At 46.8% G+C, this 525,000-nt stretch overlaps 4 protein-coding genes, 1 long non-coding RNA gene and 3 pseudogenes across 5 annotated transcripts; 4 read left to right on the top strand and 4 right to left on the bottom strand.

Moving 5' to 3' along the window:
• Nucleotides 1–24,096: 24,096 nt before the first annotated feature.
• LOC149325959 (uncharacterized) lies at nucleotides 24,097–31,212 on the top strand (annotated as a pseudogene).
• A 24,012-nt stretch (nucleotides 31,213–55,224) lies between these two features.
• LOC149325958 (uncharacterized) lies at nucleotides 55,225–59,777 on the top strand. Its single transcript, XM_089564428.1, has 4 exons — nucleotides 55,225–55,333; nucleotides 57,722–57,903; nucleotides 59,063–59,222; nucleotides 59,662–59,777. The coding sequence occupies exons 1-4, from the start codon at nucleotides 55,225–55,227 to the stop codon at nucleotides 59,775–59,777; spliced, it is 567 nt and encodes a 188-aa protein (XP_089420554.1).
• Nucleotides 59,778–79,857: 20,080 nt separating this feature from the next.
• LOC149325953 (cGMP-dependent protein kinase, isozyme 1-like) lies at nucleotides 79,858–467,035 on the bottom strand. The gene is made up of 16 exons (XM_089562935.1): nucleotides 466,893–467,035; nucleotides 311,352–311,530; nucleotides 310,233–310,399; nucleotides 191,046–191,159; nucleotides 186,696–186,801; nucleotides 176,757–176,820; nucleotides 135,509–135,586; nucleotides 123,759–123,853; nucleotides 122,658–122,726; nucleotides 105,696–105,779; nucleotides 104,753–104,861; nucleotides 99,402–99,631; nucleotides 94,622–94,763; nucleotides 91,903–92,252; nucleotides 90,822–90,888; nucleotides 79,858–83,984 (listed from the first exon to the last, which is right to left on the bottom strand). Exons 2-16 carry the CDS (start codon nucleotides 311,459–311,461, stop codon nucleotides 83,889–83,891), a joined length of 1,881 nt encoding a protein of 626 aa, XP_089419061.1. The 5' UTR covers nucleotides 311,462–311,530; nucleotides 466,893–467,035; the 3' UTR covers nucleotides 79,858–83,888.
• Nucleotides 139,618–142,449, top strand: LOC149325957 (uncharacterized; annotated as a pseudogene).
• LOC149325956 (uncharacterized) lies at nucleotides 145,320–146,544 on the bottom strand (annotated as a pseudogene).
• Nucleotides 287,474–289,648, bottom strand: LOC149325955 (uncharacterized). The gene is made up of 3 exons (XR_016286171.1): nucleotides 289,531–289,648; nucleotides 288,405–288,498; nucleotides 287,474–287,857 (listed from the first exon to the last, which is right to left on the bottom strand). It is a non-coding gene; the product is annotated as an uncharacterized LOC149325955 (long non-coding RNA).
• On the bottom strand, nucleotides 297,624–298,304 carry LOC149325954 (uncharacterized). Its single transcript, XM_089563371.1, has one exon. The coding sequence runs from the start codon at nucleotides 298,302–298,304 to the stop codon at nucleotides 297,624–297,626; it is 681 nt and encodes a 226-aa protein (XP_089419497.1).
• A 22,783-nt stretch (nucleotides 467,036–489,818) lies between the features above and the next one.
• Nucleotides 489,819–493,854, top strand: LOC149325952 (uncharacterized). Its single transcript, XM_089564426.1, has 4 exons — nucleotides 489,819–491,240; nucleotides 492,361–492,455; nucleotides 493,067–493,741; nucleotides 493,788–493,854. The coding sequence occupies exons 1-4, from the start codon at nucleotides 489,819–489,821 to the stop codon at nucleotides 493,852–493,854; spliced, it is 2,259 nt and encodes a 752-aa protein (XP_089420552.1).
• The last annotated feature ends 31,146 nt before the right edge of the window (nucleotides 493,855–525,000 follow it).

The raw sequence follows: 525,000 nt of genomic DNA, 5'->3' as shown, positions 1-525,000 counted from the left end.
CTTGCCCCTTGGTTGCATGTAAGCAATGCATTTATTGGGCATAAATTTCTTTGTTGCTGTATTGGCACAGGGTTAATGATTCTTATTGTATTGTGGTGACACATCATTGTATGCACTCCTTGCTGAATGTCTAAGGGGGTAATAAATTACTGAGCAGAGAGTATGCCCTGTGATAAATGCGAGGAACATTACTGATTTACTTCACACTTGGCATGTTCCGTTGTCGTTAGGGGTTACGTATGCCTTGCCTGCTCCTTTCCAGTGTAGGGGCGAGAGGCATGTCAAGCTCCACTTAGCAGCTTTTTTCCGTCCACTCTCTACTGGTCAACATGGTAAAATAAACTGAAATAATGCATGCTTGCTGAGACTTAGCTTAGACTACAATTCATTTATTTACTCTCAGGGCCTATCGGCGCCAGATAGAGGAGTAGGTGGTCAACAAAAATACATGTGTAATAGGCAGATTAGTTAAGGTGATTATACACAGCATACTTGAAGGCGTCGGATGCAGTGATGGACATGACGAAGGCAGAGAAGATGTGACAGTTGGAAACATAGAAAAGTAGAGATCTGCGTGAGCTTACACATGACTTAAGGTGAACACTAGCAAAAAATTAAGAAGGTGCAGAAGACTGAGGCCAGAGTTAAAGCTAGTTTAACAAAGAAAAGAACCTCTCAGCAAGCCAAAATGAGCACATGCAAGCAGTTACATAAACATGGAACATAAAACTTTTTGGATGGAAGAAAAGCCAAGGCACATTGCTCATTGTGACGTTGCTTAAAAAGTGGGTGTCCAGTTGTTCACCTTCAGATCCGGTCCTTCCACACCTAGCAACTGAAATGCCATCAAGGAGGAACATCTCCAATCACTCTAATTGCATGGGAGGTACTCATCTCCAGATGTCAGAGGCTTGGTGTCTCATTTTAGTCTTGATAGTTTGGTAGATATAAGCATTACCACATGTAAGAGACATGTGGTAGCCTTGCAGGGGGTGTATTTTGTAAGTCTTACAGCATGTTGTGCAATGCTGGCATGTTTCATTATTTACATTGCAGTAATATGTTAGCACAGGCGAGAAAGTTTGTAACTGAGCAGAAAAAAACAATATTCATGCCATGTCTTAGCCGCATTCTTAGTACCATATAAAACATAGTGCGTATAAGGAACTCCTCATTTTTTTATAATTTTTCTTTCTGAGCACTCGTTTTTTGCAAGTTAGCAGGGTTTTATAGTCTTCTGCGGCTGTCGACTGGCCCGCATATTTGTCAAAGCTGCAGAGTTCATGATGGGTCATGTCAGTGCAAGCTAAATAAAGGTGGATAGGAAATTCATGCTTCCAGAGTACATTCCAGAAAAAACAGCTATTATTTCCTAGTCAGGATGAGGGAGCAGCACCGACGGTGCACATCCTCCTTGTCACTACAGCAATTATGGCTGCTCACTGCTTTTTTGCAGCGTTTCATTTATCCGCTGGAAGACCAGGCATGAATGGCCGGCTATAGGTACCTAATAAATTGAACATTGCAATGAGCAATATTTTGTTGCGCCTGTGCTTTTGTTATCCGTGAAGGAGTTAGCGTTTTTGATCGATGGTTGTGTAGCAAAGATGTAACTGCTACATTGCACTGCATTCACAAATTTGTTTGCCCATGCTTTTGGCTTTCTCAGTGGTTCGTTTCCTTATCAAACGGCAGACGGAAATTCGGCTTTCACCTTGTGCACTTTCATGTTTGTAATGTATTTTCAGCTGGTGTTCAGTTTCAATTTAGAGAAGTTGTCTAACCATTGTCTGTGTCTAAATGTTTTTTTTAACTCTTGACCTCAATATGCTGCATTTCTAAATTATTTATTAAATATATTTATTAATTGTTACCCTGTCATGTGGTTAGCGACATGGTGAAAATATTTTTTTATGAAGTCAACCTTCTTTTAAAGTTATAGCAAAGTAAGTTCTTTGTTATTTAATGTTGCTCACAATTTGTAGCAATCCCTCAACGTTGAAGCAACATTATGCATCACTTGGGTCTAATTTGATTATCACCCCCCCTCGGATCTTCACCTTTGCACATGGGGTTAATCTCATTTTCGCCATGCTAGTTTGTGGACATTGTTGAACAAGAGTAAACCACACAGATCGGAAATGGGACGTCATGTGGTGCCTAGTCCGGGGGCCAACAGTTACGGCGTGTAATACGTTTCAGAAAATGCATAATACGGCCAGCCACCTTCACGAATGTGTTACGGATGGACCCTCCATTTTAGATGCAACAGAGCAAGCGTTTGTTCTGTTATGGAGAGTTGGTACGTAACATTCACGGAATTTTTTTGCAGTGTACTTTTTGCAGGGGAACATTATGTAATGAGTAACTTGTTTCTAAAGGGGTACGCTTTCGAGTGAAATAGCTAAATTGGCATTTAGTCACGTTCAAGGACATTTGCCACTTTCAGCACCAGCACTGGATGTAATCCATGTTCCGATGAAGTTTTAAGACATCAGAGAAACTTTCCCAAACATGGTAAACGACACAGTCGTCAGCATATAGCCGAACATTGCAGGTAAGATCCAAAACAATACCATTGATTTAAATCAGAGAAAAAGGGGTCCAAGAGCAGACCCCTGCGGTACACCTGGGGAAATATTTAGATAACCTGAGTGCGAACCATTAATCAAAACACGCTGCATGCGGGCCTGAAGATACGAATAAAGCCAATCGATTACAGCGGGGTGCAGACCAAGACAACTTATTAAATGAGGTACAAAGTCAAAGGCTTTCTTAAAATCTAGAAATACGCAATCTATTTGAGACCCACGGTCAAAGGAAGAAAACAGATCATTACTAAACTCAAGCAACTCAGTACACGAAAAACCTGACCTAAAGCCATGCTGAACTTCTGTAAAATACTCGTGAGATTCAAGGTGCTTTATGACTGCGCTATATATTATGTGCTCCAACGTTTTCCAGCACATCCTGGTTTAAAAAATCGGTGGATTATTAGCAACAGAGCTTATTGAATCACTTTTATGCACTGGTGCCACATTAGCATTTTTCCAGTCATTTCGCAGACAAGCCGAGTTAAGAGATGCTCGGAACAAGATGACTCAGAAATGAGAGATTTCATTCGCGCATGACTTTAAAACAAAGTTAGGAACACCATCAGGACCACCGGCTGAAGATGAATTGATATTACTAAGCAATATTTAACACACCTTGATAAGTAAAAAACAATTCAGCCGTGGTTTCAGTGACAGATTCACGAGTTAACGGCAGTTCTCCTATGTACCTTCGCGCCAAAGCGGACTGAAAAAAAGCCTTAAAGCAGCATGCCTTATCACATTTATTACTAATAGTGTAACGTGGCAGCCAGCCCAAGAATGATGTGTGGTGAACCATGAACGAGCGATGATTTAATGGCCGCTGGCCTAGCGCGAGCGCTCCGTCCCGCGCCACTGTCAGCTTCGTCTTCGTCACACTACCCGGGGCTCCGAGCGATCGTCCCGATCGGTGACGAACAGACGCGCGGAATGGCGATGGTCTTGAGTGGAGGGTTCAACAGTATGTAGAATATGGTGCAGTGCTGGCCGCCACAGCGGATGAGATGATCGAAGGATGAGACCCGGTCCACGAAGCATCCGGGCCGGAGGGTGCCAGGAGCTGACGACCGAGGTCCTTGGACGCACCGGACGGCAGGGGCAGGGGGGGCGGTGTCTTCACGTGTGGGTCTTGGGTCCTGGGTCGGTCGGGTCTCGGGTCGGTCGGGTCTTGGGTCGTCGTGTCTTGTGGTCCGGGCGGGGGACGGGGCTGGGGTGAGCGGCGAGGTCGGTTCAGGTCGGGCGGGCTGGGGCATTGCCGGGCGGCGCGGACCAGGCACTCAGGGCCGGCGTCCATAGTAGGCGCAGGACACCGAAGCTCCGGGACCAGGATGGCGATGAAGGGACCCCAGCACCTCCACCAAATATAACGTGGCGGCCAGCCGAAAAATGAGGCGTGGTGAACCATGAAGAAGAGATGATTTAATGGCCGCTGGCCTAGCGCGAGCGCTCCGTCCCGCCCCACTGTCAGCTCCGTCTTCGTCACAATAGCATCACCATCGAGGTCTACATTCGGTATTCCGACTGGTGCACGTCCGCTGTGTTTCTAAAACGTCCCCAATTCCTTGGGATCATTGTGCAGTTTTGATCCCTAGTCATTAAAAAAGCTATCCTTAAGTGCTTGAACTTCAGTTTTTGTGTAGTGCCAAAAACATGAATCGACTGCAATACTACAGGGCACCGATTTTATTTGTATGATCATAGGAGATGTTTTTTCCTGATAAGCCGTCTGGTATGCCGCGTTATCCACTGTTTGTCGCTGCGGCGCTTTCCAGAAAGACTTTCAGATTCGATATATTGATTAATTAGGCATTCCAGCTTATTCGTGAATACTTCCCAAAGGAAACTACACCTTCTCCCCCGCCCAAAAAACCGGCAGCCCAGAGAAAAGGCCCAGGGCGTCGTGTACAAAATTCCGTGTTCCGTCTGCCCGGCGTCGTACATAGGGGAAACGAAGAACTTCGCGGAAAGGATGAACCAACACAGAGCGGAGGTCCGTCACACGAATCGTCAACGCAGCGCCGTGGCCGAACACTGTGAAGGTAGTAAGGTGGAAAGTTGGGCGAGTTGAATCTTATTCATGATGAAGTTAGCGCCAAAAACGAGGACTAAAGTGGGAGAGAAGACACAACACGAGCGCTTTTTCGCAACTAAAACTTTAATGGAAGAACACAAGACATATATACCCATCTCGTGAAGTAAATAAAAAAAAACATACATGATATCGTCAAGATAAAACTTAGAGGGCGATACATCTGAAGAGTGCTGAGTGTGCAAAAGGTACATAAAAGGTGCAAAAACAGGAAACTTCATGGTCACAATCACGAAGGGCAAACCAAAATACCCCCAAAAAAAAACCAAAGAAGGAGAGAAAAGGAAATGATATTAATTCCACGTGTGATCCAGGTATGCCAGCTCCTTTGCTGTTAAAGAAATTGACGGTGCGCTTATGCATGAATTTCCCTGTCGCGAAATATAAAAAGCCTCGGTAATTTCGCGCTGGAGGCGTTCTTCATGATGTGACAGAATTTCAGCCTGCGCATAAAGTGGATTGCATTTTTTCTTGCATACTGGCCCACATTCCGGCACACAATCCGGCTTACACTCTTTACATCCTTGGTAATGGTCAACCAAATGCGAGGACTTCGACCCAGAGAGCGATTTCTCGTGTTCTTTTAGCTGCACGTTTACACAACGCCCTGTCTGACCTATGTAGGTCTTGCCACAGGAAACGGGCAGTTCATACACCACACCCGTTTTGCACGCGATGAATCCCGAAGCATGGCATGTCTTCTTCTTATTTTTATTTTTTCCTCTCTGGTTCCCTATTGTTCTGCTTACTAGGCCGCACACTTTCTTGAGCTTGTTTGGGGCCGAGAAGATTACCTGTACGCCATAGCGCCTGGCCACGTTGGTAAGGTTGTGCGAAAGTTGATGCTTATATGGTATCACCAATTGTTTCTTCTTTATCTTCTCGTCTTTTTCCTTCTTTGAGGCAATACCTTATACCCAGCGGATAAGTTTTTCGCATGCAAAACCAATTGCGCTGTCCGGATAGCCTGATAACTTTATTCTATTTGCTTGTTCATGAAAACTTTTAGCCATGTCGTGCGTGCAGGACTTTACCAGGACTGAACGTAGGCATGAGAGTACAATGTCATTTTTTACAACTTTCGAGTGGCCTGAGGCGCAATGCAGTAGGGGTTTTACTGATCGCGGATGATAGCGCCAACAAACATGAGTCTGGTTGAAATAAACTGCAAGAAACTGCAATTTATCTCCGGCTGGTAATTCGAATGTGAAAACGAGACCATGTCCACATTCCCGGAAGACCTTCAAAATATTCACGACGTTGTCGGTGAAGCGTGCACTGTCCACAAATACCACATAATCGTCCACGTACCTAAACACATGAGAACACTGGTCGTTTAGACGGCTTTCAAGACACCTTATTTGTAGTTGTTTATAGGCCCCCTTCTAGTGCAGTTGGTATATTTCTTGATTTTCTGGGGAATGTTTTGGAATACTGCACACAATCTCATATGCCTGTCATTATCTGCGGTGATTATAATATTGATGCATTGTCAACGAGCCCCACCACGCAACAACTTTTTGACCTCTTTGTATCATATGGCTATGAAAATGTGATACTTTCGCCGACTAGAATAACAAATACATGTGAGTCCTTAATTGACTTGTGTTTTACAAACTACCATATTGAAAATGTACGAGCCGGTGTTTTACTATCTTCTATAAGTGACCATCTACCTATCTTTATTTTTTTCACACCCCACAAATCGCAAAGTACATCATCTGCTGCCGCCCCCCCCCCCCCCAAGTATAGGAAAATTGATACAAATAACATAGCCATTTTTTAAGAGCTAGTTGTTGCAGCTGATTGGAATGAGGTGTTGCAAACAAATGACTCTGACACTGCATATGATGTGTTTATACGCAAATTCACCCAACTGTATGCCCAAGCGTTCCCTGTCACGGAACAGAGAAAAGGCACGAAATCTAGAAAACCGTGGATTGACAACGCGCTCCTGAAAAGAATCAGGCATCGAGATAAACTTTTCGCGCTGTTCATAAGAACTAGGAACCTCGAACATTTGGAAAAATTCAAGGAACTTAGAAATGGGCTCGGCGCTGATCTTAAACGCGCTCGCGCAATCTACTATGAGCAAATATTTGCTAAACATGCTCATGCTTCTAAAAAGGTACGGCAAGTATTTAATGACATAACGTCAAGAAATGGAAAAACTATAGCTTCTGATTTGCAGAAGAGTTGAAATCTGGGTTAGTTGGTACATTATACTTAAGAAAAACCAGTGTGCCCCGTCTCTCCTTTGTCCCCGTCTTTTTGGCTGGTTTTTCTTAAGTATAGCTTCTGAGCTCACAATAGAAGGTATGTCATACGCAGGAACCAACCTCGCCAATAAATTCAATCAGCATTTCTTAAACTGTGGAGGATCGAGTGCATCCGTTATAAGCGATTCATACTGCAATTCCTATGCCGCTAAAAGCATCAAGAATTCAATATTCCTTTCTCCCACAACAGAGTCAGAAATTTATCCCCTAATCCAGAACTTAAAGAACGCTTATGCATAGCGTGAAGAACTGTATTCGTGAATCAAATGATGAGTTAATATTCAGAAATAGTACAGGAATCCCGGTGGAGTCTTTCCTTGAATTGCTTTCGTTTTACCTGAAGTCTACCTATGCCACCTGGGAAGGCAAAACGTACATACAGAAGTCAGGTGTATGCATTGGTTCATGTGTGGCGCCCGTACTCTCCGACATCTTCCTCAGTAGCGTGGACAGATGTCTTGAAAGCCGTCTAAACGACATGTGTTCTCATGTGTTTAGGTACGTGGACGATTATCTGGTATTTGTGGACAGTGCACGCTTCACCGACAACGTCGTGAATATTTTGAAGGTCTTCCGGGAATGTAGACATGGTCTCGTTTTCACATTCGAATTACCATCCGGAGATAAATTGCAGTTTCTTGCAGTTTCTTTCAACCAGACTCATGTTTGTTGGCGCTATCATCCGCGATCAGTAAAACCCCTACTGCATTGCGCCTCAGGCCACTCGAAAGTTGTAAAAAATGGCATTGTACTCTCATGCCTACGTTCAGTCCTGGTAAAGTCCTGCACGCATGACATGGCTAAAAGTTTTCATGAACAAGTAAATAGAATAAAGTTATCAGGCTATCCAGACAGCGCAATTGGTTTTGCATTCGAAAAACGTATCCGCTGGGTAAAAGGTATTGCCCCAAAGAAGGAAAAGGACGAGAAGATAAAGAAGGAAAAAGTGGTGATACCATATAAACATCAACTTTCGCACAACCTTGCCAACGTGGCCAGGCGCTATGGCGTACAGGTAATCTTCTCGGCTCCAAACAAGCTCAAGAAAGTGCGCGGCCTAGTAAGCAGAACAATAGGGAACCAGAGAGGAAAAAATAAAAATAAGAAGAAGACATGCCATACTTCGGGATTCATCGCGTGCAAAACGGGTGTGATGTATGAACTGCCCGTTTCCTGTGGCAAGACCTACATAGGTCAGACAGGGCGTTGTGTAAACGTGCGGCTAAAAGAATGCGAGAAATCGCTCTCTGGGTCGAAGTCCTCGCATTTGGTTGACCATTGCCAAGGATGTAAAGAGTGTAAGCCGGATTGTGTGCCACAATGTGGGCCAGTGTGCAAGAAAAAATGCAATCCACTTTATGCGCAGGCTGAAATTCTGTCACATCATGAAGAACGCCTCCAGCGCGAAATTACCGAGGCTTTTTGTATTTCGCGACAGGGAAATTCATGCACAAGCGCACCGTCCATTTCTTTAACAGCAAAGGAGCTGGCATACCTGGATCACACGTGGAATTAATATCATTTCCTTTTCCCTCCTTTTTTGGGTTTTCTTTGGGGTATTTTGGTTTGCCCTTCGTGATTGTGACCATGAAGTTTCCTGTTTTTGCACTTTTTATGTACCTTTTGCACCCTCAGCACTCTTCAGATGTATCGCCCTCTAAGTTTTATCTTGACGATATCATGTATGTTTCTTTTTTTATTTACTTCACGAGATGGGTATATACAGGGTCCGTTCTGAAAGTAGTAGGACTGGTTTTTTCCTGGGCGAATGGGTGGAGAGAGGTGGTCTGCGCGTGCAGGATCGTTGAAGAGGGATATTGGGAATGCCGGGGAAAATCGGCAGTCGGCTCTCGGCCGTTAAAAAGGGCAGGTCCCTTGTACTGTGAACCCCTTACGAAACGACTCGTCACGCAGAATCGTCGAGCGTTTACTGGATCAGCGATACGCGATCAAATTTTGAGTGAATCTTCGTAAAACGGGCAAAGAGACTCACAACATGATTAAGGAGGCCTACGGTGACGCTTCCATGGGTAGATCAGGTGTTTTTTGAGTGGGACAAGCTTTTCCGAGAAGGTAAGGAAAGAGTGGAGGAAGACGACCGCTCCAGACACCCTTCGACCAGCAAGACCAATGAAAATGTGTAGCGAGTGAAACATTTACTTAACAGTAATCGTAGAATGAGTATCAGAATGATTGCTGATGACTTGAGCATTCCTCAAACAAAAATTATTGAGATCGTGACAGAAAACGTATCCATGAGGAAAGCGTGCGCGAAGTTGGTGCCGGGAGTGTTGTCAGATGAGGAAAAGGCCAACCAGTAGGATATTCATCATGTGAATGAGGACCCCGATTTTTTGCCCAGCACAATGCGGCAACGCTGCCTCAGCCCCCCTACAGCCTCTACTTGGCCCCGCCAGACTTTTTTCTATTCCCGAGAATAAAATTGACGCTCGAGGGGAAACATCACGGATCGGTAGAGGTGGTTCAACAGGCCGTGAGGAGGGAGCTAAACAGCACTCCGGTCCAGGCGTTCCTGGAGGCGTACGAAAACTGTAAAACTCATTGGCAGCAGCGTGTAGGTGCGGAAGGGGTCTACCTTGAAAAATTGTAATCGTTTATACTATTCTCTTGAATAAATTTTGTTTAAAAAAATCAGTCCTGCTACTTTCAGAACAGACCATGTATGTCATGTGTTCTTCCATTAAAGTTTTAGTTGCGAAAAAGCGCTCGTGGTGTGTCTTCTCTCCTACTTTAGTCCTCGTTTTTGGCGCTAACTTCATCATGAACTGTGAAGGGTGTGACCACTCAATTGACTTCGACAGCTCCATTGTATTGGAAACGGAAGCTAACCCACGCAGGAGGCTCCTACTCGAGTCGTGGCACATTCAGCAAACACGAGAGAAGGTTAATCGTTCCCTGGGGACTCTCCCCTCATCCTACGGCCATGGGCTGCGGCCGTTGACCCGCACGTCCTCCACGCAGGGGCTTAAAAAGCCACGCTGCGCTCGCCAGTAGTCACACCATGACGAAGGAGCCCAGCCGGTCCCGAAACGTCGTGTTTTTTCTGTATTTTACTTGGTTGGCGTCACTTACCTTCTCCTAACATTAAATTTCCCAACCAGACAGACTTTGTGGAATGTTTTCTTTTGAATCTAAATTCTGGCTTAGATTAATAATGTCAGGAAGGAAAGACGAAACTTCGTTCTTCCTTGATGAATAGTCGCCTTTGTTAAAAAAAGAAAACTTTCCGAGGCCGACCGCTCGGAAGTAAATAAGGAAAATGCCGAACATTGGCGACAACACAACTGTGGTCGCTTATTCCTGGTATGATCACAGTGTCACGCACTATGAAGGCCGCTTGCAGGACAGTAAATCAAACACTGAAGATGAGTGCTCAGTTTCCCGTGAAGGCTCAGTGACGTGCTGATATAGATCATTAGTAGTAATTAATTCATGAAAGGATGAAGACAATGAACAATGGCTCGCACGAAGAGGTTCGTAGTTTCCCCATTTTAAATCAGGCATGTTGAAGTCCCTACCAAAAAAAGTTATTTTTTAAGCTGAGTAGAAATTCAAACAGTGATCTGAAATCGTCAGGGCTGGTAGCAGAAGGAGGGCGGTAGACAGAGCCAATAGCCAAATTCTTTCCATTGTTTAGGCGAAGATTGCTCCATACGGACTCGCAACCAACTACGGGCGCTGTTATTAATGAAGAGCTAAAACAGTGGTCAACAAAAATTCAGGGGGCACTTTGACTGTCTAAAGTGCGTAGAGGTGAAAGCGTTTTCCGCACCACTTTCGCTGCTTCTGTGGCACTGGTGGCGTTTCACGTCTAAGAGTGGAACGCGACAGCATCTTGCAACGCTGCCAGGGAGTCCATAGAACGCCATTGCCCATTCGGTTCTACGCCTCGCTCGTCCGTAAATTGGTTTTTGAGGAAAGGAAATGTATCTGTCTCTCATATCTCGGTGAACACCTAAACCTCGCCGGAAGGGAAGGGAGGAGGATGGGAGTGAGCGAAGACACCGTATTCACTAGGCGCGCCTTTGTTCATTGCAAACCATCGAGCTGGCATGACGGAGTGGATAGCATGCTCGTCTCGCACGCCGAGGACCGGGGTTCGATTCCCGAGCTCGACCAATTCCTTCTCGGTTTTATTTATTTGTACTGCCTGACTAGAAAAGTTAATTAGGCTAATTGGGTAATTAAGCAATTACCTAAGATCAGTGCCACTTACTTGGATCATGACTATACGATCCCTTCAATTGGTTGCATGGTTACTAGGCAAAGTACAATTGTCCCCGTTTGAAATTCGCGCACTGTGACGTCACGGCCGTTTCGACCAATTGAAAAGCGTGACATTTTCTGTCGACAACTGCTGCTTACAACGATGAGGCGTTAAAGGCTTTCGCCTTAATAAGAAGACCCCTCCACCATGCAAGTGCCGATCGCTACGGTACGCGTCATCATCAGCCTGACTACACTCACTGCAGGGCGAAGGCCTCTCCCATGTCTCTGCAATTAACCCTGTCCTTTGCTAGTTGCCGCCACTGTATCCCCGCAAACTTCTTAATCTCATCCGCCCACCTAAATTTCTGCCGTCCCCTGCTACGTTTGCTTTCTCTTGGAATCCACTCCGTTACCCTTAAGGACCAGCGGTTATCTTGCCTTCGCATTACATGCCCTGCCCAAGCCCAGGCGTCATAGCCGGTGGGAAATACTTTAGAGCTGAGAACAGAATTATCCAGCCACGGTTCACTGCCAATTATAACATGAGGTTTTAGAGAGGAAACAAGAGTAGCAAATTCATCGATTTTATTTTTCATACTCCTGCAATTCACGACTGCAGTTATCAATTCAAAATTTGATGACGCCAAGCTCATAATGAAAGGTGGGCGTGAGTAGCGGAGCTGGACGTTGCTTCCCTTCTGCAGCTAAAAGCTTTACTACGAGGGTCGGAGCCGGGGATCGCGTGAGCCGTGAGCCGGTGCACAGATCTGCCAGTTCTGCGCATGCGCGAAACCGAGTGACGCCACACGCGGCGCAAGTGGCGGCAGCTGTACCGGGAAAGACGCAGGTGCAATGCCTGGTGCGGCCATTCATCGTGCTCGCCTAGATTAGATACGCGCCTTGGTTGCCACACCCCTTCGGCTATAAAAGCACTGTACGTTCAGCAATAAACGGCATTTCTTCGCTGGCCACCTCGACTGGTACATGGTGTCAGAAGTGGGGTAGCTCACGTCGGGCGCCTGCCGTCTGAGGACAAGACTGCAGCGACCGAAACACGATGGAGGAACTGCTGAAGCTTCCTGAACCACTACTGTTGTCTGGGAATATCGCCAAGAACTGTGTTCCGGCGTCCAACAACGAACACGCAGCGTGGAAGCAACAAGGAGAAGAACCTTCGTTCGAGATTGCTTGCTGGTATATATAGCCTACAGGCGGCTGCATGATCACGGCCACGTGTTACAGATATCACGCTGGACAGGGCCCATAAAAAAGAGCGCATGCGCGACTGATAAAATACAAACTGGGAATTGTTCCGGCAAAAATTCTAGCTTTTTCTGCAAGCAACGAAATATCCAAAAGTGCCCCGAACCACGGCCGCCAAAACAGCACTGTTGCTCAGCACTGCCGGAGATGACGCATTGGAGGCATTTAACAGCTTTCTTTTTCTCGAGGTCGAGAACAAGCAAGATTATGCTACAGTTGTTAAGAAATTAAAGGAGTTCTGCCAAGAACAACAGAATGAAGTCTATGAGCATGTAATGAAGTGACTCGCACAATTAATGTGGACGGCCACAATCTGCCTTCGAGCGGAGCTGCTCAACAGACCAGCGTCCTGGAGCGCAAAATCCGAACTACGTCAGCTTCGTCTTTCTTCTTTCTCTCCTTCGTCGGCGCTAGCTGCTGGGGCATCAAACCCCAAATCTCTTTCTTACAATACCCCCCGGGTGAAGAGGCGCCATCCTGGCGGCCTAAGGATACGAGGCGATAGCTGGGTCGTAGTAGGGCTTCAGGCGGTCTAGGTGCACAATTTCACGGACGCGGCGGCGATGATCACACGAAGTCGTGATGGGCTCGACGAGAGAATTAACTGGGAATGTCTGCTGAACAACGCGAAAGGGGCCCTGGTATTTGCTCAACAGTTTTGTAGACTGCCTGAGCTGGAGGAGGGCGCCCAAAGCCAAACCAAGGAATCAGGACTATAGGACGGCGGCAGACCGGGAGAAGCGGGCAGTTTTTGATGGTGCTGGTCGTGAGAAGTGAATGAACGGGCGAGTTGACTGCATTCTTCGGCATGCGCGGCGGCTTGAGAGAAGGTTGTAAATTCGTACGAATCGGGGCAGTAAGGGAGTATGGTGTCCATGATGGAGGAAGGGTCGCGTCCGTAGAGAAGAAAATACGGGGGAAAACCAGTAGTGGCTTGCGTTGCAGAGTTATAAGCGTAGGTAACAAAAGGTAGAACGCGGTCCAAGTCGGAGTGATCGGCAGAAATGTACTTGGCCATCATGTCGCCGAGGGTCCAGATAAAGCGCTCGGTCATGCCGTTCGTCTGCGGGTGGTACGAAGACGTCGTGCAGTGTACGATGTGACACTCCCGAAGAAGGGCTTCAACGGCGCCGGACAAGAAGACGAGACCCCGATCGCTGAGCAATTCCTGAGGCGCACCGTGACATGATGTTCTGAAGTGTGAAACCTGCTACGACAGAGGCCGTCGCACCTGGCAACGGGGCAGTTTCCGCTTAGCGCGTGAGGTTATCAATGGCGACGATGGTCCAGCGGTGCCCTGCAGAAATGCTGGGAACAGGGCCATAAAGGTCAATTCCAACACGGTCGAATGCCCGGAGTGGACACGGTAAAGGTTGCAGATGTGCAGGTGAGTGCGGCGGTTGGTTCTTGCGACGCTGACATTCCAGGCAAGAGCGTGTGCTGGCGGACAACACGGTACATGCCCCGCCAATAATAACGAAGGCGCAGGCGGGTAAAAGTTTTCAGCAGACCGTCATGGGTGCATTGCGGGTCATCGTGATCACTGGCACAAATGGCGGAGCTGATATGGCTTGGAATCCCGAGCAGCCACTTGCGACCATCGGGGAGGTAGTTCCGACGGTGCAGCAGCTGGTCACGCACGACAAAGTGATGAGCTTTACGACGGAGCGCTCTAGAAGGGGGGCGCGCTGAGCGGTTGGCTAAGAAATCCAGAAGAGAAGTAATCCAAGGATCCTTGTGCTGCTCAGAAGTCTTAACAGTGGTGTCAAGGGAAGGTGTGAGGCCGGAAATAGATGGTGGGTCAGGATCAGAGGTCATAGGGGAGTGCGAGAGGGCGTCGGCATGGGAGTGTTTACGACCGGAAAAATAAATGACCCGAATGTCATAATGCTGTAAACGAAGAGCCCAACGAACGAGGCGGCCAGAAGGATCTTTAAGTGAAGACAGCCAGGAAAGGGCATAGTGATCTGTTATGACGTCGAACGGGCACCCATATAAGTAAGGACGAAATTTTGTGATTGCCCAAATAATCGCCAAACATTCTTTTTGCGTGACTGAATAATTGGTCTCCGCTTTTGTGAGCGTACGGCTGGCGTAAGCAACGACGTACTCATTGAAACCAGGTTCCACTGAGCAAGAACGGCACCGAGAGCGATGTCGCTGGCGTCCGTGCGAGGTTCTGTAGGCGCGAAAGGGTCGAAATAGCACAAGAATGGAAGAGAGGTGAGAAGCTGGCGCAGCGTTGCAAAAGTTTCGTCGCATGCAACTCTCGGCGTTTACTTTGCAGCAGATATGTCGTGGAATGACCATATTAATTACGTAGTTCAGAAACTTTCCAGAACAGTTGGTATCATGTGCCGCAATTGCTTTAATTTTCCTACGTCAGTTAACATGTTACTTTACCACTCTTTGTTCTCTTCCATAGCCAACTACGGATGTATGGTGTGGGCAACAGCAGCAGCATCTCATTGTCTTACAAAAGCGTATTATACGCATTGCATGTAAATTGCCGTATTTCTTCCAAACAGCGACCCTTTTCCATCAACGCAACGTTATAGAAATCAAGTCCATGTATAACTATAGGCTGTGCTATAAATATAAACTCGTCATAATGAAAAATGATGACTCCTTACTTAAACTTGCTGGGTTAGAGCAAAGCAGAACTGTGTACAATACCCGCGCAGCAGAGCCTTGCAATGTTAAGAAATTCCGCACAAACTATGGCAAACAAATGTTGCAGCATACCTTGCCGATACTTCTGAACCAGTTGTGCTGCCGCAAGAATCTTCATGTATCCAATATTCCTCTAAAAGAATTGCCCTAAATGTTCGTGTAGTTTTTTTTTCTAGCTATTACCATTTTGAGCGCACCTGTCAGTTTTGCTGTCCTTTATTTTCTCCTCCTCATCTTTGCCTTCATAGGCTATTTGACCGAATGCAGTTTTTTTTCTTTACAAGCACAATGTACTGCGTACTGAACGTACCGTCTTTGTCAAAAGTAACCAGGCTGCTCCCAAGGCAGCACGAAATATCGGCCCCTTGCGGGTCCCTTATGGGCAAAAGGGGCAGGGCCAGCCCGCCTAAAACCCCTATTGGACCCCTATGGAGAGCATGTGGGCAAGCCCAAATTGGGCTAGCCCCTGTTCATTCTGCATGGGTCCCACGTAGGTATTGCAGGGGCTAGCCAAGTCCACAGACCCCCATCAGGTCTGCATCGGTCCCTTGCAGGCTTCTTGAGGGCAGGTAAGAAAGCAGATGTGGGCTCCATGCTAGAAAGCCCAAGTGAGGTAGCCCGCACAAAAGCCCCGTTGGTCCCTAGCCGGCTGTGATGGGGCTGGCAAGCATGCGAGCTTGCATGCTACCCACATCGGTCCTTTGTCACGTACTTGAGGGCAGATTGAACCGAAATGTGGGCATTTTGCCGGTACTATTTGGGCAAGCCCCAATGGGGCTGCCTACCCAAAACTGCTCTTAGACCTACCTCAGCTATGCTGGCATGTAGCCCATCTTGGGCAATGTAAATGTGGGATCCATGTAGAAAATATGTTGGCAAGCCCAAATGAGGCTGCCCACACAAAGCTGCTGTTGGATCAACAAAGGGCGTAGAGGGGCTGGAAAGCTTTATGCCTGCATGCTTCCCCCATTGATCTCTAGTTGGGTGCTTGAGGGCAAAAAGCCTGCCGAGCCCAAGTGAGGCTGCCCACACAAAACTGCTGTTGTACCTACATCAGGTGTAGTGGGGCTGAAAAGCTGTATGTCTGCATTCTTCCCACGCCGGTCCCTAGTCGAGTATTTGAGGGCAGATACAAACAAAATACGGGCTCTGTTTGGGAGAATTCTTACCAAGCCCACATAGGGCTGACCAAAAAGACATTTCTTTTTACAGCGGGCATAAGGGCAAACAAGTGGGTAAGCTGTGTGTACTGTGAGTATCTTCAGTCCGCACTAAACAATAAACCACAACAAATGCAAATGGGGCTGTCTGCAAAAACTCTTACTTCTGCTGGTTTGGAGTGGCAGGAAGGTGGGATGTCTGCGTGGATAATTTTACTGCAAGCAGCAGTAACACAGAACGAACTCAATGTCACTCTTTCTTGCTATCCATGGTGTCCGTGGTTTTTAGCTGTCATTATAAAACTAAATTCAGATTACGCTTTATCATGCCTATTCTTTCTATATATATACGCATTGAGCACTCTTGATTCAAATTTTGTTATAACCAGTGCATCTTATATCTCAATCAATTAAGAGGACAAGTGGTTGGAATAAATGTGCTGAAAAATGTGAGATATATATGTAAACTATATATTTTCTAGGTGGCCCTTCAATACATACAAAAGTACAGGGCTAAGCTGGAGGTTTGGCACTGATGTTGGCATTAAATGAGGGCTAAAAGAAGCTTCCTAGAAGTGAGATCATATAAGTTTATGAAATGTATCTAGGTAAGACACAGCACATGTAAACCACATGGCAGGAAATGTGGCCGATGCGCAAGTAGTGGTAGCAGATGGGCCGTCCGTCCGTGGTGCACCATTCTGAAGGATTACAGAAGGGGCAGCGCACAGGGAAGGGCTGAACGGCAGCAGCAGCAGCAATAATTGGTATGGCGCGTGGGGAACGGGGTTGTTCAGGCCCGCGTTTGCAAACTCCTGGCGAACAACTGTTTTAATAGGGCAATAGTGGATTCAGTGGGCTCAGGAAAGAAGGAAACGGGGGTCATAGCCTCTAGTTTCCTTCGAACTATCCAGGTCACATTTGTCAGGCGCAAAGACTGGTCAGTATAGGTTTCCTTGCACAAAGATGTAGCAGCTGTGGTGGAAAGTTCGTCAAAACGAGGATCAATAGTTCGGCGGTGTTTGGTTTGTTCAATCTGTATTCGCACCTGGAGAACGGAGTCAACGGTGGTGTAGTCTTTGCAGAGCAGAAGATTAAATGCTTCTCCGCGATCCCCTTCAGTATATGGCGCACCTTGGCAGTCTCTGACATGGCACTGTCCCCGATACGTACGACTCGGTGGTTGACTGTGCTCGACCAAGAAAATCTTTTTTTTTGCACTGAGCTAGCGTACAATTGGCTTTCCAAATAAGTCTTTCAGCTTCTGCTTAAAAATATCCCAGGATGTTATGTCGTCCACATAGGGCTCGAACCAGATTTCTGCTATTTGGCCAGGTAGAAAATAATATTGGCAAGCATCATCTTTGAAATCACCTTACAACAGCCATCGTTAACCACCGTTCAAGCGCACACCTCTCATGTAATGTCCCAGCTGGGGGCCCTTGAGGTTCTAATAATAATTAAAAAAATACAGTAGCATCCCAGCAGTTGTGTTTGCTTACGCGCTAGTACGTGGAGAGCCAGTCGTCGACACCGACTTCATCGGTGCCACAAAAGGTGCCCGGTTCCTGAGGCTGCGCCATGACAACAGTTGGCGTTATTGTTACCGCTGTGGATGAGGATGTGCATGGTGGCATAGTTAGAAAAATAAACTGGCGGCCACTTCGGAGTTGTGGGCCGAGGTAGTTTTACCCCGCACACTCCACCAAACTTTTACAGGGTATTCCCGAGCGCCAAGTGCTACACTTTGCAGTCAGCAACACCTCCCAAACATGAGTGCACACCAGCTCCAATCGTCATTCTTCCACACACCATCCAAACACACTTGTCATCTTACAACATCTTGGCTACAGCTGTAACAATATTTATTAATCTTGAGTGCAATACATGCAACTTTCTCCAGGAAAACAATAATTTTCTGGGGCTCATTCATGGCAACACTTGATTGTGATTTCATGGTCGAGAATTCAAGTTGTTAGGGATGGTCACGGCTGTTAAATGTGGTTTGCATGCAGCTGGTTTAAATTGCATGGTGAAGCTAAGGACAGCAAATGACGAGACCTGCACTTTACTAGTTGCTTTAGAGGCAGCCAGTACCATCACAGCACATGAACTACCTGGACCAAAGTAGCAGTAAAATATTTTATGGTACTAGTGCGAGTGCAGTCAAATCAAACAGGTGACCGTAGAGGCAATACTAAATTTGGGACAGATGTAGTCCAGGTTAAGGTGTTTTACTATATGTGGCAGGCAAAAATGTATGCCTGTGAATTTGACGCTCGTGATGCTATAAAGCACAGCAGGCTTTGCAGTGCCATCTAATGCAAGAGCACACATGGCAGCGACTAGCAGATGTGGTTTGTGGTGCTGTTATGCCCTTTATGCTCTACAAGCAATGCAGCCTTGGATGGTAAGTAACCTTTTGTACTCAGTCCTGCAGCAAGTATCAATGTAAATTTAAATGAAGACTGGAATGACCAGCAACTTTTTTCCCAAGTGATTCACCGAGTTCTACTACCACCCAAAGAACAACACAATTACTTGCACTTGACAACGGTACGGTGCACCACTTCCTTGCTTCCCCGACTTGACAAAATATTGCTCAGAAGACTAAGTGGACAATGATGCAAACCTAGAGCAATTCGCTCACGAACACAAAGGATGAGCATTTTATGGGATCCTGCTGAATCTCATGAAGACAAAGTTGAGAAGGCTGCTTTACCACTGGCTGCCGAGTTCCAAGCATGGTTATATATGCTTGTAAAGCAGCTTGTTGACAGTTAGGGTAAGGATCACTTGGCTACATGATAAAACCTCTTTTGAAAACGAAGTTCTGTTAATGGTGGACTGCTTCTAATGAAACTTAAGAGAACTTCTTGCTGGGCTAGTTGGTGATTCATTGTAAAAGTAAAGGCGCCTCTGTCCAGTTCTCTTGTCTTATGTGTGTGTGTGGTTTTTTGGCGCCTTTTACAATTCTAATGAAACAGAGTCCACATCTGTCTGACTATTTCGCTGCGGAAAGACCACAACTAAATTAAGGTATAAAGAACATAATCCGTGGGACCATTAGGTTAGATATAACTGTGTTGGCCAAAACAAAAAGAAAGAAGCAGGCAGGACACAAAGCACACAATCCAAATGACACAAAAGATAGAAAAATATATATCTAAACAAAAATGGAAGCAACACACAGTAAATTTGTGTCACACCAAATGCAGAAACAAGCAATGCGCGCCTAAAAATTCTACACAACTCTGAAATAAACACACAAACCCTGGTGCAATCAACCCACTAAAGCACCAGTCTTATAAACATAAAAGACAAAAATGCAAAATCTTGGTCACTCCAAGGCACATATCTTGCAGGAAAGTAATTCTCTAGAGTGGTACAATAAAGCTCTTGTTGCTGGCATTGCGCAGGAAAGTAAATAAAATTAACTGCGAACGACACTGGCATTAATAGTTTATATGACAGTGCGACAAATTTGTCATGCTAGCTTCAAATGCTCTCATATGGACAGCGCTGCACATAAATATCCCATTTTCACATGCTAAGCACCAATGAGCTATGAAGCAAGCCATCAGTACATTTATATCTTTCTTTAGTAGGTTTGCTTTATGTTCTTTGCATTTTTATAAGTACGGAGTTTTACCCCGCCGTGGTAGTGCAGTGGTTATGCCGCTCGGCTACTGTGCCCGGCTGTGGCGGTTGCTTTTCGATAAACGCGAAAAGCAAGGCGCCTGTGTGCTGTGCGATGTCAGTGCACGTTAATGAACCCCAGGTGGTCGAAATTACTCCGTAGACCTCCACAACGGCATCTGTCAGCCCAAATCGCTTTGGGACATTAAACACCATAAACCAAACCAGAACCATTCTAAGAGAGTTAACTGCTAAGCTAGTCTGTGTTGCACTGAATGCCCTGCAATTATGGAAGAACCATTCCGCACGCCAATCATTATTCAATAACACTTTTTGTCTCAGTGGAAACAAATAACGTGCAAACTTAGGCACCCCTAATTTTTTAACCATGGTGAATGAGAGGAAACACTACAAAAACCTGGTTTCCATGGAAGTTTCACACATTTAGAAGAGAAAAATTCTGCAGGCCACTTCTTCAGTTCACGCGACACTCCTTCAGTACGAAAAATCTGCAGGTTTTCAGAAGATGTGGGGATCGTGTAAAAACTTTCAACCTGAATGTGTTGATGGCCAAAGATGAAATCGGGTGTTACTTCTGTCACGCTTGCAATGTGGTCGTTTTTCAGCTGACAGCATGAGTCTTTCTCAACAACAGTTTTCAGTGGGCTTGGCGGCACGGATACGATGGGCCACAGTCACCTGCGAATCTTTCCCGTCTTGTTTGTGCAGGTGAGCAATTGTCATTCCATATATGCAAAACGCTCTAGAAACGGCTTTTTATTCGTGCTTCCAAGCCCACACTGTGCATGCGATACTCTCTGTGAATGCTCTCGTGTCATATTTGACCTGCTCCTGATGGCGGGTGATATCGAGTCAAATTCTGGACCCACTGAGCCATCTACATCAGATCTGCTCAATGCCATCCAAGCCATCCAGTCCGGGCAGTTAACTGTCTTAGAAGAACTAAAACCTACCAAATCACCTCTGGCTGACCACGAAAACTCACTCAGCGAGGTTAACAACCGCCTTTCTAAAATCGAAGCGGATTGTGCGTGCTTCTCTTCCATCAAATCAGAAGTAGAAAATATCAAATCCACTACAGACGAATGCAAGGCTGAGATTGCAACATTGACTGCTCGCCTGGACGACGCTGAAAACCGAGCACGAAGAAATAACTTAGTGTTTTATGGTGTGGAAGATTCTAGTAGTGAATCATGGCAGGATAGCGAAAAAATATTCATCGAGCACTGTAGCCAGCACCTAGGTGTACCTATCGAGCCTCGTGACATCGAGCGCGCCCATCGCCTTGGGGCTTATTCTTCAAAGAAAAAACGACCTATCATAGTTAAATTGGCTCACTTCAAAGACAAATAGCATGTAATATCATTGAGCAGCAAATTTAAAAATACGGGCTACAGCGTCTCTGAAGATTATTTCCCCAACACTCGTCTTGCGCGTAAGCACCTCTATGAATATGGTAAACGTAACAAGCTGACTTTTAAAATGCGATATGACAGGCTGATATCCGGTAATAATACATATGTATTTGAGCCTACGACTAGCAACGTAATTGAGGGCAAGACCTAGCAATTACCTCGAACCAATCGCACAGTAAAGCAGTCCGATCGCTCCCAGTTATCTCACTTATTCACAAACATCCGTAGTGTAATCCCAAAACGCGACCCATTATGTAACCTGGTTGAATCATGCTCCGCTAATATAGTTTTGTTAACCGAAACTTGACTTACCTCTGCAATTAATGACACAGAGATATTGCCCTCCCTTCGCAATTTTGATATTTTTCGAACAGACCGTAGTGACCTGAGGGCTGGAGGAGTTCTTATTGCTACTGATCGCTTATTACGTTGCTCTCGTGTGGACATTCTAACCCCGTTAGAAATGATATGGCTTTGCTGTGATGCATCATATCCACGTGTTATAGTTGGTATATGTTATCGTCCTCCAAACTGCGATTCTTCATTTAATTCTTCATTTGACGACGCCTTGAGCAGCATAACAACCCTCTATTCCAGCACTCCAATTTTATTGTTTGGCGATTTCAATTTCCCATCTATCATATGGTCTGATCTTGCTTCCACACTTTCGAAATCTAACCCTGCCAGCGATTTTGTGCACACCTGTCTTACTTTCGGGCTGGATCAGTTAGTGGACCGTCCCACTCGAGTGACTGACCATTCTGCTAACATCCTGGACCTTGTGCTGACGTCGCAACCTGATAGCTTCTCACCCATCACTTATCTAGACGGTCTTACAAAATAACAAAAGGATAAAGAAAACGCTTACTCTTTACGACAAAGGTGATTACATAGGTTTCAACCGCGACCTCACTGCTTTTTCTGAAAAATTTACATCTAGTTTTTCGCTCCGCTCTCTTGAAGCTAACTGGTTACTTATCAAGTCGGAAATGCAACGCCTAATCAGCATATATATTCCCACTATCACCATAACAGAACGCCCAAATTCCCCATGGTATAACAACACACTTAAAAGACTAGGCAACAAAAAGAAGCGACTATTTCGTGCAGCTAAAGGTATAGGCACGGCCAAGGCTTGGAACAAGTATCACACTGTCGCTACTATTTATGACACCGAGGTAGCTCGAACTAAGAATATCTTCTTCTCTACCTCCTTACCTAACATGCTGCACGATAATCCCAAGCGCTTCTGGAAAACAATAAGCCCCTCTAATTCTAATGTAATTTCATTGACTGATAATTCTGGAACTTCCATTCCCGAATCAGACTTTCCAAATATCCTAAACCACACTTTTTGCTCCGTATTCACAGAGGAACCTCTTGATAACCCCCCTGAAGCCCCATACCTTCTCCATCCGCCTATCGAAAACATCATCTTCGACCCTTGCGGTATTGCTAAAATCATAGATACACTAAAGAATTCTTCATCCGCAGGTGCGGACGGCATAAACGCTAAAGTTCTCAAAAACACCAAAGACCTTTGCAGTATCATCTTATCTTTAATTTTTCAGCAGTCGCTTTCTTCGTGCACATTACCACGCGACTGGCGGATCGGGAAGGTCATTCCAGTCTTCAAGAAAGGTAAAAGATCTTCACCACTAAACTATAGGCCAATTTCATTAACCAGTGTTTGTTGTAAAATCATGGAGCACATAATATATTCGCATATTGCCCGGTTCTTATCATCGAATAACTTCTTTCACCCTAACCAACACGGCTTCCGTGAAGGCCTCTCCTGTGACACCCAATTTGTTCTCTTTCTTCATGATATACATGCATGCCTCGATCGTAACATTCCCACGGATTCTATATTCCTAGATTTTGAAAAAGCATTTGATAAAGTCCCCCATACGCGCCTAACACATAAGCTCTCACCCCTAAATCTGCATCCCTTGGTTCTGGATTGGATTCGAGCTTATTTAACTGACCGCTATCAATTCGTCCACGCTAATTCACACTCGTCATCCCTCTCTGCTGTCTTGTCTAGCGTTCCCCAGGGCACCGTATTAGGACCACTTCTATTTCTAATCTACATAACTGATTTACCGTTTAACATCAGGTCTAATGTTCGATTATTTGCTGATTATTGTGTCCTCTACCGCCCAATTATTGATCACACTGACATCACCATCCTTCAGGAAGATCTTGTTCGTATCGAGGATTGGTGCCGCACTTGGCTTATGACACTAAATAGTACTAAAACGTCCCTTCTTTCTTTCCATCGCCGTCGCAACCACGAAGATAATACTTACATTATTAACACTATTCCTATCATATCAGTTGACTCCTACAAGTACCTTTGCATACACTTAAGTAAAGATTTAACCTGGTCCCATCACATTCATCATGTTACTAATTCAGCAAACCAAGTTCTCGGGTACTTAGGGCGTAACTTATTATTAGCTCCCCGTTCCATAAAACTTCTTGCTTACTTAACTTTTATACGTCCTAAACTTGAGTTTGCATGGGCAGAGTATAATCCTTTCAATGCTAACCTTATCACTATGCTCGAATCTGTCCAGAACCGTGCTGTCAGATTTATTTGGTCTGACTACTGTAGTGCCGACGCCCACATTTCGCTGGCGGGCCTGTCTAAACCAGCTCTGCGCGCCCGCCGGCGCTCAAAGCAGGCCCAGACCTTCTCGGACAAGTCGCGACATGCAGCGTGACTCATCCCGCCGCCGCGGCGCCGACACGGACCCTTCCTCCTCTCCTCCTCTCCGTCGGTGCGAATTCCTCCGACGCTCGCCGGCTCTCGACCATTGGTCTAATTTGAACGGTGGCCAGTGATTGGAGGATTTGAACGGCTGGCTGCCGTAACCGTTACCAGCGGCTATATAAACGGAGCCGCGCTGAACCCGAGCAGCAGACGGGCAGCAGAAGAGCCATCACGCCGGAGCTACGCTCGCCGCCGGGGCCGCCCTTCTTCTTTGTGCTCGCCCGTGGTGCTCTTGACCCTTGTATCATGTAAAAGCCCTTCTACATACTGTACATAAAGTTCATTTGACTCACCGTCGCCTCGACCGTTTCCTGGCTCGGACCACCAGTCCCAACAGTGGATGGCAGCTGCGGGATCGACCGGCGTCAGCTACCTCGGCGCGGTGAGTGCCTGATGTTTTCCCCTCAATTCGCCAGACTGCTCTAGCACACGTGATTGTAGTTTAGAGTAGGGCTGTGTGTAGCACTGTAGAAAGCTTTGCTGTTTCGAGCCAAGTCGGAGCGCTTTGAAACGAAAGCTGGTGCAGAGGGAGTAAACGAGGCGTTTTGAAAAGAATTACTTGCGCGTGTCATACTAGTAGCGCTATAGTAGTGAACCGCAAGGGAATTCTTAAAGGGCAAGCTGCAAGAGACTATTGTGCGCGATGGAGAACCTTAAAGTGAAGGAACTCGTCGAAATTTGTGAAGAGCTAGGCCTTACCGTAGGCCGTGCGAAACGAAAGCAGGCGATTCTCGAGATCATGCGGAAGGAGGGCGTAACGGCTGAAGAAGCCAATGAGGCCTTGGATGAGATCAAAGAACGCCGTGAGCGCGAGGAGGCCAAAAGACGCTGTGAGCTCGAAGAGGCAGAAAAACAGAAGCAGCGTGAGCGCGAAGACGCAGAGAGAGAGAGCGACAAGAACGCCTTCAGCGGGAAGAGCGAGAGCGAGAGGAACGCCGAGAGATTAGAAGATTAAAAGAGTTGGAGCTGCGGCACAGCTCGCCGGCGCCTAGCGTAGCTTCAATGACAGTGCAGGCTAACGGCGAAAGAATCTGAGACCAACTGCCGCCGTTCGTAATCGGCGAGGACATGGCAAAGTATCTCGTGAAATTTGAGCACGTCTGTGAGAGGAATGTCATTGAGCGAGAACTGTGGGCACAGAATTTGCTAGCTCTGCTTCCCGGGGAAGCATCTGACGTGATAACGTGTTTGTAGAAGGAGGCGTTCGAGAGTTACGATGAGGTCAAAGAGGCCCTGTTGAGGAAATATAAGCTGTCACCTGAGGCATTCCGGCAAAGGTTCCGGTACGCAAAAAAAGGCAGTGAGTCGCACATCGACTTCGCGTTTAAGCTGAAAGCCGACCTAGTTGAATGGCTCAAGGGCGAGGAAGTTTATGACGATCGTGATAAGGTGGTAGAGTGCATTGCGCTAGAGCAATTCTACCGCTGCATCCAGGACGATGTAAGGCTCTGGCTGCAGGATAGGCTTACTGAGGTTAAGCTCAACAAAGCAGCAGAGCTGGCTGAGGAATACTACACTCGCCGAAACTTGCACAGCAGGGCATTGCGCATCGAAAAGGCGGAAACAAAGGATGCTTCTCTAAGGAAGCCTGATGGAAGGAAACCGTTCGCGCGTCGCGATTTTCGAAAAGATGCGTCTGCTTTAAAAGAGGCTGTGGGCGAACAAAAGGAGTTACGGAAATCTGACGATGCTCCGAAGCAGCGCGCTGATGCCGCACGTGCGTTTGAGTCACGGAGGCCTTTGACATGCTACCACTGCAAAAAGGAAGGGCATATCGCGGCAAACTGTAGACAAAAGGTTACTTTTGCAACGATTCGGGAGACAGATAAGAATATGCGGTTGTTAGAACCATATATGCAGGAGATTAGTGTGAACGGTAAGATGTGCAAAGCCCTTCGTGACTCGGCGGCAACTATAGACGTTGTCCACCCGTCCTTAGTTTCTCCGAATGATTTTACAGGAGAATGCGCGTGGATAAGGCAAGTAGCCGAGGAGCAATGTGCTTGCTTACCGATCGCTACAGTGATCATTGAGGGTCCTTTTGGTCAACTGAACACCGAGGCGGCCGTGTCTGCCGCCCTCCCTGAGCATTTTCCTTACCTCTTTTCGAACAGCTCAGAGCAGCTTCTGAGGGATAAAGGGAAATCGTTCTTTGCCGGCGTGGCATGCATGGCCCTTACGCGATCTCAAGCGCGGAAGCTTTCGCAGAAACTTGACATTGCACCGGAGAGGGAAACACCGCTTAGGGAAGCAGATGAGCATTGTAGCCTAGATACGGTGTCGGTGGAACCTCAGATCGAGGACTCTCCGGGAAGCGGAGAACTCGCTGCTAACGAAACTGAAAACAGTTTCAACGATAGTGGCAACGAGAAGGTAACGGCGACGCTACTGAGCGAGGCGAATTCCACATTGAGCCCAGTTTCCGACACTTGGCACGAGCTAACTCAGGTTGACAGAGCGACGCTCGTTCGGGAACAGCAGGAAGATAGCTCGATAATAGCTTTGCTGGATAAAACTAAAGGAGGAACAAAGAAAAAGAATGTTTCATTTCATCAGAAATCCGGCTTGTGGTACCGAAATTACGCTGACGCCCGAGGTCGCAAGTACGAACAGCTTTTGATCCCACAAAAGTATCGCCGTCAGCTATTGAACCTGGCGCACGAAAACGCGTGGGCAGGACACCTCGGCGTGAAAAAGACCAAAGCTAGGCTCGCCCAAGAGTATTACTGGCCTCATTGCTGGAAGGACATTGAAGGTTTTGTGCGCTCTTGCGACACTTGCCAGAGAGTAGGCAAGTCTACCGACAAGTGGAAGGCGCCCATGAAACTGGTGCCAATCATAACCGAACCCTTCCGCCGGTTGGTAATTGACATTGTAGGGCCACTGCCCGAGCCCAAGAACGGTTGTCGGTATATTCTGACTGCTCTGTGTGTCGCGACAAAGTTTCCTGAAGCGATACCTCTCAAGGAGCTCAATTCTCCTCAGGTCGTGGACGCCCTTCTCTCAATTTTTGCTCGTGTCGGATATCCTTCGGAAATTCAGTGTGACCATGGCAGTGTCTTTACCAGCTGCCTAACCTCTACTTTTTTCGAAAGGTGCGGTATCAAGGTCATACACAGCTCGATCCATCACCCGCTGTCGAACCCAGTAGAGCGTATGCACTCGGTGCTCAAAAGAATATTGCGAGCTCTTTGCTTTGAGCGCAAACGCGATTGGGAAGCCTGCGTGCCTGCAGCTATGTTCGCTTTACGATCCGCTCCCCTCGAGAGCAGAGGCTTCAGCCCTGCGGAGCTTGTGTACGGCCGGAGCTTAAGAACACCGCTGCAAATGCTGCGAGAGTCGTGGGAAGGCGAGGAGGAAGACCCAAACGTGGTCACGTACGTCCTTAACCTGCTTCAAAGGATCGGAAAAACGAAAGATCTTGTCGAGAGCCACATGAAGGCAGCGCAAGAATTGTCAAAAGAGTACTACGACAAGTCAGCAAAGAAGCGTACTTTCGAAGTGGGCAGCCAAGTAATGATACTGCGACCATCTAAGAAAAATAAGCGTGAGGTCCAGTGGGAGGGGCCAGCGAACGTGGTATCGAAACTTTCTGATACCAACTACGAAGTTAAACTAGGTAGAAGGCCCAACAAAATCTATCATAGTAACCTGATGAAACCGTACATTCAGCGTCACGCTGTCGTGAATATGATTTTGAATGGTTCGGACGAGGAAGGTGCAGAAATCCTGACCTCTACGGACATGAAGGAATGCGGTTCGGCTGCATTGTTAGAACAGATTAACTTAGAACCACGTCTAAGCCAAGCCCAGAAGGAACACTTGAGGATGATTGTTTCTGAGTTCGAAAAAGTGTTTTCGGATCGTCCCGGAAAGACGACGCTAATTGAGCACGATATCGAGCTAACGTGTGAAGAACCGATCCGTAGTAAGCCGTATCGGTGTTCTCCCGTGCAGAAAGAAATCATGGCAGGTGATATCAAGCGAATGTGCGACCTGGGAGTCATAGTACCGGGTGAGAGCGATTACACATCACCCTTGATACTAGTGCAAGTACCGGGAAAAGATCCCAGACCTTGTATTGATTACCGGCGACTAAACGCGATAACCCGGGATCAGACCTATCCAATACCAAACCTTGAGGAAAGGGTGGAGACAGTGTCAAGGTCGAATTACATATCCACGCTAGACCTCGTGCGAGGCTATTGGCAAGTCCCCCTTACAGAGCGCGCCAGCCGCTACGCCGCGTTCGTTTCCCCATTCGGAACGTTCCGCCCAGTCATGTTGAGTTTCGGACTCAAAAACGCGCCATATTGCTTCTCGAATCTAATGGACCACGTGCTCCATGGTCTGTCCGAGTACGCGCTCCCGTACCTGGACGATGTCGCCATCTTTTCTAACACATGGGAAGAATATGTAGATCACTTACGGGTCGTGCTGAGCAGGCTGAAGGATGCCGGCCTCACAGTCAAACCTGCTAAATGCCAGCTAGGTTGCACCCGAAGTGACTTACCTAGGGCATGTGGTGGGGCACGGCCGGCGTAGACCGTCAGAAATCAAAGTAGCCGCTGTCGTAAACTACCCCCGGCCAACCACTAAGACCGAGATAAGGGCCTTTTTAGGCTTAGCTGGATATTACCAGCATTATGTAAAAGACTACTCGACGCTTGCCAGTCCTCTCACAGACGCGCTTCGAAAGTCGGAACCCGTGAAGGTGACATGGGACCAAAAAAAAGAGAACGCGTTTCAAATGCTGAAACAAGCCTTGAGCGAGGAGCCAGTTCTAATGGCGCCTGATTTTTCAAAAGGCTTCATAATTCAATGTGATGCCAGTGATCGGGGCATGGGAGCTGTGCTATGCCAAGAGGATGATGAGGGCAATGAAAGGCCAGTTTTGTACCTAAGCCGTAAGTTGACTTGCCGTGAAGAGGCGTACAGCACTTCTGAAAAAGAATGCGCCTGTCTGGTGTGGGCAGTTCAGAAGCTCGCCTGCTACGTCGCCGGTTCCAAGTTCGTAGTAGAAACCGACCACTGCCCACTAACTTGGTTAAATAATATGTCATCTAAGAGCGGCCGGTTGCTGAGGTGGAGTATGATACTCCAGCAGCACAATCTTGTAGTTCGTTATAAGAAAGGCAAGTTAAACGCGAACGCAGACGCACTAAGCCGTGCGCTCTGACCAAGGCTACCTTCGAACGCCTCGCTATTTACATTTTGTCACTTCGCGAACGCTTGTTAAGTTCGCTCGTAAATTGGGGCAAAATATATGTCCTCATTCGCGGCCTCAGCCGATTGTTTTCCTGCCCAAATGATCTCGAGGGACCCAATTTACAATCAATTCATTCCTTGTGTTGTTTGCGTTTGACACTTTGTTTGAGTTTATTATTTTAAGAGTTCTGGTATCCCACATGTGTCTCTTGTTGAAGAGGGAGCGAAAAGGGGACAGAACTATTGCTAGCGGAGTTTTGTGACCTTTAAGTCTGGTGTATTGACGGGTGACAGAGGGCACTTGCTCGTGTTGGGTGTTGCCTGTTGTTGGTCGGTTCTTCGCAACATGCAGAACGATCAACGACCGATGCTGAGAAGCAAGCTCTTCCGACGGACCGAGCGAAGCTGATCCAGTCACCTGGGCGACTAAGCTGCGGAGCAGTGATCCTGTCCTGACGAGCGGGACCCGTTCTCGGAAAGGAGCCTGGAGCTACCTGCGGCTGAACACCGGACGAGAACTTGGAGGAGCCTGGCGTACGAGCGCGCCCCGCATCCGAGCCACGCGGAAGTAGCTCGTCTTCGTGGCGCATTGTCTGGCGGCGGTGGTGCTGTAGTGCCGACGCCCACATTTCGCTGGCGGGCCTGTCTAAACCAGCGCTGCGCGCCCGCCGGCGCTCAAAGCAGGCCCAGACCTTCTCGGACAAGTCGCGACATGCAGCGTGACTCATCCCGTCGCCGCGGCGCCGACACGGACCCTTCCTCCTCTCCTCCTCTCCGTCGGTGCGAATTCCTCCGACGCTCGCCGGCTCTCGACCATTGGTCTAATTTGAACGGTGGCCAGTGATTGGAGGATTTGAACGGCTGGCTGCCGTAACCGTTACCAGCGGCTATAAAAACGGAGCCGCGCTGAACCCGAGCAGCAGACGGGCAGCAGAAGAGCCATCACGCCGGAGCTACGCTCGCCGCCGGGGCCGCCCTTCTTTGTGCTCGCCCGTGGTGCTCTTGACCCTTGTATCATGTAAAAGCCCTTGTACATACTGTACATAAAGTTCATTTGACTCACCGTCGCCTCGACCGTTTCCTGGCTCGGACCACCAGTCCCAACACTACTCTTATCACACTAGCGTTTCTGCATTAAAATCTGTTTTACCATGTCAATGCGGAGTTCAATAAGTGGACTCACTCTATGGTGGTGGCCAGGGTCTGTCATAGCTCGAAATGAATCATCCCTTCTGTGCTGAAAGGCAGCGCATATCGGAAACGTCTGCCGACGGTCAATTCGTTCACCTTTTTGACTGCAGTGATCGCAACCGTAAAATCCCATGTGCCCTTTTATGCATTTGTCATATGACCTAGCTGGGGCATCGCATATTATGGCAGTTACCGAGATGCTATAATGTGTTCCATGAACATCTATCCCTGACACCTCTAGGTCCTTCACTTCATCAATAAAGGGCCTCAGAAAGTCATCAATGTTAGTTGTTTTTCTTTTGTCACAGTGAACAGCAACCGCAAATGGTCTGTTCTGTGCACAGTTTGATACACGACAAAGCACAACCCAAAAGCTGACAGAAGAACTTTTGAAGATAGGAAGGTCATCTATATTTACATGAAGTTCCATGCTGGGGCTCTGTTGAGAGCGGAGGCCTAATCTCACGCGATTTTAAATTTGTGGTTTCAAGTCAAAATATACGACATTTGTTCGCACATTTGATTTTCTCTGTTTCCAGCAGAGTCCTTGCGTCACTTGGCATTGGATGACCAAGCCTCCGGAAAAGCAAGCACAGATCATTGATGGGCGAGTGCGTCAACGAGTGTTTGAGAGCAATTTCCCTCAGTTCATCACGAACGTTAACACATGAACCACTTGCTTCTGGGCCAGAAGCGTCAGTGACAACATCCGAATCACTGAGCTCTTCAGCGACCAAGACACGTTCTTCGTCAGAGTCTTCGGAGAAATTCCCAGAGGTGCTTACTGAGCCAAAACTTTCACAGGTATATTCCTGAGCAGACTGCTCTGCCAGATATCGACTTCTCTGGAAGTCTACGCGTGCGCCTGAACGGTCAGCCGGTTCAATGTCACGCCCGGTAGCCTCGCGCATAGTGGATGTTTCTGATCCATTTTCGTCATGTGAAATGTCACGAAAAAGTCATTGACCTCTCGCTGCAATCGCCGGTATTTTTCCCACTTACTCATGATTTCCGCATGCTCTGCAGCCGCAAAGGATTAAACCAGCTTGTGAACTCCGGCCCCCAACATAACCACCCGTCTGCGATGTCAGTCACGGCGCTCTGCAGTGCACTCAGTACACACACTAAACACTCACTAAAATACTGTACAAAACAGGGCAATGCACTATACCGCGCACTGAAAACACTTTATCACACACTAGAGATGAGGCACCATGCAAAAGACAAAACAGATAAACAAGCGAAGAACAAATACAACAGCAACACAATGAAAACTACGGTTGGGGATTGGATTGAATTGGATTGGATTGAAGACCTCATACTCAAAAGTATGAGGCCTTCATATCTCTAAAAGCTACTTTAAATAGAAATTACGAAAAAAAATGCTGATATCGAAAAGCGGGTGTTAAAGAGGCTATCAGCACTGACAGCTTTCGCTCTATCATTATATGATCAAGTCATATGCTCAAACCCGCACAATTTTTGTGCACTTTCACACAATGATAACCCTTTGGCGTGTTACGGAAATAAACGCACGCCGTAGAATGCTTCTCCCAGCTAAACGGGCGTATTGTTCGATCTCAGATTTGGCACAGAAATGGCATTTTGTCGGCAGAATTGTTTTGTCGGCAGAAATGCTACATCTGTTTGAGTTACTTGCCTGAATCAATCAAAAAAGACGTATATTCGCATCGTCTGCGGCGACGGCGAAGAAACTGCAGCGATCGCATCGGTGGCGCCATCTCGTTTGTTAGCCGTGAAGATTCAGCAAAGGAAGGGACTTCGGGAGGTTTTAAGACGCTCTTTCAAGTGTTTTTAAGGCGGAAGCCTTTAATGTTTCATCGTTGTAAGCAGCAGTTGTCGACAGAAAATGTCACGCTTTTCAATTGGTGGAAACGGTCGTGACGTCACAGTGCGCGAATTTCAAACGGGGCCAATTGCACTTTGGCTAGTAACCATACAACCAATTGAAGGGATCGTATGGTGATGCTCCAAGTAAGTGGGACTGAGCTTAGTTAATTGCTTAATTACCCAATTAGCCTAATTAGCTTTACTAGTCAGGCCATATAAATAAATAAAAGCGATTAAGAAATTGGTCGAGCTAAGGAATCGAACCCCGGTCTTCGGCGTGAGAGACGAGCACGCTATCCACTCCGCCATGCCAGCTCGATGGTTTGGAATGAACAAAGGCGCGTCTAGAGAATACGGTGTCTTCACTGACTCTCATCCTCCTCCATTCCCTTCCGGCGAGGTTTAGGTGTCCACCGATAAATGAGAGACAGATACATTTCCTTTCCTCAAAAACCAATTTACCGACGAGCGAGGCGTAGAACCGAATGGGCGATAGCGTTCTATGGACCCCTTGGCAGCGTCGCAAGACGCTGTCGCGTTCCACTCTTAGGGGCGAAGCTTAACATCTTAACCACACATCAGTGACCACACTTTAGGTCAAAAAAGTGCCCCCTGAATTTTGACGGGTGTCCACCGAGATATGTGAGACAGTTATTGCGTAATCTCCTTTCCTCAAATACAATTTTCATTTTCTTCATTACGGCTCCTCTTCATCTATCTTCTTTCACTCCCACCTCCCTTCCTCTACGGTGCGGTTCAGGTGTCCACCGTGATGACAATTACTGCGCCATTTCCTTTCCTCAAAAAGCGTTGCGTTCAAAGGGCAAAGCATCGCGCCGAACGGGTGGTGGCGTTCCGTGGACTCCCTGGCAGCGCTACAACGCGCTGTCGCGTTCCACTCCTAAAGGCGAAGCTTAAGCGTCATTAATTAGCAGTTAATTAGTATTCAGGCATTAATCAGAAATTAACAATTAATTAGGGATTTGCCAACACTTAGTAATTAGTACTCAAATATATGTGACGCCACCAGTGCCTCAGAAAGAGCGAAGGTGGTGCGGAAAACGCTTCCGCCTCTACCCACTTTAGACAGTCAAAGTGCCCCCTGAATTTTTTTTAATGGTCACAGAAATCTTACTTTGGCCAAACTAAGTTTTCAGCAAACTTAGTTCTCAGCAAACTTAGTTTTCTGTGACAATCAAAAAACCAGTTGAAAGAGCGTCTTCAAACCTTCCGAAGCCCCTTCCTTTGCTGAATCCTCACGGCTAAAAAACGAGATGGCGCCACCGATGCGATCGCTGCCAGAACAGCTTGATTTCCTTTGCCGTCGCCTCAAACGATGCGAATATACAACTTTTTTTGATCGATTCAGGCAAGTAACCCAAACAGATGTAGCATGAACCAATTCTGCCGAACAAATGTCATTTCCGTGCGAAATCGGAGCTCGAAGAATGCGCCCGTTTAGCTGGAAGAAGCATTCTACGGCGTGCGTTAATTAGGCCGAGCACACGCCGAGTTCGCACACATCGAGGAGCACGGATCGGCAAGCTGCGGGATCATGAACTCTTCCAGTCAGATAGAGCGGGAAATCCACTTATGTGAAATGCATGCAAACGTTGACAACTTTCATTTTGTGCGACGCAGTTAAAAACAGGGTGTGTTATATTAAAATTTGATTGTGTTTAATGACAAAGTATAACACCAGGCGTGGTGCTTCACTTATTTGAAATAAGAATCACCGTTCAAACAGTCAGACGCGCAAAAATCGAGGCCTCCTAGAAAAGTATTGCCTCGGTCGATCATGAGCCTTGGGAAATTGCTCAACTCAGTGAGTGAGTGCAATTAAATCAATCGAGTCGAAATGAATCAGTGAGTCAAGGTGAGTCGTGATTCGAGATGAGTGAGTGAGCTCAACTGAGTCGTGATTCTACTGTGAGTGCGTTCGCACCGTCAATCAGAAAGATTGACGGTGCGAACGCGATTGTCGTATCTGATAGAAGTGAGCTTGCGAAGCTTACCTGAGCCATTCTTTCTCGCTCTTTTCATTTGACACTTTAGCGAACAATGCATTCCGTCTCGGATAGATATACCAAGTGACTTCGCGAATCATCTTGGCCCAGCCTTTCTAAAGTCCTTCAAATGCCTCCATCTAAATGGCCAATCAATTAGACACAAAGTACCTCGTTTAACTGTCCTGCTACAACAATTAGATGTTACATTCAATGTTATTATGATAACAGAAACCTGGTGTACAGATGATTCAGAAGTACCTCGGTTTCCCAACTATCAAACATTCTTCTTAAACCGTGATGTAGGCCGTGGTTGTGGCGTTTGTTTGTTAATTAAAAGTGAACATGAACCTGAGCTTTTACCGCAGTTTACTCGGACCACAGCAGATTATGAAGTTGTATCAGTGCTTGCAGAAAATTCTCTTTTCGTTGTTTGTTACCGGCCACCCCAGGGTTGCATTCCTGTTTTCCTTGGTTTCCTTGAGTCGTTGTTTTCCTTTGTCATCGACAAGAGACTTACGTTCGTTTGTGGTGGAGACATGAACATAAACATGTGCTCTAATGACAGTTGTAAGAAAAGTTTTGACCTATTACTAAAAGTGAGCGGGCTTTCTAATGTGATTCAGCTACCAACGCGCATAACAACTAGATCATCGTCACTTATAGATCTGTTTGTAACAAACGCTATCAATAAGTCAACTAAATGCGGAGTAATTGTTTCAGACATTAGCGATCATCTGCCGATATTCTTGTGTTTGAAGGGAAAACTAAAAAATAAGACTAAACAATCATTCTCTTATCAAGCGATCACGGAAGAAAGCCTTCTCGGTTTTAGACAACGTGCATCTGAAGCTGATTGGGAAGCTATTCTCTCTAAACGTGACGCGAACGAGGTTTATGAATACATCCTCGCTATATTGAAACCAATGTACACTGCCTGTTTCCCAACAAAGACTTTTAAGCGGACTAAAAAAACCCGCAAACCATGGCTCACACCTGATCTCCTGCTTAAGATAAAAAAGAAGAATGGACTCTACCATAAATTTATCAGGACAAAAGAGATGGATGATTTGTCTATTTTCAAAGCATATCGTAACCGCCTAAGCAAGGAACTTGGGAAAGCTAGGAATGAATATTTCGAAAATGATTTCGAATCAACTAAAGGGCGTAGAGACCTTGTTTGGAAAAAACTTAACAACCTTATAGCTAATGATACTGCTGCCATAGGAATTTCTTCAGTGAAATTAAATGGGGTACAGGTGTCTGACCACGGTTTAGCGAACGAGTTTAATAAGTACTTTGTTGGTCTTTGCCGCGACACGGACGTAGATAATGACTTGAATTGTGTCCCACTACTAGACGAAACGATATATCTTAATCCTGTTAATGAAGCCGAAATAATGACTATTTTCACAGAGCTTAAAAATAGTACTTCATGCGATATTGATGGACTACAGATACTGCCCATAAGATCGATTCTCGACATTATTTTGCCCTACATAACCCATATAATTAATCTATGTATTGCAAATGCTGTTTTTCCTCACGAAATGGAAGTTGCCCGCTGTTCTGTCTGTACTTTTTAAGAAGGGTGATAGGAACCAGCTAAGCAATTACCACCCGATATCAATTCTTCCAATATTTTCAAAGGTACTTGAAAAAGCGCTTCATAAACGCTTTGCGGCATTTGAATCCAGACACCACATACTTACCAAATCACAATATGGATTTAGAAAGCACCTTTCTACAGAATTTGCACTGTTAGATCAGAAGGGATATATACTAAAACAATTTCAACAGGATAGGATAGTTTTAGGAATATTCATTGATTTCACAAAGGCCTTTGACCTTATAAATCATCAATTACTTCTCCAGAAGCTTGAACGCTACGGCTTCCGCGGGCACGCAGCATCGATAGTTCAGTCATAATTTCAATATCGGCCGCCGCGGTGGCTCAGTGGCTATGGTGCTCGGCTGCTGACCCAAAAGACGCGGGTTCGATCCCGGCCGCGGCGGCTGGAATTTCTTTGGAGGAGAAATTCTAGAGGCCCGTGTACTGTGCGATGTCAGTGCACGTTAAAGAACCCCAGGTGGTCGAAATTTCCGGAGCCCTCCACTACGGCGTCTCTCATAGCCTTAGCCGCTTTGGGACGTTAAACCCCACAAACCAAACGAAACCAATTTCAATATCGCCGGCAGGCTGTTAGTGTAAATGGCTTCATGTCTGAAACTCTCCCTGTTCGCTGCGGTGTACCTCAAGGGAGTATACTCGGTCCTTTTCTTTTCAATCTTTATATTAATGACATCGTCAATGTATTTCCCTTCACAAAATTTATTATATACGCAGACGATACCAGCATGTTCTTGGCTGGTGAAAATGCTAATGAGTTAATAGATACAGCAAACTGCCTGCTCGAACATCTAGACCAGTGGACACAAAAGAATGCATTACAAATTAATGTAAACAAAACAAAAGCAGTTATCTTCCGCGCAAAGAATAAACAAGTTCACCCGACAAAGTAATTATGTTTGCGATCTTGTCCACTGGAAATACTGGCACATTTCTAAACCCTGGGGGTTGTGTTTAATCAGCAAATGTCCTGGGACGATCACATAGCCCACATAACTTCTAAGTTGTCGCAAATAATTGGTATACTCTATCGCAACCGTGAAATCTTGCCGTCTTGTGTTATGATGTTAGTTTATCACTCTTTATTCCATTCTCTGTTTAACTACTGTAGCCTTATCTGGGGTACTACAACACAGGAAAATATGAGCAAATTACTCGTACTGCAAAAAAAAAAACAATACGACCGTTGTCTTCCCAGTACGCGTCTGCACATTAAAAAAATACTAGTAATGAATGTTTCGGTCGCAAGAGGACGCTTTCAACTGTTTGGCTTCAACGTCTGCTGTTTTGTGGTGAAGGTGTAGGTTGCGCAACCAAGGGACGAACCACGAAGAAAGACACGGAGACACACACAAGCGTTTTATTGAAGTCTGCTGTTTTGTTTGTGTTGATTGATGTCAGAGGAGGCGCTGCGCTGGGTTACCCATCGACCATCGAAAACCTAGCCCTTTTCCGAGAAGCTTACAAGCAGCAAAAGTGAGCCAAAATCGAATCGCCAGCAGCGGCTGCGGCCGATGGATTACGCTCTTAAAACGGGTGGGCAGCACCGACACATACCGACACCCGATACAAAGGGAATCATCATCACCTCACAACTGTACCCTCGCAGCACCTCCTCATCCCCTCCCTCATCTTACCAAAGCCAAAGCCATCGCGGCATTCCCGCATATTTTTGCCGTCGAGAGTCAACGTGCGCTGCGTTGTAGACAGTCGTGCGCTGCATTACGCGTTCCCGCGTTTGCCGTCGACAGCCAACGTGCGCTGGATTATGGATCGCCGTTTGAACGACCGGTAAGTACTCTTCTTGTCCTACTAAAATCTAACTTGTTCGAGCTTCTCTGCAGTTCAAGTCGATGGCACCCGTTCCACGTGTTGAAATGAAAGGCTGTTACTGCTGCCCGCGAATGCTTTTGTTTGCGCAGCTACAGTTGGCGCAGCTACGTACAGGTTCGAGCAGAATAAAATGGTGCATTGTATTGGCTGCAAACATTTTTTGCGCTTTCCCCAGCTGAAATTGCCATGTATTTGGAATGCGCCTGCAGTTAGTGGATGCTTGCCAATCGGGCAAGCACACACGACTAGCACCACTTCGCGCGCTGCCTCGACGTCGGCAGAATGCAACTGCTGGGCTTGTGCGTTGATGTTTTATCCGGGTGGATTTTGGCAGCTTCGCCGAATTTCAGCTCGAGCTCGGATTTTTTGTAAGAATGAGCAGGAGTACGAGCGGTGCTGTGAGTGATTCGGCTGGTATGACCAGACATGGATGCTACTTTAAGCTTACAAATAGGGCTGCTAATTGAATTGAATCAAACCTTCGACTGTCTTTATGTCGGGTGCGTTTTAGACATGTGGACGCGCTGTTTAATATTACTTGGCGCCTGTGCTGAAATCCGAACCTAGCGAAAACAAACCAATTCGTGCGCATAGGTGCCGCGCCTCTTCGATCGGTAGTCAAATTGGTCAAATCCCCTTGACTTGCGCGGGCTGACGCGTTTTTGACGGTCTTATAGGCCACATCTTTCAAATGTACACGCCTTCGCCCCCACTGAGGGTGGCAGAAGAAAGCGCAAGAATTCACAAACAAAACAAGACCAAGATGGCGGCGCTCAGTTTGGCGGGAGAGGAATGGCGCGCGCGCGAAGTTTGGGAATATTCGGCGCTTGCTCGCTGCTCCGCGGCCGCCGCCGCTTGTTATATAATTAATTTCGAGTATTTCTACGCCGAGTTGGGCATTGATAATTATAGAAAGGGTAGTTTATAAGATATACTACCGGAATATATAATCTTCCAAAATACGGCTTTTTCACGATTTTTTTTATTTTCAAAGGTCGCGTCCCCCTTAAACATATGGTTAAAGGAATGTCAGCATGGTACTGGCTACCACTTCGTTTTTCTTTTTTAATCACTGTGATCCATGCCGTAATGAACCCAAGCTGCTTTGAATGTAGAAATGTGCTTTGCCGGCCACTAAACTTTCAGCTCCCATAAGCGTATCTGTGGTGTCTTGAGATGCAGCAGATGTGGTGTAATGGGTCTTTGGGTTCAAGTCAGAAGTCAGAACTTTCCTCTGCTCATTCATGCAATGGCACAAATTAAGCAGAAGTCTGGCTTAAATTGTCTGCATATCTATATTATAGCTGGTCTAAGTTAAGGATGGGCATATCACATTCAAGATACAATGATGTGCATGCAAAATTTTATGCCTTTCAGCAGAGTAGTAATTTGGGCCTGTTGGTAGTTCATGATGGGGAAGTTAGAGCGCAAAAAAAAAACACAAAGACAAAGTGGAGACGTGGATAGGACAAGCGCTAACTTTCAACAACTGCTTTATTGAAGTGCGGGAAGGGAACCTAGCGGGGCCGCCGCGCATGCGCTGAACCTCTTGTCTCCCAAACTTGCTGTTGTTAAACCCTGAGGCGAGTGTGCAGAAGGTGGTGAAGGCATACATGGTTCAAAATAGTAATGATTATACACATTATGATAACAAAAATCGATGTTCTTTTGGAGTCATGTGCACTGAGGGCGTGCTGATGCATAGATCGTTGTGAGCGTTCTTAGCGGCTTCAAACAGCTCACGTTCGAGCCTACCTTGATGCCTTCCGATTACCGAGGTGCTTTTCAGCAGCGGTAGACATTTTCAGTCTTTACAATGGGGTGGGAGGTTCGAGCCGTAGCCTTTATCTAGTGAATTGGCGTGCTCCCTCAATCTGTCGTTTAGACAGCGACCTGTCTGACCGATATAGACTTGACCACAGCTCAGAGGGATATGATGAATAACACCTTCTTTACAGGGAACTAATCTTTCTTCGTGCTTCTTATTACACCCAGGTTTCTTTTGACGCTCACCAGTCACCATGGGACATAACTTGGATAGCTTGCATGGCGCCTTGAAGCTTTTGCTCACTTGTTCCCTCGTGCGTCTTTTTTGCTCATTTGTTCCTTCGTAGTTCTGGCTACCCCGCCGAAATGATCGTAGCTGTGGCGGAAACGCTGATACAGAAGATGAAAACACCCTTGCAAAGGCGCACGAAGGAACAAATCAGCAAAAGCTCCGCTGTCATGCCTTACGTGCACCGCGTGCCGCATAATCTGAAGAGAATTACGGCTAAATTCCAGGTTAATGTTATCTTCAAGGCGCCATGCAAGCTATCCAAGTTATGTCCCATGGTGACTGGTGAGCGTCAAAAGAAACCTGGGTGCCATAAGAAGCACGAAGAAAGATTTGTTCCCTGTAAAGACGGCGTTATTTTATCATATCCCTCTGAGCTGTGGTCAAGTCTATATCGATCAGACAGGTCGCTGTCTAAACGACAGATTGAGGGAGCACGCCAATTCACTAGATAACGGCTACGGCTCGAACCTCCCACCCCATTGTAAGGACTGCAAATGTCTACCGCTGCTGAAAAGCACCTCGGTAATCGGAAGGCATCAAGGTAGGCTCGAACGTGAGCTGTTCGAAGCCGCTAAGATCGCTGAGAACGATCTATGCATCAGCACGCCCTCAGTGCACATGACTCCAAAAGAACATCGCTTTTTGTTATCATAGTGTGTATAATTTTAACTATTTTGAACCATGTATGCCATCACCACCTTCTGCACACTCGCCTCAGGGTTTAGCAACAGCAATTTTGGGAGACAAGAGGTTTAGCGCATGCGCGGCGGCCCCGCTAGGTTCCCTTCCCGCACTTCAATAAAGCAGTTGTTGAAAGTTAGCGCTTGTCCCGTCCACGTTTCCACTTTGTCTTTGTGTTTTTTTGCACTCTAACTTCCTCCTCTTTATGCCTTCGTTTACTCTCTGCACAGGAAAAGAAAGCGGGCGCGACACGGCCGCATGTACTGTGTGGTTTTGTTCACAAATGAGAAGGAATCCGTCGGGGCAGTGCCAGTTTGCTGGCTGAGCAAAAGCACAAGGTGCATGTGGCCCCCAAAAGGCACTGGGCCTCACGCTGTCGACCAGATGGCCCGCAATATGCTGAAGCCTGGCCCTGATTGGCAACGATGTCGTGGCAGTGTGCTGGGTTATGCAGGTATGAGCAGCTCCTTTATTCACAATATACTTATACTTACTGTCCTAAACCTCGCTACACTAATACTTACTTGCCTGTTTTGGCAAGAAACTAAGCTTATTGATTTTCTGACTAGCACAAGCAGAGAAAAGTGGTGGCAGCATATCGTAAAGCACACAGGATAAAATTTACAATGTTGGTTTATCTGGTTGACATATTTCTCCACAAATACATGCAAGACCTTTAAAGGTTCGGTGAGATTTGAGTACTGCTAAAAATTTGCTCCTAGATAAGACTGGCACAAAAATTTGAATTTGCAGATGACCAGATATGAGAGATGACCTGCGTGTAAATGTTTTCTTGTAATATTGTTTTATCTCTCATGTATAGCTTATGTCGCTCTAGTCCATGCAGCTGGTGAAGCTGTGCCCAGTACACTGTGCACCTATTTTTTTTTTCCTCTGTGAACGTTTTTTTTTTAATTTTTTCTTTATTTATTCTCAGAAACAGTACACAAACTGTTGTTTGGACCCATAGCCTTTACGGCTATGGGTCCAAACAACATTTTAGTCACCTTAATTATTTTACAAAACAGACACTTACGCTGACGCCAAAAGAAAAATGGAAATCGCGGAGCAGACTTCGCACATTGAGTCTGGCAGCTCAAGTGAAGATTTTACGTCACCATAAAGGCACGGTGAGTTCACCATTAGGATTTAAACTGTTGCTATGTGAAGTTAAGTTAATCCTTTGTTCCTGAAAGTGCGCAAATAAAAAAATCAATTGGCCTTTAACTCCAATTAAACCAATTAAGACTGTGAAAGCACTGTTTGTGATGGTTTGGCATTTCTTTTGCAAGTCGTGTTCTGGAGACTCCTCTCAGCAACTAAAGCCTGGACGTAGTCAACTATATTCAATTTATCGATGACCCCGCCGGGGTGGCGCAGTGGTTACGGCGCTCGACTACTGTTCTCAAGGATGCGGGATCGAATCTCGGCCTCGGCGGCCGCTTTTCCCTGGAGGCGAACAGCAAGGTGCCTGTGTGCTGTGCGATGTCAGTGCACGTTAAAGAACTCCAGTTGGTCGAAATTTCTGGAGTCCTTCACTACGGCGTCTCTCATAGCCTGAGTCGCTTTGGGACGTTAAACCCCACAAACCAAACCAATCAATTCATCGATGAATCGAATGCGTAAAGACGTTAAAATATCGCACTGGAATTTAAGAGAGCAGTCTGGCGCCTTTGAAGTGCCGAAACGTGTTAAATCTGGATACCTGGACGTATACATACGGGCGAAATCTGTTGACAGCTTGTACGCATGAAACCTTAAAAGCTGAGATGAACTGGCGCAATAAGGAAATTAACAACACTCTTGCACCTCTTTTACGCGAAAAGGCGATGCACAATCCGTATACAAATTTAACACACCGTGGGCGATATATCTCGTCTGCCTTAGCACCAAGTATTGATTTGCAATCTTCCAATGCACGCTAAATAAGATATTTTACAACTCAGGCGCGCCGTTGATCGAAAGTGCGCCTAGCGCGACAACCAAGCGAGATCAGATTAACACAAGCCTCAAGAAAAAAAAGCTCAAGGGATACAACTTGCTGCTTGTTTTCTTCTACATTCTTATTTTAATTTTGCGTACAACATAGGGCAGAACAGTATGTCGATATTATCGGCAACAACGAGCATTAATGCAGCCGGCTGCGCAACCCCCCCCCCCCCCCCGCTTGCCGCCCCTCAATGCAGCTACCCTTGAACATGGTGGATACGCACGCGGCGGCCGATAGATGGCAGCAATTTTGCATCAGATCTATACGACCAGTCCCATGAAGTCCGAAAACAGACACCGTTAAAACAAGTCCATTTTGCGTGCCTACAATCAGCATTTCTAAAACGTTGCTCGTGGTCCACAAAGCAAATCAAACCAGCTGTGCTATTTTGCAGAAACCTGCTGCTTGCGCATCTCATTTTCACCGGCCGCAAGGGCATGTGACATGTCTCAGGTTTGCGTGACACAAGCAGTGGTCTGCTGCAGCGCTGCTTGGTTTTGTATTTGGTGAGAGCGCCAGCTCCGTGGCAGTCACTGCATCAGCTTGTGATACGTTTCGGTGATTTATTTATTTATTTATTCCAGTTACTCACAGGCTCCTTTACATTGGAGCATTGTGTGAGTGGGGCAGTACATAGAAGTTAGAGAACAGCGCAAAAAAAAACACAAAAGAACAAAAAAAAACGACAGAAGAAAAACGTTATACAATAGTTAGCAGGAGGCACTCAGTAGAATACAAATAAAGTAATACAACACACAATAATTACAAGTTTCAAAATGTGGCAACATGGAAATGGAACACGAATTGACAGTGAGGCTAAAAAGTGCACAAGTTAGTCCACACTAAGCAGCAATAAAACATTTTTCGCAAGAATACAGAGAACTGAGACACTAGGCGAGGATTGCGGTTATTTTATCATGAAATGTAGCAGGATTTCTGGTATTAGTAGCATCGTCAGGAAGGCTGTTCCAATAGTTTATGGCACGTGGGAGAGCAGACATGTTGAATGCTTTTGTATGACCAAAAATACGCGTAAAGCTGCTATGATTATGGAGGCGATGAGATGTGCGACATGGCCGTGACAAAGGTAATGTGTGACTGTGAAGACTGAAAATCATTTTATGAAATAAACAAAGAAGAGCTACGGTACGACGTGATTCTAAAGACTCAAGTGATAGCGATAACTTGATGTTAGTGACGCTGGAATGGCGGTTATAATCGCGAGCGATGAAGCGTGCAGCACGGTTCTGTATAGATTCGAGATTACGTGTTAGATACGCTTGGTGAGGTGACCAGATGGGTGATGCAAATTCTAGTTGTGGGCGGACAAACGTCTGGTAGGCTAGTTTTCGAGTATCAGATGGTGCACCATGAAGATTACGCTTTAAGTATCCAAGGGTTCGTGAAGCCTTAGCTGTAATTTTATTAATGTGTGTCGACCAGGAAAGGTTTTGATTTAGGTGAATGCCGAGATATTTATATGAGGACGCTGTTGTCACATGATTACTGCTGAGCGAGTAGGTGAAAGAAGAGTTTGAAAGTTTACGGCTGAAAGTCATTAATTTACACTTATCAGTGTTGACCGGCATTAGCCACATGGAACACCAGTTTGTTATATGGTCTAGATCTTTCTGTAAAGCGATATGATCGGAAGGATTAGAAATTCTGCGGTAAATAATACAGTCGTCAGCAAACAAACGGATGTTAGAGGTAATGTCGGTTGGCAGATCGTTAATATATATTAAAAATAGTAACGGGCCCAGGACACTGCACTGGGGAACACCGGACGATACTTCAGAGAGAGAGGATGAAACATTATTTATACTGGTAAATTGTTTGCGAAATGAGAGGAAATTTCTAATCCATGATAGCGTTAATGAGTCGATATTTAAAGCGGAGAATTTGGCAATTAAACGACAATGTGCTACCCGATCAAATGCCTTAGAAAAGTCGATGAAAATGCAATCAGACTGTTGGTTATCATTCATGTTAGTCAGAATTTCGTGCGTAAATTCTATGAGTTGTGTATCGCACGACAGTCCTTTTCTGAAACCATGCTGATGAGGGTAAAAAAAGCGGTTTTGTTCAAGGTGCTGCGCAACATTTGAAGCAATGATATGTTCTAGAAGCTTACATGCAATACTGGTTAAAGATATAGGTCGGTAGTTACTGATGTTACTTCTGTCTCCGGGTTTGAACACGGGGATGACTTTGCATTTTCCAATCAAACGGAAGTTCACCTGTAGATAAAGACTGCTGAAAAATGTGATACAAGATTAAGCTGCTCGAGTTTATAGTGAGTTTAAGAATTTTGGCGTTGATTCCGTCAGCACCAGAGCTAGTGGACATTTTAAGGTTTTTGATTAGTGACGCGATGCCTTCAACAGTTAATTCAATAGGGGTCATATATCTGTAGTCGACTTCGGCGGTGGCAGGAATGTTAGAAAGATCTTCATGGGTGAACACTGAAGTAAAATAATTGTTAAAGATAGTCGCACTTTCTTCGTCAGTAATGAAATTTCCGGTATTGTCCTGTAGAGCGATTTGGGCATGAGTGTTAGCTGGGGATATTGTACGCCAGCATTTTTTAGGGTTGTTGCGCATAAGGGATTGAAGATCATGAGTATAAAATTGATGTCTCGCTTTACGAACGGCACGGCAGTATTGTTTTTCGCAGTCTTTCTGTTGCAGTTTCAGAGAGGGAGATCCAGATTTTTTCATTGCTTTAAATAAGCGCTTCTTTTTATTCTTAATTGTGCGAAGTGACCTATGATACCATGGCTTAGAAATGTTGACCCGAAATGAAATTTGTGGTACGTGAGCAACCATTAATGACAGCAACTTTTCTTTAAATAAGGTCCAGTTTTCATTGACGGTACGGGAAGAGAAAGTGGAAAGGTACGAGGAGCAAAATTCTTGCAGACCAACGTTAAGAGCATTGCAATCAGCTTTTTTATAGTTGAAGATGAGCTTAGACGTGAGATGCCGCGTATGTGATGGGATGCTAACTGCAAAATTAAGAATCAGATGGTCACTGAATCCCTCACTAGTAGAGACGGTGCTTGAATTGTCGGGGCATGAAGTCAAAACAAGGTCAAGAATATTCGTTCCGCGTGTGGGTTGGTTTACTAACTGAGTTAAAGAAAAATCTAAAGTTCAGTCGATGAAGTCTTTAGAACAGCGAGAGTCAGAGATGAGGTTAGACCAGTCAATGTCCGGGAAATTGAAGTCCCCCATCAGAAAAATATTTGCTTTAGGAAACTTGGTCCTTATGGCACTGAGGTTATCGCGCAAGTGAGATATGAAAGCTGCGGAGCTATCTGGTGGTCTGTAACATGCACGTGTTATTGAATTAACGAATGATGACGTAATGCAGATCCATATAATCTCAAGGGGACTGGGTAAATTAACAAGATGAGATGCTATACGCTTCCTGACGGCTATTAGGACACCTCCTCCTCTTTTGTTTTCTCTATCTTTACGGAAGATTATGTACTCGTTGGTATCGGGCAGTACCTCAGTGTCAGAAATATCAGGATTAAGCCACGTTTCAGTTAATGCTAAAATGTCACACTCACTGTTCTCCAGGTAAGAACATAGTTCAACACGTTTGGGTAGCAAACTACGCATATTAGTGCATGATAAGTGTAAACGTGATGGCGTGTGATTACGAGAAGTAGAGTTTGAATGATCGATCGTACCAGTTATCTTTTCCCGTGTGAGCTATCTTGTAGATCGAATGACGCTCCCAGACGCAGCATCAAATACGAAGGTGGCGTCACCGATGTGCAGTCTGTCTACGCTAAGCTTATACGTGGCGTTTTGTGACTTCGCAAAATCAAGTAGGTGTTTCCTTGATATTCGTGTTTTTAACGAAAAATCTTCTCGTACAGCATAATTTGTATTCTTGAATTTGGGCCCCTTTTCCAGAACGAGCTGTTTGTCTTTGAAAAGTGCAAATTTAACAATGACAGGTCTGCATTTGCCTTCCTGGTACTTCCCGAGGCGATGTGCGCGCTCTATTTGAGACGGCTCGACTGTTATACCGAGGGTTTCCGAGCATAAGTTTATAACTTTTGTCTCAGCGGATGACCATGTTTCGTCAGAGGTGTCAGGTAGGCCGAAGAAAAGGAGATTGGAACGGCGTAGACGGTTTTCGGCATCATCGCAGCGCGATTCGATAGACTTTAACTTGTCCGAGATTTCGAGAGCAACCTCAGGCGCCTGAACTGGTGAAGCACTACTGTTTTTAGAGCAGCAGTGTCCACCTCTAGCACCCGAATTCGAGCTGACAGCTGTCTCAACTCGACATCAACGGACGCCTGCCAATTCTTTAAAGCGCGAAGGTCGTTGCGGATATCATCCTGGCCTAATTCAATTCTTTGCACAGTTTCCAAAACAGTTGTTAGAACTTCTTCCGTTCCCGGGCCAGGATTCGATTCAACATCCCCTGACAGAAGCAATAAAATTCTACACAGCAGGTCTTTTACAAAATTGTCACAGTTCATTAAAGCAACAGACCACTCACTGGGGCACAACACCACAATAAGAAAACGATTGTCGCTCTTTACGCGGCAGTAGGAGCAGTCAAGGTTACTGACCTGAAAGAGCAACATCGGTGAGCGCTCCATTGCAGTCGTGGTGCTGTGCCCCAGCGGGGCGCGGTTAAATGGCGGTTGATATACTGTGCATCCTGTGGTGATAGCGTCGACACGTGTGGTCCATCCCAGTTGCCAGCAGAGGCGGTGACAGCTGTCCAGAAGTGGCGACCGCTTCCAATTTTCGCGTCCATCAGGCCCGGTAGAGCTCGCGCAGGATTTTGCGGACTGTGCCTCCAGAGACGCGCCGAGAAAAAGGGCCACCTGAAAGAGCAACATCGGTGAGCGCTCCATTGCAGTCGTGGTGCTGTGCCCCCTTGACATTTATACCTCCATCCACCAATAAAGATTTGGAGATGTTTTCAATTTGGTCACAAAATATATCAAGGGTTAAATATAAATGAACAGTGCCAGTTGGGAGCTGCTCGGCTCTGCAGAAAATCTGAACGATGTGAGATTTTGAGATAAGCGATTTTGAGTTAAAGCTTTACTGAACTACTCTCGGTGCTCGTTTGGCATAGTGTTTTTTTCTAAAATGGCTTGTATTAACCGCGTAGGCAAAATAAAGTGGAATAGGAAGCTTCTAGAGATGTGCAATGCCATTTGTACCACTGAAAGACAAAAAAACTCGATGCAACAACGTCTGCGATTTAACGAAGTTTTTCCCGAATGTACGCCTTCATTATATTGAGGTTCAACTGTACTGCATTACACTGTGAGGGTTGAGATTTGCTCACAGACCTTGCAGGGCTCCGAAAGGAGCTGATCGCGGTTAAGATTTTGCTGAGAGGTAATATTGCATTTGGGTATCTGTATCAGTTCCAGATTTACAGCTTCGCATGCCTCGGGTTGAGGACGGTAAGTGCACTTCTCTTTCTTTTACATGGTGAAGTACAATATTAATATGTAACTCATGGGGTTTTATGAACATCACATTTTTTGGCGTCTCTTTATACAGGGTGTTTCACCTAAGACTTTCTGCAATTTTTAAAAATAAGCTATTTGAATTAGATGCGCGCTTTTTCTGGCATAGCATTGTCAGTGGTGTAGTACATCATAATGCAGCTAAGACGTGCTAACTAGCAGGCTTGTTAACCAATATTTAATAGTTAACTTTTAAACTATTATCGTTGGGCTCCTTAATTATTGAGAGGCATGTAGCCCACAGTCAGTAATGTCCATATCCGTTTTTAGAATTTCGAGAACGCGGTTATCCTCGGCGCTGTGGCCCAACAAATTTTGGCTATTTCGACGAGTTAGGTTCACTGGAAAGGTTGCTTTGCCTGCAAGCTTCTCAAACCGCATGTATTTTGGCGCGATGTAGGCGAAATTTGTTGGGCCACAGCGCCGAGGATAATCGCGTTCTCGAAATTCTAAAAACGGATATGGACATTACTTACGGTGGGCTGCATGCCTCTCAATAATTAAGGAGCCCAAAGGTAATAGTTTAAAAGTTAACTATTAAATATTGGTTAACAAGCCTGCTAGTTAGCACGTCTTAGTTGAATTATGATGTACTACACCACTGACAATGCTATGCAAAAAAAAGCGCGCATCTAATTCAAATAGCTTATTTTTAAAAATTGCAGAAAGTCTTAGATGAAACACCCTGTATTTGCACAAGTGTTTTTCACTATACAAAGTGGGACTGTTTTAAAAGTACAAAAATAGCAAACTAAAATACACTCTGTGACCAGGCACAATGCGTTTCATACACTAATAACAACACAAACATATGAAAACACTAACATGCACTGAATGTCTCAAAGAAAGGTTCTAAATGATGTGTTAATTGAAGAGACACAAAAGAGTCTGTCTAGTTCAAAATTCTGCTGATGGATGGAAATGGACCCATATGTAATCAATGAAAATATTTTTTGTCAATTACATTTGTAGGACCATTGAAATGAATGATTAGGAATATACTATCACTCTGCCCCATTTACACGTATTGTGCGGGGACAGTAGAGGGCAGCAAGCACCAGCTGCATGTCCCTAGTTTCTGCACCTCTGGCAGTCACAATCGCTGCTGTGCATCTGCCATTCAACTGCGCCTACGGTAGGCAGCAACAGTTTCCACTTTTCTTGGCTCGGTCAACAAGCTTACTAAAAGCAGTGTGAATCTAAATAATGTGGGGGGCTTACGCCGGTGGTCTGCACAACCTTGTGCTGTACTATTTACTCGCCAGTGAATAAGCTAGTAACGTAGTCATTTGTGGCTTTGAAAGAGGGTATTTTTACATTCTCACTGTTTTGCAGCGCATATAACTTCCATGGCAGAGCTTGCAGGGAATGTGTCAGTTTCGGTGTTCTTGAATTATGCTGTACGGGTGGCAGGGGCTCCTCACTTTCTCAAGGGCTACTTTAGCAGCATGTTCTTCCATGAGAAAAGCTTTTCCAGCGGCACACTGGACCGAAGTTCTAATGTCATGGCTGTAATGCCCAATTGCATGGAGCAGCCACAACTTCTGTGTGGGCAGGGCTGTGGGCACACATTTTTCAAGATTTAAAGCAGCTCCAAACAGCTAGTTTATACTGTTTCACTACACAATTATCTTCCAGCAAATTTTTTTCGAAGCAATGTTTAGAAGCGAAGTTGTTTGCAATCAAAGTTTGAAATTCCGTGCCTTTGTGGCATTCCTCCTTTTGATGTTTTTGGCATGCGCAATGGCTGGAGCCCTTCCTTAGGCCCCGTGCCCACCTTTGGTGGTTTCGTGCGTTTGCTTTTTTAGTTGTCTCTGCAAACAGGAGCTTCTGTTCTAGCGTGGCCAGGCGTGGTGGTCATCTGCTTCATGCATGCCGTTCTTGGCTGCGGCTCGTTTTCCTGTGCCAAACATTCCAGGCATTAACCTTGTCTATGTTTTCGTGTTAGAAATGCAAAAGTGGCGAAGGCCACTTGAGCCGCCAGCGCGAGAGCGGAAGTGCAAAACAGAATCTTTAAAAAACATTCTCATGTACTAAACATCAATAATTTTCTTTTGTGCTAACCGAAAATGAGTATTACTACTTCTCATGTGCAATAGATATGTGATGCATGCTTGCAGCTGACAAGTAGCCATTAAAAGCCGTTGATACACAGTAGTGTTGCACAGAGAGAAAGAGTGAATGCAAAAGTCGTCAAAGGAGAGAGCCTTTCAAACTATGAATGCGATTGTGGGCTGTGTTCTGCGGGTAGAGGTGTATTACTTTGCTCTAGTGTTTATTACAACACAATTGAGCAAGCGAGGTATATTATAACCCAAGCACAGGTGATTTAGGGCCCATTTAACGATATTGCATATAGTTTTGACCGATTTGTAGCGTCTTTGCCAAAAGTAACCAGGCTGCGTGCTTCGCTTCTGAGTTGGGTGGTACAGACTTCATACCACTTATGAAGCATTAAATCTATGGAAAGTAAAGGCGAGAAGGAAAACATGCAGCCTGGTTACTTTTGGCAAAGACGGTACATGATCTTCATGTTCTGACCTCATTTTTTTTAAAAAGCCCTTTAGCACCCTTGCACTGTGCTTTTTGTACTGGTGAAACCATTTCTTGCTTTTTACTACCATTCTTTGCAGACTTAGCAGAGTATGCACACGAGAGTTGTGCAGAGGTCCTTTCAGCTGGTGGCCCCAGGGACCGAGCTTCACCCATGCCTACGACAACCATCACCACTAGTGAAGTCCGTCTTGAGGCTGTCCGGGATGTAGTACGGACTATGGATGTCCCCAGCGCACACAGTCTGCACGACGAAAGTGATGACCTGTTGGGCTTGTGGATGCTGATGTCATTTAATTATACATTGGTCAGCATTGAGAACTGTCAAAGGTGCTGAATAACTTATCATTTGAATTATATATAATCTCGTGTCATAGTATCCCCTTCAAATGAATATTTGAATGCAGATCTCAAATCTGGCGTGCTTTTTAATCTTCCCGGCTCTGCTAATGGGCACTGTGAAGGAGCAACTCGCGCCGCAATGCGTGCACCCCTCGAGGCGGGAAGGGAGCTCTGTTCGGGAAGGGTGCGCCCAGCCGCACTGTGGAGACGCTGCGGTTCTGCTGTGCGTGGTTCATATTCGCCGTTCGTTCCTTGTATTCGTGGCATTATAAGGTCACAAATGAATTCCTGGGTTGCAGTGTTTTTGGTTGTTTGGTTTCATACATCTTCACTTGCCTGATAGAATGCTTTTGACGCCCCAAATAAGATTTATGAAGCAAAGTGACGCGAAGCTTGGACAGCTGCCATCCAACGAGCAGTGAGCTGGCAATCATGTCCGGATTTGCTGCTTCCAGATTTTCCACACGGCGTCCTTCCCAATAGAGGGCACACTCCCTTTTCCTGCGTTCGCATTCTTTCTCACATCAAAAAGAAAGAAAGAAATCTGGCAACTCTTAGGCATCTGCAATATCTGGAGCCAATTGCCATGCTCGACAAAAGGAATGCGCATGTACTAGGACCACCATGTGCACCCTGTGGGCCGCGCTCGTGGACACAGTTGATCATTGCGTAATCTTTATTTAATCTGTCCTGTGGTCTATATTTCCTTGTCTACTGTAGCTTGCATGAGGACCGGTGCAATGCAGAGAGAACCAATGAAAATGTAGCCCTTTTACGGCATATTTACTGTTTGCGTTTCTTGCGCTTAGTTATGCGAATTCGTCTTGGTTACTTTTTTTTTTGCTTTCAGTATTTTTTGTTCCCTCTAGCTCACTCCTTTTTTCCTTCCATGCGCTGCCGCCACTTTCCTTCTGGGCAGTTTTCTTTGTCCTTACTTATTCGTGGGTGCTCTGAATAGATCAGCATTCTTTACACGCCATCCTACTCCAAACAAGTGGCCGAGTGGCTCGCTGCCACCTGTTACATTCCCCCATCCTAACTTAATTTGGTGGCAGAACACTTGGAAGTACGGTCAAAGAACTAGCATTAAAGTCGGGATTTGAGGTAGGACTTTCAATGAAAAGGAAAAGTAGGCATGCTACATCCTTTCATGACTTTTGTCACCAGTTGAAAAGCATCGATCAATGGGCCTGCAATAAGCTTTGAGAGCGTTATGACCTACCTGACGGAGGAAAACATGCATGTGTATTAGAAACCGTTGATCACTTTTTGTGCTGTGCTGTAATGGAGTTTTCTATGCTCATAGCTGGGTTGTTGTATCAGCGACCGCGTGCATGAGCATTGCATGGACTGAGTGATCAGTGTGAATCTGCCACCTTTCCTTTATCATCGAGAAAAGTGGCAACTGCCTCACCAGAAAGATAGCCAAAGCTTATCAAAAGTCTTCTGCTTAACAACAGCTGCCTGTGGCTTGCCAAGCCCCAGTAATCGTTTTTGAGTCTTCAGGCTTTGCGCATTGCGATCATGTTTATTTATTCTTTTTTCACGCCTTTTTCTCCTTTTTGGCTCCCACTTCATTCATTTAAATTCTTTTCCCACACTTGTTCCATCCTTCTCCGCCACTAAATCCCCCGCAGTGTTCCTTTATTTTTATTTTTCCTTAGCCAGTCCCACATGAAGAATTTGAGGCTGGCTTTCTGTGAAACCGCACCACACGTGGAAGGAGGAGGGTGCACAATTTTTTTTTAATTTCTTACCTTTTTATCATGTTTTTATCCCCTCCACTTTGTTATTTTGCTTGGCCTTTCCCAACTGCGCCTGCTTTTCCTTCTGTCTTCTTCCATTTTCATGTTTTCAGCCTATAAAGAAATGCGCAGCAGGCAAACAGGGCTTGTCAGTGTCTCTCAGTCTTGTGCCTTGTGGTGCCTGCATTGTTCGTGCTTCGCTACGTCACTCCAGCTAGCCCAAACTGTCAATGTTCCTCTGTGCAGACCCCGATTACTTTCCTACAGCCGCCTTTTTCAAGCGGGCGACCTGCCCAGGTGGCCGCGTCTATCCTTGAAAAACTCCGGTGCCCATTCGTGGCGCTGCCTGTTCACCGCGAGTGCTGCCCCGTGTGCTTCTGCATGGGGCCCACAGCTTCATTTACTGGAGATTCATTCACAATATACATTCCGATAGATTGAACAAAGTGGAAGGCTGACAAGCTCTTTTCACTTAATTACAGTGCATTTTTGGCAGTGTAGAGTGCCTAATATTAAATATTCCTTGGTATACCTTGCACAGCAGCAGCAACGATGGCCAGTGCCGTTTCATTATCATATACAGTAAAAGCTAACTAATTTGATATCGGAGGATATATTTATTTTGTAAAAGACTGAGCAATGGTTGCTTTTTGATAAGAAGCGTGGAACCGTGATTCATGATGTAAACACCGCGAACTACAAGGGACAAGAAAAAAGAAGGGACACAGGACGAGCGCTGCCTCGCAACTAAAAGTTTTTATTCACTGAAACCTTCTTATATGAAGAAACAATCAAAGGGAAGAAACAACACAAAAAAATTAAAAACCATGAAACGCAAAATTCGTCAGGTGCTCCCGAGAAAATTCATCTCCCTATCGCAAAGGAAAACAGATGGTTTGCTGACGCAATTCAGTTGATCCCCTGCGATGTGAAAAGCCTCGACAACTTCTCGTGTCGTCTGATCACTGTGGGTGTATAGTACACGTGTTTGATTGAATAATGCAGTGCATTTTTTCTTTTTCTTTTTCATGACTTTACATTCTAGACAATGTTTGACCAAATGTGAAAGGTCATCACCAATGTTTAAGTTGTTCCTGTGCTCTTGTAGGCGCTTGTTAAGGCAACGCCCGGTCTGACCAATGTAACGCGCACCACAGGAAAGGGGAACACTGTATACAACACATGTTTTACAGGCCACAAACTTATCCCTGTGCGCAATGCCACATCCTTCTTTTTCCTTCTTGGCCTCTTTCTTTCAATGGCAGGGCATATCTGTTTGAGCTTGACGGGGGCTGAAAGAAACACGCCAACTTTGTACCTACTTGCTACGTTCTTTAGTCCGTGGGAGACGCGTTGTACATATGGCAAAACGCGCTGTTGTAGTTCGCGCTGTTTACATCATGAATATCTACCAACTCGCCCAACTGAACGTTTTGTGGAACAGTGACTATTGTTTCCTATTTTCAACCCCTGCGTCCTTCATGGTGTGACACATTAGTGGTGGTGTCCTCTCCCAAGTGCCAGTATCTGGTGTGAGGAGGCTGCACTGAACAATGCGCCAATAACACTTGACGAACGCATACTTTTGGCACGATAAAATAACTGTGCAGATGGAGGTGAAGGTGGTGAAGGCATGGTGAGCCTTCCTTCATCTGCCACACCCTGCATTGTCTCTCTATCAGGTCGAAGGGGATTATACTTAAGAATCTCTCAATGCCATTGGCTGCAGAAGGGTTCTTTAGGGAGTAAAATGCACCATTTTTTTTAGCTGTAGCCGACTATAATAGCACTATGTAAACGCTGCTGAAGCCTGTAACATTCAACTAGGCCAGTGAAACTGCTGGAAGGGCAACTTAGAGAACCTCTGATCTGTGCTTCAACCATAATACAGTTGAACCCCTCAATAACGAACGCCCTCAAGAACGAAATTCTCGCGGCAACGAAAAATTCTGGCGCCCCCGGCGAACTCCCATAGGGTTCAATGCATTTGGCCCCTCTCAATAGCGAAGGGTTTTTAAAAAGCAGTCCCGCATTAACGAAAGTTTGAGGTAGTGATCTGCAACATTTTTTCGGCACGTCAGCCAGTCGGGAACATAGAATGGGCAAAACTGCAGCATTAAACTCATCTGACTAGTCGGGCCCGTTCATTTCACCTGCCAACAAGCACCGGCGCAGCCATTTTTGTTTACTTTCGGTTGGTTCGGTAATGATGATAGCAAAGCAATTTCTTTTTTTGCCTGCTGAAAGCGGCTTTTTGCTAGCCCGTCTGTTGGCGACTACGCACGCACGTGACGTTTCACGTGACGACACCGCCGGCCAACCGGGAAAGAGCAAGGAACCCTTTTTTTTTCTTTTCTCTAGTGCGCCGACCACGCGGTCTCGCCGATCTCGCCGTCCGTCTTGTGCAAGCGGAATTCGCCCACGACTTGCTTGTGTACAGTGTTTTTTGTTGTTTTTCGACTGTCGGAAACATGCTGCCTCCTGTAAAGAAGCGCAAGTTTTTGACGCTGCAGGAAAAGGCTGCAATCATCGCCGAAGCTGAAAAAGGCATAAAGAAGACGGACATTGCGGAGGAGTTCAGTATCCCATGCAGCTCACTTTCTACGATTATGAAATCAAAGAATGGCATCATGGCGGCACTCCATAACGGCGCGCGCGCTCTGAACAAGACTTTGGCAACGCCGGTGTAGGAAGGCGTGGACAAAGCCGTATTTCAGTGGTTCCTGAACAAGAGAGCGAACAAGGTGCCTTTGTCTGGAAGCCTTCTGCAGCAAAATGCGATTGACTTCGCGTGCATTCTGGGGCACGACAACTTTAAGGCGAGCGCCGGATGGCTAAATCGATTTAAAGCGCGCGGCACTGCATCGTCGCCAAAGTGTTGTCAGGGGAGTGTGCGCGCGTCGACGCTGAAGCAGCATCGTCCTGGATGCAGGAAAGTTACGCAAGTAAGCTCGCGTGATGTGCTTGATGCTTTCGATGTTATCCGGACTTTTCTCGGCGACCACGACGACGACGAACCTATGCATAGCTTATCAAGCTGCGAAGCCAGAGTCGTCAAGCTCCTGCACAGCAATGTCAAGCAGAGCAAAATAAGCGACTTTTTTCATTAAATTTTTGTTCTGGAAGGTAATGGGTGTGCTTGTTTGTCCATTTTCGCGACAGCGAAATTCTCACGACAACTAAAAGGTTTTCCTTCCCCGGCGGTTTCGTTATTGCGGGGTTCAACTGTATTTTAAACTTCCTTGATATCTCATTTCCTCTTCTACTGAAAACCTGAACTAAAGTTGGCAGCTCTCTGAAGTATCACTTGACACTTTTAAAAGAGTTTGGTTCAATTTTGGAGGTCGACACTGTGAAGACCCACGGTGTGTCGCAAACCAACGTAAGTACTCTTAAATCCTTTTACAATGGTTTAATCAGCACTCATTTTCATCCATGAAATACTTAAAATTTAACTAAAAAGCTGTTGTTGAGTGCCTTGATAACCTTGGAGATTTTTTTATCTCCTCCCTCACTTTAATGACTGCTATCGAGAAAAAAAGAGGTTACTTAGAGTCGAGTAAATACAGTACAGTCAAATCTCGATATAACTAATCCTGTGGGACTGCAAAAAAATATTTATTTTTAAATATCGTTGTAATGAAAAATCTGCGATTATTAGCCAGTGATCAAACGTAGGTATGAAAATGACGTACCTTGGCAGTAGGCACGTGTGTACACCAGCAAAACCTCAAGTGAAAATGTTGCACTAACTCCAAAGCTGATTTATTTGAAGAAATCAATTATTTTATTCTGCCGCGTGCAGCAAACACGACCGCGCACTGCATTACACCACTACAACACATACACCTTCCTCTTTGCGGAACACCTCATTGCATGCGTATTTGCACCGAGCGATGAAAATACTGACTTTGTCAATGCGCAAAAAAAAAACAGAAACGTCAGAGTTCTCTATGACCCCATTTTCAATGCTCCTGAAGTTTGAAAATCTTGTCGTGGTCTTTCATAATGATCCCGTCATTCGATGGGGTAATGCTAGCTGTCTGTAGAGGCCGAATCGCATTTTCCCTGCGACAATTTCTTACAGGGAAAGCAGCCGCGTTCATATCTTCTTGGCATTTCGCTCGCTAATATCATCGCCAATATCGCACAAACTTCGCCATAAGATAATCTGTGGCAAAAAAAAATACTGTCCCGCACGCACGAACACACGAACGATCGACCCGCGTACGACACACAACACAGGCAAAAAAAACGCAGGCAGCTAGGCCTGCTGGCTACTGCGTAATAAACCATAGCTTCATGGTGGCGCTAGGAGCTGGTACTAGATGTGCTGATGATGATAGCAACGGCCCACGGACCATACACACAGAAACGGCAGTTTCTGTTTCACGCGAGAGTTGCAAGCTGCGGCTCTGTTAATTTTAGCCGAATTCGTAATACTGATATTCCAAAATTCTAGAAGAAGAAATAAAATACGTTCGTTATTCTGAAATATACGCGATTTTGAAATTCGTAATTCTGAAATAGTTTTACTTGAAAACATAGCAAATCTGCCGGGGATTGTTAAAAAATTCGTTAATTTGAAAATTTCGTTAACGTGTTCGTAGTAACGAGATTTCACTGTAACGTAAGGAAGGAAGAGAGCAGAGCGGGTCAGTGAACAAATGCAGGTTAATAATAGGCTTGTCAAAGGAACGAGGCAAGGGAATGTAACCCACGGTTAAAGGTAGCAAAGTAGGTTCCCAGATAAGGATAGGAGACACGATATGTGTAGGAGACAGCAGGAAACCAGGTGTCTAGGTGGGATTAGGCAGTTTGCAGGAATCAAGTGGATGAGCTGACACATGGCCAGGTTAATTGGAAGGATATGGGAGAGTCCTTTGCCCTGCAATGGGTAGTCAGGCTGATGATGATGTTTAGTAAAGATTAATGTTTCATTTTCGCACTTCATGTGACTTTCCCCAGGCATGATCCACCGGTTTGGACAACCACTGATGGAAGTCCGGGCTGACATTAAGGAGCTGAAAGGGAACTACGCAGCTGCGTATAGTGAAGGCCCGTGCCAAGAAATCGGGCCGGCAACCTCTGTTGAGGTACTGAAAGAAATCGAGGAGCAGCTTGCAGATCCCGACAAACGAACCTTTCTGGTAAGCTCCCTGCGGTAGCCATGAAGACAAGTTGGCTTTGTTGCAAAATTCGTCGTTGGCATTGAGAGCTAGAAATCACTTGCATGGTGCTGGAAGCTGGTAGCTTGCATGGCTCGCAATGATTTTTTTGCGCAACTGGTTTGTTCAACTTAACGGGACCGCATGATATCAGAAAGTTGGGAGGAGCTGCCAGTTCGTGTTATTCATGTGAGGTGGGAAGATAAAATCGGAATAAGAATCAACCTTCCAATTCTCTTGGATGTCTAGTAAAGCATACTACTCCTAGGTTAAGAAGGCACGACCATACAGTTTGATTAAACCAGTGCTTTATATGTTGGGTTGTCACCTGCATTACAGTGCAGTCCACTTATAACGATACCAGATATATTGATGTCAGCAAGACGTGGTCAGTCATAGCATGCATATGGTGGACAGTGAGGCCACAAACTTGCGTCCTCACACTCCCTTCAGTGGCAGCGGGCATTGTTTGCAGCCGGTAGCTGAGGTACTGTCGCGATGGATGTATCATGCCTACGTTCTTTCCAACAGATGGGCTAGCAAAACGCTGTTTTCAGCATACAAAATGCATAGCTGTCTGCATCATTTTTATTTCACCAATTTAATGTAAAAACGATGCCTTCACCAGTGCTTGTTGGCTAGTTTGCTTGTGCAAATCTGGTACTTCTGTATTCCCAACTGGCTCATGTGCCGAAAAAATATTGATCACTTCCTCAAGTTTTTGTTAATGCGGAACAAAAAGAGCGCTCGCTGTTGAGAGGCGGCAAATGTAATGATCTCTATGGGCGTTCGCCAGGGCTGCCAGATTCTTTGTTGCCGCTGGAATTTCATTCTTGAGGGCTTTCATTGCTGAGGTGTCAACTGCACTTCGATGCAGTGATGCTTGCTGATGGTGGAGTGGAGAGCAGCAGTTTTATTGGCCTGATTGTTGCCAGGAGCCTTCATCATCATCATCATTGCATCCTAGAAAATATAGAGATATCCTATTGTCATTTCTTAATGTCATTGAGTCTTATTAGTGTTAGCAGAGTTGTTATTGCAAAGCATCTTTATATGCCAAAACCAAAAAAAGTACAAGGAACTCCTGCTACATCAATTGTGCAGCTAGCAAGGTAATTCTTGTTGTAATTTTTTCTTTCAGACGAAAAAGCTCGGATTAATTGGGGAAACAACTCCTGATGAAGCTACATGCCTCATAATGAAAGCCTTTATCAAAACACCAGTGGCCCTGGAGTACACCTTGGAGGGGCGAAGAGATAAGCCGACCTTCAAAGACCTAAGGCTCTACAATTTGATTGTTGGTATGTTTCTGTTTTACACTAATTTTATATGTAACTGACCACATCCTTAGTCCTTGTGCCTGACTTCAGGCGTTATGCTTACATGTGTACTGGCAGTGTACAGTTTGAGTGCGTCATCAAGAGCAAATTGTACTGCTACAATGCGATAAATGTATTAGGTTCGTTCAATAGGTGAATCGAACGAACCTATTAGTGTGATGTTTAGTTTGGTAGGTCTTAGTATCTCGCAAATATTCAAAAATATTCTTGCATAACCTTCTTGGTTTAGATGTTAAGTGCAAATGAAGTTTTATAGCTTGAAAATAAAAGTACATTTTGCTATTGGCAGCTGCATAGCTGTTTTGATGCATTGGGGCATTCTTTTCAAATGCTAATAAGATGAGTACTCTTCCAGCTGTCTGAATCGATTGTGTCATAAACGAGATTTATGTGATTTCAGCTGCTGTCCAGCGCCGGCTTCCGCATGCGGATGTGGCCGTCATTAATAACCGCATCGGAGGGTACTTGAGAGGGGCCCGGGACCGGGATGGCGGCCGCAGGGCCAGGATGAAGTAGGCTGTGCTACAGGAGGACAGCGATTTTAACTTGGGCTGCCCACCACAGGCGTCTTTTTTTCTTGAAATAAAATGTGGTAATTTGCATTTTGATGGCTTTATGTACCTGATCTGTGGGCTGAAGTGGCATAGAAAAATACGTCACTTGCTCACAGAACCTGACATTCCAGTTAACTATTACACTTTATCTGAATATCATTGCCGCCACTTGACTGTCCCTGTTCAGGGGCTTAAGCCAACCTAAGAAACAGTAGTGGCGTAACAGTTGCTAAGGTCCCAGCCCACTTAGGCTGCCCAAGTTAGCCCGTTGTGGATCCCATTAAGGCAGCCCACCTGAACCTGCTGTGGGCCCCATTGAGGAAGCCTACATAGGCTGCCCACATCAACCTGCTGTAGGACCGACTTAGGCTGCCGATGTAGGCAGCCCACATCAACCTGCTGTAGGTCCGACTTAGGCTGCCAATGTAGGCAGTCCACATCAATCTGTTGAGCGACCCGTTTAGGCTGCCGATGTAGGCAGCCCACCTACTTTCGCTGTTGGACCGATTAGTAAATCAGACGCGCCTCACTTGGGCTTCCCCGATCGGTCTAAAGTGGGACCAATGGGGTAGTTTGGTGGGCTGCCCTCTTCGGGCCTACCGGGGCCCGAGTTGCAGAGCCTGCGTTGGCTCGACAAACATTGCCCTCATCGGGCCCACTAGGGCTCGCACATGATAGCCCACATTGGGCTACTTGGGAATGCAAAGGGGGAAAGCAGCTGGTAAGGATCAGGTAACAGCGGGTTTGTTGAAGAATAGAGGAGAGATTGTACTAGAAAACCTAGCAACCCTGTATACGGAACGCCTTGTGACCTCGAGCGTACGATGAGCTTGGAAGAACGTTAACATTACCTTAATTATTAAGGAAGGAGACTTCAAGGACTTGGAGAATTACAGACAGATCCGCTTAGTGCCCGTTGCCTACATGGTATTTACTAATCTAATCGCTAATAGAGTCAGGGCAACCTTAGACTTCAATCAACCAAATGACCAGGCAGGCTTTCGTAAAGGATACTCGACAATAGACCATATTCACGCTGTAAATCAGGTGATAGAGAAAAGCGCAGAATATAACCAACCTCTATATATAGCCTTAATTGATTACATGAAAAGCATTTCACTGAGGGGAAACGTCAGCTGTCATGCAGACATTGCGGAATCAGGCTGTGGAAGAGTGTTATGTGAAAATATTCGAAGATATTTATAACGATTGCACAGCTACCATAGTCCTCCATAAAGTCAACAATAAAATTCCAATAGGAAATGCTGTCAGGCAGGCAGACACGATCTTGTCAATGCTATCAACTGCCTGTTTACAGGAGGTATTCCGGGGCCTTAAATGGGAATAGTTGGGTATAATAGTTGATGGAGAATACCTAAGTAATTTGCAATTCGCTGATGGCATTGTCTTGCTAAGACATTGAGGACTTGAACTGCAAAGCATGATCAATGAGCTAGAGAGGCAGAGCAGAACGGGGGGGGGGGGCTAAAAATTAACATGCAGAACACCAAATTGATGTGCAACAGCCTAGTAAGGGAAAAGCAGTTCGCAATTGGTAGCGAGGTGCTAGAAGTAGTAGGACAGTATGTCTACTTAGGGCAGGTAGTGACCACTGATCCGGATCATGAGAGGGAAATAACTGGAAGATCAAGAATGGGATGGAGAGCATATGGCAGGTTCTCTCAGGCACTACATACTGTACTTTTTTTACTCATGGCAGCATCGATCTGGCTCAGTGCCGTGTGTTTAAGCAACATGCAGTCGCTGCGACTGCACGGCGGTTGGGAAGTTAAGACGTACACTGGCTGCATTGGAATGGAGGCAGCGGGTATTGTTTTTTTTCCTAGCCGTACTTTAAATTAGGTTTGTCATCGAAATGATAATGATCGTTGCATTCATTGTTCGAGCGTAGCTACAACTCACCAGACCCTCCCCCTCGGGCTGGATGGAGGATGATTGCCAAATAACTATTTTTGCACGGTTAACGTCTCTTTCGCACCATTACAATGCGAAATGTGCAGAATTTCACGTATTAGTGGCATCTTCCTGTTCCCACCGGACGTCGTCTTATTGCACTGTGCTGGACAGCTGATGGCGCGTCTGAAGCAAATGCTCGAGGATTCCTGATTTCTTCCTTTAGTGCCACCCTTAACAACAGAACCACGTAAGCAGTTCTGTTTCCATCTGGAGGATGCTGGCTGGACATAGTCAATACAGCGCAACGACGTCTTCCTGATTAGTAGTGGCTAAGTCGCGTTTGTCGAGAACAATTGCCATTGCTAGGAAAAACAAGCCAAGAAAAATTCTCCTCATAACCACATCTTTCAATCCCAGCGTTCTTGCCTTTGGAATTAGCTAACAGCCAATTCGATGTCATGGGGTTTAAAACCCAGCCAGTCAACGGCTATGGTAAAGTAAGTACTTCCTCCATACCAGTAGGTACTGCTAATTCTTCTCAGTGGTTTCACAATGCCTGTTATCTCCCTTTCCTTGGAGACACGCATCGCACTTCTACAATAGAGCTCAGGTCCCACCCGACCAAAATATTGCCAAGTGCACCGCATGTCTGTAAGTTTACTGATCAAAGAAAAGCTAATACCAAGGCAAACTCAGTGACACATAAGATGGTGTCGCCCGCCATTTCAAGGCCCTCTCGTATATAAGCATGATCATCATCATCAGCCTGACTACGTCCACTGCAGGGCAAAGCCCTCTCCATGTCTCTCCAAATAACCGCGTATAAAAGCATTTTCCTACATTTTGCTACATTCATTGTCCGAAGTTACCGATTCTTCAAAACAAACTTTGTTTTTTTCGAAGCTGTGAAATGTTCCGTAATCTTACGTAATCGACAAAATTCACTGTTTGAACTTTGTATGGTACAAATCTATCATGTTAAAGTACCAAATGTGCTGAATTGATAGAAGTAAATGCAAATTTATCTTCCAAACGGTTCGCCCCTGCACTGCGCTCAGTGCAAGAAAACGGGAGAGCCAAACCGAAATGGCCCCGACGAGAGCCGTGTCTCCAGCCTGGAAAGCGGCGCTGAGACTGGAAAGCGGCGCTGACCCATCTAGGCACCCTATCAAAGTGAACTAGAATATCACTTTAACATTACGGCGCGTACGACTCTGGCGCCATCTCTAAGTGAGCTGCAGCACTCAGTGCACCCCTCCGGCAAGCACGTGTTTGTGTTTTTATGCTCGACGCCCGGTCACGTCGACGGCGAGGGACGCCGCTCAACCCACAAACGGACGCTTAATAGCTGTGCTCTAAACAAAATCTGGCGAAGCGGGGCTACAACATAGACAAGTGACGTACTACGCGCCTTCTTTTAAAAGCGCAAAAGAAAAATTCCGCTTGGAAACACTTGCCACCCCGACAGGTAAGAGGACATGACAAATAGAAGCGCGGAGAAATTGCTTGCTTGCGACTTCTGTATTTCTGCTGTTAATAGAGAGACTGAGCGCAGCGTAAACTGTCCGCTCTCACACTTACGGCGCACGCCAGCCCACAGCGCGTATGCGCAGATGGATGTGCCTGACTGGCCAGGTGCAGGCGCCCGGCGGCAGCGGTAGATGGTGGCTTTAGACGGTATTCGCCACGGATGGATGGCTGGATGGGATGGGTGGAAGTTACGCGTGTGCTTTTTGAAACGGGGCGGTGGAAATTGCCATCATGATGGGATTTTCTTAATCCAATTTCTTTAAGCAATTGTCAGACTTAACGCTATTATCTAAAAATTGGCCATTTTCTTTAAATTTTAAAGCTGCAACTTCTTCTACTCTGATTTCAACCACCAATCTTTGCTCACTTGCACCTTAGATTTATTCACATGACCATTGTTATCTCTAAACCCTAGGGCCTCAGGGAGCTTGACTGTGCCTGCACTGAGATCGGAATGGATACTTCTACATTATAGTATAAAATGTTGAAACGTGTCTACAGCTTTCTATGTTTCTACTGCACGTGTGTCACCTTCTTGGTTAAATTTCTTTTTGTTGCATCGCGTTCTAAGGCATCCTGAGCTAGCTTGAAAGAGTAAGACGCTGACTCTTGAATTATCGTAGAGCGATTCCTCGGTTATTTGCGTTTTCTAATTTCCGTATAGTTCTGCACTTTGCTTCTTTTCCATTGAAATATTCGAGTTCTTACCGTATGTGCTTTTTAGGCGTTGTTTAAATCTCTCCATTCATCGGTCCTTGTTTCCTGCATATTGGCTCTTTGATTTTCTACTAATTTTTCGCTACTTGGAGTCAGCGTTGTTTCTGAATAAGTAATTAAATACTATATCTGGCCTCCTGTGGTCGTCCACTTTCCTCAGGGGTTCTTAGTTTAATATTTTACTATTAGCTGCACGGGCATAGAACCTAGTGCGAATCTTCCAGCAGCTCTCCGATTTATTTCCAGTTCCGACCTAACTTCTGCCCTTCTATACAGAACCACATCCTCACAAGTAAGCCACGGCACCATTACTCCTTCCCAAATAGGTCTCACTACTTCATAACCATTGTACCCCCCATAATGTCCTATGTGTCATTATCGTGGTGTCTCTTCCCCATTCCGCTCTAATGGTCGAGCCGTTCCTGGTTTTTTATGTCTTTTTTTATTTCGTTTGCCGATACCCCTAGAGATTTGTACGTTGCCAGTCTGGTTATCTCATAGCCTTCTATTCATTGCATGTACCTGATCAGTGGAACCATTTAAATTCTTCACGCGTGACTTATTGCCTTAAAATTGAAGCCTAGATCGTCTACGTCGTCTCCACAGAAATTAGCCTGTCTGTAAATCCTCCTAACTAATAGCTGATAATACATCTGCCGCGCACATTAAACCGGGCAGTCACTGCTCTACGATCGTTCTGCCTGAACTTTACGATTGATTATATAATATAAATATAATATAATAATAGTTTATTTTTCCTCTTTTACAAAGGAAAGGAGCAGCCACGAAAAAGCTGCTTCAGAGAGAAGCTTGACGGGGCGACTGCCCCCTTTCTGACGGCATTTGGCAGCGCAGGATAAATGAACTGATTGAATTTTTACACCAATAAATCAAAATTGAAAGAAATTTGAGTTAAAAAGCACAAAAAAATCAAAGTACATCATGTACAAAGCACTAAATGAGGACATGGACAAACTGTCCACAAAAACATTTGACGGAATTGTTTCAGGGAAACAACTGTAAAATCTTTCCGACTATTGCGTGAGTGCTGATTGAGTAAAAGAGGAAGCCTGTAACGAAGCATCTGCTTGCCATAGTTTGTGCGACAGCCAGTGATATGCCAACGTTCTGGATTTCGGATGTTATGTGTATTGATGTTTTGTTGAAGCACCGCTAATAATGTTAGCGTGTCGTCCTTCTTGATGATGCCTAGTCTATAAAGTAGGGAAAGTCTGTAGTTATACAAAGATGTCATTTTAACAATTTTTAGTTGCTCAAATAAGGGCCCTGTGTGTGCGGTGAAAGGAGCTTTAGAAATTAGTCTGATTGCTCTTTTTTGCAGCAGTAATAACTTAGTGATATTTTCTCCAGTTGTGGTTGCCCACACTAGTGAGCAATAGTTTAAAATAGAGGAAAAAAGTGCCAAGATTACTTTCATGTAGCCTTCTTTTCGCATTTCTCACGTAAATCTTGCAAAGTGGGGTGATAGAGAAAAACTCTGCCTTTGCGAACCTTGGCAGTTGTCGTACACTTATCGCTTCCCATGTAAATTCAACTTTACTATTCCGGTATAACCTTTATATGGCTTATGGGATTTAACATTTCAAAGCGAGTCAGGCTATTAGGGACGCCGTAGTTGAGAGCTCCGGATAATTTCGACCTGGTCAGGTTCTTGAACGTGCGCTGATATCGCACAGTATAAGGGCCTCTAGAATTCCGCCTCCATAGAAATGCGACCGCCGGGGCCGCGATCGAACCCGCATCTTTCGTTTCAGCAGCTGATCACACCATAACCCCTGACTTACCACGACGCTTTGTATATTTGCTTTGGGAAATCAACTATTTCATGACCGATACCTTCACGTTTGAGTACGTTCCACAGACTTCCCTAGTTACGTTGTCGTACGCACCGCTTATGTCCGGGTATCACCCAACTTGACGCACTTTTGCGTGGCGTTCCGACGCACCCTTAGAGCGTTTGGGGGTCGTAGATAATTGGTCGTAGCCATAGGTTCACAAACGAAACAAACATTATTCAGCAATGAGACGACACAGACGATTTCACAATATCTAGTACAAGCACATACAAAGTGATTAACAAAATAATGCAACTCATACAAAGTTAAACTCGAGAGAGACTACAATACAAAAGGGATATTGCACATAAAGTTCACTAACACAAAAGACAGGCAAACAAAAATGGCTGAGGCTTAGCTAAGGTTAAGCCTAGACAGATGCGAAGCATATTGATGGCTAGGCTTGGTAATACATGGTTTTCCTTGGTTGACGTTCATCCCGCTCTTCATCGGTCTCTGTGGCACGCTGAAGCTTTCGCTTCTCGTTCAAATCAGCCCTGCTTCTAGGCGGCATCCCAACACCTGGACGCCTCGTAAGTGCCCGGAGAGCGAGGCAAGCTCAGCTTTATACCGCTGCTGTAGCGTCACGTGGTCAGCTGCAGCGCTTCTGATGTGGAGCCTCCACCGCCGCGGCCGACCGCGCGAGCCGGCAGCCCATCTCTCCTCTGCTGTGACGTCGTGTTGTCACGTGGTCAGCCGCTGCGCCTCTGATGTGGAGCCTCCACCGCCGCGGCCGACCGCGCGAGCCGGCAGCCCATCTCTCCTCTGCTGTGACGTCATGTTGTCACGTGGTGTCACGTGGTCACGCTAAAGGTCAATGGTAGCTCCACCGCCGCGCTCGGCGGGCTGTAGTGTAGCTCTAGTAATATGCTTCGCATAAAACAAAACGCATTTTGTTCACCGGGCACTGCGACAGTCCGACGACCAGAGGTCCACGACGATGCCGTCCGGCAGACTGGCGCACGCTGCCTCATTGGTCCGGGGCTGGGCGAATGGTGTTCTCCCGGGAGTCGGACGGGCACGCTTCTGCGAAGCTTAAACGGCGACTCGGACTAAACTGACAGTGGTCAACGCCCTTCTTATACAGGCTTGGTCTGCGTCTGTTCTACGCGCCAAGTCAAGCGCGCACATAGAGAGTATCGGCCATGCAGTCTCCTTCTTCTTCTCGCGCCGTGCGCGCGTCCTCATTGGTCAAAACGCCGGGAGTGTCATTGAGTAGCATCGAGAAATTTTCCGGAGCGGTGCCGCCGCTGACGCGCCAGTGAAGAGGGGGAGGGCCTCTCTTAGCACACGCAAGGCTGCGCCCTTTCCGTCAACATCGCGTAGAAGCGACTCCAACCGTCTAGGAAATTCAGCATTATGGGGGACGCAATCCCCCCGCGCGCCGTGTTTGCCAGCGGTGGTGGAGGGGGAGCCACACTCACAATGGTAGCTCTGCAGGCTGTCCTTCTCCCCATTTTACGACCCGCGCTGGCGAGATGCGTCCGCGCGGCGCTGTTTTTGAAGCGAAAAGCTTCACTAGGCTCGTCAACACCGCGCTTTGCGTGAGCCACCCCTCGGCGGCGCGCACTACGTCGCCGCTTCTCCTCCTCGCCACCGGTTTACCCCTCGCCGCCGCCGCGCGATCACCGCTGCCGTCCCAAGAGGAGAAGGTTCTTTCGCAAGGCGTTGCGGGAACGCGTGAGCGGCGGCGGCGGACGTAGAAGAGGCGCGGACATTTGCCATGGAAGGAGGAAAAGAAGACCCAGAAGTGGTAGCGAGGGAGTTGGTTACTCCGCTTCTGGTACTCTTGAGGTCACAAGGCATTGCGTATACAGGGTGGCTAGTTTTTGTAGCATTGATTGTAAAACATTTTATTCGCCTGGAAGAGCTTGGCAAGAGGTCGCGTTAATTGGTCGAGAGTACATAGCCCTCGACGACTTTGTCAGCCCACTCCACCGCCAAAACTTGCGTTCTGGGGTCAGAGCTAGCCAGCACGGTCTCCCACCGCTCGAGAGAAGGAGCTGTAACTAGATCACCCGGAGGTGGCTCTATTTTGCAGTCCCACAGGATGTGATCGTAGGTAGCACGTTCGCCACAGTGTTTGCAGTTTGGGTTGCAAAGATCTGGATAAATGTGCGCGAGGAGTGATGGGGTGCGTATCGATCTCGTCTGTAGACGACGCCACGTAACCTCTTGTTCTTTAGTAAGTCTTTTGTCTGGAGGGGGGAAAATTCTTCTCTCTAATTTAAAATGATTGGTGAGATCATGATATGTGATCATTGAGTCCTTCGTGAAATTCAGGGAGCCAGACTCATCCACTGCCCGGTCGACGAAACCTCGGGCTTTATTGTGGGCTGCCTCGTTCCCCGGATTCCCCGAATGGGCTGGGACCCATATCAATTCGGAATAATTTGGTGAGAATTTGGTTGCGTTAAGGATTCTAAGGGAGGTGTTTGTAATTCGCCCTTTAGCGAAATCGTTGATACCCATTTTGGAATCGCTGAGGATGATGCTCCCTTGGGTATGTGCTAGGGCAAGGGCTATAGCCGCCTCTTCTGCCGTTTCAGGGGATTTCGTTTTGATTGTCGCCGAGACGATGTGGTCACCATTCTCGTTCACAACCACAATTGCAAAGGCATTGGTATTTTTGTATTCTGCCGCATCTACATAAAGTGTTGCAGCGCACTGTCTGTATTTCTTATGTAAGGCTTTGGCTCGTGCTTGTCTTCTACCCTCATGGTGTAAGGGGTGGATGTTTTTGGGGAGTGGTTTGATTAGTAGGGCCGTCCTATAGTCGCGAGGTAAGTCTACTTTAGCATCGTTATTCGTAGGTTGAAAGTTAATTCCGAGCCTGGTAAGAATACTCCTGCCAGTTCTGGAGTTGGCTAATCGCGCTGTTTGAGCCATTAAATGGGCTTCTTTCAGTAGCACAATCTCACCTCCGTCGTTCAACAAATGTGCTGTTACCTGATCCTCACCAGCTGCTTTCCCTCTTTGCATTGCTCCTAAGGCTTTCTTTACTTCCTCCTTCATTACTGGCGGGACGTCCCATTGCTGTGCTCGACTGCCTCCCTCAGTAACTTGATGATTACATTCGCTACTTTATAGATTTGTGTAGAACTCTTCGGCTAATTCAACTATCTTATCCATATTGCTGATGACATTGCCTTGTTTGTCTTTTAGCGCATACATCTGGTTTTTACCTATGCCCAGTTCTCTCCTCACTGATTTTAGGCTACCTCCGTTCCTTAGAGCATGCTGGATTTTCTCCATGTTAAACTTTCTTATGTCGGCTACCTTGCGCTTATTTATTAACTTGATAGCTCTGCTAGTTCTATCCTGTCTGTAGAGTTAGGCGTCCTCGTGCTTTGGCGTTTCTTAATCAGATCTTTAGTCTCCTGAGATAGCTTGCTGGTATCCTGTCGAACCATTCTACCACCTACTACTTGGAAGAACGCTAACATTATCTTAATGCATAAGAAAGGAGACGTCAAGGACTTGAAGAATTACAGACCAATCAGCTTATTGTCCGTTGCCTACAAGGTATTTACTAAGGTAATCGCTAATAGAGTCAGGACAACCTTGGACTTTAGTTAACCGAATGATCAGGCAGGCGTTCGTAAAGAATACTCGACAATAGACCACATCACACTATCAATCAGGTGATAGAGAAATGCGCAGAATATAACCAACCCCTATATATAGCCTTCATTGATTACGAAAAGCATTTGACTCAGTGGACACCTCAGCTGTCATGCAGGCATTGCGGAATCATGGTGTGGAAGAGTGTTATGTGAAAATATTGGAAGATATTTATAATGATTGCACAGCTACTATAGTTCTTCAAAAATCCAGCAATAAAATTCCAATACGGAAAGGTGTCAGGCAGGGAGACACGATCTCGCCAATGCTCTTCACTGCCTGCTTACAGGAGGTATTTCGGGGACTGGAGTTGGGGATAAGAGTTAATGGAGAATACCTGAGTAATTTGCGATTCGCTGATGACATTGCCTTGCTAAGCCACTCAGGACAAGAACTGCAAAGCATGATCAATCAGTTAGACAGGCAGAGCAGAACGGTGGGGCTAAGAATTAACATGCAGAAAACCAAAGTAATGTTCAAGAGCCTAGCAAGGGAACAGGAGTTCGCAATCGGTAGCGAGGTGCTGGAAGTAGTAAGAGAATATACCTACTAAGGGCAGGTAGTGACCACAGATCCGGATCATGAGAGGGAAATAACTAGAACAATAAGAATGGGGTGGAGCGCATATGGCAGGTTCTCTCAGATCATGAATGGTAGCTTACCAATATCCCTGAAGAGAAATGTATACAACAGCTGTATCCTACCGGTACTCAACTATGAGGCAGAAACGTGGAGGCTAACAAAGAGGGTTCAGCTTAAGTTAAGAACAACGCAGCGAGCTATGGAAAGGAAAATGATAGGTGTAACGTTAAGAGATCGGAAGGGGGCGGAGTGGGTGAGGGAACAAACGCGGGTTAATGACATCTTAGTTGAAATCAAGAGGAAGAAATGGGCTTGGGAAGGGCATGTAATGCGAAGGCAAGATAACCGCTGGTCCTTAAGGGTAACGGAGTGGATTCCAAGAGTAAGCAAACGTAGCAGGGGTCGGCAGAGAGTTAGGTGGGCGGATGAGATTAAGAAGTTTGCGGGGATACAGTGGCGGCAAGTGACAAAGGACTGGGTTAATTGGAGAGACATGGGAGAGGCCTTTGCCTTGCTGTGGGTGTAGTCAGGCTGATGATGATGATGATGGATACTGCGCGCTCGCCTTCTCACCACCGGTTGCCCTTTCGTTGCAGCCGCGTGTTTACCACAGTTGCTACGCATGCGGAAGGAGGGCTATATAACGCGCTTGCCTACACCGTTATCGTGGTGCTCCCAGTGCATTGTGCGCGAACTGCGACAGCCATGACGTCAAACAAAGCATAACTGCAGCTTTTCGCTTGTATATCCAGGCTTAACCAGAGATAAGCCACTGCCAATTTTTTGTTTCTTTGTTTCAAAAATGCTCCGAATTTTGTGACACCGGCAAGGCTATATGAAGAGGCCTGTTTACCCCACTGCTATTTCTGTGCATTGGGAAAGCATCAACTGGCTCTCATATGAGCGCCTACCGCTTCTGAACCCGTTCTAAAGTTCTCTAAGTATGTTAATACTTTCTATCGATGCCCGCATTTATTTCCCCTCCTGCATCGCAATCCTCTATATAACATATGTTATCAATGTCGGTCTGAACGATTCTAAAAGAGACCTCACGGCAGGACAAAGAGCAAACTCGAGCACTCTAAAATTTTTGTTTAAGGCTGAAAGTGCCTTTTTCCGAAAAGTGGTAGAGGCATCACGACAAAGCCCCCCTCCTGATCAGCCTGTAGTATACAATCGCTCCACAGCGCTCTATCGACTTGTCTTCAATATTGGAGACAAGTAAGTATCTCCTCCGGGCATCGGCCGCGATGCGTAGTAGGCAGTTCACACCACCACCAATGACTCTGCCTTGTTCTTTTCCTTTACTAACTCCAATAGTTGCGGTCTTCTGGTGGTTGGTTCTTAACTGAACTTCTTTCATTTTGCATTGTTCTACTGACGTCCTCGGGTCATACATCCCCCAAAACGGCGACCATGTCCGCTGTATCACGATGACTTTGGACGTTTCGGGGTAGAATACTGACAATGCGGTGCCACTTAAATTATGTACACTGGGCGCACAACGTCTTATACTCGGCCAAGCGGCGAGCTTGTCTTTGTGGATCAGTGCGTTCCTTTATGCGTGATTTTGAGCCTTTCTTCCAGCAGGTGAACTTGATACCAATAATCAGATTTCATGACTTCGCAAGTACGTCTTATGTGAGGCCACGATGCATTCACCATCGTGAAGAGCCATGCTTGGCAGACGTTGCTAGAGATGAGATTTACGCATGCGATTGCCGCATCAGTAGTCTTCTGAGTTGATAAAATATATGAGAGATATGTTCAATAAGTACTATCTTTTGGGCCAGTGCTTACATGTATTGCCTCTTTTGCAATAGAAAGACTCGTGTCAAATTCTTGAAGGTATTGGTGGGCGCTATCAAAATACGGAAAAGGGAAGAACACACGGTACGAAGCGCTTTTTATAAAAACTGTTTAATCTCTGAAGAAACATGAATATATACACATATTGCCTTCGTATCAAACACAGAAGAGGGAGGAGCGCACGCGCTAACAAGAATGAAGGAAAAGGAAGAAAAAGGAAAAAAAGAAAGAAAAGAAGGAAAAGCAGGAAAAAAGAAACAGAAAAGAAATAATCAACACTTGCGCTTACAACAGCCGAAGATTGCTATTCTTGAGGTAGCTTAATTCGGTTCCCCCTAACATCACCGAAGGAGAGCTGACGCATTGCTTATCTGGAGCAACGTGCATTGTGAAAGCTTCGATAATTTCTCGTTCCCGTCTGTTTCTAGCCCGACGTATTACCTTGGCGTTTTTTAGCAGTGGCGTGCATTTACAGTGTGCGCAATGAGGTGCCAGATTCCCGGATGTTGCAAGTTGCTCACATGATCTTTCGTGTTTTCCGAGCCTCTTGTTAAGGCACCTGCCCGTTTGCCCTACGTAGGTTCGTTGACAGCTGAGCGGAATGCTGTAAATGACGTTTTCGTCACACTTTACATAGGTGATTTCGTGTTTGATGTTGCACGCAGGTTTCTTTTTGTGGTCTTCATTCTCGTCGACCTTTTTCCACATTCGAATGGGCTTATTGGGAGCTGAAAAATCACGTGGAGTCCGTGTTTATTAGCCGTCCTTCTTATTCTGTGGGAGATATTATGAATATAGGGCGTCACAACAGGGCGTCCCTGGTAGCTCGTTTTCTAAGTTTTGTGGGATCCAGTAACTTCTCTTAGCAAGCGTTCAGCAATGCCGCATAGTTACTGGCCATGTAAATTACAGAAATCGCAGTTAAATGAGTAGCAAAGTACGTCTCCGCTACTTTTCCTCTTCCCTTGGAGCGCACGTAGCGCCATCAGGCGGCGCCCACTAAAACCACAATCTCCTCCTCCTCACAATGTACACCACTGCCCCAACAGATAACACGGGCCGGCAGCGCCTCCCGCTCGCCTCACTCGCCTCTGAGAAAGCGGAAATGAGAGGCGCTGCCGTGACTGGTGCGCAACGGCAGATAGCGTGACCGAGTTCTTCTGGAACACGACGCAACCAAGGCTTCCTTCCTAGAAGGCTCCTCCCAAGGCTGACGGCAGGATTGAGACTCTGGGTGACATCGACATTCTCAGTGAACACGAAGAGCTGCGTCGTCTGGGAACTAAGTTCGGATTTGCAACGATTTGCAGGTGTTGAAAACGAGGGGGAAAGAAACACGGAGAGATTGAGCAGGGACGCGAGGGAAAGCTACGGTCCTAACGAGAAGCTTACATCGTGCACAAACAAACAAATGCTCAAAGCCCAGTGCGCCAACGATTTGGAGGTGTTGAAAACGAGGGGGAATGCTCAAGGCCCAGTGCGCCAACGATTTGCAGGTGTTGAAAACGAGGGGGAAAGAAACACGGAGAGATTGAGCAGGGACGCGAGCGAAAGCTACGGTCCTAACGAGAAGCTTACATCGTGCACAAACAAACGAATGCTCAAGGACCAGTGCGCCAAAGATTTGCAGGTGTTGAAAACGAGGAGGAAAGAAACACGGAGAGATTGAGCAGTGACGCGAGGGAAAGCTGAAAGCTACGGTCCTAACGAGAAGCTTACATCGTGCACAAACAAACGAATGCTCAAGGCCCAGTGCGCGAGGGGGAATGCTCAAGGCCCAGTGCGCCAACGATTTGCAGGTGTTGAAAACGAGGGGGAAAGAAACACGGAGAGATTGAGCAGGGACGCGAGGGAAAGCTACGGTCCTAACGAGAAGCTTACATCGTGCACAAACAAACGAATGCTCAAGGACCAGTGCGCCAAAGATTTGCAGGTGTTGAAAACGAGGGGGAAAGAAACTCGGAGAGATTGAGCAGGGACGCGAGGGAAAGCTACGGTCCTAACGAGAAGCTTACATCGTGCACAAACAAACGAATGATCAAGGCCCAGTGCGCCAACGATTTGCAGGTGTTGAAAACGAGGGGGAAAGAAACACGGAGAGATTGAGCAGGGACGCGAGCGAAAGCTACGGTCCTAACGAGAAGCTTACATCGTGCACAAACAAACGAATGCTCAAGGACCAGTGCGCCAAAGATTTGCAGGTGTTGAAAACGAGGAGGAAAGAAACACGGAGAGATTGAGCAGTGACGCGAGGGAAAGCTGAAAGCTACGGTCCTAACGAGAAGCTTACATCGTGCACAAACAAACGAATGCTCAAGGCCCAGTGCGCGAGGGGGAATGCTCAAGGCCCAGTGCGCCAACGATTTGCAGGTGTTGAAAACGAGGGGGAAAGAAACACGGAGAGATTGAGCAGGGACGCGAGGGAAAGCTACGGTCCTAACGAGAAGCTTACATCGTGCACAAACAAACGAATGCTCAAGGACCAGTGCGCCAAAGATTTGCAGGTGTTGAAAACGAGGGGGAAAGAAACTCGGAGAGATTGAGCAGGGACGCGAGGGAAAGCTACGGTCCTAACGAGAAGCTTACATCGTGCACAAACAAACGAATGATCAAGGCCCAGTGCGCCAACGATTTGCAGGTGTTGAAAACGAGGGGGAAAGAAACACGGAGAGATTGAGCAGGGACGCGAGGGAAAGCTACGGTCCTAACGAGAAGCTTACATCGTGCACAAACAAACGAATGATCAAGGCCCAGTGCGCCAACGATTTGCAGGTGTTGAAAACGAGGGGGAAAGAAACACGGAGAGATTGAGCAGGGACGCGAGGGAAAGCTACGGACCTAACGAGAAGCTTACATCGTGCACAAACAAACGAATGCTAGAGGCCCAGTGCGCCAACGATTTGCAGGTGTTGAAAACGAGGGGGAAAGAAACACGGAGAGAAACACTAAACATGTGTCGCCTTTCCTTCCTTGTAAAAACGTTGTTGTTTATCACTTGCCACTATCTTGCGGTAAAGAGTATATCGGGCAGACGGGGCACTGTGTAAACGTAAGGATCTTTGGGCACCGCAACTTACTCGGCAGTGACTCGCGAGACATCCTACCCACACACTGCCGGGTTTGCAAATGCACTCCACTTTTCCCGGGAACTAAAGTGCTTTTTGGCAACCAAGACAAGGTGACCCAGGAGCTGAGGGGAGCCTTCTTTTTTAGAAAAAGCAGCAACCGGTGCGTCAGCGAACCTTCAGTGGCCCTGTCAGGTATGGAATTCAGATACTTGAACAGCCGGGTGCAGACGCGCGCCGCTCTTGTTTAGATATCTCTTTCACGCCATGCACATAATTTGTTTTCCCCGTGGTTATGACGTAGGCAGTCTTTGGTGGTTACTGTATTTATTCTGTTCCGTTTTTGTTATAAACCTTAGTTGCGAGTCAGCGCTTTTAGTGTCTCCCCTCATGTTCTGTGTTCTCTGTCTAAGTTTGCGCTATTGTTCCACCATGAATTCACATCGACAAGCCCAAAGTCTGCTCTGCTATACAGTCGATTTTCTTCGTATTAAACTTCCTTTTTTGGCTACATTGTAATTATTTATTAACTTTGACAACCCTGCCTATACTGCTTTGTGAATACAAAACACCCTAATTGATTGGAACCAGCCTCAGAACTCCCTTGATAACGCTTTCGAATCACCAACCACTCTAAAACGAGGCAATTTACTCCTCAGAAAACGATCGAAATTTAACAGTGATCGGCCCTCTGCACTTATAACGAAATACTCGAACGCTCTTCCGAACATAAACAATCTTCTGCGGAAATATCGCCCTATTTAAGCAAGGAACATGAGCCTGAGAGATATCTTAGTACAACCTACGCTTGATAATAAACCCCCGCCGACAGTATGCCCATGCTCACCACCTAGCTGCAAGACATGGAAGCATTTGCAAAGCGCAATTCTGCTGGAAGCATGGCCTGGGACTTCTTCTTTGATATAGACTCTCTTTAACTGCGCGTCGTCGAATGTTATCTACATGCTTGAATGCTCCTCTTTTCTGCGACACAATATCGGAGGAACCGGGAATTCAATGAGCTTATAAGGGAAAAAACAGCGCGACGAAACACGGACACACGAAGAAATGACACACACACGAGCGCTGACTCACAGTGAGTCAGCGCTCGTGTGTGTGTCATTTCTTCGTGTGTCCGTGTTTCGTCGCGCTGTTTTTTCCCTTAAATGCAGTACCAACTAGACCGGAACCTTGCTGTTCTGAAATTCAATGAGCGCCAGGCTAAATGGTATAGGCAGTGTTGAAACATTTTAATCAACGCGGTCACAACATAGATAAACTTTGCTGCTCATTATTCAATCAGGCTTCGAATCTTCAAGGGACAGAAAATGCAAACAGCTTAGGTTATTGGGGTTTAACGCCCCAAAGCAACTCAGGCAGTGAGGGACGCCGTAGAGAAGGGCTCGGGAAATTTCGACCACCTGGGGTTCTTAAGGTGCACTGACATCACACAGCACCCGGGCCTCTAGAATTTCGTCGTTCATCTAAATTCGGCCCGCACGGCCGAGATCGACCCCGCGTCTTACGGGTCAGCAGCCGAGCGCCGTAACCACTACAATGCCTAAATACGAACAGGCATTCCTAATCCACAACATAAAAACATTACAACCAGCACGGATTAACTTATCAAGAGGAATCTTGGAATCTCTCAGGTACAGTACGGTCCACTGTTAAAGAGAACTGCTCGAAAAGTGGCCGCGTGAAACGCCCTCTTCGATGACTGGCGAGAATCATCGACACCAGACGCATGCGCAGTAAGTACAGAAGTTGAAGTCAGCCTCGTGTCGTTCGCAACGGCGCTTGGCTAGCGGAGGTACAAAATCTCGAATGCGAAGGCTGAACAAAAAAAATCTAGACTTTCGTTTTGTTGTGAACTAATTTTCCCGCAGTACAAAAGGGGCAAGGAGAGACACCTGCTCCAGTTCTCATACACTTTCTGCTCTTGACCTATGACAATGAACTCGTGTTGCTACAGCAGCGAAAATATAAGGAGTCATGGAAAACATAAGAAGTCCATCGAGGCGTTTTCCCGGGTCTTTCCGTTGTTCTGTAGCAGTCACATTCGGGGGCTGTGTTTTGTGTTCGTAGTAGAAATCAAGGTGTGCGTGGTTACATTACGATGTATGATTACGCATGCCACAACATACATGGTCGTTAATGATCATCATGAGGCATGGCGACAAATAATTTATTGCTTGTGATGTGTGTGTGTGGAAACCATTATATTATGTGTATCAATGAGCATGTGTATGCAGCATAAGTATTAACCATGACACCACATGCGTGGCCATGAGAAGCATGTCATAACTCGTCACGACTGAGCGAGTGTGGGGTTACATACCCCGTGGCGTCATCGCATTGGAAGTGGTGTCACTTAACTCAAGTGATTACCGTAGGTGACTGAGCAAATGAGAAGTGCTACCGGACGTTACCCCAGCAAACCATAAGCGACAAAATGAAGTTATGTCACCGGACCAGAAGTGTTCCAGCAGTGCCTCGACGGGTTCGTTGTGCTATCGCGTTGAAAGTAGTGGATGCCTAAACAATGCGCAGGCCTGGTTGCGATAGCCTATGGAACCAGTGGAGCTGGTATGGGAACACTTCCGGTTCGGTGACCTCACTTCTGGTTGCCACTTGTAGTTGGAGAGCGTAACTTCCGTGCGCCACTTCGGGTTTTATGGAGTGACCTCCGTGCTTAACTTCCAGTTTGGTAACCTGATTTTCAGTTTGGTGACGCCTTTGTACGTGATTTCAAGCTCGCTCAGTCATTAGTATTGACATGACATGTTTGTCCTGAATACACATCATGCGTGATACTTCACGCCCCTCATCATGCACATGGATAATCATCACCTTATATACGACGCGGCTCTGGTACATACCAGTGACTAGCAAGTAGGCAATGATGGCTCATGACATTACATGAGCAGCTACGACTGTTTTCATGTGTCATGCGTAATCATACTTCTTAATATGACCGCACATGCTTCGATTTCAACAGCAAACTAAGACACCAAGCACCGACGGAGTGTGACAGCATCCCAACAAGGCTCGAAGAAGGCAAAACGCCCTGGCAGGCTGCTTATGCTTTCACATAATTGCCCCGCTGCAGCAACAGGAGGTTGTTGTCACAGATTCAGAGCATAAAGTGAACGAAAACTAGATGAGTTCTCCCTCCTGCATCACGTTTGTATCGCGGAAAATATTTTTCAGTAGGGCCGAAATTGAGTTAATATATGTCGCAGAAATACTACTGTTTATGCAGCTGAAGGAAATTTAGTTATTATTTTTACTTCACCCTTCGCACTCCAGAGACCGTATTCTAATGCTGTCCATTTTCCGGCCTCCATTTCGCGTCCATTCCGTCCTCTCTCAGTGGTCACTCATATACTCCCGTGACTTTCACGTGTCTGTATGAAGCGACCCGGCCACTGGGTAGTTGGTGAAAGGATCACACCATTGATTGCATATCGCAGCCAATGGCAGCCAGTGGTCAGAACTGGTCGTCTGCTGTTGACAGAGCGCTGCGACGCACATCACCCCTAGCTGCATAGTTTCAGCCAATGGTAAAGGTACGGTCGCCAACTAGCCAATGGCCGCGTAGCTTGCCAGTGACGCTTGAAAGCCGCGCGTATATCTGAGTGACCCCTGAGAGAGGGCTTAATGGACGCAAAATTAACAACGAAAAATGAACAACTTATAGAATACGGCCCCTGATTTACGAACTCCGCAAGCCAAGCGCCAGCAGAGCAGCGTAGCAGACGACGCGAGGTCAACTCCACCTTCCGCATTCACTGCGCATGCGCATGAACACGTCAGCATGCCCAAGTTGTTGACAGTTGACGACAGGCGGCAAGAATAATTTCCTGGAATCTAGCCGAACTCTCACTTTCAACTTTTAATTGCATAATGTGGTGCATTTCTTTTCATACATATATTGTATATGCCGAGCATGGAGAGATTTAAAATGAAGTAAATTAATAAGAATATTGATCATCATGCTATTTTTGAAAGCGATGTGACGACATTCTTTATGGGTTGTAAACTGTCTATAGATAATGGTCAGGTGAAGGTTAAGTAGACAGAGGTCTATAGGCTGCCTATAGCCAAATTTCTATTAAAATTCAGTGTGATAAATCTATGTTATATTTACAGATAGTCTATATACCTGTGTCTCTGTCTAGTGCTGCAGTAGACTTTTGTCTACGAATAGAAATCTGCAAAAATGCATGGCCCTAACCCTATGCATTCTCTATCGACTGTTCATAAAGCTGTGTCTGTTAGACCTTCAGTAGACCTTTGTCTATACAGAAAAGTCCACTGAAAGTGTATGGCCATAAACCTAGAGATTGTCTACAGCCTAGTCAATAGTATTTCTCTATAGGAAGTCTTTTTACATGACTGACAGCAGTCCATGGAGAGTTTATAGACTCTCACGGATGTCAGTCGTTCGAGCATAGCAGAATGAGTGCATACCTGAGGGTAACAATACGCATGCATTGAGACCGGAAGGGCCAAAGCTCAGATTCAATTCCCTCAAGGTCAGCTTTGTAAGTCTACGGCATTAAAAACACGGATGATGAATTGTCTTCCTACCTGCGGAAGCTATACGTCGCTTGTTCGTGCTGCCATTACAAATTTATGTTTTGCTTTTCTAAGTTACATTTTAACTCCTGGGGAAGAGAGAAAAAAAATATACTTACGCTGTGAGTACGGTGTTACTGAAGGTTGAATGGTTTTTCTCTAAAGCGTTGCTGTCTATTTTAAACTCACCCAATCTGGATTTCATTTTGTCCTTGTAGAATCAGGGGCGCACGGGTCAGAAGTGTTGGAAAGCTGTTTCGCGATGTTGACTCATCTTTTTATGACATATTTACCAGTTTATTTGTGCAAAGAAACCAATCTTTTTAAAATTTATTCACTCACAAGACATATTTCTGCGACACAACCAACATTCCGTTTCACCGAGAGGCTTCCGAGACAACATACGCTTTACATGTGCTTCTCGTGCTCATTTTCTTGCTGTGGTCAAGCAAAGTAGACAATATATGCGGGCCCAAGAAACATGTTTTTTTAGTACTAACAACTCTAAAGCTGAAAACTTGGGTGTTGAAATGTTTGCACTCATAAAGCCACATAAAGGGAATTGTCGTACAATTATTAGGGTGACAACACATACTCGTCACATTCCTTGATCTCTCGGTACAGCGAACGCTCAAGTTTTATCGAGAGCAAGAGAATGACCGATGAAAGGAATACACAATGGTTTGAAAACAACTAGTGGGTACGATTGCGATCAGAGAGAGTTTAAAACAAAAACGACACCACTCGTGGCTATACGAAAAGAATTAGTCAGAAAGCCAAGCGTAGCGCTGTAGTTACTCATGGTTCCTGCACTTGCACAAACTGAGTTGCCGATGGCTTGGCTGTGTACGAAGAGGTATATGAATATAAGTTCATCCCTTCGCCTGTTTTGGTAATACTGCGCTTTTTTTAAGAGATCGGTGCAAGCTTATCTTCCTGCCGTACACAGTGATCCCCATTTCTGCACGAGACTAGGGAGCGTGCTCGCACACCTGTCTAGACGTACCTCCGTGCAGCTACCGAGTTAGTTGGTCAATCACTGCTTTGCAAAATCAGCGGTGGAATAATTCTGGACCTCACAAATCGGCGCCATGTAAGGGACTCGAATGCTCTTCTCGTTACCGGCGATATACAGTAGCGGCAGTGAAAGCGCTGCTCTAATAGAAGCTTTGGTGGAAAATAGGAAAATCTTGCGCATCGGTAGATCGATATTAGAGGCCCTTCGCATGCCATGTACCTTGTTACCGTGACCGGAGTATTGGGGACCGGAATAAGCGTGCGCACCTATGTACCGTAGAAACACGCCGAAGAAACTTTTAGCATACCATAATCCCGTACCGTGGTTCCAGCAGTCCTGACAGCAACACGAGGGCCGCTGTCGCACGGACGGCGGCGAATATGCCGTCACTGCGTTGACGTTGGCAGTACTTGATCAACATAGCCCAATAGCCCACTTGATGCGGTTGGGTGGATGATGGGGAGTAATTACTCCCTTCTTTCAAACCTACTCCACCTTCGGGGATTCCCCTAAACACTAAAAGTACACTTTCAGTTAATGATCAATTCGCCCTCGCCCTACCATATCATAGCCATTCCAGTCAACTCTGTTGCAGGAGCCCAGGTGAGGCGGTTGTCCCGGGTTTGAATACTAGGCCAGGCCGAATTTTTCTAAGACGACTCTGGTGTGCGTTAGGTGTTTCATGCTGTAAGAAAGGGATGCACACAGCTCAACGGAGTGAGGACAACACAGGACGGGTGTGTTTCCTGTTCCTTCTTCTCCTCGTTCCGCTGCGCTGTGTGTTTCTTACAGCGAGTCTTTCTGTAACGGCCAAACCTCTGTAAAAGTTGTATAGCTTTCCTCTTCAGCAATATGGCTGCTCATTTTAAAACTGCCCAAAGAACAACACACACACAACAAATGCGCGTGTGTTGTGTGTGTGTGTTTTTTGCTCTGTGGTAGTTCTTTGCGCAGTTCGAAAATGAACTTCAATCCCCAACTAGCCCACCGGAAAACGCTTCCACAGTACTGCTGCGTTCGGGTGGATGCGAATGAGTAATTAATCCCTTATTACAAGTATGCATGAAATTTCGGGATGCCCCTAAACATTCGATCGACTGCTTGCAATGTAACCGAATTATGCTGAAACAAAGACGTTTCATACGAGTCCGCTTTACGGCAACCAGGTTAATACCGGGGCGATACGGGTTTAACCAGCTATGGTTTAGCGTTTATACCGGAAAAACGATACTATTCGGAGCCTTCACAGGTCTAACCATGTGTGGTTTACGCACATGCAGGTGAAACCAGAGCCGTTTGGAGCATGAACAGATTTGCCAGGTCTGGCTCAGCGATCATACAGGAGGTCCCTGACTTGGTCTATGAACGAAGTGAACGCATTTTTCTAGATTCTTCAGCAAACTTCAACGTACGCTTTCATCAGTAGCGTGAAAAATATGCTCGAGGATAACAGAATCACAAAGGTGACCACCGAAATATAAAAGCGAAGCTTCACAGCAAGCTACGCCGTGCACGAAGTAACTGCGGCGAATACATTATATTTCTGGATCGGTTTAGTGGAAGGAGCAGAGCAGAGAGCGCAACATGGAAGAGAAACGAATAGCAAGGGACGATGCATGCAATGAGGAAGAATAGGCAAAAGGTTTCTATAACAGTTTTAAAGAGAATAGGTTTCTATGTAATGTTATCTAGCCTTGCTGTTGTTTTCTGTTCTTTTTGTTGTTTTCTGTTGTCTTCGTTTACTAGTACTAAGTCTGTATCATATTAAATATGTATGTATATGTTTGCATATCAAGAATATGTTACGTGATGCCGCCACTCTGCCAAAATAAGGGATTGTGGATCCGTCAAGCTGTCCAAGGACAGCTTTTTTTTCTACAATCCCCCCATCTGTATTTGATGGCAAATAAAGATTTTCATCTCATTTCATTTCAAAAGCGGAGAACACTGGGTCGTTTTACACAATTTCTTACGTGTTTCCTTCTTAATATAAACCAGCTCAGATGTTGTGTGTTCTACGCTTCTTTTTATGTTTACGCCTCATCTTCAGCCTGACTACGTCCACTGTGGGGCACAAGCCTCTATCATGCCTCTCCAATTAATTTTGTACTGTGCCAGCAGCGGCTACCGTATCTCCACAAGCTTCTTAATCTCATCCGCCCACCTAACTTTCTGCCGCCCATTACTACGCTTGCCTTGTCTTGGAATGCACCCCGTTGCCCTTCAGAACCAGCGGTTATCTTGCCTTCTCCTTGCATGCCCTGCCCAAGCCTATAAATGGCTCATTCAGAGTGGATTATTAGCGTCGCTGCTCCGCTGGTCGCATGCGAAGCTAAATGACACACTGCGCCAAATATTTATGACCCAGTCAGCTCTTTTTTTGTACCAAGAATTAAGTGCGTTCTTAGCAGATAACAAAAGAGCCAGCGTTGATAAAATCATATTTTAATATTTAAATTTATACCAAAACGGATTCTTATTTAAAATTCAGGATATCTCTGCAACCACCTAATTGCCTGCAAAGAGCTTCAAGACACTTACCGGGCAATCGGCTAGCTACGACAGCAAATTCCGCGCTTGAAAAAAAACGAAAAAAAAGCGCCAAGTTTGAAAACGTGCGTTTATACTAGACAAGTAAAAAAATACGCTAACTTCGAAAAGTGCACTCACACTAAACAAGGAAAAAGAACGCACTTTTAAGTAAGTACGTAATTGAATGACCAGATAGCAAGTGCGAAGATTAGGGCATCACGGTAAAAAGTGCGCCACTGTACCAGGGTTACCTCCGGTGAGAGTTGAGCATGTGCCGCGTCTCCCCGCTACTCCGGCAACCATAACGGTAACACAGTACACGAAATGCTAAAAAACCTCCATTACCGATGCACCAACTAACGTATGTTCTGAGAAGACAGTTATCACTGACCATAACGCAAGACACGACTATGTGACACAGGCTCTGAAGAAAACGCTAACGTCCTCAGGGCCTCATAATGCTCGAAGCCGATCCTTGCACTTGTGGGACATAAGAAGCCATAATGACCACAAAGAACACTGTGTATTCGTAGTGTTCTCTGCTACCCAAGACCCTGGACCTCAGTATGCGGGCGAGATATTGTCCACTCCGTGGGCACTATCTTGAAATACACATGGAAGTGCCAGACAGAAAGATGCGCACGCTCTCGAGGCACAATGCTCTTAACCGAGGAAAAAGGCGACTAGGATTTGAAAGTGCCCAAGTTCAGCCGCCAAGTGGCATCGCTGTTGTGTGAGAGTTGTGCAAGGGGTGATGCATTGCTTGGCACGTCTGAAGAAACACTTGTGTCTGCACTGGGCTTTGCAAGGCACCGGCAGGTGGTGCGGAATACGTTTTCTTAAAACTCCTCGTCCCACCCCGAAGTTTCGTCGGGTGGAATCTCGAAGTTGCGGGGGTAGACATCAAAGTTTGAGCTGTCTGCAGGCCCTCGGATCTGCAACAAAGGATGATTACAGAAACAAGAAATGTTACCTAGCTTCTCGTGCAAATGCTGCAGGCCAAAAAACAACGCTGAAGCCACCCATCCGCCACCATGCTACGAAGAAAAAGATTCTACTGGGAAGCAACGCAACCTATTGACAACTCATGAACCTGGCAGATAACCCCCAATCCGGTCCATACCTTGCACTAAATGCGTACGCAAATGCTTCGACAGCGAAAACCTCGTAGTACGCAGGGGTTAACGTCCGAAAGTTGTGCATGGGTTGTCAAAGACGCCGTATACTCTAAGCATAGAGAAGTAAAATAAGTAAACTGTCCTCTAGCACACTCCTTTTTATAAAAAGTTGCGGGCTAGGGGACAACTTGCTCACTCATATAGGCGTATTCCTGTTTAGAGTGATGTAGAGGACTCCGGATGAATTTGGAGCCGCTAAGGGTTCTCCAACGCTCACTGAGGTCGCACAGAACACGGCCGTTTTAACATTTTGCCTCTACCGAAATGCGGCGGCAGAGTCCATAGGCTCAGCAGCCGAACGACATGGCCACTAGCGCAGCTCGACGGGACCGCCACAGAAGAAACTGATTGCGGCGATGTGGCTAATTCCAGCTGACTTGGCTGACGGGAAAGTTAGTTCACAAATTCTGCGCGCTTCGTGGCTCAGCACTAATAAAGCTCTCACCTTGACAGCCGTTTCCACAGGTATTTGCATTCCTGACACAGCATAGCATATCAGCAACACTTCCTAAGATCGGCAAAAATTTCTTTTTGAGAAATTGTGATCGGGATTGTGTGTATCCACGAAACATGGTGGCATGCAATCTTTCGACACCAAAGACCCCGTGCGTTGATACTGCTAGTTTTACCTTCGATACGAACAGGAGAGAAAAATCGCAGGACGGCTACGAGTTTATAACGCGAATTATGAAGCATTGGCTGGCTTGTGATCGCGAATAATTGGATACATACTAGTGCTGATATATTAAAGGCAATGTTCTAGCGACTAGGCCACCGCAGCGCTCGCCTACTGCGCCCTCTCTTTACGCTCTCCTATTCGCTAGTCTTCGCGCCGACTCGCACGTGTAGTGCGAAGGAGAGGGCACCCCATCAATGATGGGATTCTACGGGAAATTTACAACAATTTTTTTCTTTTTTTCATCACGAGGCGGCGCTTTAGGGGAGTGCTCGGCAGCCGTGCAAGAACCTCGCGCTATAGCTCAAATTGTCGCTTCGAATAACTAATCATCACTAGTACAACCTACTGGGATGAGTGAATAGTCCCACTGCAAAGCGAGCGATTCGGCTGGCATCGAAACAGAGCGAGCGTTGTTCTGCATAAACATTTCGTCCGTTATAGGTGCATTGCACGTTAAGTCAGGGAGGCCACGACAATGGGCCAAGCGCTTCTATTTTTCGCAACACCAGCGGCAAGGCTCGTTTCGCAATGGGGAACCTTTATACTCCTTAATTCAATTAGTTGTCGCGATACGGCGATAGCCATGCATTGCGGCTAGGATGCCTGGATGGCCAGCACCGTTTTCAGAGTGAGGAGATAGCTCTCGGCTGGGGCATGTTGGGTCGCACTCTCCCGTTAAGCTGCATTCAGCGCAAAGGGGCCGTCTCGAAGAGAGAACAGCAGCTGTTGCGTGGAAACCAGGAAAATCGGTATTCTACCAAGACAGGCTGGCACCAGAGATCCTTTAAACAGTGTCTCGGAGTCAGTTACTCTGGAGTGTACCATCTTTCGCAGCTAATCTGCCGAGAAAGTCGGCGCCTTGTGCGCTCATGAGTGTTGGTTCTCATCTGTCCTGTTGCTTTTGCGCTGAGTTCCTTCGTAATAGCATTCCTACAACGTGCGTAGCATATTCCAGTGCAATCTTTTGCCTGAGGTACTCTACATTTTCGATTAGTTTTCCAAGAATCAGGATTACTTATTTCCTGCTGCAGTTGCATATTCGCCAAAGACAGCCATTAAACAGCGCCTCGTTCGCCTTGAAATCGAGTTCGAGAAGGCGCATTTTATGACTGCTCTTTTCAGCAATTATGAGGATGCAAGGTTAAGTTGTGCATTACTACGCGACAGCGTATACAGCTCGTTCGCTCGAAAAGCCGTCGGCGCAGTCGGCACCGCATGCCGGAAATAATCGGAGGCTACGTAGAAAAAATAGTATCATGGTAATATGTGGTTCTGGTGATTGATTATTGATTGGTGTGTTTATAGGCGATAACTAGATAGTGACAGCGTCGTAATTAATTGATTAATTAAAGAAATGAAAAAGAGGGGCTAAAAGGTTTCAAAATGCTCGCAATGAAAAGCCAACGCCTCATGATGCTAATTAAGAAGATTTAGAGTGTGTAGTTTATTAATTAATTGATTCTAACAATTGAAAAAAAGTTACAAATGCGCCCAAAGGTTTCAAATGCTCAGAATCAAAAGCCTAGCCCACTACGCTATCCTGTCATACCCTTAAAGGGAAGCTTAAGCGTCCCCTCCCATTTTTTCCTCCATCCCCAGCAAAATTGCCCTTGAAAGCAAGCGTTTCGCATTCCTTACTTTGCATACTCAGAATTTTAGTTTTGGTCCACCCGTATCGCTTGACCTCCGAATGCCACTTATTTCTGCGCGAGCAAAGGGAGACAGCTGGCGCCCTTTTCTAATATGTGCAGAACACCCGGGAACACCACACCCATAAGCTTGAACTATGACTGCTGCGTCGCACACTGAACACGAGCTCACTTCAAGCAAATGGGAGCGGCCTGATTGGAGAGACTGCCTGTTTTCACCTCGGCTTTGCGTGTTTCGAGCGCTCTCAGATGCCTTTCTTCTCCTGATATCGCACCTCCTGCACCACGCTGTCAAGAATCGCATGCTTCGCCGACCAGTCTAGAAGCACTTGCGCCGATGACGCAGGCCAGGAAAGCTGAAAGGCGAGTGTTAAAACCTGTCGCTCCGCATCAAAATTTGCCCAGCGCCTTCTTCACAACCTGACGACAAACGCAGCCGTAGGCGCTCTTGCGGATAAGAAAGCACATGAAGCTCTCGTCGCATCATTTTGTTCAGTTTTTTTTTGTTTTACCTTAGTGCCACGAAGTCATTGTAACTCCTCCCCTCTCTGCTTGTTTGTGCAAGCTCACTGCAATTAACCGGGCGCCAAACCTGTCTTCTGTGCGTCTGTAAGCGAAGAAGTCCTGGCTGCATGGCGCCAACGAAAGGCGGCTTTTTTTTCCCCGTTATTGGTTAATTTTCCATCCTTTTCGTATTGTCTTAAAGAAACCACCTCTGGGGGAAAAGGCTCTTTTCGTTGCCGTCACGCAGCCACATCAGTAAAATTCGTCCCGCGTGTTTCTGGGCAACTGTGTCCTAGAGATTACTTTTTCTTGCCTCCTTTGATGACAGCAACGGAGATGAGTGCTTGTCTCTCGTGTTAAGTATTCCGCGTGTTTCTGCGCGCTTTACCACAAACGTGGTTTTCCAACTAGCCTAGACCCATACCTTAATGAGAGATTTATTGCCCTGCTTGACGACAATCTCTTGACGCAACAAGCCAGGGTCTCTTGGCAACTGGACCACACGCTTCCGCGGAAGCGAGCAAGGCGGCCTGTGTCGCTTTGACTCCTGTTTATTAGTTTAGCCTCGCGGGGACAATGGGCTTCAAAAGAAGTATTTATCAGGGGCCGATTTTGTGAGGTCTTTTTGTGAATCAGTCGCATTAAAAATGTTTCTTCATATTTCGAAAAGAAAAAGAAATAAATTGTTTGGTTAAATCTGTCCTCGAATAAAGCTACTTTGCAACTACGAATTAGCAAGACGTCGTTGCATCGCATCATCAATCTACGTGCAGTGAACATCATCCAGGGGGAAACGCAACCATCTGCATTATTTTCCTGTGGTACAAGCCACTAAGGGAAGCATTTCAGAAAATAAGACCATTTAGTTTGAGACGTGTCGTCAGCTTTTCAATCCAGAGCAGTGAGGCAACGGAGCGCTTGAAAAAAAAATACCGTTACTACATGGAATTTTTCCCCCATGGCGCAGTAATAAGACAAAGGCACCTCTGAGAATGTTGGAAAAGTGGGTGTTAACTGCGCAAAAATATTATATTTGGCAGGTCATCCTGCGCGCTGCTTGCACACCCGAGAAGCTTGGGGCCCTGTGAACAGTCGTGACGTTCAAAACAACAAAAGTAGCATAATTCGGTGGAATGCGGTTACCCTGGTATAGTCTCTGTGATCACTATTAAGGAAGAGCAAATAACCGCTGTCCTTTTTAATTGCAGCTAGCGGCTGGGAAACACAGCAGTCCGTCATAACTTTTTGATTGCCGTGTAGTCTGAGCGATTCTACCGAGCATAAACACTCTCAGAAGTGCCGGAATACTATTGCCTGGCGGCACTGGCTATGTGCAGTTCACTCGCATTATTACAGCCGCCACGAAACCGCACAGAAACCCCGCCACACGCATAGCACGCAGTACGCGACCGGCGCGTGGGACCCAACATGCCGCTGCGAGGGGGAAACGGCAGCGCGGGGTCGTACAAAGGGTGTCCCCGCCCTGAAAGCGGAGACGAGCTAGCAACAAGGCACCCTAAGAGCGTCAGCTTGCACCGATCCCTGAGGCTGCTTCAGTTCATAAGCGTTCCGTAGTAGGGCGCCACCAAGACAGGTCTCCTATAGTAACTCTATAGTACCAGAGTTGCGCGTTTGTACGCCGTACTGCTCCCCTAAGCAACCAAACTGAGCGAAAGCCGCAATTCTTGCATGCAGGACGCTGACTTCGGGGAGCGGATAGAGCAAGTGCAGTCGCAATCCTCTTGGTCCTGGGTGCCGAAATTCCTTCATTCTAGGAATATTTCTGTGATACAGCTTGCAAGTAATGCGTCGGCTGCACCAAGGCCTAACTCAATGAACTACGAAAAAACTATCAAGTGGTAAATGGGTGGCACTCTCTCTTGTAGGCGCCAGAAATCGCAAAGGTTTTCTTCTCGACAATCGCCGCTCACTTGTGATAAAATTGCATTGCATAAAAAGCATAAAGTTGCATAAATAAAGCATAAAAGCATAAAAGCATATAAAGCATAAAAGTTGCATAAATTGCAACTGAATAAAAAGAGGAAGTATGGTTGCAGAGAACATGTTTGAGCAGGTTACGATGAGGTGATTAGACAAGTTCGTCTAGCTTCCAACATAACGGTTGCTATAATGTCAATGAAACCCATCTATTCATGTGCTGTTTAGACCTCCTTGAGTCATGGATGCAAATACCTAAACAACATCTTGAATGCTGCCAAAGCACATCGTCCAATTTACTAAATCTGTTAAGTAGTAATGTTGCACAACTTGTAAAACTGCATACAAGAAAATCTCAAAGCCAATTAGTATCGGTGCAATTATCAATGGGGAAAAATTGCACTATTGTTTTTATTCTCATCATTACTACTGTTCTCGAAGCTAAGCGTCTCTAGGAGATGCTGGCAGTGCTCCACCAAGCGATGGGGTTCGGATATTTACGTCGTGAGCAACGCGAACTAACTATTGCCGTGCCTCTTCTCGCCGTCATTCCCTGGCTCTTTTCCGCCCCTCATCCCCTGTTGGTGTCTGCCGTTCGTGGACTTGAAGAAATCCCTCAAAAAGTTGCCACCTGTCGGTCGCGCCGCAATAGAACTGCATGAAGTACAAATCGAAGGCGACACTTTGGAGCATGCGCAGTAAATGGAAAAGAAATTTAAAAGCAAGTTACAGAAGCGTCCACATCTGGCCCAGACTTTGATTATCATGCGATCTAAAAATTGACGAGTTCTGTTATTATGCTAGAAAAGTGATTCAGCGCTATTGTAGACACAAATCACTAGAGATAACGATGTGTTGGGTTCAAAATATAATGTAGTCTACCACGCTGGTTGTGACAGCCGTGATAGCTCAGCGTCTGGCGAAATTTGCTGTCCATCTCAAGGCCTTCAGTTTGAAATGGTCGCGGTGGCCGCATTTGGACTGAGGCGAAATGGAGGAGTGTTCGTGCAGTGATCAGAGAAAACTGGCTGGTAGAAATTAATTCTTCCTTCACGGCGTGACCCATGGTCCATGATGTCGCACTGACACGTAAAATACAGTAATTACGTGGAACTGAATATTGCCGCGAATGTTTGTAGTGTTTGTCTTCTCATTCTTCAAAGCTGCCGGCACTCCGCTTTATCGCTTTGTTCGTGATGCAAGACGCGACTGCAATTATCTCGATTGATCGCATCCAGGCGGAGCCGAGTCTACGTTGTTCCAGAGTGTTCTAGTAACTTTCGAAGCTCTATCTCGAAAGTTCGCTATCAGCTTTGAAAGAGCACGGCCGAGAGCGGCGCGCATTCTGTTCGACGACCGCCGAGCACGCTTGTTGCTACGCCGCCGCCGAGCAATTTACTCCTTTGTGGGCTCAAGCAAGCCAAAATAAAGAGTTTCGTGTCGAAGACATTCTCGCTGTTTTCCTGTTCGCCGGACTGCAGTCACCACTACGTGAAAATACTGCAACTTCCGCTTTACAATGACCTCTTTTATTCTAAATGATTAATTATGAGAAAGCGTTTAATCAGCAACCAAAACAAAGCCAGAGTGACATGGAAGCCGCTTGCCTTCTCATGTTTTAAAGAAAGTCCGCAAGCTGGTGCCTGCACAGCATCGAACATGAGAAAAAACATTTCTTTCCTGACCAGTTGTCGTAGAAAACAGACACTGGACTTACTGTATCTTTTCTTAACCGCTGTAGAGACTACAAAATACCCTCACATGGCATCATACATCGGTCCACATCTTTTAAAATATGCTGTCGAAGAAAGCACTGCCAATTACCTGAGGTTCAAAGGGAGGTTGGAGCGTCCGGGCTTGTAACCCGTCCCAGTCAAAGCCCTGGAACCACCTGCGAATGTAAGTAAGCGATTTCTTGCATTTTAAAACCACCCGGTATCTGAACATGGGGTAGTTTTTACCATTTCAAGAAATTTATATTTTGTATAATGTGCTACTGAAATTAACATCTACTTCTGCGACAGTCTCCCTTGTGACAGATGCTATATTCAAAGAAAAGCTCTTCTCCTAGCCAAGAGAATATTGAAAACAAAAAAAAAACGTGAAGCGCCTGCTCCTTAATTCAAAGCAAGATTTCTTCACATTACGGTGGGCCGTCGGTAAAGTTAAAATTGAAACAGTTCCACACACGTATCTTACAGGTGAGCGGCAGAAATTCTGGACGCTATTGACTTTTACATTGCTATACGTGCGCCAATACGCTGCATGAAGAATAACCCTTGGAGGCACAATAAATTTGATTTAGATTTGCCTGTATGTTGTAAAGCGTAATCTGTAAAAATATGATTTAACCTGCCAGCTGGGTTTGCAAGCCTGATTTGTTCATAAGTTGCCTAAGTGACGAAAACACGGAGCTCGAAATCTCGCCGCTTTTCTGACCTACTCAAGTGTGGCAATAGCATCTTGCCTGCATTTTGGTCTCGTTGGCGAGTACGCGGGCTCACTTAACGGCCGTTATCTCAGGCAGAGACACTGAGCTTAGCTCAGCGGGCGCTTCAACCCTTAGCAATTCGGCTCAAAGTTCGCTCATAGGGGCTTCAGACCAATACAATTCTTTTTGTCACAAATAGCAATAGAAACAGCGAGACGTAATGGCCATGCTGAAGGCACATTCCCCAGGAACGAAGTGCATATAAATGCTCATGGGCTAAAAAAATGTCCCCTATTACACTCTGACCTGTGACGTCTGGGAGCATACAGGCCAGTTTCCAAGAGGTGTGCTTTCTGTTTCGCTCTCGCTATCAAGGGCACAGCATAAATAGGATAACTGAAGGGAGACTGAGGATGAGGAGAGTTCACAATTATTCATCACGAATTTCGGCCGGGCAGCGTCGGTGGGGCTCACTTGTGCTTCTTGATATCCATGATGCCGCCCTTCTGGTAGCCGAGCCGCTCGGACGGGTTCTCGCGGCAGAGCCGCTTGATGAGCGACACAGCGTTGCGCGACATGGTGCGCGGGAAGTCCAGCATGTCGATGCCGCGCAGGATGATGTTGTACGTCTTCATCGGGTCGTCGGCGGCGAAGGGCGGCGACCCCGCCAGGAGCTCGAACATGAGCACACCCACAGACCAGAAGTCCACTGCACGGTCGTGACCCTTGTTGAGCACAACCTCTGGGGCCACGTACTCGGGTGTGCCGCAGAAGGTCCACGTCTTCTGGCCGGCTGGCACGCGCTTCGAGAAGCCGAAGTCGACCTGCGAGCGTTGTGCAACCGCTGAGAGCGCGGCCAGCCTTGCATTCCAGCCGCACCAATTCTGCGGTGTCCTAACGGCGCTGCTTGCCAAAGAGCCCGTCGTGATAAACAGTATGTTTTGTTCGCACATGGGGAAGTCAGTGAGCTGTTTTCCCATGCGTTTTGTTCCAGAGAAGGCAAGTTTCATGCTGAGAGAAACAGCTGCTAGTAATTACGCAACGACATCACATGGCGATATATTGCCGGATGGCGACTCTATCGTGGATGTCAGCAAAACCTGCCCGAATGAAGTTCACTTCACCGTTGGGAGTTCCTCTAAATGCGTTGAACAGATTACATGCTACCATTGATTCACTTCTAGGTTGCATGCAAAACAAGCACTGAATCAGTAAATTGTTCTACGCTTTCGTGAACTGATGTGTGCGCGTTGAGGAAACCTGTCTCTCACAAGCCTGTCTGCTGTATGCTGATGTATCTATTCCTGCAAGTGTTGGTAGTGAGTGTGAAGTACATTTGAACAAACAGACAGTAACAGCAGACATACTGCGAATGAGAGCTCTTTTATGTAGCTGTAGTCCTCTGAACTCTGGCCAGCAGCATAGAAGCAGACAGCCGAACCACGGGCTGCCGGCGCCATCAGACGCGAACGGCACATCTCGTCTGAGCTACATTAAAGACTGAGTATTGGAAAGTGTGGCGTCGCTGCAGGAATTGTGGAGCCATCTAATGGAAATAACAAAACTTTCAAATTTCCCTCGTGTTTTCTTAGCGTAGCTTTCGCATAAAAAAAATATTACCCTGGTGTCGCATTGGCATAGTGAACCTGTCGATGGCCGAAGACATGTATTTCTGAAACGATAGTTAAGGAAGACGCCAATTTCAGTTCGCACCAACTCCCTGATGCAGAAGAGGAAGCAGAGAAAGGCGTTTTGTGCCATATAAATTTTCAAGAAACCGAGTTTTACTCTCCATCCAATAGGCTTGGACTCTGACAGCGGTCTATAGTTGCAACGGTGTGCAATTCTGATTCCCTTTTTAAACTCCCACTTATTTTACAGGTGATACCATGAGTACATTCGCATTCTTTACATCGAGGAGAAATCGGTTAAGAAGAACACAACGTTTTTTAAAAACAATCATAAGGCGTATATTTACTTTTGCGGCTTTCATCGGGAAGAATCTCAGTGTCCTTGTCGGAGTTATGTGTGGTTCAGCTATCGTTATTGATATGCTGAGTCAGCAGGCTGGAGGGCACTTCAGACTACTTACGTGCTTTGAATGTGAAAGTGGTTTTCAATTTTATTTCTTTTTTATTTTTGTTTTTATTTCAACGCTATGTCTCGTCCCTTCTAATGACACACCTACTCATTAGCATACATTAGTAAGGAAACGCATACACTACGTTCACCTTTTTTTCCCATGCAGCATCGCGGTTTTGTGGCCTATGGTGGAATAAAGAGAAAAAAACATTTTGTGGCCTATGGGTTGCATGCTCGCCTCGTTATCTTAAACACCTTGGTTCTATTCCGCGCACCATCGGCAGAAATTTTATTTTTCTCTGATACCACGGTGACGTCATCCGGGGTTTTAGGGACCGCCGCTGCCAGTCAACGCCGACGACGGGTTTCATTGCCGATGATCCATATAATGCCTCCGCGCTAAAAACTGTTCACATTTTTCTCACCTTGTCACGCTTGCGAAAATTATGATTGACCATCGTAGGCATTCCTGTCATAGGTGGCCCCACAAAGTGGGTGATCGAAAAGAAATGGTATAAGAAGCGCTGCTTTGCGCCCTGCTATGGTAGCGGCCTGTGCACTTGAGAGAGAGCGTGCTTCAGGAAACTGATCAGCATAAACGAGGAATAAACGAGCGCCCCTTTGAAGCCTCTCGTGGTGAAAGAGCTGTGCTGTCTTTCTGACTTGCGCGCAACTGTGGTAAAGAAAAAGATGTACGGTCTTTGTTAAAAAGGCATTAAGTGCCCAGTGCGGCTTGATTCTGGGCTACGTCGTGTGGCTCATTAAGCATCCCAAGCGTATTACGATATACGTCTTGAAGGCGAGAGGAATCCTGGGTAAAACGTTTATCATTGGTGGAGTTTATTCACGGCGTCACTCCGAAGAGAAAACCCCGGTGAAGGGGAGAAGAGTATAAAGTGGGAAGGATGGAGAGCGTCTCCATCCTAACCCTGTTCCCATTTCACCCTCTCTTACCTCTCCACACCTGTGTTTTCTCCCCGCGAGTGATGTGAGCTCACAGGCACAGAAATGCCCGAATGCGGACACATGAGTAGCGTTGTGAGCCCACGGCAGAACAAACTCGTGTTGCGGCCTAGCTAGGAAGTCGTAAGGGTAGCGGCCGCTGGCTTACCAGTTTGGCGTATCCTGCAGAGTCCAAGACCATGTTCTCCGGCTTGAGGTCTCGGTAGACAATGTTCTTGTCGTGCAGGTACTGCAGCGCTTCGAGCACGCAGCCTGTGTAAAACCTTGTGGTGCTGTCGTCGAACGCTCCCCTGGGCGAAACCCACAGAGCGGTTCTTGACGCTGATTTCGCGACCGGACTTTCGTGGAAGAAAACAGCGCAGTGGAAGTGCCGATCTCCCTTACAGTGTGTTTGGACGCGAAGGAAAATGAATCGCGGGTGTGCGCCCAGCACGCCACTGCGGTTCGAGAGGCAGTCAATTAGGGATCCAAAATATGGACAAAATAGAACACACAGAGACCGTGCGGATGGCCTACGACTACGAACTAGCCTTATACCCACGCTTTACGTATACGGCTCTCAAAACTACGAATGGAATACGGGCACGGCGGAGTTCTGCAGTGCTCCAGTCCAACAACTACTCGCTATATTGCAGTCGCGCTGATGCCGTTAAGTCTCATTTTTGTCCGTTTGCCAGTTCTGTTTACGTATCTGCCGTCTTAAAATAATAAAAGACGGGGAAATATGTCCCGCCAGAGACTGATTTCGGTTTCCTTTGGGCTTCCTTTGGGGGGGTCCTTTGCACCAGATATGATGCATTGGGACTCTAAAAGTAACGATGCAAATACCCAGGCCGACGAGAAAGAAAAATATTTCCACCCTGAAGGTTGCGTTTCAGTGTTTATAAACCGCACACTTTACTCCTCCCGAAAGGGTTCAAGGAATGGTTGTCCCAGCCAATCAGTGGGTGTGTGATGGTTAAAGTAGCACCTTTTTTCCGACAACTTTGGAGTTTCGCAGGTTTTGATTGAGGGAAGCTGAACTTGCCATGCCCAACAATTCGGGTCAAAAGCATTTTTGAACGGGAAAGAGTTTATCGAGGCTTTTTGTTCATATATTGTAAGATTTCACTATCACAATAAATATATCTGCAGATCTCCTGTCACAGGCATGCATTGTTTCTCTATTAATGTTTTTGGTATCGTCAAAAACGCTTCCCATCATGTTTCCATGGCACTCTTAACTGTTCGATAAGGGCGATGGTAATGGGAAGAATTTGCTACATATAGTAAGAATGGAACATTGTCTTCAATATTTCCATATCAACACCTTATAATTTTCGAATGTCCAAGAACGTTGTACATGCTACCAAAAGCTGTCGACGACCTGTCTAACTTTTCTCTAGAATTATGCGTTCCCAACTATAATTATGATGCTTAGATCTGTCTTTCATGGAGTGCTGAGCTTGTTTGCTATTAAGTCACATTTCTGATCTCTTCATAACATTCACGGCGCGATTTTTTAAAATATGTTCAAAAAGGAAAAAAGATCTTGCTAAAGGTGGTCGAACTTCAGCAAACGCGCTCGCATAGTTGCACAATGCTAGCAAAAACACAATTGAAGGTTTGCTGTTCGCACAACAAGTTTTCTTTTAGTATTTTGGGACCTGGCAACTAAAATTCCGGCTGTAACAACAGGATTTTCGGTAGTATTGTGCAGCTCCCTCTCGTGGCGATAGAGCTAGTTTTTGCTACGACGGACGACTTCGCTCTTTTGAAGAAAAATCTGTCGCAGTGACAGGACGACAAAAAATTTTGCCGTAATTGAGACCGGCGTTGGTGTGTTTTTTGAAAGGGTACGTCACAAACTTATGCCAAAGAAACACGTACAGGAAAATCGTTTATGGAATGAGTTATACAAAACGCTCAGTCGACAGAGTTCAACACAGAAGACAGCACGGCTGCGCGGAATATATGCCCATGGCGCGCATACTTTCTCCACGTTTATATACGCCTTTTGAGCAAGCCCCTGTTTGGGACCAGGGATGCTAGATGTTCAGCTTAAATAATAAAATAATTCAGTCAATTACAACATTATGGTGGCGCAAATCTGCCATAGCTGCACGCATCAAAGATGCAACTGTTATTTAATGGAAAGCTCAAATATCTCAAACATTTTCGATTGAACAACTGCAGAGTTCTTCAAATAGCACCAGTTCACCCTCACGGACCTTTGCATCCGAAGGATCTGCAGCACCTTTCCACCTTTGGAGTCTGCATGGGGGCAAGAACGGTACTAACGTTTAAAAGCGTACGTTGTTGGGCTAGTCGGTCAATCATGGTGAATACAAGTGGGGTACTGCGCACAAAAAGACAAGGACAAGAAGATAACACAACCACAACAAGCGCAGACTCGCGACTCACTAACGTCCTCACTCGGCCTTTTCAAACAAACTTGAAAAAATAAGAATGTGGAAATGGTGCCGCCAGTATTGTTACCTATTTAGGGGTGGCATTTTTTTCATCTGGGAGTTACGGGAGTTACCATGTTGGGAATTTGATGAAATTACTGCATGTAATGTATGAAACTTTTTTTTTACCTAATCCACATGTTTATTCGCAAACTTACACTTTCCAAACGACGGCGTGAAGGAACTGCGCGCGACCGTACACGCGCTCGTGCTATGAAGACATTTCTAACTATCGAATGCCTTCGCAGTGTTCCGTCTGCTCGAATTTCACTGGAATAGAATACGGTTGAAATATTTCGTGTAGTAGCTGAATACCGGCAGCTTGTCGAATAACATTTTGTTAAACAGCTTTTGAAACGCCCGTGTGGAACGAGTACGATTGCTTTAAATCGCTGCACATACTATGCCTCACAGAACAATTTCTAAGCGAATACAGTCAAGCCCTGACATATGGAAACCAAATATTTTGAACCATTGGCAATATTGAACGCAGGCACCGTCCTCTTTCAAATGCTGGTAAAAGTAGAGGAAAGTCGCGCAGATCGAACTCAAATTTCCCCAGTCATTCGGTATTCGAACTGTGCGTCGGGCCCGTGCGAGTTGCGCTTATCGTAACGGCGCTTCCACGAACACTTCGCGCACTGAGATGGCCGGCGTCGGCTGCAAGGCTTTGGGCACCCACTTGCAGCGCCAGCGCTGTAAGATCGCGCAATGAAGCGAACTTGCGGTATGGCCTTCGGTCTCGTGTACTTGTTTTTCAAACCACATCGGTGACATGCGGTGAAGCAAACCAAAGTAAAGCCCAGCCGCGGCCTGGCGTGCGCCGCTGCGGAAGGCGTTCCGGAAACGAACTATCTTAATTTTAATGAAATTATTCTACTTATGATGCACAGGTAACCGGATTAGATAACTTCGGAGAGTGGTTTGTTAGTTCAAAACCAAGGCCCACAGACCACGCCCGGCGAGCGATGAGCTGCGCAGGCGGCCGCCCGTCGCTGCAAGAAGCGCGGGGGTGGAAAGCATCGTTGCTTCTGGCTGACCGAAAACGCCGTCTTTGAATTCTTAGAATAATCGATATATCGGAATAATTGGCGGTCCCCTTCGAGTTGCATATACTCAAGTTTGACTGGGCCGCCGCGGTGGCTCAGTGGCTATGGTGCTCGGCTGCTGACCCAAAGGACGCGGGTTCGATCCCGGCCGCGGCGGCTGGAATTTCTTTGGAGGAGAAATTCTAGAGGCCCGTGTACTGTGCGATGTCAGTGCACGTTAAAGAACCCCAGGTGGTCGAAATTTCTGGAGCCCTCCACTACGGCGTCTCTCATAGCCTTAGTCGCTTTGGGACGTTAAACCCCATAAAATAAAATAAAATAAATAAAGTTTGACTGTAACACATACGCCTCAGAAGCAGCCAAAAACGTCGTAGCGGAAGCTGATTCAAGCGTTCTGCATGCAAGTGCGTCTTCGCGATTCAAGTTTCTTGACAAGAGCGCATTACAAAGCAAAGAATGAGGTTAATGACACCTATTTTATTCCAAAACAGCAGAGCAATGCGTAAGCTTACGCTCACTCTTTTCACCGAAGTGAATTGAAATTTTGTAGGAAGTGCGTTCTCTTTTGGTTTTTTGAGATTTATAATGTGAGCCCTGATTTTGCGCTTTCAGGGGAACCCCTATCCGGGGTTTTGAAAAGGCACCAAGCCCGCTCTTTTTTTTTTTCTCGCAAGGACCTGCGTTTATTTCATTTTCTGAGGTAAGTGCGCCTTGCACTGCTTCTTTGATGTTATATTTCACCATGTCATCAGTTTTTAGACACGCATGTGGTACCGCGATTTTTGTCTTTTGCTTTGATTAGGTTTCACTGCACGCGAGTGATTCGAGAACAGGCGCACATCTCGGGTTGCAGACACAATCTGCCGGCCCTCGGTCCCCGTCCTCGTCGCATCGGTGCCACCCTTTTGTGCGTGTTTCTTTTCGCGCTGCTCCTTATTTAGACTCGGAGTGAGCCAGCTTACTCTTCGGCTGCAAGAGCTGGTTATCCCTGTTTTCGGGAGAGAAGTGTAACAACCATTTCTACTATGGCAAAACCTCGTTATAAGCAAAGGGTTTATAACCAGTTTATGCGTGTAACAAATGAATACTTATTCTCCTTTGAAGCTGCCGTAGAAGCCTTTTTATTTGAAGTCTAGTTTGCACGGAGGGCTGTGGCGAACCGTAAATGAATTTTACTGGCCATTTTGCGTTGGGTATACAGCCAAACTTTGCTACGACGAAGCGGTTTATGATCAAATAATGAATATCACAAAGGAGCCGCTATTCTCCTTGGAGGCTACCTCAGAAGACCATGTGTTTGATATGTTGTTTTCGGGTAGTAAAATTTCACCGGCTACAGGATATGACGATCGCCGAGTCCATTTCTGGCCAAGCGCGCATAAGCTCCGCCGCCGCGCACCGAGAGCAAGAGTGCAGTGGGGGGCCTCACCTGTCCCTGAGGAGCGACCAGACCTCGCCCCCGAGGCATGCCTCCATGAGCATGTAGACGTACTTCTCGTCGCGGAACGTCTTGTACATGCGGCAGATGAACGGGTGCCGGCAGCCCATCATGAGCGCCTTCTCGCTCAGCACGTGCTCCTGCTGCTGCGTCTCCACGATGTGCTTCTTGGTCAGGCACTTGAGCGCGAACGTCCGGCTGCGGTCCTGGACGTACTGCACCTGCGGGGTGCACCATTCGATGGTTAGGGTGGTGACAACCGTTTTGTTCCTTGGGGACTGCTTCAAATCACACTTATGTGCCTCCTTGCTGTGTTGGACGATCTCGTGGTCCAGGTAGCCGAAAACGTCGCCTTTCAGAATAACTTTGCGGTGTAGCAAAATTATGCCTGTGAAACTAAGTGTCGTAGTTGTCACCACCGTAAACGCTCAAGATGAACTTATTGGTTCCTTTTACAGGGTTTTTCACTTAAGACTTTACATAATTAAAAAAAAATAGGGTTTGTTAGTTAGAAGAGCGCCTTTTTCTGTGTAGCATTTTCAGCGGTGAAGTACATCAGGATACAGCCAAAACGTGCTGATTAACAGGCTGGTTAACTAATTTTGAATAGTTAGCTGTTTGACTGCTACTATTAGGCTCCTTAGTTAATGAAAGGAATGTAGCCCACCGTAAGTAATATCCATATCAGTTCTTAGAATTAAAAAAAAAACCCAATTCTGCTGCGTTCAGCCTCCATTATTACGCTCTCTTCTTCGCTTCCACCTAACCCTACACCCGGAGTCCCCGTGAACCTCCTGAAAATGCTACTGCATGGCCCGCCAGGCGCCAGCCGATCTCTGCTCACACCCTTGCACTAAAACGGATGCCATCTCGTCCAAACCCTCTTCCAACGCCTGCTCTTCCCACTTCCCTGTCAACTAGCGTTCCCTCTAAATTAATGGAGAACGTAATTTACTCACAAATCATGACCTTCTTGCAGTCTGTCAGCTTTTTTGACCCTTCTCAACACGGATTCCAGAAAAACCTATCCTGCTGTACCCAACTGGCACTCTTTACTCATGACATCAGTTCTAGTATGGACACGAACACACCCGTCGACGCTCTTTTCTTAGACTTTGAAAAAGCTTTCGACAAAGTTTCCCATCAACGCCTCTTATTTAAACTTTCGCGCCTAAACCTCCACCCACTAGTATACGATTGGCACCGGAATTTTTTGACTAACCGCCAACAGTTTGTATGGGCTAATAATCATGCATCTTCCATCTCCCCTGTTACCTCCGGCGTACCTCAAGGCACGGTTTTCGGACCTCTACTATTTTTAATTTACATCAACGACCGCCCAAGTAATCTATCTTCAACCGTTCGTTTGTTCGCCGACGACTGCGTCATCTACCGGAGCATCACTTGTAACAGAAACACTTACCATCTGCAGTGCGACATAAAACTTGTGGAAGAGTGGTGCGCAAACTGGCTAATGTCTTTAAAGTTAATAAAACAACGCTAGTATCATTTCATCGTCGTCAATCGTATCCTACTCCCTATTACACCCTTCGCGGTTCCATGATATCACACGCATCATCATATAAATATTTAGGTATTAGGCTAACACAGGATTTGTCTTGGACCACCCACATAACGAACATAACCAACGAAGCTAACCGTGTTCTTGGTTATCTAAAGCGTAACTTGCGTTTGGCACCTGCTTCCGTAAAACTCTCCGCCTATTTAACACTTATCCGTCCTAAACTTGAATATTCATGCTCAATCTGGGACCCCCAACAAATTAACCTAGCCATAACCCTTGAGTACGTCCAGAGCCGCGCGATAAGATGCGCATATTCTGATTACTCATATCATACGAGCGTAACAGCATTGAAAACAAAAGCTAACCTCCCCAGCCTTGAATCACGTCGAAAAATAGCCAGACTCTGCCTTTTCCACAAGTTTTATCATTCGAATTTCAGCCAATTCGTTATCACCCCTGCATACCCCCTTTCACTCCGCATCAGTCATCCGAAAGCTGTTCATACACCTCGAGCATCTACTTCTGCGCGCCTAAAATCATTCTTCGCCCAGACCGCAAGAGATTGCAACGACCTCCCCGCTGAAGCTTTCATCCATCCTGGCCTGGAATACATCAAATCATTCATTGCTGATTTTTTCAATGATATGTATGCCCACCCCTCATGTAATGCCCCTAGTGGGCCTTTGAGGTACTAATAAATAATTGGGCCTTTGAGGTACTCATTTTCGTATGTCTATGAGGTCATATTATATCCCATGTATATTCAATGAGATGCCTGATAATGTTTTCAACTTGAACACTCGCAGACAGTTACGGGATGCTATTGCCGAGCTTGAACAGCTCTAGTGCATATGTTTTAATCTACACAAAACAAAGAATTGATTTGGTAACAGAGGTTGTTGATGCTGCCGGACGGCGCCCTACCAGCCCAATTGAGGCTTTGGCGCGTCCGCGTCTTGTATTGTTTCTTTGGAGTAAATAAAGTATTTATTATTATTATTAAAAAACTTCTGCCACGTCGAAGCCTTTCTCCTTTCTCTTACTCATCTCCCGATTCACAGTCACTATGTCCTTGGCAACCTCTCCGTAAACAGACCTAGCACCTAGCAGTGTTTCTGCACTGATATCTACAACTCCTTGAGCTACCCTTTTCACTGCTTGTGCGACATCAGCACTGAGGTCATCATTCAATCCCTTCGCTAGCATTCTCCTGCAACATTCTCCGACGCTTTGCTTTTCTTCTTGCGCAACACTGCCTTCATTGTCCTCCGTGGGGAAGTCCCGACTGAATTTCGCCTATTACCCTTTATGCGCTCCGTTATAGCTCCTTTGCCCCTCCTCATGGTTGTGTCACCAGCGATAGGCAACGGGGTACTCTCTCCCTTCCTCCTGAATTCAGGTTTCCGCTTACCGTTACCGCCGACGCGCCTTTGTTCCGTCCCCCCTCTTGGCTCTGACTGCGACCTCCTTCCTGCGATTTACCTTGTTCTCTTCCTCTTCATCGCCTCCATACTTCCTAACTGCGAATTGCTGTGCCTGTCCAAACCTGCTCGGCATACGTTCTGAGCGCTGTGCATGCCACTGCAGGCCCCATCCACGTGCCTAGCGCTCGAATGTCCGCCAATGTGGCTTCCGATGGCGGTGTTGACTGTCTTAACTTCTATTTGAGCAAGCTGTGCCAGAAGTTTCTGATTTTTTTTGCCTTTTCTACCTCTAGCTGTCTTTCTAGGGCATCCGCACGCGACGCTAGAGTGGTGTTTTCTTGGTCAACCCTGTCCAGGCGTGCACTTAATACGCAACGTCGGCACATAAAACCTGCGCCTTCCGCCTCATCTACGATTCTAACCGCGTTTTCTTCAAATTTACCAACCATCACACACCCCCTGCTTGACCACCACCATCATTTGCTTGACCATCTTATAACGATTATTGCTACTACAAAATGCTCAGAATATGTGGAGGCTAAAAGAGCCACTTCCAGACACGTGTTCAAATAAATTCTACCTACTGCAAATGCCGATCGCCTAGCAAAGAAATTACTACCTCCCTAAAATAGCACACTAAGAAAATAATTAACTGACGAATGAGCACTGAAAATTCTAGCTACAGGGACGAATAACCTGGCTGCTAGGACAATGAACAGAATTCTGCTCTCTAGACTGCACCTAGCCTAACGAGTGTAAATCTGAATACACCTAACTATCAAAATAATAAAGGAAAGAACTCATCGACCTCACGCTGTCACGTCGCTACCGCAGTCATCAGTCCGTATGGTCCGAGTCCTCGCGCGCAAGACAATGAGCGCCGAAGCATGCGTCCCTACAGCACGGCTGTCAAGCTCCAAAAACTTTGCAAAAAGCGCTCCAGAAGATATAGCGGCGAGAAGGACTAGGAAGCCAGGCGGTCGGAACCCGTTTGCGCCTCTCGCGGCCGTCGATAGCTTCACGAGACACGGTCGGTTGTTGTAGCTTTCCAGCAGCCATCCTCTGCTCACGTTGACTGTCAAGGAGCGGAGGTTGTGAAACGGCAGTAGCTTTCGTCCTGGCGTCCAATTTTTTACTTGGTACCGCTGTAATGCAAAGAAGCGGTCGACCTTCTACCGCTGCGTGCTCAGCTGCTTTGCGGCGAAGCCAAGGTAGCTGACTTTTGCGGCTCGGTTTTTTTTTTTTTTTGCGACCTTCGGAATCGCTGCGAGAGACTTCGAAATGGTGGTAAAGCTGCGGAAAAGATCTCTCATAGTTGCCGTTCTTTGGACGATTAAATTTTACTTCTGCGTGAGTTTTAGGAGGAATTTTATATTACTATTTCCTACAATATAAAACTATTTACGATTTTTACCTATTCTAAATAATGAGGTTTCACTATTACTGTTTTACTTTTATGTGGGTAAACGCCATCACAAATGGTATGACGGATATACTTAATGTGTTCCTGGAATCTTTTCTTGCTTCCTCAAAAACGTTCTTAGCTCAAACTCACAATGGCGGAAAGTACATTTATCAAGGTATATTTTGGATACATTGCATTTTACTTTGAAAATGTTTTGCTCAGGGTGAAAAATTTATATCAGGGAAAAACTGAAATTGGCCTCTGTTCATGTAGTGTAAGAAAAAAATTTCTGTCTCAAAAAGTTTTTGAGTTATAATTTCAATCTTTGTGGCCAATTTATAACAAATATAAAACTTTGTTTTTAGTATTATTTCTCTAATAGATATTACGTTGTAAGCACATTTTTTCCCCTTAATTTTGAACTTTTTTATGCTTGCCCGTTTCTGACGCAATATTCGCACAAAGTATTTGTGCTGGAACAGACGTCTTCAGAAATCAAGTTCTGTAGCGATCTTTGTCGTACATATTCTCTTTGTTTACATCTCACATTTTTGCAGAAAAAAATTAGATCTAAGACCTACCAAAACAGTCATTTTGCCCGTTGCAACGAAACTGGTTTTTAACGGCGCTAGAGCAGCTTGATTAAACAGCACCACGGCTGAAGTGCCAGTTCACGGGCTCATTTTTGTCAACATTTCAGCCCGCAAATGCCCAGCACCACGGGAGAGAAAAGCTTGTCTACCCACTGGAACACAGGTGGGAACCCCATGGCACTGGGATCGAACGCCGCACCTCCCACGCACGCGCTATGTGCACACGAGGGAAACGATGGCTACCTTCCCAGCCACGGACGACCGAGGAGGCACCGCCGAAATGGGGCAGTGCAGATTAAGAGGAAGAGATTGTACGACGGTGGTCCGCTTCACTGACCAGGGAGTACTCAATACGGCAGCACGGTGGCTAATTTGCCCGCGGCGTGCATTCTTACCAGTTCAACGCGGCCGAAGCCTCCGACGCCAAGCGTGGCCAGCACTTCGAGGTCGTCCAGCTGGATAGGCTTCACCTCGGAGTCCACTTCCAGTGCTTTGCTTGTGATCCTGGGATGAGGGAAAATCTTCGTAAAAAAGAGCTGGCTCACTGTTAGCGAGGCGAAAGAAAACAACACACGGGGATCGCAAATTGCGACGGCGTTGTTATCACGCGTTTTCAGTGAGAAATAGGCTCTGCTCGTGACCCGCAAATCACGCAGGCCTGCATCTCGTTCAGCCGCGAAGGCCGCAGCATCCAGGCTCGTGGCGCTTTTGACCGTGCGATCTCAAACCCGGTGGCTGCCGCCAGGCGTCGGGCGTCGGACCTCTGTAGGCAACTGTTATGGACTCATTGCACCCGTCTGGGAACAGAGCTCTCTTATCTTGCTCGCTTCTCATCTGCTCCGTTTCGGGCTTCATAATATAAGCAGGTTATCAATTTTGGACACCGATGGAAACTGATCGCGACCATTGGGTGTGACTTGGGCCGCAATGCAGCTGCGCACCGCATTGGCATGGTGCGAGAAATTCAAATTTCCCACGGCAGCTCCGCAAAACTCTGCGTCTCGCGAAGAAAAAGCACTAGTAATGACCCGGAAGAAGTTCCTGAGCAGTCCGCTCTAGACGAGGTGTGTGAATCTGCGTCATTTCGGGCCAGGCTTGTTAGTAGCCCGGCACACCATTACAGGTTTGTGTTTACTGCTATTCATCCGTACATTGTGAGCAGAGAAAACGTAGCACGAAAAAAGCTTTGTTCAAGTTGGTATTTAAAATATTTTCTGTCGGTGTTGTGACATTTGTGTGAAGCGGAAGGCGCAGCACTCCGGAGTTTCACAGCATGAAGGAAGAGAACGCACGCACCGCGCATTTTAGAGCCTGCGTGAATAAGCTGGAAGCCGTTACCTCTGCGGCGGCCTTAGCTGTAGCCTGTCGTCGTAGTGTTTGTCTTGGAGTTCTCTAAGGTCTCCGATGAGCTGGATGAAAGACCTGCAGTGAGGAAGAAAGATCAGAAGAATACTCTGATGGTGCTCGCAAAGGTAAGATTCAAAGCAGATTGAACTCTATTTTGCCTGATTTGGAAATAATCTATATTTCATTGGATATGACAGCGAAAAAGCGAATAAGTTGCGCAAAACCGGTGAACTAAAAAAGTCAAGTCTTTTGTCGCGTCCCACAGATAACACAGCGCACGCGTGTAGTTACTGCAAAAGAACAGTAATGCAAAAGCCATATGCTGAGAACACTCTTGGCATTGCTCGGCATTGTTCAGAAAGGAACAAAACAGGCAGGCACAAATGTTGGAAACAACAATTGCAGTTTCCATACTCAGGCAGAAGAAATACCTTCGAGGTGAGACGTTACGTTTTATGCGAGCGCATGAAGCCCACAATAATTAGACCACACACCAAGGCTGAAATTGCTTCTCTTCACTGCAGCAACAAGAACGTCCTGACGCCCACCAGCTTAACATAACACTGCCGTGCGCAAATTATTGACTTTAGAGCCTTTTCAGTTACGTCTGAGCGCCTGTGATGCGCTCTTCATGGTTTAGTTTACAGGGAACTATCTCCCTCGAGTTGTGCAATAATCAACAATTACCCTTCCATTCACTGCATCTGTATCATTGTTATATGCCCAAGCACCGTCTGCCGTCTCCTTGGTACTTGCACTAGATAGAAATTTGGTAGATTTTCTTGGGCGCTATCAAAGGTAGCCTGTGCCTCGACAGAATTCTTTGCTCCTTTAATAGATTCTGCTGAATCTATCATGCACGTTTTGTCCCCCAAGTTGTTAGAGGATTTTTCTTTTTCGAAACCGCAAACCACACCTGTTTTAATAGGCGACTAAGGGCTCATCTTTCTCTTCTGGTCCTAGTCCTGAAATTATTTTGCGTTGACACATTGAATTTCCTCACTTTTCACTTTTCCGTAGAATACCAGGACGGCCTGCCAAGAAGGTATGTGGCAAAGGATCTTATCGGCCATTACATCCTCTACCGATATAACTGCAGCCTTGTCTGGCTTTCTTGACACCAGTATATTAAAGCGAGTTCAGTGGGTGTCGATTCAGTTGGCCGAAAAAGCCATTTTACACTTCAAAGGTCGACCTTACGCGGTGCCTTCTCGCCAAGGGGGCGTTTCCGAAGTCGTCAGTGAATTGCTACCTGCGCGAGCAACATGAAACTTGGTGGTTGGTTCGAAGCCTACCGCTGGGCACCCACCGGTAACAGTGGTTACAAGCGACCACCGGCCCGGCGCCCGGCTTCCTCAGGGGAGTGCGCTTTGGGGAGGCTCCGCAAATCCCGCTGCGCCCATTCGGGGGCAGACCCAGTTTCGAACACGGTTGGTGTTTAACTGCGAAATGAAGAGTTCAAGCTCGTACGCTCTAACCAGCGTGTTTCAAAAGACGCACAGGTTCAGCTGTCACTACTGTAAGCGATCCTTCATCGTCTCTATGAGAGAACTTCTAAATATCACCGCGGTCTTGGGCAAGTACGGTTTTCCCGGCTGTCTGACTGCGAGAAGAAAAAAGGGACACTAGTGGGCTTTTACCGCACGAGGCGCATTTAGGGTTGCTTGACAGCGGAACGAATCACTGGCCCGTCAATGCAACGGTTTGCTCCGAGACACTTTTCCCAAGTATTGCACCCCAGAAAAGCCCCGAATATCAGTCCGGGGGTAATCTAGCGGGGGTTAACCCCGCCCCTACCGAATACGAGGCGGCTGCTCTACCCCGAGGTATAGTGTTCTAGAAGACTATACCCGAGGCGACCTCTTAGGTTGGTGAAACCATTTTGATGTGTCGTTATTCTATGTTTTTTTTTTCGGTTATACTTCTGCAGACTCCTAAAAAGGGCACTCAGATCATGTCTCTGCTATTAGATTTCTGCCTATGATGAAAGACTGCAGAATTCCGCGTGAACATTTCATAGTAATAGGACTATTTTGCATGTGGAAAAGCCGCATCATGGGTAAGTTTGTAGACGCGTTAAACGAGGTGATTGCTCAGAGAACAGTCCACTTTACCAGAGGAGGAATACGCTGTTAAATTTTACCCTCCTTTGGTTGGCCTTTCTTGACGTGTGGGCTTTGCGGAATTTTGATGTGCGGGCGGACTGTATAGGAAGCTTTGTAGATGGCCGAGTAGGCTAAGGCATCTGTAAGCGAAGCTTCTCTGTTGCGCCGCCAGTGGTACGCATCCCACTCGCGCTCAGAATATGCTGGTGGTTTATTTTGTAGCGAAAGCTACATTGGCCACAAACTTGCGACTTCGCTGTGGCGGTGCTCCGAGGAGGCACAGAGACTGACTTTGAGCCGTCGCCTAGCAACCGCCGCAGCTGGCGGACGCCACGCCCTCGCCGCGCCATCTGGCATGACGTCACACCGCGCGCCTCACCGCGGAGTTCCGCCGCCGTTTGGCATGACGTCACACCGCTTGCCTCGTCGTTGCGCTCGCCACCGCTCGTTTCGCCAGCTGTGTCGCATGCCTCATAACACGTCGGAGGGTTGAAAAGGAGAGCTCGTGTGCGTCGCAACCACAGCTGAGGCAACTTGAAAAACTTGAAATGAGAAGTCGTCGTTGCTCTCGCATTACTCCAGTGCGGGTTACCGCAGTGATCTAGATTTTTTTTATTGCTTCCTTTCCCAAAAATAACGCTGGTGCGCGCGTGCGTGAGTGTTCGCCAACCTTCACCTCCCCCAGCCGATGTAGCCGAGGAGGTTCACTGTGAATACTTTACATAGGTCGTCGCTCAAGCGTTCTATGAATACTGAGACGGGGAAGTGCTAGGTACTAGACAAGAGAACAACACACTGAAAGCAATAACACGAGACACAAGCGCAATTGTTTGTCTCGTGTTGTTCATCTGCATGTGTTGTTGCCTTGTCTAGAGCCTAGTGCTCCCCAGTCTCAGTATGTACGACCAACTAGCCTCCTACAAAGCTTTATTGGCGTTCTATGAATAAACGCCAACAAGCACGAGCCTCTTATCTCAGACACACAAACCTCAAGTGCGCCACTGAGAGGCACATATAAGCCGCCTGACAGAGAATTCAAGATCAAGGGGTGCGATTACGAGTCGCTCTCCATTTTTGTCTCAGTTTTGAGACTGTGACTTCAAAATAACGACACCACGAGACGCTGACCGCGGAATCTGCCAATTAGCAGCGAGGTTGCGGTGGCTAGTAGCAGGGCTCTACGCCGAAAGCATTTAGTTGCACAATAATGGACTGTATGCTAAGATTTTGCTGTAAACACGCTGTTAATAAAATGAGCAGTGTTTCATTTTCCTAACAAACTATGCTTCAAACTTAACGACATGAAGCAAAACAAGAAGCGTCCTCAGATTTTCAATTAAGTTAGCTCTTCAGTCACTTTTGCTGCCACGAGGGTGCTCTGACGCTGGAAAAGCGTCGGCTAGGGGGCGTCAGCTGCCGCCAGATTCAAAGGATTGAGCCTTATCCGTCCACCCACTTATTCAGTTATCGTATACACGGTAGCCAGAAAAAAATCAGCTGATTCGACGGTTGTCTTCTTTTTTTACACATTATGTAGAATCAAGGTACTCTGCGGACGACTTGAGTGCGCGGAAAATCTGTTTGAATGCAATGTTTGCTACGGGTCTCTCGAGATAAAATTTCAAGGAGCGCTTGGCTCGAAAACCGACGAAGACAGTAAGGCAAGTTCGAACTGGCGAGTCGCAAACGTCGCGCGACCGATTTCGGTCACTTAGTTACGGTTTCCGAAGCACTTGTAAAGTGGGAAGGGAGCGCCACAAATCGACTTAAACCTGTCGCGCGACCTCCGTGACTCGCCAGCGTGAACCCGCCTAGCCTGTGCTGTCGGTCGGCGCCTGCTATCCATGGCAAATGTGCTCTAAGGGCGATGCGTGGTTCTATTTATTTTTGTTCAGAAAATACCGGGTGACCATGAATAATCACCCTGCAGCAACTGGCGACATACGGGAGCAGACCGGTGCAGCTGCTGGGAGCTTTCACTCTCGGTGTGGGAACTTAGAGCCCGCACGCCCGGTCCCTGTGGCAACAATCGCTCTCTGCCTGGTAACCACTGATGCCGCCCGCTTCGGTCTAAGCACTTGATGTTCGTGTTGTTGCCGTTCCGTTCGGATGATGCTCGGATGACGCCGCCGGGGATACGGCGGTGGCGAAAGTTTAAGCGAAGGAAGCCCTCCTCCGCGCCGCCTTGTCTTGGGGGTCTCGCCGGAAAGCGCGCACCTTCTGCGACTTAACTTTGACAGTGTTCTCCGCAACCCGCCGAAAATACTTGCTCAACGTCGGTTGGGCTACGCCGACGTTTACTTCATTTCCTACGGTGCCTTGAAACCCACCGGCGGCGAATAAGCGCAGCGCGCACAGCACTTGCCGCTCCACTGACCGCGCACTCACCCGCACATCTCTAAGTTCAACGGCGAGTTCGTCGCATAGCCATTGTCAAAACGTCGAAACAACTCGTCCCCCACGTCAAAACCGTCTTCATGCACCCCCCTACACGGTTGCTCGCGCGGCCACCGGCGACGTAAACAGCCACCATTTTCTGTCTCAAAGGGTTTGAGACCCCTCGTTCCAGTCGGAAAAAATAGTCTCAATCGGCTCGCATAATTAGGTAAGCAACGTGAACACTTCTGGCACGTTTATGACGCCAGCCGGTGACGTAAAAAGTCAATATGGCCGCTGGTCACGGCGGACCAATAGGAACGGGGCAAATGAGACACTTTTTGAGACACTTCCAATTGAGACGATTTTGAGCGACTCGTAATCGGGCCCCAGCAGTCAGAGGACAACGTGGCGAAGCCGCCCGCTAGAGGTTGGCGTCGATTTTTTTAGAGCGGAAGACCTACTGCTCCTGTTCTTCAAGGCCATGCCGGTATTCAAAACTACCTTGGGAGGTAGCGGCCTGGGAAACAAAGATATCAGAAAAAATGAAACTAATACTAAAATAAAACAGAATTATAAAATCAACAAAGTACAAAAAAGAACATTAGGAAAAAAATTGAAGGAAAAAGTAAAAATAAAATGGAAAGAAAAATAAGAGAGGAAAAACAGAAGAGAAAATAAAAATAACACGAATAAAAGTATAAAATTGCAAAAGAAATGTGTAAACAAGTGCAGAAAGAATTTTTCCAGGAAGAAATATGTAAACAATTGCAGAACGAAATCTGTAAACATTTTCAGGAAAGTAGCTTTCCCTCTGCATTAAGGTTCGGCAGAATTGCGACGAACCAGCGTCAATTTTTATAAGTAGAACAATTTCAGCGCATCTACAGGACTCAAAACCATTTCATCGCAGTTACATTTCATTGCAGTATCATCTTTGTGGGCGTAATCAATACCGCATGCCAGCGAGCGCATGCTTTTCCACATTGCCCGTGAGTGTAACAATATTTAATTTTGTTTTCTCTCAAATATCTCTACCGCTGCCACAAGTCCAGCCTTTCCTTCCTGATTTGCATTTTTTTCGTACTTTACAATGTACTAAGTTCATGCAATCTTTAAAAAAGAATACTTACTTTGTGATTTGCTTGCAACGAGCTTCAGCAGCCAAAAGGTCTGCCCTCTCGTTGCCTTTAATTGCGACGCGACTCGGTACCTAGCAATTATATTTTGTCTTTGAGCTATGGTTTTGTTATGATGTCGCCAAGCATCGGAGTGACTGCATTTCTATACTGGAGAGCTGTGAGTACACTAAGGGAGTCTGTGTAAATAATACTGTTTCGGAGGTTCTCGCTAACTCTTTTAATGGCTACACAGATGGCGTATCATTCTGCATTAAAGACGGATGAACACTGTGGAAGCCTTACTATTTCACTCCAATTCCCTTCCACCACGGCGCTTCCAACGTAAACATCTCTTTTTTAACTATCTGTATAGGAAGCTGTGAATTTACTGTATTTCTGCTCGAGTGCAAGGAATTCTTATATGTTGCTGTGGAGTTTGTTTCTTACAGAACACAGTAAGAGTGAAATCAGAGACTGCAGGAATATTGTACCATGGAGGCAGTGGATCTTGTCTTTGAGCAATGCCAGGTGAAGTGTCTAGTACGCTGGGGTTCTGGCACATCTCTTCAAAACGCAAGAGCAGTGGCCTGACAGTTTGCGGTTTGTTATTAAATAGTGTTCTTGGTGAGCACTTTGTGACTATTTGGTGACGTATGTGCTCAGGTAGTGAACGGATTTTTAAATTGTATGAACACGTGAGCATCGTTGTTCTGTCTGTAAGTTATGGTTCGTTACTTTCTATATAAATGCTGTTGATAAGTTACGTCCTCAAAGAACCAAAGGGAAAGACGCAAACCTGAATAATGTACCGGGTCCAGTCGTTTAAAGTACGATGATGTCGCTGACCCATATACAAAACATCGATAACCCAGGGAAGAGCGTACTGCAGAGTGCTAAATTTGTAAGCGACATGTCCTATCGGCCTCCCAGTGTCTTCACGACAGCTCTTTGAGCATGTTCAGAGATAGAGAGGCTTTCTTTTTCAATAAGTTTATGTGAGGCCGGAAAGTAAGATTTCCGTCAAACGTTAAGCGTATAAAATTATATTCACTTTATACGGGCAACTCCATGTCGTTCAGGTGTGGGTGGGATATGCGTGTAAACGTCGTTTGAGTGAGAAATAAATGGTCAGTTTTCTGTGAAAAAAAAAACGAAAACCATTTCTGTGTACCCGTGTTGCCTGTGTTACGTAAGGGACCTTGGGATTATTTTACTTAGAGAGTTCGTTTTTACAACAAAGTGTGTTCGCTTAAAATACCCACCTGAGGTGCCCCATTCTCCTGGATGAAATTGTTTGAAAGAGATTAACCTGGGCGTAGATGGAATGAACGGTTAGATAATAAGTATTTCAGGCAGTTCGACATCCTGCCTCGGATGCCACGCTCGGCAAGGTCTTGAAGAATCCCGAGCCTCCAGGTTGTGCCTTCTCTAATTCGAAAAAAAAAAATTGCGCCTCTCCCGTAACCGAGAGTAGAGTAAGCATGAAATGTTTACGGGCCTAACTCAGGCTCCATTGCTCGGCTTAAGCAGCTGTGACGGTGGCGGCATTGAAATCCAGGACGATGCAGAAGCATACGCGGACACGACGAGGCGCAGGCCTGACGAGAATGTATATGCAGCGCGTTCGAATACTCCGCGAGCGTGTATACATCTGCCTGCCAGAGGGGGAAAGGGCTTGAAGGTTGTTGCGACTGAGAGAAGGATGAAAAGGAAAGTGCACGGGCCTGCCAACTGGCTCAAGCCGAGCCACCACCACTGCCACGTGCAGATACAAGAGAGTTGAAAGATAAGAGGACAGAGTAAAAGGCAGATTAAAGACTTCAAGGCCAAGCGGCCGGTCTTGTACATGCTTGAGTGTGGGACCGCAGCGCCATCCTTGGGGAGGGAGCGAAAGTTTTCCGCCGAAAGCCTTTCTCGCCCTCTTTCTCTAAGCGGCCTTCTCTCAAAGCCCCTAACAGATCACGTATGACAACGAAGTGTATTGTGGTATGTATGTGCTTTTTGCACGCGTTATTAGAAATCGGAAATTATAATTCCGTGCATTATCAAATGCACAGCTTGACTGATATCTTGAGAAACATTGAGAAGACACTGGCAGCAGTTATTTTTTGTGACTCGTTTGGAGAGCAACCGGCGCTTGTATGCCGGTCCCGTAGGAGGGCTTAGAGAGTCTCGTTGAATCTCGTTAAGTTTCGTACGGTGCCCGGATGTTCTCGTTTCAGAGCCCGGATGAGTGGAATTCAGTGCCCGGATGATGGCTCTCGGTCTCGGCGTGACGTCACCAGAATTCCGACAACGGGAGCTATAAGCATTTCAAACTTAATACAGCAAGGCTGTGTTGTTGAAGAACAAAAGCTTATCGCACAGTTTTTTAAAGGCGAACTAGGTGATCTCTAGTGGAACGTCCTTCTTTAAACCCACACTGATGTCTGTCAAGAAATTCACAGGATGGAAGGACAAAAGTTAATCTCATATTCAGGACACTTTCAAATTAGTAGTAGTGAGGCAATTAGTAAGGGCTGTGGGTCTCTAACTGATAAGTGAAGTGGTGGCTTCCCGGGTTTAAGAAACTACAATAATTGCTCTTTTCTAGGCTTAGGGTACTTTTCTTGATGTCTAAACTTTTTTAAAAACCTTAAAAGTGCTTCTACGGCAGGTTCTGAGAGATAGGCTAGCATTTGATAATGTATTTCATCTGGGCCGGGTGCAGTCTGTTTGCCAGTGGAAAGTACTGTATGAATTTCTTGAAGTGCAATTAAATTATTATAAGGTTCACTTGTGCTGCCACTTGTCGGCAGTCGTTGCTTCTCTGCTGTGCTTTTGTGTTTTAGAAAAGAGTCTGTGTAGTGTGAAGTGTGATGAGCTGGAAACTGTAGAAAAATATTTACCCTTAATGTCTGCCTCTTCTTCTATATTTGTCTGTATGCCGGGAGCATTCAGAAAGGGAACTATGAATGACGAGTAGCTGCCATTTAACTTTATAACCTTTTCTCTAATTTGTTTCGAAGTGGTTGAGCTGCTTATCGACGACACATAATTTTTCCACCAAGATTTTTCGGCAGTACGACGGATATATCGAGCTTTCGCTCTCGCCTTTTCAAATTTGATGAAATTTTGTTGTTTTGCATGTCTACGAAAAATGCCCCAGACATTCTTTTGTTCCCTTTTTGCATCTTTACATTCTTTTGAGTGCCAATATTTGTAAATTTGTTTTACTACTACAGAGCATTGAGTAATAGCTTGACGCGCGGCGGAAACAATACAGTTTGTGAAAAGTTCGTTAAGTTTGTATACACTCAGGTTGTTCAAAACTATTTCACCTAGGCTGGCCTGTCTTTGGAACAGTGCCGAGTCTTCTAAACGCAGCTTCCAACGTCGTGCTTTAGTTGGAATTAATTGGGGTGAAGATGTTAAGTTGATTAGTATGGAGAGATGATGGCTTACGTATGGCTTATCTAAGACATCTAATTTAAAATCCTAATAATAGAAGAAAAAAATAGAGAGAGCCGTGTAGATAAATCTATAAAGCTTATTTTCCTTGAGCTACGAGAACAATAAGTAGGTTTTTCAGTGTTTAGTACCCAAAGGTTATTACACAGTATAAGATTCTCAATCAGTGAACCTCTAGTGTCGGTTTTATCGCTACCCCAAAAGATGGAAGGGGCGTTAAAATCTCCGACCATCAGGAACGATTCAAGTAGTTGTTCTAGAAGGTCTTTTAAGTCATGGATGGTTATTCTAAGATGTGAGTCTATATACACGCAGCACATTGTAACTGTTTTAAAAGTTTGCAGGATGGAGGCCACAGCTTCTAAACTAGTTTCAAGTTTGTGTTCTCTGGCTGCGACTCCATTTTTGACGATGATGGCACTTCCACCCGAGAGCCGACTGGCCAGCTCTCGGTCGCGGCGGAACACCTCACTGTGTTTGAGAATGGAGAATGTTTTCATGTTTAGAGCCTAAGTTTGCCTCTTGTAAAGACAAGGCCACCGGTGAGTGTGTGGCTAGTATGTCCCTTATGTCATTTCTTTTAAGTTGGAGTTCCCTGCAGTTACAGTGCATGAAAGCCATCTTGTATCAAGTAGGTAGTGAAAAAGCTAGGTTGTGCTTTCGGGTGCCCTGATTCGGACTTTTTTTCTTTTTTGTCGGTCTACGGAGCCCCGCCGTCCTTCCGAGGTCGACGGCACAGGGCTTTCTTGACTTCTGTCCATTGCAGGAGAAAAAAAAAAGGAGGAACAGACACCACACCAGCGGTGTCCTCGGATACGCTGGACATTCGTGCAGAACGCACGGTTGTTTTCGTGTTGGGCCTCTCCCCTCGGGAAGGGACCTCGTGGCCCGCTGACCTGGAGGTACGCGCAGCCTGTTTTGTGGGTGGTGGCACAGCGCTCGCTGTTGCCACCAGGGGCACGGGTGGCCCTGCTCCAAGCTCACCATGTGCGACCTGGGCAGGCACCGGAAGCCGCTTTGATGCTGTCTCGTGCTGCACCACAGCGGAGTAACTTGCGTGCTTCTCTGAATGGTATGTTTTCTTTGACGTTTAGTCTTACTATTTCTTTTTCTTTCTTGCACGCTGGGGTTGACCGTGAGTTAGCAGGGTGGTTGCCCTCGCACTTTACGCAAAGGTGGGGTTGAACTTCCAAGTTTTCAGGGGGTGGTCGTGCGAAGCACATTTGGCGCAAGGCTGTTGGCCCCGGCAGCTCTGCGAACCGTGGCCGTATTTTTGGCGTTTGAACCATCAGCGTGTATAGAGTATGCATCGTCTGAGTTTGAACTTTGTGTAGGCTACCTCCACAGAATCGGGAAGTATACTAGAGGCAAAGGGAGAACATTGTGCTTCTTTGGCGTTTCCATGTTGTCGCGTGTTATTTTTATCCTATAGACATTAGTAACATTTTGGTTTTTCAGTGCTTCCAGTAGTTCAGTCTCGCTTAGGTACTTAAGGTAATTATCAGAAATTACCCAATGAACATTGCTGAGGGGTCGGCGTTGGCTTTGATGCAAGAATGGCTAATCTTGTTGACTAATTGACAATCTTGTTGAATAATCTTGTTGACAAGTTTGTGCCAGTCATAAAAATGCACCATGGTTCACAAATCGCCTTCGTCGTATTAATAATAAGAAAAAACACTTGTACCGCCAAGCAGTCAAAACAAGTCTTCCATCGTCATGGACGAAGTACAGGCATTGCGATCACGAATATCAGTCACTGCTTAAAACAACTCGTCATCCTTTCTTCAGTCATGACCTGTCCACCACGTTAACCATTAACTCTCAGATTCTGGCGCGTCATCAATCCGAGTTCCCACCCCTAAATCGTACTAATTAATCCTGACGGTGATCCATTAACTGAAATTGAGTGTGCACAGCTTCTTAACGACGCATTCGTTTCAGTGTTCACCCATGGAGACACCACTTCCTCGCCCATGTTACAGCCATCTTTCGTCACTTCCATGTCAGAAATTATCATTAGTGAATCAGGCATTCTTGCCCTTTTGAATAACCTCAAAGTCACTACTAGCTCTGATCACCTTGGATCTAATAACAAAATACTAAAGAATGCCTCTCTAAACCTCTATCAAGTATTCACATCACTTTTTTCACAACCATTATCATCTGGTACATTTCCTGGTGACTGGCGTACAGCAAAAGTAATACCAATTTTCAAATCCGGAGACCGCACTATTCCACTTAACTATCACCCTATCTCATTAACCATTCTGTAAATTTTTGAAACATATAATTCATACTGAAGTAATTAATTTTCTAGAGGAGCACGATATCATTTTCAAATAGCAGCACGGTTTTCTCAGGGGTTATTCATGCGACACCCAACTCGCTGGATTTACTAACGACATATTTTCCGCAGTAGACGCTGGCTTAAATGTTGACGCAGTATTTTTAGACTATTCTAAAGCTTTTGATCGCGTTCCCCATCACAGGTTCCTAACTAAATTGACAAACTTAAATCTCCATTCTAACGTTATTTCATGGGTAAAACAATTTCTCTATAGTAGAAAAAAATTCACCTCTGTCAACGGCTTTAACTCGTCTTCTGTCCCCGTAACATCTGGAGTCCCCCAGGGAAGTGTACTTGGCCCTCTGCTTTTTTAAATTTTTATTAACGATCTACCCAAGTGTGTATCGTCTCAAATTAGGTTATTCGTGGATGATTGTATAATATATCGTAATATTACTAATGAAACCGACCGCCATTCACTTCAAACTGATCTTGACGCTGTAACGGCTTGGTGTTCCTCCTGGCTAATGTCTCTATATGCATCTAAAACAAAGTTAATCTCGTTTACTAACCGTTCCACTCGGATTCCTACAGCCTACTTCCTCAATAATGACAGAGTAGAACTTACAACAACTTACAAGTACCTAGGAGTTCACTTTCAGTCTGACCTAACTTGGCATTACCATATTAACACAATCTTAGCATCAGCAAATCGCGCACTCGGCCTTTTTAGGCGTAATCTCAAAACACGAGCCTTCACACTTAAAAAAACTTGTTACATCACGCTAATCCGCCCGAAAGTTGAGTATGCTTCTACCATATGGGACCCTCAACAAGCATAAATCATAAACAACATTGAGTCCCTGCAAAACTATGCTGTTCGCTTCCATCTTTTCAGATTATTCACGCTTCACCAGTGTCACAGCATTAAAACAACGTGCCGAGTTGGGACCGCTATCATGTCGACGCCATTTCGCTCGCCTAACCTTACTTCACAAACTGCATCACCATCCCACCCTCCACGACGACTTCTTTTTGCCACACCCTGCAGTCTTTCCTCGCCGCGACCACGATAACAAAATAAAACGCATCACATGCCGTTCATCGCTTTACGCGAATCATTCATTCCTCGCACTATAATAGATTGGAATAACTTGCCATCACACATAGCTACTGAGGTTAACCTACAATCCTTTCAGCATTCGTTAAAGCAAACCATGGACTAACAGATTTGGTATTTTTGTTGTATTATGTGCATTTACTGAGTATTTTATTCTGCATTGTTTGTCGGGTTATTTGTGTACATTACTGGCTTTATTTCATACTTCGTTATTACGTGTATTTTGTTTCAAGTGCCTGTGCCATATTTTTATGCTTGTATCGCCCCCCCCCCCCCTATGTAATACCCTTGCACGAGGGCCCTTAGGGGTATTGTATATAAATAAATAAATAAATGATGTAAAATTGAAAAATTTCTCATGTTGATGCTTGTACAGAATTTCCATAAGCAGACCTCCATTTGCTCACTTTTTGATTTTGTTACCTCGCCCTATTCCGCCGGTTAGCGTTCATGAAACGAGGAAAGGTGACACAAGTCGCGCAGTTTGTTCGGGGTCTTCGCTGTGTAGTACATGGTAGCATGGGAAATTTGTCTTGCTGCCAAAGAATTGGGCAGTCACTTCGGTGCGCACCTTTTGGAAGACGATCAGCATAGAATAAGAAATGAGCCATAAAATACATTTGTTGTTTGGCCACGGTGCCAGCCACCCATCATGGAGACCAACAAGGGGACGGGACAAGAACTTGCAAGCAAGCTCTGCCCACGCCAGCTGCACATCCCACCTTTCCTTACCTTCCTTAGCTTTCCTTTCTAGCCGTATGGCTGCGCTTGGGTGAATGCGAATGAGTAATTATTCCGTCATTGCAAATCTACTCCATCTTGGGGGATTCCACTAAACACTTGACGAACACAGTTCCCACTTTAAGTTGATCAATGCGCTCTCGCAATACGCTAAGCTTGCCCTCTCGGTTAGCTCAGTTGGTAGAGCAACTGCTCCGGTGATGCGATGGTCCCGGGTTTGAACCCCGGACCACGAAGAATTTTTCTTTAACAGCGAAGTTCCTGAGAAAGCTGTATAGCTTTCCTTTGTAGCCGTGTGGCTGCGCTTGGGTGGAGGCCAATGAGTAATTACTCCCTTATAACATAGAAGGGAGTAGGAGAAAGGAAAGTTCGGAGAAAGAAAACAGCAACGCGAAAGATGAAGCGGAGCACAGGAAAAGGCGACTGCCGAATTCCCCCTGTCGGGTCAGGCCGGAGGTGCCGTCTACAGAAAGCTGGGGCCAAAGTGACGTGTTGCCTCCGCCGATCGGCCTTAAAATTCCAAACACTCGGAATTCGCTCAGCCACCAGGATCCCCTTTTCCCTGGACACGACTGAGCCACGCACGACTAAGCACGGGTTCTCGGGTCTGTGGTGACACACTGCTCACCATCATCCCCCTGCGGAAATGTTCCTGCGGATGCTCAGGAACCCGTAGTGTCACAACTCACAAACATCTGTAAAAGGGTGGAAAACTGGGAAACTAACATCTGAACGCTGCAGATGCCCCTGCGAGACAGAGGTAACGATATAGTGTACATCATCGGGCTGTAAGGTCTTTACAAGTGGAGTTGTATGGCAAGGTCACAATGAGGCCCACTTATAGGATGGAGTGAACAACGCGCACGTTTCATACGTCGAGGAACGTGGTTCCTTCACCGCGACGGACGACGATTCTTCTGCCTCTAGTACATATGAACTTCGATCCACAGGCCTTCTTGCATCAGTTCACTCCCAAGACAGCCCGCAAGAGGATAGCTTCGGCTCTACCTTCCAGAAGAGTAGTATTACTGTGCAGTCTAAGTCATTTACTCGACTTTTGGTGCTGTGGCTGAATGGATGTACATTTTGACCGTAGTCTACCTGTATTTCCGTCGACTTCAGTCGGCGCGAAACTATAAGGTTCACCATTGCAACTACCCGCAGCGGTGGCTCAGTGGTTACAGCGCTGGGCTGCTGATCCGAAAAACGCGGGTTGGATGCCGGCCGCGGCTGCCGAATTTCGATGGAGGCGAAATTCTAGAGGCCCGTGTACTGTGCGATGTCAGTGCACGTTAAAGAACCCCAGGTGGTCGAAATTTCAGCAGCCCTTCACCACGGCGTCCCTCATAGCCCGAGTCGCTTAGGGACGTTAAACCCCAATAAACGAATAAACCAAACCATCATTGCAACTACTGCGGCAAGAGTGCTGCAGCCGCCCCTACCCTCGTCAAAAACCACGCGCGGTTGCTATTTCAGAAGAGCTGGGAAAGCAGTGAGGCTTCTTATGCAATTTCTCACATGGTGCAGTAGTTTCAGCCAAACTTGCTGTAACGGTGTCATGGGTAGAGCGACGAAACCGTTACAGAACGCACTCGAGCGACCAATGCCCGGTCTGTCACCGATTTCGAGACACAGGCATCGATAGTGCGCTGCCCTGCTCAAAAGTACAGTGCCTGCTTCATACTCGCTCCACTACGTTTGCGGACCTAGAAGGCAGTCTTCTGTGGCGTCGTTATACTTTTACGAAACATGCAGTCTTTAGTTGTGTGCATAGGTTTTCAGAAGGCCACGCAGCCTTGCTTGCCGTGCAGATGCTTTCTTCTACAGGTTGAACACTGAAGCATTGTGCATTAAAATATAGCTACAGAAATAAAAGCCTTTCTTGCTCACTGATAACTGTCGCATTGTAATGTTCCGGCAACAATTGAATACAGCATTATAATATTTAGAAACACGCCATATTTTTCTGGTATAATCGGCAAAGCGGTATGAAGAACCAACTTAACTTGAATTTTCATAATGTGCGTTACCTTACTGCACTACGTTTTTTTGGTGAACCTCTAGACTTCTTCTTTCTTCTCATACTTCATAGCGTGTATGAAACGCGTATCCTGCACCGCCATTGTGAGTTTGTTATTTCTTCGAAACAACAATTTTGCCGAGTGATTCATTGCCCCAGAGAGAGGTAGGATGAAACCAACTGGAAACTGCACTCGCATCCCTCTTTTGATTGCCTTCTCAGCTTTGCCGCCATTTTAGTGTGCTGTGGTGTATTCTCGTTTGTTACCTGGGCTCATCAGGTGTCCCTTCCTGGCCTTGCTGATGCAACATATTTCACTGCAGTAAACACAATGCAAGAGAAAACAACGAAGAGCGCCGCAGTCGTCTGAGCCTTCATCTCGTATTCTGGGAAGAGCTGGCTTCGATCCCCAGAGCGGCCGTGTAACCAGGGGTTTTCCAGCGTGCACAAGCTTTCATCTGGCCAGGTGCTCACCTTCTTTTGGGTGAAGTGCTTGGAAAAATAGCTCTCTAGACTATCTCACGGCACCCGATATACATTGACCATAGAGCATTGACCAAACTGGTGTTGACAGCATAAAAATCTAATTGTCCTCAACACGAGAACGTTCTTACACGCTAGTTGCAAGCTAGTTGAAGGCTATTTGCAGGCTAGCAGTCTGGAAAAAGTAACATCACGTTTCTCGAATGTCAATAGCTCTGCAGATGGATTAAATCACAGCGGCGAAATGCAGCCGCGACAGTTCTGAAGTGAGCAGTAATTTTTTTTTACAAAAGCTGTACGTTCTTATTCGCATGTCAGTCAGTATCAATGCCGTGCTGGGTGATGGAGCACCTCGATGAACACAGCACCATTGCCTGTAAGAAAACTGGCGTGCGTTCGAAGTAGAGACGTCTAATTCTCCAGTCAGGGCTCGAATTCGATTCGCGTTGTTTGGGACCTGATAGAACGAGTTCTACAGAAGGCAACTTCCGCGAAGTCGTAGGGAATAAGGTCACCAGTTTGGTCAATGCTCTATGGCTAATGTATATCGGGTGCCGTGAGATAGTCTAAGAGACCTATTTTTCTAGGTTTCAGTCAAAGTAGGTATCCCCTACTTCCGCACTACATCCTATCAGTATCCATTCATTCCTAAAACAGCAACAGAGTGGAATCGTCTGCCTACCGCGTTAGTGCTTACAAACAGTGTCGAAAATTTCAAGAAAAACTTATGCTTACATTACAAAGCATAGAAGTTTTTTTTCGTTCTAACTCCTTTAGTTTGAAAGTTTTCAGATATATTGTTGTGTGTTTCATGTAGTTTCATATTGTGTTCTACTTTATTCTCCATTTCTAACGACCAACATTACAGAGTGTTGCCACTTATTAGCTATGTTTCTCATACAATGTCAGTGCTTTCTGTTTAGTTTTTAGATTGTTATCCCCTTTACTGTCTGCTTATCAGACGAGCCCCGGGAATAATCCCCTGTTCACGCCTGTATTCAGTTTTGCCTGTCTTCTTGTATATGTCGTTTTTTTATTGTTTATCCCGCCTTCCCGAAATACTGTGCCATAACATTAACCTCTGTTAATTTTTTGCCTCTGTTACATTTTTTCGAACTATTTGTTACGTATGTTGCACTGTTCTTTTTTTCAGTGCGTCACTCCCTCTCTGTAATGCCCTCTGAGCCAAAAGGGTAACTTGAAATCAATAAATAAATAAATAAATAAAAGGCAAAGCGGGTTCTCACTCTCGGTCTAGGGCCAAACATTCCACGCCGGGCTCCAACGACACGACGTTCGCTGTCCGCTTGTCTTCTCTGAAAAGAAACGACAAAAAGGTTTCACGCACTGCCGGTGTCCCTCACATTGTCCTTTTTTTTTCAGAGCTGTAGAGAATAGTTTTATCTTCTGGACTGATTTTTTAAATTTACATTTGGCGTGGTTGAAAGTAATCAGAAACCATTTTTCAGCTACTTATTATTGGGAGCACTAAAAGCAAGAAGAAATATAGAGCATTTTCATTGCACATTACCTGCCTTTACTGCGTATATGTCGGTTCCCTTTTCCAAATTAAGGGAATCGAAATGTGGTTTCAGTCATTTTGCAGCCCGTAATGGTTGTTTTAGCGCGATCTCTTCCTCCCGTGGGCAGACTTCTCGTTCCGGAAGTGGGCTCAGCGGTAGATCAACCTATACGCGTCTTAGGTTAATTCGTATTGAATGATATATTCCCGGGTGCACTTCCGGAATGGGAAGTCTGCCTACGCGGAGAAGGGTACGCACTAGAAGAACCATTACGGGCCTCGAAAAGAGGGAAATCATAACCAAATAATATCTTAGAATCTAAAAGCGATGGCTGGCTGTAGTACAGCGCCACATTGGGGCGCATTCAATCACAGCAACGAAGTATATCCACCACTTTCCCTATCTTTGGGTTTTTGTGTCTGTCACCAGCTTACAAAAATAAAGGGAGGCGGGAGGGAACGGATAACTTTATTGGGGTTGGGTAACGGTGGCCAAATTTGATGATTTTCAAAATACAATAAAAAATATGCAGCACAACTCACAGAAGTATATAAAGCCTGTAGTTCAGTCTGCTTCCAAAAAATTTACGCTTCAGGCAGTTTTGCGATGACGACTTATACTCAGCCATGGGCTGGTGACACCATATAAGAGGGTAGCTTGATACACATTACCGCGTGAAATACTCGAATCGAGCTTTCGAGGTTCTCCATGTTCAAAGTGGATACTATGTTCCATCCAGCTCGTAGTTCAATTGATACCCGCCCAGTAACCCTCGCCCCTGCTATTGTTCCGTGAGGCAATGCGTGTACCTGCGAACGCACTCACCTGAGCAGAGCTTGCTCGCCGAAGTAGTCTCCTCGGCCAAGAATACGGATCTGCTCTTCCTGATTGGTACCTTCGATCCTCTGCGTGACCTTCACCTGTGATGCGAAGATTCCAGCAAAAGCTTAATCACTAATATCGAGAACAGCACCTGTGGGGTCAATGGCTGGTCAAAGCGGGTGTTCAAAGGCTTTGAAGGCGTATGGTTAGCTCCTTTCCTCCACTTGTTTTTATGTCGCTTTGCAGCGGACGGGAATAGCCGAGCATCGGGTGCTTGCGAAATCTAGCCTTTATAGATTACTGCGGTCTCACTTGCCTCATACCACGGTTATTCACAGCGCAGTAAGTGCACACGCGCTGCAGCCAAGGCTTTAAATTGCAGCTGCCGTGCTTTGTCACGTGGAAATCGCTAATGTCGTGCTCTCTGTCAACTTCTGACGCCTCCCCCGAATCGGTGCTCGATTCCCCGTTTATTCCAGTCATAACGATTGAAAGTAAATCTCGTCTGTGAAGAAGCATCATTTACGGGAAGATAGATGCCTGGAACGCAATTAAGCTATATGCTTTGGGATTTTCATTCATTGTACAGGGCTTCCGCACGGAAGACGGGGGGTCTGACATTTTCACCAACAACTTTTGGACGGAGTTCCTTTTTCTTTTGAGATGAATCATAGCGATAAACTTCGTCAGGCTTCCTAAGGGTAAAAACCGACGGCACTGCCACAATGAGCGATGCCCAGCAGACGGCCACTTCAGTTCTTGCTTTATTATAAGGCTTATTTCCAGAAAATCCGGTGGATTCTGCATGCACTTACTGTGTGGTTTGGAAAATTTAATGACAATTATTCTGTAGGCGACTGAAGGCTTCATGAGGCGTGTGATTTTTGGTTTATGGGTTGGTTTACGGTGCTTTAACGTCGTGAATTCATTCAGGCTATGAGGGGCACTGCCGTGAAGAGCTCCGGAAATTTCGACCACCTGGGGTTCTTTAACGTGCACTGACATCGCACAGTACACGGCGCTCTAGAATTTTGCCTCCATCGAAATGTGACCGCCGCGGACGGGATCGAATCCGCGTCTTTTGGGTCTGCAGCGAGCGCCACAACCACTGGGCCAAAACCACGGCGGCTCCGCGTGGGATTTTTATAAAGCACTGAAAGTCCACTGATTTTGTTTTCCTCCGGCTGTTAAAGTGTCTGCGCATTGGTAGGCGTTACTGAGGGGAAAAACAACAGCGCATACTTGCGGGCATAATTAACAGCGTTCATGAATCGAAGCATCAGAAGCGCAAGGATTTTTTTCTCTTCTGACAACACAGTTTGCCCGCACTGCAGACACGTTCACGCTGAAGAATTGCTTTCCTACGTTTGTTACCCCGCCAGTGTTTCATCGCCTCTGACTTTTCCGTATGCTTGTGCTCTGGGCCTTGCACACAATCGGCGGCAATCAAATCTTGAGGAAGAAAAGTCCGGGGCGTGAAAACACTCACGAGAGAGCAACATATATACAGTAAATAATTACTATAGAAAAATATTGCCACATGCCTAGCACCGTGCGGCCTCCACGCTTAGTCGAAACGACGACGAAGTGGCGGTTGGCTCGCGAGGCACACTCAGCCAGACCTGGCTCTGGGACTAAAAAGACCGACCTGAACATTGGGTTCTCCCCTTCGCCTACCTGCACAGCTCTCCTTTGGTCGTGGCTTTGGTGGGGCTGCGATCGATGCTTTGTTCTCCTGCGGACAACTCGACGCACCCGACTCTCATGACGACTCCTGTTCATCGTGCAAGCCGGAGGCTCCAAGGATTTTCCCCCGAGAACTTGTGGAACGCCCGTACTTTTCATTCAACTCATGGCAACGGCACCGCCCACCCTACCACGGGGGGAAATCAATCCCCGCCATCGGATAAGGGCCGATGTAGTTTCGGCTACTAGTCTTTGGTCCCGTGCAACACAAGCTGTCGGAGTGGGACAGCCGGAATCCACTATGTACGGGTTGCGAATCCCCAGGAGAGGGAGCAGCAGCCTCTCCGCGACATTGTCAGAGCGTCGCAGCCCACGATGCCCGTTGCCCGTGGGGGGTGTGGATGGGGGGGGAGGGGGGGGCGGGCGCGAAGGGTTAAGGACTGGGGACGTGGAATCCGGCTCAAGAGCATGACTGGCGGCTTGAAATGTAACAAGTGAAATGAACCTTGAAATGAACCGCCAAATTAGAGCCGCAGTGACTCCTCTCGGTACGAAGGGCGTACCAACCAGCCGCGGGCGCGTTGGTTTCCGATTCCGAAGATCTCGGTGCCACGCGGGGGCATGTGGCTGGGCGAACCAAGCTTGAGTTTTGGGGAAGTCGCTCTAAGGCCCGAAGACGGGAAAAGTGATGGGGCTAGTAGCCCACTCGGGAGGATAGTAAGACCCGAAACTCGGGAAAGTCCGGCGGTTAGTACCAAGTAACGGTTAGCAGACCTAACGAAATCGCAGGGAGTCATCAAGCTCCTAAATACCTCGTCATGCTCAGTAAAGCTTGCTGCGCAACCAGTTGGTGGGCCCGTGCAGATACACCGTGTGGCAGCACGCGATGTGAACTGCGGGCATCAAATGAGACTCCAAGCCGTTGGAGCACGGAGGTAGGAGTCTCACATACTATGTCAGGGGTTAACGCCGTTGGCGCGACGCCGCGAAAATCGTGAAAGGGTTCACGCTGTGTGTGCGAGTACATTGGAGTAAGCGGCGAAGCACCGAACATGTGGTATGAAAACTCCGTCTTCTTAGTACTGTTGGACGGTCGGGGTGGCGGAACGGTGCTTGGGGGAGGGGATCGCTTTAGTAGAGATTCCCACACTGATTTATTTCCACCTTCGGGTGGTAAAACCCCAATTGCCTACGGGCCAAATGTTTTATATCACCATTCGGCTTATACCCGCGATATATTAGTGGTGTGGGATAGGCTTATTTTGTTTTACATTTATTATGCCTCAATCTACATTTTGTCCCTACCGCGGGTTCCTCCTTCTCATCCTTCAGACCACACGGATCCCTAAGCCCTTCCACGATGACCATTTCGGGGCTCTGGATGACTGGCTGGCTAACTACGAACTGGTCATGACGTTGTTACGTTTCAAATTCCTCTGTGCATCGATATCGCGGCTTTGAAATGGCCGTGCGCTGCCTGGGAAGGTTCATCAAGGCCATCTACTTGGGCCACAGTAGCATGGTATCGCGGGTCGGCGATGACGGCGGTGCTCTGCGTGATTCCCGGCGGATGCGGCAGAAGTTGATTACAGGGAGCAACGGCGCCTGTGTACTCGCGGTTCTGAGCATACTTCTTCTCTTGCCTTGTGCGGAACCCTATGCGCGAGTGAAGCTTCGGCATTCCCTCCACACGGATAGCTGTGCAGTTCAGGTGTCTGACCTTACCCACCACTTGGGTCTCCTTTCGTGCTCGTCACCACTGCTGCAAGAACGGCCTGGACAGCACTTTGCCGGAAGTGGCGAGAGTGTGTCGGGGACGTCCTGGCAGACGGTTTCTCAAGACTGCACACGTGACCTAAACGACAATAATTGGACGCTTTTGATCGAGCTAAATTCCCCTACCAGGGACATAGGGACAAGGGACCCCTTTAAAAGTATCCGCAGTGCTCAATTTTGAGGACCGACTTCTGACTTGGTTTTTCGCTACCCGTTGAGTCCGCTAGCGGAGCAGACACAACGCAACAACGTTCAAGAGCTGGGACGACACTGCGAAAACGCGGAACGTGTACTTCACCGTTGAAGACGCTGACCGGACGGGATTTGAGAATCTCGAGGGCACATTGTCTACGCGGCCGGCCTTCTGACGTCCACTGCGGAGTGCGTACGCTAACAATAACCGCATGGAGACTGCGGAGCATGCCGTGACCTCTCACATCCAAGTCCAGAACGAGGATGTCGCAATGTACGCCAAGGATGTGACGCGTCTTTGCCATCACGCCGACCGGGCCGCGACTGAAGAAAAGAAGATGCGGCACATAATGCGCGGCGTCAAAGACCACCTCTTCTCCAGCCTACTTGGCTCTCCCCTATGCCTACCTGCATGACTCTCTTTGGGGCATGACCCTGTTTCGGCTAAGCGCGGACGCCGCCCGGTGCTAGATGCGTGGAATTATGTTTTTTAGATTTTTCAGAGGCCATCGACAAAGTGCCTCAAGTAAACTACTGTATAAATTGGAACGCCTGGATCAGCCTTCTTTTATTGCTGAAGGGCTAACTGCATGCCTCTGCAATAAAAGCCAGTCTGTAGAAAATAAGAAGTTGTTGAGCTCGTGTGCTCCTGTTACATCGGGCGTAACACAGGGAAGTGCTTTAGGACCGTTGTTGTTTATTACCTGTGTTTTTGACTTAGTAGATGTGGTCCTTGGTGATGTATCTATTCGGCTGTTTGCTGAAGAATGTCTTGTTATCAAATGATCCCTTATGGATACAAAACAATATTCTTGCTACAGAATGATGGAGAGATCACTCACAATGGAGCTTAGCACAGAGAAAACGGTACTTTTGCGTGTTACAAGTAAAAAAGTCAGTTAATGCTTTCACAGGAAGTAGGTGTCACTACGCTATAGTTGCCATAGCAACAATCAACCCCTAACAAATGCTGAATGTTTTTCTGATTTCTTTTTTTTCCCCTCTAAACCGTCGTAAGTCGCTTAGTTCGGTGTTCTATTATATTCCAGTGCTGTTATTTTGCTCTGTACCGCTGTGAAGGGGCAGCCCTGCTGTTTCTGTCTGCCAGGAGCACTTTAGCGTCTGCTCGGTCACGATGTGGCTCGTTCCTGTGAAATACTGCTTCCCAGCTGAGTTCACTTTCGCCTTTAGGCCTTTGTTCCGTTCTCTCCTGTCGTGGTCTTCGCGCGCATACCACTCGTTGCCATAGAGCGAGGTAGCGACGGGGTCCCACCGTCAAAGCGCTACACCGAAGCTTCACCTCGCCCAAAGTCGCGAATAACTCAGCGACGGCATTCTCAGCAGCAGAAGGAAAATAACGAGACACCCATCCAAGCTTTTCTTTTCTTGCGAGGGAATCGCTATAACTTGACGCGGGGAACGGGTAGTTTGCCAGTCGTCGCGACCGACTGTCGCATTCTTGCTCTCTCTACTCCTCAATACGTAACATATGCGCAACCTGGCATTCCAACCTGTCAATCTAACACTTCGTTCCTATCGCTGTTTCTTTTTACCTTCTCTAGCTTTCCCTGCTCGTTGCGCATCGAGCGACCGCCGCAGGTCCTGAGGAATACTAAAGCACACTTCCGCTTTTGCCTACGCCATGCGATTACCTTTTTTCCGTTCTTTTCGCCCTGTAGCCGCGTTCCTCAGCAATTCATAGCCCACGTGATCGATTGCAACCGTTCCTCTCCCCCTGTCCTCCTCGCGAAAGTGTCGGTACACTCCAACGAAGGAACAATGCGAGGAATCTTCTCTCGGGGCAACTATGTAATGCTGGTGAAGTCGTGCTTTTTTCCTTTTTGCAGTATGTCTGTCTCGTAAAAGAGTTCCGATTGGACAGACTACCGGCAGACTTTTGATTTTTCGCTGGTTTTGTGGTAGTGCTACTGACACGGACCCAATGCATGCTTTAAACAGCATCGTATAGTGTAGTTACTTTGTGAAAGCATACACCGACTTTGGTTTGCTGCAACAGTTTTCAGGCGTCGTTCATACGAGGCCTCAGTTAGCACCACGGCCCGATGCCCCGTTCACAAGCTATTTTTAACATTTAGCGCTGCTCGTCTTACGCTGTGCGGCACGAGTAGAACAAGAGCAAAAGACAGCATTTAGATGTATGCAGTGGAAACTGGGCAAAATCAAACACCGCTGAATACGCCACGACACGAAGTTCGTTCCAAATTTATTAACAACTGTTCTGTCTGCCTTCTCTCTGCTTGTCTTGAGGAGCGTTTTTGTTGCGGAAGCAACACTACGCTAGGCGTGAGCGGTTTCGCGGAGCCCCGGAGAGCCTCAACGGTAGATACGCGAGGAGGGAGTGTGAGACAGGCACTGCGTAATTTTTTTTCCTCAAATACGATTTTCATTTTCTTCATTACGGCCCCTCTTTCTTCTTTCACTCCCACTTCCTCCCTTCCTGTACGGTGCGGTACGGGTGTCCACCGAGATGACCGAGAATTACTGCGCCATTTCCTTTCCTCAAAAAGCATTGCGTTCAAAGGGTAAGGCATCGCGCCGAACGAGTGGCGGCTTTCCGTGGACTCCCTTGCATCGCTACAACCCGCGGTCGCGTTCCACTCCTAAAGGAGAAGCTTAAGCGTCGTTAATTTGCAGTTATATAACAATTAGTCATTAATCAGTAATTTGTCATTAATTAGTAATTTGTTATTACTTAGTAATTAGTCATTGTACTTAGTAATTAGTAATTAGTTGGACGTCATCCAGTGGTGACTTCCCAGTGCCACAGAGGCAGTCAAAGTGGTGCGGAAAACACTTTCGCCTCTATGCAGTTTTAGACAGTCAAAGTGCCCCCTGCGATGCCGCCGCCGCTGCGATTGCCGCACCGGTGCTTCTGCAGTTTTACTCGGGATGGCCATTGTTTAAACCGCAGCCAATTTTTCTTGTGCTCCCTTCAGCTGCCAGTCTGAAGCATCTTCTTTTTCTGCCAAGGTGTCGCTGTCTGCTAAGGCTGGGCTGCTGCAGTCTCTTTCGGCATTACTGCAAGAACGCCTTCCTCAGCCATTAACCTTCGGATGCAATCTGCCGTTCTGCAGCCGCCGTGGTAGTTCAGTCGTTATGGGCTCGGCTGCTGTTCCGAACGACACTTGTTCGATATCGGCCGCGGCAGTCGAATTTCAGTGAGGGCGAAATTCTAGAGGCCCGTGTGCTGTTCGAAGTCAGTGCACGGTGGATGCCAATGAGTAATTACTCCCTTATTACAAATCTACTCCACCTTGGGGGATTCCCCTAAACATTTGACCAACACTCTTCCCACTTCGAGTTACTGATCAATTCGCTCTCGCCCTACCATAAGCTTGCCGTCCCGGTTAGCTCAATTGGTAGAGCGACTGCTCCGGTGTGGCGGTGGTTCCGGGTTCGAACCCCGGACCAGGACGAATTTTTCTTTAACTACGAAGTTTCTGAGAAAGCTGTATAGCTTTTCTTTGTAGCCGTATGGCTGCGCTTGGGTGGATGCCAATGAGTAATTACTCCCTTATTACAAATCTACTCCACCTTGGGGGATTCCCCTAAACATTTGACCAACACTCTTCCCACTTCGAGTTACTGATCAATTCGCTCTCGCCCTACCATAAGCTTGCCGTCCCGGTTAGCTCAATTGGTAGAGCGACTGCTCCGGTGTGGCGGTGGTTCCGGGTTCGAACCCCGGACCAGGACGAATTTTTCTTTAACTACGAAGTTTCTGAGAAAGCTGTATAGCTTTTCTTTGTAGCCGTATGGCTGCGCTTGGGTGGATGCCAATGAGTAATTACTCCCTTATTACAAATCTACTCCACCTTGGGGGATTCCCCTAAACATTTGACCAACACTCTTCCCACTTCGAGTTACTGATCAATTCGCTCTCGCCCTACCATAAGCTTGCCGTCCCGGTTAGCTCAATTGGTAGAGCGACTGCTCCGGTGTGGCGGTGGTTCCGGGTTCGAACCCCGGACCAGGACGAATTTTTCTTTAACTACGAAGTTTCTGAGAAAGCTGTATAGCTTTTCTTTGTAGCCGTATGGCTGCGCTTGGGTGGATGCCAATGAGTAATTACTCCCTTATTACAAATCTACTCCACCTTGGGGGATTCCCCTAAACATTTGACCAACACTCTTCCCACTTCGAGTTACTGATCAATTCGCTCTCGCCCTACCATAAGCTTGCCGTCCCGGTTAGCTCAATTGGTAGAGCGACTGCTCCGGTGTGGCGGTGGTTCCGGGTTCGAACCCCGGACCAGGACGAATTTTTCTTTAACTACGAAGTTTCTGAGAAAGCTGTATAGCTTTTCTTTGTAGCCGTATGGCTGCGCTTGGGTGGATGCCAATGAGTAATTACTCCCTTATTACAAATCTACTCCACCTTGGGGGATTCCCCTAAACATTTGACCGACCAACCTAAAGAACCCCAAGTGGTCGGAATTTCCGGAGCCCTTAACTACGGCGACCCTCATAGCCTGAGTCGCTTTGGGACGTCAAGCACCATGAACATAAACATAAACAGCAATGTGCTTTTTGACGCATGCGTGTTTTTTGTCCGTTCCCCGAAGCCGCACAGCTGACAGTAAATGTCAGAGCATACGTTAGTTTTTCTTTCTTTAATTTCTGTAAAATGGCAGCTGTCGTTTCCTTCTGGTTCTTTGCCCTTCACCCCATGGCTGAGAACCCTTCCTCGCCGGGGAACCACATTCTTTAGTACAGCGTGATTTAATCACGTACCTGTAGGCACTGTCCTGTCACTAGCAGAATTAAACAGAACGTTCTCAACAACGACAAAAAGATAATAAGCAGGAAGTCAGTTCAAAGTGCCCCGGATGGGCTGCTTCAGGCCGATTCTAGTGCCCCAGATTTGAGGCAAGAAAATGAAAAAGAAGTCAGACAGCACTCGGGCCCAGCATTACCATAATAAAAGGCGCGGGATTTTTCGGAACAAGTTAAAGAAAGAAGAACGAAAGAAGCGTTCACGGTTCCGTGTTTTCCGAAATCGGAGGCGCTTATTTCTCGCGGGCTTGTTCTATTTGGCTCGCCGGCTTGCTTAATAGCTATCGCAGCTCAGCAGTGGAATCGCATTTGGCCAGTGCGAACGACTGCGTGGACGTGACTGCAGCTCCGTTATCTTAAAGCGACCATTGGAAAAGCGGGCATTCCAGGGATTCTCACACAAGAAGCAGTCTTGAAGCCGTTTCGAGTGCGAGTGCAAAAACTTGTCTTGAGGGGTGCAAAGCTGCGAACCTTGACGCACGAAATCACGAACGCTCCCTTCCGCTTGCAGGGAAAGGGGACAAGCTTCGACCGCACGGACTGTTTGCACCATTCTGTGAATAGTTTATATCATGCCAGTGACAATTTCAATGTTGCCACTTGCAGTGGACGTTCCTCTTTTAGTTGTCCTGCCAATTAAGGTCTCCCGGAAGGGTCAAGCCTGTCGCCGGTTAATATTCAATGTGTCATGAACAGCGTGGTTGCGTAAAGCGCTCAAAAACACCTTAGTTCACAGACAAACTGAAGCGATTCTGTTCGTTGCGATGAGTTTCAGAGAGAGATTGAAGTTGTAAATAGGCGGTCTGAGCGCAGCGTATTTAATTACACTAGAACGATAGCCTGGGAAAGTAATAACGGCCTTTTCATAGTTACTTTATAGTGCTACAGTACAGGATGCTGATGTCGTCGGCGACTTATGAATATATCTAGGTTCTAAGTCAGCTTCGAGGCACATTGAACACATGCAATGCTCTCAGTTATTAAAATTTGGGCATAGTCGCACGGTTGCCGAAGCACTTGAAATCTGAAGAGTGCTTTCCCCTGCTTTACTAGTCTCTTGTTCTGTGAAAATTAACATTGTGCAGTGTTTTGTGGAACTGACTCAAATCTGTTCAATGCGCGATGATTAAGCACTTAGAAGAGTGGTTTTTCCGCTAATTATAGAGCCGATACTCAGGAAGTCGTTACAATTTTGACTTCGAACTTTTGTTGTCTGAGCTGAACCTAGGCGATTTTCAATGACGGGCGAGCTCCGACACAATATATTTCTACAAATAAGTTTTGCACGGACCACTTCACTCTACTGATCTGATCGGTGCACTCGATTTACGAGCGCTCATGCAATGTGCAAGAATTCGCCTTTTTATGCTGACTGCCTCAAATGTCTCTCACCTTCACCACGCAACTTGGGTTTAATTCTCGTACTTGGTTAAACAATACAGATGAGGACATTTTATTCCTAATAACTACAACACACTCGGTCTTCTGGCAGTATATATAAAACTTTAGATTATGTTCGCTAGTACCTCACGCTCGCCCGACATCCTGTTCTCTTTTTATGCACTGCACAGTGGTGCACGATTGCCTAGGCAGGTATGCTGTTTTTGAACATCAAAAGTACTCAGAAAGGCAGCGATGTAGTCCGTGCTACGCCTAGACTACCCCAAAGCAGGAATGCATGCCACCAGACCGATGTTCTTAGGTAATAGAAACATAGTTTGCGCGTAAAATTTTCAGAGGCGAGTCGAACTGGCCCTTCCATCCCGAGCACCGGATGAATCTGGTGCAGTTGCGACCGAGGGAGTGTAGGAAACGAGCTCTTGTTTTGCAAAAAGGGTGGATCCAGTATAACAGCACAGCTGGCACGTTCTGCATCTGTCCCAAAGTAACCAGGGAGCGGGATGTGCTTCTCAGCACTTTATTGCTGACATCCTGTTCTTTTTAAATGCACTGCACAGTGGTACCCGTTTGTCTAGGCAGGTATGCTGTTTTTGAACACCAAAAGTACTGAGAAAGGCGGCGATGTAATCCGTGCTACGCCTATATTACCCCAAAGCAGGAATGCAAGCCGGCCTTCCGGTGTTCTTAGGTAATAGCACACCGAAAGCGAAAAGGTCGCCTGGAGACATGCTTTGGAATTGCCCGCGCAAAAGACTGACAAATTTTCATTTGTTCGCTCTAGACGCAGCCTCTTCTGTTTTCCAAGTTCCCATGGGGACCAGATTAATATGTCCTAAGCAGCGACAAGGGTCTTCTTATCTCACACAGATTTGGAGCTTAAGTGCTTCGCTACAGCTGCTAAGAAACAAACCCCGCTGCCTGGCTACTGCTGGCAAAGACCACACGTCTTGTTTATTTTTCGATATCCTTCGCCACGTCCAAACGACGTTACTGCGTTCTTGTTTAGGAGTCGAGTTAGGGTATATGATATGCCGTTTTTTCCTTGCTTTCTGCGATTATTACAGTCTCTTCTTGATTATCTATAATGCTCGAATAAGAGCTGTATCGGAGGTCATTTATTTGCTTTTCGGACTCAAGTTATTACATTATTCCAACAAACAGTTCCTTTCAAATCGAATTTCTTCGGCCCACCTCCATCGACCCAATTTAAAATTTAAAGACATGTAGGTAGGTACTGTTATTTATTCTTTCTCTAGTAAACATAGCCTAAATGTCATTCTCATTTTAGGGGTGGCATTGGAAACGACCAACAAATTCGGCGTTTGTGACTGCTTCTATTAAAGGCGCAACGGTGTGTTTGTAAACAAACCATCACCCACTAAAAGTTGTAGGGGTGCGCAGTAACACGATGATAAGCGGAATGTGTCAGCCAAAGGTTAGAAATGTAAGGGGCGGTAAGGTTGCATTTCTTCAGGCTCCTTTATTTTAGGGAAAAAGCTTTTAACGTTGCCGCGTACAGGCGAGACGACTTGTATCCAGAAGAGCAACTATATAGATCTGACGGACGGCTTGTAGCAGGGAACACGCATACCTGACCTGTTTTTTTTTTGCTATTTTTCCTTCATTAAGTTCGCGCTTTTGGGATGGCAGAAGTGAGAGGACGATACCAAAAACAGATTGTAATCCGCGCTGTAGAGTTCATCGTGCCATATCAGGCAGGAAAGTAAAGGGTTTTACAAAAGTGAGATTGCGAGTGGGCGGGCTCCCACCATCATTACAATGATTAAAAATGTTCTATATATAAAGAGAACATCCTGAAAGCGCTGCAGCAGGTATTAGGTAAGGCAAACATAGGTGCTTAAAGGGAGGTGTGCCGCTTAAAACTGCAGTGTAAATACTTACATTTCCGTGGCTGATTATGAAGAAAGTATCACCCGATGTTCCCTGTCGGATGATGTAGACACCAGGAGGGTAGAAATCCTGCACATTGAACAAGTTGTGATAAAATCAGCATGCTGGTGTCTGCCGCATTTTAGCCAGTGGTCAGCACGTTAGGCTAGCTACATATTAAAAGAAAAGGCGAAAGAACAAGGCGCGCATTTTGAATGAGCAGAAAATGTGGGGCCATGAACTCCTGCCCTAGCCAGTGGCACTTCAGCGCATACTTTTGCATGAAACCTGTGCCGCGTTAGGCAGTCAGGCTGGCACTGAATACATAAACACGTACTCTGAATCACGAAAAAGTGGTGAAAGTGTTTTATAAACAATGTGTCTTGTAGTTTACAGCGAACTAGCGAAATAACAGCGGAAAAAAGACGCACACTAAAAGGCAAAGACACACGCAGAGAAAGGCTATTATTCTTGTTACTCTTCTTATTATCCATCTTTTTTTGCGCTATTATTTTCTCAAAAAGCTAAGCGCCACCTTGGCTGACTAATGTTTTGTAAGCGAAAAATGATACATTTGCAGAAATTCATGCCGATTCTGCGTTGCGCTCTTAAGACCACGAAGCCCAGCAAAGGCTTTGAGGGGATTGCTAATAAATTCCGAACGTATGATCGTGAAGCATGTATACGACGGTGCTGATCCTCAAATAGTGTCAACCGCAAAGACACCAGTGATCCTGTCCCGTCCTGTCGTCCTTGTTCTCAAGACTATCCACTAGCACAGGACATGTCGAGGCAATCCTGAAACAAAAGCAAGAAAAACAAGCCTGAGTCTTCACAACTGACGTGTGTGGGCCTCATTAAATCCAAAGCCCCAAGGGAGGGAAGCAACAAAACTTTCATTGCCGATGTGGCCGGCTCCCCGATTGTTCCAGGGCTCCGTTGGCATGCGTTGCGGCTCGGGCCCCCTTGCTGGAGCGAGAGGTCCGAGCTAGAGAGCGTGTCCCACTACTTCTGGATCGTCTGCCGGTTCGGGATCCGGGTTTTCTTGACATTCGCATATATAATTAAAAGAAATTGGCACTGGCTCCTCAGGATTATACTTTCTGTCTCTCTACGTAGATTGGGCTCAAAAAGTATGGTTTTCGGCCGGTATTTTTTCGTAGACAGATTAGCATTATCTCTGCCTTGTTATTTAATACCGTGTTTGGAGGGGGCAATTCTCCCAACTCAGCCTTTCTTTTAGAATTCCTGGAAATGCGCAGAGGGGTTCTTTATTTCGCCCATGCTTCGGGGTCTGGGCTGAAATTGGCGTGAGGCGGTAATTCTGCGGATCCTCTCTATAGAAAAATTTTTGGTGGCGAATTCATTGTCCGAGACCGGTGTGCGAATGTTGCCTCATGACCATGGCTGAAGCTATGGAAGCTCCCTTTGCTTCGTCTGCATTGGTTGTTATAACCGCACACTGCTTTTTTTAGGTTACCAGCGACTACAGCCGTCATTTGAGCCCCCGAGGGGAGAGCTGCGTTCGCATATAATGCACTATCGTTGTCTCTGTGTTTACGATCCAAAGCCCGGAGTCTTGCCCCCCTTTTTTTACGTGAAATGATGGATTCCAGTTTCTCGAGACTAGGGGAACACTGACTGAATTTTATTCTTCGAGGTGTATCCTCTTTGCAAGCCTCCACTGAAAACTTTTAATTTTTAGTCTCGTTAGCAATACTCTTGCTGTTTAGGTGCCAGAGAGTCTTACTTCCAAAACACTGTAGCGCAGCAAAACACCAGGAAACAAGAGACGAGAGACGAACACGACGAGCGCAAACTTCCAAGAAATTTTATTCCCCTGAAGCATCACATTTATAGTCTTGCCTGCTGCAAGAGTAGATGAGCCTCATCCAATTCATTTATTGGGTCGTTTGTTCTTGTGGTTTTGAGTTTATCTCTAGAGGCAGGTATTCCAGCTCTACACCTCAAATGTGCATTTGATAATATGAAGCATAGGGATATAGTATTAGATAGCATCCGAGAAATCGAATACGGAACTAAGGCGTATAATTATGTAAAAGGTTTTCTATTGAACAGAAAGGCAATTGTTATTGTGCAAGACCTACAATCTCAGGCCAAGGACCCTGGTGGTACAGACATCCCTCAGGGGACAGTATTATCACCCATGCTGTTTAATCTCATGCCAAGGAAATTACCAGAGAAGTTAGCTTGCATCACAGGCGTGGCGCATGATATTTATATATATGAGGTCACCCTTTGGATTAACGAAGGGCCAGACGAAGAGCTAGAGGACAATCTACTAGAAGCCGTTGGCATACTTCAGGAATATGTAAGAACGGACTAGGACTAAGCTGCCCAGCAAACAAGTCATAGCTTTTCAACATGAGCAGCTGGGGCATGAAATAGTCGGACAGACATGACATTGAGTTGAAACTGCATGATATATGCCCATTCTGATTGCCAAAAGCGTACCGATAAATAGTTGACAAATTCATGAGGACAAGGGCAACCTCAACACCACTGAAATGGCTATTCCAGTAGCAAATATGGGCCTCTGCATTGCGGGTCTTTGTGGGCCCGGCACGGTGCTCATGAGAGCCCGACGTGGGTTATGTGAGCGATTGACAACTCGGCATAGGGAGGGACCCAAAAGGGCAGCCCAGTGGGCTTGCGGCATATCGCCAGCAGGGTACCCCTATGGTCTGCATACATAAAATACGATAAAGAGGGCTTTACTCGATGCCTTGTGGGACCCAGATGGGTTGTAATGGGCTTCTCAGAGGGGTCGTGCCGGGGGTCTAAGGAGGCAGTGCAGCGGGGACCCACATGGTCTACCCCATTCCAGGCCCACATGGCCTAACCCTGGCCAAGCCCACAGGCAACGCCGTCCACTTTCGCTTCTGAACTGGTTTTGCTCTGGACGATCGCTACCCCGCCCCATTTCTTCTTCCGATTAGAGACGCCGATTGCTACGTGTCGCAGTCATTCTACTCCCTACTATAGCCCTCTCGGTGCTCGGCATCTTTTGCCCACCGCACCAGCAACATGCGCTCTGGTGTAGGCCGCGAGAAGCCTTTGGACCGTCGCAGGGATTAAGCGACAGCGTAAGGAGCTCCTTCTGCTGAAATCCGGGTGTCGCCCATCGTCTGTCAAAAATCCCACAGCGAAAGTAATCACCCAAGCAGCAGAAGTAAGCGGCCCAGTATTACAGACGGATGGTCTCACTCTGGTACTAGGTAGGACCGGTCTTCGCCAATATATTTCTAATACTGGGCCGATTACTTGTACGGCTGGGTAAAAAAAAAACAGAAAAAGAAAATAGCGGGCATTTGGATTCAAACCGAGCCTCGCTGCGCGCCAGGTGGGCACGAAACGCATAGGCCACCAGGGGTTTCTTTTTGTGTTCTTTATTGCCCATAGGCCACGAAGGATCGTTGGTTCAGCCGTACTTGAGGGGCTACCACTGAACACGTTGTGGGGTATAGGACGTAGTAACGTGTGTTTGGAATGTGTTCTGATCTTATAGTAATAAAAGAAACTAACAATAATAGGCTAATTAGGCGTCATAAATTGCACGTTTGAAAAGGCCGTGTTACGGTGCTTCATTATACTGAAAGAACTGATGTGTACGTGTATGAAGCGGCGTAGTATGTCGTGCACTGCAACCTGGATAGTGACTGGTGATTGGTAATCCAAATTGTCATTGTAATTGACGATCGGGATCGGTAATGTTATGCTGGATTGGTAATCGCTGAGAAATAAGAAAGAGAAGGAAACGAAAAATTAAAAGTAGTAAAAGGCGCTACTGAGAATCTCACGGAGCGGAAGATGACCTCGTATGACTTGGGAAGAAATAATTGTGCACAAAAGAAGCCAACACAAGCGAGAAGGCACGAATAAGCTAGGCGTTACAAGATGCCTGGCTCTATGCATTGGCAATGCTCAATTGACCGTTTGCGAAAAAGCGAGTGCCCCCTGTCCTGGGAACACGGAAGCTCCACCGGCACTTTTGGTTGGAAAGGGGTTCTTTGAGCGAGCATGTGTAAGGCAGCGTTCGGCGGTTCAAGTGCGCTTGTTTTGTTGTTTTAGTGTCGTTTATTTGCCAACTCAACTCAACGATGATAGGGGAGGAAGACATCCCATTTCCGTTTTTAGAAACGAGATGGAGCGTAGATTTTTCGCTTTGTAGCGTGAGAAACGACCACCTGTGGCAAAACCTGCATTCTGCTACCTCAGTTGTTCGCCGGACTCATCGCGGCTGGTCCTTCATGGAGGAAGGTTATGTCAGAAACTTGATGGTGAACCTTCAAACAGCTGACGATGAACTAGGTCTGGTGAGAGCGGCGTGCGCCCCGTCTACGAAGACCGGTGTTTACGTGACATTGGCATGGTGTTGCTGGTTGAGATATTTTGTTTATAAACGTGTGTCTCCGCAGTGCGGAACGCCGAATGACCAAATGAAAATGTGCATGAATATGAGCCGATGCGCGAGCGAGTTTAACATTATAATGAGATGCAGTGGGATGCACGGGATGGGACGGTAGTTGCAGACGTATATTTTTACGCTTTCTTGATAGGGCAGGAGTTTTTGCTAACTTCGTACAGCACCTTTCGCCGCAGGGCACACTTTACTGACTAGTAAACCACCCTTTGTACTATCTCAATCACGGCTCGTGCTGATACGGCAGAGCGTTGCTTTGAGCGCTAACAGGCCGCAGAAGAGAATGCACGGTTTTACGCGATGTTGCGCTCTTCCGTGCTCCCGCTGCTCAGATATCACAGCGTGACATCGTAGCATTTATGGCCAATGTTTATACTAGTATATATATTTCGCTTTTCACCAAATACGTGCGTGTGTCGATGGCGAAACTCTTCTGTAACGACCGAGCTGTGTGCACATGGCAGCAAGCGCGAAACGTGCTGGATGCGCCCATTACTGGCCTCATGAACGGCTTCCTTTTTTGAGCCTTGTTTCTCGTCGCGCACTTATTACGTAAAAGTCTTGCTGTTGGAAAACTTGTGCTTAGTTTAGATAGAAACGGGTTGCAGTTACACGGCTGTCCTGAGATTTTGTACGCAGAAGTGAGCAATATTGAGTTTCTTTGCTCTTGTAGACTCAGCCAAACCTGCCAACATGTGACAGGGCTGCTATTTAGTGCTGGTGCGAGGGCAGAGAGGCACCATCTTGCACGGGCGTACTCTGCAAGTGGATAGCCCCTGATCAAAGTATTGCACCTACTCCACGCACTCACATCTCCAACAATTCTACGTGGTCGTTCTTGCTGTGCACAAAGAGCCTTGTATTTCAACTAGGTTCGTAACTATAAAATGATTAGTGCATGCAGATTATGATCACAATAAATTTCAACGGCACAAGGGAGCATGGATAAAGTGTGCACTTAAACTGCTTAACTCAATGTGGGATCAAAGACCACTTTTAGATGTATTTCACCTCAGACAAACTAAGCATCAGAAAGGGGTGGGGTGGGGGGTGGGGGTGTAACTTTGTCTCATTCGTACACGAATGGCAGCATTGCAGAGTGAATCCGAAAGTGTTCCGCATATAAGGTGGATACTGAAACCAGTAGACCACTGTTACAAAGCACATTGTTTCTTGAGTTCACATGTGATTGTTTCCTACACAAAATGAACAACTAAACGAAGTTCCGGCACAGTTGCATATGATTGCTTATACAGTCAGGACAATTTAGTGAACAGTGTGACATTGCTCGCTCTTTACAAAACATAGTACACAGAATAAACTCGTTTCTCATATATTGAAAAGCCATGTTTATGCAAATCAATTCTGTTGCACAACTGAAATAGCCTATTTTTCCGTCACTTGCAGCAAAAACGAGAGCTTCAAGGAAGCCTTTGGGTGAAATAAAATTAAAAAGTACTCCATCAGCAAGCCTCCACATGGGAAGACGAAGAGCGATTACGAACCCTGCCCCACTATACCACTGCCTAGTCCCCAGGACATTGAGTCACTTAGAAAAAAACTAGCATCCTCCTGTCCAGGCCTGCAAGCGCTTCGGTATTTGTGTCCTACCGACAAAGCCAACACAAGGCCACCATGTAACAAAAAGAATCCCTTGGAAAACAGCGATGACCTCTGAAGCGAGCACTCAGCGACTGAGATGCAGTCACACATGCAGGCACTCAAGCCACTAAGCCAAAAAGAGAGGGATGACACATGCCATGAAACGATCGACCAAGCAGGCAACAAGAAGTTGCATGTAGCCCGGGTTGGCTGGCTAACAACATCGCTCTTTAAAAGGATCTGCCGTTGTACCAAGCCAGTCGCCTTGCTAAAGGGACTACAACACCCTTCAAATAGAGCCACGTCTGAAGCGATTGTATATGGCAGAAAGTACGAGGCAGATGCTGTGGAGGGCTATGTAAAGCTAGAGCACGCTAAAGATTTGAGTGTAGCAGTCGAAGAAACTGGCCTTCATGTCCATAGCCAGTACCCTTTTTAGCGTCTTCACCAGACAGAATTGTTGCTTTAGATGAAGAAGAAGGCCTACTTGAGGTTAAATGCCCGTTCTCCAAAGAAAGCACGACATGCGAAGAAGCCTGCCTAGAAAATAACTTCTGCTGTAGGATAAATGAAGACGCTGTGGGGCTGAAACGGGACCATGCCTATTTCTACCAGATTCAAGGCTATAGGGCAATTACGGGCTATAACTGGTGCGACGTTATCATCTGAACCGAGGGAGACACGCCAGAAGACCCGCCATTCCTATATGTAGAGAGGATAAACTTGAAGAATTCTGACTGAGGAAATACTGCCAGGACTCCTCGACTTCAGCAAGCATGCATTTGTACCAGAGATTTTGACAAAGAGAGTTAAAAGGCATGGACGGCTTTACACGTCAGGCACGTATGTGTCAAACAGCAAATTCACGTGTGCGAATTCACGTGCTTTACGTGTGTATACCTCTTGAAGTTCTGCGTGTCAAAATAAAGAAATTAAAGTAGCAAACCACACCATCACCTATCATCCTTCTTATCGAGGGCAGAAGAATTTCATCTTGTGTTTTTCATTTCCCAGTCGCAAAAGTTGCAATATAAAACTGTCAAAATGTGTCCTCACAGTCGTGGCACAAGCATGTGTCCGAGCATACTTTTCGAACTAATGCACTCTACCCTTCTTTTTCAACTGTTCTGGTCTTTTACGCTCTCTGCTAACCTTGAAACTTGTATCTGTAAAATATTGGGTGGTTCACTTTATTTAAATGTTTGTGATCCAGCTAATTATTCTGAACTTCCTACGGTACTGTTTACCCACATGCTTTGGTCCAAATGGAGACCAGCAGTTTTGTAAGTAAATAACAAAACTTCATGTTATGTGCGTGCTTTGCTTAAAGCTGGCAGGTTTTAACGCGACAGCGTCAAGGAGCTCGTGTCGTAGAAAAGCCGGTGCCGGCTTTCTAACACGATGGCCTCCAAAAAAAAATTGTGGAGATGCGCGAAATCGAATCCAGGAATTTCAGAAAGCGAGGCGAGCACGCGCAGAGCACTCTACATAGGCTCGTTTTTTTTTCTTTCATGGTATTTATTCTGCATGGTTATGTACAGAAAGGATGTATATATAAATATATGTGTGTGTGTATACACAAAAAAAAACTATTTACAGGGCAGCTAGGTAGGCGCTACGTGGCACAAACAAGATAGAAAACAACAGAACTAAAAGGCCGGCAAGTATATACAGCGCATCAGGAGAGGAAACCAATCCGGTAAAAAGTGCAATTCTTTGTAAGTGTCCGTTACCTACAGCAACATTCGGCTAAAATGAATTCTGGACGAAACAACAGGTTCAACGTTCCGGTCTTGCATGTGCGTTTTCCAAAGGCCATGAAGTCCAATCAGAAGAATCATGTCTTAGGGTTTTGAGTAAGGTTGGGAAACAACAAGGTAGCGCACACTGTTGAAATTTAGGAGAAAATCTTTCTGTAGCGTCCTCTGCAACACATCCCAATACAAAATCGCGTCTGTGCAGTCTATAATACAATGTTGAATCGTTTCAGGCACATTGCACAAGCGGCAGTTTGCAGAAGACACAAAAATATTTTTCCTATCGAGCCACGTGTTCACAGGTAGAGTGTCGGTGTGCAATGTATAGAAAAATGTTTTGGTGCAAGGAGAAATTGGCATTTTATGCACTAGCTTTGAAACGTCTTGACCCGTGAGCTCAAAGTAGACAGAACGATACAGTGGGTGCGGGAAGAGCGTCGTTATCAAATCCCTGTCAGAGTTCTGCGCGAAACCAAATATAAGTACTCATTTGAAAACCACACTGTCAGAAAACGCACGGAGGCATAAACTTCCTGCATAAAGCCTAGTAAACGGGGGCGTTCAGTAAAATTGAAAGAAACTACTAAGATCGTAAGTAGAGTCATGAAGTTAACCTGCAAGAATGCTCTAATAATCGGATAGGAACAATAAAAAAAAGAAGAAACGGGCAACCAACTGTCTCACATACAGGTGCTCTAGGCCCAGTCCTCCTGCATAAACAGGCCTGAAAAGGTTTTCACGCCGCATGGGCTCAAATTTGGAAGACCAAATAAACATAAAAAATATACGATGGAAACGCTGTATGTAATGTCTGGCGCAGTGGAGGACCTAGAGTACGTAATACACTCTTGCTGCCAGAAAGGTGTTGCAAGCCTGGTATAAACCAAAAATTGAAAGCCGATGCGAGACAAACGTCTCTTCCGCTCTTCCGTGAAGCAAGGCTGTCGGATGTCTCCTGTGCTTTTTGCTCTTGACTTGAAACCACTTTGTTTGAGTGTTTTGTTTAACAGTAACGTCCACAGATTCCCTGTTTTGGGCAATGAATTCAAATTGCTAGCATATGCTGCTGATATTGCATTTTTCTGCATTGACAAGCCCCGCACTGATGATGCGTTGCCCACGATTGATCGGATTGGCATTCAATCTGGTGCTCAAATGAATCGATCCAAAAGTTCTGGTCTGTGGTTTGGTTCATGGGGCACAACTCCGTCCCTGTACGCTGGAATAGAATGGTGTTGTGTGCCTCCTCAATATCTTGGTGTTCCACTTCATGCCTTCAAATTAAGTGCGGATTACTGGAGAGATCTTTTTTTTTTACTGGAATGGTCTTTGACTTCGTGAAATGTCTTTGTGTACTGGTACATACATGAGTATTACCCTGGCAGCGCTGCAACACGCTGTCACATTTCAGTATTAAAATTGAAGCTTAAGCGTCCTATAATCTTATTTTGTTCCCAAATATGGTCGGGAACAGTGTATCAAAGGCAGACAGCCTGATTATTTTTTAAGACTGAAGGTATGGTATGGGGGGTTGGACCTGGCTTATAGCTACCAGAGGTATGGAAAAGCTCGAGATCAATTTCAACCGCATAGGGGTTCTCAAACGTAACATCATGGATCACAAGGGTGATTACAGTATGCAAGATAGTTTGAAAAAATTTCACCGTAACGGTTAACCTGGTTACATTAATTTCAGCCAAACTGGCATAAAGCGTGCTGCATTCCAACAACAGACAAATTTCTATTGTTCCATCACCTGCAGCCACCAAAGCATTGTTCCCTAACTTTGTCACATCTGTGGTCGAGAGAAGGGCTTCTTGACACTCGCAAAGCGAACAGGGGAGGGGAAAGCCGCGGGGTGCTTGCCAACGTTTCGACAAGAAGAGGCAAGTCGTCTTGTTGAAACGTCTGCAAGCAGCCTCAGGCTTCCACCTCCCTTGTTCCTTTGTCAGCTCTAGCCGGTTATATCCCTCATATTTATAACTTCCCTCCTTCAGCAGACAGACAACTCGTGCCCATATCAATCTTTCTCTCTTATCAATGGTAGCCTGAAATTGCTCAAGAGGCAGCAAACTTAAAAAGCCTGCTCAGCAATATCAATCATTGCAATTGGATAGGGCCTGTCCAATATATGAAATCCTTTGACTCTTGAAACGGCTCTTTCAACGTGCACTCTTTCAGAAGCAATGCGCCTGATTTCATCTACTGCTTTTGCAGGCATCTGTTTTTGGTGCGACTCACGGAATGGAGGCCATTAAACTTTCATACCTGGTGGCAAGTACGGGAACGTGAAGCCTTTGTCCACTATTATAGCGTCACCTGCATCAAGCTTGTCAAGAAGGCCGCTGGTTTCAAGAATAACTTTAACGTGGCTAGAAACACCCCATAGACGCGACACATGTGAGATGTACCCAGCTGGTGTACAGCCAATAAGCACCTTATAGGTGTTGTAGCATTTGTATGGAAATTTTGGCGTTGTGCAGTCATTGCTGAGGGGCGCTGTATTCTCACCTCCGTTGCATCTAGTACAAGACCAGTGTGGGGAAAATCGTAGAAGTTAGGTAGGTGGAGGATTATATCTTCTGGAGTTGGAAAGGTTGTCAAGTGCCTAAGTTCTCGCTGTAAAAAGTTAATCCACGTGGAGAACGTGCGGCTAACTTGACTTTCAGAGATGAGGAAATTCCGAGCCAGTTCTTGGCTTTTGGAGACCTTGAGCCTGAGCCTGAGCCATACTAACACCATCAAAAACTGATTGGCCAGATAACTTTGTTTCCGATTGCTATGGGGGTCATCCTTCTGCTTTTTATCAGAACCCGAGTACATCATTTCCCTGGCACGCGGGGCAAATTATTCCAGTAAAGTGTAAAAAACTTCCAACATTTGGCAGCCCAGTGTAATACGTACACTTCTTCGGAGTGTCAAGCATACTCAAGGAGTGGAAACTCGACATGGCTGCATCTAGTCGCATCTAAAGCTTCGAATTTTGCTTCTGTGACTCTCCTACTGTCTTCTCCAAGTCTTCCTCCCTGTTAACTGTGCAGACTTGACCACAGCAATCTCGCCAGCTGTGCTCCTTGATACCTGCAAGCGGCAGAGGAATAAAAAACGCATAATAGAGCTCCTTCTACAAGCATACTACAACTCAGACTACTCATACTCTGTAGCAAAAGAGCTCTGTAATTGATCTCTAGTTGATGAGTTTCTCGCGGCAGAAGACGGCCAGCTGCAACAAGCATTCGCACCATGGTGTGAGTAAAAGATCAGAAGAGCATTTCATTCTGCATAGAACGTTCAAACTCACCATTTTCAGGCTGATGCAACTCTATTGTGTCCTCCTCAGCCGTTGTGATTTCCCGAGGAGAACTTGTAGCCATGTCAGGATTTTCAGCGAACAAGACAACAGCCAGCACTCAAAACTTGGGAAAAATTGGGAGGCTTCTCGGTCCAGCACAGACCGACAAGAACAGGAACGGCTGACCATTCACGTGAAAACTTATGATTTGCAGGCAACTGTAGCGCTACGGAGTCTACTGAGTACTCGTCTGCTCTGTTATCCTGTGCAGCACTTGCGTCGATGTCAAGATTCCCTGCAAGCAACAATATCTGACACTCAGAAGCTGAAGAAACCCTTTGTGCATAACATTAATGTGCTATGTGACTATATTGTAGCAGAAGCAAGGCCAGGTGCAACAACCAGCTGCAGTGTTCGCAACACGGCCGACAGCGACAAGCGTTTACAGGCTCATCCCATTGATGATGAAAGCGACCACAAAATACGAGACGCGAACGATGCATTACATGTGCTCCTCAGTTCTGCAATACACGTCTCGTCACCTCAAGAAATCTACGCAAAAAGTTCGTGTCCGATCCCGCCACGCCGCGGCTTCCGCCGTGCGGGTTCTCTAAATCACGCAAATACTGTCGGCCACACTACGCTAGCCACTGCAAATAACAACGACAAGCGTTTACAGGCTCATCCCACTGATGATAAAAGCGACCACAAAATACGAGACGCTAACGATGCATTACATGTGCTCCTCAGTTCTTCTATTCCCCGGAAGAAATAAGCAGAAAAAGTAGCGCTTACCTTTCTGCCGTTTCAGCAATCGGCTATGACGACACACAGCAGCATCACCGGGACTCCTAATGTAGTTGCACACACTTGGGACGAAGTCAGGATGGTTCTCGAGTTCTGACGGCCGTCCTGCATTGAACGCGGTTTCTAATCGTACAAACCTACATATAAGCGTTTAAAAGTGCCGTACCTGTTATAAAATGCGAGCTGCAGATCCGGGAATGTTCGTTCGGCTCCCATGGCAAGCCGTCTGCATTTTTATTCTTACAGCCACTATTCATGCCGGTCTCTTTTCGGCACGTAGCCTCGCGGACGGAAACCTGTAGAACTTCGTGCTTCCATTCTCAACGAAGTAATCCGTGCTGCCCTAGGCCACGCAGGGAGCTGGCATTTTCATACACGCGGCAAAAGCGAGGCAAGGAGCTCACATCGGTCGCCGCAGTAAGGCGCAGGAACGCACGGCTGGCTCAAGTTTTCCCGCCAAAACCAAATCGCCATAGAGGGCGCTCGCTGCGCCTTCACCGCGCATGCGCAGAAACGTTTCTGCAAATGGTCAATTGTGAACGTTTGTACAACACCTCTTTTGTATTTGAATCATTATTGTTTCGCAGATATGCATCGTAACATTGTTCCACCACTGGTGTGCAAAGAGGTCGCTGCTATAAACTTTAGCGCGGACAATTCCAATGTTTGCGTGGCAATCCTCCTTTATTTACGGCACATACCGCAGCATTGATGGCAGTGTTTGTTTGGGCCTTGAGCAGCTACCCCTCAGATCGCTTCTTGCTGTTTGCTCTCGCACGTATGCACCATATGCCTCTGTAAAGAAAGAGTAAAAACCAATCATGTTACCGTGGAGGACAAGAAATTTCGGTTTGCATATGAAAGAAAATTTTGCAGTATTTTGTCCCTCTGGGACGCTGAGCCCCCTCTACGCTGTACAATCTACAAATGACTGTTTAAAGAAAGACGCTGAACTGCTCGAAATTTTCCATTGACACTGAGCATATAACGAAACCGGAGCCAGATAACAGAGTGATTTTAAACGTGTACTTACGTCGTAGAACCCCGACGCCGCCGTCATAAAATCCTTCTTCACCACCGAGGCCTTCACCGTTCATGCGTGAGTAGGTAACAAGGGAATAATTACTCATGAACATCCACCCGAGCGCAGCCATACGGCTACAAAGGAAAACTAAACATCTTTCTCAGTGTTAATGTTCACTACTCACGTCTTTCTGAGCGAAGTCTTTCATCACTGAAACAGGGATGATAGGATTCCACCATCCTTGCACTCGACGTACGCTTTGGATGGTGCTGTCATTTTCGATCGTGGCTTGATGAAATCAACACGAGAAAATGCGTAAAATACTGTATGACAAAACGAAAGCTCCCGTCCTGTCCGTCTTTCTGTGTAGTTTGTGTATAATTGAGCGCTGTTTTTACTTTCCTGAACAGAAAACGCCAACATTTTTTTTTTATTTGTAATAATGCGGACCATGCATGGTCCTAGCAGGGGGGGCACATTCAAACATTTTGCAATACAAGAAATGACAAGCATATGCATAGAGAAAAAAAATAATTATAAGTCATACAATCAATCAGAATTGAATATATAGACAGGCATCGCAACACAAAACAAACAAAACTCATGAAATAAAGAGATGACTTTCCAACTCTGCTACAAAATTGCTGAACAGAAAAATATGAGAAGGTAATGCATTCCATTCGGATACAGTTCTAGAGAAGTAACTATTTTTAAATGTGTTTGTGCGGGCGAAAATTGGTGCCAGTGAGTGTTCCTGCGTATGTCTGGTTCTTCTCGTACAATGAGCTTTGACGATATTAGGCAACTTCATTTTTATTTTTCTTTGCAGGCAGTGATGAAGCAAGATGAGGCGACTAACCTTCCTTCGGGATTCTAGGGTGTGAATGTTGTGTTGTTTCATAAGCGTAGATGGTGGATCGTGCCTTCTATATTTTCCAAATATAAATCGCACAGCTTTTCTTTGCACACGCTCGAGTTGTATGATATCTTTTTTATTATGGGGGTTCCATACAACCGCCGCATACTCAAGTTTAGCTCTTACGCAGCTGTTATACGCAAGACGCTTAGTACTGGTAGGAGCATTCCTAAGTTTTCGCTTAAGAAACCACAGTTTGCGAAGTGCAGCAGCAGAAGTTTCTGATATGTGTTTTGACCAAGTTAATTTATTTGTAAACGTAACCCCTAAATATTTATATGAGTCCACCTCTACAATATTGTTGTTAATCTGATATGTAAAGGAACACGGGTATATTTTTCTTGTTACTCTTAAAAGTACCGTTTTATCAGTGTTTAACTGCATACCCCAATTTGTACACCTGTGGGAAATAGCTTCTAAAGTATCCTGTAAAATTTCTTGATCCTTTGTGCACGTAATTTCTTTAAACACAACACAGTCGTCAGCAAATAACCGGGCAGAAACCTGCGCAGGAATAACATCTAACAGGTCATTGATAAAAACTAAAAAAAGGAGCGGGCCCAAGACACTTCCCTGAGGCACACCAGAAGTAACATCTCACATCCGAGAATAACAGTTCCTAATGGTGACGTATTGTTTCCTATCGCTAAGGTAGGCCGTGATCCAGTGGACAATATTTTGGAGAATACCAATACATTCCAGTTTAAACAACAGTTTTGCATGTGAAACCAGGTCAAAAGCTGTAGAGAAGTCTAGGAACAATACATCGAGTTGACCGTTCCCGTCTAACACACATCCCAGTTCATGCACAGTTGATAGCAGTTGTGTGACAGTTGAGAGCCCTTTTCGAAAACCGTGTTGGAATTCAGATAATACCTTGTTTTCTTCTAAGTGTTGCCGAATATATGATGCTACAATGTGTTCCAGCATTTTACAGCACGTACTTGTGATCGAGATTGGTCGATAATTCGCGACAGATAACGGTTCACCTTTTTTGTAAACTGGCACAACACGTTCCGTGCGCCATAGTGCTGGTATTTCACCTGAATCTAGCGATAACTGGAAAAGGTTAGTCAGAAATGCCGATATCTGTTCTGCGTAACGCTTTAGAAAAGCATTTGGTATTTCATCCGGTCCTGCTCATTTGCTATCGTCAAGTTCTAGAAGCACGGCTACGACTCCTTCACGATATACACTAATACTTTGCGATTCTGTACAGATTGAATACTGAAGTTCGTATTGTTCAGGCTTTGAAAAAATGCTCTGGAAATACTTGTTAAAGTGTTCCGCTATCTCCCAAGCGTCAGCAGTTGAAGTTTCACAAATATTTATTGTCTCGATGTCAAGATTGCTTTTTTTCAAATGGCGCCAAAACTTTTGGACATCGTTGCTAATGAATTTGTTTAGACTTAGACCATCGGAGAAGTAACTTCTTCTTGACTCGTTTATTTGACGTAACATGCTATGTTTTAGGTTGGCAAAAATGGGCGTTGACTCCTTGTCTTGCTTCCTTAGCCTCCTAATTTTACGCTTTATGTGAATAATTTCTCTGGTTATCCAAGGGTTACGGCTACGCTTGCGAACGTGTTTCGATGGGACAAACCTATCGATACAAAACCTAACTGCACCACAAAATTTAGCCCACAAGGCTTCGACATCACCTTCAACTGCATTAAGAACCAAGTCCAGGTGGTCTAAAATCGAGGTGACATCTGCCCGAAGGGAATGTTTTCTAAGAACGACTGATTTAGGTGGTTTAGCTTGTTTAGATGGTAACATGAAGGAGAAGTAAATTAACGTATGGTCCGATAATCCGTTTTCAACTTTCACGGATGCGCCTTGAAATATTTCAGTAATAAACAAAAGATCCAGAATAGAGGTGCCCCGAGTGGATTCATGCACCGTTTGCTGCAAGTTTAATGAAAACATACTATCTAAAAGCGTATCACTCTGCAAGGAAGTTCCATAATTGATATGGTTCCAGTCAAACGAAGGAAAGTTAGTCGCCAGTTACTATAACGTTTTTATCTCGTAGCCTTAAAAGATTGTCATATAGTTTAGACATGAACATATCATCTGCATTTGGGGGGCGGTACACTGCGCAAATAAAGAATGTGATTTCTGCGTATCTGGCTTTTAATAATAAGGATTCGCATCCAGGGATTTCTTCACTGGAAATAACATCAATAAACGCTTTAACAATAACTGCTACGCCGCCACCTCGAGAACCCCTATCACGCCCAAAAAGTTTGTACCCGGGAGGTACAATTTCATCATCCCGTATAGATTCGTGCAGCCAAGTTTCAGTGATCGCGCAAAAGTGTGGGTCGCATGAAAAAAGAAGCGCATCTAAGGCATCTGTTTTACTTACCAAACTTTGAGTGTTAAAAGAAAGGAGGCGTAGGAGCCTGGCATTTAACTGCTAGCTTTTGGGACGAAGAAGGATGACTGGTACGTTTAGGTAAGAGTACGCGAGACATAGTTTCGTCATCCCACTTGTAGAACTGTCCATCAATGCACAGTGTGTCGTGGATTAGCCGAACTTTTTTCCCGTTTTTGTCCTTTTCACTGTCCCATAGTAACTTACGTCTTCTAAGAGTGTCAGCACAGTGGTCATTTTGGATACAGACATTTGTCCCTTTCAGTTTGTAAGCATTGCTTAACGCAGTTTCTTTTTCTCTCGAGTCTTGAAAGCGAACAATTATAGTCTGTTTCGGTGAAGGATTACCGATCCTGTGTATACGACTAACTGACGTGCAGCTGGTGCCTAATTTTCCTTCAAAGATTTCTGTTATAACCTTGTCACTTAAGTCCGACTCAGATTCGTTAAGAATATTCGGAATACCAAACACAACTAGGTTAGATTTTCCGCTGCAATCTTCTAAATTGACAATCTTGGCTTGTTTCTTTTTCAGTGTATCTTGTATTTGAGCCACGGTATCCTGTACGTCCGTAATGTTTGTAGCCATCGCTTTTACATCATCTGAAGTCCTCTCCAGTTTAGACAAACGTATATCGAAGTTCGCAACTGTTTTTTCTGTGTTTTCAATGCGACCTTTTAATTCAGAAATGTCAGCACGTATCGCCTGTTGTCCATCTATGAGCTTCTGAAACATATCCTCAACCGACGGTCCTGGATTCTCTTCAATATCGCCACAAAGAAGCAGCAGAGTACAGTGAAAACAATCATAAGCACTGCTTAAGCATGCATGTGGGCTCGGCAGAACTAAAAATCGTTCATGACAAGAGAATGCCAGCGAGTGTTTTCGCTGCTCCCTTCGTCGCTTCAGACTCAACCCAACCGCAAGAGAGGAGAAAAAACTGTCTCAAAGCAACGCGGGAAAGGAGGGTGAGTACTTCTTCACGACGTCAACGCGCAGTAACTGGACAAAGTGAACAAGTAGTAGGATCAGAGCCTCCTAACCACTTCATGTAAGCGTCGCGTGGGACGGTGGGCGGGAGGGCACCTTAAAATGTTCGGTAGTGGGTTTTAGAGAGAGCACCTTCTCTCCATTTCGGGAAAGGCGGCTGGGACGGAGAGGACAGAGCCACGCGGAGCCCTCGGGGAAAGAATAAAGGCCAACAGAAAAACCGGGGATAAGCAGGTATTTTGTTGCAGACGGACCTAGGAAATGCACGGAAGGCAGTGGTGAGGCGAAAGAACACAGCATGAAAAATAATTTGCGCAAAGACGTGCCAGTGAGGGGACGTCTCTGGGGGTGCTTTTTGTTTTGTTTTCTTCTCTTGAGTGCTGTATCTCTTTGGTAGCCCAAAGGGAACACCCCAAGCTGCCGGCTCCGTTGAGTTAGCCTGTTCTTTCTCGTCGATAGAAAGGTTCCGGACGATTTGTGATTAGTGTCTCCTACTTATAGGGTGAAGTTCACTTAGTAAAACACGTTGCGGGGCTAGTTGGTTATGCATTTTCTTTCGTTAAAATTTAAGCAGCGCTAACTTCTAGGACGAATACACAGAGGACATGACAGGACAGCGCCCGTCCGCTCATGTCCTCTGTGTATTCGTCCTAAAAGTTAGCGCTGCTTAAATTTGAACGAAAGAAATTTATTGGGTGAAGGGCGGGGCCGTTTCCGATGGTGCATGTTATCTGCGCTTGGACAAGCTGCGTCTTCAATGGGCCATCACTTGGCGAAGAAGAAGCGGAAAGAATGCCTTCACAAAAGCAATGAATTTGCTTTATCTTCATCAACGCGTCGCTACAGACGGCGGCTAGTGGACATCAAGAAAGCTGGCGCAGTCGCCGGAGGCTCACTTTGTTCATTAACCAGTCGTGAAGGCTATGCACGACATGTTGCATGGAGATGACGAAAGCGCTCGTAGTGCTGAAACAAGCAAGAAACCTTACGCCTGCAGCTTTCTCCGCGGCGACCGTAATACACCAGAAAAAAAAATGCAACGTAATATGCGTAAAGGACCATGAAAAAATCATTCGTAAAGAAGTTTTTTTGTTATTATGACGTTCAAACAGCAGCTCTTCACAACAGTCAAACATGCAAAGTCTTGCAATTTGGGCACGCTTAGCCCTTTCACATCCTATATAGGATCTTCAGACCTGCTAAATATGAGAATGTCAACAGTTCCGGTGCACAGCTAATGCAATTGTACTATCGGAGACAAAAGTGGTATACTCTACGCGGCGCGAGCCGGAGCAACGGAAAATTGCGTTGCAATGCCATCTAAAGGCGGAATCTGGGATGGAGACAGCCAGAGTGCGTGGCGTTTATTATCAGCAGTAATGTGGCTTGGCTTGTTTCAATGTTCCGAGCTCTAGCTCACCAAAATGCCGCAGTTTTCTGTTGCTCCGGCTGCTGCCGCGTGGAGTATACCACTTTTGTCCCCGATTGTACGTGCGACTGTCGATAGGTACTGCCCGGCAACTCGCTCATGGCTCATGACGCTTCTGCATTTTGAAGCCTAGAGTAACCTGCGCAGGACTTACGAAGGCTGCAACAGGCAGTATGCTAACTGTTTGGCCAAACATAGCCGCCTTGACTTTATCAGGGCGCTCGACGGTGAGCCCCTATGGCGGTCGCCCGCAATTCACCGCCTTGTGGCCCACGTCCTTCATGCACACACGGCATGTTTCGCAACTGCGCTGCCCATGCTTAGCCCTTTTCTACCAGATATGCAGGATACAGGCGGAGAATATGTGGGAATGGCAAAGGTGCCCATGCCCCGCCCATGTATTTTCTATACAGGACCATGTAGGCTACAGGCGGGAATACTGGCGTTAGCCCACACACAGCCTATTTGGCTCCGTCAGGGTGCTATGCGGGCAGCTTCTATTGGGCGTGCCCGCACATCACCGTCAAGCAGGCCTGCCTATCTTTTACGAACTGCATGCAACCCATGCTTAGCAATTTCATAGCCGATTTAGGCTATAGGCGGAGAAGACGTGGGGATAGCAAATGTGCCCATGCCTAGCCCATGTGGGTCCGCCCCACATGTTGCTCAAGTAAGGCCTCAGGTAAGCAGGTAAGGCCGATAGCAACGCCTGGCGAGCGGTGTGCTGCCCACACACCAACGGGCGGCACGTCGCCTCAAGAAAAGTGTCGCTAGTGTCGGTGAAATGTATTCTAGCTCCTAGGTTGCATATAAGGTTACCTATACCAATTTTTCATGTATCGAATTATCAATAAATCGAACTCTTCAGCTCCCATTCGAGTTCGATATATCCGGGTTCTACTATTGCCATTGAGATACGCGGTGTTTGCTACTGTCGGCTGAGAGATGGCGCCAGTTGGTGCTAACCTACAAATTTACTATGCTCTGTTCCTTTCTCGTGTTAACTACTGTACTCTAGTATGGGCAATAACAACTAAAACGAATACGAACAAGCTTCTTGTCTTGCAAAGAGAAATTATTCGTCTCATCGTAAACTTAGAACCAACGTCAAATATTCAACGCATAATAACATCACTTAATATGATCCGTATGGATAATATTTATGAATATACGAATCAAATTAGCTCCAGCTGTAGGAATAATCAGGAGATGCAAGTGGATGCTTCCTACTAAAGTAAAGATTATTCTGTACCATGCTATTTTCGAGTCACATGTCAGATATTGCCATTTGGTGAGGGTTAACACTAATATTAAGTCGAAAGCCTTTAATGTCTCATCGTTGTAAGCAGCAGTTGTCGACAGAAATGTCACGCTTTTCAATTGGTCGAAACGGCCATGACGTCACAGTGCGCGAATTTCAAACGGGGCTAATTGTACTTAGGCTAGTAATCATGCAACCAATTGCAGGGATCGTATAGTGATGCTCCAAGTAAGTGGGACTGAGCTTAGTTATTGATTAATTACCCAATTAGCCCAATTAACGTTTCTAGTCAGGCCATATAAATAAATAAAGCCGAGTAGGAAATTGGTGGAGCTCGGGTATCGAACCCCGGTCTTCGGCGTGCGAGACGAGCATGCTATCCACTCCGCCAGCCAGCTCGATGGTTTCGAATGAACAAAGGCGCGTCTAGTGAATACAGTGTCTTCGCTCACTCCCATCTTCCTGCCTTCGCTTCCGGCGATGTTTAGCTGTCCACCGAGATATGAGAGATACATTTCCTTTCCTCAAAAACCAATTTACCGACGAGCGAGGCGTAGAACCGAATGGGCAATGGCGTTCTATGGACTCCCTGGCAGCGTTGCAAGATGCTGTCGCATTCCACTCTTAGAGGCGAAGCTTAACATCTTAACCACACATCAGTGACCACACTTTAGGTCAAAAAAGTGCCCCCTTGAATTTTGATGGGTGTTCACCGAGATATGCGAGACAGTTACTGAGTAATTTTTCTTTCCTCAAATACATTTTTCATTTCCTTCATAACGGGCCCTCTTTGTCTTGTTTCGCTCCCACTTCCTCCCTTCCTCTACGGTGCGGTTCAAGTGTCCACCGAGATGACAGAGAATTGCTGCGCCAATTCCTTTCCTCAAAAAGCGCTGCGTTCAAAAGGGCAAGGCATCGCGCCGAATGGGTGGTGGCGTGGACTCCCTGGCAGCGCTACAACACGCTGTCGCGTTTCACTCCTAAAGGCGAAGTTAAGCGTCATTAATTAGCAGTTAATTAGTATTCAGACATTAATCAGTAATTAACCATTAATTAATGATTTGTCATCACTTAGTAATTAGCACCCAATTATATGTGACGCCACCAGTGCCACAGAAGCAGCGAAAGTGGTTCGGTAAACGCTTTCGCCTCTACGCACTTTATACAGTCAAAGTGCCCCCTGAATTTTTTCTGAAACTTTTGTCTTTACAAAAACAGGCCCTTAGAGCTATAGCTAATGTCGATTATGTATCTCCTACAGAATCATTGTTTCCCAGGAACAGGATTATGCCACTAAATGTTCTACACGAGTTTCGTCTTTTACACGTTTATGAATCACAGCTTCACGATCAGGCGAATAATTTATTAAATATGACTAATCAGAGCATCACCCCAGTGCCCCGGATAACATGACACCATGAACACTGGCACGTACCGCGTCCGAGAACTAATTACGGTCTGCAGTCTCTATTATACTGTTACGCCGCGCTGCGGCGCTGTCGCACTGCAGTGCAGTGGAAAGATGAAGAAGAACACGGTGTGCGCGAGACCGCGGTGGAGCCCGCCTGCCGCTGACCGTCCAGTGACGTCCCCGATCCCGACTTGTAAATAAACCCGTTCCCGTCCTCGCAACTTAGTGACTCTTGGTGGAGTTGGGGTTTTGACGTCCTGGACCCTATCTCCGTTCGCAGCAGCCGACGCTTGGCCGGGCTACCACCCGCATTTCCCATTATGGCTACCCGAAACGGCACCAATCCACCACCTGCCAGCACCTCTGAGCCGGGTCTACAAACCAGCCGGGACAGCCCGAACAGGTCAGGTTCTGGCCGCCTCAGCGCGAGCCCCGCATGTTTTCTGGCGCTGCGGACGAGGACGTCGAGGAGTGGCTCAAGCACTACCAGCGTGTGAGCAAATACAACCGCCGGGACAAGTCGATGCAGCTCATGAACGTTGTTTTCTTTCTTGCGGGAATGGCACTTTTATGGTTCGAGAACAATGAGGACGCACTAGCTACATGGGACAGTTTTGTCGACGAGCTCAAGGCGTGTTTCGGTGACACGATATCGAAAAAAAAGAAAGCCGAACAAACACTTGCCCAACGAGCTCAACGACCTAACGAGACTTGTACAACGTACATTGAGGAAGTCCTAAAGCTGTGCTCCACTGTAAATCGCACCATGACTGAAGACGACAATGTCGTCCTCCTCTTAAAGGGTATTGCTGAAGACGTCTATCATTTCCTGATAACGAAGGACGACCTCGCGAATTCGTCTGACGTCTTTCGTCATTGCCGAACGTTTGAGGCCCTAAAGACTCGCCGCATTTCCCCCAAGTTTGGCCGTCTTTCCAACGTGCCCATCGTCGCCAGCGTGGACTTTGCGGGCAGTGACGACCTTGCTTCAATCGTCCGACGCATCGTCCAATAAGAGCTGAGCCAGCAAATGCAACGCCCCGCCGCTGATCCCGTATACAACGCATGCTCGCTCCAGCCTCCACTCCCTGAACCACAAGTCAACTGGGCCAGACAGGCCTACCCTGGTCCACGCACTAATACCGACCAAGGTCGAGTGTCTGCACCTCCAACGCACCAGTCCTACCCCCGCTCTGAGGAAGAGCACTATTTTGCGCCTCGGAACTCCTACCCCCCTCCGAGCGACTTCCCCGGTACTTACGCTCCACGTGCGGCCCCAGTTTGCTACCATTGTGGTCGTCCTGGGCACATTTCCCGTTACTGTCGGCGTCGCGACCAACCACCGCGCTTTTTCACACAATCGTCGGCCCGGCCGTCCCTGGCTTTCCGTGGCCCCCAGTCCTGGAACCCTCCTCGTGACTGGCAGCCGCGCCAAGACCGACTCTTCCGCCCCAATTCTCCCGTTTCAGACCGCAGCCTCACACCACCGCCTTCGCGACGTGGCCGTTCACCATCGCCTCGTCGTTGTTCTTCCCCACCACCGCCGGAAAACTAGCTCCTGCGGCCGATAGAGGTGAGGTCGCGGAACGGTCGTCATCAACAATTCCTCTGCCGGTCGTCATGTTGAAGAATAAAGTGTCTGTGTGTGTTGGTGGCTTAAACACTCTTGCATTAGTGGACACCGGTGCCGCTGTGTCGGTGACGAGCTTTTCTTTCAAAAAGCGCGTTGGACGCAAAGTGATGTTTGCATGGGACCAGAGTGCCAGTTTTCGTGGTGTTGGGGGTGAAACTTTGCGCCCAGTTGGCATCTGCTTCGTATCAGTAAGCAATAGCTGGAGAGAAGTTTCGAGCAAAATTTGTCGTATTACTCCATGCCACGCATGATGTCATATTAGGTATTGATTTTTTACGTGAATGCGGGGCCACTTTGGATTGCGGAACAGAAGTTTTTCTCCAGCGCAATATGCTATCTACTTTTGTGCAGGATTCATCCGACTGCAGTGATGGTGTCTTTATTGTCACGCAAGATGTGCTTTTACCAGCCATGGCAGCAATGTTCGTCTCTGTTCGCTCTTCGGACAACCGCAAAGGCACCTTCCATTTGCTTGTTGAGCCAGATGTGCACAACGCCGCGAAACAATGTTCTGGTGCCCCGGGCCATTGTTGCCGTAGTCGACGGTTGCGCACAACTATGGACAGTGAATGCTTCATCGGAACCTGTTTTGATCCCATCGGTGCTTAAACTCGCTCGGTTTCATGCTTACGACATTCTTACTATCCAATCCGTGTCTGAGTGCGAGCCTTCCAGTCGAGCAGAAGACTTTTCCGTCAATATCATGCGCATGATCAGCAAGTCGCTTCCGTCGTCCGAACGGCTTGCTTTGCAGACTGTTCTTACCCAGTATGCGTCGGTATTTGACTTTGCTCACCCAGCCATTCTACCTTCGCTGCCAGTTTCTCGCACGCAGCATCACATCAACACCGGTACCGCTCATCCGATCAGACAGAAGCCTTATCGTGTGTCCCAGGCTGAACGGAAGGTAATCAACGAGCAAGTGCAGGATATGCTACATAAAGGCGTCATCCGGGAGTCGTCAAGTCCATGGGCTGCTCCTGTTATACTGGTACGCAAGAAGGATTATTCCTGGCGTTTTTGCGTAGACTATCGTCGTTTAAATGCTGTGACGAAGAAGGACGTCTACCCGCTCCCGCGTATTGATGATGCCATGGACAGTCTTCAATCTGCATCGTACTTCTCGTCGGTTGACCTGCGCTCTGGATATTGGCAGATCCCCATGCATCCGTCGGACAGGGGAAGACAGCTTTTATCACGCCCTATGGACTGTATGAATTTAATGTCATGCCCTTTGGGTTATGCAATGCCCCCGCTACTTTTGAGAGATTTATGGACACAATATTGCGTGGGCTTAAGTGGGAGGTCTGTATGTGCTACCTCGACGACGTGATAATTTATGGAAAGACCTTTCGCGAGCATAACGAAAGACTAGGTATGGTGCTGGCTTGCTTCGCAAGAGCTGGACTGGTCTTAAACTCCAAGAAATGCCACTTTGGTGAACGGCAAACCCTTGTCCTGGGGTTTCTTGTCGACAAGGATGGTATCCGGCCAGACCCACAGAAGATCGCTGCCGTACGGGAGTTCCCACAGCCACGCTCTTTGAAACACCTTAGACGCTTTATGGGCCTCTGCTCATATTTCCGCCGCTTCATCCAAGGTTTCGCCCAGCTCACTCGTCCTTTGACTTCCCTCCTTCATAAAGACGCCCCGTTTGTGTGGTCGCCTGCCTTCCAGCAGCTGAAGTTTTTGCTCACTTCTGCACCTGTTTTGCGCCACTTCGACCCGGCGGCGACGACAGAGCTCCATACCGACGCCAGCGGTGTGGGCGTCGGCGCAGTGCTTATGCAACTTCACAACGTCACAACGGCGCCCAGCACGTGGTCGCATACGCAAGTCGCACTTTGACCAAATCGGAAGGCAACTACACCGTGACGGAAGTCGAGTGTCTCGCTGTAGTCTCTGCTGTGCAAAAGTTTCGACCATATCTACATGGACGTCACTTCACGATTGTTACAGACCATCACTCGTTGTGTTGGCTTGTTGGCCTCCGCGATCCTTCCGGTCGACTCGCTCGCTGGGCCTTACGCCTCCAAGAATATGACTTTACAGTGGCGTATAAGAGCGGTCGCCACCATGCTGATGCCGACTGTTTGTCTCGTTTCCCTCTGCCAGACACGGCAAGTTGTGAAGAGGACTTCGATGAGTGTTTATCTTCTGTCTCTACCGAGTTTCCTAGCCTTGCGACTTTTAAGCAAGAACAACTCAAGGATCGTAGTCTCCAGCCGTTGTTTGATCAAGCCCGTACGTCTGCTCCTGTAACGCCGTTTGTCATATCAGAGGGCGTGCTCTATAAGAACTATTCGGTGGAGGGTGCACGTCTGCTTTTGGTTGTCCCTGCCAGTCTTCGTGGCATTGTCCTGCATGCCATGCATGATGATATTTCTGGCGGACATCAAGGGTTTTCTTGCACGTTACACAGGACGCGGCAACGCTTTACTGGCCTGGACTTTACAAGACAACTCAGCAGTACGTTGCAGGCTGTCTGCAGTGACAACGCTTTAAGCATCGCACTGCCTCGCCCGCCGGCTTGTTGAAACCGATCAGACCACCTTACTCCCCTTTTGAGAAGATCGGGGTCGACTTGCTTGGACCGCTTCCCAAGTCTACCACGGGCCAACGCTGGATTATAGTTTGCGTCGACTACTTGACTCGCTACGTGGAGACAGCTGCTCTCGTGTCCGCCAAAGCAACAGACGTCTCGTCCTTTTTGCTACACTCGGTGATCCTTCGCCACGGAGCTCCTCGTGTCGTAATCAGCGACCGTGGGCGCCAGTTCATTGCCGATGTCGTGTAAGAACTTCTACGGCTCTGCAATTGTGACTATCGTCATTGGACACCCTATCATCCGCAGACGAATGGCCTGACGGAGCGCATCAACCGCACCCTCACGAACATGTTGTCCATGTATGTAGCGGCCGACCATAAGAACTGGGACACCGTGCTACCGTTTGTAACATACGCTTACAACACCGGAACACACGGCGTCACTGGATTCCCCGTTCTTTCTGCTCTACGCGCGCCTACCACGCACCTTTCTGGACACGATTTTTCCCTTTTCTGACCATCGTGATCCGTCCATTTCGCAGACTCTTTGCCGTGCGGAGGAAGCGCGACGACTAGCTCGCCTCCGAACACTCAGTGCACAAGTTCGCACCAAGAGCCGTTACGACAGTGGACACATTGCGGTGACGTATGAGCCCGGTGACTACGTTTGGCTGTGGACGCCACTGCGCCGACGGGGCCTCTACCAGAAATTCCTCGCAAAGTACTGCGGCCCTTTTGTTGCTCTGGATCGCCTCAGTGACGTTAACTACACAATCGCCAAAGTCACCCCAGGCAATCGCCGCTCTCGCAAGGTCCAGGTCGTTCACGTCGCCCATCTTAAACGCTGAAATCACAACGCTGACTAACTCGCTCGAGGTCGAGCTTCGACTGCCCCGGGCGAAGTGTTACGCCGCGCTGCGGCGCTGTCGCACTGCAGTCCAGTGGAAAGAAGAAGAACACGGTGTGCGCGAGACCGTGGTGGAGCCCGCCTGACGCTGACCATCCAGTGACGCCCCCGATCCCGACTTGTAAATAAACCCGTTCCCGTCCTCGCAACTTCGTGACAATACTTCCTTTCTTCGCTACTGAACAAGTTTGGGTTCACTAATGCCACCATTTTCACCGCAGCGGTGAACTACAAAAGAAATCTGTTTCTTTAGTGTGTTGTTTTAGCGTGTGTGTACAGCGTAGTTTGTGAAATGCTCTTCTTTTCATCCACAATCAGATGTTGTTTTCTTACAAATCATTTGTAATTAGTTCGTTTGTGTCTGGCCCTATAGTTTGTGTATTGCAAGAAGCCAAAGTGCTGGCCATTGCATTTTCTGCATAATGTCTCGTTTTACTTTGTTTTCTGTTCTGTTTTTTTCTTTATTTTTCCCCTTCCAAGTGCTACTGAAGCAACATAGGGGTTGGGAGCATTGTCAAGCTGCAATTGTGGCTTTTTTTCCCTTCTCCTCAGACATGTACCTCACTTGAAATAAACCTTGAACCTTCAACCTTAAATATCGCTTGTTACAATCAACCTACATTTATTCGGCAGGTATGGGTAATTTCTTGGTAAAACTTGCATCTCTTGAACACCGCACTCCAATAGTAAACACTAGATGCAGTGACACATGGTCCCTACCACATTTTCGAACAGACTACAAGTTACAATCCTTGGCTCATAATCTTCCCGTTTTTCTCAACAAATACATAGACACTGTTGGTTTTAGTCATAATCTATTGAGAACCTTCTTCGTGCAAATATAATATATCCATACATGTGTTCTTACTTTAAATATTATACTCGCATTTACAAACTTTCTGTCTTGTTGAGCTTTTTCCATTGATTTTATTACTGATCAACTTTTTGTTTTGTTTTCATATCGTGCTACAGTGACGTATGCATTCTATAACACTTTTGGATGAACTTCTGGAATTTGATGTTTGCTCCTGCTATGTTGTGTACTGGTTTCCTGGGCCTTTGTGAAGCTGTTTGTAAAGCTTTTAGCCCAGGCGGCCATCCGCTTTTTGGAAAATAAATTTGATTTGATTTGATTTGATGTTCAGGCACAGTCACTACATGAGGCTCTACGGTTTATAGATAACAGTGAACATCCAAGTAAATCTACGGTAGAAGTTCGCAAAAAGCGATTGAAGATTGCTGGCTCAAATTTAGAGAGGTGTCATAAGGATGGAAGTGTCTGAATGAATGCATATTTTAAAAAGTGGCGAATTTTAGCACCAATTTATCAATTCCAATTAAGTAAAAAGGAAAAAATTCCGAGCATGGAGGACGCTACCACCACCCTGTTTCAAAGACGATGCCGTTATAAAAGCCTAATCCTAGAAACGGCTTCATGGATCCAAGAAACAGTGCGAATAACGCGCTGGGACACTACAGAGCACATTCAAATGAGCATGGGCGTCCGGAGGGGGGGGCAAGGGGGGGCGGCTGCACCCCCCTGGAAAATCACTCACTCGAACCGTGGGTGATGGCCGCACGCCAGGGGCGGTGGTGCGCTCAGCCAAAAGGGTAAAAGCAGCCCCGCTTCCACGCTTTGGGTCACATCTGCGAAATGCCGCGTCCGGGCGCGCGCCGTCCCGCCGTTTTCAAACCAAGCCATCGTTAGCTCTACAAAAGGGCGACTTGTTGCAGACATGCAGCGGCACCGGCTAGCATGTGTTTCGAGCCGCCTTGAGATGGGTGTCTGTTTCTTTGATCTCTAGACAGATGCGACACGGAGGCAGACAGGGCACAGGGCATCTTGTTCTCGCCTTCGTTACGCCGGCCACCGATGAACTCTTCAGGAGGGAAGGACAAATCAGCCATGTCCACCCCCGCTTTGTCGGGCTGCTCAGGGGCAAGCGGGCGATGAGTTGGCGCCGCCGCCGGATCCACGGGAGAGCGCAGTTCGGTAGAAGCGCTGCTTTCAGAATCTTCGGCAAAGGGGATTAGCTGCTTTTGTTCACGGCGACGCAGTCTCCAGAGGCGCCCCCACACCAGCGTTCCTTGCGTCTTCTTCGAAAACCGGCGCCTTTGGTCAACGCAGCCCGATGGCGCCTGCCTGGCTCGCCTGTCACCTCTGGCAGGGCCTCAAATCCCAACAGCGCCCATGTACTGTGTGATGTCAGTGCATGGTAAAGAGACCCAGGTTGTCGACGTTATCCGGAACTCTGTACTACTCCGTCCCTCATAGCCTGAGTCGTTTTGGGGCTCTGAACCCCATAAAGTTCAGATATCTGGGCGTTATATTTTCGCATAACTTAAAATGGAATGCTCACATAAATAACATATCTGGGAAAGCACTTCGCAAACTTGGTTATCTCAAACGAACCTTAAAAAATGCCACGAAGGAATGTAAATTAACTGCTTACAAATCACTAGTTCGACCCATCCTGGAGTACGCCTCAATTGTCTGGTCCCCTCATTACGCGGGCGACATTGACCGTTTAGAATCAGTTCAAAAAAAAGCAATAAGATTCATCTTCAGCCGGTATGATCGCAAGTTTTCACCTTCTTCCCATATGCACAGTTTATCTTTACAAACATTAGAACATAGGCGCACACGTGAACGCATCATTATGCTGCACAAGATCGTTCACACATCATCTGGCATTCAGGCACCCTTCACATTTGTGTCATCAAGCGCACGTGCAACCCGACGGAACCACCCATTAAACATTGTTCCCTTCAAACCACATATAGATTGTTTTAAATTTTCTTTTTTCCCTCTAACCGTTGAAATTTGGAATGGATTGGACGGCTCACTTTGTTCATTGCCAATTGAAGATTTTGTTGTTCAGTTGCCTGACAATTTGACCCGTTGATCTGTTTTTAATATTTCTGTGTTATCTATTTCTATGCTACCCATGTTATTTGTTTTTACTCATGTATTCACCCACTCCTGCTATGTCTCTCCTCAGAGACAGCAGTATTTATAAATAAATAAATAAATAAAAACAAATTTTCCGACCGGAGTGGCGAGTGTCCATTCCCCTCGGAAGTCTCGCGCGGCGTTCCTTTCACCCCAAGAGTGCGCATTCGGGGATATTGCGGCAAGTAAGCCCTTGCACGTGTGCGCGCCTCTGTGTTCGTGCTTCGGTGTCTTTAGTGGCCGGTTGTCAACGAAGGTGAGAACAACCACGACAGCGGACGAGAAAACGACGAGCGGCGAGCAGTGTGTGTGCGGTTGCTCGACTGTGCGGATGCGCGATCAAGATGGAGCGAGGTGTTTGAAGCGGCGAGCGTGCATTTATCTTGTAAATAAGTTTTCGTTGTATATATAGTCATCTTTTGTTTTCAAAGTACGCGTTCAACCGTTTTCCCAATCAATGTGTATGATGAGTGTGCACCGAGAGCGTGTAATGAAGCACGGAAATGAATTTATCACCCGTGTAATTACGCAATTCGCCCAGAAAAATTCGAGGCGCCTACAGTTGCTGTTCAAGGAAGACTGACTGAGTGACTGTAGTTGCGTGTTTGTGAACATATTGTGCTGTGTGCTGGTCATCAATCCGGGTGAGTCGAGAACCCGTATGCAGCAAGACTGAGCACTCTTCTGCACGAAGTGACAGTACCTTTTTGCATTTTTTAGTAATTTTAATTGTTTCTCCCTTGATAAACTCCAATATATCTCTCCTAGCCACGCTTTAATTTGCTGTTTATAATTTTTCTTTCATGTGTGTATTTCCCTTCTTTTTTATTTATATATATATAAATGAATTTACTCTGCAAATAGTGCGTTTTTCCTACGAACATAGCCCCCCGCCCCTCCGGCGTCAAGAACTAATGGAGCCCCCCCCTGCAAAAAATTCTGCGGACGCCCTTGCAAATGAGTAGAGTTTTTCGCGTTGTTTAAGCATTAATTCTAACCAACTCGCCAAGATTTCCATCCTCCAGGAGTACAGGCTAGCTCTTTGGCCTAATTTTCATGTGCACCCTTCAACCTCAGCAATCTCAGTAATCCCATTGTTGCAAACGTGCTTATACCAAACATTTTTTATTTATTTATTTATTTATTTATTTCAAACGAAAATCCATTTACAAGGGTGCAATACCCACAATGCTTTAGGACCCATAGCCAGAGGCTAGTTTCGGGTACTTCACAATATTGTACATTTCAAATGCGTCACGCGAAGGCGACAAATTGCGTTCATAAAGTAAAAGTCACATTCTTAACAATTTAGAGATAAACAAAAGTAAGCGTACACAATACACACATACCCACAAAGAGTAAAACAATACACCAAGACTTCACATATTCATCAGGAACGTTTTCAAAGATTGCACAAAGTTTCTTTTCAGTTTAATATCATCAGGTATGCCATTCCGAATCAAAACTCCACTGAACTCTGTTAGTCTTTGCCCGTAATTTTTGCGACACACTGGTAAGTTGAATTGTTTGGCACTAGCCGCCCTAGTTTCCCTTTTAGGTCTTATAAATATGCTATGGGGAAGTAGATCATAAATTTGCAAGATTTGGTGAATTGTCTGCGCTACCTTTGAAGTGAATATTGAGTGAAAAGGCAGAATACGGCTTGACTTGAAGAGCGGTTTGCTAGAGTCAGATAATTTTGAAGAAGTAATATTTTTACCGCACTCTTCTGTAATCGGACTACAGGTTCGAGATATATAGGATACGTGTTACCCCATGACTCTATGCAATACATTAGTTGGCTCTGTATAAAAGCAAAGTAGAGTATGTGGAGGATTGAAAAATCTAAACATTCTCGCGCTTGGAATAAAACATGACATCCATAAGCTAACTTTGTGCAAACCTGTTGTACTTGATTTTTTCAGTGCATGTCAGAGTCAAAATGTGCACTAAGATATTTGAAATTATTTACTCTTTGTAGTTGCACGCTATTTAAATACAACGCAACATCCTTGTAGTTCAACTTTTTTCCCCTTGAACTAAATACAGCGTACTTAGTTTTTTGAATGTTGATGGAGAGATTATTGTTAGGTAACTTCTAATTCTTCATTTATTTTATTGTTTAGTTCATTTATCGTGTCTCCTATACACATTAAAGCTGTGTCATCAGTGTACATTAATGCTTGGGAACATTTTAATATGGTTGGAAAATCATTCACGTATAGTAAAAACAAAATTGGTCCCAAAACTGATCCCGGCGGCACTCCAGTTAGCACGACCTGCGCCTACGTTATTCATTACCACATGCTGTATGCGGATTGAAAAATAACTATCGAAAAGTTCTGATATATTCTCTATAAACCCATACTTAAAGAGTTCATCTACAAGAATTGCATGATTAACAGTATCAAATGCCTTTTTTACATCTAAGTACTGTGGGGACGTACTCGTCCCCTGTGGTTCGCTTTCCGACAATGCACCCTTAATTGTGGTTAGCTTCCCCTCAATGCACCCTCCTTAGTTGTTACTAACAGGGGAGGGCGCTCGCGTCACAGCGACACGAGCGCCACAGATGACGTGTTTGCTGCTCGCGCTCGAGGGAGAGACTGTCCTCTTCTGCTTGGACCCGGGTGCAACGGATCGGTAGTGCGTGCGGGGTCATTACTACCGCTAATTCTTTCTCAGGACCCCGCCGCTGCCGTCTTCAATGGACGCCAACGGCGTGAGGGGGCGGCGGGGGCGCTCAAAGCGAAGCGTCTCCTTTCTCGGAACGCGGCCGCTCGCGAATGCGCCCTGAAGTACGGGTGTCCCCCGCCCCGCGGTACCGATTCGCGCACGTGCTGGCACGACTGTGCGTTTGTGCTTGTTTTTGCTTTTATTTTGATATGGAGAGGGTGGTTCACCTTATAGAAGCTGGAGGGCTGACCATGCCCTTGAAGAACCAATCATGTTAAGAGCGCAACATAATTGGAACCTACCACATGTGGGCCGGGCCTTTAGGGCTTTAAAACCGGGCCCCAGAGCCGGAATAAGGGTTCTGCGCTAAGGTGAGATGCTATGCATCTTCGCCTATGCCGAGTAGGGGCCTCCTCTAGTGTTAGCCAGTTCCACCTTTTTGTTGTTTTGTATCCTTTTGCCGTTTAATTTGTCTCGAGTGCCTAAACATGTATATGCTGTAAATATCTGTATATAGATCTTTAAGTTTCGCTTGATCCCTGCGTGTCTACTCAACGTAAGACCGTCTCTGACGGGGCACCTATGGTGCGAGGAAGGAAGATAGAGAAGCTGAACTTTACCGGCGCAGCCGACAGGATCCTGCGGCCATCGGAAGACGGCGCAGGAAGAAGACTGAAGGCAGGGAAAAAGGCGACGACAAAGCAACAGGTCAGCGTTCGAGAAAGGACCTGCGGAGAGACGTCGGCAAGGACCACGGCAGTAGTTCAGCGACGCGAGACTGCGTCCGGTGAAGGAAAGCAGCGCGTCGAGAACTCGACGGTCACCGGCGGGTTGCAGCAAGTCACGACGACGTGCACAGGACCAGCGGCGTGCGACAGCTCATCGCAGCGTCCGGTGAAAGTGGCGGTCGACTCCGACGCCAAGGAGCTGGCAATGCGGATCGACGCATCGAAACTGAGTTTCCTTCGTCGCATTGTTCACGTCCCTGTGCATGTGTTCGAGCCGGTAGGACAGTTGAGGGGTACAGACGGCGATATGGCGAGTTATCCATGCCGGCCCTCACTCAATGTGAGGTACCAGGTTGAGTTAGCGAAGGCGCGCTGAGCGGACCTTCAGGCTCAACTTGCGAAAGTAAATGGCGGAAAGGCGCTGCTTCGCGAGGAAGAACCTCAGGGTGTTAAGTATGTCTTGAAGGTAATAGAAGCAAGACGCCAGCAGGTAGAGCTCAAGATCTCTGAGATCAAGGAGAGTAGAAGAGCCAGTGAATCAGCCAGGGAGAACTGCTCCGAGTCCCGAGTTGTGAGGCCGCCTTTGCTGGTAGACAAAGGATTATGTTTGTCATGCACAGGTCAGGGAAACAGCAATGAGGAGGCTGAAAGCAATCAGCCGGTATGCGGGGACGCATCTTTGTTAGGAAACGCCGCAAAACGGTCAGGAAGTGAAAACAGGATTCCTGAAAGACGCGGAAATATCGCAGCTTTTCCGCCAGCACGGGCGGCTAGAAAAGAACAGAGGCAGCCCAATTCTCATGATCTAGGGCCAATCGAGACCAATGTGTCCGATAACGAACAGTACAGGGGTGGAATTCCTGCAGGCTCTATGACTAAGATGTGACCTCTGGCAGGGAGCTAGTAACAAGTGAACATCTGGCGTTGCTGCAAACGCACACTGTGTCGGCCATAGGGCATGAAGTGCCCCGTAGCGTTGCTGGTGGCAAGAGCCCTTCATACGAGGCAGAGAGCGAACGTGGGCCTGCTGGGCCGACCGGGCAGAGCGCCGCGCAGTTGTCGAACGCACCCGGTGTGTGTCCGGCCAGGTCATTTGAGGACCCGGAAATGAGTGGCGACTTGCCGCAAGGCAAGCTCGGGTCAAGTGACTGCGAGGGAGCTCATGGAGCCTCGGAGTCAGACGATGCCATGAAACCGGCAAGTGCTTATCAAGCAGGGAACGGCAACGTCAGTGTTTGCCCGAGCAGGAACGGGGCAAATAGCTCTAACCGAGGCGAAGTGCCAGGAGGCAGGTACACGGCTTTTATGTTGAAAGTCGGTACGTGGAACATTACGTTCCGTGCTGCAGGTCGCCAAATCAAGAGTAGCGAGACAGGCCGCATTGGTATGGTTAGACGGGGCAAGGGCTGTGCTCCTTACGCAGCACACGGTTCGTACCGGCGCGCCAGAGAGAGCGTGCCCCCAGGTGCGTCGTGTGGTCAGGGATTGGGACCCATCGAAGGCCGGGACGTGTTTGATCCTGGAGGGCACCAGCTGTTGAGTTCTTGCCCCGCTGTGGCACCAGCCTAATGAGCATAGTGGCCATTAAGCGTTCGTCGCGTTGAGACGCGTGGTGGCTCGAACGCACACAGGGACGCTCGGTGCGACCAAGGAGGCTCACGTGGCCGCTTTTGGACCCCATATCAGTGCTACTGAACTCTCCAGTTGCGAGTGTCGGTGTGTGTGTGTGCTTGTTCGCGAGCAGGACGCGGGTGTGCATGCAAGTGAACTGGGTACATGGACGCATTGTTACGGAGCACGGCATACATGCCACTGTGTGCAATTTGCTTACGTTGTGTTGGTTACCGTGTGCATTTTGCTTTTGGTTTTGTTGGTGCTAGTGCTGGTGTGGCTGCGGTATGTCGGCCTCTAGGCGATTTCATGAGTTGGACCGATCCCTTCTTGTTGTAATCCTGAAAGTGCCATTTGGGCCCTTTGTAGAATCTTGGAAACGGCGTGTAAGGGATCGGTAGTGCGTGCGGGGTCATTACTACCGTAAATCCTTTCTCAGCTACCCGCCGCTGCCGTCTTCAATGGAGGCCAATGGCGTGAGGGGGCGGCCGGGGCGCTCAAAACGAAGCGTCTCCTTTCTCGCAACGCGGCCGCTCGCGAATGCGCCGGTAGGTACTGGTGTCCCCCGTCCCGCGGTACCGATTCGCGCACGTGCTGGCACGACTATGCGTTTGTGTTTGTTTTTGCTTTTATTTTGATATGGAGAGGGTGGTTCACCTTATAGAAGCTGGAGGGCTGGCCATGCCCTTGAACAACCAATCATGTTAAGAGCGCAACATAATTGGAAGCTACCAAATGTGGGCCGGGCCTTTAGGGCTTTGAAACCGGGCCCCAGAGCCGGAATAAGGGTTCTCAGCAAAGGTGAGATGCTATGCATCTTCGGCTGTGCCGAGTAGGGGCCTCCCCTAGTGTTAGCCAGTTCCACTTTTTGTTGTTTTGTATCTTTTTGCCCTTTAATTTGTCTCGAGTGCCTAAACTTGTATATGTTGTAAATAGCTGTATATAAATCTTCCCTGTAAATATCTGTATATAAGTTTCCCTTGATCCCTGCGTGTCAACTCACCGTAAGACCGTCTATGACGCGGCTCCTCTGGTGCGAAGATAACGTTGCAGTCTTCAAGTGAACAAACCGTCTCTGGCGGGGCACCTATGGTGCGAGGAAGGACGATAGAGAACCTGAACTTTACTCCGAGAAAGCGCACGGACGTGTCGCGCGCATCTTCGCTCTTCGCCGGCTTGCGCGAACCCTTGTGGGGAGGAACGTTCGCACCGAATCTCGTCCTGCCCGGCCTCGGAGTTTTCCTCTGCCCTACCGTGGGCGAACATTCGCTCGTAACCGTACTGGTGAGTCGGTCGTCCTCGATTCCTGAGTGTATTTTGTTAATAGCTGGCGTTATTGTTGGAGTAGCAATAAATGCGTTGTTTGTGTCAACCAGTGTGTCGTTCCTTTGTTCCCTCAGAGCAAGGCCCGCCGTGGTCGACGTGCGCTCGGTAGCGTACGCGACCGCGGGGTGGGGTCCGGCGATTTTGAACTGTGTCAGCCGCGGTTAAGCGGACAGAACGAGTTCATCTCCCCAATTAAACCCCACATCTGGCAGCACCACGTGCGGACTGCTCTTGGCACATTGGACAACTGTCTCTTCGGTTCGAGGAACGCTCTTTGTCCGGACTTGACAAGTGCTAGGCCTAGTGTGAATTTTGATCTCTAGCACCTGCGGCATGCTTTCTTGAGTGCGAGGCGTATTGCGCTGCAGCATGTTTGAACTTTTCGACATGCTCAGCGCGTTTTTCGTCACGTTTTCTCTGGAGTTTCTTCAGAACGAGAACCACGTGGTCCGCATGGAGGGAGCGCAAGGCCTAGCGCTTGCGGAGTTGCCGAGCCCGAAGCGAGTGAGTATGGAAGCCGCGTGTGGTCCGAGTTTTCTGTATATATTTTCTCGCTGTCTCTGTTTCAACTCTGGGAGTCGCGGCTCCGGGAGCCGGGTGGCCTAGAGCCACGGGTGCCGCTACGAGCACACTGGTATTGCAGCTCGGCACCGGGCGCTCCGACACCGTCCGATACTGTGGGCGCCGACCGCTCAGAAGCTGCTTCGTGCAGTGAGCGGGGTAGAACCACCCCACAGAGTGGTGATGTCTCCTCGTGGCTGCGTGCACGTAACCCGTTTCGGGTCTTTCTTTTGTTGAGGGTCGTTGGGACAATGGAAGTGAGGCCTAAGGCTTTTCAGAGCTGCCCGCGCCATGTCGGAAGAGACGCGACCACCGGACCGTGGTTTTGAGAGGGGGCACACTTTGCTGCCAACCCATTTTGTGAACTCGCATGAACTGAGCAGTTTCGTTCAACTCAAGAAAGGGCTTTGTTCACTCGAACTTTGCGTTGCAGAGCCGCCCGACACGTTTTGCTAGCGAGTTGAGCATTGAGCCACGAGACCCTTGCGGACGCCGTTTCCCCTCCCGTGACCTACGTTAAAGGCATGCGGATTGTGTTTCGGAAATCTTGCGGATCCACTGGGGCCAACCAGGCTTGCTGTCCTGTGCACATCGTCTCGCTGCCGCCGGCTGCGACGGAGCGGCCTGTATCCTGTTCGCCGCATCCATCCGGGGCAGCCGTGGCGAGACCAGACAGCAGCCACCTCCGGCTGCTGTTACCCTGGCGACTACTTCAGGATCCTGGCCTGCAGTTTACAACCGGCCCTCCTCTTCGCGGGCCTACAGACACATAGTCCGCTGGCCATGCGAGTCGTCCCAGCGGAGACCTTCACGCCGCCTTCGGATTAGCGCGGAAGTCTGCGTGGACGCTGTCGGCGTGACCTCTGCTGCACGACCTGTCTCAAGTGCATGAAGACCAGGAGACTCCTCCATAGCATGTAACTGGCAGGCGCGTGGGTCTATTTAAGGTTGGGGGGATGTAGGGAGGCACTCGTCCCCTATGGTTCGGTTTCCCGCAGTGCACCCTCAACTGTGGTTAGCTTCCCCTTAATGCACCCTCCTTAGTTGTTACTAACAGTGGAGGGCGTTCGCGTCGCAACGACACAAGCGCCACGGATGACGTGTGTGCTGCTCGCGCGCGAGGGAGAGATTGTCCTCTTCTGCTTGGGCCCGGGAAAGCGCACGGACGTGTCGCGCGCATCTCCGCTCATCGCCGGCTTGCGCGAACCCTTGTGGGGGGAACGTTCACCCCACATCTCGTCCTGCGCGGCCTCGGAGTTTTCCTCTGCCCTACCGTGGACGAACATTCGCTCGTAACCGTGCTGGTTAGACGGACGTCCTGGATACCTCAATGTATTTTGTTGCTAGCTTGCGTTATTGTTGTATCAATAAATGCCTTGTTTGTGTCAGCCAGTGTGTCGTACCTTTGTTCCCTCAGAGCAAGGCCCGCCGTGGTAGGCGTGCGCTCGGCAGCGTACGTGACCACAGGGTGGGGTCCGGCGGTTTTGAACTGTGTCAGCCGCGGATAAGCAGGGAGAACGTGTTTACCTCCCCAATTAAAACCCCACAGTACACAACTATAACAATCTTTTTGTCGTGGAGGGCTCTGTTTATAGTTTGCGTTAGCGCAAGAACGGCGGATCCTGCTGATATATTCTGTGTAAACGTATGCTGACTAGGGGATATAATCTTTTATTTTGCGATAAACTTCTTTATTTGTATAGACAATATTTTTTTCAAAACCTGTATTGATAATACTGAGGACTGAAATTAGCCTATAATTGCTTGGATTGGACCATTCTGCTTCATTATAGATCGGTACGACTTTAGCGACTTTTAAGGTCGCAGGATATGTTGAGCTCTCGATAGAGTGCATATATAGGTGTAATAGGTGGTCTGCTAATATGTCAATGTTGTCCTTAAATAATTTTACAGGGATCGCGTCCAGCCCTGAGGCTTTGCTTACTTGAAGTGTACCAACTACCCGTATAATTTCGTGTTACTCAAGGTCATTCATTACAAAACTATTTATAACTGGGCAGGCCAAACTACCAGGGTCAGATGTGGGGGTGAGCTGCTGCGCTAAGGAGGTCCCTATATTTAGAAAATAGTTGTTAAAATTGTCCACTACATTCTGATCAGTCACATCAGGTTGCACGTGCTGCTTGGAGCGAAGGCAGACAGCATCATTTACAACATTCCACAATTTTTGCTGTATTGCCGTTTGCTTGCTGGATGAGAAAAGAATAATATTCCTTTTCCTTTTCCTCATTGTGTATACTCTGCTATTCCTAAGACGCTTAAATTGGCTCAGGTAGTAGTCATTAGTTTTATTCTGTTTCCATTTCTTATACCAGTACTCTTTTTTCTTTAAGTCATCAAGAATGGATCGTATCATCCATGGCAAACAGGTTTCTTGTATTTTTTTACACTTGTACTTTCAGTACTTTTTTTATTATGCTTTGAAGAGCACTACTAAAATTGTTGAATTCTGTGTCTACATTACTCTCATATAAAGCAGAAAAATCTGTTTGTTCTCGCAGGCTACGAAGAAGAGCATGGTTTATTTTTTTACGCTGTTTATTGCAGTTATGATACCACACTTTGGGATCTCTTGACTGTACGGCAACAAATATGGGCAATCGGGTCACAGCATACAGCAGCAGAAACACTGTCATCAATGTAACAAAGCGCATGATCAATCAGCGTTCTTGTGTTGGTGGTAATACGGGTAGGTTCAGTAATCAAATTATGCACGTGGAAAGACTGCAACAGGAGTGTGTATTCATTTTGTGCGTCTGAGGTCAAGTCAGTATTAAAGTCACCAACAATAACCATTCTACTCTTTTTCCCACGTGACAAAAGGGCAAGCAATGTTTTAAACTTCTCAGTGAAACACGTCAGTGATGAACTTGTGGGGCGATACACCATGCCCATTATTAAGCCACTTGCAAGTTTGTTAAAGAGTGCTTCTATAGCATTGTCACTGACAGAGGCTGCAGACAAAACCTGAAATGGGATGCTACCTCTGACAAATATTGCTACTCCGCCTCCCCTAGCGGTGAATCACGTGGGAGAGAGGATAATTTCTACCTTGAGATGGAGATGGGGTCGTTTTGTCTCAGCCATGTCTCGCTCAAAACAAATAATTCAAAAGTGCAACTCTGGCGCGAAATATATGAAGTCCACTCATTAACATTTTTTCATAAACTTCGGACATTGCAGCGAAGAATCGAAACGGCTTTCCCATTATTTATGAGTCGGCATTGTCTCCATAATAAAATCTTGATCGTGGTACTAAGGAAACAGCAACATGTTTCTCTTGTCTCTTTCTTTGTCTCTATTTTTCGCGCTGTTTAAGCATTAATTCTAGCCAACACACAAGGATTTTCATCCTACAGAAGTGCAGGGTAGTTCTTTGGGCTCATTTTAATGTGCGCCCCTCAACCTCACCAATCTCATTAATCCCAGTGTTGCAAACTGCCCATACCAGCCATTCTCTGCGTAGTAAAATCTTCATCGTGGCACTAAGGAAGCAGTGGCGCGTTTGGTTGTCTCGTTCTTTCTCTCCATTTTTTGTGCTGTTAAAGTATGAATTCCAGCCGACACGCCCATATTTTTGTCCTCCCGAAGCACAGGCTAGTTGTTTGGGCTCACTTTCACGTGCACCTTACCCCTCAGTAATCCCAGTGTTCCAAACGCGCACATACCACACATTGTATGCGTAGTAAAAAATTATCGTGGTACTAAAAAAACAGTGGCCCTACTCATAGCAATCAGTGTCTGTAGAGCAAGAAATTCATCGTGGTAATCGAGACAAAGCGCAGTGTTTGTCTTGCCTCATTCCTTGTCTCCGTTTTTCTCATTATTTAGTAAGAATTCTAACTCACTCGTAAATCATTTTATCCTCCAGAAATATGATGCTAGTTCTTTGCGCTCTTATTATGTACAGCCTTCAGCCTCAGTAACCGGAGTAATCCCATTCTTTTAGCCGTACTCGTAGATGTCAGTGTCGGCAGAGCACGAACTTCGTCGTGGTACTCAATACACAATGCCGTGTTTTCCTTCCCTCATTCTTTGTGCGCGTTTTTTGTGCCATTTAAGTATGAACTTTTACCATATCGCCAAATTTTTGTCTTCGAGAAATCACGTACGAGTTTAAGTGCTCTAGTCCTGATTGTGAGATTTAACGCCCCGAAGTGATACATGGGCTAAGACGAGCGGCGCACTGGAACGTTGTTTATACATTTATACCACCTGGGATATATTAACGCGCGTTGACAGCTTACAGGACACGGGCGTTTCAAAGTCACGCATTTAAAGATATCTTTCTGCAGAAACTGCGGTGGCGTTCTTTGTTGGGCGCACAAGGTCGGAACGTGACTTAAATGTCATTAGGTCGTGTAAGCAATGAACTGCGTTGAAAAGGAAATGAATTGTGCTAAAAAACAAAATCTGAAACAATCTGTGGGGAATCGAACCCAAGACCCATAGGTTAAGTGTCAGACATGCTGACCGCAGGCCACGCAGCCACCTTCATAATGCTTGGTTAAACCGGTCGTGTGGTTTCTCGATACCATGGACAGAGTGCCTGCACCTGCGTGGGTAAGATAAGCCGCGGCCAGGACCCATTGAGCTATCGCGTCACACTTTTCAAGGCGAAGGTTAATTGTCGAATTCTTTTTTTTTTACCACACTCACCTTACAGAGACAGAGTGCCAGAAAACCCACAAGCTGAACTCGTCATAAGCACGGAATGGCTGTGGGCTCGTCCATGGTATTGAGTTCAGCGGGGCACTGAGAATGCGAATTTCACCCCTTTGTCTCCCTCTTATCTTATCTGCATTAAGTTTCAACCTAAGCCAAGCGCAGGGGTGGCGGAAGTCAGTTTCTCAACTCCCAGCCATGTTTCCGTACGCAACAACTGCATAGAGCCTATTGCCTACAAGCATTTATTTCAATGCACCGGCTCCCTCTCAATGCTTCTGGTGATTACGAGAAAAGGAGCAAAAGGGCGTGACATACCACTTCAAGAACGTCCGACATCTTCGCCAGGATCTCGTTGGAAAGCGTCTGCAGCAGAGGGACGCTGCAAAGGACAGTTGGAAAAAGATTGAGTGGGATGCGCTGTTGTGAGAGTGAAAGAGCATAGCGCGCAGGCGTGTTCAGAAACGGAGCCCAATACACTGCGGGAACATATTGCGTCCTTCAATCGCAAGAATGTACACGTAGAAGCAGGATGAGAGGAAACACGGAAGCGCATGGCTGCCGCCCTTCACGAAGGCCTGCTGCAGACAGCCGGCGAGGATCAGCGGCAAATACGCATGCTCAGTCCGCAAGGCTGGCTGCTCTCAGCTCGCATGCGCCTGGTGCCGCCCATTCTATTAGGATCTCGGCGGCAGCGCTTTGCGAAGCGCGACGGCCACGCGCCCTCATGTTCCTCCCCATATTGCGTCTACGTGTACATGCCCAGGACTCCAGGACATCGTCAGCTCAATCCACCTGGCGGCGATCAGGAGCGCTGTCGTTTAGATTAATTACATAATGCGGCGTTCCCATTCTCTGCTTCGGAAGGCTTCGAAAAAACATGCCTACCACACCCAATGTTGCAAAACAGTAAGCGCCGTCATTGGCAGGGAATGGACAGTGTGGTGGTACTTTAAAGCCTGTGTTTTTCTTCAGCTGTCGCCGAGACACGCAATGCACTGTTTCAACGACTCAAGAAGGTCATTTTTTCCCGTTGATTGTGAGAATCCATTCACAAGATGTCTGCAATTAGCTGTATCGTCTACAGAGAAGTCTAGTTTGCCACTTATAATGTCGGCGTTGCGAATGTGGATACACAAGAAACTACGGACGCAATTGCAGTGCTGGAGCCCCAGACAGGCGCAGTCATGAGGTGCCCAAATTCGAAGGCGGGGAGAGGTGGTTCATGGTAATCGAAACTTTGTTTCAGTCTTCCTGCTGCCTATTGCTGCCTATGAGCAGACTGCTCCTGCTAAGACTGTAGAAATGCGGCAAAGCTAGCTTCAGAACGAACAATAAAAAACTAGTTTTGGCATGTAGTGAGCCGAAGCTCACCTCTGGAATGCAAAGGTGTTATCGTAGGTTGTACTAGGTCGAGGCTCCTCGCCTTTCAGGAACGGCGAAACGCCGAACGCGAGATTTTTCCTTCAGCTATTTTCTCTTCCTTTCCTACTCTTCTCTTGAGCCTTCTCCTTTCCATTTCTGGGTAATCGGGACAGTCTTCAAACCAAGGTGAACTCAACCTCTTTTCAACAACCGCCTAAGATATTTTATGGCGTGGATTGTTATTGGCTCTTATTTTAAGCAAATCCAGACAAACAACACCGTTTCAGTTTTCACCTTTCCATGAATAGGGATAGCGACACCACCATACCAGCTCAAACAAAGTGTCAAAAGGTAACTCATCGATGTATACGACATTAGGACTGGCGGAAAAATACTTGGTCAGCACTGAATTCACTGATATTTTGCTAAATGAATTGGAATGACGGGACATACCGTGCTTATTACAAGAAGAGGGTGCAAGTTCGTTCTTCTTGCTTGTAGTGTCTTTGGCACATTTTGTAACATAACTCGCTTTCATATCAAGGTTTCTGTATAAAAACAAGCTTTTTTTCGAGCACTGAAATAATTTGTGACTGCACGATTCGTCTTTCTAATCATTCCTTCGTGTATATTTTCGTCTCCTAGTAACCAGCACAGCGTAGATCTTTGCACAACAAGCAGTCAACTAGCCCCCTTCTTGCGTAGTTACTCCGGCCATATGGGTGTCGTAGGAACCGAATATAAGCTCTTTAAAAAGCTCCGTTTAGGTACAAGATGACCGCAAAATGTTGTTGTTCATGTATGAACTCCTCCTGAGATATTTTCAAGGAACTTAATGTGATTGTGGTCGCGCACATTCACTAACCCAACACAGCTGTATGTCAGCGGTGCAACACTTCCAAATATTGTGCAAATTGATGTAATGAAATTTCGTCGAAGTTCCCTCGGGATGCAGTGTACCCTGTATCAAACAGCTTTTGAGGGTAACTAATCTTAATTACCTCAACTTAATGCGGAAGATTTCTTGACCACATAGCAGAGTGTGATTAAATTTTTATTTACTCCTAAAGGAACGCAGTGTTTTATGTCAATATGCGCCTGAAACGAGAACGTGATATGCTTTGCCGCCCACTGAAGGAAAGAGCGCAAAAGAGTAGGACGCGACGCTAGAACAGAGGCGCTGAACTAAGAACTGAGGTTTATAGTTAGAAAAGAAGGGTTTATTGGTCACACAACACAAAAAAAAGTGGCCAGTCGGGCTACGATCAGCTGATGAAGAGCATGAAGGGTAACTTTAACGTGTCAGATGGCTTATGAAAACGAAGTTAGAAACTGTCAGTGAAGATAAAAATGACATTCATCGATAAAAAAATTAGAAACAAGAAAAAATGGTGCATCATGCTGTACAGTAATGGTGACGGAAGGGAATGAAGGATTGAAGCAGCAAAATGGGCGAAAGTGGTCGTCCAGATAGGCAAGTTCTTCATTGTGCACTGTGATTGACGGGATGCTTGCACAATCTTGACCGATGTGAATGCACAGCGCCTCGTATCTATTTACATGTGCGCTCTTCTTTGTAACTTCTGATTATGTTGCACTGGTCCAAGGTTCAAATTCAGTCATCGCAAGACGCACAATGCACTGCCATACTAGTCCCGGTTTCAGTACGGAGGTGACCCTTCTGATCAAACTACCGGTCGTTTATGCATCGGCCGGTCTGTCCCACGCAGCATCTGCCACACGAAAGGGGATCTTGTCTACGACCCCAGTCTTACATGGGACAAAAGGTTTCTTATGCTTTTGAGCGCAGCCTGATTGCATGTTCTGGACCAGGTTCAGCTTGCGGCAGAACTGTGTTTGCTTCTTTAAATTGTTTCTTGTTTCTCGCTCTTTTTTTTTGCTATGAATGTAAGTTTTATCTTCGCTCGTAGTTTCTAACTTCGTTTTGATGCGCCATCTAACCCGTTAAAGTTACCCTTCGAGCTCTTTATCGGCTGATAGTAGCCCGATTGGCGCACTTTTGTTTCTGTATTGCGTGACCTATAAACCCCAGTTGTCTAATAATAAACCTCAGTTTTTAGATCAGCGCCTGTGATGTCGTGTGACGTCTTTTTCTTTGGCGCTGCTTTCTTCACTTGACTTCATGCACCAACTAGCCCTCCAAAAAGCGCTATTGGACGCTTTATCACATTTTGTAGGTACTGAGCGTGTAGAATAGTGTGTCTCGAAAACAACTATTTCAACAAAGGCCGCTCTTCGAAATGTGATGCCGACCAGAGCAAGCGACCGAAAGCTGCCGTAAGCTGCCAATGCCCCAGATTCCTGGACACGTAACTATTGCGTGTGAACCCATCATCCTGAGGGTATACAAACTTAAGACATATTGCTGCAGGTCTAATGGCGCACTCTGCAATTGGTGTGCTAAGAGTTTTGAGGCTGTGCGCAAAAGCGGCAACGAGAATAAATGTCTTCGCTCATATCACATTCCATAAACTCTTGACCGCAGATTTACATTACGCATCTCATTTCGGGAACACAACAGCGGTGCAACTAAGGCAGCACAAGAAAGAACACGGCCCATGTGCACACCCCGAGCTGTTTATTTCACAGGGAATACAGATATTTATAATACCGAAATACCGATTCTTAGCAAAAGCCGTGACAAGAGGCTAAATTATCTTCTTATTGTTAAGACAACGACAGCAATGCTTTTCACGCAAGCGATTAGAAGCGTTATTCATGGGTCTGCAAGCCTGAACTTTGCTGGTTGTGTTCGAAACAATCATGCGATGTGTCACGTTTCTGAGTTCGCTGTTATAAACATGCCATTTTCCCGTCGAATAAAGAGTTGGTAGTGTGCGCACGTGTCATGTTCTTTCTTCTGCTGCCTAAGTTGCGCCGCTGTTCTGTTGCATCACGCACCAACTCGCCCAACAATCCGTTATTTTAAATCACATTTCAAATGTAACGTCCTTTCTCTTAGATCCCTAGCTTAATAGTTTCATATGCTAGCATTTTACATGCTTTCAAAGTACTTGTATTTTATATCTGTGCAGTGCTTCCAATTCTTTCACTCCTCCTGTGCTTGCAACCTTTCTTTCTGCATTAAATAAATTTGGCATATTTGTGGCTATTGCGCTTCGTTAACGTTGTCACTACGTAATTAATCATTTACAAGGTAGACTCCTTCGTTTTTCCTTACTGCTGTATTATATATTTGGTGTTTTATTTTAATGCGCACCATGTATAATGCCCGAAAGGATTGTTAGGGTACCTGATATATATAAACAAATGCGTAGACCTGGGGTATTTTGGGCTTTCTATACTAGATCGTGGGAGGGAACAGCGCGAACAAGACGACAGACGAAGCATGAGGACACATAGACGAGTGCTGACTCGAAACTGAATTTTTTATTTCAATAGGACGATGATAGACATTTTGAAGTTGTTTCGGGAGTGTGCAGATGGTCTGTCGTTTACCTCTGAAGTGCCCTTGAAGGATTCTCTCCAGTTTCTTAGTATTAAGTTGTTTTTCAAGAACGACAATGTTTGTTGGCTTTACTCTCCAAGATCCAAGAATCAGGTTTTGCACTATTCTTCCGGACATTAAAAAAATGTAAAAAATGGAATAGCTGTGTCTGCCCTCCGCTCGAGCTTGCAGAATTCTTGTTTTCACCGGATCGAAGAGAGTGTATTGTTACAGGTCAGCAGGCTGAAAACCGCAGGGTACCCTGATCTGGTTATTTCGGCAACGTGCGAAAAGTTGGTGCGGCTGGTGAGGACGGATTTCGTCAAGTCAAAGAGGGACAAGGCATGTAAGAAAAGGGCGGTCATCCCCTACATTCACAAAGTAGTCCATAATCTGAAAAATGTAGCTGGTAGGTTTGAAGTCGAAGTTGTTTTTTTCGGCACCTTGTATGTTGAGCGGGCTTTTCCGGGCCGTTAGGAACCGTAGTGAAAATGTATTAGGAGTTAGTCCGTTCAAATGCCCTGTTACTCACAGGTCACCGTTGGTGGAATGCGCATGCTCTGTAGTCTATGAACTGCCACTCTCGTGCAAAAAAGTCTACATTGGTCAGACAGGCCGCTGTATTAACGTTCGCTTGAGGGAACATCTTAACTCACTATTAGACACCAGATACTCTCATCTTAAAGATCACTGCCGCGATTGTGGGAAGGCAAATGATAAAAAGAAACAGAAAAAGTGCCACCCTTTGGTCACAAAAACTAAAATTTTGTTTAGACACCGGGATAAGTTGACCATGGAGATTATGGAAGCTTACTTCATAAGGAAGAAAGAATCACAGTGTATCAGCCAGCCTTCTTAGGCATTAGTTAACAAAGAAGTATCGTTGCTAGATAATTCCTGACTTGTCTCATTTTGGTTCTCAGGGGTGCCTTTGTTCGGAGTTCACCACGTGGCATATCGTGCGATTGGTGATCTTGATTCCACTAGACCAATGATCGTTGCTCTGTTTGTTCAAGTGATTATGATGTATATATGTTTTCTTTTTACAATAAAAAATTCAGTTTCGAGTCAGCGCTCGCCTTTGTGTCCTCTTGCTTTGTCTGTCGTCTTGTTCGCGCTGTTCCCTCCCACGATGTATTATTACAAACTCGCCCAGCTATCCATCCTTCTTTTTATACTAGAGGGCATACGATGCCTCTTTTCACCAGTGGTATTTTAGTCAGAACGTTTTCTAGGCACCTCCCTGCTCATCACTGCCTCACAGAGCTGCTTACACCGTAGTTTTTATTTCTTTGCAAGTTTTCTGTACTCATAGATAAGGCACGAGTTCATTTCTTATACTGGTGTCCTGTAGCATACCCAAATTATTCTATCAAAGCCTCCTCAGTGGGATGTAACGATCTAGTGTTAGGCCACAACTGCAGCTTTTTTTAAAGAAAGCCTTATAGGGCGCATTGGCAATGAAACCTGCATATTTGTCGCGGTTAATTAATGTATTAACGTAAAAGTGGATGTATAATATAAATTTCGTTCCCAAATAATTCTTTTTTATTAGGTGACGTCCAGGCTGATGGTCAGCAAGTGACGCATGCCGTCCACTGTTTGGTGTAAGAAAGAACGCACTTGATGATGGTGTAATGGTTGCAGAAAGGTAGCCGCTGATTTCTAGCTTCGTGCTGCATATTGGTCAGGGCCACAGCGTATCCATGATGAAGAGGAAATTGAGAAGTGTGCTTTCATGAATTCGGGGGCTTCAGCTGAGTGGCACGTGGCGTTGTCTATGTTGGGGGCGTTCGAAGTTGACTCAAAGGGACGAAAAGTATAAAAAGAAAGCGGCTTCTTGACATCGTATCAGGGATAAAGCACTGCGCTGGGAGGACCACCTTGCGCTATCCATTGTATTTTCGCGCTAGTTCCAGAAGAAGAGTGGTCGGGGGCTGCGGTGGGCGCAAACGCACGCCATGGAGCATTTACTGAAAGCAAGGAAAACAATCCCAACTTCCGCCCCATCTTGGCGCGCCACGTGATAGGAAGTTCTCAACTACGGAGCCTGCCTACATTTATATATAGCCTGAAAGAGCGACTGCGAGGCCGGCTTGGTAAAACTCGTCGAGCAAGAAGCCTCGCTGCGGAGAACACGCGCATGTACCGCGTCGCCAGATGTTTGGCCACGGCGCGTTTCCCTCGAGAATAACGGGCCGCCTCGCCCTTGCGGTGCGCGGCTGCACGCGGTTTGCTGAGCGGCAGTGAATACTGCCAAAGCACTTGAGCTCGGCGTGCCAAGATTCGCTCCAAAAGCGTGAAACTTACGGAGCTGGCTGCTGGTTCACGGGGACTCGTCCGAGCGCAGGAACGCTTGAAGGGAAACAAGGGTGTATGGGTGCGCAGTCGGAGAGCTTCGCAGTTTTCTTTACTCTGTGCTGTCGTTGCTATTCCGTCCGGTACAGTGTTCAGTCTCTTAAACTTTGGCCGCACGCTCTTAAGCTGTGGTTTCTATTCCGTCCAGTGCTGCGCTCACTCCCTTAAACTTTGAGCGCGAGCTCTTAACACGAAAACGCCTATATGGGTGTAAAATGGGAGTAAGCTGTCCTGTGGCGCAATCTCCTTTATAAAAGGGCGTGCACCAGAGGAGACCTTGCTCCCTTTTTACTCACTTCTTTTCTGTTTAGAGTGCAGTGACGGTAGCAAAACACGGCACAACGTATGCTAAAGTCGTTGAAAAGCGCACAGAACACCAAGCAAGAAAAGAGGTACGACTTAATGCCATCTCTTTTTTTGTTCTCCGTCGTCTGTGAGTCTTTCCACTCCGGGAGATAAAAGGGTCGAATAGATGGGGCGTGTGTGAGAAAAGATGTTAAATGAAAGCGGCGTAGTAGGAACCACTTTCCTCGTTACGCTTAGCAACACTTGAAAACCAGGTTCGTGTGGTGAAAAAAACAAGTTTTCTACCGCGGGAAATACGCAACATTCATGATTGACTTCCGAGGTGGTGTACCCTCCTCTCTACTTGTCGCTGCTGTTCTCGATTTCTGTGAGTTTTGTTGTGTTCCCTTCCGCGCATCATCCCCACGGATTTTCTACGATGCCGTGCGGTTGCGCGTAACTTTGATCAAGCGCATTGCTAGAATATATGGGCAAAACGCGAGCCATTACTAAACTTAATTCTGCCCACCAGGGTTGAATTTCTCGACACAAACATGTTGGCTTCACCAAAAACGAAAATTTCTCCTCTATGTTCATTTGCGATGAAAACTTATGCTTATTAAAGACGTGCTTTGCAAGGAGATTGTCATTCATTTTTTTTTTAGCCTTAATCATTGCCAAAAGGCCAAAAGGGAATTTACGTATACTGATGGGTAAAGGCTTGCTGAGCGGATGCAGTCGAGAAGGGGGTGGTAATAGAATCCCTGTGTCCAAGGAGCATTGGTTGCTGCGCTACCCAGCGAGTTTAGTCTCGCAGAGGTAGTGCATTTAAGTGTCAGCAGCGTTTAAAAAAACTTGGCCAACGTAATTTGTATTCAGCGAACTAGACATACGATAGAAACATTTTAAGAAAGCCTCGAGCGTGATCACATTCCCTTAATATTTTTATTTCATGACAACCAAAAAAACAGCCGCGGCCTTCGCTCTTAAGCGGGCCGCGGCTTCGCTTTGTTTCCTGTAGCATTCGGGGAGCTACAGAGCGTGCCACAGTGGCGTCTGTGGGAAATGAAGGTGGACAGCAGCCTGAGTGCGCATCGCTTCCCCGCCGCCTTTCCGCTCGCGTGGCAAGCGCTCGCATCGCATATGATAAGCGGATCACTGCTCGCCAGTCCCAATAACCCTATTTCTCAGCATTCAGGCAGGCGTGCCAGGTTTATTTCAAGTCGCGTTTGTCATATTAGCTTATCTCACGCCGGATGTTGCTGCACATCAGGCAAGAAAAGCTCAAAGAAGCTGTGCTACGTGCTGGTTACTTTTTAAGGGAAGCGTGCACGTACCGGCGGCATGCATTCGCTTTAGAGCGAATAGCTTTACAGGTCCAGACATGTTGTGGGAAATAAATCGTTGAACACTCCAGGAATAATGTAGAAATGCTCTTCGCTAGTCCTCATCGTCCCAGCACCTTCGGTGACCGAGAATAAAGAAAATATCTTTCGTGCACTTCCTTTCCAAAGCTACACGTGAGCGTCTACTGCGCGCTGCCGCGAAGAAACCAGCTCAGCATGACAACACTAATGAGAAACGTGTAGGGTTTTCTTCACACAGAACAATTTTTGCTATTCATCCTGACTACTTGCTAATGTGCGTCACTGCTTCGAAATACTGCGGTCAGTCTAGGTCCCGAAATCTGTAGGCAGCAAGGCCGGACTAAAGCCGGCTGTGTTGCTAAGCTCCTTATCTGTGCAAGTGGTTAACAGTGCTCAATCCTAGTTCCTAAGGAAATTTATAGATAGTACGATCTAGTAAAATATCATAGCAGTGTGAGTATACATCGAATACAACCACTGAAATTGGTAACATTTCCAGACATTTTTCAAACATGAGTAAAGTATTCTGGGTAACAATCTCCTTATTTAGGTTATTCCAGTCTGCAACTGTCCTCGGAAAAAAAGAATATTTAAAACAGTCATTTCGCGCGTTCACAGGGGTTATTGTGAAAACGTGCCTTTGTCTCGTATTATTACCTGAGGAGTGAGCAAAAAATTGGGAAGTATTAACTTTAAATGACCATTCACTGGTTAAAAAGAAACTCTAATCGGCAGACATGACACAACAATCTGTCCGCTCCTTCAGCCTGGAAACAAAGTTCACCGATGCCCTGACTTTCTCCGAATGTAGTCTACTCAATCGCTTTGGTGTACCGTGTCATCAAAGTTATGACGGACACCTGTGGAGAAATTCTCCATCTGTCGCAAGGCGAACGCAGAACAAGGCGGCCTTTTCAGCGCCAGGAAAAGAACGCTGCACTAACCTAGTGGGCCCAGCCCAGCGCGAGAGAGCGCTTGCGCGCAGATAAGCTGGGAAACATGTCTAGGAGCTAGTCACTCCACAGAATGAAAATCTTTCAGACTACAACCATCGGCTAGATATTAAGTGAACGAAAATAAATCACATTAAACTGTTGTCACGCCTTACCTGCCGAAACTAGGAAGTGCTTTAACCATATGTGTGCAATCTGACTGCTGCCCTCGCGTATGAGAAAACATCAAACGCAGAAACGTGCTCCGTAAAATTTTGGCCGCACCTGTACACGGCTTCAGGTAACAAATTAGGATTCTCAGGGACAAGGACGAGCCGCTCGCCGAGATAACAAATGTGAACTTATAATAGCCGCTAAGAATCATTTTCCTCTTAGGAGGGTGATAGAAAATTAACCACGAATGGCGTTGAAAGGAAGGAGTATTCGTAAAAGTTTTGAGCAGGAAATAAATGTTAGAGACCTTCTGAGGAACTGGATGTTCTCTTCCTGCCTCTGGAGTCCGGTTTTCATCATGATCGCCTGGAAGACGCGTCGGTCCAGCACCCACACTTTGGCCTTCGTCACCGCTGCGAGAGAGAGAAAGAGACATCTCCCACCGCGGCAAACCCATCAGCTGGCCGATATCATGCTCAAACTCAGAATATGCGGTTAGGGAGGCAAAGAACGGCGCAGGATCATTCCACGACATTCAGTAGTCTACTGCCAGAAATTTGCTCATGCTCCAGGATGACAGGCAAGTTGTGCTGCGCAGACTCCACAGCGCTAGAGCAGTGCTCTGCGATGGAGGCGAAGCGATAATGTTTAAGCGCGTACGGGCTTAACAGCCCCAGAGAGACTATTCCTAACGGGGAAATCACGCCCACTTTACTATTTTTCTCACGGCATACCTCTCCAGCGCTACAGACATATGCGCCAACGACTGTACTTCTATCTAGCACTTAGTTGCTCTCGGGCGACCTCTTTTAAGAGGGGACTGAGGATGACCTAGTACGGAGGTGAGCTCATCACACGGCTGACTCCTGTTAGTGTGTACTGGACTATGCGAAAGTAATGTCACACTTCAAGATAACCTTCCAGGTCCTGTGTGTGGACAGTCTACAAGTATTTCTGTGTGGGCGGTCACATCTTAGCCTTACACACTTCTGCGGGGCACATTTCCTACGCACGACCATGATATGGAAGTGCATGTGATTGAGGATACGATAGTAATCTTTTTTTTTTCAGTTTTCTGTGTCAAGAACTTTAAACGTTAGTTTAATTTCCATTAAAGTATTTGTTTGGGCTAGTCGGTACATTGTTAAAACAGAAGACACAGCGCACGAAGGACAGGACTAAGGCAGAGACAAACACAGCGCTGATTTGCGACTAAAGGCTTTATTGCTCGCACGCAATAAATAGGCGAAAAAGGAGCACAATCAACAGATACAGCAGCATCAGTGATGATTGTAAAAAAACACAACAAACAAAAGCACAAAATCGCATCCTACACTGGCGTATTTAACTGTTAAGACAGGCAATTTCTTTTTGTGTTAGCGTGAGGGAAGGCTTGATGACGCAATTGTTAAGACACCGGTGAATTAAAGGAGCTTCAACGATTTCCCGCGTACGTTGGTCCTTATGTTTATACAGTATTGTAGTACGGCTGAAAAAAGGGGTGCATTTAGAACAAACCCAATGTAGAGCCAAATTGCTTTTGGGGGGTGGTTTTAGGGAGCGTTTATGCTCACTTAGGCGATCATTGAGACAGCGCTCTGTTTGACCAATATAACAGCGCCCACAGGATAGCTCTATTTTATAACTGAATAATGGAATTGAGTGGGCGAGTTGGTTTTCCATCTTGACAGTGAAATACACAACATTTTTATAGCACTGCGCATGTGGTGATTCGTGATGTTTTTCACATTCGGCAGGTGGAGGTCCTTCACGGTTGACGGTCTTACACAAGCGCTGGAGCTTGTTAGAGGCAGAAAAGAGGACTCAGACCCCGGCTTTTCCGGCAATTGTTTTCAGGCTATGTGACACCTTGTGCACATAAGGTATCACCGCGAAGTTTCGATTTTCTTAAAGAAGGGAACTCGTTGTTTTTGTCCTGAATTCGGCACGAATCTTCACCGCTACAGCGCGCAGGATGTGGTCTGGAAAGCCGGCCTTTTTCAGCGCTCATGATCTGGCATCTGAAGCTAGACTGCATTTGATGAGAACATATCCTGGAAATGGCATTTTTTAGGGCTGCTGCCACGACGCCTCGTTTCATTATTTTTGAATGAGAGGATGAGTATGATAAGATCCCTTTTCGTGCTCGCGGTGCGTAGCGCCAGCATACCCCTTCGTCGCACATCATTATCTGTTGGTCTAGAAAGCGAATGCTGTCATGATCCGGAACTTCCATCGTTAGTTGAAATGGTCTTAGATTAGACCTGAATAAAGTGAGTATATCACTAGATTGCTTTGCAACGCTGTGGCCACTTCTTAATCGGAAAATCACCGGAAAGTCATCGGAACACACGTACCACTGAAGACGCAAGTAAGGCTTGGTGTAACTTTTGGTCCAAGGAAGCTAGTAGACAGTAATGAGGAACGGAGCGACTCCCGAGCCTATACGCACGCCCTCCTTCTGGATAAAGTAGCTGCCGTTGAATGACACGACCGTCGAGCGCAGATATAGATCTAGTAGATCAAGGAGGCTGGCAACGTCCATTCCGCAGTGGTTTTGAAATTTGCATCTCTCAAAAACGCCGATCTCAAGCTAGTCCTAGTCAAAGCTCAAGCTAGTCAAAGAAGGTGGGTTTGCCGTTCTTCCGTCGGATGTTTACCACAAGAAAGCTCGAAATGCCATAAGTGAAAATTTTCTTCTTCTAAAAAAATTCCATCCGAATAAGGCAAACGAGGAACCACTCCTCAGATGTGAAAGGCTTGGCTTGGACAAGCTGGCGACCAGTGTAAAGAAAAGCACCAGCTTTAGCTTGCAATGCTTCTTCTCAGCATAAACCCACAAGAAGGAACGTTCTTTCCGTGTCATTGTAACCGAAAAGGGCACTTGGCAACTTGCCCTCGGGTTCTACTTAAAAAACTGTTTTTCGGAACTAACCGTCAGTGACCCTTTCCTTGTGCGCCGCCCAGCCGCTGTGTCTGAACTTTTTTAAGGAGAAACCTTTAAAAATGTCAGCGCCTTGTCTGTTGACATCAAGGACATGTTCTATTCCCTCCCTGAAGACAGCGCCCACCGCGCCGTGGGTCGAGCAACTGACTTGTACGGTGCTACCAAATTTCAAAACCACTGCGGAATTCACGTTGCCAGCCTCGTTGATCTACTAGATCTATATCTGCGCTCGACGGTCGTGTCATTCAACGGCAGCTACTTTATCCAGAAGGAGGGCGTGCGTATAATCTCGGGCCTCGCTCCGTTCCTCAGTGATTGTCTACTAGCTTCCTTGGACCAAAAGTTACACCAAGCCTTACTTGGATCTTCAGTGGTACGTGTGTCCCGATACGTTGATGACTTTCCAGTGATTTTCCGATTAAGAAGTGGCCACAGCGTTGCAAAAGCAAGCCAGTGCTATACTCACTTTATTCAGGTCTAATCTAAGACAATTTCAACTAACGATGGAAGTTCCGGATCATGACGGCATTCGCTTTCTAGACCTACAGATAGTGATGTGGGACGAAGGGGTATGCTGGCGTTGCGTACCCCGTGCACAAAAAGGGATTTTATCATACTCATCCTCTCATTCCAAAATAGTGAAACGAGGCGTCGTGACAGCAGCCCTAAAAATGCTATTTCCAGGTCATGTTCTCATCAAATGCAATCTAGCTTCAGATGCCAGATCATGAGGCTGAAAAAGGCCGGCTTTCCAGACCACATCCTGCGCGCTGTACCGGAGAAGATTCTTGCCGAATTCAGGACAAAAACAACGAGTTCCCTTCTTGCAGAAAACCGAAACTTCGCGGTGATACTTTATGTGCACAAGGTGTCACATAGCCTGAAAAGAATTGCCGGAAAGCCGGGGTCAGAGTCCTCTTTTCTGCCCCTAACAAGCTGCAGCGCTTGTGTAAGACCGTCAACCGTGAAGGACCTCCACCTGCAGAATGTGAAAAATATCACGAATCACCATATGTGCAATGCCGTAAAAATGTTGTGTATAAGATAGAGCTATCCTGTGGGCGGTGTTATATTGGTCAAACAGGGCGCTACCTCAATGATCGCCTAAGTGAGCATAAACGCTCCCTAAACCCCCCCCCCCCCCCCCAAAAAAAAAAAGCAATTTGGCTCTACATTCACTTTCTTGTAAATGCACCCCTTTTTTCAGCCGTACTGCAACACTGTATAAACATAAAGACAATGTACGCGGGAAATCGTTGAAGCTCTTTTAATTCACCGGGGTCTTAACAATTGCGTCAGCAAGCCATCCGTCACGCTAACACAAAAAGAAATTGACTATCTTAACAGTTAAGTACGCTAGTGTAGGGTGCGATTGTGTGCTTTTGTTTGTTGTCTTTTTTGACAATCATCAGTGATGCTGCTGTATCTGTTGACTGTTGTCCTTTTTCGCCTATTTATTGCGTGCGAGCAATAAAGCCTTTTAGTCGCAAGTCAGCGATGTGTTTGTCTCTGCCTTAGTCCTGTCCTTCGTGCGCTGCGCCTTCAGTTTTAATTTCCCTACTTCTTAGATTAAGCCCTATTAAATTGCTTTTGCTTGTAACGGCAGTCGTAACTCTCGTTTTTTTTTCGACATGGCTGTTTTTTCACACGAACATTTCTTTTCACTGCATTATCACGCATTCCTATAAGCGAAGCACAGAAAGAGCGTACCTTTGACGCTAGCCGTGCGGGTGCAGTTGTACAGTATGGCCAGCTCTCCGAAAGCCTTTCCGGGTCCCATGCGGCCCAGCACTTGGTCGTCCTTCTCCACCTCCAGCTCGCCCTCTGAGAGTGATCAAAAGAATCAATCAATTAATCAGTCAATCAATCAGCCTTCTTCCCATGATATAATTCGCATTTATTTTAGACGTATGGTACTGATTAACCCAATCGCCGCATCTACAACAGCAGAGAGCAAGTTGGCAAAAATAAAACATCACATCCTGGTTCACATTTCGTACTTAACTAAAATGGAAAATGTAATGCAAGGAAATACATTATACCTTTGAATTATAATTCGCTCTCCAAAAAATACGCTTGAAATACAAATTAACGACCTGAAAAGAGCAGTTAGAAACAAAGCGGTAGCGCCCGAAGGTACGCAATAATGCTGCCTTTTTTTCTTAATCATTGCTCACACCCCTGAATCCCTGGCTTTAGCTAAAAATTGGTAATTTGGTTTTTGAGGAAAGGAAATGCCGCAGTAACTCTGTCACATATATCGCCGGACACCTGAACCGCGCCGTAAGAGAAGGGAGGAATGTGGGAGTGAAAGAAGAAAGAGAGAAAGAGGTGCCTAGTGGAGGTCTCCGGAATAATTTCGACCACCTGGGGATCTTTAACGTGCACTGACATCGCACAGCACACGGGCGCCTCTTGTGTTCCGCCTCCATCGAAACGCGGCCGCTGCGGCCGGGTTCGAACCCGGGTACTCCGGCTCGGTAGACGGGCGCCTTACCACTGAGCCACCGCGGCGGGTAGGCTTTAGCGCATGACGCAGAACTTGGCCTGGCGCGAAGCTGGCCGCGCACACAAATATCTGGCTTTAGCGCATAACGCAGAACTTTCCCTGATATTTGTGTGCGCGGTTTAGCTGAGCCAGCTTCGCATGAATCCTTGACATTGGCTGAAATCTGCTGGTACATTTTGTAAACGACGTGCAAGTTTTCGAAAACAGCCGTAGAAAATGGCAAGAGCACAGCATATACTGCTTTCTGGCGCACATGTTTTTTTCCCCCTCTGCTCACGGTGTTTATTCAAATGATGTCCAGCCTTATGGACTGAATCCACCATTCTCATATCTTCTGCGGGAGACCTTCGTTCTCTCACTTCTTCAGTGTCCATCCTCATGAAAGACTAAGACAAACGTGAAAGCCAGTGGCGCTTGCTCCCCGCTCTGTCTGTTCGCCTTCCTCTGCGGCGCTAATCAGACATCGCTAATTGGCGCGGATCGCAGCCGGCGGCCTCCGTGAAGGAGTATCATTTCTGTCATTTCTGCCCCTCCGCACACTGCCACGGGGAAAGAAAACTAATCGCTGGAGCGCTCAGTGAGCAACTCGGAAACGTTTCTTTCACGGCCGTTCAGTAATGGGCTCCGAAACGTACGTCACCCATTAGTGGCGGCTTGCACGAAGGAGGCACAAATCGAGCGGCTAAGCTATTTTATCGTGTGAGACAGTATCACATCTGGAAATAATCAATAATAAAATAAAATAGCCATTGGCACATTTCCTCCCGCTTTCAGGGCCTCTGGGAGAAGCAGCAATACTTAATGAGTTTATCTCTGTGCTCTGTCGGTCGGTGCTGTACGCAAGTTTGACGACGAATTTCAGTGCTTTTCTTGTTTGTCCTGCTCAGTTCACTTGCTATTCAGTAGTGGCCATCGTGAGTGCAGCGAGCTGGGGACGAGATGATAATAAGCTAAAAGATGGCAATTTCCGAAGCGTAAAGGGAGGTTTCATCGAAAATAGAATTTAAAAACTTGCTGGCTAATGTACGCCTGGGCTGCCGAACACGGACTGCTTCTGTGAATTCATAGATTTTCCCCAGGAGCTCACGTGTTCTTTCATGTGTACCGTGTTCTTAGGCTCATTGGTCTTCTTCTTCCAAGCTCACGTGGGCGACACGTGACGCCTTACAGCATTGTCAGTAATAGCACATGTATTCATCCCTTTCGGCGCTCTTCTCTCAGCGGCGCGCCCATTGCTTTTGGCTATCGAAAAAACGACGGGGTATGCTATGTGCCTCGTATTCGTGCATGTTAATGCTACCTTTCAAAAGAAGTTAAATTACATTATTGATTACTTTCATGAAAGTAAAGGCATTACATACCAGTTAGATAGCGCAATTTCAAGTACTTCTGAATTTCAATTTTCACACATGGTAAATAGTACACTGGATGCAGCTCCAAGAAACATTTCAGATTGCTCATTTTGCTGCATCGCGTAAGCAGCTGAGCTTCAAGATGGGCGTCGAAACTTATGCCCTCCTTTGAAGATAGGCCGCCCTTCGCCATGCTGGATAAACGTTCTACGTTTTAGGGCAACCCTGCCTTGTGCAAAATGAAATATGTGAAGCCAGGGATACAAATAAAAATCGTAAAATCGCATGTCGGTACGCCTGTGATGGCATGAAAGACCAGTAGATATGTAGCTTTCCCTTTCCACAGCTCCAAGGCGGCGGCTACGGCCGCGCGTCCAACGTTGCTCGCTTGCTTGCCCAGGCCTTCCGGGCGCTGCTCGTGCTTTCGAGGTGCACGACCCGGGAAACGAGAGATCAAATGTTGTCGACGCAAAGAGTAGAAGAGCAGAGGTGCATTCTTAATAAAAATATTTCTGCCAGTAACTAATTCCCTTCGCTCCTAAACTGCTACCCAAAAGTAATTCATCACATTTCTAAATTAGTAGACCATGAAGGTAAATAATTACGGTACAGATTACCCAAAAAATAAATAAATTACTGCAATTCTATTAGAGTAACTTAATTACTACAACTGGGGAGACCGCAGTACGATATTAACATTAGTATTATTACGCCGCGTAGCGGCTTACTGAGGAGTTCGATGAAGAAGAGGGAGGTGTGTGCAGACTGATCTGGGCTCTGAGCTGGTTACGCCAAGCTGTGGTCCGACGAGCTCTCACCTGTATTAAACCCATTTTATCTGCTACATTTGGTGCTGGGTGCGGGGTAAACACGTCGTGGATTCACCAGTACTCCGTCGCAGCCGCCTCCTAGCAAGTTTGCCACCTTTATCACCTGAAGAGTACATTTCAGTGGCTACCGCGCAAGCGACGCAGACCCAGGAACAGCGAGCTGAAGGGGAGACGACCTTGACCTAGCAGCGAGATCAGCGCGCATTCCACGACGAGACCGAATAGGACGTTGAAGAATGGCTAGGGCATTATGAAAGGTGCAGCAAGTGCAACTGTTCGAACTGTGCCGCCCGCATATACAACGTTGTTTTCTTCCTTGCTGGCACGGCTCTGACTTGGTTTGACAACCACGAGGAAACTCTCACGACTTGGAGCCGGTTTGTTGAAGATATTGTAACGTGGCGGCCAGCCGAAGAATGAGGCGTGATGAACCATGAAGAAGAGATGACTTTAATGGCCGCTGGCCTAGCGCGAGCGGTCCGTCCCGCGCCACTGCCAGCTTCATCGTCTTCGTCACACTACCCGGGGCCTCCGAGCGATCGTCCCGATCGGCAACAAACAGACGTGCGAAATGGTAATGAGTTTCACAGGATGGTGAAACGGAAAGGAGAAAGTGGTGAGGTGCTGGCCGCCAGAGTGGATGAGATGATGAAGGATGAGTCCCGGTCCACGAAGCATCCGGGCCGGAGGGTGCCAGGAGCTGACGGCGGAGGTCCGTGGACGCACCGGACGGCAGGGGCAGGGGGGCGGTGTCCTCATGTGTGGGTCTTGGGTCGGTCGGGTCTCGGGTCGGTCGGGTCTTGGGTCGTCGTGTCTTGTGGTCCGGGCGGGGGACGGGGCTGGGGTGAGCGGCGAGGTCGGTTCAGGTCGGGCGGGCTGGGGCATGGCCGGGCGGCGCGGACCAGGCACTCACGGCCGACGTCCACGGCAGGCGCAGGACGCCGAAGCTCCGGGACCAGGATGGCGATGAAGGGACGCCAGCACCTCACACCAAATGTAACGTGGCGGCCAGCCGAAGAATGAGGCGTGATGAACCATGAAGAAGAGATGACTTTAATGGCCGCTGGCCTAGCGCGAGCGCTCCGTCCCGCGCCACTGCCAGCTTCATCGTCTTCGTCACAATATCACGAAGACCTTCAGAGATACTCTAGCGGGAAAGGAACGGGCTGAGCATCAACTTTCCCAAAGAGCCCAACAACCCGGTGAAACATGCACGCGATACATCGATGAAGTATTGAAACTTTCTCGCATTGTCAGCCGGCAGATGCTAGAAGGAGACAAGGTAGGGTGCCCTCTCAAAGGGATTGCTGAGGGCGTGTACAACTTCTTGATTTCACGAGAAACCCTTGCTACGGTTGCAGGTGTCATAAAGCAATGCCTCGCATTTGAGGCGCTGAAAGGTGCACTGAAGAGGAATCTGAAGTCGTATTTTTACCGCTGTACCTGGATCTACACGTTCCGAGCGTTCTTGGAAACTTCGAATTATTGCCCTGTGCAGCCGATTTTCCTCATTTAAATCGAATTAACGTCGGGCTCCAGCCTTTTGTTTTAATTCTCCGAACACCCCTTGGCGGCAGCGGCAGCAAGGAAACGTTGCACCTTTCAGGCCTGCAGTCCATCCCTCTGCAGATTGCTGGCCACGCAACCAACTTCACCGATATCGTGCGCTGTTATCGCTTGAACCAAGAATGGCACAACACCTCCCGGCTTCACGTGACGGTCGACGTCACTAAACTGCAAGCACCGGCCGCCAGGACCAGTCCGGGATAAAGACGACGCACGCATCCACGGCCACCACTTGGCGGCAGCGGCAGCAAGGAAACGTTGCATCTTTCAGGCCTGCAATTCATCTCTTTTTGCAGATTGGAAACAGTTTCTTTATTTTGAAGTATTTGCTTCTTTGTTACTGCTGCTGCTGCTGCCAAGCTCATTGAAATTGTTCTTGTCAAAATGGATCCAGAAACTGTCGAAGCTCTAAAAGAGACACGCCAAGATCTGAAGGAAATGCGAGGGTCCCTTGAAAGGGAATTTCGGAAAGATTGGTTGGTTGATTGGGGTTTAACGTCCCAAAGCGACTGAGGCTATGAGAGACGCCGTAGTGAAGAGCTCCGGAAATTTCGACCACCTGGGGTTCTTTAACGTTCACTGACATCGCACAGCACACGGGCCTCTAGAATTGCGCCTTCAAGAAATTCAGCCGCCGCGGCCGGGATCGAACTCGCGTCTTTCGGTCAGCAGCCGAGCGCCGTAACCACTGAGCCACCGCGGCGGGTAATTTCGGAAAGAGAATCGAGAGGTACAAAAAAGCCTTGAATTTTTTAATGCTTTGAAGACCTGACCGCTGAGCTGAAACTCATGAGAGAAGAAAATGCTGCAATAAAAGCTGAAATTTTTTTTTATTTATGAATACTGCGATCTTGTACACAAGATCATAGCAGGTGGGAAACAATGTATAAAGACACAAAAATACAGACACTGCGCATTCTTCTGAATGCTGCGCATCCTTCTGAATGTATAGAGCTGAAGAAAACAGTGCTCGAAAACGAGCACAAAATAACACATCTCGATCAATACTCTAGGAACAGGAATGTATAAATCAAAGGCATTCCGACTTCAAAAGGTGAAAGCTTGCCAGCCCTTCTAGATAAGATAGGGAACTCCATAAAAGAACCAATCACAGTTCACCAATCACCAATCACATACTCGCAACATACTCACAGTAAATGACGTCGAAGTCTGCCACAGAGTGCCAGTCAAGAATTCCTACCAATCGGACATAATCGTTTAATTCTCGAGAAAAGCAAAGTGCGATTGTGTGATTGAAAAAGCTCGAAAAATACGCATTTCAACCACAGATCTTGGTTTCTAAGATGATGCTTCAGTGTTCGTGGATGAACATTTGTGTCCCCAATAAAAAAACTTCTTGGCATGACTGTTGCAAGAAAGAAGGAAAGAGGCTGGAGCTATACGTGGACCAGGGGCGGCAATATATTTATTTATTTATTTATTTATCATCATACCCACAGCGCCATTGGCTGGCATTACAGTGGGGGGGTAGAAGAAAAAGTACACAAATGCCACCGCGTGCAGGTGGTTACAAAAAAAAAAGATAACAATGAGATAGAAAGAACACGGAATTATTATACACAAAAAAATGTCACAGCATGGAAGAAAATGAATCATTTGATAATATGGACACTACTTCCTCAGGCAGCTTGTTCCATTCCGAAACCGTTTTGGGGAAAAAAGACATTTTAAAAAGGTCAGTCCGGCACCTGTATTCTTTAACTTTAAGTGAATTATCTCTACGTAAAGACACGTAATCAGGGTTGGCTATATATTTGGTTCTGTCTATTCCAGTTCTAGAATGAAATATATTATGAAATAATTTTAAACGCAGTACTTTCCTACGTTTTTGAAGTGAGTCCCAACCCAAAGATTTTTTCGCGCTCGTTACACTAAAATATCGCCCATAGTTATTGAAAACAAAACGAACGGCCAAATTCTGAACTCTTTCTAGCTTTTGAACGTCAAGCAAGGTTTTCGGATCCCAGACAGTGCAAGCATACTCAAGTATGCTTCTAACGTTTGTATTATACAGCAGTTCTTTAGTCTTTAAAGGGAAAAGTTTAGCGTTACGTCGCAGGAAACCTAAAACACGACAGGCTTTGGCAGTAACGAAATGCACGTGACGATGCCAAGACATTGAACTTGTTAAATATACACCAAGATATTTAAATTCCAACACTGAAAGCAGTCTGCTATTATTTATGTTATAAGTGAAACTATGGGGAACCTTCTTTTTAGTGAAACACATATGTACAGATTTTTGTAAGTTAATATGCATTCTCCAGTTCTCACACCACTGGGCCACTTTACACAAATCCTGTTGTAATGCATCGCAGTCACTTTGATCGTTAATAATTCTATACAATACACAATCGTCCGCAAAAAGACGCATGTATGAAGAAATACCTGAAAAGATGTCATTCATGTAAATTATGAACAGTAATGGGCCCAAGACGGATCCCTGAGGCACCCCTGATGTTACAGCCACCTCATGCGATTGTTTCCCGTTGACAACAACACATTGACGCCTAACTCTCAAATATTCTTTTATCCACCTAATAACGTTCTCATTTATGTTGTACCAGTATAATTTTTGTATTAATAAGGAATGTGATACAACGTCAAAGGCCTTCTTAAAATCTAGAAAAACACAGTCAACAGAATATCCCTTATCTAAAGCACTTGACAGGTCATGTACAAATTCGGTAAGCTGGGTGACACACGAGTAACCACTGCGAAAGCCATGTTGATTAGTATTTAATAATGAATGTATACTAAGATGATTCATAATACTAGTATAAAACACATGCTCTAAAACTTTGCATAATACACTGGTCAAGGACACTGGTCGATAATTTGAAACAACATTCCTAGGTCCCGATTTATGTATAGGTACAACATTAGCAAGCCTCCATTCATCAGGCAAGGAGCCTTCCTGTAATGACTTTGTGAAAAGAATTTGAAGGTACCTTGACAACGCAAAAGCGCAAGAAGAGAGCAGGATCGTGGGTAAGCCGTCCGGACCGGTGGCACTGTTATCTTTTAAGCGTTCTAAGAGCGACACAATTCCTCGCTGATCAAATTCAATGTTCTCCATGGGTTCCGTACAGTTCAAGGCAAGGCGAAAATCGGCAGGGCTATTGCTGTCCTCAGCAGAAAAAACTGAGCTGAAAAACGTGTTAAAGCACTTGGCTTTCTCCAGATTATCATGAACGATACTTCCGTTGTGATCGAGTGGCGGGATAGACAATTCATCCTTTCTGTTTTTTTTTATGTACTGCCAAAATTAATAGGCAAAGAAGTCTTACTCTTCACAGACTTTGCGCATTACCCACATTCGTGATCTAGATAAGATAGTCTGAGCAAGTTTGCCTCTTTTCACGACAACATAAAGCGTGGATTGAATATGGGCGACAACTTTTTCACATCACGCCAAGACGGTGCGGTACGTGCTAAATATGATAGAAACATAACCTTGATACATGTGAATGCCCAGGCTGCCAGGAACAAAGAAGAGCAAATCTTTGTACTCTTCGCCGCCCTTGATTTTGAACCAGATATATTTATGGTAACGGAAACAGGTTATAGAACTGAAACAGATGTACTTACACCGTCTGGCTACAAAACCTTCTTTGTAAATCGCTTCACTAAAAATGGGGGAGGCGTTATGTTAATGGCAAGACATGCTATACCTTGTCATCTTGTGTATTCCCGCACTTGTATAACGTCTTACTATGAAGTACTGACGGTCCGCTACAGCGACTTTCTTTTCTGTGTTTTATACCGACCTCCAAAAGGAAGTGTGCCGAATTTCTTGTCCTTTTTTGACGATTACCTTGGCTGGGTTAACGACAGCCATAGCAAATTGGTTCTAGTGGGAGATTTGAATATAGATGCTCTTAAAGTATCTCCGCGACAGCAAGAATTGTGCAGGATTTTGGAGTGCAGTGCCTTTTCTAACACAATCACGCTTCCAACACGCATTCAGAGTAGTACATCAACATTGCTTCATATGTTCATTACTAACATTTATGATCCAGATTTGACGTCTGTTGTAATCTGTGCACCTATTAGCGACCATCTACCTATATTTCGTATTACAACTCAACAAACTGCAATGCCACATATCGCACCTCAGAACTCCAGAACTTTCAGAGACGTAAACAGCTTTAACCTAACGGCATTTAGAAAGGAACTCTTGCAAACAGATTGGTCAGATGTTTGGCGCGCCAACACAGCCGGAACAGCGTATGAAATGTTTCTAAAGGGGTTCATCATTGCTTATGATAAGCATTTCCCTTACCTAACATTAAATCAACCGCGCAAAGGCAGAAAGCCGTGGATTACCAAGAAATGCCTAAAAGAAATACGTACTAAAAACAAACTATATGCAATATTTATAAATAAAAAAATACGGAAACTCTACTGCAATTCAAAGCTCAAATAAATAAGGTGAATACACTATTACGGTGCGAAAAAAAAGATATACTTACACAATCTTTTTGGCAATAATGCAATGAAAAATACAGATATTGGGTGGAGACGATTAAATATGCTTTTAGGTCGTAAGAGTAACGAGAAGACAGATATTGATGACATTACAGTAGACGGCACAGCCAATACAGGTATAGATTTAGCGGCCTCTTTTAACGATTATTTTACATCTCTTTGTTGCACCAGCAACCACAACGAAGATTGCTTGCTTTTCCTTAGGGCTCAGACGCGTGAAAGTGCGTTCTTAGCTCCTACCACTGTAGGAGAGGTAGTGAGTGTGTTTAGATCGCTAAACAATACTTAGTGCCGTGATGTCGATGGTTTGCAAATTAAATCAGTCAAACAAGTTATAGACGTAATTTTTCCTCTCTTAACATTCGTTTTTAACCTTGCTTTCATTGAAGGAGTTTTTCCGAAAAGAATGCAGGAGGCGAAAGTGACTAATACATAAAGGTGGTGATACAAATACATTTTCCAATTACCGACCAATATCCATACTTCCCGTATTTTTAAAAGGTTTCGAAAAGCTGATACATACACGCATGACTCCCTTTATCAGTAAGCACCATATACGTAATTACAAGCGCTCAGTTTGGATTCATGAAGAGCCTCTGTACAGAACATGCACTTTTGTTACAGAAAGAAGAAATATTAGAGTCTTTTGAGCGTGAGGAGTGCACTCTGGGTGTGTTTGTGGACTATTCAAAAACATTCGACCGAATTAATCACACTACCTTGTCTAAAAAACTGAACCATTACGGTTTTCGAGGAGTTTTTCATGAATTATTACAATCGTATCTAAAACACCGCAAGCAGCAAGTATGCCTTAACAATCATGTTTCCCATTTCCGCGACATAACAGCAGGTGTGCCACAAGAAAGCATACTGGGGCCGCTATTCTTCTGTCTTTATATAAATGATGTCGTTAACATAGATAATGCTACTAATTTCATCATTTACGCGGATGACACCACATTGCTTTTCACTGGGCGAGATCCTACTGACGTGGTTAACGATGCCAACCTTGTGTTAGCAAGACTTTCCTTATGGAGCGCGCCGCAGCGGTGGCTCAGTGGTTATGGTGCTCGGCTGCTGACCCGAATGACGCGGGTTCGATCCCGGCCGCGGCGGTTGAATTTCTTTGGAGGAGAAATTCGAGGCCCGTGTACTGTGCGATGTCAGTGCACGTTAAAGAACCCCAGGTGGTCGAAATTTCCGGAGCCCTCCACTACGGCGTCTCTCATAGCCTTAGTCGCTTTGGGACGTTAAACCCCATAAACCAACCAACCAACCAACCTTATGGAGCACTGCAAACTCTCTTGCAATTAATGCAACTAAAACAAAAGCCGTGTTGTTCCGGCCGAAAAATCGCAGAATAAACACTAATTTAGAAATAAAATACGGAACAGCTCCAATTGAAATTGTCCCTCAAATGAAATGTCTTGGCGTACTCTTTGAAGAACATATGACCTGGAACATGCGCATAGATTTGGTCGCAGCCAGGATTTCCCGCGTGTGCGGAATACTTAACAAATTACAGTTTTATTTACCCAGAAGCATCAAACTCATAATTTAGAATAGTTTATTCATGCCCCACATTAACTACTGCCGTTTAGTGTGGGCAACTACCACTTTTACCAACATTACCAAACTTCATAAGATTCAGAAGAAAGCAGTCCGTGCTATAACAAAATCTCCGTATGGCTGTCATACAGAACCCCTTTTTAAAGACCTCAATTTACTCTCAATACGTGACCTTCATAAAATGACCCTTCTTAAGCGCTATAAAATGGCCATAAAGTACAATAACAATTTCTTTAATACTGTTTCCCGTCTCACAAAAAGAAGAAAAGTGCGTGACACTCGCACGTCGCAAGAGTGGGAAGTTCCACGCACTCGCACTAACTACGGAAAGCAAATGCTTCATTTTCTGCTTCCCAGTTTTTTAAATAGCATTGTGTAAACTGATTTCTCTTTGTGGATTTGTATTTCCTTCTTTTTGGTTTCAATTTTATTTTCCTGCTTGCATGCGGGCAGTGTGTGTAAATTCCTGCACTGTATACGATTTCCTGCTGTGTCAGCCTATGTCAAGTGTTTGGGGCCGTGGGCCTCGTCAAGCCGTTTGTGTGACTTTTAGTCTACGGACCCCTAGTATCGATGTAAACGATGCTCAAATAAAGAAAATTTGAAATTTGAAATTTGAAATTTGAAAGGAGCCTTTAAGGTAATAAAATGAAATCAAAGAAGCGGTCGGAGGAGTCGACCAACCTTTCACCCAGGCCCGTGGCGGCTTGCCGCTCTGCCATCGGCGGAGTGATGCGTAGTGAGTGTTGTTTGCCAGTATTGGAGCGTGTATCCACTCCTTGGTATTTGCCACTTATGTATCTGTTTGTTTTGTTTGGTGTGTCTGATGTGCACGCGTCTTCTGGTGACCTAGGTTGGCCGTTTCTCGACCAAACTTCAGTTGTTAGTCCAGCGTTGTCCTGTGTTCTCCTGGTGTCTCATACTTTCGCTGGTGAAGTTATGTCTGCTGTACAGTGTTATTGGCAGTGCATTCATCTGTTGTGCATAGGTGTTCCATGTCTGGCAGGAGACCACTTGGGAAATGTGTACGGGGTGTACGCTGAGTTTTCAATAACAATTTTCACTACAGATTTTGATAAAGCCAGTTAACTTTGTTGCGGATTTTTTAGGGCCATATTTAAGCTATGTTTTATCTCTGACTCACTTCAGAAATTTTACCTGCAAGAATGAAACATGCAAAAGTGTCCGTGATTTTCATAACAGGTCATAAAAAAAGTTGACAAATTATAGGCCGATTTATATTTTTTCTTTGTTTTCGAAGGCTGTCGAAAAAGTAATACTGAATAGAGTCGATGGGTTTTTCTCCAAGCATTCCTTATTGACTGAGAGTCTGTTTGAATTTCGAAAGGTCAACTCACCAAATCTTCTTTCGATCAGCCTTGCAAAAATAAATTATTTTAAAGAATATTGGTGTTAAAACCTGACACTCGGTACTTTCGTCGATTTTTGCCAAATCATTCCATGTTCTTAATTATGAAATACTACACTACAAACTCGAGAGCTACTGCAGCTATGGTCTTTCTCTTGACCTTTTTCGGCCTTACTAAAGCAGGCTTGCGCAGGTTTTTGCGATCGATAATTACATGTCTGGTTCCCTCGTCAGTCAATGTGATGTCCCGCAAGGCAGCCTTCTTGGTTCGTTGCCCTTTGTGTATGTAAACGACATTGCAAGCATACCACTAATGGTATGTTGTATTCAATGCGCTGATGACACGTCTTTTCCTTAGAGTCTCCTCTTCCGACGAATTAATTCATAGAGGAAATCTGATACTTCGTGCTTTCACAAATGGTCCAGAGCTAATAGTTTTGGTAGTTAGCTCCAGCAAGACTAAGGCTATCTTTTGTCGGCCCCTTAGCCAGGAGATTACTGCAAGAAATAAACAAAACCTAGAAAATAACTTTATTGAAGTTTTGAATCGCTAGGCGCTGTTTTCTACTCTCGCATGAGATGGTCTGACCATGTAATGCATATGAAAGCAAGCTTTCAAGACCTGTAGGCTTCCTCTCTAGATGTCGAAATGAGATTTCCCCCAAAGCTTAAGTTCACAATTTACCACGCAATATTTCAATCATACATAAATTACTATTGCCTTGTTTGAGGCGTAACATATAAAACATTCCTAAATGCCATACTCACCCCTCAAAAGAAATCTATTTTCGCAATATAGGATCCTTCGCGTGCATGCCACGTTTGAGTTTCGCTTACTGTATTTCCTTTGGTTCTCTCCGCAGTGGGTATCCGACTCTCTGAAGACTCTTCCTAGACTAATAGAAAAACGCTTCTCCACCAGAAGCAAACAAGAATGGGACGTTCCTCAAACAGGGAGATTATATTGCAACCAAAGCCGTCAGTTCCCTATACCATACCCCCCAGCGGTGGCTCACAGGTTACGGCGCTCGGCTGCTGACCCGAAAGACGCGGGTTCTATCCCGGCCGCGGCGGCCGAGCTTCGATGAAGGCGAAATTCTAGAGGCCCGCGTGCTTTGCGATGTCAGTGCGCGTTAAAGAACCCCAGGTGGTCGAAATTTCTGGAGCCCTTCTCTGCGGCGTCCCTCAAAGCCTGAGTTGCTTTCGGACGTTTAACCCGAATAAACCAATCCAACCTTTACCGTACACGCTAAATCGCCATTGTATAACTAAACCAATATTTTTTTTTGTGGCACGGATGACGGAGTTCAAATTGTATTTCATTCATGTACCTCCGTTTTTCTTTTCTTTTACTAGGCGAGCGTCACCTTGAGCACTCAATTTTTTAAGGTTTAAGCCACGAAGTCTTGCGTACTGTTCGACGGTTTTTATTTGCTTACTCCGTTCGTTGTTTTTGATTCCCTTTTTTCATGAGCGTAAATTTTGGCGTTCTGCGTGTCACGTCGTCCTTCATGTATATGTTTGCCTCTGAGTGTGCACCAGCTTTGTTGCTCCCCTTTTTTATTTTTTTAGCTTGTCCTACTGATCCTCGGGCCCCTCTCAAGCTACCCTCGTAGCTTTTTATACAAGGCCCATTTCCTATACTTCACTGAAAAAATAAGCATTCATTTCAATTCACTAATAGACAAATCTGCAATCTTATCTCTTGCAAATATGAAGTAAATGCTGCCGGGGACATTTGCGCTACACACATGTTACTGAGTACTAAAAACTGCGTTTGAAGAGTGTTTTGTGCACATGAGTTTTGCAAATGTTATGACGACATGATGCTGCACTCATCATAGAGAAGAGAAGAGAGTGCTGTACGTTGCATGTCTCGGTCATCGAAAAATGTCCTTGGCGAACTCTCACACCCCAACATGATATTTGTATTCGTGTGTTAGGCACAGAGCAGTCTTTCATGAGATCAGCTGTTCTATTCATATTTTCCTGGGTAATCAAGTGGAGTAAGTGCATGCTTGAACGTCCTGAGGCTGCAAGCTCCCTATTCGTATTTGTTTGTTCTGCCCCGCCTTGTGTTGCTTTCTCACTCCGGGAGCGCCTGATTTTGATTCATTCGGTCTGCGTAGCTTTTCATTCTATTGACGAAAATATCTGTCCCTCATGTAGTCTAAAAGGCAGCCCTAATTTGTCTGGGAAAGTGCACGGCAATTTACAGCACTCTTGCACCATTTATGCGCAACGGACAACAATCTCATTCTCTGCTCGCGCAAAGTTTACACGTGTCTGAAAGACACTATTACAAAATCACTTGTATGTTTGTGTTCTGCGGCATCTACATAAGTTGTTCCGGTGCACTGTCCATATTTATTATATAAGGCTTTGGCTCATGCTTGTCTTCTACCCTCATGGTGTATGTGGTGCATCTTTTGGGGAAGTGGTTTGCTTGTGGGGCTGCCGTATAATCGCGGCGCAAGTCTACTTTAGCGTCTTCTTTGGTAGGTAGAAAATTAACTTCAAGCCTAGCTATAATACGCCTGCCAGTTCTGGAATTGGCTAATCTCGCCGTTTGAGCCGTTAAATGCGCTTCTTTAAGTTCATTCTAGGTGTTGTGCATTCCTAACCTCATAAGCCTTTCGGTTGAAGCATTTAGTGGCAGTCCTAATGCGGCTTTGTAGGCCTGCCGTATCATGCTATTCAACTTGTCTTTGTCTGCTTTCGAAAATTTGCGCGAAGGGGTGGCACAGAGTACCCTGCTTAGCGCAAAGGCTTGCACTAGTCGGCATAGATCGCTTTTACTCAATCCGTGTCTTCGAATAGCTATGCAGGAGATTAATCGCGCCGTCGCTTCTACTGTGCACTTTTGCTTACTGAGTGCGTCACGTTGAACGTCGATACGTTCGAGGATTTATCTCTCTCGCCAAATGGCATAGCTATGACGTCGCGTTTTTGTTTTTTTTTATGACTTCATTATTTAGTTGTCCGCCCACTTCGAAGAGGGTGCTGGCTCCGCACCATAAACTGCCATGTTTTCAGCGGATGGTCGTGTATGTAAGCTATGGTACCGCTGGGCAGTTGCGCAGTTACCTTTTCTGTTGTGCCGCTGGTCGCTTCTACATTTCGTTGCGCAGCAGTTTCGGTAGGTCCCCGTCGGTGTTTATTTCTGCTAGGAGGATAGCGAAAGGAAATAAGCGTGCACAAAGTGTTGTCGGTGAGCGAAAGGAGGGTGTACAGCGCAACGCTGAGCTCCAGACACCCAACTCGTGCCTTTCGAATGCAGTGTGCTGCGACAGAGCCGGCGCTCCTGTCTGTCCAACTCAGTAGTAAAAACTAACCAGCCTAGGAGGGCTTGTTTCTAAGCCATGTAGTGGTCTGAAAGTCTAGCTTCAGCAAGGGTAAGGAGACGCCTTCCTCTATTCTTCAAGTGGTTTGGAACGACGGCAAGTCCCGTTTTACAAAGGCTGCAGCGGATAGGGAGTCGCATTTACAACGGCCTTATAAATTCACCAAGACATGGCATTCTGATGCATCGCGGGAGCCTGGCTGCCGCAGTTTTGCGTGAAACCTTTTCTTTGCAGACTTGGTTGTTTTCGGCAACGACAACTGCGCTATCCTTTCACCTGTTCATTTCGTTCAGCGTGTAAGGCGACTAGCATTCGTGCACACCGGGCGAAGTCAATCATGAGAGCACGGCATATACAAAAAACTACTAAAGAATGCATAGCGCCAAGGAGGGCGCCAGGGTAATGCAGGCGGCCCCGCACCAATGCCCGACCGAGTTTAACGGAATATGGAGAAAGCGCCGCGTCGCGCGGTAACTGGAGATGAGTTGCGCGAGATCGGTGCACACTCGGCGGCGACGCTGCACTATAGGGAGCCGCAGGCTATTCGCTTTCGCTCAGCTCGAGTCATTCGATGTGGGCTTGATTAAATAATGCGAGCTTAGGTTCCCTGAGCGGCTCGACCTCGTGGACCAATCAACTTGCGCGTGACGACTGCCGGGCCAAATCGGATTCGTCCCTCGGCTCGGCGAAGCTGTGCAACTTGTGATTTCTGAAGAGTTATTGATCTCCTTCCGTCTCTCGATGTGTTCGTGTCGTCTTCAGAGTCTGAAGACCCACAGCCGAAGGCCGATGATTTAGGCCGTGCGTAATTGCGCCTGCTATGCACATTCCCATGCGTGTAACCCCAACAATGGCCGTATACCATGCTGAAACACGATGAAGGGCACGCGACAACAGCCAGCTGAACATTCAACCATGAGGGAAGAGCACGCACACTAATGGCCGCACTTTCAGAACCCTTCCCATTGGCCTCTCAAGCAGTTCCTCACAGTGAATACAACTGACGCCGTTAGGTCTCGCATGGCTGTGCATATCAAGCTCTTCGTGCGCATCTCCATTGTTCAATAAGTACATTCATTTGGGCGAGTAGGTTCATGGCGCATTAAATCGACTATACTTGCGCGAAAAATAGGACAGAGAAGCGACATGGGTTGTAGCGCCGAAACAGACAACACACAGAAAGCTAGACGGGACAGGCGCATCCCGCCTGTCCCGTCTATCTTTCTGTGTGTTGTCTGTTTCGGCGCTACAACCCTTTTCTGGAAACATGCACCAACTAGCCCCCCCAACAAGTATTACTTAGAAGCGACGTGGCTACAGCACAGGGCGCACACTTCCAACGAGTTTCATTTGTGAGACACATCGGCACTTACGGGATAAATTAGTCATCGAAGGGTATCAGAAAAGTACACGTCCGCACTCAATCAGTATGACCGCCGCCCAGCAAGATGTATTTCCAAGCTTCCAGCATAGGAGGACGAATAAGAGGAAAGGTTAACGGGAAGAATAATCGGTTTGCTACCCTACACTGGGGGAAGGAGGGTGAGGGGATCAAAAAATGAGAGAAAGGAGAGTAACGTAGCAAAGAAGGGCAAACGGAAGGATCTTTTTCACCATTTAAAAGGCCGCCGTAGAGGAAGATGAAAAAACTGCACTCACAAACGGATGCACACAAACATACGCATGCCCGACTGCGCGCGCGCAGACATCCATTAACACATACACATGCACACATGCAGACGTAAACATGTATCTTCAAAGCAAAGCCGACTCAATTCTAGACAAGTCATAACGACGCAAAGGAAAGAAACAACCTAAATTACGACCGATACGCAGTGAGTCAGGCGACTAAAAAATCACATAAAAGCGCCAAAAACCTAGGCAAAATCTGCGTCAATGATAAAACAAACAACCATTGCTATGCAATACACACGTTTCATACGGCGGATCACACTTGTCCTCCTATAAAGCTAATTCTTTGTTAAGGAGAGCTAAGGAAGTTACAATGATACACCTATCACCGGGCTTCGTTATCAAAAAGGCCTCAATGATTTCCCCCTGCACTTTGGTTTTGGCAGGTGCCAGAATAGTAGTGCCCCTATAGAGCGGGTTGTATTCGTCAGTCACTGTACGATCATGTACGTTGTTTCTTCTGTAGCTGTAGTTATTTTTATTCCTTTCATGCTCTCTGAGTTGCTAATTAACTCACCATCCGGTCTGTCCGATGAATATGCACCCACAAGTGAGAGGCTGGCTGTACACGACGTTCGTGGAGCATTGAACGTACTGTTTTTCACGCTTCGCGTCACATCCAGTGCGTTTCTTGATTACGAATGCGCAGGTGCTGGATAGCTTACACGGCGCGGATAAGAGAACTTTTACGTCATTCCTGTCGGCAATGTTCTTCAGGTTCTGAGAAATCTTGTGCATATATGGGATGACTTTAACTTGCTGTCATCGCCCAGACACACTTGAAGCATTCTTGCTACCATTCTTTTTTGCTTTTTGCAGCACACTTTTTGCGACACTGATGATGACGTTGACTGGATAGCCTACTTTGTCTAGACGATTTTTCTGGTTTTCACAGGTGTTCTTCATGTAGTCCGGACAGCTTCTGGTGAGTACTGCTTGAAAAAGTGCAGAAACAATTCCACGCTTGATGAGCTTCGAGTAGGTGCTTTCATATGCCAAGATACTTTTTTGTAGCGTGGATTGTACATATAACAGGGTGTGCAGCCAGAATTACTCAAGGTGATTGAGAAATCAAGAAACTGAATCTGATTGCTCTGTGGTCGTTCCCAGGTAGACTTCAGGCCGCTTGCTTCGGTTGTGAACAGTCGTACTATTGTGGACAGAAGAATATAAGGGCTTCAAAGTCACAGCCAGGCGTCGCATAAAGTATGAAAAGGTAGTCACCCACATACTTTGAGACTTTGAGAACAGCCATCCCTCCCAAGCTGCTGGAAATCCATTTGCCCGCGGCAGACAAGTAGATGCCACATAGCACAGTTGCGACAGAAGACCCAGTGCCTATCCTCACTTTCTGCACACAAAATTTGTGCTTGAAGAAGATTTCTGCGGAACTGAGGTAAAATTCAAGGAGGGTGAAAAGGTTGTCCGTCCTCAGAACGGTGGAGCTCTGGAAGCCCATTTCGCTGGTGCATCCAATCTTCTCCTAGACAGCTTCTAGGAGTTGGCCGTGTGGAACAAAGTAGTGAAGGTCTTCCACGCCTATAGAAAAGGCTTCTTCTGGCGTCCTCAGGTAGCTGCACACTTTCCAGAACGACGACCGAGTCTCCTGTATCACGCTTACTGTCGCCGTTTCGGGGCAGGTGAAACTCCCTTGAGTGCGCAGGCAACTTCTTTGTACTCTTCAAGGCGACGAGTGCATCTTCAAGGAACAGTGCATTCCTTTATGTGCCTTTGTAGCCAATCTCCCAGCAGGCGAACTAGATACCAATATTCAGACCTCAGGATTTTGCATAACCCTCTTACACGACCCCCAAAGGATTCACATGCCCGAATAAGCGATGATCTTCCTGCAGAGCTTCCTTTATCCTGTCTGGAAAACGGTGCTGGAGATGAGAGAGAGAGAGAAAGGAATGTTGATGAGAGGAAAAGGAGGCGAGGTCGGCCGGCGGTAACATGGCCCTGGCATGCTACTCCACACTGGGGAAAGGGAAGGGGAGGAAAGGGAAAGTACGAATGAAGGTTGATGATGACATAATACAGTGGGTTTCATGAGTGATGTCGACACAAACACGCACACACTGGCAGGCACTCACGTCGCAGTAAGTATATGCACGTGAAGTTCATGTCTGGAACACACACACCAACACATGCCATTAACGCCTACTGTAGTAGGAGCTCCATGAAAACACGAATGTGCACTTTCAAGCATGTCACACCATAAACCGAGTAAACTGTATAAACTGTGCAAACCGTTTAGACGGTTTACTCGATTTACGTTCTGATTGTCGCATGCGATTGCCGGGTCGTTAGTCTTATGAGTTGTTAGGGTACAGCCCATTTTAGGAGAAATTTGCTCAATAAGTACTTTAATTTGGGCAAGTTTGTTTATTGTGCTTTAAAGCGACTGTAATTATGCGAAAAATAGGCAAGAGAAGAGACGTGACTACAGGGCAGAGCGCAAGCTTCGAACTGGTTTTATTTTTCAGACGCATCTGTATTTAAACCCGGGATAGATTGCAGTCATTGAGGGGTATCAGCTATGAACACGTGAGCACTCAATCGGCATCACCGCCGCCCAGCAAGATATTATATTGCCAAGCTTCCAACATAGCAAAGAAGAGCAAACGAAAGCTTTGTTTGCACCATTGAAAAGGCCGCCGTAGAGAAAGATTAAAGAAATGCACTCGCACGCACGTACTCACGCACGCACGCACGCACTCACGCACGCACGCACGCACGCACGCACTCACGCACGCACGAACACACGCACGCACGCACACACATGCAGACGAAAAGCGTATCTTTAAAGCAAAGGCGAGTCAATTCTAAAGAACTCGTAGTGCGCTAAGGAAACGAACAACGTACATTACGACAGATAGACAGCGGGTAAGGGGGCAAAAAAATTGCATAAAATCATCTTAAACCTAGGCAAAGCCTGTGTTAGTGATGAAATACACAACCATTGCTATGCAATACATTCGAGTCATAGGGCGAATCACACGTGTCCTCCTAAAAAGGCTAAATGTATGTTCAGGACAGCTAAACAAGATGCTGTAAAAGTACAGCCGGCCAAATCATTAGCTGGCGAGCGTGATTGCTGCATTTTCCGTGCTCCTGCAGCTTGTGACGGAGCAAACTTTTGAAAATATCCAATATAAGCAAAGGCTCATTAAGCCCACGCTTAATATTGAGCTTTTCGCAGCTTTGCTTGGTCGCAAAGCGGAGGAGCTCAGAAAAAGCGACCGTCACGCACGCCAGCTAAAGGTTTGGCCGGCTGTACTTTGATTTGGGCTAGTTGGCTCATAGCCATGTTTGAAAGAGAAAAGGCGTGAATGGAACGAGGACAAGAAGGAACGTAAAGCTACAGGACAGGCGCCAACTATCAACTCAGCATTATTGCACCACACCCGGCATTTATACGCAGGACCCAGCATCATCACAGAAGTCAAACACAAGGAAAGCACTTAACAACAAAACCTATCGTCCACTATCAGCATACAGATTGGTTTGGTTTGGTTTGTGGGGTTTAACGCCCCAAAGCGACTAAGGCTATGAGAGACGCCGTAGTGGAGGGCTCCGGAAATTTCGACCACCTGGGGTTGCTTAACGTGCACTGACATCGCACAGTACACGGGCCTCTTCACATGATGTGAAGAAAGTAGCGAGCCGACCTGGTGTCCCGGTTGTATTTACCGCTCCGAAGAAGGTCGCCCAACTTCGCTCAAGCATTTCAGGTGCTGGAAAGTATAAGGGCACATGCGTGAAGAAACATGCCACGTAGTTTGTCAACTGCTGTACCGGAGTCGTTCACAAGATTCCGTTGAGCTGAGTCAGGGTCTGCATGGGTCGACTGGGCGCTGAGTAAATAACCCTGCAGGCGATCATTTGCGGGCGTTAAGGGGTGGAGGCACCGATTTTTCAGAACATTGTGCGAACTACAGGGCGTGTGAGCCGCACATGAAATAGATAAGGATCCTGGGCAGACGTCGCGATAAATCGGCACGTGAGCTGTTAGAAGCTTTTCACAATTAGAAGAAGTGTATAGTTGCGTTAGCGATATTTCTGTCGGGCTCTTAAGGCGGAGATCAAATTTTTTTTAATGGTTTTTGCGAATGTCTTGTTTTTGTGGCTTGGCATTCTTTGTTATGCAGCACTGCGCAAGTCTTGTGTTCAAGTTCTTGTTATATATTTGCTGGCCTAGCTGTAAATAAAGACAGATGAGAATTAGCGCGTGTCCTTCTCTTTCTCGGCCTTTTCGTGAGTGTCTTTTTTAGGCGCTATTGTTGCATTCTAGAAAGAGGTAGTAAGCACTGGAGAGAATGCCAAATGGCGGTCCAGTCGGAGTGTGCCTGAAGGAATTCGCCTGAAGATGTAAGTTGGAGCTGTAGCACGACCTCAGAGCGCTGCACATCTAAGGGCGGCAGTGGTCATCTCGCGATAGAGCTGTCAAGTGGCATTGAGTGCAATTCTCTGAAGAAGCTTTAGCTGAGGATAGCTCCGCGACTGAAATGCTGGAAATAGTTCCAAGTGAACTCTCGTGTAACGAGGAACCTCTGCCCGCTTAGGAATGAGAGGAAAACATTGCCTCTCACGAAGGCGATATCATTAGAAGCTGGTACAGTTGGGTGGTTGATTTGCTTCAGTTGTTAACAGCATAGAAAAAAAAACAAGAACGAAGGACGAGACGACATGGCGAGCGATTGTCGTCTCCGCTATAGCGACTTTTTTTTAAACATGGTATTTACTACACTGAAAGTATGCTGTATTTGCATGAACTATTTACAAAGGTTTTAGAAAACGCTACGAAAGACATCTCAAAAGCAGAGCCCTAGACAGGAGGTATTAATTATGCTAATGAGGAATTTTTATGGCGCACGGGTACCTGCCGCTAAACAGCGTCATCGGGCGAGGTATTTTCGTTTAATCAAGGTGGGGTGAAAGACCTATTTCCCAAGCATTTCACCCTGAATAAGCCGAACGTCAGTTGAGTCACCGGTGGGTAGCGGCGGCACTGGGGATCGAGCCCCGCACCTCGCGCATGCGATGCTGGCGGTCGAACCACTAGGCCACCGCTGCGGTCCCAGGAAACGGGAGGTAAGGCTGAGCACATCACCAAAAGAGAGTGCTACTCCAGTTCTGAACCAATTTGCTCCTACACGTCCCTCAATTGAAAAATCATTTGTCAGAAATGGGATTTCGTCGCAGTAACTGATTCACAGTGCCTGTCCATCATTCTAGTTTTCCATAAGCCATGTACTCCAATAAGAAACAAAAAGGTCGTCAAGAGGTTCATCAGCATATTGCACTGCTGTAGGGTATCCAGTGATATGAAAGTAAATGAACTTTTTCAAGGTCCGCTGCAAGACATCTCACAACAGATTTGCGTCCTTGCAATTTATGAAGCAATGTTCGACTGTTTCACAAACATCACAGACGCAGCATTCATAGATGACACAAAAGTGCCTTTTTTTCTGAAGCCAAGTCTTCACGAGCTTCCATGTGTAGCTTGTAGCCGGAAGCCTTAGTGCATGATGAAAGTACCATCTTTCGCACCCGCCGGTGAATATCTGCCGGTGAATACCTTAAGTAGAATGCCGGTGACTATCATAAGTAGAATGGGACACAAGAGGGACTTAAAAGCCTTGGAGAATACTCCGGAAAGTCTAGGTGCCTTTAAAAGTGGCAACTGTTCAATGGCATCTTCCAGTTCGGCTAAAGATAAAGCAACACTTATTGTCAAGCACTCATCTTCTGAAAGGGGCTACTACTGTCGAGCACTCATCCCATGAAAGGTCTGCCGCAGTGCCTCAGTGATTATGACGCTCGGCTGCTAACCCGAAACACGCGGGTTCGATCCCGGCCACGGCGGTTGAATTTCGGTGGAGACGAAATTCCAGAGGCCCGTATACTGTGCGATGTCTGTGGACGTTAAAGAACCCCAGGTGGTCTAAATTTCCGCAGCCCTTCACTACGGCGTCCCTCATAGCGTGAGTCGCTTTGGGACTTAGGTATAGACCATTTCATCTAGGGCGCCGCCATTTTGGGGAGGTGGCGCCGTCTATGTTATGTTCGTGTCCCTAGCGCCATGCTGATATGCGCGCGCGCATTTGTGCTGCGCCCATGGTGCACTACGGCGGCGTCGCAAATTGGCGTTTCGGAGCTTCTGATTTTGTGTGTGTGTGCGCGCGTGTGTGTACGTGTACGTGTGCGTGCGCATGCGTGCGTGCGTGCGTGTGCGTGTGTGTGTGTGTGTGCGTTCGTGCGTGTGCGTGCGCGCGTGTGTGTGCGTGTGTGCGTGAGAGAGAGAGAGAGAGCGCGCGCGTGCGTGCGTGCGTGCGCGCTAGAAAAGCGCCTGGGTGACGGGAAAAGCTTTTCGAGCAAAACTGCCGCCGTTTGTTTTAGGTATGGCCGGAATTTTATCGGATCATGGGGCAAGCTACACAGGCAGCCGCCAAGCTTTTTTTATGTTATCTGATTTAGTTCGATAGACTACGATTACCAGCCAGCATAACAAAGTCACTTCATGAATGTTTACGTTAGCCGCACTTCACTTTGCTTAAGTGTGCGTGGTGCGCAGACGCGAACTGTATTGTTGGGCCACTCACGGTGATGAATTTCCTTCGTGAAAGCTGACCCGTATACACTTCACAATTTCAGGCAGGTACAGTGCACTTCTCAGCGAGATACTCGTCGTGCCAGATTAAGGCGTTTGATACCTGGTGTCCTCTCCGCGTTTCAGCTGGTTATCACTTCGAGATAAATGCTCGCCTACGAGCAGGTCTAGGTGCCAGAATGTTTACTAAGCCAGAGCGTGCAGACACCGAACGAAAGCACTGTCTATGCTAGTTGACATCGCGTATGTCACCGTTGCTTGCTTGGGAGCTTGGCCACCGAGCGAGCGCGAGCAATGCTCGTTCTCGCTGCCTCGCCACTTTTTTCGCTTACGTGTCCACTCTTCACTCTTCGAAAGAAGTGTTGCGGCCCTAAATAAATGTCCGCACTAGACAGAGAAAGATAAGAGGTTGCACGGGTATTTGCCACGCGGCAGTAGAAATTCGCCACGCCACCCGCAGCTCGATTGTGCTTTGGTGAGCAAGCGCGTTTGCGGTTGTCGTTAAGCAGGCTACGCGTCTTCACACAAGTTTTGGAGACTGGTATCTTGACGACTGGTGCAGTGAGCACGCTCTTTTGCTTCTGCCAAGACCCGGTTTTTCGCGGTAACAACACTGCTGCAACAACATTGCTTACTCGGCAGTGCTGTAATATCGCTTATCATTTGCTGTCGTATTTAGTATGCACCAAAAAGTTCGGAGAGGTCTTTTTCTGCTCATCTGAGCTATCTACTTCTATTGCTCTGATTTTGTGGCCTTCATACTTGTCTGCAGGTCACAAGCTGTACAGGCATCCAAGTGTTCATTGACTGAAGTGGCCACTCGTCCGGATGCCACATAACATTTTTTATTTGCTGGAGAAGAAAGCACGCGACATCAAGGAGACACAAAATCCTCTCTGTTAACGCTAGCCAGCCAAAGACATCTTCATCTGACGGAAAGCGATGCAGATGGAACAGGTCGCAGCCGCACTGACGCTGCGGCTGTTGATGCTGCGCACATGGCTCTGCGGCTCGTTTTTTCTGCTTGCGATAGTAGTTGGTGCAGCCAACAACAGCGCAGTGGTATCCTGACGACCTCGGCTCACGATTTTTGTTCGCAGTCAGCGCCAAAGCACGTAAAAGCTATTTTCTCGTGCAAAGGACAGCAGGACACGAACGTCACTCAACGCGTACCTCGCCGCCCACGCATACCAGGAGGAGAGGAGGAGGAGAAGCGGCGGCGCGCGCGCGCGGTTCGAGGCTATTTTCCTCCTGGCGCCGAAAACGGTCTTTACCCCCATAAACCAAACCGAACCTTCTGCCTCAGCGAAGCCGACGTGCGCTGTGTGCATTTTTATTCACCCGGGATATGACGTACTGAAAAAAGTGCGTAAAATGTATCTCGCTGTATGCCAAGACATTTTTCTATAAGCTGCATAGCAAGACATTACGCGTTAAAAATTGTTATATAAAATGGACATTTTTGTGTCCACGGTAAACTGCTGCTTTTGTGATGTTCCAAGTACGATTTATCATTGTTTCATCGATTGCGAAGATGCCATATGGTTGTGGGAAACCTTGCTACGGACTCTGAAAAAAAAAAGACAATTCTGCTCAGTATTCGGCACAACATCTCACAGCAATGCATGTGTTGATGTGCCTTCAGACATGTTCTTTCTGATTGTAATACACAGCCTCTGGAAAGCGCGCATGATGGACCTACATTGTTCATCTGTTTATTTTTTTATTAAACAAGAACAGTACAAGCGTTGGCAGGAAGTCGGCGTAGCAAAGAGGTTAACACGCTCGGCTGTGGAACGGAAGGATAGTGGTTCGATTGTCGCCGTGCGCAAGATTTTAGGATCTTTTTCTTATCGAGTGACACATCAGTGTACAGATGCAACGCACAGATCCCGCGCACAGATTATGACTTGTGACTAGTAATGAATAGTTATGACTCTCACTTCAGATGTAACGGACGGACGGACAGAGTCATGACCGCGAGTACGAAAATATAAGCGAGTGAGAGCTGCGACGACGGGAGAAGGGCATGAATTTGCATTTTTTGGCGTGAGGGGTCATTGGCAAAGTACACCTATGTGCTAAAACACTATTAATGTCATTCTGGGGAGCAGTTTGGTTAGAGCCGTTATTGACAGTACTGTATACATTCCGCAGTCGTCTACCAACATGCGTATATTTCTCTAGACACACTCAGCTTACTGATGAATGTTTGTTAAAAGCAACAGGGTGCCAAGGACAGTCCCTTGGAGAACGCCAGACTTTGTGAAAGCGGGGCGACAGAAATTTTTGTTTAATACAACCATTTGCCTGCCGTTAGACAAAAATTCCTCTATTAAGATTAGAATGCTAGGGTCCGAGTTCAGTAGTTGAAGTGTTAGTAGCAAGCGTCACTCGGATACTTTGGCGAATGCGTTTGCAAAATCCAAAAATATTGCGTTGGGCGGCACGTTGGTGTCAAGATTCGCATACAAGTCATGGACTAAAAGGGCTAGTTGAGGTCCGCAATAGAAATGTATGCGTAAACTATGCTGTGAGGGGTGAAAAAGTGCGACAAGGTGAGTTGTTGGGCGAGCTGGTGAGGGTATATGTCTTGGCGTAGATGTATAACGACCTGATAATGGGAATATATAATTCAGTCATGCGCTTAATAAGCTCGTTTATTATTTCGAATCTTGTGGTGAGCTGCGCTTTGAGGTCTCTTATTTCATTCAGAGCTCTAGTTTGGCCCGCGTTCGGTTTTTGCAATTCTTCGAGTACAGTTTACAGGATAGGAAGGCCTAGGGTTGTTTGACGTCGCCGGATAGGATTAGTAGCAAGCGGTTGACAAAAATACGTTCAGTGGCAATCGCGAGCAACATTGCGGACTCAGGAGCTGTACCAGAAAGTAAATGCGTGATTTTTTTTTAGTAAAGAGTGCTCATGTTTTGCTGACCTGCATGCCGTGAGCGAAACAGCGAACTGGACAGTGGTACAGTCAGCAAGCCCACATAGCTTCATCGACGGTGGTTGTTCTTTTATACTTGGCGGTCTGTTGCTGTTGATGGCGCTGAATATTTGCAGGGTGCCTCCAAGACTAGCAGCCCGATCACGTTCCAACGATGGGGCTGATGGATATGATGAGAAGTTGAAGCCTGTCAAAGGGTGGCAGGTGGTGGCCGCATCTTTGTGGCAGCGGAAAGCCCGCCTGGTGAGGCACTTGACAGTGGAGGAGACAGCAGGTTGGTGTTTCGATACACGACTATCTTCATAGCGATAGCGAAATGGTTAGAGAAATAGGCCATGGTTCAATCAGCGAGCCCGAAGATTCTGAGAAACGCATTAAGCGACTACCTTATTTAATGTTTTTGCTGTTAAAGCCAATGAAGGTTGGCATACCAGACCAGTAGGGTGCATTGTGCACGGTTAAATCAGACTCCTGGCAAAATTGTGCTCGTCTGTCTATACTACTTTCTTCAAGAAGTCAGGGCCTCTCTGTTTGAGTTACACCCTAATTGCCTTGCAGAAGTCCTCAGGCCACTGGAAGTCTGTGCTTGTTAGCTCCTGGTGCAAACTTACATGGGAGGGATATATACGCTGCTTTCTTAAAATCATTCCTTCATGTATTGGGGGATCTCTCTTGTCCTCACCTGGGGCTCCGTTCTTACAAAAGACAGCATGCTCATTTCTAGGTCCTCGTCAGCGAAGAAGTTGGCAGGCAGTTTCCACATTACAGATCCCGTCAAAAGATAGTTATGAAGAACACTCTCAAAGACGACTCTCCAGGCCAAAGGCGGCCGCGGTGCTGGGGAACATCAACCTGAACAGCTAAGCGCCCCTTTCTTCCCGCAGTTGTGTAAGCAACGACCACGTTCGTCTTCTCGTCCGTCAATCACTGTCCATGACGCGCCGATACCATTTGACAAAGCACACTGAGTGGCACTGTGTCAGGCCAATTCCCACTGTATGGGGGATGCCTGGACATTGGTCCCGTGACGAAACCCGAGTGGTGGGAGAAATTCGAGCCGCGCCTAGGAAACCACGTGCCCACGCAGCTTGCCAGCATTAGCATGCTGATAGCTGTAACATTTCGTGCTTTTTTGGGCCGGAAAGCGTTGTCCGCCGAAACTGTGTCGTCGACCAATGAGTGTCCAGAGCATCTCTGGGGACCGACTGTGCAAATTGTCGCGAACTTCGTCACAGCAGGCGACGAAGCGTTTAGGGTTAGGCCTGTTTCACAGCGATGGAAGCTAGTGCTAATGTGCGTGTGTGTGTGCGTGTGAGAGAGAGAGAGAGACAGTGATAGTGAGTGAGTTAGTGGTTAGGAAAGCAAACGAAGCAAGTAGAATATGTGCCCTTATGCATTACTTCCTCCCTGGGGAGCACACAAGCCCTTCACCATCCACCAAGGTTGACGTTGGCCCGTAACTGCCAAGAATGTTGAAAACTAAGTTTGTCGACGAATAACTGGCGGGTGAATTTTGTTGTGTCAGTTATCCAATAATGTACGTTGTCTGTAGTGCTTTTGGCTTCGAAACAACCTTAGGATATTTTTCAACCATGCCACTAGATGCAACAGCGTTCGAAGTGCTCGTCCATCTGCCGTGCTCATGGTGCATGTCGCGTTGGGATGTGCGAAACTCGTGAGTGTCGCTTCACTCTCCTGTGTCAAAACATATGAACGAAGTTGTTCGCCGCTATAAGAGACGCATATGTGCTCACCCGAGTTATGTGGTATTGTTCAGCAGTCAGACGTTTGTTTACAATCTTATCAACGAGTGCTGCCTTTTAATTTTTTGCATGCGGACAGAGAAAACAGCTTGTCCGTGTCTTCTCGTTCATCCTGTCTTTTTTGTGGGCTTTCATTTTAAGTACATTCCGGGCACCTTGCGCCATCAGTTTGTGAACCTACAGCCTCCCACTGGGCAAGCTAAATTGGTTGCCTGAACGAAAACTGTGCGATGTCATTTATTGCAGTTCCTCCGTCAAAACAGCCGTGGTGCGCTGAGAGAGGGAAGTGGCAGTGGATGGGTGGGTTGGACGCCTACTGTGGAAGGCTATGCGCGGAATTGTTCTCACATAAGCCACTTCTACGTGCTTAGTCCCTCTTGCCTTTTTTCTAGTGGCGCATCGCTCAGCTCGTAGTTGGAACTTCGTAAGTATATCCGTGACCAAGATTTTGTTTCTTGCAAAGCTGGCTGTCTCGGCTGCCAGCGGGCAGCCTAGCATGCAGTTCACAATTCTACGTAATTCTTACAAGGAGAATCGCCAAAATGGGTTCGAATTAAGGGAAGTATTTTTATTCGACTGCAGTATGCTGGCGGCACCAGAGCGTCAGATGAAGCATGGCGAGAGTCCACTATTGGATAAGTTGCATGAGAACACTTGTAGGCAAACAGACAGCAGTGATAGTTTTGCCATTCGCTTCCCTCTAACTATTCACGGTCTAGCAATGGGATGTGCGCAAGCTGGGGGTTTTGAAACGCGTTCCTGCACTGTGAGTGCCACTTGCCGAGGCATGCACCGCGGAACATCTTTCTGGTACCTTGTGGGGCGCAGTTAGCGTGTTGCTTGGCTCCGTTGTACACCCTTGGTCAAACGTCCTCAGGCCACGTTATCAGCTATTCAGCCGTCTAGCTTGTGACACCCACGAAGCCGCCAATATGCGAACGGTGAGGAAAACCTCGCCCCCACCTTTCGGCACCTTTCTGTCATCAAGGGGGCCGTAAGGGCTGCACAGTAGATGGGTAAACCAGCGGTCCGAAGACTTTAGGACAAGGGTATGCATTCGAAGCACTTCTGCCCCGCCCCACCAACCTGCTCAGCTGCTGCACGAAGCTACAAGAGCGCAGCAATAGCGTGTTCCCCCGCACAGCCGCGCCGTGTTTTCCCTTTTCTTGCCACGGCGAAAGCACCCGGGCGAGCTGTGTAAACAAGCCGCGGGGACTTCGGCTGGTAAACAAACACGTCAGCAGACGCGCAACTTGCTCAAGACGATGTTTCGGTGTTCAAAAAAGAACAACCTACCAAGAAAGCTCGAGGAAAAATGGCGCCTACAAGAGCGCGGCGGTATGAGCACGCGCACACCGTCGTTGCCGCGCTGCGTGCTGCTGGCGCGGCCGGCGCACCGGCGCATCAGCAGGGCTTCGAGTGATTTGTGCCTGCTCCCCTAGCGTCTTGTACAGCAGAGGCCGGGAAGGGCCACGCGTTACACAACCACCGACAGCTGTTTCCGCCCTTGCTTTACATCGAAGCGAGCAGCAGAGAGAGCAGCCAACGCAGTCTGCTGCGACCCACTTGCGCACTCACAAGAACAACAGGGTATTTTGCTGCTCATTTTTCGCTTCAGGGCGGCCTTTTCTGCTCATCAGAAAAGTTTGTTGAGGATTTTGCCTTTTTCTTTTTTGAGACATAGGTGGCTAAAAATGCATTCACTAGTACTCGGGTAAGGCCCTCAAAGAAAGAAGTATGCTTTGTGTCTTAGATGTCTACGCTTGTCGCGTAATCTGAGCAGCAGAGGCTTCTCTGTACGCTTCCATTGGGTGCCCTGTCATATAGGTGTCACAGGCAACGTGATGGCGGACAGCCTTACCCATAGAGCGCTGTCTAGGAGCCCTTCGAGAAAAGTTCCTCAAGATGACAAGAGACTCTTCGGAGAGACAGTGTTGAGCCACTTCACATGTTTGTGCGGCTCACCCAACAAGCCATGTGTGACCAATGGTGTCCAAAGATCCCAAGCAACTTTGCTGTACGGCATATGCACGGGCCCTGCTCGTACTCCTGCGTGGATGTATTAGACGGGCCTGGTGTCGTATCCATCATTGTTCAACATTTGGTTTGTGCGGTGATATATGTCACTACTTAATGTGTTGCACTCCTAACAACGCGGAAAGGTGCGTGTTATTCGGTTCTCTCAAGATGGACTCCCTCAAAGCTCCCCTCAGGACATTGCTTTCCCGCCGGGAACCAATTCTAGAGTACGGAGGCTTCACATCTTTTAAAGTAATTACTGGACACGGGCCTAGTCTCCACATGGTGACAGCAGGATTATTTGTGTTTGTGACTTCGGTGCCGGATTACGTCATTTAGTTATTGTACGTGTCGCTACGGTGGAGCAATTGCCACTTAAACCTCAAGGCTAACCCCACCTGTAGCTTAAAGCATCTCAACTCAGAAGGAAATGCAGTTGGTGTGAACCGATACTGCAGCTAATAAGGGAGTGACATTATCACGTCGTTTCCGGCCCTCCATAATGGACAGTTTTGTAGTTTAGCGAAACGGGAATGCTCCTAAAAAAACTGTTCAGTTGCTGTCAGAGCTGAGCATTTCATAGAGGAGTATAGACACCTAACTTTTGGGTGCGTGTTTTTTTCTTTGTAATGAGGCGCGCGAGACATTATTATGCGCGGATTACTACGTCGTGTCGTCCTACGAACGATAAATAATTTATAATCGAATTTCTTTCTTGTGCTGCTTCGATTTCTGTTCCAACCGTGGAAAGATGGCTTTGACACCAAAGAGAGGTTATAGGTCACGTGAGCCATGAAAAACAGCAATATATTCTGCACTTATACATGCACTACATACGTTGTAATTCCGGCTCTTGAGCAAAGCTGGCTTCGGCACTGTAGTGAATTAAAACGATGAAGCAGGGATTATATCGCAGTTTTTTTTATACCTCACGTTACCTTAGCCTCTCTTTGACGTCAGAGCCATCATTCGGCTGTTGGAACCGAAACCGAAACAGCATGGCAGAAAAATGTGATTATAAATTATTTAGCGGCCAAGCGATCACATGCGGATTCATTCACAGTAGTGTCTTCCGAATCATTATAGAGAAGAAAACATGCCACCAAAATTCTATACTCCCTCAGGGAACTAAATATTTGTTGTTGGAACAGGCTTTTGCCACTTTTTCGGTCAGGTTTTTCACGAAGAAACTAATTGTAGAGAGAGCAACTGGCCGCAGCTCGTTATTAAGGCCGGCGTTTCAAGTAAGTTTCCCGCTGGCGTGGGTGCCTGTTGATTATAAATGACAGTACAGCGCCGCTCTAGAGTTGCTCTTTGCTCTCAAATGTTGCCCGAAGGTTCATTAATGGGTTGCATTTGCGCCCCCTGGCAGCGATAACTATGTGAGGCGTTTTTTCGGAGGCTTCACTGATGGCCACCATAATGCAGTGCAGGCAGCTGTCACTCAAGAGATGGCCTCGGAATGTGCTCCCTCAGGTGTGTGCCATGAGTGCGCTGCGTGTGTGCCACTTGTGCGTCATCGCGCCATCTGTGAGTCGTAAGTGGGCCACATTGCGCGAAAATTATGACACAGGTGTACGATTTGCAATAAGAGTGCCTTTCAGTTGTTCACAATTTATGTTGCTCTAGAACAGGCATAAAGCTTGAAAAGTATATCCAAGCTCGAAACCACGTTTCGATGAGAGGGCTGAGTCGGGCTGGTTGGTTCATGTTGAATGGCACGGCAAAACAGCGCTGACGGACGGGACGGAAGAAGATGAAGAAAGGTGAAGAAAGGAAGCACTATACCTTGGCCAATCCCCCTACGTGGGTATGTGCCATTATATAGAGGTGAAGAAGAAGAAGAAGAAAGGAAGCACGCGCCATCTCTCTGCTACAGTATCGGCCCTCAAAGACGCTGGCGTCAAGCTCCTGCAGTCGGACAAAGAGGGTGGTTTTGTCGTCGTGGCAAACGACCTCTACAAGGATAAGGCTCAAGCTGCAGTCACTGCCAACTTCAGACAAGTGAAAACTGTCAAGCCGTCCAAAGTGCAAGAGCAGGGAGTACAGCTTTGTGAGCGTGCTGGCCTTTCAAGGCTGGCCTCTTCTGTCAAGGCGTCGAAGGCATCCAGCCTCACCGTCTTCTTCAGCGCCAAGACGCATAAAGTGAGCTGCCCCTTCCGTGTCATTGTGTCTGAACGAGGAACGTGGCAGCGCGAGGTAGCGGTGTTCCTGCAGAAGTGCCTGTCGCACCTTGAGGTTGAAGATCCTTTCCTCATCAGAAAGCCTGAGACCGTCTCAGAATTTCTTGAGAACGAGTGTCCTGCCCACGCTGGCGCGTTATCGGTGGATGTCAAGGACTTGTACTACTCCCTGCCGCAAAACGCGGTGATCGCAGAAATCAGCAGTTGCATCGACCGTCACGGAGTTACAAAGTTCCAGAACTCTAGTGGTATGAACGTTAGCATGTTTCTAGAAATGCTCCGCTTTTATTTACAGTCCACGTTGGCTAGTGTTGACTATGTTTTTTTCATCCAAAAACAAGGTGTTTCTATTGGATCAAGCCTCGCTCCCGTTCTCAGCGATCTGTTCTTAGCTTCGTGCGATAGACAACTTCAAGCCAAGCTTGACGGCACCGTTGTTAAGGTTATGCGTTATGTAGATGACTTTTTAGTATTTTATCTCAAAGGTGACGCCCAACAAACTGTTGCTCAGATTTTTGACGTGTTCAGTACTGAACTTAACAACCTACAATTGACACAGAGCTACCTACTAACAACAAACTAAGGTTTTTAGATCTGGAACTTGTGCTATCGTGTGACCATGTCTGTTGCATGTACTCGCCGCGATCCCAGAAGAGCCTGCTCCCCTTCCGGTCGGCCCACTCTAAGATAGTTAAGCGCGGGATAGCGAAAACATGCATGAAAGCCGCTCTGTTTAGATCATGTGCGCATAAAACCGAAGCCAGCTTTGACGCGCAGGTTACTAGGCTTACCGCTGCAAGCTACCCGACTAAGGTGTTGTCTAGCATAGCAGAGTCGATATTAAAAGAATGCAGAATGCAGAAGGAGACGCGCAAACTGGACAATAAGCACAAAACGTGTATTCCGTACGTTCACCAAGTGTCGCACAACCTGAAAAAGATTGTGAAGAAAGCCGGCGTGAAACTCCTTTTCTCTGCCAGGAACAAGTTGGGAGGCCTGTGCAAGAGAGTGAATCGGGAAAGTGGAAAGAAGGCTTGTCAGAAGAAACACAGAAAGAAATTTGTCAACTGTTGTTGTGGCGTGATTTACAAGGTCCCACTGTCATGCGGTCGATTTTACATCGGGGAGACCGGACGCTGCGTCAACGATCGGCTACGCGAACACGCGAAAGACATTGAAAACAAGTCACGCCGAAATAACATGGTCATTCATTTCGCAGATTGCGACGAATGTAAGGCGTTTTTGGACCAAACCACTGTCATCGCCAAATACAGAGATCACAGCTCACGCCTAATATCGGAGGCCTTTCACATTCACGTATTAGGCAACTCATGTGTAAGCCAACCATCGGTGGCTCTATTCCCACAGGAGATCGCTTTTCTTAAACAGTGATGATATCCCGAATGTATGCCATGTCATGTTTGCACCGCATTGTTCTTCCCTTCTATGCTTTATATTGCCCCCCTCTTTCGCAATAAACCATTTGGTTGTTAGTTCAGCGCATGTGTCTGTCTCATCTTCTTCCGTCCCGTCCGTCAGCGCTGTTTTGCCGTACCACTTTTCGAAGCGACTGGACCAATGCTTGAAAGCCAGGGAATTTTCCTATGAGGGTGATGTACTTTGTTATCTTTTTTTTTGTTAGAACTGCCCCACAACGAAACAGTCTGCCATCCAACACAGTGTACATCACATCTAAATATGCTTTTTTTCCACGCTTTGAATTAATTTGTTAATGCCGATGTCTAAAATATGCAGCCCTAGGGACGATGTGGGTAACCGATAAAAAAATAAACAATAAACTGCTCGAACCGACTGGAACCCCTGTTCACTATTTGATTCTGAGCCCGCCAGTGCGACTGTTCTGTTATGTGTTATTTGCGACCAGCGGGCTGTTTCCCGAGGATCCGAAGACTCTGCTCGGCTAGTTCCGCATTTTCAGTGGAGGGTGGATCGGGCAGGGAGCGGACGACGACGCGGTATGCACTACTTGCGTCCATACTAAAGAGAGAAGTGGTTTAAATGATCCTTCATGCTCGTAAATGCGCTCCGAATAAAAAAGGCCGGCTGTATTGGCGACTGCATAGAGAACAATTACATCGTTCAAGCGCTCGTTTAGTTTCTTGTGCGGTTGGGGGTATCGCAGAGTTTCCTCCTTAGCGATGGTATAGAGGATGCGTTCAAAGTCTGCATCACGGAGTGTACCTGCGTCTCCCAAATGGTAGGCATAACAGACAAGCCAGTGATAATTGCCAGTGTCAGGTTTGCATTACACAGCTGCCACGGCAAGGGCGAGTTGTTCCACGACGTACTAACCAAACACGTGCATGCAGGATTGCCCCTTGAAGCTTGGAGCTGCGTGTACGTGTCACTCATAATCGTGAATTGAAGAGTGTAGGGAGGGTTGGCTTTTGGAAGCAGAAAAACAGCGCGAAGCAGCTAAGATCATGCATCGCGTGCGGGAAGAAAGGCCCCCCTTCGGGAACCAATGCTGAGCTGGTGACAAAATTGGCGAAAATAAATAGTTTTTTTCTTGAGATGAAGGTGCTTTTTTTTTAATGTACCGTCGCCATGCTGAAACCAATATATTGTACAGACGAGCATATTTTTAAACACGAGACTGAAGGAGCACGACAACAACGATGGCAATCAGGGTCACCTCCGCGGGCAATTCTTTCAATTTGCGACTCCGTTTTGTTGGACGGGCTGTGTCTAAGCATTGCGTGTGTGCGTTTCAGCGCAGCGAAATCACACGTCGCACAGATCAGATCGTTAGGGAAATTATCGAAGCGGCTAAGATCGCATGCGCAGGTGTGTGTACTGCGCGTGGCATCGCTAGCACGGCAGTGCATGCTGTTACATGGTTGCCCTTGCAATCAGAATTGAGATTTATCCTTGCGCTTCAAACACTGTGTCCCTTTCTTGTTGGCGTTCCGTGTGTGCACATAGATCGTGCCTCGGCAAGAAAAAACAGCAGAAAGTCAGTGCTCACGTTTCTGTGCGCCCTTTCCAGTCCCACCTTCGTTTCGCGTTGTTTCTGTATCACGCTTCCGGTTCGGGACAAGTGCCGAGTTTGACAAATCGAAGAAGCCAGCAGTTGTACGGCGCCAATGCACATCATCGTGGCGATGCGATTCAGGTGGGGCCGCATGGGAGTGTGCGAACTCACTGGAGGCTGGGGAAACACGGAAACCCTTCTTCTACTCGACCCTGAGGTCGTATACACTCAGGCTGGTAACCTTTATTATTGAGAAAGGTCTAACGGGCAACGTATGCCGATCTCGCTTCATGACGGCGGTCGAGGTGCGGTTCGTAGCTGCAATCATCCGTGTAAGCGAACTACGTACTTTCGAAAGACTGGTTCACACGGCGTGTCGAAGCGGGGCGGCTTCTCTTGTTCTTAGGCATTTCTCGACTGGGTCGTTTCTATTCGCATAGTCGACCTCTCTGTTGCATCCTCAAGAAAAGATATCGGAAACGCCTTCAGATAGCAGTAAGGCAGAAATGGCAGAGCCCTGAGTTGAAAACACCCGTAATTCTAATAACATCTTGGCTTCAAATTTACATTGGTCTTTGCCCAATTATTGAAGGGGGGGGGATAGAAAATATTTGCAATCTGCGAGGCATATCGAGGTGGTGAATGAAGTGGCATAAATTTCAGAAAAGTAGAAACGTGGATTATAGATTTCCAAGTTTTATCCACAGGACTTGACACCACAACTGTGACTGTCACCTAAATTTTTTTCTTCGTTCATTGCGCGTTGTGCCTGTTTCGCCAAGCATTGTGCTTAAGAAGCCAACTGATGGGGCTCTGGAAGTTCTCAGAACCAAATCTGCAGAGCACTGCTGACAGACTGCTGCAATGGAGAAATGCGAAAGCATTTGCGTTCGTAGAAGCGTCGCTTGTTGGACCAGTTTGTGCGTGGCACTGGGGGAGAGAAACCGGCACAATAGGACGCGCACACAAAATTCATGAATGGCACATAGTCTCCACGTGCAAGTTAGGAGTATTTTTAATCACTGACCTTACCACTTTTCTCGCTTTTTTATAGGCACTGCCTGCTCGTGCATGTGCGCCCTGCTCTACTAGATTCTTGATCAAGTAAAAACTTTTAGTTGTGTCTCCAGCGTCGTCTGTGTGAATTCCTTCTTTCGTGTGCACGTTCTGTTCTGCTGGTTTCTCTGCCCAGTAGCGTTTGCTTTTTAACGTGAACAAATTTGTCTGCATGTCATCGATGTCACGTGACACTTGGATGATGTCAGCCACTTATTTTTAACTCATCGTTTTCTTCGTGAAAGACATGAGAGAGCAATAATGACAACACGGACGAGTAAGGGGACAGGACGAGCGCTGCACTTTCAACAGGATTTATTGAAGGAAGAACGTTTATATAACCTATGCCCTTATGCCCTTATCCATGCTCTTGATCGCAGTTGACAAAAATTCACAGATATGCACCAAGAAACAGCATTTCACTATGGCGCAGAACAATTGAGGTGCCACTGATGCAATTGCATGTGAAACACGAAACTTAATTCGCAAGCTTATCTTGCTGTGTTATGTCTAGAGCATGCTCCCTTAAACGATCATTAAGAGAGCGCCCCGTCTACTCTATATAGCATTTTCCGCAGGAGAGAGGAATGATGTAGACCACTCCCAAGGCACATTTCACGGAGGCTTCTTCACGTTGCTTCCTGCAACCACGCTCAACCTCCCCGCAGATATCGGGGCATAGTTTAGCCAACTTGTCTGACGCCGAGAAACAAGCGACACATTGTGCTCGCTGGCTACTTTTTTGAGGTTAGTGGAAACCTTATGAACGTTAGGCATCACCTCGGGTTTCGCCCTCGTGTGTTCAGTTGCAGCCATCGTTCGTCAGGGCCCAGGTTTCTTTAAGACGATTGCTGCGACTGCCGTAAGGACCGAACAAGGAAAACCGGCGAACGTGATTATTTAAGCTATCGTGCATTTCGTGCGAACACGATCGTAGTGAAGATTCCAAGCAGTGCGATGCAATGGCTCTTTTTACTGTCTTGGAGTCGGAGGAGTCGTAATGCAGGAGTTCTTGGCATGTGGGAAATACGCCCAACAGGTGTGTCCCTTACTTAACCTCAGCTTCGGGTTTAAAAAGCATATCCCGCCATTCTACGAAAGTTGATGGGTAAAAGACAGTCCTTTGCCATAGCCATTAAACATCTGTAAGATTTGTCGAACTGAAAGTTGACAAGTAGAGTCATTCAAAATTTTAAAAAGATGAAAAAGCATCAATGTATCTAAAACGCTTTAAAACCAGGCCTTCACCAAGAGCTTCATGCAAAAGGCGATGAATATAACCTAGAAAAATGTCACATAAAATAGGCACCACACAAGACCCTATACAAATGCCATTGCGTAGTAGAAAAGGCTGCTTGTCAGAATGCATAAAAGTGACACTCAAATAAAATTCTAAAAGCTTTAAAAAATTATCGAGCGACGCACCTATAGAGGACTGAAAGGAGAGCTCCCTTGATTTCTCAATGGGCCATTCCACAACAGCTAGCAGTGGGCACCGGAGTAGCAACACCAACATGTTCTACATTCCACCTTTCTGCACTTCGCAGGCGTTCCTGGCGTCTTTTCTGCTTTGGTCAGAGCTTGCTACCGTTCCCTCACCAAGCCATTCAGATTGTGTGGCATCACCAAACCACCACGCCGGTCCCGATATCAACATCCCGCTGCACCCACCCGGACAGATGCGCCCATCGTACGGCGCATATACGTCACCCACGATGACGTCAATTCCCAGCGCCTACTTAAACTCCTGGCCGTGCGACACCGTCTTCAGTGGGCACCGGAGTAGCAACACCAATATGTTCTACATTCCACCTTTCTGCACTTCGCAGGTGTGTAAGCCTTTTTCCTTGTACGCTAAGAGAAGCGATGATATCTGCTTATTGCTGCTCCCGTGCCCACAAGTGCTTTCTGAAATTATTTGCGAGTGCTTTCATATGTCTGTGCTCTTACTTTGCTGCGGCGACATCGAATCCAATCCTGGCCCTAACACGCGCTCTAAATCCAATCTAGAAACACTAACTTTGTCTGACGAACCCTCGGAACAGATGGCCGCTATCTTCAAACTGCTTAAGGATATTCAACTGCGATCTGTCCAGTCCTCTAAGTGTCAGACAGAATTGGTGGCCGATGTTAAATCAATCAAAGCTAGCCCAAAAAATATTGAATCTAAGATTGGCTGCATCCAAGAAAGACTTGATGCCCTTGAAGAAAAAACAAAGTGCTTTGATGACTTTGAAGAGCAGGTTACGGATTTCCAAAAATCTTTGGAAGCCCGCAACGCTGAGCTTGATTCTATGAAATCTCGCTTTTCCGACCTAGAGGACAGATCGCGAAGAAATAATGCTATTTTTCACGGTTTCCCTGACTCTCGGGAATCGTGGGAGGAATCTGAAGCCCTTGTCGTCAACATGTTAACAAGCCTTCACGTCAATTTACCCGACATGGCAATTGAACGCGCTCATCGTCTAGGTTCATACTCGCCTAACAAATGCCGTCCCATCGTTGCAAAATTCAGCCACTACAAAATAAAAGAAAAAGTGTTTTCCGTACGCAGTGAACTAAAAGAAAAAGACATAGCAATATCTGATGACTACTCATCCGCCACCCGTCATGCACAAAGTAAACTGATAGCCTTTGGTAAAAGTTTGCCAGGAACACCCCTCTTTCATCTGCGCTACAACAAATTATCAGTAAACAAGAAACTCTACATGCACGACCATGCAAGCGACAGCGTGACAGAATGCGCCTCACAAACACTACATGTTGATACGCAACAGGGCATTTCATTCCCTGGCAGTGCGTAGCAAGGCGTGAGGGGCAGTGGTAGTTGTTTATCCCCCGTATCAGTCCTGTTCACTAACATTCGAAGCATTAAAAACAAACACGACTCGTTCACTTCTGCAGTAGACACCTGCAACCCAGATATCATTGTACTTACTGAAACTTGGCTGCATGCGGATGTTCGTGACCACGAAATTTTCTTAACCGCTCATAACTTCTCTGTTTATCGCTTCGACCGCACAATAAAAGAAGGGGGCGGTGTTCTTCTGGCTATTAACAAAAACTTACCCTCTAAGCATATTAGTATTACTACGAACTTGGAGATAGTATGGGCAATTATTGAAATAAACTTCCTAAAAATTATAATTGGCGCATGCTATCGTTCTCCTACTCACTCTGCCTCCTTTGTTGACGAATTACAAGCTGCCACCAACATCGTCATAACACGCCACCCTTTCTTGCCCCTGTTCTTGCTTGGCGATTTCAATATTCCAAACATTGCATGGAATAACGAACCCATTATCATACGCCCTTTTTCCGCGTTAGCAAAAGATTTTCTTGACTTGTGTGCATTATTCACTTTCAGTCAACTAATAACACAGCCTACCAGAACCTCACCACACGTTGCTAGTACTCTTGACCTACTGCTAACTACTTGGCCCGAATTTATTTCTAACATTTGTTATTTACCTCCCCTGAGCGACCATTCAGTGATTAATTTCAACATCAACATTTCACGGCCAAAAACCAGAAAGAAAACAAAGGTCATGCGCGACTACAAGAAAGCAAATTTTGATTCCATTAACAAAGAGCTCTGCACATTTCTTGATACCTTCCTCACAGATTTCGACGACCGCAGTGTGCAAGCGAACTGGGATATGTTTATGGATAAAACCACTGAATTAACAGAAAAGTTTATCCCTACGTACACTGTCTCCTCCGACGGTCACGATCCGTGGTACAACACTCACATAAAGCGCTTATCTAACAAAAAAAACGCTTATATAGATCAGCTAAAACGTCTGCTAACACTGCAAAATGGGCAGCTTACAAACGTGCATCTAACGACTACATCACAGCCCTTAGGGCTGCAAGAGATAACTTTTTAAAAATCACATTGCCATCTATGCTATCTACTGACACGAAAAAGTTTTGGCGCACCATTAACCCAAAGAATGACGACATAATAACCCTTGTTGATGACATTGAAAATGCCATCTCACCTACCGATTCTGCATCCATCTTTAATGAGGTTTTTACACTCAACTTTTCGAAACCCACCCATGCCACTCATACAACTACACACTCTTACGACTTTGCTGTAATGTACCCTTTAACCATTGAACCAGTCGGCGTAGAAAAAGTAATCACATCACTGAAACTTTCATCTGCTGCTGGCTGTGACCTAATTAATCCAAAGTTTCTGAAAAACACTAACTCATATTGTTCCGTTATACTTTCAAAGATTTTTCAGCAATCACTTGACAAAGGTTCACTGCCTGCTGAATGGAAAGTTGGGAAGGTGATTCCACTCCACAAATCAGGTACGAAACATTGTCCACTTAACTATCGACCCATTTCCTTAAGCAGTATACCATGCAAAATTTTTGAACATATCCTCTTTTCTCAGATTGCCAACTTTTTAGAAGCGAACTCATTTTTTTCACAATTTCAGCACGGCTTTCGCAAAACATATTCATGTGAAACCCAACTAGTCTCCTTCACGCATAAACTGCACCTAATAGTTGATCACTCTTCAGCAGCTGACTTAATATTTTTAGATTTTTCCAAAGCTTCAATATACTGTAGCGCAGCAAAAGACGAGGACACAAGAGACGAGAAACGAACAGCACGAGCGCTAACTTCCAACAAATTTTATTCTCCTGAAGCATCACATTTATACGCCAGAAAACAGTAATCACATGTGCGAACAGTATCAATTCCTTAGAAACCCGAGCTCTTTATCTGAGAGGAGAATGGAAGGTGTGCTTACACACGCGCATCCTGACCTATTTATCTTTTCGGCTTCAATGATTTCGCGCGTTACCCTTTCTCTGCTTTTTCCTATTACCCGACATTTATCAAAGAAAGGCTTACAGGTTTTTGAGTTGCATGCGAGAATGTGGTCAATGAGCGATCCGCCTTGCCCGTTTCTGACGTTGCGAGCGTGTTCCATTAGGCGCTCGTTCAGACATCTCCCCGTCTGGCCGATATAGTGTTTCCCGCATGACAAGGGTATCTTATACACAACACCTTCATCGCACGTGACGTATGGCTTCTGGTGCCTAGTTGTGCATCCGCGCGCTTTGTTTGTGTTGGGTTTTCCCAGTTTGCACAACGTTGCAAGTTTTTTCGGCGCCGAGAACACGACGGTCGCATTCGCTCGTTGACCAATTCTTTTCAAATTGTGGGAAATCTTGTGAAGATAAGGCAATACAACAAGGTTTCTTCGTTCACGAGGAACCGCGTTTGGGTGACAGTGATTTTCTAGCTTCATTTTCTTAACAAGTTTTTCGGCAACAGATACTTGAACATGGGAGGGGTACCCGGCATTAGTCAGCCTCTTGGACTGCTCTTGAAAACTATCGGTCATCATGTGCGGACAAGATTTCTGGAGAGCATTTTGAAAACATAAATTGACAATACCTCTTTTTACCAGTTTTGAATGAGCGGAGTGATATGGCAGCATCGGCTTGTTGCTACGCGGCTGGTAGGCCCAGCATATGTGATGAGCGTGAAAGGTGAAGTTAATATCTAAAAATCTAATGGAGTTATTGATGGGCAATTCGCATGTTAAAACAAGCGGTTTAAAATGTTCTTTCATGATAGTTAAAATGCTATGAGCCTTTGGCTTAAGTGAGCCGTTGTCACACTTAACAAGAATAAAAAAATCATCAACAAATCTAAAGACCTTGATTACGTCCAAGCTGTCTAAGTGGCTGGAAACAGCCTTGTCAAGTTTGGATAAAAACAGATTACTCAGAATCGGCGCTATGCACGACCCGATGCATATCCCTTCTTTCTGAAGGTAGGGTTTTCCTTCCCAGTTAATGAACGTTGACTGCAAGTAAATAGCTAAAATCTCTAAAAAACTGCTCGCCGACACACCCGCCGCGTTCTGGAAAGCGACACACCCGAACTCATCTATGCACTCCTCTACACAGCACAGCACCTTGTCGTTCGGCAGCGAGTAATATAGATCCTTAACATCCACAGAAAATGCAACAATGCTGTCATCAGAGCGCGACCGAACAAAGTCTAAAATTTCGTCAGATTTCTTAACCATAAAAGGGTCGTCGAGAGGTAAAAGGTTAAGTTTGCTTTGTAAGTACATTGAAACTGTTTTTTGCCATGTGCCAGTTTCAGAAATGATCACCCTGAATGGTATTTCCGGTTTATGGGTTTTTGCACTGAAAAACACGTCTAAAAAATCTTTTCGTGCATCGCCTATTTCTTTAGCCAGCTTGGTCAGGTTTAACTTGTTGCATAGCTTCTTCGCTTTAGCTTTTACTTTAGACATCATTACTTCGTTGCGGCAGTTAAATACAGAAGACACGGCTTCGTCAGCCTTGGATTTGTAAAGTTCATAGGATAGAATAGCAAAACCACCTTCTTTATCAGCAGGCAGCACGACCAGGTCCTGTTCCTTGATGAAGGACTCGACGCGCTTCAGGGGTAGCTTGGAAGATCCTGGCTTTGAGCATTGCAAAACGTCGACTCCTTCTGAAATGCAGCGGTCGTGATCTAGTTGCGTTGCACGCTGCGACACTTGGCGTACCATCGCAAGTAGTTGTGCAGCTGACGGCTTGGGCTCCACAGCAAACTTCGGTCCTAACGATAGAACCCTTGACACGTCATCCGGTATATCCAGGGCCTCCAGGGTGTGGACAGTGCTCCGGGCTGTCTTCGTCCTGCTCGCAAGGTCGGCCCGTAGTTGTGGCAGATGTTGAGCCCACAAGCATTCGGTAGCTTGAGCAGTTATACGGTGGTATTCACGAAGAGTTCGCCAGGCTGCCTGACTTTCGCCATTCGAGAGAAGCTGAGCCTCGAGGCACTGCCTGTAAAGCCGGGCTTGCCTGTACCACTCGGACTTGGCAAGCTTGCACGCCCTCATGCCGTGACCAGCCGATGGGACGAATCCTCCAAACAACCGCCTCACGTCTTCGGGAAGCAATTTGTTGCGAATGCAGAACGACATTGTGCGTGCACGACATGTCGCAAGCGCTATGAGTGAAACTGTAGCACAGGGATTCTGGCGAACATTAAAAAGTGGGCCCGTTGTACTAGAAATATAGTTCAGTAGCGTGGCTTTTTGGGCTTGTTGGTACATAGTTTCAATATACTGTAGCGCAGCAAAAGACGAGGACACAAGAGACGAGAAACGAACAGCACGAGCGCTAACTTCCAACAAATTTTATTCTCCTGAAGCATCACATTTATACGCCAGAAAACATTCTAAGGAATTGATACTGTTCGCACATGTGATTACTGTTTTCTGGCGTATAAATGTGATGCTTCAGGAGAATAAAATTTGTTGGAAGTTAGCGCTCGTGCTGTTCGTTTCTCGTCTCTTGTGTCCTCGTCTTTTGCTGCGCTACAGTATATTGAAACTATGTACCAACAAGCCCAAAAAGCCACGCTACTTTTCCAAAGCATTTGATAAGGTGTGTCATAGTTTATTAATCTATAAATTGCATCAACTAAACCTTGATACCAAAATTCTGTACTGGTTTGAGGTTTTCCTGACTAACCGCTCACAGTTTGTCTCAGTTAATGACGTAACCTCGGAGCACTGTCCAGTTCACTCGGGTGTACCTCAAGGCTCTGTGCTTGGGCCCCTTTTATTTCTCATTTATATTGACGACTTACCTTCCTGCGTTTCCTCCCACATTCACCTTTTTGCTGATGACTGTGTAATTTTCACCGAAATAACTTGTGATGACGATGTAACCAGACTACAATCAGACCTTAACGCTGTTTCTGCATGGTGTAAGTTATGGTTAATGAAATTAAATGTTAACAAGTGTAAATTTATGCGTGTGTCAAGAAATGCTAATGAACTTCCTGTGTATTCTCTTAATAACGCACCTTTAGATCCGGTAACAACTTACAAGTATCTTGGCCTTCACATCACCTCTGATCTAACGTGGGCCGTTCACATCGCGCATATAATATCCAATGCTAATCGAATGCTTGGCTACTTACGACGCAATTTTTCTAAAGCACCATCCTATCTAAAATTACTCCTTTACAAAACTCTAATACGGCCCAAACTCGAATACGCCGCGTCAATTTGGGATCCCGGCCTAACAAACCTAACACAAGCTTTGGAAATGGTTCAGAATAACTCTACTCGCTTCATTCTTTCTAACTATACCAGAACAGCAAGCATCAGTGCCATGAAATCTAGCCTTAACTTACCATCCTTATCATCACGTCGAAAAATTTTTCGCCTTTCCCTTTTTCACAAGTTATTCTATCACCCGCAGTTTCATACCGAACTTATCTCACCCCCTCAGTACGTATCATCAAGACTAGATCACATTCATAAGGTTGGCATCCCTTTCTGCAGAACAAAAGCTTTTTTTCAGTCATTCGTACCACGCACATCGAATGAGTGGAATCACCTTCCTTCTTCAACGGCCACCATCACCGATCATCATTTATTCAAGAATGTCATAGCTAACATTGTTTAACTAGGATGTATTTTATACTGTTTTTTTTTCTTCTTTCCCTGAAAGCCTTAGCTAACAATGTATGTGTAGTAGTCATGTTTGTACTTTGCCTGTTTAATTGATTCCTGTTTGTTAAATTTCATTTTTTTTGTAACCACTCCCCTCTGTAATGCCGTAATGGCCCTATTAAATAAAAATAAAAATAAAAAGGTCAGCTTGAGGATCGGAATAAAATAAATCCTCAACATCAACAAAGAACGCGTATCTAGCCCATCGGTCATTATGTAGAAACTCTGCCACTTTTTGGGACTTCTTAGTCAGGAAAGGGTCTTCAAATTTAATCAACTTAAGGTTTCTCAACAAGAACCGGCTGACACTTTTCTACCGAGAGCTATTCTCAACAATAATAGTTCTAAACGGAGCACCAGGTTTCTGAGTTTTTGCCGTGAAAAAGACGTTCAGGTAGTTTCCTCAACAGCCGGAAATATCACTGGCTAACTTCGCCAAGTTCAGCTCTTTGCAGAAGTTCATGAACTTGGTTTTTACACGAACATCGCCTTTTCCCACGCGCGCAAAGTTCTTTTCAACGGCATCCAGGGCTCATTCCTTGTAAGCACCCTGCTACAAAACGACGAAGCCCCTTCTTTGTCCGCCTGTAGTAGGCGAATTTCGTGATCTTTGAAATACTTCACAATGCTATCCAAAGCACGGTCTAAAGCATGCGGCATGAGCATGCTCTAAACAGAACACAACAAGATAAGCTTGCGAATTTAGTTTCGCATGTTGTGACGTGCAAGTGCGAGCCCCGCTTTATAGAAGCAACGATTCTGGACGGAATTTCAAACACAAAAGTCAGTAATTTCGCTGGAGGCTTCCCACAACCACAAAAAAGCCAGTCATTGTTTTAGGGACGCGTCAGTAAGTTTGTACTCCTCCGAGCGCGCTTTTCTGGGGAGCTATCTGTAAGAAGAATACCGCTTCTTACGTGCGTGCCTGTTTTTCCGTTAGTGTTTATTTAGTTTTTCTTCAATGTCTGTTGGTTCTTTACGCTTTCTTTCGCTGCTGATACACTTGATACCTGTTATTTCTGCCATTGCAGATATTAAATGAGATTTCTTCTTTTACTGTCAAGAAGGCCGGTGCCAGCCTAGTTTGGTGTGCACATGCGACGTGTACGCCTATATATTGCCACCTGGTGTTCTCAGGTGGCGCTGAAGTGTCTTCGAAGACGTTGAAGTGTCTCGCGCTGGCTGGCTGGCTGCTTGCTGTATTCTGCCGGTTAGCGACCTGTCACCCTATTTTCCGTTACATATTTTGGTGTTGGCGCTGGGTAAAGATTCCCGTATGTCTCATACTCCTTCGGATACCCTGGGCTCCAGTCCTTCGCTAGTGGACACCCCCGTGCACCGTGCTAGCCGGAGAAACCAAGGCCTACCTCCCGAACACGGGCTTTTGGAGTCTGCCAGAGCACCCACCCATCGACCTGCGATGCCAGCTGCAGCCTACTACACCTTGCAGAATCCGCGACTGCCCAAACCATTCCACGGCAGTCAGCTCGAAGACGTAGAAGATTGGCTTCTCGAGTTTGAACGCGTGGCCTCATTCAACCAGTGGGACGACGCCGCCAAGCTTCGAAACGTCTTCTTTAGTCTCGAGGATGGTGCGCGTACCTGGTACGAAAACCGAGAAGACGCCGTAACATCATGGCACGAGTTCCGCCGACGCCTGCTGGAGACCTACACCAGCACGGATCGTCGAGAACGGGCTGAACGGGCTTTGCAGTCTCGCATTCAGATGCCGAATGAGACTGTAAGCATGTACGTGGAGGATATGACTCGGCTCTTCCGGCGAGCTGACCCGGCCATGCCCGAAGATAAAAAGGTGCGCCAACTCATGCGCGGCGTTAAGGAGCAACTTTTCGCTGGCCTCGTGCGCAGTCCACCTGGGACTGTTGCTGAGTTTCTCACGGAAGCGGTCACGATGGAGAAGATGCTCCTGCGTCGGTCTACCACCTACGACCGGCCGGTACTCGTCGCTTCACTTACAGAGCCGCTTCCTGCCTTCGGGGCTAACCCTGGTCTTCTCCGCGACCTGATCCGCTCCGTTGTGCGCGAAGAGCTCCAGGCGCTTTTCGGTGCTCCCCTGCCGACAGCCGGCTCTCTCGCTAGCCTCGTCCGCGAAGAGGTCCAAGCCTTGAGACCTTCGTTCCCGTCCGTTGACCCGCCGCCTTTACCCACGGAGTGCCGTCGTCCAACGTATGCTGAAGCCTTGCAACGTCCTGCGCCCTCTTCGGCGCAGTTTCCTCCGTCCAATCAAGGCTCGCTGTTTTCCGCACACCCCGACACGTACTACATCGACAATCGACGATCACCACAGCGGAAGACGGACCTGTGGCGTGCTCCAGATCGGCGGCGTCTCTGCTTTCACTGCGGGGAACCCGGTCATCTGTATCGCCAGTGCCCGTATCGACAGCTTGGGCTGCAGGGGTTCCCTATCGACATGCCCCGTCCACCAAGAGGTCAACGACCCCGGGAGATCGAGGACTACGTAGCCCAGCAGCGCATGGCGACAATTCCCCAGCGGCACTCTCGGTCTCCATCACCACGCCGACCTTCGCCACAGCCCCAAAGCTCCTCCTGGATGGCGCAGAGACGGTCGCCAAGTCCCCGCCGGGAAAACTAAAGAGAGCGACCTCAGGGGGCGAGGCCGCTGGCAATCGATGCGAACAAGACCCCCCGACAACGCGAACAGCGACCGACCGCGATTTAAAGGCAACGACTGCAGTACCTGAACTCGGAGATCGATTCTCGTTGGATATACCCGTGCTTCTCGATGGCTATAAGGTTAGTGCTTTGGTGGACACTGGCGCTGATTTCTCGATTTTAAGCGGAAAGCTAGCGGCGCTTCTTAAAAAAGTAATGACGCCATGGTCCGGCACGCAGATTCGCACGGCTGGCGGACATGTCGTAACTCCGCTTGGCCTATGCACACCAAGAGTCCAAATTCGCAGCTCCACATTTGTTGTCAGCTGCCTAGTTCTACCTGACTTCATCGCCGACTTTTCAAAGATTGCCGCACCCCTGTACCACGTCACGCGCAATGATACACAGTTCGTGTGGGCTGCCGAGCAGCAGGAGGCTTTTGCCGAGCTGCGCAGACGACTGCTAACAACCCCTGTTCTTGCGCACTTTGATGAAGAGGCTGAAACCGAAGTCCACACCGACGCGAGTAACGTCGGCCTCGGCGCCGTACTCGTCCAACACCAAGGTGGCGTGGAAAGGGTCATCGCGTATTGAAGCCACACGCTTTCTCGCGCTGAAACAAACTATTCGACCACAGAAAAAGAATGCATTGCGGTTGTGTGGGCAACCATGAAATTTCGTCCGTACCTCTACGGCCGCCCGTTCAAAGTAGTTACCGACCACCATTCGTTGTGCTGGCTTGCCAATCTTCGCGACCCATCGGGGCGCCTAGCCCGATGGAGCCTCCGCCTCCAAGAATTCGACTACACCATTGTGCACAAATCTGGCCAGACGCACGAAGACGCTGACGCACTCTCTCGCGCACCCGTCGGGTTAGCGGATGATTGCATAGAGGACGAGAGTGGTTTTATTGGAGTTGTCAGCGACATAGACCTAATGACCCGACAGCGCGCTGACCCAGACCTGCGACCTATCATTGATTATCTGGAGGGCCGAGCTTCTGTCGTACCCCGACAATTTTCTAGAAACCTGCCGGCCTTCTGTCTCCGGAACGGCATTTTGTTTAAGAAAAACTCCAGCACTGTTGACCGAGCGCACCTCCTCGTTGTTCCGGCAGATCTCCGCGCCGATATCCTTCTGGCTTGTCACGATGAGCCGACCTCCGGCCACTTGGGCTTTGCCCGCACACTTGCACGCGTGCGCCAGGCGTATTATTGGCCCAAACTTTCTCACGCCGTCCAGCGTTACGTCAGAGGCTGCCGCGATTGCCAACGTCGTAAGGCGCCTCCTCTCAAGCCAGCGGGCTTGCTCCAACCTATTGAACCGCCTCGAACGCCTTTTGATCAAGTCGGCATCGATCTTCTGGGCCCATTCCCTGTGTCATCGGCCGGTAATAAATGGATCATAGTCGCGACCGACTATTTAACAAGGTATGCGGAAACTAAGGCGGTGCAGCGCGGTACGTCATCTGAGATCGCCCAGTTTTTTATGCAACAAATCGTGCTGCGTCATGGCGCACCGTCCCACGTAATCACTGATCGAGGTACGGCGTTTACGGCACAGCTCATGCGCGACGTGTTCGAGCTCAGTCACACGAACCATCGTAAAACCACTGCCTATCACCCACAGACGAACGGGCTCACAGAGAGACTCAACAGAACGATCGCCGACATGATCGCAATGTACATAGACTCGCAGCACAAAACCTGGGACGAGATTCTCTCGTACGTCACGTACGCTTACAACACGGCCACCCAGGAGACGACCCGATTTACACCATTTCGTCTGGTCTACGGACGTGACGTTCAGACGATGCTGGATGCAATGCTTCCATGCTGCACTGATGACCACCCACTCACGCCAGACGCCGAGCAGTTCGCTCAGCGCAACGAGGAAGCACGTCAACTTGCCCGTATTCACATTCAGCGGCAGCAGAGCACGGATGCGCGCCGCTACAACCTCCGTCATCGGCACGTCGAGTACCATCCGGGTGACCAAGTTTGGGTGTGGACCCCGGTACGCCGCCCAGGCTTGTCTGAAAAACTGATGTGCCGCTACTTTGGACCGTACCGAGTTTTGCGCCGCGTCACCGAAGTGACCTACGAAGTTCTTCCTGACGGGACTGTGCAGCCTCAGCGTCGTCCACCCCGCTCTGAGGTTGTGCACGTTGTCCGCATGAAACCCTACTTCACGCGGTAATGGATAGTACGCTCAGTGTTCCGCTAGTTTTCGCGTGGGACACCTTCGCCCACCTCCCTTGTACATTTTTATGTGCTTGTGCTGTTTTTTTTTTCTCTTTCCACTGCCCGTACTGCAACCCCGCTTTTATGTTTTGTTTTTTTTTGGGAGGGGGAGCAATGCTACCTGGTGTTCTCAGGTGGCGCTGAAGTGTCTTCGAAGACGTTGAAGTGTCTCGCGCTGGCTGGCTGGCTGCTTGCTGTATTCTGCCGGTTAGCGACCTGTCGCCCTATTTTCCGTTACAATATTGTTAAAGGTCCCGCAAAATAAAGCCAGTTGTTATTACCGTTCGTGTTTGTGGTGTGTTCTTACTTTGCTCGTCTTTTTTTGGGCTAACTTTTTATTCAAGTATCAAGTGGCTAGGCCCCCAACAACCGCCATGCTAGTATGTCAGGTGGCATTCGCCATATGCACACGAAACAGAACGCAGTGAGGAAAATTTGTCGATTCGGAGCCTTTCTTGCGTGTTTTATAAATTTCCTAACAAACACAGTGCTCCAGGAAAAGGCACAACTTAAAATAGACAGGACTAACGAAGTGGACCGACACAGGCGCTGACTTACGACTCATCATTTTATCGCTATGATGGCGCAATGAATAGGAGAACCTAGGCACAATCAACACGTGGCATTGCATCGCTCATTGAGTGCGTCAGCAAAACAGGAAGAAAGAAAGAAGGAGGTAAAACCAGCACTAGTCACTTAGCCGCTCAGATAATTTCTTTTTGAGTGAGCGAAAGAGATGGCTTGCTCACGCACTTTTCTTGCTCTCGATGAATCAGGAACGCTTCAACTATTTCCCGCGCGCGCTGGTCTCTATGCTTGTACACAATGGTTGTGCTTCTGAAAGCTAGAGTGAATTTGCACTGGAGCCAATGTAAAGCAAGATTGGTTTTGGTGGGTGGTGCCAAGGAGCGCTCATGTTCTCTTAAGCGGTCATTCACGCATCTCCCTGCTTGTCCGGTGTAGCAGTGCCCACATGATAGCTCAGTTTTGTACGCTACATTTTTTTCGGCATGGCACATAGCTAAACGAGGCATCGTGACAGCTGCCTTAAAAAAATGCCATATCTAGGTCATGCTGCCATCAAATGCAAGCCAGCTTTAAAAGCCAGATAATGAGGCTCGGAACAGTCAGTTTTCCGGAACACATCATGCGCGCAGTGGGGGAAAAGATGCTTGCTGACTTCCAACCGATAACAAATGGTGCCTCTTGTAAAGATGTGGAGAGCCGCATTAAAGCGGAAGCCTTTAGTGGCTCATTCTACCGTCCGTCCGTCCATCCGGCGTTACATCCGGCGCCTGGGGTTACTTTTCGACAGGACTAAGGTTATCGGACGCTCGAGGGATAAGAAAGAACGGGAAACTATCGAAGATCTGGAAATCGCGAGATTAGGGCCTGACAAATGCGTTAGCGATGCTTCAGTACACCTGTACCAAAAGCAGTTGGAGTTCCTTGATTTCACGAGATGGGTGTGGCTTTTGTTTTTGTGGTTGGTGCGAATGCGATTTACTGTTGAAGGAAAGAGGAATAAATGGAATAAATCAGTAGAATGGAATGGAATGGAAAGTGGAATAAATCAGTTGTTAGTCTGCATTTGTGCCATGTGCTTCCCTTTCTTTTGTCCCGTCCTTTTTGTGCAGTTATTATTTGTTCCCATCGACGAGCGCAGCTGCCAAAAGGCGACGTCGTCTTCGTCGACAGGTGGAGCTGTCGGCGCGAAGGCGTCGTGCGCTGCTCCGTCGTAAGTCGGTGTGCGGCAGCTAGTGGAGGAAGATGGCTCCCAAGCGGAGCAGCCGTAACAAACATAGGCAGTCAATGGCAGTCGAAGTAGCGCGACAAAGGCTTTCGCCTGGCGCACTTTAGGCCGCTAAAGTGCTCCCATAATTTTTTTGTGGTAATACCCTATGTACATAAGGTATCATACAATGTGAAATGCCTAGCCGGGAAAGCTGGTGTGCGACTCGTCTTTTCCACTCCTAACAAACTGCAGCGTCTTTAGAAGAGAGTCGACTGTGAAGGACCGCCACCTCCCGAATGTGAGAAGAACCATGAATTCCTTTATGTATCATGCCGAAAAAATGTGTACAAAATTGAGCTAGCCTGCGGACATTGCTACATAGGACAAACAGGGAGATGCGTGAATGACCACTTAAGAGAACATGAACGCTCTTTGGTACCACCCCCCAAAAGCAATCTTGCTTTACATTGGTGTTGTGTCCCCTTGTTGCTTTTGTGTGTGTGTTACCAGTGCAGTGTCCCGTCCTAACGGCCACTTGCCCCCTCTTCGCGCGCTGTCGCCAGATGCCCCCCCACGGTGCGCCCCCGCACCCTCCTCCTGTTTTGGGAAGCCACTCCCTCCCATGGACGCTTCTCCGCTCCCTCCTTTCTTCGGGCGGCCAGTTCGGCTCCTGCCTCGGTCGACGCTGGTCGCACCCTCATCAGCTTTAAATAAACAAAGTCTTAAGGTACCGTGTGCGTATTTCGCTGCATTCAACACAGCGACCGGACACGACAGTGGCGACGGGAAAGTGGATTCGACCCGCGCTACGCAACGCTATTGACAAGCCATGGCTACGCGAGGGTTTCCCAGTCAGATACCAGAATTCAACGGCTCATCGTGGTCATCGTGGGTCGGACGCCTTCAGTTCTACTTTGAAGCTAACAACATCACAGACCCAGCCTTGAAGAGGGCCAACCTGCTGACGCTGTGCGGGGAGCAGACCTACGACACTGTCTGCGCCCTTATTCAGCCAAGCACACCAGCGGCAGTGTCTTACGACGACATCGTAAAAGCGCTGCAAAAGCACTACGACCCAAGGCCATCAGAGGTCTACAGCCGGGCTCGCTTCCAACGACGAGATCAACTGGAAGGAGAAACTGTGAGCACCTCCGTAGCCGCGCTCAAGAAGCTCGCTGCCGACTGCAATTTTGGAACGCTGACCACAACAGCTACTGGGCAGGAAATGGACGCAGCTTCTTCTGCTAACATCTTCTGCTGCATCGCTCGCGGTCCCATTCGTTTCCCCCCCTGCCACCCCCTGCGGGGACGACTGTCGGGAACCAGCACCGGAAGAACGAAGACACCGGGTCCGCCCAGAAAAGCAGCAACAAGGTGAGCTGGAGAGCCGATGCTCCCGGGTTTGCTCCACATTCGGGTGGGACTGGTAACAAACTCAACACCAATACAAACAACGCAAACAACCGTGACCTTGAACATGGAGACGCAGAGAAAGCAGCACTTAAGCGCGAACTAGAACTAGCTCGCGTTAAACAGAATGAGTTGGAACGCCAAATTGCGGAACTCACAAAGATAGTTCACGACCTAAAATCCAACTGCCACCCGCTGTCGAACGCTACACAAACGAACTCCTCGCTGCAGATGAGCGATGAGGAACGCTCAAACTTCAAAGCGGAAATACAACAGATGATGCAACAAATGATGCAACAAATGATGCAACAGACGATGCATCAGGTACAAGGACAACTAGCAGAGCTACGGAGTGCCTTCCGCAAACAAAAACATACAGAGAACATTAAGGAAAAGGCCTACAACCGTCCTGCGTTAGCAGCTCTCGCCAATCCATCTACATCCCAGGGAACGGGCAATTGCACAAGCTCAAGAACCTAAATCATGGCTAACACGAACCACAGCAAACAAGACATCTTAGACATATGGCAATGGAACTGCAGAGGCTATCGCAAGAAACAAGGCCTCATCAAACCATTCATTCAGACGCAGCTAACACCACCTGACGTTATCGCACTTCAAGAAACGGGCGCGACACCCACTCTCACGGGATACACATGCTACGACAGCCACATGACGGAAAAGACAGCCATCTTAGTGAGCAAGGCAGTCATAGCCATCAATCACGACAGCATACCCGATACTGACATTGAGCATGTGATTGTAGAGATCGTACCGAAAAAGAAAAGGAAAGGGGGAAGTGTATTCATCGTCAACGTGTACAGCCCCCCGAAGCAAAGAAAAGCAAAATTTTTCGAACTTTTTCACGGTGTCCACAGACTAGCGAAAAACAACACGCTAATCATCTTGGGGGATTTCAACGCCATGGACAAGAGCTGGGGGTACCAAAAGGCCACCATTAAAGGCAAAACGCTAGCCGAGGTTGCAGATAACTTCAACTGCAACCTACTCACGGACCCAGCAACCCCTACCAGAATTGGAAATAGCGTCAGCATCGACACCTGCCCCGACCTCACATTCGTAAGAGGACTCGGACAAACACAATGGGAGAACCTATTGGAAAATTTAGGCAGCGACCATTACATACTCAAGACGCAAGTAACCTCAGACAGGCTGAAACGCCAGTTGGGCGCAGCAAAATTAACGGACTGGAATGCGTTCCGCGAAGCATGCGACAGCAACCTTACCGAGAATGGCATACAGTCGTTAGAGGAATGGGGAAGCATGCTAAGGGATACGCAAGACAAGTACACCAAAATCATAAACCGAACAGCGGAAACACCCGAGGTGGACGGTCGGCTGCTCAAGCTTTGGGATGCTAGGCGCAGTCTCACCAGGAGATGGAAAAAACAAAAACATAACAGGAAACTCAAGCTTAAAATCGCCGAAATTACAGCGAAAGCAGAGGAATACGCCACACAGCTGGAAAAACAAAATTGGCAACAATTCAGCGATTCTCTTAGTAGGACGCTAAGCACGACACGGACTTGGTTTATCCTTAGAGCGCTCCTCGATCCGACTAAGACAAAAGCTGAAAACAATAAATCCATATACCGGTTCATTCACCAGTTCGAGGGCACTGACTCGGAACTCCTCGACAGATTGCGCGCCAAATGCTTTGGCAGCACGAACCCGCCGACCTATACAGGGGAGTACCGGGGAGACGATAACGCTAATCTGGACAGACCCATCACACGAGAAGAGGTCTACGCGGCCATGCGAAACACCACCAGAAATACGGCCGCGGGAGCGGATAAAATAAACAACGCACTCATCCGCAACCTCAGCGATGCGCTGGTCGCTGAACTGACAGACTTCCTCAACAAACATTGGGAAGCTGAAACTGTCCCCGAGGAGTGGAAACATGCTGAAGTGGTGATGATACCCAAGCCAGGCAGGAAACTGCAGATGGAAAACCTCAGGCCGATCTCGCTTACGTCATGCCTGGGAAAACTATACGAGCGAGTGGTAACGCAGAGACTTCAAAATTACATGGAAGACAACGAACTGATCCCTCACAGCATGTTGGGCTTTAGAGCAAAATTATCAGCTCAAGACGTACTCCTCCAATTATATGAAGGTGTACTTCGGAACGTTCCTCGGGACGGAGAAAACGTGATAATGGCCCTAGACATCAAAGGGTCTTTTGACAATGTGAGCCACGAAGCAATCCTTATGGGCCTGGACAACCTGAACTGCGGGCGCAGGATTCACAGCTTCGTCAAAGCATTTCTATCCAAGAGAACTGCAACCATCGGTATAGGAGAACTTCGGTCCGAGAAGTTTCGAACCCTAACAAGGGAACACCTCAAGGGTCGGTCATTTCACCCACGCTATTCAACGTGGCCATGATCGGACTGGCGAAGCAACTAAAAGAAATTGACGACATCGACCATGCCATTTATGCCGACGATATCACAATATGGACTAACACTGGCTCACTCGGCGAGAAAGAGGATAGGCTACAAGAAGCGGCCACCTGCGTTGAAAACTATGTCAAAGCAAGAGGGCTAGCATGCTCGACCGAAAAATCTGAGCTCTTACGGGTTTGGAGAGGAAAACGGAACCGAACAGTCCCTACCAGTAAAGAGCTTCGACTACAAGTTTACCTCGAAGGAGAACCAATACCAGAGAAGACCCTCATACGGGTACTAGGGATGTGGATACAGTCAAATCAACGCGGTACTCACACCCTTGCGCTATTAAAGGCATCTACACTCCAAGTGGCCCGCATGATTACGCGCATCTCACACAGACGTCATGGCATGCGAGAAGAAGACACACTCAAGCTGGTCAGGAGCCTAGTGGTCAGCCGGGCGACATACAGTCTCCCGTACTACAATCATATCAAAAGTGAAATACAACAGGCGGACGCGATTTTACGCAAAGCGTATAAAACCGCGCTTCGACTACCCGATAACACCTCAACTGAAAAGCTCTTAGCCTTGGGACTGCACAACACGTTCGAGGAATTACGTGAAGCGCAGCATGTTGCCCAAATGCGCAGACTACAGCAGACCCCCACAGGCAGAGTTCTTTTAAAGAAACTGGGCTACACCGAACAAATTCGAGAAATATTGAGAACTAAAACGATCCCCGATGAGTACCGCAGCACGCTCAGGGTGGCACCAATACCAAGAAACATGGACCCGAACCTCCACAAAGACCGAAGAGAGGCAAGGGCCGACCGCTTACAGAAAACACACGCATCCCAGGATACAACAGTGTATGTCGACGCTGCCACATATGCCATGACTAGGGGACAAGGCACCAACAACGCAGTGGCAACTGTAGTCAACTCGGAATTACACGAGATTACCATCGCCTCCCTGCAAGACTGCACGATAGCTGAGGCTGAAGAAGCGGCCGTCGCTCTAGCGGCTGCGGAGGGCTATCGGACTGGGCGGTCACTGACAATTCTTACTGATTCACAAGCAGCCTGCCGCAACTATCTTTGCGGCAGAGTCGGTCATAGAGCGCTCCGCATACTCCGCTCTGTAGACTGCAAGACGCAACAAACACATGCAAAACCACACAAGCCGATCAAACATAAGATCATCTGGGTACCGGGGCACACGGGGGTGGCAGGAAACCAAGAGGCAGACAGGATAGCTCGAGGATATACTAACTACCGAGCATCCAACGTCAACGACCTTGAGGAATCCCTGCCAGTACCTCAGGAATACTCGGTCATACTCAACAACTACAAAGGCAGCAGGATGCGGTACCCACCACCGCACAAATCTTTAAACAAAGACGAGGCTGTCACATGGAGACAACTTCAAACCGGGTCATATCCAAATCTAAACACACTAAGTAAAATTCACCCCACACTTTACGCACACAATTGTCCGTGGCGCCATGAAAAACCTACACTGTATCACATCACATGGGCATGTCAAAAAGTCAACATCGTCCCAGTTATACAAAACCCAAGTGTGGAGCAATGGGAGGGTCTGCTCTCCAGCGACTGCCGCGATGACCAGATCGGTTTGATACGGCGAGCTCAGCTGACGGCAGCATCCAGCGGAGCCCTGGAATAGGGGCAACCGACCGTTGCGGATGGACTCATCTGACCACATAAAAAAAAACCTTGTGTTAGAGCCGAATAAAGTTATCCTATCTATCTATCTATCTATCTGCTAACACCACCATGCTTCCCTTGGACGTGATGTTACGCGACAGATTTGTGTGTGGACTGAGTGACGAGTCACTGCAGCAGCGCCTGTTCGCTGAGAAGGACCTCACATTCAGCAAAGCTTACGACATCGCCGTTCGAGCGGAGAGCGCCGGTCACCAGCAGAGAGGGTTTCGCCGGAACACCGAGCCGGTACACCAGACAAGCAACCAGGTGCGCAAACCTTCTGTTGTTGCAAAATCGGTTAAAAAGGCACAACGCTGCTGGCGGTGTGACGACCAGCACAACCTCCAGGGATGTCGATTCCAGTCAGCCACGTGTCATTTTTGCCACAAGCGAGGGCATATCGAAAGAGCTTGCATTACGAAGCGGAGACTTGCCAAGACAAAGTCCCAGCCTAATCACAGCGTCGACGCCTCAGAGAATACGCCGCGATCTGATCTCCATGGAACAACATCAGCAGCACCATCTGTGTTGTACGACCTGAACACCATGAATCTCGGCACGTGACCATGAATCTCCATGAATCTCGGCACGATTTTTACAGAAGTAAGCGTACATCACCAGCTGATTAAGTTCGAGGTGGACTCCGGCGCGGCCTGCACTCTGATCAGTGAGGACACGTTCCAAACTTCATGGCCATCTGACGCACCAGCCCTGCAACAAGACGACACGCACCTGCGAACGTGATCAGGACAGAATCTGCCACTATTGGGCTCTGCCAACGTGCAGGTTAACTACAACGGCCAGACCCATACGCTACCTCTGCTTGTTTTGAAGGGCTCAGGATCAAGCCTTCTAGGGAGAAATTGGTTTTCTCCATTAGGCGTGATGATATGCGGCATACACCAGACGCTGAGCCACAACATGGTTGAGCAACTGCAAGAGAAATACGAAAGAGTATTCTCGGAGGAGATTCCAGGAAACGAAGGGCCCCCGGTCACACTGGAGTTGTTAGACAACGCGCAACCCAAGTTTCTGAAGGCCAGGCCGGTGCCGTTTGCTCTCCGAGCTTCAGTTGAAAAGGAGTTGGACAAACTAGAGCAGCAAGGTGTCATCGAGCCGACGCAACATTCAGAATGGGCCACACCACTTGTCCTAGTTCGCAAGAAGAACGGAACCATACGCCTCTGCGGAGACTACCGGACCACCGTCAATCTTGCGACTAAAGCGTCCTCTTACCCGCTACCGACACCTGAAGAAGTATTCAGTGTACTGCGTGGCGCAAGAGTCTTCAGCACATTGGACCTCACCCAGGCGTATCAGCAGCTGAATGTGAGCGAGTCAACAGCTGAATTATTGACAATTAATACACTGAAAGGCTTGTACAAAGTCAAGCGACTGCCTTTTGGCGTAGCTGCAGCTCCGGCCATATTTCAAAAATTCATGGAGACAGTGCTTCAGGGCCTCCCAGGAGTTTGTGCCTACCTTGATGATGTCATCATCAGTGGCACTTCTTCTGAAGAGCATGCAGTGCGCCTAGAGCTCGTTCTAAAAAGGCTAGCAAACGCAAATTTGCGCATAAGCAAAGCGAGATGCTGTTTTGCGGTGCCAGAGGTGCAATTTCTGGGACACCGAATTGATGCAGAAGGCATTCACCCTACCGAGGACAAAGTGCGAGCGATCACAGAAGCACGAGCACCAACAAACAAGCAGGAGCTACAGGCTTTCCTCGGACTCTTGACGTTCTACGACCGGTTCTTGGAACAAAGAGCTACCGTGGCCAACGACTTATATACCAACTCCTTCGGAAAGATGTGATATGGACATGGTAGCCACGCCATCAGCTGTCATTCGATGCCCTGAAAGACCTGATTCGAAGATGTACAGTCCTCCGCCACTACGACGAAAGGAAGCCTCTGCTTTTGGCTTGCGACGCATCTCCGTACGGAGTCGGCGCGGTTCTGTCGTAAACTGACGACCAAGGAAGAGAGGCCCCCATCGCCTTCGCCTCACGTACGTTGTCGCAAGCAGAACGCAACTACGCGCAACTTGACAAAGAAGGGCTAGCCATCGTCTACGCGGCGACACACTTTCACCAGTACATTGCCGGCCGAAAGGTGACCTTTATAACGGATCACCGACCGCTATTGGGCATTCTGGGACCACAAAAGCCTATGCCACCAACCTTGTCCCCGCGAATGACACGTTGGTGCATCAAACTCTCAGCGTACGACTACGATCTGGTCTACCGCAATGGGAATAAACATCCAAACGCCGATGCGCTAAGCCGTCTGCCACTAGACGCAACTGTTGAACCATTTCCACCAGGAGACGTTCTGATGTTCGAAGCACTGCCGGAACCTCCGCTTACAGCAGGCACAGTTGCAGCATCTACGCAGAAGTGCGCAGCTCTCCGGCTAGTTTATACAGCTGTTCAACAAGGAAACGCCCACAAACTCAAAGGGGACAACTTCGACGCTTACCGCAGGCGAGCTACTGAGTTGAGCACTCATCGCGGCTGCATCATATTTGGGTCCCGAGTTGTGATTCCGAGAGAACTACGCACACAAGCTATGTCTCTCATCCACGCTGGACATCGAGGCATCGTTGCAATGAAAAAGTGTGCCAGAAGCTACATGTGGTGGCCTGGTATTGACAACGACATCGAAACAGTGCTGCGAGAATGCAAGCCTTGCCAGAGCAGCCGGAGCGCCCCGCCGAAAGCTCCTGTCCCAGAATGGGAAAAGCCAGACACACCCTGGCACACCTTGCACATTGATTTTGCAGGACCAATTGAGGGCTGCACTTTCCTTGTGGTCGTAGACGCCTACACAAAGTGGCTTGAGATAAGGCAAATGGGACAGACGACTTCAGCAGCAGTCATTGACAACCTCCGATCACTATTTGCTACGTTCTGCCTGCCACGCAAGGTAGTATCGGACAACGGAACACGGTTTGTGTCTGCGGAGATCCTCAAGTTTTATCGGGACAACGGGATCTCATCAGTTACATCGGCCCCCTACCACCCAGCGACAAACGGACAAGCTGAGCGCTACGTGGCCGAGCTAAAACGCGCCCTTGAAAGAGATCAGACAGGCTCACTGCAGCGCCGCCTTGCGCGCTTTCTCTTCAAGCAGCACACGACGGTTCAGAGCACAACAGGCCAAAACCCAGCGAAAAAGATGTTCGAGCGCGAAATGCGAACCCAGCTCACAGCCATCCTCCCCGAGTCAAAGGCAGAGACGTTCCGGGAAGAAAAACCAATTCCGCGCTGCGGTACGCTTAATGAGGGGCAGCGCGTCCTCGCCCGCCAGTTTCTCAAAAAGCCACGCTGGGAGGAAGCTACAATTGTCAAACGCATAGGCCTGCGCTCTTGGCTCGTCAACATACATGGCACAGTAGCACGCCGACACCTCAACCAGCTGCGTAGATTTACGACACCGTCTGAGAGCTGTCCGCCAGCAGAGAGAACACGTGCACCATCGACCCACATAGCCTGGCACCTCTCCCCGGAAGATGAGACTTCGCCCAGGGCAGACCTAGAAGACACAGCGAACAACAGCCAGCCTACAAGTGTTTCTCCCCCGAGCGCACAAAGCCAGCGCGCCTCCAAGCGTGAGCGCCGACCCCCTGCACGATACCAGGCAACTTTCTAAGGGGGAAGGAAGTGTTGTGTCCCCTTGTTGCTTTTGTGTGTGTGTTACCAGTGCAGTGTCCCGTCCTAACGGCCACTTGCCCCCTGTTCGCGCGCTGTCGCCAGATGCCCCCCCCCCCACGGTGCGCCCCCGCACCCTCCTCCTGTTTTGGGAAGCCACTCCCTCCCATGCACGCTTCTCCGCTCCCTCCTTTCTTCGGACGGCCAGTTCGGCTCCTGCCTCGGTCGACGCTGGTCGCACCCTCATCAGCTTTAAATAAACAAAGTCTTAAGGTACCGTGTGCGTCTTTCGCTGCATTCAACACAGCGACCGGACACGACAATTAGCTTGAGTGCGAATGCACCCCAGCTTTCAGTAAGACAACCATTTTGTACAAGCATAGAGACCAGTGCATGCGGGATATAGTTGCGTTCCGGATTCATCGAGAGCAAGGAAAGTGCGTGAGCAAGCACTCTTTCGCACACTCAAAAAGAAATTGATTATCCGAGCGGCTAAGTGACTAGTGCCGGTTTTACCTCCTTCCTTCTTTCTTCCTGTTTTGCGGACGCACTTAATCAGCAATACAATGCCACACTTGATTGTGCCTAGGTTGTCCTATTTATTGCGCCATCATTGCGATAAATCATCAGTCGTAAGTCAGCGCCTGTGGCTGTCCACTTCTTTCGCCCTGTCTATTTTTCGCTGTGCCTTGATGTACCGACTACCCAGGCATTTTACAGTGCTCCAAGCAGCAAATAAGGCCCAAAAATGACCTGAACTTCGCTGGATAATGGGGCGGGAAGTGCCTCCGCCGTCGTGCTGGTGACAGGCATAAGTAAAACGAGTTGTGCGCCACCTATGTGGTGCAAAGCGACGGTGGCGTAGCGTCGGATGCGACAGAGGTCCAGCGTGCCGTGCAGTGCAGCTGTTAATCTGCTTTCCACAGTATTTCGCTAAGTCTGAGATATAGACTGGGGTAAAAGTTCAACTAGCGAACTTAGTCATTTTCTGACGGATGTTGTGCTTTATCTAAGCGCGACGAACATCGCACTTACCTTCTCTGGGCCCAGCGCGCATGCACTCAGTGTACTGTTCGAATAGCCACGGCGTGGAATTGTCACAGTACGGCTCCTGACAATTGTTACCTGAGCTGAAGCTGCCTTTACATACCATTATTTTGTAGCGTATGTGGATAAATTCATTTGTTCCAAGGAATGGCTCTTTTTCGCATAACCATACGCCCGCGTACTGCGTGGAACAAAATTTTTGGGAATGCGTGTTTTGAAACAAAAAAAAAATATGTTAGCGCTGCCTCGCGAGCAAGCAGCATTGCACGGTTGGCAGCGGATGGAGCATGTATGCATCCTCACATTCTGAAAAATTTCAGGTGATTCACTTGGATGACTACGCCGAAACAGTTTTTAGTGCCCATCCACATCCCGAAGCTTTTGCTCCCGATAACACCTTCCGCTCATATCCCAGCTTAAGCTTCGGTATTCAGTTTTTCAGCGTTCGTTCTCCACAGCCACCGGGTACAAGGCAAACGTCAGACGTAGCAGACTGGATAAAACCCTCACGGTTGATGCTTGCAATCTAATGTGGCTGCACGTCTGAGGCTCATTGAAAGTGGTGGATTTCAGAAACGACGTGCGCCCGCACACATACGGCGGTTGGCGATGCAGTTCGCGTGACTGCAATATTTTTGTCCGCTTCCGATAGCTGCTGCAACTGGTAGAAGCAGAGTGGTAGTCCATCGGCCTCGGATCATGATTCGTTGCCATGTTTATACGAAAGAAGTAGCCGTGTGATCCGCACTACGCCTAGAATACCTCACTGCAGGAAGATAGCACGTGCAGGTACCTGAACGCTCCGAGCACAGTGTGATGCTTTTCCATTTGAAATGAAGCAATACGAGTGTGAGGGTGGCAGTTTCCTGGTTACAGCAGCAACACCGGTTCGAAAAATGGTGGCACGAACTTTAGTCAAAAGAGCAGGCCATACACCAGCCTTTTCAGACCCAAATTAGGACTGCTTTAAAAAAAAATATTAGCGCAGGTATTTTTGAGTTAAAAAAAAGATAACTTCCAGAAATGAGAAAATGCGTGCTCAGAGTTTTTTTCCCCATTTTTTTTTTCTCCAATTCCAACGTAACCACCCATTGCCGCTCTTGCAGTGCTAAAAATGAAAAACTGAACCACGACTTCGGGCGACCAAAATTCTAGCCAAAACTAACGTTAGATGAGCTCGCGAAATGGCAGAAGCCTTTTTTATCAAATTGAAAGGCGACACGTGCGTCAGCACCGCATCTACCTCTTTACGAGCAAGTAATCATAGATGGCTAAAAAGTATGCGATATTGAGTAGTTTTTGCCATATCGGAAATACGCATCCGCCCCCCTTCTTCGGGATATATATATGCAACATGTGGCCTTAAACGCAGTTGGAGCCAGCGACCGTCTTGTCGGTCTTTATGTGTGGCTTGTGTTAAATTTAGGGCTATTTTTACCTTTTGTTCGATTCTCTTTCCTTCTTCCTTTGTTTCTTTTTTCCTTTCACACTTTCTGTCTCTTTGCTCCTTCCTTCCTCTTTCTGTCTCTTTGTTCCTTTCGTTCTGCTTCTTTATTTTCATTATTTCTCTCTTCCTTCCTCTCTTCCTTTCACTTTCTCTCTCGCTTTCTTTTCTGCTTCGTTTCTAAATTTCTGCCATAGTTTCTTTCTCTGTCTTTCTTTCTCGCGTCCTTTCCTTGGTTCCTAATTAATTTCATATAGGCTTTCTTTCCATATCTCTTCCTTTTTCTTCACTTTTCGGTGATTCCTCTCTTCTCTCTATCTCTCTCTTTCTTTTGTTCCTTCTTTCTTTGTTCATTTCTTCCAGTCTTCTTTTCTCTTTCTCTTCCTTTCTCTCTTTCTTCCTCTCTCTTTCGGTCTTTCTTTCTATCTCTATCTCTTTTGCTTTCTTTACTTGTTCCTTTCTCATTCCTCCTTTCTCTCTTTCTTCCGTTATTTATTCGTTACTTCCTTTCTTTGTTTCTTTCTCTCTTCCTTCTTTCTTTCGTTTTTGCTTTTCGATTCCTTTCCTCGCTTTCTTTCTTGCCGTCTACCTCTTTCTTTGCTTCTTTCTTTCAGTCTGTCTTTTTTTCTTTCGTTCTTTCTTCTTTCTACCTTTCTTTCTGTCTTTCTGTATCTCTCTCACTTTTCATTTCTTCCATTCAACCCCCCGCGGTGGCTCAGTGGTTACGGCGCACTGCTGCTGGCCCGAAAGACGCGGGTTCGATCCCGGCCGTTGTGGTTGAATTTCGATGGAGGCGAAATTCTACAGGCCGGTGTACTGTGCGATGTCAGTGCACGTTAAGAACCCAGGTGGTCGAAATTTCCGGAGCCCTTCACTACGGCGTCGCTCATAGCCTGAGTTGATTTGGGTCATAAAACCCCAATATATCAAGTCAAATTTCTACCAATCTTTGTATTTTTTCTTTTGTTTCTTTTGTATCATTTCATTCTTGCATTCTGTCTTTCTGAACATCTCTTGAGCACTGAAGACTACAGAAAAAGAGAAAAACGAAGGAAGAAGCGTGAGCATTTTATACTGAGGTTGTTTTCAGAGCCGAGGAATTCATAATAACGAAGGAAAAACTACGCACAATAGAAAAAGCTGCTTGGTTAATGCATACGAGTTAATGCATACGGTCTGGTTAATGCGACCCAGAAGGTTAACAATAGAAATACTTTTATATTAGTTTTACTAAGTACCTGTTGATAGTTCCGATCATGGTTATGCATCCGTTACACAAGTTTCTCATTGGCCTTTATACATGTATATCGTGAATGAAAATAAACCCTATGAACGAAAAATTGGCATGGGTTTAATCCGGCTGTACCTAGTTTACAGAACAAAAGCTTGATGAAGCCTGGTCTGACACGGTTTGCTGTGGTTTAACTTTATCGCATATAAATGGCTTGACTTTTTTTGTTCCTTGATTAAGAAGACTTGATCATAAGAATCATCAGATTTGGTTTGGGTTGGTTTGGTTTATTGGGGTTTAACGTCACAAAGCGACTTAGGCTATGAGGGACACGTAGTGAAGGGCTTCGGAAATTTCGCCCACCTCCGGGTTCTTTAACGTGAACTGACATCGCAGAGAACACGAGCCTCTAGAATTTCGCCTCCATCGAAATTCGGCCCCCCACGGTCGGCATCGAGCCCGCGTCTTTCAGGCCAGCAGCCGAGCGCCGTAACCACTGAGCCACTGCGGCGGGTAATCATCAGGTTCAATCAGCCGTTTAGGATACACAGCCGAGGCACTGGTTCCAGGGCACGACTCCTCCATGGCTACCTGCAAACGTCAAGGAACGCTTCGCGCTTTTAGAGCGCAGCTCTTTGGCGTCCGTTCCTGGGTTTCGCGTCGTCGTCAGCGTTGTCGTCGGCCTCGTAACCAGCTCCGCCCCCTTTCATCCCCCCAGCGCTAGCAGCGACCGACTGATACCGCTGGATGCCGCTGACGCCGCTAGAGAGTCAAGATAACGTGACTGCATAGAACACCGTTGCCGCCATGCAGAAAAAGGAGGAAAGGGTCCCCCCCCCCCTGTTCTTGTGTGGCGGATAGGGTGCTCTTCAGTTGCCGACGCGCCGGTTATTTCACGTAGGCCCCGGCACGTCGACGAATACGTGACCACCTTCCCACGAATAGACCTGGTTCTTAGCGCTGCGGAAGCGAGGGTATCATATTGTTTGTGTCGGCATCGGCGGCGTTGTCCCTGAAACCAACTCCGCAGCTGGGGTTGATTCAGTATCGAAAAGGTGAAACAGCTTATTTGCTGCGCTCAAATTTCGCATTAGGAAGTAACGTAATCGTCGGTAATTTTTTATTACATTATCAGATGAACGGCACGTTGTTCAACGCAGTTGCGAAGGCGAGCGAACGCTGCCGGCTCCGCGAGCTGCAGCGGCGCCGAGGCGCGACGAGTCACATGGAACGATGTCAGAGGCGCGCCCCGCTCCCGCCGCTTGAAGGGTATTTTGTAGCGATAGCTACACTACACCAGCGGCTTCGCGAGGTCAGCGTGGCTGTGCGCTGAGCCGTGGCACCACCAATTCGCCAACTGTGCGCATGCGCGGAGTGATGTCATAGCCCGCAGCTGGTGCGCGCGCCTCGCCGCTGCGCCGACGGCGGAGCAGATGCTGCCCGCCTCGTCCACCGTGGCCTCGTCAGTCGGTCGCCTCGTCAGTTAGCTGCCCACATTGTTGGTCACGTGGTGCGGAACAGCTGCCGGCGGCGCGGCGCGCCGGCGAAACCGAGTGGGGAGGAGTGGTGAAGGGGTACAGCGTGAATCCACGTCCAGGGACGAAGGTGAAGAAGGAACACCCAGCGAAATGGAGCGGCGAAAGAGTGACTTTGCAATCCGAGTTCTGCTCGGCCAGCTGTAGCTATCGCGTCACTCCAGGTGTAACCAGAGATAAACCGTAGCCATGACTTCGAGGTTTCACACGGGAGGAGTAGAGCTTCCGCTGTAAAAGGACATGGAGAAATAACGCCATCTACAAGATGTGCCCGCGGAGAGCTGGGGCACCATCCGCATGATCCCCGCCATGCACACTCGTCATGCCAGGGTCTCCATGGCGCACTGCCAAAAGTTCTCATCGACGGAGGTGACCCGTTTCTTCCTAGCACGCACGACGGGGCGAAGGTTGCTAATGTAGCTCACCTTCCATTCACCCAGAGTAAGGGAAGCCGCAAGGTACCAAGTCCAGGAGCCCAGCCCTGTCATTATTGACTATGTCTTGCTCGGTCTGGTATGGTACCTTGGCACTACCATGTTAAGAGGTATCCTTCCCGTTAGACCTGGATGTGACGGCTGAGTTACTTTGTTGTGGTACCCTGAGTTAAAATCTATCCCACTTGCAAGAAATTCAGACGTACCAACTGAATCGAGGCCGGAAATTCCGTGTGCATCAGTTCACCGGTCTACAGCTTCATTTTGCCTGTAAGGCATACTCACGTGCCGCTAGCCTTTCCGGCCCAGTGATTCCAATTGAAATCACCAACTTTAAACTACAGCATACTTGATATAAATGAGAAATTCCAGCTGCTTTTATGATGAATACAGCATTTAACCAGGTTCTGATAATTGCAACATTTCGCCTCACCGACAAATGCTGCGGCTCAAGAAGGAAGTATAACAACTCGTCACGCTCTGCTGCCGCATATTGGGGCCTTCTTTTGGTCGTGTGCGAGAAAAGAAATATCGCTTGTTTCTTTCCAATCATGTGAAGGTAGATTAGTAACCCCATGCTAGTCAATGAAAATAAATTCTGTAAACATTCAATTTGGAGGGCTATAAAGGTTCCAAAATATCACTGATTCCGAGTGGAATCATTGGGAGGTGGAGATCCCAAAGTAGAATGTGCCCTGAGGCCGTGTTTAGATCCTATAATCGCTTGTGTTGTCTAAAAATCGCCTTTCTTATCTTTTTTCATCCTTATATGCATGTGAAACGTTCTCTTCTCCAAAGTAGATGACTACATTTACAACACGCGACTTTAGAGCGCAAAGGAAGAAGTCTCAAGAGCGGAGAAGACGTAGTCTTTTTTTTTATTTCGCTCACTTGCCATAAACGCATAATAAGGGCTCGCTGTATATAATAGAAAACCATCTGCATAAGCAGGAGTAAACATCTCAAGAACTCGAGAAAAACAAATAAAATGCGAAAGCGATGAACCTAGGAGCGACTCTCGCCGTCCCATAAAAATTAAAGCTGCAAAAGATTCAAAAACCGTGCGATTGCGCAATGACGGCGCTAGTTGAAAACAAACACACCGCTTCTTCTCCCCCGCTGCCAAAAAGAAAACATTCATTACAGCGCACCATGGTAACTGCGTACAAAGATAGATTACAAAAATAATGAAACTCTCCAGAACTATATTTGCCACATTAACAAATTAAAAATTATGCGGTGACTCAGCTTTTGGAACTACGCTTTATAAATTTTACTTAACGCAGAAACCTGCACACTGTCAGCTTCGAATGAAGACTGTCAATTCTCTGCTCCAGGCATTAAAACTGGCAACAAAAAAAAACGTGGTCACCTTACCACTTCCACGCCGCCTCTAAGCGCAAGAAGCACTTCGGCAAACATGCGCACTGGCACACACGCCATCAGAAAAAAGAGAGGTGCAAGCTGTGCATCGTGTTACACTCGCGTCGTCGACGTGAGAAAGGCAGCACGCACCTCGACATCTACGAGTGCTGGCATTCTCAAGGTTTTCGTGCGGAAATGTGCATTTTTCCGAACGCGTCCGCTTACGCATTGACATCCTCCACGTCCCAACGATTCCATTTATGAAAGGAAGAGAAATAAAGGATAGGAAGGAAGAAAGAAAGAAAGAAAAACAGAGTTAAAATAATGAACGAAAGAAAGAGAGGAAGAAAGAGAACAAGGAATGAGAACCGATGGAACGAATAAAAAAATGAGGAAGGAAAGAAAGAAAGAGATAGAAAGACAGAAATAATGAATGAGGGCCAGGAATAAAGAAAGAGATGGAGAAATAGAAAGAAAGAAATTAATAAATATAGAAAGAAAGAAGGAAAAGGAGTCGTAAAAAAGGAATGAGAGAAAGAAAAAAATTGCCGACGATTACGTTACTTCCTACACAAACACACACACACACACATGCACGCGCGCACACACACACCTGGACAAGTAGCCCATTACCTGGAGGGCAGCCTGCCAAAAAACTGGCTTCAGGCAGACGAACACAAAACCGATAAATGCGGAGAACGGCCCATACTTAGTTCCAGCGCTCTAAAAGGGAACGAAAAAGAAAGAATGAAAAAATGAGTAAGAGAAAATTGCTTACTATTGGTATATTTGTTGATTACACGCAGGCTTTTGACAACATCATTCACAGTATCCTTCTCAGTAAACTAGATTGGTATGGTACCAGGGACACACCTCTTGCATTGCTGTCCTCTTATTTAGAAAGCAGGCACCAATTTGTCTCAGTAAATGAAGCCAGGTCGCAAACCAGGGAAATAATTTCAGGTGTACCGCAGTGAAATATTCTTCTTAACCTTCATATTAATGACTTAGTATGTATTTACAAACAAGCAAAATTTGTAGTGTATGCTGGTGACGTGAGTATTTTTCTATCGTCCCCCAGTTGCGCAGATTTAATTAGAAAGGCAAATGAACTTCTTAAAACGCTTTCTGTTTGGTCTCTAAATGACGGTCTGCAAGTTAACTGCAATAGAACCGAAGCAATAATTTTTCGTACTCAGGGCAGAGAAATCCCAGAGAACGTGCCACTCTGTGCATATTGAGGTTGTGAATACATTTAAAATTTCGGTGTAACATTCTCGAACCACTTACAATGGGACGACCACACAGATTTAGTCTTGAAGAAGCTAAGAACTACAGTCGGTATGCTAAATCAAAATAGATATATATTTCCTACTTCTGTTAAGCCATTGCTATATTATGTGGTCTTTGCCTCGCATACTAATTATGGCTTTTTGTTATGGGGTACAACAACTCAATCAAATCTTAACAATATTTTCGCCGTGCAGAAAAGCACTTTACGCATTATTGTCAGTGCATTTTACACTGAACATAGCGACCCTCTCTTTGAGAGATATAACGTAACAAAAAAATCCGAGATAGTAACACATATCGACTCCAGCGCGAATTCTATTTTAGTATAAAGAAACCTAATTGTATATTACTTGACGTCGCTAATTTACGTTTAAACGTACAGGCGCGGACAAAAGTAAACAGAGCAAGCAACTGTCTTCGAATATTTTTCGCGCGTCACCTAATTGAAATTTGCAGCAGTGGTACGCGCATGCTGGTAGAGGAGGTTGGTGGGCTCTCTTGTAGACAAAAACGCTTCTTCATTACCAATGGAGAAAGCGTGATAGCACTTCGAACGCAATATCGTGCTCCGTTTACTTATGGCCGCGCCTGTACACGCCGCTATGAAAAGTGGGAGGTTAAAATAGACACGACAACTTGCAATAAAGAAATGCTTGAGAACAATTTACCGCGGTTATTAAATTTCCTTCATGAAAGTGGCATCAATATCGGAAATGTGAGCCGCTCAAATTTTAAGACTTTCTGGAGTTCATGTACTTTAGACCGATTATGTAGTGTGTTGTGACAGGTCTTTTCCATCTGATCTCCTGAGTATATCAGGATGATTGCTTTTCCAGGACACGTGACCTGTGTATGTTGTGCTTCTCCGTGCTGCCCCGTGTAAAGGGGGTCGAGGGCATCTCAGGCTGCACTGTAGCAGCTTTTACCTCGGCCTCCTCCATTATGCAAAAAGGAAATCAATAAAACAAACAAAGACACGAAGCGAGACAGAAAGAATGAGAGGAAGGAAGAAAGGAAGGAAAGGAAGAGAGGGAGAGAGATAGAAAGAGGAAAAACAATGAAGAGAGGAAGAAAAAGATAGAAAGAAGGAATAGAAGAAAGAGGGAAAGCGAGGAAGAGTGAAAGGAAGAAAAAGAAGGATAGGACGAAGGAATGGAAGAAAGAAAGAAGGAACAAAAGGAACGAAGGGGAACAGAAAAAGAAACAAGAAGAGAAAGGAACAGCAAGTAAGCCTGGGAGAAATATACAAAGAAAGAAAGCAGGAAAGAAAATTAGAGAGAGAGAAAGAAACGAAAAAAGAAGAGATAAAGGAAGGAAGAGAGAAAGAAAGAGATGAAGAGGAAAGGAAGAAAGAAAGAAAGAAGAGAAGAAAGAGGGAAATAAGGGAAGAAGGGAAGAAAGAGTGAAAAAAGGAAGAAAGAAGGAAACAAGGAAATAAAGGAAGAGAAGCGGCACCCACTCTCAGTCAAGCACAACTTTGCTGTGGTCACGGTGTAATACCGCATAAAAAACTGGGATTGCTTTGTGTAGTTGGGGCTGTCTTGTCCAGACAAGCAGTCACACAATGCTGGCTTTTTCTCACAAAGGGCCAGCTTCCTTGTAGCGCATCCAGCCAGAGGCAGCAGCGATTGACTGGCGTCCGCGGGCACGGAGCAGCCTTTTCAAGAAGTCGCCTGCGAGGCGGGGCAGGCGCACTGCCGGCAGAGCTCCGCAAAGGGGAAGTTTCTGTCTTTCTTTTTTGTGGGATGCACATTGACGTTCTCTTCTTTCCCTCCCGTACCCCTCGGTTTTTGTGTTCTTTTTCGCCGAAAGAGGAGGCGGCGGGGACAATTGTGGGTCCGGGTTTTCGGAGCAGAGAAGAGCGAGAAACAAGAATTTCTTTGAAAAAAGCGGTCATTGTTGGAGCCCGTTTTTTGCGCGCACTTTGATAACACTAGAGTGTTGATCTTTGTTTCCTACCAGGTGTTATTGCATTATCTGATATGCCTAGTTAGGCGCGTTCGAATGACAACATCGCAGCCTCAATATCTAATACAGTATTGTTTATCTTTATCGCGAAGACCAAAATTTTTTCCCGCCTAAACCGTTGGCTCATTTGCAGTAAAACTAGCCAATAACTTGCGTATTGTGATAACTTTTCTCTGGTAGCATGTTTTACCACGATACTTGCTTGATTCCGCCGCGAATGATGCAACTCTGTAATCGTCTGCGCCGAGATCGACGAACTGAAGCCACCAGCGCCGGATTGCCGCAAATGGCGTCAGTGGCGCCATCAAAGGACGTGCGCAGTTTGTACTGCTCATCTCGGCGCCAATCGCGTCGTGGCGCTTTTCTATGCAAAGAACAGGCAGCGCCACTGGAGCCCTTCGGCGAAAACCCAGATTTGGCGGCTTTCGGTTTGCCAATTTGGAGGCAGACGATTACAGATTTGCATCATGCGCGGCTGAACTATGTAAGTACTGTTGCCAAACTTACTACCAGAAAAAGGGTACCCCAATACCTAAGTTCTGTTCGCAGTTTGTGTGGATTGAGCTTCTTGGGCTACCCGAGTGTGCGCCCGCGTCAGCCGTTTCGTTCGTTAGAGAGACCCCCCGTGGGGTTTCTGCGAGCGGAATGCGGGCAGCCACGCTGCTTGTCCTCCTTTGCAAGGGAAGAAATCACCCTCCCTTCCGTCCTTCCCGCTCCGACCTCGCGTCCCCATTGGGTCACCCGAGTGACAGCTGGGGGGCGTTGTTTCGGCGAGAGGCCCTGAGCGGGAAATTAACGGGGAGATCGCCACCGACTCGGGCAGCAGAAAGGTGCGTAGAGTTTCGCTCCCGGGTGCCTCGGCCTTTGCCGGGGGACCAAGAGCGCAGGTGATTTAACATGCGCACCTAGTATGTATGCTTGAGTCCAGGCCCGAACCTCCGGAGACGTGTAGCCCGCCTGTGCGGAGGCGACGCGCTCCGGATTCGGGAGGCTCTGATTTGGCTGGTTCTCCGTCATCGCCGGCCATTGCCGGTGACGGCGCGCGATGAGCCATCGACTTGCGACCTGCGTCGTCAAGATGTGCTCCGTGTATACCCCATCCTCCCTCGTCTTGCGTTGCCCGCGATTTAACCCTTTGGTTGGCCGCGCGGCATGCGATCGCCCTATGCTGTCAAGCGCGTATGTAGTCTTTGCTTTGCGCGCGCGGCTCCGCGGGCCCGCTTTCGGGTGCTGCGGCGGGGCTATGGGTTTCACCGAGGTGTTTGAATTAGTGCAGTGTTATGTAATGCAGCTTACTGTGTAATAAACACTTGTGCTCTCAAATAACTGAGCCTTCCTTCCTTCGGAGCGAGAGCGCAGGCGCGCACCAAACGCTGGCAGTGCCCTCAGCTTGCTCCGGCCCGAACCCGCGATATGTGGGCAAAGTGCCGCCTAATTAGCACACCGACACTCGGGTGCTGATGATCCCACAAGTTTCAGCTCAAACGAGGGAGTGGCTGAGGCAAGAAAATTTTTAAAATCTTCAGGATAAAGGTGCAGAGTACTGTATATGGACGTGTACGGGTGGAGTGGAGTCCCGGGGAAACGTGGCTTGAACACTGTTTCTAATACAGTAAACTTGCAATGAAGCTTGTCATTAAGACGCTTCATTATAAGCTAATTATGCTTGTCCATTAAGATGACCGTGTAAATGAGCGAAACACGACGTCTTTCTAACGAATCTTAAATTCACCGTGGACTTGTCCAGAGTTTCCAAGGAGCTCCCTGCAAGAGACCTTCAAACTTGCGAAGCATTTTGGCCAACGCTTGATCAGTGGAGCTCCGTAAGGGAGCTCTTGAAGAAACTAGTTCATCGTGCACTCAGCGAATAATATCCTGCAAGCAGATAAAGGTTGGCGCAAAGAAAAGCGGCAAGCGTTCCCTCGGACTTTGGCTGGAGCAGAAACGCTGCACGAACCTATCGCATTGTTTTTCACGACTCCAGCCAGTTGTCTACCTCCAATGTTCCCAGCTAGGCTCCCGGACACCGAGCCGAACGCATTTTGTCTTCAGACGCCTCATTTATTTCCGCTCCATCCGGGAAAATCGGGTATCAATACTTGCCGTCGGACAGATAGACGTCAAACCGCACAGTTATGTAGTAACCATGGAGGACACACACAATACTCTCAGCGCAACATGTTCACATCAATACAGATGTAAAGGTCGCTATCCGCGACGACTGACCTCCGATCGAACCTTATGCAGTATAAACGCACACATTCGTCAAATTTCTCTTCTCAGCAAAATGTTGTTTTTCAGTTGACGTTTGTTCGGCGATAAAGGACGCATTCATGGCTGAGAAAATTCAGGTTGAGAAATTCAATAAATCTCGTGACGTTTATGATGACGTCAGGACAATTTGGACTCCGTGATCGCTGAAGGGAAGTGGATGGCGATGTGGTCTAGCATCCGAGATTCGAGTTAAAACGGGGGGACCGCCGTCATCACGCTTTGCTTGAGAAAAATGGCCTCACGCAGAGGAACCCCTATATTCTTTTTGTTGATTTTGTAGATAATAAAACTTGTTTTATTAACTAAAGTAGCCCCTTGTTCACGAGAATGCGGTTATGAATCCATTAAGGCGCACTTAAATTCATTCTCTGGATCTTTTCAAACGGAGACTGTAATGTTTGGCCACCAGCCCCGTTGTAAACAAAATAGGAACTCGTTTCGTTGCCACCGCTGTATTTCAACATCGATGGCTCCAATCCACGGTGTCAGTTGCACATTCAATCTTCAGCCCTTGCGAAACCTGCAGGGCGTGGGGCGATCGAGCCTTCATTCGAGCCTTCAAATTATTCTCTAGCATTCGTGCTGGCCTAAACAAAGAGGGCAATGTCGTTAGCAATATGGATAAGATAGTTAAAGTAGCCGAACAGTTTTACACAAATCTATACAGTAGCGATTGTAATCAGAATGTTACTGAGAGAGGCAGCAGAGCACAGCAATGGGACATCCCGCCAGTAACGAAGGAGGAAGTAAAGAAAGCCTCAGGAGCAATGCAAAAGAGGAAAGCAGCTGGTCAGGTTCAGATAAAAGCAGATTTGTTAAAGGACGCAGAAGAGATAGTGCTGGAAAAACTAGCTACCCTGTATACGCATTGCCTTGTGACCTCGAGCGTACCTGGAGCTTGGAAGAACGCTAACATTACGTTAATTCATCAGAAAGGCGACGTCAAGGACTTGAAGAAACACAGACCGATTAGCTTACTGTCAGATGCCTACAAGGTATAAACTAAGGCAATCGATAACACAGTCAGGACCAACCCTAGACTTCAATTAACCAAATGATCAGGCAGGCTATCATAAAGGATACTCGACAATACACCATATTCACGCTATCAATCAGGTGACAGAGAAATGCGCAAAATATAACCGACCCCTATAAATAGCCTTCATTGATTACGAGAAAGCACTTGACTCAGTGGAAACCGCAGCTGTCATGTAGGAATTGCGGAATCAGGGTGTAGAAGAGTGTTATGTGAAAATATTGGAGATATTTATAGCGATTCCACTGCTACCATAGTCCTCCATAAAGTCACCAATAAAATTCCAATAAGGAAAGGTGTCAGGCAGGGAGACACGATCTCGCCAATGCTATTCACCGGCTGTTTGCACCAGGTATTCCGGGGCCTAAAATGGGAACAGTTGGGGATAAGAGTTAATGGAGAATACCTAAGTAATTTTCGAATTACTGATGACATTGTCTTTCTAAGTCGATCAGGGGATTAATGGAAAAGCATGATTAATGAGTTAGACTGGCAGAGTAGAACGGTGGGGTTAAAAATTAACATGCAGGAAACCAAAGTAATGTTCACCAGTCTAGCAAGTGAACAGCAGTTCGCAACTGGTAGCGAGGTGCTGGAAGTAGTAAGAGAAAAAATTGGCTGAGGCTTAGCTTGCTTAAGCCCGGTAATTGCGAAAGCAATTTCCCCTGGCTGCAGGTTGGCTGGTGGTGTGTCTTGGTGGTGCTCTTAGTAAGGGTTATGTTATCAAAGTTAGCCATTCGTTACATCCGAATCTTCTTCAGAGTTTGTACGTAGTCGCCGAGGTGCATATTGAGCACGTCGTCTAGAAAGTCGTTCTTCGCGTTCTTCTTCTGTCTCCGTAGCTCGTTTTTTCTTCCTGGTTTCACACTGGCGAGCCACCTTCTCCTTAAGCTTGGCAGTAGACGACATCGTACACGGTACGGCAGATCCGCCATTGGTAGCTACCGCCGCTCCATACTGAGGGCGCGAGCTGAGGCCCTGGTTTAACAGCTAGTGTGACGTCACTCCTGCTGTAGGGCCCCCTAGCAGTAGGAGCGCGAGGCTCACCGCTGTTGGTAGCTACCGCCGCTCCACACTGACGGCGCGAGCTGGGGCCCTGGTTTTTCGCAGCTGGTGTGACGTCACAACAGAGGTCAAGCGAAAGGTCAATGGTAACTACCGCCGCGCCACGCTGAAAGCACAAACCGCTAGCAGTATTGCTTTCGCAATAATATGTCTACTTAGGGCAGGTAGCTACCGCTGATCCGGATCATGAGAGGGAAATAACTAGAAGAATAAGAATGGGATGGAGCGCACATGGTAGGTTCACTCAGATCATGAATAGCAGTTTGCCAATATCCCTCAAGAGAAAAGTCTACAACAGCTGTATCTTAGTGGCACTCACCTATGGAGCAGAAACGTGGAGGCTAACAAAGAGGGTTGAGCTGAACTTAAGGACAACGCAGCGAGCTATGGAAGGAAAAATGAGAGGTATAACGTTAAGAGATCGGAAGCGGGTGGAGTGGGCAGGGAACAAACGCGGGTTAATGACATCCTAGTTGAAATCAAGAGGAAGAAATGGGCTTGGGCAGGGCATGTAATGCGAAGACAAGAATAACCGGTGGTCCGTGGGGGCAACGGAGAAGGCAAGCGTAGCAGGGGCGGCAGAACGTTAGGTGGGCGGTTGAGAATAACAACTTTGCGGGGATGTGTTGGCTGCAATTGGGAAATGACAGGGTTAATTGGAGAGACAGTGCCCTGCAGTGGGCGTAGTCATGATGATGATGATGATAACAGCGGAAAAGGCCGCAGCTGGCAAAGGACAGGGTTAATTGGAGAGACATGGGAGAGGCCTTTGTCCTCTAGTGGGCGTGGCCAGGCTGTTGATGATGATTACATTGATATAGATTTGAATCCTGGAATATTGTGGAATTCTCAAAAAAGTGATGAAACTGCCCGTCAAATCTGTCGTGTGTTGTAAAGCCTAATTTTCTTTTTTTTTAAGGGATCGCAGATGCGACCAGGTGGTTTCAACATACGCCTGGTATGCGGGAGAGCGGTGATGTAATGCCCAAGACCGGCGGGTACCTTTCGTTTCCCAACGGGTACCAGCTTGTCGTGGGCTCGCCCAAGGGTCTTGGACCAAACTGTTTTTTCGACAGAGCCAGTTATTCGTTCGGCGATCTAGCAAATTAAATCCGTAGTTTGGGATAATGTCCATTCCGACCGTTCTGAAAATGAACTTTCCATTCCATACCGATATTTACAAATCTTCATTCCGCGGGCGAGAGGCGGGCGAGGGGGTAAGGGACTGCATAGCAAGAGAAGCCGAGCGTAGCAGGGCTGGCGCAATGTTAGGTGGGCGGGGATACAGTGGCCGCAGGTGGCAAAGGAGGGTTAATCGGAGAGACATGGGAGAGGTCTTTGCCTTACAGTCACCGCTTTATGCAGGCACCGACAATCTCGTCAGCAGAAGTACGTCCACCGTACGTGTGCACGTACGCATACGTAGGATCTTTTTATGACGTACTAGAAAATCCCATTTGTTGGCTGGTTTTTATTATGACGCACCAACTAGCCCAAATTTAAGTCATTTTTCTGACGCCGGCGGACGGGCTCTAGCCGGCAGGCTCGGCGTACTTCATGTTCGCACAAGAAAATACAAAACAGCCTTGCTACCTATACGTCTGGCTCTTATATTAATGCGAAAGCATTACTACAGCCGCATACAACTTACATGGTCTGTTCTGAAAGTAGTAGGACTGATTTTTTTTAAACAAAATTTATTCAAGAGAATAGCACAAACGATTACAATTTTTCAAGGTAGACCCCTTCCGCACCTACACGCTGCTGCCAATGAGTTTTATAGTTTTCGTACGCCTCCAGGAACGCCTGGACTGGAATGCTGTTTAGCTCCCTCGTCACGGCCTGTTGAACCACCTCTACCGATCCGTGATGTTTCCCCTCGAGCGTCGATTTTATTCTCGGGAATAGAAAAAATATGGCGGGGCCAAGTCGAGGCTGTAGGGGGGCTGAGGCAGCGTTGCCGCCTTGTGCTGGGCAAAAAATCGGAGTCCTCATTCACATGATGAGGAACATCCTACCGGTTGGCTTTTTCCTCCTGTGACAACACTCCCGGCACCAACTTCGCGCACGCTTTCCTCATCGATAAGTTCTTGTCACGATCTCAAAAATTTGGGTTTGAGGAAAGCTCAAGTCATCAGCAATCATTTTGATACCCATTCTGATACCCATTCTACGATCACTGTTAAGTAAATGTTGCACTCGCTACACATTTTCGTTGGTCTTGCTGGTCGAAGGGCGTCTGGAGCGGTCGCCTTCCTCCACTCTTTCCTTACCTTCACGGAAAACCTTGTGCCACTCAAAAAACACCTGATCTACCCATGGAAGCGTCACCGTAGGCCTCCTTAAGCATGTTGTGAGTCTCTTTGCCATTTTACCAAGATTTACTCAAAATTTGATCGCCTATCGTTGATCCAGTAAACGCTCGACGATTCTGCGTGACGAGACGTTTCGACAGGGGTTCACAGTACAAGCGACCTCCTCTCTTCAACGGCCGACAGCCGACTGCCAATTTTCCTCAGCATCCGCAATATCCCCCTTCAACGACCCTGCACGCGCAGACCACCTCTCGTCCGCCGGTTCGCCCAGGAAAAAACCAGTCCTACTACTTTCAGAACAGACCCTGTAAGTCTGCAGTGAAGCTCCGCCCACATTCATCCTCCCCGCAAAGAATTCCTCCACGACAAAGAAGTAGTCCTTTGCTTAAACGTTTCTTGTTACGTAAACAAGAAGCTTGGCACAAGAAAAAAATTATGAGCGCTAGAAATTTGATACGTCGATTGTTTGATGTAGTCAAACATTAAAAAATTGGTTTCGTTTACAGTTGCGATTGGTGAGCGGAAGAATACAAGACACCGCGGACCGCGGCCCAGTGTTAGCAACTGCTGTTTTTAGAAGTTGTATCCTACTTTAGGCTATGTCGGCGGCTCTCTGTAATAAAAACCATGTCCGCAGCGATTGTCGAAAAATATAAAAAGATATCTTCTCAAAAGTGGCTATAATCGAAGGAGGATGATGTGAGGATGCGGCGGAAAAATTTTGGTGCCGAGCGGATCATTAGTTAATTAATTACCGCCAAAAAAAGAACGAAAAGTGGTCGGGCCGGGAGGGGCGCGAAATTTGAATCGCCGGAAGGGCGGTACTACGTGACGTATCACGTCATTTGCCCACGTGACCGGAAAGGTGGGCGGAGCCAACACGCGACGTGAATTTTGTATGAAGCGCGATGGAATTGGACGAATTGCACAGATTCCCTCAGTCAGATGATTATGCAACCGATGAGAGATCGATACGTGATCGATAAATGATCGGTAAGTGATTGTGAAGTGATAAGTAATTGATAAATTATTGATGAGTAACTGATAAGTAATCAATAAGGAACTGCAAAGGGGTCGATAAGTAACAGATAAGTGTTCGATAAGCAGCTGATACGTCATCGATACGTGATCGATAAGCCAATTAAATGGACAATTTTGTGTGAGATATGAAAAGAGGCATTTATTAGCAAAGAAAGACAATTAGCAATAAACAGAGGCGACGAGTGGAGAGGAGGTTTCAATGCCTTCGCAGTACTCCAATGCGGTTTCCGGAGTGCCAGCTAACGTTTTCGAGCAACGACAGCATGCCTGCGCAAGAGTCGAGTTTGCGGCAACGGCGCAGCCTGCGGGAACGCGGGGACCAAACTGCGCTACTCCCTGCAGCTGCACTGGTCGTCGCTAAGCCTAGCTGGTTTCGCATCGGTGCCGCAGCTGAGGGTGCTTCGCAATTGGCCAACGCTCAAATAAAGAGGCTACACTCGACGCCCCTTTACTCTGGACCCGTCCCATAATAAAGATATGTTAGATTTTCATGACGCCTTCAGCAGCGGGGCTAGCAGACGCCATGCGATCCCTTCCAGGCAGCAACAGCACCAAAGCGCCTATGGGTTGAAATTTGGGTGAATCGCATTGACTAAAGCAGAAATTTGGGCGAGTTGGTACGTTTTCCTTTTCCCCTTGCTCAGTCGGAATTTCGACGTAAGAAGTGCGAACGCAATTGTCGAGTTCTTGCTAGGTGCAAAAACCACTTTGTCGTGAAATAATCGAGGCCACAAATTATCAAAGATTGCGATGATTCTTCTGTAAGTGCTCTATCGGTATCTTTATCCCAAAAAGAATTTCGCCTCCTGAATTGCACATCCTAGCTTGTGTTGTCTTGCAGGGATCTGGGCGCATGTATGCGCTCTTTGCGGTGTTTTATATTGGTGCCAAAATGTATGTATACGCACAGCGCGCGCAGTTCAGCGCTGTTAGTTCAGCGCTGTTGTCCGTTTCCGCCTTTCCTCTGCTCTCGTCTTAGGTCTTGGGCCTTGCGCTGTTTCAGTTATATCATAAGATGCATCCCAAATTGAAAGAACTCACGCGTTCTGTTCCGCGGCAGCAATAAGTTAACGCGCGAGGTAATGGAGGCTTTGCACATTCATCACAAATGCAAAATGTGCGTCAGTAACCCTTCCGTTGCCTTGTCTGAGAGTGAAATGGGATATTTGTCTTCCCACGTGGCGGGTAGATAACTTTCTGCTTGCGATTATTGCTTTCAGTGTGTGCATATATTGTACCGGCATACGACCTACGCTAACCAAGAGCGCGCTGCGGTATACAAATAAAGAAGAGGCGCGGGGCGAGCGCGAGGGGAGAGCGCGCGGCGCTAGCGCGAGAGGTAGAGAACGAAAGAGAACTGCCGCGGCCGGTTGTGTCTGGGTCTCCTGCGCCTCTCTGCGCCTTTCTCTGAGCGGGCCCGCCGTCCCGTAACATTTGGTGGCAGCGGTGGGATCATGCCGCTCACCCGCTCCCAGAATCAAGTACCCGACGTGCCAGTCGACAGGACTCCGCCACCAGCCGACGGCGCCGACAACGCAGCGGCCGGCACCGCTAGACCTGGGCGCTCGGAGGGGCTCGGTTCTCCGCAGCGGCTGGACGTCGGTATTGAGCGCCTCCTCCATATTGTTACTCAGCGGATGGACGCATGGGAGGCCCGTCTGACTGCCCAGGCTGGGGAGATGGAGGCGATCCGGCGCGACTTCCGTCGCCTTCTGCCAGTCGAGCCGAACACGGGTCCGGTGCCTCTGGACGTCCCCGCCGCCGCTGTACCCCGCTCTGCCGTCGCTGTACCTGCGGTCGTAGCCGCCAATAGCGTGCTCGGCGCGGGCGCATCATTGGACGTCGTGGAGTTGCCCACGTTCGACGGCACCATTTCGTGGGATGCTTACCGCATCCAGCTGGACAGTATTGCGGCGGCGAGAGGCTGGGACGAGCAGATGAAGGCACGGATGCTCGTCGCCAAACTGAGAGGCCGCGCGACTGAGCTGCTGCAGAACGTGCCGCCCGACCAGCTGGGCTCTTATACTCTCCTGGCGGGCCTCCTCGCCGACCACTACAGTGCCTCAGGTCACCCCCGTGTGCAGTACCGTCGCCTGCGAACCCGCCGTCAAGAGCTCGGGGAGACATACCAGGACCTCGCCGCCGCCATTGAGCGCCTGGCTCTGCAGTCGTTGCCGGGGGCGCCTCAGAACGCCGTGGCCTTGGTCGGCACCGAGGCATTCTTCGACGCCATCCGACTCCCTGAGGTGCAGCGCTTGGTCCGCTCTGGGCGTCCTGAGTCCGTCCGCGGCGCCGTGGCGCTCGCCGTCGAGGCGGAATTGACTTTACTGGCCACGCGGGGGTCGCCACCGTCGTCCGAGCACAGCGTCTCGGTGCAGGCTCCTCGATTCTCAGTCCACACAGCGGCCTCTACCCGACGCAGGCGTAATGACACCCGCACGACCTGTTTCCGCTGCGGCCTGAGGGGACACTACGCGAGGGACTGTGCTGGCCCTCCGACGTCGGAAAACGATTCAGTGGAACGGTGCCCCCGGATAAAGTCCGTCCCCGCACTCCTTAGTTCGCCGCGTCCCCTTCTTTCGTCGGCTTCGATGACAACTGAAGCTCCCTACGTGCTCGTTGACGTCGCCCTGCTTGGTCGGCACGTAGCGGCCTTGGTCGACACCGGAGCGGCTGTTAATGTGCTCGACAAATCGCTTATTGTCAACGCACCCCACCTGCTTCTTCCAGCCGCCAAAACCCGGCTCGTAGCTTTTAACGGCGCCCCGGTGGAGCAAGTCGGACGTGTTACCGTCAACCTGACAGCACTCGGAAAGACCATCTCCACTGAGTTTGTTGTCGCGGACAGCCCTATTTGGCCAGTGGTCCTCGGGTGCGGGTGGTGCCAGCAAGCCGGAGTCATTCTCAATTTTACCACCACAGAACCACGTGCGAGCCAAACTCTGTGTGGGCCGGGTTGGCTTAGCTGGATTTCCAGCCTCGGTGTCACCCTGTGGCGGTCCCTGGTGTCGGCGACCAAGCGTGCTTCAGTATCTGTGCGCTACCTCGGAACGAAGTGGCCACGTCGAGTCAAGCCAGTCGACGTCACTACCGTGACTGTGGCGACCGCCGTGACTCTGCCACCGGGTGCGGCAACTTGGGTGCATGCCAAGTCTGACAATCCGATCACAGCGGATGTGATTTTCGAACCTACCCGGTGTTCGGCTCCAGCCCGAGAGATGACCTCCCCTCGAAGCCTTCTGTATGTGCTCAATGGAGAGGCCCACGTGTTAATGCTTAATATCAGCCGCGCACCGCTCGTGCTGACTCCCGGCACGCAATTGGGTGCAGCGTCAGTCTTGGACTCAAAATCACCGGTTGCGTCTCTGCAGCATGAAAAACCATCTCACCATACTCCAGCGCCGGCGGTCCTATCATGGGACGCATTTAACTTTGCGACCACCCTGACCTGCGCGGAGCTCGCCTCTCTGAAGGCCTTGCTGCTCGAGCATCGCAGTTGCCTTGCTCTAAGCGCCGGTGAACTCGGCTGCACTTCCTGGGCCCAACACCGGATCAACACCGAAAACCGTGGGCCTATTCATCACCAACCTCGCCGTGTCGCGCCAGCTGAACGGAGAGTCATCCAGCAGCACGTTTGCGACATGCTTGACCAGGGAATCATCGCCCCTTCTTGTAGCCCTTGGTCCTCCCCTGTCGTCCTTGTGCGCATGAAGGATGGAACACTCCGCTTCTGCGTTGATTACCGCAAGTTGAACGCTATCACTCGTCTAGACGTGTACCCGCTGCCCCGCCTCGACGATGCACTTGACCGCCTGAAGGGGGCCCGTAACGGGGGGGACGTTATATATGGTTGGTTGGTTTTGTGGGGTTTAACGTCCCAAAGCGACTAAGGCTATGAGAGACGCCGTAGTGAAGGGCTCCGGAAATTTCGACCACCTGGGGTTCTTTAACGTGCACTGACATCGCACAGTACACGGGCCTCAAGAATTTCTCCTCCAAAGAAATTCTAGCCGCCGCGGCCGGGATATCGAACCCGCGTCTTTTGGGTCAGCAGCCGAGCACCATAGCCACTGAGCCACCGCGGCTCATATATATATATATATATATATATATATATATATATATATATATATATATATATATATATATATATATATATATATATATATATATATATATTGCTTTCCCCAATAAAACCAGTTGATAGTCAGCCCTTGTTCGTCTTTACCTTCGACTTTTGTGCCGTCTTTTTTACGCTGTAAGTAAAATGAGCTTGCATTGCAGTTATCACTTGTACTAGAAAAATCGGTATTGCCCAGCGATTCTCAAAAATTATGCATTTTTCACATTTATCTATCCAAGCGGTTGTTATAAACGTGAACAAACAATTCTGTATACTAGGATACAAGTTAGAAAAACAGCAATTGGTAACACTAGGTATCTTAGCGGCTTGCTGTATTTTCGCTATCCAGTGAAAAAAAATTAAACGAAATCAGCTTTTTAACCTTTAACTTTATTGAAGAATCCAGGTACAAAAATTCTAGAATCTTTTTAGTTTTTCCTTGTGAGGCGCCGCGGTGGCTCAGCGGTTATGGTGCTCGGCTGCTGACCCAAAAGACGCGGGATCGATCCCGGCCGCGGCGGCTGGAATTTCTTTGGAGGAGAAATTCTAGAGGCCCGTGTACTGTGCGATGTCAGTGCACGTTAAAGAACCCCAGGTGGTCGAAATTTCCGGAGCCCTTCACTACGGCGTCTCTCATAGCCTTAGTCACTTTGGGACGTTAAACCCCATAAACCAAACCAAACCGGTTTTTCCTTGTGATTACATTCCTGTATAGGTGACAAGAAAATTTTTAACAGACTACTGACATGTGTGCCCGCGTATCGTCGGGCTGCTGCCCGACGGAACGTATTGGTGCACGGCGTCTGGGGCTCCCCGCCGCCGTCCTTTTCACTCGGTCATTGTCACCATTTCGCAGATGTGCTTTATTCTGGGTTCTAACCCAGGTATTCGTTTTCTGCTTCCGTTGCCCGTTTTTTTTTGGTGCAAACTGAGTTTCACTACACAGCGCACAAAGTAGCTGCAGAAACGCCTGCGCGTTTGCCCCATCATCCGTCTCCCTTGGTCCTGGTAGCCAAATGGAGTCTGGTTAAAATCCTTGTTCGGTGTGTCTTTCTGTGCGGGTATAAGCAGAGTGTTGTCTAACATAAAAGAGCGTGTTATTCCGCCTTGTTTTAATCTCACGTGCCCGTGCTTGTCCCTTTGGCGCAAAGCGTTTGTTCCCTTTTATACTGTACCGCACTTAACATGTAACGTGCACATGCATAAGAGCTTTTTACTTCTTTAAATGCGAGTAAAAGCGGCTCTTTCCTCAAAATGGAAATATGACATTCAGTTGTAATAATGTAATAATTCTGCAGGTGCAGACGAGACCACGCTTGAGTCTTCCTCTTCCAGCATTCCTGATCTGCTCGAAATGTCGTACGAATATTTCATTAAGCTTGACAGCGAACTGTAGACACACTACAGGGAGCGCAAATGCGTCTGAAAGCTTTTGCTGAACGATAGCTTTGCAGCGAAGCAGAAGCAGAAAGAATGGCGCAAGTACTGACCGTCTATAAAGGGAGCATTGCTGCCTGTAATGCGAATGGCTTAGTTTTGCTCAGCAAGTTTGTTCGCTTGAGCTGATAAATGTAATCCGATAATTCTCCAGTAATCTGGTCACCACCGTAAGTAACCGAGTTCAACACAGAAGATACGGTGACAGGAAGCCACAGCGCTGCATTCGCAGTAATGTTTTAAATTGATTGTAAAACATTTTATTCGCCGGAAAGAGCTTGGTAATAGGCCGCGTTAAGTGGTCCAGAGTACGCAGCCCTCGACGACTTTGTCAGCCCACTCCACCGCCAAAACTTGCGTTCTGGGGTTAGAGCTAGCCAGCACGGTCTCCCACCGCTCGAGAGAAGGAGCAGTAACTAGATCACCCGGAGGTGGCTCTACTTTGCAGTCCCACAGGATGTGATCATAGGTGGCTCGTTGGCCACAGTGTTTACAATTTGGGTTGTAAAGATCTGAATAAATATGCGCGAGGAGTGATGGGGTGCGTATCGATCTGGTCTGTAGAGGACGTCACGTAACCTCTTGTTCTTTAGTCAGGCTTTTGTCCGGGGGGGGGGGGGAAACTCTCCTCTCTAGTTTAAAATTATTGGTGAGATCATGATAAGTGATCATGGAGTCCATCGTGAAATTCGGAGAGCCAGACTCATCCACTGCCCGGTCGACGAAACCTCGGGCTTTATTGTGGGCTGCCTCGTTCCCCGGATTCCCCGAATGGGCTGGGACCCATATCAATTCGGAATAATTTGGTGAGAATTTGGTTTCGTTAAGGATTCTAAGGGAGGTGTTTGTATTTCGCCCTTTAGCGAAATTATTGATACCCATTGTGGAATCGCTGAGGATGACGCTCTCTTGGGTATGCGCTAGGGCGAGGGCTATAGCCGCCTCCTCTGCCGTTTCAGAGGATTTCGTTTTGATTGTTGCCAAGACGATGTGGTTACCATTCTCGTTCAAAGCCACAATTGCAAAGGCATTGGTATATTTGTATTCTGCCGCATCTACATAAAGTGTTCCAGCGCACTGTCTGTATTTATTATGTAAGGCTTTGGCTCGTGCTTGTCTTCTACCCTCGTGGATGTTTTTGGGAGCGGGTTTGATTAGTAGGGCCGTCCTATAGTCGCGGGGTAAGTCTAATTTAGCTTATTTATTCGTAGATTGAAAGTTAATTCCGAGCCTGGTAAGAATACTCCTGCCACTTCTGGAATTGGCTAATCTTGCTGTTTGAGCCATTAAATGGGCTTCTTTCAGTTCATTGTAGGTGTTGTGTATTCCTAACCTCAAAAGCCTTTCGGTTGAGGCATTTAGTGAGAGTCCTAACGCAGCAAAGCGCAACTCTTAAGCGAAGCAAAGCGCAACTCTTAAGCGCAGCAAAGTTCAACTCGCCCGTTCGTGCGTCACGCCGCGTCGCCGTCGGCGAAACCGAGCGAACGAGAGTACCGCCGCTAGCGCATAGATGGCGCCACAATGCTGATGCTGGTAAAGGCACTCGATTAGAACGCGCAGCTACAAAAAAAAATTAACGAAGATGATGACACATGTGCAGTGTGTGGTAGACCTGTGGAAACAATTGAACACCTCATACTCAAATGTGATGGTATCCATCCGGATGTCGATGCAGGCACAGTCACTCTTCCTGAGACCCTAGGGTTTAAAGATAACAATGGTTATGTAAATAAATCTGCACTGGAAGTGAGCAAAAAGCGATTGGAGGATTAGTGGCTGAAAAGCAGAGATGTGACCTAAGGTTAGAAGTGTAGGAAACCGTAGTGAAAGAGGATGGCGAATATTAATCAGAATTAAAAACAGTTGAACAAAAATAATGTAAGAAAAGCTGAGCAAGGTGGCAATTGCCACCACCCCGTTTCAAAGGGGGCGCTCCTGTCCATCCGTCCATCCATCCATCCATCCATCCATCCATCCATCCATCCATCCATCCATCCATCCATCCATCCATCCATCCATCCATCCATCCATCCATCCATCCATCCATCCATCCATCCATCCATCCATCCATCCATCCATCCATCCATCCATCCATCCATCCATCCATCCATCCATCCATCCATCCATCCATCCATCCATCCATCCATCCATCCATCCATCCATCCATCCATCCATCCATCCATCCATCCATCCATCCATCCATCCATCCATCCATCCATCCATCCATCCATCCATCCATCCATCCATCCATCCATCCATCCATCCATCCATCCATCCATCCATCCATCCATCCATCCATCCATCCATCCATCCATCCATCCATCCATCCATCCATCCATCCATCCATCCATCCATCCATCCATCCATCCATCCATCCATCCATCCATCCATCCATCCATCCATCCATCCATCCATCCATCCATCCATCCATCCATCCATCCATCCATCCATCCATCCATCCATCCATCCATCCATCCATCCATCCATCCATCCATCCATCCATCCATCCATCCATCCATCCATCCATCCATCCATCCATCCATCCATCCATCCATCCATCCATCCATCCATCCATCCATCCATCCATCCATCCATCCATCCATCCATCCATCCATCCATCCATCCATCCATCCATCCATCCATCCATCCATCCATCCATCCATCCATCCATCCATCCATCCATCCATCCATCCATCCATCCATCCATCCATCCATCCATCCATCCATCCATCCATCCATCCATCCATCCATCCATCCATCCATCCATCCATCCATCCATCCATCCATCCATCCATCCATCCATCCATCCATCCATCCATCCATCCATCCATCCATCCATCCATCCATCCATCCATCCATCCATCCATCCATCCATCCATCCATCCATCCATCCATCCATCCATCCATCCATCCATCCATCCATCCATCCATCCATCCATCCATCCATCCATCCATCCATCCATCCATCCATCCATCCATCCATCCATCCATCCATCCATCCATCCATCCATCCATCCATCCATCCATCCATCCATCCATCCATCCATCCATCCATCCATCCATCCATCCATCCATCCATCCATCCATCCATCCATCCATCCATCCATCCATCCATCCATCCATCCATCCATCCATCCATCCATCCATCCATCCATCCATCCATCCATCCATCCATCCATCCATCCATCCATCCATCCATCCATCCATCCATCCATCCATCCATCCATCCATCCATCCATCCATCCATCCATCCATCCATCCATCCATCCATCCATCCATCCATCCATCCATCCATCCATCCATCCATCCATCCATCCATCCATCCATCCATCCATCCATCCATCCATCCATCCATCCATCCATCCATCCATCCATCCATCCATCCATCCATCCATCCATCCATCCATCCATCCATCCATCCATCCATCCATCCATCCATCCATCCATCCATCCATCCATCCATCCATCCATCCATCCATCCATCCATCCATCCATCCATCCATCCATCCATCCATCCATCCATCCATCCATCCATCCATCCATCCATCCATCCATCCATCCATCCATCCATCCATCCATCCATCCATCCATCCATCCATCCATCCATCCATCCATCCATCCATCCATCCATCCATCCATCCATCCATCCATCCATCCATCCATCCATCCATCCATCCATCCATCCATCCATCCATCCATCCATCCGCCATCCATCCGTCCGTCCGTCCGTCCGTCCGTCCGTCCGTCCGTCCGTCCGTCCGTCCATCCATCCATCCATCCATCCATCCATCCATCCATCCATCCATCCATCCATCCATCCATCCATCGGATGCACCTAGGGGCTATTCTAAGCCCGTCGCGCGCACCGTCCTCCACTGCATGAGTGGAGGTAGGGTGGCGAGGGGTGGTGAGGTCTGTCTGTGGCTGCACGTGCACCAACGCGCTGTCTCCTCGCAGTTGCGCCACGCTCCGCTGCGTTAGCTGTGAAATGGGCTGAACACTACAGGTGGTCTGCGTCGGCCACACCGCTCACAACGTTGCCTTCCTAGGATAAATTGTCTGCTTATGTAATGTAATAAAAAGACTCAGCCAGTTCTTTCTTAAGAAAGAGCGACGCAGTATCTGCGCGAGCTCAGCGCCGCTGCCCGAAGGACTCGGGAGTCCGCGGTGCCGAAGTAGAGGCTGGGCTACGCCTTCGAGAGGACCCTGCCGTTCGCGCCACCGAAGCAGACAGAGCTGCGCTCATGTGTCGCATTAGAGAGTACCGTGAACGTCCTTAGTGCGTTACCACTTATTGTGGCCATTCTCCGCATTTGGGCGTTGTGTGTTTGTCTGAAACCTGCTTCGTGGCAGGCTGCTCACCTACCCATCGAGTGGTGGGCAACTAGCCTAGGTATGTATATTATATACATGGCGTCCCAGCTAACTCTAGCAAGGGTTTAAAAATTTGCCGCGGCACTCTAAGACGATGCGAAAAATGCATGCTGCTGGCTATTGTATGGAGCAAGTCACACTATTTTTTGTTTGTATGTTTATTGTGCTTAAGACAGTACATAAGTAGTGCCAAGGGGCACAGGCAAAAGGCGATAGCAATGAACGCCTGACTGGGCCAATGTCTCTACAAAAACTTGCAACACAAACAGCACACACGTAGAAATGACTGCAAATAAAGCAAACTTGCACATGAACAGAGGCAATCTGTCGATTACAGAGGAAATTAAAAAGAACAGGATTGAAGCGAGCAGTAAGTAGTCAGATTATACAATTGTGTGACCTAACTACAAAATAAATTGACGGAATCAGTTGAATAATAAAATACAGAACCAATCAGTGGGCATAAATTCACCACCTGGAAAATAATAATATCACAGGACGACACTGTATTATGATAAGCTATTCGTAAGCAGCGTCATTGACCAAATCCTGTAGGTATGCTTACAAGTTATACAGAAAATAAATTTTCCCTTTTTTCCTGAAGGAAATCAGGGAAAAACAGCAATTAATGAATTCGATTAAAGGCGGGAAAAGATTTAAGCACTTAGGAATTTGCCAGTTGACCAGTTGCGTAGCCTAATTCGTTCTAATGAAAGGTTTAAAAAAGGAGTGGTGTCTGAATGTGTAATAAGGTAAATTCTCAGAGTAATTAGAGAAGTTCGCTATTTGCTTTCACCTCTAGACAGATAGCTGAACCGCAAAATTGGTCGATATTAACAAGGGCGTCCGCAGAACGTTTTCCAGGGGGGTGCACCCGATGGCCGGATATGGGGGAGGCGGTAGGTTAGCACCAAAAAGGAACTATTTGTGGTCTAAACTGCGCACATGAAACAAAAATTAGAAGCAGCAAATTAGTGCTAGGCTTGGAAACAAACATTGGAATGTATTAATGAGCAAAGAATGGAACTCAATAAGCAAAATCCGATAACTTAATATCACCTAAGCGTGCTAATCAAGCTGTGTAGTCGTCTTCTACTAGTGCGTAAATAATATCCGCAATTCAAGGGATATCCGTAATAATATCCGGAATAATATCCGTAACTCTTGCCGCCCCTTCCGGACGCCCATAGATATTAACTAACTTCGCAAGCAATGAAGATAGGCGAAAATTTCAAATGAGAAAGCTGTAGAACGGTACGCGAAGCGGAAAATAGAACAGTTTCTAGTTTTCCACCTATTACGCATTAGCTTATTTTACTGTCTGTAGATGCCCGCGAAATAATAAAAAAAACACTTCAGATGCCTCCTTGCGCGCCGCGATTGCAGCGCTCTCAAATGTTCCGCGTAGGGAAATACAGATCATTCAGGCCGGTGTGCTGCCTCTTAAAAGGCGACAGGGCAGCGACGCAGCAGCGACGCAGAAGCTCGTTGTGTGATTTACGCCAGCAGATGCTCTCTTAGCAGCGGTTCATGATAGCGATAAGCAGACCCAGGCCTTATCGCTTGTGCTGGTGTAAATCGCACAGCCAGCGCTTGTGTCGCAGCACTGTCACATTTTCAGCGGCAGTAAGACCGGCCGAGTGAGCTGTTCCTTTGTAAGCGGAACGTTTGAGAACACTGAAATCGCAGCGCGCAAGCGGACACGTAACGTGCTGTTTTTTTTTGCATTTTGTGGGCATCTGCAGTGAGCGCAAAAAGCTAATGCTTAATAGATGGAAAGCTAGAAACTATTAGGTAGGACGTTTTGCGGACCGTTCTACAGCTTTCTGATTGAAATTTTTCGCCTATCTTTATTGCCTGCGAAGTTGGTTAATTAATCTCGAGCAATTATGCAATTTATTTATTTAATATAATATTTATAATACATCCAAGCGCCAGGGAATTACAGAGGGGAGTGGGGAACAACAACAACAACAAAAAAGTTTAAAAGCGGCAAAACTAACTAGGTAAAACATGAGGTAATAAAACATTCCAAGAAAACGAAAAAATAAAGCACATAAAAAAAGCACAGAAGCCCTCGGTGCAAAAGTAACGCATGAAACTGAGCGATAAAATCACTGAAAAAAAATGCGAAGAATTCATAAAGCAAAAATGACTAACTACACTCTTAGAACTAAAGGAGTGCAGAGGAGTGCCCAGAACACACTTTGAAGGAGTATTCGCTTGTCCCATATTCCACTCCTTTTTCCAGAATAAAATTACTCCCTCTGGACAAAGAGTGATCCAACACCTAAGGAGTACTGTACTACTCCTGCAATAGAGTACAGGCACTCCTCCGAGGGAGTAAAGCTACCATATTGAAACAGCATCCTACTACTCTTTCAGGTAGAGTTCCAGGACTCCGTTTGTTAGAGTGACTATACTCCTTCAAGGAGTATCAGCCCAGATCTTATTTTACTCCTTCAAAAGGAGTTTCACGTGTTTTCAATGTATCGTACTAATTTTCTTATTTCACATATTCTTCAGAGCAAGTTGGTCATATGTTTTGCAGGATCCACCTGCGCTACATCTACAAAAGAGTGATGAGCAAAAGGGATTATAATCTTTGAGTAGAATAATGTTTGCTCATACAACTACTTTATGGCTACACTACAGTTTGCACATTAGTATGGTGCTCTGTCTGCGTTGGGAATAACAATGGTTCAAGAAATAATGACACAAATGTACAACACTGATAACTTTTATTTCTCAAGTCATTGCTGTGATTGCTGTGGCTGCCCAAAACACGCTCGGGAGGCGCTCGCTAGGATCAAGCCCCATTAGTGTCTCAAGCAGCAGACAAGCCCGCTTTGTTTTTGGGGTGTACTTGACATTAAATGCCAAGAACACTGCCAAAATCAAAGTAAACCCATCTACCAAATCCACCGCAGTGAGCTGTAAGTGCTCAAAAGAAACTAAGATGCTGGATGATGCCGTAGCTTGCTCGGCTGAGTGAAGGAGCTTTGGCTATGCGTGCATTTCACCGGGCGCCTGCAAACATGAATGAAAATAACGCAAGTAAGAGTCAATTCCAATGCCCTTTTCATACTATCCTGCATATAACCCCATGAAAAAAAAGAAAGAATACAACTAGAATGTACTGATCGTGTGTATCATGTCGCTACTAGTGTGTACCTATATTGTGACCAAGTGCAGACACCTTTCATTGCAAACCTTCATTCAGAGCTACAATTTTATGAAGCCCAATACAATTATCACTATGCTAGTCCTTTCAAAAGCTGTGTGCATGTAAAACAAGCACATATTTACCAAATGAAAATTTTAACATGTCTCCCATGTTCTCCAATTAACCCTGTCCTTCGCCAGCTATGTCCACCGTGTTCCTGCAAACCTCCGCCCATGGAACGTTTTGCTGCTTCCTGCTGCGCCTGCCTTCTCTTGGAATCCACTCCGTTACCCTTAAGGACCAGCGATTATCTTGCCTTCGTCTTACATGCCCTGCCCAAGCACCCTTCTTTCTCCTGATTTCGACTAGGATGTCTTCAACCCGCGTTTCTTCCCTCACCCACTCCGCCCGCTTCCGATCTCTTAACGTTACGCCTATCATTTCTATTTCCATAGCTCGTTGCGTTGTCCTTAACTTAAGCTGAACCCTCTTCATTAGCCTCCACGTTTCTGCCCCATAGGTGAATACCGGTAGGATACAGCTGTTGTATACTTTTCTCTTGAGGGGTATTGAAAAACTGCCATTCATGATCTGAGAGAACCTGCCATATGCACTCCACCCATTCATATTCCTCTAGTTATTACTCTTCATGATCCGGATCAGCGGTCACTACCTGCTCTAAGTAAATGTATTCCCTTATCACTTCCAGTCATTTCTAAAACCACACCTATTGTGCTTGACGGTTTCTTGTCACATAATACATTGTGCAGTTTAAAATATAGGGTAACCTTGAATCGGGAAAACACTTAAACCAATGACAGTTTTCTTGCTGAAGAGAAATGGCTGTTGCAATTCCTGTTTCTCAGATACCATTAACTGAATTTCATGCTCTAAAATAGTGAAGGAAAAATTCAAAATTTTTCATCTCAAAGAGGCAGACAACAAATTTCAGTTTGGTTTGGGTTGGTTTATGGGGTTTAACGTCCCAAAGCGACCCAGGCTATGAGAGACGCCGTAGTGAAGGGCTCCGGAAATTTCGACCACCTGGGGTTCTTTAACGTGCACTGACATCGCACAGTACACGGGCCTCTAGAATTTCTCCTCCAAAGAAATTCCAGCCGCCGCGGCCGGGATCGAACCCGCGTCTTTTGGGTCAGCAGCCGAGCAAATTTCAGTTGCACATTTTTTTAATGATGCATAAGGCATTACTATGCACGGATAACCACACAGTATTCGCCTATGACTGCTAAATAATTTGTAATTAAATATCTTCTCTCCCCTGCTTCACTTTTAAAAACTGAGCAATGGCAATGGCACCAAAGGTCAGTATAAGACAGGGGAGGCATGAGGAAAACTGCAACATAATTGCGGCTTCGTCATTCATTGTGATTCCGACTCTTAAGGCAGGCTGGCTTTAGCATTGTAACTAATTAAAACGATGAAGTAGCGATATCGTAGCTTTTTTGTGCCTTCCATAACCTATACTGAACATTGATGTCATAGCAATTGCTATGCTATTGAAACAGGGAAGAAAAGAAATCTGGTTGTAATTATTTAGCGATTGGAGACGAATACTATGCAACAATTCTATGTATACGAATGCCCAGCACGTCACTACAAAGAACACACATAACCAAAAATTTGGTGTTTATACTCATTTAAGGTAATACTACTTCCCACGCAAGAACACGACAGCCATGTGTAAACTTTTTGCTTTCATAGTAATAAAATCTATCCAACGACAAGTTAGGCGCAGCATGCCTGCTCTTTATAAATATGCAATACTAACAATGTTTGACACCAGCATTTGGCATGAACGAGATAACTCTGATTACTTCGCACATTACGTGTCAGTCCATATTATTATGCACAATTTAGATTTGCAAATGTAATGTGTAATTCTCTATGACTGCCACGTTAGTGCACTGCAAACCAATGAAGTTGTCTTGCATTTGCAATGTTCTCACTACTTTTATGCAACACTGATCACTTCAGTATATCTGCATCGTTCTGTTAGACGGCCACAGGATAGCTAGAATTAAGGCTATTTTATGTGATGGAAACCATTGACTAGACAACAAAGAAGAAAAGCCTCAACTACTGTCCCGGTGCTGGGACGTCTAAGAAGAGCTCAGAAAGACTCGGTTTCAATACGCCAAACCCTCCGCATAACATTACCCTGTGCGAAAATACCCCACCCCACCCTAGCTTAATTTCTGTCCACATGCACCAAGGCTCACTGCACCTGTTATAAATATTGTCCTAAATATTGCAATCAAGCTGCCCGTGTATGCATAGGCTATCTGTGCATGGAGAAAGAAATAAGTTGTTAGGAATGTTACACACCAAAAACAGAAAAAAAGGCAGCCTGTTTCTCAGAAACAGCTAAGAGCATGAAATGGTGTGTCCAAAAAGATTAGGCTGCTTTGTACTTATTTATGACAACGAGAACTGTCAGACCTGCGCTTTCAAAAATTCAGGAGCTTTGTGTACAAACGTAGCTTCCGTATGCACGTCTTGCAGCACCAACGCTTCCGAATTGAAACGACCGATGAATATGCACAGGAAAAAGCAAATAGAGAGCGCTTGAATTTAAAAGAAAAGCTACCTTGCACAATCAGAAATTTCGCGACAGAACCTTCCAAACAGTGACGTGTACTGGTTGCGGTATACCGAATATATACCTAGCAAATAAGTGTGCGCTTTGTTAACGAGCGGGATTCTGTGGCGGCAATGCTACAGCTCCAATTCCGAAAACCTAACGCTGCAAAAATTGAGTTTTCAAAATACGTGCGAATGCACGATACACTTTTGCACGCATTTAGAACTTTCAGTTGTGAAACACAGACAACGAATCTTGTGCATGCGTCTTCCTTGGTTGGAAAAAAAATTCTATAAGTCTCCAGTTTGCCTGTGTACTCCACAAATTCTAGGATCCCTGTCCGCTACATGTCAAATTTCACTGAAGCGAAAGTAATACAACCGACAGCTGATGATCTGCTAGGGCAACAGGATTTCAAAAGTTTGAGAAGGGCAGTGGGAGTCCAATCCAGGTGGAGTAGTGAAATTTGACTAGTAACAGACAGGGATCCTCCAATCTGTGGAGGACACCGGCAAATTGGAGACTTACGGAGGAATTTTTTTACCCGCCAAGGAACACGCATACACAAGAGAGAAACACAGAGGACTACGGCTTTTACCAGCCCTTGTCCTGTGCGGTTCTCTCTTGTGTATGCGTCTTTTTTGGCCGGTAAAAAAATTTTTCCATAAGTCTCCAATTTGTCTGTGTCCTCAACAAACCGCAGGATCCCTGTCCACTACTAGTCAAATATTTCAACTCCACCTGGCTTGGACTCCCACCGCCCTTCTCTGTGGAGAAAGGGTGACAGCAGCTGGCAAAGGACAAGGTTAACTGCAGATCAACTGGGGAAGCATTATCCTGCACTGATTTTGACGGCAGGTTCACAAGACAAACAAAATCAACTCGAGGAGCGGGGTGCACATCATGCGACTGAATGTCAATGGCCAGTGAAAATGGCACCAGCACTGTGGAATGCACATGCAGAAAACGAGACGCATTTTTTGTCAACTTTGAGTAGCAGTCTACTGCAATTTTAAAGAGCAAAGCTCTCAAGTATGGCAACACTGGCACTTTTTGTTTTACTGGGGTGAGGGTCGTCGTGAGGGTTGAAGTCCATATTTTTTTTTCATCCACTGTGTTAATTGCGAGCTATGTTTACCTAATGGGGCTGGGCATCTAACATCACCATTATTTCTTTGCAGCAGTTAAAACAATACAGCATACATTTTATAACATGCTTAACGAATTTTTGGGAGCAGCATGCTTTTACCCTTCTACTATTTGTTGCTACTGAATCAGTTTGGCGTTGACAAAAGATCTGTAATAAGGAGTAATTACTCATTGACATCCACTCGAGCACAGCCAAATGGCTACAAAGGAAAGCTATACAGCTTTCACAGAAACTTCGTAGTTAAAGAAAGATTCGTCCTGGTCCGGTGTTCGAACTCAGAACCACCACTTCACTGGAGCAGTCGCTCTACCAATTTGTCCAACCTGGACGGCAAGCTTATGGTAGGGCGAGAGCGAAGTGATCAATAACTCGAGTGGGAACTGTGTTGGTCCAATGTTTTAGGACCCCTAAAACATTGGACAAACTCAGTTCCCGCTTCATGTTACCTCTAAAACATTGGACAAACTGAGTTCCCGCTTCATGTTACAATACTGAGTGACATTTTGGTCTATACACCAGAAATACCGGTAAAGCATCATGATAGAACACAATGTTTTTTAAAGTGATAAAGGAATATGTTCGCCCTTTCAGAGGGCACATATGCATAAGAGGCAACATGTGTGAAATAGTCACTGCACCTGAAGCAGTGTAAATTCCATTATGTTAACAGCAGCAGTCAAAAGCTTCATGAGCGACTATTTCATACAGATCATGTAATTACATTCATGTAATTCAGGATCAGATTCATGTGATTATACAGGGAGGTACTGCTGCTAAGTGCACGTAGAGCTCTGCATGCATTTCTAAACCCGGCTGTGAGCCTATGTCTACGAAATTTTTCTAAATAGGCAGGTAAGGTATGCATCACTGGAAAACAATACCTACCACAAACAGCTGAGGAGAGATAGCACAGCCAAAAGCTGGAAGCACGAATGGCCCAGTATATACTGGCAGCTGGCAACTGCAAATAAATATGTCAGAGCAACTGTTGTCAGTGGCCGTAACAATGTCATGAATGACAAGAGAAGAAATTGTCTACTGCTTCATAAATTAGAATAAGGTAGTAACATAGGAACACAAAAAGCAATGAGAGGGCCCATGACAAACGAAATGAACAGATTGTACGTGATGCACCGATATACATTTTTTTCAGTAGATTTACATGACTGTCACAACTGCATAGAAAGATGAGCAGGCTGGAATACCACTATTTTTATGCATGATGAAAAGAGCGTAACTATTCGAATATAGCATGCACAGGATTTAATTATTACTACTAGGGTGCTTTGCAGCAGCACCGAAGGTATTTTTAAATTGAACGTAGCGACCAGTAGACCCGTCTGCTTTGCACAAATGATGAGAGCATGGAAAAGGCATGCATTCATTAGCAAGAAGCACGATATCTCACATCACAGCATGAAACGAAAATTGGTATTGCATTTAACAAATCTGCACAGAAATAAAAACTGCCTAGTGGCAATGCAAGTAAGAGCAAGGGAAAAAAATACCGAAGAAAACTGGTGAGTGTGGTGCAGGGAGGTCTGTGGGTAGGGTCTCGTGCCTGGGAATAGTTCCGAGTGCGGAGAATCGCCGGCAGCACAGCTGGTGGCAGTCAACCAAGAATAAATAAGAGAAAGTGAAAATCAATAACAAACCATCACCGATATAGCGAACGACTTGAAAGCGGGCCGCACAAACGAGGGATATAGCAAGAAGCTTGAAATCCTAAATAAGTGCGCAGTTGCATCCCAAACAGTTCTCAAAATCTGAAGGCGAGGAAGCATCGACACCTACACCTCAGGGCAGACGCAAGAACGATCTAACTTTGACATAATACTGTGTCAAACTCTGTTCCATGGGGAAGCACAGATAAAAATTTACAAATGACTAGGCAAGGGATATGCCCCAGCCTTTTACACGTGATCATTGTCCCCGAAAAAAATTGTATAACAAATATTAAGGCGTAAGCACTAATCCGACGAGTACACACACTGAGCACTGTCTGTTGGCAGCTGGCCTAGCGCGAGTGCTCGGTCGCGCGGAACTGCCGCTCATCGTCATCTTCTAAGTAGCACAAATCAATCCGACGGGCACCAGCCGCGAGGCAACTCGACCGTTGTCAGTTCCCTTGTCTGTCCGCAGCTGGCCTAGCAAGAGCGCTCTCTAACGTGGCACTGCGCGCTCATCATCCTCTCCTATGTAGCACAAATCTATGCTATTGGAATGTAGTAAACATTGTCTGTTTTTCGCAGCGCTAGCAAGCGACCGCATAACTCTGTTGTGATAACTGGTGGCATTTTTATTTACCGCGGCACCCGAGTACTAAACGCAGATAGAGACTATGGAGCAACAGTTGCCATGCGGCCTATACGCCCGTTCTTTTCTGGTAAAGGCCGATTCACACGATGATCCGTTCGCCCGCTGCCGCGGCCGACAGCGCGCCTCTCAATGTGGTGACGCATGGATACGTAGTGCGCGGGCCGCGGGCGAACGGACCGTCGTGTGAATCGGCCTTAACGCATTATAGCTGAGGCAACCGCACGCAGACTGCCTGCACTGCCATCCCTATATAGGCGCACACTAATAACGCGTGCGAATAGAGATCAGAAGTAAAGAAACGTACACGGGACTCACCGTTCAGACGGCTCATCAAGGCTTAGCAAAACCGCACATTCTTCTTCGTTGCCTCTCCAGATGACAAGAAGTCGTAGCGCTACCTTTCTTCAGGGCTTTACCCGTTCAAAATAACCAGTGTTGACAGGGCGTAATTCTCGTCGTTGGTTTCCAAAACACACTTGTGTTCTTCATACACGTCCACCGCACGAGCACTCAAACAATGCTACGAAAACCCAAATAACACAAAACGTGACGACGGCTGCAGTTTTGCTTCGTTGAAAAAACCTACAAATGCGCTTTTTTTATTACTAATATTTGAATTGTGTTCGCAACAAAAACAAATTATATTTTTTCATTTTATTTCTTTATTAAATGCGAATACCAAAGTGCTTTTAGATACTTTTGCTGACATGTCGTTTGTAGAAGCTGCGATCCTGTGATCCCATCCCCGGGTGTCCTAGCAGACGACGGCGCAGACGACGCTGTTGACGGAATGCAATTTCGATTGACGGCAGCGAAAATCCCTTAAATGCGACAAAAAAGGCAAAGAAACGCACCGTATCGCAAACTGGTCCATATCAAGGATATGTTCGACGCGAGCGGTAGGACAAAGAGCAGCTGCGATGCATTACTCTACGCGACACTGGCATGGTCGACGGAGATCTACATGAAACAGAACTTAAATGTGACCCGTACAAGCGGATTACTGTGCGTTACGGAACTACGACGATACTTGCTTCACACTTTAGCTTATATGCAACAGCGGCCCGCACTCGCCGCATCCTGTTCGAGTGTACTTTCACTAGCAAGAGCCCACATGCATGGAAGCCGACAGAAGCAACTGTCTTTTCGAGTTCAGATTGTTCCGAGAAATACGAGCAGCTTACTTTAGCACGTACTCGAATTCAAGTTCTCAGCCTGTGTGTCACGTACGGTGACGATGGCGTCGAGGACGAGCTTAAGAATCGCCTTAACGTGGCCGCAACGCAGCCGGTATCCCAAGCATTCGTGCGCTAATTGTTGTTCACCTGTACTGCGAACGTGCGCTCAGTCGCAGGCCAGCCGCTAGCTGCTCGATTTGCCAGCCTTGCGAGTACAATTCGCAAGTTTCTGAGCCAATCTGTGAGCGAGCCGAGCTTTCAGCTAATATAGGAAAACTGAAAATGAGTGAAATGTATACTGTCGCCTGTTTCCTGTCCCACATCCACAAGATTGTATTCAGAAACTGTTGTGTCCCCATATTGCTTTTGTGTGTGTGCGCCCCCTCCTAACGACAGTTCGCATCCTCCTCCTAACGACCACTCAATCCTCCTCCTAACGACCACTCGCATCCCCTCCTAACGACCGCTTGCCCCTCGTCGCACGCTGTCGCCGGATGCCCCCCCACGGTGCGCCCCCGCACCCTCCTCCTGTTCTGGGAAGCCACTCCCTCCCGTGGACGCTTCTCCGCTCCCCCCTTTCTTCGGGCGGCCAGTTCGGCTCCTGCCTCGGTCGACGCTGGTCGCACCCTCATCGGCTTTAAATAAACGAAGTCTTAAAGTACCGTGTGCGTCTTTCGCTGCATTCAACACAGCGACCGGACACGACAGTGGCGACGAGAAAGTGGATTCGACCCGCGCTACGCAACGCTATTGACAAGCCATGGCTACGCGAGGGTTTCCCAATCAGATCCCAGAATTCAACGGCTCATCGTGGTCATCGTGGGTTGGACGCCTTCAGTTCTACTTTGAAGCTAACAACATCACAGACCCAGCCTTGAAGAGGGCCAACCTGCTGACGCTGTGCGGGGAGCAGACCTACGATACTGTCTGCGCCCTTATTCAGCCAAGCACACCAGCGGCAGTGTCTTACGACGACATCGTAAAAGCGCTGCAAAAGCACTACGACCCAAGGCCATCCGAGGTCTACAGCCGGGCTCGCTTCCAACGACGAGATCAACTGGGAGGAGAAACTGTGAGCGCCTACGTAGCCGCGCTCAAGAAGCTCGCTGCCGACTGCAATTTTGGAACGCTGTCGACAACAGCTACCGGGCAGGAGGGAGACGCAGCTTCTTCTGCTAACACCACCATGCTTCCCTTGGACGTGATGTTACGCGACAGATTTGTGTGCGGACTGAGTGACGAGTCACTGCAGCAGCGCCTGTTCGCTAAGAAGGACCTCACATTCAGCAAAGCTTACGACATCGCCGTTCGAGCGGAGAGCGCCGGTCACCAGCAGAGAGGGATTCGCCGGAACACCGAGCCGGTACACCAGACAAGCAACCAGGTGCGCAAGCCTTCTGTTGTTGTAAAATCGGTCAAAAAGGCACAACGCTGCTGGCGGTGTGACGACCAACACAACCCCCAGGGATGTCGATTCCAGTCAGCCACGTGTAATTTTTGCCACAAGCGAGGGCATATCGAAAGAGCATGCATTACGAAACGGAGACTTGCCAAGATAAAGTCACCTTCCCAGCCTAATCACAGCGTCAACGCCTCAGAGAATACGCCGCTATCTGATCTCCATGGAACAACATCAGCAACACCATCTGTGTTGTACGACCGGAACACCATGAATCTCGGCACGCGACCGAAGATTTTTACAGAAGTAAGCGTACATCACCAGCTGATTAAGTTCGAGGTGGACTCCGGCGCAGCCTGTACTCTGATCAGTGAGGACACGTTCCGAACTTCATGGCCATCTGACGCACCCGCCCTGCAACAAGACGACACGCACCTGCGAACGTGGTCAGGACAGAATCTGCCACTATTGGGCTCTGCCAACGTGCAGGTTAACTACAACGGCCAGACCCATACGCTACCTCTGCTTGTTGTGAAGGGCACAGGATCAAGCCTTCTAGGGAGAAACTGGTTTTCTCCACTAGGCGTGATGATATGCGGTAAACATCAAAACGCCGATGCGCTAAGCCGTCTGCCACTAGACGCAACTGTTGACGAACCATTTCCACCAGGAGACGTTCTGATGTTCGAAGCACTACCAGAACCTCCGCTTACAGCAGGCACAGTTGCAGCATCTACGCAGAAGTGCGCAGCTCTCCGGCTAGTTTACACAGCTGTTCAACAAGGCGACGTGCATAAACTCAAAGGGGACAACTTCGACGCTTACCGCAGGCGAGCTACAGAGTTGAGCACCCATCGCGGCTGCATCATATTTGGGTCCCGAGTTGTGATGCCGAGAGAACTACGCGCACAAGCTATGTCTCTCATCCACGCCGGACATCGGGGCATCGTTGCAATGAGAAAGTGTGCCAGAAGCTACATGTGGTGGCCTGGCATTGACAACGACATCGAAACAGTGGTGCGAGAATGCAAGCCTTGCCAGAGCAGCCGGAGCGCCCCGCCGAAAGCTCCTGTCCCAGAATGGGAAAAGCCAGACACACCATGGCACACACTGCACATTGATTTTGCAGGACCAATTGAGGGCTGCACTTTCCTTGTGGTCGTAGATGCCTACACAAAGTGGCTTGAGATAAGGCAAATGGGACAGACGACTTCGGCAGCAGTCATTGACAACCTCCGATCACTATTTGCAACGTTCGGCCTGCCGCGCAAGGTAGTGTCGGACAACGGAACACCGTTTGTGTCTGCGGAGATCCTCAAGTTTTATCGCGACAACGGGATCTCATCAGTTACATCGGCCCCCTACCACCCAGCGACAAACGGACAAGCCGAGCGCTACGTAGCCGAGCTAAAACGCGCCCTTGAAAGAGATCAGACAGGCTCGCTGCAGCGCCGCCTTGCGCGCCTTCTCTTCAAGCAGCACACGACGGTTCAGAGCACAACAGGCGAGACCCCCTCGAAAATGATGTTCGAGCGTGAAATGCGAACCCAGCTCACAGCCATCCTCCCCGAGCCAAACGCAGAGACGTTCCGGGAAGAAAAAGCAATTCCGCGCTGCGGCACGCTTAATGAGGGGCAGCGCGTCCTCGCCCGACAGTTTCTGAAAAAGCCACGCTGGGAGGAAGCTACAATTGTCAGACGCATAGGCCTGCGCTCTTGGCTCGTCAACATACATGGCACAGTAGCACGCCGACATCTCAACCAGCTGCGTAGATTTACGACGCCGTCTGAGAGCTGTCCGCCAGCGGAGAAAACACGTGCACCATCTTCCCACATAGCCTGGCACCTCTTCCCGGAAGAAGAGACTTCGCCCAGGACAGACCTAGGAGACACAGCGAACAACAGCCAGCCTACAAGTGTTTCTCCCCCGAGCGCACAAAGCCAGCGCGCCTCCACGCGTGAGCGCCGACCCCCTGCACGATACCAGGCAACTTTCTAAGGGGGAAGGAAGTGTTGTGTCCCCATATTGCTTTTGTGTGTGTGCGCCCCCTCCTAACGACAGTTCGCATCCTCCTCCTAACGACCACTCAATCCTCCTCCTAACGACCACTCGCATCCCCTCCTAACGACCGCTTGCCCCTCGTCGCACGCTGTCGCCGGATGCCCCCCCACGGTGCGCCCCCGCACCCTCCTCCTGTTCTGGGAAGCCACTCCCTCCCGTGGACGCTTCTCCGCTCCCCCCTTTCTTCGGGCGGCCAGTTCGGCTCCTGCCTCGGTCGACGCTGGTCGCACCCTCATCGGCTTTAAATAAACGAAGTCTTAAAGTACCGTGTGCGTCTTTCGCTGCATTCAACACAGCGACCGGACACGACAGAAACCAAATCGGTAAGTGATGCAGCACTAGGGTCGTATCTCTTACATACCACTGATCGGTCCTCATCCCTACAAATGCAATTAAAATCTCCCAACAATATAATTTTGCGGTCCGTGCAGAAATGTTCAACTAATGCCAGAAAGAAAAGCCTACTATCTCGCTACTTTATGGGGGCGTAAACACAAATAATCCGCCACTGTACACCTGAAATTGTGAGATCGCAGCATATAAGTCGCCCCTCGTCATCTATGCATTAAGACATGGCTGTCATCTCTAGCGTGTTCGCCAGGAATAGCATACAACCTCCGGATAAGCCTCTCGCGTGACTAACAATAATGCTGCATTCCGACAAAAAAGGCTCGAGAGCAGCTTCTGTCTCTTCATCAAAGGACAATTTTGTTTCCTGGATTGCGGCTACACACACGCTCCATTTCTTTAAGAGATGCCGTACCTGCCGTTGCCTCCTACGATTACGCATACCCCTAACGTTAAGGGTAGCGACTTGATATGCTGCGACGCTCGCCATTTTTGGTGCCAGTCTTAACAAACGCCATCCCCTGGATTTTTGGTGCCTGACCACAAGGCACAATGTGTATTAGAAGAACTTTTTGTTGGGCTAGATGGTGCATATTGTAAGAAAAGAACAGTAGCGCAACCAAGACGAACACAAGAGAGGACCACACAGGACTAGCGCTAAACTTCATCTAACTTTATTTACTAACAGCGCAGCAAATATAAGGAAAACCAGGACACGTGCAGAGAGATACCAGTTTCCACACAACACTATCTACAGAACCGTTCAAGATACGCCATTTCCGATTTGAAGAGGTTCACCGACGTATCGCTAACACAAGATACACCTCTCTTCCTTATTTGAAATGCTTCCAATAGTTCCCTTGCCCTTGTGTCTTTGCTTCTACCTAAAATCTTTATCTCATGAAACCAATGCACAATGTGTAGAGGCCACGGGAAGGGCGGCGTTAAAGGGAGACTGAAGCACTTTTTCTTAAAATCGGGCTGGCAGCGGCATCCTATAGTTTTTCATGCTGTATACTGGAAAATCGCATCCAAATAAGGCAAAAACAAGCGCGAATTGCCTTTTTTAGCCTAAATATGCGGCCTGTGCCGCGGGGCACGCCGCGCGGCGCGCCGCCGCCCGTGATTGGTCAAGAGAGGTCGTGACGTCACTTTGAGGACTGGAGAAGCTGCCCATGCGGATCCGGCGCTGTGTTGAGTGCAGATCGCAGCTTTCCGTGTCGTTGTAAAAGCGAATACGGCGACTGTTTTTTTTTTTACTGACCACCGAAGAAAAGGATACTACAGTTTGCTCATTCCACGTATCGCCTGAAACCAAAACAGACACAAGCAAAAAATTCTATGCCTAGCACAAGCATACGCCAGCGTCAAAGACGCGATGCAAACCATGCGTAAAAGGTGCCAGCACAACTTCTGCCCGTATTCTCGGAAAGGAAGGGGTGCGAACAATACTCAAGTCAATTACCACCACCGGACGCCTCCTGGCTCGCCCGGAAGAGCGTCATCCTAAAGAAAAAGCCCAAAGCACTGTGTACAAAAAATCCTGTTCTCAGTACCCGGCGTTGCAGGTTGGGGCAAGAAAGTATTTCAAGGAAACGATGAAGGAGCACAAAGTTGGTGTCAAAATTAGCGAAGCGCAGTGGCCAAGCACTGCGAGGCATGGGACCACAAGATAGTGACGCAATCATGGTGCGCTGGAAACCAAGCCAAATACGCGCACAAGGCTGCTGCTTCACTCCTGGCGCGTTCAGCAGATGCCAGAAAATATTAATCGCTGCCTCGGAAACGTTCGCCCTTCCTAGATTTGCAGTTTAGGTTCAGTGAAGTAGTTGCCAACTATATGTGTGTTTAAAAGCCAAGCTAGCTGCAACTCGCCCGCTGCCACAACTTGATGAAGAAACCGAGTAAGGTTGCGGTGTTTTTTTGCAAAAACTCGGTTGGAATTCATTTCTCTCATAAATTTGCATCGAACGCTTTCATTTTAATTGCTTAGCTAGGATTAAACGAGATGCCGCATAAGAAGAGCTTCGATGCTTGCTAGCTTGCTTCCATTTATTGTGTTTTACTCTGCTTGCTTGCTTGCTTGCTTGCTTGCTTGCTTGCTTGCTTGCTTGCTTGCTTGCTTGCTTGCTTGCTTGCTTGCTTGCTTGCTTGCTTGCTTGCTTGCTTGGACACGTCGAACCGAGTATAAAATCACTAACCGAGCCTTGCTGAGCACGTCTCAGGTGGTCTGGCCGCACCTAAGCTGAGGAGAGCGACACATACTTAAGCCTCTATAAGGTTTCTTCAGGGGCTAAGTGAGCATGTTTTTACTTTTAAAAGAGGCGCTTCTTCGGAATGGTGACACGCCTCTCACGCGCGAGGAAATCGATGGAACTGTGTCATGGTTCAGCCGCGCCTTTTCGACAGAAATCTCCAGAGATCACACTAGGACAAGCTCTGCCTGTAGCCGCTCTTACGAAAGTGTTTCGAGCAGAGTAAGCTTGCTTTAGTCGGCTTGAATTCTTCGTCACAGCAGCGAGCGGTTGCGCTGCGAGCTTGTGATCTTGCGGAAAACAGTGGAAGACGACACAGTCGCGGCCGTAGTTGTTCGTGGACACGAACGCAGAGTAGTACCTGTTGAATCTGATTCTCAAGCTCGGCTGACACGCTTTGTACGTCACAACGCACGCAGTACGAGGAACAACGCATGCAGCACGAGAAACAACACGCGCTGAAAGCGCGCTCGGGTGCGCCGAAGCATCCCCGGCTCCTCAACATGACGTCACGCTGGCCGACATGGACGAGGTTTCCCTCTCCGCTGTTCCCCTCTCCTGCGCTCGCGCGGGGCGCGAGAAATTTAAACATCGCGTTTTTAATTGGTGATTGCGCCACTGTTTTAGCCAAAATCGAAAAAATAATTTCACAGACGTGATCAGCAATGACACTACTTCAAAACCCTAGAAGGTTAGCTGATTCGAAAACCGCCTCAGTATCCCTTTAAAGAGGAGGGCGATGTCTGCCCGAGAGGCCGCCCTTCCCGTGGCCTCTACACATTGTGCCTTCTGGTCAGCGCCATCGATACACACCACGTCAGCATCTTCTGGACGTTTCAAAGGTGCGGTGCTGTCCATGTCTTCCTCTGAGACAGCCAAGGCCTCGGCCCACGAACCCGAGGGGAGCACATCACTCGCTGCCACACTGACAGCCGACAGTGAACCGGACACGCCAGAGATCGACGCCACACACGGCTCACCGTTACCCTCCAACGACGAAGCAGAATCAGCAACAGAGGAGGATCGGCGAGCATTCACTGGCGGTGTCGCCTCGACTGACACCACAGGAGGCATATACGGACGTTGTCCTGTGGCGACGAGGTGTTCCTGAGCAGCAAGCACAGCAGTCTCTGTAGCACTCACGGGGGGGCCCGGGTCCGGCGGTTTTCATTCTGGAAGTGCGGATGCTAGATGGCCAGTCGCTTCAGATTCCGTGTTGATTTGAGGTGTTGAAGTCTTCTGTTCCCCACCTATTCGATGCTCACGACTTAGTTCTGCGGTCGCGTCGACAACCTCAGACACATCCATGATGTGTTCTGATGCCACGTCATCTTCCCGTGACCACTGGCCTTGACGCAGCCTGTCAGCGTAACTCAAGACGCAGTTGTCCACAGTATGTCCAAAGCGTCGGCACTGGGTGCATCGAGGCGTGCGACACTGGCGCCGTACATGTCCAACCCGGCTGCATCGGAGGCACAGTGGAGGTCTCCCTGGGATAAGGACTAATGCCTGCACTCTATAAACATTAAGTGTGTGTGGAATTGTGCTTGCTGACACTCCATCCTTGAGTGTGAGAGATATTTCACGGTTCGCCGTTTCCATATGCTCCATCCCTGGACACCGCCACTTTTCACGCTCCACAGACTGAATCGTGACATAAGGCTCTAATGCTTCCACAATCCTCCGGTGCTCCATATAGCGGGGAAGCCAAAGGAGCTTAACCTTGACGTCCTTAGTATCCGGGTCAAACACCATGCACCTCAGTCCTTTGACAGGAAACTCCGCTTTGTTAACAAGCTTCTCTTTGGAAGAACTACTCTCGCAGGTAACCATCCACACGTGGCTCATTTGGTATTGACCAATGCACAAAATTTCCCGGAGATCCAATATCTCTGCGAGTGCGTCACGGAAGTCAGGTGCTCGGTACGGGCGACCCTTAAGGTCAGCATGCAGGAAAACGGTATTAAGGACAACATTACCGGTAGGCAATTGGGGGAAGGACAACTTTGTACGAGTCCGTAGTGTCCTGAGACGTCGGAAGACCTCAGCCAACGGCCGATGCGCTCTTTCCAGCAAGGAGCATGTTGATGCACAGCCGCACAGAACGGCTTCTTCCTCTTGTTCTCTCGACCACTGCGGAACACTTTGTTTCCACTCTTTATTACATCGAAGTAAGCCCGCCCTGACCGGCTTCATGCCTCACTTGGGCAGGTCGCATCTAGCAATCCGTCATACACAATCCCACCCGCATACTGCTCTCTCTCCTTGCCCGCATATCAAAATGCCAGCAGACACACTCATGCATCGAGTAAAGGCAGCCATGCAGGAGGTCCACCCTGCGCAGCATATGCACCCAGCAACTTAGCACACTTCTCTGTGAACAGATACGTCGATGAACGTGGCGGCTCTGCGTGGCAATCTGTCCTGCGGCTCTTCCGCAGGGTAAACAGTACCGAGAGCACTAAAAGATGATGCGGAACCCGAGAACCTACCATTGTAGGCAAAATTCTTATATTATAGGGCGTAATCTCAATGTCCGTTTTGACAGTCCGTTGAAGTATATACTAAAAAAAGCACAGCATTACGCCAAAACACAAAGCAATGACCAATAGCTTCTGGCTGCTGACACAAGGTACAGTTCACCGACCATGGCACAAAAGTTCATTTTTCAGGAAACCACGTCTTAACAGGTTAGGTTGACGTGTGAAGATTAAAAAAGAAAGTCTGCGTACGATTGCACACACATCCGTTGAACCCACTTTAATACACTGTTGTCTAGAAATTAGCGCTGAGGCTGCCAATAAAGGAAACAGCGTCGCATTAAAAATTTTTGTCCCCTGTCTTATGGGTAGACTGTGAAGGAATTCTGAGGAAAACCGTATAGTGAAGAAATGGAATGTGTCGGTGACATCTTTTAGAACCTCAGCGTTGCCTGTAGTTTTTTCTTAGCACGTTGCAACACTTTCATGACATAGATAAGCTTCGAAACCAAAATGATATTGGATGGTTGTGCCCGTGCAAACAGAGACAGCTTCCTGCCCATCCAAGTCTAGGTTTGTCGCCTAACTAAGGAGATCTGAGAATCCCAGTTAGGCCAACTATTATGATACTGATATAAGGGAACCCCGAAGTGCTGTAAATTTCCGGGGTCCCACCTGATGCCGCCAAAAAAGCTGGGTATTGTACCACCGTAACCTACCTACAAACCGTTTGATTTATCAAGGTTAAGAGACGCACTCGCAAATATCACACAACTGCTCAGTTACACACAAAATCTCGAGCACACTGTCAGAACATAAAAGGGAAACGTCATCAGCATAATCCAAAGTCTTAATTTCCGATTGTGATAGTGAGACGCCTCGAATTAATGTGTTCTTGATGACTACGGCATAGGGGCTCGAGATATAAAGCGACTAACAATGGCGATAGCGCGAAGCCCTGTCGAAGAGATGTTATAAGTGGAATATGTTTGGAAACATTTGATTAACAGTCAGTCTTTTACTGGCCGCTTTATAACAGTTCTATGCCTTAAAGCAAGACATGGTCAAGCCGTTACAGGCTTTTTGCTAGCACCCCGTAGCATCGACTTTTGTAATATCATTGTTGATGCTAAATAAATTTGAATTTGAACTTGAATTTGAATTTGAATCTCTAACACCGCAAATTAAAAATCATGGCGCACCTTCTCGAAAGCTTTTGCCACATCAGTGTGAATAAGAGCCACTTGACTGACCTCACCTGACACTGTCTCTAACACGGAACGTGCGTTAAGAATGTGGTTTTGTATTGTATTAAAACTCATAGTACAGACTTATCCGAAAACAGTGAACCCAACAAAAAATACAATACAACACATCCTAATCTGAAAACAAACGGGTACTAAGGGAGAGTAAGAACATAAGAAGGCAAGGTAAAATTAGATTGTCTTGCACCCAGCATAATGTATTAAAACTCATAGTACCGATTAATCCGAAAACAGTCAACTATAAACTGGAACATACTATGTAAATGAAAGCTGCGTTTAGAAATTTCACAGCAAGGCGAAAGGAATAGCAGTGCGAGAAGTATTATTGTCGCAAAAGAAATACCAAAATATTTCCAAAAGAAGATGGCGGGGCTGCGTCGCTGAAACAACCTCCTCCGGCAATTTATTCCAATTATGGACTGTTTTCAGAAGGAATGAGTTTTTAAATATATTTATACGCCACGTGTATTCCTGACACGTGTATTCCACGTGTATTAAGAGAGCCCCAGAGCTTTCGCTCGTGTGTGTGTCGTTTCTTCGTCTGTCCGTGTTTCGTCGCGCTGTTTCTTCCTTTAAAAGTATTCCTGACCTTTCTCGGTATGGTCTAAGCAGGATGATACATGACTAGGATCTTTAATGTACCCATATTTAATCAAACTGGTTCACCTATAAAGATATTGTGGAACTGCTTCAGACCTAGATGTTTCCGCCTCTCTTGTAAGAAAGGCCACCCCTGATTTCTGCATATCTCAGAGAGCTTTGGGTAAAATGATAGATTGCGGATACGAATCGAGCCGCACGCTTCTGAATCCATTCAAGTTCGCTGATTTTCTTTCAGGATCCAAAGGCGCCCAGCTATATTCTAATATGGGACGCACATTTGTTAAGATGAGTGTTCCTTTCAATTTAGAGGGCGGATACCAGAAATTGCGCTTAAGAAAATTTATTACACGACTAGCTTTAGCAGTGATTTGGTTAACGTGGTCATACTAGGGAAGATTTCTAGAGAAGATTACGCCTAAGTGCTTACAATTTTTAACAACCGAAATGTTTCTGTTACCTAGAAAACATGTGAGAGCTAAGCGTTGCCTTTTCTTTGTCAACTGAAGACCTTTGCATTTTGAAAAGTTCAGTGTCATGTTACGTGCACTGCGCCTTGCTAGGAAAAAGTTGAGGTCACATTCGATTGATATGAGTGGTTCAGACAAGTGACGTCACGGTAGATGCAACAGTCGTCAGCACATTGCCTCTGATGACTAGAAACCTGGTCAGCTATATCATATAGAATTAACAAAAAATAAAAGGGCCCAAAACTGATCCTTGGGGGACACCCGATAAGAGTGCAATGTCTCATGAATTTGCCCCCTCGATAATGAAAGGCTGCTTGCCCCAGAGAAGAAATGTTCTAAGCCAATTCAGCACGACACATGGAATTTGAGAGTATACAACTTCACTAAGAGTAAATTGTGGAGCTAACTGTAAGTAGTGATGCTTTTGAAAATCTAAAAAGCAAAATCAACCTGATTGCCATTTTTATTTTACACCGCTCCTTGAGGTGTAAATTCTATCAAGTGCGTATTGCAAAAAAGCCCCTTTCTAATACCATGCTGAGTGGAGAAAAAAAAAAGTTATCTTGAAGGCGGTTGATTAAACCAGCGTAAATAGTGTGTTCTATTTACATATTACACTTGTGTTAGAAATTGGTCGGTAGTCTACACTTTCTGTTTTGTTGCCACTTTTATAAACAGGGACAACGTTGGCACTTTTCCAATCATCATGTAAGGCGTAGGTAAGAAGTGATTTGTGGAAGAGCTTAGTAAAAAAGGCGCAACAGAAGTAGCACAATTCTTTAGGATGCAATGGGGTATATGGACTGGGCCAGGTGCGAAGCTCTGCTTGAGTTTCTGCTTTAGAACCGGCATGGCTGAAGCGGTGCCGTTCACGTTTTTCTTGCTGCTTTTGCAGGCACAACTCACCTGGGCTTTGAGGCAGTGCTCCTGCAATGCTGTGGCATGCGGATTACCTTCACCGTCACCTTTTGGAATAGGATATGCGTCGACAGATCGCGGTACGGAGCGTCGTCACCTCCTGAAGAGAATGATTCAACAGACATCGCCGCTGACTTCGACAGATGTCCCGTGCCGGTGTATGATCACTGATGTAGTGATCGCCTTGTCGACAGCCTAGAAATACCTGGATCTGTCAGTAGCCCTGAGGGGCGTGGAAGCGGTGCCGTTCTTGTTTATCTTGCTGCTTTTGCAGGTTAGTAATTTAAACTTGCTTTGTTCTCGCATGCATTTTCTTTTGCCGGTTCCAGCCCAAGTGGTATTTCCCTGCATTAGAACACACTCGCAGCTCATGAATAATTCGCGACGTTGCTTTCGATTGCTGCGTCGTGTTTCATTTTATTTGTTGCTGTTGCTTCTATGTGGTGACGTCGAGCTTAATCCTGGTCCCTAAACCGCAGGAACTTTGCAGAAGCTCTTAGATGGTCAGGCTGTGATTAAGTCCAAGCTGGATGCAATTAAACTGTCGTAAGTTGAAAGTGAACGGGTAATGCATGAACCCATCAGCCGCATCGCGTCGATGGAATCACGAATATCAAGTCTTGACCAGATGAACTGCGCAATTGAAGAATGCAAGGTACGATGTGCAGAACAGCAGCGGATGCTGGATTCAGTAATGGTGGAGGTTGGCCGTGCGGAGAATCAGAGGAGGCGTTGCAATTTGCTTTTTTTTTGGCGCAGAGGATGCAAAACCCAATGATTCGAATCAGGATCTTGAAGAATGTGTAACTGATGTGTACAAATCCAGATTAGGAATCCAATCAGTAAAAATTAATAATGCTCACAGACTGGGCAAATTCTAGTCTGACAGGAACCGTCCTATAATAGCGAGTTTTGCTTCCTTCACTAAGAAGCAAAAGGCTTTAAAGAGCACTTATAAACTAAAAGGCAGCAATGTCAGCATCTCGGAAGACTCTTCTGTGGAAGTACTTACAAAAAGAAAGCACCTATGAAAGTTTGCGAAATCTCAAGAACAGAGTGGTGACAAACAAAGTATCAGGTACGACACTCTCGTTATAAACGGCGAAAAGTGCTTGTATGATGCTAGTTCAAGTAAGGTAGTACCTGTAGCAGAGATTTGCACTGGTTCATCGAATGAGGTAGTACCGGTCACGAGATAAAATCGGAGTAATGCAAGTGATTTCCATTCTTGTAATTGCCGCCGCGGTGGCTCAGTGGTTATGGTGCTCGGCTGCTGACCCGAAAGGCGCGGGTTAGATCCCGGCCGCGGCGGTTGAATTTCTCTGGAGGAGAAATTCGAGGCCCGTGTAATGAGCGATGTCAGTTCACGTTAAAGAACCCCAGGTGGTCGAAATTTCCGGAGCCCTCCACTACGGCGTCTCTCATAGCCTTAGTCACTTTGGAACGTTAAACCCCATAAACCATAAACCATAAAACCATTCTTGTAATTAACTGCCGCAGCGTTAAAAACAAGGTTCATGAATTCGCAACACTAGATGATATGGTTAAGCCGTCTGTCATTCTTGGTACTAAGTCATGGTTAGCAGATGAAGTTGCTGATAGTGAAGTATTTCTAGACTGCTTTAAATGTTGCAGAAAGGACAGAAACTTGCATGGAGGAGGTATATTTATTCTCGTTGATAATAGAATTTCTTCTTATCAGATAAATTCAAATGCCGGTGAAGGTGAAGCTGTGTGGTGCAGACTCACCCTTGATAATAACAAAGTTCATGCAGTGTGTTCTTCCTACTGCCCGCCTGATTCATCCGTTGATGCGCTTACGCAGGTGACAGGGGCAGTTGAAGCGGTGCAAACTGACTTCATGGTTACTGGAGGTGATTTCAATTTGCCTAGTATTGATTGGAGTCATCAATCTCATTTCCTGCCTTATACGGGTCGGTCCAGTCGAGAACTGATTAACGTAGTTGAATTTTTTGCACTGTGTCAAACTGTACTGGAGCCGACACGTGGAAACCATATCTTAGATTTGTTTTTCACGGATCAGCCTGAATTTGTCCGCTCTACTCAGGTACTCCCCGGAATAAGTGATCTCAGTGCTGCACTTTGCGAGATGAACGTTGAACACTTAGGGAGCAGTGGAACTGTAAACAAACGAGTATATAACTACAAAAAACCACGTGTAAGCGGGATAAACAAAGAATTGACTGAGTACCGAATGGTTTTTGAAACTTATGCTGAGAGCTCTGGTGTAATGAAACTATGGTGCATATTTAATGATAAGCTGTTCGATCTGCGGAAGCGCTTTGTTCCTCCATGGGTATTAACGAAAAGAAGAAATTAAAGCAAACATTGGTTTTCTCGGGAGGATCGTAGTCTTACACGCAAAGGCAACGAGCTGAAAGTACATTCAAACGTAAGGCAGCGCTTGCAGAATGGTTGAAGCTACAAGAAATTACAGAAAGAATGAAAAATGCAGTGACAGCAGCGAAATATTCATTCAGCCTGTCACTGCACATGAAACTATACTGAAAAAATTGCGCAGAAACACGACGACTAAGCAGAGACAAATACAAGGGCGAGCGCTGATCCTTGTGTTTCTCTCCGCTTGGTCCTCGTGTTTCAGCGCAATTTTTCCAGTATGCATATCAACTAACTCGCCCAACTTTCTGCTCTCCTGAGTTGAAACTAACCGACAGCCCAAAAGAATTCTGGAATCATGTAAATAAAAATGGAAAAGACGTGTTGCACCCGAAAAGTATTAGGCCGGCACGAGGAAGGAAATGATGGGTTTACTGGCTTGAGTGCTGAGATGCAAGATGGCGTGCAGCCGAGCGGTGCATCTCGCCGGCACGAGAGTCGAGCTCCATTCGGAGGAACTTCGGCGGCTGGTGCTGCTCCTGCTGCGTAAGGCCGCTGCAGCTATACCATCAATTGTGTCTGATGAAAGCATTGTTGAGGATGACGCAGAAAGAGCTCGGTTTTTTAATGAGTATTTTAGCTCTGTTTGCATCTCTGAAATCGATCATGGTGATATGATAACCTCGACCTTCCAGGATGATATTGTTATCAGTACAGATGGTATACAGTCTTGCAGAATCTGAAGGTTGCTAGCGCTGGGTGTCCTAATGACTTGCCAAACAAATTTTATAAACTTTGTGCTCTGTCGGTTGCACCGTACTTAAAGATTATTTCTGAAAAGTCACTTGACGAATCTCGTCTCCCTGATGACTGGAAGATTGCAAGCGTTGTGCGAATTCACAAATCTGGTTCTCGTGACATTGTGTCAAATTATAGGCCAATTTAACTTGGTTTGGTTTGGTTTATGGGGTTTAACGTCCGAAAGCGACTAAGGCTATGAGAGACGCCGTAGTGGAGGGCTCCGGAAATTTCGACCACCTGGGGTTCTTTAACGTGCACTGACATCGCACAGTACACGGGCCTCTAGAATTTCTCCTCCAAAGAAATTATAGCCGCCGCGGCCGGGATCGAACCCGCGTCTTTTGGGTCAGCAGCCGAGCACCATAACCGCTGAGCCACCGCGGCGGCCAATTTAACTTCAGTTGCGTGCAAAACACTTGAGCATATTTTGAATACCATTATAGTATCACATACGGACACACAATCACTGCTTAACCTTCGTCAGCATAGTTTTCTTAAAGGCTTGTCCTGTACTACGCAGTTGTCTGAATTTGCGCATGACCTGGCGGGGCACTGGACGAGCGGCGGAGTGTAGACTGTGTGTTTTTGGATTTTCAAAAAAGCCTTTGACACTTTGACCCATTGTTTACTCGTTAAAAAAATAAATGGCATTTTACAATAAAGCCCTCAAGTGATATCGTGGGTGAAGGATTACCTATATTTACGCCATCAGTTTGTAGCTGTGAGTTGCGCTCAGTCTCAAACGGTGCAAGTTGGCTCCCCAAGGACCCGTGTTGGGGCCACTGTTGTTCTTGCTGTATGTCAATGATATCGGTGACGGAATAGGCTCTAAAATGCGGTTATTTGCGGATGATTGCGTTCTTTATAGAGTAGTCACTCGTTATCGCGATGTTGAAACGTATCAGAATGGCCTGAATAGAATCTGGGACTGGTGCGTTAAATGGAATACGAATTTGAATTTGTCTAAAACAGTTCACATGAGCTTTACAAGAAAAACCTTGACGTTATGTTATGTTATTAACAATAGGCCGTTAGATCAGGTATTCGAATTCATGTCGATTATGTCTGTGCTAAAGCATTGAAAACCCTAGCATTCCTTCGACGAAATGCAAGTGATTTTCCCATGTAATGCCGCGACATGCCTTGCAAGACCTATGTGAGATCGACTCTGTAATACGCGTGCACGGTTTTGGATCCGCCTACTGCTCGATATAAAGATAAGTTGGAGAGGGTGCAAAACATTGCTTCTCGTTTTGTGTCAGGCACACGTGGGTCTCAGTTCAGTGCATCGCGTAGGAAAGAAGCACTCATCTGGGAATTGCCCGTCACGGGCCGAATGAAATTCTGTTTGAAGCTTTTTCAATCTATTTATCACTCAATTGTTCGTGTTGAACGAGAAAAGCATTTGCACCAGCCATATTATAAATCTAAGCGTGTTGACCATGATTTTAAGGTTCGGGAAATTGCGTCAAAAACTGAATTGTTCAGGATGTCTTCATTTCCTAAAACTATTAGGGCGTGGAATAGGCTGCTGAGTGATGTCGTGGATGCTGCATCAAATGATGGTTTCTTTTCTATGTTTTAAATTTATGCACATGTCTAGCGCGTAGCATTTATTTTGCTCTTTTTCTTGCTTTTCATATTTTTTACTCTGCCTGGGAGCAGAGGCGTCAAAATTTCGTTTGGTTTGGTTTATTGGGGTTTAACGTCCCAAAGCGACTGAGACGCCGTAGTGAAGGGCTCCGGAAATTTCGACCACCTGGGGTTCTTTAACGTGCACTGACATCGCACAGCACACGGGCCTCTAGAATTTTGCCTTCAAGAAATTCAGCCGCCGCAGCCGGGATCGAACCCGCGTCTTTCGGGTCAGCAGCCAAGCGGTCAGCAGTCAAAATTTGCGTATTTTATGTATTTCTTCTTATTATTTTTATTTCCTTTTCGGTTGCCCCAACCTATTCAATGTACCCCCCCCCCCCCTTATGTAGAGCGGGGAGTCCTCACTAAAGGACTCATCTACCATCTGTACCCCCCCCCCCCCCACTGTAATGCCTTGACGCTGTCGCTTCTTTGATAAATAAACAAAAAATAAATAAATAGCCACACTATTCAATGTTGTGAAGAATTTGTCACCCATTTCCGTAAACTCATTTACTGTTTGTAAGCCGCTAGCAGGGCAAGCCGGGAGAGCGAAGACTGAAAATACCGATTATAATTTTCAGCTTTCCTTTCCAAATTTGTGCTATAGTTGACATCATCTATAATATCGGGGATGACCTCTTTTACCCGCTGCTCGCTCTTTACATACTTCCATACTTTTTTAGTGTTGTCTTTAATCTTTTCCCCGAGGATGTCAAGATACTCTCTTCCTGGCCTCCGCATCTCTCGTGTTATGGTCTTATTCAGCTTTTTCAAATTACAGTACAGAGAAAGCTGAGACGATTGACAGTACCTGTTTATCAAAGTTCGAATGGCTTTGTTCATCCAATGCTTATCCGTTCGGCACCGCCGCGGTGGCTCAGTGGTTACGGCACTCGGCTGCTGACCCGAAAGACATGTGTTCGATCCCGGCCGCGGCGGCTGAATTTCGATGTAGGCGAAATTCTAGAGGCCCGTGTGCTGTGCGATGTCAGTGCACGTTAAAGAACCCCAGGTGGTCAAAATTTCCGGAGCCCTTTACTATGGCGTCCCTCACAGCCTGAGTCGCTTTGGGACGTTAAACCCCAATAAACCAAACCAAACCTTATCAGTTCGATGTTTTGGCGAAATGACACGTGATGGAACGTACATCTGTAGTAAGGACAATAGTTTTGTTTTGAGCAGATGCCATGCGGAATGCACAGTCAGAAAGGCATCTAGTTCACGCGATATCGAGACATACTCGCCTCTGTCATAGTTACACAGACAGTGGTGGCGGATATCTGGGGCATTTAGCAGTGCAGGATAATCTTGCGATTAGAATTGGATGGTAGCTTAAACCTGGCAGTGTGATGATAGAAGAGATGAGGGTGCGATCATTGCAGAAAATTAAGTCAGGTACATCAGCACTATTTGAGACGATGCTAGTAGGGCACTCAACAAACTGAAATAGAGAATCGGCGTAAAAGAGAAAGCAAAAAAAAAACAATGTGTGATGCAAGGCTCCAAGGAACTAGCATCTTGTGCAGGAGCACTGACACACTTGCGCGAGATTGGCTGAGGCCTACCATATTAGGAAAAGCGGTAGTTCATGTGTTAGTACACCATCTGTGACATTGTATGACAAAGATTTTGCCCTTCTAGATAAATTAGATAAGAGGTGAGTCACCTGTGATTTTTTTTGTATAAATGTCATGTACTTTTCCGCAATAACACAGTTGAAAGTTTGCGCTCCGTCCTGGCTCCCTTGTCTTATTGTGTCGTCTTTGTGTGCGCAAAAAAAAAATTCTGATTTCTGATTCCATTCGAATAATCTTCACTGATAGCGAAACCTGTGTCTTTTAGACCTGAGGCAGCGCCGAGAACTCTGTATTTCTTTGAAGGGTAGAGATTTCGCTATAAACGTTTTCCATCGCTTGAGGAACGCCCGAGTCTATGCGACCTTCCATAGCAGTCGGGCTCATTTCGGCGCTCAGTTTTTCAGCGCAGAAAGTCACAACTCGCGCCTCAGACTATCTGCATCCGAGAAACCGAAAAAGGTTAAGTCGTTCATTTTTGCTCCGTTATCTATTCATCCTGCAGTTTGTGCACTGTCGTAAATGAGCAAGCAACTGTTTCGACACGAGTCGGAATTATTACCATCGATAATTTTTAAGGTGGGGCACATGAAGCACTACCGTCAGCGCGCGACTTCTCGGTTGCTAATTCTGTTACTTCCTGTTAAATGACACGCAGATCAGATCAAAGGGAGCGAATTTCTTCAAGAATGTCATTCCGTTTTTCTAATATTGATGATATCCGCTTTATAATATTAAACATTTCTTGTTCCTGCTCTTCGCTAAATGGTCCAAGATTTTGCTCGACATCCCCGGCAAGCATTAAGAGCAATTTGAAGAACGCCCGACAAATGGCCCCAGAGCCACTCAATCCCAAACAAATTGCGCGACATGCAAGCATATACAAGTATGCAGTGGGATCTGACGCCAATTTTTGTAAACATCTGCCGTTTAGATAGCGACTGGAACAACCAACCTGCATAAGTACGACACGTAAGTTCCTGGCACTCATGGCGGCGTCAGGTCCCCTTATTAGATGTTAGTCAAGGTAAATTAATATAAGAATCTAGTAGCAAGAGATCGCTCATTGAAGGTAACTAAGAGATTATTGATGCAAAATCCAGCCTACTAGTTAAAAATTAATCTATGGTGCCTACTCTGATGACTGATGATCTAGTGGCTCCCGTAATCACTTGCTATATTGAGAAAAGTGAGCACAGATCTGAGAAATCTTGAGCGTCTGTTGAGAAGGCAGACAGAAAAGGGGGCCGGATATGCTCTAATATATACATTCGAAAATTGAAGTCTCCGAGTAAAAATGCCAGAGATGACAGAAAGCGTATATGTGCTATTATTGCGTAAGTGAGCACCTTCTTAACGCTTCATTAATTGACTTCATACGGCGAAGATGTTTGCCAAGACGGATTTTGTTTTACTTTAGTTTTTAATTTGCAGCAGAATTTTGAGTCTCACGTCAGTCTTAAATAATGAAAAATTTCAAGGATTCCAGGTTCTTTAAATGAGTAATTGACTGGTGAGATTCGAGTGAGTGCCACGCGGACGCGCTTGGCGCACGGCTGATTTTTCGGTGTTGATGCATCATTACTACGCTCGTTGCGTTTATGCGAAAACTTTCCCGGCGCATAGGTGGCTCGGCCGCATAAACTGAGCTATATAGTGCGCTGTTACTCACCTGCAGAGACGTACAGGTGCGAACCGACGTCTCCTTCCCGGATGACTAGCGTTCCAGCATCGAAGACCTGCGGGTACATGCAGTCCACCACCTCCCGCACCTGCGACGAGTCTAGGTTCTTCAGGAAGTCGTTCTCCATGATGGCGTCCTTGATAAGCTGCTTAGACCTGCACGGTGCCACACACGCGAGGCGGTCAAGCGAGCGCGAATGTTTGCAGAAATGGCCGTGCTAGGAATCAAAAGCCGTTCAATTTCTATCCCACTACTGGCTTGCATATACGGTACACATTTGCTGTGTTTGCTTTTGTGTAGTTTTTAAGCCAGCTTGCGAGTCCGAAATAGACAAGAACGATGATGGCAATGAACAGAACGAATTTGAAGCAAAAGAAGCAATGCGGACGACCGGAACATTGATAATAATTCGGTGCTTCCTTTGGCCCCGTCAAATCAGCCAGCGTGTCACAAGCATTCGCGCCTCACGGATCAACCAGCCTTCCTTCACTGACAGGCTGCACAACCCAGGAGGCTTCAAGTAGTTGCTCTACTCAATAGGTTACCGGCTGGCTGCAAAAAATGGACTATGGCAGTTACTCTCATTTCTCGCCTTTGTTGGCTTGCAATGCAGTTATGAGAACTGAAAACGTCTCGTAATACATTACACTTTCATTACTTCACGTATCGGTAACATCGCTTGTGTCGCTGTTGTCATCGCCATCATCGCTCTTTTACTAACATAGGATGTGTCTGTCGTCAAGAACAATTGGTAAACTTCATTTCTGCGATGCTGCTTGATGGTGTGAACTTCCCTTCTGTTCCGAGACGAATATAACAACGCCATCACGCCTTGTCTTGCACGTCTAGAACTTGCAGGACAGCCACGGCCTCTACAAGTCAACCCTCGAGCTGCTCTCAAATTGAAAGCAGCAGTTTGTTTCGAAGCAGATAGTTTGGTGTCTTGAAAGACACCGCTGAAAGCATGCCATAAAATCTCCCCATGCAATTTTCGACATCTTGGGACGCAGCGTTCCCAGGGACTGCGAGGAAACAGAAAAACTACCTTCTTTCGCGGAGAAGCGCACTCGCGTTTGCACGCTACACCTGCTGAGGCGAGTGGCGTACCTGAAGTCCTTGGGGTGGTGCGAAACGTCCACATCCAGCACTAGGGTGCGGCAGGTGGCGCTCTCTCCAGAGACGCCCTGCTTTTTCTGCAGGGTGCTCTGGCCGGCCATGGAGTGATGCTGGTGGATAGTGGCCAGCAGGTCGGGACGGCCGTCCTTGGACGTCGCCTGCAGCACCGACTGCGCAAAAGAGCACGCCCGGTTGAGCATGTACCACGTGGCACGGGCCGCGACATGGGGGTATAGAAAACAATTGGCGAAGCCCAGGCCGCCTGTCAGCATTTCCTCACCTGACAGTGCATCGCGCAGCCACGCTGTTTGCATATAGGTTGAATTAAAGCTCACAGTGTGAAATGGCGCAAAGAAGCTTAACTGCAAGAGAGGAGACACGAAAAGTTTGGCGCTTGTGCTTGTTCTGAGTCACTGAAGTGGCAGGCCCTACTCTCCTTCGTCACAACATGTTCCTACGCAGCAGGAAAAAGCTCCGGCGAATGGAGGCGGAGGGGCAGAGGGAAGAGGAAGCACGATATTCCAAGCAAAAAAACCCTCATGCTAGAAACCGAGTCCAAATAACAACGCCGAACGTGTTGCTTGCTTAGCTATTCATTACAGGGGCCTTCAAGAGTGACGCCAAGTTGGTTTCACGGGCACAATAAGCGATGAAAGCATCAAAGGAAGAACCAGGCACTACAAGAACCACTTCATCATACTCTGTTTACGTGCCCGAAGTCTTGGAGAAATGAAACGCGTGAATGATAATCGGAAGCTGCAGTCGGAAAAATGATCGAAAGGTGACCTTGCTCTACAACGCTCCGCATGAGGAATATAGAGCAATGCGATGACAACAATTATGCAAACGAATTCTGTTATAACAATCACCTATGGAATGGGAGTGAGAAAGTGGGCGCTAAAAAAAATGCCCTGGTGGCTAGGACCCTGGTCTTAATTTAGTGTCTTTTGTTTTGCGCACATTAAGTTCTTTCTAAATCAGCAGCGAAAATTTCCCTGCAGTATTTCGGTAGACTGTATCGACGGCGAGTCGTGCTTAAGCGTACATGCGGCCTGAGGGGCTTCTGTTTTGATGCCGTGGTAATGAGAGGAAGTAAACGTGAAAACAATGAAAACCACCGCTATCATTCTACAGCGATGTTTCGGTCAACAGATATTTTACGCACAGCTCTATAAAGTAGAATTCGAAAGAGAAAAATCTCCATCGACAATTGCGGTATTTTTTCTGAATTAGAGGCGGAAAAATTTAATCGCAGCTACAATCAATAGGCGTGTTTTTGGCGTGTTCCATTTTGGAACATTGAAATTTTTCGGATAGAAATTGCGACTCGTCTCAAAGAACTTTAATCGTCTGCGAAGTGAATATTGCTTCTTCCTGTTATCTTAAGTTGGTGTAGAGATTGTATGCAACATTGTAAATAGCTTCCTCTGTGCCCGCTCCTCTTCCTCTATTTCCCGTCATCCGGCTGTCTTCAGATGCCAGCTCTGCAGTTATGTTGCGGTCGGCTCGTTTCCTTTCCTCTGTTGCCACAATAAACATTAGGACCACCACCTATCTGAAGGCAAGTTTGCTGCATATTTGCAGGGCACAAGGAACGAAATTCAGAATGCTTGAAAATCTATTCTTTAAGCGAGCGAGGTGTACGATGATTTCCAACCTATTACTGGCGGGACGGCATTTCATGAGCAGTCACGTTTACAGCCTGAGGTTTCGTATGGACGTTCCCGAATGCACACATGGGGCTACGATTCGCGATCACGCGATCATCTTCTCCACCTGCCACCGTCGCACTGAGGTGAAACGCGCGTTCACCTGGGATCACCCATAGCTTACCGCTTCTTGATACCTCAAATGGCACGACGCTTCTTCGAAATCTTCAGAACGCCTTTAGTATGCTACACGTAGCTATCAGGTGAGGGCACGATAACACAAGACAGGCTCGTCTTAGTTAGCACGAACTTTGGGACGCTGCTCGCAAACGTGCTGCTCGAAAGCACCCACAAATTAGTAGTCATTCATTTCGTGCACAACAGCTGATCTCCACGGAATCTTACGTGATGTTGGAAAGTGACAGGCAGCAGTGTCACCTGACGTTGAATTTTGTTACTACCGATCATCTATGTTGGAAGAAAGTAACGTTTCGGTAATACCCAGGGCTAGGGAAAGACAAGCATGGTTTTGTTCTTTCATAATCATCATCATCATCATCATCATTATCCTGACTACGCCGACTGCAGGGCAAACGCCTCTCCCATATCACTTTAATTAACCCTGTCATTTGCCAGTTGCGGCCCCGTATCCCCGCAAGCTTCTTAATCCCATCCACCCACCTAATTTTCTGCCGCCCCCTGCTACGCTTGCCTACTATTGGAATCCACTCCGTTACCCTTAAGGACCAGCGGTTATCCTGCCTTCGCATTACGTGCCCTGCCCAAGCCCATTTCTTCATCTTGATTTCGACTAGGGTGTCATTAACCCGCGTTTGTTCTCTCACCCACTCCGCCCACTTCCGATTTTTAACGTCACAGCTCTCATTTTTCTTTCCATAGCTCCCTCCGTTTTCCTTAACTTAAGCTGAACTATCTGTGTTAGCCTCCACGTTTCTCCGCCACAGGTGAGTACCGTTAAGATACAGCTGTTGTATACTTTTACTTTTCTCTAAAAAATATGCATCATTATTCACTACTTTAGTACTGGCTTGTTCAATTGAAGGCTGTTTTTTTTTTTACGGTAGGACGCAACAAATTCTTGGCAGCGGCCATGTCCACAATATAGCGGTTTACGAATGATTATTCTAAGTTTTTTTAATGCACGGATAAAGCAACTTAGAACCGCGATGTTGTCCACAGTCATCAAACTGTAGGCAATAACAACAATTTCGAAGAAGGGTGCATTTTGAGTGAGAATAAAAATTTGTGTTTCCGTTTTCCAACATTGCCATGCAAAAGGTTTATGGTGATGTTCACAGAACTGGAGCTCTTGTCACATTATGCATAGTTTAACTAATGTAATTATAACAATCGATGTGCACAGCTTTTAATATTCCAGCACATGAATCAATCAGCTTTCCACATTAGTAGATTCTGTAGTTAGCATGATTGTTCAGACATGGTGAAGTTGCGTGAAAAGAACGCACTCAGCACAGTATACGCAGCACGCAGCACAGCATTTTTATCGCCGTGGATATTTGTGGGAAGAAATATAAAACGAGCATGCGCAAACAGGAAGCACAGAGCACTTCGGAGACACGAAAGCATCAACTTACAGCATCTTCTCTAGAAACGCTACCTGACTTTTGTATAGCACAATTACGTGTCGCTGATGCAGTCGTGCTCTTCTTTCTTTATAAAGTCTGGCGCCCTAAGTTCTTGCGCGATAGTATTTCGGCTGTTGCCTAGACATTATTTAGACTTGAGTGACAGATTTTAATGGCCCTAAAATGTTTAGGTAAACGGATCCGTCCCTCGTCGATAAGGAGTTCTCGCGTGTACAACCATTCTCACCGCGTACAGCCTGCCTTACGTAAGTTTGCCAACAGGTTAGTGGTATCTTGTAGACAATCCCAGCACAGCATTCCAGAAAGGGTGTCACATGCTTTTTTCACAACGAGTTTTCTTCCTTTTTCTTTGCTGATGCGGGGCCGTAATTTCGCCAGTTTGAACGGTGCTCTAAACACGTTTCACTTCACCGCCACGTTTTGCGGTTGTGTGACAACTCATGCACATATGGCGTCAACTTACGAAGCAGCAATACGAAAGTCACAGCATTGATTGAAGCTGTTCTATATCAGCAAGAAAGGTAGTTTTTGCGCCAGCAAAAGATCGATATCTTAGTATAAGGATGAGAAAAAGTTTTTTGAGCGATTCTTATTATGTAAGACTTGATGCGTGGATAGGTTCTTTGCGCAGGCGCTGGCTGAGTGTATATACGTATGTGTTTTCTGCAAAATAAAGTACTTGTGAATGGCGCTGTGCCTCGTTCTCTTCTCTTGCGTGTGTGCGTGTGTGTGGTTTTTGGCACCTTTAAATTACAGTGATGGTTTGGTTTATTGGGGTTTAACGTCCCGAAGCAACTCAGGCTATTAGGGATGCCGTAGTGAAGGGCCCCGGAAATTTCGACCGCCTGGGGTTCTTTAACGCGCTCTGACATCGCACAGTACACGGGCCTCTAGAACTTCGCCTCCATCAAAATTCGGCCGCCGCGGCCGGGATCGAACCCGCGTCTTTCGGGTCAGCAGCCGAGCGCCGTAACCACTGAGCCACCGCGGCGGGAAATTACAGTAATCAATTACCAACAAGCTCAATAACACGTTCTCTTAAGCTACATGTATCAAAAGATGTTAGTTAATCGAGGTGCTACACAAGACGGAAGCATCTGCCATGACGTTGCAGATAATGCGCTTTGTCAAGTGAAATAAAAGAAGAACTAATATAAGACTGACGATCTCAAGTGAAACAACAGCTAATATAAGTCTGAAGAAGTTCCATAAAAACTGACTACGGATATGCCTTCGAAGAGTCGGAGTTCGGGCTAGTGGGTTGTCAACATGATGATCCATAGCGCACAAAATTGAAGGGACACAGCAAAAGCGCGGAACTTCCACTGAACGATCTTTATTTGGCGCTGACAACCTTATAAAGATCACGTAAGCTACAGGTATAGATGACTAACAACGATTATCTTTTCAAGTTCATGATGTGTCAAGGAATGAGAAAAAACACAATTCAAGCCACCAATCAATGAGCACCTTTCACACTATCCCCTGCTGCCTTGAATCTCAGAAAGCTATGTCTTTCCTAGATAATGACACCGAAGGATCACTAACACAATTTTCCAATTCCTCTTTTTCCATCGCTGAAGCTTCAATCATCTCCCTCATTTTTTTATCACTATTTTTTCGTAATACTGAACACTCCTCAAACTTAGGCGCGCACTTGTGACAATGGCAGTGACAAGCCAAATTACCTGGCCCCTCATCTCTAACGTTTCTGTAGTGCTCGCTGAGTCGCTTGTTCAGGCACCGGCCTGTCTGTCCAGTATAAAACTTGCCACATGAAAGCAGCAACCTGCATAAACGTTATCGGTGCACGTTACAAAGGGGTTCTGATGCCGTACAGAGGAGGCGTTCCTACCCTGCTCATCGGGACATGTGTCCTCACACATGCGGGACAAGATTCCTGGGGCTGACATGAAAAATTTAACTCCAATTTTCTTCAGAAGAGCAAGTTGCTGGGCTAGTTGGTGCTGTTGCATCGTGGTGGAGCAGCGCAAAGGACGGGACACAAGAAACAAGGAAGGACGTACACAAGCTCTGACTATCAACTGAATTTTTATTACGAAATACAGAGAATATATAGCAATCATGAGGGGGTGCAACATAGATAAAAAGGTTGCTCGGTCACCGGAATCCAGAAGACAGTCACGTCAGTAGATAAAGTATATTGGTAAATGTGGTGGCGGTGAAAGACGATAAAGAGAAGCGGAGGGTGTATAGGGCCAAGGCGCGAAATAACGGATGATCGGTAGCTTTTAGCCCCTTTTGGGCGACCTCTTCTTTCATTACCGATCATCCGTTATTTCGCGCCTTGGCCCTATACACCTTCCGCTTTACTTTTATCGTCTTTCACCGCCACCACATTTACCAATATACTTTATCTACTGACGTGGCTGCCTTCTGGATTCCGGTGACCGAGCAACCTTTTTATCTATGTTCCACCCCCTCATGATTGCTATATATTCTCTGTATTTTGTAATAAAAGTTCAGTTGATAGTCAGCGCCTGTGTACGTCCTTCCTTGTTTCTTGTGTCCCGTCCTTTGCGCTGCTCCACCACGATCCAATTTTCTCTCCAATCTTTTCGAGGCCGTGGGATAGCCTGTGAATATACGGCATTACTTCAATTTTGTTGGGACATTCCTTTTTATCTGTCAACCTTGGGTTTTTTTCTTTGCGCATACTTTCTGTTACTGCTACTACGAGGTACCTCGGGTAACCCGCTTCCTGAAGGCGATCTACCTGATTACTGAAACTTGTCATTAGGCATGTGCATGACTTATTGCGTGACTTATACGCAATGCCTTGTGACCTCGAGAGTACCAGAAGCTTGGAAGGACGCTAACATTATCTTAATTCATAAGAAAGGAGACGTCAAGTACTTGAAGAATTACAGACCAATCAGCTTATTGTCCGTTGCCTACAAGGTATTTACTAAGGTAATCGCTAATAGAGTCAGGACAACCTTGGACTTTAGTCAACCAAATGATCAGGCAGGCTTTCGTAAAGGATACTCGACAATAGATCACATTCACACTATCAATCAGGTGATAGAGAAATGCGCAGAATATAACCAACCCCTATATATAGCCTTCATTGATTACGAGAAAGCATTTGACTCAGTGGAAACCTCAGCTGTCATGCAGGCATTGCGGAATCAGAGTGTAGAAGAGTGCTATGTGAAAATATTGGAAGATATTTATAACGATTGCGCAGCTACTATAGTTCTCCATAAAGTCAGCAATAAAATTCCAATACGGAAAGGTGTCAGGCAGGGAGACACGATTTCGCCAATGCTCTTCACTGCCTGCTTACAGGAGGTTTTCCGGTGTCTGGAATGGGAACAGTTGGGGATAAGAGTTAATGGAGAATACCTGAGTAATTTGCGATTCGCTGATGACATTGCCTTGCTAAGCCACTCAGGGCAAGAACTGCAAAGCATGATCAATCAGTTAGACAGGCAGAGCAGAACGGTGGGGCTAAGAATTAACATGCAGAAAACCAAAGTAATGTTCAACAGCCTAGCAAGGGAACAGCAGTTCGCCATTGGTAGCGAGGTGCTGGAAGTAGTAAGAGAATATGTCTACTTAGGGCAGGTAGTGACCGCAGATCCGGATCATGAGAGGGAAATAACTAGAAGAATAAGAATGGGGTGGAGCGCATATGGCAAGTTCTCTCAGATCATGAATGGTAGCTTACCAATATCCCTGAAGAGAAAAGTATACAACAGCTGTATCCTACCGGTACTCACCTATGGGGCAGAAACATGGAGGCTAACAAAGAGAGTTCAGCTTAAGTTGAGAACAACGCAGCGAGCTATAGAAAGGAAAATGATAGGTGTAACGTTAAGAGATCGAAAGCGGGCGGAGTGGGTGAGGGAACAAACACGGGTTAATGACATCTTAGTTGAAATCAAGAGGAAGAAATGGGCTTGGGCAGGGCATGTAATGCGAAGGCAAGATAACCGCTGGTCCTTAAGGGTAACGGAGTGGATTCCAAGAGAAAGCAAACGTAGCAGGGGACGGCAGAAAGTTAGGTGGGCGGATGAGATTAAGAAGTTTGCGGGGATACAGTGGCGGCAACTGACAAAGGACAGGGTTAATTGGAGAGACATGGGAGAGGCCTTTGCCCTGCAGTGGGTGTAGTCAGGCTGATGATAATGATGATGACTTATTTACTGCATTAGACAGGCATGTTTTTACTACTCCTCTTTTAACCAACTTCGTATGTGCCGATGTAAACGGTAAGAGAGCTTTATTCCCTCTAGGCTCATACATCCAGCAAACTTGACCCGAAGAAACTAGTTTTAAATAAAGAAACCGGATCATACCCTCAACAGGAAGCTCGTGAGTAATTGACAGTGGCTCAAGACACTTCGCAAAGGTAGATATTGTGCTTTCTGCTACCTGAAGAAACCTTCTACTACTCTTCCAAAGAACAACCTAGTAATCACCAAGTAATCAACCAAGTAAAAACGAGGGAGATAATTGAAGCTTCAGCGAAGGAAAAAGAGGGGTTGGAAAATTGTGTTAGTGATCCTTCGGTGTCATTATCAAGGAAAGACTTAGCTTTTTTGGATTCAAGGCAGCGGGCGATAGTGTGAAACGTGTTCACTGATTGGTGGCTTGAATTGTGTTTCTTCTCATACCTTGACACATCGTGAACTTGACAAGATAATCGTTGCTAGTCATCTATACCTGTACCTTACGTGATCTTTATAAGGTTGCCCGCGCCAAATAAAGATCGCTCAGTGGGAGTTTAGCGCTTGTGTTGTGTCCCTTCAATTTTGTGCGCTATGGATCCTCAGATATACCTTCCGTGTTCTGGAATGAAATTTTTCTGGGGTCCTTCTACGCGTGCTCTTATCGATTCGAATAAGTATGCATGTGGTACGACGCCGAAAAGGTCTTCGACATCCATCTAAAACGCAAAACCAATTGACTGGCACTGCTCTAGGCAATATTTTACGTCTCTTTCACTTTTTGTGATTGAAGCACGCTTTACTTATTGGCAGCGCCCGCCCGGTATCCTGTCTTGTGTATGTCCTTTTCGCGCAACTTTCCCATGTCTCAAGACTTGCAGCAACTGGCCCGATGACATGCACTACTGAAGTGCAATTCTTCAACTACGTGCCCATCTTGAAGCGTTCATTCAGTGCGTCCTTATGTGGCTGCCGTGGTTACTCTCATAGTAGCTGTACTCAACGAGCAAGAACACTCACATTCTGCCATAGGAAGGTTCTGCTGCTTGGTGAAATAACTGCCGTTTTTTGGAAGTTATCAGCCGTCAACTGAACATGCGAATTGCGTGTGTAAAATACTGAGATCTGAGATGTGTCGACAAGGCCACCTCTTTCAGGATTGATTATATGCTGTTTGTTACGAGTGCAAAGACTTCTAGTCACGCAAATTACGGAGAGGTAGTGCAACTGCTGCCGTTTGCCAGCCTTTGAGGCTAATGGAAAAACCAAGGATGGCTGCCACACCAGTCGCGGCCTCATGGTGTTGGTGACGTGCACGTTCCTGATATAATATCGTGAGTTTTGATGAAAGGACCTAAATATAGCTGCGAAGCTTCAGTACAAGCCCATGAACTCCTGGCAGTGAATCGAGCAGTGGCCAGGAAAACACATGGCGAGAACAAGCAGAGCTCTATTTTGTAAGGAATGGACAGCTTGTCAAGATCCGTTGACAAGCCCTCATCTGCAAGAATCTAACAAGAATAGGGAGCTGTGGTTTGTTGCTGGCAAGGAGAGGGGATTTGTCGTTTTGCATTCGCGCATCTACAATGAGAAGGCAGTACAAGGACTAAAAGATAACCTCAACCGGGTCACTATTGTGAAAAGATTCAACAGCAAGAAAGGGTAATTCTAGAAAGGTTTGGGTCTCTTTCGAGTGAATCTAGCGATGGGCAGGTGTAGAGAGAACTCGTTGAATGGATTTTTTCAAGGCAAAACCTCACAAACCCGGCAAACCGTTTCGGGCAGTTGCCACTGAAAGGTGCTGACGGAAGTTCCTGGTTAGATTCTATTTACGTGTTTCACCAAACTGTATGTAAAAGATCCTTGCTTCACAAAATGTTTAAAACGTGTGACAGGTTAACAGAAAGAGAGTCTATTAACTAGGTTAGCTTGTCGGTGGATGTGGGAAGCGTTTTTTGCTGCAAACTGCGTGCAGACATTTTGAATAGCAGGAAGAAGTTTCATTGCAGAACTGTGCAGTAATTTCTGTAAATAAGTTTATGAAACTATTTGGTTTAGCTTAATCGCGGTTTTATTTATTATACAAAGATCATTATGTTAGCTTATGTTAGGTATGTGTATGATTTTTTCAGTTCTCTTGAACGAACACCACGCTATAATAATCATATCGCGAATGAGGTTTTATATTAGTTTTCACACCTCGGACAAGGACTACTTTTTACGCATGAAATGCCTTCTGAGGGCGCACTGGAGTTTTTAAACATCCCCGTGATTTTCACGAACGAGATTTTTTGCTCGCTCTGTCACCCCAAACTGCAGAAAGATCACTTACATTATGAATCAGCCAATTCGAAAATCGTTAGGAGCGGGATTGCGCTCAGTGTCCAGAGTCTGCGCTCCTGAACTAATGACCACACAGAATGCAGGAAACGTTCAGTGGCCAGATGTGCACGCTCATCTTATGTAAACGCGAAAGAGCGTCGCAGAGAAGCGAGTCGCATCAAAACGCATTTCCGGCGGACCAGGAGAATGGTGAGGGAGTCTTCTCGAAGCGTGAGCTGCCGAAGCCAGCAAGAAACCAGAAATTGCAGCATCCTAAAAAGCGGAAGGGACCAAGCCGCGACTATGAATTCGGAACAGGCACTTATAGTTCTCTTGCCAGCTACCACGTGGCACATACATGGTCTGTTCTGAAAGTAGTAGGACTCATTTTTTTAAACAAAATTTATTGAAGGGAATAGTACAAACGATTACACTTTTTCAAGGTAGCACCCTTCCGCACCTACACGCTGCTGCCAATGAGTTTTACAGTTTTCGTACGCCTCCAGGACCACCTGGACCGGAATGCTGTTTAGCTCCCTCGTCACGGCTTGTTGAACCGCCTCTACCGGTCCGTGATGTTTCCCTCGAGCGTCGATTTTATTCTCGGGAATAGAAAAACGTCTGGCGGGGCCAAGTAGAGGCTGTAGGGGGGCTAAGGCAGCGTTGCCGCCTTGTGCTGGACAAAAAATCGGGGTCCTCATTCAGATGATGAATGAGGACCTTTTCCTCCTCTGAAAACACTCCCGGCACCAACTTCGCGCACGCTTTCCTCATGGATAAGTTTTCTGTCACGATCCCAAAAACTTGGGTTTGAGGAATGCTCAAGTCATCAGCAATGTTTCTGATACTCATTCCACGATCACTGTTCAGTAAATCTTTTCCTCGCTACAGATTTTCGTGGGTCTTGCTGGCAGAAGGCCGTCTGAAGCGGTCGTCTTCCACCACTCTTTCCTTACCTTCTCGGAAAAGCTTGTGCCACTCAAGAACACCTGATCTACCCATGGAAGCGTCACCGTAGGCCTCCTTAATCATGTTGAGAGTCTCTTTGTCCGTTTTACCAAGATTTACTCAAAATTTGATCGCGTATCGCTGATCCAGTAAACGCTGGACGATTCTGCGTGACGAGACGTTTCGACAGGGGTTCACAGTACAAGCGACCGCCTCTCTTCAACGGCCGAGAGCCGACTGCCAATTTTCCCCAGCATTCCCAATATCCCCCTTCAACGATCCTGCACGCGCAGACCACCTCTCGTCCGCCCGTTCGCCCAGGAAAAAACCAGTCCTACTACTTTCAGAACAGACCCTGTATCTCTTTGAACATTCATAAACAGCGCGTTGACATCACCTGTGACGTACCTAAGAAAGAAGCAGAGCAACCGTGGTGCTGCAAAAGGGAACGTAATAGGCCGCTATACTTAGAGACAGTCGCTGGGTGCTGTCCTGAATTTCTGGCAATGACTACGACACAGGGCGGCACCACCATCGTGAGGGCATCAGTATACTGCCGTGCAAGCAGTGGCCCATGGCCGTAGCGCCAGCTCCTATGCAGCTCTTTCGCAGTCATGTTATTGAAAGTTTTTCGAAGTGCCAGGGTAGAAGCAAGTTTATTCGACATTGATTATTCGACATTTCATTCGACATTCGCATGGTTCAGCAGGATGCGTTGTTGGGCAAGTTGGTTCATATTGCATTAGAAAGATGGGACGCGCACATGGAACAATCATATAAAATCACAACCACATATACCCGCAGGGTTCGTGCTCAGCGAATGATTTATCTTTAAAGAACAAAACAACGCAACAAAAACGAAAGACGAGGGAAAGGATAGAAACGTACAAACTCTAATGATTTATGCGGTCTCTCTAAAGGTGTAGAAAGCGAAATATGCCGATGATGGCTAAGTTCGACGAACCGGCAAGTTTTAAAACGCCTTGTTTATCAGGTGCGATATACACAAGAATAAAGCTTGAAAATATAATTTCATGTCCTTAAAACTGTAGTAAAAAGTTTACGGCGTGCAGTGATAATGCAAATGCGGCCAAATGCTGCAACTGAGTACTGTAGTTAGTTCTCAAAATGTCAGGCTAAGATGACACAAGTGAAATCGTCATTTCTACTTTTTTGTGTGAAACGAGCGAAGCGGAAGAGCAAGCCCCGTACGCAACCGAGTAATCTGCAACCTTCGGCGCTGAAAAGCAATACTGAGAATGCCTACGCAAACCAAAATTTCGCTCGTCTCGCGGGTAGGAGCAGACTTTCCCAAGCTGGTTTGGTTTGGTTTATTGGCGTTTAACGCCCCAAAGCAACTCAGGCTATGAAGGACGCCGTAGTGAAGGGCTCCGGAAATTTCGACCACCTGGGGTTCTTTAACGTGCACTGACATCGCACAGCACACGGGCCTTTAGAATTTCGCCTTCATCCAAATTCCGCCGCCGCGGCCGGGATCGAACCCTCGTCTTTTGGGTCAGCAGCCGAGCGCCGTAACCACTGAGCCACCGCGGCGAAGCCTAAGAAAGAGTGACACTAAATGGCTGCAAATCTTAAAAGCGCGCAACTCTGCATCCAAAGCGTCAAGTCATTCATTATCAACGTCAAAGCATTATTTATGGCCTCCGCTTTCAGACGCCGCCGCGGTGGCTCACGGGTTATGGTGCTCCGCTGCTGACGCGAAAGACGCGCGTTCGGTACGGGCTGTGGCGGTCGTATTTGGATTCAAGCGAAATGATCAAAGCCCCCCAGATGGGCTGTCCACTACCGCATCTCTCGTAGCCTGAGTCGCTTGGGTCGTTATACCGCATCAACCAAACCAAGCCAAACCAGTTTCAGTCATCGGCAGCCCATTCGTCGAGTGAACGCGCTCCTGGTTTTCAACGTTACTTCCGAATTTCCTTTTCGCGTCTGTGTATCAGAATGCGAAGGGTGATTCCAGGCTCTTAATTGTGGATACAGAAATAAACATTTTTCCCCAATACAGCACGATTTCAAAGCCGGCTGTACTCATGAGCATTTAGGCTGTATTTTACTACGCTATGCCCGCTGCATGAAAGGCAAATATAGCCGGTGCTTCGCCCTAGAAAAATGTCGCCGCACGTGTCCCGTTTCCCCGAAAACAAGCTCACATTTTTTCATCAAAACCGGCGTAGAAGGTCCGTGTAAGGAAGTCTTGGTGATAGAGTGTGAGTTTTCCGTTCTGCTCTCATGAGCAGTGGAGGCTGCCTATGCCGAGTGTTGCCCCAATGAATGGGACCGAAAATGTCATCGACACCACCGCAATGACGGCAACAAGCCCCTGCTCGAAGCACATTTCAGCAAGGCTCTCTCCGAAACACTTTCACTGCAGTAACGGCACTTATTTTCGCCGCTACAGCAGTGATTTCTGCGCTCTAGTGATTTAGTTTTTATTTTAGGCTGTCTAACCAGCAGCTCAACAATCAGATTAGTTCTTAGTTTTTCCCCCGCGATAAAGGCCATCACATCTTGCATATTCGCGGCGCGCCTGGTGCCATCATGAGAGCTAAGCGTCAACTTTGTGCCACCATTTCCTTTATCGCAAAGCGTCAGTTGTTTGCAACAACAAAGGACAGACCATCCCCCCCCCCTCTCACGTACCCCTCACCTGCCCCACGCGCAACGTACATAAAAAACGGTCCTTTTTCCTTCAAATTCGGTGCTTCACAGAGTGGAGAAAACTAGGCAGTAGTTTCAAAGTGCGAACAGCAGAGGTTGGGGGACTGTGCTTCTGCACAGCGTGCGACTGCAACCAAATCTAGCGGCTAACGCAGGCAAACATAGGAAGAAAAATGTTCCAAGTAGTTCACTGAGGACACCTAACGCCACAGAATGCCAGTGTGCCCGCCAAACTTACATGCAAGGCACACCGCGCCTTGTGCATGATTCAGTGCGAAGCCACCGCCCCTGCGTATTGTACTGAGATTGGGAGAAATGTGACAGGAATCCATTCCTCGCCTCTGCCCCCCACCCCCCTCTTCGTTTTACTCGTCCCCATATGTCCCTTCGGCTCAGACTATTCCTCGAGCCCAGAGAGACAAGCAAAACGATGCGGACACCCGTGGAAACCGTGGCCACGGGGAAGGACTTTTTTTGCGGTCGGGAAGTAACGATAAAGCGGCCCAGCGGGTGTCGCAAGCTTTAATCTTGGATGCGGAGGCAAAGCACGGCCGCGCGCGCAAGACTTGGTCTTCGTTATCCGGGGCCGTGCATGCACATATTGCAGAGCGGGCGGTGCACTCGCTACGCGCTCGCGGCGTCGCGACATCATCGCTGCGAGAAAGTGCTAGAAATCATCCCGAGCGTCGCAGTGTAGACGCCGCGGCCCGCTTTGGCGTCGAGTAGCGTCTCGCGCTAACGGGCGGCCGGTCCCGAGGGACGCGCCGTGCTCACAGGTCGACTTGCTTTGAGCTGCTTGTAGCAGCTGGGGAAGCACACGATCCTTCACTTCGTCTCAATTTGGCGCTTGATGCTAGATGCAACAACCGATGAAGGCGAACATGGTGGGAGGGCGCGGAGTGTACCCTGGTGTTTTCGCAGATGAAACGAGCATTGGAAACGGGGGGCCATCACTCTTGTCGAGCATGTAATGCGATAACGTACTGCCATACTGCGCGAAAAGTCTCAATCTAAATACAGCGTAGCCAGCTTAAACGCGCTGACACGTATGCATTAGAGAAACACCGGCAATAATTTATGTTGCTGCGAGAGCGGTGGTCGATTTCCAGCTCACCATCATTAGTGGCGAAAACAGGGGCTGTGACGGGCTGCGGCGCTTTGCGAGCCAGCGTCCGCGGTGAGGTTGAACTCTTTGAACTGACAGCAGCTGTGAGAGAGGGTTGCCGGATTGACGTGACAATAGGAATACAGGAATATTGTTGCGCAGGTGCTTGAAGCCTTAGGACAGAATAACAATGTGAATCAAGCCGTTCTTGCTATCTATGAGGCAACAAATGAACTGAAGAAAAAGCACTTTGTAATAGCCAAAACACTGCGTAAATCGCGATTCAACGAGAGCTAGCTAAGCGTTGTCATTAATCTTTGCCCCTTTTACCTCTTTCCAAAACTATCTTTTCAGAGTGTGGTCCAGGTGACCACCAACCATACGACAATTGGTACGTCTCTCCTTATGAATTATAAAGCCTTCAAAGACCCGCACGCTCTCTGGCTTTGGCAGAGGTAATTGCTCGCTTGTCATGATACGTAGTATAACACGAACATCAGTTTTTGACTATAAAATTCTTGGGCCCCGGCTAATAGATATTGCCACGGCATTGGTCAGAAGAAGTCGACCAGAAGGCTTGGCAGCACGTCCTTCAGAAGGGAAGTTTGCGAACTTTACCGTTCTTTAGTCCCAGCGCCACCAGCGTCATCGCCTTTCAGCTAGAGCGCCATCTGGCATTCCTCCTTTCTTAAAAAAACGCGAACAAATAAGCACACATGAGCACACAAGAAAAGTTCGAGGAAGCTGGGGGGTCACCGAGCAAAATAAGGCTTCGTGTTTAAAACATTGATCTCTGGAAGGGGTTGCCCATGTCTTCTCGGCTCTGGGAGTTCCTCGTCCGGGAGTACCTCGTAGTTAACATTGCTGACGCGCCGCAAGACTATAGAAGGACCGAAATAGGGACAAATGAGCTTTTCAGACAAGGCTCTCCTTTCAGCAGATGTCCACATTCAAACCAGGTCGCCGGGATTGTAGAATACTTGCCTGCGCCGAAGGATGCACCGGCTTGAGTATATATTGTTGTTGTGCGATGTGAATTCGTGCTAGCTGACGAGCCTGCTCAGTGTCTTGGGCAAACTGCTCAGCGTCAGCAAAAAGTTGGTCATCGTTTGCGCAAGGGAGCATTGCGTCGATAATCGTCTGAACCTCCCTGCCGTAGAGGAGGCGAAACGCTGGAAATCGTATCATCTATTGTATTATGGGCGAATGTGATATACGGCATGATCACCTTCAACGTCCTAAGTTGTACATCGACGTACATCGCACGATGTCCGCCATCGCCTTATTAAGCCTCTCTATCAGCCCGTTTGCCTGCGGGTGGTAAAAAGTAGTTATACGATGGGTCGTACCGCTGTACTGAAACATTTCGGCCATCATCTACGCAGTAAGGCCGTCCCTCTGTCAGTAGTGACGTAGGTTGGGCCACAAAGCAGCTTGAAGACACAAACACACAGCAGCTAAACGTAGGGAGTGTTCACCATACGTGCAAGCGCACTAACACAGTGCAGAATTATCAATACTTAAGACGGTGCTTCATTTTTAATCACATTTCTGATTTGCCTGAACGCGGTAAAAAATTCGTAACGAAATCAAAAATAGACCGCTTTTCAAAAAGTGTGCGAAGTTGCAAAGTGGCAGTCTTCACTGTTCAGAAACTGTTGACTTTTTGTTTGGCTCATTATGTGACGATATTTTAGCTGGCAGCAGATAAAAATATACAAAAATATGAATGCATTTATATTACTCCGGAACAATCCAATGACGCGACGATTTGCAGTCCGTCGGCTTCAACTTAATGAAGCGCGGGAGACTAGTGTTCACACTTCGCTGCTGCAACCTGTCATTAAGATGATGGTGTTAGCAGCCAGTTGCGCGCTGGCAGGCTGCTCACCTGCCCATCGGGTGGTGGTCAAACTGCAACCTGCCCACTAGGTTGTCGGCAACCTACCCAGGTGTGTATGTGCACACACACGCACACAGAGCCACACACCTAGCAACCTGCAAACCGTGGCAGATGGCTGATCAACTAATCGCGAGAGGTTGCTCGGAAAAAGCAGCCTGGGTATCAACCGAACCCAAGAAACCCAAGAATACCGATGGCAGCACCTGCCATAGCAGGGCAGTGGCTCACCGCTTAACCGCTGCACCACTGCACCAGGAGTGGTAAGAGGAGTACCAGGGATCGATGAATGTAGAGTAGAGAACGACCAATAACGCATATAGGGGCATTAACGGATTATCGATATCCGAACTGCCTTCAACGAACACTTGATCTGAACACCACAACCGAAGTGCTAGCGCACCTAATCCGCATTTGGCCTAACTACGCAAATCAGCCATCATTTTTGATGCCGTAAACGAAAGGAATATCAGAAGAACTTTGCCGCGTGCAGGCGAGAAGGAGTGCGCAGAATAGATCGGCATATGGCGGCTAGAGTCGTTTTACGTACACGGGTGAGAGGCGCCCGAGTGCAGCTAGGTACCAGAACTGTGCCACAAATTGTCGTCGCTAGAGGCACAGTGAGGAAATACTGATGTTGATGGCTGTGCTGTGAGGACGCACGTTTACATGCTTCTAGGATCACGCGTGGAGACCGGACCGACTGACGACTGCGAGAGCAACGCGACGGCGCAAAATAGACGAGTACTTTTTTTAATATTTTGGCAGTAGGGTTTAGTTTCTAGGCTGTTAGGGGAAGTGCGGGATAAAGAATAGAATTTAGGTCAGTGACCTATAATCGGCCGCGGCTATTCTGGCCGGCCGCTATAGTTTTTTAGTGCTTATTTGTGCGTTAACTTTTTTAGAAAGATAATTACTCCTTTTTTAAGTGATCGATTGGCATTCGCGCTAGGCAGAATTTTATTTTATTTGTACACGTGTTTTCAAGTGTGTGTTTTTTGAGCTTGTAGATATCTTATCATTTGGTGGTAGCAATAATCGAGTGCTGCTAAGATGGTTAAGCTACTGAAGGTTAAATGTGAGGAGTGTGAGGCGTCGGTGAATTTAAAAGAAACGCGGTTCGAATCGGTGGAGGAGGCCAAAGGCGCAGTTTTTATGTGCGAATGCTGCGTATTAGGTGCACGCTTGGACGGGACTCAACAGGCGAACAGCCAAGTAGTGCTACGTATGGATGCTCTAGAAACAGAGTTACAGGTAGAGATGGCAGAGAAGCACGAACGTCAATAACAGCTTGGTCAGTTGGAGTCAAAAATGGCTGACACCGCCACTGGCAGCCACATTGGCGGACATTGCAGCGCCAGCCACGTGGATGGGGCTTGCACTGGCATGGACAGCGATAAGAAAGTAAGTCAGACATGTTCAGACAGGAACAGCTACGCATAGGTGACAGCTAGGAAGTCTAGGGGCGATTGAAAGAAGGTGAACAAGCTAAACCCAAGGAAAGAGGTCACAGTCAGTGATAAGAGGCAGCAGAATCCAGAAGTTAGGAGGGAGGAGGAGAGGATCGTAGTGCTTATCGCTGGTGACTCAAACATGAGGCGCTGCAAAAGAGCTATAACGGAGCGTGTAAAGGGTGACAGGGGGTATTCAGTCGGGGTATTCCCATGGATGACAATTGACGAGGTACTGAAACAGACAAACAGTGAACTTTCCGAGAATGTTGCAAAGAGTAACGTGGTAGTGGTAACCGCGGGTTAAATGATGTCCCGAATGGTGACGCCGCAGAAGTAGTTAAAAGAAGAGCTGAGGGATTTGACGGTATAATAGCGATGCACAGCAAGCGCAGATCGTGGTGTGCACAGTGCTGGAGGTGCATGGAAAGAGTGGAGAGGTTGCTAACGACGTTGTGAAGTTTAGTCGAGAGACAAAGACATTAAGCCTCGAGAAAGGCTTTGAGATGGTAGACACAAACAGGGAAGTGAAGAGAGCAGGCTTGGGAAGATGCTTTAGACCAGATGGCCTCCATTTCAGTGGAATGATAGGAGAAGAGATAGGCTGGCGCCTGGGAGGCCGAGCGGTAGCTTTATTAGGAGGTCCGTGGTGGCTCAGGGCGTAGGGGTACGTAGAAGCGGAGTAGTAAATGTAACAATGGCGGCTGAGCCCCACAAAAGGGCTACAGGAGGTCCAGAAAGAAAACTACGAAAAGAAATTTAACGCCAGGATCAGTTACATAAACACGCAGGGGGGTAGAAAGAGAGCAAAATGGCTAGAAATAGCACAGCAGCTAAAGGACAAAAACGTTGGTGTGTACGCTCTATGCGAGGCACATCTGAGGGATCCAGAAGATCCACCTTTAATCGATGGCCTACGTCTGGGAAGGGTGCAACAGAACAGCAACGGAGAAGAAGGGAGGAGGAGTGGGTATGCTGATACTCAAGGAGCAAATTGGCAAAGAATAAAATCAACTTAAAAAGAACATGTCTGGTTATCAGGTAATATAGCTGGCAAAAGGACATGGCTAGGGGTAGTTTATTTAGGGACCGGGGACAAATGCAGGCAAGAAAACAAGGATCTAGTTAAGTGCCTCAATGACGACATACAGCAGTTTGGAGACGGTGCCGATATTATCCTGCTTGGAAAAATGAATGGCCACATTTAGATCTTAATGGATACACAGATTGTAACGGGAAGTTAATGCTAGACGTCTGTGAGCGGCACAACCTAGTTATTGTCAATGGAGAAACTAAATGTGAGGGACGAATCACGTGGGAATCCCGTAACAGGCAGACACCATTGACTACTGTCTAATGTCGCAGGGCATCTATAGCAAGCTCGCAATAATGTAAATAGACGAGGGGAAGTACAGCCTAGGAAGTGATCATAAATGCATTAGTCTACAATTGGAAGCCATGGTCAAAAGAGAAATGCAGCGAAGTCAAAATACAACGCAAAATTAAACGACGAACTAATAGCGCTAATAGCAGCCGACATAGAGGAAGCAATTGAGAAACGCCCCACGGAAATGTGTGATTATAATCAGTTAGAACTACTCATCAGTACAAAAATGAGACAAGTGAAAGGAGTAAACCTCTGGAGAGAAAAGAAGAAGCAACGAATTTGGTGGAATATGGAAATTAAGGAGGCCATCGATCAACGACGGGTGGCTTCAAGGGAACACAGAGAAGCAAAGAGGGCACAGTTAACTGAAGAGGAAATAGGGGACAACGGGATTCTTATCGACAAAAGAAACAGCAAGTTCAGGTCATCGTCCAGGCTAAAATAAAGCAGTCCTCTGATCAATGGGTGGCTTAAGTTCGCGATGAAAATAAAGGGTAGCCTAGAAAATTCTGGAACCGTATAAGCTGGTTGGCAAAAACAAATCGAAGAAAGCAGGAACAGATTTAAGATGCTGAGGGAAAATGTTTAGAGGGAGACGATGCTGTGAACTACATTACGTCAGTTATAGCTGCGTCATTCAGCAAAGACAATAGGGGAATATCCCCAAGTGAGGAAGCAACACAGGACAGCACAATAGAAAACAGCGTAGAACTGACTAATCTTAACTGGAAAAAAAAAACCACATCCGCACGGATAGACGAAATTCCAATTAAGTTGATTAATGAACTTGGCCCAAGAAGCAACCTGATAGAAGCATTGGAGACAGTCATAACAAATAAGCAAATTCCGCACAGCTGGAGACAGAATAAAATGAATTTGATTTATAAAGAGAAAGGAGATGAGCACAAAATCCTTCCGTCCGATTACGATAACACCTGTTATATACAGGCTGGCAATGCAGGCGGTGAACTTAAAAATGCAGTCATTGGTAAAAGGTAATACGATACTTGGAGAACTTCAGAATGGGTTCAAAAGGGGTAGGCGCTTAGATGATAGCCTATTCGTGCTTACCCAATGCATAGAAAAAGCTAAGACGGAAAACAGACCTCTGTATTTAGCCTTTCTGGACATAAGCGGTGCATACGATAACGTGAACAAGGAAGTCCTGTGGAACATATTAAAAGATGTAGGTATCGGTCGTGAGGTAACTGATTTTCTACAGGAAATCTACCGAGATAATGAAGTTGAAATTACATGGGAAGGAACCTTTGGGGGTACACAAAGGATTAAGGCAATCTTGTCCTTTATCACCGCTGCAGTTCATGCTTTATGTGATTAATATGGAAATAAGACTACATGAAAGTAATCTAGGTTATAATCTGTCGTACAGATTAGGTGGAAATGTAGTTCAGCAGCGGCTCTTGGGTTTAATGTATGCGGACGATATTGTACTGTCAGCAGATAGCCAGGAAGATTTACAAACTTTTATTATTTGTTGTGGAGACGAAGGAGAGGCTCTAGGGTTCAGTTTTAGCGCAACTAAGTGAGGTGTGATGATTTTTCAACGATACAACTGATGAGGTGCTTACAATACAAGGCCACGATTTTCTAGATTTTGGTGTCATATACTCAACATCCTCTCTACAAGCCACCACATATATTAAACATTGTATCCAGAATACCATGTTTTTAAAAACTGTTACTCCCGTGGAAATAATCAGCATAATCAACGATATTAAGAACAGCTCTGCGTCTGGTTTCGGTGGGATCAGTGTGTTGCCAATTAAGGCTGTGGCAGATCTGATATGCGACCTGCTGTGTCGATTGATTAATCTGGTGTTTGAGACAGGTGTTTTTCCTGAAAAAATGAAAATAGCAAAAGTCTCTGTTGTACACAAAGGCGGAGCTCTGAACGATATAGGTAACTATAGGCCTATATTAATTTTGCCACTGTCCTCAAATGTAGTAGCGAAAGCTCATTTGATTCATTAATCGTCTAAATACGTGCAGCTTACTATCTGAGTTTCAATATGGATTCCAGCAAGACAAATCCACTGACTCAGCACTGCTAAAAATTCGAGATAAAATTGTCAATAATATTGAGCAACAACTGTACACCGTAGGCATATTTTTAGACTTTAGGAAAGCATTTGATTCCATAGAACATGACATTCTGTATAACAAATTACCTCATTATGGCATAAGAGGCCTTCCGCTCAAACTGACCCGCAGTTACCAAACAAATCGCAAACAATATGCCACGATAAACAGTATCGTCTCAGACACTGGAGCGATAAAATTCGGTGTCCCGCAAGGCTCCATTCTTGGTCCTGTAATTTTTCTCTTATATGTAAATGACATAGTCACGCTTTCCAAAACCCAAGATAATATTCTCTATGCGGATGATACAAATGCTTCCTTTTCTTCTGATGATTTCACATCTCTCTGCGTAACCGCAAATCTCTGGCTTCAGCATATGTCTCAGTGGCTTCAGGCAAATCAACTTAATTTAAACGTGAAAAAACAAAATATATTTTGTTTGACCCTAAATATCAGCGGACCAATCTTGCTTATACACTGAAATTTAACGTGCATGCTTTAGAAAGAGTATCCGATCATTAATTCTCAGGGATCAAATTTCATGAAAACTTTCACTGGTCCGACCATGTGAATTCAATAAAAAGCAGTATTGCTCAAATGCTGGGGATGCTACACAGAATTCAAGCTTACCTTCCAAAGATCCTAAAACTCCCAGCTATATTTCGCCTTAATTCATTCCCGGTTGACTTACTGCCTACTTGTATGGGGTGTAACTTCAAAATCTAACCTTAATAAATTATATCTGATCCAAAATAAAGGCTTGAGATTTATTCATGGCCTATTGTCTTATCAACACGTGACTGAACGTTTTTGTACAAGATGGTATATTAAAACTTGAAGCCTTGTAATACCAGCGGCCTTCCGAAGCTATGTATCTAGAGGTGAAAGCAAATAGCGAACTTTTCTTTTCTACTTACACTAAGAATTCACCTTATTACACGTTCAGACACCACTCCTTCTTCAAACCTTTCAATAGAACGAATCATGGTATGCAACTGCTCAACTGGCAAATTTCTAACTGCTTGAATCTTTTCCCGCCTTTAATCGAAATCATTAAGGGTTGTTCTGCCCTGATTTCCTTCAGGAAAAAGGGGAAAATTTATTTTCTGTATAACTTGTAAGCATATCTACAGGATTTGGTCAATAACGCTGCTTGCGAATAGCATATCGTAATCCAGTGTTGTCTTGTGATATTATTTTCCATGAGTGAGTTTATGCCCACTGATTGGTTCTGTATTATATTATTCAACTTATTCTGCCAATTTCTTTTGTGCTTAGGTTACAAAATTGTATAATTTGACTACTTATTGCTCGCTTCAATCCTGCTCATTTTAATTTCCTCTGTAATCGACAGAATGCCTCTGTTCATGTGCAAGTTTGCTTTATTTGCAGTCATTCCTATGTGTGTTCTGTTTGTGCTGCAAGTTTTGTAGGGACGTTGGCCCAGTCAGGCGTTCATTGCTATCGCCTTTTGCCTCTGCCCCTTGGCACTACTTCCGTACTGTCTTAACCACAATAAACAAACAAACGAAATACCCAAAGTGGCCGAATACAAATACCTCGGGATATGGCTAGACGAAGGGCAGATATGCACGCAAAAGCATGAACAGTCTCTTAGGGCGAAAGGAGGAAGAGACGCCGGGATAATGAAACATAGGGCATTATGGGGGTGCAACAAGTATGAAGTACTGAGAGGTATTTGGAAAGGAATAATGGTGCCGGGGCTTACTTTCGGGAATGTGGTTCTTTGAGTAAGGGCAGAAGTTCAGTAGAGGCTGGACGTAAATCAGAGAGCTGTTGGAAGATTGGCACTAGTTGCCCACGGCAAAACCACGAGCGAGGCAGTACAAGGAGATATGGGCTGGACATCGTTCTAAGCACGGAAAGCTAAGAATAAAATACTATATGAAGAACGCTCGAGGAGATGGGACGATAACACGTGGGCAGCTAAGGTATTTAAATACTTACCCAGAAAGAGCGTTCACTCACAGTGGCGGAAAAGAACTAGGAAACTAACCTGTAAGTATGCCGGTCGTGAGGACGGAGAATGAAAAAGCATTAAACGACAGGTTAAAAACGCGGAAGTTAAAAATTGCATTTATACAAAGGAAAACAAGCATAGTGTAGAACTATATCGATACTGGAAAAGGCAGATCAGGAAAGAATTTTTCATTGATAACTCAAGAGGCAGTGCCCTACTCTGTGCAGCTAGGTCAGGGTGTCTTAGAACGCGGAGCTACAAAAAGAAATTTAACGAAGAAGATGACACATGTGCTGTGCGTGGTAGATCTGTGGAAACAATTGAAGACCTCATACTCAAATGTGATGGTATCCATCTGGATATCGATGCAGGCACAGTGACTCTTCCTGAGGCCCTAGGGTTTAAAGATAACAATGGTCATGTAAATAAATCTGCAGTGGAAGCTAGCAAAAAGCGATTGGAGGATTGGCGGCTGAAAAGCAGAGATGTGACATAGGGTTAGAAGTGGAGGAAACCGTAGTTAAAGATGCCGAATCTTAATCAGAGTTACCAACAGAGTTGAACAAAAGCAAAGAAAAAAAGCTGAGCATGGTGGCACTTGCCATCACCCCGTTTCAAAGGGGGCGCTCCTATACATCCGTCCGTCCGTCCGTCCGTCCGTCCGCCCGCCCGCCCGCCCGCCCGCCCGCTCGCCCGCCCGCCCGCCTGCCCGCCTGTCCGTCCATCCGTCCGTCCGTCCGTCCGTCCATCCATGTTAGCCTGTATTGCTAGATAGCGTGCCATAATCGCAAACAGGATGCTTTCACTCAAGCCGACGATTTTGAGCTGGAAAAAGCCAGGAAATACTTGCGTTACCTTCTTAACCTCGTTTTTAAAGAAAATGCGGTAGCATATGGTAGCCGGTCCGACCCTAAAATTCTCAAAGGGCCCCAAAAATCTTGTAATAGATACACCCCAGAAAATGAATTAAATTGGATCAGTGGGTCGGTTTAGAGCAATCCTTAATGATAATTTAGTGGAGGTTTCGCGGACACTCTAGTCCACAGATGTTCAAGTTTGGTGGCGCTGATTACGTCACGACCCATTGGACCACCCAGAAAATTGAGGACAGAGAAGGCGGAAATTTTATTTATTTATTTATTTATTTATTTATTTATTTATTTATTTATTTATTTATTTATTTATTTATTTATTTATTTATTTATTTATTTATTTATTTATTTATTTATTTATTTATTTATTTATGGCATACTGCAGGCCGTGAGGCCCAAGCAGCAGTGGATACAGAACAGAACACAAATTGAGCAATAATACCAAAGTGCAAACAGAAAACGAGCAGCGCGAAATGACATGGAAAAGAAAAAGAAACTAACAAAACAAACTAAAAACAAACTAACAATGGTCACTTATCAGGTCAAGAGACCGTACACACGAAGCTGGTAAGCTGTTCCAGTCACTGATGGTTTGTGGAAAGAAAGAGTGCTGAAATAAGTTAGTCTTTGCAAAGTACAGGGTCAGAGAAAGGGGGTGGGAGTGTCGGGTTGTCTGGTGTTCTGTAGATTAAGATACGGCGAAGAATTAATTCCGAGTTTATGTTTAAATAACAAAAATAGGAATTTCAACCGAAGAAACTTGCGCAGGGACTGAAGGGTTGGTGTGGAATTCGACTGCATTACTGCAGAGACGGAAGCAGTTGTATTGTATTGCGAAAACATGAATCGCAGAGCTTTCCTTTGGATCCGCTCAAGTGCTTTTATGTTAGTGAGAGCATACGGGTCCCATACAATGCACGCATATTCCAATTTAGTCCTTATAAAGGTTTCATATGCTAGTCTCTTAACCTGAAGTGGTGAATCTTTTAGTTTATGGCGCAACAAGCAAAGTTTTCGTAAGGCAGACGAGCAAGTGTTAGAAATGTGAGTGTTCCAGCTTAAGTTGTTTGTTAATGTAACACCAAGATATTTATATTCAGTTACTTCGGTAATTTCTCCTGAACCCAGAAAAAAGGAGCGTTTAAATGGATTAAGTTTTCTTGTAACACGTAGTAGGACAGTCTTTTCAAAGTTAAGTTTCATGCCCCATCGATTGCACCATGCGTGGATACTATTAAGGGACGTGTTTAGTATTGCCTGATCGTCAGCTGATCGGATCTCATTGAAAATAATACAGTCATCAGCGTACATGCGAATCGGTACAGGTTCATCAACTACATCTACAATATCGTTACAATATATCAAAAACAACAGCGGCCCAAGCACACTGCCCTGAGGGACACCAGATGTGACCGGAAGAGCGCAAGAATCATCTGCATTAATAGTTACGTACTGTTTGCGTTGTATTAAGTACCTCGATACCCAAGCAATAATAAAATCTGGCAGTCCTATCAGTTGAAGTTTCTCAATTAATTTATTATGGGGTACTAGGTCGAAAGCCTTGCTGAAATCCAAGAAAATTAAGTCTACCTGGCCAGCCCTATCCACGACGGAATCAAGTAAGTGAAATATGGTGACTAACTGAGTAGTTGTAGAAAACCCTTTCCTGAAGCCGTGTTGATGTTGCGACAGAATGCTATTTTCTTGAAGAAATTTTGAAATGAGGTTAGACACAACGTGCTCCATGAACTTACAAGAAGAACATAATATAGATATGGGGCGGTAGTTAGATAAAGAAAGTGGGTCACCCTTCTTTAGGACGGGCACCACACGTGCAGTCTTCCAATCGTCAGGTATGGACGTAGTACTAATGGATGCTTGAAATATAACTACGAGGAACTTGCTCAGTGTTTCAGCGTAACGACGAAGGAACGCGCCAGGTATACCATCAGGTCCCGGTGAAGATTTAACTTTCAGTCGGAGCAGCATGTTCAGTACTCCGTCATGCGAAATCAAATCTGTGACATTAGGAAAATGAGACTGGAATGTTGAAAATGAAGGTTAAGCGGGCATGGAGAAAACGCTGTGAAAATATTGCTTAAAATGTTGTACAATAATCTTGGGGTTAGTGACTACTGCATCGTTATGAGATATTTGTTACACATGACTTTTGCAACAAATATGCCTTTTCCTTCATACAGAAGCCTTGAGGATCCTCAGAAATGAAGTTCGGGAGAGTAGTGTTAAAATAAAAAGACTTTGCACGCATAATGGCGTCGGAAAGAGCTGCGCGAGCTTCGCTGAAAGCATGAGATGCTGTTCTTTTCTTACGTAAGCGTTTGGCCTTCCGTTTTAAATGTATTATATGCCTGTTCATCCAAGGCTTATGTTTCGCCGTTTTCTTTATTTTGTCAGGAACAAAATTACTCAAACAAAAGTGGCATAAATTCTTAAATTTGTTCCAAAGAACAGCAGCATCATCATCAGAGAAGTTAGGAAACTGAGAATCTAAGTAATCTAAAATGGCATCATCGTCAGCTCGTTCAATATCTTTCACTGTTTGAACAACTGCATCATTTTTTACAGATTTGGGAGCAAGTGCTAGGCAAACAGACACCATTTTATGATCAGATAAGCCGGAATCCACAGACACTTCATAATCATCGAAAGCGCGATGAAGAAAAACTAAATCAAGAATGGAACTAGACGAATTGCCTACACGTGTAGGCTTGCTGACAATTTGAACAAGATTATTCTCAAACATGATGTCAAACATAGTATTGGAATCAATTGCAGAGTCGGCACTGGAAAGCAAACGGTCCCAGTCAATGCATAGAAAGTTGAAGTGCCCAACAACTATCATCTTATATTTGCTGTAATGTGCCATATGATCCCTCAGTTTTATTAGAAGATCAGGTGTCGACTCTGGTGGTCTATATATTGCATACAATAAGAGGATATGCCCAAATAGCTTAATCTTTAAGCATAAAAATTCTACGTCATCTAGGTCAGGAAGATGAACGGTTTCTATATCCGATTTTATTACTACAGCAACTCCACCACCCCTGGTGGGCCTGTCTTTAAGATAAATTTTGAATGCTGGAGGAACAAGATCGTCGTTGCTGATTGCACTGTGCAACCAAGTTTCAGTAATGAGGGTGATGTGTGGGCTATAGGACAAAAGGACTCCTTCAAGTTGGCTAGTCTTATTTACGATACTCCGGGCATTTATGTTAAGAAGCCTAACATGCTTATCCTGAATGGGTCATGGGGAAGGTACTTGGGGGGGTTTTGAAATTAACTGCCGTTCTTGTTTTGTATCGTCCCAGATAAACACATCACCGTCAATGTGCAACTTGTCATGAACAAGAAACACTTTCCGGCCCTGCAATTTCTCAGATTTTGCACTCTGCCACGACATCTTCCGTCGTTTTAAAGTATGATGAAATAACAGCGCAAGGAACGGGACGAAAACACGAAGGAAGAAGACACAGACACGGGCGCTGACTAAGAACTTAAATTTTATTTCGAAGCAGGACACACATATAAAGTACAAAGAGGGGGGGGGGGGTGTCCAAGGCGATCCTGCACAATCACCGAAACAGTGTAGTCACGTCCAAGGGTAAAAACGATAAAAAGGTGAAAAAGCCGAAAGAAAGACAAAAAGCGATAAAACCACGGTGTAAGAGGCCGGGACGGAAGTAAAAGCGATGAAAACGATGAAAACGGATATGCACATAGCCAAAAGGCAAAAAACAGCGTTAAACTAACGGTGAAAAACGGGACTAAAATCGCGGCACAAGGTGATTAACAAAAAAGACAGAGAGGGGCATTTAACAACAGGATTAAACATTTACCCTGCCCCTAAGAAAGTCCAATTCTTTTTGCGACAGGCAGAGGGAGGGTGCACTCACACATTGTTCTTTTGCGTTGTGGATTTCGAATGCTTCTACGATTTCCCTGGATATCCTATCCCGTCCTCTGGCAAGAACTGTGCAGCGATTGAAATCTGGGTAACAGGTTTCGTCCGGATCATGACGTTTGCACTTTTTGCAGTGCTTGGCAAGGTGCCCAGAAATTGCAATATTGTCTACATTATTCCTGTGCTCTTGAAGCCTAATGTTGAGGCACCTGCCTGTTTGGCCAATGTATCTCTTCCCACAGGATACGGGCTAAATGCCCCTCTCTGTCTTTTTTGTTAATCACCTTGTGCCGCGATTTTAGTCCCGTTTTTCACCGTTAGTTTAACGCTGTTTTTTGCCTTTTGGCTATGTGCATATCCGTTTTCATCGTTTTCATCGCTTTTACTTCCGTCCCGGCCTCTTACACCGTGGTTTTATCGCTTTTTGTCTTTCTTTCGGCTTTTTCACCTTTTTATCGTTTTTACCCTTGGACGTGACTACACTGTTTCGGTGATTGTGCAGGATCGCCTTGGACACCCCCCCCCTCTTTGTACTTTATATATGTGTCCTGCTTCGAAATAAAATTTCAGTTGTTAGTCAGCGCCCGTGTCTGTGTCTTCTTCCTTCGTGTTTTCGTCCCGTTCCTTGCGCTGTTATTTCATCATGGATTACCAACTAGCCCGGCATCTTGCACTTCTGTTTTAAAGTAGGCTGCGAGTAGTCGTTCTGGATAGAAATATTGTCACGTCGGTCGACGACAAGAACAAGACCCTCCAACGCCGCCAGACACATCGCCAATGCCGTGCAACACACCGTCCTCGACGACCCACGAACGACAGCATGTTAAGACAAGCCGACAACCCGCCGCACTTCTTCGTAACCACGACGCTTCTCTTCGACGCCGCATCCCTTCGACGCACCAAAGCCGCGATCGGACTCCTCGACAGTACCGCAAGACGCCACCACCGGCCGATTTAGACGTTTCAGTAGACGGCACAGCCGTAACTGCTTTAGTTGACACTGGTGCCGATTATTCTGTGCTCAGTCGACAATTCGCCGCTGTGCTCAAAAAGGTTATGACAGCTTGGGACGGCCCGCAGTTACGTACCACTGGGGGACATTTGATTACGCCGATAGGAATGTGCACGGCTAGGATCACGGTGCAAGGGCAAACGTTCCCTGCAAGGTTTGTTGTCCTCGCTGATTGCTCTCGTGATGTTCTCCTGGGTATGGACTTCCTAACGGACAACGGAGCCATCATCGACCTGCAGTCTCAGTCCGTCCAGTTTTCGACAGAGAATGCCATTGACACCACAGATGCCCTCCCGTCGGCGCTCCATATTGTTGACGAGCAAGTGACCGTGCCTCCCCGCTCCAGTATACTGGTGACTGTCGGTTCGCATACCATTCGAGACACTGAAGGTATAGTCGAGAGTAAACAACTTTTGCTTCTCGACCGCGGTATTGCAGTACCTCGGGCGGTCGTGTTTCTGGAAGACGGCAAAGTTGATGTACTCCTGACTAATTTCAGCAATGAGCACCAGCACCTGAACAAGGGGACGACTGTCGCTTACATAGATGCCGTCACTGATACCAAGTGCGCACAAAGCCTGACTCGTGTTTCACGACCGGATCCAGAGGACATAGTCGACATCAAGTACGACATTAATCAGACATTGCCGCAACAACAACAAGGCATGCTGCGCGACCTGCTCAATCGCTACAGACACACATTTGCGTCGTCTCCGCGAGTCGGCAGGACACACCTTGCTACCCATCGGATTATTACGGACGACACGACGCCACCACTGCGACAGTCACCCTACCGTGTTTCCTCTAGAGAACGCGCCGCCATCAGCACGCAAGTAAAGGAAATGCTTGATAACGACGTCATTCGACCGTCTCGGAGCCCCTGGGCCGCACCTGTCGTGCTCGTAAAGAAAAAGGACGGAACATTGCGGTTCTGCGTTGATTACCGGCGACTGAATAACATTACTAAAAAGGACGTTTACCCTTTGCCCAGAATCGACGACGCTTTGGATCGTTTATGCAACGCCAAGTATTTCTCCTCCATGGATTTGAAGTCTGGGTACTGGCAAATAGAGGTAGACGAGAGGGACCGCGAGAAGACGGCATTCATCACTCCAGACGGGTTGTACGAGTTCCAGGTCATGCCATTTGGTCTTTGCTCCGCCCCAGCGACCTTTCAGAGGCTTATGGACACAGTACTCGTGGACCTGAAATGGCACACTTGCCTCGTATACCTGGACGATGTGATCGTATTCGCCCCAACTTTTGACGAGCACCTTCGTCGCCTCGAGGCGGTGCTGCAGGCCATAAAATCCTCTGGACTCACTCTAAAAGCCGAGAAGTGTCACTTCGGTTACGAGGAGTTGAAGTTTTTGGGTCACCTCGTGAACCAAGAAGGGGTCCTTCCGGACCCTGAAAAAACCGTCGCCATCGCGAATTTCCCGCCGCCACGCGATCAGAAAGAAGTTCGGCGTTTCCTTGGCTTATGTGCGTATTATCGCCGCTTTGTGAAAAACTTCTCTAAAATCGCTGCGCCCCTTACCTACCTGACCAAGGCCGATGTCCAGTTCCAGTGGGAAGCGCCGCAACAACAGGCGTTCCTAGAGCTTCAACGCCGCTTACAGTCACCGCCCATTCTGGCGCACTTTGATGAATATGCTGACACTGAGGTACACACCGACGCCAGCAATGTCGGTTTGGGTGCAGTCCTAGTTCAGGTCCAGAAAACTCAACATCGTGTAATTGCCTACGCAAGTCGTGCACTGTCTAAGGCCGAGGCAAACTTCTCTGCCACCGAAAAAGAATGCCTCGCCATCGTGTGGGCAATTTCCAAGTTTCGACCATACCTTTACGGTCGACCTTTCAAAGTAGTGACCGACCATCACGCACTTTGTTGGCTGGCCAACATAAAGGATCCTTCAGTAGCGCTAGCGTCAATATTAGACCCTTTAAGTTTGGTGCAATTTTTGAAGAGGGATGCTTTTTCGTTGAAATCCTGGAAAAAAACGATAACTGGTGTTGCTGACGTCCCCTTTCCTAGCCTGTGAATGCGACCAATTGACACACATGATACGCCAAGTTTTTCCTGAAAGGTTTCTGCGATGACTTTGCGCTTAAGATCGGATCCGTTTCTTTCTCTTTTTCGGTTATACCATAAACGATAAGGTTAGAGCGCCTGCTTCTGTCTTCTAGATCTGTGAGCTTACGAGCCTGATTGTCCACAGAAGCTTGGTATGTACGGAGCGTGTTTTCAAGATCCTCTAATTTCAGGGTCTTAGCTTTAAGTTCGGAGATATGGGCGTCAATAGTGGCAAATTGAGCTTGAATGTCCGTAATCATGCCATCTGTTTCGTGTGAGAAGACAACTTAAGTGGTCGTCAAATGTTTTAGGGGAATCCCCCAAGGTGGAGTTCGCTCTCGCCCTAGCATAAGCTTGCCGTCCCGGTTACCTCAGTTGGTGGAGCGACTTCTCCGGTGAAGCGGTGGTCCCGGGTTCGAACCCCGGACCCGGACGAATTTTTCTTTAACTACGAAGATCCTGAAAAAGCTGTATAGCTTTCCTTTGTAGCCGTATGGCTGCGCTTGGGTGGATGCCAATGAGTAATTACTCCCTTGTTACAACTTATGTGCTATCATACTAATACGTAGTATACTATGTGTTGTCATCACTACCTGTTTTAACTGCGGTGGCTCGACACAGTTCCTTGTTGATATTAGCAGAGGGAACGCTACACCACCATTCGGCTTCAGAACTGTGACCACGGAGTCGTTTTCGGTGCAGACATCGCAAAGTAGAGCAGAAGAAAAAAATTTTAAGGAATTTTCTCCTCAGTAGAATGCGTGCCTTGCTGCCGTGCATGCACCAGCGAAACCAGGAAGATCGAATTTTTTACTAAAAATTAAAAAAATGGATGCAGTTCTCGTCACGGTCTGTCTGAAAGCTCTAGCTAGACCGATCGATTTGCAAAACAATCTCCTAGTATCGGGGCCAAATCGGAGCACTCTTTCATGCCTATTAAATTTGCATACTTATATTTTAAAAACAGCGAGACATACATCAGAGTTAGTCTGTGCAGGCAAGTCACCCAGCAAGACGGATATTATGTACGTATTAGCCCAGAACTGAGGGACGATTAATTAATTAAACTCAACTAATCTACTGGCCGATTTTCGTGTTTAGGGCGCAAGGTTACATAACGTAATTGAAAGGAGTCAACATCGAAGGCGAAGCATGTTTTTAAATTTTCTGGTTCATAATTCTGGTGCCACGTATCGGGCGTCAAAAATACGGTTTGAAACTTTGTTGAGTTGACATTCACGCAATGAATGTTTAAAAATGGCTTCGCTGCGCGAAGCATTGTCACCGAAATTACATTAACTTCTTCTACATCATAACACGCACCAACTGCGTTTTTACTTGCTGCATTATACATGCAAACGGCGAGCTTTTATCAATGTGCAAAGCGAGAAAGCCAACCTAACGAGCTTTGAAAGGCGGATTTCTCTCCTTCTGGATTGCGGACCAAGACACCGATTCAGAAAAATTAAAAACTGGTCTCCCCGGTGGTGTAGACAACTTTCAATTTCGCAGTGTAACCTTGTGCTCTAAAACTAAAAAGATAGGGCAGTTATCAATTAATTTGAACTAATTAACCGTCTTGGAATCTACGTCTTTTATGCAAAAAAAAATTTTCCTGCGTGCTTTGCAATCCACACGAACCGACCACCCCAAAGTATCTCTCACTGCATGCTTTTAAAATATCTGTAAAGGTTAAAAAAATGACGCGGTATAACACTCTGGATTCAAATGTGGCCCGAAACCTATAGACTCTGTATTCAGTCTTTAAATACTTACTTACGTGCCTCGTTTTCGATTTTACGCCTACCAAGTTTAGATGCGGATTTGCGCCACTGCAAGGTTGACGCAGTTAACGTTCAAGATATAATTGTCTGTCTCACAAAGGCTTCTCCGAGTTTCAAATAAACTGAATTCTGACCTAGCAAATGAAAGGAATTCCAATATAGGTTCCAGAACTTTTTTCATACGTGTACAGTGGGCTGAAGTGCAGCGGATTTGTCGTTCAGTTTTGCTTTATTTTCAATGGCCAGTCGGTTTTGGAATTTGTTTGCGATTGCGCGAGTACCTTTAGAACTGTTCAGTAGCTTTCAGAGCTCATTTTGCGATTGCAAACAATTGTTCTAAGGGCCACATCTTGCTCTTCGACGCTCCATGGCATAGGCACACGTGCTAGCAATCAGCGCTGCAGCGTTCGATAGCACACCGCTCGCCATTCTCGTCGGCAATGCATGCCGTGCAAACAGTCGTGTTGAGAGTAGACTTCGCGACGTTCGCTGCTCTCTTGGGGCGTCGGCTCTTCACTTCGGCGAGCAAAGTGCTGATATGCAAGACACTTGAGGCCCCCAGTGAAAGGCCTGTCGGCTAATGGCCTCCACGGGATTGCTGCACATGTAGAAACCCGAGGAATGCTGGGAACGCACAAAAAAGAGCACTTTTATCTCGACTGTTATAGTTGACTGCTCTTTCCACGCTATTCTGCTCTCCAAAAGGGGCGTAAAGTAGTGTTATCTAAATGGCAGCGCTTTATGGTGACGTGCCTTCGGACAGTGAAAAACAAAGAGGAGATCGAAAATTTAGCACACTCTCCCATCGCCATGCACGTTTGTGTAGTATAAGAACATGGATAAAAGAACGTGCGTCAGAGCGCTAAAACATCGACGTTAGCTAATGACTTGTGGCGACTGGCCGTGTTCTCTTCAAAGCATATCAACATGCCCAAAGCAAGCTCTTTGCCAAGGCTAAGGGCCTCAAAAAAAAAAGGGGGATAATGGTTAGGGATTCTTGTGGGTGAACAACTACGTCGTTGTGGCTACGCAGACACATGACAGCACACTCTTCGGATCCAAAATGAGTCTTTTTAGGTTAAGAAGACTTCCTTCTTCTTGCTCAAATTGTCAACTTGTCCTAAATAAGTTCACGTCAGATCAGTGCGCAGTTTTCTCTAGCTGTGCTGTTCTGATAATAGCTTGTACTTTTTTCCATCTTATTCTCCTGAGTATTGTCAGCCAGTCTCTTCGCACCACGGCGGTTCAGCCCTTTTTATTTCATCTAGTATAAAATATAAATGAAGATTAGGTCTGTCTTTGAATGTGACTGATTGTGAGTTTGTTTAGATTGAGATGTACCATTCTCTAGGTGTTATAGATAAAAAGAATGTTGCCTTTTGTTTTGCGAAGAGTTCACCCAGTTGTGATATTCCTGCCTTCTCTGTAGCTCTACACAATGTACTGGATGTCGCATCTAAAAATAAGGCTGCAGTCATTATAGGTGATGCCAATGTAAATTTATTTGACCTTAATACTCAAAGCGACCAGAATGTTAGCTTTTTTCAGGGATATAGCGTTGAATCATTAACCGACTTTCCAACTCGTTGCATATCAATCGAACTCGGCTCTCTCATTGATTATGCATCAAACTACTTTTTTTTTTCTTCCATCGGCTTTTATTATTACGGTTTATTATTACAGATCATTACCCAGTGCCTCTCACGTTAAATATATATAGTCACAGATCATGCCACACTACACAGCTTTACTTAGATTATAATTGACCTTTCAAATTTTCTTCATATGATATCTAGTATAGATTGGCCTTATGTAACTTCGTTGACTGACGCTCAGCTATCGTATTCTCATCCATAATTAGTAATTGCTTGGGTTTCTGTTCATCACCTGTTGTATGCAGTAATAAATATTCATTTCCTAACCAGGCTTGGCTTGCAAAGGTCCTCTTAAGAGTGTACGAAAGAAGGAAAATGCAGACAGGAAGACTAAAAGACTAAAAGACTAAAAGTTCAGCAACATAGCTGATCAACGTTATAAAAAGCATTTTTACATCTTGCCAACAAGTCCAGAAAAAGTTATGAAACTGCAATTCTTAGCTCAGCTATAATTCCAACAAACAGCTGTTTCTTCATAGCCCTCTCGAGGCTGGCATTTCTTTCAGCAATCAATTTCCTAGCTCCTACTTTGACCTAACCTGACTACCATAATAGTTCTGAGCATTCATTTTTCTTTGCCCCCAATTTACCTGCTGAGGTCACAAGCGCGACGACAAATATGAAGCCGTCTAGCGGTGCCCCGCCGCGGTGGCTCAGTGGTTACGGCGCTCGGCTGCTGACCCGAAAGACGCGGGTTCGATCCCGGCCACGGCGGCCGAATTTCAATGAAGGCGAAATTCTAGAGGCCCGTGTGCTGAGCGATGTCAGTGCACGTTAAAGAACCCCAGGTGGTCAAAATTTTCGGAGCCCTTCACTACGGTGGCCCTCATAGCCTGAGTTGCTTTGGGACGTTAAACCCCAATAAACCAACCCGAAACCGCCTAGTGGTGGTGTAAGTAATATCAATGGAAATGATATGAAACTGATTGCAAATATCATTGTTGATATTCTCATAAAAATATACCTTTGAATCAGGCGTCTTCCCCGAACAGTTAAAGAAAAGTAATTTCCCTCCTATCTTCATCAAAAAGATAAAGAACCTCATCAGTAGTTACAGACTCATCCCTATTCTTTCTTCTTTCAGCAAAATAATTACGAATCTAATCATTGTAAGATTGACGATTTATTTATAATATTTAACACACTGCATGCGTATGAATTTGGATTGCGGCAAGGTTGAGGCATTAGTGAGGCTTTTGTTTATTTCAGCCACAAATGCAAATTAAAAAAGATGAAGGTGTGCATCGTGAGTGCGATCTTGAACAAAAATAATATCAATATGGCAGTCCCACAGTGCTTTCTTTTAGGTTCACTTCTATTTCTAATAAATATCGATGGTCTTCTTAACTACCTCTCTCCTTCTACCCATTCCATTCTTTTTTTGCTGACGACGCTGCGCTCATCTATGTCGCATAAATCTTTAGATATGTTAACTCCCAAGCTCGAATTAGACCACATTATGATGGCAAACTGCTTCTTTAATAATGTGCGTCTTATCAACCTTGCTAAATTCATGTTCATGGTGTTTAGTTCTGCTTACAACCATCGCAAGTCCTCCTTTGATCAAGTCTCATTCCGTCCATCCGTAGGATCATTCGACATATCTTAGTGTAGTAGATATCTGCTCAAAATTGAGCGCACACATTCAAGACCTTCGAAAAAAAAACTTATCATATGGCATCAGAACTCTTCTAAAGGCAAGATATTACTTCGGTTTAAATATATGTCTTACGCTGTACTACGCCGTCATTCATTGCCATTTGAAATATTGTGCCATCTCTTGGGGTCGAACATACCTTTCTCGTCACTACACACGTCAGCTCATCTAGAACGAAGTGGTTCGTATAATAACTTGGTCAAATCAGGATACCAACATTACCCACCGTATTCTCTTCTTCTCATCATTTTGGAAATAATAGCGCACAAAAGACAGGAAATGAAAAGAGGGCACACACGCTAGATTTTATTGTGATTGCGAGAAATATATATGCTTTCACAATCAGAGTGATCACTCAGACACGACAAATAAGAAAACTTCAATGCCACACGTGCCGAAAACCAAATGCGACCCCATCATATCAGTTCCTCATCCAAGAATTTCAATTCTTTATCCTGTAAAGCTACGGATTGAGCACTCACGCAACAAGTAGGTTTACTGGGTAAAGAATTGGAATTCTTGGATGGGGAACTGATATTACGGAGCCGCATTTGGTTTTCGGCACGTGTGGTATTGAAGTTTTTGTATCTGTCGTACCTGAATGATCATCCTGATTGTGACAGCATATATATTGCTAGCAATCACAATAAATTCCAGTGTAAATTTCGCCATGTGTGTCCCTTTTCATGTCTTATCTTGTGCAGCCGCAATTACTCCAAAAATGTGAAATACGAACTAGCCCAAAATGCTACGCTTCCGACCTTCTTAACATCGTACATATTTCAGACATAACATAATGCAATCTTGGCGTATTTGCTTGTCATGTGTTAAATTACCGTAGCCTTCTCTAGTGCATACACACACAAGAACTGAGTAACCATAGCTTTATGAGATTTGCACGTAACAATAATTTTGCACTGCCAAAAGATCAAGGAGAGGGCTGAGTCGGGCTGGTTGGTTCATGTTGAATGGTACGGCAAAACAGCGCTGACGGACGCATGTGTTTGTCTGATCTTCTTCCGTCCCGTCCGTCAGCGCTGTTTTGCCGTACCATCCAAAAGATCAGCCTATGAAATTCACACGACTGGGCTCTCACTAATCAAATTGTAGGATTCATTGTCTTATAGTATGAAAATGGCCTCGTCTGTGTCCTCATTTAAACGTAAACGTCATTCGTTGATATTTGACTTTTGTTTATCATGGCGCTGTTTTAATCCACATTGCATCTATTTGGTCTTCTCTCTTTCTTTAAAATATACCGTATATAGACTAATTATTTTCGGAAAATAATTTTATTGCATTTGTCTTAATTCTCGCTTACCAACATTTTCGTATTGATATATAAGCGCTTCATTGCATTGATTTTTTTCCGTTTCGTTGTAAAGAGCTCCCACTACATTCTCCAACCTTGGGACCTCCTCCTGTATCCTTCTGCGTACGTGCAAGCTTAGCATACATTTTTTAATAAACTATGAACCTTTGATCCTCTCAGCGACCGTGGCATAAGCGTGAAGTGCGCGCACAGTCGCTGCAAGCGCTATGCAAGAGCACGTGCTCGCGGTTTCCGTGCGCACCAGTTCACACGCTGCGAAGCTGAGCGCAACAGACGATACAGAAACACGCCAACCATCGCTTTCGGCTCGTTGTAAGCAAAGCATGCCGGTGCTATATGCCTGTGTATATTATAAGGAATTTGATGGTCACGTCTACGTTCAAAAACCAAAGGAGCCCTTTTCCTGCTGCTGTGAATCTAAGACTGCGTTCGTGTTTTTTTCTTTAGGCAAGTTTACTCTTTTCTTGAAGTAAAAGAGCCATGATAAAGAGATAGATTTTCTACCATTGAATAAATGCGTCAAGGTAGACGTGCAGAAATAACACAACAATCTTGGAAAAGGGAATACAGTCATGCTTTGAAGAAACCGCTTCGAATCGTAGTTACTGTCCTTCTTTTTCGGGTAAAACACGATTTTATTCGAATCTTACACCCCGAAAATATTTCTTAAAATTGGGTTAAATATGAATTTTTACCTCGGTAATGAGCCTTCTAGACGACTGATGTTAGTATTCCAGTTCACCAAGCCGATGTCACCGCAAGAAAAGGTTGTTGATATCTAGGTCGTGTTCCATAGGGATGTCTTCGGTGAAATGGGAATTTTAAATCTCTTTTGACGCTTGTTTTCATAAAGCTGATGAATTTGAGGATAAGTTAGAAAAGTGCGATCTAGAAGCGAGAGACCTAAACATGGCTGCCACACAAGTTGTCTTATCGGAGTCATTGTATTAAGCGCTATCCACGTTAATTACAGCCTTATTCAAAGAGCTTGCGCGAGTAAAATGGTTACTGTGATGTTGAATGTTAATACACTGTACAAATAAAGGCAGAGCGGTCATGCTCAGACGCGGGAAGGCTGCGCAGGAGATTGGTAGCGTACGCGAGGAAACATTTTTAGCACGTAAAGAAAAATCTTAAAATGTAAGCAATATTCTAATTCAACCCGCGATTTCCATGCTGGTTATGAAAGAATTAACAAAAAATACGGCACTTCATGTCTAGCAGAAAAACGAAATACGTTAGAAAACTTTCTTGTGCTTCAAAGGTGAACCGAAAAAACCCAACTACCAAGTGTTTTTGTAATAACCTGATTTGTACCGAAGCTCGAAGAACAAAAACCCGATTTTTAGGCGCCGAATTTCGGAAAAACTAAAAGCGAAAACGAAGGGCCCTAAGTGTAATACGTAAAGAAACGTTGAGAGAAGGAAAGCCCCAACTAGGAATTTTTATGCCCGACGGGGAAACACTGCTTCCACCACGACAGAGATAGGTCACGGTTAGGGCCTTCATGCTGATCCGTTAGCATATCGCCGATACCCAACTGGCTCTCAAGATCGTCAGTATACTCCAGTGCGCTTTACAATTCCCGTGCAGCGCCCGCATGCAAAAGTGGCCTGGGAGCTGCAGCCACCAAACCTGGCCGCCCCTTAAGCCCCTGCGATGAAGCGCAGGTGGTTTCTTCAATCTGTTGACAAACCAACAGCGCTAGAAGTTCAGTGTCGGAGATATGCGACGCCATGAAGAACCTCTCCCGAAACACGCGCACATCTCCATGTCCTGGCTTTCGTATGGGGACAGAAAGTATATAATTGCATGCGCGTAGTAAGCGGGAAGCAACGACAGCCGCATTTCAAGAACACTTATCTGGGCTCCGGCCCGTTATTCTGGTAGTTTACTCGACATGAAATAATTGTTCCATACTTTAGGTAGTGTCTTCCAGTGCGCATTTGCAACATACAAGTGAGCAAAAGAAACGGAAAATGATCGGACTCTTGTCTTTTTGAGCCCTGAGAACACAGGGTCGGTCCTGTCGCAGGAAGATGTCAGGACGGAAGGAGCCGCTGAACCTAATATACAGTGAGCAAAACAATCAATTGCTGAGCAATATAATGCATCGACATGTTCTTCTTTTGAGAGCAGCGTTACTAAACGGTGAAATCGAAAGCGCGTGGTCGAGAAACTGTGTTTCTTTTCGGGCGGTTATGTAACAACCGCCAGTAGAAATTTCTCATGCGTGGGCCGGAGCGAAAGCTGGAAAATAGAAGAGGGGGCTACAGGCGCTCATACGCACCGCGGCCCAGCCACTTAGAAGAGGGCTGCGGTGGCAAAGATGCAATTTCTGGTTGCGGCATTTTTTATTCATCTTGGTGCCGACGGAGGGCCACGTAGCTACGTTGTGTAGAACCTGCGTGCTGAAACCTTTCTGCGTAACAGGAGGACATGAAAACTGCTCCAATTATGAAAGACAAAACCAAGGCCAAAGTTGCTTGCTTAGTGGGAAGACAAAGGCAGCGTTTGCTTTAGCAGGATAATTGTAACGGCCATTTAATGCCAGTAGTGTCACTCGGTTCATTGCTCAAGAAGCGCTCTGCAACCTAACTCAGCTGCTAAGGCCGGGCACATCAGCTGCGAGGAAATGATGGAAATTAGGTTCTTGTTATCGACACGCATGGCCGCCATTAAGCACCATATTGCCTCTGTGATTTTTTCTAAGAACAGTCACGTGTTTCAAATTTGTGGCACAAAACTGCTAGGTTTCGAATTCGGCTACTGAGGTGACGTCCAAATGACATGATCTACAAAACTGATTTTTCGAACAGCTATTTTTGGTGCCGATTTTTTATAACAATTGATTGTGGAGGGGAAATAGGCGGCAGGGAAGATATACCGGGTGTTTTTTTAGAAGGTCCAAAATTTAAAAAGAAGGTAAATTTCTTTAGATTTGTTTTAGCACTGGGGCTATAGTGGAGGCTGCGGCGGGCGCCAGGCAAGAGGAAAACTTCTTTAATTAGTTCGCTGATTAACTAAGTATGTTAATAAACTTTTCTAATTTTTGTTTTAGGGTGTATGATGTATTCGCAGAATTGGAGATCGTCCTCTAAACAGTGCAACCGAGAAAAAACAATTTTCATTAAAAATTTTTCACGCACGTTACGAGGCGCGAAAAAGTCACCCTGGTAGGCATCTTCACACCGTAAATAAGAGCGGGAGCGCCTGTGACGTAGTTCACTCCGCCCTGCGCTTTGCGTCACGCGTCCCGGACTGGCGGCCTGCGCTATCGCTGCTAATCTCGCTTCGCTCCGCGGCCTCACGGAATGTCGCGTTGGAACAAAAACGCACTGACACAAAGCGCAGGGCGGAGCGAACTACGTCACAGGCGCTCACAGACGCTGTGTAACAGTGTGAAGCTGCCTAGCAGGGTGACTTTTTCTTGCTTCGTAACGCGCGCAAAAAATTTTTTCGTGAAAATTTTTTTTCTTGGCTGGACTATTTGGAAGACGATCTCCAATCCTGCTAATACAACATATCCCCTAAAATAAAAATTATGAGTTAATTAATGTATTCAGTTAATTAGCGAACTAATTAAAGTAGTTTTCCTCTTACCTGGCGTCCGCCATAGCCCTCAGTATATCCCCAGGGTTGAAAGAAATCTAAAGGAATTTACCTTTTTTTTTTAATTTGGACCTTCTAAAGAAACACCCGGTATGTGCAAGGAGAGGACTTGCGCTTGTTTTAACATTTTGAAGAAAAGAACTGAGTTCTGCAGAGGACACCTTCCTAATATATTACTGGCTGTAGCTGTCCTACACAAATCACGTGATACTCTAACACTATGCAGTGATTTCGATACGACGTTTCATGACGTAAAGAATGTGCCGCCATGTTGAAAGTGCAGTGTTCGGTAGCCATAATTTTGCCACAAGGTAGCCGAATGATGCTAATCAGAAAACGGCGAATGCAAGGCTGAATTTGTACAGCTGTCATCTCATCACAGTTCCATAGGCCTTTCAATCAAAGCATAAATCAAGGCTAGTTGGTTGTGAATCATATTAAACGTAAGAACAGCGCTTAAGACGTGGACAAAGGTAAAGAATCAGGCAGGACGAACGCTTTTAATTGGAGTAATAAGATACGTTGAAAAATAACTGAAGAAGACACTGAAACGGTGACATAAGGGTACTTATAAATTAAGAATCCCTTCAGAACAATAATTAGGAGGTCGAAAATTTACACCGGCAAGAGGACTCTAGCTGCTGTCCTGAGACAAACACTGCGCTCACTGCGAGAAATCATCGATCCGCGAGGTTGCTGCAACGTGGCAATAGCGGCGTCAGTAGCGGTCATTCGTTAACTCGAGGTTCGAGAAGCGAGAACAGTGTACCACGATACTTTAGAATTCTATGATTGGACGATTCGTGAGTGTGACAATCTGAGGAGTCATATTGTGCGGTGGCTGTGCAAAGAGCTTCGCGGTGAGAGGCAGAATGTGAGCACCGCAGGGCTCAGTCTTGGGTCCCCCTTTTTTTCTAGTATTTATTAATGACAGTTCACAACATACATGTTAAAATACGGCTTTTCACTGACGATTGCATAATTTATCAAGAAATTTCTAGCCCTGAAGATCAACTCCTTTTAAGCGATTCACTGTCTGCAGTAGAAAAATGGCGCTCCACGTGGCAAATGACTTTGAATTCCAACAAGACAGTAGCGATGACTGTGACACGTAAAAAGAATCCTTTATGTTTTACATACCGCATAGCCAATGAGCCCCTCTTACTTGTCAACGCTTTTAAATACTTAGGAATTCAGATAGCCTCACACCTTCGATGGAACGAGCACATATCGTATATAGAAAAAAAAGCTCTAAGACAACTGCACTACTCGAGAAGAACGCTGGCACAATCCACACAAGAAATGAAGCTTTTAGCTTATAAAACATATGTTCGGCCAATGTTGGAATATGCTGCGGCAGTGTGGGATCCCTGGACCGAAAGTAACAAACTTAAAATAGAAAATGTCCAACGCAAAGCTGCTAGGTTATCTTTAATTGTTACAGTTGGAATATTTCCCCCACAGACCTACTGCAAACCGCAGGACTTCAACACCTGGCCATGCGTCGTCATCGTGAAAAATTAAAGTTATTCTACATGTATTATCACAATAAACTTACAATAGAGGAAGGAATTTTAGTTGAGCACGCATCTCGACACCCTACACGGTCTTACCATACTAAGAAAGTCGCCACGTTTTCATGTAAAACAAATGTTTTTAAGTACTCGTTCTTTCCCCATACTATCACTAAGTGGAAAGGTTTACCTGCTGATGTTGTCAATTGCGAATCGGTAAATTTATTTTTACAAGCTCTGAAGGATGCATAGGGCTGAAATGTATCCTTGTTTTGGGCCAAGTCCGATGCCTTCGTTTGCTGCCAGGTTCGATGTCATCATATGTTCTCTGTCTTTGTAATCAATTTTATGTTGTATGTTCTGGTTTTTGCTCTGTTCGCTATCTGCTTCTTTTACAATGTACTTGTCATTTTTATTCCAGAAGAGGGCAAATACGGGCTGGTTGGTATATGTTTTACGAATTGGAAAAACAGCGCAATCAAAGACGAGACACAAGAGAAGGACAGAACACCAGCGCTGGTGTTTTGTCCTTCTCTTGTGTCTCGTTTGATTGCGCTGTTTTTCCAATTTGTCATTTTTATCAATATGTTTGTACCCCACTCCTGCCTAAGGCCTGTAACACAGGCCGGCAGTATTTGCTAAATAAATAAAAAAAAACCTAGGACTTCCTTAAACGTCGGACTGCAGGTGCTCCGGCCGTTGCTCTGGTCATGCCGTTGCTCTGGTCAAGGAGAGTAGGAGCAGAACTATGAAAGCATCACGCACATAATGATGGTTTGTAACTGGCTCACGCACATGACATCAGCCGGACGTGACAGTACGGTGTACGCTGGTGAACACACCAGCCTAGAGTGCAACGCTCGAATGTGCGAACAGCTCCAAGGTCTCCGGCGCCAACTCGACCGCTCTAGTTTGGTATAGAGTGTCACCAAACTTCCAGGCATAGCAGAGGGTCTTGCTGCACGGACCTACAAAGACCACCTTTTTCAGAAGTTCCTTCGCGCCTAAGAATTTTTGCTCCGTTAGCAGATATTCATGTTTCAGCGAAAGCCCACTGACTGTCTGTGTTAAGCCTCCAGCTTCAGGGCATCCTCCGGGCCCTGAAGGCACCTCCTCCGGGGTGCCCTCCAGAAGACCTCCACGGCCACTTTCAACCTCTAGAAGCCCCCCCCCCCCCCCCCCCCCACCCACCAGAACCTCACAGATACCGCAAATTCGTAGCCACAATGAGAAGACGATCAGTGTAAAACAGAAATGTAGAAGCAATATAGCTATCATAGATTTCTCGCGTCATATCGTGTGATTTCATCAGCATTTTTGTTTTTGCACCAGCCGTATACGCGGAGCCGGTCCCATTGGGACTCTGTCGTGCAGACTGGGCGGCAACGTTTCCAAGCTATTCATCCTAGGAAGGGTGGGGAGGAGTAGTCCGAGGCGCTTTACCCATCTGAAAAGCAGGTGTTTCCAGCGCAACAGCGCCATTCGAACCTAGTCGAAGGCGGATGCTCACCATGGGTCCTCCATGGCGCGCATCGCAAAGGGTGCCTCATGATGTAGTCTCCTAAACAGGCATCAAGTTGGTCGACACCCAAAGAATTGACCGATCCCTAATAGCACTGCCTGGCACTGCACAGTCTGCACAAGCAAGAAGGACGTTTAGCGCGATGATGTGTCGCTACCCAAACAGGACCTCCAACGAGCATTGGCGCCGCGGCTTAGAGAAGAGGAGTTCTTCGAAACCGCTGTTTCAATCGGCGATGTTTTTTGCACGCTCATTCCCTTTCTTGGGTTTTGTATTTTCTCATCCAGTGCATCATTTATTAGTGCGAAAGCTCTTTCCCGACATATAATCCCCGAGCAAAGATCTTGCGATGCTTATCACTTTGCGCCAAGTGTCTGCGATGTGTGTGGGTTTGTTTCAAGACGAATAAATATAAAAAAATGGATTAAAAAAATAGTGCCGCGATTGGGCGTCGAACCGGCGAAGGCGCGAACAGACAACTTAGCTGGCCAGTGCTCAAGGGCAGCACCAGGCAGTCGCCGCATTTTTTTTTCTTTATTGCATGGAAGAACTTCCGTAGAAAAGAGGAAAACTTCAATCAGACTGGTTCGCGTCTCAAGTTACCGGGCTGCTTAATAGGAGCCCGCCATAGCCCTAACTCAACACTGCATCCCCATCAAAACATCAGAATTCAGGGAGGCACACACATGCATCTAGGCACGGTAGCCAGCTTGGAGGTTCTTCGCGTGCAGCATATACACTCCTCACCAAAGCACACTGTTCACGAAACACAGATTTGGACGATCTTGGTGGCTCGGCATATCTGTCCATCATACGGCTTTTCCAAAGACTGAATAGTCCCATCAACACAAACAGATCATAAGGCACAACAGAGTTTTTGTCAACAGGCAAAAATCTAATAGTGTATGGTGTAATTTCAATATCCTTCTTACAAGCTCGTTGTAGTATGTCCCAAAAGAACATGGCATATCACGGCACAGGATGATCAATTGTCTCAGGCGCGTTACACAGACGGCTATTCACATTCCAGGGTACAAACATCCCCTTGTCATTAAGAAATGTCTTGACAGGCAGCGTCGCTGAATGTAGTTAAAAAAAAAAACGTTTTAGCGGTTGACTGAATGCACATCCGCCTAACACGCTTTAGAACACTGATGTCCAAAGACCCCAGATAAGGCTGCCGATACAATGGTGTAGGGAACAAAGACTCAGTGAGAGCCTGGGTCATTTGTTTTCTCGAGAGGCTATACAGGTAATCTAAAGAGAAGCGTAGAGTGAGGAAATTGAAAGTGTCAGCAACCTCCTTAAGGAATCCCCATAAAGTCCCCTCACGAGCCTGCACATTCGGTGCGAATAAGTAAGGCAAATGAAAACTAAGCCGCCTAATGAGCACAGCTACCAGAAACGGGTGGTTTGCCGATTTGAAAAAGAACAAAACTGGAAACAAGTTGATGCACGAACAGGTGAACAAGGCCCACTCCACCACCCTCTAAGGGAAGGAACACGTTTTCACGCCTCATGGGCTCCCATTGAGAGCGCCACACGAATGTTGCAAATATTCTGTGTATTGCTTGCACCTTCCTCCTCGCACAATGCAGGACTTGAAGGACATACGCGAGCTTTGCAAACAAAAATATGTTACTGGCCTGTGCCCTCGCAAACACTGAGAGTTCCCTACCTATCCAAGCCTGTGTTTGCCGCCGTAGAGTTACAATTTGTGAATCCTAGTAGGTGAATCCTGTTGCGAACTTGGTGCAGCGGAACGCCTAGGTACTCAAGAGGGCTACAGTCCCAGCATGTGCCACCGAACTGGCTTGGCCTAGTTCCCCAAGGAACTAGGCCACAGTCGCCGCATTTTTTTTTTCAACATGATCTTTACTACACGAGGTTATGTATGTAAAAAAAGCGGATATATGCACAATATATTCAAATCACGCGGGTAAACGCTGCACCGCATTAGCCTGACATAAAATAACACCGCTAAAAGGCCGGCAAAGCTAAACACCGCATTAAAAGCGAAACGAGTCCGGTAAAAAGTCTATTTCATCACAAATGTCCCTGAGTTGGAGTACCATTCGAATGAAATGGCTTCGGGCTTTCGCTTAGCCTTATGTTGCTGATTGACGTTTTCACGAAAACGACTCCACGCGGCGGCGGTGCCGCGGACTAGCATAAGAAGGATCGGCGTGTGCAGAAAAATATCGTTCGCTTCATTGCGACTGCTTCGCTGACACACTCCGGTGGTGCTCTGAAACTTTTCCTGTTAAAACATATATTAGGAGCGCTGTTATGAAATGCTTACAGTCCAGCGAGATATTATATACCCTAAGTGTCCCTTCGTGGCTTTTCTGTTGCCAGTAATAAAGACAGAGCATGAGAACAGCAAGCTCTAATGCTGTAGAGGAATGCTTGTAGTAATACGAAGTCGCTGTTCTTATCAGGCACCCAGCCTATATATTCATTTATATTATTTCTCAAATACTGAAGGCATGCAACCATGCGCAAGAAGTAGAGGTTAGTAAAAAATAATCAATGTATGTATGTATCATGCAATTGCACAGTGACAATAAAAAAGCAATGCACAGTTCAACAGCGTGTTGCACGCTTTGTGCCGACGATGAAGTGGAGAAAAAGAAGAGCGCTGAGAAAGAGGAAGATGAGTTGGCCACAGTAATTGGAACGTGTTCTCCACCAATCAAACTTTCATTTCAGACGCGAAATAGCTGCCATTCTAAAATATTTTTCTTATACAAAATTCATCTGTAACCAAAGCTTCCTAAACACGGCATGTTTAGCCCCCTTTCCACTTTCCATCACCAATCTCTGGATGTTTGATTGCTTTATTTAAATCAACAAATCTGGAATATTCTCGTGCATTGTTGCGCTTACGAAGGAACTGGGACACAATCAGGGACGACACAGAACAGATGTGCGCAAACTATCAACTGCAAGTTTATTTCTGAGTGCATGTATATATAGGCATTGTCAAGACAAAAACAAAAACAAAAACAAATCCGTGATCACATCGTCATGGCAAGATATCTTTTAACGTCCTGTCCAGCAGTAAAAAAACATGCATTATCTTTCTGACTTAGCTGTTTGTTTTTATTTTTCCAAAAATTCTTTTTCCTGATTTGAGAGCTCGATAGAAGGCACGCTTACACATGGCCCTTCTTTTCCTGATTGTATGCAGTATGCTTCCCAAAGTTCCCTGATTAGCTTCTCTCTTGAACCGAGCAGCTAATCAGGGAACTTTGGGAAGCATACTGCATACAATCAGGAAAAGAAGGGCCATGTGTAAGCGTGCCTTCTATCGAGCTCTCAAATCAGGAAAAAGAATTTTTGGAAAAATAAAAACAAACAGCTAAGTCAGAAAGATAATGCATGTTTTTTTACTGCTGGACAGGACGTTAAAAGATATCTTGCCATGACGATGTGATCACGGATTTGTTTTTGTTTTTGTTTTTGTCTTGACAATGCCTATATATACATGCACTCAGAAATAAACTTGCAGTTGATAGTTTGCGCACATCTGTTCTGTGTCGTCCCTGATTGTGTCCCAGTTCCTTCGTAAGCGCAACAATGCACGAGAATAACAACCACCAACTAGCCCAATTTGAAACTCTCCTAAAATCTGGAATACTTTTTTAATTATTATTATTTTTATTGTTTTCATTATTACCTTTTGAAGTTTTTATTTCATTTTTTAACGTATTGACCACCTTTCAGTCGAACCTCTTTCTTGACCTATCCCACGCAGTGAGTACGCGCCATATCTTCTCGAGAAAAACGACAACAAGCAAGTTGGCCTCGTAGTGCTGAACGCTCCTTCAGAGACGCTGTAGATGAAGCACACACTGCGTGCTCAGTGCGTAACACTGCCACATTTTTCAGTTGGTGGGTGACAAGAACCCCGAGTGAATCGGCAAGGCGCCTAAAAATGTACGTGGGAAAAAACGAGAACTTGTATGTGTTCGTGCAAATACAGGAGCGATGACACGGTGCTGTTTATTTATTCAATTTATTCAATAAACCCCTAAAGGCCCTCAATCGAGGGCATTACATAGGGGTGAGCAATGACACACAACGCAAAATAAGAATTAGCAAGCGCCAAGGTGCAATACATAAATACAGGAAGCACATGTAGAAAACAAAACAAGAAACAAACAAAAACCTGTAGTATACATTGTAACTTACTCGAAAAAAGAACAGATAGTGTTTTAGAGGCATAACAACCGCAGTAACAAAACAAAATAACAAAACAGCTGAATGCAGCATGTGGTACAATCAATTAGTAAAGCTAAACAGACATTTGGGTTAGAAGGTCCTGAAACTTGTTAAGATCTCTTTCAGAAGTGATGTGTGATGGTAGATTATTCCAGTCGACTATAGTACGTAGTATGAAAGAGTTAGCAAAAGAAGAAGTGTGCCATGATATGCGTTTAACTTTCCGCGGGTGGTCGCGACGTGGAAAAAAAGATTCAGGTGATTGAAAAAAATCGTCATGGAGCAGAACATGATGGTAAAGTTTATGGAAAACGGTCAAGCGTGATAGTTTGCGGCCATGTGATAACGTATCAAGTTCGGCGCGAGCCTTTAGTGCGGTGACGCTAGTATGACGAGAATAATCAGAAAAGATGAATCTAACGGCACGGTTTTCCAAAGATTCCAAGTCATCTATAAGGTATGCTTGATCCGGGTCCCAGATGGACGACGCATATTCGATTTTAGGCCGGATTAAGGTAATGTATGCTAGTTTTTTTAAGTGAAAAGGCTCTTGTCTAAGGTTACGTTTTAGAAGACCCAGAGAGCGGTTAGCAGCTGCAAGAATATGGCTAAGATGGTAATTCCATGTTAAATTAGACTGAAGGTGTAGTCCCAAATACTTGTAGGAAGTAGAAAGTTCAACCGGGTTATTAAGGAGAGTGTAAGATGTCGGGATGCGGCAAGACTTGCGATTGAAACAGACAAGTTTAGTTTTAGTTTTAGAGGAATTAAGGGTCATTAACCAAGAAGAACACCAGTTACTAATGTAATCTAAATCAGTTTGCAAAGATTGGCGGTCAGAGTCGTTAGAAATGCTACGGTATATAACACAGTAATCAGCGAATAATCTGATTTTGGATGATACGCAGGCGGGTAAGTCATTTATGAAGATTAGAAAAAGTAAAGGTCCCAAAACGCTTCCCTGGGGAACACCGGACGAAACGGGTAAGGAGGACGAAAGATGATTATTGACAGAAATGAACTGAGATCGGCATGCAAGAAAGTGGGAGGGTCTTGAGGGATTATTATTAAAATAATTTCCGCGATCAATACCAAGTGTGAAAAGGACTGAAAAAAGCCTAGTGGAGTTTGCCTTCTCCTCACGTACAGTGGATCAAGGGAAGCAAGATGAGACAAAGAGGAAGGTCAGTGGCGGTGCCTGTATCAATGATACAATAAACAAACTGCAAAGCGCTTAATGTTCTTAAGTTTCTCAATCTCACTTGGAATATATGGGTCCCATGCCGCATAGGCATATTCAAGTGATATAGGCTTCGATAAATGCGATATAAGTGTTATATGAGCGTGATATACACCTTTTATGCCTGAAGTTGTATATACCTGGGGCGTTTGCCGGCACGATGCTTCATGTCAGCTTTTCGCGCCCTGCTGAGCATATCGCTCATTGTGCTGCGTTCATTTAATTTGATTGTTATTGTTAAGCCTGAGCATTTACATTGATCAACTTGTTTGACTAGGCATCTGATGACATGGTAATGAAACTGAAATTTATGAATTTTATTCGCCAAGCAGAACAGTTTTCTCAAGTTTATAGACATCGACCGTCTATGACACCGTCCTACGAAGAATTCCAAGTTATCATTGTGAGTTATTTGATCAGAAACGGGTTTAATGTCTTTAAAGGTTGTATAATAATATGGAAATAATTTAATTGAAATTAAAAGATCCGGTGCTTCGATGAGATCAGTTATGTAGACATCAAACAATACATAAAATCGATGATTAGCATGGGTTGAGGCTTCGTTTTGTCAGGAATATTGATTGAGATATTTGTACCCCTGATAGAGAATTTATCTTTCGGATAATATGTTACACTTTGGTTTTTCGCAAGTCTGGAAATGAGTTTATGGTCTTTTTTATTGTCAGGCCGACCGGAAAATTGGGTGCATTCGGATGCTTCATTCGGATTTTTCTCAGATTAATGTTTTTGGATATTTGTATAGCTTTTTCTCGGAAACATTAACGAAAAACCAAACAAAATTTTTCACGGGTGTTAATCAATGCCATTCCATAACTAGCACCATGGAACCAGGATCAATAGCCTAAGTTAATTTACATTTTTCTGACTAAATAAACCGCTCATAGTTGGCAATTTTCCTGCATCCACAAAAAAAAACAGAAAATAAACCTAGTTTTTGTTCGATGAGCATAATTTTTGTACCAGTTGTGTAAAGCATTAGTTGCCACCCTGGTACAAAATTTCAATTCTCTGCAGACAGTAGACTTTAAGAAGAAGCTATATTAGTAGAAAATAAAATATAAAAATACGAGACATAATTTAAATAAAGTTTTGCGCTCTACTGAAAGCTTTAGGATTCCTTGCAAATTTTATAACCTTAGCGTTCAACTGAACTCTCCTGTGCAGCCAACTTTTTAAAACCATTTCCATAATCTCGTCCCACGTTAAGGATCACACCGTGAACATCTAATGAACAAGATTTGACTCCTTAACTAGTAACTAACTCTTTACGCTTGGTCAGGTAAGCAGATACCTAATCTATGATTTTACTTGCTGCCCTAATCAGTTGCATTCTCGTGATTAATTTGTCATGATGCACTCCGGCGAACGCTTTTAAATTGTCTAAGAAAACTATGTCGTCTTGGCCTGCATGTCTATAATTAAGGCAATTTCTTGGACTGTCGTAACTGTGCGCAGTCGTGTAAAAAGCCCGATAGCTTTGTGCGTTGGATATTATCTTGCTTCGTTCCATAAAAATATTTAGACGCTCGCCCATTAACTGTTCAAAGAGTTTTAAAACGGTTTGCCGTTTACAATGCTATATTTTTTACTTTCCAACCGAAATCTGCAACAACCTTGACTGTTCACTACGTAGTTTGCCTCGTGAAGAGTTTTCCAGTGCGTTGAATTTTCATATTACGGCATAAAAATCAGTTCTTCTTTTTATTACCATTTGTGTCCACTCCTGCAATGTATTTCACCAGAGACAGCAGATTATGTAAATAAATAAAAATCAAAACAGCCCGTGAAACTGTCCAGCCTTCGAGCATGCTGCCGGCCTCTAAGTAGCGATAATATATTTTTACTCAAGGTGCTTCAAAAATTTAAGCCCGCGTCTTGAAAACGAAGTAAAAATGTCATCCAGACGTAGTGTTTTTCATAACATCGAGAGGCAAACGTACGCTTATAATACCCTATCTAGTTATGCTGAAAGCCAGTTGATCGACTAGTACCAACTTGTGCGTTATCGCTTATAAGAGCAAATTTAGAAAAATATGCTTTGAAAATAGTTCTTGAAGGTATTCGCTATCTGCATTCTTTAGGTGGCAGTGCGGTCGCCTCAACTATTTTGAAGAATTGGTGATTATTTTTGCGATAAAATAATGGGAGAACTTTCCATAAGTTTCTGCAAGAAAACGCCAGAGCGTTTCGCTAAAGTACTGCGCTCTACTGTCACGCAGTTTTGTGCCAAGAGTTGACTTGAGTTGCTGAATAATTGCAGTCGCGGCAGTTTTGTGCCTGTGGTAATGCTTAATTTCACGCTTCAGGATGTCTATCTTTGGTAATCCAAGGGTAAGTCTTGGCAACCTTCTTTCGTTTGTCATGGACAAACTTCCGTATACAGTCAGATCCGCATTGGTCAGATGTTAAGGGGAATCCCAGAAGGTGCAGTTGATTTGTAATAAGGAAGTAATTACTGCTTGGCATTCACCCAAGAGCAGCCAACCGGCTACAAAGGAGAACTGTACAGCTTCCCCAGAAACTTTTTAGCGAAATAAAAATTCATCCTGGTACGAGGATCGAACCCGGAACCACTGCTTCAGCGGGGTAGTCGCTGTACCACCTGAGCTAACCGGGTGTATAGAGTATGGTCGGGCGAGACCAGGACCGGGACCAATCTTTATTTAACTACGAAGTTTCAGAGGAAGCTATATAGCTTTCGCCTTAAAAAAGAGTGCACTGCGAGTAAGATACAAAAAAGGTGCTCTATAGTCTTCAGTGGTATCTGTACTTGAAACCCTGGACGAGGCCTCCTTGCGATGTTCACCAACTAAGATGAGAATCATGGTAAGGTACGTTGCTCCACTGAACGTCTGTGAAGGAAGCCGAAACTCTGACGACGAAGCAACGAGGAATAAGCGTTGCAGGCAATGACAACCAGGCTGAAAGCATCGATGAAAGAAGCGTGGTCGAGGAGGCACCAGTGAGACGTGGAAAGCTGAAAGAAGACCTGCCTGACGTCATTCAAATGCCACCACGGTGAGAAAGAACCCCAAAAATGAAATCGGAGGCACTTCGCGTTTTAAACCACCAAACGCCCTGCAGCGCAACCCCAACGTTCTCCCGGCATTCGAATTCACAAGCGAAAAAGAGGAAATAAGAAACCTGGATTGGGCTGGCGCTACTTCTGCATTAATTTGCAATCAACTTGTGCCTGACAAGTTTCGAAGGATGCTGCATTGAAAAAGAGACGCCAATCTTCCGTGTTGCCTGGATAAAAAACGCCAAGGGTTGGTCTTCCGTTTAGCACACCCTATAACCCACATCGGCCCCACGTGACCATGCTACATCGGTCCGCAATGGGACCGATGGGTATGACCGATGGGCAGCTCACACAGGGCCGATGCTGGCCTGAGTGACAGAACACACAATAGACACCACAAGGGCTGCCAACATCGTACCCGCAGCCACCTTTCCTCTTGTAGGCATCTTCGTACTGCATGGGATGTACAAAGCGATAATCTAGCCCGTAGCTTTATTTAGTCGATACTTCACACAGCCCTAGGTACCGCCATATCTGACGCAATGAGTGCAGGCATTCAGCATAACGCATTTTTCTGCCTGCTCTTTCATGCATGCTGCGTTCGATCAAAGTGAGTAGTCGTGATACGAGCTGCTTAGTTCAATGTCTCCACGAAATGGTATTGATAAAAGAAGATATTCCGAGGCCACCCCAACAGTGCAAAATGTATGTTTTGAACAGGAGTATGGACACCTGCGAGATCTGTTGTATAAAGAACAGCATCAGAGAGCGAATCTTCTGCGAGAATTCAACACAAGTGAAAACTTTTTTCGTTGTGTGCCATAAAAGGAGGCCGAGAAAGTTCACCCTCGAGAGTGTAGCGGAGGCACCGGCGTGAGGGGACCTGTTTCGCAGTTGCCTTCAGCTCCCGGCAAGTGCGTGGAGAACAACCCACCGATATACGCCGCTGCTGGTAGCATGGAAATCGTTTTTCGCAGTGGCGACACAGAGACATGGCAGAAACCAGGATCAGGTGCACAAGTTCTTCCTCGCCATTGAGGCCGAACAGTGTAGGCGCTCCAAGTGGATTGAAGGCATTGTCTGCGTGAAAAGCGAGTAGTTCAGCTGTGCTACACTCAATCCCACAAGAGTTTTGAAACAATAGAGCAATTATTCATTGACGTTCACCCCAGTGCAGCCATCCCGGTAAGCTTAGTTGGTAGAGCGACTGCACTGATGAAGCGGTGGTCCCAGGTTCGAACCCTGGACCAGGACGAATATTTTTTTAACTACGAAGTTTCTGAGAAAGCCGCACAATTTTCTTTTGCAGCCATATGGCTTCGCTCGAGTGGATGTCAATGAATAATTACTCACTTAATACAAATCAACTCCACTTCGGGGGATTGCCCTAAACATTTCATCAACACAGTTCCCACGTCAAGTTATTGACCAATTCCCTCTCGCCCTACCACGAGCTTGCCGTCCCGATTAGCGCAGTTGGTACAGCGACTCCTCCAGTGAAGTGGTGGGTTCGAACCCCGGACCGGGATCAATTTTTCTTTCACTATAAAGTTTCTGAGAAAGCTGTATCACTTTCCTTTGCTGCCGTATGGTTGCGCTCGGGTCTATGTCAATTTATAAATAAATAAAAAGTAATTACTCCCTTATCACGAATGTACTCCACCTTCGGGGATTCGCCTAAACATTTGATCAAGAGTTCTCAAAGATTTTCTGCTTCAGCAAGTCCTTGCTCTTCCTGAGTGACATGACCACTCTGCGGTATAAGCTTATGAGCTTATTAATTTTGCTTATCAGCAAAAGGGCAAAGGTTAGCTTATAGTTGGGTGTTAGCGGGCTAGAAAAGCCAACAATGCCATATGGTCACCTTTTCGTTGACGACAATGCGAGCCTTGCGAAAAGACGCCAATGCGCGCCGGGTGCGATATACGATGAAGGTTCTGCATGGCGTCGACTCGAATATCTACCAGCTTTTGGGGCTAACCAGAGCGCTCTGCATTATTTTCAGGATCTGGCATTTAGCACTGAATAGGCGTGGAAAGAAGCCAACTGAGCATAGAATCGCGAAGCTGTTGCAGTACCTCGATTAACATTAGGACGTTCCCCGGAGCACCAGTCAGAAGTATACTTCCTGCTGTCGCTGTATGCGACGCTGCATAGTCAAAAGCAAACAGCCAGTCAGAAACTTCATAATAACGCGATAGTTGGGCTCCTGCGCTACCGTGTCCGTTCATCCCGAAATCACCGCAGGTGGGCGGCGGTCCATATGAGAGGCGCACAACATAGCAGTGCCCACTTGACCAAGGGCTGTCCGCTCAGCTGGGGGTGTGGAGGCGGCAAATTCCAGTTTGAGTGACTCGGGTGGCAAGAGTCGACACTGCCTTCTCTGAAGCTCACCGGCGTTCGTGTCATCATATCGAGTGGATTGGCTTCATCCGCGCAAGGAAGGCACAGCGATATCGTTATTCAACCACTGCCAACGTTTTCAGGGCAAACACCTGTACTTTTGGCGCGCACTTAAGGAGACAGACGGCTTCAGGTCGAACTGGCGCCCTCTTGGCTAGTCGTGTGTGTCACCTATCGGTTGTATGCAACATACGGACCGCCGCCGCGGTGGCTCAGCGGTTATGGTGCTCGGCTGCTGACCCAAAAGACGCGGGTTCGATCCCGGCCGCGGCGGCTAGAATTTCTTTGGAGGAGAAATTCCAGAGGCCCGTGTACTGTGCGATGTCAGTGCACGTTAAAGAACCCCAGGTGGTCGAAATTTCCGGAGCCCTCCACTACGGCGTCTCTCATAGCCTTAGTCGCTTTGGGACGTTAAACCCCATAAACCAAACCAAACCAAGCAACATACGGGCTCAGTGCGGGATGGAATTGGCGTTATAATTTTCATTTTTTTTTCATTAATTTAGAATTAATGGATTTTCAGTAATGCTCTAGCAAGACCAAGCCCTTTCCTAAATTTTGAATTAAACACGAGTGGCAGCTTCGCGTGCTTGATGCCAATTTAATGGCGCTGAAAAGGAGGAAATTAAATTGAGTGAATATGTTCTATGTTCTGTAATTAGTATTGTCCTCAATGTCTCACAGTTTGAGCAGCAAGTTTTACATTCTGATCTGGGTTATCTCATAGATAATGATTACTTTATTTTCTAACCCATTTTGTATTCAGGTCTTCCCTATCTTCTTGACTATTGTTCGTGACTAGCATTTTTTCTTTTGCTTTAAATTCCGCCTTTTAGTTTCAATTGTATGCTCGTATGTCTTACACACTGATGTTACGTCGCTTATGCAGTTTAAGCCTGCGTTCTGTTATTTATGAGTGCTCTATGCTGCAATGTAAAGGGCTCCGCGCCTAGTCGAGCTACTTTGTAAGTAGCTTTTTGCCCAGGGGCATTTTTCTCTCTTAGAGAAGCACAGAAAGTTTTGAATTTCAAATCTGAATTTGAAGCAAGCCGAGTACTGCACCGAAACGACTCGCTTTGATGCGAGAGTAACCCGGCACTGTTAAAAAAATGCGGCGGGCGCGTGACTTCTTGAATGTGTTCAATTTCAACGGAGTCCGCACAAACACAGTGCGGTATTTTCACCCGCGAGTGCTTTTCTGGGGAGCGCTGTGGGCGCGCACCTGGAGAGGCGGACTTGCAACGGCATCGAGGCAATCCTTTCCGAATGTGGCGGAACAGCGGCAAGCCAAAATTGTTGCACGTGCTTCGGCGTGTAAGCCGGAGCAAATGGCTTTTTCCAGCGAAAAGAAAATGGTTCAAGAAAAGACCGACACTGGAGACGTGTCAAAATCTGGCGCCATCCTCAGCCTGAAACGACGAGGGAATCGTTGAAATCACGACGGTGAAGCGAAATTCAATTTTCCTGCCTAAGCGACTATCTTGAAAAAAAAAAAGTGGCTTTTCTTGCCTTTTCGGGGGAAGCAAGAAGTTCCGTTTTAAGGAGTTTGTTCGTGAAAGGCACCAGTTCTTCAGAAGCAATGTGTTCGTACAATGGAAGCTTCACAGCTGCCCCAGCATGCGGCCCGCAAGAAAGAAGTCAAGAAAAAGAAAGCTTCACAGCTGTATTCCCTACAATGTACGCATCAGTTATCGAAGGAGCTTTAGAATTACTGGGGAATCGTGCACTATAACAGACACTGTCGATGCGAGATAACTTAAATGACACATCTGAACTGCCGACCACAGGGCAAGGGGATGGAGTACACCACGTTTTTTCCCGAGATTCCTGAGTTTAACCTCAGGAAAATAGGCAAACGAGCCGAAGTGGAAGTGGTATTTTCGGCACCGTATAAGCTGTCCAAACTGTGCAAGAAGGTCAAATCTACCGGCTGTCAGGGTAGGAGCTGCACCACTAAACACCAACGGCAGTTTGTTGCGTGTACAGGAAACGTGGTGTACTCCATCCCCTTGCTCTGTGGTCGAGCCTACATCGGCCAGACTGGGAGGTGCCTGAATGAGAGGCTCAGAGAGCACAACAACGTCAAGAATGCCTCCCGACACCTGGCCATACACTGCCGTGATTGCGAACTGTGCTAGAAACACGGGCCTATCTTTGAGCAGACCACAGTTCTGCGCAGGTGTGGGGAAAAACCACAAGGGAGATTATTGAAGCTAGTGAAATCTATAAACTCGAAGATAACTGTGTCAGCATTCCTTCTGTGCCGTTAAGTGACAAAGGAGCGTCAATTCTTAGACATAATGCCCCAGTAACGGCTGTGGCAAAAGTTGCCCTTACACGTGTTTACTCGCTCTGGATACTGTTTTTTTTTTTGTCTATGACGTGGCCTGGTTCTTCGCACGACGGCCATCACTGCTATCAAGGAGTAGCCAGGCGTATCACCGCGATGTTTGTTTTGATGTTTGTAATTTTTCCGCGAGTGCCAGTGATGCATTGTATAAATATGGGCGCATCGAATGCAAAAAAATCTGTTGAGGTACGGCGCTTTGTGGTGTATGTCCTTTCTGTCAGTCTTCGTTTCGTTCTCGTGCGCTTGGAAATTTTCGCATTCCAGGAACATGTGGCCCAGCTCTAATTCGCTGTGCCGTCGTAGAGACCGCACCGGTATTACGTTGGTACTGGAAGGGCTAACGGATAGGCGACACGAGCTGACCACGTCAATCTGATGTACTATTGAAGAGGGGAGGGGAGCTGCTTGGTGGGCTGCCCCTATTGGCCCCATGGGGGTCCGAGCTGTACAACTCACGCCGTGAGCTGCTTCTTCTTCATCATTATCATCATCATAAGCCTGACTACGCGCACTGCTGGGCAAAGACCACTGCCATGTCTATCCAATTAACCTTCTCCTTTGCTAGCTGTGGCCGCCATCTCCCCGCAAACTTCTTAACTCATCCACCAACCTAACGTCCCCCCCCCCTTTGAAGAACCCCTTGTGCTGCATGGAACGTGCATAGCCATAATCTTGCGCTGTATGAGTATGTGCTACATGCCTCAATATCCTCAATAAATCACGCTAGAAACAGAACAGATTCCAAGGCAGTGCCAGCGGTGCAAAGTATTTTTCATGTCCGGAGCGCCGTTATCGTGGTCATTCGTAGGCTGAAAGCAGAACACAAGACCGCGGGTGGTTTGCGAAAATTAAATTGAACTGAAGAAGGTTCTTTCTTGTGTAGCGATTAAGTGCACACTGCTGGGGTCTACCCTTGATACCGTTGCCTTCATCATCATCATCATCAGCCTGACTACACCCACTGCAGGGCAAAGACCTCTCCCATGTCTCTCCAATTAACCCTGTCCTTTGTCAGTTGTCGCCACTGTATCCCCGCACTCTTTAATCTCATCCGCACACCTAACTTTCTGCCATCCTCTGCTAAATTTTGCTTTCTCTTGGAATCCACTCCGTTACCCTTAAAGACCAGCGGTTATCTTGCCTTCGCATTACATGCGCTGCCCAAGCCCATTTCTTCCTCTTGATTTCAACTAAGATGTCATTAACCCGCGTTTGTTCCCTCACCCACTCCACCCTCTTCCGATCTCTGAGCGTTACACCTATCATTTTCCTTTCCATAGCTCGCTGCGTTGTTCTTAACCTAAGCTGGACCCTCTTTGTTAGCCTCCACGTTTCTGCCCCATAGGTGAACACCGGTAGGATACAGCTGTTGTATACTTTTCTCTTCAGGGATATTGGTAAGCTACCATTCATAATCTGGGAGAACCTGCCATATGCGCTCCACCCCATTCTTATTCTTCTAGTTATTTCCCTCTCATGATCCGGATCTGCGGTCACTACCTGCCCTAAGTAGATATATTCTCTTCCTACATCCAGCACCTGGTTACCAATTGCGAACTGCTGTTCCCTTGCTAGGCTGTTGAACATTACTTTGGTTTTCTGCATGTTAATTCTTAGCCCCACCGTTGGGCTCTGGCTGTCTAACTGATTGATCATGCTTTCTCAGGCTGCAGGCGATCAGGCCGTTGCCTTGACCTCACTATACGTCAAGGGAATGGCGTCAGCGGCAGCCTGGTCTATGCGCGTATTAGCCAGGTCACCAAACGACTTACTGAGTGCGCAGGGAAGAGCACCTACAGTGCTAAATTCTTACAACATGTTCTGCTGCACCCAAACAGGTTGTTATAGCCCGTCCGTACACGCTAGACGTAACAGCAATGTTAGTAGGCTACTCTTCCTATGCCCACTGGTTTTTGTTGCAACTAAATGTGAATGCTTCCACGTCGTAAAGCTGTGAATGTTAGCGGGTGGCATTGAACTAATACCGACATTTGAGCAAGTTGGTACTGAATCTTGCAAAATGCAGCGCTAAAAGATAACGGACGCAGCACTTGTAGTGTCTGTCCTTTTTACGTTGTTTTCTTGAACAGGAAGGCATTAATTCAGACCCTGGCCCAGGACATGCAGCGGCTACCTGAAATGATGATGCGCTTGTTGCTATTGCTGCATTGTCTGCTGAAACCTTGCCGGCACCTTGAGCTCATCAATATGTTAACCCAGCTTAAAGCAAAGGAACTATAATCAGAGTGCGGAGTTTCCGACGTCGTCACGAGCAGTGCCTCCTCTATTATTTTCACTGCCAGCCAGATACGCCTCACTCGACCTATCAAGGCCCTCAACAATCCTCAATTCCTGTTCTTCCCCGTTGAATAGCCTTCGCGCTTGCTCCACGCACGCGGGCACGTATTCTCTCTTGGTGGCGCGTTAAGACGGAACACGGAAGAGATGAAGGAGCTGCAATCGGTCGCATTTATAGCTTCAGCGATCAGTGCAGTCAGCCTCACCTAGAGTCCCTGTACCTCGCTATACCGCCGCCTCTTGTCAACTGAACTGAGCCATCGGAAGGTCTCTCATTTCGAAGAGAGGGATGCGGCTGGCATTAAAAAATAGAGGAGGCACTACCACAATGCTTCCAGTTGTCTAGTCGCACGAACTACCGGGGACAGGTGTGCCCGGGACCCAGCGTCACCTTGTGGACGGAGAATGGCGCGTCCATTTCGCGAGCCAGCAAGTGGTCGTCCAGAGGTGTCTGCTCTAGCTCCCTTGGTTTCGGTGGCACATACGGTGAGTCGGCGAGCTAGGCGTTTGCCGGCACTATGTTAAGGCGCTGGAAATCACATTTCTTTTTGCATTTTGTCAGTGGCGCGCTGCCTTGGGCTGCAGGAGCGTTGCTTCGCGTGTCAATCGAAGGACTGGGACGTCATAACGGGGAAAACCTCAGACGACTGCCCTTTCAATCAGCAATGAACACTGAGATACAAAAGTACATCACCGCCACCGATACAGTTTTCGTCGACGCTCGCGAACCCTGGACACTTCCTTCCCCGTTAGTACATTCTTTAGACAGACATACGTATCGATGAACTTACCGATGTTATCTCTGAGGCCACAGAACCAGGGTAAGTTGCGATAAATTATCGGTTTAATGATCGTAAGGTTGACCTCGTCAAGTAACTTAATCGCCGAAGGTATCCCGGACATCAGCTCAGTAACCTTCTTAGTCTGAGCAAAACTTAGAAAAAATTCTGACACACTAGGCCTAACTTCCTGACACACTGGCCTCGTATGTGTCACAAAAAGGCCAAATAAAATCCTAAATGTCGTTTTTTTTTAAATTAGGAGAGTGCATATCATCGCTTCCTCACAGACAGGCCTCGTGTGTCTCGCAAAAATGCGAAGTCATAATTGTAAAATTGTTTTTTTTTTTCACTTAGGCGAGTGCATATCATTGCATTCTTCGAAGTTTAGGAGAGGCGGTATTTCAGATAGTGAAATTTTTCTCTCCCCACGCGCCCGACCCGCAGAAAGGCAACAGAATTTGCTGAGGCTCGAATTATCTGCTCTCGAAGAAAATGCACATGAACAAAACTGGTGCATCTGTTGTTCCACCACCGACCGCGTTTGTAAAGTCGATTATGTCCGCAGTCGACTCATTACCAACCAGCATCCGTCTGCTGCTGTCACGAGTAAATCATGCACCAATGCTGCGCTGCCTCTGTAATCGTAACCGTTCTGAAAACCTGTTCTCTTCTCTTTCTCCTAAACCTGACATTGGTATCTTAACAGAAGCTTGCCTTTCCAGTAATGCTGACGATGACACAATCTTTGAATGTGACAGCGCTCTTAATTTTTATCATTGTCACCGCCACCTTGCGCATTCGCGTGGGCTTTTCATCGCTGTACGTGATTCTTCGAGCTCAGGTGTCCTAAATATTGCGGCAAAGTTAGAAATTCCGTGTGCGCGTATTACTCTCGGATATCAGGATTTCTTATTCAGCGTTGCTTAGCGCACCGAATTCGTCCCCGACACTTTGTTCGAGGCTACGCGATTCTTTAAACGAATTAATCGCCCGGTTTCTTTCAAGTCCAGTCTTTCTCTTTGGTGGTTTTAACTTCCCAGGAATTAACTGGCACATACGTCCTAGCACCTCCGATGGCTCATCCGAGTGCTCTCTTTTTCTACACCTCTCCTTGTAGTTTGAGCAGCCTGTTCTTCAGCCTACCTCCGTCTGGTAACACTTTATACAGTCTCCTGTTTACCACACCTGAGCTTGTTTCCCGCTGGAAATATACGGCTGGATTAAACGATCACTGTCTTATTACTGAGTTTGATCTGAATGTTTCTATTGGCACTTTGAAAGGTGAAAAGTTATTCGTGACTACAAATCTGCAAACATTGGCTCTATTAACCGCGAGCTTGCAAATTTCGTTATCGACTACATTCCCTGTTCCAAAATCGTCCTGTTCATGAAACTCGACCTTGTTCAAGAAGAGGTTTCTTTTTTAATTAACAAATTCATTCCTCACAAGCGAATCACATATAGCTCTCATGCTCCATGGTTCAACAGGCACCTGTGGCGCAGGGTTAACAAAAAGAAAAGCTCATAATATCGCGGCTCGCTTGCGCCACCGCAAACAATTAATCTGAAAGTGTTACATCCGATACAAAAATGACTATTACGAGCGAACGCTGCTGTTTCTTTTAAAGATGAAATTCTTTTTAATGTGCTCAGTGGGAATGGAAGCAGCAATCCCAATACAGCAAAGCTACTGTTCCCAGGTGCTGAGTAAAGTTTTCGCCTCGTGTTTTTTGTCCACGTCGCTGACCTTTCATCCTGATCTTTGTAATTCTTTTTCCCCATGCATCCGCGCCGCGTATTCGGTTTGACACAGATGGAGAAGATTTCTGCTTGCTCAAGAAATGATGGTATAAGAAAGGAGTCCTTAAATAGTCACCTGCTACACTATCACCTATTCCCAATGAAATTTTTGTATATTCTTTGCAATCATGTTCTATCCCTAATTATTACAAATGGGGTAGTACCGTTGCTGCACTTAACGATCGGTCTATCTCACCGAGAAGCGTAACCCGCAAACTTCTTGAACACATCATTCACTCTCTCCTTGAATGAAGAACTACTTGTCAAAGCGGCTTGAGAAACTTTTTCTTGTGCGAAATACATCAGGAATGATTTGTTGCGAGCTATGGATATTAACCTTATTGCCGGCTGCATTTTGTTAGCATTCGCCAAAACGTCTGATACGGGTTCTCACGACTTTATGCTAATTAAACTCATTGGTCTTAATATTGATGGCCATGTACTAGACTGGATAAAGTGTTTCCTTCCGCGCTACCTCCAGATTCTGTACTGGGTTCACTTTTATTTCTCATTAATAATAATAACCTTCATAATAATGCTTAATGTCCCCGCAATTATTTTTGCGGATGACTGACGAAGAAACGTTGACGAGGGCTGTCCCTCCTCAAGTGCGTTTTATCGGGGTTTCCTCCTCTGAGTGGAGCCCCATTTAAGCCCCGCCAATGATGAACGCTTTGCCCATAAGAAGACAGGTCCCCTTGTAGAAACATCGGCAAGCACCCTGTGGCTTCCCCCACCCGTGTTCAGTACGTGTGGCCGGGAAACAATCTACCTGCTCTCTCCCTACTATGGAAAGAACTGAAATATTAGTTTCCTGATCTTTGGTGAAGTGGTGTATAACGCCTTAAGCAGTGCAGACAGTGGGTGATGTTCATTTTATCTGTCAGCTTTCTTTAATGCGCTTAGGTATCGAAAAATACGAGTACTGGTTAATCGCTTCAATTATTTTTATCTTAATGCACTTAATGCACACTTAACGCAGTTAATGTCCAGGACTGGCTAGTCATCTCATGAAACTTCCTCTGTGAAGCCACTACGCTATAGCCAGAAGTGGCACGGCCCTGTGAACTCATGTCCAGCGTTCTTGAGCAAATGGTTTAAAGATTGGAATAGTGTAAGGTACTGTCATCGAAATATTGAAGGTAATGGTCCGTTCTTCTGATGCGTAGCAAAATCTTTTAAAAGTTTTTCCATCGCTCGCATCGAGGAGTTAAGACTGGCATTCAAAATGAATAGGTAGCGTTTTTCACAATAACAGAAACGTTAATAGCAAAAAATTCAAGCCTGACGACAAGAGATTTGCGGTTTTTACGATTGTTATAGCAAAATCTTGCAATGTATAAGAAAATTGCGTTCATAAACTCTTTCCCGAAAAAATGTTTTGTTCAGAATTGCTGTGCATGATACAAACGGTGAGAAATTGCAGCAAGCCGGCCTGAACTGAATGTTGCTCAGAGGACCCAGCTGTATCAAAAGAAAACAGGCACATCTTATAGTAATTTTTTATGACAAAAATGTCACAAACAACTGCGAATAGACAAAGGATTAGAAAAACCAGCAAAATAGGACGCGTTCACACGGCGAATAGCCACATTCCGATTGCCAGGGATGCCGAGAATCTGAAATTTGCGCAAGCACTGTCTCCACTAGCTGTTTTTTTAGTTAGGCGGTCGAAAATGCGGGCCGAGGTATCCAACAAAATGCGACCATTGTTTCATATATTTAAAGTTTTTAGACCTCCACCTATTTTTTTTTCTGAGGTCGTCGCCAAAAGAGCGCGTATTCATTGCCCTTTCTCCACTGTTATCCTGGATTCCCTCCATTTTAGGCAATAAATTTGGCTCCCTTCTCTGTTCACGACACAGCGCGCAACCAAGTCTTCTGGCTACCGATCTTCTAAGCTCGGCTTTTACGACGGAATGCCGTGTACACAATTCTGATCGCGTCGCTGTCGCGCAAAAAACACGCTCCGCACTCGGGAAGCGCGAACGCCATGGTTTTTCTGCGAACGTGCTTCGAAATCTGCCAGCTTTAAGAAGGAGGACCTCTTCCGTGCTACTGCTGTATCGCGGGTGAGGGAAGGGTCTGATTTTAAAATAAAGTGAAACTGCATAGTAGCGAAAAGTTATTTTTGTAGCAGCAAAAGATGTTCAGGACGAAAGGGGCAGAATGGGACAAGAGGAGACAGAATCTACCATCACCAGCGGCCTCAGCCAAGGGGGGGGGGGGGGGGGATTTTGGGGCATGTTGGTTAAACGTCACACAGAAAGCATAGTGCAGTAACTGCAGAGGACGAGACGAGAACAGGACAAGCGCCCGTCAACGCGCGAAACCCGCACGGTGAAGACAAATTAGTGCTAGCGTGCTCGGACCGGTTTCAAACGTCTTATGGACGTTTTTATATGCAAAGTAAAGTAGTTGCAGTGAAGAGCAAATTATAGACAATTAGGAGCGATTTAAACTCGGGACCCGTTGACTGCGACATATCCGCGCTATCCATAGGCCACAAACGCTCGTTGGTTTAAGATGCGCTAGGTGAACCTGCTGAATGCATTGTGACTCTTGACTTCGTGTGGTGTTTTAAGGACAGGTACTGATGCTCGTATAGTTAAATATTATTACGCTAATTAGTAATTAGGCAATTTAACCACATTACTACGATTTTTAAAATGCTCCAGTGTACCTTAACGCTTTGATTCGTGTGTATTTGTGATGCACCGATGTGCAAGGTTTGATTTGCGCATCACTAATTGGGCAAAGAGAGAGATATATATAAATCCCCTGCGGGGCAGCCGAGTGTGCCGCCACGTGGTGATGCGATGCTACTTTTATATTAGGTCCAGTCTGTTAGGCGGAAAGTGTCCATCCGTCGCGGTGTCCGCAGAGTGGCGCGGCGATACCACCCCCTCCCCCTCCCCCCCCCCCCCCCCGCCCTATCACCTGATGATCGGTTGCTGATTAAAGACAGTTCGATAACGCTGTCGTGTTCACCTCTTGTAGGCGAAGCTTAAGCGTCCTCCAAGGTTTTTTTTTTTATGTCGTCTCGCAATTATTTCTTCCAACTTTGCACTCAAATCAAAGTTTATTTCCCATCTAGCACTACAGATGGAGGAATCGTAGAAAAAAGCTGCCCTTGGGCAGCTTGACGAGTCTACAATCCTAATTATTGACAGGGAGGCAACACAAGAGTTTATACAATTTTAAAAAACAAGCACATCAAGGAAGCACCCGAGAATACACGAAACAGCAATACGTATACATAATGAAACTTAAACAATGTTTTTCAAAAACAAATTATGTAGTTCACGACGTGAAAAAAAAAACAAATCGAGGTTAATGTGGATATACCTATTTAGAAGAGATGGAAGTGTGTACTGAAGGCATTCCCTACCAAGATTTAGTCGAGGTGTTGGCACTGTCCATTCTTCGCCACGTCTTGTTGGATAGACTGATTCTTTTTTCCTTAGTTCTGCTAAATTTTTAAGATTTGTTACATTCTTCTTGATTTCTGTTTTAAAAGTAACACTGAGGCGATATTTATAAAGACTATGTGCTTTAATAACTCTGGAATGACAAAAGAAAGCTGCACTTGGATGTCGGAACGGTAAACTATATGCATTTCGGAGATATCTTTTTTGCATTAAATGAATACGTTCAAGGTTAGTGAATGTTGTAGTGCCCCACACGAACTGGCAATAGTTTAAATGCGAGTTGAATATTGAATTGTATACCAGCATCTTAGTTTTTGTGGGAAGTATGTATTTTAGACGGCCTATAACACCAGTGATTTGAGCTATTTTTTTCAAGATATAGTTGACATGATAATCCCATGACATACTGGCAGAAAATATGACCCCAAGACATTTAAACTGCTCAACAATTTCTACAGCCCGCGAGATTAATATAATATTATCGTGCGGTGGGATAACTTTATTTTTCGGCCTACATATGACAGCTTTGGTCTTACTCTCGTTTATTTGCATCAGGTTAACTGCAGACCAGACCTCAGGAGCTTTAATTGTGGCATTGCATTGTTTGATAAGTTCATGAACATTTTCACCCGAAAAAAATATGCTCGTATCGTCGGCATAGATGAAAAACTTTGTATTATCGCTAATGTTGACAATATCGTTTAGGTAAATATTGAAGAGTAGAGGCCCTAGCGTACTGCCTTGGGGGACACCGCAGAAGAGCGGCTTCGGTTCAGACCGTATACCATTTATGTACACCACTTGCTGTCTAAACGACAAATAAGAACTTAACAATGAGAGCGCTTTTCCTCGGATACCATAGAGGTGTAATTTATTTAGTAAGATTTTATGATTTACCAGGTAAAAAGCCTTTGAGAAGTCCACAAATACACCAATGACAATAGCTTTGTTTTCATAATATTATCGTATAATATTATATTAATAATTATAATATTATAGAACCACTCTTGAAGTGGTTCTCGTTATACCTTTCCCCAGACAGCAATTTGAGCTTCTTTTACTTCTCCGACTATGCGATGCAGTCCTGTTCTGAATAATTGGTCTCCTTCTGAGACTGCCGGGACCAGTGTGATATTGAGGGGACTCGCCCCGCTCCGACCCTTTGGGCTTGCTTCTCTGCAATGTCATCCTCCCTAACTAACAAGGGTGGACGTCTGCTGCACAGCAACGCTACGCCAATTGACTGTTGCGGTTGCGTGGAAAAACGGGCTGATCCTCTTCGCCCTCCGGAGCCTGTCGCTTGCGCGCGTTTCGGCGCGGCTCTACGCAAGCGGGGCGAGATCTCGCGCGAACTTCCCGCCGTCCGGGCTTGTAGTATCTCCCCTGCCTTAGAGTTGACGAAAATCGCTTGCTGGTGTGTCGGACGACCTCAGTTCCTTAGCGTATCTGGTTGCAGCAGTGAGTGCGATTTTGTACCAGACTGTTTCTTTCTTCCCACAGAGCACAGCCCGCTGTGGCCGGCATGCGCTCGCTGGCGCTCGCAATCAGGGGAGAAGCTCGGCTGTTCGGACAGCGAGCCGCGGTTAAGAGGAGAAAACGCATTTATCCCTGTATTTCAGCTCCATTATCTCCGGCGTCTTGTTTGACGTCTTCATGGCCACTGTGTTTGCCAGATTTTCCTCCCGATCTCCCTCTTCAAGGTGTCACACATTTCAGTCATTTGCTTTCATTCTCATCAGTTCCGTCTTCGTCGGTCTGTTCTTTCCTCAACTTGGTGTTCTTCGACAGTCATTGTTCCTGGCTTTAGTCATTGATGCTACTGTCCCTGTAGCATCAATCTCTTCACGGCCTTCTTTTGGTGTGCTGTCGTCTTTATGGCTCTGTGTGAAGACTTCCTCAGTTCCGAGTATTTTTCTACTTTTTTCGTTTTTCGGTAGAGTGACTCCTCATCCGCGCCTTTTGCTGTTTCGTCCTCGCTGTTTCAGTGCTTAGAATTGCGTTTTCTGCACGACTCACGCTCTTTCTAGAGGGAACCAAATTGCAAAGGGCTAAACACTCGCTGTACACAAAGTGCCTTCCCGGAGGTACTCAAGCGCAGCGGACTGGTATGTATTTCTTTTGCTTTTTCCCAGGGATGTGCGAATTCTATTCGGCATGCCCCTTCCGCGCTGCCTCATCGCCTGGCATGGCTGACCCGGCCTAAGAAAGGCAGAGGAGGCCATGTTCTCTGCCTTTATTTTTTTGTGACCCTACCCAGCTCTATGTACCCAGCGCTTGCGTGATGTGCAGAACACCAGGCGTAGAAAACATTCTGTGGCAAAACCACATGCAGCAGAATTCTGGCCAGAGGGACAGACGTTTAGGGAAGATTAGTCTCGAGCGACAGGCAGCGAGGTGCCACCTTTCAAAGCTATTCGTCCCTTGCTCGTCGCCGGATAGTAAAACTGACACGCTTTCGTTGGGCTGTTTTCTCTAACTGTAAGAAAAGCAGTACGCACGCGCCCGAAGCGATGGTTTGTGGAATGCGATTTTTATGTGCAACAAACGTGCCCTCTCACAAGGTGCGATCGGACTGCGCAAACAACATGCAATACGACGACCGTAAGCTGAAGGTGTTCTTTCAGAGTTTAAGAGCGCTTTGGCAAAGAACAATTACACTACTGGGCAGCATAAGTCCGAATGGCGGAGTTCTCTCCGGGTAAGAAAAAATGCGAACCGCTGTTGGAATCGCACTTGTTCTCTGGTGGTAAGATGCTACAGTCGTCCATGATGCTCTTTTGTCTTTTTCTTACCACCAAGGTACAAATGCGATGAAAAGAAATGCAAAAACGGAACTCAATTTCTATATGGCGAGTAAATTTATTTATTTATTTATTTTAAAATACTGCATTCCAATATGTTGGCCCATACAGGAGGGGCTATACAAGGCATTTAAATTGACAAATACCAAATGAAATCCATGGGGTTACAATCAGTGAGCAGAATAACGGAGTACAACGCTCATTCACTGAAGAAAATGCTTCTCAAGAGCTTTACTTAAATATTTTATTTCTTTAATGTCTTTTTTATTCTCGTGTCTGTGCTTATTTTTATTCTTTTTCTATTACGGAGTCGGCAGCCACCTGCGCTGCGCGTGACGTCACTCGGTTTCGCGCATGCGCAGAAGTGGCAAATCTGGCCTCCGGCTCACGCGAAGCGCGGTGCTGACGAGCCTAGTTAAGTATTTTTCTTCAAAAACATCCTACTCCTCAACAGACGCACGCGAAATTGAGCTTTCATTGCGCTTCTTCCTACGTGCCGATTAAATCCGTGGCGCCAAGGAAACGCACAGCGACGCCAGAACCCTCTACAACTACTCGCTGCATGCTTAAGCAACGACTCCTCGAATCGCAACACTCGACAGGGGGAGAAGAACGACGCATCTGCATGTGAATTCCGACGCAACTAGACCAGCTCTGTGAAGTGCGTCGGGAAGGAGGCGTTTCGAAAAACAGCTTTATCCGCACCCTCTTATAACACGAGCGTCAACGCTTCGCTGCCTAGACTCCGCAGTCTAAACTGCACCCGTCTGACACATGACGCCAAGCGTTTCTCCCTACGCACAGAGACGGCGGTTCGAGTCTTGCTTCAGAGCAGCAGAGAACGGGACAGGCCGCTAAAAACTGCGGTGCGCTTGCGAAGCAGCCTCCCCACGCGTGCGCTTTTGCCCGTCTGGCGCCACTGTTTGTCCAAATTCCCCGCCCAAGGCGCGCCTGTCGCGCGAGGCTAAGATATTGACGCCCAACACCGAACATACATATGTGCGAGCTGTAGCCGGCGCTCGACAAGCCGACTCGCATTGCGGTGGCTTGTCCGCCGAAGCGCCTTGTTGCACCCGGCGTAATCCTACGGCATTTGATTCGCTTTTGCGCAGTGCCACGCCGGACCAAGTGGATCCTCTGGTCCTGACAGCCGGCGTCCCGTCGGCAAACAGGACTCAAGTACCTCTCTCACAGTGGAAACGGTGCGCTTAATTAAGGCAGCACCAGTTTCGAATCCTTAATGCGTGTCTGGAAGCCTTTTTAAATCCTGCATTGCCCTACATCCTGCCGCGGCTGTTTTTTTTTTTTTTCATCCCACTGCCTCAGTGCTCCTACCCATGCTCACGCGTCTTGAATCCGCCCCCAACGCAGCTCATGTAGCGCCGGACGCGCGCCCTTCTTGTAATGAGTCTCTAAGGTGGGCCGCCACGCCTTCCTTTAGGATTTTTTGCAAACCGAAGAGAATACAAACTCGTTCGCACACACGTAGCAGATTGGCTAGGCATGAAATCGTCCTAAAATAATCGAAAAATACAAGTTCCATAGTCTTCTTTTCAATGCCTTCCCAGCGTCCTCCAGTCCAGTACAAGACCGTGTATTTGAATGGCGGCGATTGTATTGTATGAATCACGTGTGATGACCTTTGCACTGGATGCAGTGCGCCGCTTGGGTTTTATACTTGGAGACAATTGTGGACCATATCAGAATTGAAGGTTGCAGACTGTCTGTAGAGTCTATAGACAATGGTCCACTGAAGGTTTTATAGTCAGAGGTCTATAGACTGTCTATAGACCACGCCTATAGTAGTGCGAGGCTATAAACCTCTGGAGTGTTAAAAGACCACCTGTGACCCCTTGTCTGCTGGGCCAGTATACTTGTCTATAGACATAAATGTACAAAAATTGTATGGCCATAAATCTGTAGATTCTCTAGAGACTAGTTAATAGGCTTTGTCTATGGATAGTCTATGGATTTCATTGACAATAGTCTATGGACTGTCATACAGCGTCTAAAGAAATTCCGCAAGGTCGTATAGCTACTCCTACTTTGCCAAAAAATGTTCGGTAAAATTGCAAAAACAAAAATTGTGTAATGTGGAAACTCGCACAGTTATTGTGGTCGGGCAGAGTCCTTGTCCCAGCAGTGCTGCTCAGCAGGCCGGCGTTCGCAAGCGCGCACCCGAGCTTCGTCAGCTTCGTCTTCTGTCTACTTCTGTCATCTTCCTCTCCTTCGGCAGCGCTAGCCGCTGAGGCAGCAAACCCCAGTTCTCTATATTACAATACCCCCGGGGTGAAAAGGCGCCATCCTGGCGGCCTAAGGGCACGAGACGAGAGCTGGGTCGTAGTAAGGCTTCAGGCGGTCTAAGTGCACGATTTCACGGCCGCGGCGGCGATGGTCCGACGAAGGCGTGATGGGCTCCACAAGATAATTAACTGGCGATGTCTGCTGAACAACGCGATAGGGGCCCTGGTATTTGCTCAGCAGTTTTGTAGACTGTCCTGGGCTGGAGGAGGGCACCCAAAGCCAAACCAAGGAGTCCGGAAGATAATGCGGCGGCAGACCGGGAGAAGCGGCGCGGGAGCTGTTCTGACGGTGCTGGTCGTGTGAAGTAAAGGAACGCGCGAGTTGGCGGCATTCTTCGGCATGCGCAGCGGCCTGAGAGACGGTTGTAAATTCGGACGAATCGGGGCGGTAAGGGAGTATGGTGTCCATGATGGAGGAAGGCTCGCGTCCGTACAGAAGAAAATACGGGGAAAAACCAGTAGTGGCTTGCGTTGCAGAGTTGTAGGCGTATGTAACGAAAGGTAGAACGCGGTCCCAGTCTGAGTGATCGGCAGAAATGTACTTGGCCATCATGTCTCCGAGGGTCCGGTTAAAGCGCTCGGTCATGCCGTTGGTCTGCGGATGGTACGAAGACGTCGTGCGGTGAACGATATGACACTCCCGAAGGAGGGCTTCCACGACGCCGGACAAGAAGACGCGACCCCGGTCGCTGAGCAATTCCTGAGGCGCACCGTGACGAAGAATGAGGTTCTGAAGTATGAAACCGGCTACGTCAGAGGCCGTCGCAGCTGGCAACGAGGCAGTTTCGGCATAGCGCGTGAGATGATCCATGGCGACGATGATCCAGCGGTGCCCCGCGGCAGTGATGGGAAGAGGGCCATAAAGGTCTATTCCAACACGGTCGAATGGCCGGGCGGGACACGGTAAAGGTTGCAGAGGAGCAGGTGAGTGCGGTGGAGGGTTCTTGCGACGCTGACATTCCAGGCAAGAGCGTACGTACTGGCGGACGAAACGGTACATGCCCCGCCAATAATACCGAAGGCGTAGGCGGGTAAAAGTTTTCAGGAGACCGGCATGAGCGCATTGCGGGTCATCGTGGTAACTGGCACAAATGGCGGAGCGGAGATGCCTTGGAATCACGAGCAGCCATTTGCGACCATCGGGGAGGTAGTTCCGACGGTACAGCAGCTGGTCGCGCACGGCAAAGTGATGGGCTTGACATCGGAGCGCTCGAGAAGGGAGGCGCGCTGAGCTGTTGGCTAGGAAATCCAGAAGAGAAGTAATCCAAGGATCCTTGCGCTGCTCAGAAGCCATATCAATAGTGTCGAGAGAAGGTGTGAGGCCGGAAATAGATGGTGGGTCAGGCTCAGAGGTCACAGGGGAGCGCGAGAGAGCGTCGGCGTCGGAGTGTTTACGACCGGAACGATAAATGACCCGAATGTCGTAATCTTGTAAACGCAGAGCCCAACGAGCGAGGCGGCCAGATGGATCTTTGAGTGACGACAGCCAACAAAGGGCATGGTGATCGGTAATGACATCGAACGGGCGCCCGTATAAGTAAGGACGAAATTTTGTGATCGCCCAAATAATCGCCAAACATTCTTTTTCTGTGACGGAATAATTAGTCTCCGCTTTGGTGAGCGCACGGCTGGCGTAAGCAACGACGTACTCATTGAAACCAGGTTTCCGCTGAGCTAGAACGGCACCGAGACCAATGCCGCTGGCGTCTGTGTGCAGTTCTGTTGGCGCGGAAGGGTCGAAATGGCGCAAGATCGGAGGAGAAGTGAGAAGCTGGCGCAGCGTTGCAAAAGCTTCGTCGCATGCAGGGGACCAAGCCGACAAGTCGTGGCTACCAGCGAGAAGTTGCGTCAGCGGGGCGATAACGGCAGCAAAATTCTTGATGAAACGGCGAAAGTAGGAGCAAAGGCCAAGAAAGCTTCTGAGTTCTTTCAGAGATCGCAATAAAAACAACGGACAACAGAAAGAGACAGACACACGAGCGCTTCAGAGATGTGGGCTTGGGGAAATCAGCAACTGCGCGGAGCTTGGCAGGATCCGGGAGTACACCATCCTTGGACACGACGTGGCCTAGGATAGTCAGCTGTCGAGCGCCGAAGCGACACTTTTTCAAGTTAAGCTGCAGGCCAGCGTCACTGAGACAGCGAAGAACACTCTCGAGGCGAAGAAGATGAGACGCAAAATTTTGGGAGAAGATGACAACGTCGTCCAAGTAGCAGAGCCATGTCTGCCATTTAAGGCCCCGGAGGATGTTGTCCATCATACGCTCAAAAGTGGCAGGCGCGTTGCAGAGACCGAAGGGCATCACATTAAATTCATACAGTCCATCAGGCGTGATGAAAGCTGTTTTCGGGCGATCGACGTCGGCCATCGGCACCTGCCAGTACCCAGAGCGCAGATCCAACGAAGAAAAGTACTCCACTCCCTGCAGGCAATCCAGCGCGTCGTCTATACGAGGCAGGGGGTAGACGTCCTTCCGAGTAATTTTGTTTAGCCGGCGGTAGTCGACGCAGAATCTAATGGATCCGTCCTTTTTCTTGACGAGCACGACCGGAGAAGCCCACGGGCTGTGAGAGGGCTGGATCACGCCGCGATGTAGCATGTCGTTCACCTGTTCATCAATGATTCGGCGCTCGGCGGAGGAGACGCGGTAAGGGCGTTGGCGCAAGGGCCCATGGGTGCCAGTGTCGATATGGTGGCGAACCGCTGCGGCACGACCCAACGGTGCTTGAGGAGAGTCGAAGGATGCGCGGAAGCGCTGCAGCAAAGCGATGAGCTGGGCGCGTTGGTGAGGTGGTAGAGCGGCATCGACAGAACGGGAAAACATATCCGTGGAGGACGGGTCGGCGACGTCTGCGGGAGGAGTGAGGGCGTTGATGTCATGGGCGTCAGCGTCAACAAGGACAGGAGAAGCGTCGTCGAGATCGATGACATCAACCGTGCCAAGTGATTCTCCCCGAAGTAAAGTAGTGGGGAAAGGCAACGGGTTCGCGACGTACAGAGCGCCACAACCACCAGCAAGTGTGAGCACGGCATGAGGGAGCAAGACAGACTTGCGGTGCGCACAAAGAGGTGAGGGTGAATAAAGGACAGTAGCGTCAGAGAGGGCAGCACAAGTCAGCGGCACGAGAACAGAAGAGAAAGGTGGCACGTCGACGTCGTCAGCGGCGAGAATAGGCGCGGCGGTAACAGGGGAGGCGTCCACAAGAGCATCACACAGCGGCGACAAATCAATTTCCGCACGTGCACAGTCAATGATGGCGTGATGTGCGGACAGAAAATCCCACCCGAGGATGATGTCATGAGAAGAGCGGGCGAGAACGAAGAACTCAATGGTGTATGGGAGGCCTTGGATGACGAGGCGGGCAGTGCACGCTGCGATAGGGCGAATGGGGTCAGCGCTGGCGGTGCGAAGCGAAAGGTCAGAAAGCGGCGTCATCACTTTTTTTGAATTTGCGGCACAAGTTACGACTAATGATGGACACGGCAGCACCAGTGTCAATAAGCGCGTCAACAGGAACACCTTCAACGATAACTTCAATAACGTTCATAGGGCTTGAGACGGTCGTTGACGGCGCAGTTCTTGCCTCCGGAACTGCGGCGCCTAGTTTTCCGCTTGAAGAGGTGGGGACCGGCGGCGCATAGGAGAGAGCGAACGGCGTCGAGGAGACGGTGACCGATGGCTTCGGTTGTAAGAGTCGGAGCGAGGCGGAGAGGGATTCGGAGGCGGCAGAGGAGAAGAGACAGGGACGGAGGGAAATGAAGCGTCGTACGTTGGCGAGCGCCCGTAGTCGTAAGGACCGGATCCTCGCGTGCGGCACCAGCGGGCCACATGACCAGCGAGACCGCAGGCATAGCATATGGGGCGGTTATCAGGGGTGCGCCACGGATTCACAGGGCGGGGACCGGTGCGAGGCAAAGGATGGTGAGTGCGTGGCAGTGCAGGGGCGAGCTGCTGCTGAGGGTAGACGTTGACAGGCGGCGCATAAGTTGGAAGAACCGGCTGAGGTCGTGGCCGGACGACTGCTTCTGCGTATGTCAACGGTGCAGTGACCAGAGTAGGTGAATTAGTGGGCAGCAGGACCTCAGCTACCTGCTCCTGGATTACACGCTGAATCGAAGGCGATAGTGATGGCGTTGTGGCGGGTTGGGAGGTAACCATCGATAACTGACGGGCGACCTCCTCTCGCACAAACTGCTTGATGTGCTGAAGAAGGGTCGGCTGATCGTTAGCAGGACCGCCTACCGCCAAGCTCGAAAGGTTGTCGTCCGTGCAAATGACACGCCGGGTGGCATGACGCTGTTTTCGGAGCTCGTCGTAGCTCTTTCACAAAGAGACGACGTCTGAGACGGTTTGAGGATCTTTAGACACGAGCATTTGAAATGCGTCGTCCTCAATCCCTTTCAGAATGTGCTTGATTTTGTCACCCTCGCTCATAGATGGATTGAGCCGTTTACACAAGTCAACAACGTCCTCGATGTAGCTGGTGAAATTCTCGCCATTTTGCTGGGCACGACTGCGCAGACGTTGTTCGGCGCGGAGTTTTCGGACAGCGGGGCGGCCGAAGACGTCAGTCAGGCTGGTTTTGAGAGCCGCCCAGGTAGTAAAATCCGCCTCGTGGTTGCGGAACCACAAGTTGGCGACGTCAGTCAAGTAGAAGATGACGTTCGTGAGCTTAACGACGTCATCCCATTTGTTGTAGGCGCTCACGCGTTCGTAAGAGGCCAGCCAATCTTCTACGTCGGTGTCGTCAGTGCCGCTGAAGACTGTCGGGTCGCGCTGACGGACGGCACCGGAACAGATGACAGCCTGGGCAGGTTGGACCGAGGTGTCGGACGTCGTGGTAGAGCCTGGTATCCTGGGCATCGTGACGTAGTTCCACGGGGAAAACAAGGAGCACCTCCACCAAGTGTAATGTGGAAACTCGCACAGTTATTGTGGTCGGGCAGAGTCCGACCACAATAACTGTGCGAGTTTCCACATTACAATTGGAAAGTCGAACTCTATACAGGGTGTTTTACGTAACATCACCTAAGGATTATATAAAAGAAAGTTAACCGTAGCAGGGTAAATCCAATGACATTGTATGCCGTCATGTGGAGCTTCGTGAAGCATTTTATATTCCGCTGCATAGGATGGTTACCTAAAGTAAATTATGCAATATATTTAATATTCACTTTAGGGTCAAGGGAGTTTCGTTCAGTTGTAGAGCGGTTTCAGAAACAACCATCTAAGTTTGCGGCAACGTGCTACGTAGAAGCATTGTGAGAGGGCCACAGGGAGCGCGTGAAATCCGCGCTCCGTAAAGCACAGTCGCCGAGACCCGACGAGAATAGGCTTAACCAGGCGCATGCGCAGAAAGGGCAACCGACCATGCTTACTGGGCAGGCGTGTTTGCCGCCGTGAATAGGCGGCAAAGGCCACTTTTCGTAGTTCCCTTTCACGTTGCTTTTACCTCTACATACTGCGTGGTGCTTTTTTTTCGGCATTTAAAGTGAGCCAGAGAAGTATAAAAAATGCATTACTACGCTCATGCGCTATCGCACTGCACGGCTCTCAACCGTTTTTCGAGCGAACGACCGCCGCTCGGAGCACTGGCCTGCAGGTGCGTCAGCTCCTAGCTCCAGAACGTGGAAAGCGTGCGGAGGCCCTAGCTAATAAACGATAGCCAAGTCACCGAAAGCCCACCGGGAAAACAATTCTGTTCAGCCATTAGACATACTAAGTGTGTAAAGGGAAACGCATCGTCTCGTTCTTTCAGGCAGCGTCCGCATTTGTTCTTCGTTTGTCGTCGTGAAGGATGTTGGCAGGTGCCATCTTTTCCCAAGCGCTCCACGTTTCGCAGTGTCCTCAAGCTCAGAGCAAAAAGAACACGTTTTTGAACAAAAATGGGGGCACGGTATTATTTATTTATTTATGTATATCGAACAGACATACAAAGCCTGCTGCAGGGGCAGCGTCTAAAGGCTACAATGCCTGACGAGGCCTCTGTCCCTCTGATGTCAAGCGCAGTGCGCGTACAGAAATGAAAAGACGAAATACAGGTGAAAGCATACCTAGGGATTATTTAAAATGCAACGTGGAACTGAAATATCACTCGAAACAATCGTAATTTCGTAGCTCACAGACGTTTAAGTACAAAATATGAAAATGACTTACGAAGTCGTAGCATGTACGGATAATGCCAGTGTTAGATCCATTTGACATCGGAATTGAACAAAAGGGGCATCTTACATGTGGAAAAAAATACAGAAAAACAAACATACTTATGTGCATAATGAATTATAGAAACAGTGTGTTTAGTTATGTACACAGCCAATGAAACATCGAAGTAACATAAGGGCTGAATAGAAGCAAAAGGGCAAAGAAGCATAAGGACAAGTACTCTGATATTGAATACCTGTTTCAAGTATAACACTTCAAATGCGGTTTTTAATGGCATTTGCCGATGTCAGGCAATCGTTTTTTCCTTCTTTTGTCTAGGGTGCAGAGGGCGGTGACGGAAAACGCGCTGCTCACATATTTCAGAGGTGTGATACCGCAACAAAGCCAATCCGTTCAACCACTGTGCGACACTACGAGACCCTTAGGCCATGAAGTGCCACAAATTAAGCTCTACAAGTGAAGCTGCTCACGCGGATGTCCTTTCCATCGTTGCCTGCCGTCCTCGTACAAGCGTGCGCGATTCAAGTGCCGAGATCAGAGTGTCGGCATCGGCAGCCTGTATGACACTGAAGACCGCAGGCTTCCGGTTCTGCCACGTTGACTGCGTCAACAGCTGGAACAGCAAGATCTGAAAAACCGACTCTACTGTGAAAACTCGGTACTAATCAAGGTGGACAAAAAATCCAGCTTTCTGAATAAAGTGATTTAGACTGATGAAGCGAATTTCTCGAGGAACGCGCAGGCAAATCTTCACAAACACGCACTATTGGAGTGATGCAATCCCCTGTTGATTTGCTGAGTCTCGCAACCAGCACCACATGGTCTTTCAGTGTGGGATTGTGCATGTAAGATGGGAGCCTAATTGGCCCTGCTTTTTATAGTGCGCGGAAAGGACAGTGATAAGTGTCTGCAGTCCTAGAAGTGCCAGCAGATAATGTATGCTGCGGCCTGCCCTAGCACAATTCCTTGATGTGTGGTTCAGCCCAAAGGGGGGACTCCTGCCCACAGCTACAGCCAAGTCAGAACGTGCCTTGACCTTGCTTTTCCATGCCGGTAGACTGGCTGCCACGGACCTGTGGAATGGCCTGCTAGATTCAAGTAGTATGTTGTAGTAGTCGTCGGCGTAACCAGTGGCCGCTTTCCCGTGGGAACCACTCGGAGGGTTCGGAGGGATTCTGTGGGTGGTTACTACCCAAACCATCCGGATGTCGGTTATCGCGGAAGAAGGGTATGGCGAGAAAAGATGGAAGCGGTGGCTGGTTGCCACGGCAACCACACGGAGGGTAGTTATCCTGCAAGAAGGAGCGTATGACGCATAGAGTTTCTTTCTATTACCTGGAGGGAAAGCTGGCGGCGCTGCACTTCAGGTACCATGCACGCTAAAAGCATCATGGGCCGGTGAGCTACCTGGTTCGGGGCAGTCGTATTTTTTCGGGAACATAGAGTGGCACTACTGAGATGTTTTATTCCGAAAATCACTTTGGCGCGCACGCAGTGTGCAAAAGCCATAGTAGCAAAAACGCAACAGCACACGGCGCCATTAAAATTTTTCTCTTTTCCGAAATGCCATTAAAAAAACCTCTTAAAGTGTTTAAGCGACAATATTTGTTTTGAAAACATATTTGCTTGTCAAAGTGTGCCTGCTAAGCATAAACTATTATTTTTTGTAGTGTTCAATACTTGGCCGATAGGAGAGCTAGCCATCTCTTATTTTGGGGAAACTGCATTTATATGCTTTTCGGCTCGATTGTTGCAATCGATAGGTAGAATATTGAATGTTAGGACATTCTTGATTATCGAACAGCGTTTATTTCTGCATTATTTTTTGGTCAGAACTGTACTTCTGCAGTCGGTAGCTCACCGGCCCATGATGCTTAGAGCGCCCATGGTGGCTGAAATAGTCTGGAGGGGGCTGCACGCAAACTCCCCTAGACGGGGCGCCCGCTTTCCCACCAGGTAAGAGTAAGAAACTGTATGGTATGACGATCTGTAGTTGCCTGGAGATTCATGACAACTTGTGTGGCTTGAGTTCATGGCTCCGCCATCTCTCCGTAGAAAAACATTGGCAAGAGTATAGGTAGAACTAAGCCCACCGCGTACATAGGGAGGATCTTTTCGTCGGAACGTGACAGAGGTAGGGAATCAAAGTTTTTTTTTTCCCTCACAGAGCAAGCGGCAACCTCCAAGTTGATAGGTATTTGCAGGTGCAGGAAGTGCCTCTTCTAACTTAAAAACAATAGCATCCAGTTCGGAGCCCTCTGTTCCGAGCCTTCTAGCAGTACCAAATGACGAATCACCTCAGGTTTACCGCAGCGGCCTATGGCTGAACAGTTCAGCGATACAGTGTGCCACCGCCGGTTCTCTCGTGGATGCTTCATGTTCATGCTCATCACAAGCCCGGTCAGGGCCGCTTAGAGTGGGTTCATTTAGCCACAGTTAGCCTTACCCTGTAGCAGCCGGCCAGCCTATACAGTAATATTTTACTGATCCCATTTGATTATGTCCTCAGGCTTAATGGCACGACACCATTTCCCCATTCAACTCTTCATCCTTCTCGACGATATATGATTATCGTTCCTTGGTGCCCACTCTGTCACTCTGAGAAACCACTGGTTTTCTGCACTCCACTTTAGATGTCCAGGCACCGTATTAATTTCCTCCTCTTGATCTCTTCTCGGATATCAGCAAGTGCAGCTTGTTCTTCCATGCTTGGGATATTTTCAACGACCGAATTTGAGGGGCGCGCAGATGGGGGCCTCGCAGTGAGGTGCCACTAAAGCGTTACGAAGGCTCACCAATGGCCGAGGCTCGTGTATTCGAGCAGCTCATTTTACTCTTAGATGTGCTTCGCTAGAGTTTCTACAAGACAGAAGAATCTAGACCTTGCAGCCGAGTGCCGAGTTAGGACAAGCTATCGGCGCAGATTAGGACCAACAACTTAATTCGCTGAGCCGACACGGGGTTCCAACATTTCCCTCAGAGCGCGCGGACAACCCGAGAGCTATCCAACGTGTTGCCCTGCTCACTTGTTGAGCAGCATTGAGGCCTGACTGGTCATTGGAATCTGGCGTACTCCAAATTCCTGAGCGCCGATCCTTTGGAAAGCGCGGCCCCACTCCCTATCGACTCATATTGACCTCGCGGCCACAAGCTTGAATGTCGCGTCGACTGTGATACAAGAAGGCTGTGAATTCCGCATGCAAAGAGGCAGTCGGTGAAGATCTAGGTAGTTGATTGACAGCCGAGACACACCCACATCACCTTGCATTTAGAAGCCGGCACCAACCCATAAAGGAAGGCGATATCCTTGCCTTCATCTTTCTGAAGAGCTTATAATATCAAAGGCAAAGCCACGCTTCTTTCCCTGTGCGAAACGCGCCAGCCTTCGAAAAGCCAGTCGCCTCGTGTTTCCTCGTTGTCTATTCAGTGAGAGGAGGGTGCCTAGTGTTAAGCCACACCTGCGGCAAAGGACCTCCACGTCGGCGCAAGCTGTTGTGCTTCATGCGGCATGTCACCTTCCCGCGGCGCTGTGCCCCTTTTTACAGGCAGGCTACCGTATTTGGACCACTTGACAGCATTGCCATCCTAGAGTTAACAAGCAGAGGTCGCACCCACTTCCACGCACGCTCCCTCTCCCCACGCTTGCTAATCGCGGTGCCTACTTTCTGACGCCGCCCTTTCTTTTAGTGACCTATGCCTTCTGGCATAGTATGCGAAAAACTTCCATCATCATCATGAGCCTGACTACGCCCACTACAGGGAAAAGGTCTCTCTCATGTCTCTCTAATTATCCCTGTCCTTTGCCAGCTGCGGCCTCCGTATCGCCGAAAACTTCTAATCTCATCCGCCCACCTAACTTTATGCCGCCCCTTGCTACGCCTGCTCTCTCTTGGAATCCACTCCGTTACTCTTAAGGACCAGCGGTTATCTCGTCTTCGCATTGGTACCGTGCCAAAGCCCAATTCTTCCTCTTGATTTCGACTAGGATCTCATTAAATCGAGTTCGTTCCCTCATCTAGTCTGCCCGCTTCCATTTCTTAACGTTACATCTATCATTTTTCTTTTTATAGCTCGCTGCGTTGTCCTTAACTTAAGCTGAACCCTTTTCGTAGCCTCCACGTTTCTGCACATAGGTGAGTGCTGGCAAGATACAGCTATTGTGAACTTTTGTCTTGAGAGACATTGGTAAGCTACCATTCAGGATCTGGGAGAACCTGCCATATGCACTCCACCCCATTAGAGGTCACTACCTGCTCTAAGTAGATGAATTCCCTTACCACTTCCAGCACCTCGCTACAAATTGTGAACTGCTGTTCCTTAGAGAGACAGTTGAACATTACTTTGGTTTCGTACATGTTAAGCTTTCGACCCACCGCTCTGCTTTGCCTGTCTAAGTGATTGATAATGCTGTGCAGTTCATGTCCTGAGTTACCTAGCAAAGCAATGCCACCAGCGAATAGCAGAGTTCTTAGCTATTAGACAGTTTTAGCTGAGCGTTTTTACAGCCAGCGCAGAGGAGCGGACGAGTGCAGACGCCATTGCGCATGCGCACGTCGCTTGGCCGGCCAGCGTTTTTACGGAGCGAAGCTTCCGCCCGCTGGTAAGCCCTCTCCAGCGGAGTGATAGGCAGCGCGCGAGCGTGCGTAAGAGCGCGCGGGCGTGTATGGGTAATAAAGATGGCAGCCTATTTTGTTGATCTAAAGCGCAACTTTTACCAAATAATTAACTAAAAGCACAGAATCTACATTTACTAAACAGTTTCAGCGCGTTATTAGTAGGCTTAATTGATATTCTTTTCACTCTAGCTCGAATTGTGACGGATAGGTAGAACAGCAGAGCAAGCGACTCTACTCCGCTTGAGAAGATGGGTGATCCGCCCGGCTAAAACTCTTTTCGCGCGCGTCTCTCCGCTGCAGTATTCGCACGGCCGCTCCGCCCTGCTGGCCGTAAAAACGCTCAGGTAAATCTGTCCTTTGTCCGCTAACTCTTATCCTGAACTGCTCCAATCCAGCGCTTTGAATACCTATTGTAAACAGGAGGTGAATAGGATTGGCGAGATAGTGTCTCCATGCCTGACAGACATCCGTATTGGATTTTTATTGCTCACTTTATGGAGTACTATGGCAGCTCTCCTGGCCAGTATTTTCGCGTAAGACTCTTCTACACCATGATTCCGCAATGCCTGCATGGCTTCTGAGGTTTCAAGTGAGTCAGTTGCTTTCTGGTAATCAATGAACGCTACATATAGGGGTTTGCTGCTTTCCTCCCTTTGCATTTCTCCTGAGGCTTTCTTTACTACTTCTTTCGTTACTGGCGTAATGCCCTATTTCTGTGCGGTACTGCCCCTGTCATGAACGTCGTGATTACATTGAGTACTGTATAGATTTGTGTAAAACCCTTTGGCTACTTTGAGTATCTTATCCGAACTGCAAATATCCTTGCCCTGTTTTTCTCTTAATGCATACGTCTGGTGTTTACCTACGCCTAGTTTCCTCTTCACTTGTTTTTGGCTGCCTCGTTTCACCTAAAATTTCCTTCTGTACGCTACCACGTGCGTATTTATTAACTTTGATAGCTTTGCTAGTTCTATTTTACATGTACATGGAGATCGCCAGTCACAGATGACAAGCGTGTGCGCTTAAAGGGCACCACGCCTAAAAAACGCGTGCAAAAAATCGCCTTCACTCAGCATCTCGTGAGTCATGCTTAGGAAGCGTGATTTTTCAGCCTGAAAACACACTACGCTTAGAGCAAGCATGCAAAAAATCATCGACACTGACGCTTGCTAAGCCTGAAAAATTTTAGGCTTAAGGGTTAGACGATTTCATGGTTTGGAGTTTCTTAATCGGATCTTTCGTCTCCTTAGATAGCTTGCCGGGTTACTGTCGAACCATCCTACCGCCTACTTCTACTGCACACTCAGCCATGGTAGCTGTGAGATCATCGTTCATTGATTGAACATTAAGATTGTCTTCATCAGTGAAAGCCGCAATCTGTTCTGCAGCGATATCTTGAATTCTTCGACTTTTTGTCCTACCGCTAACTCGCTAATCAACTTCCGCTTCACTAATTTCTTCGGTTCCCTCCTCATGTCTAAGCTAATACGAAACCTTGCCATTCTGCGGTCGCTACAACGCATCTTTCCGAGGACCTCCATATCCAGCACGATGCCCGGGTAGGCGCATAGTATGAAGTCTATTTCATTTTTAGTCACACCATTGTCTCACCGAAAAATGGTAGCGGAGGCCGTTACTGTAACACCTCTGTTGCTGTGCTGACAGCAGCAGCGATTCTTTTGAGACCACGCTATTCCTGCCATAAAGGGCCGCGGCTACGTGGAACATTTGTGAAACGTCTTTAAGATCACCGCTCACAGGTGCGCGTAAGAAAACAGACTTCGATATTCAACTAAGCGGTGAGCATTATTGGCGTGACGGCAGAGGGTCAGCACAGCCCCTTTTTCTTTCCAGTCATCGGCGCGAAAAAGATTTCGGAGCGCAGCGACAAGGACACCGGCCACTAGAACAGTGCCCAGCGGAAGGCTCAATGAGTAGCAGCAGCAGCGGCGCCCGCTCCTCGCTTTTGATAAACAAGGGGGTTCCGCCTTGCCTCGTGCTTCTCTCGTCCGGCACCAAAGTGGCCGGGACAACGGCGGCTACGCGCTTCCTGAGGCAGCGAAAGCGCATTAGCGGATAATGCTGGCCTAACTAAGCGCGCCCGACGGGGCTCCGGAAATGGGGGCTCGAGAGCGCCTGGGCGGGCGAGGAGTGCTTGCGCGTGCACTGCCGCGCTGGGCACCACGTTAGCGAGCACAACAGAAGCCACAAGCATGCAGCTCTAAAGATGCAAACCGAAAGGACGGCAATGGGGAGGAAGCAAAAAAAGCAATAAAGCAAGTAGTACATATACCGGTATGCTGTCACGGCCGCCCAATCAGTGGCCTCTGGTAGCCATCGTAGTCTAGTTCGTATGCAACGCTAATACACAGTCAAATCTATATTTGATCAAGTCTAACTTCTTGAAGCTCCACGAGAGCTGCAAGGCAAGGCTTAGTGGAGAACTCCGCGGGCTTATTCCAACCACCTTTGATCTTAACTTGCGCTGACATCGCTGAGCTTACTGGCATCTTTGCAGTTCGATTGTGCCGGGATTTAATCTGGCGGCCACAACGGTGAGTAAATTCAAAGGAAGAAATGGTTTGGCTTGGTTTAAGGGGGTTTAACAGGCTATGAAGGACGCAGTAGTGAACGTCTGCGGAAGTTTTGACTGCCTAATGTTCTTTAACGTGCCGTCACATCGCACAATACATGGGCCTCTAAAATTTCGCATCCATCGAAATTTGACTGCCGCGGCCGGGATCGAACCCGCGTCTTTCGGGTGAGCAGCCGAGCGCCATAACCACTGAACCACGTGGAAAAAAAAGAAGAAATGGATGTTGTGTTGCCTTGTTGCGAACCAAGTAGTCGACGCGGTGTCGTTTCCTCCGCCTCTGTGCTGCCGATGTCCGCATCGCATAAGTAAGAAGAGCCCAGCAGCGCACCACTGAACTGCAAATTTCAGGCAGTTTAACGTCTGCTTTCACTCAACCGAAACCCAGTCGTAGCGCATTGAAACTTTGGAATGCAGCGCACCCGTGCTTCAGTAATGCTGAACGCGAAACCTTAGTCATCAGTTGAAATGGTTTGCGTTTGGGCACTTTCACGCGAGAAGAACCTCCTCTTTTGAGACCCTTTGCTCTTTATGGGTTCGATCTGGTAAGCTAGAAAGCTCAAGTTTCAACAAGGGCGCACATGATAATAAATGGAGGCAAGTCGAATGGTCCTAGCGCGAACCGTCTTCACGTTCGTCGTCCCGATTGCGGACTGTAGGGCGTATGACGGGTGATGCAACGCAGGGTATGATGGTTGAACAAAACGGGAAAAAAATGAAAGTCTTGCCGCCACGATGGAGGAGAGGAAGGATCAGATGCGGCGAGGGCCTCCGGGGCAGTCGCCAGAAGCAGACTGTCAAAGCCCATGGACGTACCGAACGCAATAACCACCGAATACCACAACATTCCAGTAATCGTTTATCTCAAATATGGCCCGCGACTGCAGTGACGTTCAGGCTGAAGTGGCGACCATCATCATCTATCGAGCAATCAAATTCATCAAATTAAGCCATTGTCCTTGATTGCAAATAATGTATATTGCTATTTTTTTCGTGTTATCCCCACCCCTCATGTAATGTCCCACAAGGGACCTTTGAGGAATAATGAATAAATAATAATGAACGAAAGCAGCGGATACTCTGCCTCCTTCCGCGTGTGCGGGTTCGCAGTTGAGCGGGGCCACCTTCGTCGTGTATTTGTTCTCGAACTGAGGCGCAGCGGAGAGCGGTGAGGTCGGTTCCGTCCTGTGTCGTTGGCAATGCATATATATTTGGCTCATTCTGACTATGTGGAATGCTCAGACATTGTATTCATTCACTGGTAGTGATCGTCTTCACCAGCCACTTTACGAAGTAACAAATACGTGTGAAGAGGCAGTGGGCGTCTGCAGCGATGGCGGCGCGCGCCGTTGTCTCACGCGCGAGTTAACAGCGCTATTTGCTGGCAGGACTAGCAAAGTGCGCCTGTCATCGAGGTTCGACGCTCCTTCGCTTTTCTCTACGTATCTCAGTGGGTACAAAGCGCTAGGAGTTGCGCGAGCACGTCAAGCGAGCACGGCTGTGCTTGCAGTTGGCCCGTATGCCCTCTACGGCCTTTAGGTAAAGGAGATAAGGTTGAGCTCGAGTTGGAACATTAGGGAGGTCTGAAATCGTTTCCACTGCGCTCGTCGTGTAATGTCTGGACAGATTTAGATCACTAATCCAAGATCAAAAAGTGAAGAGGCGGGTCCTCTCGCTTCTCTGCAAGACAAACTTCACCAGCGGAGGAACCGGAAAGCTAGCAGGCAGCCTTCGCGCTTGCTTCTAAAATACGTCCAGAATACTTAACTGCTGTTCACACGGTGGCGTCTGGATACTGATACGGACGCTTGTGCGAGCGGTGAGACATCACTGTACTATAATGGCTGCGTTTGGGCGAGTTGGTTAGACATGTTAAACCTGGAAAGCGCTCGTGTGTCTGTCTCTTTCTGTTGTCCGTTGTTTTTATTGCGCTTTCCAGGTTTAACATCACTGTACTATAAGGTTGGTTAATGTTTTATGGGGTTTAACGTCCCAAAGCGACTGAGTCTAAAAGGGATGCCGTAGTGGAGGGCACCCGGATAATTTCCACCAACTAGGGTTCCTTAACGTCCACTGACATCGCACAGTACGGGCCTCTACCATTTGGCCTCTATCAAAATGCGACCGCCGCGGCTGGGGTAGAAACGCGTCTTTCGTGTCAGCAGCCGAGCGCCATGACCACTGAGCCACTGCGGTGGCTTTCTACTACATGTGGTCGACCCTACTCTACGCGTCACGATGGCGGGCCAATGGCCGGCATAAATACGCAAACTGTACCCGCCTTCAGCTCATAACATCCTATAGTTCTTGCCACCGAGAGAGTCCTTATAAAAAAGCTCGTGACACTAATATCGCGCACGCAGTACCTATCAAGCCAGTGCCGTACACAGGTGGTCACCCTTAAATGAACCAAGACAAAAAACACAGCGTTCTTGCGAATGTAAATAAATTGAACGTTCCATCAATTGTTGAATCAATTGAATGTCGAAAGCTGTAACGTTAAGAAACCGGAAAACGGCAGAGTGGGTCAGGGAGAAGACGCGGATTAATGACATCCTAGTCGAAATGAAGAAGAAGAAAGAGGTTTGGGCAGGGCATGTAATGCGAAGGCAGGATAACCGATGGTACTTAAAGGTAAAGGACTGGAGTACAAGTTGAGGCAAGCGCAGCAGGGGGTGGCAGAAAGTTAGGTGGGCGGACGAGATTAAGTTTGTTGGGATAGGCTGGCCGCAGCTGGCAAAGGACAGGGTTAATTGGAGAGACATGGAAGAGGACTTAGCCCTCCAGAGGGCGTAGTCAGGCTGACGATGATTATGATGGATGTCGTTGGGGGAATACAAAATACTGGCGAGTACTTTTTCCTTCCGCCAAATTTGCTAATTCGTTGACACTAATTAATTTATGAATATGCCTTAAAACGCTCAAGTGGGAATAGAAACTTGTGGAGCGCCATAAAATTGGTGCGACCCGTGTGTTTCCTACGTAATATACCCTCGGTGTAGGCCTTTTTATTCGAGAAAAAAGGAGCCCGCTAAAGTTCAAAAATTGTGGCGAATATACTGCTCTCATTGCGAAAAGCGGTGCTCCCTTGTCGTCTTCTGCGCATTGTAAAATTAAGCTTCGCGCCAGACCAGTGTGACGAAAAACACTCGCTGTGGACTTGCGCGGCTACAGCTTCCGTGAGACGACGCTTCCTAAAGAAGGTAGGCCTGCGATGGGACGTTGCAGGCGTCTATCGCAAGTCGACACATGATAATCGCTTTATCATGATAATCGCTTCGCGCAGCAGCTGGTGCCGAGCCAGCGGCTGCTGAGGACGTGGCAAAAAAGCGGGTCATCAGCAGCTCCTGCCGCTTATCTCGAAACCTGCAGCCCTGTCGCTGGTAGCGCAGAAGGAGTGAAGCTACAGCCCATTACCAAGTCGCGGATAAGAGGGCTGTATTCGGGCGCATGGGGCACGCCTTTACATGGTATTACGCAACAGCGTAATGGCCCCATGTCGCAGAAAAGCCGGCGTTCGCGTTTCCATCGGCGCGACGGAAAAATTCAGATTGGTAGAAAAGGTGGCTCTTACATAGACGGCACCAGCTGCAACAGCGGAGCATTGAATTTTTAGACGATGAACAAGGAACGCTGACCAAAGAAAACAAAAACAAAAACAGACGTTTCGGCTCCCGTACGGGAGCCTTGTTCACATTGAAATGAAGCAAGCAGCTCAGTGGCATTACATATGCTTGAAAAGAGGTCGCAGGGAGCGTGCGTAGATTGGGTTAAGATTTCCATCGTTGCGGTTGAGGGTGGGACTAGTAGTTTGGATGATTAATGATTCCAAGTGCAGGCGAGGGCGTAGCTTCTTTTCCGTTGAAAGCACGTGTGCCCGACCCCAGTCGATGTCATGGCCTGTAGATACTGCGTGCTCGGCGACAGCATTGGAATTGAATTTTTTGTTACGTACATCGTTACTATGTTCTTTTAGCCGCCTTTCGAAGTTTCCGGTTTCGCCAATGTATGCGTAGTCACAGTCGGAACAAGGAATTTTATACACTACGCCAGGATATTTTTATTTGGGAAGGGCCGCCGCGGTGGCTCAGTGGCTATGGTGCTCGGCTGCTTACCCAAAAGACGCGGGTTCGATCCCGGCCGCGGCGGCTAGAATTTCTTTGGAGGAGAAATTCTAGAGGTCCGTGTACTGTCCGATGTCAGTGCACGTTAAAGAACCCCAGGTGGTCGAAATTTCCGGAGCCCTTCACTGCGGCGTCTCTCATAGCCTCAGTCGCTTTGGGACGTTAAACTCCCCAAAACCAAACCAAACCATCTTTGGGAAGGGGGTCTTTGATGTTTACCAACGCATGGCGCAGTTTTCTTGTCGGAACGTGGGCGATATGGACACCAAAGGTGCGCATGATGCGCGCTAAAGCCTCGCTTAGTCCGGGAGCATAGGGCACGGCAGCACGTTTCAAGGGTGACAGAGGAGTATCGCCTGCTGGGCGACATAACTGTTTTTCCACAGATTGCACAAAGGAGGTCGGGTAGTTGTTGCTTGAAAGTTCTTGTCGTACAGTTTGAAAATCAATGGTCGGGTCTTCAAGGGAGCTGCAGATGCGTTGCGATCGTTTGAACAGGGACATAGCGACTGATTTCTTCTGTGTAGCAGGGTGAACCGAATTAAAGTTGAGGTATCTTCCGGTGTGGGTCGGTTTTCTATAAACGCTGAAACTGAGCTTATTGCTTTCCCGCTTTATCAATACATCCAGAAAGGGCAACGCACCATTCGCTTCTTCTTCGGTAGTGAAGTCTATTGCTTGTTCTGTAGAATTCAAATGCTGCGAGAAGGCGGCTAAGTCAGTATTACGAATCAGGCAAAAGCAGTCGTCAACATATCTCAGGAAACTTCTAGGAGGTGATGCAAACGTTTCAAGGGCACGGCGCTCGACAGATTCCATACAGAGGTTAGCGACGGTCACTGAAATAGAGGCACCCATTGGTGTGCCCTGAAGTTGACGGTAAAAGCGTCCTTGGAAGACGAAATAAATATTATCCAGGCAGAACTGCAGGAGTCTACGGAGATCCAAAACTTCAATGGGGGTTCGTTTAGGTAGAGACTTGTCAGCTTCGAGAGCAGCAGAGCAAACTTGTACGGCGAGGTCGACGGGAACGCATGTGAAAAGGGACTTGACGTCAAACGAGACCATGAGCTCGTCATCGTCCGGTGCTATGTCGCTTATCTTCTTGATGAAATCAGTCGAGTTGCGAACGTCCATTGAGCCAAGGCCGACAAGAGGGGAGAGGATACGATGGAGGTAGCTGGATAGACTGTGAAGAGGGGACCGACTGTAGTCTACGATGGGGCGCATGGGCATACTAGGTTTGTGCACCTTCGGTAGACCGTAGAGAGCAGGGGCTGAGCCGTTGGTGCACAGCAGAGTGAAGTAGAGTGGCTTGTAGGTCGGGGGAACGAAACGAAAGACGTCTGAAAGAGGTTTCTGCAAGTCGCGCTGAACTTTCGAGGTTGGGTCCTTGTCAAGACGGGAGTAGGTGCTTACATCTTCCAGGAGGCTTTCCATTATGCTTATGTAGTCGGTTCGGTTCAAGAGGACTGTGCTGTTTCCTTTATCAGCGGGGAGTATAACGAGATCTTTGTTGTCTCGCAGGCAGGCTCTTCACGGCTTTTTGTTGTTCTGTGGTAAGCGGGGAACAGTCAAGTCGCTTTTCACATGCGTTCCCGTCGACCTGGCCCTACAAGTTTGCTCTACTGCTGTCGAAGCTGACAAGTCTCTACCTAAACGAACCCCCATTGAAGTTTTGGATCTCCGTAGACTCCTTCAGTTCTGCCTGGATAATACTTATTTCGTCTTCCAAGGACGCTTTTACCGTCAACTTCAGGGCACACCAATGGGTGCCTCTATTTCAGTGACCGTCGCTAACCTCTGTATGGAATATGTCGAGCGCCGTGCCCTTGAAACGTTTGCATCACCTCCTAGAATTTTCCTCAGATATGTTGACGACTGCTTTTGCCTGATTCGTAATTCTGACTTAGCCGCCTTCTCGCAGCATTTGAATTCTACAGAACAAGCAATAGACTTCACTATCGAAGAAGAAGCGAATGGTGCGTCGCCCTTTCTGGATGTATTGATAAAGTGGGAAAGCAATAAGCTCAGTTTCAGCGTTTATAGAAAACCGACCCACACCGGAAGATACCTCAACTTTAATTCGGTTCACCCTGCTACACAGAAGAAATCAGTTGCTATGTCCCTGTTCAAACGATCGCAACGCATCTGCAGCTCCCTTGAAGAGCAGACCATTGAATTTCAAACTGCACGCCAAGAACTTTCAAGCAACAACTACCGACCTCATTTGTGCAATCTGTGGAAAAACAGTTATGTCGCCCAGCAGGCGATACTCCTCTGTCACCCTTGAGACGTGCTGCCGTGCCCTATGCTCCCGGAATAAGCGAGGCTTTAGCGCGCATCATGCGCACCTTTGGTGTCCATATCGCCCACGTTCCGACAAGAAAACTGCGCCATGCGTTGGTAAACGTCAAAGACCCCCTTCCCAAAGAAAAATATCCTGGCGTATTGTATAAGATTCCTTGTTTCGACTTTCCCTACGCATACATTGGCGAAACCGGAAACTTCGAAAGGCGTCTAAAAGAACATAGTAACGATGTACGTAACAAAAAAGTGGATTCCAATGCTGTCGCCGAGCACGCAGTATCTACAGGCCATGACATCGACTGGGGTCGGGCACACGTGCTTTCAACGGAAAAGAAGCTACGCCCTCGCCTGCACTTGGAATCATTAATCATCCAAACTACTAGTCCCACCCTCAACCGCAACGATGGAAATCTCAACCCAATCTACGCACGCTCCCTGCGCCCTCTTTTCAAGCTTATGTAATGCCACTGAGCTGCTTGCTTCATTTCAATGTGAACAAGGCTCCCGTACGGGAGCCGAAACGTCTGTTTTTGTTTTTTGTTTTCTTTGTTCCGCGTTCCTTCTTCATCGTCAACATGTTTGTCCCCGACCAGACGAGTTTTCGTCGAGCTCTCGACTTCATTGAATTTTTAGCTTTCGGAGCAACCGCGAGCCACTCGTCAAGCGCACGAGCCGTGTGCCGCATCTTGCTTCTCACCCTCAACAAACATGGAGCAGTCGTCGGCTCACCTTACAAGCGTCGCCTCTCAAGCTTCCACGCAGCAGACCCATCGCTGGATTCCTAGTAACCGCACCTATGTAGCCAACACAGGAATGAAACGCCTGACCTTGGGTTCTTTGTCCGCCTTGCTGTTCGTTTGCTTGATTAAAGCGGGCCTCTGTATGCATGTCGTGCGGTCTTTCAGATAACCATTGTCAATGTGAAAGTAGTGCCCCTGTATTCGTGGACAAGAGGAGCCGCTGTAGCGTCGTACCTTTAAAAGTGCCCTTCAACGATTTTGGTGACCCTATTGCACTGCAACAGACCTGTAGAGGTGCCTTTGAGGTTTGAGGGTACTCGAGTCAAATTTCAATGCTCGGCGCGGACCCTATAGTTTAGAAATAATTTTAAAAATCTCTGTTGTAGTAGCTCGCAACCAATTAGGGTGACATCCCTCACCGCGAATCCCCTACCCCGATGACGTCAGTGGGAAGAAGGTCTAGCCTTAAAGCTCGTCCCGTCTGCCCGCTAACGTCATCGGGGTAGGGGAAGCGCGGTAAGCTGTGTCGGCCTAATCGGCTGCGAGCTACTGCGACATATATTTTTAAAAACTATATTTATAATACAGGGTTCGCGCAGAGCTTTGAAATTTGAATCCAGTACCCGCAAAGACCACCTCTACAGGTCTGTTGCACTGCAATAAGATCATCAAAATTATTTCGGGGTCCCTTCAAAATTCTAGTCTAAGTGTGCCCCGAACTTTTTTTTTTAATTTCGCAGGCTTTCTTTCTTGCCGAATAAAAACGGCTACCCCGTACAAAGCACCCGAATCGTACCCTTTCAGTGGCGCTTAAATTTTTTATCCACACGTGAGACTTTAAAGCCCTCTTTGAAAGTTCATAAATGTATGTCAACTATTTATTAAAGTAGGCAGAAGGTAAAGGTACCAGCTGCTACTTTGCCTAACTCCTAACGACAATCACTTGATTTCAGTTCGGAATAACACTTTGAATTTTTCAATCTTCCTCCATTTTACCTAGGACCATCTATACATAGGCAGCACCATGGCGCCTTCAGCGTACGTTACACAAGCCTGGTGGAAGCGCTGAGCTTGCGAGGAGCGCGGATCCCGGGAAGTAGCCACGCGCTTCAGGCAGCGCTTACGCAAACGGGGGGCGCTCCTTTGCGTCGCCCTCGGGAAGCCGCCTTGTGTAAGCACCTCTTCCTCAGCCGCTGATCATTTCCCTCCGGGGCTCCCTGCTGCACTCCTAGCTCTGCCTCCGGAGTTAGTCTCGGCAAACACGTCGAGTACGCTCTCGGTGCAGAGTGAATCTGCTTGCCCTGAGTGTCAGTGAGAAGGGCTCTTGATTTCCCAGTCGCCGCTCGAAATTATTCGCGCCTTCGTCGAGCTACTGGGGTTACACCCTTAGTAATGTACTGGTTAACGCGGATATAAGCGGTCTCCTTACAGCCGTGCTTTGAAGCGGCTGCGAGTGAAAAGTTATGCCTGCCATCCCCGCGCTGCCTGATGATCTTTCCGGTCGTTCGGTGAGAGCGCCACAGTGATGTCTCGCGGCGCGGAGAAAGAACTCGACATAATTTCGCCATCCCGCTTTGCTCTTCTTGGGACACATAGGAAGCAAGGCGCCAAACTAGCGAGTAAACACCTGGTACGGTGTCTGCACCGAGGCTCTTTCTAGCCAGCGATCCACGGGAAAGCTGAGACTGCACCTAGCGCCCTTTCTCCAAGGCTGACCGGTTGACTGTTTCGTAGACGCTGTGGCCTGCGTTAAAAATTTGTCGAGCACTGCAATACCAACGCCAGGTTTGGGATGACGGCTGCCTTTTTGTTGTTTTCCTCCCTCGACATCGAAGGGTCGGTGCGTGGCACGTGCAAGTTCAAGGAAAAGGGAGACATGGAGACGCTGTCGAACTGCCGTCGTGTCGGGCGTCTACATACGCTTATTGTGAGGAGTTCTCGGCAGCGTCGTCACGTTCTGTTTTTATTTCAAGATAAACCTAAAAGCCCTCACTGAGGGTATTAAATAGGGGAGTGGCGGTTTAATGTACACTGCAATACAACAAAAAAAAACACGAAAAATTTGCAATTGACAGGTTAGTGATAATATGGTAGTAAAAATGAAATACCTAAGAACAAGAATTGCAATGAAAACGAGAGAGAAAAACATTAATGAACATTATAATCAAAATCCTAGTTAGGCGATAGAATATTAGGGCACATCAACCAAATGAACACAAAAAGAGCAAGAAGCAATAGAAAGAGTACAAGGCTAAAAAAAAATCTAGAATAATTTGTTTTTAAATGCCAATGTGACTGCGTATTAGGTCTACAAATTTCGATTCGTTAGGTTCCATGGCTATGTGTGCTGGTAAGTTGTTCCACTCAATTATAGTATGGTATGAAAGATTCAGCAAAAGCAGATGAACGGCATGCAATGCGTTTAACTCTGAATGGATGGTCGAGACGCTGGAAGAAGGCTGACGATGAGTGGAAAAATTCGTGGTGAGGCGATGGGTGGTGATAAAGTTTATTAAAGAGCGCTATTCGTGAAAGTTTCCGGTGGTAAGACAGGGGTTCTAATTCAGCGCGATTTTTTAAGGCAGTGACACTGTAAGTATGATAGTAGTCTTAAAAAACAAAACGCGCAGCACTGTTTTGCAAGGACTCAATATTAGCTATGTGATAGGCGTGATCAGGGTCCCAGATGGCTGATACATATTCGATTTTCGGGCGAATGAGTGTTATGTGGGCAAGCTTTGTCAGATGCAGTAGCGCATGGGTCAAATTAACGTGATGATGCTACGTCAGGTCTGATCCCAAGGAGTTTATAAGTAGCAGCAAGTTCAACAGAATCGTTATTTAGGAAGTAACTTGTGGGCATGCGAGAAGAACGGCGAGTGAAAGACATGAGCTTAGATTTTTCATTTCATTGCATTTATTGGTTTTGTTTGGCCAGTACAGAGACTGCAAACAAGGGAGAGCAAGCTAAAGGCGCTTAGTAGCGCCTGACAGAGGCCTGCCCTCCCCATGTAAAAAAAAAAACAAAACAAAGTGGCGCTTGGCAATGGTACAAAATTTCCATAAGTAACAAACTATAAAAGCACAGGATATATTGACAACGAAACAAAGATCAGTCATGCATAGTGCTAAGCACAACAAAACTAAGAGCAAAACATAACAAAGACAAAAACTGATTAGGTAAAAACACACCACAATTAGCTATAACAAAAATATTCATGAACAGTTTTCCTATATCTGATCTCGCACATATTTTATAGTGTATTAATTAGAAGTATTAAGTATTAGAAGTATTAAGCGGCATAAGCCAAAACGAGCACCATGCATTTACTGTATCCAGGTCGGATTGGAAACATTGCTGCTCCGTGGTAGAATTAATACTACGGTATATTGTAGTCATCTGCAAATAGGCCGTAGAGGTGGCTCAGTGGTTATGGCGCTCGGCTCAGCAGCCGAGCGCCATATCCAAGCATGAGTGGCGCCCTTAGAAGTGTGTTGTGTGTCGAATATTCACTTCTTCGCATTCGTACTATCCGAGATATTAATGTATTATGTGCACAACACCTGGGTGGGGCTTACTTGTATCGTGTTAAGTGTCTTTGAACATCACATGTTTTGATGCCCAGATGTCGCACACTTACTTTTTATTAAAGCGTATTGCCGTAATGCAGCAAGCTTCTGAGGTGTCCTTTTCAGGATTTTTTTTCCTCTGTTCTCCTTTTTATTCATTTAATATATCCACTGTTGATCTGTGGCCCGCAGACCACATCTATTCATTAACCTCTTATTTATGTGCAGCCGCGGTTTCTCAGTTGCTATAGCACTCGGCTGCTGACCAAAACGACGCGGGTTCGGTCCCGGCCACAGGGTTCGATTTTACATGAAGGCGAAATGTTAGAGGCCCGTGTACTCTGCGATGTCAATGCACGTTGAAGAACCCCAGTGGGTTGAGATTTTCGGAGCCCTTGACTGCGACATCCACCATAGCCTGAGTCGATATGGGACATTAAAACCCCACAACATCCCCCCCCCCCCCCACCCAAAAAAAACTCCTTGATTTTTTTTTGTTCCCTTCTGGGTTTTGTGCTCATCACACATCAGAAACATTTTATAAAATCCTGTCCACCCCTGCTTTTCTTCAAAGGGTCACTCTAAATAAACTTTTACAACCACTCAGACTGACTGCCTCCGTCATGCACTCATTTTACATATAAATGTCTTGAAGCCTGCAAGGCCGTTCGATTCACCTAAACTGCATTTGCCTATCTATACACCTGCTGCGACAGAAGTAAGATTGTGCATGCGTTCATACTACAGAGATTTAAAATCTAGATGCAAAATTAAACCATTTTTAATAGAACTCATGCGATGGTTGCAAGAACGGTAATATCCATAAGTATGCCGGTAAAGAGAGACAGAGAGAAACCCTTTAATGAAAAACAGCGAATTTAGGCGGAGTTGAAAAGTCGCTGACACGCTACTCTGCGTGGGGAAAGAAATTCGGGAGATAAAGGCAGAAGGAGAGCGGCGAGGAAAACGTAAAATAAAAAAAAATAAAAAAGGGTGGAAGATAAAATGCGGCCATTAAATGCGTACTAAGGTGCATCGGCGAGTAATGACATTACATACGAAATGCCGAAGTGCATACTTCCAAAAAATGGACAAAGAAACTTGACTGCGTGAAGAATGCATGAGGGTAACATGCCACGTAAAGTTAGAGCCTGTCAATGTGCCCAGCGTCATTTAAATTTGCAAACAAAAGATTCATTGCGCGTCTCTTATGCCCAAGGCAGAGTAAGGGACCTGAAACACTCTTCATTGTTAGAGGCACTCAGGAAAGCTTCTCCATTTAATGTTCGTAGTACGCACGCTCGTCAGCATACACAGGGCACTCAAGCAGGATATGCTCCACTGTTTCGATCGAGCTGCAGTTGTTACAAAGCGGACTATTCACTTCACAAAAACGGTATCGTAAGCTGTTTGTAAATGCAGCGTTCAGACGAAGTCGCTGATAAATGTTTCCAGATGGCGAGGAATTCCGGGTGGGCGCTCTGATCTGAGATGTGGGTCGACTGAGTAAAGAAATTGGTAGTGATGTGTAGGCAAGCTCCAAAGCCGATACGTCTCTTCGAAAGGAAATCTTTTTAGCCATTTGGGGCGCATCAAATTTCGTAAAGGGCTCCGCCGCGGTGGCTGAGTGGTTACGGCGCTCTGCTGCTGGCCCGAAAGACGCTGGTTCGATCCCGGCCGCGGCGGCCAAATTACAATGGAGGCAAAATTCTAGAGGCCCGTGTACTGTGCGATGTCAGTGCACGTTCAAGAACCCCAGGTGGTCGAAATTTCCGGAGCCCTTCACTACGGCGTCCCTCATAGCCTGTGTTGCTTTGGGTCGTTAAACCCCCATAAACCATGTACCATTACACAATTCCCCAGGCGGAAATCTTGTCAGCTGTGAACAAGCACATCGAAAAGCATGGTGTTATAGCCTTCCAAAACGAGTGCGGAATTTCCGCTGATGCCTTCCTAGATTTGTTATCGTTTTATCTTAGTTCAACTTTTGTGGAATGGAATGGGGATATGTACATTCAGAAAGACGGGATATGTATTGGTTCGTGCCTTGCCCCGGTTCTTAGCGATATGTTTTTGGCCTTGCGTGACAAAACACTGCAAGATCGTTTGGAAGGGTTCGGTGTGTGCCGCATTTTTAGATTTGTTGACGATTACTTTGTATTAGTACAGAATGACAACCTCAGTTTTGAGCAGCAGTTCTTAAAGATTCATTCGGTGTTCACAGAGTGTCTTAAACCATTGGTTTTAACACATGAAACCCCACTTAATGATTCTATCAGGTTCTTAGATCTCGCCCTTCATTTCACTCCGTCCCATGTGTGTTGGTCGTACGAGCCTCGAGCGAAAAAACCCATCCTGCCATATGCATCAGCTCATTCGAAACTTGTAAAAAGGGCCATAATTCATTCTGTTTTTAATAATGTTTTAAAGAAGTGTTGCCAGCATACTATGGAAATAAGCTTTGCGAAACAAGTTGATCGCCTTACGATGGCTGGTTATCCGTCCGATGTACTAGTGTCAGTGGCAGAAAAGCATCTAAAAAACCTGAGACCTCGCCACATTAGCGAACCGGTTAGGCAAAGGGAAAAAAGAAAGGTTGTTGTTTTGCCTTATCTCCATCAGGTGTCGCACAACCTCCGAAAAATTGGAAGTAGGGCAGGCGTTGACGTAGTATTTTCAGCGCCGGAAAAGCTTTCCAGCTTGTGCAAAAAGTTAACTGCACGACTAACGAAACGCGCAGGTGTAAAGTGAAACACGGGTATCATTTTGTCCCATGTAAAGAAGGTGTGGTATATTCACTGCCCATGTCCTGTGGGAAAAAATACATCGGGCAGACTGGCCGCTGTCTGAACAAAAGGCTAAAAGAGCACAGTGACAATGTCGCACGTGTGGCTACCACAGGCCACGTAGCCAAACATTGCAGGGACTGCAGCACAGAAGATGACAGCGACGATAAATGTAAACCGATGTACAGGCAATGCAGTGTCATTGGGAAACACCGAGACACATTAACTAGAGAAATAATAGAAGCTGCTATGATTATTAGACTGCAGGACGAGTGCATAAGCGCACCATCAGTGGCATTGTCCCAGAAAGAGATGAAGTATCTAGAATGTGAAATCTGACAAGTGCCGGATAACCGCCGTTACTGTACCCTTGCGCATGTCTACAGCTATACTTGTATGTTTGTTTTCCCGTTCTGATCACCAGGTGGTATATAAACCCTACTGGTCTCGAATAAAACTTAGTTGACAGTCAGCGCTGTTGTGTCCCCTTCTTGTTCTGTGCCGTCTTTGCGCTGTAATAATGAATGATTGTATTATGTACCATTAACCAGATTTCGTAAGAAAAGTCCGAATGTACCTTCCATCTTGGTGTCCTTTACGGGCCGCTTCATCTGCTTTTTCATTTTTCAAAATGCTACAGTGGGCTGGTACCCACTGAAATGTTATGCAGTGGCCTGCGACAACAGCTAAATTATGCAGATACCCGATGTTAAGGGAAATGGGCTGATGATTTTTGTTCTTCAGCAGGTTGAAGAGGATCTGCAGAGATGCTTTGGAGTCGGTAATGATAACCCATCGGCTAAGTGGTTCGACGTAGAATATGCGAAACAGCTTCCTTAATGCCGCCAAGCTCAACTGTCGTAGAAGATGTCTTCCGCTGCAGCCGGTACGAAAGGACATGACTTCTTGAGGGAACATAAAGGGCACATGAAGAGGTTTCTTGAGTAGTTGAACCGTTGGCAAAGACGTGGGAATGTTGCATATATTCTTCGGTTAAGTAGGCTAGCGTAGTTCGTAGAAGCGCTGCTTGTGGCAAGCGACCATCTGCTTTCACACCTGGAATAAAATGCTTCACCTTTACAGGGAAGAGTGTCCAGGGGGGAAATGACAGAGGCAGTAGTTTCTGCGGGTGATTAATAGTGGGGAGGTACAGGAGCTGCACAGCTCGGACAAAGCCAGAGTTGCAGTGAGTTTGGTGGACACGGTGTCGGAAGTGCTTCATCCCATGGAAGACATGGCGGAAGTGGGTACGCATAGGTTCCTTGGAGGCAATCACATGAGCCAGAGGCAGCCTGCTGCCTCTACTGTTAACGATGCTGAGGAATGTTTTGGGAGGCGAACACATAACCGCAGGCAGTTGTTCCACGCAGCCTCGAGAATCTTCTTCGAGAACCTTCCTTGAGAATCTTTGAAGCACTAGTATACAGTAGCGCAAGGTTCCTTCAACGTATACGCTTTTTCAGGCGGAACCGTCAAACGGCAGTTGCTGCCCCACCGTGTTCCCGCCATGAACCTGAAAACCTGTGATGCTGCAGTGATCCTCTCGTGTAGTTTTTTTTATCTGAGGAGGCTAAGAGAGATTACAGTCTATGATAAAACCTAGGAATCGCTGTGATTGTACATAAGGTAGTGATCGTCCACCTAGGAGCAGCGGATATCGAGTTATCGTTTTTCTTGTAAACGCCATGGCTACACTTTTCTGGTCAGAGCTATGTTCTATTCGTTTTCAAGCACTGTTTTCTTGACTTGTTTCGATTTAGCAGAAAGTGCTGCATTTTCAGCTTTTATTGCAGCATTCTCTTCTTTCATGGCTTCTGTACTCTGCGGTCAGGTCCTAAAAACACGTATTGCAAAATTCGAGCCTTTTTTTGTACCTCTCAATTATTCTTCCAGAATTTCGCTCCAAGAGATCTCCGCATTTCGTTAACATATTGTGACGAAGACGACGAAGCTGGCAGTGGCGCGGGACGGAGCGCTCGCGCTAGGCCAGCAGCCTTTAAATCATCTCTTATCCATCGTTCACTCCGCCTCATTCTTCGGCTGGCTGGCACGTTACAATATTAGCGTATTTCTTTTAGGACTGACTATTTCTGGGTCCATTTACTTATTCTGGGTTCATTTTTTAAAAACAAAACATCGTTTCTTCCCGCCACGCTCGTCACGCTTGTGACGCAAATAATGGAAAAGGGCTTGGCTACCGTAAGCTCGGAGTGAGCAGTTGTGTGGTCTTGTAGATGAGATCCATAATTAAAAAATTATTGACGTCACCGCAGTTAGATTGCGAAAACGGCCGGAGGAGGCGATGCTTGCATTTTACTTTTTTGGGAGCATTTTCTAGTTCCGTTTTAACTAATGCAGCTTCTTTGTGATTAAGACAATTGATAAAAGCCGACTTGAATTTCTTCTTTTGGCTCTTTAACTACTACTTTAACTAAACATACATTCGGGTCTCCTGAAATCAGTGATGACAAAAATTTCCACTAATAGCAAAAGAAGGCAACGCATTTACCGAAGCCCATTTTTTAAGCCTTCGCTAATTGCCACTGAAGTACGGCCCTGGCGTCTCCTATCCCAGCTATTCAGTTAGTAGGCTCCTTTTTCAGTTTCAGATGCACTGTTTCCGAAAATCGCCTGCGACGTTTTTCATGAAATGTCCCAGCTACGTCTGGACTAATTTTAGGCCTTTTGAGCGAGTCGCCCATCCAACCACTGAGAAAAAAAAAGACGGGCATTCAAACTCCGGACGCTCCTTTGCTCCCATTGTGATTTAAGAGACTGCTATTTTCACACGCGTGAACTATATGCAAACTTATTCTTGGAGGCTCCGAGAAAAAAAAATGCAGGTAGGCCGCTGGTGCGACTCAAAACCTATTGGGACACTTAAGTCACCCTAAGAGTGGAATGCATTAGGTTTCACATTTGTCGCAGCTTCTTTTATAACGTATGTGTGTGTGTTTGCTCCAGTTTCTTTGCAGTTGTCGGTCCACCAACCACTAAACTCAGACTGCTAGCTGCAGCAGTAGGTTAATTCCCGCTATGCAGTGGCAATGCCGACACTTGCATCCTCGCATAGCAGGGAGTTGCCCAGAAGCCGATGGGCAGGTTGTGATGAAGCCACAGGGTGACGTGGCCTCCCTCTCTCTCGACCAACCATCACCCAAAGCAGCACAGCTAATCGGGCCAATGTTGGCAGAGGCCGGTCCTACAAGGGAAACCATCCATTTCCGACTACCCGCGCTGCTTGAGTAGCGGGACTGCCAGCTCTCGCTGTGGGGGGGATTCTCACATTCCGGCGGCTAGGTAGTCAGTCACCTGCCGCGGCGGGGAGGTTGTGACGGTGTCACGTGGCCCCTCTCGACCAGTCGGCCGAGTTCGTGATATCAGACGGGGGAATTTGCTCTCCAATGCTACCTCCTTAATGAAGTTTACATAACGTGGCGTCAGAACAAGCAGGAAAAGTGCACGGTTGCTCAAGTGATGTGGGAGTCATTGCAACCCCCCCCCCCCCCCCCGTTCCCCCTTCCAAAGTGCGCAGTTGCCAACTAGCCGGTGCAGTCAGGCGGTGTATGTACTACGCTTTAGAAAATGAGATGAGAGCGCGGCTTAGTTCAAACAGAACTCGGCTCTCTCATTCCTGCCTCGTCCAACCTCCAGCGAACGCAGGAGGAATTTGGAATAGATGTGCAGACGATTAGCGACCGCCGTGTGGAGCGGCGAAATGAAACCAAAGGCTGCTCGAAGCTGGTGCGCTGGCATTATTGTGTTTCAGCCGCTGACGACTGCACACACATATTTGTTGCTGTCTAGCTAACATCGAATTATTCGTCATGTTATTGCTTTGAATGGCTGTAATGATTCCAAAACTGTTGGTTTTGAAACGCACACATGCACTCACGCAAGAGCATATATTGTCCAACTATAGTTCGTATTGCAGTGCAAACACTACCTGAAAAACGCGTCCTCTTTTCGAATTATTTGTACTTAAGCCTTGTAAAGTACGCATTGACATGCTTACTTCGACCAGTGCACGCTGCTGTTCACTTGTTATTGTCCTACGAAATCTTACTAAATTATCCGGCTCCTAGAAAACACATTTGCAAGCAGACTCGCGTCATAATAATCAGCATGCATGCGTGCATGCTTATCAGCGTCAAAGCTGTGTTTTGCATGCGCAGCTCACAAAACGAGCTAAATCTGAGCTGATCGAAATTACTTATTCATCACTTGACTGCTTGCAGAGTCGCGGCCAGGGTAATACCATCATACGGAGCACGCTTCGAAGAACAAACTTCTCTCATGCCTTACTCACTGGTACTTAATATATGTGCTGGCACACTCGGGCATAAACTGAAGGAACATTCTTATCTGCTCTACACAACGCATGCGAATAGTTTTTGAACCCCGAAGAGCGGTTCGTGGTATTCTGGTCGAGAGTGCATACATTCTGTAAATCCTGCATGTAAAACAGGCGATTATACTGCTTATATGAGATTATATACGATTATACTGATTGTATGCGATTATACAGCAACGGGTAGCCAACGTATCCTTACGAGGAAGCTGAACGGTTCTTTTTTTTTCAGAATTTCACGAGATTCAAGCATTCTAAGGTACGAAGCCTGTAGGTAAAACATTCCGCGTATTATTGCGCTAGAGTTTAAAATGGTTATGCAATTGTTGATTAAACGTCCGACTGCCCTCACACCATCGCAGAAGTGTGGTGACGTTTGATGATGACGTCCCGGAGGGCGATATTTCAAATTTGCGGTGCCTTCGGGCACACCCTGCAGTCGTATGCTCTCAAACACCGTTCCGGGAGCTGTGCCCAGGGCGGTCGCACTTCCGCACAAACAGTGGGACCGAAAAATCGCTAGCGACTGCGCCGGCACCTGGTTCCTTGGCCCAAAACACTCGGACTGCTAGAATATAATCTTCTTCACCCCAAGCTTAAGTGAACTTTTCATGCGTCTTATATAATAACATTAATAATAATAATAATCTTTCTTCACGCCTACAGGTATGAAAAGGAGTCGAGCGAAAAAGCCACAGAACTTGACAGGCCCTCGACCCTTGGTGCACAGATATCGGCAAGGAGGGCTTTTCTTTTCACAGAGTTATTTCCTGGCACGGCCCAAGCGAAGTTCACAAAGACAATATTACATGGGTGTACAAAAATAACATCATGAGAAAAGAAACAGGAATAGATACACAAATAATAAAACCAAGAAAAAAAGAAGTAAAGAAGAAAACAGTTGTAAACGTGATTTCACATAATGTACAAAAAGGGCCCTAAAAGATATGACACTTAATTCAACGTTGTTGTTTTGCAGTATAGTGAAGTGTTTTGGTAGTTGATAGGATAGCATTTGCTGTCCTTAATTTGTTCTCATGGTTTCTATATCCCATGGAAAAATATTTCGTGTGTTATACGTCTAATTAATTCTAGTTAATGAAGCTAAAGTTTGCAGTTGTTGCATGTTATTTCGTACTTCCTTCTTAAAGCGCGATAATAACTGAAAGCTTTACAAGAAAAAGATTTTCAGTGCATTTAAAATTACGAAATAGTCGGTGGTGCTTTATTCTCTATTTAATTAGAGTATGCATCCTATAGCCTTTCTTTTTCAAGAATAAAGATTTTTTTCAAGATTACCCAGGCAAGGTGACAGTATTGTAGCTGTGAACAGAATAATGAGTTATACCGTGTCGAAGTTTTTTAATGTCGACTGAACGAATAGTTCTATGCCTATACATTTGCCCCACTACTCCTGCAAGTATCGGAAGAATGCTGTCAGTGTGACAATCCCACAACATTTTCTTATGAAAGATGACACTAAGTGATTAGAAGCTACTTACAATATCGATTGCGTTAGAGTTCAGTATTAGATTTTTTTTTTATGATTACGATCTTATCTTTTTGGACGAAACATAACGGCCTTGCTTTTATTATAATTAATTTTTCACTCATTTACTGCAGTATGCATTTGTTTAAAAATAAAATGCTAAAATTGCAGGTTGCCAGCGTCCAGAAAGTTCAGTTACCTGACACAGAGTTTTCCGAAGGGCAGTGATGCCGGCGCCAAGGCCATGTCGAAGCGAGCTGAATCAATGCAATCTAGAGAACGAAAAATGGGCGTGCCCGTTTACGAGTAGCTTTCGGACTGGCTGCGCTTCTCGCAGCTGGCTGCATTCGTGCTTGTTATGCTTTCCGCCTGTTTTGTCGAGTACTCACCGCACATGTGTATTTGCTCTTGTAATTTGGCTCCCAAAGTCATGTCGTCTGCTGGGAGTATCGCGCATTGCACTGCGGCACGGCCGCTTAGGAAAAAAAGAGGAATAATCGAGTACAAAACAGGAAAAATTCTTTATAAATGAGGCATCACTAAAGCAAACACCATTTCGAAGCAACATTCACATGTATGCGCACAGAAATGTCTGCAAGCGTGCATGATTACAAGGTTAAATGTTATACGCAGACAGGGCAGTCCATCGATGGTGGTAATGCGCGAAATTTAAAGCACATAAAGTGTAGTAAGTACACCTTAATGTCCCACGAGTGTTTACATCTTATCATACATGCATTAACGACAGCTGAGCATCAGCTTTGGCCGCTCGCAGTAACAGTTTTCCTGTTTTGGGGGAATACGAAAGACAGGAAAACGTAGCTGAAGAAAATCGAGAATCAGGGTCAGTGATGATCTCATAAAATTGCTGGAGTAATGTCAGCGCAGCTGGCGTACAACTAAGCTGATGGTGATGACATACTCAGAATATTGCATGCCACAAATTTATTTATTTATTTATTTATTTATTTATTTATTTATTTATTTATTTATTCAAATACCCTAAAGGCCCTCCAAGGAGGCTATTACATAGGGGGGACACACGAAGCACTTTGATGACAATTTGTTCAAAATCAGGTGCAGAAAAGAGAGAACAGAGAAAAAAAACTGTTACAGCGCAGATTAAGAATAACAAAATCTGAAAGAAGGTAGTGGTATTCGAGGGAACAAAAAAGAAGGATTATTATCTCTGTAAAGATACAGTGGTGCACAGGGACGTCACATTATGATGTGAGTAAGCAGAATTTTGTGAAATTTGTCTGGGTGAACCTCGGTAGCAATACCTGATGGTAGGTTATTCCAGTCACTTCTGGTTCGAGTTATGAATGACTGCGCGTAAAGACATGACTGACACACTGGGCGATTGACTTTGTAGGGATGATCACGGCGAGGGAAAATGAAGCAAGGTGGCTGAAAAAAGTATTCATGTAAAACGTCATTGCAAATGACACATGAAATAAAATCATGCAGAAAGTCTTCATAATGCAGTTACGTTTTTCTACATGTCACAATGGCACAACTACCACAGTTTCAAGCGGCATAATTGCACGCGTACTTGCAAACAAAAACATTGACCTACAGCTCTACCCTCATTAAAAACCAAAAGCACCTTTGCGTACATCCCTCATTTGTCAGTAGAGAGCACAGGGGCTGGGGAAGTCATGTTTTAATTTTTAATTATTTTAATTTTTAATTTTAATTAATTTTTTCTCGATAGAACCTACGCCCGCATTTCAATGGGGGCGAAATGCAGAAGACACCCTCGCGATTATGTGATGCGAGTGCATGCTAAGAATCCCTATGTGGTCAAAATTAATCCATAGCACTCCACTATAGTACGTCTTTCTCTCTTGTTGCTGATCCATCTATCATCCTTTCCTTCCCTTGAGATGCAGCTCTGGAGTGACATTAGCACCTTTATTTTCCACATAGCCACTATTAATATTGCTAAACTTACAGTAGATTAACAGGGCTCAGAATGACAGTGTAAAGAAAGCAAATTGTTTATTGATTGGGCTCACACGTGAAACGCAGGAGCGACAACAGTAATAAGTGCACCGTGCATGCGGCGAGTTAACATCGTCCAGTACATCTGTAACTAAACCTAGCCAACTCTTTTTCACAATACTGCTGTGGTGGCTCAGTGACTATGGCAGGTGGCTGCTAAGCCCAAGGCGGCAGGATTTGATTGCAGTTGCAGCAGCCCCATTTCGATGGACCGAAAACTAAAAGAGCTCAATTTGCAGCGCAACCTTAGTGCGCACTGCAGAAGCCCTGGTGCTCGCGTTTAATCCCGAGCTTTTCCCTGTACAATTTATCTTAGCCAAAGGTGCTTTGGGATGTCTAGCTGTACATGCCACCTTGTTTCCCACAACAGAAAAAGAAGCTGCTACAGGCACTGCAGTGAAAGTATTGCCTTTGCCCCTTTTTTGTAAACACAACATTATGGATGCCTTTCAAAAACTACACAGGAAGCATAAGTGCTCTAGGAGGCAGTGAAAAACTATTTTTTTTTGTATGCTTTACAGTGTCCAAACATGTCAGATGAACAATTTAGGTGGATATATTTACGAATTTTCCTAGGTGGAGCTCTGTGCGAGAAAACAAATTTAAACATTGGTTACTGCTGCCCACAGAAGAATAAAGGTGTGGATCGCCTGACAGCAGTTCAATTAAAATCCCTCGATCCCTCTGTGTCCGTAAAGCTGTTTGCGGATGATTGTATTATATTTAAGTCTATCAAATCTGTGTCTGACCAGCTTACTTTGAATGCAAATCTACAATATTTAGCTAAATGGTGTAATGAATGGGAAATGGTTATTAACTTTGACAAAACAGTTTCTCTTTGCATCTGTAAAAAGACCACGCAACATAATTTTTTTATACAACATTAATAACATTGCAATCAGAGCTGTAAAAGAATATAAGTATCTAGGTGTCACAATAACGTCACGGCTCAAATGGACGAAACACATCGAAAATATATGCTCCTCCACCCGCAAAAAGCTAGGATTTCTGAAGCTTCGGATGAGCGGTTGCCCTAGTGCCCTAAGACTGAAAGCATATAAATCTATTCTAAGGCCCAGTCTCGAATATGCCTGCATTGTATGGGACCCCTACACGGTAGATGACATCCAAAAACTAGAAAGAATGCAACGTCTTGCGGCACGATTCATTTACAACCGTTACAGGTGCCTAGACTCTCCTTCCGCCATGTTGAAACTCGCAGACTTAGAACCACTGGCAGATAGAAGGAAGAAAGCCCGTCTCAACTTCCTTCATTCATTATAATTTTCTCGACTTGGTATCCGACCTGAAAATTACATCGTTAATGATTCCACACGAGCCTCGCGCCATAAGCATGCCCTTAGCCTGAAACCTATTTTTGCACGCACAGATGCCTACAAGTTTTCTTTTTTTCCGAGAACAGTTTCTCAATGGAATGCTCTACCGGAGAACTGTCCGTTGTTTTGTAATCATTCTTGATTTTCACTGCTGGCTTAGTAGCTGTGCTGTAACCGCGTTCTCAATTGTACTTTTGCGTTGCTTGTTTTGTTGTATTTATATCGTTCGTTACTATCGCACCTGTTTTGTTTTTCCCTCCTGTATGTATTTCCCTCTCCTGCTTGGACATACAGCATGTCCGCAGTATTCAATAAATAAATAAAATAAATAAATTGAAATTTTTCACATATTTGACAAGTGAGCACGTTACCCAATTACAGTTTTGAATACAATACAATAATACATCTTTATTTTCCAGAAGACAACTGGATGGTCTCTTGGGCTAAAAGCTACACAAAAGCTTGACGAGGCCCAAGAGACCAATACAAGGCAGCAGCGTAAAGAATAGAAACATAATAGATGAATAGTACATAGGAAGACAGTAATAGGGTAATAATAAAACAGTTACTGTGACAAGTAATAATGATGTCAATCACATAAAGCAACCAGTAATGAACTGAAACCAAAATAAAACAACTGAAAAGCACATACGCGGAAACAACAAACAAAAATTAATGGATCACAACTGCACAAAATAGGAATGTAATTGTTTTTTGTTCAAGCCCACTGTGTGTCTGTATTTGTTTAGTATTGTAGGGAGGTTATGGGTAAGTGACTGATATTTATAAAATGTACGAAAATGAGGAACTGCCCACGCATCAACATTTCTTGTTTGCACGCTAATATTTCGTCGCTCTAAGGAATGTAGTGCCTAATCGTTTAATGTACTGATAGCATCATCGGACGTTGCGGCAGTTCAGTTGCAGAGGCTCTCGGGAACCCCGTTGTCCTTGAACAATGCAAAAAAATTGGCGTTGTCCGTAAAAAAGAGCCACCGTCTCTAGCAAGCAGGGTACTCTTACATGCGCATTCGGTGGTCCTCTGTCCAAAAAATTCAGGGGGCACTTTGACAGTCTAAAGTGCGTAGAGGCGGAAGCGTTTTCCGCACCCTTTGACTGCTTCTGTGGCACCGGTGGCGTCACATATAATTGAGTACTAATTACTAAGTGATGACAAATCATTTAATTAATGGTTAATTACTGATTAATGCATGAATACTAATCAACTGCTTATTAATGACGCTTAAGCTTCGCCATTAGGAGTGGAACACGACGGCGTGTAGCGCTGCCAGGGAGTCCACGGAACGCCACCACCCGTTCGGCGTGATGCCTTGCCCTTTGAACGCAACGCTTTTTGAGGAAAGGAAATGGCGCAGTAATTCTCTGTCATCTCGGTGTACACCTGAACCGCACCGTAGAGGAAGGGAGGAAGTGGGAGTGAAAGAAGAAAGACAAAGAGGGCCCGTAATGAAGAAAATGAAAATTGTATTTGAGGAAAGGAAATTACGCAGTAACTGTCTCACATATCTCGGTGGACACCCGTCAAAATTCAGGGCGGCACTTTTTTGACCTAAAGTGCGGTCACTGATGGGTGGTTAAGATGTTAAGCTTCGCCTCTAAGAGCGGAACGCGACAGCGTCTTGCAACGCTGCCAGGGAGTCCATAGAACGCCATCGCCCATTCGGTTCTAGTCGTCGGTAAATTGATTTTTGAGGAAAGGAAATGTATCGGTCTCTCATATCTCGGTGGACACCTAAACCTCGCCGGAAGGGAAGGCAAGAGGATGGGAGTGAGCGAAGACACCGTATTCACTAGACGCGCCTTTGTCCATTCCAAACCATCGAGCTGACATGGCGGAGTGGATAGCATGCTCGTCTCGCATTCCGAAGACCGGGGTTTGATTCCCGAGCTCGACCAATTTCCTACTCGGTTTTATTTATTTATATGGCCTGACTATAAAAGTTATTTAGGCTAATTGGGTAATTAAGCAATTAACTAAGCTCAGTCCCACTTGGAGCATCACTATACGATCCCTTCAATTGTTTGCATGGTTACTAGTCAAGTATAATGGGCCCCGTTTGAAATTCGCGCACTGTGAGGTCACGACCGTTTCGACCAATTGAAAAGCGTGACATTTCTGTCGACAACTGCTGCTTACAGCGATGAGACATTAAAGGCTTCCGCCTTAAAAAGTGTTTCACAAGGGTACCAATGACATGGTATACTACATTTACGAGTACCATGTCACTGGCTTCGTCTGAAGACACGTGCAAGTCCGACGAATCAAGATCCTCCTGCCTGCTGCGCTTTGTAGTTGGTGTGCTGCTCTGCGACAGAAATGCAGAAGCACTCTCTATGTTGATGAGGAACGCATTCGTTGTCACCTCGCAGTTCCTTTGAGAGTGTTTCTCGAGCTCATAAGCAAGCTATTCAGGCGTTAGGTCTGATTAGACGAATTGCTCCTAAAACAGGCGGCGCCCGCTCTCATGTTGCAAGGCAGTTGGTGCGCGCGGTTGTGCAACCGCGCCTCGTGTACCAAGCCCAATTCCAGCATTTGACGAGGGCTCAGTGGGATCGCCTTGAAGCCGTTAATCGAGAGGCAATGAGGGTCATCACTTGCCTTCCCCGCGTCACCCCAATCGTGGCGCTCCAAGAACATCCCCAGCTGAATAGTCTAGATGAGCCGGTGCAGCAAAGACGTGATGCTCGCCGGCTTAAGTCTAACCTTACACACCCAACGTCTGCACTCAGGGCGTATGCTTCCTCGCACTCCATTCTACAGCCACCTCCGCCAGTTCTCCCTCCCTGGCATTCTGTGCAGCTAAACGATAACAACCCAACTGATCTACGTGTTCGGCCATCATCTACCCTCGCGGCGGCGTCGTTTCGCTAACGAATTACACAAGAAGACGCCCATCTGCCGCATGGTTCCATCGTTTTATACGCTGACGCAAGCATCCAGGCTTGCGAAACCGCTACTGCAATTTACTGCCCTTGCAAGCCTGCCCTCAGCAAAACGTCCAGGTTTCGCTTCCCAGAACCTCGTTCCTCCTTCTGTGCGGAGATGCTTGCCGTTCAAGAGGCACTTTGGTCAGTGGCCGCCGTTGCCCTACTACCTACGGCTCGCATTGTCATCCGCACCGACGCTCTTCAAGTCATACGCCTACTACGACGCGTCAGTCACACCCCAGGCATTTGTCAGGACATCCATCGTCTCGCGGCACGCATCCCGCAGCCAATCCGAATTCAGTGGGTCCCACGAGACCTCCTGAGTTCGCAAAGCCGTGCAGATTCTGCGACCCACCTTGTGACCCCAACTTCGTCTTCGCCTCGAGTCCTAGCACTGGATGACACCACCCTCCTTTTATTTATTTATTTCATAATACTGCAGGCCACTGCTTGGCCCAAGCAGGAGTGAACATACAATGTTACATAACCAAAAGAATAAAGTTATTCAATATTAGCAGCACACAGAAACCAAAAGAATAAACTTATACAATGTTAGCAGCGCACGGATACCAAAAGAATAAAACCAAACGAATAAACTTATACAATATCAGCAGCACACGGATAGAAAACATACATATAATCAATATTAGCAGGTAAGTAGACGATTTAACGCATCAGAAAAATTTTGCGAGGAAAAAACAGATTCTGGTAACGAATTCCAATCTTGCACTGTTCTAGGGACAAAAACTGTATTTAAAATGTTAGTTTTAAATACAGTTAGGTTTAAATACAAAAGGGAACACCTCCGGCGCCGCACACGTGCTGTAATCCCTCCGTGTGCGGCAACCCTCCCCCGCGGTCTTACCCGTGCAGAGGAGGTTGCGCTTCGGCGGTTGCGCTTCGGAGGATCCGGGTCGGGGTTGCCCTAACTCCGGTCGTTACACGAAAGTGGCCGCAATTCGAAGGTGTACTTCCCCGCCCCGGGTGTCCAGTCTGCAAGAACCGAAATCTTGAGGCCGACATTCACCACCTGCTGTGGGTTTGCCCGGCGTTGAAGCCGACAAGAATTCGGCACCTGGCGGCAGCGGGTCTTTCGCCCGACAGTAGTGCTTCATACACCGCTTGGACACAAGGACCTCATCATCGTTCACTGCTCGATTTCATTAGATCAGCGAACCTTTACTCATTTATTTAGGCATCCTCATTTATCATTACACACCGTTTTATGCCCTGAGGCAATCAACATCGCATTTAAAAAAAAGCTTGCCAATATAAATTGCTTTAAAGTCGCTACAAATTGGTACACAATCGGAGCCTCATTGCAGCCATATTTTTGACGAATGATTCCGAAAACGTTCTTCAATGGGTCCTCCTACAATCTGGGTGTGAAAAGGTTTCCAAAATTAAATTCTTCTTTCAGATCTGTCCACATCAGAAGAAAGGCCTTAATTGTCACCTGCCAACCCTTGATGGTATGCGGTTGCTTGGCCTTGAGGGCTACCCAAGTACCACAGTGCAACCCAATTCATGCATGACTCAATGAAGGCCCCCCACTCATAACATACATAAATTTCTCAAGATGTTTTTTTGTTGCTGAACTGATTACACTCTCTGAAAGCTCATCGTTTTTTCTGTGAAATCTGCGGTAAATATGGCATCAACAGGAAGCTCTGCAGTCACAGCGAGAGTGAGGAGTTCCACCGACACAGACTGACTGAACACTTGGGTGACACACTTCACTCTCATGTCAGTAAAGAGAATCCTGTAGATGTGCTGTTCTTCACGTTTATTGGCAAATGTACTCTTAAGATGCTCAGCCGGTGTCCTGGCTGCGTGATCTATGCCACAGGTTTTTTGTAGATGTTTTCAATTGTGTGACCAGTGAACAACCTCAGAGCCAATTGTGAGTTTGCTTCCACAAATTGCTCCTCGCGCACATTCTGAAGTGCGGGATATCAAACATGAAATATATTATGCGGCTGTTGACGACAAAATATGATTCACTGATAGAATGGATAAGCAATTTTCAGTGGCTGACGTTAATTGACCCTTGGTCAAAGATCACCGTCTTTAACAAGACCTTTTGTCTCAAGCGGCTGAATTGCATCCAACAGCAGCATTCGCACAGTAAGCGCAGGTGTTGCACTGTGGGACGCTCCGAAGGCGACAGGCTGCATCCGACTTATCAATACGCCAGACAGCGCCGTAACAAGTGCGCTGTTTGCCATGCGAGAAGTCCTTGGCGAATGAAAAATAAAACAAACTGATAGTGAATTGTTCCACTCGTTTAGACCAGTGCTTTATAGATTTTAGGAAAATACAGAGCCTCATTTGTGCTTTGACTAATTCAGTAAGGTCTCTTGGTAAGTGCGGTGCAATCCGGTTAGTGTCTTATACTGTGTTATGCGCTCTGCCACGTGCTTTCTTATAATTCACCCAACGCAATCCTGTACTTTTCGCTGCAGGCTTTTTTTCCCCCACGACGAGTCTACGCAAGACGCCTTCTTGCCGTTCGCTTTGGCGTCTCTGGCGCATGGGTTGTGAGGGTCTTGGCTTGGGCGCCTTGGTGGTTAAAAGGCCAATGGGACCAGGTTGAGCTGAAAACAAAAAAAAAATGCTATTTTAGATCACAAAATTTTCAGTTGCAAAGAAATAAATGGTGTTACAGTAATATCACAGGTAAGGTCAACACAGTACTGCCACAGGTATCCTTCATTCCAAACGGTCCGCAGCTTTTCGAATTGGTGCTCTTCATTTTGTAGACAAAAATACCTTCGTTCAGACATCAGAAAGTGAAACAAAAAAACATATCCTTAATGGACCTCACTTACATGTGAAATTTTTTAGACTGCAAGACTGCAGTAGTACACTGGTTTTAATTTTCCGAAATGAGCCAAATCCAGAAACCGAAACGAACACAAATTTTCCTGTCATGGTGAGCTCGCAGATAAATCTTACTTTTCCAAAACCTTCGAAAACAAAATAGGCCAGTAACGACTAAAAGACGGGCGCAAATCTTCTGACAAATAAAAAATAGTAAGGTCCTGGTGATGTACGGATCTAAACGAGCCAAATGACCTCATCATTGCTTTCTTTCTCAACTTGCGCCACAGAGGTCGGACTGTTCCTATCGCGGCTTCACTTATTCCTTCCCCAGCTCTACTTTCTCATGAAATGCAAAGGATATGAAGTCTTTGGTGGAGGATCAGAACCCCGATGATGAAAATAACAATGAGATAATTAGCCCCGTCGATGATGAAGCAAGAATGCGCGCCTCCTACACTGAATGTTAAAGCCTTTAGTTAGGCTAGCTGGCCCTGGTTGTGTCAGTTCTATAGTACAAGCGAAATAACAGAGGTTGGAACGAAACAAATGTACTAGCCATTGTCTGTTGTCCTGCATGCATCATCTACGCGTCAACGTGTATGCGCTACTATTCATAAATTTAGAATGCTGCAAAGACATAAAATATATTCCACCTAGTCCACTTTTCCGCTGCAGAAGTGCGTATGCTCGGAAAGAAGCTGTAAAATGAGTGCTTTCGACAAAAACCTGCTATTGGCATTTACTTGTTTGTGCTGAAACGTAGCCTTATTCTGATTGCACACAATGTAGTCCTAATTGTTTTTTTTTTTCAGCTTTCTTCACATCATAATCATTTGGAAGCATTATTTTCGTAAAGAGCTTGAAACAACAGCAAAACACTCTGAAACTGGGTACACTGCAGTGTTTCACTTAGAAAACAGTCAAATCCATAGCTTACATGCTGAAATTGACTAAATTATTTGCTTAATTTTTTCTTATATAGTAGCGTATTTTCTCTAATCAATATGTAAAGTATGCCTTATAGCAGCTTTGATAGCGCTGCGGTTTTGCGCATAGAAAACTTCGTTTTTTTTTTCGGATGTGTTTTGGCTCATTTGGCTCATATAAAAAAAAACGTCGCTGAAAATTGTGTGGTCTTTATATTTCCTGCTTACTGTTGTGTGGTTTTACGTGAATATGAGCATGGGATTTAAAAGGCTTTTTGTTTGTTTTTACTTCTTTTGCTGTCCTGTCCTTTTTCCTGTTTATTTTTGCCTAATCTATACCTTAAACCCTTTATCATTTCTTTTCATTTCGTTATTATTTTTGACAGAAACACTACTACTCCTGCTACTAATAACTGTATACATTCATGAATTCGAATACTCTAATTTGCTGTGATATGCTAACATTTTTCAATGAGCACAGCTGCACAGCAGAAACCTGTATGACGTAGATTCTTACTGCCTTGTTAACACTGAATATCTCCCATTAAGGGCAATTTTCAATCTGGGCAGATTTTCCCGTATGGTTCAGGTAAGTATGGTTCATATTACTTACACTGGTATATGCTAATAGAGCAGATGCAAGGCCATTTACTGTCTGCTTTATACTAAGTGAAGAAAGCATTTTATTCATATATATTTTTATTGAAACCCAACATTTTTTTTTTCAGAGCAACCAGAGCTGTTAAGATGGTTGTGTGAGAAAGTGTAAGCTGAATGTAATGAAACTTCAGCATTACGTCCTCTCTCAATCTGCGTTGGGAGCATGACAACTTACACACTGTCCTGTGTGTTTCTGCTCTCTGTCCTTTGTGTGTATTTTAGAGCTAGCAGTATGTCGCCGTCTGTGGATCTTAAACAACTTTAACACCCTCATGTAAGTCTGCATCAATCTGATGTTTTCAAACCCTAGAATGATTAGTCGGTGCAGTGCTTACCTAATAAATGTCCACATTTTATAGCCTCTTCTTCTCTAATATGATGGGATTACATCTCCTGTGCAGGTGAAAAAGAATATTTCGACTTCTGTACGTTAAAATTTTATGCGTGGCGTAGTTTTTGTATTGGAGCAAGAAGCTAATAAAGTATGCCGGCCAACGTCTCCGTCATGAAGACCGAAGATAAGCACTTGCCATTAATCAAGTTCACTTCGAGAGCTGCACTTACCCTCGTCAGGCAAGCAGGAAGGCACTGTTGGCGCTGTAGGTGTGGCTGTGGTGGCTCCTGCGGAGCAAATTATTGTGCTGCAGTAAACAATTTTTGCTGAGGCACTGCAATGCTTATTACAATTACTTCGCTGCTTGAATCATGAGAGGACCGCGAACATACGACGCGCAACACTTCGCTACACCAGCTTTGTACAGAATGTATCAATCTGTGAGCAAAAGGTTTGTGTAGCATAGTGCCTGCATGACTCCTTAAAGATTTTTTAATCACTGCTCAATGTATGTTGGACCTAGATAAACAATTCAGGCATAGACGAAATGCTGCACAGGAAGTATGTGTGTATCGTGTGTATAGCATGGCCATAGAGAGCTAAGGTACTGTCAGCCACAATGAAAGGTAGGGTACGTCTTACCAGGAAGACCTGAGCATTCTATTTCTTCGCTCACTCAGTGGTGAACGGCGGTAGTGCGGCTCGGTGTCACCTGCAAGGAAGACATATATCACTTAAAATTTGTGTCCGAAAACTTGCTCAGACTGGCAAACAATAATAGCTAGCCACCTGGGGCCCAATTTATATTAATATGTGGTAGGGAAAATATGTGATACCGCCGGAATTGCAACCATGGATAAACTGCTCAGTAAAAGAGGATTATTGGTGCTCAGTATACCACACTATACGGCATATTGCTTTTCCTCACTTCTTACTTTCGTCGCACAGAATCTGTAGCATACGCAAAAAGGAAATAAGAAGGATACGCGTGGCACTGAAACGATAGAGCGGCATAAAAGAACAAAAGAGAAAGGAAATGTGATGATCGAAGGTATGAAGGTGAGAAAAATAAATACACAAATTGTTGATAGCGTGCGGCTGCGGCTTGCGAAAAGCTCTTTCTCTAATCGTAGCCATCAGAACGGCGTTAAACTTCTTATTTGCTGCTTCCTGCAGCTGAGGCGCTGAGAAAAAGCAATACCCGCATTTGTGAGCGTTTGGAACATCGTACGCCGTGAAGGGCACTGGTGAGCAACAGAGCTCCCTGCAATACGAAGAGTTCATTGCCCTCCGGTTTATCATCATCATCATCATTTAATGGCCCTTAAAGACCCCTGGCGGGGTATTACATAAGAGGGGGGCGAACATCGAAGCAAGTAATGACATTATTAGGTCAAAAAAAATACATATACAAAAAAAGTACAGTAAAACAGTGAAAAAAAACTGAAAAAAAGTATACAGTGAATATGGTAGTACACAGAGGAACCAGCGGCTCGGACAGCCGGGGATGAGGTTTTGAGCGTAACACGACACTTCAGACACACCGAAGGTACATGCAACATACAAGCGATGCTCGGAGCGGCAGTGCTGTGACACACGCTGTGATCTTTAAACAAAATCCGCGAAGGCCTGCCTTCACGGGTACTGCTCACACTTTGAACACCTCAACGCGCAACCTCTACCAATTAGTGCGGTCTCTGCGTTAATCGAACACGCTTATGTGCCATTTTGGCTTTGAAAGCATAACCACAGCGGCCCTGGAAATTCAGCTCGTACAACTGCGGCGCAAGAACGAAACTTCCCACACAAGTGGACAGCACTGCGCGCATTCTATCTAGGTACGCCGTTCGAGCGCAGTGGATTAAGTGTAGCAGCGTGGGAACACCGGGGCTACCTTCTATAAACCGCACATGAAAAGTGAGTTTGCAAGCACACGTGGGCAATGGCCTACACTTTGACTATCTCCACAATAGTGTAAAGCTGCAAAGTCAATCGCTCTAACCCACAATATGCCCACAATTCTTTGACTAATCGTGCCGAACATCTCTTTGTGTATCATTCTAAACTCAACAAAGAAAGGCTGATGCGCGCGACTACTCGAGGAAACATTCGGTATACTAGCGTAATCGGTAAGGCGATGGTCAACAATATTTTTTTTAGTAAAAAATCATGCATATATGGAATAAATACCTGTAATCGTTGGGGAATCTCAAGGATCCGCCGTGACCTGTGCGTGCAGATCTGCTGCCCCATTTCGCGCACAGTGGTCCGACGTGCTGCCGGCGTCAATTGCATTCCAAAAAAAAAAACGTTGCCGTTTTACGGTTCTCGGCCGTCTGCTCCGCTCGCTCGCCGACTCGCCTCTCGCTTCGCCGGCAATTCAAAAGACTGAGAGGAGGAACCAGTGGCGTGCACAGAACTTCTTTTTAACGTATTTTCCTTCCAGTCACTCGTGTATCATTTCAGCTTACCATGAAAAGATATATTCATCGTGCACTGCGCTTTATTGCGTTAAAATATTTTTTTATTTATAAATACTGCGGTCTTGAAAAACAAAACCATCGCAGGTGGGTACATAAATTTGTATAACGCCAAAGGACAAAAACAAAAAAAAATACAGCAGACAAGGCATCACCAGCAGCAAAATGACTACACCACACTGTATCGTTAACACAACATTAGAATACATACACTATAATTATCGAGCCAAGCATATAACGGGTTATCATCAAGGACTTGGAGTGAAACAGCACAATTTACCGAGGAAACGAACACTCAAAAACTCGTCACGTATTGCAGCAGCGCCTCAAAATTATTGGGCTGAGCGAGAGGAGTGTTTCAATGCCGCCAGCGCTGCGGTGCCATCGTTTCGACTGCAGCGGAACCAGTATCGCGGACAATCAATCAATCAATCAATCAATCAATCAATCAATCAATCAATCAATCAATCAATCAATCAATCAATCGATCGATCGATCGATCGATCGATCAATCAATCAGTCAATCAATCAATCAGTCAATCAGTCAATCCATCGATCAATCGATCTATCAATAAATTTTAATTTCCAACGTAGCGATGTTGAAAATGAGCCAATATAAGGCTTGACGAGGAATGTGCCCCCTCTACATGGTGTAAGCGGTTACAACGGCGGTATGCAATCAAAAAGGCAAGAATATGTGCATTTCAAAATTACGACAGCCGCCGCGGTGGCTCAGCGGTTATGGTGCTCGGCTGCTGACCCGAAAGACGCGGGTTCGATCCCGGCCGCGGCGGCTGGAATTTCTTTGGAGGAGAAATTCTAGAGGCCCGTGTACTGTGCGATGTCAGTGCACGTTAAAAGAACCCCAGGTGGTCGAAATTTCCGGAGCCCTTCACTACGGCGTCTCTCATAGCCTCAGTCGCTTTGGGACGTTAAACCCCATTAACCAAACCAAAATTACGACAAGATAAAGGCAATAAAAACACCATCTAGCACTACCCTGTCAAAAAAAAACTATATTATTAAGCGGATTGCGCAGGCACATCCATGGACTGTAGAAAGTAAAAATAAATTTGAAATGTCAATGTTATCTTTTCAAGCTCATCTTGTCAAAAGAGCTACTACTGGGGCTAGTTGGAAATACATACTTGAAGGAATTCTTGAGCGCTAAAAAACCACGGAAAAAGGACGAACACACGGGACGAAGCGCTTTCTAACAACTGTTTTAATCTCAAAAGGAACATGACTATATACAATCGATTGGTTTTTTAGCGCTCAAGAATTCCTTCAAGTACTCATCTTGTCATTTAGGAAATGCAAAGGTTGCAGGTACTGCAAAGCATCTGAGGAACGAGAATTCGAAGCATTTGGCAACCATGCCAGTGCGGGAACGAGGTATGAACCAGTTGTCGCTACTTCCGAGGTTTATCTTTGGGAGTCAAGTTAGCTAGAATGTAATTTCCGTTGCTTTTATAACGACGAACAAATAGGGTTGTAGAGTTCATTCACAGGTTGCCACAAACGTCCGTAACGGGCGGGGTTAAGGCGCGATCCCCTCTACCAGCTTTCCCACTACGGATCTTTGCGGCAGAACAATTTCATTACGCCGCTCGACGTGTGCGTCGTGTGCATCGGAAGAATGAGCTGGATGCACTGCGATTTTCGCATATAAAGAGGCTGAATATTAATACAAGAGAAAAATTCACTGATATGTAATGAGAGAATAATGTGTCACAAACAACTATCGCTGAGCAACAGGAGTAATTAAAATAACTTCAAGCAAAGATGCAGGAGGACACAGGTAGTGATGGTATATAGATCACAATGCTGTATACGTGGTATATGGTAGAGTATAGTATATGGTATATGGTACAGGGATGGTATATACATGGACGTCATGGCAGTTTACCATGGCGTCCTATCTTCAAAGGAACTTCAACACAACTTATGTACAGGCCATCTTGACAGTGAAAGCGCTCAAAAAGACAAGGACGACAGAAAAGGAAAGACATACAAAGCGCTTACTTTCAACTGATTTTATTTCATGCGAAAAAAAACAACTTTATACTCATAGTAATCACTTGCGCATGCTTACAAGAACATTACCAACGAGTGATAGCTGGCACGTTCTTTCAGATAACCGGCATGCCCGATGTAAGATAGGACATCTCTTTATCCGACAACAAATTGACGGAGCGCTTACGGAATCATCGCCCGCTCGTGCTATCTCAAGAGCCTCCACAATCTCTCTCGTTATTTGACATCTACTTTTAAAAAGTACCTTACACCTGTGAAAATCGGGACGGCAACCTTCCTTGCTTTTCTTGCTTTTCCATTTGCACTTCAGACAATGGATACTCAAGTGCCCACCTCTTTTGTTTTCCACGTTGTAACTATGCTCTCCTAACCTCTCGTTTATGCATCTTCTCGTCTGTCCTATATAACATTTGCCACATGTCAAGGGCACCCTATATACGACGCCTTCAACGCATCTGACGAATGGCTTTTGGTGCCTGATTGTGCAAGCAGCCTTTCCCTGGTTTCCAGAAGTGTTTTTCTTGCATAGGGCGCTCAACTTATTCGGGGCTGAAAACAAAACGTTTACATTTACCCTGTAGCGCTTTCACTGTCAAGATGGAAAACCAACTCGCCCACTCAATTCCATTATTCAATTATGTACAGGACCCTTTCATCGTATCCAACTTGGTCTCGGTGGTACAATTTCTTACCAACCATAATACTGGTGATTGTCATATTTTTAAAGTTGACCTTCAGGATCTCTATTATTCTTTTCCTCATACGGATCTGATGAAGTGCGTCAAAACTTGCACCACTCAAGACAATAACGAGGTCACCTTCATAGCAAGATGTGGCGTATCCGTTGAAACGTTTCTGGCAATCCTGTTTTTCTATTTGACATCTACTGCCGTAGAGTGGAACGGCCAGCACTTTATCCAAATGTCAGGTTTATGCATAGGGTCCCGGGTGGCACCTGTGCTTAGTAATATCTTTCTGAGATATGTTGATAGGGCTATCAATTAAAAGTCTCGTGACATATTTAAAAAAATTGCAAGATATGTGGATGACTACCTGACATTTTTTCAGGCTTCCGATTTCAACCGCGTCCTTCAAGATGCTGTTAATTTATTCCGTGAGTGTGGCAGATGGTTAAACTTTGCCAATGAAGTACCGAGTGATGGCAGAATCCAGTTTTTGGACCTCTGGCTGTGCTCTCATCCTGGTCACTTGTGCTGGCAGTATTGGTCACAAACTGCTAAGGCTTTGTTAGATTTCAATTCAGGTCACTCTAAGCTAGTAAAGGACGGTATTGTGTCTTGTATCCGGTCAGCCGTTCACAATTCCTGCGCCCACGTGATCAGGAATAGCCTCTCTGAGCAGTTGGCTAGGCTGCAAATGAGTAGGTACCCGGATCACCCGATTACCAAAGCGTGTGATAAGGGGATGAGTTTAGTAAAAAGTGGCGCAAGAACGTCACAGATTCCCAGTGACCCAAAGAAGGTTGCTTTTGTCCCTTATGTCCATAGATTGTCCCATAGGTTAAAGAGGATAGGAGGGAAATACGGCGTGAAGGTTGTTGTTTCGGCACCAAGTAAGTTGAGTGGTATCTGTGCACAACAAAAAAGGACATCTGACATTAGCCTGCGTGGTAAAACGGGTGGGTGTGAGGTCAAGCATCGACCGAAGCTCATTTCATGCAGTGTTGGAGTTGTTTATAAGTTGCCGTTTTCTTGCGGTGCCTTGTATATTGGCCAGACCGGACGTTGCGTTAATAAAAGGCTTCCGGAATACTGCAATTCCTGCGATAACAACTCGACAAAGTCATCTACTGACCTCGCAGTGCACCGTCGTGCTTGCGGTTGCACGCCGGCATTTTCTTCCACAACCATACTTTTTAGACATAAAGACCAATTGGCTAGAGAAATAATGGAAGCCTATCACATGCATAATTCTGAAAACACTTGCGTCAGTCGGCCTTCTATAGTGGTGTCACAGAATGAACTTGATTTCCTCAAGGGTGCCCATCTTGGTTGATAGCGCGATTAAGGACACGTCCAGTGTTATCTTCCTCTGGCCAGAGTGTATTTGGTTTTTGTTTTTGTTGTTGGACACGTGCGGATTAGTTTACGCCTTTTATGCCGGTTTGGTTTGTTTTTTCGAAGATGCGTATATACTTGCCTTCCCGTAATAAATTTCAGTTGAAGTCACCGCTTGTTTTTTCTATTCTCCCCTTTTGTCGGTGTTTCGCGCGCTGTTATGAATAATGTATATACTTACTCAGGCAGAAACAACAAAAAGCGAAGGAGCGAGAACTAAAAGTTCAGGAGTGTACGCCAGGCAAGAAAATTACCTTACGTCACGGAAGCAATCAGAGACGAACGGGGTAGATGGCAACGCAGTTGGCAGGGTTACGAACGATGGATCGCGAATGATCGGTTCCGCGAGAGGCACCCGAGTGGTTGAACCTTCTCAAAGCGTACTGCTCTGAGGGACGGAGCTGGAGGCGTTTTTCAACTTTTCGTCAAAGTTGCGCTGCGTGGCCGTCAAGACCAGGAGATACCAGGTCAGTGCTCTAAGCAGCTCGCCTGAACTAGAGTCATTCGGAGCACTTCCGAACGTCCGCCTGGCCCGCCCGTATTTTCCGGGGCAGGAGGCGGCTTGTGCCACCGGTGCCAGTCGTAATGAGGTGACGATGTGCCCCCTCACTCGGTGGTGTGCGCTGCGAAGCAGCTTGAAACCCGTAACAGCTTTGCTTGGCGATTGCGTCCACATTTTAAGCCCTAGCACAAAGAAGACTTGGCATATTTTAGCTGAAAGTGTGACACATTCGATCACTTTCTGCATTAATTCGAAAGAGTAATTTACAGTTCTTGGCAATAAGAAGAAAAGTTACCCGTCTAGTACTGCTTCATAATTACATGTCTGGAAATTTGAAGGCAGATCTTCCTGATTGCGTGAAGCTGGCGAGCACTAGGAGAACACGTCATGTACATGAGCAGTCATTAGCACCAATTTTTGCACGAACTAGTGGGTTTAAGAACAGTTTTTTTCCGAACACTGTCGCGGAGTGGAATGGCCTTGCTTCGGGTCTATGTAAGTCTAGAAATTTTGAGAAGGAGCTCAAGAACTTATTGTATGGCTCCTAGTATCTTGTTTGATGACTCTGGATTTGTGTCCTGTTTACTGACTCGCGGTGTTGTAGCTGATGCTCTTTTAGAAATTTTTTTAGTTGTATGCCCCTCCTGCTTGGGCCAACTCTGGCTTGCAGTATACTGAAATAAAATAACTTTAAAGCCTTCGAATTGTAAAGCCTGTCCAGTTGTGCTTTGATGTCCGCTTCCTGGGTGAATCTGGTACGGACTTCACCGTGCGTATTAATCATTCTTCAGCTTTTTGTTTATTTTTTTTAACCGCATCGTGGCTACTAGGAAGCGGGGAAGAAATACATACGTCCTGCATCTTAAGGCGTGCCGGAACGGCGCTCTTGATCAGTTACTTTGTAACGGGCGTGCAGGAAAGAAGCAAGACGAAAAGTCTAACTCGACCACTGCCGGTGTACCCTGGGGCAGAGTTTGAAGATGGAAGCTAGTCTCCTGGAAAGACGACGAGGCGGAACAGCGAGACTCGAGTGATAGGGGGAGCATCAAGCGGCGAAATGCGCCATTGGATGTGGCCAAACAATGCTCGGCGGGCTTTGACTTCGCTAGCGTTGGTTTTCTTCCTTCAAAGCAAGTGTTTATGCTTTCGAAATGCACCCGTACCGTAGGTAGGCCGTGACTGCGGAAGGGGTTGAAGACCGTCCCGATGTTACTTGGCTATTAAGTCATAATTTCAAAACCCAGCCCTAAAGGACTTCGTATGCTTCACCTGCAAGTCTTGCACATCAGTCACCTTTAAACTCGTCGAATTCTAATATCTCTGGAGTTGTCCTTTCAAGACACGTGCCGAAGCTCAGACGGAATGCACCGTTTACGTTGGACGGTTGGGAAGTGCTACTTTTAGGCGCTAGAGGTTTAGGCAAAAAGCCGAGGCTTGAACGGTTTCATGACTGTTGTCTGTATGGAAAAACAAGGAATTGTAAAATGTCGCAACTAAAGAGTGATCAGAACGGAAGCTGGCGCGAAATGACGATAACAGCGCAGGCGAGGGACTGCACGGCTGCCGGCTATACTTGCAAGCAAATTGGCCGCAGAACAGGTAGAGGAAGAGTGCGGCGCTGTGTTATAAGCGAGTTTTATAATAAGATGAGCCTTTCTCGGTAACCGATAAGGTCCTCCTATTGCGAACCCCTCCCCCCCACCCACTGTTGCAAAGTGACGCAGCATTGCTTCATTCCCTACGTTCGGGCGTTATGGCCGGCAGGGCAGGCCGTGCGCTGAAAGAAACCACGTTGTACCATACCTCCACAAAGCAGCGGCGGCGGTGGTTCGGCGCTTTCGATTTGTCCCAATGCTTCCTGATTTCAACGAGTACACACTACAAATTTTTCACTGCGTGTTTTCTTCTTTTATATGACGCGTTAGAACATTATATACACGAATGAACACGTCGTATTCGCCTGCGAACGCTGTCGTGTGCGTCAGTCGAGGCACACCGCTCCCGAGGATGGAGCGTCGTGTTTTAGTGTCTCTGCGTGGTTCTGTTTCTGAAGCGAAAAGCTTCGCTACCCGCACCACAGCCGCGCTTCGCGTGAGCCGTCGGAGACAAGATTTGCCACAGCTGCGCATGCGCGAAACCGAGTGGCGGCACAAGCGGCACAAAAAAAAAATAATTAAAAGACAAACAGTGCGCCAGGAAACTCTCATATCTCGGTGGACACCCGAACCGCGCCGTAAGGGCCTTACAATGAAATCAAATGAAAATTGGTTTTAAGGAAAGGAAATGCCTGTCTCTCATATCTTGGTGTACACCCGAAAGGAATGGACACCACAGTGCATTTCTCTAAAGCAACCTCCTAAGACAACACCGTATTCACTAGACGCGCGTCTCCTCCTCCACCTCCGTATAGGCAGTGTGCGGACGGCCGATCGCCTCCAGCGTTATGGTGGTGCTCTCAGTGCATTGTGCGCCAACTGCGACAGCCATGACGTCAAACCAAGCACAACTGCAGCTTTTCACTTGTACAGGGTCTGTCCTGAAAGTAATGAGACAAGTCGCGGCTTGGCGCGTGCAGGCGCTAGATCGGGAAACTGCTTTTGGGGGAAGGAAGGGGAACATCCAGCTTCACAATGCAAAGACCTCAGTTGGCTTCGAGCAGGTGAAGCGAATGGACGTGTTGGAATGTGTACCCCTGTTTCGTCGCTGCGTCGAGGGAACCATGGAGCGAACGTTGAACAGCGCTACGTGGTGGAGCTTTACAATAGACTGAGTAAATCACACACCGAGACATTTGACAGCATATGGGAATGATGCAGTGTCCAGGTCGCAAGGGTTCCAATGGCACAAAACATTTACAAATGGTTGCGAAGACGTTCAGGACCACACAGCGGACATTACCGTCCGTAACCGTCATCGACGGGCGCCCGGACCGTTGTCCGTCGTGAACGTCTTCACGGCCGTTTGTAAATGCTTTGTGCCATTAGAACACCACACCTGGACATCGCATCGTTCCCACATGTTGTCTTTATCGCGTAGAATGACTCGGTAGGTGATTTGCTCAGTTTATTGCAAAGCTTCACAGCGTAGCGCTGTTTCAACGTTCGCTCCGTGGTTACCTCGACGCAGCGACGAAACATGGGTACACGTTCGAAGACGTCCGTTCGCTTCGCCTGCTCGGAGCGAACTAATCTGGTCGCATTGTGTAGCTGAAGGCTCCCCTTCGTTCCCCGAAAGCTCTTTCCAAATCTTGTGCATGCGCGTGTCACGCCGGGAGTTGTCTCATTACTTTCAGGACAGACCCTGTGTATCCAGGCTTAATCAGAGCTAAGCCACTGCCTATTTTTTTTTTTTGGCGTAATGGCTGAGCTGTGATAGTAGAACAAAAAGACGAGGCTCAGCCGCTACTCTTCAGCGCGCTGGACGATCTATGCAGACGGCTTCGAAGAACGCAGTATGCTATGGAACCGGGAGGGGCATCCTTTGTTCGCTGCTGCATGCGGGCAGCAAGGAGTCGTCCGGCTTGCACCCTTTCGTCTCAACTCGGATGTTGTCGGATGTTGTCTTTTGCGGCGTTCCTGGAAGGCTTATCGTCAACGAGACGGTTCGCGCAACAGCTTCACAGGTGAAAATGACCGCTAGTTAGCTCATGTCAATCTGAAGTGCGACATGCAAGCAACTAGTGGAGACATGGGAGACGCGCTGTTCAACAGGCTGTGTTCACCCGCCAACTGTGCATGCGACGGTCCCTGAGATTATTGAGGTCCCTGAGACTTTTTAATACGTCTGCCTCAGGGATTGGCCTTCGCTAAACTTGTATTTTCTTTGTCTTTTCTAAGTATAGGCCGAAGCGTGGGGAAGCAAGGTGCTTCCTCATCTAGCGGAGAGTTATTTACTTGTCTAGCATTGGATGTGGAGAAATTATGCTATTTCCGATATCTTCAATTTGCTTTTTTGTCTTTTCCCCAAGCTTTGATTAACTGAGCACTTGGGAAATTACGCAATAGGTTGTTGTCACCACTGAGGGTAACGACAGAGGGATTAAAAAGGCTGTTTTGGAGGTGCCAGAGGCTGGTTTTGTCAGGTCTTTGTGCGAGGCAGTCATCTGTAAATAGTTTTCTGCTTGCTGCTCTTCCCTTCAGTTTTATTCTTTTTTTTTCAGTGTAAGTAAACAGTTAAACTGTTGCGAAGTTGTCTGCGAGTAATGTGATCGCGCAAGTTTGAACGTGGAAGATGTTCTACATACTATTACGATCGCCAAGATTAATTCACTCTCAGCAACATCATCAGAGAGGGACTTGCTTTCGGTTTCATTAACCGAACGATGGCTGTGGCATGTAAGGAACGTTGAGGTCACATGAGGGACGGAAAAAAACTGCAGTATAAACCCTGATACCCGGTTTGTTGTCATTCCTGCTCTTGAAGCTGGATGGCTCAAACGCTGTAGTAAACTCCGCTCTCCGCTCGCCAGCAGCCTTCGTGGCTCCTCCGCACGAGAGCCTAAATCCTTAATAAAATGCGTTTCGGGGCTTGTTTGTGATCCGTTGTTTCTAGTAGAGTGAATCAGCCCAACATTTTTTTTAGATGAGCATAGAGGCAGACATGTGAGGGTGGTCACTACTAGCTCCAACTATATACATCGAAACGCACACTAGTTGCATTTATTTTGAACGAAGGCAGTAAGTGCATGCTCACTGGACCATAGCAAACACACTGCTGAGAGTAGACATTTTATCGCCTATTTTCTAGTAATCAGATTTCACTTTCTCGCAGGAAGAGTGAAGTGGTAGAATGGAAAGTTGGGCGAGTTGGTATACGTTCATTTTGGGTGGAAAAACAGCGCGAAATGGACGGCAGACAAAAATGAAGGAAACCACACGGACGAGCGCTGACTCACAGCTATTTTTTATTAAGAAAAAACAGGTATTTAGAGTTAAAAAAATGCCATGACCTGACGTCACCCGCCCACATGCCCATAGTACAACAGTCTAAGAACTACATCATGAGTCAATAATAAAAGCCTTACAACACGATTTCAGAACATCGTGACTAACCTAAAAAACACGAGACAGCCCGAAACAAAAACAAAAGCACTAAAAAACAAAACAAAAATCACGTGTTGGCAAGAAACGAGACCTCTTTATCTACTATCAATAAGGAAGCCTGACTGACGCATTCATCCAGTCTTTTCCGAATATGATATGCCTCAATGAGCTCCCTTGTCGTCTTATCTTTATGGCGAAATAAAATGCGTGTGTGCGCGACTAAAGGTCTGCATACTTTCTTATTTTCATTCTTGCAAGCATTGCAGTGCTCTTTTAGATGTGAATAGTTTGAGTCCGAAAGTGAACGAAGATGCTCCCTAAGTCGAATATTGATACATCGGCTGGTCTGTCCAATATATACTTTTTGACATGAAAGAGGCAGTTCATACACAACTGAACATGCGCTCTCTACACATCTTGATCTATGTGAAACCAAACAACAACGAAATGGGCTAATTCTTGGTATGTTGTCATGGCAGTTCCCTAACATGCGGCAACCCCCCCCCCCCCTTAATTTGTGTGACGCAAAAAACACCACATTCACGTCAAATCTGCCCGCCACCTTTTTTAGATAATGAGCCGTTCGGTGGACATACGGAATAACTGCTAAATTCTTTTCCGTTTTGTCCAATCTTGTATTCGAGAAATCTACCGCACTGCCCTTAACAGCTTCTCGCAAGTTGCTGAAATCACCACCTGTGGAAACTCTGCGGCTCCTAATATACTTACTTGTAACAGCACACTGTCCGCTATGCAGTCATTGCGTGAATTCGTGAGGCTTGAACGTAAGGTAGTCGTTGCAATTACATTCTTTACTTCCTTTACTAGTTTTGAGTGCCCCGAGGTAAAACTTAACACCGGTTTTTGGGATCGGGGTGAATACATCCAGCATATGTGCTCTTCCATAAAAAACAACCTTAAACTTAAAAACTGCAGTGAACTGTCTCTTTCATGTGAAAAAGTATGTAAAGAACAGACCGGCCGATGTATGCATATTCGACTGAGGGAGCATCTTCGTTCACTTTCGGACTCAAACTATTCACATCTAAAAGAGCACTGCTTGCTAGAATGAAAATAACAAAGTATGCAGACCTTTAGTCACGCACACACGCATTTTATTTCGCCATAAAGACAAGGGAGCTCACTGAGGCATATCATATTGGGAAAAGACGGGATTAATGCGTCAGTGAGGCTTCTTTATTGATGGTAGATAAAGAGGTCTCGTTTCTTGCAAACACGTGATTTTTGCTTTGTTTTTTAGTGCTTTTGTTTTTGTTTCGGGCTTTCCCGTGTTTTTTAGGTTAGTCACGGTGTTCTGAAATCGTGTTGTAAGGCTTTTATTATTGACTCGTGATATAGTTCTTAGACTGTTGTACTCTGGGCATGTGGGCGGGCGACGTCAGGTCATGTGACTTTTTTTAAACTATAAATGTATGTTTTTTCTGAATAAAAAATAGTTGCGAGTCAGCGCTCGCCCGTGTGGTTTCCTGCACTTTTTGTCTTCCGTCCTTTTCGCGCTGTTTTTCCACCCAAAATGAGTGAAGTGGTGCTTGTTAACGTGTTGCCTCTCTCCTCGATAAAAATTCTTCTGATAGTGGGGCACCCAGTGAATGTACGGGCGATGCCAAGTCCTTCTTGTGTCCTTGTATACTTTGGTAGTCCATTGATTTTCTGCAACAGTGCCTCGGCCACAGCGGCCAACACGTGAGCACAGAACCCTGCTTTGCGCAGCCTGGCTACCGCACCCTGCCAGCTCCCCTGCTTCAAGCGAGGCCATGCCTTGCGGAGTACCGATTCACAGGGCGTCCCAGAATCTCAACAGAGCCGACAAGTGCCGCGTCGTGTCTGTGTCAGTTCAGATCAAGGCCTCTTGTAGCGGTCTCTTTGCGCAAGAAAAATATGATGTGTCCACACCTGAGTGCTATCAAGATGGTGCTCCAATAAGCATCGGTAACACAACACATGGCTCCGCCTGATATGCTGCCATGGAAGGCTGTACACGGAAGCACGAGTGACTGCAAATGAATGCCTAGAGAATTGCTAACGCTACTTCTTGCACAATCATTGGGTATTAGTCTGCATTGGTAAGCCTGCATAACTACGAAAACATATCGAGGAACACCAATATAAAGTCTGCAGCACTTGAACTGCACTTGCGCAAAGGTTCGGCAGGTGCCACTTGTCACGGTTTTTCTTTACAGTGCAGACGAGCCTACGCTTAAATGACTTCCGTAGGCGATGTTTTAAAGGAATTTCTGAAGTGGTCCATGCACACTGGCACGCGACACGCAGGAATGCTCTCAGTCCTGCGGCCAAAAAAAACAGGTCGCGTACAAGCTGGACCGCGCACGTGCAAGCGAAGCGCGGGGTGGGCACGACCATCACCGCCGTCCCCACGGAGGCGGCAATGACTCCTGCAAAGCATGGCACCACAATTCACGAACGGGTGCACCCTGTCCACGCCATCAGCAGCCGAATATGTTTTGCGCGTGTAGGATGCCTGCGCACAGAGGATATCGTGCGTATTTTCATGCCGCAGCAGAGCTTCTACGCCTGAGGCAGCACACTTGGCCCAGAAACTCAATGCAGCATCAGCAACATCAATTGATATAATTAGTAAATCTGTAAATAGTCACGTGGTTTTTACGGTGTGTCTTACCTTATAGTATGTTTACTTCTGCATAAATCTGTGGAATATCATTTTCTTTTCTCGTGTTTTTCTCTCTGCGTAAACTTAACGATGCTATTGCAGTTTTGTTAGCATGATGAAGTTTTGGGGCCGACATATTTTCTCTTTTTTTTTGGAATTGTAAACATCAAATTTCATGCGTGCATTCTGTCGTGTATTCTTATCTTGTTTATAATGATTTATTCCAAATACCCCTAAATTCCACACGAGTGAGAAATTAACAAAGCAGCAGACAGTGATAAATTTTACTCCGATTTAGAACCTATACAACTTCATTGAAAGCAGAGCATTAAAATGAAAAAAATGTGAATCATCAATAATAAAAATACAAGGCAAAAAAGACGCAGAGCATCGATATGAAACAATTAACGAAAGAAGTTAAGCGGCAGTAATAGCAAAAGAAGCAATGCATGGATATGAAACAATGAGCTCAAAAAGTTAAGCGGTAGTAACGGCAGACATTAGATTGAAAAATGTCTCCGTACCAGTGGCAGTCGCGACATGTGAAGGCGGAGGGTTCCAATCAGCTATAGTTCGTGAACGAGGGCGGAAGTACGGGCGAGTTGGTTGTGCAGTGTGACGTGGTCACAGCGCGAAAATAGCATCACGAAAAGGTGAAGAGGACGCACACAGCGCTGACTATCAAATAGTGCGTGGTACAAATTAATGGGCGTAGGTAAATGTATGACATAACGCGCGCTTATCTTTAAAAGGATGATTACGTCAGTCAAAAATGGAACAGGGCAAACGAAAGAGGTCGCTATGAAGTGCTGAGTGATGACACAATTTATGGAAAGTGACAAACGTGCAACTTTTCGGCGGAGACATAATACATAAACACCTACGCATTTCTTTAAGGCTGTTATGTAGGTATGACGTGAATAAGCATTGCAAATATAACGAAGTGCACGCTTCTGCAATGGTTGGATGTTATTTATTAAATATGCTTGATGAGGCCCCCAAATAGCCGAAATATATTAAATTTTTGGCCTAATTAGTGTGGTATAAGCATGTGGTCGAAGGTAGGAAGGAGCACGATTTAAGTATGTTTAAAGAGACCTAATGAAGGATTAACGGATGCAAGGATAAGGTTAATATGGTGGTTACAGGTTAAGCCCGAGTCAAAGTGAGGATGGTACGTGAGGATGGTACTGGTACGTGGCTGCCAACTCGACTGGGTTATTATTCAAGGATTACGCTGTTTTCGTTTGAGGCATTCGGTTAGTAAATTACATAAATTTTGTTACGAAAGGTTAAGTTGCATGAGCCAAATAGAGCAACATGCTCTCACTGAGTCGAGTTCAGATTAAAGGGCTAGGCGATCACCGCTAGAACAAATTTTACGACAAATTAGACAATAGTCGGCGAAAAGTCGGATTTGGTAAGGAACGGAGTCAGATCGCTGATAAATATAAGGAAAACTAAGAGGCCAAGCACGCTTCCTTTTGGGATGATAGAATGTACTTGGCTGAAAGTCGAATTATGGCTATTGACAGCGGTAAACTGTAACCTGAAAGAGAGGAAATCTTTAATCCATGCTATAACAATAGGGTGAATATTACGCAATATTAATAAGGTTAATAACCGGCTGTAAGGCACTCTGGCAAACGCTTTATAAAAATCAAGAAATATAGAATCGACTTGCATACCAGCATCAACATCTGAATTTCGGTCACGAATGAATACAGCAAGTTGCGTTTCGCATGGTTGGTTTAGCCTTACGGAAGTCATGTTGGTACTTAAAAATGATGTTGTGTTCGTCTAGATAGTTATTTACCGTCGAATGAATTACGTGTACAAGGAATTTACAGACTGTGCTAATTAATGAAATGGGTATGAGTCGTGATGATCGATCGCCCGACTTGAAAATGAGCACAACCTCAGTTAGCTGCCGGTCGCGTGGAATCAAACAAGACGAAAGAGACGGCAAAAAATTAGCGCACAAGATGCGAGGAACACCTTCAGACAGATTCGTGAGTATTTTGTTGTTAAAACAAAGGTGACCGTACACTGATATGGTTTTAAGTTCTCTTAGTAAAGATAACATACCAGACTCGCTTATAAATACTTTGCACATTGAGGTATTAGAAGTATTCATAGGAACAGGAGCTAAAGATACCACTTCACAAGTAAAAATTGATGTCAACGCTTCAAGAACCTGGGCACATTCAGCTACAAGAACAGCGCCTCCATGAGCTTTGGTTAAAGTTACATAGGATGATTCAAGGGCTTATTGTGTGCCAGAACTTCTGAGGGTTATTAGTTAACAGTGATTGTAAATCATAGATGGAAAAGTGGCGGCGAGCAGATACCAGAGCCGGTTGATAATCCTTATCGCATGCTTTTTAGCGTTTCCGGGAATCAGAGTGCCTGTTTTTGTAGGCCTGTCTGTAAAGGTGTTCTTTTTCTTATTTTTTTAGGCGACGTGCATGCCGATTAAACCAAGGCGCGGTGTTAGTGCATAGTATAATGATGATTGGTATGAGGGCAGCAACTTTATTACTGGACAGGTTCCAGCTGACCTCCACTGAACGTGCTGAAAAATGTGATAAAATGTGATCGTATTGCTTATTTTATACATAATGCATGTCGCCAATGTTTCGTAGCACAAGGGGCCCTGAGGCACTTGCCTAACCTGGCCTTTCCTTGCTTTTTATGCCTCCTGACAACCTGTGATATTATTTCAACACTTAATTTTCAACAATAACGTACAAAGCACGGGTGCCGCTTCGCTGACGCCGTGAAAAAAACTCGCAGCACGATTATGATTCACAGTAAATACGAAGGAACAGGCAGTGCGGTATGTTGCGTTTGGCCACTGACTGCAAGCACGGCGCGCACAGTTGGAACTGGCTCAAGTCAGCACCCGTGAACGCCAATCGCAGGCCGCTATCCATCCAACCGGAGCTTCTGCCCTTCGCGCTTTATACTTCCTCCTGCTCTCCTTTTTCGAGGTGTTAATTAAAAGAAACAGCGGCTAATTCAAACGACAGTCAGGTTCTGGAGTTCACGCCACCGGACCTCTTTATATTACGCACTGACGCCGTGCTGGCCGTTTGTTTTTAGCCCTCCTAGTTTTATAGATCGCAAGACCTGTCGTCAAAGAGCAACAATTGGCGTGCCCGAAAGCGGACGTTGGTCAAAGTGAACTTTGGCCGTCGTGCTTTCCCTGTCTGTTGCGCGGTCACGCAGCAGGTGCGTCCAAAAAGGAAGGGCATTGAAGCTGGACCCTCTGTCGTGTGCATGCATGTGCTAACAACTTGGTCGCCTTCGGCACTTGGCTAGTTTTCCACTGCAGAAAAACCGGTTTATCTCGCGTGTGGAAGCTGCTGTCCGCTCTAAAATCTCCCTCGAGTGTCTTTGCTCGTTCTCCTAGAGTAGGCCCTGCCAGTGAAGCTCCCCAGGTCGTCGAAATTCTCTCAAAGCCCTCCACAGCGGTACCTCTTTCCTCTTTCCACTCCCTCCTTCCGTCGAGAAGTGAGACAGTTCTTCAAGACCAATGTTCAACCGATGGGCCCTGAAAAGAGCTGCGCAGTAAAACCTCAGCATCTCAAGCAGGAAGTGCGCAGGCTTTGGGTACCAAAGATAACTACTTTATTTAACTGTCAGGTCACCTGTCGAGATATTCTGTTTCCCGTTCAATATTTCCCTCGTTCCAATATGGGGCTACGGCGCGCGTATAGGCTGCAACAGGTGGTTGATTAAAAATCCTGCGCAGGAAAAATCCGCAGCTGGATTTTCTGCGGGCATGCATTTTCAAACGAATCCACAAACAGCTGCGAACTCTCATTCTGCGAAGCTGGTTCAATTTCCCAACTTCTATACATGCGGCACCTCCTCCATTCGACGTCTATGCTTCGCCGCGCACTTAAAGATCTCGGTGCTTCGCACCAATTCTGTTGGGCCCAGGTGCTCTAACAGCCCTTTGATAGTTATCGATGTATGTCTGTGCTAAGTGTTATCTACATCCTCTTTGAATAAATGATTGGAAATATAATTTTAAAACTAATACAAAGATACCGCTCACGAGAACACAGTTTTCACTATCGCAATTCAGTCATCAGCGCTGCAGTCATCAGCCCAGATTACAAACTGCTTTAAATGACAAAAAAAAAAAAAACAAACTTGTGGCTGTGCTCTTTCTACTTTTAAAACCAGCTTTTGATTCGGTCACCCATAAAATCCTGCTATACAGACTAAAAAAGTATTGTTTTAGAGAACAAATTTTTGAGTTGTTTTCTATCTATTTTAATGAATGTCGTGATGATATAGTTGTAATGAATAACGCACCGTCGTCCTCAAAACGCATACGTGCAGGTGTTCCCTAGGGGTCTGTGTTTGGGCCCCGCTGGTCTCTTGGTATATATCCGTCTTCCCACGTACTCAGCATTTCAGAAACATGCTGATGTACAAAGACGACACCGATCTCGTAATTACACGAAATAACATCGAGGAGATAGAGACAGAAGCGAAGACCGACCCTAATGTGAACTTCGGTTTAGAAAGAATCACTGAATGGTTTTCAGCTAATAAGCTGACTGTTAATGTTAACTAAGAAAATTATGCTATTTAACTCACGTAATAAACAAGTATTAGAGATGTCAGCATTACAACTGGCAACTCTCTGCTGTAACGTACAACTTCTTAAAATTTCTTGGCGTAGTCTTGATCGGTGCCAGCACCGGCAAAATCATTCATATTATAGCGCATCAGGATGGCATACCGGTGGTACAAACTACTCATTAAGCGTGACATATTAAACACAAATACATCACGCATTTTATAAATTTATTTTCTTCACAGCCACCTTTCATACTGTCTAGAATCATGGAGATTGACGTAAACATTTATCGCGAGCCAGTGCGAAAATTGGAGATGATCATTCTGAGCAGGATCACGCCAGCAAACCAATATTTGAAGAACAACAAATACTACTTTTCTATTCGCTGCACCTGCTAAAAACCACTACTGCTGTAAAGAACATCGCAAGATACAACCACCCCTTCTGTATGCCCCTCTTTTATTCGTCCTCAGAAACTACCAGAAATGTAACAACAGGAAACTTCTAATTTACCACCCACTCACCGCATACATGAATGATAGCTCACATTTACAAGTGCTAGAATATAAAATACTCTTCCATGTCAATTAAGATATGCTCAAAATTCTGCTTTTACAGCAAGAATAATCTTTCAGAACATGCATGCTCCACTGAAGTTTTCTCTACAGGCTATGTGCATACGATTATATAGTGAAACCGAACATGCATGATGGTACTTGAATTTTTGCAAGTGTGCCTTATTATGCAAACTTTTGTTTACGCCTATATGCATGTGCATACCTGTGTCCCTCTTTCTGCTGTTTCAAGTTGGTACAGTGTGTATGCCGAAGTGCCTGCTTTATTCTGTTTGATTTATTGGGCCTATGACTATCCCATTTATATGACTGAGGGTCCAGACAGAGTTAAGCACATCTCTATTGTAATTTCAAGAATAAATAATAAAACTAAATTTTAAAACTGTCCCAGTGCTTTGCCTCCTTTGCATACAATTCGTAATTAGCCAGTTCGAATGAAAACCGTTGAGGCAGTAAGGGAGAAAACCATGACGAGCGCTGTCACACCACAGCAAAATCGTATTTTCTGGCTGTTGGTTGAGAACACGGTGTAAGAATAATTGAGAACAAAGCACTGCTTACATGGCGCTTTTTGCAGGCACTGAACCTTCGTGCATGTTAGTTTTAAGGTGAAGGTTGGGCAAACACGGGACAATCCAAAACGAAGGGACTCACACAGGCGATTGTCCCGTGTTTGCGCAACCTTCACCTTAACACTAACATGTAGCAACTAGGACCAACCGAAGTTTTATTGAAATTCGTTTATGTGCGCTGTTCAAGCCCCATCGTTCCGGGTTGTGGCCACTCGACATGCATGAATACTTTCCTCGCTGCCCAGACGCCGGCAACGTTTCGGCGCACCTAGTAATTCCGTTGAAGACACGGCAGCTAAGTAGACTACCAAAAGGAGACGGCGTACGCATTGAGCCTTCGAAAAAAAAAGAACACCTTAATTGTGAGCCCTCCATCCACCGTCCAGAGTAGCTAATTAGGCCCATCTTGTTCTCTCTGTATGTGAGCAGATAAATTGCAACTCGGACTTGGATAGTTTTTTTCTTTCTTTTTTTTAGTTACGGCCCTTCAAGACACAGCCATTCTGAAAAGCTTGGCAGTCTGCTCGTCGCACAAATACCTCCTCATGAGGATCAGCCAGCTTTTCGCGAGCCAGCGACGTCGCGGAACAAGCCAGTTGGAGCGTCTGTTGTGCACCTGCTCCTGTTCTTTTGGGATTGGTTTCGCCGGGGTGGAGCGGCCGTCTTCTGCTCTGCTGGGCCATGTTCACAAGCCGATTTCTACCTGTGAGGAACACTTGTGCACCAGCGAACATTGGCTACACAGTAACCGCCTATCAGACTCGCAGGGATAATTTCTTTGGAGGGGAAATTCGAGGCCCGTGTACTGTGCGATGTCAGTGCACGTTAAAGAACCCCAGGTGGTCGAAATTTCCGGAGCCCTCCACTACGGCGTCTCTCATAGCCTTAGTCGCTTTGGGACGTTAAACCCTATAAACCAAACCATACAGAAACTCCGCGTTTGTTTAGAGAGTAGTGTGCGCGCAGTGTGTCGTGCAATCCTGTTTTGTTTTTTGTTTTTTATCATGCGGTTGGGGGGGGGGGGGGAAGGGGGTATAGCGCTGCATCGGTGCGCGTGTCTTCTTGTCGTGCCTGTCTTTGTGTTTGTGTGTGTCTTATACGCACGTGTGCGCAGCGGAGCAGTGCGAGGCTTTGCACACTGCGGTTGCACCGGGCTCGGCTTTAGTCAGCGGTGCAATCTGGGCGAGCTTTTGAGTGAAAAAGTCTGGACCGCCGGAAACGACCGGGCCTCCTCGGCACACCAGGGCAGTGGACTCTTCGACAGCAAAAAGGAAGGACGTTTCTGTCTTGCGTTCTGTCCGACGGCGCTTTGCGTATCTCTATCCTAGAAAGTTTAATAAAGTTTTCATGGTTTTCTTCTTAAAGAACGTACCTGCATGTCTTCACTGATCCAGCAGTATGCATTGTCGCATGACTGCAATTATTCCATACCGCACAGTGAAGAAAGACGACATGGTGGAGTACGCAAAACTGAACACTTTTATATACAGTATTCTGAAAGAAAATTGATAGCGCTTCAAACGATGTTCACACGAGGGATGCATTCCTCTCCAGGCTGCGGCAAGCGCGCAGAACGTGAGGTAAACGTTACATGCTCGATAGGCGCCACGGGGACAGAGGCCTCGATGGCGGAGAATGAATTGTTTGTTTGGGTTGCAAAAACTATCCATAACTTCGCAGCGTCTCCTCGCTATTGGCGATGTTTTATTAGGCTGCACGTGGTTGTTTATTCTTCTAACTTTCGTAACAGTTATCTTTCACTGATAAATTAGTAAATTATAATTTACCATTCATGAACGCCACAAATAAAAAATAGAAACATTTCCCTATGCCCCTTGGTATCAGTGACTGTTGGCTTCCTTCGTATAAAGATAGCTTAGAGACCACCTGTCGGTGTGCTTGAAATCCATTGTGTGGTTGCAGAAAACGTACGCTTCCGGAAATTAATTGACTTTCTCGCCGACTTACCGTGAGTGTTCTACTGCGGGCAATATCGGGAGAAAAGCTCAACTTCCTAGCCATCAATAACTAGCGAAATCTCAAGGTGGTCTACACCAAATTAATCATAATTCAACGGCCATATTTTTGTTTTTTATTTTAAGAAAACTACACAGTGCTCTGAGGTGATGAGCAGGCATGTTCATAGCGATGGCCTGCTCTTCCTACCAGCTAGAAAATCAGACTTGTAAATTGTTCGTCCGGTTCCCACTGACGACTTGTGATGGCCGCATAAAATTCGTCGAGCTTACTAAATATTAAAAATTCGGCCGGTAATTTCAGTTCTCTTGCCTGTAAATATGCGATATGGGACTGGCAGCTTGGAAATATGAACCAACGAGCTGAAGTTTTTACGTTACTAATATTAAGTGGAGAGTGGCATGCGGCATGTGGTGGCAGCCGAGCGTACTAAAAATCGGAGAGGAAAGTGTAGCTCCGCCTTATGGGTATGAAGCGAAAACTGATATATATGCGGAATTGGACAGTCTCTACATTCGTAGATCGCTGGGAGTCCTCGTACCACTCCTGGCGCAGTGGTGCAGCGGTTGAGCGATGTGCCACTGCCCTGCGATGGCAGGTGCTGCCACCGGTGGGATTTGTGCGATCGAAGCTGCCCTTCCCAGCAATCCCTCGCGACCAATCATTAATTTAACTGCCACGGTGGACAATTCGCTCACAATCCGCTGGGTAGGTTGTGATGACGCCACAAGATGATGATGATCATCATCATCAGCCTGACTACTCCAATTGCAGGGCAAAGGCCTCTCACATTTCTCTCCATTTAACCCTGTCCTTTGCCAGTTGCGGCCTCCGTATCCCCGCAAACTTCTTAATCTCATCCGCGCACCTAACTTTCTGCCGCCCCTTTTTACGTTTGCCTTCTCTTGGAATCCACTCCGTTACCCTCAAGGACGAGTGGTTATCTGGCTTTCGTATTACATGCCCTGCACAAGCCCATTTCTTCCTCTTGATTTCAACTAGAATGTCATTAACCCGTGTTGGTTCCCTCACCCACTCCGCCCGCTTCCTATCTCTTAATGTTACACCTATCATGTTTCTTTGCATATCTCGCTGCGTGGTCCGTTAGTCTCCACGTTTCTGCCCCGTAGGTGAGTACCGGTAGGATACAGCTGCTGTATACTTTTCTCTTCAGGGATATTGGCAAACTGCCATTCATGATCTGAGAGAACCTGCTACTATATGCGCTCCACCCCACAAGATCACGTAACCTAACTGGCGCAGCTGCATCCTAGGTTGCTTCGCTGGGGATTTTTCCGCTCACAGTCAACGACGCCCACTCCGACGACCCTGATTTCCTGCGGCACGAGCTTCCTAACGCTATCGCGTTTGTCCAGATTTGTCTAGGCTTGCGTGGCACGAAGGGGCGATGGAGGAGGGTGCTCCCGATACACCCTGCCACGCCACACTATTGCGGCACACCACGGATGTCGCGAGATGGTGCGGCAGAATGACCCTGTTATCATCTGCATATTTACAGGGACCGAAGTAAGCCGACGGTATCTCTCATCCAGCGGGCAACCGGAAAAACTTTTACTATTTGGTGGACATTTGCGGACAGGAGACGTAGGCTCTTGGACAGAGTGTTTCGTGCTTGTATTTGCTATGCTGGCTTTTTTCTCTCCCTACCGCACTCGTGGAATACCTCATCGAAGCTGCAGTAGGTGTAAATAAAGAAAAGAACATCTTGGCACTTAGATAACGGTTGACAGAAACTGCATGCAAGATCGGGGGGGGGGGGATAATAAAGAAAGATATATGAAGCAAACGCAGGTATCATGAAACATGGGACACTCAGGGGATATAACACAGTGTTTCTGAAAATCCGCAAAGGCACACTGATACCGCTCTTGACGTTATGCAACTATTTCCTCGAAATAAAGTACAGGACTGTCGGCCGGCTTGATTTCAAGTGCACATGAGAATACAACTAATGAGGCAGCACAGAGTGGTACAACGTGGCCAATGTTTGCAGCCCAGAAGGAGAAGGAAAGGACGTGAGGTTAATCCCTAGAAGAAGCAAGTTTGCTACGCAGCAACAGGTGTAAGGTATGAGGGCATATAAAGGTGAAGGAGCAAGAGGAGTAAGCGTAAATTGAAGTCAGTAAGCAAAAGCATGGGGCAATGTCTTCGCCTACCGTGCAGGTTCAGTATGGAGAACAGTTTGAGCCAAATTGAGAACGTCACCAATATGTTAGGTGCATAAATCGCCGCAATATTGATACTACACGGACGAGAACTACTTGATGGCTTGCTAATAAATACAAATGTCAAAGAGAAAGGTAAGATAGTTTAAGGTCCCAAAGCTACTCAGGCTATGAGGAACGCCGTATTGATCAGCTAAGGAAATTTCCACCACCCGGGGTTCTTTAACGTGCATTGACATCGCACCTCTATAATTGCTCCCCATTTGAAATGCGACCGCCGCGGCCGGGATCGAACCTGCGTCTTTCGAGTCAGCAGAGGAGTGCCATAACCACTGAGCAATCGTCTCCCCCTAAGACGATTTTCACACCTCTAGCACTAATCACAAGGGCATATTACGGCTCAATTCTAACTACGCGTCAAAACGAAACACAAAAGGCATGCACAGGCATCACGGGAGGGGGCAGTCTAGTATGGCAGAACCACCATTGCCAGTCTGCCCTCCCGCGCAACAATGAAGCGGGTGTGCCAATGGCGCTAAACTGCGCTTCTCCATGGGTTGCGAGTAGGCCAGACAGGTAAGACCATAGGAGAAGGCGCAGGTTTGGCAGCACTGGCTGCATAGCTCGCGCCGGTTGTCTGCGGCCCTCCGCAAAAAACCGACGGCGCCAAAGAATAAACATCGTTGCCGCTATCATGTGTTGCCATGCAGTCCGCGATCCAAACGAGAGAGAAATGCCCGCGCCTCAGAGAACACTCGGCCAGGCGCTTGTTCCTACGGTGCTGTCTTCGTTCACGCGCGCTCACGTGCGCTTCGTAGGACTTTGAAGTCTCTTTTGTGCATGCAGTCACCGGTGCCGAGGTCTGAAACAACCCCTTGCGAAAAGGCTCTTCGACTGCCAGGTCCTATGCTTTTCATTCGGCTGGAAGGATTTGAGTGCCTGCAGACTGTACGGCCCACGCTTGTCCTAACTGGGCACGCGGAAATATCTCTGAAGTGCGGGGTTGCCGGTCACTTTAAATCATTTTTACTGTTGCCAATTGCTAATGGCTCCGGGCACTCATGTACCACCTACTTGGGCACTGCCTGATGTTATTCATTTATAATTTTTGGCACAAAATGCACGTCGTTGCCCAGCTACGCGATGCCCTGCACATCGGGCATTTCGGATGGGCAAAGCCGTTTTTATCAACGATTCCTGATTTTTTGCGAGGCGCCCTGTAGCCAACCTGTTCCCTGACGTCACATTGTTTGCAAGCAGGGAGAGGTCCATTAACCGTGAGAGATGCGGCTCGCTTTTCTCTCCCCTCTGTTGGCTTTGAGAGAAGGAAAGGCGCATAACTGCCTCAGTTTGAAGGTGGACACCGCTGGCACCGCACAGAGCGATTCAGGTGTCCACTGACCCAGTGGGCCAGTTGTGCGCCGTTGCTTTCTTTAAAATAAATGGAGCGTTTAGACTCCTAATAAGACAAATCCATCCGGGCCTTTGAGCGCTCGATGGGCTCTGATTTCAGTACGATTCTATCGGGAGGATTACAACGCGAACTAAGTACTTTCTTTTTCGCCCAAAAATACATGGCTGCATAACCGAGTAAATCTGCTTACAACCAAGTGCATGCCGCAGATTCTTACAGCTCGTGACGTCTGACGCTTAGCTCTTTGCACGGTTCCGAAACCGGTTTTTCGTCGGTTTTCGCTAAACGTAAACCACAGGACTATGTGCGGCTGGCGGTCTCCGATCAGTGGGCGCATTCGACGACGGAGCTCGACGGCACTGATATAAACAGCAAATTGTCACTCCGCGAGACCAAATCCACTCCACCACGTACGTCGCCAGCAGCGGAATGCTTTGCCAACCTCGCCAAGACACGCCTTTCGCTGCTCCTTCAAACCGTAATCCGTGACGTAGGCTGGGAGGAGTCTATTCAATAAACCTCAGTTGACGGCGTTACTGACCCCCCCCCCCCCCCCCACACACACAATATGAAGGCGACTGCAAGAGGAATTGGCGAGGCCGTTTCCAATAAAGAACAAGAACAAGGCGGTTCTGAAAGGGGAAATATCTCTTTCCTTATCGCTTTCGAATTTCTGACCAGCGCGGCAGTTGGAACCGCCACGCACCCTGGCCTGTTTCGTGAACTCCGCCATGTGCGTTATTTCGACCGCTATCGCCTGCTTTGCGGCGCCGGTCGGAGTCACTTTGGCGTCATGCTTCGCCATGTGTTAGTGATGTCGGTGCAGCGATAGCTACGGGTTTGGTTTTGTGCTCGTCATCCTCGAAATTGGAAATAGTGCAGCGAGATCCACGCCGATAAGACGGACACCGCTACGTCCGAACGCTTTCTCGAAAGCTACCACTGATTTTGGTGCCATCAATACTGAACTATGATATAGTCACTGCTGTTCACGAAGCAGTTATCGTGTTTGGTCTGCAGAAGAGCCGATATGTCGCGTGCACCATTATGAAAATTTATATTTCTTCAATTTTACTACAATTGTGTTAACGCCCTTGCGTGATAGTAGTATATTTTCATGTTTTTAGAAAAATACAATTTTTAAAAATTACATTCGATTGTGCTACATCGTGCACGCATTGAATTGCATGCGCCCATTGTGCGCGGAGTGATCTTTCTGTAGTGAAGAACAGGGTTACACAACAGGGTGGCTTGAGTCAACAAGGCAAAAAAATTAAACAACAATCACTCAGAAAATTGTATGTTGTCAGCTACTGCACGCGAAAAAAAAAAAGGTGGGAACTAGCGTGGTACACCCGGCCAAATAAGTGGGAATAGGCGCCTGTGTTACACATACTCTTGTTCTCCTTTGCCGGTCCGCGCTGTGATAAGGCGCCGGCTGGTCGATGGTCGTGCGACACTGTTAAAAACTTGGGTGTACGTACCGCATTAACCTTGCCAAGCCAGACAGTACGTAACTGCACGTACGGCATAAGCGTGCCTCGGTGACCCTATGTTTCCCCGCTCGATGATGCGTTCACTGATCACAATGAAATGAAATCCAGGGTTCGACGGAAACCAGTCTGGTCGGGAAAATTCATGGCGAGAAATAACAAGCGCCTACCAATCTTGGAAAACGCGGGGAAGTGTGTGGATCCGCATCGCCGGGAAGAGCTACGCACTCGGGTTGTCAGCGTGCTCTCTAAAATGCACCAGCATCAAAGGATGGATCCCCTGCTTCCCGAAGAGCGAAAGGGCTTGAAGCGACTGCGTGACAACGAGGAGATCGTAATACTTCCGGCAGGCAAGGGAAACGCCACGGTCGTCTTGGACAAAGGTGACTATATAAAGAAGATGCAAAGCATGCTTGAAGAAGGAGGGACGTACGAGCATGTGAACCGCGATCCTACATCAAAATTACAAAGGGGCCTCCAGAAACTATTCACTGAAGTGTTCCAATATATTCTTCCTGGGCACAAATCTCTTTACCTTCACCTTCTTTGCAATACTGGTTCCGCACCCGCTCTGTATGGGCTTTTGAAGATTCACAAAAAAGGCGTCCCGATGCTCCCGATCGTCGACTTCACCCGCTCGCCTCTGCACAAGATGTCTAACTACCTGCATCGGGTTATCTCCCCGTTGGTCGGCAGAAGTGAAACACACGTGAAGAACTCATACGACTTAATTGAAAAAGTCCGCGACACCCTACTCGAAGACGACGAGGTCCTGGTGTGTTTCGACGTGATATCTCTTTTCACGAGCGTGCCAATTGACCTTCCCAGGCAGCACAAACCGTTGGCCCAATATTGGGAGTCTGTTGGCTATGTGTGGCCCTATACAGGACCAATGTTGCCTTCATTGTCCCCATATTGGCACTGCCACAATGTGCCATTTCCAACATTGGCCCTACTTGTCCGATGTTTTCCCCATATTGGCAATGCCGCCTAGTTACACCTCCAACGATGGCCCTACTTGTCCGATGTTTTCCCCATATTGGCAATGCCACTTAGTTACACCTCCAACGATGGCCCTAAATTCCTGCTGTCGTCCCCATATTGGCAGTGCCGCCTCATTACACCCGCTATGATGGCCCTACTTGTCCGCTGTTTTCCCTGTATTGGCAGTGCCGCTCCACGACACACCAAATGATGTCCCTGTGATTATATGTGGTTATTTCTCTCAATCCGTTTTTTTTTAATATTCGGACTTGTTTATTTATTTATTTTTTATGACCAACAACAGCGCTAGCGTCGAACTCTGACGCGAAATTACAATAAAAAGCGCGATGTAATTGATTGCGCGAAAGTGAGCAGAGGTCAGATTCATTCACGAAGGTATACGAATTTTGAAAAGCGGCGTCTTTTGTAATTATGGTATGCAAAAAAAAAATAAAGAGAGAAAGAGGTGCCACAATCAAGAAAATGAAATTTCGATTCGAGGAATGGTATAATAACGCACTAATTAACGTACTGCCTCGCATATCTCTCGCATACCTCGCATACCACAGCCCCCGATTATAGGTTGCAGGTTCAAATTCGTGTCTCAAGATATAGGCTCAACTTAACTAATAAGTTTACGCTGCACGAAACGCTGAATCGTATTACACAATCCGGAATACAATGCCTCACCCACAGGATGCTCACCCTAGAAAAAAACAAATAAATCGCTTTTTCCACTAGGTCACAAATTATTGCGTGGCGCATTTTGAGAGAAGAAACGATGTGAGTAAAGCGGGATTTTGGTTTTATCGCAAATATACAGTTGACGTGAACAACTTGCTGCGCATTTACTGCGTGAAGAAGCAGCAGACGAGAAAGAATATGTAGATGTATGTTAAATTAAAAAATAATAATAAGCGAACAAACGGCTCTGCTTCCTGAAGCCGCGAAGCTAAGGTGGCTAGGTTTTTTTAATGTCGCAAATTGTTTTGTTATTCTGCTGTGATTTTTGGGTGTTCTATAACGACGGCTCTAGCATACGTTTTTGCTTTAAATTATCACGTTTATCAAATTAAAGATCGGAACTTTTTCCCGGTCGCATTTCCACTAGTTTTTTTTTTTTGCCTTTTCTTTGCGCGTATCCTTAATACCAATGAGCCATAACAGGTGCATTGCTGATTAGCGCGCCGCGTCATTTCGAGCTAGCGCAGACACGCACGGGTGGGCCGCATGACGGCTTAGACCGACCTGCCTACACTGGTGTGTATAAAATGTAGAGTATTCGTCGCTCTAGAAGCGAATCATTGGATTATATTGATGAATGGTGTTGCTTGGACGTATGTCATCCTACTTAGTCCGCCACAAGTATCATATATAAAACACTCAAAGAACACGCATTGTTCCCGCTAATTTTATTTATTGTTTTATATTTCCGGTATTTTCATAGTAACACGTTTATCTCAGCTTCAACCAAAGAGGCACACGACCGCAGAGATTACGCTAATGTTTGGAGCCGTTTTGACGAAATTCATGCCCAAGCTCCACGTTTCCACTTCCAACATCTCCGCATTGTCGTTTCCTTGCCGCTTTTCACGTGCTCAACGCCTGTGGCGCACCCTCCGGACATTCCGGAATTCTTTCACTCATTTCACCCCCCCCCCCCTCTCCACCCCCTTTTTGAAGTCCCATAGAGCCGCCTTTTGCCGGGCCGAGCCTCTTTGTTGGAAGAGCGCTGGCCCTCACCATGCTAGGAGTTTTTTTTTCTTTGTGATTTTAGGTACACTGACCTTCTCTAACCTGTTTTCCCCTCGCGCCCAACTAAGCGCAACGCCGCTCATCCACCCTCCCTAGATTTTCTTCTACCCCTTTTCCAGCTGCCGTTTCTCTTGCTGCAGCAAATTCTCCGAAAAATATAAGAAACCTGTCCCATCGTCGTCTCCTCCTTTCCCGAACACTCGCCCAACGAGTATCGCCTGTAGCTAGCAAGGCGGCGAAAAGCCACACAACCAGCGTGCCGACGAAGCATGCGCGCTCAAGCTGACGCCGTTCGTTGTCGAGAATCCGCACCCGATACGATTTGACAATTATGACGGAATTCAGTAGCCTGGCCTGCAAGATTCTATTTGTGAGTACCACCATACTTTTATATTGAAATGTGTTCGGAAATGAATATGGTTCTTGGCGTAATTGCCGCTTTGAATCAGCGCCGACCTTTTTTTTCTCCGGCAGGAAACGAGAAAGCGACAAAGCACTGGCGCCAACTTCTGACAACTTTCACAGCGAAATGTCTACCGCAAAGGCATGCACAGAATGGTGAGAACTTTATTTTTCAGCTTTGAAAAAATGGATTTACCGAACGTTGACTATCTCTTCAATCACCGTGGCGGAGTGTCGTGTGGCCCGACTCATGTTGCGTTCATTACGACATTGGTCGTCTATCGTTTGTGCAAGATGAGTACCAGAAGCGCTTATTCTTTCACTGCAGCAGTTTTCTGGCCGCGTGTAATATTCCCGTGCCGGGTGCCCTTGTCTTGGCCAGTTGCAGGCTTACGAGAAAAGCGGAATTCCTGGCCCCAGCGAACTTTATCCATGTTGTCTCGGAATTAATCACCCATGGACTAACGGAAGAGTGATTTCGTGTGGTTTTCAAGTAAGATTTCCGTCTGCCCCGTTACATGCATGACAAGCGGCGTCGATAATCTGCTTACTTTAAAAAAAGTGTATTCGGTCTCCTGCGTTCAGCGCATTTCGCAAAACTGTGCAAGCCGTCTTTGCATGGAATATTATATTTCATAGCGAAAAAAAAATTGCTCACAGCTGTTCAATAGGGAGGAGCTGCTACCACCTGTGCCATACTTTGCTGGAACAAAAAGGCAAACAACCAGCTCGCAATAGACATATAATTTTGATAGGAAATATAAAAATAGATTGATTTGTATTAAACACTATATTTATCTCTTTTTGTGACTTTTAATATGCATTTGAGGGTGTGACACGGCAAATTGGGATTAGAAATTAGCAATACGGTGGGAAAAAAATTGTTAAATTCAATTCAACATTTTGCTATTAGTGTAGGGATTTATATTAAGAGTCATTTAGAAATTATACTTTCAACATATGTTGCGAGTACCTTCTCGCACACTGCGCGCCACTAAGATCAATGTGTTATTTTATTTCTTGTCTTTTTTCTGCGATGGTTGTACTTACACTCATGATCACATCATGCACCTCTTTGCAGCTGCGATGTACAGCCAGGTCATCGTGCAAGAGCTTGGCGAGGAATTTGTTTCAAGGCACTGCAAAAGTTCTCTTAGAAGAGGAGTGCAACGATTAGTGCCGATATGACTCATCGATTCAGCGGCTCCGGCACAATGCATTTCACGATGTACTGGCACCGTAGATGCAATAAATTTTGTTCTTTGAATCCGTTCTTTCTTTCTTGTATGTCTGCTGACTGCTCATATGTAAAATGTTACACATACAAGCTCCGGCTGGTGGAAAACAAGCGGTATATGTCTGCATTGTTGCTGGCCAGCAAGAGGTGTGGTACAAAACTAGGTGGGACCCCCGATCGCGTACAATTTCCCACTGGCCTTGCAATTGATATGCCACCTATAAAAGTTAGATCAAGGGTGGAAAAGTGGGCACAAGTCGGAGCAAACCTGGGGCTATTATTGATACTGGCGGAATGTGGGCATACTATTGGCGCGAATTTCGGGCCATTATTGACAGATCGACTGAATGTGGGCATACTATTGGCGTGAGATTGGCTGAATATGGGCATAGTATTGGCACGAATGTCGGGCCATAATTAATAGATTGGCTGAACATGGGCATAGTCTTGGCACGAACGTTGGCCATTTGTGGATAGACTGGCTGAATGTTGGGTCAATGCTGGCAGCTAGACTGGCTGAGTATAGGCACAATCTTGGCATGAATGAAGGGCCATTGTTGGAAAAAGTCTCGGATTGCTCAAATGCCAGTGTAGGACCAATATTCATGCCAATTTCCGCCACTCTTTTGCCACTGTTGGACCAATCAATTTGTGCTGCTTGGGTTGCTGTCGAGGTTTGCACCCATGCGCTCAAAAGGGACGCAGCGCTACATGAAAGGACACCGATCGAAGTTCCTGACCTTAGCAAACTTCTGCAGTTCTTTCTGGCCAACCCGTACTTCTCGTTCGAGACGAATATCTTCAAACAGGTACATGGAACGGCGTTGGCAGCCACGATTTCAGTAACCGCAGCGAACTTAACAATGGAGTCGCTAGAGTCTCGCGCCCTCTCCAGCTTCGCTCGGCGCCCAAGTATCTTCTTTCGGTACGTGGACGACTGCTTCTGCGTCATTAAGGAATCCGCGGTGAGCGCATTCCTTCTGCGTCTGAAGAGCATAGAACCAGCCACACAGTTCACGAGAGAGGAAGACGTCGACGGCCGACTGCCATTCCTTGACACGCTGGTAAAACGAGACAAATCTAGACTTAGCTTCACTGTCTTAAGAAAGGATACGCACACAGGCAGGCACCTGAACTTCAGTTCAATGCACCCGGTTTGTCACAACAAATCCGTTTTTGCTTCTCTTGTAGGCCGGGCAGAAAAGTCTGCTCCACCCCGAAGCAGCGAGCGGCTGATTTGGCGACTACATGACGCGACCTGTTGTCCTCGGGCTATCCCAGTTCGTTTATTCGGACCATTGAAAATCGCATGGCGCAAAGAAGAAAAAGGGTCGCAATACCCTACGTACCCGGCATAAGCGAGAGCCTGTCCCGCATATTACGGTCCTGTGATGCCGACATCGCGCAGGTTTCTACACGCGGTAGTGAAAGTGAAAGATAAGCTGGAAAAAGACGAGTTCCCTGGCGTTGTCTACAGGATCCCTTGCACTGGCTGTGACCAAGCGTACATAGCTGACACGGGTGATTTTCACAGAAGATTGCAGCAGCACCACACTGATTTCAACAAGCGGCACGTGGCAAAAAGCGCACTAGCAGAATATGCTGTTTCCACGGGTCATGCCATCGACTGGGAAATGAAAAGAACAAGACGACAAGGCTTTTCCTGGAATTCATTCATATCCAAACCACGTCACACACGCTAATCGTTACGGATTAGCGTATGTGACGAAGGAAATCTGCCTCCGATATCAGCAACTTGCTGATATTAACAGAAACGTGGCTAACAAATGACATTAGTGATGGCGAGGTGCTTGCTGATCTGCCAAATTTTTCTCTCTTTCGTTCAGATCGTAAAAACGCACGTGGTGGTGGTGTTCTGATTGCGGCAAGTAACGACTTATCATGCACTGCTCTAAACATTTCATCCGACCTTGAATTAATTTGGCTTATCTGTCGATCCGCACCACATTCCGTGCTGCTGGGTGTCTGCTACAGGCCGCCACACAACACTCCCCATTTTTGCCGCCAGCTGAACGCAACCTTGTCTAAATTAACCTCGCGGTATCCCAACGCTCACATTCTCCTCTTCGGGGATTTTAATTACCCGACTATTAACTGGCATAACCCGGTGCACTCCATAGATAATCGAGCGGATACAAGAGAATTTCTTGATATCTGTTCGAATTTTAATCTTGCCCAACTTGTACTAGAACCTACGCGTGAAGTAAACGACACTGCAAATATTTTAGATTTAGTATTAACAAGCCATCCTGAAAGTTTCTCCTCCATGACTTACTTGCGGGAAATTAGTGACCATAAAGTCATCCACACAGTCTTTAATTTCAAACCAATTCCTCGCCACAGTCCGGGAAAGACAATCCGGCTGTACGATAAAGGCAACTATGAAGCAATAAATAGCGAGCTGCACGCCTTCTTTCCATCTTTTAACGCAACTTTTCAAAGCAGATCTATCCAGGAAAACTGGTCAATATTTAAACAAAAGCTTAACTCTCTGGCAGATAAATACATCCCGAAGACTACTTTTCATGACACTCGAAACCAGCCTTGGTTCACGAAGTCCCTGAAAAAACTCGAAAATAAAAAGAAACGCCTATTCCGCGCAGCTAAAGCCAATCACAGCACCTGCTCATGGGACAAATATTATGCCGCCGAGAGCTCGTATTTATCAGCTGTCAAAAACGCTAAGCAACACTTTTACCACGACGATTTGTCGAGAATCCTAAAAAGTAACACAAAAAAGTTCTGGCAAATTATAAACCCTACCAATACGCATTCAGTTACCCTGAATAAAGATTCAGGAGAGCCATTTAGCGATACTGAATGTGCTAATATCTTTTCAGTTGCTTTTTCCTCTGTCTTCACAAGCGAGCCTGATGAGCCCTTACCTATTCTGCCTACAACCATTCCGCACACCATGCCTGTAACCAATGTTTCTGCTAATGGAATAATGTCTTTAATAGATAAAATTAAACTTTCATCTGCAGCAGGCATTGACGAAATAAATTCTAAACTTTTAAAGAACACAAAGTGCATTTCTGCCGAATATTTATTGTTACTGTTTGCTCAGTCACTTTCCACAGGCACCATACCTGATGATTGGAAGAAGGGAAAGGTCGTTCCAGTCTACAAATCCGGTAACAAAAATTCACCTTTAAATTATCGTCCTATCTCGCTCACAAGTGTACCGTGTAAAATCATGGAGCATATCATCTACTCAGAAATCATGCAGTTCCTGGATGGTAACAAATTCTTTCACCCTGCACAACATGGATTTCGCAAAAACTATTCCTGTAACACACAATTAGCACTCTTTCTTCACGATGTGCATGCGAACCTCGACTTGAATATCCAGACTGACGCAATTTTTTTAGACTTTGCTAAAGCATTCGACAAAGTTCCCCACCGACGTTTGATGCTAAAACTATCGCAGCTGAACTTGCATCCTAACATCTTAAAATGGATTGAAGCATTTCTAACGTGTCGCTTTCAGTCAGTTGCTGTTAACATCCAGTCATCTCCTTCTGCCCCCGTAACCTCAGGCGTACCTCAGGGCTCTGTCCTAGGTCCTCTTTTCTTCTTAATATACATAAATGACTTGCCAGAACATCTATCATGCAATATCCGTTTATTCGCCGACGACTGCGTTATCTACCACTCAATAACTAACACTTCCGACCAAAAAGCCCTTCAGGATGATCTTAACCGCATTGAAAAATGGTGCGATGATTGGCTAATGACACTTAACCCTAACAAATGCAAGCTTATTTCGTTTCACCGCAGGCTTAATCCGTTGTCCTTTTCCTATAGAATTTCTAACAATCCAATAGAGCACATTCATTCATATAAATACTTAGGTATCACTGTGTGTCATGATCTAACTTGGCGGGAACATGTTACTAATGTTATTTCATCTGCAAACAGAACCCTTGGATATCTGAAGCGCCATTTACGTCACGCAACAAAAGAGGTAAAATTACCCGCTTACACATCATTGGTAAGACCAAAACTAGAATACGCATCCCCCATTTGGAGCCCCCATCAAGCATATCTAATCGATGCACTTGAAGCCGTGCAAAATCGCGCCGCCCGTTTCATTCACCCCCAATATTCATACGAAGTCAGTGTGTCATCCCTGAAATCACTGTCCAACTTACGAAGTCTTTCTTGCCGTCGTCGCGTCGCAACCCTATCTCTTTTTCATAAATTTTATTACAGCTCACTCGGCCATGAACCATACATCTGCGCACCTCCGCCGCGCATATCACATCGCACTGGTCACCCCCTTCAAGTTACTCGTCCACGTGCCCGTACCGTAACCTTTTCCACCTCCTTCTTTCCACGAGCCGTGTCAGACTGGAACGGCCTCTCCCACTCCGCTGCTGCTTTCACCTGCCCGTCACTCTTCAACGCCAACATTGAACTTCATATGTCATCGTGAAAAAATGTACCAATTTTTGATTAACCCACCCCTTATGTAATACCCCGAAAGGGGCCTTTAAGGTAAATAAATGAAATGAAATGAAAAAACAAGCGCTGTTACGTCACACCACGAAGCATTTAAAATAAACCCTCACTTCATTCTCCCTTTAATTGCGAACAAGGCTCCCGTAGAGGGGCCGAAACGTCTCTTTTTGTTCGTGTTTAACGATTGGTCGGCGCTTGTTATTTCCCGCCACTGATCACAGTGCAGCAGAGATATGATTGCAGTATTAGCCGCCGCGTTGCCTCAGTGGTTATGGCGCTCGGATGCTGATTCGAAAAACGCGGGTTCGGTCCCGGCCGTGGCGGTACAAATTTCTTCGATGGAGGCGAAATTCTAGGGGCCCGTGTACTGTGCGATGTCAGTCCAGCACGTTAAAGAACCCCAGGAGGTCAAAATTTCTGGAGACCTTCACTACAGCGTCCCTCATAGCCTGAGTTGCTTTTGGACGTTAAACCCCCATAAACCATGTTCGCGCTATTCAGGGATGCCGGCGGTACAGGAAGACTTCGCTTATTTCACTCCTGTCTCGTGTAACACGTCATCTTGTTTGACGGTTTATCTCATGTGGTGCCGCGTCCCGCTGGACGTCTGCACGCAAAGGACGACAATCTCGATTTTATTGACTAGTTTTGTTTTCACACCAGCCGAGATCAGGCGTTCAGCCTCAATTATGCATTATCCCTCTATAAAACAACGAGAGTTGACGTCGCACGGTCAGTTACCGGAGAGGCCAGGCTTTCACCATTGGTGAGACCTCCATGCGTACGCCGTGTTGCCCAGTGTGGCCACACTTCGTAGAGTCTACTGCCCTTATTATGACTCGCGAATTGCTTGACCCCAATTCTATTTTCACAATTTGACATACAAAGAAGGTTATTTTCTAATGAAGCGCCATCTCAAATAAAACAGCTTGTTAACAGCCTTATGCATGAAGCAGTTTTTTCTGTTACTGGAAGTGTGGATTTTGTTTAGTGTGTACGACTACATATTACGACCGTAAAATGTCTTGCACCTATATACTTTGTGTCCATTGCCATGTCTTGACGGATAGAGAGGAGATAGATAGGATAGGTAGCAATGAAGGCTTCCGGAACATAGTCTGTCTCCAGCGCTTTGCTACAGTGTACTCTTGTGAAGCCATTTTCTCCGTCAGATGCGTTTGCCTTTGATCTCTTCGAGCTGCTGTGGAATTGTATAGAAGAAATTTCATAGAAAAACAAATGCAAACCAGTCTTCAGGAACACCTGCGTTCTGAAGAGATGAAAGAGCAAAGAACCAAATAACGCGGCAAAGGAGCACGCGTTTATGGGGTCCAGTACACAACGGCGCGTGTTCTCAACAGATGTGCGTGACGTGAGTTGTTCATGTTTATCGCTTCGCCGCAGATATATAATCTGTGTTACAAGAAATAAACTTCCAGGTGTCAGTGTGCATTACGTGTGTCGTTCAAAAATTTTTCCCTCCCTGTCTCGGCGCTGAATGCAAAACTAATAAAATAAAAAAAAACCTGGATGTCGGGAGAACAAACTTCGAAGAACAAGCTTCGCCAAGCGTTCTTGCCAAGAGAACGAGCGTTTTAAGGCGGAAGCCTTTAATGCCTCATTGTTGTAAGCAGGAGTTGTCGACAGAAATGTCACGCTTTCCAATTCGTCGAAACGGTCGTGACGTCACAGTGTGTGAATTTCAAACGGGGCCAATAGTACTTTGGCTAGTAACCATGCAACCAATTAAGGAGATCGTATAGTGATGCTTGAAGTAAGAGGGACTTAATTTAGTTAATTACTTAATTACCCAATTATTATAATTAACTTGTATAGTCAGGCCTGATAAATAACTAAAACCGAGTAGGAAATTGGTCGAGTTCGGGAATCGAACCCCGGTCTCCGGAGTGCGAGACGAGCATGCTAACCACCACGCCATGCCAGTTCGCTGCTTTGGAATAAACAAAGGCGCGTCTAGTGACTACGGTGTCTTCGTTCACTCCCATCTTCCTCCCTTCCCGTTACGGCGAGGTTTAGGTGTCCACAAGATATGCGAGACAGATAGATTTCCTTTCCTCAAAAACCAATTTACCGACGAGCAAGGCGTAGAACCGAATGGGCGATGGCGTTGTACGGACTCCCTGGCAGCGTTGCTAGACGCTGTCGCGTTGCACTCTTAGAGGCGAAGCCTAACATCTTAACAACGCATCAGTGACACAAGCAGCAACACCGCGCTTAAGGCTTCCGCCTCACCGCACTCTAGGTCAACAAAGTGTCCCCTTGAATTATTTTTTGTTTAGCAGATGTGACGCCAGAGGAGCGTCTTGTTTTTTTGTTGTTTACCGACAAATAACCCTCAAAGCCATCAGTGCTCTCAAGCCCCTTCGCAGTGTGTCAGTGGTTAGTGTACTCGGATACGGCGCCAGAGTTCAAAGGTTTGAACTCGATCACGGCGGCCGCGTTTCGATTGAGGACAAACGAAAAGGCGCCTGTGTGCTGCGCGATGTCAGTGCACGTTAAAGATTCATATCATCATCATGAGCCTGACTACACCCACTGCAGGGCAAAGGCCTCTCCCATGTCTGTCTAATTAACCCTCTCCTATGCGAGCTGCAATCATCGTATCCCCTCAAACTTCTTAATCTAATCCGCCAACCTAACTGCCTGGCGCACCTTGTTACGCGTGCCTTGTCTTGGAATCCACTCCGTTGGCCTTAAGGAGCAGTGGTCATCTTGCCTTCGCATTGCATGCCCTGCCCAAGCCCAGGGTCCCCAGGTGGGTGAAATTAGTTCGGAGCCCTTTCTTCCTCCACCTTCCTTCCTCCCATTATGGCGCGGTTCGGGTGTCCACCGATATGCGAGACAATTACTGCGCCATTTCCTTTCCCCAAAAACCAATTTTCAATTTTCTCTGAAACCCAGACCGCCCAGGCTATTCCGAGCCGCCAAGCCCATGTGGATACCAGCATGGTTGGACACTTTCGAAAGCACCAAAGTTTCACCGCTAACTGCGGTGTCTTGCAGTTTTACACCATTAGCGGTGCCGAACTCAAATTGGAATCCTTTATTTACCGGAAGATATTCTGTCCTACTCAGCGAATAAAAAGCGAAATATTTTAACTTATATCATAAGCTCGCAATACGTACTCGTTAGTTGTTCGTTTCTTTATTTCCAGCACAAGCCTACCCTTACGCGACAAGTGCGATTATTTTTACACGTTTGGTGGTTGAAATAACTTTAGTACAATTCTTCACGATAGTTTCAGGATTTCTGCTACATGATATAATATGTGAAGACAGATGTAGAGCAAAAGTAGGTCATACGTGGACATAGACACTCCGAAGACCATTAGTTTTTTTTTCTTCTCTTTCTGTGCTTTACTCGGAAAAGGTGCAACTCCGAAACAAGCAAAAGACTACAAATCTCGGAGGCCCTAAACTCAAAGCGGAAATTTCTTACCGCCAGTAGACACGTGCAGCGTTTCGCCCGCCCCCCTCCCCACGTTTTGGGCATGTCTGTCCTTTTCAAAATGATAGAATCAACTTCTAGATTAACTTATAAGCATTTATCAGCAGCATGATGCTCATTTCGTTTCTACACGACTTACCGGAAACGTTTTAGCGAGCTTTTGATTCTGTATCATTGTGCAGTGTGCTCATCAAGCTTTCCAAGCCCGTGCTCACTATATAAAGAGGGCAAAGAGGGTAACGACACTGTGTGCTTTGCGCCTAAATGAGACGAATATTAGAGCAGAGTGACGCTGAGCCCTCGTACTGTGCGGCCTCACGACGCTTCATCGCAAAAATGGGACGGCCTCATCGTCTAAGGTCAGACGTTGTGACGGCAGCGAAGATAACTACAAAATAGCGGGCTTTAAAACTTTCAGGTAGCGATTGCAAGGTGCCCGCAAAACGAAAGACCTCGTGAATAACTAATACGTGCAGTCTGGTCGCCTTTGTGGGGAGCCCTCGAGCAGAGCTACGCCTCGACGCACCAGCCAGGTTCTAGAGGAAACGTTTGCGTGGAAGCAAAGGTACATAGACCTACAAGTCGCAGAGGCGCGAGCCCTTTTCCCGGAAGCCACGGATCGCTGGGGAATTGCAGTTTTTATCGTCTGATGCGCACTGCTCGAGCACTCTACACAGGGAAGACGCAGATCAGTTGTAAGGGTACGCTGAAGAGAAACGACACAAGGAAATCATGGAAAAGAAAGCGCAAGAACTGGACACACTCGTCATCACCGTATCTTTGGGCTGCTGCTCAAAATTCACTGCTCGCCCTGACACGCAACGTTACCTGTACATCTCCAGCGTAGCTGAAGACCCTCGAGATGCGTTTGGCCAGCTGGGACACTTGGGACGCCCGCGAAGACGCCGGCTGCGTGGGTGGCGATGGGCCGCACCAGTCGGGCTCGACGCGCGGAGCACGGTCGCAGCAAGGCCCAAGCACGCAGCCCGACAGGGGCCTCATGTCTACCAGGCTGAAGCGGCGCATCCGCCGGGACCAGCCGTCATCGCCGGGTGACGACATCGAACAGCCGATCAGCAAGCGGTGCACCGCCTCGTGGAACTGGAGCCGAACTTCCCCCGGCAATAGTCTTCCGGTGCCGAACACGAATAACTCAAGTTCTACACGGGCGTATCTGACGGCAGAGCTTCGCTGAGAAACACAGCAGCTTTCGCCAGTGTCTCTGAAGTCTCATTCAGCCATTCAGACGCATACGTTCCCACACTGCCGACAGAAACCAACGGCGCTTTTGTTTTCAATCCCAAGACGAAAAAAAAATCTTTATTTCGAAGCTGTCGTCGACAGCAGCGACATATCTTACTTGACGTCGCCACGGCTCCGAGAAAGACGGCAAGCTTTTCTGCACTTTGGCGAGCTCTTCGGTCTTCAAAAGAACGAGAAAATCCTGAGAACTATGTTCTCCTTAATAATGACCACTCCAGCCATTCGCAATGTTTTCGGCGTGGCACCCTCAATTGACATGAGGCGAAAAGAACGTGAGCAAGCCGCCATTCCGTGGAACTTTATGCTTCTGGAATCGTTTCGTTGCCGACATTGTCCCTTATATATACACTCATATAGATGCATGAGACACGTGACTAGTTTCGCATGCATGCTATCCTTTTTGAGACATCGTCCAACCGATTACGAATGAAAAAGGCACACGTCAGTTAGTTTATCGTGACGGCTTCTTTTTTTGCTTTAAAGGTTGCTTGGTAAGGAAATGATCGCACAGAGATCACAACAATTAAAATTTTTGCCCTCAGAGTTCTGTCGTTAAATCGATCAACCTACTGCAGTCCTCTCTTTTCATTTCTAGAGTTAGACATGAAGTCAGCACAACTCTGTCCTTTGTGCAATCCTACCTTTGCCAAGTATGCAAACGAAAACAACTCATACGTTTGATTTAGTCAGCAGACAAAAATTCCGCTACGCAATGTAGCCATCTAAATGGTTCGCATTCTAGAAGCAGTATTTTAAATACACGAATCAGCCAAAAATTAATGGAACAAAAGTTTAGAGATCCTGGACTACTCATTCTCACGTGTAACAACAAGCTCGACACAAAATGCTCTCTGTTTCATTGGAAGGTATTTCATAGTTTAGTAACTAGGTAGATATTTGCCCTGTATCACACGTCTGTCACAGGAAAATTGAAAATATAGCTCTCGATGACACTTCTAAAGGTTTTAAAACAAAGAAACCAGTTAAAATACGTTCGCCAGGATGATGTAAATACAGTGAAATTTGCACGCAGTGGCTTTGCGATTTAAAAAAAAAAGCCCATGAAAAGTAAGAGCTTCGGTAATGCCCTGGCCAAAATTGTCTCAAGGCCAGTCAGGAGCTCAACACATTCTCCAGCATCAAGGCTGATAACGCGTCTCCTAAGATGATGTCCTAAGCCTAAGCAGCATCTCAAGAAAGAGACGTGCGTCGCGGGCGTGCCGTTCCCGGCAAGGTCTCTGTCGGAAAGTGTTAGCACTGCGGCCACGACTTCGGTCCGCCACCCCAAATTTCCTTTATCACTTGCACCACTCGCACATCAGCAGTTAATCTGCTCCGAAAGCTTAAAGCAGGGCGCCATTTCAGGACCTCGAGCAGCATTGGAAGAAGCTTCCTTTTAAACAAGGAGACGGAAACGGAAAACTTGCCGGGGGCAGTTCTACAATTCAATTACGTCGCGAGATGAGATCTGGTCCGAAGTTTTCACCCATGCGCTCAGAACGTCCGTGCTCTTCGAGGTTTCTACCCCCGCCGGCAGTAGCACTTCGTTCCAACGAGGTCAGCTGCTAAATATAGTGGACACGTGCAGGTTGAAGCAATGGCATTAGTCAGACGAAGGATCTGCTAGCTGCATCGGGCTGACAATTCGTGCTCAGAAACGTGACCGTCCGCCGGAACGTTCGGCAACACGAGCGGCCCCCTTCGTAACGGCAGAGCTAACAGAGTGGAAAACCTGTCTGCGGCACGTGACCAAGCGCTTCTTCTAGAAAAACACATTCTGAAATGTGCGCTTCTCAGCGATAAGAGCTCTCTGAAATCGAAGGTCTTATTCTTGCTGATTGTCGAGCGCTCAAAAGGCACAGAGTGTGCACGTTTCGCTATGCCTTGGCGAGTAAATGAACATCATTGCCTAGTCTGGCGGTAACCTGTGCGAGAACAGCAATCAAAATATTCTGCATTATTTCCTACTACACTGCCAACTGAAGGGACGCCTGCATCTTATTAGAAGGCATCAGAGCGTTATTCGTTTTAAACCAGTGGCTTCAGTAACTGCGTACGTGCCACGTGAGTCCAGAGATTTTGCTAGGACCCTCTGCAACTTTCTCGAAGCTTTGAATATGTTCTGCGAGTACTGTCCAGCAGCACACTCCGCCTGAAGGCATAGAGCTTCGCAAGCATTTGATCCTTTCCTGTGGCGAAGGTAGAAGGCGTGTCTCACTAAGAACAGATCGCCCAGCTGGCGGCGTGGCTGAGCCTCCTAACTGCGCGCCTAGCTTGCGTCCGCACAGCCCTGACAACTGACGCCTGTTCTTGCCTAAAAGCTTTGTTTTCTGGCGAAAAAGGGCTATCGCTACGCTACAGAAAATCTGTTATCAAGGAGTCTTTTGGTCGTAATCATGGTAAGAGTGGGCGAAGGCAGACTGTGTCGTTGTTAGCCGACTAAAACTAGTTAAAGCCACAGACTAAATTGCATGGAAATCGGATCCCGCTAGAAATTCAAGGTATCTCTGTGCGCTATGTGAATTAGAACACAAAAAAGACAGATCGCAGCACTCCCCTGGGGGCCCCCTATCTTCGTCATTCATGTAGGCTTTCTGCATTATAGCACAAGGCGCGCGCCGTTTGGTCGGCGTGCTGCGGGGGTTATTTAAAATGAAATTCCGCATAGCCCATCATTGTTCCTCAAGGCGACAGCTATGGCAACGTTCCAGATCACAGAAATCCACCGGATGACCTCAAAAGCAACAGTAAGGGTTCTTGCATAGCACAGATGAGTTTTCTTGCTGGTCTTTGTGCGCGCACGAGAAGCACACAGGCACAAATTTTTTGCGCTCAATTTCTTCTTTTCAAAACTTGGACCTCTTGAGGGAGCAGTGGGGAGCGGCGGCATGGGTGTGCGTCATGCCTCGCGCGGCAGATAACAAATAATGTACAGGAGGACATCTCAGTAGGATCCCGTAGAGATTCAGCATCGTTCTGGACATAGCGGCACTGACAACTTGTCACTTCATCAAAGTTGGCGAGCACTTGATGCAAAAGGGATTCGAGCGTCTAATGTGAAGGCGTGCAAGCAGCCTCCACTTCTGCCCGCACGGCTTTTGCTCATCGCGCATCGTTCGACCGAGGCAGATCCGCGACTGAGGCAGCGCCTGCGAGCGTGTCATGATGCCCTTCCTTCCGCACACCGGCCGCGGGGAAGAACGAGGGCATGTTGGGAAGAGGATGAACCTTGACGCGACGCGGCGGGCGTCAGGAGGAGGAGGCGTAATCCAATCTGGCCGCGGCAATCCAATCCACAATGGGGATAAGGGGAGAAACCCTTCTTTTCTCCCTCAGCCGGGGAAGCAAGCAAGCCAGCGGCGGGGCTGCTCTGGACGTCGCTACCGCACAGCCCAGTGTCACCTTGTTGAACGCCAAGCGCTGCCGTCGGCCACACGTTCGCTGCCAGAAGCCGGCCTTTCCTAGGGAAACATCCTGCTCTGGACCACACGGTTTCCTCGCCGCCGCAGCTGCCGGCAGTGCCTCCGCTACCGATTGATCAGTTAGGGCTGCGGCAGCGAAGGCTCGAAACGAGGAGGCTGCGACGAGAGGAGAGGTGGATCGATCCGGGTTCCCGGTGCTGAAAGGGAAGGGGTGGCGGAAGAGGCGCGTCTGTTGCCAGAAACCGGCAGGCTCGCGTACGCGCGTGTGTGCGGCTGACTAAAGCAGCAACGCCGCCGTCCCGGATAGTTTCCACAATGCGGCCACAGTCGCTCTCCCGCTTGCCCACAGCCCGCGAAAGTTGCCTCCGGAGAGAGCGGAAACAATGTTTCCGGAGGCGAGGGGTCTTGGGTACCTGTCGAACACGCCACTACGCCCCGGAGAACCCGGCAGTGAGGCGCAGAGGGCTCCGGCCTCCCATACTTTTCGTATGCCTGAAAAACAGCACTGCTCATGCTGTGCGGAAGGCGACTTCTGGAGCCGTGACCTTATTTTAGCTAGGCTCCCGTTGCCTGAGCCGCAGCGCGCTTGTTGCCAAGGCGTCCGCAGAAAGCCTCCAAACGCCGAAGAAGGCCTCACGTGGTCTCTAATGAATCGCTTATCCCTCCGTGGGCGGCTCCCTTCACGCGCAACTACACGATGAGTGTCGGAAGCTGCTGGAGGCGTCCTTGTTTGAATCTACCGGGCCATTTTGATGTAATTTGCCGCGATATCAAGTTTCAATGAAAGTAGCGCACCTTGTAAACGGGTCAACCTATCTCATCTTTCGCATGCAGGACGAAGTAAACCAACGCAGGCTTCATAAAGGGCACAAAAAGGAAAGACGAGACAGTGGCACTGGGAAACAACTCAAGTTTTATTGTTCTGACCCCGTAATCATTTACTGGACCCTTAAAGACCCTTTACAGAGCATTATATCGGGGGGGGGGGGGGGGGGGGGGCGACTTACATTGAGCGATACATATAACTTAGTCAAAGAAGTTGAAACAAAAAAAAATAATAATCTAGTAAAACAGTTGAAATATACAATGAGTATGTCATGGGTTTTTCGGGCGCAAAGCAAAAAGCACAGCCCGGCACAAAGCACAAAGCGCAGAACGGCGTTCACCGACAGTCAGCGGTTCCAGCAGCACAAACACGACGCACGCGCTCGCCGAGAGCACTTCTTCGTCATTACAAGTACAATAAGTACAATATCTATACAGTCAATAAAATACAGAAAAATGAAATTAAAATCCAGTTAACCCCGATTCAAAAATTGCAATAAAATAGGGCAAGGGAAGTACAAATCAGTTGCTCAAGTACAGCAATCTTGGAATGTGAAAGGAAATTAAGACAATTTTAATACTCAAATATCGATTTAAACTTCTCTTTAAATTTAACAGGATCACGTTCCATGACAGTAGAATCTGGTAATTCATTGAATTCCTGTATTGCTGTTGATTGATTTATTAAATTCATACGATTATTGCCGACGCTGTACACTTATACTGTTGAACAAACGTCCTGATGAACATTCTGGTGGGCGACGAATAGATTGACACAGACGTTGGAAGTGATAGAATTACTCGTGGTGGAGGCATAGATGTGATATATTGCGGCAAAAGACAAATGCGATTCGCTGATGACATTGCCTTGTTAAGCCACTCAGGACATGAAATGAAAAGTATGATCAGTTAGACAGGCCAAGCAGAACGGTGGGGCTAAAAATTAACATGCAGAAAACTAAAGTAATGTTCTACAGCCTAGCAAGGGAACAGCAGTTCGCAATTGGTAGCGAGGCGCTGGAAGTAGTACGGAAATATGTATACTTAGGGCAGGTAGTGACCGCTAACGCGGATCATGAGAGGGAAATAACTAGATGAATAAAAATGGGGTGGAGCGCATATGAAACGTTCTCTCAGGTCATAAGCGGCAGTTTGCCAATATCCCTCAAGAGGAAGGTCTACAACAGGTGTACCTTACCGGTAGTCACCTATGGGGCCGAAACGTGGAGGCTAACAAAAAGGGTTAACCTTAACTTAAGGACAACGCAGCGAGCTCTGGAAAGAAAAATGATAGCTGTTACGTTAAGAGATCGGAAGCGGGCGGAGTGAGTGAGGGAACAAACACGGGTTAATGACATCCTACTTGAAATCAAGAGGAAGAAATGGGCCTGGGCAGGGCATGTAATGCGTAAGCGAGATAACCGCTGGTCCTTAAGGGTAACGGAGTGGATTCCAAGAGAAAGCAAAATATAGCAGGGGGTGGCACAAAGTTAGGTGGGCGGATGAGATTAAGTTTGCGGGGATATGGTGGCCGCAGCTGATGATGATGGTGACAGTTAATGGGTCTAGGCTGAGAGAAGAAAGTATACGTATGAGTGGTAGATGTGGAACACGGTCAAATGCAGTTGAAAAGTCTAAGAATATAAATCAGTTTGAAACAATGAATTAAGGTTGAAATGAAGGTCAGTGGTGAATTCTAAACGTTGCGATTCACAAGAAATACCGGAGCGGAAATCATGTTGATTACCGAAGAAAAATGCGTTCTTACCGAGGTGTAAGGCAACTTGAAAATAAATGATGTTCTCAATTAGTTAGTAGGCAATGTATGTTAAAGATATTGGGCGATAATATAATGGATATGAATGGTTATCACTTTTAAACACTGGAAATACTTTGCTAATCTTCCATTGATCCGTAAAAGAGCTTTGAGCGACTTCAAACTTGGGAAAAACCCGCCTAGGCCTTACTGCCTTTCAGCCTTACTGAGCTCTGAGCGAGGGGCTGGGTAAAAGTTAACTGCAATATATGACTTGCCGGGACTTTTGTGGATTTAAGTACTTTAGCAGAAATTCTACCGGGTGCAGGGCCACTTGATAATTTCAGCTTGTTAAACATTTCAATACCTTCCATAGTAACAGTAATGGGAGGCATCTGTGAAGATCTGGGAACAGGAAAGTTAGCAGTTAGCAGTAATGAACTAACGGCCTTGAAGCAGCCTATCAGGGAAATGAAATTGTCGGCCTAAAACGGCAGGTCAGTGAGCTTGAACAGTGCGGGAGACGTCAGAACCTTGAACTGCACGGCCTTAAGCAAGAGGATGGTGAAAATTTGCTGTCAAAAGTAAACGAACTATCCGAGTCACTTGATATTGATCCTCTCAGAGAGACCGACCTTGGTGGAAATCACAGGCTTCCTCGAAAAAAGCCATCCTCCAGTTTTAATACGTTTCGTGAGCCGCAAGGCAAAGGAGAACGCGACATAACCACCGAATCTCTGGAAATCCTACTGCCTACAACAAGCGGCTGCTCTGGCTTGTCCGTATGAAGGCAAAAGAGCTGGACCATAAGTCCACGTGGGCACGAAGTGGGAAAATCTTTTCTCGTAAAAGGGAAGACTCCCGTGTGATTTCCATTGCTCCTGAAAGTGTTCTTGAGAAGATGAGTTAGCTTTCTATATATTGTTTGAAGCTCTAGGTTTGAAGCTCTACACCTGATATTTTTGCCCACAGCCACTACGGCCCACATTGACATTGCTTCCTTCAATAACCAAAATTCATGTTTGAGGAAGCCTTATAAGAACTACTTCTCAATTTTTCATTTAAACGTCCGGAGCTTATGTCAAAAAGAAGATACACTGCTCATATTACTGAGCGAACTGTCGGTAGATTTTGATGTTATAGCATTCTCAGAAGCATGGTTGAAAAATTAATGAGATGCTCTTTATCTTGCATCTTACACGGGTATTTCTCGAACAAGGAGTGGCAGGAGAGGAGGACTGACTGCTTACATAAAAAATAGAAATGCTTACCACACATTGCTTGAATTTTGTGAAAACAATGAGGATGTTGCGGTACTCACAGTGTCCTGTAATACCATTATTGTGATAACTGATATAGATCCCTTTCGTGCTCTGAACAGAGATTTTGTAGTTACCTTGAAAAAATATTGCACTTTGTTACATTTAATAACATGTATTTAGTTATAGTCGGTGACGTAAGTATGAAAATTTTTTTTAAACAGCCTGATACAAAACACCTCCTTGACCTGTTGCTCAGTCATGGGTTTCATAATAAAGTTGAACCGCCAACTAGGGTGATTGATGTTTCTGAAACACTCATTGATGTATGTCTGTGCAACTTTGGCTGTTCTGGTGCAAATTCTGGTGTTTCGACTGTTCTTCTCAGTGACCACCTGCCCATATATTGTCCGATCCCACACCACAGTGATTAAAACATCAAGAAAATACCTCTCGGAGGATTGACGACGTAAGCTTGGCGAATTTCAGGAGTCTAGCTATGCATGCGGATTAGAGTGCCGCCCAATCAACAAGTGATCCGTGCTGTGCCTATGCAATGTTTCAAACAATTGTTCAGTAGCTTTTTAATGAGGCCTTTCTGCGGCGGTCTATAAAGAAACATGGGGAGTGTAGAAATCCATAGATCTCAGCGGAACTTTATGAGTGTATATTACAAAAAAAAATCGCTTGTTCTCACATTTATCGAAACAAAAGACGCAGATATATTCAGAGATTTTTAAAAAGGTAGAAACAAGCTGTGGGTTGACATCAAGAAGGCTAGACAACAATATTTTCTAAACAAGTTCTCGGCAACTACATCACCTAAGCAAATTTGGGGTATCGTAAACGATATCCTCGGAAAAAAAGGAAATACAGTCCTCCCTTCACTCCTTAATAATGGCATCGGATACACTGGGACTGACCTGTCAAATAAATTTAACGAACACTTCCTTACAGCTGGTGCAATGGAAAATGTAGGTTCATCCAGTAAAGAGCCCCCACGTTATATAAAGAGGAGATACACAAATTCGATTTTTCTACCGCCATGTACTGAGAACGAGATTGTAGAAATTATCAACTCCCTCCTGAAACAATACTGTTCCAGGAATCGATAAAAATCCCAACGCGGCCAATTAAATTTGTTGCAGACGTTATGGCTCCCGTATTAACACATATTTGTAACATCATGATGACCACCGGTAAGTTCCCTGATTTCATGAAAGTGGCTCGTGTAACTGTAACTCGCAAGTGTGGTGACGTCAGTAAGCTGGATAACTACAGACCGATTTTCGTTCTTTCTACTTTTGCGCAGGTTGCTAAACATGCAATAAATAATATCTTTTATAATTAAATGGCAAGAAAAGAAAAGTATTTATTTTGAAATTCCCCTACATAAACTTCAGGAAGGAGGCCAAAAGGCGCGGTGCCTGACGAGGGCCTTCCTCCCTGGGGTAATGAAACTGCATTCAGCATATACACACAAGATAAATACACAAAAATGTAGCGGTCACCATGACACTTGTTGGCATGTTAAAACAAAAACAAAAAACTGTGCAGCAATGCTCCAGTAGCTTCAAAGTTGTTGAGATGCGTGCTGTTGGATTACAGGCAGGTATAAAAGAAAAAAATATATATATAATCATGTTAACTGTTATCAATTTACAATATGTCACAGGATGTACCGGAAAGTTATGCAGTCAACAGTGAAATCACAGTTATTGCGAAAGAACAATATGCCTTCCAAAAAATAAATCAACAGACTCTGCCTTGCTTAATATAAAGGAACAACTAATTGATAATACAGAAAGAAGACTGCTATCAGTGGGAATTTTTCTCGATTTAAAGAAAGCCTTCGACTCGGTGAAACACGATATCCTGCTCCAAGAACTGGAATGGTACGGGGTCAGAAAACTTGCGCGTGAGCTTCTCGCCAGTTAGTTCAAAAATCCTCTTCAAATAAATCAACATCAGGTGAAATTATAGCTGGCGTACCACAGTGATCTATCTTTATGATGATTTGAGGACAATGCAAAATATGAAAAAGTAGGCTGACGTAAAAAGGCGTATTTCATTGGGTGAACTGTGCCTACAACTATAAGGAGCGGCATACGTCGCGCGATGGCGAAGAAGAGTGACTCATTTGTGCAATAACATCTGCTTCCTATTATAGAGCCTCGGCAGCGTACATGCACCTTTTCGAAAATAAACAACAGAGAACGCAAATGTATTATAACATTCCTGAATAATTACTTAAACACGAAATTTATAGCGAGGAAATAGAGCCCTAATAAAATATGGTCGCGGCAATGCATGAAACTTCTGTGAGTTCCTCTACAAGCTGAACATTACTTAACAAAAGCTGAAGGTTACCGCTCACCTCCGTGACCGCAAAATTGTCAGGGGGGGGGGGGTGCAGCGCTCAGAAAATTTCGGGTGGTGTTCTCACATCGAAACACCTCCAGCCCCTGATTACAGCTGAACGCCTGACTGGAATTAGAGATTTGTAGACAGTCATTAGCAAAAGGCATGTTTAAAACAAGACATCGAAGATAAGTGTGCAAGAAGACAGTCCTCAAACAGCACAGTAAACAAACCGCGCACAGTAGCAGACAATAGCGCCACTAGACTAGCATCATGTTTACAAACACAGGTGGGCGCCGGAGGTGCTGGAGGTGTCGTGTGCGCCGCCACCTGCTACACTGCGTGGCAGTTCTATTTCGTTTGCTTCCCGTGCCATTTCAGAACTGCTTTTGGTGCTATCGCATTCTGATGCTGCCGCCTCATCGGGGAAGGAACTTCGTCGCGTCCGCCGTCGTCTGTCATAAACTTCGCTAAGTGGGCCACGGTGTCATGAGACCCCCTGACATTTCCGGAGCTGCAGGTGCGCTTGTATCTGGCCGGAGCACTGACCACGGGACATTGCCAAGCGCTGTAGCGGGCTCGGCGTCGGTTGGCAAGCGTGCCTGGTAGCGTGCGGACGTGCCGAGACAGCCCGGCGCACCGGGTTGGAACGGAGCGAAGATCGACGCTGTGTGGCTCTGCCGTAGAGGGAAATCCCCGCAAGAGAAGAGGGCCACCACGCAACTAAGTCGCCGAAGATGAAGTATCTGCACAGGCTCTGCATATGCAGCGATCAGCAATGACGGAGTAGGAGAATAAGGGTGGAAATTTGGGCTGGTTCGTGCATGATCTGAGGCTAAAAAACAGTGCAAACGGGGACGAAGCAGAGAGAGGGACACGACGCTGACGCGAGAGAGGGACAGCGTCGTGTCCCTCTCTCTGCTTCGTCCCCGTTTGCGCTGTTTTTTAGCCTTACGAGAATAAGAAGACCAAGTGGACTCCAAACTATAAGGTTATCGCCCTTCAGCACGTAACGTTATTAGGCGTCTTTTAAATTTTAAAGCGCAGCTCTTTGGCGCCCGTTCCTGCGTTTCGCGGCGTCACCGTTGTCCCTCGTGACCAGCTCCGCAGCCGGGGCAGCTCTAGCTGCGCGCGCTCCTGGCGCCATTTCTCCCGCACGCCCAAGCCGCCATTGGCCACTGCGCGTACCTTCTCCCCCGCCGTCTTCCTCCGTGGCGACGACCGCGCGATAGCGCGTGGTGTTCTCCGGTGCTGAAGTGCCGGCTCAGCATAAGGGGATCACGGTGCGTGCATCCCGAACTGAAACGCAGAGCCACGTCCACTTGACTCGCTGGCAGCGTCAGCGGCATCAGTATCAGTATCTGCTATCCGTGCTATCTCTTCGCCGCGCAACGTTCCTCTGCGCCCACGCGTTGCCTCCCGCGACTTCCCGATAACTTAATTGCTCTCCTCGCTCCTCCTCCAATGCCACCCTTGTGCGGCGGCAGTAGGAGCGCCGGATCGGTGGCGGCGGATCCAGATACGTGCACCGCCCGAGCCGAAACGCATAGCCGTCGCCATTCGGCGCTGCGAACCACCTGCCTATGGAAACAGTTTATTCTCTGCCAGTTCTTTTTGAGACATGAGTCTAAATATTAAGAAAAACAGGAATTTTTTACCGCTTGTGCGGGAGAACATTCCGTTCCACTCTCTCGTAACGCCTGCCACGGCTGTGACAGCCTCACGAAATACTTGCATAGACCTCGTCTTTGAGAACCAGGCATTGGTGCAGCAAGTTGAGCATATATCCATCTATTTCTCCGACCACAAAGCTTCTTTCATGACAATAAAGAACTGTTAGTGTATTGTTTCTTGAAGAAAGAATATGTGTGAAAAATAAACAGTTGTCTGTAATTGCACATACATGTCTTGCTTGGATTCTTTGCCTCAATCTATCGAAAAGCTGAAACAGCAGTTGACCTGCGCTCAAATTTTGCATTAGGAAGAAACGTAATCGTCGGCAATTTTTTTTTTTCACATAATTCTGTATAGGCTATGTGGTTTGAACGACTGTATTAGTGAGCAAATGTGGAGCACGCGGCAGCATGTGGAGTACACGGGAAGCTTGCGCGATACAGAGAAACATCCACCGGAATAGAGTGCATTTTGGTGGTATGTCCGCTTCACATTTATCGTGTAGCTTTAAAAGTATAGCTCCGAAATAACTTAGCACTCTTTGTCCCACTCTTCTTCAAAGTGCTTGCCAACTGACAGCGAACAGCTACGACCATGAGTAATTTGTGAAACGAGAAAAATGGTTTGCAATATTTTGCTTACACGTGTTCCTATTGGTCGCGCTCCCTCTCCCTGTACACCCAGCGGGGTTGACTCCCACGTGCGCGTATTTACTGATTTATACGTCCTGCTAATCCCGTGCGAGATTTTTGTAGGAAGGAATTGCAGGGTCATTAAGAGCGACTGAAAAGAATACATTTACTCGGTGAGCATTTCAAATGAAAAACAAATGGAAAGGGAAAAGCAGAACCACAAAAAGTAACTAATTTGGAGATACGAAAGAAATATTGTTAGTTGCCGTGTAGCCGCGCAGCTTAGGCACAAAGAGAAAACACGAATAAGCGTACAATAACAAAAGTGCAAAGTTAGAAACGAAAAAACACTCGGAAAATAATTTGCTATTATGAATTGTGCTCTCAACTGCAGCAGTAAACATTTTAAGTTACAAACGATTAGTAATTTAAAAATGTAAACGGTTCCATTCTATAGTTGCTGACGAAAAAAATGGGTGTGCAAAGCAATCAGCACGGAAATGATACTGGTTAAATGCATGGGAATGCTTATGGCGCGTGAATCTTGCCGCAGAGAATGAAAATACATGAAATGAAGAAAATACATTGTATTTGAAATGCTATTCATACTTTCGTGTTGAAGTCCAGAATATACTCAGCTTTCCTTCACGGAAGGACGACATCATATATGTGCACAGTTAAATCATAAAACTGCTTTGAAAACTTGCTGACTGGCGCATGCACACTGCGACATGTGCATATGCATGCGCGGCGCTCCGCGGGTAACGCGAAGCTTTGTCCTCAGCACAATGGAAGACAAGTCACATGTTCCGATATTTTGGGTAGCCCTTGCGGCGTTTTTCGAGCACACGCTTCAAAAGAGCTTAAAGGGTTGGCGAATTTATATGCTATGAAGCGGCGCTTTAGGAGATGGTACATAGAGGATAAGTACATGGTGTTTTGGCTTACTATACTGGGCAACTGAATCCCATTGTAATGATTTTGAATTCCAGTCAATCTATTGATGCAGTATCTTCGGATCAAAAGGCGTAAGGAGCTAAACACGCCAAAAAAGAATATTGCTGTCGTTTAGTGCAGAGGCCTAAAGTGAATAATAAAGATGAAGTTATTCGCTGTACATGAACGACGTAGTGGAACGTTTGCGAATGATCTCCTGTGCCCCTAATTTGATACATATTCAGTCTTTCAACACCCTTTACAACGATTACATGGGAGGTAAAAAAACACATCCAAACCATAATGCACACAGAACCATTGATGAAACAAGAGAATTAACATGCCCAAAACATGCGATGATAACTTACAGCAAAATGGGACAAAAGTGGGTTGAGAAAGCACACCCAAAAAAGTAGACAACAATAATAGGGACAAAAATGACAAGTAATGCAATTCTCGCAACACTCTATTAAGAGTCGGAGCGCAGTAAGCCCTTCCATTGTCTAATGAAAGAGTCGGAGTTGTCCAATGGTGAGTGGCAAGTAAAAGTGGGGAATTCCACATCAGTTGGGTTGCAACTTAACGAGGTACTCTAATAGGAGAAAGATGCGATGGAGTGGTTTGATATGTGGTTCTGTGAATGGTGAAGGATTATGATAAAGTCTACGAAAGATACGGCTGCGTAGTAAAACATCGCTTTCCAAGTAAGCATAAATTCAGAGACGATTGAACAGGGGTAATGCTAGCGGCCTTATTATGTAGGGATTCTAGTTTTTCAGTGAGATAGTCTTGATGCAGATTCCAAATGATGCCGGCGTATTGTATTGATCATCTAACTAAACTAGTCAATACTAGGAGATTGGTCGCCTGATTTGCAGAGTGGAGGTGACGCCTTATGAAACGAAGAGGCTTGGACGCTTTGACGGTTATGTAGCTAATGCGTTTGTCCATGACAAGTCTAAGGGAATGTGAACGAGTGGGTATTTTACTGGAGGAACCTTCTCAATGTCCATGTTATGAATATAGTAAAATAAGGGCTCAGTTATTTTAGCGGTAAATGTTATAGGATTCATTTTTGAACGTTCATCTCCATTTTCCATTCTTCGCACCACTAATTTCGTCAAGGTCCGACTGCAAAGCATCAACCTCGTGAGGGCCAGTAATGTACCTTTAGCGCAGTCGTCGGCAAATAGCCTAACAGTAGAATTAAGGTTGCTGCTTATGTCAATAATATAAACAGGGAAGAGTGGCGACCCAAGCGCCGAACCTTGAAGCACACCAAACTTTACACGGGTTAGTGCGGTGCAAGATCCACGAACAGAAACAAACTTTTGTCGGTTAGTTGAAAAGTTAATAATACAGTTCACAATATACCTGTTTCTGTTAAGGCTTGCAAGCTGACTGTAAGATGAGCGTGAGCCACCTTGTCTGAAGCTTTTGCGAAGTCGATGACGATGGCGGCGATTCTTATTGGGTGATGTACAACGTCATGAAGGTCGGCTATGAGTTAAAATACCTGTGCCCAGCAAAACTATCACACAATAACCCGTGTTGGTATTGAAAAAAGAAGCTGTGCTGATCCAGGTACTTCATTATTACCGATGATATGATGTGTTCCAGCATTTAGCCTGGTATACTCTTTATTGATATAGGTCTAATATTTGAAAGCGTAGTATGATCTCCAGATTTAAAGATAGATATAACGTGAGCAATTTTCCAAGTGTCAGTCACATCTCCTGTACTAATGGACTGCTGAAAAATTTCAGAGATAATGCAAGCCAGACATGGTTTAGTTAATTTTAGTAGTTTTGGACACATATCATCAAGTCCTGTGGCTGAATTTTTTCGTAAACGATCAATAGCTTGTTTATTTCCTTCCTGTGCAACTGGAATGTCGTTTATGACGGCGTTTATAGAATTAATAGGTGGAATTGGCATTTCGTTAACAAAAATCGATCTAAAAAACAAGTTCAGTTCGATGTAAGCCTGAGATGACTGAAGAAAATCACCGTACGTTTCTATAACTATGACTAAATGACAGAGAATTACGACTGTCTGCTTTCGAAAACAGAAATTTAGTAGCAGTTGTGAGGTCCAGAAGCTTTTTGTACTGATGAAAAGAAAAACAAACAACGAGGCATTTCATGGAAATATGATATAGACATCATAGCGCAAGATGCAAAATGTAAGATGTTATATGAATGATTCTGTCAAGCAAATGAGAAGAGGGATGGGCAATGGACCGAGAGAAGCTGGAACTGAACCAAAAAGCGAAAGCTTCCGGAAACATTACTCGAAAAAAAGTGCTGCACGAGTATATTCCAACGCAGGAGCTTTACGGCGCCCATGAAGTAAGGCGTAGCGTGTCTCTTCCAAAAGAGCTCTCTGCATTTCGAGGTTAGGGCTGAGTGCCTGAGGACGGAGGGAACAAAAGGAAGTTTAACGATGCGGACAATATTTGCTAAACCTGCATGAAAGAACAGACAACCGTGGAGCATACTATAATGCAGTGTAAGGCTCTTCGGTGTCAGATAGGCACACATGGAGCAATGCTACATGAAATAATTGGCAAACATGCGAAACAGTGAATGCAATTAGACGATTGTTGCAAGAGGCAAAAAAAAGTGCGAAATTACGAATGTCGTTTATAAGAAACGCATCATGTTGGTTACAAGGGAATCTGACGAACGGAGGCAATCCTATACCAACCGCAGAGTTACAAATTTGTTTATTATGTGTTACTCAGCATTGTTCTTTTGTGTGTTGCTTGAACTTCTTCATATATTTCTTTATACTAAGTCCTCTTTTTATTTTTGCGTATGCGTTTTTTATGTATTGTCTTTGCCGCGTTTTGGTAACTTTTCTTGGTCTACTTTAACCCACTCCCCTCTCCCCTCTGCTGTGGTGCTTGAGGGTACAGTGAGGATAAATAAATAAATAAAGATGGCATAACTCACCGAAAATGTCTGTCTTTTAGAAACCAATAAAACGAGTGAAGAGCGGGGAAGTATATCTTCTAGGTCAAAATGAACGACCAGGTATCATAAAAATGGTAGAAATCCTTCCGCTTCCTCAGCCTTTACTGCATTTTATGTGAAAACTAGATTTTATTTTTTTTTCTGTGACCACTTATTTACAGTGCTCGCTATGCCAGCACAAGAAAGTTGTGTTTTCCGCGTCTAGTCTGCAATATACAGGCAGCATAAACACCTCCATCCAAACGTTCTACTTGCCTGCATGGCTGTCATTATCTTAAAATGGGTTTTCCTACGCGAAGACTATTCTTTACTTCGCCCTTAGACTTTATTTCCACTATTCTCTCAAATTTTTAGATCTATTTGCTTGGCGTAGTATTTATGGGGCATATTTACTTTCTTCATTGCAGCATGTGGTGCTCTATTTTCTCAATAATCTCACCTTTCGGCGAAACGAGTAGGGTCTTATTTCAGACCATTTTCTGGTGCCTATTGTCATGCTACTTGCGACTCAATTGGAATTCTAGATCAGATAGCGCCACTGATAAGCTCGAGGAAGTGCATATTGCCACGTATCATTGTAGTGTTCGTTCGAGCTCAAGACCGCAGGAACACGGCGTTTTCATTTTTGTTCGTGACGCGAGAAGCGACCGGACTAATCTCGATCGATCACAGCCACGAAGAACTGCATCTAGGTTTTCCCAGATTACTGTAGATGATCTTGACCTGTTATCTCGAAGTTTCCTTGCCAGCTTTAAATTGAGCGATGCAGCGAGCGGCGAGCATTCGTAGTTCGACTGACAAGCACGTCTGTTGCTTATGCCACTGCCGTGCTGTTTAGCTCTTTTGCGGGCGCAAGTTAGTCCAAATAAAGAGCTTCGTTTATTTATTTATTTATCTATACTGCAGGCCAAAAAACGCCCTAGCAGCAGGGGCAGTATATTAAAAGTGTGACAATGCAAAACAAACATAAACACTAACGAAAAATAAAGCTGGGTGTAGCAGTGTTGCTCAGTCAAGTGCATTCTGACACCAGCACAATAACTAACAAAACATGAAGAGCCGCACACGTGAAATTACAAACAGGCGGGAAATTTTTACTCGAAACAATAGAACTGTTTTGGGGGAAAAAAAGGCATCACAGAGTGAAGAAGTTAGGAAAACAGAGTAGATTGCGAACACTGCTTTTGTTTCAGTTAGTTTATAGAAGAAAAATGTTTCTCCAGCTCTTCTCCAAAGTTTTGTGATTGCAATACCTCGACAGGTACGAAATTCCATTCGTGTATAGTACAAAGAAAAAAACCATTCATATGGGATTTAGGTTTAGAAAATATTGGCGTAAGTGAAAGGTTATGTCTGTGTCTTGTTTGGCGTGAACTTAGAGGTTTTACGCAATGAGGCCGCTGAAGTGCACTTTTTCCATTTATAATGTTATGTAAAAATTAACGACTATTTACTTTACGCCTGTTTTCCAGCGTACTAATTTTATTTGTAAGCATTATTAAAGACTGGGAATCCTCTCTTATATTTACTAAAGATGAATCTCATAGCCTTCCTTTGAACACGCTCTAAATTCATTATATCTTTTTAGTATGAGGATCCCATACAACTGCTGCATACTCCAGTTTTGAACGGACAAATGTGTTGTATGCTAACATTTTGGTATTTACAGCTGCGCTTCTAAGTTTCCTTTTCAGGAACCACAACTTGCGCAACGCTGCAGAACATGTAATGGAAATATGGTTTGACCAGGAGAGCTCATTATTGAATGTGACACCCAAGTACTTGTATTCTTGAACCTCAGATATTATTGTGTTGTTAAGTACATAAGAAAATACGCTAGTTTCTTCTTTCTGTGTGACTCGCAACAAAACTGTCTTGTTTACATTGATTTCTATGCTCCAAAGTTCATATCAATCACGGATAGCATTAACTGATTTCTGTATTTGTTGTCGTTCCTGGAAACAATTTTACTAAGAATGGCACAGTCATCCGCAAATAAATTAACACGGACATAATCAGGATTTACGTCGACTATATCATTAATATAGGTCAAGAATAAAAGTGGCCCTAATACGCTGCCTTGCGGTACACCATAAGTTACCAGACGGATAGTGGAAGAACAATTGTTTATTTCGACGAATTGCTGTCTGTGACGATGATAGGTCTGGATCCATGTCATAATATTTGTAGGAAGATCAATGCGCTCCAGTTTGTGAAGTAATTTTCCATAGGGGACCTTATCGAACGCTTTACTAAAATCAAAAAGAGCATATCGACTTGCCCGGATGAGTCAAGCACCTGAGAGATTTCATGAACAACTGACACAAGTTGGGTTGTTGTCGACAGTCCCTTTCGACACCTATGTTTTAATGGAGAGAGGGCATTATGGTCGGTCAAAAACTGACGAATAAAGCCTGCGACAGTGTGCTCTAATAGTTTACTGCAAGTGCTCGTTATAGAACTGGGACGATATTTGTATACTGTAAGATGGTCACCTTTTTTACAAAATGAAACAACTCTTGCGGTACTCCAGTCAGATGCTATTTCTCCTAATTGTAATAATAATTTTAAAAAGTAAGTTAAAAAAACGCATATTTGTTCCGCATACCTACGTAAAAAGCATTTCGTAGATTATCCGGCCCTGCAGATTTCCTGACATCAATTTTTAAGAGCTTGTCGCTTGAATTGGGTGCCGTAAATGCGGTAAGAGCAGAAAGCCTTCAGCAGTGGTTCTCTGACGCCTCGCCGCTGCTGCCAAGTCAGACCGGCCGGCGTTTCAGGGCTCCTTTTGTAGCGTCCAGGCTCTGACGCAGTACGATGCAGGCGCAGCTCAGGTGCCGGGTTGCGATGCAGATGATGATACCGTCTTCCGTGTCCTATCTTGTAGGCCAGACGCATGCGCTTCTTACTTGAATTTGGTGCCGTAAATGCGGGAAGAGCAGACTGCATTTAGGGTTTGGTTTGGTTTATTGAGGTCTAACATCCCGAAACAACTCAGGCTATGAGGGACGCCGTAGTGAAGGGCTCCGGAAATTTCCACCACCTGGGGTTCTTTAACGTGCACTGACATCGCACAGCACACGGGCCTCTAGAATTTCGCCTTCATCGAAATTCGGCCGTCGCGGCCGCTATCGAACCCGCGTCTTTCGGGTCAGCAGCCGAGCGCCGTAACCACTGAGCCACTGCGGCGGGGCTGCATTTAGAGGTGGTTCTCCGACGCTTCGCCGCAACTGCCAAATCGTAAGAGACCTACACTTGGCATACGTCACTTACCTAGGAGACTTAGACCACGGAATGCGGCCCGGAGGCCAGTACTGAACAAAAGCACCATGATCGCGTGTCAACCAGGCACGGCAAAACCTCCCCCCTTATTCAGCGATGGTCTCTAGCACACACCACAGCTTCCTTATCGCAGTATACCTTCTCGAAAAATGAGTTTCGTGGAATTTGCAAAAAGTGATACACCTCGATATACATGCATTTGGAGGACACGGGGGACACAGGACAAGCGTTTTAGGGAATAGCGCATGTCCCTCTCATTTCCTTATTTCTCTCGCGCAAAGCACCTCTCCAAGTCACGACTTACCAAAGAGCCCAATCTTCTACTTGGTCAAGATACGCACGCAGCCGATGAGCAATTAACTTGACGAACATCGCGACACTGTGTCTTACGGCATAACGCAGCCCCATGCGCAAGAGTGTACCAAAATTGAAGCTTTACCGAGCCTCTGTTAGTGCATACGACGGCCGCAAACACTGCCGCGTTCTAGGCGGCGGAGTGGTGAGATCGTCACATCCATTCGCCCTTGGTGACGTAATGAGGGCATGCCACCAACGTGGCTCTGTCGGAGTCCACCTTAATCTCCTGGATTATATTTTCTTCAAAACTAAAGCTCCATTGAAAGGCCGTCTAAAAAGCAAAGGAGCACTGCTTCGATGTACGAGAAAGCAAAGGAATGTCATAGGGAGTTACGATAAGCATATCAGAATTCACAAAAACGCCATTCTACGCCCAAATCCGTAAGGTCTATCAAACTTCCGATGCAGTGATTCACGCACGTGTATAACGAGCGTCACTAACGTGCGCGTCTGATTTCCCTCTTTGAGCCAGCGGAAACGTTTTCGTGTCGTCAAGCGGTTAATTAACTCAAAGGCGACTTGTTAAACTCGCAAAGGCATCACGTCCTGTGAGTCGGCTCTGTGGAAGCTGGTCCTGCTTTGCAAGGACCCAGCGCCTACGTCTAATGAGACGTGTCTAAATGAAGCCCGTCTCCTCCCACCCTTCTCTTCCTGAGTCGTTGCCCGCTTCGCATCCACAGACGATAACTGCCGCAGGGCTGCGGCCACCCCAATCGGTGCTCCTGCTGCTGCTGATCAGACGCGATTTCCCAGTTAGTGATGAGCATGTTGTAGCGTGCACTTTGCGCAAGATGACGCCGGCGAACGTTCTGCCGAGCACCGCCGACGCCTGTTTGTGACGCCCTCCAGGGGAGAGAGAAAGCGAACGCTGCGCAACCTCGTTAACGTCTCGTTATTCAGTGCCATCGTCAGCCTCGCTTACTGGTGTGCAGCGACAACGGTTAGCTGCGCCTTGCGCACATCGCCTCAGGGGTAGGAAGGGCTGGCGCAATGAGCGGCCCGGAAATAGGAGCGCGCATTCTGTCGCCAGTGCAACACAGCAGCGCGATCAGAGCTCTTCTTCCGGGCCGCCTTCCACCCATGAACCCCCGTCGCGGAAAACGAGCTTAGCATTGGGGGGTCTCTTATTTCTGTCTCCTCTTCTGTAGCTGGAGAGCGCACTAACGACTCTATTCCTGAGGAGAGCGGGCACGCAGCTAGGTAGCCGACCGTGCTTGAGTTTAACGGCGCATGAATCTCAACGTACGGTCTCATTCTCTGCGCAACAGAATGTCCACTCACCGCTAACGGGCATTAAGGCGGAGGTAGGTGAGCAGGGACTGCCCGTAAGTTTGTACATGAATGCTTACTGCGGCGACAAAAGAAATCGGGGATTGTGTAGTCGTTTCAGTTAACTGCTCGCTGCTTGGAAACACTGACGCTGCCATGAGAGTAGTACTAATGGGCTCGGTCGCAAAAACTGTTTCGACCCTCTGTGGTAGTGTAGGGTAGTCTCATTTCAAAACACGCGACTGCCGTTCGCATGCTGGCCCCAATGTCACTGGTTCGATCCCGGCCGCGGCAGCTGCATTTTTGCGGAAATGAAATCACAAATATTTGCTGCCTATTCCTTCGCCTAGGGGTAAGCACGAAATTTTCAGCATGGAAAGAGAAGTTTATTTTTTCGATGTGAACAAAAATACAAGAAATCTCCTGAATTCAATTTTCTAAACATTGAAGCACGTGCGCAGTGACGCAGCACTGAGCACATCAGTAGGGCAGCAATGAGGCTGACACTCGACCGCCGCGCAGGACGATGAAGTACAGGGTCTGTTCTGAAATTAGTAGGACTCATTTTTTAAAATAAAATTTATTCATGAGAATAGTACAAACGATTAGAATTTTTAAAAGTGGCCCCCTTCCGCACATACACGCTGCTGCCAATGAGTTTTCCAGTTTTCGTACACCTCCAGGAACGCCCGGACTGGAATGCTGTGTAGCTATCTCGTCACGGCCTGTTGAACCGCCTCTACTGATCCGTGATGTATCCCCTTGAGCGTGGATTTTATTGTCTGGAATAGAAAACAGTCAGGCGGGGCCAAGTCGGGGCTGTAGGGGGGCTGAGGCAGCGTTGCTAGCTTGTGCTGGGCAAAAAACCGGGGTCCTTGTTCACATGATGAAGAATATCCTGGCAGATCGCTTTCCGGTTGGCCATTTGCTCCTCTGACAACTCCCACGGCATCAACTTCCCGCACACTTTCCTAATGGCTAAGTTTTATGTCACGATCTCAAAAACATCGGTTTGAGGGATGCTCAAGTCATCAGCAATCATTCTGATACTCATCCTACGATCACTGTGCAGTAAATGTTTCACTCGCTACACATTTTCGTTGGTCTTGCTGGTCGAAGGGCGTCCGGAGCGGTCGTCGTCTTCCACTCTTTTCTTACCTTCTCGGAACAGCTTGTGCCACTCAAAAAACACCTGATCTACCCATGACAGCGCCAGCGTAGGCCTCCTTAATTATGTCGCGAGTCTCTTTGCCCGTTTTACCAAGATTTACGCAAAATTTGATCGCGTATCGCTGATCCAGTAAACGCTCCATGATTCTGCGTGACGAGACGTTTCGACAGGGCTTCACAGTACAAGCGGCCTGCTCTCCTCAACGGCCGAGAGCCGACTGCCGATTGTCCCCAGCATTCCCAAATTCCCCCTTCAACGATCCTGCACGCGCAGACCGCCACTCGTCCGCCCGTTCGCCCAGGACCAATTCAGTCCTACTACTTTCAGAACAGACCCTGTGTATCGGGAATGACGCACGTGCCATGCCTGGTGCGGCGATTCATCGTGCTCGCCTAGATTAGATATGCGCCTTGGTTGCCACACCCCTTGCGGCTATAAAAGCACTGTACGTTCAGCAATAAAGTGCATTTGTTCGCTGGCCACCTCGACTGATACATGGTGTCAGAAGTGGGATAGCTCACGTCGGGGGGCCTGCCGTTTGAGGATAAGACTGCAGCGACCGAAACACGATGGAGCAACTGGTGAAGCTTCCTGAACCACTGCTGTTGTCTGGGAATATTGCCAAGAACTGGGAATTGTTCCAGCAGAAATTCGAGCTTTTTCTGGAAGCAACGGCATCTCCAAAAGAGCCCCGAACCACGGCCGCCAAAACAGCACTGCTGCTCAGCACTGCCGGAGACGACGCATTGGAGGTATTTAACAACTTCCTTTTTCTCGAGGGCGAGAACAAGCAAGATTATGCTACCGTTGTTAAGAAATTCAAGGAGTACTGCCAAGAACAACAGAATGAAGTCTATGAGCGGTACATATTCCGATCCAGAGTGCAAGGCGAAGGGGAGTCATTCGAGCATTTCTTGCGGGACCTCAGAAAACAAGCAAGAAGCTGCAATTTTTCGGGAATAACTGATTCTTTAATCCGCGACCAAATAGTGTTTGGCACCAGTAGCCCACGACTGCGTGAAACGCTCCTCAAAGAAAAAGACTTGACACTTGCCAAGGCTGAGCAGATTTGCAAAGCGGAGGAAGCAGCATCGCTGCATAACGATGCCTGGGCGCAGCCCGATAAGCACGTGGCGCTAGTCATGAAGCGGTCTGGGCAGGTTCGCAAAGCGGAGCACGCGGTGCAAAAAGAACCGTCGGCACAGCCCGATAAGCAAGTGATGCAAGACAAGCAGCAATCTCGGAAATGCGCCAGATGCAACCGTTTACACGCCATACCGGGCAGATGCCCTGCGTTCGGCAAAACGTGTTTCATATGCCGAGGTGTTAACCATTTCGCAGCTTGCTGCAAAAAGGGCCCGCAAATCCGAGAAGTTGGCGAGGAGCAAGACAGCTTCGACATTCTCGATGTAACAGTCTCGAGCATCGACGCGAGAGTGGACTGGGTAGTGCATGTGAAAGTAGCTGACCAGATGGTTAACTTAAAAGTGGACACGGGATCTCAGGCCAACTTGCTGCCCTACTCTATCTACCGACGATGCAAGACGGCAGCAGATTTGAAACCGAGTTCTTCGGTGCTTCGATCATACAGCGGTGGTGTCATTCGACATTTCGGTATGGCAAGGCTACCAGTGACCGTGAACGGCCGGTCGAAGGACGTCAATTTCTATGTCGTCAAAAAGGGCAACCAAGCTATACTGGGACTACTAGCATGCGAGTCGCTGGGTCTGGTGTCACGTGCAGTGGATGCTGTAAAAGAAGGAAGCACCGCAGCCGGCGGCAATGAGGACGTTCTAACCGGATTCCGCCAGCTTTTTCAGGGAACCGGCTGCGTGAGTCGCCAGTATAAAATGGTCCTACGCAAGGATGCGACGCCAGTTGTCCAGCCAGCTCGGCGGGTGCCCTTGGCGCTGAGGGAACCTCTGAGGGAGGAGCTGGAGCGCATGCAGCGAAGTGGCATCATTGAGAGGGTCCAGAAACCGACAGACTGGGTGAGCCCTTTGGTTATCGTGCGGAAGAAAGACGGAAAAATACGGGTTTGCATGGACCCTAGAAGTATCAACGAGTGCATACAGCGAGAGCATTATCAGATGCCAAGACGCGAGGACATAGAAGCTGAGCTCGCCGGCGCTAAGTACTTCACGCTCCTCGATGCAAGGGCGAGTTTTCATCAGGTACCTTTGGATGACTCCACAGCAACTATATGCACGTTCGGTACTCCATTCGGGCGTTACCGGTTTTTGAGACTCCCATTCGGAATCTCATCAGCCCCGGAAGTTTTCCAGAAGATCCTGAGCGAAATATTTGACGGCTGTGAAGGTGTGAGAATGTACATTGATGACATTCTAATATGGGGCTCGTCTAAGGCAGAACACGATGCGCGCCTGCGGAAAGTGCTGCAAGTGGCAGGAAAAGCAGGCTTAACTTTCCACGCTGAAAAGTGCAAGGTTGGAGTGACTGAAATTCAATTCTTGGGTGACGTCATTAGCCACGATGGAATAAAGCCTAACCCAGCGTTGACACAGTCGTTGAGGGAGACTCCATGCCCAACGGATAAAGCCGCGGTCCACAGAATGCTAGGAGTAGCAAATTATTTCAGCAAGTACTTGCCTAATCTCGCAGAACGTACTACGCTTCTTCGCAGCCTCATAAAAAAGGACTCTGTCTTCGAGTGGACCGAAAACCACGCTAGTGAGTGGAGGATGATCTGCGACATGCTTAGCAGTGCGCCTCTCCTAGCGATTTTCAACCCAGCCAGAGAAACTAAAATCCTGGCAGATGCATCAAAGAACGGTTTGGGGGCTGCACTTTTACAGCGCCACGGTGAAAACTGGCGGCCAGTCGCTTATGCCTCGCGTGTAATGGCCAGCTCAGAACAGAGGTACTCGCAAATTGAAAAGGAAGCGTTGGGGATAACGTTCGGCTGTGAAAAATTTTATCACTTCGTATACGGACGTAAAACTGTTATCGAGACTGACCACCGTCCACTGCTTGGTGTTGCAGCGAAAGGAATAAGTGATAGGCCACCCAGGCTTCAACGGTTTTTCTTGAGGTTAATGTCTTATGATTTTGAACTGCAGTATGTACCAGGAAAGAAATTCTTTCTCGCAGACATGCTATCAAGGGCTCCAAGGACAGCGACCAAGGACTACTCCGACGACACGGAAGATGTGGAAGTCCACGCGGTTGCAGTCATGTCAACCTTGGTAAGCGCTAGAACACTGGCCCGTCTGGCCAAAGCAACGGCGGATGATCAGGACTTGCAGTCAGTGATGCGCTACATTAATGGCCAAGGTGACATTGTGGGAATAATGAAGCCATTCGCGTCCGAGCTGTCATTGATTAAAGGAATTGTATTTAAAGGCAGCAAAGTTGCAATCCCGAAGTCAATGCGAAAGGAAGTTCTTGAACGTATTCATGAGGGACACATGGGCTTGAACAAGTGCCAAGCAAGAGCCAGGGGCCTAGTGTTCTGGCCGGGGCTGAAGTCTGATATCAAAAACCTGTTGCAGAGTTGTGCGGTTTGCCGCAAATACGCGTACAAACAGCAAAGTGCGCCTTTTATGATCAGACCTACACCGGCCCATGCATGGTACCGCGTAGGCGTCGACATTTTTCAGTACGGAGGGAGCTCGTACCTGTCGGTTTTTGATGCCCATTCGAACTTCCCGGAAGTGGAGAAGCTGACTCGTACAACATCCAGTGCCGTAATTGAGAAGTTGGGCGCCATCTTTTCAAGACACGGCATTCCAATGGAAGTCCACACGGACAACGGGCCGCAGTTTTCGTCTTATGAATTTGCTCTCTTTGCATCCAGGTACGACTTCAGCCACGTCACGTCGAGCCCCGAGTTCCCGCGATCGAATGGACTCGCTGAGAAGGGGGTTCAGATTGTGAAGAGAATCCTAGAGAAAACGGAAGAAACAAAAGAAGACTTCTGGCTCGGGTTGCTCAACTACAGATCCGCTCCACTCGAAGATGGCCGCTCCCCTGGTGAACTCTTGCAGGGCAGGAGGCTTCGCACTCTGCTCCCAGACTTCAGGCAGCAGCCAAGCATACCAGTATTCAAGCGAGCCCAGGCAGACACTCGGGGGAGAACGTTACCACCTCTCAACACCGGCGATGTCGTGAGAGTACAGGAAAAGACATGGAATCGCCGCGCTCAAGTTACCGGAGCAGTTGCACCAAGGTCTTATCGAGTAGTTACCGAGGACAACAGAGTGCTACGTCGCAACCGACAGCATCTGCTTCCAACTGGTGAGCTGTCCCAGCAAGAAGCCCCCGAATGTGAAGACCGGGAGAGCGAACGAGCGTGTGAAGCACTGCAACCAACGGCACCTGCTGCAACTGGAGAGTCGCCTGTGAGCTCCCAGAACAGTCCGCAGGCGCCGCCGCCCGTGACTACGACTGGACCGACTGTGAGCTCAATGGCTCCGCAGGATCTTGCATTGCGTCGATCTACCAGAGATAGGAGACCACCGCAGCGTCTGCGGTACGACAGCAATTTCAACCAAGTACTTGGCATCTCTTCTCCACAGGAGGGAAGATGTATCGGGAATGACGCACGTGCCATGCCTGGTGCGGCGATTCATCGTGCTCGCCTAGATTAGATATGCGCCTTGGTTGCCACACCCCTTGCGGCTATAAAAGCACTGTACGTTCAGCAATAAAGTGCATTTGTTCGCTGGCCACCTCGGCCATTTCCGCAAAAACTCAGCCTCGCTCATTGACAGTGCGTCCACGCATGCTTGCTCAAAGAGGCGCGTGAGGAGGCGCTGCAACATTGGAAATATGGTTCTTTGAGGACGCCCATTTAAGGAAGCCACTCCAGGCTCCCGCCACAAAACGAAAATGCCGCCAAACAAGAGCATATTTGTAAACACTTCCGGTGAACTAGTGCGCGCTTCCAGGCGGGTTAAAAACGTTCGTGACACCATTGTCCAAAAGGTGCGCGCCACTATACAGTCGAACAGGCATGACAGGCGCAGCACACCCAGCGGTGGGTCACAGATGGCGCTCGCCGCACTCTTCCAACGGTTTTCATCCAGATGACTTGGCCGCTCGATATGTTGCTCATTTTTCCCGCCTGAGTTCTTCACGCTAAATACTGAGCTGGTCTTCCCCGCCGCTCTCGAGAATCAATGCACTGCTTCCTTTCCAGCTCAGCACCTCCCACCGCTTTTGCTGCTCGATGCGCCACAGTTTTCACCCTTTGTTGCTAGGCCTTAGTGTCGTTTCCGGCTACCGCAGCCGCCACCTTTGCGTGAGGCCGCATGCAGGTCTACCGTAGCCGTCATGGCCGAGCCATTTACTTCTCCGGCTTACAACCCCAGCTCTCGACTCCTTTGCGTGTGCAGAAGCGTTGAACGCACGTACCAGACATCAACCGTGGCGGCAGTGTTCCCACCCTGTCGGTCGAAGTTTCGTGCTCTTGTGATGGCATTGATATACCTTACGTGGTCTCGCTACGGAAACGCCTTAAGGTATGCAGTTCACAGCGGCACACTGGGGAACTTCTTGGTGTTGCTCTTGTCGCCACTTGCACATCCTCGCTGTTTCACGTGCTCCGTGGCCCGCCCGCTGCGGGGCGCTGCAGTTTTCAGTGCAACACAGGACAGCACTGCAGAGAACAGCTTAGAACTGATGTTCTGACCGTACTTCGGACCACGTGGGCCCGATCAAGCAGCTACCGTGAACAATCAACAGGGCCGACAACCTCGCGACGACCATGGGAAGTGGGATGCTTGGAATACCCCTCCGAGCCTCAGCGGATTAGTGTAGCAAGAATGTCAAGGGCCATTGTCAGCAGTAACCCCAGCGAAATTCCTTGAGCGGAGGTGACCACTAAAGCGGCGAAGGCCGGGGACGCGCCGGAGGTATTGTCCGAGCGACCACAGCGGAGGCGACGTGCCGGCGCCGGTCACGCTGGCGGATAATTGAAGAATTCTGTGTCCCCGACTCGCGTTCTGGGCAATCGGCGGGGAAGCAAGTTCATTCACCTGCTGGAGGACTTCGGGAGATTCCTTTCCCGCAGGGCTGGATGAGTCAGCATCTCCCCCTCTCATCGACCCAGCTGCGAGAGAGTGAAAAAACCCGCACCTGCCCAGCCGTGGGTGGTAACAAGAACGTCCCCTTCGGTCCATCCGATTGGACAGTGCTCGTCGACCATTATTCCCCAGCCAGGGATCTGGGGAAACCGAACGATATTTAACTCGGCCGTGAGTGTGGCCGAGAAAAGCCTGCTTGCTCCAGTCGACTACGGTTGACGAAGACGTTCCCCTTCCAATGAGAGCCATTCTCAGTCCTGCTCTATGTAAATAATGTAATTAATCATGTAACCATGTAAATACAGTTTTTTCCTTCACTTCCCCTACTCCCCGTCTCCGGCCCACGTTCCTTCCTCCTTCGGCAATGCGGCGGTGATCCTGGATCCGATGCCTGGTGGGACACGCTACTAGCACGGCAAAATATAACAACTGGTGGCAGCGGTGGGATCTTCCACGCTTGGTCCTGGCTTCAGCAGTGGTGAGCGCTTGACTTTCTTTAAGAATCTGCCAGGCTTGATAACTCTGGAAATTTATCACTACCTGTAGATTGTTTTTCTGCACGTGCTCGCTTAAGCATTTCACGTAGCAGCTTATTTTTGAAAGTCCTCGTTCGAGAATTGCCATGGATTTGAGCAAGCTAAAGAAGCCAGAGTTGATGTTGCTGTGCGAAAAGCTGGGTATTGAGGCCAGGAAAAGTCACAGAAAGCCGCAGCTGATTGAGGCTATTAAGGAATGTGGTGCTAAGGAGGAGGGAGACAAAATTTTTGAGACCTGGGAAGTCATTCAGGAGGGAATCAGGAACGCTAAGGAGGAGGCCGACAGGGTTGAAAAAGAGCGCAAGGAGGAGGCCGACAGGGTTGAAAGGGAACGCAAGGAGAAGGCCGTCAGGGTTGAAAAAGAACGCAAGGAGGAGGCCGACAGGGTTGAAAAAGAACGCCTTTACCGCAAGGAAGCAGCTAAAAAGGAGGTTGACAGGTTGGATAAAGAAATTGCTCTAAAGCATTTGGAGTTGCAACAAATTTTAGAGGCGAAGCGCGCCGACAGGAATTCGACATTAAATCAGGAGGTTTCGGCGCGAGAAGAAATTAAAGTCGGAAATGAAAACTGCGTGTCTTTACTCATTGCCCGCGTCACGATCGAGAGCCCGCTCGGGGTGCGTCTGACCGAGGCAGCCATCTCCCAAAACCTGCCTAAGCAGCAACCCTCGATTTGCTCAAATCGCTTGGATATGCTGCCCAAAGAAAAAGGCCTTTGTTTTGGAGATAACGCTGCGCAGGTCCTTACCACTTCGAAGGCTCGTGAATTCGCAGCGCCAGCAGAGCACGTAGTTGAAGAGGGCAAACCTGATAGCGACTGTGGAGCTCCAAGCCAGAGCGCGGCGTTAGCTGAAAAGCGCGATGCCCCGCAGATTTCCCTTTCAACCCAGAAAGACTTAGGCGCAGCGCAGAAATGTCGTCCTCCAGAAAGCAGTCGCGCGCTAAACGCGACAGATGAAAGTTCTACTGTAAGCGAGGAATGCGCCTCATCGCTGCTTGGAAACAAAGATCAGTTCAGCGATAAGGGAACGACAGCCGCTCGCGACCGAACACCCGAAAACGAGTTATGCGTCAATGAAAACTGCGTGTCTTTGCCAATTGCCTGCGTCGCGATCGAGGCCCGCTCGAGGTGCGTCTGACCGAGGCAGCCATCTCCCAAAACCTGCCTAAGCAGCATCCCTCGATTTTCTCAAATCGCTTGGATATGCTGCCCAAAGAAAAAGGCCTTTGTTTTGGAGATAACGCTGCGCAGGTCCTCACCATTTCGAAGGCTCGTGAGATCGCAGCGCCAGCAGAGCACGTGGTTGAAGAGGGCAAACTTCAACCTGTAAGCCCGAAGCCTGTAAATTCTCACGGTGATGATCTAGAACAGGCTTCGTCACAAACAGACGATGAGACGAACGCCGGCGACTTAAGCCGTGACGGCTCCGCGCTACCTAATGACGAGCCAGCCCAGGACTTACTCACTTCTAGCACAGGGGTAAAGAGCACCGATAGTAGTGCAAGCTATAGTGAGTCTTCCGAATCAGGCGCAAGTGATGAGCTGGGGCTAGGTGGGGAACTGAATACGAATCTAGTGTTGCCCCACTCAGATGGCTTTCTCGAACTCCTTCGTGTGGACAGAGAAACGTTCACCGCTGAGCAAGAGAAAGACCAATCTCTACGCAACTTGAGTCACCAAAGTGACATAGGTGTGTCACGGAAGAACATACCTTTCCAGCTCCGTTCTGGCCTGCTGTACCGCCAGTATAAGGATAGGAAAGGTATCCAACACGACCAACTTACTGCCCGCGTCGCGATCGAGAGCCCGCTCGAGCTGCGTCTGACCGAGGCAGCCGTCTCCCAAGAACTGCCTATGCAGCATCCCTCGATTTTCCCAGATCGCTTGGATAGGCTTCCCAAAGAAAAGGGCCTTAGTCTTGGAGATAACGCTGCGCAGGTCCTCACCAGTTCGAAGGCTCCAGAATTCGCAGCGCCAGCAGAGCACGCGGGTGAAGAGGGCAAACGTGACCCTGTAACCCTTATAAACTCTCACGGTAGTGAGCCAGAGCAGGCTGGATCACAAATTGGAAATGAGGCGAACGCCGACGACATAACCTGTGACGGTTCCGCGATGGCTAGTGACGCGCCCCGCAAACCAACAGCGAGGGTTTCCACGGAGCGGCAGCGTAAAGAGGTGGCCAAACGGGAAGAGTTAATTAAGGGGAAAGTGCGGCTCTTGTTGACTGCTAGACTGAAATCCGAACCGCGTAGCCGCCGCAATTTGGCACCTCGGTGCTCAAGAGTTCGCACCCGCCCCGTGGGAACACAAGCCAAGAGAACGCCACGCGCGAACCCAATCCGAGAGAGACGGATACGCTGGCACGGCATTCGCACTCGTTCGTTCCCTTCTCGCATTCTGCTTTCTGAGCGTCAGCCAAACTTCAGAACCGCGAGACTTGGACGAGGAACATTAAGGATAGTTGCCGGGCCAGTTGGTACATGATCACACCGTAAAACAGCGCGCTTACACGGGACGAAGAAAGAAGACACGCACACACACAGCGCTGATGTGTGCGTGTCTTCTTTCTTCGTCCCGTGTAATCGCGCTGTTTTACGGTGTGACGAGGAACAGTTAAGGGTCCCAAGCTGAAATTCCTAGCCTTGTGTCCTGTCGCACCTGCTAGAGCAGCAATCCGACTGCGGCCGCGTAGGGGGCGGCTGAAGAATAGGAACCAGTAAATTCCTCTAATTGTAACGTTGTTTCTGGACGGTTTCGAGGAATAATCCTATTCAGTTTATTGCTTGTTTCTTTTTGTTCATTTAACTCTCCTGTACAGAAATGCAAGCTGAAATTTCTAGCATTATGTAATGTCTCATCTGCTAAAGCAGCTGTCGGACCACGGCCGCGCAAGGGGCGGATATGACGCATAATCTCATATTGAGTTTAATGCTTGTTTTTTGTCTTTTGTTCATATCACTCTCCTATGCGAAATGAGAGCGAAATTTCGGAGCTTGGCATTGCGGGACTCAGTTCACATGCGTTGCCGAAAGGTGCGAGTAATGGCAACGCTGATGGCCTCAGCCGAAGCTTTCCCGTGTAATGCCCTTTCCTGACTCCCCGGACGATAATCCGCTATGAAAATTTGTATTTTGGTTTTTGCTTTAGCGGGAATCATTTTTTTTTCTCTGTTTTGTATGTGTGTTCAGCAGCTCCACCTTCCCTTTGTGCTCTCACGGGCGGTGGCTTTCTGTGACATAAACCGTGCTACGGCACCCCCCCAAAATTTTAGGAAATTTTTCCCTTTTGGCTAAACAAGCTCTGTGTATTCTGGTTTGGTCAAACTTGGAAACTTTCGGAGAAGGACGTAAATTTCACGCGAGAGCTCATTTTCTCTAAAGAGACTTTGTTGACCGAAAACAGCTTGGCAGTTCATAAAGTCGGTTTGGCGCTTTCTGCTTGTTGGGTTTTGGACTTTGCTGGTTGAGCTCGTTACAGCTGTCAACGAAGCAAGAAGAACCTTTGGGCCCAGCTGTGACCAAAATCCGAACGGACACAACTCCAGGTCTCTGCGCGCAGCAGCGTTGGCTGCAACCACTACGAGACCTCTTCGGGCGGCGGACGTGCTGTTGTGACCGTACTTCGGACCACGTGGGCCCGATCAAGCAGCTACCGTGAACAATCAACAGGGCCGACAACCTCGCGACGACCATGGGAAGTGGGATGCTTGGAATGCCCCTCCGAGCCTCAGCGGATTAGTGTAGCAAGAATGTCAAGGGCCATTGTCAGCAGTAACCCCAGCGAAATTCCTTGAGCGGAGGTGACCACTATAGCGGCGAAGACCGGGGACGCGCCGGAGGTATTGTCCGAGCGACCACAGCGGAGGCGACGTGCCGGCGCCGGTCACGCTGGCGGATAATTGAAGAATTCTGTGTCCCCGACTCGCGTTTTGGGGAATCGGCGGGGAAGCAAGTTCATTCACCTGCTGGAGGACTTCGGGAGATTCCTTTCCCGCAGGGCTGGATGAGTCAGCATCTCCCCCTCTCATCGACCCAGCTGCGAGAGAGTGGAAAAACCCGCACCTGCCCAGCCGTGGGTGGTAACAAGAACGTCCCCTTCGGTCCATCCGATTGGACAGTGCTCGTCGACCATTATTCCCCAGCCAGGGATCTGGGGAAACCGAACGATATTTAACTCGGCCGTGAGTGTGGCTGAGAAAAGCCTGCTAGCTCCAGTCGACTACGGTTGACGAAGACGTTCCCCTTCCAATGAGAGCCATTCTCAGTCCTGCTCTATGTAAATAATGTAATTAATCATGTAACCATGTAAATACAGTTTTTCCTTCACTTCCCCTACTCCCCGTCTCCGGCCCACGTTCCTTCCTCCTTCGGCAATGCGGCGGTGATCCTGGATCCGATGCCTGGTGGGACACGCTACTAGCATCGACAAACATATCACTGACTAGTCTTAACTGGGAAAAGGCTCAAGCAATTATTCCTAAAACCACATCCGCAGGGATAGACGACATTCCAAATAAGCTTATTAAAGAACTTGGCCCAAGAAGCCAGGAAGCGCTGATAAAAGCATTGGAGACAGTCATAGCAAATAAGCAAATTCCGCACAGCTGGAGCCAGAGTAAAATGAATTTCATTTATGAAGGGAAAGGAGATAAGATGAACATAAAATCATTCCGTCCGATTACGATAACATCTGTTATGTACAGGCTGGAAATGCAGGTGGTGAAATTAAAAATGCAGTCATGGGTAGAAGGTAATCGGATACTCGGAGAACTTCAGAATGGGTTCAGAAGGGGTAGGCGCTTAGATGATAGCCTCTTCGTGCTTACCCAATGCATAGAAATAGCTAAGGCGGAAAACAGACCTCTGTATTTAACCTTTCTGGACATAAGCGGTGCATACGATAACGTCAACAGGGAACTCCTGTGGAGCATATTGAAAGATTTAGGTATCGGTTATGAGGCAACTGAGTTTCTACAGGAAATCTACCGAGATAATAAAGTTGAAATTACATGGGAAGGGAAAAAAAGTACCACAACTGTGGGGGTCCTCAAAGGATTAAGGCAAGGTTGTCGTCGGTCACCGCTGCTGTTCATGCTTTATGTGATAAATATGGAAAGAAGGCTTCAAGAAAGTAATCTAGGTTGTAATCTGTCCTACAGATTAGGCCGAAATGTAGTTGAGCAGCGACTCCCGGGTTTAATGTATGCGGGCGATATTGTACTGTTAGCAGATAGCCAGGAAGATTTACAAACTTTGGTTAATTGTTGTGGAGACAAAGGAGACGCTCTACGATTCAGTTTTAGCGCAACGAAGTCAGGTATGGTGATTTTCAACGATACAACTGATCAGGTGCTTACAATACAAGGCCACGAAATACCCAAAGTGGCCGAATACAAATACCTCGGGATATGGCTGAACGAAGGGAAAGGGCAGCTATACACAGAAATGCATGAACAGGCTCTTAGGGCAAAAGGACGAAGAGACGCCGGGATAATGAAACATAGGGCATTATGGGGGTACAAAAAATATGAACTACTGAGAGGTATTTGGAAAAGAATAATGGTGCAGGGGCTTACTTTCGGCAATGCGGTTCTGCGCTTAAGGGCAGAAGTTCAGTCGAGATTAGACGTAAATCAGAGAGCTGTTGGAAGATTACCACTAGGTGCCCACGGCAAAACCACAAACGAGGCAGTACAAGGGGATATGGGCTGTCCATCGTTTGAAGCACAGGAAGCTAAGAGTAAAATCCTATATGAAGAACGCCTGAGGAAATTGGACGATAAGATGTGGGCAGCTAAGGTATATAAATAATTATACAGAAAGAGCGTTGACTCACAGTGGCCGGAAAAAACGAGAAAACTAACCAGAACGTACGCCGGTCATGAGGACGGAGAAAGAAAGAGCATTAAAGGGAGGGTGAAATGGTTTTTTGACAATTCGAGGTTATTCGAAAATTCGAATCTATGAAGCTTCTTGATAATGCGTGCAAAGTAGTTTTAAGCTAGCCTTTAAAATGGCAACGCAATCACCGATTAAAACCACGACAATTTTCAGGCTTCTCCTCACAGCTTTGGAGAAGTGCGGCGAAACTCGTGGTGACGTCATAACTGTGTACATTTCAGATGTCCACTGCCTTCGCCTACATGCTGCCATAAGTATTCCGATGCCGCCAAACAATGCTTCATGAGCTTTATCTTCGACGGCATTCTTTTTCATCCTTGAAACAACCGCTTTTTCGCTGGAAACTTAGCGCCGCCGTAGGTGATGTCATCACCGGGGCCTCTGCCTGTCGCTGTGTACTGCAGAGAAGCCTGAACACCGATGTTCCATTAGTCGGCGATTACATCACCATTTCAAATCGTAGCGCAAAAAGATTTCGCGTGCTTTAACTGCAAGTTTCAAGCATTCGGCTCGGCTAAAATCATAAAATTCTAAAAACTCTTCAGTTGCCCTTTAAACGACAGGTTAAAAACGTGGAAGTTAAAAATTGGATTAATGCAATGGAAAAGAAGCATAGTGTAGAACTATATCCATACTGGAAAAGACAGATCAGGAAAGAATTTTTCTATGATAACTCAAGAGGCAGTGTCCTATTTTTCAAGCTAGGTCAGGGTGTCTTAGAACGCGCAGCTACAAAAAGAAATTTAACGAAGATGACACATGTGCAGTGTGTGGTAGATCTCTGCGAACAATTCAACACCTCATACTCAAATGTGATGGTATCCATCCGGATGTCGATGCAGGCACAGTCACTCTTCCTGAGGCCCTAGGGTTTAAAGATAACAATGGTCACGTAAATAAACCTGCAGTGGAAGTTAGCAAAAAGCGTTTGGAGGATTGGTGACTGAAAAGCAGAGCTGTTACATTAGGTTATAGGTGACATTATCTTATAGGAAGCCGTAGGTAAAGAAGATGGCGAAGCTTAATGAGAATTGACAACACAGTTGAACAAAAATAAAGAAAGAAAAGCTGAGCATGGTGGCAATTGGAGCGAACCCCGTTTCAAAGGGGGCGCTCCCATCCATCCATCCATCCATCCATCCATCCATCCATCCATCCATCCATCCATCCATCCATCCATCCATCCATCCATCCATCCATCCATCCGTCCATCCGTCCATCCGTCCGTCCGTCCGTCCATCCATCCGTCCGTCCGTCCATCCGTCCGTCCGTCCGTCCGTCCGTCCGTCCATCCATCCATCCATCCATCCATCCATCCATCCATCCATCCATCCCTCCATCCATCCATCCATCCATCCATCCATCCATCCATCCATCCATCCATCCATCCATCCATCCATCCATCCATCCATCCATACGTCCATACGTCCATCCGTCCGTCCGTCCGTCCGTCCGTCCGTCCGTCCGCCCGCCCGCCCGCCCGCCCGCCCGCCCGCCCATCCATCCATCCATCCATCCATCCATCCATCCATCCATCCATCCATCCATCCATCCATCCATCCATCCATCCATCCATCCATCCATCCATCCGTCCATCCGTCCATCCGTCCATCCGTCCATCCGTCCATCCGTCCGTCCGTCCGTCCGTCCGTCCGTCCGTCCGTCCAAACAGGCAGAGTAAATTCAACTTGAAACTTGTCTGGGTGTCAGTAGCGATTGCAGGGAAAAGTATATGGCTACGGGTGGCCTATTTATGGCCAGGAAACGACTCCAGGCATGAAAACAAGGGTCTATTAAAATGTATCATTGACCATATAAAATAGTTCGGATATGGTACCGATATAATTATATTGGGGGATAGGAATGGCCGCACCGAGCAACTGGACGGATATACAGATACCAGCAGGAAGTTTATGCTATACTTCTGCGAGCAGAACAACCTATTGATTCATACCCAGCAGTTCTGGACAAAAACATTTTTCAACTGGAAAGAGTTTATGAGCACAATTTTTGCATGAATTATTAGATTTCAATATATAACAATCAAGATATCTGCAGATCCTCTTTTGGCAGGCTTGCATTTTGTTCCTATTACGCTTTTTGCTATCCACAAAAATGTTTCCCATGGATCTTCTATGGCAGTCCTACCCGCTCGATGCGAACGATGGAGAAAGAAAGATGTTGGTACGCATCGAAAGAATTACTTTATATATGCTGAAGCGGCTAGACGACGACGACAACGAAGTTCTGGCTGTGTTCTTGGTGTCGCTCACAGCTCTTCCCTGCTATCTGTAAATATCTGTAAATATATTCTTTGCCGCAACAATATTTACAAAATAGTACCTTGTAATATTCCAATATTCAATTTTTTTACGCAAGAATGCTGGACTTGGTAAATCGAGACCCTAAATGTCAACGACAAAGCATATGGGAATTCCAAAGGAGACAAATGACCAATTACTACAGCCTAATGTTTCATGGAATCTACAGCAAGCTCGGAAGAGTGAAAATAGAACAGGAGGGGATGCAGATTTTGGAAAGTAATCATAAACGTATGAGTGTGCACATAGGACACCTGAACAAAAGAGAAATGCACGAAGTACCAAATACAAACGAAAATTTAAACAAAGAATAGAAGCGCACTAGCATCAGCAGGCGTTGAGGAAGCAATAGAGAAGCGCACCATGGAAAAGTTGAATTTTAATCAGTTGGAACGACTCATCTGTCAGAAAACAAAAAAGTATAAGGGGCAAACTGCTAGAAAGGCAAAAGGAAGCCACGAAGCTGGCTGAATAAGGTAATTAGGGAGATGATCGAACAACGAAGGGTGGCTTCCAGAGAACGCTGAGAAGCAAAGAAGGTGCAGATTTTCAGGAAGAAGTAGACAAAAAAATGGGAATGCTATCACCAAAAAGAACACAGGAAGGAAGTACAGATCACGTCCAAGGTAAATTAAAGCTGTCCACTGATAGCGCAGCGACTGGAGTTCGCGATACAACTGAAAGCGGGCACGGAAAATTCCGGAACCATACACGCTGTCTCGTCAAAGACACTCAAAGAAAGCAGGAAGCAATTCACGATGCCTAGGGACGGTGTTTGGAGGGGGAAGACATCAGCTCTGGCTGAGTGGCAATTTCCCCCAATGAAGAACACGCCCAGGAGAGCAGAACGAAAAGGAGTTTCAATCTTAGGTGGAAAAAGACGAAGGTGAACACAGAGCCGCAGATATTGACGAAATTCCAATCAAGCTAATTAAAAACTTGGTCTTAGCAGGAAAAACCTTGTTAATATTACTGGAAACGGTTATATCAAGTAATAAAATCCCGGATAGCCAGCGACAGAGTAGAATGAATGTAATTCATATAGGGAAATGCGATAGGCCCAAAACGAAATTCCTCAGACCGAATGCGGTTGCTTCGGTTACGTACAGGTTGGAAATTCAGGCAATGAAAATAAAAATGCAGACATGGGTGAAAATAAGACACTGACAGAACTTTAAAGCGGGTTCAGAAGTGGTAGCCGCTTGGATGATATCCTGTTCTTGCTTCCCAAATCGCAATGTACAGAAACTGGTACGGCGGAAAGCAAGCCTCTTTATTCAGCCCGGACATAAGTGGCGGGGGGGGGGGGGGGGGGTACAACAACGTAAACAGCGAACTACAGTGGAGAATTCTAAACGGCGAAGGCGTGGGTCATAAGGCAACAGAAATGGAACAGAAAATAGACCGAGATATTAAAATAGAAATTTGATGGCTAGAGATGAGAAGTCGACAGCAGTCAAGGTTCGTAAAAGACTAAGACATGGTTTTTCGTTAGCACCGCTGGTCAGCATGATTTATATGTTGAATATGTAATCAAGGCTACAAGAAAATAGTGTAGGTTATAATCGCTTGTAGAAATTAGGCGGAGATTCCTGGATCTCAGGCTCTCGGGTTTAATGTATGCGGACAATGTTGTACAATTAGCAGATAGCCAGGAAGATTTACAGACTCTAGTTAATACTTGCGAAGGAGAACGTGAGGTTTTAGCGCCATTAGGTGAGGTTTGATACCATTTAACCATTCCGCAGATAAGGTGCTTCCAGTACAATGGGATGAGATATCCGGGCTGGCCAAATGCAAATAACTCGAGGTTTGGGAAAAGAAGGACAGACGTGCACAGAAAAGCACAAAAAGGCTACTAGGAAGAAATGGCGAAGAGGTGCCGCGATAATGAAGCATACAGCATTACAGAGGTACAGAACGCGCAGATACAAAAAGAAATTTATCCAATATGACACATGCACAACAGGTGGCAAATGCGTGGAAACAATGGAACATATCTTTCTGGAATGTGGCAGTATCCATTCAGATGTTGATACAGCCACAGTTACTCTCTCTGGGGGGGGGCCTTAAGGTTTAGAGATAACAAAGGTAATGTGAATGAACGCGCGCTAGACATCAGCACAAAGCGATTGAAGGTTTAGTGGCTCAAAAGCAAGGCGATGACGTAAGGGTAAGCGTCCACGATTAAAACTGCTCAAATGCGAAAGTGAGTACAATTTATACGCAAAAGAAGAGAATTTATAGATAACACCATTGAATTTCACAGATTCGTTAGAGAAATGTAAAGATAAAGAAATACTGATCATGTGGGCAGCTGTCGCCACTCCCGTTCAAAGGGGAGGCCTCCACCATCCGTCCGTCCGTCCATCAAGATGTCCGATGCTCTTCTTATCCAGGACGAGCATGTACGGGGCGTGAAACCGCGTTCCTCGCAACGCAGTAGCAGTTGAAGGTGTATTTCGGCAAAGCCATCACCAGTGGCCTCTTTTCAGCAGCAGCAGAGTGATCATATACCGTGTTTACTACTACTACTACTAAAAAAGATGCCCAGGCTTAGCTTGGTTAAGCCAAGAATGCGTTGCATATTGTGCGGTCTTTTTGCACGAGGTATTGCTTGGCGGCACTCGATTTTCTCAGCAGCTTTTCCTCCGTGACGGACGGACGGACGGACGGACGGACGGACGGACGGACGGACGGACGGACGGACGGACGGACGGACGGACGGACGGACGGACGGACGGACGGACGGACGGACGGACGGACGGACGGACGGACGGACGGACGGACGGACGGACGGACGGACGGACGGACGGACGGACGGACGGACGGATGGATGGATGGATGGATGGATGGATGGATGGATGGATGGATGGATGGATGGATGGATGGATGGATGGATGGATGGATGGATGGATGGATGGATGGATGGATGGATGGATGGATGGATGGATGGATGGATGGATGGATGGATGGATGGATGGATGGATGGATGGATGGATGGATGGATGGATAGGAGCGCCCCCTTTGAAACGGGGCGGTGGCAACCGCCACCATGCTCAGCCGTCTTTTTTTCTTTTTTTCTACGTGGCTTAGTGACGTCACGTCACCACGTGACGTGACGTCACCAAACCACGTGACGTCACGTCACGTGGTTTGGTGGCTGCCCGGCCGCGCCCAAGGGCTGAACTGAGTGATTGCAATATGCTACGCATAAAAATTCAGGCAGCACTTAAGCTCCGCCTGAAGGGCGTCACGCGATTTCGTTAATGGGGCCCTACCGAGGATTGGGGTCATATCTGCATATGGCTTCGCAGACACGGACACTGTTCCTTACTTTATATTATTGTATTTTTGTTCATATTTATTTTATTTTACCTTTATTTCTTTTAGTACTTGATCTGCACCAAGACACACAAGGCCGCCCTGTAAACCAAAGCTGAATTATGTAGTGACGTCATCTATGTTGCAGTCTGTGATCGCTCTGAGGTATTACCTGTGGATAGGTCGACATTGTTGTGACCATCTCGACCTATCGGGAATTTCTCGACACAACGCCAACGCTGGGTTTTCTACTGAACTAGATCCTAACGGTATTGCGTTAATTTTATTACCAGCAGGGCGATTAAGAATAATATTTTTACCTTGGTGAAAATATTTACATAGCGCTGGATGCCTAGAGGAAAAGCCGCAGGCTTCCATTCTGACGTGCTACAGTCAAAGCAAAAAGAAATATACACCAAGAGAGAGCTTTTTTCAATGTCATAAACGTAAGAAGCATCGGTAAAAATAATATGAAAACATAATTACATTGGTACTAATTTCACCGTCTGCACTGCAAGCCAGTATATAACAGATGTTATAGTAATCGGTCAGAAGAATTTTATGTTCATCTTATCTCCTTTCCCTCAAATTCATCAAATTAATTTTAGTCAGCTGTGCAGAATTTGCTTATTTGTTACGACTGTCTCCAATGCTTTTAACAGCGTTTCCTTGCTTCTTGGGCCAAGTTCATTAATCAGCTTAATTGGAATTTCGTCTATTCCTGTGGATGTGAATTTAGAAATTTTGCTTCCGTCTTTTTTCAGTTAAGACTAGTCAGTTCGAAGCTGTTTTCTATTGTGCTGTGCTGTGTTGGTCCCTCACTTGCTGAGATTACCGTATCGTAGCTCCTAAATGACGCAGCTATAACTGATGTAACGTAGTTCACAGCGCCGTCTCTCTCAAAATATTCCCCTGAGGTTTTCGCTTTTACTGACCAGCAGATTCCCGAAGGCGTCTTTAGTGTACTCAAGCTAGGGCCCAAGCACGCCTTCGAGCTCAGGTTAGAGAAGGCGGAAAAACTTGCCGTTTCAAGATGAATAGCAAGGAATGTGAAAGAAAAAAATATGTCCCGGTGCATTACAGAGCGCGTGGAACTTCTTGAGTGCACGAAAGAAAAAGCTGTCCAACGTAGTCCAGCAGACAAGATAGCTAAGTGGATGTGTTCAAACGACCTAAGGGTCGTTTTGTCTGACAAGGAAGGTTGCTTCACTATCGTTTCAGAACGTCAATTCAATGATAAAGCCCTGCCAGCGGTTATGAAGAAATTTGAGGTACCCACATTGAAAGAAACCGCTGTCAAGAAGCAAGCTGCCTCCTTTCTCAGTGAGCTTGGCGCCGAGCGGTTATGTACGCGGGTTGGCCAGTGCATGATATTGCTTTTGGAAATATTTTTCCCCGCCAAAACCCATAAGGTCGACGTACCGTTCCGGGCGATTGTATCAGAAAGAGGCACTTGGCAACACCAAGTCTCAAAATATCTACAATTGCACCTTTCATCAGCAGCAAAAGTGAGTTTTAACATATATGCGGTAGCGGGGTGCGCGACTATAACTTTAGTGACGTGCAGCTACTCTCTCAGTTGCTTACTCCTGGCTTTGCCGTCTCCGCCGGAAATAACCAGGCCGCGGGATTTCCTTTCCAACCGTGTAGGGATCATTTACGGCACCCCTAGACATCAAAACCACTGGAAAGGTCAGGGCAAGGATCACCCTTAACTTACACTGACTTACGGGGTGCTAGAATTGCTCTACTGCATGGTTAAGCAACAAATGCCGTTGTGTGGTTACATTTTCCAAAGACGGTCCAGGAGGGCAACGCCATCCCTGAGCTCCCCGTGCGCATATTGCTACGCGCGATGTGATGTGGCGACAGCGGGTTAGGAAAATGATGCCTCTGCATTTCTTCCCGGACGCTCGGAATTAGCAGGCCCCGTTTGTTTAGCGGCGGCCAACGCCGAAACATTAGAGGAGCGCGCCATTCCCGCAGTGCGTGCACTGTCAAAACGGCAGCGGGAAATCCGCGGCTGGCGCGAACAACGTCTCGGGTAGGTCATTCTCATAATGCACCCGAGGCACTCTCAGCGAATGCGGCCTCCGCGCTGAACCCGCACGCTTTCATGCTTTTCGAGCGAACCCGCGCGTCGACGACCTCGTTACACGTGCGGCCGTTACCGGCGCCGTTTGTAGAGCGGCTGCAACCAGCACCAGCAGTGGTTACTGCCGGAGATAAATCACCTCCGCTCAAACCAGCGGAATGCCTTCAGAAGAGCGACAGCTCATTTCACCGGCGACAGCCAGCGCCGCGCCGCCTGCTCGCCATACGCGCGCACCGTGGCTTGTGGGGAAGGAGCCCTTGCCACCGGAAGAGGTGGGCGGATAGGGAAAACTACTCTCTTTTTTCTGCGAAGGATTGTAACGCCAACGTGCATGATGGCCCGCACAAATAAACCGAAGGTCTAAATCACCTCAGCACATGGTTACCTGACAAAAATGGCATTTATGTTGAAATTTAGTGGCATCTTTTGAGAGAGAGAGAGCGAAATGAATTTTAATGAAAAGAAAAGGTGGAGAGTTCACTGAGTAAAACACGTTGCGGGGTTAGTTGGTTATGCATTTTCTTTCATTAAAATTTAAGCAGCGCTAACTTCGTCCTAAAAAGTTAGCGCTGCTTAAATTTTAACGAAAGAAAAGGTGGAGAGGTCGGCGGGTGGTAACATGGCCCTGGCCTGCTATTCCACCCAGGGGAAAGGGAGGAGGAGGAAAGGAAAAGTGCGAATGAAGGTTGATGATGGCATAATGCAATGAGTTTCATTGGTGATGTCCGCACACACACGCACACTGTCTGGGACTCGTATCGCGGTGAGCAGACGCACATGAAACTCGTGTCTTGAACAAACACACCGACACATGTCATTAACACATACTGGAACAGGGGCTCCATGAAAACACAAATGTAAACCATGTAAACTGTGTAAACCATGTAGGTAGTGCACAGGCGGTCACAGACGGGTATCCAGGCCTGTTTCATACAAAAACTTGAGCACGGCATTTATCACACGTCACAAACCAGCACGTGACAGCTTGTTTTTCAGACTACATCCCTATACGAAAACAAATTCATCATACAGAGTGTTTCACCGAACCCTTTACACAGTTTTTCAAATTAGACTTTTTGAGTTAGAAGGCCGCTTTTCCGAGCATAGCAATGTCAGCGGTGTAGTACACCAGAGTACAAATAAGGCGTGCTAGCTAGCAGGTGGTAGAGCGCGAAACACACGACCGCAAAGAAAGACACAACACACGACCGCTGTCTGTGCTGTCTCTTCTGCGCTTTCGTGTGTTTCGCGCTGCACTACCCACAATTAACTTTTACCAACTCGCACAGCTATCAATCCTTGTAACTAACGGGCTCGTTAACTAATACTGAATAGTTGACACTTTTTAATTATTACTGTTAGTCTCCTTAATTGTGACGAGGCGTGCAGCCCACCGTATTTAATATTCATATCAGTTTTCAGAATTTATAAAGCGCAGTTATCCTCGCTGTTGTGGGCCAACAAATTCGGGCTGTTTCGACGAGGCACTGAAGAGGCTGCTTTTCCTGCGAGTTTCTCGAAAGTGCATGCATTATGGAGCGTTGAAGCCAAAATTTTAGGGCCACAGCGCCAAGGGTAACCGCATTTTTGGAATTCTAAAAACTTGTATGTATATTAATTACCATGGACTACATTCCACTTAATGATTAAGGAGCCTAACGGTAGCAGGTAGAGACTTAACTTTTCAGTATTATTTAACCAGCCCAATAGTTAGCACATATTAGATGCATTCTGATATAATACTCGGCTGACAACGCTGTGCCGAAAAAAGTTCTCTTTTAACTCGAAAAGCGTAATTTAAAAAATTGTGTAAAATCTTAGCTGAAACGCTCTCTATAATGACTCAATGTATTAGTTCACATGACAAACTGTCCACGGCGCTGGAATGGAAATTTTATGTTGAATCGCAACTGAAAATATTTTGATCTAGTTTAATAGACCGCGCTACTATGCCATTATAAAGTTATTTCTCTGGGTAAAAAGAAATAAAATGTCTTGCATGTCACTTTTCCTTGCGTCTGTGAAACACCCATACCCAGCAATTCTGGAAAACATAACTTGTGAGCGAGAAGCCGTTGAAGAAAGCAATTTTTTCATATAATGTAGGATTGCACAATAACAATCAATTTTAGTAGGCCAGTAGCTACTGGCCCATTGTAGTGGGCCAGTAGCTTTTGGTGCAAGCCAAAGCGCCTGACTGAGTGCCAAAGCCAGACCACATCGCCCGGAGCGCAGATGACATTCAGGGTGTAGCTACAGTAGCGGTCCTTGAAGCGCTCTTGTGAAGCAATGGATCGCATACGGGCAATCCGACAAGCCCTTTCAGCTAAAGACTGGATCTCGGTGATGCAGAGGTTATCACAGGTTGGAAGTGGTAGCATACATCCTGGGTGCAGCACGGCGGGCGAGCGTACAACAGGTAGAATGTACTATATCGTAGTGGAGTATTTGACGGAATCCCTGGGAAGGAGTTAACATAATAGCAGAAAAGAGGAGCACTCGCCAAAAAAGAAAAAAAAACGGACAAACAACTGACGTTTCAGGGCCCGTACCGGTCCCTTGTTAACAATGACAGCGGATGGACGAAGGTGATGACTTATGTAATGTGGAGGTGGCGTAATGAGCATGTGTAAATCTCAGGAAGTTACCCCGCATTCGGTTCAAAGTATGTGGTGTCGTTTGGATGTGAAGTGATTCCAGAAGTAGGCGGGGCAATAAATACTCCTCCATCATGATGACTGAGGCGTTGTTCCAATCGATGGCATGCGATACAGCTTGATAGTGCTGTCAGCGAAGGGATTTTCTTTTGCGCGGCCGTTGACGACGACATTTCCATGTTGTTTCAAGCGCCTAATGAAATTGCCTTATTCGCCGATGTATGCAGCTTTGCAGTCCTTGCAGGGAATTTTGTACCCCACTCCGGGAAATGTGCTTTGTTCGACCGGGTATTTTACTTTGACAAGTTTTTGCTTCAGTTTACTTGGTGGCACGTGGGCGATATGGACCCTGGCTAAGGCCTCGCTGACTCCTGGAGCGTAGGGGATGCTTGCCCGCTTGCTTTTCTCGGTGGCTGTTGTTTCCACGTTTTCATGTGAACAGCGGCGTTCTGCGGTCATTATTTTGCGGGTACCCGTTGTTGGCAAGATCGTTCCTGACAATTTTTAGTTCGGATCTGAGTTTTTTCGGGCTGGAACAAAGGCAGAAAGCGCGGCCGAAAAGTGCCGACGCAACGGAGCGTTTATGCGCGACAGGCTGTGCCGAATGAAAATTCAGGTATGGACCAGTGTGTGTGCGCTTGCGGTACACGCACGTTGCGAACCCATTGCTCGTTCTTTGCACAAGTGCGTCCAGGAAGGGAATGACCCCATTCTGTTCTTCTTCTTTGGTGATTTGTATTCTCGGCTGAAAGGAGTTCAGGTGTTCAAGGAAAACGCTTGCATCCTGTAAACGGCTTCCAAGCCATTTACAGGATGTTGCGTGCTCTTCCTGCAAGCAAGATCCACGAAACCATCACCCTACCTGCCACTCGTCATAGACGGTTTAGGCACCGCCTTTGAAGGGCGGACCACTGATTCTTAGTGATGAGAAATTCACAAACGCAGATGTCTAAAAAAACTTGACGGAACCGTGGACAAAGTTTTCGGCTTGCAGAAATTAAGAGGCCCAGCTTTAAATTCTCACTGTTGACATGAATCTCAACTTATTGCAGTCCTTGAAGTCGTTTCAAAGGACGACTTCTGCCTGCTTCGAGCTCTTTTCTTTTGCTGGCGCTGCGGCAATTTTTTAATGGTTCAAGTTAGTGTTCCATGAACATTAATAAAACTTTCTACCTTCCTTTATTAGGACCATCACCCATCGACCTTCATTCATCAGAACCGGTCGTCATTAATGCAGCTGAAGTTGTCGGCGCTATTGAGCAACTACCACTTAATTGTAGTCCTGCTCCAGATGGTTTCAGCCCTAAACTTCTAAAGCTTACCGCACACGTGTCGGCTATCTTACTAACTTTCATATTTTAGCAGACTTTAGATACGGGATGCATTCTCTGTCACTGTAAAACAGCAAACGTGAGCGCAGTTTTTTAATCTGTTGACAGCCCGTCTCCAGAAAATCATCGCCCGATATCACTAACGTCGATTTGTTGCAAGGTGCGCGAACATATTCTTTATTCGCACATAATCACCCACCCAAACGACAATAGCATGCTTATTGACAATCAGCATGGCTTTAGGCAAAGCAAGTCCTGCCAAACACAGTTATTGGAGCTCATAACAGATCTTTATGAATCGGTACACGAAATAATATATACTGCCGCCATATTTATAGATTTTTCAAAAGCTTTTTAGCGCCTTCCCCATAAAAGATTAATGAAGAAAGCTAACAACTTCCACGTGCACCACGACATAACCAGTTCGATCGAAGAATTGTTAAGTAATCTCTCTCATCGTGTCAAGATTAGAGTATTCATATAACAGTTCACGCTCATATCGGGAGGGATTTGTCTTACGGGATTTACAAATTTTAATTAATGTCAATGACATATCATATAATATATCTAAAGTACGACTCTTCGCTGACAATTGCATAATTTATAGAAAGATAGTTGACCCCCTTGACGCAATTATTCTACAGGCCGACTTAATGCATCTAAATGAGTGGTGTCAGCATTGGTAGAAGGAGATTAATAATAAAAAAAACAAACAAAACTGGTGACCTTTTCTACGCGCACTAATACGCCTTCAAATGTTTACACAATTAACCGCAAAACCGTTGATGACGATGGATTTTTGTGGCGTAAGGGCAACTGTGGACAAAAACCGCTATGGCGCATGGTTCTTTTCGTTTTTACTCGAGGTGGTGTCAAGGACCCATTTCCCAAGCATTTCACCCTAGAGAGGCCGAGCACCAGGCAGGAGAGAGCTTGTACCCATTGTATCATCGGTGGTTACCCGGCGGCACTGTGGATCGAACCTCGTACCTCCCGCATGCAAGGCTCCAACGACCAGGCCACCGCTGCCGTACGATGAAAGAGTTTACAGAACGGATTGTTTGAAGTACCTCGCTGCATATTTCCGCGCTGACTTAAGCTGGAGTGCCCATATAATTAACATAATAAACAAATCATTTCAGAAACTGCGACTCATCAGATGTCGTTTGTAACTTGTCAACTCCGAGACGAAGCAAAGCTTCAGCCTTATACTACTCTCATAAGGTCAGCTTTAGAATATGCCTCTATAATGTAGAATCCAAGCAGCATTTCACTAATTAACCGCCTTGAGTCCATCCAAAATAAAGCTGTCAGGTTCATCTCTTCTTCATAGTCACCTTATCAAAGTTTGTCATTACTAAAGCAAACTCTCAACATTCCCGGCCTTATCACTCGACGCAATTTCTCTCGTTTATCGTTCCTTCATTCCTTTTTCTACAGTGACTCCTCGTTATAGCTGATCGCATCGGTCCTACCCATCATAATTCATCCTCGACTGATGACTACCGCAAAGAACAACCCATCTTCGCACCAGCGCTAAAATACCAAACCTCACAATTACAATCTTCTATGGAAGGCTTGAACTCGTTGCCGACTGACATATTTACTAAAACTGATCTATCCCATTTTCAAACAAAATTTTCAGCGCACCTTGGTTGCTAAACTTACCGTAACATTGTTTTTACTACTATCTTTTTACGAATTATGCGCTGTGTACTCTACCTATGTATTCCTTAGCGAATGCAGTGCTGTGTACTACGTATTTGTATGTATAGAACTTTATTGCATTTGTTTTCTAACTTATGTAAAGATTATGTATTGTGTTATTTTCATGACCACCCCCCCTACCCTATGTAATTCCCACGTGAGCCTTCAGGGTATCTAAAGATATAATAAATTCTTTTACATAAGCGCATCTACACCGGTATTTCTTGTTTTACAGCGACACTTGTATTCTCCGACTTTGTGGGTTCTTAGGGCTACCCAGTAACAAAGTTCACAAGCAGAAGCGGTAATTACTATTTTTATTAGCAGCAGGAGCAAACGTACTATTGTCTTATTTAGTGCGGAACTGCTGTCTCTTTTCCTACAGTCATTGCACGGGTGGGTACCGGGCATTTGATGAAGCAGCAATATTAGACAACATGCTTAGGCAATTCTTCCTGAAATTGATCATTCAGCAGCGAACGCAGAAAACCATCGCAGTTATTCCATCATTCAGTAGTCAATGGAACGAAATAAAACTTGCTCCATGACTGTCTAGGCGCCGCTTTGCCAAATACAAAGGCTGAAGCCAACGTGTTCTTAAGAGCCAGCGCCTTCGGGTGAAAATCATTGTTGTCACAGTGGGCAAACTGTGTGAAGAAAAAGGGGGCGCGAATGTTCGATTTCAACCTATCGTCAAACAAATCATCTTCCCTTATTTTCTGACATATGTTGCAGGGGAAATAGGAGGATATTTCCTGGATAAAAAAAATCAACAGATGATCAAACGATGTGATGCGATAACTCTGCGTTAGCAATGTGGGCTCCAAATTTCGCGTTCATACCGATCGCCTGCCCATTTTCTATTTTCATTTCGTTGTTGCGTCGGCTTCTGATGGTTGGACGCCTTCTACACGATGTAGGTACTTGGAGCGGTTGGAGGATTACTGCAGCTTTTGTAGGCTCGTAGGCGGGATATGCATTTTCATCGGCCTCTAGATGCACACACCGGAGGGTGTTGGGGAGGAGACCCGAGCGGCTCCATTTATCAAGGGGCGCCAGGGGCTGCGCCTCCAAACCCACCCTGGCTTTTGCGCCCATAGAGGACTCTACTGCTAACTAGGTAAAATTCAGGGGGCACTTTGACTGTCTAAAGTGGGTAGAGGCGGAAGCGTTTTCCGCACCACCTTCGCTGTTTCTGTGGCACTGGTGGCGTCACATATATTTGAGTACTAATTACTAAGTGATGGCAAATCACTAATTAATTGTTAATTACTGATTAATGCCTGAATGCTAATTAACTGCTAATTAATGACGATTAAGCTTCGCATTTAGGAGTGGAACGCGACAGCGCGTTGTAGCGCTGCCAGGGAGTCCACGGAACGCCACCACCCGTTCGGCGCGATGCCTTGCCCTTTGAACGCAACGCTTTTTGAGGAAAGGAAATGGCGCAGTAATTCTCTGTCATCTCGGTGGACACCTGAACCGCACCGTAGAGGAAGGGAGGTGGGAGTGAAAGAAGATAGATAAAGAGGAGCCGTAATGAAGAAAATGAAAATTGTATTTGAGGAAAGGAAATTACGCAGTAACTGTCTCACATATCTCGGTGGACACCCATCAAAATTCAGGGGGCACTTTTTTGACCTAAAGTGTGGTCACTGATGTGTGGTTAAGATGTTAAGCTTCGCCCATAAGAGTGGAACGCGGCAGCGTCTTGCAACGCTGCCAAGGAGTCCATAGAACGCCATCGCCCATTCGGTTCTACGCCTCGCTCGTCGGTAAATTGGTTTTTGAGGAAAGGAAATGTATCTGTCTCTCATTTGTCGGTGGACACCTAAACCTCGCCGGAAGGGAATGGAGGAGGATTAGAGTGAGTGAAGACATCGTATTCACTAGACGCGCCTTTGTTCATTCCAAACCATCGAGCTGGCATGGCAGAGTGGATAGCGTGCTCGTCTCTCACGCCGAAGACCGGGGTTCGATTCCTGAGCTCGACCAATTTCTTAATCGCTTTTATTTATTTATATGGCCTGACTAGTAAAGCTAGTTAGGATAGTTGGGTAATTAAGCAATTAACTAAGCTCAGTCCTACTTACTTGGAGCATCACTATACGATCCCTTCAATTGGTTTGTATGGTTACTAGCCGAAGTGTAATTGGCCCCGTTCGAAATTCGCGCACTGTGACGTCACGACCGTTTCCACCAATTGAAAAGCGTGACATTTTCTGTCGACAACTGCTGCTTACAACGATGAGACATTAAAGGTTTCCGCCTTAAAAATTGTTTACCCTCTTTGGGTCTTCCAGTTTGTTGCGTTATTCCCGCTTTGTTCTTCGCAACTCTTGAGTAGCTGCACGAAATTGACCAAATCCTTAGTGTTGCTAATTGACGATGCACTGATTGCTCACATTTTAGCGATGTTAGTAAAATTTTAATATCGGCACTCCCATGTGGGTGCATCAGCTATCATACGCACGGAAACGCCTTTCTCTCTCAATCACTCTGCAGTTCTTATGGGGTGTGCTGGGTGAGGCCGGCGATAGAGGCACGGAGTCGACCGAAGGAAGCGGAAGGAGGCAGGAACTCATCTGTCGGAATAGACGTGCCCGATGAGCTCCTTCAACGGACCTGGGGACTCTATATGGGTCGTCGATCAACCACATGCGTGAACCGCGTGAGGCAGCGACACGGAAGCGAACCATTAACTAAAAAAGCTACAACAGGCTTCTTGAGGATAAAGATGCCTTGTGCGGCATAGTAATACCTGATTTTTTTTTTCGGGGGGGGGGGGGGAGGGGGGGGAGGCATAAAAAAGTGAATGATATGCTTTTTAGTAAGCTCGTTAACTAATTCTGATAGTTATACCTTTCACCCATTACAGTTGGGCGCTTGGTCGCTATTCGAGGTTTGTGGTAAACATATTAGTGTTCGGAATTTCGAAAAAGCTACTAACATCGGCGCTGTGGCTCCGCACATTTTTGACATCTTGCGCCAAAACAAGCACGCTTTCGAAAAGCGCTCGTCTTTGGCGAGCTCGAAACAATTCCGTGGGCTCACGTGATGCGTGCGTCACGTAGTCACGTGACCTTCCTCCCTCGCGTGGGCTTGAGCAGCGCCAAGGGCTGGACAGAGAAGGTCACGTAGCAAGTGCGCCACGGAGTGATTTGAAACGGTCGGCATTGTTTTGCGCTATCCAAACAGCCACGCTTCTCGAAAGCGCGCAAGCCGCGAGAGACAAACATTTGTTCGAGCAAAGCACCCAAGGTAATCGCTTTTCCGCAATTCTCAAAACTGATATGACTATAGCTAGAGTCCTTCGGTAGCTTTATGACCATGAAACTTCTCCGTAGCTCAATGGGGGAGCTTGGTACGCTGCCCGAAACAGCCGCGTGGCGGCGCTGCCGTCCACCGAACGAAGAAGATGACACATGTGCCACGGCCGCTCAATGGAGAGCGCACTGGGTGCGGCCCGTCGCGTCGCCCGAAAGAGCCGTATTGCGCCTAGTTGTCATCGCCACCGCTGCGGCGCCACCGCTCCGGGACGAGTCCGGGCGGTGTTAAGAGTGGACAACGTGGTCCTGAGAGCCGGGTGTGTCTCATCGCAAAGCAAGGGATATGACGAGGCCTGGCGCCGGCGGCAGAAGCATTGACGACGACGGACGGGGTTGTTGCACTCCAAATCACCGAACCTCCGAACCGATCGAAGGGCGCTGTGTCCCACGGACCTGGGAGAAATTACTGTCAGACGAGTGTCGTCGTTAGGCAAAGATGCGGCGACAGCTTGCGACAGCAGCGGCAACGGTGAAAGCAGAGATGCACAGCAGCACGGCGGAAGCAGCGGTATACGTTGGCCGAGTCGGCCTTAGCGTCACCGGACTGGATGATGCTACGCAGGGTCACGCTGAGCGAGGCTGCTAATTGAAAGACGCTGTGTCGAATGGGTCTCGTGCTTCGGCCATCCGGCGGGGGAGTTCGAGGAGGTTCAACCACGTGCGAGAAGACTGCGGGATTCTGCTTTCCCACGGAGGCAACGCACAGAAAACTTGCGGCAGTGGTCAAGGTGACGCATCTGTGTTTGATGACTGTCTTCCCCTTCTCATCCCCCGAGCTGTGAGAGAGCGAGAGGGCATCAGCACCGCCCTGCCGTGGGTGGTACCGCCTGCATCATCAATGGCCCATCCGATTGGACAACGTTATTCGAACTAAGTTCCCCAGTTAGGGATCTGGGGAACGCGAACCGTATTTAACGGGATGTTGTTGTGTGATCGGAGCATTGCATTGCATTCGATTCGATTCTCATCTGTAAATATGTAGAATAAACCCTTTTGTACAGTTTCCTCGATAGCGCAGTCCGTCAACGTCATCCGGAGCCGGTACCTGTGGGGCTAAACGAGTTAGTCATCTCCAGGACCCCTCCGTCTTCAACTCTGGTTCCAGCGGTGGGATAGAAGCCCCATCTTTAACACTGGTTCCAGCGGTGGGCTTGTGGCCCCGTTCTCAACACTGGTTGGCAGCAGCTGGGATGGACCGTGCGACATCGTACTTTCTCCACGGGTGAGCGTTTTGGCTTTTGCTATGGGATTCGCCAGGCTTTAAGATTCAGAGAATAATCTTGACTGGGAATCAGGGCTTTGTCGTTTGAGAGGGGTTATTCTCAAGGCATTGTTGTGTTAGCAGAGCCAAAGCAGAGAAAGCGTTGTCATGGACCTAATGAGGTTGTACAACTCGGACTTGCTGTTGATATGCGAGGAACTGTCGGTTGAAGTGCCTAGCAAACTAACCAAAATTGAATTGGGCGAATTCATTCTTAAACAAGTGAAGCATAACGATCAGTTGCTGGTAGATACGTGGAATTTGGTACAAGGGGAAAAAGCCCGCAAAGTAAAAGCCGACCAGGAGGCTAAAGAGAAAGCCGACCAGGAGGCTAAAGAGAAAGCCGATCGGGAGAAAAAAGCACGTAAGAAGGAAGCTGATCGAGAGTGGGAAAAAGAGAAGGAACGTTAACGGCAACAGTGGAAGGTTGAAATTGAAACAAGGACACTAAAGATATTAGAACTTCAAAACGAAATACGAAGAAAGGGCGGTAGTGTGAGAGCCGGAACTCCTGAAAGAGCAAGCGATGCTTATGAAATAGGTCCGCAGGCAAGACCCGCAAAGTCTGTGACCGTAGCCGAGTTGGTAAATCGCGACACCACGAGGGAAGTGGCAGAGAACGTGTGCAACTGGTACGGTAGTCCAAGGAAAGCCGCAGAATCCGAGACCGTGTCCAGTGTAGTTGGACGTAATGCTAAGAGAGAGCATTCCGAGATAGCGTCTCAACGACACGAGTGCGAGGATTCTCCTCCAAGTGAGGTAGGAGTGGCAATGGACAGCTTTGTCGGGACAGTTACGAGCGCGACCCTTTCAGTAGAGTCGATACAGGCGTCAAACCGGCAGAGCCGCGAAAAGGGAGATTTTCCTAGCGAGAAAGGTTTCGAAGTTGAAACAGCGGAAACCCCTTTTGAGAGTAACAACCGCGGTAAGGGCGAGTTGGGATGTCACAGTGGCTTCAGTGACAAAGGCTCCGGAGAGGCTACCTTGGTAATACTGGCACAAGAAGAGTGCGAGGCTGCCGGGGAAAAGGATAGCCATAAGAGCCAGGCGGGCTCAGTTGTAGCTGAGCACTGCAGTAGAGAGAATGGCGCGCAGAGCGACAGCCAGGCGGGCTCAGTTGTAGCTCAGCACTGCAATGTAGACAATGGCGCGCAGAGCGACAGCCAGGCGGGCTCAGCTGTAGCTGAGCACTGTAATGCAGAGAAAGACGCGCAGAGCGACGGGCAAGCGGTAGAGGACAACTCCCGAAGGCATGCGCCGGGGAACTCGGGAGCAGTTTCAAGTCCCGCCGTCAGCTGGGAGGCGCTGACACTCTGCTGCAAAGCCGGAGAGGCCAGCTTTCAACTTGAGGAAAGTTTCCGAGGTGCGACTGAAAAACCAGAGTCAGCTAGTTATGATCAAGAGACGCACGCGGAACAGTCCAGGCAGAGAAAAAGGAAAAGGGCAAGAACCAAAAGAAAACGGTTCAAATGTACGGACATACATTCCTTAGCGTGGACGACTGCCAGAGTTAACAAAGAAAGGAAAGCGAAACCTTCCCGAGCTGCTCCTTCCCGCGTTGCACCTCGCAGACTTGCAACTGCAGTTAGCGATCTGGCGACACGGGCATCTCGTTCGAAGGCTGACTGCAGTAATGAAAAGGGAAGAGCGCGTCTTCCAAGCAAAACTGGCGCGAAGTGCATAAAGGGGCATCGGCCTGCAAGAAAGACTAGACCGCGCCGTCCGGACAAAAAGCCAGTTAGGAAAAAGGCAAAGCGGCCCAAGAGATCAGAAACCTCAAGGTTGCGCTGCACTCAGCGCATGCGAACGCAGGCGTCGAACAACCGAGACGACACATGCAGGCGTGTTCGGCGGGCGCACTTGAAAAGGAATCGTCCTTCACATTTGGCACCGCATTCTAGGAAGCGCGCATGGCGAATGGGTAGCCGAGCTTCCTGCGTGGGGCGAGAGAAAGAGGTACCTTCTCGCGCTGGTCACTGCTCGTTGTCCAGAGCCAGAGTCGGTTATCGACATAGTAGGCGCGACCAAGGTTTTCGTAGAGCCTCGAGGGGGCGCGGAAACGACAGTGAGAGTCGGGGATCGTTTTTTTCTGCAGCCTTTTGTCACGAGTTGACCGCAGTACAATCAGTCAAAGCGCGACCCCGGCGGGCACGTCTGAAAGACTAATCCTTTCAACTCGGCGGCGGGGAGTCAGCTTTCCCCCCCGCGTGGCGACTCGAAGTAGCTGTTTCGTTTTTTTTTATTCCTCTTTTTTTTCTGTGTGTGTTTATGAAATCAGGCAGAGAAAGGTTACTTTTGAGTTAAAACAAGTTGATCGGAGGTTACTGTTTTTTTTTCCTTACCTTAGACAAGGGCTATGGCGTCACTGAGTTAGAAAGGCTAGGGCGTCACTGAGTTAGAAAGGCTAGGGCGTCACTGAGTTAGAAATCACAGGTGTCGATTTCCCATGCTACCAAGAGATAACGGCACTCGCAGGAGTGCAGCTCGCGTAGAACTACGCTTAGAGTCGCGTAGACGGAGATTTGATCCCTTAATTGTCTGACACCTTACCAAAGGGAGCCTCACTGACATACACTGAAATGACCGAAGAGAAAACTCGTCTGGGGGAAGCGCTCGTGTCCAGACCTTTGATTCGGGCCACTTATTTTGTTAAAGAAGTTCAGTGTGACGCCAGTGATAGAGGACTGGGTGCTATTTTAAGTCAAGTTGGCGACGGCCACGAAGAGCACCATGTTCAGTACGTCAGCCGCAGGCTGACCTGTAGAGAAGAAGCGTTCAGCGCTTCAGACAAAGAGCGCGCGTTTGGTTTAGACGGCACAGATGTTGTCGGGTTACCAGAGCTACTTGAACGGCGCAAAGTTCATATTTGAGACTGATCATCGTCTCAAACATGCTTATGACAGTTTTGTCCCCCCAAAAATGGTCGCTTGCTTAGACGGAGTCCTGCTCTCCAAAAACAGAATTTCTCGATGCGTTTCAGGAACAGAAAACCGCACGGAAATGCTGATGGATTCAGCCGATTGTTGTAGACGGGAGTACTTGGTAGGACCACCTACTGTGTGTGGGTTTTTGTTTTTAACCTTGGTCCAAGCAGTCCGCCTTTGGCGATTTCAAAGGGGATAATTTGCGCTTTCTCGGCACCAAAATTGCGCCAAAATCCAATCATGTTTTAGTAAACATTTTTTGTCATTGTGGGAAGCCTGGTGGGTCTTTGGCAGATTCCGAGCGCTTGCTTGTGGGTAAGTGCCCTGTCTCGTGGAACAGTCCACTGATGCCATTCTTTGTTGAATGTTCGAGCTTGGATGCCATTTCTGGAAACCAGCCCTTCCACCCCACTCCGGCCTCATCTCTTCCTGCCCAGCGGTCGTGAACGCTGGCCATTCGAGATTTTTCGGGCCGCGGACGAGCTGTTAAGAGTGGACAACGTGGTCCTGAGAGCCGGGTGTGTCTCATCGCAAAGCAAGGGATATGACGAGGCCTGGCGCTGGCGGCAGAAGCATTGACGACGACGGACGGGGTTGTTGCACTCCAAATCACCGAACCTCCGAACCGATCGAAGGGCGCTGTGTCCCACGGACCTGGGAGAAATTACTGTCAGACGAGTGTCGTCGTTAGGCAAAGATGCGGCGACAGCTTGCGACATCAGCGGCAACGGTGAAAGCAGAGATGCACAGCAGCACGGCGGAAGCAGCGGTATACGTTGGCCGAGTCGGCCTTCGCGTCACCGGACTGGATGATGCTACGCAGGGTCACGCTGAGCGAGGCTGCTAATTGAAAGACGCTGTGTCGAATGGGTCTCGTGCTTCGGCCATCCGGCGGGGGAGTTCGAGGAGGTTCAACCACGTGCGAGAAGACTGCGGGATTCTGCTTTCCCACGGAGGCAACGCACAGAAAACTTGCGGCAGTGGTCAAGGTGACGCATCTGTGTTTGATGACTGTCTTCCCCTTCTCATCCCCCGAGCTGTGAGAGAGCGAGAGGGCATCAGCACCGCCCTGCCGTGGGTGGTACCGCCTGCATCATCAATGGCCCATCCGATTGGACAACGTTATTCGAACTAAGTTCCCCAGTCAGGGATCTGGGGAACGCGAACCGTATTTAACGGGATGTTGTTGTGTGATCGGAGCATTGCATTGCATTCGATTCGATTCTCATCTGTAAATATGTAGAATAAACCCTTTTGTACAGTTTCCTCGATAGCGCAGTCCGTCAACGTCATTCGGAGCCGGTACCTGTGGGGCTAAACGAGTTAGTCATCTCCAGGACCCCTCCGTCTTCAACTCTGGTTCCAGCGGTGGGATAGAAGCCCCATCTTTAACACTGGTTCCAGCGGTGGGCTTGTGGCCCCGTTCTCAACAGCGGAGAGCTGTGCGCAGCGGCCGAGGCAGTGCTTTCGTTTAGGCGTCCGCGCGGTAGGCGCTGCGTTTCACACATTATGGTGATGCCACTTGCAAGTTTGCTATTGATAGCGGCATGTCACCATCACTGCGCTTTTCCAAATCGCACGTGCGTTTACACTGAGAATCGAGGCAGAAGTGCGCTTCGCCGAGCCGTCACCCATTCAGTTACGGGCGTTTCAACCACTGTAATAACTTATTATATATTACAGTCTTGAACTCGGGACAAGGTTTCGGGCCACTAATTCAAGGTGCACGTTTTGTAAACTTACGTTTGTGGTCGCAACATTCAGCATTATATAGTTCAGCCTGTTGCTCCGTTTTCGCTGGAAATAGTTTCAAGTGGGCACCACCCCGTACGAGGGTCATCCCAAAATTAAGGTCTGCAGTTCCTTTATAAATCGAAAGGTATGTTTATTTTAAGCAAATTACAGATTACTTTAAAGGGAAACCATTCTTCTACTTTTCCACATAATCGCCGTTGCGGTCTATGCATTTTTACAGACGCTAGGGCAGTTTTTGTATGCCCATGTCATACCATTTTGCCGCTATGCAGTTGAGGAAGCGTTTGACCGCATCTTTCACTTCGTCATCATCAGTGAAGCGCCTTCCAGCGCGGTGTTCTTTTAGCTTTGGAAACAAGTGGTAGTCAATTGGTGCCAAGTCCGGACTGTAGGATGAGTGGTTGATGACGTTCTATACAAACTGTTCTAGGAGAGCGATGGTTTGGCAGGCAACGTGGGTGCGAGCGTTGTTCCTCTTCTGTGATTTTGAATCGCCGGTCTGAGTTTCTTAAGGCTCTCACAATATCTTTCCGCGTTTACTGTGATGCCAGGAGCCAAGATCT

This window comes from Amblyomma mixtum, chromosome 10 (assembly GCF_055824585.1).
Source record: "Amblyomma mixtum isolate Tamu chromosome 10, ASM5582458v1, whole genome shotgun sequence".
Classification (NCBI taxonomy): Eukaryota; Metazoa; Arthropoda; class Arachnida; order Ixodida; family Ixodidae; genus Amblyomma; species Amblyomma mixtum.
This window is presented reverse-complemented; position numbering and strand designations above follow the sequence as displayed.

Bases quoted from the DNA above. Each gene is read 5' to 3' on its own strand.
- LOC149325958 (XM_089564428.1), top strand. From the start codon at position 55,225: ATGCTGCCTCCTGTAAAGAAGCGCAAGTTTTTGACGCTGCAGGAAAAG. The intron at 55,334-57,721 runs GTATCCCATGCA...GACTTTCCCCAG, and splicing joins GGACATTGCGGAGGAGTTCA to GCATGATCCACCGGTTTGGA. The intron at 59,223-59,661 runs GTATGTTTCTGT...ATGTGATTTCAG, and splicing joins GCTCTACAATTTGATTGTTG to CTGCTGTCCAGCGCCGGCTT.
- LOC149325953 (XM_089562935.1), bottom strand. From the start codon at position 311,461: ATGGCCGGCCAGAGCACCCTGCAGAAAAAGCAGGGCGTCTCTGGAGAG. The intron at 176,821-186,695 runs GTCTCTAACATT...TGTCCTTTGCAG, and splicing joins AACATCCAGTTCCTCAGAAG to CGTCCCTCTGCTGCAGACGC. The intron at 94,764-99,401 runs GTGAGGCCCCCC...GGTTTCGCCCAG, and splicing joins TGGTCGCTCCTCAGGGACAG to GGGAGCGTTCGACGACAGCA.
- LOC149325952 (XM_089564426.1), top strand. From the start codon at position 489,819: ATGGAGCAACTGGTGAAGCTTCCTGAACCACTGCTGTTGTCTGGGAAT. The intron at 491,241-492,360 runs GTGAGCCCTTTG...TCTTTCTCGCAG, and splicing joins TCCAGAAACCGACAGACTGG to ACATGCTATCAAGGGCTCCA. The intron at 492,456-493,066 runs GTAAGCGCTAGA...CTTTGCATCCAG, and splicing joins TTGCAGTCATGTCAACCTTG to GTACGACTTCAGCCACGTCA.
- LOC149325954 (XM_089563371.1), bottom strand. From the start codon at position 298,304: ATGAGCCACGTGTGGATGGTTACCTGCGAGAGTAGTTCTTCCAAAGAG.